Source organism: Acomys minous, assembly GCF_964271855.1.
Source record: "Acomys minous genome assembly, chromosome: 4".
NCBI lineage: Eukaryota > Metazoa > Chordata > Mammalia > Rodentia > Muridae > Acomys > Acomys minous.
Window position 1 is genome coordinate 13,189,601 of NC_140486.1, and position 576,348 is coordinate 13,765,948.

Genomic DNA, 576,348 nt, shown 5'->3' on the forward strand with positions numbered 1-576,348 from the left:
ACAGGAAGGCCTAAAAATCTTTGTGTAGCCCTGGCTGTCCTAGAACTCACTCTGTAGACCAGGATGGTCTCAAGCTCACAGAGATCCACCTGCCTCTGCCTCCCGAGTGCTAGGATTAAAGGCCTGTGCCACCACTGCCTGAACAGCTTCCTGTGGGAGACTACTCAGGCAGTAAGTGGGGGACGTGCAGGCACCTGACCTCCCCAGGCCAGAGGTTCCCCACCTCTGAATGAATAAACCGAAGGCAAAGCGGGATACCTGGCTGTCGCCTCTCTCAGGCTGGTGTTGTCCCGTCTGGCCATGATGATGTGGTATTGAGCCTTTTCAGACTTCCCCACCTGTCAGGGTGAGTTGGTCCTTGTTCTCCACTCAAGTGGCCTGCTTGTCACTGTCCTCCTCATGAACTGGCCATATTGCCTACGCTCTGGGACCACAGCTCCTGCAGGACTCCCAACCCCCCCTGGACAAGGCCAGGAGCCCCACCATCGACCATGGGGAACATGTGCCCCCCAAACCATTCTTCATCCATGCACCCTTCCTTATCCAGTCTGTACCCCTTTGCAGTTTGGGGATCATCTTGTCCATCTATGTAAATGTAAATGTTGACCCAATTGGTATTTATTCTGATTTTTATTGTATTTTATTTTATTTTGTCTGAAGGGTGGGGGGGTGGGAAGTATAGTGCTGGTGGCACCCAAGCTGCAGGGATGGAGCCCAGGCAGCCCGGGAGCCAAGAGAAGCAGCTCCTTGGGTCCACTAAAGAAGGCAGCCTCTGAGTAGGCTGTTATCTGGCATCAGAAGCCAGACAGTGTTTTTTTGTCCCAGACACTCAGGCCTTCCCATGGCGTGATGTCCCTCAGCTGCCTGGCACTGTGTTGGAAAACCTCTGACTAGGTCGTTGAGAAGGTGGGTCGGAGAGAATCGAATTCTCCTCTGCTCAGGGCACTTGTACCAGAAGACCTGGAGCCTGGCCTGAGGCAGCGGGGAGCCTGACAACAGGACCTACCTCCCTGGAGCAGGGTCTGGAGAGTCCCGCCAAAGCTATGGGCCAATCCTGCTCGCGCCATCCCCTTCCGTCCACCTGCTTCCTAGCGGAACCCAAACTACAAGTGGGTTTTAAAAAAATAATAATAAATGATACCAAAACCACAAAAGTGTGCCGAGTCTTTCTTCTCTGTATTGAGGAGAGTCTTCACCATCTGGCCACTGGCCAGAGCAAGAGCAGACTCTGGGACCTGAAAGGGCTCATGCGAGATAACGCGGGCAAAGGAACGGGACTTCTGTCTCTAAAAGCTGGCCTCTGAGGCCAAGTCAGGGTGATGGAATTTTCTGAAGAAAATGGCTTTTGTGATAGCTTTGGCTTGTTATAAATTTAGCCAGCCCCTAGACCTACTGCATCCCAAGAAATGTCCCCATAGCGTTTGGCAGTGTCTCCCTCTAACAGGCCTGAGACTCTGGCAAAGTCGGCAGCAAATAGCTGTCCAGTCTCAGAGGTTCAAAATCGTCTTTCATCAAGTCCTAAATGAGCCCCATGAGGTGCATGTGATAGCGTGCCCTCGTTTCACGGTTTCTTGCATGGAGAAGCCTGGGAACACTACCTCTTAGGAACAACTCCTCCCTGTAGAGCACCCACCTCCTCAGGCAGGCACAGAGCAGCCCAGGGTACCTGGAGAGGACGTATTGAGATTCAGTCATTGCTCAGGACTGAGTCAAATGCCTCCATGACGCTGCCTGAGGATTACCAAATGTACACAACTTGGGTAGAAGGAAGTGATGGTTTAATCAAATGATGGAGATTTTTGTCAAGCCAATTTATGAAAATATGAAGGAGTAGGAGTACAGACGAGGTCAAAGGAGAAGTGTTTGAAGATGACTCCCAGGGAGAAAAGGGGGGTCCAACCCTGAAACTTCACCCAAAGGGTTGATTCTGGGTGACTTGGTCCTGCTTAGAAGGTACAGATCTGGCTGGAGAGATGGCTCAGTGGTTAAGAGCGCCACCTGCTCTTCCAGAGGTCCTGAGTTCAATTCCCAGCAACCACATGGTGGCTCACAACCACCTATAATGTAATTTGAAAACCTCTTCTGCAGATAAAGCACTCATATGCAATAAATAAAATAAATAAATCTTTAAAAAAAAAAAAAGAAGGTACAGATCACTGAGTCCCATGCAGCCTGTCATCAAACACAAAATGTCCCTGCCCTGTACTTCACTCCCATCTCTGCTAATGTGCCTCCTCTCTCTTGTAAAGAACAGGCTACATTTGTCCTACTAGCTCTATGGAAATGCAAAAGACGAAAACTTCGTTTTGAGTGACCCATCTAGAATGCTTACACCACAAGACTTCGAAAGGCCTTTAGAGTACTAAAGCAAAGATTGGGAACAGATTGGGAGCCAAAGCAGAGGCTGGACACTGGACAGGGACACAGAGCTTCTGCCTGAGGTTCATGCTGTCATGGAAGAGGGCAGACAAGTGGTGTTTGGAGTTGACTGGCTTGGTCTACTGATTTTTAGGGGGGTGTGTGTGTGTATGTGTGTGTGTGTGTGTGTGTGTGTGTGTGTATGTGTGTGTGTGTGTGTATGTGTGTGTGTGTGTGTGTGTGTGTGTGTGTGTGTGTGTGTGTGTGTGGCCTGCATGGTCTGTGCACCACATGTGTTCTTGATGCCCTCAGGGGTCAGAAGGTGGCATCAGCTCTTCTGCAACTGGAGTTCTGGGTGTGGTTGTGAGCCACCATGTGTGTGCCGGGAACAGAACCCTGGTCCTCTACAAGAGCAACAAGTACTCTTAACTGCTAACCATATCTCCAGCCCCTTGTTTTTGTGTTTGTTGTCTATGTGCATGGTGTGTGTCTGTTTGTGTACGTGTGTGCATGTGTATGTGTGTGTGTGTGTGTGTGTGTGTGTGTGTGTGTGTGTGTGTGTGTGCATACCTGTGTGTGCTTGCTTTTGCCTTTACAAAGGTTCCGGGAATTGAACTCGGGTTGCCAGGACTGCACCACAAGCACCTCTCCCCACTGAGCCATCTTGAATTTTTTTGTGGTGTTGGATATGGAGCCGGAAGCCTCATGAAGCTTTGCCACTGAGCTGCACTCCATACCAGCTGAGCAGTTCTGACCTGCGCCAAGGGTGAACAGTGCAAGAGCCAGGGCCAGCCTGAGAGCCAAGAAAGCCTGCTGTCGTTCTGCCCCACGCCCTGTCCCCTGCAGACACTCAGACAAAGGAGCAGCCAGCTGCCTGCTGAGGTGGGGCCAGAGCAGGCTCCCCAGCTTCCCTCCAGGCTTAGGGAGACCAGGGCCAACCAGGGCTTTCTGCATAAGTGTGGGAGGACCTTGCAAAGTTTGGATCCTTATGTTTTACTGGGTCCCAGTTTCCAAGGGCAGTGGCTCTCAGGTGGCCAGGAGAGAACAGAGTCCCTGTGGGGTGGACACTTCAAGGGTTAGGTCAAAAACTAGATCGCTAGAAATTTTTTTCAAACTCTATGCTGAAACAGGACACACCCACACAGCATAGCTTCCAGAATCCTGACCCCAGAGAACCCCTTTTCTGACTAAGGGTGTGTGGGTATGTTATATCTTGGATGGGGTGCCAGAGAAAAAGGGTTGAGAGCCACTGTCTGCCCCCCGGGAGCACAGTACAATGTTGACCATGAAGGACAGTGATGGGCTTGTAGAACTGGCACCTGCAGTGGGCCTTACAGCCATACTCTGGGCTGTGGTGCTGGGGTTTGCCACTGTGGCTGAACTGTGGTGGCAAGCACATTCAGAGTGGGGAGTGTCTGATTCAAGGTCGTCTGTGATACTTATGGGCCCTAAACACTTTTGCTTTCATAAGCCTGCTTCTCTCTCTCTGTGGGGTGTGTGTGTGTGTGTGTGTGTGTGTGTGTGTGTGTGTGTGTGTGTGTGTGTGTATAAACTGGATTTCACGGCTATATTATTAAACAGATAGATAAATCAATAATTATTTAAAACAGTTTCCTAAAAGTTACATCTTCGTTCTAACTGTTTTGTTTTGTTTTGTTTTTGTTTTTTGAAACAGGGTTTCTCTGTATAGCCTTGACTATCCTGGACTCACTTTGTAGACCAGGCTGGCCTCTAACTCAAAGTGATACGCCTGCCTCTACCTCCCAAGTGCTGGGATTAAAGGCATGTGCTACCACCACCTGGCTTTTTTTTCCCCTAACTTTAAAAGAAATCTCTGCCAGTATCTCCAAATGCTACCATACTAAACCTTAGAATGCCAAGTGAGCTAGACGCTGGTTCCTCACATCATAGTAGCATGCTATGCGATCTTAGCCACCAAATTCCTGTTTCTGAGACCCATTCTGTGCCCCCAGTGCTTTCAGATTGCTTTTCCTAATTCCCCAGGGCATTAGGGAAATACATTCAGAAAGTGAGAGCTAGCAACAGTCTGCTGTGTCAGCCTCCCAGGCAGCAGAGGGTCCCAGACCACAGCCATCCACCCACAAACCCAGCCCAATTGCTGGATGTCCTGGTGCAAGGCTCTGACAATGGCATGCCGATGACAGAGAGCCAATGCCTGACTTAGGGCCTCAGGTAACACTACAGGGCTTGTCCAGGCTCATTCCCAGTCTAGAAAGAAAGGACAGCCCCTCCCTACCAGGTGACAACAAGACTTGCATGAGGAAAACCAGCTAGAAAACTGAGAGCAAACTTCTATCGCGTTTCTCCTTTTCAATACAAGTGTCTAATCAGCAGCTGAATTTTAAAGATGCTCATTCACTCCCTCCCGGGCACAACACCTTGTAGTCCGGTCCTCTCTATAACTTGTATTTGGATGAGCCAACTGTGACAAGTTCCATAACAGCCAGTCATGTCTGCACAGTTTCAACTCAAGCCACACAAGCATCACTCCCACTAATCACCAGTGTGACTTGGAGCCACTTGGGGCAGGGGTGGAGGTGGGGTGGGGAGGATGTCCCCGAGTGCTGGGATTCCCAGTGTGCACCACCATGTGTAGGGCTTCCGAAGACCATCCCGCTGAGCTGAGTTGAAGAAGAATGGGTCCCCAGTTTGTTCTTAATCTCTGAGAACTAGCTCTAGTGGGGTGGGGCAGGGGGACTGTCATACCCAGGGTTCTAGAAGCCTCGTTCAGCCCTCACCCTTCTCGTCATGATACAAGACATCCAGCCTGCTCCAGCCCATCTGCTTCCAGGGCACAGCAGGGGCTCTGGTCAGGGCTCTTGGCTCCTCTGGTGACCCAACAGATACAAAGGTGAACAAAATGGGCTCTGATCTTCACACCAGTTTGATCTCCCCGGCCCCCCAGGCACCTGGCACTGTCCACTGAGAGGTGATCATATGACTAACATGCCTCTTTAAACTATGATGCTTGTTTTGTTTTGTTTCATTTCCTTTTGTTTTGTTTTAAGACAGGGTTTCTCTGTAGCCCTGTCTGGCCTGGAGCTCACTCTGTAGACCAGACTGGCCTCGAACTCAAAGATCCGCCTGCCTCTGCCTCCTGAGTGCTGGCATCAAAGGTGTGCGCCACCGCCCCCTGACTTTTTTAAAAATGTTTTTTAATGTTAATCTCCATGGGGGTGTCCTGCACCCTGATTTCTGACCCTGCATGTTTGGCCTGTTCTTGAAGGCTCCCCACCAGCCATTGCTTGTTTGTGAGAATGAGGCTGCCTTTGGTTGGCTTGGATTTTTGCTTGCTTACTTGGTGACATGATCTTGCTGTGCAGCCCAAGTTGCTCACAAACTTGAGGCCATCCACCTCCCGCCTCCTGAAACTGCAGGCTTGGGCCATCACACCGGGTGAGTATTGCTTCCTTAAGTTCTAGATTCCCAAATGTCATAGAAAGTTAGCGTTGCTTCTCACGCTGTGTTCTGAGACCCTTTAGTCACCTCTGTTAATTTGGGGGGAGGAGGGATGCTAAAGCCAAGGTGTTCTGCTCAAACTACTTTGCCCCCCTCCCCCTCTCATCCTCTCAAACCCCATCTGATCTCTGTTGGAGTGTCCCCTCACTGCACTGGGTTTGTACTTAACACTGACTCACCTAGGAAGGCTTTGAAATTTCAAGTTAGCTACCTGAGAGTCTCCAACCCACCAGGAAAAGGCTTGCTAATAAAGAAGACATCCTACAAAAGCAGTGTTCTTCCCAGACTAAAGGGCCTCAGGTTCTTCTTAGCCTGAAGGTCCCTCTCAGAAGGAGGGGACACAGCCAGGAGGATACATAAAGACCTATGCTGGTAGGAACCAATGCCATCACTTCCAGAGATCAGAATCTGGCTCATGTCTCCTCTGGTACCCTCGCACGGCATGGCTGTCTATCAACCAGCGAACTTCTGTTCCCTCTCTCTTCCTCACCTTTCTGTCTCCAGCTACAAGCTGACATTCCTGTGACAATCAAGGACATTGGGTAGCATGTCGCCGCCCTCCACCTCACCGGCTGGACAGGCTACCCAGCACAGTACTGATTCCCCACCTACCTATGGCACCTTCTCATTCCGGGAGTGTGGTGAAGAGGATGGCACCTCTACCCCAGTGTGCTGGCTGAAGCCTGGGACCCTCCTCTGCCAGGGCTCCACCACTCTGGGCCCCACTTGGCTGCCCGCCTGGGCTGCCGTATTGATTCTTTTGGCTCCTTCTTGCTGGGGATATCAATCTAGCGGGTTCCCGGGATGGCTGTGTTTTAACCTCTCACCCTGGTCTAGACTCTGTCGGCTCCTGCTGTCCCTCAGCCGGGAGGAGATGGAGGCCCCGGGGCCTCTTGGGCAGGCTCTGGAGCCAGCGGATTTCCAGGAACCGAGGCTGGGATCGCCTGGCGGCTCCGCAGCCCGCCAACCTGCCTCTCTCCAAACTGGCCGGTGAATTATTAAAGATGCAATTTCCTCTCATCTTTCCAGTAAAATTGCTCCCTGTACCGAGCGTTGCTGTCTTCCTGTCACTGGCCAGCCGGGGTCTTGGCAGAACTGTCATTCACCCCAGACCAGGGCATAGGGAACTGAGAGTCTTCGAATATTGGTGCCTATTTGTTTCACAGCACTGGAGAAGGGAGCTCAGAGTATCGGCTACCAGCCCGGGAGAGCGCTGCACGCTGCCATCAGAGCTGGGCTGTGACCCTGTGTTCTTCCCGTGCCAAGCAAAGCCTGGAGAGTCCCCACACTGTTGCCCAGGACTACTGGCACATACACTCACTGGTGAGAGTTGGGTCAAGTTCCCCGTGTATCGATCGGGTCTCCGAGTGTGATTTACAGTCTTAGCTTGTTACTTACCACCAGGTCCCCCACCGCAGCCGCTTTGCTAGGTAAAGCCGTCATTGTTAGTGCCCTCTTGTCGCTATTTATTGTTTTGGGTTTTGCTGTGGTGGTCACGACAGGGAAGGGGGGGGGGAGCTGGGAGCAGCAGCTCCATGTGCTTTCTCTGTGACTACATGGCCTTGCACCCAGGTACTGCTCATTAAAGGCTTGCTCTGGCTGGCCTTCCCTAGGCACCCTTCTCTGGGAGATCCAATTTCTTTACTTTTATTCAGCCAATGTCACAGGCAGAGAGGTGTTGGGAGAGTGTCCTAGTCTCAGAAGGAGGGATTGGTGTCTATGGAGACACACCCCCTGCCCCCTCCTCCCCCCCCACCCCCCCCCCCCCCAATGCCTGGCTCTGAGTGGATAGTCTGAAAGCTCCAAACACCCCTGGCCCTGGGCTCAAGGGTCAAAGTCAACCCAACTACCAGGTCTGTCAATCCAACCAGGCCCCAAAGGGGTCTTTGAGGTCACAACTGCCCTCCACTCAACTTGGCCTGAGTCCCCTGCCTCAGGTCCACCCCCAGTAGACAGCCGACGCCAAGCTCTCTACTATAGTGGAACAGAAAATGTCTTGCCAGAATGGCTCACACTAAGACCGGCAAAGCTGCAGCAAACCAACACTCTTCCTACTCCTGCAGTTGGGGTAAGCCTCCTCCAGGCCTCCTAGGGTTTTCCAAGTGTGCTGGCTAGTTTCATGTCCACTTGATACAAGCTAGCGTCATCTGACAGGAAGAAACCTCCATTGAGAAAATGCTTCCATAGGGTCAGGCTCTAGGCAAGCCTGGAGGGCATTTTTATAATTAGTGATTAATGGGGGAGGGCCCAGCCCATGGTGGGTGGTGCCATCCCTGGGCTGGTGGTCCTGGGTTCTACAGGCAAGCAGGCTGAGCAAGCCATGGGGAGCAAGCCAGTAGGCAGCATCCTCCATGGCCTCTGCATCAGCTCCTGCCTCTAGGTCCCTGCCCTTTTGAGTTCCTGCCCTGACTTCCTCCAGTGATGAACAGTGAGGTGGAAGTAAGTGTAAACCAAATAAACCCTTTCCTTCCCGAGTTGCTTTGGTCATGGTGTTTCATGACAGCAATTGAAACCCTAACGAGGGCAGGTAGGGGGTTGGTTCTAGTCCAGTTTATTGGCCTTTGCTCAGGCTTGCTCCAGCTGAAGCCACCCTGGCAGCTTACTCACACTCCCATCACTAGCTTCACATCCCTGAACTTTTTTCTCTCCCGCAAACCTTCCTTACTCTGCATTAACCTCTGGATAGTTGACAGCAGGTCCAAAGAAGTCTCTGAGACCTCCTTCATGAGGGGTAGTGTGGTACAGTGGTTAGGGCTCTAGCCCTCACCGGTCAAACTGGCTACTTCAGACAGCTGAACAAACTTCTATGTGCCTTCCCCGACCTCATCTGTAAAAAAAGACGGCGCTCATCTGAGTCAGCAGGCGTCTGAGGGCATGGCTGTAAATGTGATTAGCGCTGCCTCTACATACAACTCCAGAAGACCGGAACAAGCCTATGATGGCGGAAAACAGCTCAGTCAGTGGTCGCCAGGGGATGGGGACAAGCAGCATGCAGGAAAGTTAAAAAGGAATATGAGCAGAACAGTGGTGGGTGGCACACGCCTTTAAGTCCCAGCACTTCCAAGACAGCCAGGGCTACACAGAGAAACCCTGTCTCATAGACCAGGCTGACCTTGAACTCACAGAGGTCTGCCTGCCTCTGCCTCCCAAGTGCTGGGATTAAAGGCGTGTGCCACAACACCAGGCCATTCTTTGAATTGTAGTGATGGTTTTATAAGTATCTCCATGTGTCAAGCCACACTGCATTGTATCTTTTTTTTTTTTCATTCGATTTTCCTTATATTAGCACATATCAATTGTACAAAGTCATGGGTTTCCAGCTAGGAAGACGGCTCAGCAAGTAAGGACCCTGGGATAATCTGAAGACCGGGCACGGGGTGCACCTGTAACCCCGATGGTGTGGGGAGGGAACGGGAGGGTCACTGAGACTTGCCAGCTGCCAACCCAGCTCCAGGTTCAGAGAGGAACCCCGTCTCAAGAGAATAAGGCAGGCAGAGAGATAGGGACACCTGACACCCACCTCTGGGCTTCATACACAAGCATGCCTAACCCCACAAGCGTGTAAACACACACACACACACACACACACACACACACACACACAAATAGGTGTCACTATATTTTATACTGTGTACTTTAAATATGTGCAATGCAGTGTATGTCAAAAGCCCAGACCTATGTGACTAAGTGCTGTGGGGGTCGTGGCTTACTGCCATCACACACCCATAGGTCCTTCTCTCTTCTCCTCCCTCACCCTCTCCCCCTCCCCCCTCCCAATTTATTTTTTATGTTCATTGGTGTTTTGTCAGATTTCTGTGCATTGGAAGTTCAGTTACATACAGGTGTGAGCCAGCCATGTGGGTGCTGGGAATTGAACCCAGGTCCTCTGGAAGAGCAGCCAGTGCCCCTAACCACTGAGCCATCTCTCCATCACAACCCGCCCCCCCTTCTCTTAAGCATAACTACCCTGGGGTTCCCAAAAGCTTTAAGGATGCCAGCACTGTGTCTTGTTAACCACGTATGTGTGCATCACCGGACTCTGTAAGAGAGAGACATCTGTGTGAAAAAATTCCATGCGTGACAGAGGATTCTGTGTACGTGAGAGAGCTTCTCTGTGTGAGAGAAAACTCCAAGTGTAAGAGAGGATTCTGTGTGACAGAAAGTTCTGTGTGATGGAGGATTCTCTGTATAAGAGGACTTGTGTTGAGAGAGAATTCTGTGTGAGAGTTTGTGTGTGAGAGAGTTCTGTGTGTGAGAGTTCTGTGTGAAAGAGGATTCTGTGTGTGAGAGAGGATTCTGTGTGTGAGAGAATTCCATGGGTGAGAGAGAATTGTGTGTATGGGAGTGAATTCTGTGTACAAGAAAGAATTTTGTGTATAAGAGAAGATGTGAGAGATAATTTATGTGTGAGACACAATTCTGTGTGTGCGAGAGAACTCCACAGGTGAGAGGATTCTGTGTGGAAAAAATGAATTCTATTAGAAAGAAAAGAATGGCTGCTTGTGGGTGTGTCTAAGAAACAAAGGTGATGGTGAGGATTTCATGGGAGAGAAACGATAAGTTCATAAAAGCAGTGTTCATGAACTTTGAACTTTGAAACAACGTTCGTGAACAGATGTTCCTTGCTGCCTTTGGACTGCCAGAGCCTCTCCTACAGTTCCCAAACCCAGGCTGTGCAGGAGAAGGTCCCCCAATAACTTCTCACCTTTTGGGGGGGGGCACTTGTGGCTCCTTTGTCATCTATCATACCCAAGTGGTGGGGTGAGGCTTGGGAGCCCCGACATGCTCACCTGCCACCAGGTTTCACTTGATGGTCTCAGGAGACTCACAAATATGCCATCGGCTGATGGGATGGCTTTCCTCTCAGCCCCTACTGAGAGAGCCAGCAGAAAGCCCTCCGACAAGTGGCAGCCACCTAACCCTTGAAGGTCTGTGAAGGATTCCTTGGAGCACTCTGGGCACTGGCTCCATCCGTGGTCAAGAGTCCTCTCTCTCTGGATGCCCCCTGCAACCAGTGAATTGCGGTGTGGCAGGCAATGCTGACAAACAGGCAAAAACATTAATGCCCCATGGCACGTTTGAGGCCACCCTGGGCTTCGTGAAACACTGTCTTGAAAAAAATTATAACTTAGAAATAGATCACAAATTATAAATAGCCTTCACAGCCAGGTGTGGTGGCACACGCCATTAATCCCTGCAAATCGGGAGGCAGAGGAAGGCGGATCTCTGTAAATTCAAGGCCAGCCTGGTCTACAAAGCGAGTTCAGGACAGCTAAGATAACACAGAGAAACCCTGTCTCAAAACAAACCAAAAAAGGAAAAAAAAAAGAAATAGCCTTCACAAAGATTTCTCAGTTGGGTTCAGGCAAGCTAACAGCACTCTTCCTCCCTCTCAAACAGTGGTAAACCTCTGGGTCATCCAGGATCTCAATTGTGTCTGTGGCTTTTCCATATCAACAAAATGTACCAGGTACACCAGGCAACAAGAACATATAAGTGAAACCAGGAAGAAAAAAAAATTAGTAGCAACGGGTATTTAGCATATCCAGATACCGGTATAAAATGATAGGTTTTAAAATGTGATTCATATGTTAGAAGAATATAGAAGATAAAGAATTTTAAAAGAACTAGAGCCCAGCCAGACATGGTGGTACCCACTTTTAATCCCAGCATTTGAGAGGCAGAGGAAGGTGGATTTCCAAGTTCAAGCCTGGTCTACAGAGCAAATTTCAGGACAGCCAGGGCTACACAGAGAAACCTGGTCTAAATAAATAAATAAATAAATACTAGAAACTTTCAAAGTTATCAAATGGAACTATAGAAATAAAAACATAATCATAATATAATAGGTTACTCAGCTAATTAGATGAAGCTAAGTAGGGATTAAGAAACAGGAATGCACATAAAATATGAAACACTGTAATGCAATGAAAAATATGTACATAAAACTACAGATATATTAAAAAAAATACTTAAACTTATCCCTGTACAGCCCTTATAGTATTTGTTTGTTTGTTTTTGAGGCAGAGTTTCTCTGAGTGAGAGAGCCCTAGCTGTCCTGGACTCACTCTATAGACCAGGCTGGCCTCTAACTCAGAGATCAGCCTGCCTCTGCCTCCAGAGTGCTGGGATTAAAGATGTGCACCACCCCTCCCAGCCAGCCCTTACAGTGTAATGTGTATGTATGCTATATATAGTAATGGACCCTATATAATAAAGAGTACATTATACTAGGGCATTGTATTACTTAAAGCTAACAAACACAGGAGTCTCAGGTACTAAATATGCTGCTGTTATGGCTCCTTGGTAGGTTAAACAGCGTGAGAGAACAGGCTGTAGACTACAGCTTCATGGAACCCTGCGCCTGCCTCCTGGACTAAACCATAAGTTGCTCTGACCCTGTTTTTTCACCTTAAAAAACAAAACCGCATTGTCATCATGAGGACTCAGCGAGTGTGTGCTCTGGACACCAGGCACAGCGTAAAGGATGGCGAAGGGACAAATGGCTGGAGTCAGGGGCAGCGGGCTTGTCTCTCCACCACAGCAGCGTCCCCGCTCTGGCTTTTAGGTCTTCTGGCTCAGATGAGCTAGGCCAGAACCCCCCTACCCCTTCCCCTGTGGGTGTTGTATGAAGTTTCCTGGGAAGACACAAACACTGTTTCACTATAGATAGGGGGCACTGGAAAACACACCAAAGAAATTATCCCACCCAAGTCCAGCCTGGTGAGCTTTATTTATTTATTGGGGTTGCTTAAAGGAACATGTTAAGGCTCAAAGGAACCAGCGTCGAAAACAAACAAACAAAGCAACATGGTGAGTGATGACCTCAGTTCTATAAGACAAAGTGGGGTTCTGGTGCTTACGAGTCTCTGGAAGCAGACGGAGGAGGTGCCCACATTATCTGGCCTACGTGCCAGAAGTCACAAGACAGGAAGACACTAGATATAAGTCAAGGTTTTCTTAAGCCTGGGCATCAACTGCAAAGGGGAGGCTGCGGGCAGGCGGGGGGGTGGGGGGGGAGGACGGGGCTCTGTGAACGGCAAGGTCATAGCAGCTCTCTGGAGCTAGCCTTAAGAGACTGTGGCAGGGAGGGCTTAGCCAGATACGGGGTGAGAGAGGGCGGGGGAGGGGGGAGGCCAGCTGGAAGTTCTGTGATCTAACACCCATATCTTGCTTCCACTGCTTAAAATAGCGTCTCCAGGGCCATCTCTGTTAGTTTGAATCTAGAGTTAGCGATACTCAGATATAGTTTCCAAATAAAATGTCACCCACAGACTCCTGTTTTGAACACTTGGCCCCCACTTGGTGGCAGTGTTTTGGGAGGTTTCGGGGAATTTGGAAAGATGAGAGGACCTGTCTGAAGGAAGTGGGTCTCTGGGGATGTGCCATGGGGTCTGCTATCCTCGAACATTTCCTCTCGCTCTCTCTGCTTCCGGGCTCGCCATCGAAGAGTTCACCTACCTCACCGTGCCCTCCCAGGTCGTGACAGGCTGAATCCTTTGAAACTGAGAGTCAAATGGATCTTTCCCTCTTTAGCTTGTCTATGGCAGGTCACTTAGACGCTGCAGTGGAAAGGAACACCGGCGTCCTTCATAGCGTGTTTTCTTAGCCCTTGTGTTGCTGCCGAAGACTGTGAGAAAGGCCAAGACCCCGCTCTGGTGGATCTGGGAAGCGATGTACAGAAGCAACCACAAAACTTACCCGGATGTTGAGTGTACTGAGGACACATACAGAGGGTCGAAGAGAAGAACTATTTTTCAGGAGAGGGCCACTAAGGCCCCTCTAGTAAAGTAATACTCATCAAGCTCTGAAGGAGAGGTGGCCCTAGCCATGAGGACATATATATGTATGTATGTATGTATGTATGTATGTATGTATGTATGTATATGTGTATGTATGTATATATACACACACATATGAGGGATGGTCCTCTTAGAGCCCTCAGATGATAATTTATTAAGCCTGGCAAAGTAGGAGATTATGTTTGTGTTTATTTGGTTTCTAAAACAAGTTGTTTCTTACTATTTAAAATCAAGGCTTTAAGCTGTGCATTCAGAAGCCCACTTAGGAATTCAGCCACTGGAAAAATAATGTATAGGTTGTATAAAGATATTGGTTAGGGAAAACTTTAAAAAAGAAAGAAAGAAAGAAAGATAAATGTTCAACAATAAGAATGTGGTTAATTAAATTAAGGTCTTTCATACTACTCAAACGTGTATTATTTAATCGGCCTCTGGCCAAGGTCAACAACAAAAGCACGCCTTTAATCCCAGCACTTAGGAGACAGTGAAAAGTGGGTCTACGAGTTCGAGGCCAGCCTGATCTACAGAGCGAGTTCCAGGACAGCCAGAGCTACACAGAGAAACCCTGTCTCGAAAAACAAAAGGATAGCATGTATTCTCATCAGTTTAACACAAAAGATGTATGCAACGTCTACTGCCAATTGTTAAGTCCTAATAAAACATCATTTTGTAAAGGAAAACTATATGGATGTGTAGAAAGTATATAGATATCCGATTGTGGACAGTAATTATTAATAAAATGATGACACTCATGTTTAACTTTTGGAAGTTTTTAAAAGTTTTTTAACTTTAAAATGTTTTAATTATGTAGTGTATATGAAGGGTGTGCATATACACATGATCTCTCGTGCCAGAGGCACAAGATGCCCTGGAGTACAGGGTTGCCTGCTACCTCATGGAGATGATAGGACCAGGACTCAAGTCTTCTGGAAGAGCAGTGAGCACTCCTAACTGCTGAACCATCTCTCTGGCACCTTAACGTTTTTTTCTTTTTGTATTTTCTTTGCATGTCTCTTGTCTAAGGCTTTTTTTTTTCAAGACAGGGTTTCTCTGTGTAGCCTTGGATGTCCTGGACTCTCATTGTAGACCAGGCTGGCCTCGAACTCACAGGGATCCATCTACCTCTGCCTCCCGAGTGCTGGTATTAAAGGCATGCACCACCACTGTCCGGCTTTGTCTAAGGCTTTTGTACTGAGTTCATACAATATTAATTTTCAGTTTATGACTATTAGTCAAAAGGCCAGATGTTGGGGAGCTCTTTTGAAAACTCAGCACACACAGGTAGGAGGATCCAAGGTCAGCCTGGTCTATATACCCAGGTTGCGTCACCAAAAACAAACAACAACAAAAGTAATCACTATACCTAACTCCTTCTAACAGTCACTTAAGCAGTGAGCAGGCCTTTGATTAGCGTCTACTTGTGCCAGGTGCTAGGATGGCAACTCTCAGTAACAAAGCGACGGTCACTTCCTTGTCGGGGAGAGGGTCATAGAAGATAAAGAGAAGGTCAGACAGAAGGTTAAGGGATCAACAACCTGTTTGGAGAGACAGACAGAAAGTATGAGACATGGTCATCAGCCCCAGGTGGAAAGAAGAGGGATGCGAGGAGAGCATGAATTCTGAGGGACAGTTCATCTCGACAGAGCACACAGACCCTGTTGTCCCCTTGGCAGTGTCTGATCGTGTGCCAAAGCCAGCAAGGAAGCATCAAGGAGCTAAGGTTGGAGAATGGTCATATGCATGCAGCTCCCAAGATGCTGATGACAAAGCCTGTATCCCAAGGAAGAGAGGAGAATGGAGGGGGGAGGGCGGGGAGGGGAAGGGAGGGAGGGGGAGAGGAAGAGAGAGAGAGAGAGAGGGGAGACAGCCTGGTGGTGGGAAAGGGCTTCACAGATAGCTGAGGCTCCTGGAGGAGGAGCTGGAAAGATGGCCAGAAAAGGCAGTAGCCACACACATGGTGCCTTCCCCGCTAGTAGTTCTCAGCTGACTGTGGGAAGGAAGAAACCTGACTTACCAGAGTGACTCCAGAAAATCAGAGTCCTCAGGGAGCACCAGCCCAACAAGAGGGGGGCCATGAGTCCTTAGGGGTCACCTAGGGCCTTTTATTGTCCCATGGCAGACTTGGGGGATCGCCCTAGGATGCGGAACTCTGGTATCCTGTCCTTCCAAGCAGAGGGCATGCTCTTGGGGCCTTCTCCTGTCTTGAATGGTAGGTACCACAGCCCCCAAAGCAAGCTGTGCTAAGCAGTCCTCAGGCCCCAGGCCTCGTGGCATGACATTCTTCCTTCCCAAGCATTCCATTGTGTTTTTATGCAGCGTTGTACTTGTTAAAAGAGTAAATTTAGCTTTTATTGGGAGAAGCAGCAGAGTCTGGTCAGGGAGGAGGAGGAGGCAGGGCCTGAGATGCCATGGCAACCTCAGTCCCTCGGTGGAGACTGGGAAGATGCTGGTCCTGGACACCTCTTCCTCCTCACTTGCTTCCACCTTCTCTTGACACCTCTCATTGTCGATCTGAAGCTGAAGGCACAATGAGGTGAGGGAGAGGAGACAGCGGGACCATGGGGCTGGGCCTTCATATGGGGAAATGGGTGGGGCGGCCAACAATGCTTTCTCAGAGGTGGAAGAGAGGAAGCTGTCTCAAGGCTGCCCAGAAATACTTAGCCTTTTATATATCCTAAAGATTAGACCAGATAAGAGCAGGGCTCAGGTTCTCTGCCTTCCTAACTCTGCAACCTTTTACTACAGCTCCTCATGTTGTGGCTGTTATTTTTGTGGCTGTAAATAACAGCTATATAAATTTATAACTGTAATTCTGCAACTGTTACAAATCACAATGTAAAAATCTGTGTTTTCCAAAGGTCTTTGGCCATCCCTATGAAAGGGCTGTTTGACCCCTAAAGGGGTCACCACATACAGATTGAGAACCACTGTCGCAGAGAGGCCCCCAATCACAGAGCTGCAGAGGAAAGACTTATGAGAGCACAAAGCAATGTCCTGAGCCATTTCCATGCTTCTGCCTTACAGAGTTTCAGGAACAAAAAGGAAATCAAAGACCCCTGTCTTCCCAGCCAGGCTGACATTATCCTCAATGTCCCTACAGAGAGTCAGGATTGCACCCACAAAAAGTTCATCAAGGCACCAGACGTGGTTAGAGAGTAGGGACGGATGAAATGTGGCCTTGAGACCAGAGCACTGTCTCTGCGAGTGCCCTGTGTGAAATGGGAGAAAGACTGCATAGCCTGAGGCCTGTCCCTTCTTGCCCTTGGTTCCCTAAGGGTTATTGTTTGTTTGTTTTGTTTTGTTTTTGTTTTTCGAGTCAGGGTTTCTCTATGTAGCCTTGGCTGTCCTGGACAAGAATTGTAGACCAGGCTGGCCTCGAACTCACAGCCTGTCTCTGCCTCCGGAGCGCTGGGATTAAAGGTGTGTGCCACCACTGCCCGGTGGTGCCCTAAGGGTTATGTCCTGTCTGTAACAAGCAGCTGGTGGCACCCGCCTTGGAGGAGCTATGTGAGATGTAACATCAGACAACATGGCCACTGACCTCAGTCCTAAGCCTGTACTTTCTACCCAGAATCTGTTCTGCTCTCAGCCTGCCCAGCTCTGGCTGGGTACCATGCCCTGGGTTACAAGGCCGAGAGGGAAGCTGTCCTTCTGGCAAGTGCAACACACCCAGCCTAATCCTGGGAGCCCCGATGAGCACATGTTGGGGGAGTGTCCACCCATGGAACTGCCTTTAGGAGCCCTAAACAGACATGGCATGCATCACCAGTGTGGGGCGTATTGGCCTCAACACAGATCTAGGTGCCAGGACTCGGGGCTGGTTCCTCTGCTTGTGAGATGATGCCTTGAGTCCCAGTCTGTCCTATGGAGGAATGTTAAAGACAAGAAGGAATGCGAACTTACTGCCACGCCCCCTTTAGTCTGGTATTCATCAATCCATAGAGACACATGACACTGCCCCATGGGATGAAATTGTCAACCCACAACCCACCAGCAACCAACCACACAGATTTGTTCACTCAAGAAAGACCTCTGGGCCTAGAGAGATGGCTCAGAGATTAAGAGCACTCACTCACTGGCTGTTCTTCCAAAGGGCCTGAGTTCAATTCCCAGCAACCACATGGTGGGTCACAACCACCTATAATGAGATCTTCTGGTGTGCAGGTGTACATGCAGGCAAAACACTGTATACATAATAAATAAATAAATCTTTAAAAAATTAAATGTTCTTACCCGAAAGGAAGGAAGGAAGGAAGGAAGGAAGGAAGGAAGGAAGGAAGACCTCTGCCCCATTGCTAAGGTCACAGCCATCTCAGGTCATAACCTATGGCTTCTCCCCAAACCCCCTCCCCTCCTCCCTCCCCTCCCCACCTCACAACAGGCAATTGTCCCACCATCTGGCAAGACTGTATGAGTTTGTCCCCTCTCTGAAGGAAGCAGTCCTCAGAAGCAGTCACAGTCTGTGTACTTCTCCCTGGTGTGTGACCTTGGGCAAGTAACTTCCCCATTCTATACAGGTATGGTGACATTTGGAGACCCTGTGGGTTAGAAAGCCTTCCCAGGGGTCTTCTCAGTTAGGGAAGGTGACAGACAGGGGGCCCTGCTTGTTATATGAATAGACGAACCTGGCACACAGCCTAGGCCCTAATAGAAAGAAAGAGACTGCAGTGAGTGTTAGTCAAAGGAAGGGGCTTTCTCAGGGAGCAGAAGGGCCCGAGACTAAGGAACCGAGATATTAGTGAGTCATGAAGTGGAAAAGAGCCCAGAGCTGAGAGGAGAGGACACGTCAGTTTCTTGTCCTAAAGCCGTCTCGTAGTTGGCCATTTAGACCATGCTGGCTTCAGAGAATGTCACCTATGGAATACTGTGGTGTCCTTGTCCTCCAAGGGAACTTAGAAATGTCATTTCCACCAGGCATGGTGGCACACGCCTTTAATCCCAGCACTTGGGAGGCAGAGGCAGGCTAATCCCTGTGAGTTCGAGGCCAGCCTGGTCTACAAAGCAAGTCCAGGACAGCCAAGGCTACACAGAGAAACCCTGCCTCGAAAAAAAAAAAAAAGTCATTTCCTTACAATGTCCTGTCAGTTTCTCCTGCCAGTAACCCTGTGTGGGGTTGGCCTTGCCATATCCATGTTGCCAGTGAAGGTCTACGGCTCAGACAATCCTTGTTCCAAAGACCTCCCCCTCATCACTGTCCCAAATACAATCATTCCCCATGGTGCCTCCCTCTGACCCCACCCCCATCCCAGAGTATGGTGTGTGGATGTGACCAGAATCCAGTCGCTTTCTGTTTACAATCAGAAAGATCCAGGAGCACCATCCATGGGATCCGGGCTTCCTGACTGGCATAGACTGATCCAAGGTCGAAGCTCCAAGATGAGGTGAGTAGAGATCACCGCAGACGGCAGCTGCCCGGGGCAGAGAAGGCGTGGGCAGCGGAAGGCATGGAAATAAATGGCCAGTGCTAACGGTTAGATCCTGAGGCTACACCAGAGCTGGCTGCAGGGCAGGTAGAAGGAAGCGGGCTTCTAATCCACTGGTTGCAGCTGCCTTATTCTTGCGACTAGTTCTGGCCTTTTATTTCATGCTGGATATAAGTGGCTTCACAAGATTAAGAGGCTAGAGACATGGTTCAGCACCTAAGAGCTCTGTCTGATTCCTCCCCCCCCCCCCCCAGAGGACCCAGGTTCAATTCCCAGCTCCCACCTGAGGATCTCCCAACCAGCTGTCAACTCTTGTCTCAGAGTACCTGATGCCCTCTTCTGGCCTCTCTGGGTACTGCTTGCATGCGGCACACAGACATCCAAGCTGGCAAAACATCCCTACATATAAAAACACAAATAGAATAAGATTAAATAGCATCATGAATGGGAAGTGTTTTGTGGTAGATCTGATGAGAGAGCCTAGTACTCATTAAAGGATACAGCTATGAAGCTGGCCAGCCAACCCTTAAGGGACCGGGAGATAGAGACCAGCATGTGTCCATGGAAGTCCCTGTTGTAGAGGGCATGCTGAGAGACTGCCATTCCAGAAGGCACAACCCTAACCACTTCTCCACTGTTTCTCTTGGGCTGGGACTCTGAAAAGGCTGCTCTCTGTTTAGTAATATCCCGTGGCCACAGTCTCGTAGGCAGACACTGGTTAGGGGAGCGCAGAGACACCCAGCAGCACAGCCAGAGCCAGTGCCCAGCAAGGGGGTGAGCGTGAGATTACAGGCGGGAGCCCCGCCCCAACCGCACAGCACACACACACTGGGGAAGGTGCCAGACTGGTCCCAGCAGAAGGGAAGAACTCCTCTGCAGTCCTGCCAGGCCTCACCGTGTTCCAGCTTGTTGACCGGGTGATGGCATAATTACAGTTTCAATCACAGATTAATAATAAGTCGTTTTTGCAAACGAGGAGGCAGGTCTGCACTGGAAAGGGCCCCAAAGGGCCCGTCGCCTCTGCTATCTGAGGCTGCTGGCTGCTGTTTGATGTTCTTTCTTTCTTTTCTTTCTTTTTCTTTCTTTCTTTTTTTTCCCCCCATCTGAGCCGAGATCTTCTGAAGGCCGTTTACAATAATCACCTCCAACCAGATATTAACATCTTAGCCTGCTCCACTTGCCTTAGACGGTGAGGGAACCAGCTCCGGAGAGAAGGCATGTATGTGCATGTGAGTAAGAGCTACCTGTGTCCAGAATGACATGGGTGAGTGCACACATGTGCTAGTTTCTGTGTGTTTGATGTGTCACCTGCATGTGGTCTTGTATGACGTCAGCGGGACTAAGGAACCCCTCACGGAGAAATTATGCTATGTAAGCGCACTCCTCCACCCCACCCCCCAGGGGGAACTGTGCTGGAAGACTGGGGAAGTCAGAGGAAGTTTGTGAACCCCCTCCCCAAAGTGTTCCTGAAGACAGCTTCGGGGAATAGCAAAGTCTCTAAGACAGAGCTGAGAACCTGCCTGCGCGGCTGTGCTGCCAGCGCACTGGGAGGAGGCTGATCGTAACCGCTCAAGTGCATTCTGAGTTTTCCCATTCTTTTCTGTTCCCGTTTATCTTCAGAGCCTCACTTCATCCTCACCATCTCTCTGAAGGGAAGTAGGGCAAGTCTCATTCCTCTCGCTGACCTCAAGTGGAAATAGGGACGGTGGGGAAGGAGACGTGCTTGGGAGGCACAAATCTGGATGACAAAAGTCACTGTGGCCCCCAGATGTTGGCAGATGCCCCATTTGGTTTCAGGCCCTGCTTCAGTCTCATCCAGACTTTCAACAACTGCCCTCCCTCTCGGAAGCCGCCTGCTCCCAAGGTCCTGGGCCAGGCAGCGTTCAACAGTCCTAACTCCCGGCAAAGAAAAGGGCATTCCTGGCTGTTAGGCCTTCTCACTTTGTTGACTGGGCTTCCGGATGCCCAGAATACATCCCAGCATCACTGTGGGCCAGCCACACGCATTTTGCCAGAACCTGGCTTCCAATAGGACCGTGACGGTCTGCGCCTTCCTCTCCTCCAAGCCTGTTCGGTGATTTTTTTTTTTTTAACAACACTGTGAATGTGGCCCCACCCAGCAAACCCTAGAGAAGGCTAGGAGCCAAGATGGAGGTAAGGAGGAAGGGTTCGTGGGTTTGGCTTCCTGCCAGGCCCTGCCTGACCCTGCCTGCCCCTACTGCCTGCTTTGCTCCAAGGGCTCCTGGTTACCCAGTGTCTGGAGGGCAGGCCCATCCTCCCTCGGGAGCTGAGAGGCAGCCACGCTGCTCCCCCAGCTGAGCTGTCTGACTGCCATGCAGTTCAAAGTGATAGGAGGCAGCGTCTAATTATGTGCAGGTGGAGCATCCCTTGGAGGCGGGGTATGAGTCAGGGCCGGGGCCCTGTCTGAGCCACCCCTCAGAGCCTCTACCCTTGTCGTGTAGTGGAGCTGGAGGGAGGAGCAGGAACCCTGGTTGGGCCCTGCTTGGAGAAGCCCCCACAAGAGCCCCTTCCGGTGGAGGCCTCCCGGGGTCTGTTAGTGTGTGTGTGTGTGTGTGTGTGTGTGTGTGTGTGTGTGTGTGTGTGTGTCTAAGCTGAAACTAAATCCTTTATAAACTGATCTAGAGCCATCCTTTGTGCCACACCATGCTACTTTAAGGCCCTTCCCTGAGCAGTGTGCCTACCCTCTGGCTCCATGGTTAATGTTGTTCTCCTTCTCTCTAGCCAAGGCTGGGAGCTTTTAAGGCACTGTTCAGCCTGTCTCTGATGGCCTAAGCAGTGTTTGGTGGACAGCAAGCCCTTGGGGAGTGTTTCCAAATGAACAAAGGCACGAGCAGCTAGATGCCCAGATGCCAGGCTGGTGAGCCCTTCCTTCTGATCCCTTGAGAAATACTTTAAAGTGAAGGAGCTTCCTGCTGAGGGAAGATAGCACCTCCGGAAGCCAGAGCTGTGGCTGAGCCGCCTCCTTCCTGTGTCTTCAGACATACTAATGTGCCCAGTGTACTCACTGGCGCTCAAACGCCACCTTCTAGGTCTCCAGATCCGATGATAGGGATGAGTTGGTCAGGACAGCGAGGGAATTTTATTTTTTACTTTTCCTCTTGTTCTGGGGATCAAATCCAAAACCTACAGCATGCTAAATAGGAGCTCTACCACTGATGACATCATTTTAATTTAATTTAATTTTTGTTTTTGTTTTTTTTGTGTGTGTTTTTTGTTTTCCGAGACAGGGTTTCTCTGTGTGTAGCCTTGACTGTCCTGGACTCACTTTGTAGTCCAGACTACCCTCGAACTCACAGCGATCCGCCTGCCTCTGCCTCCCGAGTGCTGGGATTAAAGGCGTGCGCCACCACGCCCCGGCTAATTTTATTTTTTAATTCATTGTGTGTGCATATTGGGAGTGGGGCACATGAGTATGGCCCTTGGCGGCTAGAAGTGTCAGATACCCCTGGACCTTGATGCTGGGAATCCAGCTCAGATCCTCTGAAGGAGTGCTCTATGCTCTTAATAGCTAAGCCACATCTCCAGCCCATTGACGACGTTTCTTAAGAATAGATGGCCTCAGCCAGGGGGTGGTGGCACACACCTCTAGTCCCAGCGCTCAGGAGGCAGAGGCAGGCAGATTTCTGAGCTCAAAGCTAACCTGGTCTACAGAGAGAGTTCCAGAATGTAGAGAAACCTTGTCTCAAACACACACACACACACACACACACACACACACACACACACACACACATGCCATGGTGGCACATGCCTTTAATTCCAGCACGTAGGAGGAAGATGCAGGAGAATCTCAGAGTTCAAGGCCAGCCTCAGATACAAACCAAATTCCAGAACTACACAAAGAAACCCTATCTAAAAAAAAAAAACCAAACCGAACAAACCAAAAAGATGAGGCCTGTCCTCTTCATCCCAGACTCCACTCTCCAGGGCTCAAGAATGCAGGACATGTTGTTCTATCACTGCTTTTGTCTCTATGGTAATCATGGCTAAGGTGTTACCTCTGGGCAGGTGCTGTTCCAGGCATACTAAACACGTTGACTCCAAGCCAATGCTTGTCAATCAGGGAACACTTATTGGCAACATCTGGAGGCACTTCTCGTTGTCACAACTGGAGATAGAACCTTGTTACTCCAGTTCACTGAGCGGAGACAAGGAATGCTGATAAATATTCTAAACTGCACAGAACAGTCCTCACTTGAAAAGATCAAGCAACTACAACTTCCCACCTCCGGCTAAGGTAGATCTGGCCATCAGCCCATCTATCATCGAGAGAGGCGAGGCCCGAAGGAATGGAATCATTTTCCTGACATCACATCTTTGATTGGCAGATGGTTTTCACCCCAGCAGTCTGGACCACGGTCCATGCTCTGGCCACCAAATTCTTCACCATCATTTGGAGATAGTCTCGTTTCAGCCCTGTGGCCAGACCCCTCCCTGAGGGCAGCTGCTCTAAAGCCTCTTCCCAATCACAGAGAAGAGTATCCTACCAGGCAGGATTAGTCACTGTCCTGACACCTGTGGATGCACTGACGGCTCTTCTCAGAACTTGACTCCAGCCCTAAGCAGGGTGCCTATGGGTCACATATATAGGACCCTGTACGGAGGACAAAAAGACGTCATAGCGCCTCTAGCATCCTCAACCCTCTGGCACCCCACCAGGTCCATACTGAGTGCCTCCTGGCCTGGCCCATCCTTCTGTGACTTGGCCTGTGACATGGGGACAGTGGCCTCAGAGATTCTCGTAGTGTAAACTATGAGTGACAGCTTTGAGGTCTCCAGTCTGTTCCCAGGGCCTGATCTGAAGAAGAGGCTGCTGTTGAGAGGAGGAACGGGACTTCCAGACACAGGGGAAGAGAAAGAAGCCCTAGGAGGCTGGCAGTGATTGTCTGGAGTCCTGGGCCTCAGATTAGCCAGGCCAACAGCAACCGTCCTGCTTGTGAAACAGTTGGTTAGGGTGAGAGGCCCAGGCAGAAGCAGTAACAGGAAGGAGATAGTTGGGACAGCGACAAAGTGAACCAAAAATTGGGGCCCCACTGTTTCTCTTGTTCCCCGCCTTTAGATGGACAGGGTCTAGCACAGTCCCAGGCCTAAAAGGTCCTCCTGCCCCACCCCACCCCCACAACGTGTCTCCTAAAGAGGCATGGTAAAGGGGTGGAAGGGGGAAAGATGTTGGGAAGAGGGGCAAAAACAGGCTGGAGCCTCCAGGAGCACTGAAACTGAGGAGGGGCAGGGAGCAAGGCTACTCCCTTCAGGATTCCTTCACAGAGAGGACAGAGTCCTCCTCCTCCTCCTCCTGGCCCTTCAGCCTTCAGCTAGCCCTCAGGCCTCCCTAAAATCCCCCCTTCTGGGAGCAGCTCCCTCTGTCTCCCTGGAGTCTTGCTTTGGCTGTGGTCTCTGGCACAACCAGAACCCGCACATGATTTCTCACATAAATGGTCAGTTCTGTTTGTTTGTTTGTTTGTTTTTCAAGACAGAGCTTTGGCCGTCCTGGACTTGCTCTGAAGAACAGGCTGGGCTCGAACTCACAGCGATCCACCTGCCTCTGCCTCCCGAGTGCTGGGATTAAAGGCCTGTGCCATCAGGCCCGGCAAATGGTTAATTCTGAAACCCTCTTTCAAACTCTGAAGATCTCTGCTGCCTTTGCAGGACACACGCCTCTGCTGTGCTTCAAGGAAGAAGAGTCAAGAAAAGCCAGAGGGCAACTCCCTTAGGCTCCTTCCCATACTCAGACTTACTAACCCTCAGAGGGGTTCCTTGCTCACCCCACAACACTGGACACTGTAAGCCTTGTTCAAAACTTAATGGACAAATCCAAAAGTAGAAAATATTTTTTTTAAAGAATAACAATAGCATCAAAAAGAACAAGCTACTTCAATTTTTAACAAGAGAAGTTATGCTCTGAAAACTTTAAGAGAGAAAATTAAAGTTATATTGACTATATGAGTTCTCTATCTAGAAATCCACATGACAGAATGAGATTGTCCTCTGACTACCACATGTTCATCACGACTAAATAAATAATGTGATGCCGGGCGTGGTGGCGCACGCCTTTAATCCCAGCACTCGGGAGGCAGAGGCAGGCGGATCACTATGAGTTCGAGGGCAGTCTGATCTACAAAGCAAGTCCAGGACAGCCAAGGCTACACAGAGAAACCTTGTCTCAAAAAACCAAAATAAATAAATAATGTGAAAAGTTTTAAACATAAAAAAATCCTGGAGCTGGAGAGATGGCTCAGAGATTAAGAGGACTAACTGCTCTTGCAGAGGCTCCTGATTCAGTTCCCAGCACCACACAGTGGCTCACAACAGCCTGTAACTCCAGCTCCAGGAATCCAAAGCCCTTTTCTGGACTCCAAAGGCAATACCACATGTGGTACAAACATACATGCAGGCAAAACACTCATACACGTACAATAATTTTAAATATATCCTAAAAAAAAAGAAAGAAAGAAAGAAAGAAAGAAAGGCTGGGGGTGGTGGCACACACCTTTAATCCCAGCACTTGGGAGGCAGAGGCAAGCAGATCACTGTGAGTTGGAGGTCAGCCTGGTCTACAAGGCGAATCTAGGACAGCCAAGGCTACACAGGGAAACCGTGTGTCCAAAAACCAAAAACAAAAAACAAAAAAAAAAAGAAGAAGAAGAAGAAGAAAGTAAGAAGCTGAGTGGTGCACACCTTAAATCTTAGCACTCAGAGGCAGAGGCAGGTGGATCTCTGTGAGTTCGAGGTCAGCCAGGTCTACTGAGTGAGTCCAGGACAGCCAAAGCTACACAGAGAAACCCTGTCTTGAAAAACCAGAAAAAAAGAAATTGAAGAGATGGCTCAGTGCTTAAGAGCACTGACTGCTCTTCCAGAGGTCCTGAGTTCAATTCCCAGCACCCACATGGTGGCTCACAACCATCTATAATGTGATCTAATGCCTTCTTCTGGCCTGTGAGTGTACATGCAGGCAGAGCACTGTATACATAATAATAAATAAATAAATCTTAAAAACAAGAAAAAGAGAAACAAAGAAAGGGGGTAAGGAAAGGAGGGAACAAGAAGGAAGGAAGGAAGAAAAACGATGAAAACTCTAGCGGGGCCCATCCACCAGGATGGCGGTACTCAGTTACTACCCACACCTGTAATCCCAGCTCTCTGGAGGCTGAGGAGGAGAACTGTGAGTCTGAGCTCCACAGGGTCCGTAACAGCGCAGTGAGCTCCAGGCCAGTGCGATAGGAAGCACGCGGGCCCGATGTGGCTGTGAGGAAAGGGACCGAGGGATGTAGACGAGCAATAATGAACCACACAAGAGTTCTTTAGGGAGGACAAAGAGTGGTGATGGCTGCTCATGAACGACTTTGAATATACACTCAACGGCATTGTACTGAGTGCTTTAAGTGGGCAGACCGTATGACACGTAAACTACATCTCAATAAAGCCCGGGAAAAAAATCACACCACTGGACAGGGACAGATGAAGCTGAATATTGACTATACAATAGAAATCTGCACCAATATTAAAACTCTGGTTTGCTCACTATGAAAGAGTAGTGGGCAGCCCCCTATGAGGGTAGGCCTGACTGGGCTCTCTGTAGCTGCAGCCACTCAACCACAGATGTAGTTAGAGCAATGAGTCCATAGCCTTTACCACCCTCTGTTTTTCACGGCAGCCTGATATCTTCCTTTGGAGCACTTATCCTTTTTTTTGTTTTTGTTTTTTTGTTTTTGTTTTTTTGTTTTTTCGGGACAGGGTTTCTCTGTGTAGCCTTGGCTATCCTGGACTCACTTTGTAGACCAGGCTGGCCTCGAACTCACAGCGATCCTCCTGCCTCTGCCTCCCGAGTGCTGGGATTACAGGTGTGCACCACCATGCCCCCAGTGCTGCACCTACCATATTTTATATATACTTTTTTTTTTTTTTAATTCTCTAAGATGAAGAACTCCCTCAGAGCAAAGTGCATGTCTCTTCGCATTGCCAGGTTCTGTATGTAAGAGTTGGGTGAGACTTGGCTTATTGGTTCTCAATAGGTGTGTGTAGTTTTGCATGGATAGATGGGTGGGTGGGAGGGTACGTGGGTGTGGGAGGGGTAAACAGATAAACAGATGAATGGGTGAATGTGTGGATGACTGAGTAGGTGTGGAGGTAGGTGGATTGTGGGAAACATGGATTTTCGGATGGGGCAAGTAACGTGGGTAGATGACTAGGATGTCTAGAGAGATGAGTAGGGGAGAGGAGGGGTGGGTAGGTGTGTGGGTCAATATGTGAGTGTGTGGACGCATAGGTGTGGGACAGTAGGTGTGTGTGGGGGCAGGTTTGTGGGTGTGGGTGGACAGACAGCTAAGTGGATGTATTTGTAGATGGGTCAAGAGAGGGAAGGGTTAAAGACAAACAGAATAGCCGGCCATGGTGGCGCACGCCATTAATCCCAGTACTCGGGAGGCAGAGGCAGGTGGATCTTTGTGAGTTCGAGGCCAGCCTGGTCTACAAAGGGAGTGCAGGACAAGCCAAGGCTACACAGAGAAACCCGGTCTCAAAAAACAAAGGAACAACAAGAACAAAAAGACAAACGGAACGGGCATGTCCAAATGAAGCGGCGTAGCTCCATCCCACTCCGTTTCCGCACCCTACTCCGTTTCATGCCCCCCCCCCCGTCTTCTGAGATGGTGCCCACCATACGGCTCTTCCTCTCTGCAAGCAGCAGAGCTTCCAACCCGCTCCTTCAAGAAGTCCCACAAGTCATCTACTGCTTAGTATCCAGTCACTGGGAAAGATGTTCTTGAACGAGACCCAGAGCTGGGGAAGGGCGGAGCTCTCTCTGCCAGCAGGGCCAATCAGTGGCAGCCGCTGAGTGAAGCTACAGCTACAACTGCTTAGGTAGGAATCACACAGCCTCTGCCTTGGCGTAGAAAGAGGACTGCGGAAACACTGGGTGCACCAGTGCAAAGTCTCAGCTGGGTCAGCTCTCTGGACACCATCAGGCCCAACTGCCGAGGGTTGGGCCGGAGCTTGAGCCTAGAGTCAGGCTGGGTTGAGCTGCAGGAGGACCAAGCAAGCTAGATGTAATGTGGGCACCTCCCTCCGCTCCCAAGCCAGGCCAACCAGCCCCAAGGCGAGCTGGAGGCTTGTTTTCCTTGGCTGGGAGCCAGGGCCGCCCCGCCAGTGAGTAATGCGTGAGGACCGCTGGCTCCAGTTCAAGGGAAATGGGCTGGAGACTGGGCCTCCTTGGCTTCACGGGGCTCAGTTGAGGGGGGCTTTCCAGAAGGTGGCTGCTGGCTGCCTCAGGGTCTTCTTCCTCATCTCCTGGTCGGGGTCCTGTCTCACTCCCCTTTTTTTAGCCTGCCCCACAAAGACTAAGGGAAACTTAACTGCGTTTGCTGTAGATCAGAGGGAGAGAAAAATGGGCAAGGCTCAAGGGGAAACATGATATAGGGACCTCCGCCCCCATCTCACGCACTGATACAGCAGCTGCCCCCTGGTCCCATCAGCCACACTTCCTGCACAGGCACGAGTGGAGAGCAAAAGACGTGCTGTCAGGGAGGCAAAAGGACTCTGAGGTGGGGAGAGGGGACCCTAGTGCTTCACCAGTAGGAGGACACTGAGCCTTGGGGACCAGGGCTTACCCAAGCTCATAATGGGCCAACAGCAGGAGCATAAGGAAGAAACCGGGCGTCCCAGCCCCTGCCGCTCTCAAGAGTGGCCTGTCTTTGGAAGCCCCGTAGTCCTCGTGAACAAGGCTTTTTTTTTTTTTTTTGCCTAGGATGGCTTTTAGTCCAGGATGGGTCCTTCTCAAATAGTCCCAAAGGCGGAAGTAACTACCATCCTGCCCCTGCGGAGTGGCCTGTGTAGGAGGATGTCATGGTTATCAACACCATGCTGAGGCACAGACATTACCCGACCTCCTGTCCCAGCGGGAATGGCTTCTCAAGCAACCTTGTCCAGTATCCTAGCACACCCCCAGTTCTATCATGGTCAGTCTCCTAGTTGTAACATGACATTATTGTGGCTAAAAGTCACAAGGGATCCCAGGGAGTCACAGAAGCAAGTTAGAAAGTTTCCTAGCTCACGCCTTGAATCCCAGCACTCGGGGAGGCAGAGGCAGGCAGATCTCTGTGAATTTAAGGCCAGCCTGGTCTACAAAGTGAGTCCAGGACAGTTAGGGCTATGCACATAAACCCTATCTCAGAAAAGAAAATAAAAGAGAGAGAGAGAGAGAGAGAGAGAGAGAGAGAAAGAAAGAAAGAAAGAAAGAAAGAAAGCTTTCAGAGAGCCCCAGATGGCATCAGCAGTGGACACTATAGTCCCCTCTGTCCCTGTAGAAGCAGGGTGTGGCTGTCGCCCACAGTTCAAATGATTCTGCAGGATTGTATTTCTGTTGCCAGATCCTGATTCCAAAATGACAGGGGCATCTGATGGGCCAGTTGATGGCCACTGGAAACCTGGAAGAGCAGGAATCTGTGCCCTTCCCAGAAAACCCAGCTAAGGAGAGAGTTTTCCAGGCAGAGCCCAGGCGACACTGATAAGATTAACAAAAATGCAAGTCCTGTGGATTGTATCCTGGCCCAACCCTCCCTGCTCCCATTTCTTGCTCAAGACAAGAGAGAAAAAATATACAACGTGCGCCACCTGTCCTTGCATTAAGTGTAGAATCCTATCCCAGGGCATGGACGCTCACAGGGTTCGTCTCCAAAAGTGGTAGAGAGGCAAAGGGCTGAGGTGAGGTGACCGCAGGCTCAGCTAGCTGGTAGCAGCACCTGCCCTCTGCTAACTGAGTCCTCTCTCTGAGTTTCCACCACAGATGAGCGTGTTGGTTAGAACAAAGTCATTTGTATAAGCCCATGAAAGAAGAAGAGACAGATTTCATGAGACAGCGGAGCAATGCATTGTGGGAGGAGGACTGGGTGTGAAAGTGTGCAGCTGTGGACTTGTGGCGCAGACAAAGCCACTCAGTCACTGGCAGAAAAAAAACGAAGCTCAGTGACAGAGCTGGGGACTTAAAAATCACACTCCAAGGCTGGAGAGATGGCTCAGCGGTTAAATTAAAAGCACTGGTTGCTCTTCCAAAGAAACCAGGTTTGATTCCCAGCACCCATTTGGTGCCTTACCAATCATCTATAACACCAGTTCCAGAGGATCTGACTCCCTCTTCTTGCCTTCGTGGGCACAGCATGCATGTGATATACATGAAGGAAAACCACCCACACATAAAATAAATGACAATAATTTAAGTAATAACAAATATTCCCTCAGCAAGTTTTCTATGAGCACCTAGCATGCCGAGGGAGCATAAGAACAACTGAAGAGCCGGGCGTGGTGGCGCACGCCTTTAATCCCAGCACTCAGGAGGCAGAGGCAGGCAGATCGCTGTGAGTTCAAGGCCAGCCTGGTCTACAAAGCGAGTCCAGGACAGCCAAGGCTACACAGAGAAACTCTGTCTCGAAAAAACAAACACAACAAAACCAAAAAAGGAACAACTGAAGAAAGAAACTCATCAAGTTTCTCAGTGATGGCTGGGATTGGAAGTCAGACTTTGTTCATTTAGAGGTGATTTTTAAACAATTCTCCATTTCTTTTGTGAGTTTGTCTTTGTGTTCTGGGAATTGAATTCAGAGCCTTGCACCATCTGTCACTACCTCCCTAAACCTCTTATCTGATTCTAAAATAGTGAATAAAAGAAACAAATAGGCCAGGCAGTGACGGCTCACTCCTTTGACGCCAGCACTCAGGAGCCAGAGGCAGGTGGATCTCTGTGAGTTCGAGACCAGCCTGGTCTACAGAGTGAGTCCAGGACAGCCAGTCTACACAGAGAATCCCTGTCTTGAAAAACCTAAACAAACCCCGTGTGGTGGCACATGCTTTAATCCCAGCACTCCGGAGGCAAAGGCGGGCAGATCTCTGTGAGTTCAAAGCCAGCCTAGTCTACAAAGCAAGTCCAGGACAGCCAGGATTATGAGTGAAGCCCTGTCTCAAAAACCAACCAAACAAACAAAAGACCTAAACAAACAAATGAGTCACCTACTTTGAGCATACTCCCAAATAATAAATGAAACCGTGCTTATAAGCTGCATACCTGCTCAGACTCTGTAGAGACCACCACATCTTTTTTGCACCCCAGGGTCCCACAGCAAATGCCAATCAAAATTGGGGGTGGGGCAGGGGAAGCTATCGTAAAGGTGGAGACTTCCTGTGGCTATGTAGTCCTCCAATATGTGCCTGGCTACCAGCTGGAACACCTGCTGTTTAAAGGAGCAAGGAAGTGGCACACGGAAGCAGATTTTTAGCACAGGTAAGTACCCTTTAGCAGCTAGTAGTTGTAGCAGTTGTCACTACCGATGTGTCTGTCTTTGAATGTAGTTCCTGGGACTTGGAAGCTGCCATCTCACGGATCTGTGCACCTACAAGGAGGTCTGTCAGTCCCCTCCAAGGTCATATGAACAGTAACTGCCACTGCACCTCTTCCTCTTCCCTTCTCCCGCGCCCCCACCCCCAGCTGCATACTCCTCAGTAGCAAAGCTCCTTACCTCTCACCCCCAGGACCTAGAGCATCCCAAACCAGAAGTGTCCGCGTTGTCCCCTCCCTGCCCCACAGTGTGCATGAAGGTTCTTTTTTTGAATGCAGCTGGAGAGGTGCCAGAGGGGAAGAAAAGGAGCAAGCCTAATAACTCTACTGTTTTTTATTTAAACTTTTTTGTGTTTTCCATTTTTTATGTACATGCAAGCGTGTGTGTGTGTGTGTGTGTGTGTGTGTGTGTGTGTGTGTGTGTTCTGCACACCTGTATGCATATTTGCATGTATCGAAGCACATATATGTGGGTGTTTGTGGAGCCTGAAGTTGATCAAACTCAGAATGGCTAGTCTTTTTGTTTGTTTGTTTGTTTGTTTTTTGTTTGTTTGTTTTTCGAGGCAGGGTCTCTCTATGTAGCCCTGGCAGTCCTGGACTCGCTTTGTAGACCAGGTAGGCCTCTAACTTACAGTGATGCCACCTGCCTCTACCTCCCAAGTGCTGGGATTAAAGGCGTGTGCCCAGCCAGAGTGGCTAGTCTTTTTTTTTTTTTTTAATATTTTATTTAATTTTAATTTATGTGCATTGATGTGAGGGTGTCAGCTCTTGGAGTTACAGACAGTTGTGAGCTGCCAAGTGGGTACTGGGAATTGAACCTGGGTCCTTTGGAAGAGCGGGCAGTGCTCTCGACCACTGAGCCATCTCTCCAGCCCTAGAATGGCTAGTCTTGAGTAGCCACTTTGCTTTGGAATTACAGGCAGGCACATCTGTGGCTCTGGGGATTCAAACTCGGGTCCTTATGCTTGCATACTGCAAAAGGTTTTTAACCACCAAGCCATCTCCCTAGCCCCCTCTGCTCTTGTTGCTTAAAGAACAGACTAACTGAATTATTACATGCGTGGGGAAAAGTACACAAATCATTGTTACGAACTACAGCACGCATGACCAACCCCAGACAAAGAAACAGAACTCCTGCAGGCAACCCCCCCCCCCCCCGTCCCCTTCCTGAAGTCTAACAACAAAAAATTAGCTTCACCTGTTTTGAACTTTGTAAATGAGACCATCCCATATAAGGTTTTTGGTTTTGGGGGGGGGGGGTTGTTTTGTTTTGTTTGCCTTTACTTCAGAAGATGAAATTTAGGAAACACAGGGCATTGTGCACAAAAGGCAAGCCGTCCACCACTGATCTGCCTCCCCAGCCAGCGTGTGTCTTCCTTAACAGGGCCCTGAGATCATCAAGAATCGCTCTGGTAGTTATCAATCCCGGTTCGCTCACTCCGGAAGTCAGATGCCTTATCTGTTAGGCGACGGTGATCACGGTTCCCTCATTCCTACTGCTCCTTGGTGAGCATCGTAGGACAACTGTTGTGTTTTGGCAGGTGTCTTGAGTTGCTCCAAGTTTAGGGCTATTTGGAAAAGTGTTGCTATGAAGCTTCTTCTACATACGTTTCAGATGTCAGTATTATTAGCTTTGGCAAAGCCTGCCTGCCAAGTGTTCTGCAAAAGTGTTTAGGCCAGGTCTAGGCCCACCACCATCATACGAGAGTGCCCCAGTTCACACTGTCACTCCCACTCAATACAAAGTGGCACTATTTTTTTAAGTGAATATTGGTGTCTTTCGAATTCGGCTCCAGCACTAGACAACTATGAAAATGAACGACCTATGAAAATGCCCAGGAGGTGTCATTAGGGGACGTAGGCAGGCTGCAGGCCAGTAGATCTCCACTTAGGAAAATCAGGTCCACACAGATTCATGAGCTCAAGTCAAATTCAGAAAGGCAGTGCTCAGGGTCTCCGGTCCAGTCAGCTCTGGAGAGTGTTGTTAGAGAGAGGTTTAAGTTACGAGACTATAGATATTTGACTTTTCATTTTATACCTTTTGGGTAGTACTACTACTACTGTTGTTTCAGCCCAGGCTGTCTTGGAACTCCAGATCCTCCTGAGTACTGGGATTACAGGCATTTGGTAGCACACCTGGCTTGTTTGTCACTATTTTCAATTTTTAAAAATGCATAAGTAAACCAAAATCCTCCATTTTCCTCACATGCCATTCCATTACCTAAAGCCAGAAGCCGGGCCCAGCCCTTGTAACTTCCCAGCACCCATCCTTGCTCTGGAATTACCCTGGGCAGGGCCTCTGGGACAAGTCTCCTGGGCACTGTAATTTCCCTGGCTGCAGTGTGTCATTAGACTTGGTGCTGATGACATGATGCTTGTATAAAGTGGAGCTTACAGCCCCTGCTCGGATGGGGCAGGACAGTCTAGCCTAGAGCAGCCCGCTCTGCAGAGCTCCTGCCCTCCTGTAGCCACTGGCATCTCCAGGCTCTGGTTGGGACTCAAGACCTGCAGCAAAGCTTGGAATGCAGCAGACTGCCCCTCTCTTCTCCCCGTGGGTCTCTCCTGAACCTGCACATCCTCATCTGTAAAATGGGCCAGTGACAGCATTCCCTTATAGACCACAGAATCTCTCTCACACCCAGCACTCTGTAAATACAAGCTGGGTTTGTTTGGCTGATTATTATTATTATTATTACTAGTAGTAGTAGTAGTAGTATTTTGTTTTTCAAGACAGGGTTTCTCTGTGTAGCCTTGGCTGTCTCGGACTTATTTTGTAAACTAGGCTGGCCTCAAACTCACAGAGATCCACCTGCCTCTGCCTCCCTGACTGCTGGGATTACAGGCACCACCATGCCTAGATATTATTATTATTATTATTATTATTATTATTATTATTATTATTATTATTATTACTGTATGTGTGTCCATGATGTGAATATATATGTGGAGGACAGCTTTCCAGAGTCAGCCTCTCGTTCTAACTTTATGTGGGTTCTAGGACCAAATTCAGAGCATCATTTTTGCATAATGTCCTAGTTAGGGCTACTACTGCTGTCATGGAATACCATGACCAAAGCAGCTTGGGGAGGAAAGGGTTTATTTGGCTTACACTTCCATATCAATGCTTACCACTGAATGAAGTCAGGACAGAAACTCAAACAGGAAAGGAACCTAGAGGCAGGAACTGATGCAGAGGCCATGGAGGGGTGCTGCTTACTGGCTTGCTCTCCACAGCTTGCTCAGCCTGCTTTCTTATAGAACCCAGGGCCACCAGCCCAGGGATGGCTGGGCCCTTCCCCATCAGTCACTAATTAAGTAAATGTCCTACAGCTGCGTCTCATGGAGGCATTTTCTTAGTTGATGCTCCCTCCTCAGTTGATTATAGCTTACATCAAGTTGACATAAAACTATCCGGCACAATTGACACCTTGTCAGCTTGACACACAAACACATCCATGTAAAGCCATAACCTTTCCTTTCTTGTTCATCCCTCAAGATCACACATTAATATACACACCACAACACAAAACATTTCACAGACTTAAAAAAAAAAAGTCCCACGGCCTTATGAATTAAAACACTTCACACAGCAAACACATTTTACGCGCTGAGCCATCTTGCCAGCCCCTAGGCTGTTCTTATTGTGACTGTTCTGGAGTTTGTGGTTGTTGTTACCACCCCAAGAGGGAGAATTTTCCATTCACCTTTTGGGAAGAAATTAACAAGAACAACGTCTTTGTTTTTTATTAAGTAGCTGAAAGTAAGTAGGTGCCCACTGTTCTTGGGAATTTGGGCTGCAAGGTGAAGAATGCATCCCCAGTGCGCCCCCCCCCACAACCCTGGAAAATTAGCCACTGAGCATAGATTTATCCAAGCCGTGTCTGCTATGTGCTGGGTTTCAGTCTAAACACTGAGGAGCAAAGCCCTACAGCCATAGGGAGGGCAACAGCAGCCAAACCAACAGACAAGTAATAAGTAGGCAAACATATATACAGTACAACACATTTGATGTTGATACTGTCAAGTTAAATCTAGCAGGATAAGGCAGGCGAGGGGCTGGGATATCTGGTGACATTTCAGTCGTTGTGTACAACAGGGCCAGAGCTCTGCTCATACTTGCCATCAAAGTGCCCGCAGGAGAAGAGAAAGTGGCAGGTCTGGAGCCACCGTTTACTGTAACTCTTAGACGCGAGAGGAAGCATCCTCCGTGTGTCTGGTATCCCTTTCTCCGAAGCAGCTACCAAAATGGCAGCCCCAGGTCTGTCTTCAGTTTCTGGTGTTCGTGAAAGAATGCTGAAGCTGGAGTCTGTGCCCAGCTCTCAAATACCCAGAATGGCTGGTGCGGACTTGCTGGAAAGAGGATCCTGGCTAAGTCTTTGTGGGTCTGACAGCCACTACATAGATCCCAAAGTGCCTCAGTCTGTCCCCACAGAGGAAACGCACTCTAATTCCCTCCTCACCCCTCCCCATCACTAAATCATCCCTGAATTAATCAAAGAGCTTGCACTGGTACAAACTCACCAGAAGCCTCCTCCAGCGGTCACTTTGTGTTCAGTAGATTAATTGCAGCTGGGGGAGGGGAAGGAATCCATTTTTAGAAAATCATTACTTTCAGAAAGAGAGGGGGGCACTTCTGGCTGAGGAAAAAGTGCTGAGCTGGCAGCTTGGGGCCTGCTGCTCTAGCGCCAGGAAACCGAGACTGTACTGTGCAGGCTGTTCCCCGTGCAGTCTGCATCCACACTGCCTGAAGCCAGGCCACCCTGGTTTTCGAGCCATGGCTTCTGTTGGCCTTGCTTCCTGCCTGGCCTGTGTTCAACAGTTTGATGGCATCCTAAACAGAAGGGATTGCCCCAGGACTGACCATCCCCCCCACTGTCCACTTACTGTCTTCTCTCAACCCTCTTGCTGTACATAGCACCCCGAGGACCCTGTCAGGCTTCCCTGCAGCTCTAGACAATGATGAAAGTTGGGGGGATTCCTCATCTCCACTCTCTCAAATTGAGCATTTAATAGATTTAACTGAACGCAATGGTTGCATCTGTAGGTCAGAATGAGCAATCCCACACGGCCCAGCCAGCTCTCCACACGTTATTTTCTCAATGATCTCCATTGTGGCTGGCCCCATGAGGTAGGTAAAATGCCTATTTTATGTTTCATAAATGGAGGGTCACGAGTGTTGGGTGACTCATCCAAGCGAGTGCTCAGACTGCCCGATTCCTCAGCCTGTGACTGTGAGCCATATCTTATTCTTGCTATATCCCACACACCCTACTTGCCTTCCGCACACCGGGAATGGCAGTGGGCTTGTTGACGTCAACCTTCTGTAAACACAAAGACCAACAGTATTTAGAGTGACTCCGGTCACTCTACTGTGTCACTTGGGTGCAAATCAGCCTCAGCCACGCTAATTGTGTAGTGTAGGGTGGCCTGGGGGAAAATCACTCACCTTGTGAAGAGTAGAGTGGGTCAGGAAAGTCAGCCAGCATCCTCTGCAGTGTGGCACAATCTTGGGAGAGTCCTTGGTGTAAACGAACATTGCAAATACTGGGCTTGTAAGTCAAATGGCTTCTGTGCATTCAAACCAGAAATTTACTTAAGAAAACACATACTACACCTGCCTTGATCACCTTAACCCCGCCCTACCCAGAGATGAAATCAGACCTACACTTCCCAGTGGGGGAACCTCAAGGAATTGCCTGACATGCACTGGGGTTGATGGCGTGTACCTAGGGAGATCAGTACGGACTGGGGCAATCCTCAAGTGAAATATCAGAACACTGTCCAGCAAGGCTGGAATCCAACCAAGCATTATTTTCAGGTGACACTAAGGCTAACACAACTCTGTCCTCATTTCCCCCAACTCAGAACCTCCCCACCCCTACCCCATGTCTCCTTACCACCCCCATCCAGAACAAGTCCTTAAGCAAGGGTGGGCTGGGATAGATACCACAGCCAGGGGCACAGACTATGGATGATGTCCTCTGCAGCAAGGCTCAGCTTCCACCTCCCGCCAGCTTTCTGCATTCTGGACAGCCTCCCTACCCAGTGAGCCACCCCACCAGAACCCACATGCCATGCCCAATTCCAGCCTCCTTCTAGAGGCCAGTTTGTGCCTCCCAAACCCAGAGGCTTTGCTCCCACAGCAGGGCCAGCAGCAGTTGCCTTTCTTAGTCTCCCAATGGCAGCCTCTATTCTTGCAGAGGGTCCTGGGAAAAGACTAAATGACAACTCCCCTACATAGCTAACATCACACCCAGTGAAGTCTTCAGTATCAAAGGAGACTGCTGGGGTTGGAGAGATGGCTCATCAGTTTTCTAAGCATTTGTCAACCTTGTAGAGGGGTCCTGGGTTTGACTCTCAGCACCCGCCCACATGGCAGCTAACTGCCTGTAACCCCAGTTCCAGGGGATCGAACACCCTCCTCTGATCTCCTTGGGCATCAGGTGCTCATGTGGTATACGTTATATATCGGATGAATATAATGAATCTAAAACACAGGGCAAAAATTTCAGCTTAGCTTATGCAGGCAAAGTACTTAAGAGAAGCTTCCCATCGAGAGCCCCAGGCAGAGCTGAACCTCTCCTGGACATCTCAGCAGAGCTTAGCTTGGACTTGGTCATGACTTGAGAGGGACGGAGGTGAGGACCATATCCCTCTGGCCACTATGGGACACGTAGCCTGTCATTTTCTACAGTCCCCAGGAAAGCTCTTGGAAGTCCCCTCTGAGACAGAATCGCTAGCTCTAGTGTAGAACTAGCAAGAGCCAATGCCACTCTTCTTCCCAGTCTCCCAGTGACAACTTTTCCCTCAATTCCATCAACTTCAAAACTATCATCGACAGGGCTTCCTCACTTCCCAATACACTTGGGAAACCTGGAGCCACCCCTAACAAAAGAGCACCTGGGGGGTCCTGCTAGCCAGGAGCCTTCACTCCTGGACTCCTTCCCTTTTGTCTCCATTGGTAAACCTCCCAGCCTCCCTCCCAGCAAAGGAAGAAGCAGCTGAACAACACGGATGGAAGTATACATTTTAAAAATCGTTTAATGGAACATAAACTCCTTTAGAAAAACATTCAGCTGGGTGATAACACCCATAGAAAAAAACACCAACCGTGTGTTTATCTTTTTTTAATTTGGCATGTTATTTGCATTTATATTAAAGCAAAGTGCATCTTCTCTTTTATTTTTCTTGTTTATACACATTGCACAATACATAAATAATGATGCTTATAAAACGTCTTTATATTTACAAGTAATAATATATTTATATATAACATAAAATACATTTTTCTTTAATAAATCTCAGCTTTCTTATGGAGTCCTTTCTCTGTCAAAGCACTACAATGCTAAGTTTCCAATGAGAATGGTTCTCTTGTTCATTTAAACTTTTGTAGTTAGAAAAATAGCTTATGTTAAAGTCTAAACATGCTCATTGAGCTAAGAACAGTGTCAAAGTATCATACGAGTGTATGAGTTGAAAGAAGAGCTGGGAGTCAGCCTAGGATGGTACCTTTGTTATGCCTGGCCACACCCTCTTCAGCAGGGGGGGCGGCCATTGAGCAGGTCCCTCCCCAGGATGCCCCTTGCTGGTCTACAGAGCTCAGCACACAGGCTGGGGATGAGGTGCTGAGCTTTCTGCATCTGGGAGAAACCTGATGAAAAATCATGGCAGGGGACCAGCTGACGGCCTGAGAGGGTAACTGGGTTAGCAATACTGTGACTGGGCTGTCCCGGCAGCCCTTGGGAAGCCCATCTCAAGAGAGAGATCCAGGAGCAGATGGCCAAAAAAGACAGACACGACAATGGCAGCGGGGTGACAGGAGGCAGTAAGACAGGGATGAAAACAATTGGTTCTGGTTCAGCCTCTAGCAGGCTGGCTTCTCAGAAGCCTGTGGATAGGCCCGTGTCCTTGGGGGCAGGGGAGAAAAGGTTGCAGCAGGCTGGAGCAGAGCTTTGGCAGCTGCTGGGACACCTGCTGCCCCGTCTGCCCAGGTACTGCCTCTGCCCCACTGAGCATGTCCAAAGGGCGCGAGAGACACACAGCTTGGATCTGCAAGCCTCTCAGCTGGGGACATCCATAAAGAACACATACACACAAAAAAAGCACGTCATTTCCCCCATCTGTCGCTCGTGTACACCCCTAACACACTGACAAATGAAATGCTGATCTCAAGGGAAGGCAGTACCCACTTTCATATACCATGTTTGGCAGTGCTGACTTTTGCTTCTCATTTTTATATCAGGGTGTCCTGTCAACCACACCCACCACCTCAAAAAACAAAAACAAAAACAAAAAGAAATTCATATCATAAGCTATTTCTCAAAGAATGAGACAAACAGAACACAAATTAAGAATGAAAGAAAACAAAACAAAACAAAACAAAACCGACAATGGTAACAACAAAACCGACCAAAGAGTTTGCATGAGAAGCAAGCACTCAGGAGGGAAAGGTTAGCAGCAAAGTAGTTTGAATGGTGGCCCTGCTCGGCTCACGCTCTGTCCTGTCCTCTGCTCCCCACACAGACTACCGGCTGTTGAAGATGACCTCCAGCCAGCACGGGCAGCTACTGATGAACTGGCGGGTGTAGCACTGGCCCCAGCCCTTCACGAAGCTAATCTGCACTGTAAAGCCCGTCCACGGCTGCTGCATGAATTCGTGGTCGTTGGGCCGCTGCAGGCTGTATGCCTTCTCATAGTCAAAAGCCTTGATGGAGAAACCAGGAAACACCTTGTGCACCAAGAGCGTCCTGGAGTCTGGGTTGTCCAGTGTGGCGGACTTGATGAAGACGGGGTAACTGCTGCGGTTGTACACCCACACGCCATCCACTTCCCTCGTCAGCTGGATGCCACAGCCAATCTTGCTCCGGACTTTCTGTACCAGCTGGCTCTTGTTGTCCGAATTGAGCTGTCCGAGGCAAAAGCCATTCCCCTGAGGTAGATCATAGAAGATATCCAGGGAGGGTTCTTGGACACAGTAAAGCCTCCCGACTCTAGTCTTCTCCTCCCAGTATGCCACCACGCACCAGTGTGACCGATCCCCAGGCTCCAGAAGAAGTTGGGAATCTACAAAACAAAATGGCAGATGCGGTTGGTGATGCTGAAGACCGGGAGTTCTTTCCCCTCCCAGAATCAAATCACATACATAGACACCATTTGTGCGCATGCTCACGAGTCCCCACAAGCAGCACGAAACAGAGGCAGTGACGAGCTGTAGGGTCCACACTGCTGATGGTGGGGAAGACAGCCTAATGGACCTTTAAGCACAAGGCTTACTGTGCTCGTCCTCTGTCTCCTCCCACATGAGTCCACAGCATCACAGACACCAGAAATGCCCCAGAATTACAGTTGCCTCTCAAGGATGGAACCTTGAGGGACAGCCTCTCTAATCCCAAGACCTGGGTGTTAGAAGTTACCCTAGTGGGTGGTGACCTAGTCAGACTGAGAAGCCAGGTGGCCTACACCCTCTGCAGCTTCTATACCACCTAGTCACCCAATTCTCACACCAGTGCCTTATTCATTTAAAAACAACAACAACAAAACCCACCAGCTGGTAAAAATAAAGATGAGGGTCTGGGCATAGTGGTGCACGCCTGTAATTACAGCACTCAGGGAGGCAGAGGCAGACAGGTCTCAGGGAGCTCAAGGCCAGCCTGGTTTACAAAGTGGGTCCAGGACAGCCAGGGCTACACCGAGAAACCCCGTCTCACCTCCTCCCCAAAAAGCCATGCGCCTCCCCCTCCTCCCAACAGAAAACAATTCTCAAGTGTGACCGCAGCAGCCTGTACAAAAAGGGTTTTAGTTCAAGTCCAAATGCCAAATTACAACATGCAGGTGGACATTAGCCTAGACCACTGCCAGCCCAAACAGAAAATGCCGTGTCTAAAATAAATGTGGCCATCCTTGCTGTACCTCCTGCCCAGGCCACTTCCCCGAGGTGCCCCTTTCTCCTGTTAGGCCCTGCACAGGCCACGCTGCCCTTTGTGGAATTCCACCTGGTCTAGCGTCACCTCCCCCTCCCCTGCAAGTCCACGGCACCCTAGAAGCCTGAGGTGATGCTGGTGAGGTGCTTCTCCTAAACTTCAAAAGGGGGTGGGGAGGGGGGGGCTACGTGGAAGAAAGTCCCTTCTCCTTCTCTGCACTCCCTGCCCCGCCCCCAACCGCACAGGCATCCTACTACCTCCTGTAACTGTTGCCAAGAGGCCTGACTGAGGACTATAAATCTCCCTAGCCCCGCCAGGCTGCAGGAACGCTGCGGTTTTGTGGCGGCAGGGTAGAGAGCGGAAGTCTTGTATTTGTTAAGAAAAATGGGGCAAGGCAAAGAGGGGAAGGAGGTGGGGGTGGAAGCCGCTTGCCTCCCTCCCACCGCAGTAGGTTTGGTGGGCTTTGAAGCTGGGGTGTGTGTGTGTGTGTGTGTGTGTGTGTGTGTGTGTGTGTGTGTGTGTGTGTGTGTGTGTGTGTGTGTCTTCCCCTCCTTGAGGCCTTTGTTGTTTCTGTGCTCAGAGCTCCATGAGGGCTGTCCCCATGCAGGGGCAGGACCAAGGAAACTCAGCCCTGTTGGTGACGCAGGGCAGTTTGGTACATCAATCCATTCCAACTTTTGTAGGCATGTTAGGACCTGGGAACCAGTCAGCTCCTCCATTGATTTTTTTTTTTTTTTAAAGCAGCAGCTTAGTTTCAACTGGGACATCACATGTGTGAGTCTGTATAGTTATTTGTTCAACCCACAAAGGTAGCCACACACACACACAAATCCTTAGTGGTTGTCCCCTCCTACAGACACCCTCCTCTAACTGACTTCCCCAATCCATGCCCAGTTACACATGGAGAAAGGGTGTGCCAAGACAGGATGGTGGATTCCTTTTCCTCAATCCCCACCCCCACTGAAAAAAAATCAACACCACAAACCTCACTGTCGCCTGGCCCTACTGCCACGGGTCTACACCCCAAGTATACAAGACCGCAAGTGTGTCTGAGTGCGTGTACATGATGGGATGGCTTGTGCCTGCACACACGCTAGAAAATACGAAAAACAAGACAGGGACAAGGGCTCCGAGCAGAAGGTGACTCATCAGGCACTAACTTGTTCCTGCAAAGTATCCATCAACTGCTAATAAACTCGTGAGCGAGCGCTGGCAGTCTTTGGACTCTCCTGCAGAGCCCCGCACCAACGACCCCTAACATCCGAACGTCCAATGAATGAAGACACTTCTGGCCCCGCCGCAAGAATACTACTCCCCAAAGGGTTGAGTCCCAACTTGGGACAAGAAACCTGGCCAGGGAAAAGAAGCCTCGGGGAGTGGCTGGACGGAGCTTGGGGAGACTCTCAGAGGGGCCTCACAATGCTTTGTTTCATGCAGCCCAGCCCCACTGAAACCTGGCACCACACAGCAAGGGGGGGGTAGGGGGAGGGAATGAAGGAAGGAAGGAAGGGGGGAGGGAGAGAGGGAGGGAGGGAGGGAGGGAGGAGGAGCCTGGGATCAAGTTGCTCCCATGCCAGACCTGCTGGTCTCCTCAGCAAGGGGTGGGGGTCCTGTCTGCCAGGCAAGGCCCTGGGGCCTGAGCAAACTGGGCCAGGCTGGGGCCTGAGGCCTGGGTAGGGAGTGGGAGCGGGGTGGAAGCATGCTTGGGTTTCTCTTTCATCTACACTGCCAGTCTACCCAGCAATTTGCTGCCAGACATCCCCAGGAAAAAGCCCTTTTCTGTTGAGGTTAATGGCCCAGCCCAGATAGATGGCCTTGTGTGGGTGTCCCCTCAAGGCACTCCAGGGAGACCCCTGCTTGCTCCTCCCAGTCTCCTGCCTCACACAGGGCAACTGTACACCTCCCCTTGCTCCTGCTCAACAAACTGTCAGTTCGCATCCCATTGTGGAGGCCACACCTCCTGAAGAGTCCCAAGCACCACACACACCATGGGGGCACCCCAGATGGCCACCTTGGCCTGAATACTGACTGGTTAAGCTCATTTATAGGAAATCACCCAAGTTCATTTTCTTAGGAACAGTTACCCGGATTGGGCCCCCAGCCACGAGTCTCCCAACAAAGGTTAGGGCAGGTTTTAGAGTTTCCAGGACCAACACCGCACACTGAGGGGGGAGGGGGAAGGCCATGGAGCCCCACTCTGGCCCCACAGCTCATATTCCCAACACAAACCCACTCACGCCCATCAATTTCTCCCAGCTTTACAACCTTTCCAGTGTTTGCAACTTTTCCTCGCCAGAGAACTGTACAGGGGCTTGTTCTTAAACCGCATGCATTCATTTTAAAGCATCCAAAAGAAAAGCTACGTTGTAAAAAGCTTGCTAATCAGATGCCTGGCTCACAATTTTTTTATTACACCTGAGGGGATTTTTGGAGCGATACCAGAAAAATGCTGAATCTGCCTAAAGTTCCATTAAGGTGTTTGCCCCTCCCCTTCTTCGTTTTCCTTAATGCATAAAATCCTTCCCTTTAAGGGGAAGGCGGAAGTAGAGACTGGGCGTATTTTACAGTGTCTGCATAGGGAGACGCACTGAGCAAGGACAGCGTGCACCCCAGGCACCAATGAACAGACACATGTAGATGAGAGCTTCATGAAGGACTCTCATACTTTGGGCCTCAGTGGTGGGGGGTGATTAGAACTCACGGCCACTCGTCAGGATCAGAAGAAATCTCACCCTTTAAAACATATAGGGCTAGCCAGGCATGGTGGCACATGCCTTTAATCCCAGCACTTGGGAGGCAGAGACAGGTGCATCGCTCTGAGTTCGAGGCCAACCTGGTCTGCAAAGCGAGTTCAGGACAGCCAAGGCTACACAGAGAAACCCTGTCTCGAAAAACCAAAACAAAACAAAACAACAACAACCAAAACCATATAATATAGGGCTATAGAGATGACCCATTAGATAAAGGTGCTGACAACCCAGCTTTGATCCCTGAAGTCCAGGCAGTGGACGAAGAGAACCAGCTGTCCTGACTTCCGCATGTACAACCCAGCACACGTGTGCGCCCATACACAATAAGAGAATAAGATGTTAATAATAAGATGCAGAGAGGTGAGGAAGAACAGAGAAAGAGGAAAAAGCCGAGTTTGGGGATCTCCAGCTCATAGAGCCAAACATGAGGCTATGAGGTCATCCAGAGACAAAGGGATTCTGAAAACAGATACACCCAACAGTGGGATCCACATCACTGATGCACAGGTACTGATGGGGAAGAGAGGAAGAAGACTTGGACCTTTCTGTGACAAGGAAACAGGTTGAAAAATAAAGCCAGGATGGACAGAGTGGAACTGGCACTTGCAAGGTTAATTGTGCCCCAACTGCCGAGACACGCAGTGGCTGCAGTGGCCTGATGGCAAAGGAGGGGATCTCAGCCACTCTCTCACCTGTGTGAGGCATTTGGATTCCATAAAGTTGTATTTTTCTGCCAAAAAAACCCAAGGGTGTGATGGCCAGGAAGGGTACCTAGCATTGCTACCAAAGGCCTTTCCACACAGGTCAGGGGTGAACAAAGAGCAGACAAGTAGACACAAAGGCTGGGCCCAGCAACCTGGAACACAAACATTGACTACCACACCTCACCGGCCACAGGTCAAGGGTGCTCCCCCCTCAGCACCCAAGCGCCACCAGCAGTCACCCCATTCTACCGCAGACATCTCAAAGGTTAACAGCTCCATTGCCCTGCCCCTCCCCATTAAGACACCGGCTATTTCTTCTGAGTGTACTCGAACCATTTCAGGACAAAGTATAAAAGAGGAGGACCCAGCACCCAATCTAGGCGTGCCCTATGTCTTTACAACAAGGACACTTAGCTCCCAGGTTCGTTGGCCTGAACCTGCCACGCTTAGAAGCTAATGGAGAGCACAGGTAGAAACACAACCCTGACCCTGACCTCCGGAAGATCCCAACGCAGCTTGGATAACTCTGGACTTTGGAGCAACTTACTACTACGAAAGCTGAAATGCTTCAGGTTAATCCTGCACTACCGAGACTCAACACACCGCCCCGCCCCGCCCCCACCCCATGTCCCTTCACCAAGCTGATCACAGTGAAGTCTGGGTGGCCCAGAGGAAGCTGAGAAAGTTGCCCCCCACCCCCACCCCACTCTCCAATTATCTGGCTGATGGTGGCTGGCCAGGGAGAAATGGCCAGAGGGTGTTGGAGTCTCCTTTAAGGCCAGGGTACTCAGTCAGATCCATGGGTCCAGTCAGTTGGATTCCTAAACTCATCCCTCCTTGCCCTCCCCCATCATGGCCCATGCCTACTCTGGTGGGATACTTAAAATTCATCAACTTGATACAGAAGTGACAGTGGGTAGCCCATCCCAAGGTATGTGAAACACACATCTCGTATAATTGTAACTTCTCAATTACTGAGAAGACGCTGGTCACAGGTGGGTGGATAGTTCTAGGCCAGCACTAAAACATTTAGTAAGCATCTATATGCACTGGTGCTCTTCCAGAAGGCCCAGGACATCCACATCCACATCCTCATCACCATCCTATACCTTCAAGAAGAGGAACAAGGCCCAAGTCACATGCCAAAGAAGAGGATGATGGGAGCCCAGGCTATCAAAAGATGATCTATGGGCCAGCAGCTACCCCAGCCCACTAAATCCGTAGTTCTGAAAGTCCTCTCCTATTGCTCCTGGGGAGAACCTGAGTCAGGGTCCAGCTGCTCCCTTAAGCCAAGAACAGCGAAGGGAAACACCTCGCTTGCCAGCAAGTCACTCCATAGCTTGCTCTCCTGAGGGTTATCAGTTTGCCCTGCCTATGAATCATACAAAAGCAGTGCGGGCAAAATGGGCCCCTAGACTCACTCTGGCCACGCCGGTCTCTGGATGACTCTATGGCACTCATATGTGACCTGACCTATCAGTAGTCCCCAAGCCTGGCTCCATTTACCACAGCTACCTTCTGAAAACTAAGAAAATCTCATGGAGGAGGAGGTCATGGTCTTTGCATTTAATTTGTAAAAACAAAACAGCCTACAGAGAAAAGATGTGAGTTAAAAACAAAACAAAACAAATGAACGAAACAAAACACTTCTACCTCTGAACCAATTTTTGTTGTTGTTTTGGTAACTTGTCACACATCATCTTTAGAAAAAGCTGAGTCCCCAAGACAAGGGCTCCATTTTCCAGTGTGGCTTCTCTCTTACTAGCCTTCTACAAACGACCCCAAGCTTCCAGCCAGCTTGCTGCCCTACAAGGGTGACTAGTAACTTGGTCTTTACAGACAAATCCTGATGAATAATGATTAGTCCTGGGGTGTACTGCCACACTCCGTCACTGGTCCCACCTAAAGCCCTGCTGCCCAAGTCTGAAGCCCCTTACTCAGAGGGGTCCCTCCTTAGAGCAGTATTTAGCCACCGGAGACTAAAACTGAGGGGAGCCCAGCGCAGAAGAGAGAAACCACACAAATCAAAAGCTCCTGTCTGTCTCGCCAGTTGGGCTGACTCGGCTTCCTGTGGCCCCGTGTTCAGCCATGCAAATTATAACATGTACCCAGTTGCTGCTGCTGCTGCTGCCTGAGGAGACCGGCTCTGCCCAGCTTCGAGAGGCTCAGAGGAAGGGTGGGGACTCCCAACCCAGCCAACTCCATTCATAATATTTACAGTAAATGGCCTCTCTGGCTGCTGTTGAGTGTACATCCAGCCTAATTACTACGCGGCTCTTCCCCTCCCCTCCCCCAACAATATACCATCAAGTTCCCACCGTGACCCACGAATACCCAGCAGATGGCTCCTGGGCTTCTCCTGCCTTGTTTGTTTTTGTTTGTTTTTGCAATTGAGCATCTGGAGCCCCCAGATCTGCACAGTGTTATCTACTAGCCTGCTTTATCTCTTAGTTCGGATCTGGTTGGCTCCCAGGGGAAAAAAAAAAGCAACGTAAGAAGCCGAGCAATCATGTGACAAAGTCCACTTGATATCCAAGAAAGACACCCCGGTCAAATCCATCCCCCCCCTCCCCCCCGCCCGTTTAGATAGTCTGGATCTGCGTTCTCAACTGCAGCGCCAGCACTGGATGCTGAGGAAAGTACACCACGAGCCTGGCAGAGAGAACGGCGGAGCCACCAGAGTCCTTAACTTCTTTCACTAATCACTCTAGCAAGCTTGTTAGCTGCGTGCTTTAGTAGTTCAGTAAAGAATCTTAGTACAGTATGGTATATGCAGGTACGAAAATGCCATAATGAAACTCCTTATTTGCATGCCAACTTTTTTTTTTTAATCTTGTTTCTAATATAAATAGATACATTGAATCAGTTTCCCCAAAAGGGCAAAAACCCTCAAGACACACAGAGCACATAAGCATCTTGCCTGCTTTTGCCCTAGACCTCCCCAAAAGCTGCCCACTCCGAGAGCTCCAAATCTCCACTCAGGTTTTTCTAGAGTAAGAACTGTCAGATGATAGGAAAACCAGGGAGAAACAAGTACGCTTTTCATCCAGGCTCCCCTTGTTCCATAACAATTATGAAAACTGTTGGATGGGAAGGCATTTTGAATATTTACGGCATTCCAGCCAATAAATTCCAGCACAGGATCCGATGGAAGAAAGGCTTCCCTCTGCAGCAGGCACCCCCACTGTTCCCTCGCCTGTCTCCCCCCCCACCTCAAGCCCTCATTCCTTTTTACAACCCAGGCCAGGCCAGGGCTGCAGTGTACTTACAGGGGAAAAACAACAGAAAGACAGCCTGGAGACAGAGTGCAGACTGGAAAAGTTAATCATTACTTCTGTCTGCCTCTGTAATCTAATCTCCCGAGCTTGGACGCACTCACGGCTCAGCCACCCCAGCCCTTTCACCCTCAAAGCACCCAGGACCTCCTCGACCTGAGCCTCCCCAGCCTTCCCTCCAGCCCCACCCCTCCGGAATGGGAGGCCAAGGGAAGAAGGAAAGGCTCCCAGAATCCTCTTCCAGGCAAGAGTGCTACTTACAAGGATCTGGAGTCCACCGCACATGGCTGCCCTTCTGGAGTGTGGCCCACAGTTCTGACACTCTTCTGGCCTCACATGTGCGTGTGTTCCAGTCTGGCTGCTACATTAGCAGTCCCTCACCCCCTAGCTGCTTTCTCTATGGGGCGATTATGCACTCAAAAATTGGAGACCTGGTCATTTTGTTAAGTGTGTTTTACCACAGACAGAAAAGAAACGGACAAGCAGGCAGACAGTTTACTGCTAAATGTTTGTTCGATCCCCAGCACAGGAGGGAAGGAAATCCCTATTCTCCAATGCATCCACTATCACTGTGAGGCTGTTCTCCCAAACACAGGGGGTTTTTAGAGTGGGAACCAGAACAAGGCTAAACCTAGTAGTGTAGAGACATGCATTTCTTTCCTAGGCTGATGGAGGGTCCTCTGCTTTCACTGGTACTTAGAAGAGCTTGCAAGCCAAGACGCATAAAGAACCATAATCATCTTTCAGAATAAAGAGGCTGGTGATGGCTCCCTAGACACTGGGTCCCCCAGGAGTCAAAGCATCAAAGAGCCCAGGGTGGAGAAGGGGATTTGGTGACCAAGCGTAGGCCCTTACACTTTGCAAAGAAGAAAACTGAGGTAGAGAACACAAAAATGGCTCCTATGTGGCCATGTTCCTCTCCTCTCAGGCCTCAGTTAAGTCGGTCTCTAGGACATACAGGAGACAGCCCCCTCCTAGAACAGCAAACGTCCAGGGGACGGGACAATCATGAAGTACTCTTTCAGGAAGTACCCTCAGAACTGGAAATGGAGCCCATCTGCCTTTAAGTACTAGGCACACTCAGTGCAGAGAGAACTTTCTTTTTCCCTCTTGGTTACTGATTAATGGGGGGAGGGGGCGGTGCTGTCTAACAGGCAGCCTGCCACAGGGCTGACAAGAGCCCCCACACACCACAGCAGCTCAGATGGGCCTCACTTTTCCTAGGGGCTAGAGACAATGATCTAAAACTCCTCACTCACCCCCACAAAACACTGACAGGCAAATCTGGCACAGACTGTCATTATCCTGGTTCTGTATCCATTTCTGTTCTGTTGAGCGAAGGTCCGATTACCGTATTTTTTGGACTGTAAGCACTTTTTCCCAAAAAAAAAAAAGTGGGGGGAGGGGAGAGCTAGGGAGCGCCTTATGGTCCGATTACTGTTTTTCTTGTTTTACTGCTCTAAAAACTGGGCATTGTCTTATGGTCAGGTGTGTCTTATAGTCCGAAAAATATGGTGAAAAGTAAAAAAAAAAAAGGCTATAGAGAAATTAATTAACAACAATAGAAGCCACCGGCAGCAGTTACTGGCCTGGTTACCTGTGTGTCTTTTGGCTAAGAGAAAGACGTTCCCAGCTCCACAAGGTGAAATTGGAGTTGGAGTTGGGACCAGTTCTTCCCTTTCTGCTTTGAAGCAAGCTCCCAGTCAAACCAGCTCTCCCAGCATTCTATCCCCACTCCCCACCCCCGTGGGGACACACCAGAGAAACAACTAATTCAATTAGTGGGTCCTCAGAGCTCACAGAAGCCTCAGGTACTCCCCAGGGAACCCACAGGGCAAGATGAACATAGAAATGAAACACCTTGATCAATGCATTCTTAGATGACTGCATGCAAGCAACCCCCAGGTCAACCACAGCCTCACTCAGAGTTCCCACCCCAGAAGTCGTCTCAGGCTCTGAAAACATCCCACTTCGCCTCTAACTGCCAAAATATTGCGATGCTGCTGACAGTGCGTACAGGGCCCACCTCAGTGTTCTCACTAAGAACCCAGTTCCCTGCTCATTTCCAGCAGCCTGTGGCCGCAGGTACTACTAGGGGTCTGAGGGTGAGTGAACATTATGCCTTTAATTACGGCTATTACCAGGCAACAAACAGCCAGGGCTGAAACCAGACCATGGGGAGACCTCTGTTTATCTACAGACTGTGCTGTGGTTCAGTTCTCAACAAACAGAAGTGGAGGCAGAGACAGGCAGGGCTGATGAAATCCCTGCCTCCCAGCACCTTTGCTGGGCAGGCCAACTCTATAAGAAACTGCTCCTGCCTTGGGGGGGGGGGGGGTCTGATACTCCACAGGGCACAGGGCTTGGTACATGGTAACTTCTCAGAGAGTATCTAATAAATGAATAAACCAGACACGCTGGCTTCTCAGAAAACAACTGGCCCCCTCAGCTTCACACCTGAAAAAAGGAAGCAGGAACGGACAACATGCCTCTCCAGCAGGGCCTGCCAGAAGGGCCATGGCTTGTCTTGGACCCCTGCTCTGGGCTGAACAGATGCCCAGGCAGTGGCGGCACAGGCTGAGAGGTGTTTCCAAGGTAGGCGCCGGCCAGGCAACCTCTGCGGGTACACCACCTGCCCACAGCATTCTGCTTTGGCGTCCTGCTCTGTTTGGACAAGTTACCCTCAGCAAGTGTTCAACAATGCTTTTACACACCCCAGGGCTCTTGTTGTGTTATGAAAACAAAACAAAGCACGCTAAGGAAAAAAGTCGGGAGGGTGGGGGTGAGAGGGAGGGCAGAGTAGTGTGCCACACACAGTCTCTTTCTTTCTGGTCTTCAACTCTCTGGCTCCGGGCAGCACGGTCTCAGATCCTGAACCACCAGAACAAGGACATCAAAGAGAGGACTCGCAACTCCAGGCAGGGTTACACGGATGCTGTATCTTTACCCCTCCTTTGAGGGGGATGCTTCCTGAAGCACTGCTGGCCGCATGACCTACTTAAATAGCTGTACCGACTGGAATGTGAAGCCCCTGTCCCTGTCCTCAGAGACAGTGAGAAGGGCATAATGACAGCACCGAGGTCCAAACTGCCCCATGTGAGATTCCCCTCCTCTGACAAGATAACTGTGGTGTGAAAAGGCTGAGGGCCGGGATAAATAAATTCCTACCTACCCTTACAAACAAAAGCAAACCAAAAAGCAAAGAAAGCAAGAAAGGAATTTTTTTTTTTTGCAAGTTAAAACTGAGCTAATGACACTGGGTGGGGCTCGATGCTCAGGATGCCAAAGCAACGTGAGTTCCCAGCCAAGAGCCGCTTGGCCTCACCATTTGGGAAGGAAGCTGAACAAGTCATGAAAGACTCTTCAGTAAACCGGGAAATAAGGCTGCAGTTAGCCTTAACTGAAGGTGACCCTTCTGGTTTTAAAAAAAAAAATTTTAAAATAATAAAAATAACATGAAGTTCTCAAACAGCCTTTCTTAAAGAAAATGGTCTAAAAGTTCTCATGAGACTAGAATGGAAGGAGAAGAACGGAGAGGGCAATGCCAGTTCCTCAGCGGCACTACTTTCCATGAAGGGGGGGGGGGGATGCATGCAATTTCCTGTCTTGTCCCAGTATTTCCTGTTAGCTGACAAGGTGAAAGTTATCACTGTTTTTTGTTTGTTTGTTTCTTTTTTGTTTTTTGAGACAGGGTTTCTTTGTGTAGCCTTGGGTGTCATGGACTCGATTTGTAGACCAGGCTGGCCTCGAACTCACAGCGATCCCCCTGCCTCTGCCTCCCTTTTTTAAGCCACTGCCCTCAACTCCATCAAAAACCACCTTTCCTTTGCCCACCTCCCAATTTACTACGTACAATCTTGTCTCCATTTTAGCACATAAATAGTATTGTTTTCTACGTCTTTAGGAGTAGGGAGACAATACTTCTGCAGTAGCAGCTTCCTCCAGGAACAAGGCCAAGGGCTGGGATCCCCAAGGTGACCTCATGGGGAGAAGCAACAGCAGGGCCAGGGGAGGCAACGCCCACCTCCTACCGAGGAGGCAAAGAGAAGTGGAGTAACTGCTGTCAAGTGAGTGCAGCTTTCTTGGTGTGTTAGCCACTGAACTGAGGACTGTGCTTCAGCAGTTAATAATATCTTCCCTCTGAAAATAGCCCGAAGAGGAAGCCTCCGTGTGACAGTAGGCAGGCGGCCAGATGCTGGGCCATTCAATCCGCATCAGAGAAAGATGCTAGGGCCAATGGTGACCTCCCAGTGGCTGCACATACAGTACCCTCTCTCAGACTCCCACAAAGGGGCACCTGCCTGCCCTGGAACACAGAAGCGGTGTCGAATGGACCATGGGTTTCTGAAGCTAAACTCTCTGGCCCCTCTCTGGCTCTGTGTCACCACACTAGGCAGGCCCCAGGGACATGGCATCTGGGGAGAAGTAGGAATAAGCATACTTCCCCCTTAGCCCTACTCAAGGCAAAGGTCAGACTCGGGGAACTAAAGGAAATTTCCTATTTAAGGTTTCTGCAACTTGAGGGAAACAGGAAGGTTGAAAGCTCAGCACGGAGCAGGAGGTGGTGGCGCACACCTTTAGCCCCAGCACTTAGGAGGCTGAGGCAGGAAGACCTCTGAGAGTGAGACCAGCCTGGGCTACCCAGAGAAACTGACAGGGTAGGAACAAACAGGAAGGAAGGAAGGAAGGAAGGAAGGAAGGAAGGAAGGAGGAAAGAAACTCAACACTGAGATGCAATGTTCACTTCCGGCAAGCTAGACTCTAAGATGCCTTGTTTCTGGGCCACCAGGGTACCAATAGTCCTAGAGATCTCCAGGTGCTATGGAAACCAGCATAAGCTCATCAACAGATTCAGACTCTGCCAGAAGTCAGTCTCTCTTCACTAGCCACAGCTCTTCACTGACAGGACAACAGTCACATACATTTAAAAACTACTACGGACCACGTTTGTAAAAACTGTGGTGAACTACAGGTAGCCTGAACTGCACCATCAGTGACACTGAGTAAATTCAGAGAACTACAACCCATCGCCACCCCAAAAGGAAACATAGTTGCAAGGGTCACTTCTGCAACCCTAACAACCATAGGAAGAAGATATGCAGGTAAATGGCAATTTTCCACAACCAAGCAAAAATCTTAATTAAGAAAAACCCAAGCCAGGCGTGCTGTGTTGTCGCAGCCAATAATCCTGGCCTATAATCGCAGCACTCAGGGGGGCAGAGGCAAGTGGGTCTCTGTGAGTTCAAGTCCAGGACAGTCAACCCTGTCTTGGAAAGAAAAAAAGAAAGAATGGAAGGAAGGAAGACCGGGGACTTAAGTGGTTGGAGAGATGGCTGCTCTTGCAGAGGATCCGGGTTCAGTTCCCAGCACCTGTCTACCACAACTGTCTGCAACTCCAGTTGTAGGGGATCTGACAACCTCTTCTAACCTTCACCAGCAACAGGCATGTACGTGGCACACATACATACATGCAGGCAGGCAAAAACACTCATACACACAAAATAATGAAATAAACCAATCCAAGGAAAATTCCTGAAAGAAAAAGCTCGAATCCAAAGGCTACTTGACTGGGCACAAGGAAGCCCAGCCTCCCTATGTAGCCCAGACTGGACTGGAATTCACTATATAGACCCAGGCTGGCCCCAAACTCAAGAGACCTGAGTGCTTCTGACCCCGAAGTGCAGGGGTTAAATAAAGACACCTACTTTCAGTGCTGCTCAAAGTTCAAAGCCTACATTGAAGAGAAAAAAGAAATCCAACCTAGAGGGCGGGGTTACAGCTCATGGTGGAGCGCCTGCTCACTGTGTGTGCATGAGGGTTGGCACTTCCCCCAAGCACTTTAAGATTAAGAAAGAAGAGAAAAAACACCCTGTTGTCATCATATGGAATAGCATATAGAGAATAATTATGGAATTAATACGGAAAGAATGAAGCCAAATATCATGCGTCCGTGACACTTCTTCCTCTCTCTGCTGCTGGACCCAGTCTGAGCACTCTACAGCAGACTCTACTGAGAAGAGGCACAACCCATTGAGTCTTGCGGGGAGGCTGTTTGCAGGACCACAGCCAAAGCCAACTGCTACCCTAGCCTGGCCTTCTTGGGCCCTTCCCCCTTGCTGGCTTGACTGGGTTCTGCCTGGGGACAGGATGCAGAGGCAGCAGCCATCTAGTCTAGCCGGCAGAACAGCCCAAATTTGCTCCACAGATTTTAAATGCTGTCACCCTGCATTTAACCCCTGCCTGACTACCTCATTCTTTCCAGGACAAAAGAGGTTTATCAGGGAGTCCTTCTCCAGGGGCGGGGCCTGTGACCTCAGGCCTTACAGAAGAGGCCAGCAGACAGCCCCATTGCTGCCTAAGACTGGTCTACACTAGGGTGTGGGTGTGCATGGGTGTGCATCAGGTGAGCCGCCCTAGCCTAGAGCCATCAGACTGACTTGGTTTAAAGAGATGCAGACTGTCTGTATTCTTGGAGTTCCAGACAGTCATTTCTCAGTGGCCAGGAGGGAACAGGTGGTCACTGCTGGTCACTGTGCTAGCCTGACTCCCCCTTATAACAGCTGTGAGCTCATTAGTGTGTGCTGCACCCTCACTTCCAAAGGGTGTGAAACCACAGCCAAACCAGAGGCTACCTGTTCCTAGGCATGAGCAAGAGACATTGGAAACAGCAGGTACCTAGTTCTGTATCACAATGTCATGCCAGACAATGAAAAACAAACAAACAAACAAACTCCTTCAAATTTAGCTGATCAGCTTTTCTGAGATCAGAATGTAGCCATCGTCCCTGAGCTCAAGTCAGCTGCGGACTGAGCCAGGGCAGCATTTCAGAGTATGTATGTTTTTGAAGGCTCTCCTCAGACACTAAGGCAGATGCCAGCAATGGCAGATCAAAGAGGAGACAGACCTGTCCTTGTAGTTCACTTGGTACGGTCTCAGAAGGTGTCCACCCCAAATCTGGAAACCAAAAGCTAAGACTTTAAGCAAAGGAAACTAGCTACACCACCTCCTACCAACCCCTTCCACAGAAACATGACTGCACAGACAGGAGATGAGTTCCTCCAATGCCCCTAAGACTCCTGCACGCTGCCAGTCTCCAGTGCCCACCCCCACCCCGAGGCCTGCAGCGCAGGACCCACACGGGACACCCTGCCATCTCCTCCACTGAGCTCTGTAGAAGTTTCCCAACTATGTATGTCAGTTCTTGCCAAGGTGGGTCTCCCTGACTCACTCATGTGAAGCAGCCGCAGCAAGGGCCTGACCTGGATTTGCATGCCTTTCAAAAGACATCAGTGCCCAGAGACAAGGCTAAACTCAGGCTACCAAACTGTACTTCTGAAGCAGTAACATATCAGTCCCCACAGAATACACCACTTTCTGTAGGAGCCACCTCGTTGAGAGCAGGACCTCAGATTCTCTCAGACCCTGCCTGTTTGGCATGGCATCCCCATGCTCAAGTGTCAACACATGAGCTTGTCTGTCTGTCTACAGTGTGCGAGCACATACACTCTCACAAGCTTGCACAGAGCAATCCATCTGTCTCAGAGAGCCGGCTGTCAGAAATGAAAGTACAGTCTCCTGGAACCAAATTACTGCCTTCTAAAAATGTCCCATTTTCCCAGACTGAGGAAACTTGCAAGGGTGGGGTATGTTTCGCTGCAGGTCCCAGAGGACCTGGCCTGTCATCCCCCACCCCCTCCCACCCCCTGCCCTCCCCCAACAGAACCACTCGGCAAGGTTGGAATTCCAACCAGAAGCCAGGGTGCTACTCCCAGGACTTGACCCCGCCCACTCCCCTTCCTCTAGCTGGCCCTGGGCAAGGGTGCAGGAAAGGGAAGGGCCAGCCTTGGAGTCACCCCTGCATTTCAGGAGGGGCTAGGCCTTTGAGCACACCCCACCCCCATCTCCTCCAAGGCACCACATTTTCACATTTGGCTGTTTTCTCTTTCCCTTCTTCCCTTGCCAAGAGAATCAAGCCCTGGCTCACACTGGCGACCTCCCTCCCACCCTAAACTGAGCCCCATTCATTAAGCCTGCTCTCAGCCTGGGCAGGACAGGAAGGAAAGCCGCACACAGGGCCTGTGAAAGAGACTCCCAGAGGTTATTTCAGGGGGGTGTCACTGCCCCCCCACCTTGATTGATGCCTGTCCTGCTCCAGCCCTGCCTCGCCCGAGCGTCCACTTCAGAAGCCCCTTCACATCGCCTCCTGCCTCAGTCAGCCACTCCTAACCCCTTGCAAGCTCAACCTACACAAAAGCAGACACATCCAGTCCCTGCACCCAGCGCCACCTCTGTGAAAAGGGAGGCTTGGCCTTCCAGAATGTTAAAACCCAAGCTCATGAAACCACCTTTTGGGGGCATTCCCGGGACAAAGAGTACAGCTAATTTCTCTCTGTGCTCGTCACCCCTCCTCTAGATACCCCCAAAACATTGGCATCAACCCAAAAAGTTCTCCCTTCAACCGCCACCCAGGCGCGTTATTGCTACATGGCTCCAACTGCGTACGGAAAGAAGAAAGAGCTCCAACTCCGAAGCCTTGGGAATTAGTAAACCAAGAGCTAAAATTCAAAACAAATGTTCTTTCATGTGGAGACCTTTTTTTTTTCCCCCTTTTTTTCTTTCTGCAGTTTTGTTACACCACGCCGTCCCTTGCAAAGCGCCCTACTACACCCTAGCAGAAGCTCATCCATCTAAGCAGCTGCAACCACGGAAGGGAACTAGGGGGTGGGGGTGGGGACACTAAATGCTACTTCCCAGCTTCTTCCTAGAACTGGATGGACTTGGGGGAGCTTTGGGAAGCAAGGTTGGCTGGCCAGGTCACGCTGTTTTGGCTTCTAGGGTGGGGTGAGGAACTCTCTGGCTGGTGGTTCTCAGCCTGGTGTCGTCACTTCCTCCAGCAGAGGAGACAGACAAGATGTTATCAAGAAAAGCCCCACTTCCCTTGCTCATTTCATGTGGTTTGGAGGAGAAGCCAGGGTTCCTCCCTGCACACCCAGGGCTTAAAAAATAAAAACGAGCTAACAACATCCTGAGTGTGTTATTTTGTTCAGACTCTTCCCCCCCCACCACCACCACCCCTCCCTGGCCCTTTCCTTCAAGAACCCTCACCTCATGTCAGCCTTAGAAAGCAGAGGAAGGCCTACCCGGCTCCCACCTCAGCTGCTGGGGTCCACCTCCCTCCTCCCCACGGGGTCCTTCTTTTTTCTGTCCAGTTCTCATTAGAAGCTTTGTGTAAACAATGCCCTCAGTCTCAGATAACAAGTCAAGAGTACACACTGCGCCGAAATAAAAACAAAAAGGGTCGTCTCCCTACAGGCATTTCCCAGCAGGCTCAGTTCCTGGAGGGGAGAGTCGGGTGTGGGGGTCCGGAATGACTGTACCTCAAAACACACGGCAGACACTCTTCGGACAGTCATGAGGAGCCATCCACCCCACAACAGAGGGTGTTCGCATCCCACAGCTCCCACTAAGAGATGCTACATACACCAAGACCTCCACCGATGGCTCCAAGGCCAGCTGTGCTGTGTGCGCTCAAAACTGTCCTGGAATTTCCCCCCATCCCTGGTCACCTTCCCTCTTGCTTTAGAGGGCTCTTAGAAAATTAACGGTGACATGGAAGGGTGAGAGGAAGGGAAGAAAAGAAAACTGTCTTCTAGAGTGAAGCTGAGTAGGCTCTCGCCAGGGTACCGGCTCCAATCCTAGGACACTCCAGCGCCACCTCTGCAGGTCTTTGGTCTGTGGGGCCCAGAGAAAGCCTGTCTGTCCAGCTTAGGACAGCTATGGTACCTATGGTCTACGACAAACCCCTGCCCTGTCGCTAGAGAACCCCTCAGTCCACTGAGATCCATCCTGCACCTGGGCTGTGCCCCAGAAACATGGGTCTGTCTCCTTCAAGGCATGTGTGCAAGAGCAAAGTAAGAGTTTAATCACACAAGATTAACAAATGTAAGTCACTTAAGTCAGGGGCTGCTTAAAAAACCGTGAGGGATGGCAAGATGGCTCACGGGATAAGAGTGCCCACTACCAAGCCTGCTGGCTTCGGCTTTTAATCCCAGAAGCCCACAGAGTAGGAGAGAAACACCCCCCCCCCAACACACACACACACACACACACAATTTAATAAAAATAAAAAATAGTCATGAAGCTTGCTTCACACACAACCAGCTCCCAGCTGACTCCAGTTTCCCCATTCCTGGGAAGGGCAAGGTTCTGGCATGAAAAGGACCACAGGATGACAAGCTGAAGGGCACACTACAGTCACCCCGGATGTGTCTCATTTAAAGCACATGAAAACGAGAACAATTCCAGACCAGCTGGGGTGGCAGAAGGCCACCCCTGGTTCCTTTAGCCTCCAGCAATTTCTAGGAAAAGAGAAAGTGTCTTACCTGAGAGCCCCCCAGGGGCCAGATAATTCGTTCCCCCGGTTTCCGCGGAGGAAGGTACAGCAACTGGACAGTCTGCTGCAGAGTCAGAAAAGAAAGAAGTAAATGCACAAATAAAAACACCAGCATTCATTCTTATGAACACTCTAAACAGCATGAAAGAAAGACCACACATTCCAAAGGGCTGACTCGAAGCCACAATGCAGATTATTAATGGTCTGCTCGGCTTCACGGCCCAGCCTAAGACAGACCACAGCACCTTGTCACCCGTCTGGGCTCCAGGCGGCCAGTTAATCATTAGTCAAGTCAGGCTCGATCACAGACTGGCTGGAATTTCTCTTCTATTACAAGTCTCCCATTGAGAGCAGGTAATTCCCAAGGTCAAGGAAGGTTCGAAAGTATACTTTTCTCAACCCTGCTCTATCTTTCTCCCATCAAGCACAAGGCCTCCTTCCTCTTACTCCCAGAGATGAGGATCTTAACTCTGGCCTTTAAAATCATTATTCTCGCTTTTAACGGAGATATAGCGAGCACAGAAGTTGAGCAGACTCACTAATTTCTAACAGTTCTATCCGCCTGTGTGTAGCCCATCAGGTCAAAGCAGACTCAACCAGGACCCAAATGGAGGAAAACATTCTACCTGCTTCCGGGCTGGTCCAAACCTACCCATCGGACAAGGCTGCCTGCCACAGGACCTGCACCATCTTTCTGGCACTATTTCCTGCCATTGTCTTCCCTAGACCTTAACCTGTGGATTTTGTACTCTGCCTCTCTCTCCCCTCACCCCCAGGTGCACAGCATAGTGACCTCAACGTTTATAAGGATAATGACAATTCCAGCTGAAGACACTCTACAAACTCCCTCAAAGCAATTACAAAAAAAAAAAAAAAAAGCCCAGGAATCACAACCAACCAATCAGTTCCCAGGACCTCAAACGCACACGTCCCTGTTAAGTTTCTTCTGTGCCACTGGCAACGTCACAAACTTCTCCCCTAAGCCCCCCACAGAATGTTTGGCTCCAGGAAGGCAAACGCACCACAGGTTACCAGGCATTAGCAAATGTCCCTTTGGCCACAACAGTCAATAGTTATTCCCTAAAGGCAAGCAGCTTGGACAGCTCTTCAGTGGTACAGGGGCTGCCTCTAGTTCCTGACAAAGGGAAGGTGACCAAGCCTGTCCAACACATCTGCTGAGGACCCCTCCCCTCTTAGGCTGGAAGATTACCTATTCAATACCTTCCAGTGGGCTGGAAAGGGAGGCGTAGCACTCAGGTGTATAGCACTTGCCCAGGATGCATTTAAAAATGAAAGGAAACCCTCTTCTAACTGGGAGGGCGCATGGAGGAGTGGCTGGTAGGAACTGAGAAAAATGTATACAATCCCATTTCTTCCGGGAGGACTATACAGCTTTACAGGAAAACAATGAGGCTGGAGGGAGGCAGGCAGGCAAAGAAGGTTCTTGCCATAGGGTGCCAAGTGTGTACTTTCTTGCCCCACCATTTCCTGGAGACTGGCTTCTTATTCCCCTTCTCCACCCACTCCCCCAAATGGAAGACACCCCTTGGCCACTCCCCCAGCTATGGCTGGCTGCATGCCAGGGCCAAGGTGTATTTCAAAGGCAGAGCCTGGAGACCTCAGTCAGTGTGTCAGCCTGTCTCACTTCAAAGGTGAGCCAGGTCCAAGATGCAACCACAAGTGATTTTTATGAAATGTGCTCTGCCCTCTGCATCGCCTTTGATCTTAGGAGGGGTTTACACACATTCATTAGGCCTCCCTACCACCCCTGTAATACAGCAAGGCACTCAATAGCACCCAGGTAAACTGAGGTGCCACCTGACTAGGCCAGGGGCCACCCAGGGAGAAGCTACCCCCCCTCAAGTCCACCTCCCACCCCAGGGCTCCAAAACCCAAACCCTCTTCCCTGGAGCTGGCCAGGCTGCGGCCATCTCTGGTGTCTAGATTGGCCCCAAGCTAACAGAGGTCAAGTAGGCCAGACCTACACGCACCCAAAGACTCGGCAAAGATAAATCTTGAGTCATCGTTCCCCACTATCCTAGAGCCCAGCCTGGCATACAGTAGAGCTGGCCCACTCCTGGCTCTCTCCTATGTTACCAAACACCTAATTAAGGCCCAGGTTCTGTGGAAGAAGGACCCACACCCTCCTCTCAGGCTGTTCTAACAGAAGGTGCTACCTCGGGCCCGCTGGGGGCCTTGGAAAGTTCCTTCCAGCCTCCCTCTTCTGAGCTTCCTGGGTACTACTTTGTATAATAAATGATGGAAGCAATAAGCGAATAAATGAATGCATGATCTAATCATTCATTAAAGGGACTTGGAAAAGTTAAGAGACCTAAATTAAGAGGGCCAGATGGCAGATCACGATGGCAGCCCTTCTAGGCTTTGAAGGCTGTGCCACTGAGAGGCCGTCCCCGCGGCCAGTCCCCTGCCTTTCCAAAGGGGCAGACAGACCTCAGGAAGAAACAGAGCTCAGCCAGGCTACCAAACATCCCCACTCTACAAAAAGTGGAGGCACAAAAGCCAGAATAGCCTTTTCCCTTGTGGGATGGGAAAGTGGGGCTACCCTCATGCCTTGCAGAAGCCACAATTCACAGCCACTTTTGCCCTGAGGTCCAGGCAAGCCCAATACTCCTTGCACACAACTGTTTTTTGGGGAAACACAGAACCAGGTGCAGACTTATTCTAGGCCCTTCCCAGAGGCTACAGCCATCAGAGACTCTAGCTCAACCTGCAAGTACCTCCAAAGGCTCCTTCAGCTTAACCATGCCAGGCCCCAGAGCCTTCCCTTTTCCTCATCTGAGGCAGGGGACTGCACAAAAGGGACACCACCACCACCCCAGTTGTAACAGTTGTCCATTGTAAAGCCCTACCTTCCTGTTTTACCTAAGTAACCCAACACCAAACCTCAGGCTGGGAAAGAATATCTAAATCCCCAGGACCAAGGCTTTCCCACACACGAGGTGTGGAGAAAAACGTGGGACAGCAAAGCCCCCCCCACCCACATCTGTCTAGTTACAACACCCCTGAGTCACCACAAGCAGCCAAACCTGCCATAGTCCCCCTAGGGCAGTCCCTGAGCCCACTGTCCAGTGCAGACCACTCACTCCGCTCTCAAGCAGTCTTTTCCCATTACCCTCTCCGTGGTGCCTGAGTTTGGGTCCTTTTCCTTATTTTAAGCACAATATATGAGGGGTGAGTAACCAGCTGCTTGGATTTCCTATTGGCAGGTTAGTCACTTCCTATTGGCTGAGCTGGGGAAAGGTTGCCCCCCTCCATGGAAATGGCACATTCCTGTCTTTGTGGCTTCTCTGTTTACACACATTTTGCTACCTAATGTCAACAGTTGCTAATGAATAAATATATCACTCCACTCCTGAAAAATGAGATGGGGGGGCCTGCCAGGATGACTGCTTAAATCTTGCCAACAGATTTACCCAGTATCTTTCCGGCAAATCCCAAAGCACACGGCCGTTCTTTTCTATGGAGCTTGGACTTTAGGGGAACCTCCACCAGAGCTGTCTTTGCCTCTGGGGCCACAGAAGCTTTGCTTTCTCCTTAAGGTTAACCCTTTATATTTGAAAGAGGCAGAGGAAAAACAAAACCAAAAGAGAGAACCCAGGTGGATCCTTGGAGAAGTGACCTCATGGAATAAGCCTGGATCCTCTAAGCCTCAAACTTAGGCAAGTTCTAGCCCTTAAGAGCTGGCAAATGCCAGTCAAAGTTTGTTGCAAATACAGAGAGCCGGTTATCTTGTCATTAATGACCATTTATCTGGTGTTTTGTAAATCAAAAGCAAAATAGCACATACTCTGCAGGCCACTTATTAGACAGGCACCAGCCGTGCAGCAACGCCTCCCTAACTCGGGAACTGGTGGAGTATGTGGATGTAGGACTAGCTGGGGCTTTGCTTACACATTCATTAAGCATTTAATTTATGACAAAGTCCCCACAAAACGGGGGAGGAGCCAAACAGCCAAAACTCACAAGGCAGAGAGTTCCAAAAGAGCTAACAGTGGCCAGCCTTTCACTTTTCCTGCTCCTTGGCCAAGCAAAGATCTCACAAGTGCTGCGTTTTTTACTTTTTATTTTTGTAAGCACCACATAACAGGCGCGCGCACACACACACACACAACGCAACATTAAAACCTGGACTTGCAGCAAATGATTCTGTAATTCTTCCACTGTAAGAAAGAAGCGGACCTGTCCCTGCTGTCACCCCCAATCTGTTTTGCTGACCCTGTCCCCTGGCACTGTCAGCTCTAAGGGATGGGGCCCTAGTGCTGCCAGCCAGAAACTGAATGCAGACAACCACAACAGGGCTGGTGCCTGTCTCAAATGGGCTTCTGCCCTGGCCCTCTGCCACCCAGTGAGAAAGCAACAGGCAGGCAGAGAGCTATGCTGAAACTTGTATGGTCTCTCTACCAAGAATTCTAAGGAAACCTCAGGAAAAAGGTGACTGAGCCACAGAAACAGTCCCCTCTGAGCTCGGTGCACTTCCTAACCATCTCATAGGTTACTCCTACAAACCAGAGCTTCTCTCCTCTTCTCAAACTCGCATCCATTTAACTGTCTACCCACAGATCCTCCTGGCACTCACAAAGCTTCCGAATGCTTCCATCAACCTGTCCTATTTGGCTCCCAAGACGTTCAGTGGATTAAAAGCCTCCATGTGTTAAAGCTGAACTAACTTCCTTCACACAGTTCAAATGCATAAAAAAAAGGAACTAATTGTAGAAGGGGGGAGGAAGATATCCAATCACAGCAACAGGAGAATCCACCAAACTTGAAATATAGAAAAGCTCTAACTGCCTTGAGCAAGCCAAGCACCACCCCCCAGGCCCCAACCAAGAAGCAAAAACCAGGGTTCTAAGGAAGGATTTGAAAATCAGCTACTCACCAGTTGGTTTGAGAAAATCCATTGGGTATCTGGAGTAAGGAGGAGGGGGAGACTCTGAAATTAAAAAAGTAAGAGGATGTAAAGGCTGAGCCATGAGAAACAGAGACAGAAACTTATGATAACTCAGGCATTCTTTTAGCCCAACTGTTTGTCTTAGCTGTGGGGGTTGGAGGCAGGGCAGCGAGGCGGTGATTGCCTTGATATTTAGCTGTCAGATAAACAAAAGAGGCCGCCTGGCGCCAGCCTCGGCGCTCAGCTCCTCCACGTCTGCGGCCGCCGCCGCCGCCGCCGCGCTCGGGGCTCGGCAGGCCCGGCTGGAAACCACCGGCGGGGCCAGGGCTCCATTGGCTGGGCTGTGCACTAAACAGCTCCGTAGGGTGGGGGACGACGGGGGTTGCTTTGCCCCTAGAACTACAGACCCTGCCCCCCCCCACGCACCACCACCCCCCCGCCGCCTCGAGGAGCACAATTCACCCCACCCCCCACCCCCCGCTGCTCAGCTTGGCACCCACGCTTCCCAACTGGGGAATCCTACCCAGCCCACCTGAGAGAAAGCACCCCAATTGTGCTACTGGTGAACTTGGAAGATTTGCGGGGAACAGACTAGTCTCCCCTGCGCACAAAGACGGGGAGAAAGCAGAAGGCATGGAAGAGCTAGCAGGATAATATGGGGGGGGGGGGGATGCTCAGCGTCCCATCCCACAGCAGCTAAGGAGCAGAGACATCACTGAGACGCAGGGGGTTGGGGAGCCTGACATCTAAGAACCACTAATTGTATGCTTTTCTGTGCGAAATAAAGGTAAAAGTAGAAGCTTCCCGACTTCTCCAGGCTGTTTGTTCCTTCTCACCCTGTAGTTGGCACAGCTGAGAGTGGATACACAGTTCAGTCTCCATCCTTCCACTGCCCCCAAACTCCAAACGTATGAGACCAGGACAGTATCTGGGCCACTTATATCACCACGTGACTGTCCTTATTTACTAAACGAGAGGAGACTTTCCAGCTTTTAGAGCTAGTTTCTCCCAGCCTTCCTTGGCGGGCTTGGACCGAATCCAACTCGGCCACACACCTCAACGCCTTTCCGGGTGCGGGGGAAGCGTGATCCCCACTTGGCTCCGTATCCTCTTGCTGACCCGGAAATAAGTGTGTCCCATTTTCTGCAGCACAGTGTAAGCACAGGCAATAGTACTATCCGTGGGTCCGGAGGGTAGAGCGGGAGTGCGAGAGAGTAAATCTTGTAAGGGAACCCCAAGGAATGTCAGTTTTCCCCTGCCCCTTCCGATCTTGTTCCCTCGTCTCCACCAGAACTCCGGGGGGAAGGGGGGTACACACACCCTGGGGCATTTCTAACCAGCACTTCCGCGCTAGAGGTAACGAAAGGTGGACAGAAAACAACTTCTTACCTAGTTCGCAGAGTCGGCTAAGGTGATGGGGGTTGCAGCACACCAGCTCGGGGTTGATCTTCCCGTAAGATTCACAGCAACACAGCCTCTTGACTTCCGAGGAATGCCTGAGATCCGGCCACCTGAACACTTTGCACAGCAGGAGGGGGAGCGAATAGGACGAGGGCGGCTGCGCGGGCTGCGCGCTGGCGGGCGCCCCCGGGCCCAGCCTGCAGTCCAGGCGGCCCGGCAGCAGGAGGCACGCGGTGCGCGTACCGCCTCGGGACTCCACGGCCTGGAGCAGCAGCTCCAGCTGCCGTTCCTTGAGTTTCTTGAGCACCGAGTGCGTGAGCGCCTTCAGATCCGCCTCGGCGCCCCCGGCCGCCCCGGCACCCGAGGCTGGGGGCTGGGGATGATGGTGACCTTTGGCACCTCGGACCGCCTTGCCCAGGCAGCAGCCAGCCCTGCCCGTGCCGCCGCCACCAACCCCATAAGCCCGGCCGTCCGTCGCCCCTTCTCCCCGCAGCTCGCCTCCGCCGCCACCCCCCACACCCTCCTCCTCGTCCTCGCCGCCGGGCGCACGGCTCCTCCAGAGACGCCGGACGAGCGCAGATCGTTTGGTCCTGAACATGCGGGGCGAGGAGGCGAGGAGAAAAGTCGTTTGCCGGCTAAGGAGCGAACATGACCTCCGCACACCATGAAGAAGTCGGGCGCCGAGTTGGGGCAGCAGGCGCAGGCGACAGCAGCAACAGCAGGAGCCCGGGCAGAAGCGGCGGCGGCCCGAGGGGCGCTCCGTGGCATGCGCCAGTCTCCCGGAGGCCGGGACGCGCACGGGGGCCCAGGGGCGCCCGCCGGGGATCGGGGGCCTGCGCTTTGGCTGCCCCACCCGGCGTGGCCCGCGCCCTGCGCGGCTCTCGGGCCCCGGCGTGCCCCAGAGGAACGCGGCCGCCGCTTTCCCGGGGGCGGCCGAGACTGCCCCGGTCGACGCCTCCCCCAAAAGAGGCCCCCCTACAGTGGCTCCCGAGTGTCGGGCTCGCCAGCCTCAGCTTCCTACATGGAAGATTCTCTGGGGCAAAAAACGAAAGGCTTTAGGCTGAGCTACTGAAGGGAGGAAAAGCCTCTTTCCCCCTTGCTAAGCAACTTAATTTGGGGGTGGGGAGAAGCAGGCAATTAAAAAAAAAAAAAAGCAGGCACACGATTTATTTTTTCTTCTATATCCTTAGTAACCGGATCTCCTCGAATTCTGTGCACGCGAAGACTCGAGGGAGGGGGCCGAGTAGACTTCACCCCTCGTGAGACGTCTGGAGGGTTTCTCAAAAACACCAAAACCAAATATGCAAAGACCCAATGAAAAAACACACCACCTCCTCGCACCTTGGAGGTCTGGGGGCCACCGGATGGAGCCCGGGTTTAAAAGAGAAAATGTTTACAAAGTAGAACAAGATGTTGGAAGGGTGGGGGAAAATGTATCCACGAGTTACATCCCCCCCCCCTTTTTTTTCCTTGCAGAACCCGCCGGTCTACCTTTCCTTTTTTCTTCTGCCGGAAAAAAAAATAGTATTTCTTTTAATCCATAGAAAGGGCTGGCTAGGCTGCTTCAATCTTCCGTGTCTGGGTGTTTTAGAGTCTCTGGTCTCCTGCGCTCCCGGGGGCCCAGGTCCTCGGCGGGGACTTCCTCGGCGCTGGGGAAGCAGGGGCAGAAGATGCTGCGGCGGCGGCTGCGCCCCGGGGGGCTGTCAGCGCGGGGGAGGGCGGCACGGCGGCGGGCTCCGGCGGGTCGCAAGTTCTGGCCCCCGAGGGCACAAGCGGCAGGCTAGCTAGTGTGGGGGCCCTTTCCCTGGTCGCCGGTGGTCGCCCGGGCTGCCCGCATGAGCTGCTGGCCCCGACCCGACTGTGGCGGCAGGAGGCCCGGGTGTCCTCTTGCTGCCTCTTCCTCCGAGACTCTCCTCGTCGCGCCTGGGAGCCTCCTCGTCCCCCGTCCGCCCTCTCCTGGCGCTCGAGTCCTTCTGCCGCCGCTGGGGGCTCGCCGCGCCGCACTCAGGGACTCCGGGGCCGAGAGCTCGGCGGCGTGGCGCCGGCCGGCTAGCTGCGTCTCCGGCAGCTCTCTCCGGCGCGGCGAGAGGACCGAGCGAGGCGCCCGGCTGGCTCTGCTGGCGCAGCTCGGGGACAAGATCCTCTGTGCGCCGATCAGCAAGCTAGTGTGCCCGGGGCTCGCCACCTCCCGCAAGGCCTCCCGCCTCCGCCCCCTTCCCTCCCCCTTTTACCCCTCCCTCCCCCGCCCCCAGCCGCCGCCGCCTCCTTCCCGCCCCCCCCCCCACCCGTCCCTCCGCTCGGCTGGTTCCACTGCGCAGTGGCGCGCCCGGCTCCGGCCTCGTCACGTGGCCGTCTAGACACCCTGTCGCTTTAAAAAAAAAAAAAAGCGATTGTGTTTCGCAAACAACAGATCGGGTTTCTAAAAGCTATTTCAACCCCCCCTCCCAGTTACCGCCACCCTCTCCCAGGTCTGCAGAGGGGTACCCTTGGGCGGAGGGAGGTGGGAGGCCGAGACGGCCCCCGGGGGTCGGCGAGGACCCAGAGGGAGCAGGGGGAAATCGGAAGAGCTAAGGGCATGGAGCGGGCGAGTTTGGAGCGGAACGAGCCGGTCAGTGGCCCGATTTAGACCAGCGAAGCTTGCCCCGGTGCTCCATTCATTCGTTTTGTTTTAAGGCCCTGGCGGCGTATCCCCTGGAAAGGGGAGGAGAGCGCTGTCTGTTTCAAAGACATTTACACCGGCCAGGACAGAGGCCCTGGGAAGTGTACACTAGAGGGAACAGCCGGGCGGCCGAGGGCGGAGAGGCGGCGCGAATGTGACCTCAGCGGCCGCCGCGCTCCCTCCCGCCCTCTCCCGCTCCGGGCTCGGGTTTCTAGGACTGCCTGGAGAAGTGTGTCTTGTGCACAGCTCTGGAATGCATTTGGCAGGCTACGAGCAGCGAGGGGCAGCAGCATCCTGGAGGGAGGAGGGGTGCAGCTCGCCTGCGCGCCGCGGGCAGGTTTCCTCCCGGCCCGGAAGACCTCCAGCACCCGGCGCGCGACGGCTACCCAGCGAGCAGACGGGCTTGACCAGCTTAGGGCAATCATTCGCATGCGGCCCTGTTTCCGCGCCAGGCTTGGCCTGTTGGCTTTCTAGGTGCTTAGGGTCAGAATGTTTATCCCTTGACCTCAGGTTCCAGAGAAAGCTATCCCCCGATGCAGGTGACTGCTTGGAAGTAGGAAAGATATGTCAATCAACGGTCCTGGGTGCCGGTCTGAGGATAGTACTAGAGTGTTTAAATGTTACCGAGGTAACTAGTAGGCATTGTGATCTAACCTAACGTACTGGGTTTTGAAAAAGTCGCTTGAAATTGTGACATTAGAACAGTAACGAAACTCATTGGAGGAGGTTAAGGAATTTTTACAAAAGGTGAAATATAATATTTATCTCTCCCCATCGGAATTATGTTATGAAAAGGATAAATTTTAAATGACCTCTCAGCCGGCTGTGGTGGCGCACGCCCTTTATCGCAGCGCTCTGGAGGCAGAAGCAGGCAGATCTCTTGAGTCTGAGGCCTGCCTGATGAACAAAGTGAATCCAGGACAGCTGAGGCTATACAGAGACACCCTGTCTCGAAAAACCAAAAAAAATTAAATGACCTCTATCCAATAACTTAAAATGTTTCTAACATGATAGATACTTGATATATATTTAGAGGACTAGGAGGCACTTCAATGGAGGCCCTGGGTTCAGTTCCCAGCAACACACACAAGGTGGAAATCAATACTGTAGAAATACAAGGTAGAAGGCCAGGCAATGGTGGCGCAGACCTTTAAGGCGCATACCTTTAATCCCAGCACTCTGAAGGCAAAGGCAGGCAGATCGCTGTGAGTTCGAGGCCAGCCTGGACTACAAAGCAAGTCCAGGACAGCCAAGGCTACACCTAGAAACGCTGTCTCGAAAAGCCAAAAAAGAAAAAACAGCAACTATGTTTGTTACCTGATTCTCTCCTACCTAGGGAGCCCTGTGTTGTGTAGGGAAGATAGCAAAGTGCCAACTGTATAAAGCCATCAGTAGGACAGGTGTAACAGTGGCACTTAGCAAGTTAATGGATAGCATAGTCATTTTACTAAAATCTAAAATGCCGCTTACTGGAATTGTCTAAAGCTACCTGGGAGGAAGACAGCAATGGAGAAGACCAAAGAAGGAACGGAGGATGGATGTCTCCACCATTACAGGCAGGAATGACCAAAAGACCAAAAAGACAGAAAAGAGGTCTAGGAAATGTGTGAGACAGTCACCTTAAAATGGAACAGGAAGAGGCTGGAGAGATGGCCTTCCAACCCCCCAGTGTCTACTTCAGGCACCCCATAACTGCCTATAACTCCAGCTCCAGGAGAAGTGGGCACCCTCTTCTGGTCTCTTCTGCACTGCTTTCACATTCACATTCACACACACACACACACACACACACACACCATAGGAAGACTAAAAAACAAAACTGATTCCATGTTGGAGTTGGGCCACTCACTGGGTAGACAGCTTGTACTTAGGTGAGAAGCAGCCCTGAGAGACCTTCCAAGGCTTTCCAGACCAGTACCGTGTTCTTGCAGGGTCCCAATTTTGCTCTGTGTGTTCCGCGTGTCTCAGTAGACAAGAAAGGCTAACCCGGGCTACGAGGTGGCAGGAAGAATTAAATAAACAGAAAGCAAATGCCATCCTTCTAATTAAGCGTTGTGGCTACCACGGACAATCTGAAGAAATCTGGAAATGCCAGTGGTGCTAGTGCCCTTTGTGATGAAAGGCCTGAGTACACACAAGGCAGTAGGTGTAATGGGTCTTTCAGGAGGTTGAATCTGATGTCACAGCCTGTCTGGATGGAACGTGCATATACTTGCAGAGATATGTTCCCATCGAGTGTAATTGTAGGTGTTTTAATTCAGGCGTCACCTCTATTTTGCCCTCTCTACACAGCTTTCCCCCTCCGTTTTACTACGTGAGGTAGAAGTGGGTGGGATGCTGGGCAAGTAGCTGCAGTGGCTGACGCTTTATGGTTCCTTGGCATCTCCTGAATCTGTTACCATCCCAACCTTCTTGACAGCCAGCCCCACCCCATCGCATTCTTACTCCTTCCCTTTCCAAGAAAGTAGCCAGAAGCCTGAAGCCGGCAGCAGGGCACTGCCTGGCTGGTGTGCCTAGAAAGGGAGGGCCTTTCTTTTCCTTCACAGGCACAAATGGGACCCGTAAGCACCCCGTTTCTGACTATGCTGAAGTCCAAGCCATTGTGAATGAACTTGATTCTAATCATTTTCTGGCAGAGAATATGGAATACAGTATCTCATTTGCCGTTGTTTATTTCCTGTTGTGGCTTCTATTTTCATCTTTTAGTCACTTTGCTGATAGTAATCAAACGCTAATCATGGTGCAGCCACAAGTCACAGAGACCAAAATAGCAGACTTAGGACAGACAAGGATGGAGACAGTAAGGACCTGGCTATTAGTCACCAGTCCCTGTGCTCACAAGGCTTTGGCTAGGTGGCAGGAGAAAAGATATCAGCCTGTGCCTGAGGCCTCTGAGCAGCCAAGGCTCCTAGGTCTAGGTGCAGAGCAGCAGGGTGCACAGGAAGTGGCCTCAGAAGGTGATTTCTCTGCGCCTGTCAAGAAGAGGTGGCTCACAGAAGGGCCTGATGTGAGCCAAAGAGAGGACAAGAAGACAAGTCGAAAACAACTACAAGCAAAAGCAGAAAACCTCCTCCCTAGGGAGACAAAGATTCTGTCTGTTGGTTCTTCTCTCATTTTTTTCAGAGGTTCCCAAATGGAAGAGCCGAAGCTCACAGTGCCTCCGGGGGCGGGGTCAGGGTGAGGCAGGGACAGTTTTTCTCGCAAAAGCCAAAAGGAGAAACAATTGGAAAATATCAACGTTTCTTGCACAATCACTCCCCTAAAGAATGTGTGAGTGAGCCCCAAACCATCCTCAACTGGCGGAGAGACAAGTGGCAGTGAAGTTACGAAAGGAAGACAGCATGAGTAAACGTGGTGAGGCGCTCGGCACTTCTTGCCTTATCTCAGGGAGGAACACAAACTAAGTGAATGAAAACGCCGTCTAATTCACAATCAAATAAAGATGCCAAAAGCCCTGACTCATCAAATATTCTAGCACTACAGGCATGCTGTCAGCTTGGTCCAGAGTGTCTTGCCAGGTATCTGTCCAAAGCACTCAAGTGAGGTACTGAGTTTGGGGTGAGGACATGTGAAATGGATGCTTGTAGCAATGAAGACAGAAGCATCCAGAAAAAGTGGCGTGAGAATAGGCATTTAAATATACAATCATGTAGAAATGTATCTGCTCACAAACAGGGCCCTGGGTAGCTGACGGGGAGGTGGGAGAGCAGGCCAGGCAGATAGCCTTTTGTACTTCTTGAAGTCGGAAGCATGCGAGCGTGAGCACGGCGCAGGTTGCTTATTCACAAATGCAGAGTTGCAAATTGTTTTAATCCTTGCCTGCTATTCTCATTTCCTGAAAAATCCCTGCTGACAGTCTCATAGGAAAGGACAAGCTGGCCAGGTCCCATGTAGAAGTGATGCCGTGAATAGCGTGTCTCTCTGTGTGGTAGTTGCTAGTTGCTAAAGGCAGGCCGATGACATCACGGACAGCAAGGAAGGGTGGAGGCCTCTCCGTCAGGACCCTGGCAAGCGACAGCAAGGAAACTAGCCCGTCCTATTCAGAAGACAGTTTAGACACCAGGCAGGTGCAAGTCTAAGCCAGGGCCTGTGGCCAAACAAAGACAGACGTGAGCACAGAGGTTCAGGAGGAAGACTGCCCAGTCAGGGAAAAAGAGAGCTTTGCTTGGACTCACACAATTCTCCATGCACTTAACGGACACCCAGTTCAAAGCTGATGTGCCAGGCGCTGGGCTAGACCTCTGAAAGATGTCAATGGGCTATCCTCAGGAAGCGCACGATGGAGGAGCAGGGTGAGAAGGGGAAGCCAGCCTTATCCTCCCCAAAAGGACCCTGACTGGAGAACAGAAAACAGCAGACCTATTGAGCATAGGAGGGATCTCAAATGGTCTCTCAAAGGAAGAAAAGTTGAGGGCTGGGTGGGCTGAGCCGAGTAAGTAGCAGGGAGAAGTGCTCACTGTACCAACTGTCCTAGTGAAGAAGAAACCAAGACTAGGCTGTAGTTGAGTGCAGCACCTAGCTCACGCAAAGCCCTTGGTTAGGGCCCCAACATTGCAAGAATGGGGGGAGGGGGGAGTCAGAGTGGAGCCCAGCCCAGGTGAGCCCTAGTCTACGTACGTTGGTGTTATTCTGAACACTGTCCATGCAGCCTCCAGGTTCCTAACTAGAGCCTCAAGACAAACACAAATGGAGACTCTAGTCACATGGGGCTACCAATTAGTCTTTGTTAGTTTCTAATTTATGCTTCGTTTCTATCTTTCCACTGCGCTGCAAAACTCATTGAAAAGTCGCTTAAGCGCTGAATTCGGCCTATTGGGTCCTGGTTAAGATCTGAGGGGGATGGGTGGGGGACGCTCGAGAGATACTCTTCCAAAGGTCCTGAGTTCAATTCCCAGCAACCACATGATGGCTCACAACTATCTATAATAAATTTTGGTCCTTCTTCTGGTGTGCAGGTGTACACGTGGTCAAAACACTGTGTACATGATAAGTAAGTAAGTAAATAAATAAATAAATCTTTAAAAAAAAATCTGAGTGAGAAAGCCTGATAATGGAGAATTGCAGCCAGGAGCCAGTAAAGGGTCAGGGTGGCCATATCTAATGGTCCTATCACACAGTAGAACTTACCAGATGAGTCCAGATTCTTTAGGGTGGTCACAGAGGACCTAGAGCAGTGGTTCTCAACTTGTGGGTCATAACCCCTTTAGGGTCACATATCAGATATCCTATAAATCAGGAATTTACCATTTATAACAGTAGCAAAGTTACAGTTATAAGGTAACAGCAATGGCTGGAGAGAAGGCTCAGCTGTTCAAGGCTAGGCTCACAACCAAAAACTAAAGTAACGGGGCTGGAGAGATGGCTCAGAGGTTAAGAGCTCTGGTTGCTCTTCCAGAGGTCTTGAGTTCAATTCCCAGCAACCACATGGTGGCTCACAATCATCTATAATGTGATCTGATGCCTTCTTCTGGCCTGCAGGTGTACACCCAAGCAGAGCATTGTATACATAATAACAAATAAATAAATCTTAAAAAAAAAAAACTAAAGTAACAACAAAAATAATTTTGTGGTGGGAGGGGTCACCACAACATGAGGAATTGTATTAAAGGGTTTGCTCAGAGGCAGGTCGATCGCTGTGACTTCGAGGCCAGCCTGGTCTACAAAGTAAGTCCAGGACATCCAGGGTTACACAGAGAAACCCTGTCTGGAAAAGCCAAAAAAAAAAAAAAAAAAGAGGGTTTGCAGCAGTAGGAAGGTTGAGAACCACTGAGCCAGAGGGACAGGAAGGTCCCCCGACCAAATTCTAGAATTAAGCAGACTTTCCTGTCATTGCCAACTACTGGGAGGCCTTTGGAGAAGCAGTTTCCGTTGTCTGTCTGCCTTCCTCCTCCAACTCCCCGAATTAACAATGTCCTGTGTGTGCCAGACCTAGAGCATCACTCAGAAAACAAAGTGCTCCCCACAGGGATGCCTTGGAGAGGTGCTGCCACAGTGAGAGCCCAAGAGTCTGTAAACCAGGTGGCATACAGATGCTAATCTCTCTTATTATCATGGATCCTGAAGTCTGAGCTTCTGGTCCAACCTTGCAGTGCCTAGGAAATGAATTGGTAATTGTCCAAGCCATAGGATAATGCAAGAGGAAGCCACTGTCTGTGGTGACAGCGATCTTGTTTGTGTGTGGGGTTTGGGGATTGGGGGTGGGGTCTTACGGGGACCCCTCACAACTCGTCCAAAGGTAAGGCCAGAGTTTTAGTTTGAAAATATGACTGGGAAATCCTTTTCCTGTTACAAAAAGAGAAAGTTAAAGCTTGGCTTTAGTTCTTTTTCTAGTATTATTATGAGTCAGAAGGCTTTCCCTGCGCCCCGGCAACAGCTCCATGGGTAATGATGAGCGTATGAGGAAGTCAGGAAGGGCTCCTCTTCAGAGAAGAGGCACCCAGGATCCTCTGAGGCCTGTCCCTCAATCCCATTCACAATTGTTTTAAAGGATTTCTCAGTTATAGGAAATTATGTTATTGAGCCGCCTCAAGGCTTGGCAGACCAGAGGGTAAAGGATTAGAACTGTACAAAACAGAGACACCGTTAACTGCAAAGGGTTGTAAAGGGTCGCAGAGCAGCTAAGAACAGAACAGTCTCCAATCTAAGCTCTACCATTCATGGTTAGGTTCAGGTCGTGCTGGATGCTCTTTATTTGGTACTTTAAACTCGTGGTTTTTATTTTATTGATTGTCGAAGGGTTGATGCATGTTTGGTGGTATATACTTGAAGAACTCAGAGGGCTAGAGGGCATGGTTTCCCGGGTCCTGGGCACCTGCTACCATTGTAGCGCAAGATACAGGAGTCAGGATGAGTCCCTGGCCTTTACTTTGAACTTGAGTTCCATGTAGCCACCAGCCTACATGATATTGCAAAGGCCTGTTGTCTCTTCTGTTCCAGGCGAGCAAGCCATCCTGATTCTAGAAGCTGCTTTTCCAGGCATAAGAACCAGATACCAAGGACAATCTCTGTCTGCCTCATCCTCCTCCACACAACACTGGGTCTGTCACCTATGAAGCATTTCTCAAGCCAACGCAGACACACCCAGGGTACAGAACAGAGCCTCTGCCCCTGTCTGCTTTCCTCTCTTTCTTTCTGGCCTTACTCAGATTTACATAGCTCTTCCGGCCCACAGGACCTGCTTGTCAAAGACGTCACTGTGTCACCACCCAAGGGGTCTTTGGCCACCCTTAGAATAGAGACAAATTCTCTGCCTTGGCCATTACAGTCTAGTGCCCTGAAGCTCCTCCCAGGCACCTGAGGGGAGAGTAAGGAGTGACAGGGGTAGGGAGAGCATGCTGTCTCATTCTGTCTTTCTTTCCCCATGTGTCACCAGTCTTTGAGATTGGAGCACCCATCTTTTGCTACGCATCCTCATAGTGTAGGTGCAGCTGCCTTTGTGAGTCCCTGTGTCCTTTTAATTTTTTTTTTTAATAAATTATTTATTAGGTACAGTGTTTTGAATGCATGTACACCTGTACGCCAGAAGAGGGCACCAGATCTCATCATAGATGGTTGTAAGCCACCATGTGGTTGCTGGGAATTGAACTCAGGACCTTTGGAAGAGCAGGCAATGCTCTTAACCTCTGAGCTATCTCTCCAGCCCCCTATGTCCTCTTAAGACAACCTCAGCCAGGTGTGGTGGCACACACCTTTAATCCCAACACTCGGGAGGCAGAGGCAAGCAGATCACTGTCAGCCTAGTAGTCTACAAAGAGAGTTCCAGGATAGCCAGATCTACACAGAGAAACCCTGTCTTGAAAAACCAAAACCAAAAACACACACACACACACACACACACACACACACACACACACACACACACACACAAAAGACAAAGTATCTATTATGTAGCCCTGGCTGTCCTGGAACTTATTACATAGACCAGGCTGGCCTTGAACTTGCAGAGATCTATCTGCCTCATCTGCCACTCCCCCACACCATCTGTAAGCTTCATGAAGGCAGGGCCTGTGTCCCAGGAACTCCAGCTTTGTGAGAAGCTCAGGATAGCATTCATTGTGTGCTAAGCAAAAGAGTAGATGGCCCCTGGTGAAGCAGTCTGTGTCTTTTATTCTAAGATAGTATCCTTTCTAGTTTGAAGAACTAATGCTCCCCACTGCCTATGAAAGTGAGGTGATAACAGACAACTATTTTTTAACAAAATTCTTCTTGTTTCACTCATCTGTGGGGGCTGTGCGTGTGTGAGCACATGTTTGGGGGATTATATGCCATGACTCAAGTGTGGAGGTAAGAGGACAACTTTCAGCCAGACGTGGTGGCACACACCTTTAATCCCCGCACTCAGGAGGCAGAGGCATGTGGGCCGCTGTGAGTTCGAGGCCAGCCTGGTCTACAGAGCGAGTCCAGGACAGCCAAGGCTACACAGAGAAACCTTGTCTTGAAAAAGAAAGAACGAACGAAAGAAAGAAAGAAAAACAAAAAACATATAAACAACAACAAAAAGTAGGGTCCGGGAGGCTGGCCTGGGAGGAACAAGGTTCAGGGAGGAGTCTTCCATGAATGAGAGAACAAGGTCCTGACTGGGTGGGTATGCGTGGGTGAGCCAGCAGGTGAGCTGGCCTGAAGCCCACTAGCCTCGCCTGGAGGCCATCAGGACTGGGTGTGTCAGCTGAGGGGGAGCGGTGGAGTAAGGAGAGGGCCTCGGTGACTGATTGCACAGCACCTAGGAGCATTTGACCCATGAGGTGGAATGTGCCACCAAATCGGACAACCGGGATATCAGGGATAGCCTGAAGCATACAAGACCAGGGATCAACTTTGGACCCAGTAGCTATGTCAGCTCAATTTTGCAACCATAAAACAAGGCCATTCCTCCCCTCTAACAGAGGGTGGTCTGGGAATTTAATGAGATCATGTATGGGAAGGTACATAGCATAACACAGGACGACACCACAGAGCAGGCAGAAGATGCCCTGAAACTCAGCACACAGAGGGCAGGGCCCGTCAAACCACAGTCTTCTCTTCCTAGTCTTTATTACATTGTTTATTACATTAAAACATTCCGTCAAGCCGGGTGTGGTGGCGCACGCCTTTAATCCCAGCACTCGGGAGGCAGAGGCAGGCGGATAGCTGTGAGTTCGAGGCCAGCCTGGTCTACAAAGCGAGTCCAGGACAACCAAGGCTACACAGAGAGACCCTGTCTCAAAAAAAACAAAAAAATAAAAAAATAAAATAAAATAAAACATTCCGTCAAGCAAAGGAGCTCCTTTAGCAGCAAGGTAAGCAACCAGAGAAAAAATAGCTTCATAGATTATGGTGGCGCACGCCTTTAATCCCAGCACTCAGGAGGCAGAAGCAGACGGATCTCTGAGTTTGAGACCAGCAAAATCTACAGAGTGGGTTCCAGGACAGCCAAGGCTGTTACACAGAGAAACCCTGTCTCAAAAAAACCAACAAACCAAAACAATAACAAAAACCCATGTAGAGGCGTTGGCAATACCTGAGAGTTCAAGGCCCTGGGATACATGAGGCTCTGTCTTAATAAAAAGACAAATAGAGGAGCTAGAGAGATGGCTCAGAAGTTAAAAGCACTGTCTGTTCTTCCAAAGATCCTGAGTTCAATTCCCAGCAGACACATGGGGGCTCACAATCACCTATAATGAGATGTAGTGCCCTCTTCTGGCATGCGGGCAGAACAGGCATAATAAATCTCAAAGAAAAAAATGGGGCTGGGTGTCGTGGCTCACGCCTTTAATCCTAGCACTCAGGAGGCAGAGGCACACAGGTTACTGTGAGTTTGAGGCCAGCCTGGTCTACAAAGTGAGTCCAGAATGGCCAAGGCTACACAGAAAAACCCTATTTCAAACAAACAAACAAATTCATACAAACACCGGGCAGTGGTGGTGCATGCCTTTAATCCTAGCACTTGTGAAGCAGACGAAGGAGGATCTCTGAGTTTGAGGCCAGCCTGGTCTACAGAATGAGTTCCAGGCTACACTGAAAAAACCCTGTTTGGGAAATTAATAAAATAAAAAATAAACCCCAGGGAAGGGAAAAAGAATAAACCCCATAGAAACATATTCTACTTTCAAAAATCAAAAACAAAAACAAACGAAAGAAAGAAAGAAAGAAAGAAAGAAAGAAAGAAAGAAAGAAAGACAGACAAACCAGGATTCGGTGTCAAAAGAGGCCTCTAAAAGCAAAAGTGAGCTCTCTTCTAAAAGTCCCAGGCCTGATCCCCTGGCTGGGATTTCCCAAAGCAGTGGTTTCTTGGTACTGACTTTTGCACTTAACAGTTACTGAGGCAAACAGAAAATAGGTACACTCCCTGAACAGTGTTAGGGACCCCAGCTCCATCTCCCACCCAAGCCGAACCTCTCATCCTAGCAAATGGTTTGTTGAACAGCAATCACCAGGCCAGGTGTGGTGGCTCACACCTGTAATCCCAGCAGAGGCAAGTGGATTTCTGTGAGTTTGAAGCCAGCCTAGTCTAGAAAGCAAGTTCCAGGACAGTCAGGGCTACACAGAGAAACCTTGTCTCGGAAAAACAAACAAACAAAAAGCCTGTGTACTCAGAGCTACTGTCCAAATGAATTTTTGTGGTTATCTGTCAAGCCAGAAAAACATATCACTCTGGATGCTCTCCACAGGAAGTCAGAACTTTATGATGTCAGGAAAGGGTTTCCTACCCATTTCTGCACCAACCCAGGTATCTCACTCTTGGTTGATCCCAACCAACTGTCTCCTAGTGTTCTCCACTGTTCTGAGAGAAAGAGAGAGATTAAGAAGAGAAGCAAAGCTGGGTGGTGGTGGCGCATGCCTTTAATCCCAGCACTCGGGAGGCAGAGGCAGGTCAATTGCTGTGAGTGAGTTTGAAGCTAGCCTGATCTACAAAGAGAGTCCAGGACAGTCAAGGCTACACAGAGAAACCCTGTCTTGAAAGACCAAAAAAAGAAGGAGGAGGAGGAGGAGGAGGAGGAGGAGGAGGAGGAGAAGAAGAAGAAGAAGAAGAAGAAGAAGAAGAAGAAGGAGAAGCAAGTAAACCTCATTAAGCTAAAAAGCCACAAGCTCCGGAAGGCCCTGCACAAAGGTGTGTGTGCTCTCTCTTCTTGAAATAGTCAATGAGGGAAGAAGCTGTGCGTGGGCATCTTCATCTTTCAAGAAAACACACTCGGAGTTTTTCTTCTTCTTTTTTTATTTTTATTTTTATTTTATTTCGTTTTTTCAAGACAGGGTTTCTTTGTGTAGCCTTGGCTGTCCTGGACTCACTTTGTTGACCAGGCTGGCCTTGAACTCACAGAGATCCACCTGCCTCTGCCTCCCTGAGTGCTGGGATTAAAGCTGTGCACCACCATACCCAGCTCTGAGTTTTTCTTTAAGGCAAGGTCTCACTGTGTATGTAGCCCAGCTTGGCTTGCAAGTCTCTTAACTTCAAGTACCTTATAGCACATAGAGTTACAACTATGTCACCAGATTTGGCTACTCCTGGACATTTTTTTTTTTGTCCTTCGTGTATTCACATGGCCTTCCAGGCCAGCACTCAATCTCTCATGGGATGTTCTTGACACATGAAAGGACCTGGCCTGTTGTAAAGCGATGTGGCTGTCTTCCTTAATTAATATTTATTGAGTTTCCCTATTAAGTGACTGCCAGTGTGGTGTGTTATGTGGATAAAATTTCAATTACCCTTAAGCTCCAAGAATGCATATTCCTGGTCAAGCCAGGTTGGCATGCGGCTTGGTAATAGTGGGCTCCTGAGCCAGGTACAAGTTTGTAGAACACAGAGGCGGATGTAGACAAGAGACAGGAGACAGAAATCACAGAAACCGCAGCACACAGTACCCCCTCCCTGAGCCTAACTCTACACACATGTGACTGAAAGCACATCCCGCTGGCTCCTGCCGCTGGGGTTATAGAACCCAAGGGAGATCATGGAAGTGGTTCCTTTTGAAAGCATTAACACAAATGTCATATGCTGGCTATAAGTAAAATCCTTTTTTGTACTTTTGGGCTTTGGGGGGTTTTTTTGTTGTTGTTATTGGGGATTTTTGGTTTTTGTTGTTGTTGTTGTTTGATTTTTTTTTTTTAAGACAACATTCCTCTGTAGCTTTTATTATTCTGGAACTAGCTTTGTAAACTAGTCTGGCCTCAAACTCACAGAGATCCTCCTGCCTCTGTTGTCTCCCTAGTGCTGGGATTAAAGGCATGTGCCATCACTGCCCAGTGTGTAGATAAAGTCTTGATTGTCATTTTTCCGTTTTTCTTTACCATCTTTAAAAACTACATTTATTTATTTATCTGTGTATATGTGGGGGGGCACGTATATGCTTTGGCACATGCGCCGTTATGCTTGTGGAGGTCAGAGGTCAACCTACCTCAGTTGGTTCTGTCCTTCCATCATGTGAGTCCTGGGGATGACTCTGATTGTCACGATTGACAGCTGTCACTTTTATCAGATGAGCCATCTTACCAGCCTTTGATTGGGTGTGGTGGCACGTGCCTTTAATCCCAGCACAGAGGCAGGCAGTTCTCTGTGATTTCAGGACCAGCCTGGTCTACAGAGCAAGTTCCAGGACAGCCAGGACTACACAGAAAAGGCCTGCCTTGGTAGCTTGTTTGGAGTCAAAGACGTTGCCTCTTCCTGTGGCCAAGTTCCTTTACTCCCCCAAAGACCAAAAGGTCCTCATCTTGTGCTGCACACGTTTTACATCCATGTGCACACAAGGAAGGAGGAGAGTCCTTTTGCAACTCTCAGTGCAAATATAGTTAACTCGTTGATTAAATTAAGGTAGACCATGAGTTTTACAAACATGGGGGCTGGAGACGTGGCTTAGCAGTTAAAAGCACTGGCTGGCTGTCCTGTGTCCGATTCCAGAGGACAAGGGAGTTTGTAACCATCTGTAACTCCAGTTCCAGAGGATCCATGCCCTCTTCTGGCCTCTGTGGCTATGAGGCACACAGACATATGGCAGATAAAATACCAATACACCACTGGGTACAGGGGCGTGCACCTGTAGTCCTAGCACTCTAGGAGGCAGAGCCAGGCACATCTCTGTGAGTTCAAGGCCAACCTGGTCTACAAAGTATGTATAGGACAGCCAAGGCTACACAGAGAAACCCTGTCTTGGGGGAAACAACAACAACAACAACAACAAAAACCCAATATACATAAATAAATAATTCAAATCTATTAATCAGTTTATGATCACTATTACAAGCTACCTGACAGAAACACCTTACAGAGAGGGAAAATGAGTTTTAGTTTTGTTGTTTATTTATATGGTCATTTCTTCCCCAGTTTTGGTTTGTTTTGAGTGAGGGTCTTACTCTAAATCCCAGGCTGTCCTGGAACTCATCACATAATCCAGGCTGGTCTTGAATTCATGGTTATCCCTACTGTTTCAGCCTCCCAAGTGCTGTGATTAGAAATGTGAAGCCGGGTGTGGTGGCGCACGCCTTTGATCCCAACACTCAGGAGGCAGAGGCAGGCGGATCGCTGTGAGTTCGAGGGCAGCCTGGTCTACAAAGTGAGTCTAGGACAGCCAAGGCTACACAGAGCTAACCCGGTCTCAAAAAACCAAAACAACCAAGCAAGCAAACAAACAAACAAAAAGGAATGTGAGGACAGGGCCTGGAGAGATGGCTCAGTAGTTAAGAGCATTGGCTCCTTGCTCTTCCAGAAGACATGGGTTCAGTTCCCAGCACCCACCTGGCAGCTCACAACTGTCTCTAATCAAAGTCCAAATGATCTGACACCCTCACACAGACACTCATGCAGGCAAAACACCGATGTACATAAAATAAGAATGAATTTTTTTAAAATGTGAGGACAGTATGTTTGCATGTAAGGAGTGACTTAAATCTTACATTGGAAAAATTAGGAACAACCCAGTGCAAAACCATAGCAGACCGAGGAACTCACAGAGCTGAATACAGTGAGAAAACACATGCCTATTCAGGGAGGACACAGACTGAACAACCTGAAAAAGCCCGAGTGGCGAGCAGCCACATTTCCAACCATCTCCATAGAGAAGGCCTCATTGGAAACATCTGCATCCGGGTTTATCTGCTGGGAAAAGAGAGGGCATTCTGGGTGGTAGGGACCACAGGGGCGTGTTTACGATCTTCATCTGCATCCCAGTGTTTGGAGATGAACATGAGTTAATGACTTTTATGTTGGGAAAAATGATAAATCCATTTTAAGAAAGCCATAGGGCTTGCGGGGAGCATCCCCCGTTCCCAGCTGGATCTGGTCTGTTCGGGAAGTGGTTAGCCCCCGGGTGGCTCCCACAGCACACGCTTCCCATCACTCCCAGGGTGAGTCAGGTCTGTGATGTATGTTGTTGTCGGCAAAGCGCTCGGGCCACAGTGTGGGTGTTCACGGTGAATAGTTGTGCTTAGGCAACTGTGGCCTCACGTGCTTCCCTTTGCTTTGAGGCATCTAGGGCATTTGCTGCTCTGCAGGCACTTCAGCAGGACTTTTTGAATAGATGCAGAGGTTGCCTAGAACAGGTCAGAGATGCTACAGACATGGCTCTATTGTATTTTTCGGGTTTGAAGAGGATGTGGTTGACAAGAATGATTCACAGAGGGTTAGGCAATATGTCAAGACTCAATTACATGTCAAATACTTAGCAGTCCATGTTGAAAAGGGTGGGGGGAGGGGTTAGCAGTTTGATTGAAATGGTAGTATGCTAGAAGAAAAGCTCTCACTTCTCCATAGCAACCAATAAAAATAAGATGTTTATTCCAAAATCTACATATGATTGGAATAAAGAAACCTTTTTTTTTTCTTTTTCTTTCTTTTTTTTTTTTTACACAGGGTTTCTCTGGCTGTCCTGGAACTCGGAGAGCTGCCTGCTTCTGCCTTCCAAGTGTTGAGATTAAATATGTGTGCCTCTACCACCCTCTGAAAACTTCTAAATACTAAAGAAAAGCTCAATACCCTCTTCAAGGCTAGGAAGACTCCACATTATGAGATGTTAATCCTTTCCAAATTGAGGAATACTGTAACTTGGCCCCAGCTGAAGTTCACACAAGACTTAAGTGAGAGCGCCAGCCAGAGTGATGGACTACAACTTAAACTTAAATGGAGATAAATACTAAGTATTTTGATAATAGGAGCCATGGGCAGGAATTAGGCCTACCAAATGCTAAAGCATGGTAAAGCTGTCATGATGTGTGAGTTAGTCTGTAGTTTCTAATTGGTACTTTCCCAGAGAGCCATGCAACAGAACAGAGAGGCCAGAAATACTGCAAATATATATGGCTTTTGTCAAAGGTCTGCTGGGGGTGATAGTGCACAGGCTATAATCCCAGCATTTAAGGAGGCAGAGGCAGGTGGATATCTGTGATTTCGAGGCCAGCCTGGTCTGCAAAGTGAGTCCCGGACAGCCAAGGCTACCCAGAGAAACCCTGTCTTGAAAACACACACACACACACACAAAATAAAACAAATCAAAAAATCTAATAACAACAACAAAGGTCAGTGTATGGTTTTGATAACTTCCTTATGTTTATATTCTATTTTAGCAATTTCTGTCCTTTTCAATGTTGCCTTCTTTCTTTGGCGTTAATATTTTTATTTTCTAGATAGGGTTTCTCTGTGTAGCCTTGGCTGTCCTGGACTCACTTTGCAGACCAGGCCTGCCTCTGCCTCCCAAGTGCTGGGATTAAAGGCGTGCACCACCACGCTCGGCTGGGGTTAATATTTTTTAATTTCATGTGTTGCTAGTGTGTGTAGGATGCGATGTGTGTGAGAACAGGCATGTGTGGAGATCGGAGGACAGTCTTCCAAAGTGGCTTCACGCGAGCGTTTTTGACCTGCTGAGCCATCTTACTGGCCTTAATATGGCCTCCCTGCCAAACGAATCTGAAGAATTAAAATCATTAATTTCCAGCCTTTCTTCTTTTATAATGGAAATGTAGAACATACATTTTTTTCTTTTACATGTTATCAACGGCCTTCCAGTCTTGACGTTTTATATTTGCACTATTTTCCCATTCACAGTACTTCCACTTAGGCTAATTAAGCAAGTGTTTCTTTGTTCCCAAATATTTGAGGACATTTTTCCAGCCTTCTTTTTGTCTTAATCTCACACTGGTCAGAAAGCATATTCTGAATGGCTTTACAACGTTGTGGATATTAGCTGTGCATGAAGATAGAATTCCAATCTAAACATAAATGCATGTCTGTATATGTGTGCATTTAGTGCTCAGGAGGTAGATAGAAGGATCACACACTTCAAGCCAGGCTAGGCTACAAGGCAAGACCTAGTCTCAAAACAAAGCTTTAGCCAGGCGTAGTGGCACGTGCCTTTAATCTCAGCAATTGGGAAGCAGAGGCAGGTGGACTGCTGTGAGTTCAAGGCCAGCCTGGTCAGTTAAGGACAGCCACAGTGACATAAAGAAACACCGTGTCAGAAAAAAATAAAATATAAAGATTAAAAAAAAAACCAAAAAACCAAAGCTTTATACATTCTCTCTCTCTCTCTCTCTCTCTCTCTCTCTCTCTCTCTCTCTCTTCTTTTTCTTTTGTTTATGAGACAAGGTGTCTCTGTGAAGCCTTGGCTGTCCTGAACTCATTTTGTAGACCACCTGCCTCTGCCTCCCTAAGTGCTGGGATTGTAGGCATGTGCCACCACACCCAGCTCCACATACATTTAAAACTTTTTACTTTATTTGTTTTATTGTGCATGAATACATTGTCATGGGATACATAATGCATAGGTAGCCTGAAGGCAACTTTGTGGCGCAGGCTCTCCCCATCCATCTTCTCACGGGTTCCAGGAATAGAATTCAGATGGTCAGGCACCACCCTACCTACTGGGTCATCTCACTGGCCCTATAAAAGTTGTGCGTTGCCGGGCGTGGTAGCCCACGCTTTTAATCCCAGCACTTGTGAGGCAGAGGCAGGAGAATCTGTGAGTTCCAGAGAGCTCAGGCCAGCCTGGTCTACAAATCGAGTCCATGACAGCCAAGGCTACACAGAGAAACCCTGTCTTGAAAACAAACATACAAAAAACAAAAACAAAAGAATGAAACCTTACAGCGAGGTCGTGGTATGGTGGTGGTGGTATGCACCTTTATCCCAGCACTCGGGACGCAGAAGCAGGCGGGTCTCTGTAATTTGAAGACCAGACTTGTCTACAGAGTGAGTTCTAGGACAGGCAAGGCTACACAGGGAAACCCTGTCTTGGGGGCAAAAAAAAAAAAAAAAAAAAAAAAAAAAAAGAGGAAACTGTAGATCCTGAAATAAGAGATGCTAGGAAGTCCCTTTCCTTGGAATCCTGGACTCACCAGGATGAACATCAGGATGGATCGATGAGCAATGGATCCTTCAGCACTGTGCAGACTTCCGTTCAGAAAATGCAGATTCCTTGCTTTCAAGGAAAGCTCTTCTCTTACAACTTTCTAGTTAAAAGGAGGTCCTGCTCTCGACTTTCTCTGCCTACTGATCCATCTCTTGACCTCAGCCCTCTGTAACACACAGAACGCACTCACACCCCCACCCCACCCCCAGCCTTGCTTAAGGCTGAAATCTAGTACCCACGGAGCTTGGTGGTGCAGCCTTTAATCCCAACACTCGGGAGGGAGAGGCAGGGGGATCTCTGTGAGTTCGAGGCTAGCCTGGTTTACAAAGCAAGTCCAGGACATCAAAGACTACACAAAAAAATCCTGTCTGGAAAAGCAAAAACTTATTTCACTCTGGTCAGTCCACCAACTCTACCTCTGTCGTTTTGCTCTCAGCATCTTTTGGAAGCCATTGGTATCTTTTCTCCTCAGATTGTCAATGTCCTGTGGTTAAAGTGCACAGGCCTTTAATCCCAGCACTTGAGAGGCTACAAAGGCAGGTGGATCTCTGAGTTCGATGCCAGCCTGGTCTACAGAGTGGGTTCTAGGACAGCTAGGGCTACATAGAGAAACTCTGTCTCAAACTCACTAAATAAGTAAAATTTATAGCTCTCTAGTTAATCCAATTCAGCTAGCTTGTCCTTAAAGTTATTTTTCCTCCCAGCATCTATCTGGATACTACATCAGAAACATTTAATTTAATTTTTTTTGTTGTTTTGTTTTTTTGAGACAGGGTTTCTCTGTGTAGCCTTGTAGACCAGGCTGGTCTCGAACTCATACCAATAGACTTGTCTCTGCCTCCCTGAGTGCTGGAATTAAAGGCGTGCACTACCACGCCCGGTTTACGTTTAATACCTTATGTCTGCTTAAGCACATCAAATTTTCTTTGTCTTTGATCACCACGACAGTTGAGAAATTCTGGTGCCGTGTTTTGCACAGTCCGTCCACTAGGGTTGCTGATACTTTTCTCACAGTTAAATTGGGGCTGGGGAGTTTAGGAAGGAAATGGAGAGGTGATGTGGTGTTCTCATCCGTCACGTTGGGAGGAGCACACTGTCAACACCCGCAGCCCTTACATTGAGCACCCAGCTGGGCGAGGAATCTGTACCAGGGACCTCCCTACTAGTCTCTCCCATCAACCCCTCTCACGCTGTCTGTCCTTTGGAATCTGGTCACTAAGTACAGCCCACCCTCAAGATGAAGAGCATTAAGCTTCCTTTAGAAACATCTGCATAAGTTATTTGCAATTATCTGTATACAGATGTTCTCCCCCCCCCCCATTCTTGTATCAGTGTGGATCCATTTCTGGGTACTCGCAGCACACTTTGGATTAAGACCCAGTGCTGCTTCTTTGTTCCTCTCATTTGCTCCAGTCTCTTTCAGGTTAATCCCTGTGTCCCTTTGACATACCCACCTCCTCTCCGTTCCTGAGCACTTCCTTGCTGTCTCTAGGAAAGGTGTTTCAGGCTTGCCTTTAGCATTTCCTGCCCCAGCCTTAGAACCAGCCATTTATTCATGGAGTTGACTGGCAGGTTTGGACCTCATGGGCAGGAAGTCATCTGTCCTCATCATCTGGTACAAAGGGCTCATTTGCAAACAATTTGGAATTCAGGGGTCTCTTGGGGTTCTTCAGAATTTCATTTATTTTGAAGATTAAAATATCTATGCAGTCACCTTCGAGCCCATTGTCCCTTCTCCCAAATAGTAGTTTGCTTGAAGCCACTTTCTTCACTCACTCCACTTAGACTGAGACGTAGCTCCAACCCAGATGAGTCAAGACAGAAGGGGGATGAATCGGAGAGGCCCTCCTCCCCAGGGCCTCTGACACTGACACACACACACACACACACACACACACACACACACACACACACACACACCAGAAGAAAGGCAGCTGCCAAGGGAGTCCCCCTGAGAGGCCCTGTTCAAAGGGGAAGATCAGGGAGCACTTAGGCAATCCAGAAATGCAGGTCTGAGCTGGCCTGGGGTTTTAGCAGAGGGGCGAGTGCTTGGCTTTAGAATAGGACCAATTAAAACTTTTTAAAGTAATTATTCCCCTGTCTTCTTTCAAAGCTGAACACTCTTTCATTCTCTCAGTCCATCATTTTCAATTAACCGCGCCCCCCCCCCCCCACTGCCTTCTGTGGCCCATCACAGAAATGCTAACTTGTGCCCAGGGCAAGAGGCCCCTGCCATCTGTTTCGCCTGGCAGTCACTGCGGGCTTGGTCTCCTTTTCTCTACCAACTTCACCCCTGAGCAGGGGACAGGAAGGAGCCGGGCAGGTAACCAGAGCACGTGACCAGGTAGTAAAACCTCACAGCTGCATCACCCAGGGGTGTCCACTTACTCAGGCTTCGGAGCCCTGGTGGTTGGGTGGCAGGGCCTCCTGGACAGGGCCATAAACTGTTTATGGCTCCCTGAAACGTGACGCATCAGGTTGACCTCACCTACTCGCCTTCATTCTTGGTTCTCTATGGAGTCCCTCTCTGGCTCCTTTGGTGTCCCTCCCCCACGTCCCTTTGGGGTGGAATAGTACAAAGGTCCGAAGGTTTCCAAGTGGTGTGGAAAATAAAAATTCTCCGTAGAGGTTTCCTCCTGGCGACAGGGTACTTCATAATTAATGGAACTGCCCAGACGTGAAGGTTACCTTGACCTTGTCTGAGCCATAAATATAGCTGGAGCTAGGCATAGAGCGCAGCAGTCAGTAGAGCAAATTGCTTTCATCTTTGTTATTTTTAATCTCATCTTCGTTCTGTAAGTAAGGAACATTCTAACGAAGGGAAACCTAGCCTCTGGTCTCAGTTCCAAGGTTAGCTCTCGAGGTGGCTGGTCTACTATTCCACTGTGCCCACTTTTCTTTATTGGCAGGGAGGGCACGTGAGTCCCTGTGGCTCAGCCGGGTGGTGGCCACGGGGACCTGCAGACGCCTCTCTGCATCCAGGCGCTTCCCATAATGGAAGGGTTAGTTCCATTAAAAGTTATTTAGGGAGTCCACAAGCCCACCACCATCGCCCCCAAAGTGGAAATTTTATGTCAGGGAGTCAAAATAAGGCAACAGTTTCTTAATAATTATCTTTGGAGTTCCACTCCGAACTAAACTCAGGCTAGGGATGCGGACTTAATGGGTCTAGTGTTCTCCATACAGTTTTAAAAGACTATTTTTAAAAATTGAAAGAAATACTCAAGGCCCCGCAGTCCACACCTCCACGCCGCCCCGCAGGTTAGACAGCTCCTGGCCCAGGGTAGGGAGACCCAGGCGAAGGGCACAGCCCCGCCTCCTCCCGGGCACTTCGCTGCCAAGGCGGCGCGAGCTTTTCCTCCCACTCCACTCCAGTCCCACTGGAAGGGACAAGATCCCGCGGTGCCCCGCCAGCAGGCAGGTGCGAGGAGCGTTCCCCACGCGGGCCCGTGGGGCAGGGGTGCGTCCCTTTCAAGGCCAGGGAGCAGCTCTGCGGCACCGGGAGACGCTCTCGGGAACACCCCAGAGCAGTATGCGAGGGTGGTGAGAGGGGCTTCTGTCCTCTCTGGCCGCGGGGGGTCTGGATCGCGGTGTCGGGCACCAAGCCAGACACTGGGGACAGCGTCCGGTGACTCAGCCGCCAGGCGACGGCGCGAGGCGGAGGAGGGGAGCTTTGCGCGCTCCCCGGCCGGCGAGAGCGAGGAGCGCGCGGCCGGAGCCACGGGAGCGCGCTCATCCGGCGCCAGGCGGGGACTAGGACCCGGCCGTGAGCCGTCTGCCCGGCGCCGCGCTCTAGTCTCCCGCGCCGCCTCCCGGGGCGCGAGCCTCGGGTGGCGCAGGTAGTAGCCGGACTGGGACGCGGGCACGCGGGGCTCAGGTTCCAGCAACCCTACCGGGTCCCAGCCTGGTGTAGACCGGTGACGGCCTCCCTCCTGCTCACGCCCTAGGAGCAGCTGGAGGAAGTCGGGCCCGGCAGGCGCCGAGGCGTGGGGGCCGAGAGCGGCGCGGGGAGGCGCCCGCGGCGGGGACTGGGCGGGCGGGGCGCGGGCCGTACAGCCGCGGTGGCGGCGGCGGACCTGTAAACCTTAATGACAGCAATCTTGCCTGTCTGCGCCGCTGACTCACGCAGTGACCCAGCCTCCAGTCACCCAGAGGCCTCCCTCCCAGCCGCCCTCTGGCCTCAGTTTCCCCGGCTGCGGAACAATGAGGCCACTGTATCGTTTTTCATTCCTGAGAACCCATTCACACACACACATACACACACAGAGCACCACCGCCTCCCCAGGGAAGGGACCGAGGCGTCCAGCTTTTAATTATCCGTGGTGGGGTTGGGGGCGGGGAGGGCCGAGTTGCCCTAGGTAATTGAGCACGGGGACTATTCCCAAAGCCCTTCCCACTCATCGTCTTTAAGTTTACCCTTTCCTCTCCACTCCAGAGTCGCTGCTTGGAAAGCAGTGGAGTGACTCACCTCGTCGGTTTGGCAATTTGTGCTTTTTACAAATATTACTTGTTTAATCAACTCTCAACTCCCAACAGACTGTGAGACACACCCTGTGTGTGGCTCTGAGGCAGCCCTCAGGCCTGTCAGCCGGGCCTGTTGAAGCCAAGGGCTCCCTAGTTGTGACCTTCCCTGGAAATGTAGACAAATCTCAAATGTGAGAGAAAGTAGACATAAAAGAATACTTACTTACTGAATGAACTCTGTTATTTAAACCCCAGAAAAGGACAGGCTTGGTGGTGAACCCCTTTAATTCCAGCACTCCAGGTAGAGGCAGGTGGATCCCTGTGAGCTCGAGGCTAGCGATGCAGTGAGACCATATCATAGAAAAATGAATAAATAAATAAATAATAAAATAAAACCCTAGAACATATGAACCTCATCCTACTCTACCGGAAGCATTGGTGTCTGCAGGGAGACTGAGGTAGGGGACACCAGAACAACCTACAGGAGGTGACAGAAATGTCCCGTGTTGACATTACACAGAGACTCTTGTCTGTTGGCTAGAAAGCAGGAGGCCCTTGTCCTATGCCCAGCACCAGAAGTTGAACTTAAACTTAGATTTCAGTAAAGACCCCAGGCTGTTAGGACCTCAGGAATCAAGCTCAGTCTCCTCCACCTCCTTTTCCTTTTGTTTGTTTTCCGAGACAGGGTTTCTCTGTGTGGCCTTGGTTGTCCTGGACTCACTTTGTAGACCAGGCTGGCCTCGAACTCACAGAGATCTGCTTGCCTCTGCCTTTGCCTCCAGACTGCTGGAATTACAGGTGTGCACCACCACGCAGGCTCTTTTGTATCTTCTTAACATTTGAGGTCACATTGAAAGAAATAAAGTTACACTCACACCTTTTAGCACAGGCAGGAGAAACTATTTTTAAAAAAATACAGAATTTTGCCAGGCATGGTGGCAAACATGTTTAATACCAGTACCCAGGAGACAGTGGCAGGTTGATCTCGGTGAGTTGCAGCCTAGCCTGGTCTACATAGTGAGTTTCAGGACAGTTTGGGCTATTCAGTGAAACGCTCCAAAATATTTTTCTTTCGTTTATTTTTATGTGTATGGGTTTGGATGTATGTATATGTACCACGTGTGTGCAGTGTGCTGGGAGACCAGAGAAAGTATCAGACACTCTGAAACTGGAGTTTACAGAGGTTGTAAGAAGCTATGTGGGTGCTGGGAACCCAGCCCAGAGCCTCTGCAAGAGCAGCAATCACTGAGCCATCTCTTCAACGCCCCTGTGTCACTATTAATATCCCCATTTTCTAAGAGAGGACACCAAGTCAAGGATATAAAGTGACTTGTCCATACACCCTAAACTTATCTGCAAACCTCACTAAGAGGGGCCGTTTGCCTCAGTGAGCTCTTGAGGGTTTGTTGCTATCTTTGTGGCCCCCCAGTCTCAAGGCTGACATTCACTAGTATCAGCTAAGGAGGAGGCACTGCGGACCCCATTAGAATCCTGCCCTCCTTGTTCTAGTGGCAGATACCCGGCCACATTAGCCCCTCAGCCCAGCCTGAGTGTCCCACGCAAGTGTAGGGATGGATAACGAACTGAGCTGGGTCTGGCTTAGGACAACCGCATCAGCTGTACACTGCACACTTGGACCTCTGCCCTCATCTGGGTAATGGGAGGATGCCTCTAAATCTCTCTGCGAGTTCAAGGCCAGCCTGCTTTGTATAGACAGTTTCCAGACAGCCAGAGCTACACTGAGAGACCCTGTCTCAAAAACAAACCAAAACCAAAACAGACTCCTCCTGGGCCTGCCAGCCTTAGCATTTGGATGGAGCAGTTGACAGGAAAGGTTCAGTGACTACCATGAATAGAAAGCAAGAAGTGCTGGGCGTGGTGGCGCATGCTTTTAATCCCAGCACTTGGGAGGCAGAGGCAGGTGGATCGCTGTGTTCGAGGCCAGCTTGGTCTGCAAATGGAGTCCAGGACATCAAGGCTGTTACACAGAGAGACGTTGTCTCGCAAAACCAGAAATAAAAGTAAAAAATAAAAAATGCAAGAAACATACTTATGAGGGCACCCTAGTGACTATCACTCTGTACAGCCTGCATAGGTGACCTCACTGGGCAGGCGAGGCCATGTTCTGACTCATGGAACAGACAGCCGTCACCATCACTAAGGAAGGAGGCTCTGCTTCTGCCCCAGTATGGTACGGGAGTTCCTGCTTCCTTAGGAATCTGCCTCCCCCTCCCCACACCCGCTCCTGGTACTGGGCAGCTCTGCTTTCTACAACATTTTTCCTCATAGTACTGGTCTGTCGTCTGGAAACCATGGTCCTCCCAGTTCTTCCTGTCTTTCCAGACCTTTCCTTCAGCTGCTGAGGACAGTGGACACCCCTGAGGAGATCTTTGGAGGCCACTGGGACCGAAGGATCATTTCTGGTTATGGTGGAATCACGTCAGCGAACATCACCAGTTAACAGGGAAAATGGGGCCATTGTGGGCTTTGAGAGACACCCCATGTTTCTGGCTCCGGGTAAGGGGTGTCTTTACATCTCTGCTTCCCTCTTCTCTCCTCAGAGGCTGAGCCTATCAAGAGATTTACAAATAGCTGTACAGATTCACGCACAACTGCACTACACCACACGTTCCACACATACTGCACACGTCACATGTACACAACACAAACACACTCTTTATATATACACAACCCTCCCCCCATATACATACATGTCATACCCCACACACAAACACACCTGAGACACCAACATACAGTTGGTAGGCCGTATGCCACACGGGGGCATCCAGCTGAAGGCAGCTCAAACCTGTCCTGGGCTATGCTGGGCCAGGCCGTTGGGGAAGAAAGAGTTCTTCCTGGTCTACACAGAACGGCTGTTGCATTGGCCGTGGCTCTAGCACCATGACAGCAGTGTATTCACCTGCCTCCAGGCCTCTGTGCATTGTGGGACCTGAGGTCTCTGGTGACATCCGAGCCTGCCCACAGGAAGGCCTTGTCCACGAGGGCCCCCTCCTGCCTCTCCCACTGCTCTTCCACCCCTTGCTCTGAGTGCCCACAACGGGAATGGCTTAAATCTTAGCTCAGTTCTTCCTGCCCAAACCCATACCTTTGAGTCCAGGCCCCGGGTTCATTGCTGGAGAGGCAGAACAATCAAGTTTATTATAGTTAACCCACACACCTAAAGTGGCCACACATAGCGGGTATCTCTGGGAGTTATGGGAGCTCAGGGAGACCTGTCATGCCAAGCTGCCAGGCAGACACGTTCAGAAACAGTTTCTTGGAGAAAGGAACACTAAAAGCACAACCGCTCCTCCAGCTGCTGTGACCCTTGTATGACGAGTTCTGCCTTTTGCCACTGTAGAGAGAGGCCCCGGTATGGGTCAGAGCCTGGCCTTGAGCTTTCTAAGCTTGGAACAATGTTTCAGCTCTTGTCCGTGAAACAAGATTTCTTTTTGGCTTTGCAAGAGACTAGTTGAGAGGCCTAGAGGAGGCTACTACTGGGGCCCGGAAGTGGCCTTGAGACGCCAGCCTTTTTGAGCTGGCACACCACTCTGGCCAGTCCTCTTCTGTAATGAGGAGCCTGTGCAGTACCCCAGTCACTGGAGACTGAGGGGCTAGGCACTTCCCTTTGGAAGGGCGTCAGACAGTTCTGGGTATGGTCACTCTTCATAGACCCTGGTGTGTAGTGGGGCCTTACACAGTGAGCCAGGGTGAGCATAGCTTTGACTATGGTATCTCACCCCTCCTGACCTTGATGTCTGTCTCTTTGTCACTGAAGGAGAGGTGCTGGACTCCGGTGGAGGGGTGTGTGTGTGTGTGTGTGTGAGCACACACGCGCACTGTACTCAGACAAGGCAGCTATTCTTGGCTGGGGATGGTACAGTGACAAGAAGGGACCTTGGGTTAGTATGTGGGTGGTTACAGATGCTGGCCCCATATCAGAGGTAGGAACAGCATGGAGCTTCTTCATGGGACAACAGAAGTGCTCTGACACCGACCCTACTGGCCACAAACTACAAAACCGGTCAGCTACACACCGCACTGAATTATATGTTAGGTGATTTATGTCTCAATAAATCTATTAACGTTACAATAAGCAAACATGGCTAGGGAGGCAGAGCCCCCCCCCCCCCCCCGGCCAGCATGTACGAAGCCCTGGGTTCCATCCCAGACACTGCATAAGCCAGGTGTGGCTAGCGTGTGGGTGCGATCCTAGCACTCTGGAAGTGGAGGCGAAGGCAGGAGGATCAGGTGTTCGAGATCATTTTCAGCTACATGGTGAGCTGGAGAGCAGCCTAGGCTATCCTAGATGCTCTCTCAGAGCAAGGGCTATGACATGGCTCAGAGAGTGAGGACGTTTGTTGCCGAGCTTAATCCTAAGGACCTACATGCTAGAAGAAGAGAAATAATGCCTGCAAATGGTTGAGCTGTCCTCTCTTTTTCTTTTTCTTCCTTTTTTATTTTATTTTATTTTATTTGTTTGTTTGTTTGTTTGTTTGTTTTTGAGCCAGGATTTCTCCATGTAGCCTTGGCTGCCCTAGAACTCACCAGGCTGGTCTTGATCTGCCTGCTTCTGCCTCCTAAGTGCTGGGGTTAAAGGCATGTGCCACCACTGCCCAGACTTCTTTTCTCTTTTGAGACAGAGTCTATGGCACTAATACTCCTTCCTACTGCTGCGACCCTTTAATACAGTTCTTATGTTGTGGTGACCTCAACCATAAAATTATTTCCTTCGCTACTTCATAACTGTAATTTTGCTATGTTGTGAATCAAAATGTAAAATCTGTGTCTTCTGATGGTCTTAGGTGACCCCTGGGAAAGGATTGTTCAATCCCCAGATTGAGGACCACTGGTCTATGTAGCCCTGGCTGGACCGGCACTCCCTACGTAGACCAGGCTAGCCTCCAACTCACAGAGATTCTCATGCCTCTGCCTCCTGAGTGATGGGACTACAGGCGTGGGTATCACCACACCCAGCTTTGGTCAAAGTATCTTATTATGGTAACACAGATCAAACTAGAACAGAAATAAATACAAACATAGTTCTTTGTGCCCAAGGCATTTATCACATTGGTGTAGAGCCCAGACTCATGAGACTCTCTTCTAGGGTAGGGACAGAAGTGGAGACCCCAAGTCAGCACCCAACAGCAACTCATGAGCCTCTCCTAGCCAATGGGCTACCAATAGACTGATAATGCCAACTGAACATCAATGTGTTCTGTTTCCTTTGGGCCTGTGTGAAGTCACAGCATTCTTAATGTTTGTTCCTACTGTCCTTTCTCCCTCCTTTTGGATATCTGGGCACCCTACTGGATGGTTATTGCCTGGTAAAACACTATGTCCCTGCTGGGCACCCTACTGGATAGTTATTGCCTGGTGAAATGCCATGTCCCTGCTGGGCTCTCAGTGCCCACCGTAGCTCCCTGCCCAGCTTGGCTCCCTGACAGCTTATTTAGTTTCTTTGATTCCTGATTATTTGGCCATCTCTCTCCCCAGCTGAGAAGAGTGTCCCTGAGACTATCTTGTACCTGGCATGTTCCTAAAACAGCTAGGTACTAAATGGATGCTCATTACGTTGACTTAAACAGAGACGCTTGAACTTAACTGAGGAATTCAAGCCTTCTACCTGGAGTGTGTCTCCTCAAACTCAGATATTATTATTTTTCATTGAGTTTCTCCTTAGCTCCATTAAAAATAAAATCCCCAAAGCTCTCAGATGAACCCACTGAATTAGAACCAACTGCATGCACTTTCTGAATGAAGGACTAATATGAAATTATTTTGTCTTTTTTTTTTTTCTTCAGAGCTGAGGACAGAACCCAGGGCCTTGTGCTTGCTAGACAAGCTCTCTACCACTGAGCTAAATCTCCAACCCCCTAATATGAAATTAGAACCATGTTTTCCAAGTTGCCATGTCCCCAAAGCCAAGACTTCAAGGTCTAAATGTCTGTTGTTTTGTGGACAATGTGTCCTCCTCCCATTGGGGAGATCTGATCGGTACTCCTCGTGGGTGCTCTGGTACCAAGGCTATGTTTGGTAACCCCTATTTCACCGGTGGACCATACTAGCAGGGCCATCAGGATGGTGGCCACACATGCAGGAATCATTAGACTTGCTGCAATCCTGGCTCTTCTATCCTGTGTCTTGTGCTTCCATGGCAGCTAAGCCAGCTGCCTACAGACTTCCCTAGGGAGTCACCATAAAGAGGCTTATGGTCTTAGACCTCCCTGGGTTATCTGCAGACAACTCTTGGGAAATAGCTGTTCTGGTTAAGATCTTACTCCTTATGAGCTGCTCTTCCCCTTCTTAAACTGTAAACCAGCACCTGCCATTGGCTTTGTAATCCCACTTTTATTCCTGTGGGAGTCTCCAGAACAGCTCCCTGCCCTGCCAGGAGGCCTGGGGCCAGCCAGGAGGTCTAATGCTTTTGCTTTTTTTGTTTTTTGTTTTTTCTGTGTAGCCTTGGCTGTCCTGGACTCGCTTTGTAGGCCAGGCTGGCTTCAAACTCACAGAGATCCGCCTGCCTCTGTCTTCCAAGTGCTGCTGAGATTAAAGGCATGGGCCACCACTCTCAGCTTTTTTTTTTTCTCAAGACAAGAGTTTCTCTGTGTAGCCTTGGCTGTCTTAGAACTCACTCTGTAGACCAGGCTGACCTCAAACTCAGAGATCCCACTGCCTTTGCCTCTCAAGTGCTGGGATTAAAGGTGTGTGCCACCACCATGCAGCTTGATTTTATATTCTTGATTTTTTTGTTTTGTTTTTTCAAGACAGGGTTTCTCTGTGTAGCCTTGGCTGTCCTGGACTTGCTTTGTAGACCAGGCTGGCCTTGAACTCACAGCGATCTGCCTGCCTCTGTCTCCCGAGTGCTGGGACTGATTTTGCATTCTTAACAAGTCTGAGGATTTTGATACTACATTGAGTGCCTAGGAGGCAGGAAGACTTGGCCAGGAGATGAAGAAAGACTGAAGAACAGGCTGGGAGCTCCCCAGAGGTTTACAGAACAGTCTATTCTTGCCTGACATGCAATAGGAGCTAACGCATCTGTTGCCTGCCTGTACGCGGATGGTAACTGGTCCACGAACAGCTTCTTTGATGCATTCTGGGAGGACCTGGCAGAGCCATTCAGGATCACTGTGCTGTCCAGAAATGGCAGCCACTGACTGACTACAGTGGCTGTGTAAATGTAAACGAATGAAACTGAAGATGACATTCCTGGGTTACACTGGGCACATCTGGAGTGTTAGTTTCTGCAGCCTTTCTGCACTGTAGAAGTATCCTTGAGGTCAAGTAGGGGTTGCTGGGGTGGGGAGTCAGCAGGAGGACACAGGGTGTGTGGAACGGAGAAATAGGAGCGAGCAAGAGGATGAGGAGAAACAAAACAAAACAAAGGATGGGCAGAAGCCCGAGGTAGGAGACTGAGCCCAGTGGGTAACTAACACTCATTACAGCAGACTCAGGGGCAGAACCTAGATCATTTCCTGCCTCCCGGGGCAGAAGGCCAGCTGAAGGACTGTGTGCAGTTTGTCTGCTCCCTGCTCTGAGGAAGGAGAAGCTGTAAGGCTTGTCTTGTCTCTTACCGAGTAGGTGTTAATGCTCACGGTCAACCTTAACCCTTGCCTGGGTCATTTCCCTATCCTGCTGGGCGGCTGAAGGCTTCATCAGTGACTTGTGGGATGCCATCATTCCTTAGACTTTCACATCTCCCGACTTCAGAGTGCTGAGAAGGAAGGAAGGTCCCATGCTGAAGGTCGTTTTTGTTTGTTTGTTTATTTGTTTTTCTTTTGTCAGTTCTTTTCCCATCTGGTGCCTTGTATTCATCAGTGGGCTTGAATATTGCTGTACATCGGCAGTTACAATTGTACAGAAACTAAGAGTTAAGTGGTTTCACTGAAGTTCTCCAATAAAAAAGGTGCCTCAGGTCTTGAATCCTTTTATATATTTTTTCCTATTTAAGTCATGTTCCCAGGGCGGTGGTGTTTTAGACACATGGATTTTTGACTAGTTGACATGTTCGACTGGTTGTCAATGAAATCACTAAGAGAGCAAGATCTTGCACCCACGTACTTCTTCTAAATCACCCATGATGCACTGCTTTTGAAAGCGGGGACAAGGCAGGGGCAGGCAGGATCTTTGTGAGTTTGAGGCCAGCTTGGTCTACAAAACGAGTCCAGGACAGCCAGGGCTACACAGAGAAATCCTGTCTCGAAAAACAAACAAACAAAAAAGAAAGAAAGAAGATGTGGGGACAAAGCTAGGCTATATGTGACACCTTCTGCCCTTTCTACTCCCTCCTAAATAGCATGGCAGCTCAGGTGTCTCCTGCTGTCTCCTCTGAACCAGAAAGATGCCAGTCCCAGCCCTGAGGCCATTAGTAGGAAGGAGTTTTGGAGCAGTGGCTTTACCAGAGAGCAAGTGGCCGACCACGCTCCCCAGAGGTAGACATGGGGACATGCCCGTTCTCGGTTTCAGCAAGACACTGGCCCTGAGTCTGCCTTCTCAAGCACCTGCAGTTTTTTGTTTGTTTGTTTGTTTGTTTGTTTTGTTTTTTGGGTTTTTTTGGGGGGGGTTTCCAAGACAGGGTCTCTCTGTGTATCCTTGGCTGTCCTGGACTCACTTTGCAGACAAGGTTGGCCTCGAACTCATGGAGATCCGCTTGCCTCTGCCTCCCAAGTGCTAGGATTAAAGGCGTGAGCCACCACACCCGGCTTGCTTTTTTGTTGTTGTTATTTTTTGTTTTTGTTTTTGTTTTAAAGCTTCAGTGAGGGTCTTGCTCTGTGGCCCAGGCTATTCTGGAACTCTCCGTCATCCATCTGCTTAGCCTTCCTTGCTGGGATTGTGGCCGCCTCTCAGGGGAACTTAATGATGGATGCCTGTCTCCAGGTTCCTGGATGCCCTACCCCAGCATCAATTTTGTTCTGTCCCCTCCCTGCCAGCTCTTCCTCCCGTGTCCTGTCTGGAAAGGTCTGTTCTGTTTCACTGGCCTAGTCAGTCCAACTCCTTATTGTTTGTTTGTGGCCCCCAATATTTTTCTACTATTGCGGTCACTCTTGCAGCCTGGCCTGGAAGCAACTTCCAGTGTGGGAGGTCGTGGACTGCTTGACTCCAAGGAGGCGCCATCCGCAGCTCCACGCAGGAGTTTTCCTCTCTGAAATCTAGAGACTCAGAGTCTCTTCAAATAGACTGGAGCTTCAGAGCGGGGAGGCATAGCCCCAAAGATCACTATTTCCTTACAAACACAATCCAGTATCTGCTGGCTTTGAGAGAAAAGAAATCAGCTTTTCTGCTGTGTCTTTTCTCCCCCCTTTCTTAACCAACCAAATATGTTCTATTTTGTTTTCCCTCTCAACACCGGAAACTCTACTCACCGATTTTTAAATGGTCCTAACTAGGGCAAGGGAGCTGATTGGCTGGGAGAGAAATCCACACTCGGTCCATATCCCACTGCGCAGACAAGCAATAGAAGGCCCCTTGGGGCTCCGGGCGGCAGGAGACCGGACAAGCCACGAAGTATTTATTTTCTGTGGCTTTGCTCAGGCCTCAGCAGACAGCATTTTTATTGAATCTGGCCCCAAAACTGCTGGGATTAGAACTTGTTTGGCTAGTCAAAGAGAAATAAGTGTTCTATGGGGGAAGAAAAGCTGCCCTCTCCTGCCTCCTCCGAGTCCGTGTCCCCCGCCCCCTCCCGTTTCCACCCTTCCCACGTGGTTCCCTTCTTTAAAAGTTTTCCAGAAGTTGTTCGTGCTGAGAAAGAGAGTCATGTTTTTCTAAAAAGCCTAACAGGCTGTCCCCGCGCCGCCCCTCTGGACCTGGAGTTGCTGGTCTTTGGTCTGTCCTGTCTGACCCAGCTGTGTTCAGGGAAGGGGACTGAGCCTTTTTCTCCTGACCCCTAGGAAGGCGGAGCCTCTTGGTGGCCTGCTTAGCCTTCCCCAGGCATGGGCTTTGCCTGGCAGGGCCAAGATAACAATTGGGCAGCGCTGAACTCTTTGAATAAACCTGTGGGACTCTGAGAAGTAGGCTACAGAGTACCTCAGGGGTCTCCTCAAGCCCGACCCTCCGCCTGCACCCCAAAGCCCTGGGCTGGCACAATTAGAAGCATGCCTCTTTGCGAATCCAGCCAGGCTCTGGGTGGTACCCTAGCTCCCGGCTGTGTTCTAGCCCTGTTCTCCGTTCCCACAGGCCGGTTTGTCGGCATTGTCACTCACTGCTCTTAGGACCCTAGCTAGGAACTCGCTGGACATCCTGCACTTTATTCATTTATTCACTCAACTAGTAGCCAGATGGGAGAGGACCAAAGAAGCCCAGAAGGGAGGAGTCTCCTGCAAATCCCTCAAGGTCTTTCCTCAAAGGTGGTAGGAGACTGGGGGTGGGGGTGGGGGACGCGGTGTTCTCAGGGGGATTTGGACAGCTTTGGGATTGGTGGTTGTGTCAGGTTTGGGTGGTCTTTCAGCTGGAGCAGGGAGAGAGAGGGAGAGGGAGAGGGAGAGGGAGAGGGAGAGGGAGAGGGAGAGAGAGAGAGAGAGAGAGAGAGAGAGAGAGAGAGAGAGAGAGAGAGAGAGAGAGAGAGAGAGACTCTCTCTGGGGTCTGTGCAGGACCCCCAGGAAAGTTAAGTGACCAGTTTACAGAAAGACAACCTTTGCTTTCTGAGAAGACCCGCACCGCCATAATGTGGTACTGCCTCACGTGTGGGGGATGGCTTCAGAGATTTGTTACGTGGACCAAACCCAGCTGGGTGGAGATGTAGTTTGTCCCTTAGTTTTCTAGTCTGGAATGAACTGAGGGAGGGAGCACTGCTCTATCTCTTTAAGGCAGGGAGGGTGAGGGGTGTGAGGGCTGGGGGTTGGGGGTTGTAATTGTGGGGCTATGAATAATGAGGGCCTTAGGCTGGGCCCCAAGCCCAGTCGTTAGAGCCCCTTTCTCCCTCCCAGGCCTGCCAAATTCCTCAGAGCCCAGCAGATAAGATTAGCCTTCCTGTGTCACAGAGGTCCAGGCCTCCAAGTCTTTTTTTTTCCCCCTTCCCCAATGCTGGGGACTGAACCCGGGGCCAGGAGACTATCCTGCCACTGAGTTGCACTCTAGGCAGCCGAGGGCCTCGTGTCCACACCCAGACCAAGCCTCCTTTAACGTCGTGCCTGTGATTGTCCATTTTCCAGGACAAAGGTTTTGAGATTCCAGTTGAAATGCCAGAGCAGGTCTTGAAGAAGCTCCCATTAGGAGATGGCCGCATCCCTGAAGCTCTGGTACCATCATCTGGGAGGCTCCTGCGCTCCCCCTTCCCAGCATCCTCTTCTGCTTCATTTTCACAAACCCTTTCATTGTAAAGCCAGTGTCTGAGTGCCCACTGTGGTGATGGGCTGGGAGGAGGAGGAGGAGAGGCAGGACAGAATAAGCTGAGAGGTCTGGTCCTGTCCTGCTCACGAAATTCCTCATGCCAACAGCTGCTTCCTGGCTCCAGCTCAGAGGACTTGGCCGCATGACCAAACTCCTACCCTCTGTCCATCCAGCTCCTCCCATCCCCACAAGCCCCCCTCTACCTGTTGCCAGGCTTGAGGGCTGCCCACCCTATCTGGCTCCTCCATGGGTCCAGTAATGAGCCCTTAACAGTTAGCAAAGTCCGCAAACACCCATGGAGCATCCTCCCTCCGTGAACTTGGAGGACAGAGTTTCCCCGCCCCTGTGAGCAGGATACAGACAGTGCCCAGTGTTTGTGGATTGTTCTTGGGATGGAGTCTGGTGGTAGAGCCTTGCTGAGTGTGTGCAAGGGCCTGGGCAAAACACATCGCACACAGAGTCTGGGGGTGGGTAGGGAGCCAAGAGCAGGGTCTCAGACCTGAATTCTAGGCTTGACTATTTGCTCTGTGACCTTGCAAAGGTTACCCTCACCTCCCCACAGTTTGCTCATTTCCTGCACTCAAGGAAATCAGATTCCCCCATCTCTCCAGAACTGGTTAGGAATGAGGCATCACATCAGGGGCTGATCATTCCAGAGGAGTTTCGCCATCTATCCTGGGAAGGGTGCTGCGGCCACCCTGCCCTGAGGCCACCCTGCCCCCAGGCTGGACTGGATGACTGTCCAGGCTCCAGACAGGAGCACTTCGGCTCTGATTGCCTTCACCTTGCCTCTCCTGGTAGCTCTGGCTCTCTTCTAGGACATTCCACCATCCAGGCTCTACCCCTTCCCCGACCTGTCCTGCCCTCATCCCTGTACCTGCCCACGAAGAATGGAAGTCCTGGCTCTAAATTGGATGATACCATGGGGTTTCTGTTCAATACACTGGTTAACCCAAGGACAGAGCTAGGCACTGTCTGGAGCATGAGGTCTGGACAGTCATTGCTCCTCTGGCCTTGCAGAGGGTCTCCCAACTCAGGATCAGTCAGTCACATGGCTTGAATCATTCCAGCAAAATGTCTGGAGTGACAGGAGCCAGCCAGGGTGGCCTGGGGTCTGAGGTCACCTGAGGTCTCCTGGGAGGAAGAAACTCAGTGGGTTTAGCTGGGTTGGCACTTGGCGGCTGGCGGTTGGCCAGAGATGGAGTGACTTTGCTTGGCTTCCAGAGGCCTCACCTGTCCTCTTGCCTTCCAGCGCTGTGGCACATGCTGAGCCAGGAGGTACGCAAAGCCCCACACCTGCTTTAAATGGCTGGAGGAGCTAAGCCACCTGGTGAACTTTGACAGACACTAGCATCCAAGAGCTACCACACAGATTCTAATAATGTGGCCTGAGGGGGTAGCGTGGTTGGGGGTCCAGCTGTGTCTCCAGGTGGGGGTTAACTAATCCAAGACAATCCCCTCCAAGCCCCAAGGGCCCTTCTCCCCAGAGCCCTCTGGAAATCTGTGGGCACACCTGTCTCCCTTGTAGGTGAAGGGCAGCTGCCTCACCTGACACCCACTCTGGGCTGTAATAAAGGCTCCTGGCCGCAGGCTCGGCACTTTCCCATACCCTGTTTCCTGCCCCTCTAGAGGGATCTCCATCTCTCAGGCATGATCTGGGAGGTGTTGGGGCTCCTTTCTTGACTCCTAGGCTGCTGTTCTCTGCACTGTTTCCTGTCTGTGGGCCCCAAATCTCTTCTGGCTCTTGACTCGAGTTGGGACTTGAGCATCTGACAGGAACCTGTTGCTGTTCTCCACTCCCATGAGTGGCTACTGAGATGCAGTGGGTCTAGCCTATGCCAAGGCAGCTGTCCTCTGGGCTCTCATCAGCTCACAGAACTTGCCCAAGTATTCCAAGGATTGTCCAGGCCAGTCACACTTAGATAAATCTCTCATCTAGTTTTCATCACCTTAGAAACGACACATTAAGACTGGGCATGGGATGATGGTGCATGCCTTTAATCCCAGAATTTGGGAGACAGAGGCAGGTGGATTGATGTGAGTTTGAAGCTAGCCTGGTCTACAAAGTGAGTCCATGACAGCCAAGGCTACACAGAGAGACCCTGTCTAGAAAAACAAGACAAAACAAAAAGCTAGGCATGGTGGCACACACCTTTGATCCCAGCATGGATCCCAGTATGGGAGTCATACGCAGGTTGGATCTCTGTGAGTTCAAGACCAATATGACTTATATAGAAAATTCCAGGACGGCCAGGGTAGCTTGGGCACATAGGCATATGTGCTATGTGAACATCTGGTACACTTCAGTAGCTGCATCTCAATTCCATCAGCTTTTCCCACCTCCCTCTACCATTTCCTGGCTAGACCACGTAGCCATCTTTTGTTGATTAGACAGCCTCACGTAGCCAAGGACACCCTTGACCTAGATATGAATACGGGGATGACCTTGAACTTGTGATCCTCCTGCCTTCAGCTTCCAAGTGCTGGGATTAAAGTCCCATCCTACGATGCAACCATTTCTTATTGGAATTTCCTGTTTTTCCTGACATCCCCCTTAAAGCATTTGGTCCACATGGCAACCAGTAGGGAGTTGTGCTCCTGGGAGCCTGGATACATTACTTCCCCACTGAGCTTGTGACAAAGTCCTGCTTAAGAAAGCTGGCCTTCCCTTTATCCTGTCCCCCCCCCCCACCTTCCACCCCCCTCCCCCACTGCTGCATTTTCTCCTTCCTTCACCTTTCTCTCCCCATCCAGCCATTCTGTCTCCTTAGAGTTCTCCAATGGGGGGGGGGGCCACTAGGCGGTGTTTTGTTTTGTTTTGTTTTGCAGTCTCTGACATGTCACACCTACTCTAAAATGCTTCCCTCTTTTCTCCCAGAATACCCCTGTCTACTGCTCAAAACATCACTAGAGTGTCACTTTCCCTGCAAGTCTCCTAGTACTTGGGACATATCTTCAAGTTTCATAGTGCAGAATATACCTTCTGTCTCAGCTTTCCAGGTCACCATGACTCTCAGACATTTTTTTAGCCTTATAAGAAAACCCCAGAATGTGCAATCTAAGAGACATGGCCACAGTCCATGTGTTGACTGGATGACTTTCATGGGTGAAGACATAATACTTTAGCTCCACCCTAGGTCTCAGGTGAGTGGTCCATCAAGAACCTTGTCAAGTCGGGGGCAGAAGCTTCTGGTGTGAGGGTCAGGGTCTGCATCTCGCTGCAGTCTGTGTTGTGTCTTGTGTTCATTCATCACAACTCCATGAGGCGCACTGAACATCAGTGGGCCTCAGTTTCTATATTCCAGTCCAACAGACAGTCCTCCCAAAACAAACATTCAACAAATGTGATATTATGGGTGCTGAAATGGTTAGGGGCAGGGAACTGATGTCCAAAATTTACTTCCAGTTGTGGCAAGAAATGCACAGTGGCCTTTAATCCCAGCACTTTGGAGGCAGAGGCAAGCGGATCTCTGTGAGTTCGAGGCCAGCCCAATCTACAAAGTAAGTACAGGACAGCCAAGGGAAACCCTGTCTCGGAAAACCAAAAGAAAAGAAAAGCACAGTGGATGGAGAGGGGGAGAAAGGCAGATTTCAGAGAGCAGAGAGCAGAGAGAGAGAGAGAGAGAGAGAGAGAGAGAGAGAGAGAGAGAGAGACTTCTCTGTGCCTTTGAGTCCTGCCTGCACCTTGATGCTCAGGGCTCCTTGGGCACAGGCCTGGTTTTCTTTTGCCCCCAAGACCTGGCACAGAGCCTGGCTATTGTACAGCTCAGAACTGCTAGCTGAGTGAGTGAATGCCACCTGGGTTTCATGTTATCAGCCTGGGTTCTCTTAAAAGAGGCCTTGGGGCCAATGGTGACTCTAAACCCTAACAGCAACGGGCAGAAACTCCCTACAATTGCTCTCCAAGGGTCACAGAGTGCTAAGCACCTGTGCCCAAGTCAGGATAGAACTGTGCAGTCTGGCCTGTGAGGGGCTGTGAGCATGTCCCCACTTCTTTTTGTTTGTTTGTTTTTGTTTTTTGTTTTTGAGACAGGGTCTCTCTGTGTAGCCTTGGCTGTCCTGTACTTGCTTTGTAGACCAGGCTGGCCTCAAACTCACAGTGATCCACCGGCCTCTGCCTCCCGAGTGCTGGGATTAGAGGCATGCGCCACCACGCCCAGCCCGCGTCCCCACTTCTTGATCCTTTGGCTCACCTCCCACATGCACCTTCTCAATATGGGGCCCACCTGGTATCCTGCTATCCCCCGTCTGGAGATGCTGGAGGGCCTTCCTCCTCAGGGCTTTCTGAAAGGGATTAGCTCTCAAGGCCATCCACCTCTCTCCGTCAGGGCAACTGATCTCCCCCTACCCCCAGTGTGTGTGTGTGTGTCTGTCTGTCTGCCCATGTCCAGAGGTCAACCTCAAGCGTCATTTCACTTGGCCATCCACTTGGTTTTCTGAGACAGGATTTCTTAGAGCTCACCTCAGTTTGGAGATTAAATTCCCATCCTTACGTTTATACAGCCAGCATTTTCTCATCTGAAAATTCCCAGACCCTCCTCCTGCCCCCAAACACCTCTTTGATTTGTCCCTTGCCTTCTGCTCATCTGGACTGGCTCAAACAGCAGAGTGGGTTTACTGTCACTCACTGTCAGTGGCTTCCTACAGTGTGCCCAGCTGGCTGCCCAGGTCAACCAGTTTTATGTCCCCACCCTCGTGGGGCAGATGCCCCACGAATTGGTAGTCAGACACGTGAATAGATCCCTCAGGGCCAAACTTGCAGCCTCAGGCCCAGGACAGAAGCCACTTTTCATGAATGAAGCATTTCAAACTGAAACCTGCTGAGCTGAGAATGGAGCAGGACACATGGTGAGTGCTTCCTGGCCCTGCAGTGTAGGACGAGAGAGTGTCTCGGGGTCAGGGGTGCCCACTCTTCTCCTCTGTGCTTGGCTCTCTCCTCCTCCTCCTCTCTGGGAGGGGGCTCCTGTCTGCCTTTCCCTTCACTGCTCCCTGAGCTGCCTCCTGTAAAGTGATCGTTCCATATTTACTTAAACTTCTATTTAAAGAGGAATTCCTCATAGTTACTCAGGCGCGGAGAGCTGAGCTGTTTGGCTCTGTTTATTTAGTTTCTCCTAGTGATTGGCAAAATGTCCTCAGTGGCTTTCAAGAACAGATATAGACGAATGACCTGCTGGTCATAAAATAAAGTATGATGTTCTATTCTGTCCCCATGGGAGCTGGCTTGTGGAGGGGACGTGTCTCCCCCACCCTGTCCCCTCAACAGGCTAAACCCAATCATTTTCCGAGCTGCCTTCATGAAGCGGTTCAGTCATTTCTAAAAGGCCCAAATCACTGGGATGTAAGTGTGTCAGTATAGTGGTGCATATTCCGCACACACGGCTGCTGAACACTTCCTTGCCTTGTGTACACACAGACACCCACACCCACACCCAGCCTCACAAACTGCAAGGGGCAGACACCCGCATGAACGAAGAAGGCCAGGATAATATGTCTATTTTTTTTTCTTCAGAAAAATATTTAATTGGTAGTTGGCACTTAGCCCAGTAGTGAAACTAAAATAGTCAGTTATTTCTGTAGAAATAAAATTACAAGATGCTGCCCTCTGTCCTGCGCCATCTACCCCCACATGATGACCTCACAGGTCCCAGAACATGCAGGGAAAACCCTGCTCTGACCCACCCAGGGGGTGGGGGACAATGATTTGCCTAGCTGTGCTCAGTGGCTAGACTCCTGCGGCTGTTGCTTTGTTGTCTTAGGATATAGTCCTCAGCATGCACTCCAGTTAACACCAACGAGTTTAACAGTACCCAAGATCCAGGAACAATTGTCATGGCTCCCTAAGGGAGGACCCACCTAGCTCCCTGCCCCCTCCTCTGCATTGTCCCTCTGCATTGTCCCCATCATGCCCTCTAAAAATGTCCTCTGGTGAGTCCTAAGTCTATCCACCACTTTCTCTTATTCAGGAGCCTCCCCAGCCAGCCCTGGGTGTGACTCCTCTGTATGGGGGTCCAAGTCTCCCACCACCTTCCCAACAGATTTTTCAAAAAAATATCACACAGTGTAAGAGTTTGCTCCATGTAGAGGCGTAGAGTCTGAGGGCTGAGCCCTGTGGTATCCCCATGTCAGCTGACCAGAGTCGGGACCAGCGTGGGGGTGATATGCTCTCGTCCGCCTCTGGTCACTGATGTGGGAGTGGGACAGCTTCAAGCCTGTGTTGTTGATTCTGGCCCCTCCCTGGAACCCCGTCTGCCAGACCATGGTGAGGATGCGAGGGTTGGAGACGCCATCAGACCTGCAGGCACAGACCTGGTCACAGCTGCTGCAGCTTAGCAAGGGAGCAGAGAGAAAGAACACAGGGCAAACTCTGACTAGCTGAGGAGCAGGTGACAGCCCTCACTGGCTACACCCCTCTGGATTTTTTTGTATGTATGTATGTATGTATGTATGTATGTATGTATGTCTTTAGAGACAGGGTTTCTCTATGTAGCCCTGACTGTCCTGGACTCTCTTTGCAGACCAGGCTGGCCTCGAACTCACAGAGATCCACCTGCCTCTGCCTCCTGAGTACTGGAACTTCAGGCATGCGCTATTGCACCCAGCGACATTCCTCAGGAATCATGGTCACTGCCTCTTCTGAGTCCCTGGCTGCTCTTCAGTATATGATCAAATCTTTCCCTTCCTCGACTTAGGTTCATGAGAAGACACAGATGGCCTTTGCTTATGAGACACTATGTGACCAGGGGACCACGGCTATTCGTTTTGTTTTGTTTTTGACAGGGTCTGACTATGTAGCCCTGGATGGCCTGGAACTCACTGTGATGACCAAGCTAACTTTGAACTTGCTGTGATTTTTCTGCCTCTGTCTCTCAAGTGGGTTGGTCACCATGTCCCTCACCTGGTTTCCTCTTTCATCTATCATCTATCTATCCGACTACCTGCCTACCTGTTTTTAGTGGTTTTGAGACAGAATCTGGCTCTGTAGCCTTGCCCGGCCTGGGATTCAGTACCTCTGTGGCTGTGAACTTGCTTAGGTAGCTGTGGACGGACACGGCTGGTGGGCTCTATGTACATTAGCTTGACCTTAGGTGTATGGGTTTGTCCGTGGATGCCCAATTCCAATCCTAGCGTTTTTATCCAGTGGGCCTCTGTGATAAGAGTGGAAACTTTGCTGAGTGGCACATACTTTTATTCTTGGCACTCTGGAAACAGAGGCAGAGGCAAAGACAGGCTGATCTCCTTGAGTTCAAGGCCAGGCTGGTCTACATAGTAAGTAGACCAGCCGAGCCAAGGCAACTTAATGAGACCCTGTGTCACAAATCAAACAAAACAAAAAATTCCCCAAATCATTTTGGAGCTCGTGACGATGACTCACAACCATCTGTAAGTCCAGTACCAGAGGATCTCATGCCCTGACCTCTGTGGGCACCAACCACGTACATGGTGCACAGACATCCATGCGGGCAAAATACCCACACCCCAAATAATAAATGAACACACCGTTCTAAGTAGAATCTTCTGAGTGGCAGAATGCAGGCCGAGAGCGCCCAGGGCCTGTGGACAAAGTTCCCAGTGATGGCAAGCTGTTCCTCTCTGAGGTATGGTTTTGTTTATTTATTTATTTTCCCTTTTTGAGACAGGGTTTCTCTGTGTAGCCTTAGCTATCCTGGCCTCACTTTGTAGACCAGACTGGCATGGAACTCACAGTTATCCACCTGCTTCTGCCTCCCAAGTGCTGGGATTAAAGGCATGCACCACCACGCCAGGCTGAGGCATGGTTTTGAAGACCCCTGATCTAGTTCATTCCTCCAGGAAGAAGCCTGATGGCATCCAGTCTGCCCAAGAGCCAGGGGGCAAGGGACTTGTGATGCCCCGAGGGCCTTCTTCCTGGAGGAAGGGGTTCGCAAAGGATGTTTTCTGAAAGTGCTCTCTGAGTCACCTCCAAAGAGGCCTAGCAGAGAATTCTGGGAGCTGTTCAGGTGGGCCTCGCTAGAGAAGAGGAGACTTGGCGAGACTGTGGCCTCCTGCTCCGGGCACCACCCCAACCCCCATCGCGGCCTGAGAAGGGAGGGCTGGGGCCAGCGAGCGAGACCTGGGAGACTTCAGTGCCCACGACACCTACAGTTTTAGAATCCAGAGAGCAGATGCCTCGCCTTGCTAAGCAACTCCTGAAACAAACAGCTTGCTGCAGGGCTGTCTTTTTTGAAGCTGACTTTGTTGATGGGGTGGGGAGATGTGTGTGTAGATAAGCTTTTCAAAGCAATGACGTCACAGGAATCATAAAAATGCCACTTGGGGTTCTGTGTCTTTCTCCTCTGAGGTAGGTTCTTCAAAATAAGCCCAGGTCAACTCCCCTCCTGTCAGATCCAGGAGCTGGGTGGACACCCGGAAGGGCCCTGGCTACAGCTCTCGGGGGCGTGGAACAAGGCATTTACCCCAGGAGCTCAGTTTCTGTATCTCATACCAGACCCAAGCAAAGTGGGTTGTTTGGTTTTGGTTTTGGTTTTGGTTTTCGAGACAGGGTTTCTCTGTGTAGCCTTGGCTGTCCTGGACTCACTCTGTAGACCAGGCTGGCCTCGAACTCACAGGGATCATCCTGCCTCTGCCTCCCGAGTGCTGGGATTAAAGGCGTGTGCCACCATGTCCAGCCTTGATGGTTCTTAAAAGACGTTTTTTTAATTTAATTTTTGAGGCTGGAGAGATGGCTCAGCAAGTCAGAGCATGTACTCCAACAGGACCTGAGTTCAATTCCCATTACACACGTAGGGTGGCTCACACGCACCTATAACTCCAGCTCCAGGGGATCCGATTCCTTTGACCTCTTTAGGCACCTGCACTCACGTGCACTTACATGAACACATACACATAATTAAAAATAATTGCAATTAAAGGAAGCCAATACAAAAAAGCTAGGTGTGGTGGTGTGTGCCTTTAATCCCAGTATTCAGGAGGCAGAGGCAGGCAGATTGCTCTGAGTTCGAGGCTAGCCTGGTTTACAAAGGAAGTCCGGGACAGCCAAGGCTATACAGAGAACCCCTTCCTCAAAAAACCAAAAAGAAGCCAGGCATGGTGGCTCATGCCTTTAATCCCAGCACTTGGGAGGCAGAGGCAGGTGCGTTTGGGGCCAGCCTGGTCTACAAAGTAAGTCCAGGACAGCAAGGCTACACAGAGAAACCCTGTCCCGAAAAACCAAAAAACAAAAAACCAAACCAAAACCCCCAAAAAAGAAAAAAATAAAATAAAAATAAAGAAATAAAATACAATTGAATTTGTATTCAAGGTGTCTATGTAGCAAGTTCAGGCCAGACAGGGCTACATAGCAAAACCCTTTTTCAAAAAATATCTTTGGGGATGGAGAGATGGCTCTGTGGTTAAGAGCACTGGCTGTACTTCCAGAGGTCCTGAGTTCAATTCCCAGCAACTACATGCTGGCTCACAACCATCTGTAATATGAACTGGTGCCCTCTGCTGGTGTGCATGAAGATAATGTACTCATATACATTTAAAAAAAAATCTTTGTTTGTATGGTTTGTTTTTGTTTTTTTGTTTTTGTTTTTCGAGAAAGGGATTCTGTGTACTAGCCATGGCTGGCCTCGAACTCACAGAGATCTGGCTGCCTCTGCCTCTCAAGTGCTGGCATTACAGGCATGCTCCACTGCTCCCAGTATACGTTTTGGTTTTTGAGATGAGGTCTCTCTATTATGTAGCTCTGGTTGTTCAGGAACAAGGCTGGCCTCAAACTCACAGAGATCCACCTGCTTCTGTCTCCTTAGTGCTGGGACCAAAGATGGTCACCACATGCCATGTCCCATGAGTGGAACTTGGAGAAGAAATAATACAACTGGCTGTGATGACAAATTCTTTTTTCCTCTCTATTTTTCTTGTTTTGTTTTTTGTTTGTTTGTTTGAGACAGAGTTTCTCTGTGTAACAGCACTGGCTGTCCTGGAACTTGCTTTGTAGACCAGGCTAGCCTGGAAGTCACAGAGATCCACCTGCCTCTGCCTCCCGAGTGCTGGGATTAAAGGCATGTGCCACCACACCCAGCTGTGATGACACATTCTTGTAGTCTTAGCGTACCAGAGATAAGGATTTTAACTTGAGATCAGCCTGAGCTACGTAGTGAGACCCTCAATCAAGCACGAACAGCAATCCAGGCCTGCTGGTGTTCACCTTTAATTCCAGAGCTCGGGAGGCAGAGGCAACCAGATAGTGAGGAGTTCAAGGCTAGCCACATTTACATACTACAAACAAATAAACAACAAAGAAAACTCCACCAAAAACAAACAAAACAAACAAACAAACAAAAACCTAAAAAAAGTCGGGAGGCAGAGGCAGGCAGATTGCTGTGAGTTCAAGGCCAGCCTGGTCTACACAGGGAGTCCAGGACAGCCAAAGCCTCACAGAGAAACCCTGTCTTGGAAAACCAAAAAAACCAAGCCAAACCAAAAAAAAAAAAAAAAAAAACCCTAAAAAAACTAAAAATATAAGGGTTGGGGTCTGGCAGAGTATGGTGTGTGTGTGTGTGTGTGTGTGTGTGTGTGTGTGTGTGTGTTTACACGAGATAGAACCTAGGCCTTGTGTGGTTCAGAGTCCACAGCTGCCCAGGGCAAACATCAGTTTCTGGAGTGTCAGGGCCTCTTGAGACTGTCACAGACTGGACTTGGCACTGCAAACCTGAGTGTTTCCTGTACCCATCCTGCCCTGGCTTATGTTTTGGCCTTGACACTGTGTTGCCAGGCAACCGTCTATCCTATAGGAATTCACACTCTGTTCTTCTAGGCAGACACATTTAATTTCAGACTCAGAGTGCTTGGTGACGTGGGATGTCACCAGCCTGTGCCCTCACAGAAATAGCCCTAAGCACGAAGTCAAAAGTAGCTGGGGCAACTGGTCCCCCATTTGATCTTATTCCCCTAAAATAGCTTGGTCCGGTTCATGGAGCTGCTGCTGAATGGGTCCGTGAGAGACTCGCTGGGCTCATGGCTCCTCTCCCGTGGGGTGCTTGCCATTCTGTGGCCAGAGCCGAAGACGTCCAAAGTGACTCAGGACTCTGAAACATGATGTAACAAGCCTGGCTTCCGGGCGGGGGTGGGGGGTGGGGTGGAGATGGTGGGAACTGTGTGTGATAGCCTTGGAATTCCAGGCGGGTCCCTTAGTGCCTCCTAGCTCTCAACCAGGATCAGGTGCAGCCAAGAGCCGGGCCCCTAAGTCATGGTGAATGGGCCGGGTGGGCGGGTGGAGGAGGACACCCTAGCCCTAGGCCAGAGCTCCCACTGCCTGTAAGCCAGTGGGGACACACAAATGGCCTGCGCTCAGAGGCAGCTGTTCCCATCCCAAGTGCTTTAGAAAAGGCTCTGGCTGGCTGGGACAGCGCTCTCCTTAGGAAGCTGATGTAGGGGGAACTTTGGTCTTCCAAGACCTGTGGCCAGCCATCAGGTTTTAGCAGGAAGGCCACTGTGGGCTCCGTGTGGGTGCTCATAGGCTGGACTCTGGGGCCCAGGAGAGAGAGAGCAGAGCCTGGATGGGAGGAGATGCAGGTGACAGCTTGGGAAATACAGGAAAGTCAGTGTGTGTCACCCTGAAAAGGGAGCAGAAGCTCGCTAGCTGACAGGCTTGCCACTAAAACTCTGTGTTATAACTTACTTTCAGGGTTTTTAATTATTTATTTAGTTTAGTTTAGTTTTTCGAGACAGGGTTTCTCTGTGTTATCTTGGCAGTCCTAGACTCACTTTTTAGACCATGTTGATCTTGAATTCACAGTGATCTGCCTGCCTCTGCCTCCCAAGTGCTGAGATTAAAGCTGTGGGCCACCATGCCCAGCTTCTTTTTTTGTTTTTGAGACAAGGTTTCTCTGTGTATTCCCAGCTGGCCTGGCCTCACTTTGTAGACCAGGCTTGCCTCAAACTCACAGCAATCCACCTGCCTCTGCCTTCTAAGTGCTGGGATTACACACATGTGCCACGACGCCTGGCTCTTTATTTTTATGTATTATTTATTATTTTTGTTTGTTCACATGCTTGCTTGCTTTTGCTTTTTGAGACAGGGTTTCTCTGTGTAGCCTTAGCTGTCCTGGACTCACTTTGTAGACCAGGCTGACCTTGAACTCACAGCGATCTGCCTACTTCTGTCTCCCAAGTGCTGGGATTAAAGGCATGTGCCACCACGCCTGGCTTATTTTTATTTTTATTTATTAATTTGTTAATACATTTAAATTTGTAGTAGGAAGCATACAATATACAATTAAACTTTGTAACTCTTAAGTATACAGCTCAGGAGCCAGAGTTACTGCTGTTTGCCTCTGGTTTCCATGGTGTCAGCTACTGGAGCTATCTCACATGAGTGAAATCATACAGGGTCTCTGTTCCCTTGCAGAGAGGTGCTGGGATAATTCCGGGGTCTCCAGGATGCTTGCAAGTAGAGCTATGGGGGCCACCGTTGACCTTTCACAGCCAGTTTACTTCTCTATCCCTCTCTTTCTCTTCCATGTTACTGGGATTGAGCACTGAGGGGGTTTTTTGTTTGTTTGCTTGCTTGCTTGTTTGTTTTTCAAGACAAGGTTTCTCTGTATACTTGGCTATCCTGAACTTGAGCGCTGAGTTTTTTGCATATAAGGTAAGCGTGCCACCATTAAGCTACATTCCATCCCATTTTTGTTTTTGTTTTTGTTTTTGTTTTGAGACAGGGTTTCTCTTGTAGTCCTGGCTGTCCTAGACTCACTTTGTAGACCAGGCTGGTCCCATACTCACAGAGAACCACTTGCCTCTGCCACCTGAGTGCTGGGATTATAGGCATCTGCCACCACACCTGGCTTCCACTCGCTTTTTGTGATTGAAAAAAATTTTATTAAGTTTATTCTCCTTTTGGCTTGTGTGTGGGTGAGGGGAGATGGCTTTGTGCATGGTGTAGAGCTTGGATGGAGGCTGGAGGAAAACTGGGATTGGTTCTCAGCTTCCATCTTTGTATGTTCAGAGGATCAAATTCACGGCTTAGGCTCGTATCTTTGGGTAGCAAACAACCTACTGAACCAGCTTGCTGGCCCTTTTTGTATGTTTTATTTTGAGGCAGGGTTTCACTATGTAGCCCTTGCTGGCCTCATATTCCTTACATAGATCAGGCTGACCTCAAACTCACAGGGATCCACCTGCCTCTGGGATTATAGAAGTGTGCCATCAGGCCCAGCTGTGCTCTTTCCTTAACAAATATTTTAAACCCAGCACTTGGGAGGCAGAGGCAGGCGGATCCCTGTAAGTTCAAGGTCAGCCTGTTCTACAAAGTGAGTCCAGGACATTGAAGGCTACACAGAGAAACTCTGTCTCAAAAAACCAAAAAAAAAAAAAAAAGATATATACATACACACACATATATATATATTAAAGATTATATTAGAAAAATGTATGTGTGTGAGAGAGAGAATGTGTGTGTGTATATGTGTGAATGTGCACATATGTGTGTCTATGAGTACATGTGTGTTTGAGTGTTTATGTGTATGAGGTGTGAGTGTGTGTATGTGTTGGGTTCATGAACCATAGTTGAGTACGGAGGTCAGAGGACATTTTCTAAAGTTGATTCTCTCCTTTTGCCATGTTGGTCCCAGGGATAGAATCCAGGATGTCAGGCTGTGTAGAAAGCACTTTTACCCAGTAGGCCACCTCATCAGCCCAGTTCTTCCCTGTATAAAAGGCTGGATAATGTCACGCGCTCGGTCTCCACCAATGAGCTCCTGCCTGACTCCAGGTTTTGGTCCTGTTGAGTGCTGCAGGGAATGAGGGACCACAGCATCCCTGTGAGGCCTGGCAAAGCTGCTTGATCATATGATGGTTTTATAGTTAGGTTCCCAAGAACCTCCACCCTGTTTCTGCAGCAGGTGCATCATCATTTTACATTTCCACTGGCAGTGTGCCAACACTTATTATTTTCAACTTTTGTTTTGAGACAGGGCCTCACTACACAGGGCAAGTTGGCCTTAAACTAACACACCCTCTCTCTCTCTCTCTCTCTCTCTCTCTCTCTCTCTCTCCCTCTCTCTCTCTCAATTTTATCTATCTATCTATCTATCTATCTATCATTTTATTTATAAATGTTTAGCCTTACCTTACTGGAATTTACTATATACACCAGACTGTCCTTGAACTCAGAGAGATAGATCTGCTTTTGTCTCCTGAATGCTGGGATTAAAGATGTTTGCCACTGCTGGGCAGTGGTGGCGTATGTCTTTACTCCTAGCACTTGGGAGGCAGAAGCAGGCAGATCTCTGTGAGTTCGAGGCCAGCCTTGTCTACAAAGTGAGTCCAGGACAGCCAAGGCTACACAGAGAAACCCTGTCTCAAAAGACAAAACAAATAAGCAACACTTATTTGCCACCATGCCCGGCTTTAATCTCTTTTTTGGTGTGTGGTGTGTATTAAAGACAGGGGTCCTCTGTGTGGCTCTCTGTCACTCTAGTTCCAAGAATCAATGCCCTCTTCTGACCTCTGCAGGCACCTAATGTGCACAGACATAAATGCAGGCAAAACACTCACGCATGAAATAATAAGTAAATGCCTTAAAAGAATAAATTACAAATATATAAATAAAATTTAATTGTTTAGCAGTTAAAATATTTTTAGGTCTAGATAAATATTTTAAGTTGATAAGACAAGAGGTGATGGAGATTGATTTACACTCCGAATTTTAGATGCGCCAAAATAGGAAAGATGTTTTCTTCAAGGCTGTCAAATACAAATAGACAAAACACTAAGACTGTAACATTTATATAATTCTTGATTGTTTCATGGTTCTTCTTGCTATAGGTAGTTTATTGTATATATGTGTAATAATATAAATGTACATGTAAAAAGATAATTTTTTTTTTAAGTGGGGGAACACTCCTGTGGAGGTCAGAAGACAACACATGGGAGTGTATTCTCTCGTGCCTCCTGTGGGATCTGGGCATGGGACTCAGTTTGAGAGGCCTGCACATAAGCACCTACATCCTGTTAAGTCATCTATTCGGCTCTTGGCTTCAAACTCCTGACCCTCCTGAATCTGCCTCCCAGCCACCCTGCTAGGATTACAGGCATGAGCCACACCCCCAGTTTATAGCCAATGATTCCTCCTCCGCCGCCACCACATTCTTCTTGTTTGTTTGTTTGTTTGTTTCCAGTCAGGCTCCATTATGTTGTCCTGGCTGTCCTGGAACACCCTCTGTAGACTAGGCTGGCTCCCAGGTCAGGTAATACAGAGAAACCCTGTCTCAAAAAAACACAAAAAAATGGCTGCTGCTTCTTCTTCCAAGGTTGTCCCCAAGCCTCACAGGGATCCACATGGCCCCTACCACGAGGAGAGAAAACCAGGGGACCTCCAACTTTTGTTTTGTTTTGTTTGGTTTTGTTTGGTCTTTCGAGACAGGGTTTCTCTGTGTAGCCTTGACTGTCCTGGACTCCCTTTGTAGACCAGGCTGGCCTCGAACTCACAGTGATCCACCTGCCTCTGACTCCCGAGTGCTGGGATTAAAGGTGTGCGTCACTGCCTCCCGGCTGCTTTTTCGGTTTTTTTGAGACAGGGTTTCTCTGTGTAGTCCTGGCTGCCCTAGACTCGCTTTGTAGACCAGGCTGTCCTCAAACTCACAGAGATCGGCTGCCTCTCCCTCCTGAGTGCTGGGATTAAAGGCGTGCACCATCACGGCTTCCAACTTTTCAGAGGCCAACATGGCCGACTTTGCCTTGGCCCCTCCCAGGCTCTCCTGCTTCTCTGTACTGTTCCTTACACTCCCCAGGCTCAGCTCCGGTCACCCTAACCAGCCCATCCTCCACCTATCCTGCTGCTCTTTCCCCCTAATCTAACTCCTGTCGCCCTCCTGCCTGCACACCCCTGCTCTCTTCCCCTGTCCTCTTGGGTCAAATGCCCACTGGTCAAGCCTTGGATGCCTGACTTCCTTTCCTCGCGCTCCTCTGGCCTCCCGCAAGCTCCCCAGCTAGCTCCGCGCACCAGTGGCCCTGTCTCTCTTTAGCTTCTGATTGATCGTTCTGGGCCTCCCTTGACCCCGCCAAGCCTGCTCTCCTAAGCAGTCCCATGATGCTGTTTCCAGAGGCTTCCCGGGGGACCGGTGGCAACCTGTCCTTCTGTATGCAGACTGAAAACTTGAAGCCTGGGTCTGGAGAGATGGTGGCTCAGCAGCTAAGAGCTCTGACTGCTCTTCCAGAGGACACAGGTTCAATTCCCAGCACCCACATGACAGCTCACAACTGTCTGTAACTCCTGCTCCAGGGCATCCAACACCCTCACACAGTCACATATGTAGTCAAAACACCAGTGTCCATAAAATCAAAATGAATATATTTAAAACAAAAGAAAAAAAAAAAGGAAACTTGAAACCACCTTTGACCTCCCTTTCTCCTCATACACCAAGCTCATTGTCCCAGGAAACCCCTCGGACTCTGCCTTCCGGATACAGATCCTGAGTGGGTGAGAGTGCTGGCTGTGCAAGGATGATGATGATGATGATGATGATGATGATGATGATGATGATGAAGAAGCTGAGTGGCTGTCCTTGCCTGTAACCCGGTGCTATGGTGATGTGGGGACACTGGCAGCCAGCTAAGCCCAGGTCCAGTGAGACCCCCATCTCAAAGGAAGAAGGCAGACAGTGGAGAGCAGGCCTCAGACGTCCTCTTGTGGCCTCCCTCCCCTTTTGCACACACCCCCATACAACACACATTCTCTCTTTCAAATTAATTAACTAAAGAAAACACACACACACACACACACACACACACACACACAACTAATCAAAACAAACAAAGCAAAACACAGCCAGAATCCAAGCAATTCTTGTTTCTTGCCCTCTCCCCTTTGCTGAAATTTTTATTTTTATTTTATTATTATTATTATTATTATTATTATTATTATTATTTATTATTATTATTATTATTATTATTATTATTATTATTATTATTATTATTATTATTATTATTATTTTAAGGCAGGGTTTCTCAGTGTAGCCTTAGCTGTCCTGGACTCAGCTTGCCTCAAACTCACAGCTTTCCTCCTGCCTCTGCCTCCCAGAGTGCTGGGATTACCGGCATGGTAGTGTTCTTATTCTCACCCAATGGGATTAACAAGAGGCCTCCTCTCAGATGACTCCAGGTTTTGTCAGATTGACATAACCACCTCCTACCCCCCCTCCCCCCCCTTGGCCAGCGCAGTGGGTGGCAGCCCCCCCCCCCCCTTGAGCTTCCTCAACTCTCTCTGCAGCCTCAGGCCATTCAAGCGAGGCAACTTCTCTCTTTAAGGATCCCTAACTTGTCTTCCACCGCCCTGGCCTCAGCCTCCTTCCATCTGCCTTCTGCTCTGTCCTGAACCGGCTGCCTCCTGACTGCTGGGCCTTGGCTTTCTCAGTCTTCCGATCTGCTCAGATCTGCATGTTCACACCCACTTCCTTCCGGTCACTTCCTTGAGGTCTTGGTTCCAAAGCCACCTTTCAGCAAGGCCCTCCCTTCTCAGCCTAGTTACAAATGCAGCCTTGTTTGTCAAGGCAGCATTAGCACAGAGTTTTGCATTAGAGACCCCTTTCCAGCAGGTGCTGCTGTGCACGGGCTGCTCTGCTAGGAGGCCAGCAGCGTTGGTAGGGGCCTCTGGGTCCTGGTCTTCTCCGCCGGGACTCTGTGGAAGTGCTGCACCCAGGGGAGGCACAATGTTTACCCATCAGTGAATGAATGAAGAGTCACGGAGCCCAAGAGCCATCACTTCAGCATTAAACATTGACTCCAGCTCTCCAATTATCTCTCTGTCCTTTTATTTTATTTATTTATTTATTTATTTTTTTTTTTGAGACAGGGTTTCTCTGTATATCCTTGGCTGTCCTAGACTCGGTTTGTAGACCAGGCTGGCCTCGAACTCACAGCTATTCGCCTGCCTCTGCCTCCTGAGTGCTGGGATTAAAGGCATGTGCCACCACACCCGGCTTTTCTCTGTCCTTTTTAAAAATTAAAAAAAAAAAACTTAAAAAAAAATCTTTTTTTGAGACAGGGAATCTATTATGTAGCTCTGGCTGTCCTGGACGTCACTCTGTAGATCAGGCTGGCCTTGAACTCACAGAGATCTGCCCGCCTGCCTCTGCTTCCTGAGTGCTGGGATTCAAGGCCTGTGCTGCCAACCAGAATAGCTAAAAAATTCTTTTTATTCCCTTCTTTTTTTTTTTCTTTCAGTTTTTTGAGACAGGATTTCTTTGTGTAGCCTTGTCTGTCCTGGACTCCCTTTGTAGACCAGGCTGGCCTTGAACTCACAGAAATCCACCTGCCTCTGCCTCCCGAGTGCTGGGATTAAAGGCACCACGCCTGGCTAAAAAATTCTATTTTTATTTTATGGCTATGAGTGTTTGTCTGCAGGTATGTCTGGACCACATGCATGCCTGGTGTCTGTAGAAGTCAGAAGATGGCGTTGCATTTCCTGGAACTGAAGTGAAAAGATGGGTGTGAGCTGCCATATAGGTGCTGAGAATTTAACCCAGATCCTCTGGACGCTCTCCTAACTGCTGAGCCATAACTGCAGCCCCTTTGGCAAGCAACCTTCTTATTGACTGAGCCATCTCCCCAGCCTCTCTCTCGCCAGATCCTTTCTCTATAACGACAGTGTCTCTGGTTTTTTGTTTTTGTTTTTGTTTTTCAAGACAGAGTCTCTCTGTGTAGCCTTGGCTGTCCTGGACTCGATTTGTAGACCAGGCTGGCCTCGAACTCACAGCGATCCGCCTGCCTCTGCCTCCCGAGCGCTGGGATTAAAGGCGTGCACCACCACGCCCGGCTGTGTCTCCGGTTTTTTAAAATTAATTAATTAATTATTTTTAAATAGATGAGAGCTGTGTTTAGAGAGGTTAAACATCTAACCAAGTGTGTCCAGCTTGAGGGGTTTGTTTGACCTTTTAGCTTTTATTTTCCTTCTTCCTCTTTGTTTCGTTTAATGTGAAAATTGCTTCTTTAGACATGATGATGCTCACTAAAGAAAAAAAACCAACAAATTTGAGTTTTGGGACATGGGAATAGAGCAGTGCTACAAGCCCCTGACCGTTGGCAATTGAAGTGGGGGAGTGCACAGTAGCTTTATTGGAAGCAAATTCCTTTGGTGGGTGTGTGCTAGGTAGGAGTCACTTTGTCTAACCTAGGGGTGGGGTGGTTTCTATTGGCCCTGAGACCCTGGAGTTTGTGTGTGTGTGTGTGTGTGTGCACACGCAGGGTTTGTTGTTGTTGTTTGTTTGTTTTTGTTTTTGTTTTTTGTGCAGTCGCCTTTCTTGCTGCCTGGTATCTGGCAGCTATGCCTAATCCTCCACTAAGACCCCAGACGGCCCTGAAACCATCAGTCAGTCAGCGATGACACAGCCTTGTGCTGCTGCAGCACCAGGAGACTCACTGTGGTACAGACACTGAGTCAAGACCTAGCCGCAGGGCTCAGCCCCCTTGCGGGGAGAACACAAGGCTCTCATTTCCTGCGCTGGCCAGGGAGTGCTTGCTTGGGTCTTGGAAGTTTGCTGTTGGTAGATGGTGGCTCTGAGGAGTCTTGAGGCAGGTGGGCTGGGTGAGTGGGCCACCATCAGCCTCCTGTAGAGTCTCAGGCACGTTCAGAGAACGTGCCCCTTCACCCAGTCTCCAAGCAACTGCCTTGCACAGCACAGGAACAATCCAGTAATGATCAGGTAGGAAGGCCTCACTGCAAATAATTGCACCCTCCAGTGGGAGGTGTGTCAAAACATGCCTGGAGGATTCATCAGGGGAGCCAAGGAGCGCCCCCCCTCAGCGCCCCCCCATCTCTCCTCACTAGCATTTTCCACTTATAGCCCTTCTCTCTAAAGAGATGGGGGAAGCTGAGGCTCTGGCACGGTCCTCACTCATCTCTTTTCTACAAAACCACACAAACCATGACCGAACATCATACTTCCAGACCCAAGCTCTAGACTCCTCCAGCGGAGGTTTGAAGTCAGGGCCGCTTAGGACACCCAGGGTATGTGTTATAGGAACGGTGGACAGATAGGTCCCTGAGCCTGTGGTGGCATTTAAGAGTGTTCCTGGCAAAACAAAACAAAACAAAAAGTTGGGCCTGGCTGTGCCTACCTTTAATCTCAGCACTGGGGAGGCTAGCCTGGTCTACAGGGCGAATCCAGGACAGCCAAGGCTACATAGAGGAACCCTGTCTCGAAAAACAAAACAACAACCAAACAAACAAACAAACAAACAAAAGAGTGTTCCTGGCTTTAGGAACAGGACTAACTCCACTTGGACCCCTGCGTGTTCTTACCTCCCTGTGCCTCAGTTTCCTCACATGTAAACTGGCTAGGACAACTTCGTAGGGGTTTGACAAATTCCTTCCTGTCCTTCTGGAAATAGAGTCTATTATGTAGCCCAGGCTAGCCTTGAGCTGGAGATCTTTCTGCCCCAGCCTCCCCTGTGCTGGGACTAGCTGCGTTGTGACATTTAAGCCATTTAAGCCGTGGGCTTCCTCTGTAGCACGGACTCTAGCACAGTGTAGGTCTCTAACACTCTCACAGGACACATGTGACTTAATAGCTTAAACAAAAATGGGTGGTTTAAATAAGTAGTGAGATCATCTGAGTGAGGAGGCGCACTCCTGGGGGAAATGTGAGGATTTGCAAAGTCAGGGAGCAAGGGTCCCCCAGGAAGGAGCAGCTAGGGTGAAAGGCTATCACTTAGCAAGAGCCTCAGGGCCTTGCAGCTTGCCCGTTGGGCTGTACCAAGCCTCCCTCAGCACTCAGCTCCCTCAGCACATGCCGAGTTGGCGTTTGTTGACTGAATAAAGGAAGACAAGGAGGTACACCAGGAGAAACTCATCTGCAGACACCAAACCCCAGGAAGAGGAGGGAACTTTGGAAGCAACAGGGGGGGAAAAAAAAAGGGAGGCGGTCTGGTGTCAACACCACTTGTGTATACACATGCTCCGCTGGCGGGAGGGGTCTGGAAGGATTTACTCTGACTGAACAGGAGCTCTCTTCTGCAGAGCAGCTGGAGAGAGAGGGCCGGCTGTCAGTATTCTTCAGGCAATCCCACTAGCCTGCCTCCAGGGGCCTAGCAACTTCAGACATCATCACCTGCTGAGCTGCACCAGGTGTGTGCCGGGTAAAAAGGACCCACTTGCCACTGCAGCTCTCTTCCTCTCTGTCTCTCTCTCTCTGTGTGTTCCAGCTTCCCTCTGTCCCCACGTTTTCTTTTTCTGTCCCTGCTCCCATGCTCTGTCCCTGTCTGTCTTCTTGCCTGTCTATGTGTCCAATCATCCCCCCCCCCCCCCCCGTACCTCTCCTCCCAGAGGCCCTAACTCCTCCCCCTTTTCCCTCCCCTCCCCCAAATACATTTCCTTATACCAGGTATATTGTGTGGAGTAATCATACACACCCACCCACACACACACACACCCACGCACACCCACACCCTCCCCACACCTACCCACACCCCCCCCACATATATATATATATATTTTTTTTTATTATTTTTTATTTAAAGACAGGGTTTCTCTGTGTAGCCTTGGCTTTGTAGACCAGGCTGGCCTCAAACTCAGAGATCCACCTGCCTCTACCTTCCAAGTGCTGGGATTAAAGGCGTGTGCCACCATGCCCAGCCCTAAATTTGTTTTTAAACAGCAAGAATGTTTTGTGTTTTTCTTTTGTTTTTGTTTTTTTCGAGACAGAGTTTCTCTGTGTTAGCCTTGACTGTCCTGGACTTGCTTTGTAGACCAGGCTGGCCTCGAACTCACAGCAATCCGCCTGCCTCTGCCTCCTGAGGGCTGGGATTAAAGGCATGCACCATTAAGCCCCATACAAGAATGTTTTGTAATTTTAAGGGGGTGGTGGTGGGGAGACTAAATTTCAGAGGCATTGGAGAGTACATTATGCAAGACTTAAGGTGTTTCTCTAGGGAGGCTGGTTGGAGCCACTCCTGTTGCTTCTGCCTAAAGGTGGTGACTATGAAGGTCTCTGGGCTTCCGGAGCTGGTCCCGAGCTGCAGTCTTTTTCACCCCATCCCCTACCCCCAGGCCTCAGGGCAGCTTACTGAACAGGCTAGGGCCCTGTGAGGTTTACAGAGAGGATATGGACAGACTTCCTTGAGGGGAGCTGGGAGGAAGGTACACCATCTCCATCCCAACTGTTTTGCCCACAGCCAAGGAGAAAGAGCCTCCTACACCCTCAACTTTGGAGCCCTGGATGTGACTTCAGAGGCCCCAACACCCCTGAGAAGCAGATCACCATCTCCCCTTTTAATAAAGGAGGCCAAGGTGTGGCTTTTGGAGACTATGACAGACTAGGGACCCAAGAGCTGTATCCAAGGCAAGGACAGGATGAGGGTACACTTCATCTGGGAGAGAACATGGACTCACGCCACGGCTGGGGCATACCTAGGAGTGGGTATCAACTTGGGCAGGCTGGGGAGGGACGAAGGAACAGAGAGAACCACACTCAGGGCTTTCATCTTGCTAACTCTGAGGTTGCAGTAGTTTTTGCCTTCCAGAAAGATCTACCTGGAGGAAGTCTGCCACTGAGTACTGTGAGGCTTTAAAGAATGCCCCTCTGGCCCTCTAAAGTTAGAGCTGCTTGGAGGGGCAGGAACCCTGAAGCGCTCATCTTGTCTGTGACCCCCTAAACACCTGGACTGGATTCCCATTGTGTCTCTTAGGATCCAAGGGACCCACCTTCAAGTGAACTGTCGCCAGCACTCCCCAGGTCACCCTCTTTTATTTTGACTTTTTCTCTACTAATTTTTAGAATGTAGAAAATTTGGTAGATAATATTGGATTCCTCCCCCAATAGATGATATTTAGAACACCAAACTGTTAAATAAAGTAAGTCACTTCCTCATCTTCTGCCTTCCTCCTGTTCCCCTCCCCCAAACACACACACAGTAGTGGTTCTTCTCTCTCTCTCTCTCTCTCTCTCTCTCTCTCTTTCTCTCTCTCTCTCTCTCTCTCTCTCTCTCTCTCTCTCTCTCTCTCCGCCTCCTCCCTCTCTGGTTTAGTTTCGAGGCAGGGTTTCTCTGTGTAGACCTGGCTGTCCTGAACCTCACTCTGTAGACCAGGCTGGCCTCAAACTCACAGAGATCCACCTGCCTCTGCTTCCCCAGTGGTGGCTCTGTTTCTTAACAATTAGACTTTATTATACAACCCAACTATCCTATACTGGAGGGGAAAAAGGTTAAAGGAAAACAAGAATAAACCTTCCGAGCATCAGCTCCATGGAACGGATCCTTTGGTGTCTCCGGGCCTGCACGCCGATCCTCTCCCCAATCTGATCTGCACCCTCTCGGTTGGAACCTGCAGCCTTCTCCTCTCCTCTCCGCCTGCCTGTCTCTCTCAGGCGCAATGGCCGACCTCTCCTCTGGATCCCTCCTCCCACTGATGCTCGATTAGAAACACAGTAGCCAGGCTGGAGAGATGGCTGAGCGGTTAAGAGCACAGGCTGCTCTTCCAAAGGTCCTGAGTTCAATTCCCAGCAACCACATGGTGGCTCACAACCATCTATAATGAGATCTGGTGCCTTCTTCTGGTCGGCAGGTGTATTTGCAGGCAAAACATTGTATACATACTAAATAAATCTTTGGGGGGAAAAAAGGCACAATAGCCTGGCTGGAGTCCCCTGCCCACTCCCTGAATTCCAGATCCAGGATGGTTCCTCCCAGTCTATAACAATGTCCATCTCAGTGGGTTATCCGTGGTGTTTCCAAGGGGCAAAACCTGGGCCAAAGCCCACTAAACACTATTTTCTTTTCTTTTTTAAAATATTTTATTTATTATGTATACAATATATGCCTACACACCAGAAGAAGGCACCAGATCTCATTATAGATGGTTGTGAGCCACCATGTGGTTGCTGGGAATTGAGCTCAGGACCTCTGGAGAGCAGACAGTGCTCTTGGTCACTGAGCCATCTTTCCAGCCCTAAAGACTATTTCACCTGAGACAAAGCCTGCATGCAATCCTTCCACACCCTAATGCTGGGATTAAAGGTGTGTTCCTCCATATGGTTTTATTCTCTTGTTGTTTAGCTTTGATTAGTTTTATTTTCACACATGTGGGCATATTCCTAATTGTCTCATTTTTTTCCACGAAACAAAATCTTGGAAATTCTTGTTAAGGCACAAAAGAGACTTAGGAACTTATTGGAGCCCTTGGTGCTGCCGGCCACTGCTGTCCAGACAGGGCTAGCCCCATAGCTCAGCTCCTGTAAAACTGCTACAATCTTGTCTGACTGGCTGGGAGCAAATGAGTTATCTCCCTGGGAGTTTATAGACCATTTGTTTTCTCTTGGGAAGTCTTTCCCCTGAAATGTTTTGCCAATTTTCCTAATTTATCCTGTCCCTTTACTATTATAATCTTTTATACTTTACATGTGATGCAAATATATTTTCTATTCAAGGTGCCATTTTTCTCTGTATAGCTCAGGTTAGCTTTGAACTGTCAAACCTCCTACTGTGGTTCACCTCCTGGGTGTTGGTATTACAGGCTTGTGTTCCCACACCTCACTGAACTTTTTTCTTTTTTATTTTATTTTTATTTTATTTGTTTATTTTTGTTTTTCTAGGCAGAGTTTCTCTGTGTAGCCTTGTCTGTCCTGGACTCACTTTGTAGACCTGGCTGGCCTTGAACTCACAGAGATCCCCCCTGCTTCTGCCTCCCAAGTGCTGGAATTACAGGCCTGTGCCACAATGCCCTAAGTGTTTAGAGAAATGCACTTAAAATTTTTATTTATTTATTATGTATACAATGTTATGTCTGCCATGTACACCTGCAGGCCAGAAGAGGCCATTAGATCACATCATAGATGGTTGTGAGCCTCCATGTGGTTGCTGGGAATTTAACTCAGGACCTCTGGAAGAGTAGCCAGTGCTTTTAACCGATGAGCCATCTCTCCAGCCCCTTATCTTTTTTAAAATAGGGTCTTGCTGGCGGCCCACGCCTTTAATCCCAGCACTTGGGAGGCAGAGGCAGGCAGATCTCTGGGTTCGAGGCCAGCCTGGTCTACAAAGCAAGTTCAGGACAGCCAGGGCTGTTACACAGAGAAACCCTGTCTTTTTTTTTTTTTTTTTTTTTTTTTTAAGGGTCTTACGTAGTCCAGGCTGGCCTCAAGCTCTAGGTGAACTTGCGCTTTGGAGTCTCCTGCATCTACCACCCCAGAGCCCTAGGCTTGGCTTTATTCAGAATTTGTTTTCAAGGTTTCATGCATGCTGGACTAGGTAAGATATTTCTCCAGCCCTGAATTTTAAGCTATATCGTTTCTCTCAAATCTTTCCATCTCTATATAACAAAAGGATACGAGTTTTCTCTCTTCCAGATCCTGCTGGCCCAGGAGCCAAACCCAGCAGGGCTCACCCTGGTCCTAAGCGTGGGAAGCACTGAATTGAGCCCAGGCGCCCAAGCCTCGGCGCCTCCCCCAGGCCTGCAGACGCACTTTTTGGCAGCAGCCTGACCAGAGCCCCGAAATTCAGGATCCGAGAGCCTTCCACAGCCTGCTGGCCCTGCCCAGCTGCCGTCCCGCGGAGAGCTAGGCTCTCCCGGCAGGGCAGCCCAGCGGGGTATGGGGATGTGGACGGCGCCAGCGGCTTTGACTCAGCCCTGGCGCCCTAGGAGCACAGATATGCGAGGATGCTCTTCCGGCATGAGGCGGCTGTGGCCTTAGAGCGCTGTCCCGGTCCCTCCAGAAGCCAACCTTATCTCCCGTCTCCGGAGGAAATTTCCGGAAATGGGTCAGCCTATTCCCAGCCGTCTGGCTGCCGCGTACCCAAATCGTTTGGCTTTTCTCTATAACGGAAGTTCAGAATTCCTCTCTCTTCCTCACTTCTCCCCACTCTCTTCTTTCCTTTCCTTTTCCCTCTTCTTCCATCCAAAGAAAAAGAATATGAAACCTCCAAAATCCCCAGCCATCATCCAACCTCATGGCCAGGCACGTGGGGGCTGGAAGGGACTGGAGTCGGCTGGTAGCCCTGGGAGTGTTTTGCACCCTTCCCCCAGCACCTGATTTCCTGCTGTCTGGTTCAGCCATATTATATGTGGCTAAGTTCTCTTTCCTGGGCTTATTATTATAGGTCTATGTAGCCCCAACTGTCCTGGAAGTTACTAGTGCTCCTGCCTCTGCCTCCCAAATGCCGGGATTTAAGGCCTGCGCCACTAGACTAGTCCTCTGTAAACAAAGCAAACGAAATTTTCTTGTCTTAAAGCTGTGTCTAAATTAAAAGTGCATTAAGCTTGGGTTACGTAGTGTGTCCGTCGGTCAGCTTACAGCAGTGAAATCCCGTCTAAAAACAACAAAACCAAGCAGAAAACCCCACAGCTGTGCAGGGATGTTTAAAACCGATTCTAAAGGAAACAGAGATGATGGAAGCCCGTCCGTTCTGGGATCTCCCTCCAAAGTGACATCTTTGCCTTTCGGCTTGGCTGGTGGGTGCCCTGCTTGCCTTGATGGCCTTCTCCCCACAGCTTGCCTTTGCAGTTGCCCCCAGCTGTTCTTTCAGGCCCCCGCTCAGCCGGACCCCTGTGAGCTGCTGGAAGGGCTGAGGGCACAGGTGGGAAGGCCTCCGTCTCCAGCTGCTGAAGGCTTCCAGCTGCAGTCTTCGATGGTTAGCTGGGAGGCAGACTGTGTGGAGGAGCCCCAGCCTCTAGCCTGTGGCTAATAGTAAACAACACACAGGTGTCAGTCTGCCCCCTTCCACTCTGTCGCCGCCACTGCTGTCCCTCAGCATCTGGCCTCTGCCTGGCCCCTACAGGGTGGCTCTTCCCAGCCTTTTCTTTCAATATTTTTTTCACTCTGCAGCTTGTGATCTCAAAAACCTGGGCCAGATAGACATGGCAGCCCAGGACTCTGACACCAGAAAAGAGAGGTAGACTTCTTGGAGTTGGAGGTTAGCCTGGTTTGGTCAGCCTCCGGTTTAAAAACAAACATAGGGCTGGAAAGCAGCCTGGCCCTTACTCACACAGCAGCTCACAAGTGTGTGTTAGCTCCAATCCTAGGGGCTCCAGTGCCCTCTTCTGACCTCAGTAGGAACCACACACATACGCGGTGCACATACATGTAGGCAAAATGTTCATACAAAATACGTCTTAAATTAAAAAAAAAAACTTTTTGGTTTTTTGAGACAGGATTTCTCTGTGTAGCCTTGGCTGTCCTGGACTGGCTTTGTAGACCAGGCTGGCCTCGAACTCACAGAGTTCTCTGCTTCTCGAGTGCTGAGTATCCCAAGCCTCCTAAGTGCTGAGATTAAAGGCATGTGCTACCATGCAAAGCTCAAAATATAAATCTTTTTTAAAAACAAAACTCCATGCTACTTTTGGACAGCAGCTACTGGGCTCTTGGTCAGGAAAAATGTGTACAAAGATGCCACCTTGGAGGGAGATCCCAGGATGACAATCTTTGTGTTTACTCAATTTCTTTTTAATGTTTTTTTTAAAAAAACAATTTATTTATTTATTTTGGTTTTTTGAGACAGGGTTTCTCTGTGTAGTCTTGGCTGTCCTGGACTCATTTTGTAGACCAGGCTGGCCTTGAACTCACAGCCATCTGCCTGCCTCTGTCTCCTGAGTGCTGGGATTAAAGGTGTGCGCCACCACACCCGGCCTATTTATTTTATTTTAAAAAATATTTATTTATTATTTATACAGCAGTCCGCCCCAATGTGTTCCTGCACACCAGAAGAAAGCACAGATTTCATTATAGATAGTTGTGAGCCATCATGTCGTTGCTGGGAATTGAACTCAGGACCTTTGGAAGAACAGACAGTGCTCTTAACCTCTGAGCCATCTCTCCAGCTCCTATCTTTCTTTCTTTTTCTTTTCTTTTTTTTTTGTGTGGGGGGGTTGAGACAGGGTTTATCTGTGTAGCCTTGGCTGTCTTGGACTTGGTTTGTAGACCAGGCTGGCCTTGAACTCACACCGATCCAACTACCTCTGCCTCCCAAGTGCTGGGATTAAAGGCGTGCACCACCACGCCCATCTTATTTATTCATTATTATATATACAGTACTGTGTGTGCATGTACACCTGCAGGCCAGAAGAGGACATCAGATTACATTATAGATGGTTATAAGCCACCATATGGTTGCTGGGAATTGAACTCAAGACCTCTGGAAGAACAGTCAGTCCTCTTAACCACTGAGCCATCTCTCCAGCCCCGTTTCCTCCATTTTAAAGACCCTTGCTTATCTGTGGAGTTTTCATGCTTGATTAGGCAGGAGTGCTAGAGCCCAGGTCTCCATTATAGACGGGTGATGGAGACTCACAGAGAGAGACTAGGAGGCAGAGCTGAGTGACAAAGATGTGGACCTAGTTCTAGGCATCAGTCAAGCTCCTCCTCTCTCCAGCCTTTTTCTTAGGTAGGTGTCATCACTCATCAGATGACAGCAATGACTGTGTGGGGCACAGGTACAGCTTCCTCAGACAGGCTTTTCTGAGGTACAGACAGCAAGGACCTACAGAAATTGCAGACCCCATGCATGGGACACGATGACTTCAGAGGTTTGGGATGTCATCTCAGAAGCCCATGAGCCCAGAAGCAGTGGTGAGTTTTTTTGTACCTTCTGTGCCCAGATCGGGGCCAGGACTTCAGCGTCTCCCTTCCCAGGTTAAAGCTAGTTCAATGGTTAGTGTTAGGGCAACAGGCTCACCTACTTGCCCTTAGGGGCTCAGAGATTCTGCTGGAAGGTTGGTGCCCTGCCTGGACCATCCAGGGTCAGCTTCCAGTTCCATCTCTGTAAAGCTGCAGTTACAGACAGTGCTCCCAGAAAACAGTAGTTAGAGGTGCTTCTCAGTTCACAGCTGCCTCTGAGGACTGAGTCGTGAGTGCTCAGCAGTGCTGGGTGCCAGCGGGCAGCTGTCAGAAAGAACTTCTTTTGGCCAGGGGTGGGGAAAGTGACTTTAGGGCCAGCTACTTTGTCCACTGCCCTTCTGTATCTCCCAGCTGTCGCTGTCACATCTCCATATCCACAGAAGATTGGGGTTGCCCTAAATCAGTGATCAAGGTGTAGAGGAATTTTATCAGGACATGGCTGCTCCAGCAAGAGGGAGTATCCGAGGACCATCTAGGTCTGTAGGATCTGGATGGGATGCAGACACGCCTTTAACCTCAGCAGACAGTGGCAGGAAAATCTCTGAGTTCAAGGCAAGCCTGGTGTAGGGCAAGTTTCAGGGAAAGAACAGCTTAGGTTTAAGTGTGGTGGTACGTGCCTTTAATCCGAGCACTCAGGAGACAGAGGCAGGCAGATCTCTGAGTTCTAGTCAGGTCTGACTGACATATGTCATAAGACGAGTATATAATAGACCAAGAAAAGTTAGATACAGCACAGGCCCAGTGTCCCTTCCCACTTGGGCCCCTCGGCCCCTGCACTAGAGACTCAGTGTCAGGCCGTTGTCCTCTATCTTTCAGAGGACCTCACACCCCTATCCAAGCTTCAGGACAGGAGGACTGGCCCCCAAAAGTGCTCTCCCCTCCTGAAAAACAAAACACCCAACTGACATTGCAGTCGTGTGACATTGCCGTCGGGCCCACGGTGTGGGAGTGGGCTTTTCCACTCCGTCTCTACAGAACTGGCCTCTGTGGACCCAGAGACAGGGAGGGCACCACTATACACTGGGGTTCCCCTGGGCAGGGAGTGTGGGGAGACCACAGGGGCCCATCTAGGGGGTCCCTGTCCATGGTGTCCTGCCACCAGCTTAGGTAGGGAGCGGTGGGGATTTTAAGGGACTGTCTGTCTGCCTCTCGTGTGCCCTGAGCTGGGGACACACAGGCTACCGGAGGCAGCAGAGTGTGAGTACCGGAGCTGCTCCTCAGGACGCTGGGCTCCAGGCGCACAGACTGCCACAGGCACCCGGCAGCCACCCTGTTCCCTGGCTGTGTCTTCCTTTACTGTTTTGTCGCTAGCCCTACTTCTTTTCCTCCCCATAGCCTGGCCCTTCCTCAGGGCCTTCCCGAGGAGAACCTCCCACCCAAAGCTTAGTATACATGTACATATACACACAAGCACAGGTACACATAAACACACACATGCACGCACACACACATGTATACACATGTACATAACATGTTCACATGTACACACATACACACACACACTTAGACACATATATGCACCTGTTTTGTCTCTAGCCGTACTTATAATCACAGTTGGCTTTAGCATGCAGCCCATGCTTAATAAATGTCTTCCCTGGGTTTGCAGGGAGAGGTGCACATGTGTCTAAGTGTGTGTGTTTACACATGAGCGTTTTTATATGTGTGTGTACATGTGTGTATATGCATGCATATGTGTTTGTGTATGCATTTGCTTGTGTGTATATGTACATGTATATGCACGTGTGTTTGTGTATGTAAGGCTGAACCTGAAAGGTCTGGGATATCCTAGGTTGGGAGCTGGAGCTCAGGCAAGCGCACCTATAGCCAGGTTCCATTCCCGCCCTGGGTGACTCATGCTGAGCCCCAGAACCTGGGCTTCTTGGCTTAGTGTCTGTCAACCGTAGGGGTGAGGAAGGCAGAGGGGAGGTCAGGAGGTCCCAGGTCTATGAGGAAGCTCCTGAGCCTTCCAGGCTCCAGGTCAGGGCAATGAGCACTGGAGCTCAGCTGCCACGCCCAGGGAGGAGACACACCCTCCCCTGCCTGATGGCAAGGCCAGTAGACAGGACAGGAACCATGAGCTCACCTCTCCTGGCTCCAGGCAGCAGCCCTGCCCACCTCTGGAGAATTCCATGACTCAGGTAACAGGGGTGGGGCTCAGCCAAAGTCTCAGAACCCAGGTCATGGTATGGCACTGTACTGCCCCTGTGGGGTCCCTGGGAGGCACACACTGGGTGTGGCCCGAACACTGCAGTCTACAGGGCTGGCATCTAGAAGGTGGCAGGCAGAGCGTATGACACATGGGGGAACAGAGCTGTAGGCAAAGGGGCAGGAGAGTGTTTATTTTGTTTGTTTTGTTTTTCGACGCAGGGCTTCTCTGTATAGCTCCAGCTGTCCTGGAACTTACTACATAGGCCAGGCCAGCCTCGAACTCAGAGATATGCTTGCCTCTGTCTCGTCTCCTGGGGTTAAAGGCATGCGCCAACACACGTGGCTCCCACTGCTGTTTCCAGGCCTCCTCCCTGCCCCCCCCCACCCCCCACCGACCTCCTGCCCGCCAGGCCTGGTTCTATCTGTCTTAGAGAATCTCAGCTATCCTCTGGTAGAGGAGTGTCCTAGATCAGGTGCTGCCTTCAAGCAGCCATCCCAGCGAACAGATAGATGCCACAGATTAACAAGAGACATACTTGCTGTGGAGGGAGGCTATAGAAGAGAGAAAATGGCAGCCGGCAGGCAGTCACGTCTTACAGAGGTAATTAGGGTAAAGTGAGGTCACTTTGTGGATGTTAATCTAATCGGGTGAGTGTCCTTATAAGACCAAACAGAGAGGGAAGACCGTGGGAGAGTCAGTCAGTCAGGGGCCACCTGTAACGAAGGAGAGAAACCAATCCCATTGGGGTCTCAGCCTTGGACCTCCAGCTTCTAGAACTGAGGAAACAAAGGTCTGTTGTTTAAATCACCTTGAGTGTAGGAATTTTTTCAGGATGGTCAGAGCTCACAAACCCACATTTCAAGTGAAAGCAGGAGAAGGGCACGTGACTGAGGGGCCTTCTAACAATGACGTCAAGCCGGGCCTCCCATCCAAAGGCAGACAGGCATTGTCAACATGGTACCTTGGTCTCTGTATAGTAGCAGTAAACCCCAGTCTCTTAGGTGACACCCCCACTGCCTAAGATGCTGCCTTCACATTAGCCAGCAAAGGTACACACTGTGCACACTCACAGAACATGCTTGCCATTAGCGTGCCAGTTTTACAAACTTGTTCTAAAGTTGCCAGGAAGGTGTAGAAAATAGCTCTGTTTAGAAACTGCGCACAATCCAAAATGGCTACCTCTGCTGCATCGTCTGGTTTCCTGGTCTCTGGACTGACTGGCATGTCTGCTGCTGGGGCTCCTGTTTTCTCTTGGGGTGGCTGATTTGGGGTGCTTCCCTACCCAGGACATGTACTCTGGGTAGCTGGCTGAGAGGAAAGATGCCTGTGTAGGGCTTGCCTTGCCACGCCCTCTTCCCTGCTAGCCGACTGGAGCCTCCTCCAGCCTTCGAAGTCCTGTCTCACCCTTCTCAAGAGCCCAGCCCCCCTCACTCTGAGGGGCATTTCAGAGAAGAGCCTGTGGACCCCAGGCTGCTATTTAGGGGACAGCAGCTAGGCCATGGCTTCATTGCCTGAGAAGAGCCGCCCTTTGCTGGGCCTTGGGTGGCAGAGCTACAGTTAGGCAACAGGAGCCATGGAAGGGCAGGTGCAGCCTGAGACGGAACAGGGCAGCCTCTCAGACGAGGCTGGTTTTTAAAATCTTTTATTAGTGTGGGGGCATGCCTATGCCACAGTGTGCATGTGGGGGCCAGAGGACAACTTTTTGGAGCTGGTTGTTCCATCTTGGGACTATGACACAGGCCGTCACGCTTGCATGGCAAATGCCTTTACCTCCTGAGCCATGAGGCCTCACGCACCGTGCGTCTGGGCAAGGCCTGCGCTTTTGAGATCCCTGCCGAGTCCCCTCTATGATGATGTCAGGTGAGTTTAGGTCACCTGTCACTGTACATTTCCTTTAATCCGGGAAACACCTGTGGATGGGCACCTTATTTGTTTATTTGGTTTTTTTACATTTCTTTTTTTAAAAAATAATTTAATTTTATTTTAGTGTGAGGGTGTCAGAGTCATTGGAACTGGAATTACAGACAGTTGTAAGCTGCCATGTGGAATTGAACCGGGGGCCTTTGGAAGAGCAGACAGTGCTCTTAATCACTGAGCCATCTCTCCAGCCCCATTTTTTTTTTTTTTTTTTTTTTTGGTTTTTTGAGACAGGGTTTCTCTTTTAGTCCTGTCTGTCCTGGACTCACTATGTAGACCAGGCTGGCCTTGAACTCACAGAGACCTGCCTGCCTCTGCCTCCCAAGTGCTGAGATTAAAGGTGTGTGCCACTGCGCCCAGCGGATGGGCACTTTATATTGTGAATGTGCTATCTCTACCGCCCTGTCCCCCTCAGATCCTGTCTCCATTTCACACTGGACAGACAGGCCCCGGGCACACAGGTGTCTACCACAAGGTCAGGCCAGACAGGCAGGCTTTTCTGAGCAAGGTTTTCCCAGAAAGTGCTGTCTGCCTAGAGAGAAGCAAGCGTGGCTTCTGGGATGTGCCAGTGTGGTGACAAGGCTTTCAGGGGGTCTGTCAGTTGGCATCTCGCCAGCCTCGGCAAAGGCACTTTCTGAACCTGGCCTCGGAGGAGATAGCAACCACTATGGAGATGAGGGTGGGGCTGTGGAGGGGGTGAGGGTGGGGACCTGGGCAGGCTGGAGCACAGGTAGCTGGAGAGCAAAGAGGGTCTTGGGGGGCTAGAGTCTGACTCCTCCAGGAGACATCTCCTTGGCTAGCCCCAGCCCCAGTGCTCAGTATGCCAAAGCTAGGAGGCCACAGAATGGTGGGGTAAACAGCAGCAGGAAGCCCCGGGAACCTCTTGGATTGGGGGAATCTTCCATTCTGCTGTCCGCAGAGGACTGGTGGGCCCCTCAGGAGCCAGGCTGGGCTGGGGAAGGGCCAAGCTGTGGCAGGGACAGATGGTTCCATTTTAGGACTTGGGTCGTCATAAATTGTTCCCACCAAACCCTGTTTCCTATTAAGCTGACTCTGGGAGATGGAGAAGCATCTGTGTGCTGGGTAGCTCCTGTCTCTGTGTGTGTCTGTGTGTGTGTGTGTGTGGTGGCGTGCAGTGTACAGTTCATATATATATGATATAAATACATATATACGTAGTGTGAACCTTGTGTGCATGTGTACAGTATGCATAACCCTGAGAAGAACGAGCTGGGAAGGGCTGTGGGTGCCGCGGGCTCCTCTCTTTCTAGACGTCCACAAGCAGACATGCTTTTGTCCTGGGAACCGTTCCTTTGCTCTGAGCAGCCTGACCCAACTGCAGGTCCTAAGTATGTCCAAGTAGGCCTCTGGCAGCTGGCCTGATCTTTGCTTCCATTGCTGCATGTCGTTTGCTGCCCACCCTGCCTCCCCTCTTTCTTGCCATAGAGGCCTCATATATGAACTCTGATACCCACCCTCCTCCAGGGCAGTAGGATTCTGACCTGCCTGCTGTGGTGATGGATCCCACTCTTCCTGGCCAGTCCTAGTTTGGGAACATCTATGTGAAGCATGCCTGGGTCTGGAAAAGTGAGAGGGCCTCTGGAGAGGCTCGCAGTTCGAGCTGTGCTCTGGATGAGGTCATACCTCGATGCAACACGAGGAACCACAGCAGCCTTCTTGTGATTGAGGGTAACAAGCAGATAAGAAGGGCATCTGAATTGGCCTTCCTGGGGTTTCTTATCATAAGAGAAAATGCCGACTGTATGCTCCCAAGGGCTTCTCACCTCCAGGAACTGCAAGCCACTGGCAGTGTTCAATAAACACAGAATCCAGCCACACAGAAGGCAGGTCTTAGAGAATTTACATTCTCTATGTGTGTTATCGATAAGTGTTATCTCACTTGCAATTCAAATGGCCTAAATAAAGTGCGGTGGCTCAGGAGGCTCCCTGCGATGGGCTTTCATGACAGGAGGTACTAGAAAGTCAGAGCATTTACCGACTCTGAAATCCCAAGCCACACAAACCCAGTTCTCCTCAAGCAGCGCCACCTGGCTGAGGTGGGAGACAGCACCGGGCACTGGGGCAAGGTTGGTCCTTGGTTCCCTGGTGATCAGCCTTCCTCCAGCTACACGGATGGATGCTGAGTGTGAGGCGGGGAGGACGGGGCACCTCCTCTGCCTGTCCATCATCCTCACTGGCCCAGAAAGAAAGACTTTCCCACTCAGGTAGACCTGCTTCCTGCAAACACACTACAGGTGACCGCACCCTGGTTAGGGGAGGCAGGCGGGAGGGGGTTACCCATTGTGGGGGAAGGCTCAAGGCTCTCATTATGTAGTGGCGAAGTATTTAGTCAAATGGCTGCCTCTTGTTTAGGAAGGAAGGCCGGGCCAGCGTACAGCACTGGGGGCACAACAGGCTGGGACTTGGGGGCATCTTTTTTGGGGGCAGGCATATGGAGGCAGCGAGGTCTCTGGAAACAAAGCTGTGTCTGGAAGTGGAGACGGGACGGAGAGAGAGTTGAGTGTATTCCTCATCTTGCCTCTGCTCTACAGCTTCTGTTTCCCTCTTGGACCAGCACCTGGAGCACCAGAAGCCCAGAGCTGCACAATTATAGTTTTAACAGACTTGCCAGACACAGGTGTCTCGTGGGCCAGCATGATTGGAAGCCGTTGGCAAGGGGCTGGAGAGATAGTTCAGCAGTTAAGAGCACTGGCTGCTCTTCCAGAGGACATGGGTTCAATTCCCAGCATCCACATGGGGACTCACAACTACATGTAACTTAGTCCCTGGCTGGCCTGGAGTTCACTGTGTAGACCAGGCTAGCCTCAAGCTTATAGAAATCCCCCCAACTCTGTTTTCTAAACATTGGGACTAAAGGCATGCACCACCATACCTCGTCTGAGACACTGTTACACACACACACACACACACACACACACACACACACACACACACACACACACCAAACAAACTAAAAACCAACCAACCACAACAACCATCAACAAAAACATAAACAAACAAAAACGGAGTGGGATTGGTTACCAGCTTTGGAACTGTCTAGTCCTGGGCCACTATGTCTACCAGCTGGCAGCCATCACAAGGGGAACCTCCCTGTACTGGCCTGTGTGCCAATGGAGGGGACGCATTTCCTAAATTCAAACTTTCAAAGCCAAGGGTCAAGCTTCATAATTATTCCCACTATAATTCACCCTGCAAAGTCAGGCTGCTTCCCAGGCTCCTCCCCTGCCTCCCCCCCACCCCCCCTTCCGCACCCAGTAGGCTCTCAATCTCACACCATGCTGGGTCAGCAGGCTGTTTCTAAGCCTTCATGGATACCCACAGGCTGAGACCAGAAACCAGAGCCATCTGCCCAGACCCTGGCCTGGAGCTCTGTGGTTCCAGGCTTCAGGGATCAACATACTTTTGGGACCATAAAACAGGGCTTGGCATCTCCAAAAGATCCACCCATATATTACACCTATCAATACCTTTATTTATAAGTTAAACGGAAATAATGCGTAACTCATTAGAATACAGTAACAAGGAACCCATGATGTGACAATGAAGAATTTCCAAAAAGAAGATTTTAAGACAAAGGAACGCACTGGAGGGAAGGAAGGGACATCGCTTTGCATTCGCAAATCTCTCACATCAAGGCTGGCTTACTAGAAGACGCCTGGATTTTCCAGCCGGTTTCTGTCTGGTCTGCTTCTGTATCTCACACGTGCAGCCTCTGGGAACCGTCACCAAAGCCTTTAAAGAATGCAAGTGAATAAACAGTAACAACTGATAATGGAGACAAAAGGAAAGCGCCTCCAGGTCCGGGGTGGGCGGATATTTGGAGGACAGCCAGATGGCGCAAGGTGTGCAACAGCAACTTAAACCTTACCAATCGCTTCTGGAACTTTCTGTGACTATTTCCAGGCAGAGCACCACCGTGTTGTTATCTAGTCATACATTTCTTCTGGTGGCCATCACGGGGGCCTTACTGTGAGGATTCTACTGTCCGCACTCCTGAACGTGTCCCTTGGTACCCATGTGAGCACTTCCGGGCATCTTCTAAGAGTGGGAAGTGCCAGGTGTCTGAGCAGCTCCAATTGTGACAGACAGTACGGAAGTTTCCCTGTCTCCATTTCTACATGTGGTACAGGAATTCTTCTAACTCCACCTTTCTTCCCAACGTGTGATGTTTTGGAGACCTATAGAGTTTTTCTTTTTAAGAGGTTTGTTGCTTTTATTCAAAATCTGAACGCAGCTCTCCTGATGCATTGTTTGACACACAAACACATGTGTGACATGTATGACGGTTGGCTTTGGTGTTTGCAGCCATCACTGTGACCAAGATCATTTCGAGTGGATGGTGGACGGTCTTCCTCTCAGTCGCCATCTGGGGGTGTGGCTAGTGTCCTCAGGGAGGGATCTTGCGTCTCCACTTGGAATGTAGTAGTAGTTAGTGCTGTGGTTTAATTGCGGTTCCAAAACATGCCGAGACCTAACTGCCACTGTGACGCTCCAAGAGGCGGAAGGCGCCTGATGGTGAAAGATCTGCTTTCTCCGGATTCTCTTTCTCTTTTAGTCCCATGGGACACTTTTTGCCAAGTCACGGTGCAGCCAGAGGCACTAAAACCTGTGACACTGGACTTCACGCTTTCTAAAGATGGAGAAACAATTCTTACCATCTCCCCTCCTGTCGCCCCCCCCTCCGCTCTTCTCCTCTTCCCTTCCCTCCCCTCCGCTCTTCTTTGGCCTGGAACTCACTCTCCACTAGGTTGGCCTTGAACTTTCAGATTCCCCTCCCCGCTCCCCCCCTTCCTGAGTGCTGACATTAAGAGTGTGTACCACCTGCCAGCCAAAGTTCTTTTCTCTTTCTCTTTTATGATTTCTTTTTGGGGGGGGGGTTTTGAGACAGGGTCTCTCTGTGTTAGCCATGGCTGTCCTGGACTCGCTTTGTAGACCAGGCTGGCCTCGAACTCACAGCGATCCACCTGCCTCTGCCTCCCGAATGCTGGGATTAAAGGCGTGAGCCACCACTCCCGGCTTTTATAATTTCGTCTATGTGCATTGGTGTTTTGCCTGCATGTATGTCTGTGTGAGGGTGTCAGATCCTGGGGATTTGGAGTTACAGACAGTTGTGAGCAGCCCTGTGGGACCCTGTGAACCCAGCTTTTCTGAAAGCACAGCCAATGTTCTTAAAGGTGGAGCCATCTCTTCAGCCCCCAAAGTTGGTCTGTGTAGCCTTGTAAAGTTCCTCCCCTGCCCCACCACAGGTTTTCTCTGGGTAGCCTTGGCTGTCCTGGTCTCACTTTGTAGACCAGGCTGGCCTTGAACTCACAGTGATCCGCCTGCCTCTGCCTCCTAAATGCTAGGATCAAAGGTATGAGCCACCACACCTGGCGTTCAGACAACTTTTTATTTATTTATTTCCTTTCCTTTTCTTTCTTTTTTTTTTAAAGGAATTATTTATTTATTTATTATTTATTATTTTTTATGTATACAGTGCTCTGCCTGCGTGTACACCTGTATGCCAGAAGAGGGCATCAGGTCACATTATAGATGGTTGGGAGCCACCATGTGGGTGCTAGGAATTGAACTCAGGTCCTCTTGAAGAGCAGCCAGTTCTTAACCGTTGAGCCATTTCTCCAGGTCCCTATTTCCTTTTTTCCAAACAACTTTTTCTTTGGTCCTTTTATTTTCTTTTGTGTCCTGTTCTTTTCCTTCCTTCCTTTTCCGTCTTTCTTTCTTTTGAGACAGGGTTTCTCTGTATAATAGCCCTGGCTCCCCTGGAACTCTCTTTGTAGACTAGGCTGACCTCAAACTCACAGAGATCTGCCTGCCTCTACCTCTGCTAGGATTAAGGGTGTGAGACACCACCTCCTGGCCTTTTTTTTTTTTAAATAGGTGGTGGTGGTGGTGGTGGTGGTGGACAAGGCTTCCCTGTGTAGCCCTGGTTTCCCTTGAATTCACAGAGATCTGCCTGCCTCTGCCTTCCGAGTGCTGGGATTAAAGGCATGTGCCACCACCACCTGAAACAATCATTTTCGCCATTAGGTTTGTTTGGTTGGTTGGTTTAGACACAGGAGCTCATGTAGCTCAGGCTAGCCCACTACATCTGGTTTTAAGTGGTACTTGGGATTGAACCCAGAGCTTTCTGCATGACAGGCAGGAGCTCTACCGAGTCACGCTCCCAGCCTCTACTTTCTCTTTCTTTCTTTCCTTCCGTATGTCTGTCAGTCTCTCTCTCTCTCTCTCTCTCTCTCTCTCTCTCTCTCTCTCTCTCTCTCTCTCAGATAGGATTTCACTATGTAGTTCTGGCTGGCCAAGAACTCACTATGTAGACCAGGCTGGCCTCCAACTTAGAGATTCTTTGCTTTTGCCTTCCATGTGCTGGGATTAAAGGTGTGAACCACCACACCTACCTTGTCTTTTTCTTTTGAGAGATAGTTGCTTGGATAACTGAAGTTCAACCTTTGTTCTTTTCTAACATGTGTTTAGCAGTACACATTTCGAAATACAGTTTTAGCTGCACCCCAAGTGGTTTTCCTCTTTTTTTTTTTTAATTTAATTTGGGGAGGCAGGGTTTCATATAACCAGCCCATGGTGGGGTCACACTTGCTATGTACCTGAGGATGGCTTTGAGCTTCTGCTCCTCTGGCCTTAAATTCCCAAGTGCTAGAATTACAGGCACTTGTTATTCACAACTGGTTTTTTTTTTTTTTTTAAGATTTCTTATGCACACAATATTCTGTCTGCATGTGTGCCTGCTTGTCAGAAGAGGGTATCATATCTCATTATAAATGGTTGTGAGCCAGGCATTGTGGCGCACACCTTTAATCCCAGCACTTGGGAGACAGAGGCAGGAGGATTGCTGTGAGTTTGAGGCCAGCCTGGTCTATAAAGTGTTTCCAGGATAGCCAAGGCTACACAAAGAAACCCTGTCTCAAAAAACCAAAAAAAAAAAGCTTTCCTTTCTGCTGGGTGCCGGCTCTTTGCTGTCAAAATGGCCAAGTTGGACGCTACTCCGGACGCAAAGCCATCAATGCTGGCACCTCAGACTGGCCTTACAGCCATGGTCTGGTGGCTGGAATTGACCGCTATCCCGGAAAAGTGACAGCTGCCATGGGCAAGAAGAAAATTGCCAAGAGGTCAAAGATCAAATCCTTTGTGAAAGTTTATAACTACAATCACCTCATGCCCACCAGGCACTCTGTGGATATCCCCTTGGACAAGACTGTTGTCAACAAGGCTGTCTTTAGAGACCAAGCTCTGAAATGCAAGGCCAGGCAGGAGGCCAAGGTCAAGTTTGAGGAATGATATAAGACAGGGAAGAACCTCTGGAAGCAGAGGCAGGTGGATCGCTGTGAGTTAGAGGCCAGTCTGGTCTACAAAGTGAGTCCAGGACAGCCAAGGCTACAGAGAGAAACCCTGCCCCGAAAAACTAAAAAAAAAAAAAAAGGTTTTTCCAGAAGCTTCGCTTTTAGGTATATTTTCGTCTCTGTCATTAAAAATTAAAAAAAAAAACTCTAAATAAATAAATAAATGGTTGTGAGCCACCATGTGGTTGCTGGGAATTGAACTCAGGACCTCTGGAAGAACAGGCAGTGCTCTTAACCTCTGAGCCATCTCTCCAAACCCACAACTCGTCTTATATGGAGGTAGCAATCGACTCTCATGAGCACTAAACAAGTGAGTTGTATCTCCTGGCTTCCATTAGCTTTTATTATTATTGTTGTTGTTGTTGTTGTTATTATTGTTATCATCATCATCATTATTATTATTGGTTTGTTGTTTTTTTTTTTTTGAGACAGGGTTTCTTTGTGTAGCTTTGGCCATCCTGAACTCCCTTTTGTAGACCAGGCTGGCCTTGAACTCATAGACATCCACCTCTGCCTCCCAAGTGCTGCATTAAAGGTGTGGGTCACCCCACCCAGCCCCAGCTTTTTTAAAAAAAAGATTTATTTATTTATTATTATATATACAGTGCTCTGCCTGAATGTACGCCTGCACGCCAGAAGAGGGCATCAGATCACATTATAGATGGTTGTGAGCCACCATGTGGTTGTTGGGAACTGATTGAACGCAGGACCTCTGGAAGAGCAGACAGTGCTCTTAACCTCTGAGCTATCACTCCACCCTTTTTTTTAGGCTTATTTTTGTGCACAAATGTTCTGCCTGCATGTCTGTGTACAGCATGTGCTCTTGGTGCCTACAGAGGTTAGAAGAGGACATTGAGTCTCTTAGAACTAGAGTTACAGACAGTTATGAGACTTCATGTAGGACTGGGAACAGAAGTCAGGTCCTCTGTAAGGATAAATGCTCCCCCACCTCCCACTCCCAAGACAGGGGTTCTCTGTATAAACAGATCCGACTACCTCTGCCTCCTGAGTGCTGGGCTTAAAGGAGTGCATCAAGACACCTGGCAGAATAAGAGCTCTTAACCAGAGTCCTCTCTCCAGCCCCCCTCCATTAGTTCTATTTATTTATTCATTCAGTTCATTAGTTGTTTGTTTGTTTGTTTTTTCCAAGACAGGGTTTCTCTGTGTAGCCTTGGCTGTCCTGGACTCACTTTGTAGACCTGGCTGGCCTCGAACCCACAGCGATCCACCTGCCTCTGCCTTCCTAAGTGTTGGAATTACAAGTTTGTGCTACCACACCTGGCTTAGTTTGTATTTTTTGTCTTCATGTATGTGTCAGAAGAGGGTGTTAGAGCCAGATGGTGGTGGTGCAGATCTGTAATCCCAGCACTCAGGAGGCAGAGGCAGGTGGATCCCTGTGAGTTCGAGGCTGGCCTGGTCGACAAAGCAAGTCCAGGACAGCCAAGGCTATACAGAGAAACCCTGTCTCAAAAAACCAAAAAAAAAAAAAAAAGAGGGTATTGGATCACAGATGGTTGTGAACCAACATGTGAGGGATGGAAACTGACCTTGTGTCCATCCTCTGCAAGAGCAAAAGCCAAAAGCCATTTCTCTGGCCATGGTCCTGTGAGTTACAAGTGGCCAGCGCCTGGTATCCCACGGCCAGCAGTACACAGACTACGGTGGGCTGTTTAAGCTTGAGCCTTGTATCTGAGTGCTAATATGGTGACACAAGGTCAGGTGCTGGCAGAGGAGCTGCTGGAGAATCTCCCTGCCTTGGATGGGGGTCTGTGTGATGTACTTCTTGCTTTTTTGAGATAGGGTCTCTCCATACAGCCCCGGTCCTTGGCTTTCCTGGCACTCTAATTAGGCTGGCCTTGAACTCATAAAGATCTCCTAACTTTTGCCTCCCAAATGCTGGGATTAAAGGTGTCTTGCTACTACGTGGGCCTGGGTGGGGGTCTTGAGTATCTCTGTTCTACTAAGATTCAAAACTATATTTATGTAATTAATTTTTTTAAAAGATTTTTTTTATTTATTGTATGAGTGCTTTATCTGCAGAAGAGGGTATCAGATTACATTATAGGTGGTTGTGAGCCACCATGTGGTTGCTGGGAATTGAACTCAGGGCCTCTGGAAGAGCAGGTGGCGCTCTTAACCACTGAGCCACCTCTCCAGCCCAACCGTAATTAAAAATTTTTATTATTAGTTTTATAACATTTCCTGTTCTTTTCTTTTTAGATATATTATTATGTATACAATGCTTGGGCTGCATGTACTTCTTGCAGACCAGAAGAGGGCATCAGTTCACATTTTTAGATGGTTGTGAGTCACCATGTGGTTGATGGGAATTGAACTTGGAACCTCTGGAAGCGCAGTCAGTGCTCTTAACCTCTGAGCCATCTCTCCAGCCCCAAAACTCTATTTAAAGAAAGCAAATCCCTGTTTGCTTGGCTTGGGTACTAATTGACCCTCAGTGTTCTGCTGAGAGCAAATGGGCTCCTGCTGGTTCAGATACCCTTGACCTCTGACCTATAGACACTGCAATAGCCTTAACTTTAGACCCAGAAGCCCAGCAACAGAGCAGAGCTCCCCAGTGGCAAGCACTGAGGCTGCAGGCAGTGGCAGGAAAAGCCGAGAGACCCATCAGCCAGGACCCCAGTTGTACCCAATGGCCTGAACACAGCACATGGCCGCTTAGCTATGCGGACAGCTCTGATGCACAATGCAGGAACACAGCTCCCCTGAGGCTGATGGATGTCATGTTTCCTAAAGAGTGACATATTAGGAAATTCAGTGTCTGGTGTGGTGGCCAATGACTGTAATCCTAGCACTTGGAAGGCTGACGCAAAAGACAAGGCAAACATTTAATGCTTAACCGCATCCACCGAGAATGTTTTCAGGAAGGCCCCCGAGGGTCAGGGAACGTGCAGTGGGACTTGACTCTTGTGTGTTCCTCCCAGAGAGAATCACATGGGAGGTGTGCTTTCTGTACACCACCAGCCTTCCTTCCTTCCTTCTCCTTTGTCACACAACTGTTTTACCTGTATTGTTGGTGTAGCTGCTGCAGGCTGCTGTCCATGTATTCCAGGACACAGGGAGTTTCTGGGGAGCCAGGCTTAGAATTTTCAGGTGTTTACCAATTGCCTTGAACTCTTTGTTTGTTTTGTTTTGTTTTGTTTTTCGAGACAGGATTTCTTGACTGTCGTGGACTTACTTTGTAGACCAGGCTGGCCTCGAACTCACAGTGATCCGCTTGCCTCTGCCTCCCAAGTGCTGGCATTAAAGGTGTGCGCCATTACCGCCCAGCCAATTGCCTTGAACTCTTAAAAGTGGGAAAAGATGCTACCAAGAGGGGGCATTCTTTATTTTCTTTTCCTGATTTTTCTTGACAGGGCTTCTCTTTGTAGCCCTGGCTGTCCAGAGACTCACTCTGTAAAGCAGGCTAGCCTTGAACTAACAGAGATCTGCCTCTGCCTCCGGGAGAGCTGAGACTAAAGGAATGCACCACTACTGCCCAGTGTGGGAGGCATTCTTTGAAACATTCATAGCATTGCAGACTCCTCGGCTCATGCAGTGACAGCACAGAATAATGATTCTCCCTGTACCCCAGCACTTAGCTGAGACAGTGTCTCACCACGTAGCTCTGTCCAGTCTTGAACTCAGAAAGATCCATTTGCCTTTGTCTCCTAGATACTGGGATTAAGGGGGTGCACAAACATGCCTGGCTGCAGTAATTGTTTGTCTCAGGAAAAATCAGATGCTCACTTCCATCACACATAAAGGCAGAGGTCATCTTTTTCCCTTCTTATGAACACAGGACAATCTTGTGTTATGTCATTACACACACACACACACACACACACTATTACTTTCTTTTGTATGACTGATCACATTATGTGTATGTACGTGCATCCTGATCACTCCTGGTACCCACGGAAGTCAGAAGAGGACACTGGATCCTGCAACTGGGTTGCAGATGGTTGTGAGATGCTGGGACCTGAACGTGGGTCCTCTGCAAGAACAATAAGTACAATCCAGTATTCACTTAAGCCTACTGCTGTGTGGTCAACTTGTCTTTTCCTGTTAGAAAGAAACCCCCAGTCACTGCAGAACTGAGGCAGGTGTAGCTGGGGACCTCAGTCCAGAGGAGCAAATAGGTGGGTGGTGCTCCAGTGGAGCTTTTAAGGCCACTGAGCCTGTGCACTACAAGACAAGGTCAGTAGGAGGCAAGGGGTTCAGGACACTGGGGCCAGGAGGCTGGGGCAGAGATTTTGCTGCGTCCTCTCCTCCCTGCCCCCTCAATCCATGGGCTATGGGGACTGCAATTCCTGTTACAGGAACTGTCAGTCCTGTAACTTATGTCCCATGCTTCTGCATAACTGCATAACTCCTAGACCACCAAAGAAATAGATGTTTCACACAACCTTTAATTTTTTTCTTTTGTTTTATCGAAAGGAAAAAGAAGTAAATTAGAATGCAACAAAAGCTGCCAGCCATTTGTCTGTGTAGGAAATGCACATCACCATTGTCTGAAATGCTAGCCAGGCCAATCTATCCCAAGACGCCTCCCTCTCAAGGATGGATTGAGAAGTCATGCCGGGCGGGTGGGGGGAGGTGGGGGGGAGGGGGGGTGGGGTGGGGGAGGGGGGGAGAGCCCTGTACTTGTGATGCCATGTGAATTGTAGCATGACAGTCCCATGGCGGCAGCAATAGGCCAGCTGCCCTTGAGTGGACCCACCACACCAGGGAAGGACAGGAAAAGGCGTATCCTTTTCTACATCAATCTAGAAACAAGGCAATTGCCCACTCACCTGAAAGCCAGGGAAGCCACCCATAGAGTGTGCAAGGGGGTTGGGGGACAAACCCTGAAGATTCTGCCAGCAGCTCATGGGGATGGGGACAAGTGGGAAGGCCGCTTCTAACAGAGCAACGGGGTGAACACACATCGGCAAGCTGTCATTTGCAGTGCATGGCCTTGGAAGCTCAGCACTTCCTGCTCTGCTCACCACAGCCCAGGGCTGTGTGGGGATCAAATTCATGGGTCTCACAGGTGCCAAAACATTTTTTCCCAAAGTCAGAAGCCGGGAGAAAAGCATTTTTCGTCTCACATGTACTACTGTCTTAGTGCACTGCTCTCCTTTTGTTCTTCTTACTCACTTGGTTGAAGGGAAAAGGCTGCTTTCAAAATGAGCACGAATAATACCAGATTAGAGGAACTTAACTTGTGCTTGACTTCAGCTGCATTCCGGTTACAGCTCGGAGGCCACAGCCCCTCTCCCCTCCCCCCCCCCCCCCAGCCATCTTCCTTCTTTGTCATGCTGGCAGGAAGACTGTTTATCAAATTTTGTGCTGCTGAGAGGCATGTGTGCATATACATGCATATGTACACATACATGTGTATACATGCGCGTGCGTGCGCACACACAAACACGTACAGGCTGGGCATGGTGGCTCAAACCTGTAGTTTCTGCATTCAGAGGTGGCTGAGGCGGAAAAGCTGCTGTGAGTTCTAAGGCAGCCTAGGTTACAGTGAGTTTCAGCTCAGCGCGGGCTGCACTGTGAGAACGTGCCTCAAGAAAAGAAGCAGGGCTGGAGGCTGGGGACTTGGTTCAGGGGTTAAGGGCACCTGTTGCTCTTGCAGAGGATCTGGGTTCTGGGAACAGAACCCACATGGCAGCTCATAATGGTCTGTAACTCCAGTTCCTGCCTGACATGCTCTTCTGGCCTCTGTGGGGACCAGGCATGCATGTAGTGCACATATATACATAGAGCCAAAAAATCATACACATAAAATAAAAAATAAATCTAAAAACAATAATAATTTAAAAAAGGAAACTGGCATGTAATATTGATGCGTTTGTTATGTGCCTAAGGCACTAGGATCCTGGGAAAGCTCTAGATTTAGGGTTTAGAAGTTTAGAAATAAGTCACATATTGAACAGCAAGTCTCCTGTTTATTGTTGTGCACAGTACAATCAATGCTGAGTGGACTAGTGATAACTGTACTAATCCAATAATCACAGTGTGTGAGGGACGCACACGTGTGCGACCCCCGGTGGCAGAGGACACACTGGGCAGGCTGTGTGCTACTGCTCCTAGCCATGGAGCAGGCCGCAGCGCAGCTGGGCTGGGGGTGAGGTGGGTGTGCACTGCTTCAGTCAGCATCCACGGCAAACAGCTGGATGTCCTGTGGGTTCCAGTACAGGCCCACGGCCGAGTTGTAGACCAGAGACCAGACGTAAGGGATGAAAAACTCCTCAGGCTGCTCTTCTTCCACATATTTGAATTTCAGTTCTGGAAATTTCTGCAACGAGAACAAGATGACTTTTTATGTACAAGCAAAAGCAGTGGTGTGTGTACAGCCAAGTCCTTTCCTAAGTAGTTACAGGCTGGGGAACCAGGCCTTTCACAAATTTTGACTGTCAAATGGCTGGTGCACTGGCTGGTTTTAAGTCAACCTGACACAAGCTAAAGTTATCAGAGAGGAAGGAAGCTCAACTAAGAAAACGCCTCTGTAAGATGAGGCTGTGGGCATTTTCCTAATGAGTGAGCGATGGGGAGGGCCCAGCCCATGGTGGCTGAGCAAGCCATGAGGAACAAGCCACTAAAAGGAGGCGGGGTCAGAGGAGGCAGACAGGTAAACATCCTTCCTCCTGTTCAGGGTCAAGACCTGGCTCTTCTTGAGAGATCCTGTCTTGAGGAGTGGGTCATTCTGGAGGAGAGACCCCTCCCTCAAACAGCCTCAACGTTCTTCTGACTGTGTAAAGTTTCCTGGGACATACAGACTTTGGGTGTGGACAAGTGCTTGTTTAAGTGGTTCTGTTAATCCATCTCTGAGATAAATTCTTTGCAATAAAGTGATCCTTACTTTATTTTATTTTATTTTAATTTTTTAGTTTCTGATACAGGGTTTCTCTGTGTAGCCTTGGCTATCCTGGACTGGCTTTACTTGCCTTTTTTTTTTTTTTTTTTAAAAAGAAAGTCCTGAGCAGTGAGCTGAAGGGGGAAGGGGGAGGTGTGGTCATGGCTAGGAAGCATCTGTCTCTCTTGTCCAGTGTCAGCCTTATCCTACTGGAGACACAGAGCCTGAGGTCCTCCCTCTCAGGGCTGTGGAAAGCTCTGCGCTCTCTAGGACTCATGGCCTTTTGAGCAATCAGCTTAGTGGCCTGAGGTAGCATCAGGACTTAGCTTCTAACTAATGTTGTTTCTGCCTGGGACAGAGGCAGGGTCTTCCTGAAGCCTGACGAGCAGCAGGGGTCTACTGAAAGCCTTTTAGCTTTCTCCCAGGCAAGGAGGGTCCATGTGGAAACCCCTGTTACAGGCGGGGTGGGGAGAGCAGGGACGAGCCAGGGTCCTAGGATGTAGGTGGAAGGCTGAAGGGGAGGCCCGGAGGAGGAGGAACAAGGCATCCACAAACAGCCACAGCCACAGGCATCTCCTGTGCTGCTGGCTGTGGCTGCATCCCAGAGTGCTAGGGGGTGGTCCTAACTCCAGGGTCAGTGACTGCACTGGGGAGGTAGCGCCATGTACTGAGCATGAAACATGTCCTCGCCGCACATACAGACAGAGAGTCCATCGTCACAAGGACAGAGAGTCCTTCTTTGTCCTGAGTCTTTTTTTTTTTTTTTGAGACAGGGTCTCTCTGTGTAGCCTTGGCTGTCCTAGCCTTGCTTGGTATACCAGGCTGGCCTTGAATTTACAGCGATCGCCTGCCTCTGCCTCCTGAGTGCTGGGATTAAAGGCGCGTGCCACCACCGCCCGGCTCTTTGCCCTGAATCTTATCACAGAGCACATTTGTTTATCTGAGTGTCTGCTGCTTGGTGCCAGGAGGCCTGTGTGGGCTGGGGGCCTAGGGGTGGAGCAGTTCCTGTTCTCACAGGAAGTACACTCTCATGGAAGGAGAACCAGAGTAGCAGTGGAGACAACAGTGAATACTTATAACCAAGGAGTGAGAAAGGGGATATGCTGCGGGGCCTGCCATGACGGCGTGGTCAGGCGGAGTGGACGGCCCTTGAGACAGCAGGTGTGAATCCCACGGCATGCTACCTTGTGGGTCTAGAAGGCAGCAGGAAGCATCAACGCTAATAAGTAGCGTCTGGATCCAAGAACACAGAGCTCCGTGGACTCTGGACTAAGGTCTTGGGAGTCTTGGAAGGGTCTGAAGAAGGTTGGGGCATTAAAAATAAAATGCCTGAAACAGTTGGCCCCATCCCTGAGACAGAGAGAGAGAGAGAGAGAGAGAGAGAGAGAGAGAGAGAGAGAGAGAGAGATATATGCACAGGCACACATTGTAGGAATTTTGAAGTAACAAGAATACAGCCTAAAAACACCCATGTGCCCGATCCCAAGGGTTCCAGAATGATCTAAGAGGGACTGAGCAGAACAGAGATTATTTTGCGGCTAGGGGAGTTCTGAGTTACATTTTGAAAAGCATATAGAGTGTTCTTACCGAGGAAGTGCTCTGGCCTTCCACGTCACTGCCACACACTGCAGGCAGCTAGTTCTACCTGCAGTAAAAGCAGCTCCTTACTGTTGGGCCCCAGAGTGTCATGTGAGTATGAATATGTGCCAACAATTACAGTGGTAATCTTTGTGGAAAATCAGCATCTGTAGCAACAGCGCACAGCTAGAAGCTAGCAGCACACTACAGTCTGCATGAGCTATTCAAGGATTGCTCCCCACACAGCCTTGGTCCAAACAGCACAATCCTCCGCTACTAGAAGTGGTTAGCTCAGCATTAGCTCTTGAAGAACCCAGCACACTGCTGCTCCCACAATGCTTTGCATTTAGTGTGGCAATGCAGCCATTACGCTTTTTTTTGTTGTTAGAATTAAAAATGACTCAAGGGCTGGGTGTGGTGGCACACACCTTTAATCCCAGCATTTAGGAGGTAGAGGCAGGGAGATCTCTGTGAGTTTTAAGGCCATCCAGGGCTACAAAGAGAGAGACCTTATCTCAAGAAACAAATAAAACAACAACAAAACCAAACTAACAAAAATGACTCAGGGGGGCTGGAGAGATGGCTCAGTGGTTAAGAGCACCACCTGCTCTCCCAAAGGTCCTGAGTTCAGATCCCAGCAACCACATGGTGGCTCACAACCATCTGTAATGTGATCTGATGCCCTCTTCTGGCCTACAATTGTACATGCAGGTAGAACACTGTATACATAATAAATCTTAAGAATAAGTAAATTTTAAAAAATGGCTCAGGGGTGTAAGGTCTCTTCTCTACACAGTGACACACTGGGGAGGTTTTCTGAGAAGGTCTTAGAAGGAGGCATGATGTGACCTTTGTGAGACCATTGCCTACGTCTAAGGAGGTTGGAACTGCTCCAACAGAACCCTCTTCTAGCTTAGCTGCAGAGAGCTAGCCAAGAGTTATTACTAAGCTAAGCTACTGGCTGTCACCAAGTGTGCCTACCCTCACAGCACTTTGGCATTTTTGTGACTGTCCTGATGGGGTGTGAGTCAAACTTAGTCCTGAAATCTGGAGGCTGTAGAAATGGAAAAAAGCACCCTGCAGTGCTGGGCGTGGTGGCACACGCCTTTAATCCCAGCACTCAGGAGGCAGAAGCAGGTGGATCAATGTGAGTTTGTGGCCAGTCTGGTCTAGAAAGTGAGTCCCAGACAGCCAGGGCTGCACAGAGAAACCCTGTCTTGAAAAACCAAAAAAGCAAGCACCCAGCACCCCTGGGTGGTCTATCACACCAATAGGTACAAACTGGAATCCATCTCACTCTCTTCAAAGGTACAAAGAGGGGACTGTCCCTTGCATCTAAGTAAACAACTTACGGAGAAAAGCCAAAGCTCCTACTGTGTTAACCGTCTCCCTGGCAGGGGGTATAGTGGCCGGTGCGCCCCGGGGGTTCATCACTATGAAAGCTCACTAGGACAAGCTGCCAACAGCAGATGTGGGTGATTTTACAATGAAGCTATTATTCGAGTTGAGCAATAGGTATTTCAATGGAAGTTCTCCATAATAACAGTAATTATCTCTAGCACTGGGGACGCAGAGGCAGGAGGACCTCTGTGAGTTCCAGGCCAGCCAGGACTTCAAAGTAAAAACCAATCAACCAATTACCTAGCTAACATAATTGATTATATTATCAGGCATATTAAAATGTTGTTATGTACTCATTTAATCTCTGAAGCAATAAGAAAAACTATTCAGAAGGTATCACTTAAATCCTCCCCTCAGCCGGGTGTAGTGGTATATCCCAGCAGTCGGGATGCAGAGGCAGGCAGACCTCTGTGAGTTCCAGGCCAGCCTGGTTTACAGAATTCGGTCAAGGACTGGCAGGGCTAAAACAGAGAAACCCTGTCTCAAAAAACCTAAACCAAACCAAAATCCTGCCCCGTCTCCTTCTTTCCCTGCTTCTCCTTTCTTCTCTAGATATTTCCCAAGGGCCTAACATGTAGTAAGCATAGGACCAAAGGTAAAGCTGTGGCAAAGGTGTGCCCAGACCCAGAGTTCACGAGGAAGAGCTCTGCCTTTATTAGTTGTGACTGTGGAAGTCTCGTCCCTTGCTCAGACTCACGCTGCTAGAATGCAGTTTGGCACTGTCCCCTGAGATTTTGCATTTAACTGTCCTAACCTCACAGCTGTACACACAGATGAGGTAAGCCATGTGATGACAGAGAGGGCATTGCAGAATGTCTAACACAGAGCAGGCAGCCAGTGAACACTCGCTGTTGCTACTGACAGGACAATGGTATTCAATGGCCAAATGCAGGAGACCAGAAATACTGCGATGGGGTTGCAAGTCCATTTCTCCTATGCTCCTCACCCAGATGGTACCTGTCTCTTGAAATCCTGCTTCCTGGCTCCCTGCACAAAAGCTAGGAAGAAGAGCTTAGACATGGCTCCAAACACCAGGCTCGTGGCCACAGATACTTCTAAGCAACAAAGCTATGTCACTCTTGAAAGGAGACAAAGAGTGGCCTCTATTCTTATCGCAGAAGCTGGCCAATGGGAAGGGAGAGTGGCCCTGAGGCAGGTTTACAGTTACAGTAATGTGGCAGGGGGCCATTTCTACTATGTATGTAAGTGGGGGCCGTGACAAAAGTACTCATAAGATTCTGTGGCACCTTCAGAACATCCAAGATGGAGCTGCGGTTGTGGAGCAAGTCCTCTGAGAGGCATGGGACCTGGCAGGTGGGGCTGAACCAAGGGAGGACCCTGGGATTTTTGCTTGGAGCCTGCAGGAACAGCCCAATAAAGTGCTTGGGTGATGTGACATTGAATGAACACACACACACACACACACACACACACACACACACACACACACACACACACACACACCCTTTTACCAAGAGCACCCTACTGAAAAAACATGTGGTAGGCCCAGGCCACGGGTTTACTGCCTTCTTGGCCCTCACTGGAGCATTGGGCTGATCCTGTTTTTAACCATTTCACACGTAACCACACCACAGAAAAGCAGGAACCTTCCAATCATCTGGCATATTAGTGACACTTATTTGCTGACCTGAATGAACAAAGGAGTTCATGACCAGACAACAGGTCTTTTTGTTTGTTTGTTTGTTTGTTTCCAAGACAGCATTTCTCTGTGTAGCCATGGCTGTCCTAGACTTGCTTTGTAGACTAGGTCGGCCTTGAACTCACAGTGATCCACCTGCCTCTGCCTCCCGAGTGCTGGGATTAAAGGCGTGTGCCACCACGCCAAGCTCTATGTCAGGTCTTACAGAAGCTGCTGTACAGACAGAGAAGTGAAGCTTGGCCAGGGTGAGTAACCTGCCAAAGGGGCCACAGCCAGCAGACTGGACTCTTTCACTGCAGCCTCTCCAACCAAGGACCAGGGTGTCTGTCCTCTGAACACCAACAGCTAGGGTAGGATGAGGTTTTCATGCCTTCCAAGAAATGTTCTTCAGTGGATTCACTCAACCTGGGTGCCTTCACTGTGACACATAGGTCACTTACATGGTTCACAAAGGACTGGTGTACAAATAGCACAAACAGAGACCTGTTTTCCAGACTGGTGACATGAGGTGAAGGAAGCACAAGGTAAAGCCTCTTCTGCTAGAATGAGTTATCTGTAAGCCTAGCTGACCAAGGACCTGAAAGAGCAGATGATGAGCATAAATGGTTTGAGGTGCAAGATGCTCTCCAGCCAAGCCGAGGCCTGTGTCCACAGCTGGAGAAGCTGGACCTGCACTGCATTGACCGTGCCTCCCACGCCAACCTGCCTGTGTGGCTAGCTATAGAGACTTGAACAATTTAAGACCATGTGCTTCTCTGAGATGCCTTAGACTGTCAAGAGCCAAGGAAGAGAGAGGGGGGTTTTTATTTAGAGCTAAAGACACAGGATACGTTTTGTAAGGATGCAGTCCAAGAAATGTCATGGCTGGAAGTCATATCACCAACAACCCAGAAAGAGGCACCCTTCCCTGTACACTCCTTTGCAAGCCTATGAAGACCAACAGTGCCATCCTGTGTGGCTGAGGGACATCCACCTTCCTCACTCAGGAATGTCTCCATCCCTGGCTCCCTGACAGGTGCTACTTGGCATCCGGAGTCCAGCTGTGGGCCAGTGGACACTGAGGTCAGCTCAGTGCTTCCCTTTCTCCTCCTATACTCTGGCTCTCCTCAGGACCCCCTGTGGCTCTTGCCAGTGACTTTTGGGTTACTGTGTCCTGAAGACCACTGGTGTTCCGGGAAGGGAGAGGTGCTGGAGAGGGACAAGGGGGCTCCCAGACAGGCCTGGCCAGCACAGGCAGCAGCTGGCTGTATGAGCCCAGGTGGCTCCGGTTGGAGGCCTGGCTTTCACACTTCTCTCTCCACGATTCCTGGCCTGTAGCTTAGTCCCCAAATGAGAGAAAACCCATCTCTGAAGCTTGAAGCTTGGTCTTTGTCCAAAGCCACTTAAAACAATCCTGTTGTTTTGAGTTTTGGAGCCAGAGGTAAAGCTAGACTCTCAAGTGACGCTGGAACTTTTTTTTTTTTTAAATCAGCTCCAGTGAAACCAACATACCACAGTGGGACATGCGGATGCTCAGCTCAGCGACAAAGCATAAGTCTGATGTGGCAGAGAGACCTGGCTGTACCAAGCACAGCCAGAGCCTACAGCCTGTCTGCTGTCAGTCATGTGACCGGAGAGAACCCACAGGAAGTCGGCAAGCAGATGTAGGTACAACTGTAATAATTTTATTACCACAGAAGTTCAGTTAGATTTCCAGTTTCCACCTAAAGTCTATACAGATAGCATCAGACATCCAGCAGGCACCTGGCATGGGGCCAGGAAGCTAATGCAATTTACAATCAAACGGCTACACAGCACGCTGAAAAAAGTTTTCTGCACACAGTGAGTGGGGTAGACAAGTAGAGGGTGGCCACTGGGCCCGAGGCAGCCAAAACTGACTGGCAGCTGTGGTGGCCTGGGCCTGACCAGCAAGCTGCTGTCCACAGTGCTGGCGTGGGCTGTGCAGCCTGTTTAGACAGTGGGAAGGTGGCCCCATGAGCCTGCCATACGACAGCAAAAAACAAAAACAAAACAAAAACAACCCTGCTCCCTGTGAGGTCCATGGCTGTATTACAGAATGTGGGGGCTGTAGAGCCTCCTGCCACCCCGCAACCTGAGACCATTAGGGCGCACCTTCCACCTTTCCTCCTCCTCCTGTCACTGAACAACACCTCCACCTGAGTACTGCGTGTGGAGCTGCAGAGGAAAGAGGATTGGTGCTCTGTGAAGACCCGGGTGGGCGACAGCAGGAGTGACAGGGGCCAGCGGAACATGATGAGACAGGAAGAGGAGGTCCCTGAGGACTCTGGCTGGTCCTGCCTGATACTGGCACAGAAGGGTTAGATTGGGCAGGTGGGAGCAACAGTGAACTGACAAATCTGGAAGCTCGGGAGCCATCAATTCATCTAGTTATTGGCTGAGCAAAACGGAAGGACAGAATGAGCTGCAAATGTGTCAAGATGCGGCCACCAGCAGAAAGAGGACAAGCACTGAGCAAACACCATGCAGCGCTGGGTGCTATGGGCAAAGTGCTTCTAGCTCTCACAACGCCATGCCTCCTAGCCCTTCCTAAATAGTGCCACCAACTAGCGACCAGGTATTCAAACACGTGAGCCTATGGGGCTCATTCCCATTCAAACCACCACCGCCAACACACACACACACACACACAAAGCTGAAACTATGAAGGCCATAGTTGGGTGGCTCAGAAGGTCACAATCCACCACACATCACTGGATACTCAGGAGCCCACCTGGAGCTCTCTGGGAAGTAAGCTACCACCAGGAGACTTGCTAGCAGGCACAATCCTCAAAGCTCAGGCCACGTGGAGCTCAGAAACAGCTTCAGAACTTCTGAGTGTCTATGACTCTTAGAAAGATTAAAATATATAAAGCTGATACTCCCCACACTGACCAGCATATCAGTGTTTTTAAAAATATTGATTTCATTTTTAGAAATGCATTTATTATACTTTTTTTGTTTTTAAATATAATTTATTTATTTATTGTATATAAGTGCTTTATCTGCAGACGAGGGCATCGGATCACATTATAGATGGTTGTGAGCCACCATGTAGTTGCTGGGACTTGAGCTCAGGACCGCTGAGCAGGCGGCACTCTTAACCACTGAGCCATCTCTCCAGCTCCTGTTTTTTGTTTTTGTTTTTGTTTTTTTTCGAGACAGGGTCTCTCTGTGTAGCCTTGGCTGTCCTGGACTCGATTTGTAGACCAGGCTGGCCTCCAACTCTCAGCGATCCACCTGCCTCTGCCTTCCGAGTGCTGGGATTATAGGCATGAGCCACCACACCCGGCTTTGTTTTTTGTTTTTTAAGACAGGGTTTCTCTTGTAGTCTTGGATATCCTGGACTTGCTTTGTAGACCAGGCTGGCCTCAAACTCACAAAGATCCACCTGCCTCTGTCTCCTGAGTGCTGGGATTAAAGGTGTGCACTACCACACCTGGCACTAACTTTTAATATTACATAAAATAATGGGTCCTAAGGGAATGAGCCACATGCTTAGATAACTTACAGGAAGTGCGTGCAATCTGACTAGAACAGCAGCTGCCTCCATGTACAGCAGATGTGCCCTCCAGTACCCAAGAGCCTACCCAGGGGCTCAGTGAGCAAATAACGAACACAGGAGTGTAACTTACTTGTGAACAAATCTGAGAGCCATACATGATAAAACCTTTGGGGCTGGAGAAACTGCTCGGTGGCTCAGAGCACTGACTGCTCTTGCAGGGGCCCAGGTTTGGGTCCTACCATCAGCTTGCCTGCTCATAATCATCTGCAAGTCCAGTTCTAAGGGATCCGCTGTCTTCAGGCCTCCACGGGCACCAGGCATGCAAGTGGTGCACAGACAGACAGGCAGGCAAAATACCCAATGACACAAAATAAAGTAACTTGTAAAGATTTAAAAAAGGAAGTGTGGAAAGGGTCCTGAACACGGGGTGAATTAGTGGGGCAGTGGCCCACAGTTATCTGGGACCAGATGAGCCTTATGCAGCCACGGCACCAAGGAGAAAGGAGCTGTGCTGTTTGGAACTCCGGAAGGTTAGTGTGTGTAACCGGGAAGGCACTGCCATCAGACAGTGGGCCACAGCATGGGTGGGTAACGTTGCATTTCACATGGCTCTCACTATGGGAAAGGAAGAGAAGCCTTTTACAAACGCACTGGCCATGGGGATTGGGGCTAGCATGAAGCACAGTATGTAAAATGAGAAATCCCATTTTCAGTGAGTTCTTTATCTTGGACGCATGGTCAGGTTGCAGTGTGGGTAAAAGACGATATGTGGCCTCGAGTGTACACCTGAGCTGCTTACCTGCAATCGTGTCTTACACTTATTTTCCAGACTAATTTGTGGAGTGAAGAGACAGAAGCAGGTTCTGTATCATATTTAGATAAATTCACGAGAAGTAAGGATCTTTGCCATATTTGAGATGTGTACATGTGAAACGGTGTGCCCGAGGGTGATGGGACAAGGACAAATAGAAGACTCAGCAGCACCCTCCCTCCCGCCTGGACCGTGGGGCAGTCTGGACTGTGCCATCAGGTGGGATGCCACCCTTTGCCACGTATATAGCACAGGTATTTGGAAAGGGAATTCCAGCTAAGACCATCTGAGATAACACAGTGCTGGACTTTCTTAGGAGTTGGCTTCTCTGAATGTTCTTTGGACTTAAGTTTTAAGCAAATTTGATGGTCTCTAAGCTCCCAAAGGAGCTGTTTCCAAGTCCTGTCTTGGTTATTATTGCTTAGCAAGACGGAAAAGCCAGGCGCTGCCAGCATCCTTGGTGCCCATCTCAGCAGGGGACTCTCCTCTGCTGACAGGAGTCTTCATGGCTGCGACGCCAGAAGCCAGTGATGCTGCCTTCAACACCCAGGAAGAAGATCACACTGCAAGCCCACTTTTGGGTGTGTGTAAGCTGTGGACGGAACCTAGACCCCAGAGAGTCTGATGATTGCTCAGAGATCACATGGGCCTCACTATAGGAAAGCAAGCTCTGTCACGACTCACAACTCAGAAAAGCAGGCTTCTGAGAGGTCTCACTCTGTAGATTGGTCTGAAACTCAGTGTAGCCTTGAATTTGCGGCAATCCTCCTGTTTTAGTCTCCCAAGTACAGGGATTACATGTATGAGCCACATAATTCCAAAGCCACAATTCTGACATGTTATGGCTCTAAGGAGGGGACACTGCCTTTGCATTCCAAGGATCTTCGTGACCTGAGGGAGAACCACTTAGGCTGAACCCGACCCGTGCCTTCCCTGCCCGGTGACACTTCAAGATAAGTCATCAACAAACCCAAAGCACATCATGTCAAAGCCATCAGAACTAACAAATCACAGAAGTCGGTGTTGTGCACCATTGACTGAGCTGGCCCTACGACGTGGACATCGAAGTTGGGTAGATATAAGATTCCCTCTGGGGTTTCCCTAACACCCTGGCAAGTCTCAGCCATCTATCTCTTCAGCTGTCACTCAAAGAATCTAGAAACATCCAAAGTTCTTTACCCCAGCACTGCCAAGAACAACCTAAGAGGCTGTTGGCGTTGTCACAGGGTCCATACTGCCCTCTTTGCCTTCAAAACAAAGTTGAGACAGGATTATAAACAAGGGCAGGAGGAGCCATCACACATCAGATATGATCCAGACACCACACAGATGCCACCAAGGAAAGTACCTGCAGAAGCCCAGAGACAGCAGAAGTAGCAGTGTCTGTAAGCTGAAACAAAGACAGGACGTCTGCCTATAAAGCCTGTTCCTTCCCTCTCACAATCCTGCTTTCCCATTCACAATCCTGCGTTATCCTCTCCAGGGTCAAAAGGCAGAGCCAGGTGTGACTAACCTTTTGACATAGTGACATGCTGTTGTCAAACTGGAGAGCCACAGATTGAGTTTTTTTTTCCCCCTGAGACAGGGTCTCTTTGTGTTAGCCTTGGCTGTCCTGGACTCGCTTTATAGACCAGGCTGGCCTTGAACTCACAGTGATTCGCTTGCCTCTGCCTCCTGACACAGACTGAGTTTTTAAAAGAGCTGACCATGCTTATGTGCTGGATTTTGTGTTGGGCTGCATTCACAGGTATAGGTGGGCTTGAGGCATGATCCCTCTGAGGACTAACAGCGTAAAAACTGGTCATCATATCCAAGCCCAGGACTTTGAACTGGCCTCAGAGACATAACTGTTTGGGTATAGATCCATAAAATCTCTAAATTGTTAACAAAGGAAATTAAGTATTTTTACATCTTACATTTTTATGGATGAGAATACGACAGATGGAAAAATATGTTTTAGGTGGCAAAGTAGCGACACTCAGCTGGCATATGATGCCAGAGAAGAGGCAGCCACATGCTGTGAGGAGGGCTGTAAGTGGGCCCAGCCTCCCACTGACTGCTCAAACTGGCCATAGGGTAACACAGGGGAGCGCGCATAGTCTGTGGCAGAGCTGTAGAATGGTAGCCGGGAAGAACCAGGCGAGGAGCTGGAGACTGGTGTTTATACGTGGCGGCTCTGGAGCACAAGGATATGGACTCAGGGCAGGGGCTTGCGAGACACCACGCTATGCCATTCACAGTCTGAAAGCCGAAGCCGCGCCAGGCATAACACTAACATCTGCTTTGTTTCACGCCCCTAGCTAAGGTAGATTGGAAGTGGCAAAAGACAGGTATTTGGCACTGAATGCTCTCCATAGCAACTGTCGGCTTTACCAATTATTTGGAGTTAAAACAAATACAGTGAAGAAGCACAGACTTCTATGATGACCCACACCTCTGTAATGTCAGCTGTGGATGGTGGAGCAATCAGGCCATGTTGAGTTTTCTAGCAGGCTGATGGTAACAAAGTCAGACCCGTACCCCCACCCCCCACCCCCCACCCCCGATGGTCACCTCATCTGTAAACTACTGTGGCTGCCGAGGCCTGCTCTAAGCAGTGGGGAGAACGAGGCTGAAGCCTGGCCAGCACACTGGAGTGGTTTCTGTAGACATGCTGTCCTGAGTAAGCACATCCCTTGGCCTGTCTTGCTCCATGATGCTATGATAGGCCACAAGCGCCCATGCTCTGCCTGCAAGGACCAGCAACTGGAAAGCAGGGCGCCCTCCCCTTGTCTTGTGCTCCACCACCTGCAGGCAGAGCAGTGAGGCACAGCGCCACCTGCAGGCAGAGCAGCAGTGGAGGAAGCCCAAGCAGGCTTCAGTTGCTCTAAATTCACATCTGTCAATAAAGGCGGATGCATTGCTTATCTCTTTCTGTTTTTAGGGAACAACCATGGATAATTCAATTGCTTGTACACTGCAAGCATGAAAATTAAACAGAACTGGAATTTACCTTGAAAATAATCACAAAACATCTTAAAGGAGCTTTCAAAAAGGAAACTGAATTTAAACAATTAACTTACTGTATTTTACAAACAGGATCCAGGAACCAAACTATAAAAGATTTTTTGAGAACAAGGAATGCAGAACAGTATTATACACTTTATAATAATAATAAAAAAAATCAAGATTCTGTTCTGTTAAAAAAAAAACCTAAAAAGCTAATCAAACCCAGTCAAATACTTAGCTCCAAACAAAAACCAAAAACCCAGGCAGTAAGAATGGAGAAGCAGTGGGCTCAGCAGTGAGGTACACTGGCAGGAGCAGAGGCCTTGAAATCCCTGCCTTCTTTTCAAAAGACTCAGATTAAAGAAAAGGATCTGGGCTGATCTGGGATCTGGGAGCAGAGCAGTTTGCCCTGTGGATACATCTACAAGGCCTCGGAGTCTGCAGAGCACGTGCGCTTTCTCCGAGACAGAAGTCAGGCGGTCTCTCCTGCAGGCCAGGGGCTGAATGCCTGTGTCCAACCCCCATTCAAAGGGTGAACTGAAGGGTGATGGTATTTGAAAGTAGGGTCCTTGGGGGTTGATCAGGTTATGGATCTGGATATCAGGATATGATGAGGGATCATAAGTGGGATTAGTGACGTAGTAAAAGGCAGCCCAGAGAGCTAGTGACCTCCTTCCACAGCTAGGAGGGTGAGGGAGAACCAGGCATCAAACTCTCAGGCCTTCATCTTGGATTTCCAGCTTCCAGAGCTGGGAGAAATCTAGGTGTTGACTATAAGCTACCTGGTTACCAGGATATTTTTAGTAGCTTGAATAAACAAGACAGAAAGGTAACCTATCGACCCTTCTTTCTTTTTGTTAATTATGCCTACTGATTATATATATATGTACCTATGTATGTGGGTATGTATGTATATATATGTGTGTGTGTATGTATGTATGTATGTATGTATGTATGTGTGTGTGTGTATGTGTGTTTCTTTGTCATCTGGCTGATAGGTGTGTCTTATGATTATACTGGGATCCTAATCAAATGGTCAGCCCTTGGTTGCTCTGCTGGCTGCCCTGGTGGTCAGAGCTCAGTGGCTGTAAAAGGTGAGGGTGCAGACACACTGCACTTTGCTGCTCTGTGGGGGAGGGGTATACAACTGATGGCTTACTCAGAGTGACAGTAGGCCCAACAGCCCGACTGGGACAAGTACCTGCATTCACAAGGGTAGAGGACAGTTCAGTGGCCTGTGTGGGCACTGCTAGCTCCAGCGATTAATTCACGACAACTCGTGTTTCATCTACCTCAACTTCTTTCTTTTGAATTGTTTTGGTGCTAATTCTAGGCATAAATTTTGTCCTAGAATTATCAAACAGGTAAGAACAAATTAAATTACAGGGTGGCCCTTTGTACTATAAAATCATTTACTAAAACTATGAAACATAGCCTTTTTGGTTGTGGCGGGGGCAGCAGAGGCGGCGCACACTTTTAATCCCAGCACTCAGGAGGCAGAGGTGGGCACATCTCTGTCTACAGAGTGAGTTTCAGTATAGTCAGGGCTACACAGAGAAACCTCTGGGATTGCAGCATTTTCTTGGAGAGCTAAGATAAATGCAAATGGGAGAGATCACTAAAGCACTCTCTAATGTGACCTAATGTGACAAGTCATCTGCTGGGTGTCACATAACAAGAGCCAACTCTGGTCCTGGTGCATTTGAGGGTCTCTGCAGGGGTAGCGTGTGACTTTTCAGCTTTCCTTGCACCAGCCTCTTCATCGAGGAAGTCCCCAGGTCTTCTGAGTCCTTTATGTTCATGCCTGCCTCTGTGCCATCTGCAGAGATTCTGAGAGAGTCCTGAGGAAGAGGCCATTAGGGAGGTTCTGTGGGCAGAGAATTATTCTGAAGCCTATCCAACTAAGAACAGGTTCAGAGCTCCCCACAAAGGGTGATGAGGAATTGTGACCAAAAGGCCTCACCATGAAATGTAACGGCAGCGTGAGAGCCCTTGACAGACCGCCAGGATGGACTGACAGAGCCTCTGAAGCGGGCGTGGATAACCTGGGTGCGCTCAGGAGACAGCCACCACAATCCTTCCAAGCCAAGGCACGAGTCAGGCGTGCTAGTACAAGGCTGTAATCCCAGCCCTGGGAGGCAGAGGCAGGAGGCTCAGGAGTCAAGGCCAGCCCCATACGTCACAGCAGGTCTGAGGCTAGTCTAGGCTCTATGAGATCCTGAAATAAACAAACCAACAATCAAACAACAACAAAGACAAGGCAGCGGTGACGAGGCCTCAGGGAAGCCAGGGCAGTGGGAGGGTGAGCAAGCTTTGGGAAGGAGGTGGCAAACAAGTGTGCTGTGTGAATAAGAGGCAGGGACAGGGCATACAGAGGGGAAGGAAGGGCCAGGCAGGCAGATGACACGGGGCTAGAGGCCAGTGGCTCCAGCTGTGTGCAGTGTGGGGAGGGTAAGAAGAGGTGGCCCAAGCCTAGTGCACATTCAGTGCCAGTCTTGACTGGACTGTGGCTGGGAGCCTTGAGGAAGAAAATGGTCCACAGGGCTTGGAGGTGGAACAGTTCCGCAGAGGAAGAGCAACACGGGTTGAGTGTGAGGGTCCAGACGACTGCGGGAAAGGCCTGGCCTCAGGAGACACCAGAGGGAACCAGGAAGGGTGAGGAGCAAGGAGAGTAGGCAGGGAGAGGGAGGTGTGGCAGGCAGGCAGGCCGCAGAGGCCAACAGCCAAGGTCAGGAGCTGATCTTTGTAACTTGTTTCTCATCAAGAACAAAGAAGACAGAGAATTCCATCTCCTTGGGGTTGGTTCTGATAACGTGTCCTTATCTCTTGGCCTAGTCTCTGCAACCACCCCTGGGAAAGGGTCCTGTACAGCTGACTTCATGGGGCCTGATGAGGCACCGGGGACCCATGGCCTTGGAGCAAGCTGTCTGAAGAGTTGTCAAACCATAATTCTCACCATTTTCAAGCATGAGAAAAGAGGGTCCGAGAGAAAGTCAACTCTTTACTTTTTTTTTTTTTTTTAAATAGGGTTTCTTGGTTCTGCACTTTAATCTCAGTTCATCAGCTCTGTAAACATCAGAATCAGTAACAATGGCTTAGGAACAAAGACAGACTCCTCGTCACTGAAGATGACCTTTCTGCATGTTTATCCAGCTCCCACTCAAGACCCACAGAGTAACACCTACATCAGTCCCCAGACCTTGACCTGGAACTCTGGGGCCCACACAGGTCAGGTGAGGAGACCAGTGCACTCGTGTCCTCACAGGTCTCAGGAGACATAGATGCCTCAAGACAAAAGAAAAGACCAAAAAAAGACAAAAGCCGGGTGTGGTGGTGCATGTCTTTAACCCCAGCACTTGGGAGGCAGAGGCAGGCAGATCGTCTACAAAGCAAGTCCAGGACAACAAACCAAACCAACCAACCAACCAAACAAACAAAAAACCAACTTATTTTGGGGACAAGAGGCATAACGCAGTAGGACTAAGGCTTGACTTTAGCCCTGGGCCAAGCCTGTTCCCAGTGCACAGCACAGCAGCTGCTCCAATGACTGCATGACTTGGGAAGGAAATAGGAGCCTGTGGCGCAGACGGGTGAGGGGCTCTGGCTCAGAAAGCTTGGCTCTACTTCTAGACATAGCAGCTAAGAGACAGCGGTGGCGTTAGGATGAGCCTGGGAAGCCATTTAGACAGAGAAAGAAGGCAGCCGTTTCCCACTCAGGGGCTGCCTGCATGCACCTGCATGGCCACTGCTACCAATGGCTGTGCTCTTACCTTCCTCCTTCTGCCGGGGCCTAGCGAGAGTCAGTGGAGGCCTGATGACGGGGACTTACTCCAAAGTCTCCCATCATCAGGACAAAGACAAGAATAAGAGAACAAGCACGCATTCAGCACATTACATGTGTGTGAGCACTTACACACACACACACACACACACACACACACACACACACACACACACACACACACACACACAATTGATCACACATACACTTTTCCAAGGAACTTCAGCTGAAGGCTCTGGGCTCTGTCCCTGCCTACACCGACACAGGCTGTGAAGTGGCAGGCCAGGTGAGGAGGACGCACAGGGCATTTCTTATCCATGTCTGAAAGATCCTCAATTGCTGCAAAACTGGGCTAGGAAGTTGTATTCTTTTTTTGGGGGGGGGGGACAGAGTCTCTCTGTTATGTAGCTCTGGTTGTTCTGGAACTTGCTATGTAGATCAGGCTGGCCTTAAACCTGCAGAGATCTACCTGAGTCTACTTTCTGGGTGCTGGGATTAAAGGCCTGTGCTACCACACCCAGCACCAGCACTTTATAGAAAGGAAACACTAAGTAGCCACTCTCAAGGATGAGGTTTTAAATTATTTTACTTCTTATGAATCAAAATCATAATTTATAAGCCTATATCGACTCACACAAATTATATAAAATTTAATCAGAACAACACACCTATAAAAAGTAGTATCCTGTAAAGATTCTAGATTGGAAACACACATTTCTGATTTCAAGCAGAATGTGACTGAGACACAGCTGTTTGCCTAGCATGGTCCAGACCTGGGTTCAATGCCCAGCGTTAGAAAGGGAGGAAGAAGAAAGGATGCTTTACAAAGCCATCCATGAGAAGTGGGACCCTGAGACTTCAGTTACCCAGAACGGTCCCTTCACCCTCACCTTTCACCACCAGCCCCTCAAAGTCACAACTTTGAAAGAAAACATCTTTGTGATAAACATGCAGACCTCTGTAGCCGATGCGTAGTTCTGAAAACACCCACTCTAGGGAAGGTTTCCACAGCATGGGTCTGTGTCCTCACAAGGTCATCGGTAGAAAATGTCACATCACTTTCTGAGGGGTACTCTAAATTTTCAGCTGTGAGCTATTTGATTAAAACCAACTTGAAAATAAAGGCAGCTAACTTGAGAGGGCAGAGTGCACAATCTGCAGCAGGCGGGCACTATGCACTGCTACAAGTCACCATGGCCTTCAGACTTCTGCAACTGTACCTGAACAGGCCCAGAGTGCAACCAAGATGGCAGCTTACCTCACTTCAACACTGCTCTGCAATCCAGAGCCTTTGCTGCAGAAGTAGTTAATTTTTTTTTTTTTTTGGGTTTTTGAGATGGGGTTTCTCTGTGTAACAACTATGTCTGGCTGTTCTGAACTCTCTTTGTAGACCAGGCTGGCCTCGAACTCACAGAGATCAGCCTGCCTCTGCCTCCCCAGTGCTGGGATTAAAGGCATGCACCACCACCGCCCGACTTGTACTTCTTTTCTTATCCTTAGTCCTGGCCCTGCATCAAGCTCTTTATGAGCACTGTTAAGGTTTACCTTGTTGCTACCATCCTTGTGTTTTGACAAATGACTTCCTTTACTTTAATTAAGACTATAGCTGGGTGTGGTGGTGCATGCCTTTAATCCCAGCACTCCACGCAGAGGCAGGCGAATCTCTGAGTTCAAGGCCAGCCTGGTTTATGAAGTGAGTCCAGGACAGCCAAGGCTAACACAGAGAAACCCTGTCTTGGAAAACAAACAAACAAACAAACAAACAACAACAACAAACAAAGACTATATATACCTGCCGATCCCATTAGAGTGAAGAAAAGAAACATACAGTGTATACCTACTGTATACAGGGCTCCATGCTGGGTGTTAGGGATATCAGAAGGCAAATGACAGGCCTCTATTAGGACACAGGGACATGCAGATTAGCAGTCTTAGCAGAGGTAAGCAGCAAACCCTTGGTCTCTGGACTAAGGTATACTTATATGCTCACGAAAACGTGAATAAACTGTAAACTATTATAAATCAGGTGTATTTTAAAGTAAGCATGTTAATCTTGCTATGATTCTTTGCAAAATAAAACAGCAAGAAAATTCACCAACAGTGAGAGTCACTTAGCAACTGATGTGTTTTGGAAGGTCAGAGCCGGCCAGACCAGTGCAGTATGGGAAGGTGAGGGTGAGGTGTAGATACCTCAGATGGAGGGCCAGCTTTTATTGATCCTCACGAAGATCACAGGGCCAAGACAGATAAAGGCCAGTGGAAGCTGCAGCCAAACTTGGGAACGGGAGGAGGCTGAGTGTAACCCCGCCATCACAGCGGCAGAACTGATCCTTGAGTGGACAGTTAGGAAGTAGCTTGCAGTTAAGGAGGAAGCATAACAAATAAAAAGCGGCCGGTAGTTAAACATTAACACACACACACACACACACACACACACACACACACACACACACACACACGGGCAGCTGCAGCTCTACAGATACACGTGGTGCTAGAATACAGAGCATCTAGGACTGCACCTCAGAGTGCAGTCCCTCTGAGACCCAGGCAGAGCAGAGGAGCTACCTCCACAGGCCACCCAGCACGCTGACACCAGCTTCCTGGGAAGATATTCTGCCAGTCAGAGAGGGTGTAGGCCAGAGAAAGACTCTGAATGGATGGACGGACATCATGAATGTCAATCATCAGAGCCTGTGTGCCATCTCTCTGTGTGAGACCAGCAAGGGGCAGACCATTAGTAATAAGCGGAGGCAGCTTTTGGAGGCAGCTATGGGAAGAAATTTTGACTGAGAAGCGTCATGTGCCTCCGAGCACTCACAGCGATCCGCCTGCCTCTGCGTCCCGAGCGCTGGGATTAAAGGCATGCGCCACCAAGCCCGGCTAGAGTTGCTTCTTTGAAACAGTCACAAGATCTAACATCATTTTCCCCCCAGTCTGTGCAGCTGGAGGTGAGAGATGTTAAGCTAAACCAAAACAACCAAAATTATGTGAACATGCGTGTACTTAGCTGCTTTGTTAGATTTAAAAGTCCCACAGAGTTTTCACATACTGACAAGAATGGACATTGAAACCGAGGAAATGGGCAATCCAGCTTCCTCTCTAGGAGGGATCACGTACATCCTAAACTGTCTCTGGGACTCCACATGCTCACCACTACAGACTTCACATCTGCTGGGACTTGAGAAGTCTTTTCATTAAATATGCACATGAGAGACTCTTAAAAACACCGAAGCACGGAGAAAGCAATGAAGACAAGCTTTCAATCAAAATCCTGGTAAGAGAATGTACAGTGAGGAAGCAAGGTCAGAACAAGCACAATAAATTGGTTACGATCTTCAAAGTCAGACAGCCCAGCTCAGGGTTCTTTAAGCCACACTAGTGAAATATTTATCTGTCTGCATGGGGCGCCGTGCAGTTCACATGAGGCAACTAAGTCTTGGCAGAGTTATTAACATGCTCATGAAAATGCGAGTAAACTGTAAACTACTATAAATGAAATCATATTTTAAAGTAAGCATGCTAATCTTGCTATGATTCTTTCCAAAATAAAACAGCAAGCACATTCACCAACAAGGGAAGTCACTCAGCGCGTGATCTGTCTTGGAAGGTCAGAGCAGGGCCTCAAGCCACCTCTAGGGTTAGGCACTTCCCTTGCTGCCCTGAACAAGGGGCTTTACATTTCTCAAGAGAGCACCAGGTCCTGGGACTGCCCCCACTTTTCTTCAGGGTCATGACCTCTGCAGACTTGTAAAAGTTCTTAAGAGACATGGAAAAGCTGCAGTCAGATGTGTTGTTTTCTGTCCCTTTCCTGGCTAATGAGGACAAGTGGCCCTTAATTTTCACTGCTGTTGACATACTAACTTGTAGCAGTTCTTTTAAGTTGTGGCTTCTAATCTATTATGGACTTGGGAACCAGATGGCTAAGCTTGTTAAAACCATGTATTAGTTGAGGAGTGCCAGGCTTCAGTGAGAGGCTCATGGCCTCTGTTCTGTTAGAAGCTATGGCCCTAGCTCCTGCCTTTGTTCTAGAAAAGTGAGGCTGACAGGCAAGAGGCTCCAGGGCATGCTGCATGCTGGGGACAGGGGTTCCTCAAGTGCATCAGGAGGTGAGGGAGGCAACAGGGAGAAATGATGGGGGTGGTGGTGAGGGGTGCACAGCTCGTCCAGACCACACAACTACAGTAGCCCCCATGGCCACTTTCCCCCTCAGCATCCTCATGCCTCCATCTTCTCTGTCTATGGTGGTGGTTTTGGTTTGTATTTCACCCAACCAAGGTAGCCCGTGGCACCCCGCGCATGGCAGCTTCCTTCCGGCGCCCCTGCAGGAGGCCTCTTGCCATTTAAGTCCCTTAATTAGGAGAAGATTCCGTCTCCGTGAAAAAAGAAGCAGTTGGAGGCGAGCTGTTTCTCTGAATGCTCCTTTAGAAACTGGACTTTCCTGAGCAGAGGGTCCTTTAAGACATACTGTTAGCAGAGTGCTGAGCAGGCAGCAGTTGCTCAAGCAATACTAGCTAAACAAATAAATGAAAGGCGAGAAAATCCCTATTGCAAATAGAAGCTTTTGTAAAAGGAGGAACATTAGCCGCTGGATGTTGGAGATGTTTATTCAAGAACTCAGAGGTCTGAGAAGGACCCTGTGAATACTATAAGTAAACGGGATGGTGGGGAGCCTGGATCTGTGCTCAGTGCTCGCATCTGAAAAATCACGAGTGTAATGGGTTTGGGTTCTCTCTCCAACAAGGACTGCTAACACAGTCTACGTGGGGAGATGCAGAGAACATGTATAAAGGACTAAAACCCTTGCTGAGTTCTCACCCGTCGATTGCACAGGAGAGGGCTGGGGTACAGACCATCCACCATGACGGGAAAGCAGTTAGTACCTGTGGGCTATTATTTTGCACACCTGTACCATGAGGAATGCCAACCACACACATTTGCTAAGACTGACATTTCTACTTCACATGCTGCTGTAAGAAACGAGGAAAGGACATATTCATTGAACATTTCCATTAGTGAAATTCCTCTATTGCCTGTGATTAATAAAAGACCGGGATGGTGGGGAGCCAAAAATATGGTCTTTTGCTATAGACAGATTAAAATGAAGTGGAGGAAAATAAGATCCTCCTTCAGAAAAGGTAACCACCCACTTTGGCCTGTGTAGCATTGTGAGGCAGCAATTGAAACCATGGACACAGTGATCTAAATGCAATTCAAGTCCACAAAAGCTTATCTCCCAGTGATGAAAAGAGAGAATGATTCATTCAGTCACCCTTTATGGAACCAGTGTGCCTCTTCAGGGCTCAGATATGAGCAAAGCCACCAGCTGGCACAGGCTAAGTGCTGGCCTTGTGACCATAAGCACATTTGAAGCTAACAGAAGCCATGGCAGACAAGGGTAGCAGGCTACACTGATAGGAACTATTTACTTACTTTGGGGTCCAAGGTAATCAGGGCTAGCATCAAATAAAAAGTCTCCAAGAGGAGGAAAGAGAGTCAAAGAAATTCATTCCTAAATTTTATCAAGTGCACGTATTAACTCTCACATATTTAGTGACACACAGAAAAGGGCAATAACAGTATGACTACAAAGGGACCCATTTATAGCGTCCTGTCATAGGGACTATTGAAAATTAAATAAGGCTGTCTCTAGCTGCTACTGCTATCAATTAGCCAGTAACCACTTCCACAGTTGTAATGACTGCCACATGCACGCTGTGTGTTACCTCTGGGCCTGCTAATTCCAAACACAGGAGGCTGGAGCTGGAGACGGGACTAAATAGGCCAGCTTACAACGGCTGCTATACACCACCAGTTCTGCCTCACAAAATGAAATGATTCCATGCGTCAGAATATTTTGGGTAATTTAGCCTAGTTCCTCCTTAAACATATGAACTAGATTATATACTTTGTAGTAACTTAACCTTCACTTGCCCAAGTAGTTTCTTTGCCCTATCACCAGTTGTGTCTCTTTGTTTCTGTTTCTTCTAGGTTCACAGAGTTAAAAAAAATGCTTGCTGGTCCAAGTGACCAGACTCTGCTGACAATAATGTGATTTGTGTGATGGTTTTCATTTTTGGAAGTGAAATATCGGGGCTGGAGAGATGGCTCAGAGGTTAAGAGCACCGACTGCTCTTTTGAAGGTCCTGAGTTCAAATACCAGCAACCACATGGTGGTGGCTCACAACCATCTATAATGAGATCTGGAGCCCTCTTCTGGTGTGCGGGCAGAAAACTGTATACATAATAAATAAATCTAAAAAAAAAAATCAGTCTTGTGAAGATACACTTTATTCTGAAAGATGATTGTGTCAATATGAAGTAAAATCCCATTCCCAAGGGGCCATCTTTGGATGTCTGAGAACAAGTCCCCTGGGCTCGCTTTCCTCTGTCTTGTATGCCTATCCTCCATCACCTGGTATAGCTGCAGCTTGCCAGGGACAGAGGCCAGAAGTGTTGACTAACAAACAATAACGAGTTAATGCTTCTCCTGAACTCTGGGAGAAACCAGATTCTCTGAGAGAGGGTTGGCAACATGAGAAACCCTGTAACCAATGTCATTTCCTGATAAATACATGGTCCACAGGAGAAAGTTGGCCAGTGAATTTGGGAACTTTACTCAAAGTCCCCTTCAAGGAGCCAGTGTTATCTCTGCTTATCAGTGAGAGGCCAGACAGCCTGGTGAACAGGAAGCAGCTAGGCTCCATCCTATCTCTGGTGAGGCTGGAAGGCTAGGGCTCCTCCAGGAAAGGACACTGCCGTGGGTGTCCTGTCCATTGGGCAAGGCCTTTGAACCTGCAGGGCTGCCAGCACAAGCTGTTAACACGGCCTTAGAAGAGCTGGCTTGATGTCTCCTCATTTTAACTTAATCCCTGCATCCAGCCCCAAATGAAACAGCTTGAGCAACCAGTTTAGAGCTGGAGAGATGCAATATATAAAGACAGATAGCCAGTTCTGTGAGAAGGAAAACAGAAAGTCTGAGGGAGTTCAAAGAAATAGAAAGTACTTCAAAGGATTAAGACACATTTATTTAAAACACCCTCCTTAAGGGTGAGACCATTTATATTTGAAGCTGAAAATGAGTATCTCTGGGTTTAAGCAAACTAAAACCCAATTCTCATAGACAGGGTTTACACATTGTACTTACATTTAAAAAGTAAAGAACACGTATTAACTCATAACTGGAAGTAGCATACACTTAAAAACAAACTTACTAGCTGGGCTTGGTGGCACATGCCTGCAGTCCCAGCACTCACAGAGGCAGAGGCAGGTGGAGCTCTGTGAGTTTGAGGTTAGCCTGGTCTAGAAAGTGAGTCCAGGACAGCCAAGGCCACACAGAGAAACCCTGTCTTAAAAAACCAAACCAAGCCAAACAAACAAATAAGCAAACAAACTACACACACACACACACACACACACACACACACACACACACACACACACACTTTTTTTAAAAATGGAATTTGAATAAGTTTCTGTCAAAGGTTAACCTGACAGATTTACATGTGCACTCTGGGCTCACTTAGAAAGCATACACAAGTAACCCCATAAAACAGTCAAATGAATACATGAAGGCAGGAGGAGGGAGAAGTTTGAAATAATGGCTTCAGGCCCTTAACTATAAAAAATAAAGAAAACAGCGTCTGAATCTGGTGGACTTGGCTGGCTCAGGGAGGCCTGGAGCTGATTAGCCTCCCCTTGGCAAACACACTTCACAGCACCAAGGATACACCGGCCATCCAGGGAGAGCAAAGCTGGCTTGACTCTCCAGTAAAAATGATGCGCAGAGTGGAGGAGGGAGAAGAGGAAGAGGAGGAGGAGGAAGAGGAGGAGGAGGAAGAGGAGGAGGAGGAAGAGGAGGAGGAGGAAGAGGAGGGGAAGGGGGAAGAGTAGGAGGAGAAAGAGGAGGAGGAGGAAGAGGAGGAGGGGAACAGGAGTAGAGGGGAGGAGGAGGAAAAGGAAGAGGGGAGAGGAGGAGGAGGAGGAGGAAGAGGAGGAGGAGGAGGAGGAGGGAGCAGCAAGCAGCAAGCAGCAGTGGGTCTCAACTTCCTTGTAACCACATAAGCCATTTTCTCTTCCTTGGCTTTGCAACCACAAACTGCATTCTTTTTCTTTTCTATTTTATATTCTTGGTGACACTGAGAGGGACAGACTCCAATCCCAGACCTAAGAAGTCAGTATTAAGTCTGCTTTATTAAGGATAAGTAATTTGATAACAAAAAGAAAAGACCAAAAGAACCAGGAAGTTCCTGGGTTATTTAAAACTTGTATGAGGTGTGATCCTCCCCAGTCATGTGACCTAAGGATGCCCAGTACCACACCAGAGCTCTGTTGGTGTAGTACAAAGAAAAAAGATAAACTTCTACATAATTGCTTGTGAGCCACCCCAAACGCTAATAATTGACATATATATTAATTGTGCATGGTATTGTAAATTTTTAAGAAAACTAAAGGGCTCAACTTAAAAATAGGACTGATTTCTTGTGGGACGGTTAGCTAGTCTCACAATCTGAGAAGGGCAACCAGCAGGGCATTGTAGAACAGCTACAAATGGCTACTGACTTTAATGGCCAAAGCAAATCTGAGACCTCTAATTAATGTCCAGACCTGTTCCTTGTAAATATTCTGCAAAGCACATGAGTTTATTATATAATAAATTCCAAGAGAACTCAAACGTTTTCTGTTTCCTCAGAATGTGTCTGCTTTTAGACTGCTTCAGATTCAGAGGCCGGATGTGGACAGCAGTGAGCAGACAGGAGTGGATGACTCAAGGGTGGTGACACTGAGGCTGCCACAGAAGAGCTCTGATGTAGCTAGGCTCATGGCTCCAGAAGAGAGGCCGTGATGAGCCAGGGGGAGACAGCCAGGACAAGACCCTTCCAGTACCCACAGCAGCAAAGCAGGTCAGGACCTGGCTCTGACTCCTGTCTCCTAGAGAAGACTGACATCATACTTGTAGGCTCTGGACACACGAGTGCTCAAGGCACCCATCAAATCGCAGGGGCAAGCCTCTCAGTACCTCTTCCTTCCTTCTGGTTTGCACTTTTGCAAGAGCAGTCCCAACCGCTGCGACGGCCAAGGAATGGCGTCCTATGGAGAGAGTGATGCTGGCTGCAGACAAGCTGGAGTGCAGAAGGCATTTCCCCATGACTAAGTGGGGAGTCTTTCTTATGCCTGCCATCATTCCTTATACCTCTCTCTAGGTCTGTGTGTATGATCTACTTGTGCATTTGTGTGGGTGCATATGTCTGTCTGTGCGTGCAGATGCCAGAGCTGGACATCATGACTTCCTCTATTACTCTCTCCCTAGTTACTTAAAATTAGTTTTTACATTTACATATATACACGCGCGCGCGCTTGTGTGTGTGTGTGTGTGTGTGTGTGTGTGTGTGTGTGTGTGTGTATACACCTGTGTGGAGGTCAGAAGACAATTTGTTGTTGGGTTTTGTTTTTGTTTTTTTGTTTTTGTTTTTTTTTGGGGGGGGGGATTTTGAGACAGGGTTTTTTTCTGTAGCCTTAGCTGTCCTGGACTCACTTTGTAGACCAGGCTGGTCTCGAACTCACAGCGATCCGCCTGCCTCCTTGCCTCCCTAGTGCTGGGATTAAAGGTGTGTGCCACCACACCCAGCTGTTGAAGACAATTTGTAAGAGTTGGTTTTCTCTTTCCACTATGTGTGTTTTGGGAATTGAACTCAGGATGTCTGGCTTGATGGCCTTCCTTGCTCAGCCATATTGTTGGCTCTACCTTATGTTTTGAGTCAGGGGCTTTCTTTTTTAAAAGACTTTATTTATTTATTATGTATGGTGTTCTGCCCCATGTGTGCCTGCAGGCCAGAAGAGGGCACCAGATCTCATTATAGACGGTTCTGAGCCACCATGTGGTTCCTGGGAATTGAACTCAGGACCTTTAGAAGAGCAGTCAGTGCTTTTACGCTCTGAGCCATGTCTCCAGCCTCGAGTCAGGGGCTTTCTATGTGCACTAGCAGAGCATCACTGGTGATGGTGGTACTAAAGAAACAGTAAATAAAGCAAAGCTAAACAAACACCAAGCAACTGCCCTTAGCTTTCTATTCCAAGGAAACATGTGTATGCTGGGGAATGGTCCTCCTCGTATGCGAGTACATGCTTCTAAACATAAACATGAGCAAAGATGCAATCATATGAAAAATATTATGCTCTTAACTGTGAGTCTGGAAGCCGTAGTAAGAAAAACTGCCATGCCATTCCACTTCTAGACAACATAAGCCATTTCTTCCTTTTGACTTACTCTCCATGTTGCAGAGATTATGCCCAAAGTAAACTGCTGAAATGTGTTTGGTGAGACATTCACTTGTAATTGTTAAGTAACTCATGACTCTGCTGTGGCAGCAACTGTAGGGCTGGTAATTTAGACACAACAGTAATGCACCATGATGTCGCTGGAGATGGCTAACCTCTACAGTTATCACATAAAATGTCTCAACAGTACAAAGTGCAAGGGCGTGTGCTTCCTGAAGACATTTGTGAAGAAGTGAATTGTGTATTTTGCTTTTAAAACAACCCTTGGCTGGGCATGGTGGCGCACACCTGTAATCCCTGCATTCAGGGAGGCAGAGGTAGGTGGGTCTCTGTGAGTTCAAGGCCAGCCTTATCTACAAAGCGAGTTCAGGGCAGCCAAGGCTACACTGAGAAACCAAACCAAACCAACCAACCAACCAACCAAACAAACAAACAAAATGTAAAGCAACCCTAGAAAGTATTGTGAAACTGTGACACTACGCTAGGGATGTCCCTGGAACGTCAGAGGTGGTGAGTGCCAGGTGGCCACCTCTGCTGCCATCCCACAGCATCCTTTCACAGATGGAGAGCCTGCTTTTTGAGTGTAAAACAGTTCATTTCTGAGGCTGGTATCGACAAAGCTTCTATTGTTACAGGAACTAGTGCCGATCTGTGTGAAAAGGACACAGAGAAGGACACTCCTAGCTCCTTGTCACCTGTCTACCTCCCGTGCTTCCTTTCTCAAAACCCGTGAACTCACTACTCTTTGGGTGGCAGGGCACACGGCATCCTGCATGGCATGGGGACTCTGCAGAAAAATGACATTCCTTCTGGGCAACGTTTTTCTGCTCTCCAATTTTAGAGTTGGGACTGTGGTGTTTGTCAAGTAAAAGTGACCAAACATTCTGAGCTACCCCTCCTTGTATATTGAGGTTATCACACAATAAAATCTACTAATATCAAATGTTTGTTTAATAAATTCCCTTATCTGAGTACAATGCGACCATTACTATAGAAGCAGACCTCAGGCTAAAGGGCTCCCTCTGACACCCTTCACCTCGGATAACCTGCACTGTTCTCCTTGACCCCAAACAGCCAGATATTTGCTACCTGTCACTCATTGCCTTTTTGGATATTTTTTCAATATCTAAGTCTACTTTGATGATTCTAATTTTATGGAAATTAGTCATAAAGCTCAAAATAGGGCATACTTAGGTAAATGTGCCATACACATTCAAAATAAGGTGAATTCTGCCATTGTGGGATGTTCTATAAATGCCAGTCAGGGGGAGGTGGCTGGCAGCCTTTCAGATGGCCTATGTCTTTGCTGATTTTTTTAGTCTAGTTCTGTATCAGTTACTGAGGGAAGGACGCAAATCTCCAGTAAAGGCAGTGGGAAGATATGCTTCATCAACCCTGGCAATGCTTGTTATACAATTTTCAAATGTGGCTATGAGTATATGTACATTTGCCACAGGACACATTACTTGACACTTGATCTGCTCGGACATCTATGTGGTGGGTACATTAGTGTTCTGCTCAGTTGTTTGCATGCTATCTTTTCTTCCATTTGCTTCCTTTTCTTCTTCTGTTATTGTTTTATCTTATGTGTATGTGTGCCTGTGACAGCCAGAGGATGGTGTCAGATCCCCTGGAACTGGAGTTACAGAAGGTTGTGAGTCTCTGTGTGGGTGCTGGGAATTGAAACCGAGTCCTCTAGAAGAGCAGCCAACGCTCTTAACTGCGGAGCCATCTCTAGCTCCTCTTCATTTACTGCCATCCCAGTTCTTTTGGTTAAAGTGCAGCCTTTGCAGATGGCTTACAGTTCTGTCTTCTTTCATTCATCCTGACAATTCTTCCACTTGAAAGAGCAGCTGGGGTGTGACTGTCTAATTAGTTATCATCTGTCATCTTATTTTCAGTTTTCTTCTTGTTCCTTCATTTCTATTCTCCTTCCCTGGTGGAGTGACAGTGGTACTACTTAAGTGCTCTTTAGGGTACTACTTTTTTGGTTGGCTTTTAAAAACATCATCATCATCATCATCACCACATCATCATCAATGTGGGGGGGGCACTGAGTGTGTGCTAAGGCATGCACGTGAAGGTCAGAGGACAACTCCGAGGTGGTCTCTCCTGTCTTCACATGAGTTCCATGCACTGAACTCTGGTCACTAGGCGTTCACAGCAAGGCTCTTTACCCACTGGGCCATCTCACTGTTGTTGGCTTTTGGGCTATTCATTTTTGTACATTTCATAAAGATTGCTACAGATTACAAGATAGATCTGTAACTTTTTAATCTTCGTAAAGATGGTAATATACTGCCTCATGTGAAATATACAACCCATAGCCACACACGATCACACCCCTGGTCTCCCTTTCCTCACACTGCAGTTTTTTGTTCATGTACAAGCATACCTTGAAAGACAGGTAGTACTTTTAGTTTTAGGAACCTACATAATTTGTAAGTAAAATTAGAAGAAAAGAGAACACAGTAAATGAGAATATCAATGAAAAACTTGCAGTCATCTGGACATGTACCATTTCTTATAAAAAGTCGTCATTTTTTGAAAATCTGAATTCCCATCTGGTATCATTTCCGTTCAGCCCAAAGAACTTCCTTCCGTTTACAGTGCGGGCAGGCATGCTGCCAGCAGTCCCCTTCACCTCCCAGTGTCCTCACTCCCTCTTCAGGGCTCTCTTTACCTGACACAGAATTCTGGGTTCACACTTTAAAAAAGTCCATGCCAGCCTTTCTGAGGTGGTTGCCGTGAGACTGGGGACGGTAATGGGGTTACACTGTGCTGGCCTCCTGTGTGGGTCTGCATCACTACTTGTCAATCGTTTTGACACCAATATATCTTGAGATGGGATTCTGTGTTTACCTAACTGCTCGCTATGAGCATTTCATACCTGCAAACCTCTGTCTTTCCCCAACTTGTATAGTTTCCATTGCTTGCCTGAGACATTTCACTTCTCTACTGAAATTTTCATGCACTGAAAACATGTGTCATCTGTGAAAAAGTAGAGAGGAGTTATTAGTAGTTACTTCAAAACTCCTTGTCTGTAAGTTCTACATCTGGTTCATCTTGGGGTTGAGCTTAATTGATTTCCTTTTATGTGGAGAATGTGTTCCATTTTCTTGATTCCTTCAATGTCGGAAAATTTTGGACTGTATCCTGAATAAAATTAATGTTAAGTTGTTGAGAGTCTCTGTATTTTGAGCAGGTCTGGTTTCTGGATAGCCCTCCCCATCCTGAACTGGGACGGACGAGCTGATTCTGCAGTTGTGGCTCAAGGTTGCGTCACATCTGTGGGTCTCAGGAGCTCCTCTTTCTCTCTGGGGTCCCTCCATGATTCTCAGTGTCTATGGAGCTCATATCCCCTTTACTGCTTCTCCAGGCCAGAGAGGCTGCCACTTCCCCATGTGTCCCCAACTCTGCTGTGTGGGCATGGACTACAGCTAGACCAAGCTCTCAAAAGGGCACAGAGACAAGAACACAGCTTGCTATTTCCCCACCCGCTGCGTCTGTGCTCATTCCTCCGGCTCTCCAGGCCTGCGGCTTTCAGTCTTACACCACATTTCTGGCCTTTGGCTGCTCTGAGTCGGTGTCTAACATACTCTGCAGGACTCAGGCAGACATTTGGAGGGACAAAGTGTGGGACCCTTCTGGGTGACTTTCATTCTCCTACTCTCCTCAGCATTGATCTTTCTCAGGTTGACTGGTGTGGATTCCCAGCCCAGAGCTCAGAAAAAGTCTGAGCTCTTCACTAGGAGCCCTCATTGCCCTGCTGGGACTACTGGGCTAGACTTGGCTCCAGGCTAAAAGTCATAGGAATGGAGCATACACAGCCCATGTCTTCCTTCTTCTAAATGAGAGGAGACGCCGGAAGTCCACAGCACTTGTGGGCCAGTTTCTTTGAGGAGGGATGTTCTGACCACACATTTAGTGGTTTTCTGTGGGGGTTATCAACTGGTTGTTGTCAGATCACCTTCCGTGAGGGCGGAACTCAGTCCTCAAGCTGATTCTCAACCATACAGCATTGTGTAGTGACCGCCGCCCCTGTGCAAGGCAGTGCAAGGCAGTGCAAGGCAGTGCAAAGCAGGGGAGTCAGAATGGGTTAGAACAGAAAACGCACCAAGGAACCCGGAATGAAGACAAGTGAAAACATATGCAACATACGCACACAGGGCGGCATGGGATACAAACAGTACAAATGGTAAACGAGGGCTTGAGGCTAAATGAAAGGCTTCAAAAGAAGACAGGAAGAATGTACCAACGCACAAGTACTGCTTCCCAACAGCGCCCAGCTCGGAGCTCACAGGCAAAGGCTTGGGTTGAGATGGGTGTGGCCAAGTGTGAGCCAGAGTGACAGCGGGTGCTTGTGCTGAGGGGTAAGGACAGGAGACACTCAACAAGAGTCTAAGAGCAAGCAGTGTTTTAGTTGGCAATTCTGGAATTACGAGACAATCAGGGTAATTCTAAGAAGCAGAATATAAAAGATATATATGGCCACATTAATACATTCACTGGACTAATACAGTGAGAGGCACAGCATCTTTTTTGTTGACAAAATAAGAATGCTGACAACGTTAATGGAGGTATAAATTGATGACAGCAATTGTGGGAAGCGGCGGCTTACCATGGGAACTGAGTATGTGTGTAAGTTCACTCCTGACTCCATTGAGTACTGTTTTGTTTGTTTGTTTTTGCTTTTTGTTTTGTTTTGTTTTGTTTTGTTTTGAGACAGGGTTTCTCTGTGTAGCCTTGGCTGTCCTGGACTTCCTTTGTAGACCAGGCTGGCCTCGAACTTACAGAGATCTGCCTGCCTCTGCCTTCTGAGTGCTGGGATTAAAGGCGTGCGCCACCATGCCCAGCAAGCACTGTTTTTTGTATAAAGAATGTGCAGCATTTTGTATGAAGCCAACAACCTTTTACATTCATTTACCAGCTGTGGCAGCTGAACTGTGGATCCTTTCAGAGCCTGTGTACTGGGTGTACTGGTATCATTTCCTTTGTGGATAAAGAGCTTTACTTCTTCACTTTCAATTGCTCAGCACTACTCAGGTCTCTGTAGACCAGGCTGGTTCTAAACTATGTTGCCAAGGACCATCCTCCCCTCCTGATCTTCCTGGCTGCACTTTCTCAGTGCTCGGGCCTGAACCCAGGCCTTCGTGCATGCCAGTCAAATGTTCTCTTTCCTGAACCACATTTCCAGCCCCCTGCTAAAATCTGATTTCATCTTGTCTTAATGATCCCCCAGGATTTCTAATATGATGCTGAATAGTATACTGTAGAGACCAGACCAACGCCATTTTGTGTTCAGGGCCTGGGAGCTTGACGGCCCTAGCCCTCAGAGTTTCTAGGGAGAGCCACAAACATACAGCTAGTAACCTAGGCACCTGGGGCCAACCAATCAGAGCTACAGGTTACTGCGACCAAAACATATAAAAAAACTCCCCCCTGCTCTCTGGCCCTGGTCCCCCAGCTGTTCAGTTTAAAGGGCAACTTTCCTGTACTCCTCTAACCTATCATGTGACAGCAAGGCTTGCAAACACCCCCCGCACCCCGCACCCCCACCTGCAGTTTTTTTCCCTTTAAAAACCCTGTTCCCCTAGCACTAGGGGCCACCATCTTCCCTCCTCATAAGAGGGCTGATGGTCCAGGCTCTGAGCTTGAAAGAAAAAAGACTCTTGTGCAGTATGTATCCAGCTGATTCCTGGTAGTCTTTGGAGGTTTCACAACTTGGGCATTACAATACCAAGAACAGACATCTTTGTCTTGATCACACAGGAAAACACACCATCTTTGGTTACTATGCATACGTAATGTTGGCTGGAGGATTTTCAAATATGTATCCATCAGGTGAAGAAGTTCCTTTACATTCCTACATTCCTAGGTTTCTTTCTTTCTTTCTTTTCTTTCTTCCTTCCTTCCTTTCTTTCTCTTTTTCAGACAGGGTTTCTCTGTGTAGTCTTGACTGTCCTGGACTGCCTTTATAGACCAGGCTGGCCTTGAACTCAGAGATCCACCTGCCTCTGCCTCCCTGAGAGCTGGGATTACATGTGTGCACCACCCCGTCCAGCTTTACTCCTAGTTTTTTTGAGAAGTTTACTATGGGGATCAGCAAACCTTCTGTGAAGGCCAGATAACAATGAGGCTAGGCCTTGTGAGCTATAGAGTTTGTCACTACTATATTCTGCCACTTGAGTGCAAAGGTTGCCATAGACAATGCATAAATAAAACTTTACTTAAGAAAGTCGATGGCAGGCTAGATTTGGCTGGCATGGTATTATTTGTGGGTTTATGAAGGTGATCACATGTGTTCTGGCTTCCTTTCTGTTGTAATAAAATATTTTGGTCAAAGCAATATAGGGCCTGATGTGATGGTAAAATGTTTAATCCTAGCACTTAGAAGGCAGAGGCAGGCAGATCTCTGTGAGTTCGAGGCCAGCCTGGACTACAGAGACCATGTCTTAAACCCTCCCATCCCCCCAAGAAAAGCAGTGTGTGGGAGAAGCAGGTTCATCTCAGTTCCAGGTGACAGTCCACCACAGAGGGAAGTCAGGGCAGAAGTCAAGCAGGAACCGGAAGCAGAAGCTATGGAGGAATGAATGCGGCCTGCTAACCACCCATGCTCGGCTAGCTTCCTCACAGTGCAGAAGATGGTGCTGAGCACACTGGGCTGGGCCCTCCAACATCAACTAAAAATTGACAGTCCTACGCAGATATGTCTACAGAGCAGTCCGTCAGCTGAGGCTCATTCTCAGTGACTCTAGGCTGGTGTCGAGCTGACAGTCGACATTAACTAGAGCAGAACTATTTCCATCTTTATTTTATCAACATGCCATATTGCATTAGATTTTTTTTTGCATTTCTAACACAAATCAGTTGTAGTATACAATCTTTACTGTATGCTGATGGCTTTAGTTTGCTGATATTTAGAGATTTGAGTCTTTTCATGAGAGATACTGATCTTGACTTTTTAGGGGGGTCTTGTCTTGTTTAGATTTTGAGGTAATATTGGTTTCATTGAAAAAAGACATTTTCGTAATGTGTGTTAATTTTTATTCAGGCCAAAATGATTCTGATTTCTTTGTGATATCTTCTTTGATTCACTTAAAGCATGCTGTTTAATTTTTAAATATCTGGATATTCCCTCAATTATTTTATTGTTTTTTTAAAAAAAGATTTATTTATTTATTATGTATACAGTGTTCTGCCTGCATGTACACCTGCAGGTCAGAAGAGGGCATCAGATCACAATATAGATGGTTGTGAGCCACCATGTGGTTGCTGGGAATTGAACTCAGGACCTCTGGCAGAACAGTCAGTGCTGTTAACCTCTGAGCCATCTTGCCAGCCCCTTTATTTTATTGTTGATTCCTAATTTAATTGGGTTGTGATCAGCAAGTATATTTGTCTGATATAATTTTTTTAAAGACTTAGTTTTATTTTATGTGTATGAATGTTTGCTTATGTGTATATATGTGTAGCATGTACGCTTGGTGCCTATGAAAGCCAGAAGAGGGCGCTGGTCTCTCTGGAACTGGAACAACAGACTGTTGCTTGCCACCATGTGGGTACTGGGAACTAAACATAGTTCTCTGCAACAGTAGCAAGTGCTCTTAAAGGTGGAGCCATCTCTCTAGCCCCCAATGTCAATTATTTAAAATTTCAAATCTGAGACTTATGTCCTGGCATAATCTTTAAAAGGTTATAAAGAAGCAAAATAATGCAGGCTTGTTTTTTTGGTTTTTTGAGACAAGGTTTCTCTGTGTAGCCTTGCTTATCCTGGACTCACTTTGTAGACCAGGTTGGCCTTGAACTCACAGCAATCTGCCTGCCTCTGTCTCCCAAGTGCTGGGATTAAAGGTGTGAGCCACCGCCACCCAGCCAATAGTGCATGCTTGTAATCTCAGCACTCTGAGTTAGGAAGGCTCCAAGTTCAAGGACATCCTGGTCTACGTAGAGAGTTCCAAACCAGCCTAGGCTCCAAACAAACTAATAAATAAAATAAAATATTTTGCACTGGGCAGACTATTTGCTGTCACTCATATCTGGCTGGGTGAGCTGGTATTCTTGCTGATGGTTGAATTCTGTTATTTTTGAGTTATCTCTCTCTCTATTTTTAGTTTTGTGAAGTTTTGCTTCATTTATTTAACTTTTTCTATTTTTAGAAGTTTAAATTTAGAAACATATAGATGCTTGCCAACAGGAGAAAGGCTAAGCTGCCAGTGACTCAATGTGGTAATTGTCACTGCATTAGTGGAAAGAAACACTGTGTAACACCACGAACACCTCTCAGAAGCACAAACGTAGAGATAAAGAAAGGCAGGCTTACTTTCGTACACCTTTATTTCCAGCATTCAGGGGCAGAGGCAGGTGGACCTCTGAGTTTGAGGCCAGCTTGGTCTTCATAGTGAGTTCCAGGACAGCCAGGGCTACACAGAGAAACCCTGTCTTGAAAAAACAAAAACAGCTAGGTGTGGTGGCACACGCCTGTAATTCCAGCACTCAGGAGGCAGAGGCAGGCGGATCACTGTGAGTTCGGGGCCAGCCTGTCTACAAATCGAGTCCAGGACAGCCAAAGCTAACACAGAGAAAGTATGTCTTGAAAAACCAAAAGAAAAAAAGAAAGAAAGAAAAAAAAGCAACAAAAAGAAGGAAGAAAAAGGTGCAAGGAGAACATGGTACTCAAAGCCAGAGCTGTAAATACACGTACCTGGTGGGTCAACAACAGAAAAGGATTCTCTGTCAGACTGAAGGGCAGACATTGTGGGTGGGGTTGCTCAGGAGGCTCCGCCTGTTTTGGGAGTGTGGCTGCTGGCAGGCGGCCCTCATTCCAGGAGGGCAGTCCCAGTGTCCATGTGCTTGTGGGCAGCACCAGCTGGACTTCAACAGTGGAATGCTGCTATTGTTTGTTATACTTAAAGGAACTGTGACCTTGTATGTGGGTTACATGCAAAACAAAGCTATTTAAAACACCTCTGTGTTAAGGTTCATGAAGACAAAATACTGTCTGTTGTGGAAGATGAAACACCTCTAACACCATCAAGGCCGTTGGTCAGTTCAGCCTTCATCCCTTAGTTTTGGTACGGGCAGATAACTGGTGATCACGTGATATGCATCTCTCAAAATGTAAGATGCCATCAAGATTTCTGAAGAGGGAGTTGGAACCTTGGAGTCAGAAGTGCTCCAGGTGACTATTCGTTACGTAATAGACTCCCTCAAAATCTTCATGGCTGGAGACCAGCAGAACTGGGTGTGTTCTTAAGAGAAGGCAGTATGGACAGGTGTCTAGTGTTCATACCCTAACTGCCTCTGGGTTTTCCTGCAGTTCTTGCTCTGAGAGATTCCCTGGAGGGAACTGATATATATCTGTGTTTGGCTAAAATCTCCTCCCCCATTTTTGGTGTGTGTGCATATATGTGCAAAGGTGGGGGGAGAGAGGGGAGGGAGAGAGGGAAAGGAGGGAGGGAGGGAGGGAGGGAGGGAGGGAGAGAGAGAGAGAGAGAGAGAGAGAGAGAGAGAGAGAGAGAGAGAGAACACACAGAGGCCATAGGAGGATGCTGGGTGTCCTGTTCTATCCCTTCAGACAGGGTCTCTCTCTGAAGCCATCCTGCTGTCTGCACATGCGCACAGCTGAGGGCTTACAGGACCCAGGTCCACATGCTTGTGCTCCAAGTGCTCTTAGCCAGTGAGTCACGCCCACAGCTGTACCTTGTATTTTAAGATAGGCTTTCTGCTGGCCTATAACTTACTAAACAGGGTGGGATAGGCTGGCAAACTGCGGGGATCATCTTGTCTCTTTTCTGGGATTATAAGCATGTAGTACCATGCCAGGCTTTTTGTTCGGATTCTAGGGTCTAAACTCACATAAGGAGCAAGTGCTTCCTTGACTGATCCATCCCCTCCCATTTAGTTCTTTCTGAGTGTGCAGAACAGTGACTTGGAGAGCTGTACCACCTCCCAAGTGGATGCAACCAGATGTGGTTGGGAAATGAACTTGAGTCTTAAGTCTTCTGCAAGAACAGTACCAGGTCACAGGTCTGGATGGAGCTCAAGGATCTGTATTTTGTACACATTCCTGGAGGATGGTGATGCCTCCCCTCCCTGCTCTAAGGACCACACTTTGAAACCACTCACTTAATGCATCAATTTTTAAAACTCTAAGACATTAAATGGCAGTCGATCATTAAATCAATTTAGCAGACCTGGCCAGCAATTCAAAAAGATATAGGGTCATGAACCCATCATACTCAGTGTCTTAGTTGGGGTTTCTATCACTATGATGAAACACCATGACCAGAACACAAGTTGGGGAGGAGAGGGTTCATTTGGCTTATTTCCACGTCACAGTCCATCCATGGAGGAAGTCAGGACAGGAACTCAAGCAAGGCTGGAACTTGGAGGCAGGAGATGATGCAGAGGCCATGGAGGGTGCTGCTTACTGGCTTGCTTCCCCTGGCTTGCTGGCCTGCCTTCTTATAAAACTCAAGACCACCAGCCCAGGGATAGGACCACCCACAATGGGCTGGGCCCTCCCCCATTGATCACTAATTGAGAAAATGCCTGACTGTGGACCTCATGGAGGTGTTTCCTCAACTGAGGCTCTTTCCTCTCTGATGACTCCAACTTGTGGCAACTTGTGACAAAACCATCCAGTACACTCAGAGTACTGTTGTATACAACTTTGTTTTACTTGTATGCAAGTATATATACCGGTACACATGGTGTAAATATATGTGTGCTCGTGCATTTAAGCGGAAATGGCAATCAAAAAAAGTTTGAAAGACACTAGTCTAATACTCTGTCATATCAGGTGACAGAAGACACATTGGCTTGGTAGGACAATTTGAGTCCTGCTGTTCCCTTAAACACTAAACTTGGACTGTCTCTCTCACAGACATCCTTTGCTTCCATTTCTTCTTTTGCCCATGGAAACCTTACCTTCCTTCCAGACAGAAAAGGTCAAGCCCGGGTTTCTCCTTCACTCTGCCTGCCTGGTCCAGTTATGTGTTCCTTCCAGAACCTGCCTCCTCTGGCATCTATGTGACAGGCAGGATGAACTGCCCTTCTGGTTGCTGCCTCTGCTAGGGTGTGCCTTCCTCTCCTGAGAGCAGGGTCATGTTGCATGTACCCTTTTTCTTTCAAAGGTGTCCAGCAATACTGTGGGGCAAAGTAACTAGCGTGGGTAGAATGACCCACAGTCCAGCCACACTTATAAGTTACAATGTGCTATGTGTACATTACAGAAATCAGACATCTGACAAAAATGACATTTGGGGAAGAGAGGCAAGAGTTTCCATAGTAAAAATCTATAAAATAGCCTGGACGTGGTGGTGCACACCTTTAATCCTAGCACTTGGGAGGCAGAGGTAGGTTGATCTCTGTCAGAGTTTGAGTCAACATTGTCTAGAGAGTGAGTTCTAGGACAGCCAGGGCTACATAGAGAAACCCAATCTTGAAAGCCCCCCCCAAAATAATATGTCACACAAGCACACACAGCACATATATGCAGGCAAAACACTTATGCATAAAATAAAACTAATAAATTTAATAAAATACCCTCCAGAAAAATTAATTTAACTTTTCTTGTGTATGTACTTTTTATGTAATTTATGACAGCTGTGAAAATATTCTAAAAATTACACTTAAAAAGCAAAGACTTTACAATTTCCTTATGGCTGGGGAGACAGCTGAGGGAAGAGGCTCTGTACAATCCTGATGAACTGAGCTCAGGCCTCCAGAACCAACCAGGAAGAAGTTGGACACAGTAGTGCAAGTGTCTAGTCTTCCTGGTAGGCGAAGGCAGAGACAAGAACATGTCAGCAGTGCAGAGGCCAGCTCACTTGGTATGCACAGCAGTGAATAATAAGAAAACTCTGGGGCTAGAAAAATGGCTCAGAGGTTAAGAGCACTGGCTGCTCTTCCAGAGGTCTGGAGTTCAATTTTCAGCAATCACATGGCAGCTTATAACTATCTATAATGAGATCTGGCGCCCTCTTCTGGTATGCAGGTATACATTCAGGCAGAATACTGTATAAGTAATAAATAAATAAATCTTAAAAAGAAAAGTGAAAAAAATAAAGAAAAGAAAACCCTGCCTCAAACAAGGAAGAAGGCCGGGACTGACATCTGAGGTTGGTCTGTGCCCCACCCCCCTACTACACGCATTGTTGCACACTCATGCCCACACTCACACAAACACACTCATACTTACCCATCCTGTAAAATACCCCCATCTAGTGTGAGCTGGTCATCACTTTTCATTATTATGATTTATCAAGTTATTCCACAATTTCCTACTAGCACTAAAAGAAAAGTTATCTTCTGATAGAATTTTCCTCGAAAACATTACCTAATTTTCAAATACTACATGTGTTATCAGTCTTATTCCTCCAATGACAAAGAAAATTAACAGCCCATGGAAAGGGAGACCAGGAGCCCCATACTCTCATGTATGAGGCAGTGTGGCAGTAAGCACACGCCAGCAAACCGGGAGCCAGGACCATGCTGTGCTGTGGGTGCAGAGGGAGCGCTCCGAGCCATGCTCCTAATGTGGCTTGCAATGGACACAGCTAACATTAAACCTCAGATGAGAAACAAACAACCTGGGACGTCAGAACTTGCTCTTTAGTCTCTAGTTTAAGCAAGACGGTCGGAAAGCGTAATGACCCAGTGCTGCCTTTCCCAGACTTCATGGGACACCAGTCAGAAGAGGATGTTTAGAATGATAGTAATACTGTTTACTTGGAACGGCCCAGCTGTTTAACTATACAGACAGATCTAGCCAGTGAGTACACATTCCCACACAGACTATTATGCAAATATTTTAGAAGACCATGTCAAGTAAGATTCGATTGAAAAGTGTTTTATTTGGTTGAATGTCAATTACTGTGTCACCGGCGTTTAGGTCTTAATGTTTACTTGTCCAAAATTGGAAGAGTAAGTCTACAAATTTAGTCTTTATTCTTCAATAAAAGGAAAATGTCAAGATGACAGGGTCATTTTCTTAGTTAATGAGTAAATTTATGAGTTTTATGGTTCTCTTAAGCCAAGGTAGTCAAAAAACTGAAATGTAATGTCCATATATATATATATTATATATATGGTATATATATGTGATAAATCACTATGTAGACACTATTCTATACCTCCACAGAGCTTATTAAAATAATATTTCCAATTTGAAATCCATTCCTACAACTCTATCACATATATAAAGCTATTATTAGACACACACACACACACACACACACACACACACACACACACACACACACTACCCTGAATGACTGATCACGCTCATGTGGCATACCAACACACAGCCTTTCTAATCACCTTCAGATACTGCATTGCCTTGGTTTTAGGAGTTGTTATATTATAAACATTACTTCCCCCAAGAGGATTAAGATGGCTGGGGCAAGGCTTGGTTCTAAAGCTAAGCAGCCCCTTTCCGAGTGGCATCTGTGGCAATGGCAGGCTCTCATTTGGAGCAACAGAGCACGACTCAGTACTCGTGAGTAAATGCAACTCCAGCTTCGCCTCTAGTATGGGTGATGGATTGTTTTGTTTCCTGTTTTTAAAAGGAACCATCCATCTTCCAACCTCTATAACCACAGAATGCGGCGGCAAGCTGAGCCCAGGGGTACAATTTTTTTCCCCATGTTTCAGAACAAAAGTACCTGTCTGCCTTCAAGGATTTACTCGTGACCTTGGTCTTAATAGTATATTACTCTAAACAAGGGTTAACTTCTCTGGAGCCCCCACAGATTACCTAATTTCTCTACTGGCTATAGCCATGAAAAGGCTGCCTTTCCATGCATATGTGACTGTCCTAAAGAATCATTTCCTCTTGAGTACAGTAAAAGGACAATATGGCTTGCACTCTGTAATTCATTTTGCTCTGAGGTCAAGCCTCACTACTTCTATGGCCCACGGAAGGGTTCTTGAACGAAGAATGTTTATTAGAAAAACAAATCAGGTATTACAGTATGCATAAGAAGGGACTGAGGACACAAGGAGTGAGGGCGAGGTGAAAGAAAGGAGCTGAGTCAGGCCAGGAGGAGACAAACAAGAGGGAGGGTGCCTGTGAAGGGCGAAGGGCACAATGCACCAGCTTTAATGGCAGAGAGGGAGGAGGGACCGGAGGTGCAGAAAGGCCTGGCTTAAGGTGGCCCAGCACCCAGCCAGCTCCGGGCCTGGGGCCTGGAAGGCACGAGACTAACCTGCAGCATTCCACAGGGCCAAGAAGAACTCAGGATGAGGTGGGGTATGTCAAAGGACAGGGTCACCAACCCCAGGGAGTCACTGCCCAAAGCTAGAGAAATCCGGGCAAAAATAAAACTAAACTAAAAGCTACAGAGTGAACTACAAAGTTGTCACTTATCGAATCCCACAGTGTACTGTGTGGTAGTGTGGTACTGTGGTCCTCTGTTGTCAACCAGACACACTGATAGATGGTAAAATCAGAAGGCCAGACTCTGAGGAGAAACAGGAAAGCAGCAAAAAAGATAAGTCTCACTCCCAAGATAGTTACCATTTCCAAAGGAACAAATAGCCATGCTTCCCTGGAGAAGCCTGGAGATGCCAACACTACCTAAGCCCTGCAGACATCACACACCTCCTGACCGTACTGTGGATGCTTCTGTAGCCTTGGCCACATATACACAGCTTCAACAGACTCAGGAGAAAGAAAAACCTACATACAAAAGAACAGTACCTATCACGACCATGAACGAGGAGACAGGCAGGAGGAGACCAAGATGCAGTAGTTCACCGCGAGGGTCCTGGAGAAGAGGTCGGAGTGAAAGAGGGCACAGGAGAGAATGACAGCAAATCAGGGACGCCTATGGCTTCGTTAACAGGACCGAGACAGGTATGAGCATGACCGTAACTATCACTTTTTATGTGTGTGTGTTAGGTACATGTGTGCACATACATGTGGAGGCCAAAGGACAACCTTGGCATCACCATCAAGGATGCTGCTTATTTTCTTTGACAACAGCTCTCTCACCTGGAGCACACCAAGGATCTAGCCTTGCTGGCTATCCAGTGCCAAGGACCCTCCATACAGACTTGTGCCTGTGCCCAGCGTGGACCCAGAATGCATTTCACCTGAGCTTCCTCCCTGAGCTGGAACTGAACTATCTGTTCCTTTTCTGTAAACATAAAATTCTGTACAAATGACAGCAACAATGAAAACAGTACAGACTCTGTCCCACCCCCGACACTGCCACCCTCCTCTCCCCCTGACTTTTCTACTACTCACTGCTTTCTAAAACAGCACGTATTTTACATTTTTAACCTATAGTGCATCTCTGCCACAACTGTAAGCTCTGCGTGAGGAGAGCTCCTCTGTCTTGTCCACTGGTCTATGCACTGAGTCTGGGACAGTGCCGAGGGCAGAGAGAAGCACTTAGACAAAGATTCCAGTGGGTGGCAGGATAAAATTTGAAAAGCACATCTAAAGCTACAGAATTTTTGGCTCCTCAACTTCTAGATGCTAACAACCCCCCCCCCCATTTCCTCCAAGGAGTAGAGCACGGTGGTTCACTCCTCCACTCATTTCGTGGGCTGAGCTAGGCAGCAGGGGCTGCAGATGAGCTACTGGTGGAATGGAAAGACATGAAACATCTAAGACAGGGCAGAGGAGGACAAGACACAGGAATAAAATGCTCTGGGCATTTTTAAGGAGAGACACATCTGTGGAGGCAAGAATAAAAAGAAAGTCTTCATAAGTCCTTTGAAATGTAGCGGGGCCTTTAAAGAATGTAAAGAGGGAGTGGCATGTCCACACAACAGAGAAGGTGGGAAGGGAACTGCACATCCAGATGCAGAGCAAATCCATAAAGGGAGGTGAGGACACAGATGAGAGTGGCCGAAGAAGGCTGGGAGAGGAGTCTTAGGGGCTGCGAGCTGTCTAGAATCCCAGAGTAAGAACTTCAGACTTTATCTTCTGGTAACAGGGCACTGCTCTACAAAACTTAGCATGGAAGCAAAAAAAAAAAAAAAAAAAAAAAAAAAAAAAAAAAAAAAAAAAAAAACAGAATTCTGGACTCTAAGAATCACAAGATAAAGCCGGGCATGGTGGTGCACGCCTTTAATCCCAGTACTTGGGAGGCAGAGGCAGGCGGATCGCTGTGAGTTCGAGGCCAGCCTGTTCTACAAAGTGAGCCCAGGACAGCCAAAGATACACAGGGAAACCCTATCTTGAAAAACCAAAACCAAACCAAACCAAAACAAAAACAAAAACAAAAAACCCAAAAAACAAAAACAAACAAACAAACAAAACACAAAAAACAACAACAAACACCAAAAACCCCACAAGATATCTTTGGTATAATTCTGTGCAGCCCTCCATCATACGACTGTGTGTGTATGCATGTATTATGTACATGATGAGTGCAAGTGTGCGTGTTTGTAAACATATACATGGTGTTGGCATCAGAGTCTTGCCCCTCTGCTGTCCGTCTTATTCATAACGTAGGGTCTCTCAGCTGAACTCAGAGCTCACAGACACAGCCATTCTAGCTAGTTAGCTTGTTCTAAGGACACTGCATTGACACCTTGTGGATGCTGTCATTACTGGTAGCCACCATGCCCACTCAACACTTACATAGCTCTTGGAGAATGGAACTACTATCTTCACACTGTGATTGACAAGAGCACCTCCCTAGCTCCTCCACCTTAATTTTGAGACAGGGTCTCTTGCTGAATCTGGAGTTCACCAGCCAATGCCAGACTAGCTAACCAATGGGCTCCAGCTGCCTCCTCCATCCCAGCCCTGAGGGTTGTGAATGTGTGTCTCTGAGCCCAGCTTTCTTTGTGGGCACTATGGATCTTCGTGCCTGTACAGCAAGCCCTTTACTAACGGAGCAATGGAGCCCCCTTTCCTCCAACCAAGCTCCCACAGGACTCCTTGTTGTGGTTGCTGTTGTTTTCCCCCCATTTGTTTGTTTGCTTTTGGAGACAGGGTTTCTCTGTATAGCCTTGGCTGTCTTGTACTCAATCTGTAGACCAGGCTGGCCTTGAACTCACAGAGATCTGCCTGCCTCTGCCTCCTGAATGCTGGGATTAAAAGTGTGCACCACCATGCCTGGCTCAGAGAATGGCGTGTGTGTGTGTGTGTGTGTGTGTGTGTGTGTGTGTGTGTGTGTGTGTATGTGTGTGTGTGTGTGTGTGTGTGTAACAGTTTTATAGTACTTGTGTTGTTAATACATTTTTTTCTGTTGTTTATAGTTTATACGTCATGCTGCTCCTTTACCCATCTCTCCTGTGCCATGGATTTGAGGCCCTGGGTTCAAAGCTCACGGATTTTGCTGCAGGTATGACTCACGAAGTGGTCAAGAAGACACAACTTCTTAAAGTTAACAAGAGGTCTCTTGGTCCAGTTTCCACCAAAGATGAAATGCCTGACTCCTCTGTGATATGATCCCTGTAGTAGTTGGACACTGTGTCTCCTGGGATCTCCTCTTCAGGCTGCACGCCCTTCCCTCCTTACCTCATGTGATTTACAGAGTCTTTCCTGCAACGCCACCTGCTTCTGTCTCATACTTGGGCTTACTAACATAATGCTAAATGTGATCTCAAACTAACTCTAACATACGAGTCTCTTCCTCACAGCCCAAGCTAGCATGGGGTGAAAACACCACCTGGAGAATGCTGCTTTGGTGATGCTTGAGCTCTTAGCCCCCTCACCTAGACAGCTGCTATAAAAATGATGAGAAAAGTATCTTCAGCAGCAGCAGCATTGTAGAATTTAAGTTATAGTTGCCAGAATTTTGAGAACAGTGTCAGGAGATTAAAAAGTTTGGCACAACATGGATGCAGTCAGTACAGAGACTGCACTAGAAATGCTAAAGACAGATTCAGTGTGCCAGCCACCAAAGAGACAACGTGACACCAGCTATAGTCACCTGGGAAGAACGGCTCCCAATGGAGGAACAGTCACCATAGGACTGGCCTGGCAGTGAGCCCCTGGTTTGTTTCTTGACTGGTGACTGATGTGGGAGGGCCCAGTTCACTGTGGGTGGTACCACCTCTGGGCTGGTGGTTTTGGGTAATAAAAGAAAGCAGGCTGAGGAAGGTATGGGTAACACACCAGTAAGCCGCACTCCTCCATGGCATCTGTATCAGCTCCTGCCTCGGGCTTTATGCCTGTTTGAATTCCTGCCCAGACTTCCTTGGATGATGGATTACAAGCTGTGAGAAGGAATAAACCCTTTCTCCAAGGTGCTTTATCACAGCAACAGAAACCCTAAGCTATCCAACAGTCCTAGTACTGAGTACAGCCTTAGTTAGAGTTCTGTTGTATGATGAGGCATCATGACGGGAAGCATGCAGACATGGTGCTGGAGAAGGAGCTGAGAGTTCTACATCCTGATCCACAGGCAGCAGCAGGAGACTGTGCTGCATTAGGCCTACCTTGAGCATATAAGACCCCAAAACCCACCTCCACAGTGACACACTTCCTCCAACACATCCAATAGTGCCACTCCCTATGGACCAAGCATTCAAACATGAGTCTATTCAAACCACCACAGGTATGTATCTAAAATGGTCGCTGTCACTTTCCTACCTCACTCCTCACAGTAGCCATGAAGTGGAATCAACCCCGGGGCCATGGATGAGCGAATGAACAAGGAAATGTGCTACACACACACAATGGAATATTACTCAACTGTAAACAATTCTGCCATTTATAGCAACTTGGATGGATGATGGAAATAAGCCAGGCGCACAAAGACAAAGATGGAATGCTCTTGCTTACATGTAGATGTACAGCCCTGATCCATCTCAGAGAAGAGAGAGTAGAGAACGCCGGTTACCAGAGCCCAGCAAGGGTGCCTGGGAGGAGGATGGTTGGTGGTAATATGGGGTGAATAACTTTTAGCACAGGAGAACTATGGTTGGCACTGGTCAAGTGAATATTTTGTAACAGCTTGCAGCAAGGATTTGTGAATGCTCCCAGAACAAATAACAAATGTCCAAGGTGACAGATATGATACTACCCTGATCTGACTCCACACATGAGCACTTGTATTAAAATGTAAATTTGTACTACTGTGTCAAGTAAAAAAAAACAAAAAACAAATAAAAGGGCTAGCACCTGTTTCACTACTCATTTACTTACCTTGGACTTCAACTTTGTTTAATACATTTAACCAACTCAATGAAGGAGACAGAGGCAAAGCCATGGGGAGGATGGCAGGATGCTCAACTGTAGCCTGTCCTCTTTTTCTGGACAGAAGACCCCAGCCTGTCCCTACTCCCCTGGATTCGTGTCCTTCCCAGCAGAGTCCACAGCTGCCTGAGAAGTCACACTGCTCCTTCTGTCTCGTACACACAGTCCAGAATGGCTGGCTACTCCTCATGATGCATTACAGTGTCTGCAGAGCCTGGGCCACACTCTCTGGGGGCCAATGGACACTCTTTCCCCTTCACTCTATAGAGTGGGGCAGTGGCTGGGAGCTTGGGTGGCACTCCCAGCAGAACTCTGCAGGGCTTGGCCATAGGCTGTGAAAATGAAGATGATACGAGCATACCCTGAAGGACACAGGAAACCCAGGTCCAGTGTCAGTGGTGGACAGGCCTGCGGGCTTCAGCTGGAGCCTTGCCAGCTGCTCCTGGACCTCCAGGTTGATGCTCCGGGCAAAGCAGGCCACTGGTGGTGATGACCCTGCAGCTTCTGTGGTTTTGCTTCATTCATTCCCTCAGGCTTTTCTGAGATTTTGAGTTCTTCATATTAAATCAGTATCTACTGAAATCAGGGGTTTTGTTTCTGGCAGGTTTGGTAGAGAAAAATAGAAGCTACTCATGTGCATATGACTTCGTGAGAGGCACAGGACAGGGAAGCGGCAACACGGTGACCACAGCACTGAAGTGCTCCAGAGTTCTCTGTGAACTGCTGCAAACATCAGCACCTCTGGGGCCATTGCCAGCCTCAGCCACCTACTGCAATGCCAGGGCACGGTGTCCTGCTCATGGGGCAGCTGAGCGTTTAGTGGAAGCACCGAGAGGGCCTGGGTCGGTCTGCAGGTTACGGAGGGACACTGCAGCCCCAGGTTTTCCTCCTCTGTTCCCTGGCTCTGAATGAGGCACAAAATTTTGTTTTGTCACAAGCTTCTGTTATAACATGCTGCCTCATTACTAGCACAAAGAAATAGAGCCAACTGATGCACAGGCTGAAACTACCACAACAAACCTCTCTTTGTCAGTTGATCACTTCAGGTGTTTTGTTACAGTAATAAGAAGCTGACTAACAGATGGTGGAGACAGAGGGGGCTGTCTCTGCAGCCTTTTTCTGTCCTTCAACTCTCCAGGGACAGCGGCAGACTTGTGGGAGGAGAGGACTCTGGGAAATACATGCTCTTGGCTCTCTGCTGTAGCCCAGAGGAGGCTGGGGATGCAGATGAGAAGGGAGGCTGGGATGCAGATGAGAAGGGAGGCTGGGATGCAGATGAGAAGGGAGGCTGGGATACAGATGAGAAGGGAGGCTGGGATGCAGATGAGAAGGGAGGCTGGGATGCAGATGAGAAGGGAGGCTGGGATGCAGATGAGAAGGGAGGCTGGGGATGCAGATGAGAAGGGAGGCTGGGGATGCAGATGAGAAGGGAGGCTGGGGATGCAGATGAGAAGGGAGGCTGGGGATGCAGATGAGAAGGGAGGCTGGGGATGCAGATGAGAAGGGAGGCTGGGGATGCAGATGAGAAGGGAGGCTGGGATGCAGATGAGAAGGGAGGCTGGGATGCAGATGAGAAGGGAGGCTGGGATACAGATGAGAAGGGAGGCTGGGGATGCAGATGAGAAGGGAGGCTGGGGATGCAGATGAGAAGGGAGGCTGGGGATACAGATGAGAAGGGAGGCTGGGGATGCAGATGAGAAGGGAGGCTGGGGATGCAGATGAGAAGGGAGGCTGGGATACAGATGAGAAGGGAGGCTGGGATGCAGATGAGAAGGGAGGCTGGGATGCAGATGAGAAGGGAGGCTGGGATACAGATGAGAAGGGAGGCTGGGATGCAGATGAGAAGGGAGGCTGGGGATGCAGATGAGAAGGGAGGCTGGGGATGCAGATGAGAAGGGAGGCTGGGGATGCAGATGAGAAGGGAGGCTGGGGATGCAGATGAGAAGGGAGGCTGGGATGCAGATGAGAAGGGAGGCTGGGGATGCAGAACTGAAAACGCCTTCCTCATAATTGTTTACATGAAACCATTGGTGACCGGAGGGCAAGAGTTTTGTTTAATTTCTACTCTCTTGAGCAACATTCTTCTTTGTTAAAAGCTACATATACTTTCAAGCAAATGTCTTGCTTCTAGCTTGTAGATCCTGTGTTCTCTGCTACCATACCCTGAGAAGTGGATTCTTTGTCTTCTTTGACATAAAATATCCTCACCATCAGGCAGTGGTTCTCGACATGTGGGTCATGACACTTTGGGGTGGTGATGGTGACAAACGACCCTTTCACAGGGGTCGCCTATGACCATCAAAACCCACAGATCTTTACATTATAATCCATAACAGTAGCACAGCTACAGTTAGCTATGAAGTAGCAATGAAAGTAATCTTGTGGCTCGGGGTCACCACAACATGAGGAACGGTTGTAGTAAAGGGCTGCAGCGTTAGGAAGGTTGGGAACCACTGCTCTAAGGGGTCAGTTCTGAGGCATGGACTTTCAGCTGTGAGTTCACTTCAAGGGAGTGCCTCTGCCATACAAATGTAAAATGTTTTCTTAAAATGCAGCATTAGCCCCCTTTCCACCAAGTGTTTTTCTTTCTATTCCCTATGAAGGCATACAGTCAGCAGTGTATGGGTTGTGAGCAAGGACTCTGGAGCCAGCCTGCCTGGGCCTGAAGCGGCTCAACCACTTTCTAGCTGTAATGCTCTGGGTAAATGAATCTCTCTATACTGGTGTCTACACCGGATGGTTTCAGCGGCTAACACCAGTTACTTGAGAGGGTCCTGAATTGGTACACTCAGATGCTGAAGCCCTGGCATGACACTGGGAGGTACTCACAAGCATTGGGCACCGCCACCGTTCTTAGCCTTTGGTGATATCTGTATGATGCAATTTGTTTGACTGGATTACAAATATACTTGTTAACAGTGTGAGCTGCCATGGGATGTGCAGTGGTCACTCATGGGATGCACGGTGATGTCAAAGGATATTCAGCTGCTCTCTTCTGAACTGCGCTTTTGGTGTCAGGACAGAGCAGAAGGAATGTTTAGCCTCTCTGACAAATGAGAACTGGTAAGCAGTATGATTCTGAGTGATGCCTGCTAGACGCCGCGATGTGCATCACATGACCAACAGCTTTAGTGGCTTACCTTTAGTCTGTCTTTAGGCAGTGCTATGTGCGTCACATGACCAACAGCTTTAGTGGCTTACCTTTAGTCTGTCTTTAGGCAGTGCTATGTGCGTCACATGACCAACAGCTTTAGTGGCTTACCTTTAGTCTGTCTTTAGGCAGCGCCACGACCCCCTGCTTAATGATTTCCAAGACTCTTTCCACTGACAGTTCAGCCCCAGCTTGCAGCAACCTTGAGCTAAAGAAGGAGATCACCTGTAGTGACAGAACCGTTAAAAAAGAGTTACTTAATTTCGTTTTATGTGTTTTGCCTGCATGTTATGTATGTGCACTCCATGTGTTCCTGGCGTCCACGGACGTCGGAAGAGGGCATCGGATCCTCAGGAACTAGAGTGACAGTGTTGGGAACTCAATCTAGGCCTCTGCGCTCTTAACCTTTGAGTCATCTTTCCAGCCCGGAAGTTACTGTTTATCAATAATTCTTTTTTATAGTCCTCCTGCCTCCACTTCCCAAGGAGCAGAGCGTATGGGTGTGTGGCAACAAAGGCACACGTTTGACCACGCAGATGTTTGAAATGTATTTTCAGTCTACCCCTTCTCATCTGAAGTCAAACCTTCCTACTTCCACTTAAAAAAAACTATGTATAGTATTCTCCTACAAGTATTCCTGCACACCAGAAGAGGGCACCAGATCTCATTATAGATGATTGTGAGCCACCATGTGGGTGCTGAGAATTGAACTCTGGACCTCTGGAAGAGCAGCCAGTGCTCTTCACCTCTGAGCCATCTCTCCAGCTCTCACTACTTCTACTCTTAAAGGGACCCAGGCTCTGCTTTATCTGACCCCCTAGGTATTGACCTCTCTCTACAGGTGTGAGTGTCAACATCAGGGTGGGTATTTATGCTGCGAGTGAAGAGCCTTGGTCCTGCCACCTCCGTGTTGCCCCGTCTTCTATTTGCCCTTCATTATAGGGCAGTGCTGAGCAGAGGTGGGAAGGGAAAGCAGACTCCTCAGTGTGTCAGTTTCCAAGCTTAGTAAGTGAAGAAGTCATACAGGACAAGGATCTTAAGCTAGTGGCTAAAGTGCTATTTGGGGATTATGTATGATTTTTAACTCATCTGCAGCAATCTTAGTCCCGATCACCAGGGATGCCAACAGCTAGCTTCTGTCTGATGTCACCATTCAGCTTGAGCTGTGCAGTAAAATGCACACAAAGTCGCAATCCAGGCCACTGAACATTCGTATTTGGAAATCAAAAGCTGTAGGGTGAGGTCTCATACTGGGCAGACTCTGCCTTGTAAGTGTTCAGTTCCTAGAACTCACTCAAGAGTCCAGGTGAAGTAGCCTGTGCTCACAATCCCACTGACAGGGACACAGAGGCAAGAGGGCTGCTGGTGCTTGTTGGCCAGCCCGCCTACCCTACATGGTGAGTTCCAGGTCATGGAGAGACCCTTATCTCAGAAAAAACAATGCACGGAGGTTCATTCTTGGTCTCCACACACATGTACCTGCACACAGAAACACAAACACACAACCCAAGACCAACTGAAAGTGGAGCTGGAGAGCAGCTTAGGGCTGGATCCTAGGCAGCTTGTGTGAAGTCCGGGGTTCAAGCCTGGGTTCCGCAGAACCCGCCAAGCCAGCCACAAGGAACACTGCTGCCGTCGCTTTACAGCAAAGTATTATTAAAACCACAGTATTACAGATCAGGCTGCTGACCCTTTTAACTCAGACATGTAAAACGACCTGAATTTGCTCTCTGAGACCCACATGGTAGAAGGAGAAAACCAGTTCCCTGAGCTGCCATCTGATCACCATGTATGTGCTCCCCCAAAATAAGTGTAAAAAGAAAAACTTAAAACTTTCCCTTTCCTGTTTTTCTTTTCTACATGGCTTCTATTTCATATGTAAAATAGGTACACAAAATTCTGAAAATGTTTACATATTTTCTTTGAAATATCTCTCTTAAATATTTCATTCTTGAAGAGTTTTAGCATTTTTCTTAACACTTTTAGTAGACAGTTAACCATGTTGTGCAAATGCCACAGGGATGTATTCACACTGGGGGAAAAAAAAAGACACCACTCTGGGGCCAGCAGCAGTGCGCACCTCTCAACTTGGGCAAGGAGTGACCACAAGGCAGCCAAGCTACTTTTCAAATTGCTTATGTTGCCCACAACAGGTTGGTTTTTCACTATGTGTTAAGCACAATTCTAGGTTTTGGGGGGATTTTGGGATTAAGGCTCTGTTCACAGTGTCCAAGGCACACAAAAGGATTTTATTATATAGGGAACAAAGAGCTGAAGACAGGCACATCACAAAGAGCAAACACATTACCAAAGGCCTATTAAAATCTTACTTGAAATTATACAACAGGGCTGGTGAGATGACTAAGCTAGTAAAGGGACTTAGTGTGCAAGCCTGGTGTCTAGAGTTCAATCCCAGGATGCACCTATAAGTGTGACACGTGCCCATACTACAACAGTAGTACATTAAAAATAAGCAAAATATGCAACAAAGGTACACAAAATGGTTAAAAATTGGCAGTTTCTTGTGATTTAACCTAATATTCATGCATAAATTAATTTCTTTGACCAAAAATACTTAAAGAGTAGAAACATGTGTTAAAAACATTCTTAGAAATGACAAACAAAGCAAAGCAAAGCAAAACAAAACCCCAATGAACTAGTTTATGCCTACAACTCGGAATGGATGCTGGAGGCTTATATTTTTCGAATATTCACTAAAGTTGTCATTTTGCTATTGGAAGATATTCAGCATACAGTATAGATACAGCAAACACACATGAAATGGCTTTCAAATATATCAGATTGTTAGAAGCAGCCACGAAGTCTGATGAAATACCAATCTTGGGCCTGGTCAGAGACCCTCCCACTCATGTCCCAGCTGCTTCTGACAGCCAGATCCTAGGCCAGAGGCTTTCAAACTTTTCTGACTGAATATGCCTACAAGGTTTTTTTTAAAAAAAGTATGTACTCAGATATGTTCTATTTATTTATAAATCACATAATATTTTATAGCATTTGCTAAGGAGACATTTCTTTTAAAAGCTCTGTGTGACGTGTTTTGCTTGCATGTATGCACGTGTACCGTACACATGCCTGATGCCCTGGGAGGACAGAAGAAGGTAACAGACTCCCTGGAGCTGCAGCTGCAGACGGCTGGGAGCGAGCAGTGCTGGGACCTGAACGCTGGCCTTCTGGAAGAGCAGCCAGGGCTCTCGGCCACTGAGCCGTTCTCCAGTCCAGCATAATGCTTTTTACATCATAAAGTGAATATAAGAAGACATGAATGGGACGCCGAGACGGCCCAGTGGATAACCGCACTTGCGGCTGAGCCTGTGGCCCACTCTCTGGAAGCCGTATTATGGAGGGAGAGAGGTGACTCCCACAGGTTGCCAGTGGGTCAGAGGGTCTTCATGTATGCGCCATGGCGTGTCCACGTATGCTTCTTCAATGTAATGCAAAAGGAAATTAACAAGGGTGAGGGAAAGACAGAGTGAAGTAGATTTTTAAAGAATTAGTTGGTGATCCAAAACAATTTTGGTACTTCAACAACTCTTGCTAATCACAAAGGCTTTACATCAACAGTGAGCAAGACAGAATGCCTAGACAGACACACTTACTTTTTGTTCGCTTACTTTTTGGTGTTAATTTTAATTCATCCCTCCATCCATCCATCTATCATCTATCTTGTTTAGAGACAGGGTCTCTCCTAGATTCACTCATTCGTTCATTTATTTACTTAGAGATAGGGTCTCTCTCTAAACCTGGCTATCCTAGATTCACTTACTCATCCAAGCATCCACTCACCCATCTGTCCATCCATCCATTCATTCTTAAACAGGGGTTCTCTCTGTATAACCCTGACTGTCCTGGATTCATTCATTTATTTATTCATTCATTCATTCATAAGCAGGGTATCTCTACGTAGCCCTGGCTGTCCTGGGTTCATTCACTCATAGACAGAGCTTCTTTCTATAGCCCCGGCTGTCCTACATTCATTCACTTATTCACTCACTCACTCACTCACTCATCCATCCATCCATTCATTTATAGGCAGGTTGTCTGTCTGTCTGTCTGTCTAAAAGCAGGGCCTCTCTATTCAGCCTCAGCAGTCCTGGATTTATTTAGTCACCACCTTTTTATTTATTTATAGGCAGGGGTCTCTCTATATAGTCCTAGCTGTCCTGGATTTATTTATTCATTCACTCATTTATTTATTTATGGATCCATCCGTCCATCCATCTATAGGCAGGGATTTCTCTATATAGTTTTGGCTGTCCTGGAACTATGTAGACCAGGCTGGCCTCAGCAATCTGCCCGCCTCTGCCTCCTGAGTGCTGGGATTACAGGTGTGTGCTGCCACAGCCAGCAGACGCATCACTTACTCCAGAGCACCAAACAGAAACCTTCCCAGTCATGTTGATGACTCACTTTTTGTGAGGCTGCGTGGGATGAGGTGACACCTGCTCTTGGAGAAGGGGACAGCAGTTTTGCATTGTCCTTTGTCACATGTGCTTATTGTATTTCTTTCAACCTGAGGGATAAATATTTTTCAAAGATTTCTTTAATTGAATCCAGACCCTATAGGAACACAGTTTGTTTTTCTTCCTTCCTTCCCTCCTTTCCTCCTTGTTTTGTGGTGGAATCGAGGCTTTGCATATTCTAGTCACCAGGTCTACCACTCAGGGACGTCACTGGCCACAAGACCAGTAAGACACAATGTAACACCGAATATGGGAGCACAAGGGGCGTGCACTGCCAAGCTCTGTATATTGAGGGTTTCCTTTCTCCCTCAGGGCACCTGGAGCTTTGCTGGTCACCCCTGGCACACTGTAAAGAGCCAGTACTATCAAAGAAGCGCTCTATCACCAAGTCACAATTCCAGCCCATTGTCAATACCACCAGGAAAATGAAATCTCTTTATTTTTAGGAGAACAAATGAAGCTCTAATATGCCCTTCCCATGATATTAAGGAATACTGGATACAACTTGTGGGGGAATGTTGATCCACTAAAGCATTCTTGTGACACCAGGAGAATGGCAGGGTGGCCATGTGGCTTCAGTTCTAAGTAAATTTCATTGATTTACTTATCTATTATTTATTTATTTATTTATTTGAGACAGGGTTTCTCTGTGTAACACTGGCTGTCCTAGAACTCACACTGTAGACCAGGCTTGTCTTGAACTTAGAGACCCACCTCGCTCTACCTACCTGCTGGGATTACAGGCTTGTGCCACCACCACCCATTTATTTATTTACTTTTTTGAAACTGTGTTTCCTTTGTATGTTTAAGGTTGACATTCTAATGTCTTTGTATTCAGAATGTCACTATTTTAGGAAACGATAGAATACCACTTCTAGGAGAGAAGTGCACTTTCTGTGTCAGGAGAGAAGGAAGCAAAGGGCCACCGGATCTACCCCAGCGTGCACACTATCTCTACTGTTTATTTAGTATCCACGGTGACTCTATGAGGCTGAGGAAGTCTTTTCCTACAGGTGAGTAAATGAGATGAGAGACGCATGCGTGGATGAGAGTATCAAGTGCAGCTGGAACCAGATGGCCTTCTAGTTTCAGTAAGTCTGCACTGACTCTCAGGTGAGCAATGGAGCCCTGGCTTGGGTGCCTACAGTCCCTGCTTTCCTGCTAGAGAATCAAACATATGTCAGGCAAGTGCTCTACCACCAAGTATGTTTTCAAGACAAAACAATTCAACCAACCAACCAAAAACTAGGGTCTCATTATGCAGGCTCATATTGGCCTAGAACGTGGCAATCTTCTTGCCTCAGCTTTCTTTTCTTTTATAAACTAAAAGTTATTTGCCTCCACCCCCGCCAGACTAGCCCTCTTTGTGTGGGGGCACACATGCTATGATGCATGTGGACAACTCTGTAGAGTTTGTGGGTTCTAGAAAACAAACTCGAGCCTCCAGGCTTTTGTGGAAAATGTCTTTGCTTGCTGAGGCACCTTGCAGGCCCCTGTGTCAGCTTCTGAGTGTGCGCTTACAACTGTGTGTGGTATACCCAGATAAGCTTAGTTTAAAACAGGAAATACTAGAGATGAAAGACATAATGTAGATTGTTAAGCCAAACATTTTAGACAGAATCAGAATTCAATACTAGCAAAGATTGTAAAAAATTTTTTTAGAAGATATGAAATTGTACTTTCTCCTAGATGTTTAGGACTTTGCTTGCATTAATAACTTCAGTGATAACATGGTTCGTATTAACTCAGAACTAAAAAATCATATCCAACCACCTGCTGTGAAAGTGCCATTTCGTCACAAATTTATAGCTATGAGTAGCTTTCCCAGGGCAGGTGAGGATAAAGGGGGCCAGTATGTGCTAGCTGGGCAAACGTTCTTGCTTGCAAAATAGCTACTCTCCCAGGAATCAGAAGAGAAGTGCTAGGGTTTTTAAAATTTTTTAATTATGTGTATGTGACTGTATGTGCAGTCAGCGTGTCTGTCTCTCCCCACTCTCACTCAACAATCTTTGTGTGGTGGTTTAAATGGGATCGGCCTCCATAGAAAACCTGCGCTTGACTGCGTGGCCTTTGTGTGTCACTGTGGGGGCAGGTTTTCAGGTCTCATGTATGCTAAAGCTAGACCCAGTGTGGCAGTCTCCTTCTGTGCCTGTGGATCAAAACGCAGACCACCCCCAGCACCATGTCTGCCTGCACGCTGCCATGACAGTAATGGACTAACTCTCTGAACTGTAAGCCAGCCCCAGTTAAATGTTTTTCTTTATAGAGATGCTGAAGTCATGGTGTCTTGAAGGAGAGATAAACATGTCTTTTGTTTAGATCACAAGTGAGGGATGAGAAAAAGACTTGTGAGAGAGCAGGTGATGTTTATTCCCTTAGAAGTCGAACCACCATGTGGGGGAGACTGGTTATTAACCAGCTGAAAGACATCCTTGAACAAATTCTGAGAGGAGGTATAAATGTGAGCCAAAAATAAGAGGCGGGGCCTTTTGAGACTTGGGATAGTTTAGCTGTTCATCGCTCCACTTCAAGACGCTCCTAGAGAGAACCGCCCGAGGGAAGGTTTCAGTGCTCCGGGCTCCAGCTGAGGTTCTGGGTTCTGGTTGCTCCAGATTCCAGCAGAAGAAATCCTGCTGACTATGCCAGGAGAAATGTTCCTTGGAACTGATATCCTTATGGTTTCATTATTGTATTCTTTAATCTCCTTTTCCTATTGTTTAGGTTAGTTGGGTTATAAGTGAGGTACTCTTGGTTAAAAAGTTTGTAATAAAATATATTTGCTAAGAAAATTGAGCCTACAGTGTCTCTTCACAGCAAAAGAAACTCTAACTAAGATACTCTGCTAGTATTGAATTCTGATTTTTTGTCTGAAATTTTTACTCAACAACTTTCATTACATCTTTCATTTTGAGTATTTCCTATTTTAAAAACTAAGCTCATCTGGGCTTAGTATGTGCGTATGAAAGAGGCCAAGGCTCTGGAGCTGTAGTTATAGGCAGCTGTGAGCTGTATCAGTGCTGGGAACAGAACTTGGGTCTTCTAGAAAAAGCAGTGTGCACTTTTAATCACTGCGCACTGAGACAGGGTATCACTCTGTAGCCCTGGCCGTCCTGGAACGTACCATGGACACCAGGCTGGCCTTGCAGTCACAGAGATGCACCTGCCTCTGCCTCCTGAATAATAATCATGTTTTAGGGGTTGTCAGTGACATGGACTCTGTTGCCTGCTTTTGGATCACTTTCCCCTAGCTGAGCTGCCTTGTTGGGCCTCAGTGGGAGAGGATGCGCTTAGTCCTGATGCTGGGGTGGGTTGGTAAGTAGGGGCTCCCTTTTTCTGAGGAGAAGGGGAAGAGGAAGAGGGTCAGATGGAGCGACCAGGATGAGAGGAAGAAGCAGGGCTGTGATAGTGATGTAAAGTGAATTAAAACAAAAAAAATATGTTTTAGAAAGTAAAATATGTACGTATTTCCTTATGATCTGTTTTGGTTTTCCCTCCAGCTTTCTTTGTGAGGAGAGGGTGTGGTGGGGGGAAGGTCAGGCTTGGCTGGCTGGCCGGCCTGCTTCTGCCTCCTGAGTGCTGGCATTAAAGGCACACACTTTTGTTTTACTCAACATGTATTTTGATAACCTACTCAATAGAAGATTTTTATTTTCTGCTGAGAAGTTGAGATACGACTGTAGTTCCTAAACCTGCAAAGATTTACTATTTGGCTACTTACCGAACAATTTGGTAATTCATTCTTTAGAAAACCCATTATTTTTATTTTTATTTTTAAAAGGTTTATTTATAGCCGGGCATGGTGGCGCACGCCTTTAATCCCAGCACTCAGGAGGCAGAGGCAGGTGGATCGCTGTGAGTTCGAGGCCAGCCTGGACTACAAAGTGAGTCCAAGACAGTCAAGGCTACACAGAGAAACCCTGTCTCGAAAACCAAAAAAATAAATAAATAAAATAAATAAAAATAAAATAAATAAATAAATAAATAAAAGGTTTATTTATTATTTGTACAGCATTCTGCCCACATGTGTGTCTGCAGGCCAGAAGAGGGCACCAGATCTCATTATAAATGGCTGTGAGCCACCATGTGGTTTCTGGGAATTGAACTCAGGACTTTTGGAAGAACAGACAGTGTTCTTAACCTCTAAGCCTACTCTCCAGCTCAGAAAACCCATTATTATTGTTTGTTTTGTTTTTGAGGCAGGGTTTTACCATTTAGTCTTGGCTGGTCTAGAATCCAGAGAGATCTCCCTGCCTCTGCCTTCCATGTGTTAGGATTAAAGGTGCAAATCACAGTGCTTGGCCGGAAGCCAATTAGACAGTGGGTCACATAATAAAAAGCCTTTTATACTTTCTTTAACTTAGGCCACATTGGGAAGTCATTTTTTGATCTGTGTCATTTTGTGTGTGAAGGCAACAGTCAATGTCTGGCACCTTCCTCAATTGTTTTCTTCCTTACTTTTTGAGTCAGGGTCTCTCACTGAAGTTGGAACTTGCTAGTTAAAGCCAGATTGACTGGCCAGACAGCCCCATGGATCCTCCTGCCTCTGAACTGTGCTGGGATTCAGGTTCATGACACCACATCTGGCTTTATGGGCACTAGGGAATCAAATTCAGGTCCAACACTGTCACCCCCTGCCACCCCCACTTAGGAACTCTTGCCTTCTTTTTGTAGTTTTTGTCACGTATAGTGTTTCTGTTCGTGTAAGCTCCTTTAGGATTTTTTGCAGTGTGCTGTTAGTCGCAGCGGGCTTTCTGTCTGCAAACATCCCCATTATGTCTCTCAATTCCACACATCGTCTCTGGAGTTTAGAGTCTAGGTTACCAAGATTTCCCCATCTCGTTTTGTTTATTTGTTTGTTTCGTTTTTGTTTTTCAGACAGGGTTTCTTTGTGTAGCCTTGGCTGTCCTGGACTTGCTTTGTAGACAATGCTGGCCTGGAACTCACAGTGATCCATCTGCCTCTGCCTCCTGAGTGCTGGGATTAAAGGCGTGCACGACCATGCCTAGCTCTCCCTATCTCATTTTACAGCATCACTCACTGGTTTATGTACAATTTTTGACAAGGAGGCTCTTGCTAAAATCTGCATTTAAGTCTGTATTTCCTCATTACATATATTATATTTTAGGTATTTAAATAGTGTGTGGGTATAAATGGACTTATTCTGCCTGGAGTTCTCTTAGATCTGTGCTTTGACACCTTTTTATTTCTTTAGGCCTGTTCTTTCTCTTTCTTTCTGACACTCCAATCACACGGATGTTGGACCATCTGATGTCATCTTACAGTACTTGGATATTCCATTCTCATTTCCACATTTTTCCTTCTGTGATTGTTAGCAATATTTCTAGTGGTCTATCTTTAAAAATCATATCCCCAGCCCCTTGGCTACACCCAGGCCTACTGATGAGCCAGTCTTGACAGGTTTTTTGTTTTTTGTTTTGTTTTTTTTTTTGCCATAGCATTTCAATTTGATTTTTTTTCCCTTGTAGTGTCCATCTCTGGGACTCTCTAGCTGTTTATAGATGTTGTCACTTTATTCTATCAGGTCAGGAGTTGGTAAACTTTTTCTATAAAGGACAAGTTAGAAAGGATTACAAGCTCTGAGTCACAATATAGGCTCTATTATATATTCTTCTTTTTCAAACTGTAGACGATGATGTTCTCAGTTCAGTGGCTGTACAAGCCATGCCTCAGTCTGGATTTGGCTGGTGGGGGTGGGGTGGGGGTCATGCTTTGTTGACAGTCACCCTAGACATTTTAATAATATTAATCATAATTTAAGTGCTTGGCTGAAAGTTATAGCATCCGAATCATCATTGAGCCTATTCCATGTCTGGTTGAGTCCTGGACACCATGTGGCGAACTACAGTGACTGAGGTGGCCTTGATGCTGGACCTGATTCGAGGATGAACTAACTGACTCAGAAGGTAAACTGTATTTGAGACTTTTGTTGCTATGGCTCCTAGCAGTGCACCACAGCATCTAATGAGCCTTCTCCTTTGGGGCTGTAGTCGTACATGCTTTTCAACAGTGATGCTCCACTTTCTGCTTTAGGCTATCCCTGTACATCTGGACTATGGAGCTTGGTCCTATTCATGCTGTTGATCCCTTCTCAGCAGTGGATGGCTGTTGCTTGTGACTCAGTACTTGCTAGGATAGAGGCAGAAGGCAGTGCACTCTGAGTTACCCTGGACCTGCTATTTTAAGTGTTTAAGGAGGCTGTATGTCTGGGTTCAGGTGTGACATTTTCCCTCAGCTTTCTTATTCCTTTTTTCCATGGCAGCCAAACAACCTAATGGTGAGTTCTGTGACAGACCGCTACCTCTAATGATATTTTTAGAGGCCAATGTGGTTTATTGACCCTCCCTTCCAAGTAGGTGTTCTTCCATGTTTCCTAGTAACCAATTGTCCTAAGGGCAACACGTGTGGTAACCTCAACAACTTTTACACCTAGTAGGGTCATGGGGACACATACTATTTCATGTCTTAAGCTCCTTGGGAAACTACCAGTCTCTCTGTAAAAAAAAATTCTCCATGTCTGGGTGTCCTAGGTATTTTGTCATGGTTTCTCAGGGTTCTCTTATCCTCAGGAAACATTTAAAGTCACACTTGACTTTTTTCATTCACTTGTGTGGTGGCGGCCTGGTCCTTCTGTGCTGTGCCACAGCGGATCTACCCCTGCGTCTCATGTAGGGAGTGGGCCCATCCCTTCTTGGGATCCAGGCATTCTGGTTGCCCTGTGACCTGAGCTCCTTGATATACAAAACACACACACACACACACACACACACACACAAACAAACAAAAAACAAGAACACCAACTGCCCTAAACAAAAGAAACACTCCTATGCCTTTGTGGTTTATATTTTCCTTTGTTGAGTAAAAATTCTTTCAATGTCCTAGGCAGAAATCCCTATCATGAAATTTATTTTTAGTAGTGAACTTATTGTGGTATAGTTTTGTCGTACAACAGAAGGCCTCTATTCATTTTAATTAAACAGTTGAACGAGCTCTGGCTATTACCTGGCCTCGCCCATCTTCTCAACATGTCTCCTCCCCCTCTTTCTCAAACAAGTCTCCCTTACTTCATCTTACCAGCTGCTCTCAGGCACAGCACTGTGTCCAGACAACAACCGGGCTCACAGCTTCCTCTTTTAGGTCTTGTCTCAATGCATCGCAGAAAGACCTGCTCTCTATAAATCTGCAATTTCCAACCTCCATTCCCTCCGCTCCTCGGTCCCCTTCCCTCCCCTTTCTCTCTTTAAGCAGCTGAATAGATACTGATAACATTTACTGTGATATGAAAGACTGAAGAGAAGAAAATCCTGCATTCACTTTTAGGAGAAAATAAAAGTTTCTGATTCAATGAGTTGGGTGTTTGTGGGACCGTCAAAGAAACAACTGAATGCACTGGTCTGAAGAGCAGGAAGGACAGAACTGGAAACAACGTGAACTGTAAACTCTGCTTCATCCAGAGGTTAACATGGCCTTTCAGTCATTTCCTGCCTCAGCTATTAGGAAGTCACTCTGTCTTCTGTGTTTGGTGTCCTAACTACTTGATTCTACTCCTTAATTCAGTCAGACGACCTGTCTTTTGTTCTGGACAGAAAGAATACGTACAGTGGGTAGTACAAGTCCCACTGAGAAGCATGCCCACCTCCTTCTGCAGATGTTAAAGGTGCTCAGAGATTAGTAGTCATTCCCATGCGAGCTAGTCAACGCTCCTGAACCTGACTGAAAAACACCAACTCTCAAATCTATCAGCTAAAGCTACCAGCAGATTCCTTGCCTCCTTCAGTAACAGTTTTCAACAGCCAAGGTCTGCTAAGCTCAACTTTTGGTACTTAGGGAGGATGAGAGGTAAATTACAAAAGAGCCAAGAGGAGATATGCTACTGATGAACCCTTATCAGAGTTCTTGTCACTATGTACCAAAGGATCTTCAATGTAATGGATTCCCCATGTACACAGTACTACTTTTGATTATAGTATTTAGCAAAGAGTTGTAGGTTAGAAACCTTATTCATTTTGAGTCTTACTTAGGTTTCTCCAAGTGATGTTGAAGACATGGGATTTAGGACAAGCAGGGCTGGATTCCAGTGGTAGAATAACTTATTAGCAAAGTGGCTCCCTCCAGCCACTTCTCCTCTCTCCAAGGACTGTCTCCTTTTGGAGGATGGAGGAGCCAGGGAGATTAGCATCGAACATCATTACCAAGGTGTGTTCAGGGTGTTTCAGAGCGCTCTGGCCGTTAATTTGATTTTGTGAACTGAAATGCAGTATACTGTCAAATCTAGACACTGTATACTTGCTGAATATAGATTAGGTGTCATGAAATGGCTCATTCCAACAACGACAGATAAGTAAGCACTGGACAGAAGGCCAGCTGCACACCCTGCGTTATCTCCATGCATGTGTTCTGCAGTCAAGGCTCACTTGCTCACTTCTACTCTGCTCTGCATCCTTTCTGAACACACTGAGTTAGAAACGGTTATAGCTTCAATCTGTAGGTGGATTATGTATGTCCCTAAGAAAGGTAAAACCCCTTAGGGCCTTTTCTTTTTCCATTTTGTCTAGTAGCCCAGGTTGGCCTAGAACTTGTGACCTTCTATTTCAGGCTCCTAAGTGCTGGGATCCCAGGCGGGAGCCACCAGGCCTAGGTCTCAGAGGCAATCTAAACACACCAGCAGCCTGGCTACCACAGCGTCTCTCATTTTGGGCACTACTGCCATACAGACTGATGGGACTCTGTAGGGTGTGAGCTTGAGGGAGAGAGGAAACAGTAAGAGCTTCCGGCTTGTGTGTATGGTTAGATCACATGGTTCTGGGGACTAAAGAGGCAAATCTAAGACAAATGGAAGAATCCTTGCTGCCTGGGTCAGGAGGGAGGCCGGGTGAGCAGGCATGGGCCTTATAACTAGAGTATCTGACCTTGACCTCTGGCTCTATCACTTTTTCTTGTATGGCTGTGAGCAAACTGATCTTTCTAAACCTGTTTCATTATCTGTATGTTGAGGATTAAACTGAATATATCTCAGAGGTTTATTTTGTAATGAAGACTAAGCTAAGATACATGAATGCTAGGCAAGCATGCAATAAAAGCAAAAATGAAGAAGAAAAGAAACAAATGGCTTAAACAGAAACTAAAACTAAAGCATCCAAAAGATGTGTCAGCCCACAAAGACCTACCAGCATCACACCTGGGCGCACAGGAGGCTCTGGCTCTGAGTTAGCTATCTGTTAGAAACACAAAGAAAACCTGGGCTACCACAATGGAAAGTACTGGGAATTAAACAGCTTCTCCCCCCAACCCCCAAAAAGGAAGAAAGGCAGAGACAGGAAGTGAAAGAAGAGCTGAGGGAGGAAGAAGATGGGAAGGCATGTGTGCTGGCTAATTTGATGTCAACTTGACACAAGCCAGAGTTATCTAAAAGGACAGAACCTTAATTGAGAAAATGCCATATGATCCAGCTATAGAGCATTTTCTTGATTAGTGATTAATGGAGGAGGGCCCAGCCTATTGTAGGCGGTGCCATCCTTGGGCTGGTGGCCCTGGGTGTGGTGGTGCACGCCTTTAATCCCAGCATTCGGGAGGCAGAGGCAGGTGGATGACTGTGAGTTTGAGGCCAACTTGGTCTACAAAGCAAGTCCAGGACAGCCAAGGCTACACAGAGAAACCCTGTCTCAAAAAAACAAAACAAAACAAAAACAAAACAAAAAACAAACAAAAAAAAGAAAGCAGGCTGAGCAAGCCATGAAGAGCAAGCCAGTAAGCAGCACCCTCCATGGCCTCTACCTCAGTTCCTGCCTCCAGGTTCCTGCTCTGTTTGAGTTCCTGTCCTGACTTCCTCTGATGATGAACAGTGATGTGGAAGTGTAAGCCAGATAAACCCTTTCTTCCCCAGCTTGCTTTGGTCATGGTGTTTCATCGCAGTGATAATAACCCTAACCAGGGCAGTATGGAAAAGGCAACTGGAGGGAAGCAAAAGCCAGGCTAGGGCAAGGACAGCCAGATGGGCACAGGCAGCGAATGGGATCACACAGAGGAGAGACATGGAGGCTGGCAAGGACTGTCATATTTAACCATTTTTATAAGGCAAAGATCTAAATAAACTTGGAAAACAAAGACTATTCTCTATCTTGGAGCTTGAAAAAGATATGGAAGAAAAGACGACTTCACCATTGAAATATCCATTCTTGGGTGATGCTTGTAGGCATACATCAAAGTGTTCCAAGCATAAAAGGCCACAATTGGCCTTCTATTGATTGAAAAGGATAAAAGGACAGAAGACAGCAAACCGACAGCACAGTCATGGAGGATCCTCTCTTCATGCAGGCAGGCCTTGAACTTGCCATCCTTCTGCCTAAGCCTCTTGAGAAGCTGTGACCACAAACTTGTGCCATCAGGCCCTTGCAGCAGCTTCACCAATAATCTTTGTCCCCTCAATGACAGATGTCCCCTCTGATGCAAGAGAATCAGACTACAGTGGGTGGATGCAGCCGTCATCCCAGCTTAGGAAACACATGCCCAAGAGAAGCCAACACTCTGTGACAGTTTAAGCCTCTGGGTCCCTACAAAGGACATACTTGGTCATGAGATCTCTTACCTTTAAAAGCCCCAAACTTTTTCTTCTCACTGGGTATTTACAGTTTTTCCTGGTACAGATTCAGCTTGTCAATCAAATGTCATATTATCATAGCTCTGTACGCGGTAGTGGGGTTGCTTGGTGACACAGCAAACAATCAACCTTCATTAGCTTTCCAGGGGGCTGAGTCTGAACAGCTTCACACAGCTTCTAATGCGCACTGAGAAAGGGTTTTGTTGGCCCTTTAACTCCTGAGCATCCTGATTCTTAAATGTAAGTGTTTCACGTCCAAAAAGGGTACAAATGAGAACCAGAAATAAACTTGTCAGATGAATTCTGCTCTACAAAGCTGCTTTCCCAGCAAAGAGCAATTCCACCCAACAGTCTAGTCCTTAAGAGCGGGCTGTGCAGAGGATGAGGTGGAGTGCCTGGGTCTGGCCTGGGTACCTTTTCCTGAGAGTTAGGATCCCAGCTGGGGTGCATGGCTCCCATCCCTGGTGTTCGAACTCTTCTACCAAAGCAAGCAATTAACATAAAACCTTAAGCTAGAAACCACAGTCTATAGTTTTCAAAAAACACCTTATTAAAGAAGGCAGGGACAACTTGAGATGGGCATCCCTTTCGTAATAATTTATTTCATGATTTTATTGATACTAATATCCCTCACTTTTAAACGTAGTTTATGAGAAAGAGAAATCGCTCAGTGGTTAGGGCAGCTCCCAACCAACTCTAAGTCTAGTCCTAGGGATGCGAGCTGCTCTTCTGGCTCCCTTGGGCACTGTGTGCTTGTGGTACACATATACGCACATAGCCAAAACATCCATATACATAAAAAATAAATCAAAGGACTTTATGAAAATTAAATCCAGAGTTGAGGAGGAGGATTTGGAACTAGAAAAATATTTTTGTGCTCCCAACCAAGAGCTGAGCTCAAACCCAAGTCTTCCTGCATGCTGACCAACACTGCCTGCTGCTCCCTCTGCACTCCGGAAAAGAAGCGTTTGAGATATGACTCGAGGAGGTTCTCGTACATGCAAATACCAACAAGTCTACGTGGAACACTGGTTCATAGCGGCGAGGACTTGAAGAACTGCCTAGAATGTCAAGTCTCAGTTGAAGAGACAAGCATGTGTGTCGGCTTCTGCATCATGCTGCAGCGGTGGCAGCTACACAGGAACGCCTACTGCTGGGGCGCACAGCCGTGTGATAGCAGACACAAGTGTGGGGGGGGGGGCTGCTCCATGCTCTGCTCTAGCTGCAACCCCGAGGGACACAGGAAACAGGAACTGAACTGCCAGTAAAGCGCTGTTCATTTGTTTGTGCTGCTCCCCTCCTCGTGTCTCCAGGATCTCCTAATGTTTCTGAGGCTAGCCCAGGGTCTCCTAATGTTTCTGAGGCTAGCCCTTGAACTCACGACGCTGTGCTTCAGCCTTCTGATTCCAGGGATCAGAGGTCTGTACCACTTTACTGGAAAGCAAAATGATGGTTCATTCACAGATACTCTGAGGGTTGCAGAGCACCCCGCAGCGTGTGCAGTAAGAGTCTAGAATGGAGGGGAGTAAAGGCCCAAGCTGGCTTTGGCTCAGTACGCACCCATCTTCACCCGGTTATGGGAGGGAACAGGAGCCTAATTTAGTAAACTGCCTTTTAAGGATAAAGAAAATATTAAATATCAAAAGCCTGATGAGAAACTCCGCACATATCCAGGTGTCATCACAAAACCAAGAGGTGTCCGCTGAGAAGCCATTCCCTGCTCCCTAGGGAATTCCCGCCTCCTGACCCAGCCTTCAAGCCCTGCAGACAGGCTGAGGGAGCGCTGCCGGGAGCCGGACTCTTACTGAGAGCAATGAGTAGCCTTGAGAAACAATGTTTAAAGATCTGATAAGAGAAGGCTCCCAAGAACAAGGGGCTCCTAGAGAAGCAGCAGGGGAAAAATAACTTCCCCCCAAACTTGATACCAACGAACACGAGCCCTTAGTCTAAAAGGGACTAATGACAAGCAAGGTACAGAAAACCGTGACATTTCACAAGTAAAGGATGAAGAGACCAAAAATCCTAGAGAGAAACGATAGAACAAAACATTTCAGGGCTGTAAAGACGGCTCAGTGGGTGAGGATCTGAGTTTAGACTCTCAGAGGACACATGGAGCTGGGCACGGTGGCGCACGTCGGTAAGGCCAGGGCTGCCCTGGTAAGACGGCAGGCGGAGGAGACAGGAGAAGCCTGTAAGGCTGCGGGTCAGGTGGCCCGTGATACACGCTGGTGAAAGAGAAACCCTGTTTCAAATAAGGCAGAACTAGCCCCTGAGATGTTGACTATGGCACACACGTGCCTGCTCTCACATACACACAAACACATACATACAAAAGATAAAGATATGTTTATACATCAGAAATTAAAATATTTAAAAAATGTATTTCAAAATATCTAAAGATGAAGACTATGAGTGGCCTCAAGATAAAGAAAAGATACATGTTGGAGAACATTTGATCACTATACACTCCCTCATTTTCATGTGCGTATATGTATGTTTGCATGAGTGAACACATGTATGTGAGGGCCTGAGGTTATGGGAAAGCATCTTTGCTCGCTGCCTTAGGTTACTTTTCTACTGCTGTGACAAGACACCATGATCAAGCTCACTTATAAATGGCTTCAAGGGATTATAGTCCATGACCTGCACGGCAGGGAGGGAGCTGGAGCAGTAGCTGAGAGGTGGGAGGACTGTCACCGGGCATGGTGTTAAGTCTTCTGAAATATCACACTCTACAAGTGTATTAATATCAATATCAAGCTTCCCCAGCAAGCTTCTGTGGTATATACGCTCTACCAACACAGAGAACAGCAAGAGGAGTGCACAGGAAGCAGCCAGATAAAAGGAGAACAGAGAAGAACCTTCCACAAGGCCACCCCAGCTGCTCAGGAGCATCAGCACACAGTGGCTGCAGCAGGCAGCAGGGGCCTGAGGGGAGAAAGGAGCAAAGCACACGCTCAGGTACAACACAACTGTTAGTGCAAGCAAGTGTGAATACAGTTCACGTTCAAAGGGATTCACTGTTGGTAGACACTTCTCACCATGGTTTGCGAAGCTGAACTCTGTCACCTTTACTACTTAAAAAGGGATCAGGATGGGTGCGGTGGCCGTTCCTGTAAGTCCCAGTGCTTCGGGGGAGGGGGCAAGAGGATGGGCCTGAGCTCGAGGACAGTTCGGGCACACAGTGGGTCTTATGGCACTCGGGGTACACAGTGGGTCTTATGGCACTCGGGGTACACAGTGGGTCTTATGCACTCACCAGATCGATGTTCTGCATTATGTCTTGGAAGGAAGGGTGAGTTCGGAATTGCTCAAAGAGGTCACGTTTATAGAGCAAGGCGTACACCAAGTTTGGGTTGTGGTGTAGAGAGTTTGTCAGGCAGGAGTTGATGATCTCCAACATCATCCGAATCACTTCTTCAATGACACTGAGGTCCTGCGCCTTGTGAACAAAGAAATCCCAACAAGGAGTCAGTGTTGTTTCCTCCCACAGAAGTCACCGAAGTACAAGTGCCCACCGACAAGTCCAACAGCACTGGAAGATTACGCAGGAATGCCCTTTAAGATATTTGTCAAGAACTTTAGAATGAGGTTCATTAGTTACAAAGGGATGGGAGCTAAGAGAGTTCTACCTTAGTATAAAGGGAAATGTGGAGCCCGCCTTGCTCCCACTCTCAGATGCTGACCTGTGTTCTCTGCCTGAATCATTAGTGCTCCCGCGCAGCACGCTCCTAATACCTGAGCTACTCCAGCAACAGTCCTCACATCAGCATGACCTCGTGGTTCGCTGTGCTGCCCCTCGACCTTATGTTTACAGATGCACTGCTGTGGTTCTGTCACGGGTTCTCAGAGTTCACGTTGTGATGGTTCACCCCCAGCATCAGTCTGCGTGGATTTGGAACCACCCGGGAAACAGACCTCTAGATATGTCTTTGAAGGAATTTCCAGAGAGGTTTAACGGTTTATTCCTGAATGTGGGGAGCAGTGTCCCTGGTCTGGGGCCAGAGATCGGGTAAAAAGGAAAATGGGGAAAGTGAGCTGAGTCCCTGCATTCTTTGCTCTCCACCTGAGGCTACAATGTGACAGGCCACCTCATGCTCTGCCACCCTGTTTCCCACGAAAGGACTGTCTTCTTCTGAACTGTGAGCCAAACAAACTATTCTTTCCTTAAACTGTTTTTGTTGTTGTTATTGTTGTTGTTTGTTTGTTTTTGGTGAGGGGGCAGGGGGAAAAGGCTGCTCAGGAATTTGTGATAAGAACAGTAATTAAGACAACAGTCTTTTGGGACCTGACTGTGAAGTGACTGTAAGACAGCAAAACTCAAAGGTAGCAACTAGCAAGGCTGAGCCAGCTGCCTAGTTCTTCCCAGCATGGGTCTGGGCGTGATCGCTCGTCAGTCTTTCTGTTCCCCACTGAAGCTGCTTGCTCTTCTCGGGCTCGTTTTTTTTTTGGGGGGGGAGGGGGAGCATAGCTTTGTATTTTAAATTCCTTTATGTTATAATCATCTGTAAGTTTATGTTTTCAGAGCAAAGGGGGAGATCAGCCTCCAGCTTGGTAAATGATAACATTTACAGAATGTTCATTTAGCTGCCCTACCTTCCTACTTAGAGGAGAAATGAGTTTCAGAAATTTCTGAGGTCATTTTAGAAAGACCTGATGTGATAGTTAATGACTTCAGGAGCATGCCAAGATGCCAAATTTCTGAATTTTATGCTAATGAATATTTTACATATCAACCTAGTAAATTGTAAGTCCTGATATATTAAATTCACATTTCTGAGATTACTATGTGCCGATAGCTTTGTTTATCCCAATATTTAAGTAATTTGCCAAAACAATTGGAACTTGCTCACTTAAACTCAAGCTAAAACACAAGTCAGAGAAATACAAAGCAGAAACTTTAATATGTCAAAGTCAATGAGCATGCCCTGCATTAGTCTTTTTTTTTTTTTTTTCCTTCGAGATAGGGTTTCTCTGTCCTGGACTTATTTGGTAGACTAGGCTGGCCTCAAACTCACAGAGAGCCACCTGCCTCTGCCTCCCGAGTGCTGGGATTACAGGTGTACACCACCATGCCAGGCTCCATATTAGCATTTTTAAAGACAGGGTTTCTGGTTGCCCAGGGTGGCCTTGAATTAACTATGTCATAAGGCTGGCGTTGTCTCTATGCCTCCTCCTCTCAGATGTGGGGCCTAGGCACACTCTGCCGGCCTGTAGATGTGTATCAGTGTTTACTTTGCTTCAATATGGCAAAAGGATCTTTCAGAATTATACTAATATTCTCACTTTTAAAGGAGTTACTAGGTGTTCTACTTAACTTTTCTGATACTGTTTCTCTGGTAAGTTTTTTTTTCCCCCCTTAAGATAGGCCCTTTGCTGGCATGGGACCTGCAATACAGCCCAGGCTGGCCTTCTCTGGTAAGTTTTTTTTCCTCCCTCTTGAGATAGGGCATTTCTATTATATAGTCTTTGCTGGCATGGGACCTGCAATACAGCCCAGGCTGGCCTGGGATTTACAGAGATCCAACTGCCTCTGTCTCCCAAGTGCTGGGATTAAAGGAATGTACCAGCAAGTCTGGATCTCTGCTAAACTCTTATGCCCTCTTTTAATGTATTACAGTTTAGCTGCAGATATATAAAGTAAGTGGCAAGAAAATACAGTTTCTGTCGTTATTTAGATTAATTGGAAATACAGTTAAGGGGAACAGAGTAAATATATTTTACAGGTTATCAAATTTTACTGGATTATAAGACAATTTTTGGATTTCAACGTTGTATATTGATTAGGAAACAAAAATGAGAAATTATGTATAATTTAAAAGTTCAAGCTTAACTTAGAATGAGTCACAGACCATAATAACTTTCTATCAATATCTCTTTTAACATATAATATTATAAATAATTTACATTATTAAAGTTTCAATATTAAGTTGACTCTCAATCAGAGCACATGAGATAGGGTCTGTTTTTCTTCTTGATCACACCCTGACTGAACTCCTAAATACTTAACGAGTGTACACCATTAGTACTACTAGATGTGAGCTGCACCAGCTGGATGTCAATTAGAGTTATCCCCACAAGGCTTCTCAAAGGTACTAATTCTTGAGAAATAATTGAGGTTGCCTTGAAGTCAGGTATCTGCATAGATTGGTTTTAATTATGGCCCTAAAATTGTACCAAGAACTTCCATATACATCATTTTATTAATGTGGTAATTCTTCAGCTCAGTCCTGAGTTAGGAAGCCTACAATGTGATTCTAACGTGAGCTCCAAAGCTGCTGGCGCCCAGGCTGCTGCAGTGCTAGACTCCCTCCCTCCCTCATGTTCATCCCAGTGGTCAACTAGCCTGTTCTCGAATACACAACACACAGTTCCGGCTACCCGTTCATTTCCATTTTAAGTGGCAACAGTTCTTTGCTAACCACTTTAATTATCCTTTAAGAAACAGCCAGAGTTCCTACTGTGTTGTTTCCTAGAAACTACTCCATGGGTCTGTGCACCCCTGCTGGAAGATCACGAAGCTTCCAGGCACCAGGCAGATCATGAGATAATCAGGGCAAATTGCATGCCAGGGGAATTCAGATTTGCTAAAAACAAAAGTATCAAACTTTGGTTAATTCTAATTTCCAAGAAACACTGTCCCAATACATATAACCTGCAATTTAATTGGCACTATCAAGTTGCTACTTTGACTGCATTCTGAGGTAGGCACCCATAATACATGACAGGAAACCAATAAAATCCTTTTTGTTTCATTTCTAAAAAGCATTGTTAGGCAATAATCACTACTTGTAAAAGGATAAGAAATTAGAATGAACTTAATTAATTGGAGTGCTTCTTTTTTAATGACAGCACTACCTAAACCCGAGGACTTACTTTAGATAGATCTAAAAGGCTATTTAGTCATACTGCTCTGCAAGACTTGATCTTTAAACAATGTGCTGGGGCTTGAATTCCAGGGCGGGAGCACGCTGAGCATGAGCTCAGCCCCCTACTAGGTATTTTTTGCACGAAGTTCTGATTCAGTAGCATCTGCAAAGCCCTTAAAACTGCAACATGGGGTGGAGTGGGGGATTCCAAGATAAGTATGTGACTACTTTCCAAGGTGGGAACTTGGAGACTTTCATGTACTTAAAAGAGACAAAACACATCTTCACTTTAGATATTACTACTAAATGAGAAAAATAAAAAGGCAAAGAATTCAGAAATCACATTTCTTAGACTTTTTTTTTCCAAGACAGGGTTTCTCTCTGTGCTCCTGGCTGTCCTGGAATTCTCTCTGAAGACCAAGCTAGCCTCAAATCAAGAGAGTGTTGGGATTTAGATGTATGCAAGCATGTCAACTTGACCACCAGCCCCATAGCCAGCCAAATTGCATCTGTGGCAAAACAAATTGAGAGAATAGAGGGAACATGGTTACTTAAAACAAAACAAAAACCAAAATGTATTACCTTTATAAAGCTTGTTTCATTATACAGTGTAAATCAGTTTTCTATACAATATTCCCTAAGGGACCAGTTAACATTTTATGAAGTATGGGGCTCCAGAGACAGACGGCTCAGTGGTTCAGAGCCCTTGCTGCTCCCAAAGAAGACCTGGGTCCCGTTCTGAGAATCCACATAGAGGCTCACAGTCAACTGTTACTCCAGTTCTGGGCATCCAACACGTATTCAGGTAAACACTCATACACATTTAAAACAAATTCTTAAAATAAAATAATGAAAGCAAACTTTGGCTCATTTAAAACTAAGAAAGATAATCAGGTGTGCTTGCATATGTTTTTAATCCCTGCACTCAGGAGGCTCTCTGTGAGTTCAAGGCCAGCCTGGTCTACATACTACACAGAGATTTCCAGCCAAGTTCCAGACCCTATCTCAGAAAAACAAAGATAAAACAAAACAATACTCAGGGCAGAGGCAGGAAGATCTCCCAATCTAGGGTAGTATGAGCTATAGGAGAAATCCCTATCTCAAAAACAAAAGCCCATGTGATGGCTCTACCATGATGGCTCATGGATAGAGCAATCAAGTATTCAGAACAAAATATGTGCCTTTTTGATTCACACCCCACTCTTTTTAGTACATGCAGTTTGCCTGATAGGAATGGAGCCAGACCAAGTCAGCAAGCCAAGGGTGTGTGTGTGTGTGTGTGTGTGTGTATGTGTGTGTGTGTGTGTTTACACACACCATGTGCTCAAGTGTGCACTATTCCAGTGTAGAAACAAGGATCCTGAGTCAACAATCCCAGTCTCAGGCACTTCTGACTGTACATGAAGGAGCGAAAGCCTGAAAACCCCATGTTAAGTAGTAACTCAATATCGATGGCTAAGTTGGTGGTTGTGGGAATATTTTACCCAGTTAACAATGCTCAGAGTTGCTTCTCATTTTATAAACTTCCTTTTCCTTTTAAGAGGGAATTTATACAGTTTCAAATCATTTATTTTTAGTTTCCTTAAGAGAAGCATATGTATCTTGTTTGTATTAGTTTTGGGGGGATTCCAAGAAAGTTGTCTAAATTTCCTGCATTTTCAGCAGAAAATAAAACCTTCAACAAAATTAATGGGACTTTGCCAAAGGCGGGGAGCGGAGGAAATGCATAGGCACGGCTCCCCAGCCTTCAAAGGCAATGTTTGGGTGACAGACTCCTGTTATCTTTCTGTTGTTAATTCACTGGCACACACTCTAACAAGGTTTGAGGCCGTGTTACTTCTAGCCAGAACTGGATCTGTCCCCAAACAGCCAGCCTGTGGCAGAAAGAACTGGCTTTATATTACATACAACATAGCGCAAGGATAGACTCTGGGGCTGAAGGAGACTATAGGTAACTTAATTCAAGCATGAGGAGCAGGTGGAGTGGGTGCAGGGCTCTGGTGTGCGCGCTTGTGTGGGAATGCGGGACCCTGTGGAGTGGGCACAGGGCTCTGGTGTGCGCGCTTGTGTGGGAATGCGGGACCCTGTGGAGTGGGCACAGGGCTCTGGTGTGCGCGCTTGTGTGGGAATGCGGGACCCTGTGGTCTTCCTCACTCTTTCTTGGACACAGTGTGAGTGTGGCCTGCAGGCCCCAGCTAGAACCCTGGGAGCACTGATTACATCACACTGCAGTTGTACTGGCATTGGTGGCAGATAACTGTGGCCACTAGGAGACATTGGCTAACTTCACATAGTTTCCCATAACGGGAAACCAGCCAGACAATTCACACAAAAAGAAATGTTCTGAATGAGCACCAGCTATGCTGTAGAGCGTGAGCTGGAGGGAGGGCTGTCCTGGGACTAGAGCGCAGCCTGGGGCAGCTTTGCCCTGACTGGCAGCTGCAGTGGCTTCTCTGTCCTTCAAGCCCCAGCAGCCCTGGGTGCCATTCAGAGCAGAGCTGGCCACCTTCCCGAGGCTTCTGGGGCGGCTGCGGCATGCATACGCCGTTCTGACAATTCATGCCTTCACCTTCAGAAGCAGCATGCATTTTCATTCTTAAGAAACACCCTTCCATATCCTATGGAAAGTAAAATCTTGAATAAATCCCAGTAAAACACACCACCCAGGAAAGATGTGCCTTGCCCTAAAACAAACAAATGAACGAATGAACAACTCCAAAGCCCCTCTGTCTGTCTTCCTAAGCCTCCTGTCATTCTGTGAGGCCCAGAGCCACATCCTCACGCTCACCAGCCCAGTAACTTCTGCTGAGTCAGCTAAGTTAGGTGTTTACAAAATAAAAGCTTTATATAATTTATTTTTATTTTTATTTTTTGGTTTTTCGAGACAGGGTTTTTTTCCTATATAGCATTGGCTGTCCTGGGACTCCCTTTGTAGAGTAGGTTGGCCTTGAACTCACATCGATCTGCCTGCCTCTGCCTCCTAAATGCTGGGATTAAAAGCATGTGTCACCATACCTGGCTGCTTTATGTGATTTTTAAAATCCCTTTTCACGGGCTGGAGAGAAGGCTCAGCGGTTAAGAGCACTCCTTGCTCTTCCAGAGGTCCTGAGTTTAATTGTTAGTAACCACGTGGTGGCTCACAACTATCTATAATGTGATCTGATGCCCTTTTCTGACATGCAGGTGTACATACAGATAGAACACTAATATACATTAAATAAATAAATAAAAATGAGCAAATCTTTTTTAAAAATCCCTTCTCACTCAACTCTAAGCCTCCATAAAAATGTGAAAATTATTCAACACAAAAAGCAAATTTTATTAGTTACCAAAAATATGATTAACATAAAGAAATCCCCACAGTGACCTCAAACCAATAAATTAAATTTTTGCTTCTGATTCTTCCACCATGTTGACTGGTCACTGGTAGCTTTGGAAAGAACCGAACCCCAGCGGTCTGAGGCGTAAACGTGCACAGCCTAAGTGCCAGACAGCTGCTCCCTGAATCTGACACTGACGCTGAGAACGAGGGCACCAGAGTGCTGCTCAGCTGGGGCAGCTTAAGGCTGGCTTCTAGTTCGGCTTGCTGGGCACTTAGGCAAGTCACTTTCTTGAGCCTCAGTTCCTTCAAGTGGGTTCTCTGAGGTGAAGGGGGTGTGGTGGAGGAGAACACTGCAGGGACTCGGCCTTGGGTTCCTGCTTAGGGTGTGGAATGCCTCCCTTACTTTATCATCAGAAAAGCCAGATCGTTTTCTGTCTGTCGTTGTCCTACACCAGGGGGAAGACTTTTGAGTCAACCTGATAAGACGGATCGCACTGAGAACCTGGCCCCTGCAGGGAGAGATGTAGACCTAGCACCTTCTCATGGGGGGGGGGGCGCAGGGGGGGCTGGTGCAGAATGGGGCCTCCACAGGAACTCAGTCGGCTAGGTATGGCCGCCAGGTAGGCTGGAAGGTCAGGCCCCTAGTGCAGCGGAGGGGGCATGCATCCTTCTCTAAAGCTATGCAGAACCCAGGCAGCAAATCCTTCGGGCCGACAGAACATGGGCGAACTTCCACTGCTTCCAGGGAGAGGCAAGCCCAACCCACTCAGCCTCCAGATTTGACAGAGGATACCTCTCTTACCACCAGGACACAAGCAACATCCATTTATGCTGGTATATGAATAGAAACCAACAAGACAAAAGGACCCATCAACACTGGGATTTCAGGTAGGAAGGCAGGAGGGTTCAATACTCTATATACATGAGGGAGGAAGGTAGAAAACTCCACCTCTACAACCCAGAAACATACAGGGATCAGGAGAGTAAAGAAGTCCTTTCAAGGCCACTGCAGAGACAGCTGAAAGACAGGATCACACAAAGGAACACTGAAAAACAAACAAACAAACAAGCCAAAACAAAACTGCTGACACCCTAGTCCTTCCTTTTTCAGGCATAGAGAAACTTGTAGGAGACTGTGAGGCAGGCGGCACACTGCAGATACAAATCCCAAGGTCAGTCTGCAGTCTTTAAGGGAGCCAGATCACAGCAGAGCTGTGCCCACTCACAAGCCTAACTGCCGCAAGGTTTCAATTTCTGCTGTCTTGGGTCCAGTGGCCAGCATCCAACGATAGTGTGCAAGCACAGTGACTCGGACAACACAGGCAGCATAGGGAGCTGGAGTGCTGATCCAGACACAGCCTCACTCTGGTGGCCGCTTAGAAATGTCCATTAGGGCAGAATCTCAGGGTGCTAGGGTGGGGCTGGCCAGGGATGGGGTCAGCAGAATGACACAAGTCTAAAGTTAGGCCGACTACTCTGAACCCCTTGTTTAAGTAGCTATGTGTTCTTAGGTAATCCACGGAACCTTCATGCTGCAGCTGCTCCTTCTGAAAGATGAGAGTCCTGCCTGTTTCACAAGACGTGAAGACTGAACGATAGATTTGAAACATTTTCTGTCTTGCCTAGGGGGTAAAAAGGGCTTGCTGCAGTAGCTGTTATGATGAATATGTTTTATGAATAGGCTGAGACCTGCAGAGGCTGTAGGAGAGGGGGGAGGAGGAGGGGAGGACATGTATAGAAAGCCCAGCCCTGGAAGGGAACACAGCATGGGTGGGCTTTCAGTCCAGCTTGACCTGCGAAAGCAGGAGAGTCTGGAAAAGAGACAAGCTAGAGCACTCAGGTCTCAGGTCAGCAGGGTGAGCTCGGGGCCTGCAGGTCTTCCCACTGTGAAATGGCCCAAGGACTATTTGAATCTTTTATGGCTGGCTGAAAAGCACCGGGGACTTCATGTAGTCACATGGGAGCAGCCCTAGGAAGACATGCAGTGCACCGGAAGTGCACTGAGACAGAGGTTCAGGGGTGTTGCACTCCGGCACAGCCAGTGTGAAGGGCACAAGATGGAGAGGAGACAGGAGGAGCCCCGACTGTGGCTGAAGCCAGGGAGGATACCTCTACCATAGAAGCAAAGCCACTCTAGTGATCAAAAGTGGCAGCACAGAAGAAGAGAAAGGCAGCAAGGACCTAGGAACACTCCATACATGAGACTCGGTTTCCTGCCAGAGGGAAGGGTACTGAAGCCAGCCTACCTGAGAAGCAATCAAGCAGAAAAACAGAATCACCAGAAACATTAAGGAAATATTGCTAATCCATTATCCAACAAAAGATAGATAGAATATAAAGACTTAAAGTTCAAAATGAATTTAAAATGTCCCCTTCCCCAATTTTAATTTTATTTACGTTTATGAGTGTTTGCCTGCATGTGTGCCTGGTGCCCATGAAGCTCAGAGGAGAGTGTCAGGGTCACAGACAGCTGTCAAGTGCCACATCAGTGATGGGAACTGAACCTGGGTCCTCTGGAAGGGCAGCCAGTGCTCTTACTGCTGAGCCATCAACTCAGCCCAAATAAAATAAAATAAAATGGATAGGAAAAAAAGGGAAATCTATTTACATAATCTTCATAGAGAGATAGGAAGGAGTTGTGTATGACCTCAAAATCCTTAAAAGAAAAACAGTTCTGAATGAAAAGGGAACTTAATTAAATGAAACCAGGGGCTCCATATATGGGACAAAGATTAATGTCAACAGAGAAAAACATTAGAAACATGTCATAAAGAATGAAGAGCAGATGAAGAGACCTTAGAAATCACTAAAAATAAATGAATAGCTCACAGTGAAATGTAACTGGTCCTGAAGGGGTTGCAACCAAAGGTGTAGTTACAGAAAAATGCCACCAGGACGGCGGCAGAGTGTCGTGAGGTAATTACATGCAGGCCAGGCCCCACGACGTGAGTTTGAGTCATGGATCCCACAAGGCCGCAGGAGAGAATGGACTCCTAAGACTTGTCCTCTGACATGCACACATGCTCTGTGGCGTGTATGTGCTTGTGTGTGCATGCTCTCTCTCTCTCTCTCTCTCTCTCTCTCTCTCTCTCTCTCTCTCTCTCTCTCTCTCTCTCTCTCTCTCACACACACACACACACACACACACACATACACACACACACGCACAGACATGCATGCATGCATGTACATGCAAATAAATACAATAATGAAAAATAAAAATTCAGTCTCTTAATTAAAACTTAGTTTTCCTTGTCAGGCAGATCACTGAGAGTCTGAGGCTAGCCTGACTACACAGCAAGTTTCATGCCAGCCATGATTACACAGTGAGACCCTGTCTCAAAGAATTAAAAAACCAAGAGAAAACCGACTTTTTAGTTGGTGTCTGTGTGGATATGTGCATGTGAGTGCAGGTGTCCAAGGAGGCACTAGATGGAATTACCAGTGGCTGTAAGCTTCCGGCAGCCAGACTCGGGTCCTCCACAAAGTGCACATAACAGTTGGGCCCCACAAAAATGCAAAACTGTATGGTCATTCATAAATAGTAAAATCAGAGAGTAAGCAAAATATAAATCGAAAAACAGTGGGAGGGGATAAAATAATGGTAAGAACCCAAGTGTACGGATTAGGAAATGAAAGCAGCACTTGTTTTTATACACAGTGCTGATGAGAAAAAAGAAGTTCTCTGGCACGCAACTGCGGAGATGGGAGACAAAGACATAGACAGATACAGGGACAACTCCAGCCTCCAAGCCTGGAGACAGCCGCCTTCCCAGGTGTTCCCACAGAGACAGCCGCCTTCCCAGGTGTTCCCACAGAGACAGCCGCCTTCCCAGGTGTTCCCACAGAGACAGCCGCCTTCCCAGGTGTTCCCACAGAGACAGCCACCTTCTCAGGTGTTCCCACGGAGACAGCCGCCTTCCCAGGTGTTCCCACAGAGACAGCCGCCTTCCCAGGTGTTCCCACAGAGACAGCCACCTTCTCAGGTGTTCCCACGGAGACAGCCACCTTCTCAGGTGTCCCCATGGAGCTTCCTCTGTGATAAGCAAAAGGCAGGGGAGTTGGGTGTTTTCCTCTTCCTGGAAGGCCACCAGCCCTACCAGATGCCCTATGCTCTCTTTTACTCCTGACCACCTCCTTAGGGCCCAGTCAGGGTGGGCGCCAGGCTTCACCTTTGTAGCTTGGGGAAACCAATCTAGTCTCCACCACAGAACAGGACTAAAGGGAACTGTTCCGTCTGGTGTGGGAAGCAAGCTGGACCCCTGTGAAGAACTCTTGCCAAGAAAGATGAATCTGTCTGAATTTATGCAAGCCTTTAGTACAAATGCCCATTTCCACTAAGCATTGAGGGCCAGAGAACAAATTAGAAGAGGGCCACAGGAGATATCCCCCCTCCAAAAAACCAAAACCAAACTAAACCACAACCACAACAACCAAACCAACCATGCTTAGACTAGGGAAGAGTCTGTACTAGTGGTTTGGCTTCTGCAATATGATAATGGCTGGGAAAGAAAAGGAAGTAGATTGCTCTAATTTAAAAAGTCTTAGGAGACACAACAACCAAATGTGTGAATTCTAATTCTAATTTAACATATTGCCAACAGCCATTTCTGAGAATTCAGGAGAAATATGATTATGCTACATGAGATTATGCCTTGGGAATATTACTGCTTTTGTTGGATGCGATAATGGTGTGAGATTATAAAAGAAAATTACACTATTTTTGGAGCTTATATAGATAAAAGTCCAGGATTTACTATAAAATATTTTAGCAAAAGGAAAAAAAAGTAAATGTTTATATAGAGAATATACAAGGCTACAGAGGCACTAATGTGATTTATTTACTTATGTTTATGTGCATGAGTCTTTTGCCCGCATGTATTTATGTGTACCACATGCATGCGTTGTGCCCTCGGAGGCCAGAAGAAGGTGCTGCAGCCTCTAGAACTGGAGTAACCGATGGCTGTGAGCCGCCATGTGGGCTTTGGGAACTGAAGCCAGGTCCTCTAGAAGAGCAGCCTGTGCTCTAGAACACTAGACCAAAAGACAGTTTGCTTATTCATTTATTTCATGTGTACATGGGGGGCATGCCATGGTGTGAGCATGGGGGCCAGGGGACAACTTGTAGGAGGGATTTCTCTCCTTCCACCATGTGGCTTCTGACCTCAGGTATCGGACTTGGCCACAAGCACCTTAACCTGCTGCGCCATTTCACTGAGTTCTCTCTTAAATCACAAACATAATTATGACTTTAAAATCTGGTAAAATTCATTCAAAAGTAAAAGTAAGAACCAGTGTCATCAGCACACTCAATATGGTGATGCAGACCAGGTTCACCATTGGGATAAAAGCTACAATGTGGGTAGTTTTCAAGGACCTTGGAAGCGGCAGGAGTCAGTCTACTTGTGTGAGCACAGTCGGTGGGAGGAGAAAGTTATGATCATAATGCTAGACTTAGAAAAGGAAGTATACAAGTCAGGAGCTGCTTCTGTTTGGAAGTATGTGAAGTAGGAAAAAAGGGTGTGCTGACATGGGAGGAAACAGAAAGCAGACTCGAGGGTTAGAGACGGCTCGGTGGCCAGGAGTAGTGAGCAGGTGCTCTGCCAGAGGATCCCACCCCTCATGTCGGCCAGTTCACAACAGACTCTGCTCCAGCTTCAGGGATCTAAGGCCTCTGACCTCTAGCATGTACACGCACAGAGAAATCTCTCTCTCTCTCTCTCTCTCTCTCTCTCTCTCTCTCTCTCTCTCTCTCTCTCTCTCACACACACACACACACACACACACTAGCATAATAAAATCTTTTTAAAATGTAGAATCAATACAAATACTCACTCAGAAAACATTTAAGAGCAAAACATTGATATACTGAGCTTTTCAAGGAGCTAAAAATGTCCATTAAAATTGAACTCTTAACCCAAGAACTTAAAAGACGTAAATATTACTGTTACACTAAACAGTTAATTTGTTTAGAAATATGCTAAAAATACTGCAAGTCTAATGCTGTGACCCTAACTGATACAGGTGGCCCTAACTGAAGACAGCCTGACTCAAAGCCTGCTGTTCCACTGTGATGATCAAAAGCTGTGGTTATAGTTGCCTAATGAATGGGACAACGCCCACATTTTGTCCAGATAACTAATAACCCACAATTCAGCCAAGGTCAATGGCAGTGGGGCTGACTCAGTTTGTACCTACAATTAGAGCAAGGGCTCACTGAAGTTGCCATGGGAACTGTCTATTGCCCAGCAATTACCACTCAGAAACTTTAGGAGGTGGCCCTGTGCTAAATTTGCATTTTATTTCTTATGGCAGAAGTTGATGTTAAAAGGAGTCTGAAGATCTTTATGTTAACAAAGAACGTTTGCCACAGTAGTGTCAAGTTATCCCCAGCACAAATGTGGGTGGGTTTACAGTTTCTAGCCCTCAAATGCACCTAGAGAACATACGTAATCCACTTTCAACTACTGTCTTTGATTATATGCTTAAGAACTTAAAATTCTCATTCTTGTGCTCATATGCTGTGGAATCAATTGGGGGTGGGGTGGAGCTGAATATCCAGCCCCTAAATAGGATCAGACTTCAGAAGGCCCAGGTGTAGTGTCGTCATATCCTCAGTTGGGACTGCCTATCTTTTGCTAACTGCTGTCAACTCTGTGTGTGTGTGTGTGTGTGTGTGTGTGTGTGTGTGTGTGTGTGTGTGATAGGATGGTGGGGGTGGGGCAGCACAGATATCTGTTTTTTTCCCCCTGGAAGAAGTGTGTAGAAATTATCAATAAATAAAAGATTAAAATTAAAACAGGAAGCGAACTGTTATCTAACATGAAGGCAGTCCTTCTGAGGTAGAGGAAGACCTGCTTTGATGCAGAATAAGCTCTTTTGGGAGTGTCCTGAGTAACAATTTACTGGCAAAGAGGGATGAGATCCCCTGCCTCTCCCTTTGCTATCTGCAACTCTTTTGTGTGCATGGTTGTGCACACGTGTGGAGGCCTGACATCAATGTTGGAGGCCTGACATCAATGTTGGAGGCCTGACATCAATGTTGGAGGCCTGACATCAATGTTGGAGGCCTGACATCAATGTTGGAGGCCTGACATCAATGTTGGAGGCCTCTATTGCCCTCGATCTTATTTTTGGGGACAGGGTCTCTTGAAGGTATGTGGCCGTGAGCTCCAGGACCCCACACTTCTGCAGTAATCTCAGAGGCACGTGTTACCATGCCTAGGCCTTTCTGTGGGTGCTGGGGTGACCTCAGGTCTTTACACAAGCATGGCACCACTGCACCAACAGTCCACGCCCCAGTCCCCTCAAATGCTTTGGGAATATAAGGAAGAGATTTTATTATGGAGAAGAAAAGAACTACACAGGAGACACTGTGGTAACAAGTGTGCTGGGAGCAGAAACATTTTAAGCTCTGGTGTCTATGCCATTGGGTTCACTAGGTGGCATTTTTTACCCAAGCACAGTGACTGCTGTAGGCAGTAATATAATAATGACGTTTCCCACAGTGTGTCAAGGTTTCAAACAATGCTAGTTCCATCAAGTATTACCAGAATGCATCATGGCTTCTGCTGGGAGCAAAGTGACAAGCAAACCTCTTCTTCCTGGACCTACTTCATTCTGATGCCTTGAGAGCTGACTGGGCAGAGCTGGCACTAGGCTAGAGCTTGGCCTCTGTAACAGTATGTGTTCACAGATATTCCCTAGTGAGATGGAAGGATGCTGGGCCAGGAGCATCTGGCCTAGCTCTGAGGTAAACAACCCCTTCAACCTCTGAGGAAACTGACCCTCTTGCTAAGCAGAAATGTAGCGCCTGTCTATACTCCAGAGTTATAGAGTTGTCTGATTTAAAAAAGGACTCACTAACTGTAAGTACTTTGGAAATGTGCACCAGGGAGAAATGACTTTTTTGGCTGGGTGTGGCAGTGCATGCTCGATGTTCCTACACAAAGAGGCTGAGGCAGGAACAGCATGATTTTGAGTTTGAGTAAGTCTGGAATACACAATGAGACCTTGTTTCAGCAACAAAACAAAACAAAACAAAACAAAAGACATTTTGGTTTTTTTTTAGCTTGAATTTCTGGTCTTTGACTATGAAGAAAAAGAAAAAAAATTAGCATCAGGTAAAAGAAAATGTCATACTTCTCTGGGCAGCTGTCCTATGAGTTTATACATGAGAAATTTTCAGTTTCAGGTTTTTGTTTAGCTTGAGGCAGACCATGCTTCCCCGAGACCCAGAGTTAGAGATGGCAGACAGCACGCTGCCTCACATGCGTGCCGGCCAGGCTGAATTGTTCTTGCTCAGCCAGAGAGGCTGACAGAAAGGCTTTTTCATAATGAGCGTCATTCATTTAACTTTGGCACGGACCTAAATATGCATAGGAACAATTACAGAAAAATCTGCTTTTACCAATAAAGCCACTGAGGCTGGCAAGGCAGCAAGGCTCCGGGCTTGATTCTGAAAACAATACAGTGCTTGCCATGTAAGCATGTGGCCCTGAGTTTGATCCTTAGAGCACATGTAAAGGTGGAAGGTGAGAACTGACCCACAAAGCTCTCCTCTCACCTCCACATGGTCACCACAGCACATGTGTGCCCTCCTCTACTGTTCCGGCCAGGGTTGGGTGTGGTGGTCTGTACTTGTAATGCCAGCACTGGGGTTCACTAATAAGGAATGACACTCAAGGCTGACGTTGGGTCCCTACAGCCACATGAGCACACATGTACCCCTCACTGTCAATAAAACTAATTGTCAGCTAAAATAGTCCTAAGTATATGCAGTCAGTGGTATGACGCTTGGGCAGCATAAGCAAGGCTCTGGGCTTGATTCTGAAAACACTTTGGGTTTCCTGAGCTATCACATTAGGAGCCAGGCGATGGTAGTAAAAAGCCAATTTTAGCAATCCCACAGCACTCCTAGCTTACAATGCCTCTCTCTGTAAGCATTTTGGGAAGCAGAGTTTCCTACACATTTGGTTAATATGAAAGAAATTTGTTGTGACATTATTTGGACTAATTTGCTGGTTATTATGCAAAAGTCACAGCTATCTCTACCTCTGGTATGCTAAAGAAAATTAAAGAATGACGACAACCTTCTCAGTGGCTTCAACTTTAAGTCTATTAAAATTTGAGTAAACGGTATGAGAAATTAGACATGTTGAGCAGAAAGAATAAGGAAACCAAAAGGCAGACCAAAGCACAGAGGGAAAATTCCACAGTGTATGAGCTGCCCATGCAAAAGCCGCAGCCTGCCTTTGACACCATCTCTCCTGCCAGGTGCTAGAGGAAACTGCCTTGTGGCCCGGAAGAGCTCTGGTGATGCAGCACTGAATCAACATGTGCCCAGGGTTCGGTGCGTCTCTGCCATGTGGCCTTGGCAGAGTTCAGGGTCAACTGGGCTGACGGAGAAGTCTCACTAGGAGCCCTAGGTTACCAGGGCAAGTGATACGGCTTATTCACCTGTCTAGCCATCATGATGTTCCCAGGTAACACACGCCACTTAGCAGATACAGAACGGGCATTGTCTATGGAAAGGTAGAACTCCTGGGTCCTGTGGGGAGGGTGGTGAATTATGGGACATGGTGTAAGGAAGGGGGGTTACACAGACACAGAAGAGAGGCCTGCATGAAGAAGTGTAGGAAATGTCCACATGGCATCAGAGCCTTCCAGCTAAAGGACATTCTAGAAGAAAGTACCTAATGGTGGAACACAAATTTATCAGCAGTTTGTGCCAATCTCTCCCCAAAACTAAAAATCAAACTGTGTCCTCTAGAGTAAGGGCATCATGATCCTTCCCATGGCCTGAACTCTGGGGGTTACATGTGAAATGAAACTTGAAAACAATTCCAAACATTGGCTACTCATGAGGGTCTACTTCTGAATACTCATATTTCTTTCCCCTGAACTTAAATTTTTTTCATCAATGTAATTAATGATCACAGTTTGAAATTCAAGAAAACCAGTATGAAAATAGAAACAGAGTGGCTTCTGTAGTAGGCCCCTTCCTGAGTACTCATACCCTGGCCAAGCACGGGCCAGCCCTGAGCACCCACACCCTGGCCAAGCATGGGCCAGCCCTGAGCACCCACACCACGGCCAAGCACGGGCCAGCCCTGAGCACCCACACCACGGCCGAGCACAGGCCAGCCCTGAGCACCCACACCACGGCCAAGCACGGGCCAGCCCTGAGCACCCACACCACGGCCGAGCACGGGCCAGCCCTGAGCACCCACACCATGGCCGAGCACGGGCCAGCCCTGAGCACCCACACCACGGCCGAGCACGGGCCAGCCCTGAGCACCCACACCACAGCCAAGCACAGGCCAGCTAGACTCTCCTCTAGCATGTGCCTTCTCGTTCTGAAATAACATATTGCTATTTCTGAATGCTTCACTTTGCAATCTTTAATTGACTTTTTACTTCTGAGAAACAAGGCTCTGCTTCTCTTAAAGTAATTATTTAGAATGAATTAAGGTTTTACTAATTTACCAAACTGAAAATAGCATTTCTTCTAATCCCTTGAATAAAGAAGACATAAGGAGACATGTACTCATGTATGTTAAAAAGCTGAGAACCGGAGACTGAGACCATAGCTCACATTTTATGATGTTGCTCTGAGACAATGGCTGTCAACCAATTCCCCTTTGCCTGAATGTCCATAGCAGACAGAGGGAGGAAACAAGGGTTTCTTATGCTTTGTTTCTAGAGCAAAAACCTAGGTCTAGGAGTGCAGAAGTCTGCTCCAGATGCCCTCACAGTCCAGCCAGGATTCTCTGAACAGCACGTCATGGCCATTCCCTTGACAAATCCCTCTGTAGCTCTCAGGACAGGGTGAATTCTAGGTTGTTAGGTTTTTTCCTGTCTTACTCTTTTCTTTTCTTTTCTTTTCTTTCTTTATAAAGAGTACAGCATTCCTAACAGGCAAAGCTGCAATCCTGCAGGCTTTCTCTTACTCCTGTGCTATTACATTTAATTTGTGTGCTTTTATAACTTTGTACTTACGCCCACAGGCTTTTGAACAATGGGTGCCCATTCAATAAATCCAAGAAATAAGTGACTTGATGACTGTAAATGCTTTGAACTCATCGGACAGAAGGCTCTACAGAAGTAATATAATAGTAAGGACACTGGGATAAAAGCCTCAGAAAAACAACAATGTAAAGCTTTTGAGTTGGCACAAGCACACATGAGCATGCACACGTGGAGCTATCGTCTTTTGTTAGATGGTGCTCACTTCCTGACGGCTACTCAGTTCTCCAAGTCTCTTCTTCTTCTAAATTTTGATAGGAAAATGACAAACATTTGTAAAGCCAAAACACAGCTTATACTTGCTTTTTAGGAGTATTTTTTTGAACCATGTGCAGGCTGCTAGTCAGTGTAAGGCGCTGTGGAGCCTGAGGTTGATGTTAGGCGTCTTCCTTCATCACGCTCCATCTTTATTTTTTTGAGGCAGGGTCTCTCACTGGGCCTGGATTTGGCTAGAACGGCTGGCCAGCCACCCCCGGGGATTTTTTCTTTCTCAGTTCCTTCAACGCTGGGGTTACAAGAGCAAGCCACTGTGCTCTGATTTTTATATAGGTTCTAGGACCTGAACTCATGTCCTCATGCTGTGTGACCGCTCTTCATTGTAGCCATTTCCCTTGCCCCAAAAGGTATTTTAAACAAGCTCACCTATTAGAATTAGAGTCCATACAAGAACTTCACAGAACATGGTGAAAAACAATGGCAACAGAAGTACAGACACAATAAGAAAGGAAAATAGAGTGAGGAAAAAACTAATGCTATTCCCCCCTCTTCTTAGACTTCAACTACATTATTAATCTATTGCTTAAAGCGACCTTAGCATGAATTTAGCTGTCGGTGAATACTAGTCAAACGCTGTCCTCCCAAGTGGCCTAGTGCTACCTGTTTTGCTAAAGCTAATGGATATGTTTTTCATCCTCATCCTCATCCTCAATCTTCAACTTAGAATTGATTCTTCAAGACATGCCATTCTAGTTAGGTTTCTACAGTGGTGATAAAGCACAACCAAGGACTGTTTCATTCACAACTCTGAGGTTACACTCCGCTGTGAGGGAAGTCAGGACAGGAACCTGCTAATGCAGAGGCCATGGAAGATTGCTGTTTACTGGCCTGCTCAGCCTGGTTTCTTAAATATCTTAGAACCTGGATCTCTAGCCCAGGGGTGGTACTGCCCATAGTGAGCGGGGCCCTCCCACAGCAACCATCAATCAAGAAAATGCCTCAAAGGCTTGCCCACTGGCCAGTCTAGTGGGGACAGTTTTTCTCAGTTGAGGGTCCCTTTTCCAAAATGACCAGAGCTTGTGTCAAGGTGACTAGCAGCACACATGCCTACCTAACACCTGCACCTGGCTTGAGATCTCCACAACTTCTTGTTTGCACTGGGTTTTCTATCCAGCTTCTAAAGGCTGAAATACTCAGGCTGGGTGGATCCTTCCTTTCCTCTGATGTCACCTTCTCACCATCGCTCAGTGCATGTTAGTTAAGAACCCGCAGCTTAGCTTTCTCTGAGGTTGCCACCACACGCAGCTCTCACCAGCCTCAACTCTTACTCTTTAAAACCCTTTCCCCCTACAGTATTTTACAAAGGTACGTCAAGGCTGACACTCTACTACTCAGAGTTCTTCAGCGAGTCCACGCTGAACTGTGGGTGACGGCCTAACTTCTTACAGTGCACTGTGCTTGGCAAAGCCTGGCGCTCACCTGTGACTCCAGTTTCTCTCAGTGTTACTCTCTCCCTGCTAGCCATGCTCGAAGTCACACCAGCCACTTCTGTCTCAGGGCCCTTGTGATGCTGTTAAATATAGTGTCCTACTTCTTCCCCTGGCTAGTTCTATTGTCTATTTACTCATCCAGCAGGTCTCTTAAATATCAGAGGTATCTATGTCCCTAAATCTAAATTACAATTCTCAAATTCCTCTTGGGTTATGCTCCTGCTATTTTCCCTAAGTCTGTTATAATTATGCATTTATTTACTTGCTAAATGAGACACACTTTTTTTTTTGTACTCTATTATTTCTTTGAGGCAGGATTCCTGCATCTGTCTCCTCATGACTGTTCACCAAGTGCTGTGGGGAAACATGATTTCAATAAATGACTGTTTCAGATGCATGTCCATGGATAATATGTTGTCTAGTCAACCCAGCTACTAGAAGTAATTGAGAAAAAACAAAGAAGTAATTAACAGGATTTTAGGGTGGGTGTGGGGGAGCAGGATCTTACTATGTATTTCAGGCTACATAAGCCATGGCTGGCCTCAAACTCCTGGCGATCCTCCTGCCTCAGCCTTTAGAGTGCTGGGACTCCAGATGGAAGCCACTATGGTGAGCATTAACAGGACTGTTGTCTTGTTTTCAGGTAGAAATTGAAGCACAATTACATTAAGGAATTTCTTTATTATAATGTAGTTATGAGAAATAAGCAGGTTTCAACTCAGGAATGCCTAAATCTATAATCTGTTCTTAGAGGGTAAAAACTGAGACTCAAATGCACAAATGATTTATAAAGTAAGAATTTAAGTGGGTTTTTTGTTGTTGTTGTTTTGGTTTGGTTTGGTTTGGTTTTTTGCTCCAGTTTTCATCTTTGTAGTTCCCCTTTGTGAAACTGTCAATTCAAATTCTTTATACTGTTCTCAATGTAAAATAAAGAAACAGAATATGTAATAGTGAGACAGAAGGATTGCTGTGGGTTCCAGACCAGCCTCGGATACATAGTATGACCTTGTTTCAAAACACAAACCAAATCAGAAAAACAAATGCAACAAAAGCAAAAGCAAAACCCAACAACAAAAAGGCAACACCTGTGTATTTCCCTATTTCTAGAATGGTTTTAAAGGTATTTGTTAGAAGCAAACTCTAGGGCCCTCACGTCTACCACGGGGCTGCACAGACTGTGCAATAGGCCCGTTTGATACTTAAGTTGGTAGCAGAGCTAGAGGCTTGAACAGATTGGGCTTTTGCTTGTACTTTGTTTTGTTTTGTGGTGGGTGTGTCTAACTGGGACGGATGAGATCAAAGCAGCATCTTTCTGTAAGTAGGCAGCCAAGCTCAGTGTTGGTTATCCGATATAATGCTTCTCCAAAGAGGAGTCTCCTCAATCTCTTTTATTACCTTGTGTTACACCCTACATGAGGGGCAGATTGGCTTGGCTTCTAGTGGAAGAGCCATTGCTGAAATGATCAAAGCTGCCTGGATGGGTTGGTCACTGTTTTTGTGAGTTCAAAGAATATATGTAAAATGACTAGACAGGGCCAGAGATATGAAGGCAAAAACCTATACAGATCACTCCTATTCAAATTCAAGATCAAAGGTTTTACTTAATTGCTTTTATTTTACATCTGTATATAATGCTTTCCCCAGGAAGCTCAGGTTCCCAAGAGAGTGGGGAAAACAAAATTAAAATATGTCACAATTACTCACCTTTTCTTAAGAGTCACAAATGTGAATCTTCAAATAACAAAACCAAAGCTTCTATACAAATGTCACCAGTAAAAATGGTCATGTCTCTTTGTCACCTGTGCCATTAAGATATAGTCGACTAGGGGCAGTGCCCTTTAGATGTCTGGTTGCTAACCAACGAGATTCATTTGATTGTTGGGTTGTTTCAGAATCAGGTATAGTTCCTAAGTTACATCACAGGACAAGAAACACTCAGAGAATCATTTCATTCCTGTCAGCCTGACACACTCCTTCACTCCTCACAGGTAACTGTTTCCAACAAAAGTCTCTTAGTTGGTTTTTCACCCGTTTTCCAAATTCACATGAATACACCCATCTGAGTAGGAAGTGGAGAGAGAGCCTCTCTGGGAGGTGGGCAGGTAGGGGGCGGGGCTGTCAGATAGGAGGCGTGAAGAAGAGTGAGTGTAGGCACTTACAAAAGGCCCCTTAAGTACACTGAAACCTCACTTGTGCTAGCACCCCAATCTTGAACTTCAGCCTCCAAATTGTGAGAAGTGTTTATTGTTGAAGTCACTCAATCTATACTTTGCTATGACATCATGAGCCAACAACACAGGCTGAAAACATGACCTTACAGAGGATGAACACTAATCGCCCAGTACCCTAGCAAGACTGTGTGTGAAAGGAAACGTTGCACACTTCTTAGGTCCTTTGGCAAAACATCCATTTAAGATCTCAGAAAACACCAAGAGAGACTACAGGTTACTTAAAGTATGATATAAGCACATCTGCCTGCTATAGCGAGTTAAATGGACATGCTAAGTGCCCTCACTTAAACCCTGAAGTGTGGTTCTTAAACAGTAGCTACATGGAAGCAGCTGTTGTATTAACAAATACATGAAAAATTGACATAGTTCAATAACAGACTGGACTCTTAGCACCTGTCAAAGCAAAAGTGACCTTGCTTTTCTACTTCCCAAAGTAAACCAATTCCCATTATTGAATCCCCTACACTCATACCGTACGGACTCAAGTTACTCATGAATACATTAAGTTGCCAAGGCTTTACTTGAAATGCACTGACTTTTAAATAATGCTGCGAGTCTAACGGACTGATGCGTTTCATGTCCTTCTCCACGCTCCTATGACTATCCTCAGATAGTCCTGCAAGGATTATTCTTGTAAGAATTTTTCAGAAATTCATGGGGCAAAAAAAGCTAGAACTGAATTCTCAAATACAATTTGTTTTCAGAAATTAAATCAATCAAGGAAAAGATTGAATTTCCACTCATACAATGAGTAAGATTACTGGGTTTTTGGGGTCTTATTTGGAGAAACTAAAATAAAGTGCCATTTCTAAAACATTTGTAGCTTTGACTATAATCAACTGTAATAATAAGATACCAGCTCAAAAAAATTCTTTTCATTTAAGCCTCTTTTGTAATACTGCTTTTTAATAACCCTCATAATAGCCGAATTAAAGGACCCCAACAGAAATCATTTATCCCACATAAAACAAACATTGCCTTTTCTTCTTAGCTTTGTTTTACAAGCTACATTATTTCCAGATGACGCTGGAGGGGACTATGGCTTCAAGAATGAGATGCTTAAGTGGACAGCTGCTTTCTATTTGCCATGTAAATCAAGGGTAAATCAAAGAAAATTCCAAATAGTAGGACCCTTCCCCCCCCATTAGGAACAAGGAACTCAGGCAGAAAGGGAGGAAGAAGAAAAAGCAACCAGAACACAAGCAGACAGAAAATCAAAATGGGGCTTCTTAACCAAATAAAAGGAACCGTGGCGACACCCCTACGAAAGGCGTTGCTACACCCGGTCCACACAGTAGTAGGTAAGAAAACTGTTTCCACTAGAATAGAAAGAAAAGGGGGCAGGGGGGAGAAACTGATTAGGTTTTTCCTTCTTTAAAAACACAAATGTACCATGCATTAGTGCTGAATTTAATATTCATGCTTATTTTTTCTATGCTCTTTAAACTTCACTTAGAACATTAATTAATCACTACCACAGTCCACACAAACATGTCCTGTTTCTTTTTAGAAGCCACAGGAAGGAACACAAAAATTATTTAAGTATTTTAAATGATCTTTTAAAATCCTTAAAAAATTGCTGTCTACCATATATTCCTACAGAAGTACCAGTAAGGCCCCCTCTCCCCAGTGACAGAGGGGACATCCTTCTCAACACAAGTCTGCCTCTCCAGAGGGACTGGTCCTTAAACACAAGATGGGAGGCCACCAACTACACGTCCCTAATAATAATGGAGCCAGAATCAGCCTCAGAAAACCCACAACTCCCGATTCCCAGCTGGAACAGTACAATCATGAGGACTGGTCTGATGTGGAGGTTGAGTAGTTTCTAGTTAGAAAACCAAAACAAACCAACAAACACTGTATACATACAGGTGGTATGGAAATGCAAAAAGCTTTAAAAAGAAAATATGTCATTATAATATTAAACCATCAACCTTACTTGTGAGTATACATGCAGAGAAAATTAAATCAGTATCCCAGAGCTATCAGCACCCTCATGTTCAGTGTGTCACGAGGCCCAGGAGCCGAGACAGGAGGCCATCTAGCCACCTCCAACAGATGGTAACCAACCACGGCGTGGTGCTGTTCAGCATCAAATGGAGCGTCCGCATCTGAAGTAGCATGGGCATAAGCTATGTGAGAAAGACAAATACTGTGTGATCCCCATTATGGATGGAACCTTAAGCTGAACTCACAGCAGCAGAGAGGAAGAAGCTAGCAGATGTTCATAGGAGGGCATGAGCTTTCAGCTGTACAACAAACGAATTCTGTAGATTTAGTGTACAGATGTGGACTGTACTTAGGAATGTTCTTAAGTGTACCTGAGATTTGCTAATACATCTCAAATGTTCATTTTACACACACACACACACACACACACACACACACACACACACACACACACACACGTGAGGTGATGAATATGTTAATTGGCTTATTATGGCAAACACTTTACAGTGTATAGTAAACTATTCTCTGTTTATAAATGTAGAAAGAATGAGAAAACTGATAACCAACAGTGGTCTGTGCTAGAGGCATTATTTGGCAGACAAAGATTTGGCAACTCCTCAAGTACAGAATAACTATAAAGGGAATACCAAGTTTACAATGCGAAACCTTGGAAGACACTGCCATAGCAAAGTGATCTAGGTAAGCAGCAGCAGCAGCAGCAGCAGCAGCAGCAGCAGCAGCAGCAGCAGCAGCACTATACATGCCCACACGCCACTGGATAACTTTTGCCCAAGAAGGCCCAGCATTTCGTACAAGAAACAACCACATGCAAACCGAGGGATAGTCTCCAAATAACTCACCAAGCACAGAAGGACAAGAGACACCATGGAGACATCACAGAGACGTGACAAACAAGTCAACGTGGGATCCAAGAAAAGAATGAAGGCACTGACATTACAATTTGCGTTTTAGTCATGTTTTTAGTTCTGAGAAACTTTACGTGCCCATTAAGATATTAATAAAGAGGGAAACTGAGTGAAGCAGAAGGAGAAACTCTTTCTCCTCTCCTGTCAGACTTCCCAGTGCTGACCATTTTAATTTGAAAAGCGTATTTTCAAACATGTATGTTTGTAAGCCAATATAAAGTTAAAGAAGATTTATATTATAGATACTTTGCACATAAATCTTCTCTAAAATTAAATTCTCTTTTTAAAAAGCTGCAGAATAATGTAATGGGTTACTTATATTGTAATGAGTGATTTATTTTTTATTTTATGTTGGGGAGCATAAAATGGTACCCAGATGGAGGTCAGAGGATCGTCTCTGGGAGCTGGCTGTCTCCTCCTGTCATGTGTGTTCCAGCAATGGCAGTCATAGATGGGAAGACCCACAGTCAAGTGGCAAGCCCCTTCCACACTGGGTCATCTCCCTGGAGCCTCGTCCTGTGCTTTATGGACATGGGCTCTGCATGTCTCCTGCTCTGCAGCGATGCTGAGGGGCACATAACACCTTTGTGTACCCGTGAAGTTCACTATTAGCACTTTAGTGCTCAAGAAACATATGTTACCTCCTTCAAAGTATTGGTCCCACCCCTCCAAATGTGACTTTAAAAAATGGCTTCACTCACTCAACAAGAGGAAAACTGTGCCTGATACTGGAAACCTAGCCAGCTACTCAGAGCTAATGAAGCCTTGAAGGAGAGAGAACCTGTCACCACACTTCACTAAACAGGGCAGCCCAACGACTCATCACGGAAACTGATCTGCATCAGGCAGAGAACATCACAGAACAGCACAAGATCACCATGTGGAGCTGTGAAGCCCAGCCTCAGCGGATAAAGCTACAGCCCAGCCTAGAGGATACAGCTACAGCCCAGCCTCAGCGGATACAGCTACAGCCCAACCTCAGCGGATACAGCTACAGCCCAGTCTCAGCGGATACAGCTACAGCCCAGCCTAGAGGATACAGCTACAGCCCAGCCTCAGCGGATACAGCTACAGCCCAGCCTCAGCAGATAAAGCTACAGCCCAACCTCAGCGGATACAGCTACAGCCCAACCTCAGCGGATACAGCTACAGCCCAGCCTCAGCGGATAAAGCTACAGCTCAGCCTCAGCGGATACAGCTACAGCCCAACCTCAGCAGATACAGCTACAGCCCAGCCTCAGCGGATACAGCTACAGCCCAGCCTCAGCGGATACAGCTACAGCCCAACCTCAGCGGATACAGCTATAGCCCAGCCTAGAGGATACAGCTACAGCCCAGCCTCAGCGGATACAGCTACAGCCCAGCCTAGAGGATACAGCTACAGCCTAGCCTCAGAGGATACAGCTACAGCCCAGCCTCAGAGGATAAAGCTACAGCCCAACCTCAGAGGATACAGCTACAGCCCAGCCTAGAGGATACAGCTACAGCCCAGCCTCAGAGGACACAGCTACAGCCCAGCCTCAGAGGATACAGCTACAGCCCAGCCTCAGAGGATACAGCTACAGCCCAGCCTCAGAGGATACAGCTACAGCCCAACCTCAGAGGATAAAGCTACAGCCCAGCCTAGAGGATACAGCTACAGCCCAGCCTCAGAGGATACAGCTATAGCCCAGCCTCAGAGGATACAGCTACAGCCCAACCTCAGAGGATACAGCTACAGCACAGCCTCAGCAGATACAGCTACAGCCCGGCCTCAGAGGATAAAACTACAGCCCAACCTCAGCGGATACAGCTACAGCACAGCCTCAGCAGATACAGCTACAGCCCAGCCTCAGAGGATACAGCTACAGCCCAGCCTAGAGGATACAGCTACAGCCCAGCCTCAGAGGATACAGCTACAGCCCAGCCTCAGAGGATACAGCTACAGCCCAGCCTCAGAGGATACAGCTATAGCCCAGCCTCAGAGGATACAGCTACAGCCCAGCCTAGAGGATACAGCTACAGCCCAGCCTCAGAGGATACAGCTACAGCCCAACCTCAGAGGATACAGCTACAGCCCAGCCTCAGAGGATACAGCTACAGCCCAGCCTAGAGGATATAGCTACAGCCCAGCCTCAGCGGATACAGCTACAGCCCAGCCTTGGTGGATACAGCTACAGCACAACTTGCAAACCCAAGGCTCAGGGATCATTGTGAAGAGAGTGGAGAAAGACTGTAAGAGTCAGAGATAGGAACTTTGCTGTGGACTGTGTCTCCTACAACAGTCAAAGAAGCTACACCCATGAGGTCTCACCAGCAGGGCTGGAAGAGTCCAGCAGACACATTAACATGCAAGAGGGGAACATGAGGCCCAACCCTAGGCAACTAAGGAACTCTGAGAGCAGAGAAACAGTCTTTCCCCAAGGAAGAGGACACCATTGGTTATCCAATACCCAATGGTCATCCCCGAAAACATACATACAAGGAACATCACACAAACTGAGCAGATTTCATATATATATATATATATATATATATATATATATATATATATATATATATGAACACACACACACACACACACACACACACACACACACACGCACCCCAACAAGAAAGAAAAACAAAAAGAGACCATGAACTTGAAAGAGAGCAAGGGGGTGGGGCACATGGTAGGGGCCAAAGAGAAGAAAAAAAATGGGAAAATGATATAATAATAATTTTAAAAACTTTAAAAATGGCTTCATCAAGGTGCTATTCACACACACACACACACACACACACACACACACACACACACACACACACGCACACGCACGCACATGCACTCACACATACACATGCACATATCACTGACTCTGCGCTTTGGTGTATTCACAGACTTGTGCAGCCACCCTAGTTTCACTCCAAAGAGTTTTCAGGATCCCTGCAACATAAACCCAGGGTCCATCATTAGTTCCCTCCCACTCTGCCTCCCATGCCCACGCCCATGCACTTCCTGTCTGCTTTCCAGGCCCTGCCTGTTCTGGGCATCTGAATAAATGGGACCATACAGCTTGTGATCCCTCCTGTTTCTGGCTTCTTTTCCTTGGTACCATACTGTTTTCTAGGCTCTTCTGTCTTGAGGAGCATTATCTCTGCCCTTCCTTTCCACGATGACTAACACTGCATTTTATTTAGCCCTTTACAGGTTGGTGGACATTCAGACTACACTTATTTCAATGGTTATGAAGTGGGTCTGTGAACATTCATATATTGAGGTGGATATACATGTTCAATTTATTTATAGCATATTAGGAATATAATTGCTCGCTCCCTTGTAATTGAATCACCTCTCTAACATTCCCATAGCAGCCTGTGAGGGTTCTCACTTCCTCACACTCTTGCTAACATTACCTCTCGCCTTCAGATCCCTGGCACCCTTGACGCTGAGAAGGGTTAGCACCATGGCCCTGACTCACAGTTCCCTGATGGCTGGAGAATTTTTTTAAAATGACCTCCACTATTTCTATCCTTTGGAGAAATGTCTATACAGATCCTTTCCCACATGAAACTTCAGCAAATGCTACCTTGCATCACAGACTGACAAGGAGCCCAGCTGTCCTTCATAAAGTGATCCTGGGATTAAGCAGTACCACCTTCTAGGCTGATGTATCTCCCCTGGTTTCCCATATCTAGCTAGCAGATGACGAGGGACGAGACGGGTGGAGGACTGTAGAGTCAAATGACACTTTCTCCTGGGCATGCTGCACTGTAGCCAGCCTTACAGCTTGGTTCTGGAAGCAAGGGAGCGGGGAAATGTTGCGTTGCTGCCTAATGGGGAGAGAACACAGGTACCAGTGAGTACTTTGCCAGTTTGTATCACCCAAAGCTTAGTGGGGTGCCTGGAGTTCAGGAAAGGCAGCCAAATCTCTGGAAGCCTGCCAACAGGACCCTCTCTTTGCTCCTGATGGGCGTTCTGGCTTGGCTTACCTCTGGGGCTGCAGGGCACAGTGAGCTGCTGGTTAGCGACACAAACAAGGTCAAGAACTCTGAGAAGTAGAGTCCTGTCTCTGGTGTTCCTGGGCAGAGGTAGTCCCTCGTGGCCTTGCTGCTCACCTGCTGCTGCTGAGTGGTGGATTTGATATGTATATTCTGAACACATGCTTTGAAAATATTTTCTCCCATTCTGTGGGCTTCTGGGCTATCTTTTCACTCTTTAGTTATTTTTTATTAATTTATTTATTCACTTTACATCCCTGTCATAGCCCTCTCCCTCTCTCCTCCCAGTCTTGAGATAAAGTCGCTCTCTATAGGCCCAGCTCTTCTGGAACTTACTATGTAGACCATGTTGGCCTCAAACTCATAGAAATCTGCCTGCCTCTGCCCCCCAGCGCTTCTTTTGTTTTTATTAACCACTCCAATGTCTTATTTGAGTTCTATGAAAGCAAAGTTTTCATTTTAATTTTTTTTTCTGGGCCCAGGGCTAGCCCTGAATTCACTATACATCTGAGGATGACCTTGAGACCCTGAACTTCAGATCCTCCTGCTGCCTGCCCCCTTCCCAGTGCTGGGATTCCCAGGGTGTGTGCGATGCTGGAGTCAACCCTAGGGCCTTGTGAATGCCAGAGGAGCGAGCACTCTACCCAAACTACTCAAAGTTTAAAATCATGACGAAATCCAATCTATCTGTTCTTTTGTTCTTTGTGCTTTTGGTACATCTAAGAAGTCTCTGCCTAATCCAAACGCCTAATGATTTACTTATATGTCCTCTAACTACCACATGGCGTTTTGGCATTGTGTTTGGTCTGTGGTTCTCCTGCTGTATACGGGCATCCAAGGGCTGACATACAATTCTCGAACACCTGTATAAGCAAACACTGCTACACCAAAGCACGCAGTGAAGATTATATTGTCCTTTTCCACTTTTACGCCACTGTTCAAAGGGAGAAAACTACTGGGATGCTTTTCTACCGTAATCTCTCCTTTGGAAAGTATACTTCAAGCAGGACTTGGTATTGCTGGCCTGTAATCCCAGCACTTGGGGGAGGGTGGGCCAGATGATCACATGTTTGAAGCTAGCCTAGGCTATGCGGTAAGTTCTAAGGCCAGCCTGGGATATGTGAAGAGACTCTGTCTCAAAAATCAAAGCAAACACAGGCAATGGCACTCAGTTCACCTGTCAGCTTCCTTTAGAGGTGGCTGCTGAAGCCTCTCCCTTGCAAAAAGCTGTCTCCCTCTTCAGTTATGTAATTTTGTAACCTCCACCAACTGTTGAATTTTATTTCACTCTTGCATTTGAAATTCTTTATGTGCAGTAATATGTACTCCCCGCTTTAACCATGCTCATGCAATTCCAAAGGAGAAGACCTCGTAATGTTCTAGTCTCTGTCACTCTCCTTTGAGTAAATACATATAAAGACAGTAACCATGCGCATGTTTAAAATGAAACACCTAAAAGGAACTGCTTTAAAAATGACAAGTATAGCTGGGTGTGGTGGCACATGCCTGTAACCGCAGCACGCAGAGAGGCAGAGGCAGGCAGATCTCTGTGAGTTGGAGGCCAGCCTGGTGTACATAGTGAGTCTAGGACAGCCAAGGCTACACAGAGAAACCCTGTCTCAAAAAAACAAAAACAAAAACAAACAAAAAAAGACAAATACACTTTGCATGTCTCTGGATTTCCCATTATGGTCAAGGTAACTGTCCCATGGTTTGTGAATGGGACATTCCCTACCTAGCCCCGAGGCTAAAGAACAAACACTAACAAGAAAGTAAGTTAAAGACAGAACACAGGAAAACCTCAGAGTTAAAATTTCTTGGTATAGGAGTCAGGTTGGAATACTATACTTCTGAAAACACTGACTGTTTAAAAGCAGATATAAGTTATATAAATAAATGCAAAAGATTATTTGTAAGTGCTAGCCATTGGAAGGCCGAGACAACATTCAATGGCAAAGCATCTTGAGGTTCCACTGGGAACATCATGGAAACAAGTTTCAGGAACATAGCTTTGATTTTTAGTAAGTTGAAATCTAAGAGAGCCAGGAATAAAACTAGACAACAAGAAGCTCAGCAATGTTCTGTGTGTTTTGAATTAAAAAGAAAAAAATGTGACAACTTCCTCAACTGCAGAATCAAACTAACATACAGATCATGTAACAATTAATGAAGACCTCTAATAAGCAAGCACAGAAGTTACTTAAGTCTATCACATATTAAAAATGAATTTTACCTAGATAATAGCCAAACAATTCTCATTCCACACCACACAGAAAAAATGGACTCTAAGACTTGCAACCCAGGGCATCTCCAGTAGATCCCAGTTTGCAGAGTTGGGTTTTATCCTTAGCAGCTAATAGGCACAGGGTGTGGGGTGTGGCTCAGCTGCTACCCGCAGGGCCTCAGAGACCACGTGTGGTGGTTCATGCTTGTAATCCTAGCACCAGGGCAATGGAAGCGGAGGGTGCAGGGAGTCTGAGGCTACACTGGGCTACACACCTTGTCTCCTTCTAACTGCCAAATCTATTTTTTCAGCCTACGTCTTTTTTGGGGGGGTGGGGGTGGGAGGCTCAAGACAGGGTCTGTCTGTGTAGCTCTGGCTATCCTGGACTCACTCTGTAGATAAAGCTGGCCTCAAACTCACAGAGATCCACTTGCCTCTGCCTCCCAAGTGCAAGGATTAAAGGAATGCGCCAAAACTGCCTGGCAATTTCTGTGTCCTTAAGGTACATTCAATTGTGTGGGCAGAGAACTAAGGACAGCATAAAGATAGTGTATATTTAATTGGTGAGGGTGTGTCTGTGGACATAACAGACACACACACCAATGGTGCTCAAAGATTTTGGTCTCAAGAGACAACTTTGCACATTTTAACTATCAGATGCTCTGAAATGGCTGTTTCCACGTAGATTACACACACTGGGATTTGCTTAACTTAAACCAGTATAACTTAAAACCAAGAAACATTTAAGACATAAAGATACAGAAGAACTCATTCTTTAGGCTGTCACTCATCAGGTGGCCTCTGAACAGAATTTGTGGTCTGTAATGAGAGTGCAAGTAAAACAAGACTCCAAGGAGCACTGAGCTGAGCTCTAGCTACTGAGTCTGCTTAGCTGTCTGTCCCACCGGGATGCTTCTCCTGAGGACCACGGCTGGGGTCCTTGTAGTTTCTACCTGTGCTTACTTAATGCCAGAGTGAGATGCCAGACTCAGTCTGACAGAAGACTCAAAAGCTCTCTGAGACAACAACGGCAGCATACTTCCTATGATTCTGTCCAGAACACAAGTTTGAGCTTCCTTACTTCAGATAGTTGCTATGGTGACTGCTGGAGCTAAGGAAACCGCCTCCATGACACTGACAGGGTCAATAATTTGAAAAACATGGTTATAGTTTAAAAGCTACTACACTTTCTGTATTCAGGCCCTGTGACACATGATTAACTTGTCTGAATGGGACCGTAGTGCTTTTAAAAGCTGTGCAAAGCCTCTTTATCTGTTCACTCACTGAGTTAAGCTGTGAAAGCCTCACATGGAGACACGTGCATGCCAGCCACGGAGCGTCAGCTGCTCTCCCCCCACCTCTCCTGCCCTCAGGGTGCACTCTGTTTAGGACTAGAGTACAGTTTTTGTATTATTTTCCCTTAAGCAGTCAGGGAAGTTTCCTCATTATCTGAAACTCGACGGAAGGGTTTCCCACGAGGTGTTTGGACAAACATGGTTGTACTAACACTAATATTTTCGTAACTTGCAATGTGCTTTTTACGTTGTTACTCAACTGACTTGTGAATTATACAGTGTAATGAATATAAACATTTTCTTAATAAACTCAGAAAGCTCTATGTAGACCCCGAGTGTTCTACGTGTTACAGCAAAAAGGAAAACATAGGCTTATTTTTAAGCACTTATTAAACTCTGCTAATGTGGTGTCTCCACTCTGGTGCAGAAAGCACACATCTGGGACCGCAGAGCTGCAGAGACCCTCTCCTTCTCCTTCTCCAGCTTTGCAAACAAGCCACCTGGGGCTGGTCCAGAACACAGAACTCTGTGGCCGTTGCCAAGGATACTTAATAGATTAAAATTCTGAGGAATGGGGGTGGGGGTGGGGAGAAGAGGAACATATCCATTTCCTTGCTAATGACTAATTTTATTTTATTCATTATTATTATTATTATTACTATTATTGTGTGTGTGTAATGCATGTGTGGGGGTGAGCACACTACAGTGTGCATGGAGGTCAGGGGACAATTTTATGGAACTACTTCTCTCCTTCCAGTTTTACTAGGTTCTCGGGATTGAACTCAGGTCATGGCTTGCACAGCAAACCTCTTACCTGCGGAGCCATTTTGTGGGCCAACTACTGTTTTCTTAAATCATCTTTTGGATCCCTGGTGCAGGAGGTGAGTCAGCTCCAGTCACTCCTGCTCCGTTAGCTCTGGGCAAAGGCAGCAAGAGCACTGGGGACGGTGTGCGTCGCAGTCTCATGTGCTCAGTGTTAGAGCGAGGGCCGCAGCGGCAGGCCCCAGTGAGATCCCCTCAGTGATTCCAGGGAGCATAGCTCAGGACTTAGTGAAGAATTTACAGATGAAGAAACTCTCTAAGCAACTAAAAACTGGGAAGTTCAATAGAGAATTCAATATATTTCACAAAATTTGTTCTCCTATTACAGTCATATTCGTGATTGGCAAGTACCATTAAATACAACCATTTCCTCTAAGAAAATGGTCTGGATGTTTCCTTCTGGTTTTATGTAACTGGTTTGAGAGGATTTTTTGTTTGTTTGTTTTTCTTTTGTTCTTCTGCTTTGTTTTGTTTTGACTCGACTACTAGGATTCCTGATTATTCACAAGCACTACTTTAGTCTGATTTTCTTCAATTATTTCGTAATAACTATGAAATAAGGTGTTTAAGAGCACAGTCAGACTTAGAAAAGTACTGCTGTTCTTAAATCTAACAGCACAGAGACGTGCGGCTATGAAAAGGCAGCTACTTACATAGTCTGGGAGAGGGACATCACTGGAGCTCAGGGAACCTCTCAAGGACTGGGTGGCTTGTTCCAGAACTTTGTTGTGTTTTTTAGACAGCAAAGAAAACAAGCTGAAAAACACAAAGGAAAGCCCAATTACATTAAGAAAGCCAAGACCCTCCTTTCATAGGTCTAACATGGCATTATACAGTTCCATAACATATTACATATTCTGAAATCTGCTTGAAAGTAATTTCAGGACCTGGCTTGTTGAGTAGACTGCAAAAGCAACTGACTGGGCAGGAACCGGTACTGCCAGAAGTGGATGAATAATCCTTTACGTTAGTACGTTCACAGTAGGATCCATGACGTTACTTATATAACGCACCCAGTTAGGGGGGTGTTTACATAGCGAGGGTCTCACTGAAAAAGGTTCACAGGTTATGATTACCGTTTTACACACAGGAGAAATTCTCAAAGGATTACTACAGTGAAAACACAGGACAGAGATGAGAAGCCCTGGGGTACAAACTGGACTAGGGATGGCATCCTCTGTACGACCCACTCTAAGCTGCCTGGCCTGGCGGATCTTAGTTGCTGGTTCTTTCAAGTAAGTATGTCGGCTCAGCCTAGTTCTCTGCTGTTTCAGGACCACAGATATGGAACATGACATTTCTCAAGAAAGGCGATATCTTTTTAAAATTAATTAATTATTTTTGAGGAAGAGTGATTTTTAAGGATATATTTTATAAGATTTCTACTTTTGGTCATGATGGGTTAACTGGTACCAGATGAACTTTCCTGCAGTAATCAACTAAAGCTTAGAGGAAACATAAAACAACTGTTTTAGATCAATCTGAAATATAAGATTATGACTCCTAAAACAAGAGAAACACGAGATTCCGGCAATGTTTTCTATCTAAAGAAACCATCTAACTCAGCGTATGGTTCAGAACAGTAAGGCCTAAGTGTGGAGCAATGGCGCACTGAGAAGACGGAGCTGGGCACTAGGACTCCATCACTTGAACCTGCAGAGCTTTATATGAGTTAGGAGGAAACTGCAAGAAAGGCTAGAAATCTGAGTGTCTGGAAGAGTACTGAGACATACCCGGGAGAGCAAGAACCCGTAAGATGTACGATGAACTGTTGAGGGCCTACACAATGAACAGATTTTGGCATTGATAACAGACTGAGAACTATAGATGATCCAATCAGACAGTAGGTAAAACTCCGTCTCTAGAGTGATGGGTGTGTTCTCAAATGGTCACTTTAGGAACAGGAACGTTTCAGAATATGGATTACTGTGATCTAAGAGGCATCTTAATAAAGCTATAAGTGAACAATATTCAAAGAATAAAGGTGATTTGCATTAAATTTAAGTGGGCTAAACACTCCAATTAAATGGCAGTGTTTTTAAACTGGATGAATATCAAGACCCAACTACGTACTGTTTAAAAGAAACACTTATAAATCTAATGATAGATATGAGTTCATAATTACAAGAAAGCTGGGTTGGCCATGTTAACTGCAGACAGAGTAGGGTGAATGAGAGAAGTATTCTTGTGAGAGATAAAGAGGACTTCATGATGAAAGCTGACTCACCGAGAAGATAGAACTTGGAATGTATATATCTAATATAGGGCCACAAATATTACTTTATATATACATATATACCCTAATAACAAATGTGTGTAGTCATATATCCTAACAGTAGCTCTATTGTATCTAATGAATAAAGACTCTATGGGCTAGATGGAAGCTTAAAAATAAAGGCAATTCTGATTCTATATACTCTCCATTTTACCTTAAGAGGTGATCTGCAGTATTTTTTAAAATGCTAAAACTATGATTTTAATTTTTCTTAGTGATGTTCTGGTAAATAAGAGCATTGACTTGATTATCAATTTGGAAAGGCCCTAATTATTTCAGATAGAACAAGCAGGACAATTCTTCAAGTAGCTGAGACCAAAAAACGTTCTTTCCTGATTAGAATGCCTTTCTATCTTTTTTGGGGTTTTTTGGCAACACTGGGGATTGACTCAAGGATTCACATATACTGGACAAGTACTTGACCACTAAGCTACATCCTTAAACCACTTTTCACTTTTTAAATTTCCTCCCATTCCACTGCCCCCCATTATTGGCAGTGCTGGTCATTAAACCCAAATGCTTATGCATGCTAGGCAATCCTCCTACCACAGGGATGCACTCCTAGCCCGAAATTTTAACTAACATTCTCGGCTTTTTTATGTGGGTTCTGGGGATGAGACTCAAGTTCCTGACCTTATAAGGAACCACCACGGAGAGGCCTTAGAGGTGAGCTTGGTGCAAAGGGACAGAGAGGGACAGAGCATGTCCTCTTGTTGAGGTTGCAGGGTAGGGCTGCTCTCTCAGTTTGCAAAGCCATAGTCATATCCCCTTCTCTCTTTCTGTGGAAAGTCACTTGAAGTTGTTTCCTTCGGGAAAGACAGGCCAGTTTGTTTGTTTACTTTATAAGAGAATACCAGCAATCTGTCTCCCTTGCTAGGAGACCAAACAAGCGAGTGAGCTGCAGTCCCAACATAAGGTACTTCAGTTGCAGGATGAGGAGCTGCTGATGCAGGGCATCAAGTACGGAAGCACACTTCCCTCAGAAGCTGTGGTCAGGCTTTCCAGCTTCAGGAAAGTTTGCGCAAGAACAGATAATGTGAGGTCTGTTCCAGTTCTCTCATGAATGAGACAGAGTTCACACTTCCTCTAAGTTGTTATTCTCATACAACTTAAGAGGCTTTCCCCTCACACTTTATAGCTGCTGCTTGCAAAATCTTGTGTGTGCTTTTTTTAACATTCTAATTTTGGCTTTCATTTAGCATTTTTAAGGCAAAATGACCTAAATTTATATGAGAATGACTTGCAAATTGCAGAGTGAGAAAAGTAACTTCTGCTTGAGCTCTGCATTCCAAGTGCTCAGCCCTGGCTCAGTGCGAGTTAAAGCAGTGGAGCTTTGGGGTGCCTGCACACACAGGAGCCGCTGAGCACAGCGGAAGTGAAGCTGATCCTCAGGGTGACTGGCGTTCAGTCAGAGGGGCGTAATCTAAAAACACCCTCTCACCATTACAGAAAGAGAACAAATATCCACTATAAACTGGAGGTTCAGTGAGAAACTGAAGACAACTAAAACACGGATCTCTCTCTCTCTCTCTCTCTCTCTCTCTCTCTCTCTCTCTCTCTCCCTCCCTCTCTCTCTCTCCCTCTCTCATTATGCTGGGTCTTCTGGTTACAATGGGTACACACAGAGGATTGCTACGTGCCTTTTGGGAGGAGGGGGCTAGAACACTATATCCTTTAAAAAAGTCTGATAAGAAAGAACATGCTATCCCGAGGAAATCAGAGTTCCTGCTAGCAGAGCATTGCAAAGAAGGCAGCATGTAAATAAAAAACGTGTGGTCAGTCCAAACTGGGACACGCCGAGAAGATCACAAGCTGGCACAAATGGCTGCAGCTGAGGGTGCCCAGATGGCAGGAGACGAGAGCAGAATGAAGACAGTTTGAAGACAGACTGTGAAGGGACGCTCATGGCAAGTGCAAAACGCTGAGAGAGACACGGTCCCAGCCCTGGAGCTCACAGAGCTTACTCTGCTAGAGCTGTTTTGCCAGCGTGCTCTGGGGCACAGTGTAAGGTTAGGTACATTGCACGGAGGACATCAGGCTTGGCTGTGGCCTCAAGTGGGGGAGAAGGCTAACTGGAAAAGTAAAGGAGGATGAAGAGCAATTTGGGAAGTTCAAATAGTGTGCAGGAGGTGTGCTGAGAGACTGTAGAGCTTAAAGGCGGGACTGCCTGCCTTCCTGGAGGGTGGGAGTGTCACGGGATGCAAGTGAGGCCTGCGCCTCCACCTGATGGAGAAGAGAAGAGCACTTCTTGGGTGCTGCCTTAAGTAACAACTAAGGGTTGGCCGTGCAAGCCAGGCAGCAGGATGGCAAGCAGACAAAGAATCCAGATGAAGACAGAGAAGCCCGCAGTGAAGCGCTGGGTGTGTGGCAACAGTGCAGGTCAGAAAGCACCTCTTATTTCTGAAGACAGACGCTGGACTCACCCTGAGAGTCAGAGATAGCCATGTCAGCAGCACTCTAGTGAGAGAGTGGGGGGAGGGGTGTCAAGCACTGTGTCTGGCGGTCAGTGGGTACTGGGGGGTAACAGCTCTCTCTTATCCACCTCTGTCTCCAGCCTGTTGCCTATACTCTTCCCCTTTATTGTGGCCACCGTGGGCCCACCATGGAGTCCCACGATACAGAATTAAGACCTGAAGAGCACTGACTGACCAAAGAGAAATCATTAACTACACTTGCATCAGAAAGATCCTCTCTGCTGGAGGGAAAAGACGGGAGAAGAGGAGGAGACATAGACAACGCTGAGGAACCATTCACCTTAAGAGGGAGACGTGAATGGAAGACGGCAGGAGCCATTTGGAAGGCAAAGGACAAAGCAGAGTGAAAGAAGGGGCCCTAGGTATGGGGGTTTTCCACAAAGCCCTGGTTGATGGACAGTTATGAACAGGAAACTTGGGAAGACAAAGTGGCTAGCAAACAGCCGCAGCGCCTGACTTACACAGCGCATGCGCTGTACCAGCTCTACCCACAGCTCATCTGAAAGGTGGGGATTACTGTGTCACGCTGAAGCAAGGGTAGGTTAAATAATCTCCGTGGCATGAGTCAGGAGTCAAAACAAACACAGGCATGTTGGTGCGTGTTGGTGCCTGAATCTGTATATGTAACACTTCAGCCCCAAGCTGCTCGAGAAGATGACTGGAGACAGAAACAACCAGCCGGTAGTGTTAGGAAGACAGCGAGGGGACTCGGGAGGGGGGGGGTGGGGGGGGGACAACCTACAGCAGGTACAATCTCAGAAGGGGAGGTGATCTCCTAAATACATTGTAGGATGTAGCCAATGGCACACAGGACAGAGCTCTGGGAACAACCAAGACTCAAACCATAAGCAGCCAAGGCAGCCAGTAATGTCACCCAGCAGTAGGAGCAGGAGCCCAGGGCAGAAAAAGGGTATTAAACACTTAAGAAATACAGCCAAGACCCCAGATTTGCCAAAAGAAAGCAAACCAACTGTGGCCTTCCCACTTATAGAGGGAATAAGAGGCAGGAACGGGTGGCAGAGGTCTACTCTTGCCCTAAGGCGTAGGCCTAGTACCAGCCTTCCTACCCCTCACTCCCTGCCTCTGACCAACAGCCCCGCTCTGCTCACTTGGCACCCAAATCTGTTCTTACATCTATCTCATTTATTAGGGAATAACCTGTGTATACAATACAATGAGTTTTGAAATTTTTACCGTATTTTTCGGACTATATGACGCACCTGACCATAAGACGGCACGCAGGTTTTAGAGTAGTAAAACAAGAAAAAACAGTAAAAACAGCAATCGGACCATAAGGTACACCCTAATTTCCCCCTAACTTTTGGGGTGGGGAAAGAAAGTGTGTCTAATGGTTTGAAAAATATGGAAACCATTCATTTACATTGCCCATCACGATGGAGACTAGAAAGCTCCCCTGGGCCTTTCACATTAGTCTCTTTCTGTAATACACTCAGCTTCCTTCCAGGCAACCACAGAGACATTCCTGTTTCTTCTAGAATCTCACACAAACAGATCAGACCATATGCAGAATATGGGTCTGCCTTTCTCACTCAGCGCAGTGCTTCTCAAAATGCATCCCTTCGGAATGCTCGGTGGTTTCCCTTATATTGATATACCTCAATTTTTCTATTTACTGCTTGCCTCTAGGGTTGGACCATTACACACAAGGCTGCTATACTTTCTCACATGCTTTTGCTGAGCACATATTTCCCTATCTCTTGAGTAGATTCCTCCAGGGGTTGCTGGATTGCCTGGCATTTGTCTAACTCTATGCTGAGCCGCCAACTATTTGGCCTTCTTGCTCAGCATATCACTTGGTATTCCAGTTTTTTAAAAATTTTGGTGTTCTGGGGGAAAAGCATTCCCCCTGTAGTTGTAATTTGCATCTTCCTAAAGAGCTTTTTTGAGCTTGTATGTTTTCCTTAAAGAAGCTAGATATTTTCTGCTTCCTAAAAGAATGAGTTGCACTTGGGAAACAGAGGCGGATTACTGTAAGTTGGAGGCCAGTCTGGTCTACAAAGTGAGTCCAGGACAGCCAAGGCTACACAGAGAAACCCTGTCTGGGGAAGGGGGAGAGAATGAGTTGCCTTTCTTCCTCTTAAGTTGCAAGAGTTTTTTAGTTTTTATTTTTTGAGACAGGGTTTCTCTGTTTAACCCTGGCTGTCCTACACCCACTTTGTAGACCAGGCTGGCCTCCAATTTACAGAAATCCGCCTTCTGCCTCTCTGAGTACTGGGATTCCATGTGTGTACCACTGCATCTACCTGAGTTATCTTTGTTTTTGCTTTTAAATATACTTTGGGTATAAGCCCTTTGTCAGATATGTAGTATATATATCTCCTAGTTTATGACCTATCATTGGCATGAGGAGATACATTTATTTATTTATTTATTTATTTATTTATTTATAGACAGGGTGTCTCTGTGTAGCCTTGGCTGTCCTGGACTCACTTTGTAGACCAGGCTGGCCTTGAACTCAGAGATCCACCTGCCTCTGCCTCCTGAATGCTGGGATTAAAGGTGTGTGCCACCACGCCCGGCTATTCCTTTAATCTTTATTATGGTAGTTTTTAAGAATGCCCCCCCCCACCCCCCCACCCGAGACAGGGCTTCACTATATAACTCTGGCTGTTCTGGAACTTACTATGTAGATCAGGTTGTCCTGGAAATCAGAGATCTGCTTGCCTCTGCCTCCCAAGTGTTGGAACACACCAATACAACTTATTTAATTTTAAAATTTGATTGTGATGAATTTGTTAAACTCTAAAAGAATCGTTTGTATTTTTCTGTCTTGTCTTTTTAAAAAATGTCTAATCCCCAGATCCCAAAGCTTTTCTCCTTAAGTTTAGGTCTATGATCCACTTGTACTATGTGTGTGGCATGAGCAGGAGTCACAGCAGGGAGAGGATATGGGGGTTTAATTGCTCTAGCACTAAAAGGCTATCTTTTCCCCTGAAGTTATCTTCTCACCCTGGCTGAAATGTCACTGACTACACATGCACCAGTTGTCTCTGGCCTCCAGCCCACCTCTCTATGAGCTAAAAAAACACGGCCCTGACTCCAGCTCTACATTACGCCTGCAATCAGACATGGGAGCCCTCCAACTTCTGCTTTCTTTGTCAAAATGGCTTTTGGTTATTTTGTCTTGTTATTTCCATGCAAGTTTTATCATCAACCCACTGGTTACTAGGAGACAGTCAATAAATTCCGATTAACACCACTCTACACGTGTTCACGACTTCAGGGTCTTCCATGGCCACAGCTCTGAATTCCCAAGGGGGATAACCACCCTGCTTAGGTCTGCCCTTCAACGATATCTTAAACTTTCATTTTAAAGGTCTTGCGTACATCTAATGGCCTCCCTCTCTCCTGCTGAGCTGACCAGATGGGCTGCAAACTCCCAGGCACAATCAGTCTTCCCAAGGTGGAAGTCACTTTTTAATTATAGTCTACTTTTTGTAGATTCATTAAAAAATTTTTAAAGTTCATTTTTGTTTTATGTTTACGAGAGTTTTGCCTGTGTGTGAAGTGCAACCATATACACGCAGTGTCTGTGGAGACCAGAAGAGGGCGGTGGATGTCTGTTCTGGGAGCTGCCCTGTAGGTGCCGGGAATGACGCCCGGGTCCTCTGAGTGCAGCCAGTGTTTCTCACCTTTGAGCCCTCTCCAGCTCCTCATTAGTATTGTAAAAACATGTGCAGTGCCAATAGCAAAGGAGTTAATAGAATTTCACTCTTAAAATTCACAATTTGAATCAAACGTTTTTCCTCTTGACAGTGCCCTGGCTATACTGAATGAATGTGAGAACAGACATCTAGGAACTGTACAAAGTGATGGGGTCTCCTTACGGCGCATGCGTGTCACCTCCACTGTCCTTTGTAGCCTCCCTCTTACTCCTGAGGGCTTCCTTCCTTTCCCCAAATGGTCCATTCTAGTTTCACGTCTTTTTAAAATTTAGAGTCTGTATCTGGTTTGTTGTATTATGATCTCTAATTGCATCTGCTTTCTTGCAAATGACATGGTCAGCATCCTTATCCATCAGGGAAATGCAAATCCAAACTGCATCAATATTCTTCCCTGGCCCACGCAGAATGACTGTCATCGGGAAGACAAATTCTGGCAAGGATGCTGGGGAGGTGGGATTAGGAACCATATGGATGAACAAACAGTTCTTGGTTGTGTGCAGATGTGCACCATACTTTTTTATCCATCCCGTTGTTGATGGACACTTAGTCTTATCTGATAACTTGGCTATTATGAATTGTCCTATAATACATAGGTATGCTGGCATTTTTATGGCATGCTGACTTCTGATGCCTTTGGTTATATACTCAGGGTAGTGTAGTTGGATAATTTGGTAGTTCTATTTTTCCTGATGGCTAAGGATGCCATCCATTTCTTCCATTGAGAACCTGTCTGCTTACTTTATTGCATTTACTGATTAGAAGGCCTGGTTTTTTAGTGTTTGATTTTTCTTTACCTACCCTATCTCTGAGGACTCTGCTTGACATGTAGTTGGCACACATACCCCATTCTGAAGGCTGTATCCTGACACTTGGTGGCTGCTTCCCTTGCTGTGCAGAGGCATCTTATTTCACGCAATCCCAGGTATCAGTTCTTTGGATGACTTCCTGAGTTACTTACTGGAGTCCTTTCTAATTTTTAATTTGAGGCTATGTGAACAGGACTGTTTTACTATTTCTTAGCATTCTGAAAAGATGCAGGTTTTGTATGTTATTGATTGGTATCCTGCTACTTTTGCTTTGTTTGTACCAGATCCAGGAGCTGTGGTGATGTCTTTAGGGTCCTTCATGTAGGCATCATGCTGTCAGAACAGATGTCCTTAGACCGAGTATAGGGGAAAACACCCACCCATCCTTTCACTGTTAAGTGTGATTTAAGCGATTTTCTTTTTTTTTTTTTTTGAGACAAAGTCTCATTGTGTAGTCCTGCTTGGCCCAACCATGCTATGTAGACTGATGTCAACCTCACAGATTTGCCTGCTTCTGCCTGGTCAGTGCTGAGGTTAAAAGTGTGCACTCCCACACCTGGCCCAACAAGAAGATTTTCATAGATGTCTTTTATCAAGCTAAAGAATTCCTTACTCCTTGTTTTCTAATCTAATCTAAATAGGTTTTCAGTTGTGTTATATATTTTTTTTTCTGTATTTACTGAGATGACCCAGTTTTTATTTTATGCTAGGTATTTGTTGTTGTTGTTGTTGTTGTTGTTTTGCTGTTTGGAGCATGCTAACATTGACCCAAAGGCCCTGGGCACGCTAGGCATGCTAGTGCTCCACTGCTGAATTGCACCTCCAGTCCTCAGCAGTGGACTGGACTTACTAGCTACAGAAAGCTGATCAACATTATACTGCTAGAGTGGGTCCTGCTGGTAATCTTTTTCTCTGGTGATGATGTGGACAAATAAGAATGAAGAGGATTAGCACTTACTGAGAACAAACTCTGCAAATCTATTTCTAGCTTTCACTACTTGTTAAATAAAATAGATAGCTGTCTGGTAAGAAAGCATTATAGTGCCATGCAAACTGTGCATGAAGACACTAGGGCATCCAACAGGGACCTGAATGGTGAAGTCAGGATGGACAGCTTGGAAATCTGGCAAGATCCTGCGCTTATAGCAACTGTGTCTCCTACCCGGAGAATTATAATTACAGGGGCTATGGTTGTTTTCTCTTCCTGGATGATTCACTCTTGGATCCTATTTTTAGGAACAGAAAGTGTTCTCCTGAAAAAAGCAAGGCGAGGAGGGCTGTGGGGATACGCTGCAGGGAGACATATACCTTTTGGATGTGTCAGGTTTGAGATGTGTCCTGTTAGCCAAGCAGAGAGTTCAAGGAGAAGCTGGGCTGGTAAGAGACATCTGGGAACTGTACACGTACCACCAGCATTCAATACCATGGCTGGGGAAAGTCCGAGACAAGAAGTAGGTGGGCGGGAAGAGAAGTGGCTGACTGCATATTCTAGAACTCAGGAGACTAGAAAGGGAAGGCGCAGGTCCCAGATGAAGTCTGACAGAACACGTGTATGTTAAAGATCAGATCTTCAGGTGTTTCCTGTGTTTGGCAGGAGCAAAGAGATGCTCTACTCTTAACAAACAGGCCACCCGAAGAGACTGGCCTGTGCATATGCAAGAGCCACTGAAAAGAGCACTGCTCGGAACCTCTGGCTTTACCTGCCTCAGAGAATATCATTAGTCCCAGTTAGGGATCAGGGAAACTGAACAGCATTGATATAAATGGATCCAAAGAATTGACCTCAGAGAGCCCAGCGAGGGTACCCTGAGATGCATTAGCCACCCCAAGTGCATGGAACTTCCAACCAGCTCTTGCATGCCACAGTTTTGTTTTTTGGGTTTTGTTTTTGTCTTTGTTTTTTCTTCATTTTTGGAGACAGGGTCTCTCTGTGTAGTCTTGGCTGTCCTGGACTCACTTTGTAGACCAGGCTGGCCTCCAACTCACAGTGATCTGCTTGCCTCTGCCTCCTGAGTGCTGGGATTAAAGATGAGTGCCACCATGCCTGGCTTCATGCCACAGTTTTAAATGGAAACTTTTTGCCAAAGATCCCCAGAGAATGCCCCTGACCTGACAGGAAGAAAAGCTGCTGGTGGTGATTACTGAGCCAGCGAGGCAACGCAGAGTAGTCTACATGCAGGTAAGGAGGCTGACTGCACAGAAGCACCGGAAAACAAAACAGAACTCCTAGGAAATGGAATATGATCTCAGAAATGACAAATTTAATAGTAAGGATGGAAATAATTTTAAGAAAGTAGAACATCAACAAAAAGATAAAGACAGTGTAAAGCAGCAGAAAAACAACACCAGAGGAGCTGGTTCACGGAGGTTAACTAACATAAGGCTTGTTTATGAACAGAAAAATAGACAATGTTAAGTAATTATTTTATGGAAGAGTTCTCAGGACTGAAAACACAAATTTCCATAATGAAAGAACCTAACTAAAAAACAACAACAACAAGAGAAGTAAAAACAAATAAAAATCCCACATCATTAGCACATGATTAGAATTTCAAAATACCAGAAACAAAAGATCCCCAAAACTGAGAGACCAAGGTGGACACAGGCTTTTGTTTTGTGTGACTAAGTGTCACTATACAGTTTTGCTGGCCTCAGACTCTCAGCAATCCTCCTGCCTCTGCCTCCTGAGTGCTGGGATTACATGCAGGTCACACGAGTTCCTTCCGAGTTCCTTCTGGAGTTCCTTCATGGTGCTTCAGTGAAGCAGCCTCCCTCCCTCCCTCCCTCCCTCCCTCCCTCCTTCCCTCCCTCCTTCCCTCCCTCCCTCCCTCCCTCCTGGCCCAGCTCCCATCAAATCCCTGAATGCAAAGCAAGTGCAGGCCAGCCTGGGTGACCCAAGATGCTCTTTCTCAAGGAAAGAAAAGCCTGTCTGTATGTGTTTAAAACTAATCTTGAAGGCCACACACAAAAACTTCCTTTAGGAAGGAGAACGAACATGAGCTATTACAGCTCTGCATTTCTTATGTCGTGTTTTATCTGGGCAACAAGATGGTTCACTGGGTACAGGCGCTTGCCACTAAGCCTGGCTACTGAGATCAACCACAGAGCCTATGTAAAGACAGACAGACAGACAGACAGACAGTCTCTCTCTGACAAAAAACCTGAATAATAAAGTGGGGGATAGGGTCATCTATAAATGTTTGTAGGAATGGGTATGGGATCGGACATGTCAAAAGCTACCGAACAATGAGCGATGGTTTCCAAGTGCAGAGACACGGTGATTATGAACACAAAGTCGGCTCTGCAAGGCCAGTGAGATGACTTCAGCTGGATCCTTGGGATTCACATGGTGGGAGGGGAGAGCAGACTTTCCTCATAGTTGGCTATGTGCATACATACATACGACACACACATACAAACTGCCAATTTTTTATTTTAGAATAAAGTTGGGATAAAGATGTTCTGCATAAATCATTCAAGTACCTTGTGCTCTGTGGCTCGTCCATGGAAGACAATAGTCCTAACACTGACTACCCAAGGCCAACACTAAGTGAACAGTGCATAGGAGGGCATCCAAGGGCTATCGTGCTGACGTGTCTGCAGGCTGCGATGAACTTGTTGCCGCTTCTCAGGAAGACCTTCCTGTCTGTTCCAGGGCAGTTGCCAACACAGGGTTCAGACAAAGTTTGCAAAGATAGTCAGACCAAACCAAAAGTGAGAAAGAGGGCTAGGGTGTGTGTGTGTGTGTGTGTGTGTGTGTGTGTGTTGGATGACTGCAGTAAATGTGGGACGGATGTAAAGACTGAAATACCTTTACTAAAATAAAAATAATCATCAAGTCTGTGAAGGTGGAAAAATGCCTCTAATGCGCATGGCATACAGACGGAGCAGCATTTCCTAAGCTTTGCTCTCTGCATCTGTGTGGCCTCTGTTAAGACGCTGCTCACAGCTGTTCTTATGTCACTGCAGACCTAGTAAGCAGAATGCATACGCGCGTCATAAACATCAAGTCCTTCATGTAGGCGGTGACTATGTAACTTGTTGATTTGCCTTCTTCTATCTTTCATACTCCAGCAGAAGAAACTACAAAGCTATTCCTGCCTTAAAAATTAAAACAAATGCTTTTTTTTTAGTTAAAACTAAAATCTTATTTTTAAGGATCTTAAGTTGAGATAAAGTGATGGCTAATAAAACAATTATCTTTGCTAAGAACAGTGACATTAACATAAGGAAGTGATGCTAGGGCTGAGCAAATTGCCCATTCGTTCATATTCCACTGTCTTAGCAACCATACACTAGCTTAGAGATATAAAACAATCACCTTAAAATTTGTTTCTAAGACAATTGTTAAAATGGTGTTGACAATTAAGACACAAAGGTCAGAAAACAAAATTACAAATGCTCAGCACTACTGGTAGGTGACTCACAAGCTTGTTACATGCAAATATTTCTTGCATTAGCAGGAAGGGCCCAGTGGACAACAGGAAGGGCCCAGTGGACAACAGATGTGCCCATCACGGTCAGGATTGGATCTGACCCAGTATGATGTACACAGTTCCATACTGAACCCAAGGAAGACCCAGGAATCATTTCCTTCAAACACCGGTCAGAAGGGGATATACCATCCCTAGGGAGTAACGTTCTCACCCGACAGCACAGCCTGAACTGCAAATGTAGAACTCAGTCCCCCTGCCGTCTCCACACAACGCATCTCAGCAAGAATTTCAGACGGCAGTTACAGCACTCAGTATGACCTCCACTCCTTACCACACAACCAAAGTGAGAGATACCGAAGCGCATGTCACGCACCACACAGCATGGTCAGCACGGTGAGGTGCATAACTCAACAACGTTTGTGTTTTGTTTTGAAATGTTGAAATCTCTCTGGAATTTAATTTCCCTAAGTTATAGGCAACTAAAACTCAAATAGGAGACAGAGTCAAAATGGAACGATGACTAACAATCTTAAAAATAATGTTACATGATGACTATAATTATTGCTGGTGAAATTTGTTCAGAAAAAATGGGTAAAATTCAAGATCTGTCAATACACGAGCTAGTAACTATATTACCAACACTGTAAGGGAGTTAAACAGACTCTATCATTAATGTTAACCACTGTCGCCTCTCAAAAAGGTATTCCTGTATATTTCTTTCATGCATTTTTAAGTAATTTGGTGTGAAAAATAAAATTTAAGTAGATGTAATGTGAAAAGGTTTTTAAAAGCAAAATTTCCCTATTTTGATTAAACTTGCTGACATGCTATTTAGTAAAACCAACTAAATTTAATATTGGTAGTTTGATTTAACTCACGGATGGTCTTTATTCCCAAATTTAACTTAATTTATACCTACTTCATGGGTAGTATATACTTAAAACAACTCTCTCTCTGATGAAAGACTTTAAATGCTTTACAATCAGCATACATTCCTTAGCATGATAGTATTTCCCCTTCTCTATTAGAAAAAAATATTTTGCAAAGAACTGACATAGATTCCCTGAGGATAAAGAATTTCGGTTGTCTTTTTTTCTGTCACATTTTCTTAGTCTTTTGAGAAAACCACATAGCCAAGAGGTCACATACTGATCTAGGCTTTTTGTATGTTTGTTTGTTTTTAAATCCTATAGTACATGCCACTAATTTATGGCAGTAACTAGATATGAAATAGTATTTAATGAGAAAATCTACCTGGAAAGAGGAATTAGCTCACAGCAAGCACGAGATGGGGCAGCGTGGTAGCTGAGGAGTAATTCTGGCAGGTCACAAGGTGCTTCCTAAGTGTGAAGACACTTCCTCTCAGGGGAACCTCCAAATAAAATGTTTGCTTTGTCAGGGTTCATAGGGAAGTCACAGGAAGAATGGCAGTGAAAAGTACAGGGGACGGTGGGGGACTGACACTTACCTATGTCATGTGCAAAATTTATAGGAAAGCTGTTTTCTGGATGTTTGGGATTGCCTGGTACTTTAACCTTTTGGGAGGATTGTAGGAATTGGAAGCCTTAATTGGAATTAGAGCTTTATACTTGTAGATTCTTTTGCCTTAACTTAAAACTTGGTAATTAGTGCGTGTGGTGTGTGCAGGCAATGTATGTACGGGGTGCATATCTGCCTCTGGGCACATGTGAAGGTCAGGGGGCAAGGCTGTGGGCTTGGCTCTTTCGTCTGGCCTTTATGTGGGACCCAGGGATCAGGCTGCCAGGTTGGCATGGTAAGTGCTTTTACCCACCGAGGCATCTTGCTACTCATGATAAATTCTTTCTTTTCCAATTTCTTCTAGCTGCATTACTATTTTTTAAAAATCTCAGATCTGTAAAAACTTTTTATCCATTTCCTTTGAACCTTCTTGTAATTAATTACTAATTTATGCTTGCTCTGCATACATATCTTTGCCATACATTTATCCCATTTCTGGGAACAAATGTTCAAGGGTACATAACACCCGTTCTTTTCACTTTGCCTCAATTATTCTGCAGTGTTTCTTACACCAATAGTCACAGTGTATTAGTTACTCCAGGTCCTTGTTTCCCTTAAAAAAAAGAAAAGAAAAGAAAACTTCTGACTGTATTCATGTTTAAAATATCCTGTGAGCTAAAGTTTAGAAATACTTTTCATAAAAACCACAAAACCACATATATCCACAGTAACTTCACAGGAAACCCACCTCAACTATGACTCACTATGAAATACAGGAGCAGCCCCTTTCCCACCTTCTGTGACACAAACCCAAACCACAAAGCAAGATCTCCATGCCTGAAAAGACTATCAAAGCCTGAAATGAAACTATACATCTAACTCCTCTGGCCTTAACTAAAAGTCTTGGTAGTTCAGTTTCATTCAATACACTTGGGAAGTGTCTTTAGTCAAATTTTCTAGATAATAAAAGGCAAGCGGGGGTGGGGTGGGGGGAGATCTGGCTTGCAATGTGTGGATTGGGGTAGACTTTAAGGCAATGTGTGGATTGGGGTAGACTTTAAGGCAGAGGGAGAATGGAGTCAGGAGACTCGAGGTGGAAGAAACTCAGAACCAAGCCCTGCGGGTCAGCAACCAAGAGAATGGAGAAGATTCTGCAGTGTGAGGCCTTGAAGTTACTAACCCCCTCAAAGCCTAAAATACAGGCCTCTAGTCAGAACGCCTTCGCACCATTGCTGAGGTAGTACTTTAGTGAAGACCCTTTTGCTATCCACAACTCCCACGTAAAACACCTGTTAGCACCTGTGTACTCAAACGCCAGAGTTGGCAACAGCACACAAAATGCCTCTAATATGACACTACACAACTTCAATAGAATACACTTAGCAATAGCAGGAACCAACCACAGTGACCCATGGGAGGAAACACAGATTAGCTGGGTGGTGGTGGTTCAAGCCTTTAATCACGGCACCTGGGAGGCAAAGGCAGATGGCTCTCCGAGTTGGAAGCCAGCATGGTTTACAGTGAGTTCCAGGTCAGCCAGGGTTACACAGAGAAACCTCCATCTCAAAAACCCAAAACTAAAACCAAAACCGAAACAAAAGACAAGAACACATCAACAAAACCGAAGCCCAAACAAAGAAAGAAACAAACAGATTAAAATACAGCTCGTCACCATAACTCCCAATCATCACAAAGACAGGATTCTATAAACAGATGTAAGAAATGTCTCCATCTCAAGACAAAGTTCTAGCTGAATCCATGCTGAAGACAAGAAAACAACTGCGCGGTTAGCTGTTAGCCCCACAGCCCTGTCCTTTGGTATTCAGATGCAGAGGTAAACTCATGTACTGTGCTCCCTCTACTGGCTCTGCAGCTATGGCAAACTCCAGTCCTGGAAGAATTGCTGTGCGAATCCTGTTAGAACACACAGGAAGCAACTAGTTTGCTCTACTTGGATCTTAAATGTGTATGAAAGCTCCTCCTTCATGTCTGAGGAACAGACAAGTGACATGATGTGACTAACGTAACAGTATCCTCAGAGACAGATCCGCTGGCCCTTGGCTCACAGCACAAGGTGAGAGCTGCATTACGTGTTGTCTAAGACCTGAAGCTATCTGTCAGACTGTGTACTGTCCTCGTTATGACTAACAAGGGAATGTGACCAACGGTGGACAGTGCCCAATTCAAGGAGGCAACTGGGGAGTTTCCTAACACTTCTAATAGGCCCAAGTAGCCACTTAAAAACCATACCACAGTTTTTAGCCTGGATCTATGGTCACTCTATAATGTCTTTAAGTCAGTAAATAAAATGTGGTCATTTTCTTGTTATTGTCAATAATGAAGGCAATTAGGAGGAGGATCAAAAGCAGGGTGACAGGGTGGCCATCTACAGTGACTCTTGGCTGTAACTTCCAAGAAGTCAGCATCAAGAGCATCCATAGGGCTCAGGGGGTAAAGGCATCGCCACCAAGTCTTTCTGAGTCTGATCCTCAGAATCCACACGGTAGAAGGACAGAACTGACTCTCACAGCTGTCTTCAGATTTCCATACCTGTGCCATGGCACGTGTACGCTCACACATACTTTATATAAATAGAGTAAGCTACATACAATGTAGACATTTCTGTCCCTGCTCTACAGAGAAGAGTTAAGGAGCATCCCTGCTGCAGCCTGTGACTTTGCTTCTTCTTGTTCGTTCTTAGTCATGAGAGACACAATCAGCAAACTATACTCTCTCCCAGGACTAGCACCCATCTCTTCTAAAAAATGAAGGTTTGAGGCAAAAGATACCAAGCAGAAAACTTTTAATTTCTTGTTTATTACAAAAGTGGAGAGGGTTAATCTTTATTTTCCATAGAGTAAATTATATGTATTACACCACAAACTTTCATCAGACCATAGTATAGGTCACATAATACTTAACTCCAAGTTGCTCTAATGTAATATACTTAATTATTTGTCAAGTAGTCTGTTTTTGGAAAACTGGTAGCTTACTGCTAGTTTGATAAGAATACTATTTAGATAGACACAAACAGTCTAGGATTATGAAATCTAATCTGTTCAAACTAAAAGTAAATATTTATTCAGCTAGAATATACAAGTCTATCTTTGTGGGGAAGAAACATTTGTTTCTCAATGAAAGATAAATTGTTATCTCAACCATGCACAATTTTCTTCAACATGAAGCTTAAATCCTGTGCTCATCTTGAATCTGGAGGTGATTAGCTGTTACTTCTAGGGACGGAATCCTGGAAAAGTATTTAAATCAGAGAACAGTGTTGAAAGAAGCATCTTTTCAACTACTTCCCAGTAAATAAGAAATGCCAACTTGCCACCAATGAGAAGGCAGCCCACAGTAAAGCAGGCTCTTCCAGTTTGCCTTCTATTGCTGTGATAAACACTATGACAAAAAGCAACTTGGGGAGGAAAGGGTTTATTTGCTTTACATGTCCCAGGCCATTGCTGAGTCAGGGCAAGAACTTGAGCAGGAGCAGAGACAAGCGCCATGGAGGACAATGGCTTGCTGGCTCACGCTGGGCCACCACAGCGTGTCATCTATAGTGGGCTGGGTTCCCCGACATCATCATTAATCAAGAAAATGCCCCACAGGCTTGTCTGCAGGAATCTGATGGTGACAATCCATCAGTTAAGGTTCCCCCTTCCCAGATGACAAAAAGCCAGACCAGCACACTAGCTTTTAGACATTTGGGGTTGGAGCCTGAAAACATGCTTAGCAGTTAAGAACACTTGGTTGTTCTTGCTGAGTTCAGTTCCTGATATCCACATGGTGGTTCACAGTCTTCTGTAACTCCAGCTCCAAGAGATCAGAAACCTTCTTCTGACCTCCATGGACACCAGGCATTTAGGTGGTGTACGTATGTACGCACAGGCAAAAACAAACAAGAAACCACGCTCATACACAGGAAATAAAATGAGAGAGAGGGAGGAAAGGATGGAGACAGACAGACAGACAGATAGATAGACAGATAGATAGATATTTGACAGATAGATATTTGGGCTGAACTGAAAATGAATGTAAAGTGGTCAATGTATGTGGTTAATGTACAATAAACTTGAAATCTTGTGTTCTACAGCAAGCATGTACTTACAGACACTAATGATTTTAAACTAAAACTATTAGCTAAAAACAAGCGCATTATTCATATTATAAAAAAAAGGAATTACGGTAACCCAGGCACACAGAAGCCACACACTGGCCTGTATACCTACGAACCCTGTGGACTGGGGCACGCCACTTTTCTGAGACTTGGTTTCTTTATATGCAATGATGATGACTGGTGACAGATGCTAAGTAAGAAATACTGTGATGGCTAAAGGACCAAGTGTGAGAGGCCTCAACAGCCAGCTGGTGGGTAAGGCTGCTATGTACTGGCTAGCTCCTGGCACAGGGGATGTGGGCTATGGGTTACCAGCTGCTCCAAGTCTTGTAATATTTATTTTATTAGATTTTAAAAGTTAATATATTGTGTGTATGAGTGTGGGTGCATGTCCTACTGTACATGAGGAGGCAGAGGACAACTTATGGCCTTAAGGACATGTGCCTTTGGCTGGTGAGGCATCTTAATGGCCCTTGTTATATATTAGCAGCAAATCTCACCTTTTTAATACTGCGTTGGCATACAGCTTCTGTATAGAAGAACCAGAAATATACAGTGTGAAGTGACTAAATCAAGCTTGTGCTTATTTTCAATGGCTTCCCAGAGAGAGAGAGAGAGAGAGAGAGAGAGAGAGAGAGAGAGAGAGAGAGAGATGCAGTCTTTTTTAGAAAAGTCAAGGATAGAGGGTAAGACAGTTTTTTTATAAGGGAAACCCAAGGCAAAAAGTGCAATTTTTCAAGAACACCACAGCTTTGATGTAGAATACTATAGTTACATGTCAATTTTTAAAAATACAATTTTGATATAAATGTATCTCAATTTGGTTGTGGCTCCTCCAGTTCTATAGGAGATATAAACTGGTTTATAGAAGAATAAAGAATATCCAGAGTAGAACGTTCATATGTCCAGGCCACAGAATTACTCTTGACTGGAGGAGGGTTTTGTTGATTTTCTACTCTTCTGTCTTTGTCTAGTGCACATCACTGAGTCCCAATCGTTACTACTATCTTCTCCTTTTTTGGACTTAATTTACTCTTCTTTTTCTAGATTTTTTTTTAAAATGAGGATTCATTTATTTATTACTTATACAGTATTCTACATGCATGTGTGCCTGTAAGCCAGAAGAGGGCCCCAGATCTCATTATAGATGGTTGTGAGCCACCACATGGTCATTAAGAATCGAGCTTAGGACCTTTGGAAGAACAGTCAGTGCTCTTAACCTCTGAAACCTCTGAACCATCAATTCAGCCTTCTTTTTCTCGTTTTTAAAGGTACAAATTGAGGTCACTGATTCAAGGCCTACTCTCCACTCGATCTTAGTGGTTTTCTACATTTGGTATGTAGACATTTCATTTACTTTAATTTAAATGACCTTTTATGATTCTGGGCTACATCATGTTCACAGGTTCACACAGTGAGCTTTTGCCCCAGTCTGTGGTACTATTTTGGAAGTCATGAAAACTCTAGGAGGTGAGGCCTAGCTGGAGGAAGCAGGGGCATGCCTTTGAAGGGTTATTCCTGCCATCTGATCCTTGTCTTGCGCTCTGCTTCCTGCCCACATCTTCCTCTAACACTTCTGCTCCCACGATGCTCCAGCACAGATCCAGGCTCACACTGCGAGCCAAGATAAATCTTTCCTTCTGTATCGTCCAGGCCAGATATTCCATCCCAGCAACAGAGTCTGGCTGTTCACATGGTTTACCTACAGTGTTCCGTTTAATCTTGAGGCACTTGGACTGTCCAGAGATCTGGCGTCGGATGCTACTGTGCTGCAGTGTTAGCAGGTGAAGACAGCCGACCTTACTCAGCCTTCCAGAGTCTTCCTCATTCCCACCTGCTCATTCCACCAAGTCTTAAAAAGGTGATTCTGATAGAAATTTCCAGCTATAACTGTAGGGTTGTCTATGTTTTCTAGCAATTTTAATAGTGTTTTCTTTATATATATTTTAAAGCTCTGCTACTATATAAGATGTAGGAATAAACAGTCCTCTTGATTTAACTCTCTGTCATTATGAAATGTATTTCTTTATTCTGCTAGGTCAACTGTGCTTTGCTGTCACTCTGGTCTTAGGTGGCCATGTCTGCTTTCTCTTGACTGTCACTCTGACGTGGCTGCGCCGCTCATTTTCATAATCATTTTCTATTTGTCCCATCCGCTCTCTTCCCTCCTTTCCCTTTTTCCTTTTGGGTCAAGTATTTTTATGACTTCATTTGTTGACTTATTAGCTCCAGTTCTAACCAGTGGTCTGGAAACGCTCTAAACTGTAAGCTGCAACCCTCGCAGGGCTTCTCACTTGTTTTCTGCATGCCAGAGGCTGTTTTTTTGATTTTTGTTTTTTCCTGTTGTTTATTGCCAAGGGTCTTGAAAGCAACTGCTTCTGTCCTTGTCACTTTGGGCAGAAGAATAAAACAGTTTCTTTGACTTCATTTTGGTTGAAAACAAATTTTGATTTTAAAAATAGCTGTCTAGAAAATATATCAGTACTTAAATAAATTACTTATAAAAATGCATGAGATGTTGGGTAAAAGCAACATTTAAAAATTTTTCCTTACTCAAAGTTAAAATTGTACCAGATTTTTCATTTCTAGTAACCACAATATTTTAAATTTCACCATAATTAAGAAAGAACACGACACTAAATATGTTTCCTTCAATTTGTGTTAAAACTCATTCCTTTTATCACGCTAATTATGTGGCTTGTATCACTGTTTTTAATTCTCAGAATTAAAAAAACAGTTTCTTCTTGTAGACTGCAAAGCCATTTCCTGCTAGTCTTTTAAAATGTCTGACTTTCCCAAGCGAGGAGCTCCGCTTTTGTCAGGAAAGACAAATACTAACAGGCAGCCTGGCATTCCCAGGCTAAGGTCCACTGTTCTTGAGCTTGCTCCACACGCTGGCACACTGGTCTGCCACCACGTCCTGCAAACGCTGCAGCACCGTCCATGTTAGCCTCTTGGCCTGTCATTCCATGCCCCCAATAAATCTGCTTGACATACCCTCCAAGTCTAGCTTTAAAACCCGTATTTCACACTTTAGTTACTATTATTTGTTTGTTTCCCTCACTAAGATACAGAGTTCTCTAATATGGCATGACTTATTTCTACCTCCTTGGTGCCTATGCTTTGAATGAGTCCCTAATAGTGGCTGTTTATTTGAATTAAACTCAGAAATAATGTGGGATGTACTGATTCCTGGACTGAAATATTTATGCTTCAACCTGACTCATAAAATAAAGTGCTGACCCCTGGGTGTTATTGTAGCCAAAGAAGTAACTACTGTTAGGTTAAGAAACAAGATGGGGTGGGGGTGGGGTCCCGATGAACAGATCTGCCTGGGGGGGGGGGCGTTAAACGAGGAGTGTAGGTCACAGGCTTGGGCGTCTGGGCACTTGTTCCCCAGGTGATGGCGCTGGCAGGGAGGCTTAGAAGACGCAGCTCTGTGGGAAGAAGCACGTCCCTGGGGCGGGCTTTCCGAGCAGAGCCTCTCGCCACTTACAATCCCCTTCCTCCCGGCCCGCTGCCTGCTGCCATGCTGTCCTTTTATTACTGGCTGGCTAGTTTTATGTCAACTTGACAAAAGCTGGAGTCACTGGAGAAGAGGGGCCCTCGGTTGAGAAACCGCGTCAATAAGACTGGGCTACAGGCAAGCTTGGAGGGCGTTCTCTGAATTAGTGACCGATGCGGGGAGGGCCCAGCTCACTGTGGGTGGTGCCATCCCTGAGCCCAGGGTCCTGGGTTCTGTAAGAAAGCGGGCTGAGCAGCCCATGAAACAGCATGCTTCACGGCCCCTGCCTCAGTTCCTGCCCTGTTTGATTGTCTGTCCTGACTCCCTTTGATTAACTGAATGTGGCAGCAAAAGCTGAGTAAACGCTTTCCACCTTAAGTTACTTTGGTTGTGGTGTTGCATCACAGCAATGCTAACTCTGACTAAGACGATTACAGATACTGCCTTCTGAGACTGTAAGTCACAAGGAACTCTTCTGTAAGCTGCAATGGTCATGGTGACCAATACAGTGTTTTCAGCAGAGACAACAGAGTGCATTTCTCCAGGCTTGCCATGTGAGTACACTGTAAGACAGCACCCACTGAAACCCCAGGGGACATCCCTGCAGGACACCAGCCCTACCAGCACAGTGAGCTTAGACTTCCGGTCTCCAGAACTGTGGGGGCTTTGTCTCATGCTGACTGTTTGGTCTGTGGTGTTTGTTAGGCAGCTGTAGCTGACTAGCATACAGAACCATACTGTTAGGATAAAGCAGACACACTCTCCTTCCACTACAAGTCAGCTTAGGGCTCTGGGGTTCTTGGAGAGCAGTTATTTCCCCATACTTTCCATCGTTGCTTTCTCCAAGGGCTTGACCTACATCTGCGCTCTTCCTGTGCTTTAGCTGCAGCCACAGTTCCTTCCAGCTAAGACCATGGGTTGGTTACTCAAGCAGTAGAGAAGCAGAAATCTGTATTCTAGCGTGGGGCTAGCATCTATCTCAGAGTTGCAGACAAATTCCACAGTACTTCTGAAACAACCACCATCTTGGAAATTCTTTTTGTTTATTAATTTAAGATTTAGTTATTCATGAGTGCTCTATCTGCACGTACACCTGCAAGCCAGAAGAGGGCATCAGATACCTGTATAGATGGTTGTGAGCCACCGTGTGGGTGCTGGGAATTGAACTCAGGACCTCTGGAAGAGCAGCCAGAGCTCTTAACTGCTGAGCCATCAGATCTCATTATATATGGGCCTCCCCAGTGCTGGGATTACAGGCATGCACCACCGCATCTGGCTTCTGGTAGTTTTAAATATCAATTTGCCACAACAGGAAAAGTCTCAATTGAGAAATTACCTAGATCTGATTGGTTTATGGGCATGTCTGTGAGGACTGCTTTGTTTGTTGACTAACCCAGCCCACTGTGGGCTGTGCCATTCCCTAGGCTGGGCCCTGACCTGTAAGAGTAAAGAAAGCCTGACATAAGCAGCAAGCAGGCTTTCCTTTGTTCCTGCTGGCATCCACTCCTTGACTTCCTAGTGAGTGCCTTGTACAACACTACAGAAGCACCACCTTCTGTGCATCAACACTAGTGAGTGGTCCTGCACATCCTGATCCAGTGATAATGCTTATCTGTTTGCAGTTTTACTTTTGCTTTGGTGTCTGCATTGTTTTAAGATTAGATCAGGCGCTTGTGCATACCAGGAAGTGCTCCAACAGCATGGAGTCATACCCTCAGCACAATGTGTCACTTTCAGTTCTAAAGATTTTAGTTTTTCTTACCTTTGAACTTTATTAATGGAGTAATTAGGTTAATGGGGAAGCCACGCATCCTGATCTAGCTAGGACAATCTCATGGATGCATTTTGTTTCCATTGCACTATTAATTCTCTTATAGTGACCTGGAATGGATGATAAATTCCACTATCACCTATTTATTAATCATTTCCATCTTTGTTCTCCCACAGTCTTTCCTATTAAACACTGAAACTTACTAAACTGTCAGTATTGTTTCTGGGGGGAAGGGGAGGGGTAGGGCAGGTTTTTCACTGTACACCAGTATTTGGCTTTCAATGTTGGAATCATAACTTTTTCTTGATTTCAAATGGCTTCATAACTCTTCTAATCCCCACGTCTGATCTCATCTCTTCCCACGCCCTGTCCCATTCCCTGTTCTTTTCTCCTAAATGAATCCTTTGTCTCCCTCACCCACTCTTGCCCGTATTTTCTTTTATGCCAGCCCTACGCTTGGAACAAACTTACTAATCCTCCAAATGTCTGTCATCTACTTGCTGTTCAAAAGCCACACTAGCCAAAAGCCTACCTGAGCACCCGTCTCCCTACACGTCCTGTGCATGAACTGAACCCTCCACACCGACTCTTTAAGGCTCAGATCTGAAATATTTCAAAGAACAGTTGAGCTCATATTATGTGTCTTACCATATTCTCTCATATCGAAGTGAACGTGAATTTCTGAAAACCTAACAGATAACAAGCTTTCAGCTCTACCTTTATCTATCAAAGAAGTGCACAATGCAGAGAGATCTTGTAAAACCAGAAACCCAGACACTGCACAAGAGGACACGGGAACAAACCCACATAGGTGGTCATCTGATTGTCAAAAGACAGATCACATTCACTGAGGGTACTCAGAAAAAAGAGTCACTCCCAGTGTCAATGAGAGAATTGGTGAAGTAGATTTCTGGCCTCATCCTGCTCTTGTCACCTATAACTGTTCAATTCTAAAAACTGCTTCTGTGCCTCATAGCTCTAACTAGTGTCAGGTCAGTGATAAACGTACAGAAGAAAGCAAGATGGCACATGGAAGCCATCTCACTGTGTTAAGGACCATATTCTGGTTAATGTATTAAACCTCAGCATTCCCACTAACAAGTCAGTTGTTTTTATTTCATGGTGAGACAGGGTCTTGCTATGTAGCACATGCCTAGAACTCACTACCTAAACTAGGCTGGCCTCAAATTTATGGCAGTCTTTCTGCTTTGACTTCCTGAATGTTGAAATAGGAGGCCCAATATGCTGGTTCCCCCTACCTAGTGGAACTAATAAATAAGAAAGGTAAATAATTCTAGATAATTAATTTTTTAAGACCATGGTTTTTCTTAAACACACTAAATTAAAAATTAAGGCTGAAATAGAAAAAGTTCAGAAAGATATTTTTTTAAAGATTTATTTATTTTATTTATTGTATATGAGTGCTTTATCTGCTGAAGAGGGCATCAGACCACATTATAGATGGTTGTGAGCCACCATGTGGTTGCTGGGAATTGCACTCAGGACCTCTGGAAGAGCAGGTGGCGCTCTTAACTACTGAGCCATCTCTCTAGCCCCAGAAAGATATTTTTAATGAACTAATATATCTGAAGCAATGAAAAGTAAACTTTCTTCAAATATTTGAAAATAAACAAAAAAACAAGATCAGTAGGCTGAAAAGTAATTATATTTCTGGAAAGTAATTGTATTTCTATAAATATAGGGCATCAGAAGAAAATGCTCACTGATTAATTTAAGAGGGAAAACCCAGTTCTCCTAACTTTACAACATCTGAGAATGCCATCTGTATAGCCGGGTTAAGAATGATGGCATGCCAACTACACACAGTGCCATCACACTCACGTGGGGGGAAACTGAACTCTATGGCTGGTTCTGGGGACTGATGATGACACACTTCTGTATATTCTAAATGAATAAGGTCAACTGACTGCAAAGACTGCTTACTTACTGTTCTCTTTCGTTTCTGAAGTCAAAGAACACTACTCCAGGACGTACATGTCCTGACACGTGAAAAGCAATGGGTTTTGTAAATCAACAAACTTCACTTCAGGAATACAAATGTGCTGAGGCAATGCTAGACAGAGATAAGCAACCACTCTCAGAGCTCATGTTGCTCTTTGGGACAGCACTCTCACTACCACAGAGCAAAGCTAAAACCATTTTGACTGTGGAAGGAATTGAAAATGAAAGGCACACTGAGTTCTCACATAAAGAAAACATGCATAAAGAGAAAGATGTACAAGTTCTCCATCCAGGGAACTCTGCCTGGTCCCAGTGAGTTTTGTCTCCTTTAGCCCATCGGAGTAAGACAGTGTAGCACAGGGGGTATGTGTTGTCTGCAGGTAGTGTGGCAACACACACCATAATCCCACAAGGCAAGCAGATCTTCATGAGCTCAAGGCCAGCTTAGTTTACATTGTGAATTCCAGGCCAACTGTTTTTTATTTTTAGAATTATAGGTACAGCCTGCTTTTTGTCCACATTTAGACTCTATCCAACCTTCTAAATGACATATGGAACACCAAAGAAGCATTAGGTAACAGACTGTTCTTGCTCCAAAGTACAGTAAAAACCAACTAACCTATACTTTCTATGGAACAATGAGCTAAGCCTAGAAATAAGAACCAACTAGCACATGGGCAGGCAGAGCAGTAGGAGACCAAGACCAAACAACTCACAGGGCACAGGGAACAGTAAGTTCCTGCGGGGACTGGTACCCAGCGTCTTCCGCTTATACTGCACCAACAGTTTGAGTGGAGCCCCGTCGGCAAAAGCTCAAGCCCTTCAGGTGTGTAGAGCCAACATACAAGCAGCTTGTTCTTCTCAGTATTACACTGACATGACGAAGGGATGGTTGAAGCAGTGAGTATGAAATAAAATCTCTCTAAGCAACCATGGCAACGGGAATACTGCAGAGCCTTAGAACACTGCAACACTCACCCAACTGGTACACACAATTTGGTAGCTGCGATGTCTCTTGCATTTGCTCCTTGGTGCCAGGCACAGAAACTGACAATGATTCTTCAAAAAGACTATTTTAAAGCTAAGGAAGATGGGAATTCTTTTCTTCAAACAAAAGAGTCAGAGCACACTGCTTCCACGGCTGTATGATACAGGAGTACAGAGTTGGGTAAGATGAGAAAGGCAAGCGCTATAGTGATGAGCATCTAACGCACAGTGATGACCTCTGGCTAGACCACTTGTGAGCCTCAGAGAAAATCCAGAAGCCTTGGTACAATTAGCTAAACTATAGCAAGTCCTCCAAGACATGTTTTTTTTTTTAAAGATTGAATATATAGAAACATATTTTTCTGCAGCTTTTCAGTCAGAGTTTAGATTAATTTACTAATCTTCCTTTTACTACTTGACATTTTGCAGAAAAGACACTAAGCATCATTGTAGCTCCAGAATTACCCTCTAAAAGTGATCTGAGGAGTTTAAGACTGAAGGCGACTACATGGAGCCTAGTGGGGCCACATATGCAAGGTCCACACTGCTCCCTGCCCTGACTCCCAATGCTATGAGCACCGATGTAGACATGTTTTGAGACCTTGCAGCTTCCAACAAGGGACCAAGTGGGGGCTTGAGTGGCCTTTTGGTTTTTAGTACACACTACTTGCAAACACATGCAAACGAGAAGGTAAATGATCAGCATGTGGTGCATCAGGAATAAATGTAAGCAACACCTTTCAGTCTGTATGATTGCTGTCTGCATTAAAGCATTAAAATGTACTTACAAGGATCATTACAGACGCCACCAACTCCGCAGTCAGTCACTAAGCAGGGATGACAAGGGAACTAGGTGACTGTCAGTCCCATTCCAAATCATTTTTGGTGCCAGCTGCTCTGTTGTCTCCTCCCAGTAGAAGGTAAAACCAGGACTTATCCTTTGCGGTACCTTGGAAGTCCATATAAATGCTTATTGTATAAAATCTAGTAAAGCATCTGAGAGGGCCTAGGACATGGTTCAGTGGTGTGTGAGGCTCTGGCTTCAGTCCCAGCACAGTGGCAGGGGTGGGGGACAACAGGACCAACCCCCAACAAAAGCCAACACAAGCAGGGAGAGCGACTGTGGAGTGAGGGGGAGACAGAACTGGTGCACCTTATATCCACTCACTCTGCTACTCTGAGAACCAAAATAATTCAACCTACCAAAAGTTAACAGCAAGCCTGGCTCCCAGGCCAGGCCTACAGATCAGTGTAAGCAGACGAAGCTGAGCAAAGCAGAGAGGACGCATCTTGACAGAGCAGTCGGCTCTAGGATGCGGCACAGAAGTTTAAAGAGCAGAACAGCGTTGTCTCCTGTTTACACAGTCTACACACAGACTCAAAAGTCCCAGTTTTAGAAAGTACCTCCAACCGAAACTTTAAGAGGGAACAGAACATAAGTTTAAATTTAGATCCAACACAGCTTCAAATGCACAACAAATCAGGAGTCTAAAGTGGCTTGAGGGTAGGCTGAAAGGATAGCAAGAAGGTTACTCACTGGACAGTACAGTGGCGAGGACAGTGCAGGAGCGAGGACAGTGCAGGAGCGAGGACAGTGCAGGAGTGAGGACAGTGCAGGAGCGAGGACAGTGCAGGAGCGAGGACAGTGCAGGAGCGAGGACAGTGCAGGAGCGAGGACAGTGCAGAAGAGAGGACAGGAGCGAGGACAGTGCAGGAGCGAGGACAGTGCAGGAGCGAGGACAGTGCAGCAGTGAGGACAGTGCAGGAGCGAGGACAGTGCAGGAGCGAGGACAGTGCAGGAGCGAGGACAGTGCAGGAGCGAGGACAGTGCAGGAGCGAGGACAGTGCAGGAGCGAGGACAGTGCAGCAGTGAGGACAGTGCAGGAGCGAGGACAGTGCAGGAGCGAGGACAGTGCAGCAGTGAGGACAGTGCAGGAGCGAGGACAGTGCAGGAGCGAGGACAGTGCAGGAGCGAGGACAGTGCAGGGGCGAGGACAGTGCAGGGGCGAGGACAGTGCAGGGGCGAGGACAGTGCAGGGGCGAGGACAGTGCAGGGGCGAGGACAGTGCAGGGGCGAGGACACTGCAGGGGCGAGGACACTGCAGGGGCGAGGACAGTGCAGGGGGGAGGACACTGCAGGGGCGAGGACAGTGCAGGGGCGAGGACAGTGCAGGAGCGAGGACAGTGCAGGAGCGAGGACAGTGCAGGAGCGAGGACAGTGCAGGAGCGAGGACACTGCAGGAGCGAGGACAGTGCAGGAGCGAGGACACTGCAGGGGCGAGGACAGTGCTGGAGACACAGCCTCCAGAGCCACAGTGTTCAACTCCAGGAGCGACTTCTCCACTTGTGGTAATATCTATGAACACTCAGTGTGCCTGTGCCTTACCCCATGAAGCATCTCTAGAGTTATTGTGAAGACTAAAGCAAAAATAATTAATAATTGTTACAGAGATCAGGAAACGCCAGCTATTACCAATGCTAGACACGAAGGCACTGTGCAGGGACACACTATATCATGTGCATCCTTATAAATTCACAGGGTACATCTAAGGGTCATTTTAAATAGTTTTTAATGAACTAGCTCTTATAAACTGCTGTTTTGTGATAAACAAGTGCCCTCCAACTTAAGATCAAGCTAAGAATACACATGGAAACATGCCCACGTCATTCTTCAATTCCTACTTCAGCTCACATAGGAAACAGTGAAAAATAGAACTGAAACTTCAAATCTCAGAAAATGACTTTTTATTTTTGTTTTTTTGAGATAGGGTCTTACCATGTAGTCCTGGCTGGCCCGGAACTCACTGTGTAGACTACACTGGCAAAAACTCATATGCTCTGACGTGCAGCACCACACCTAGGTCAGAACACCAGAAACAGAAGCTGTCTACTGAAAATTCACTGATCACATGTGTGGGGACACAGTCAGCTTCTGTCTAATGCTGTGACATCAGTAAGATGAAACTTTGACCAGAGCAAGGACTCCAGACAGCCTGGACTCTGCCTGCCGCTTCCGCTTTCTGCCAAGCCATCTAACATCCCTAGACTCTCTGCTTCCTCCTCTTTTGCAGCATAGACATGAATAATCTTGTCACTGTAGCTCAGAGGGTTCGGATTAGACAGACTGTGACTTCCACTCTGCAGCCAAATGGAAGTGGACTCCCCTTCCTCCTCAGCAGTGGGATGGCTTAGTCACCCAGCGCTGGGAGGTGAGGCATTAGCTGCTGACTTACAACACCGTCTACTTAGGCTCGAGAAGTCAGGTAACGTGAGGGCTGGCATCATGACATGCCAAGGCATGGCAAGTGGGTGGAATTACTTTTCTTCCATATATGGGAAACCTGTATGTTTAACTCTGCGAGGCGTTCAGTAACCACGACTATTTCTCTAATAAGCAGTTGTGTGAGTCTGCATGTCTAAATGTGCACACCCGATTACTTGCAAATGGCAGCTTCGGGGGAAAAGCATCCACTCCAGTAGTTTGTACATAACAGTCTAAACTGCATGAGAAAGTGTTCAGGAACTCTGGCCACACCCACATACCCATAGAGCACCTAACAATGGCTACAATGTCTCCTTAAGCAAGGAGATGGCCACCTCAGGAGCAGTTGGTGGCTAAAAGAGAGCTGGTTTCCTACCCTCCCTTCTTAATTTTGTTTCCTCGGGTCATGATACTCAGGATATTCATTCTTTCCATGTATCCTTTGCTACATTTTAACAATTAATTTAAATCCAAAATTTTTCCCCTTTAGATGATTAGCGTATATAGTACAGCTGGGTGTCTTTCACTGGCTTTCTTTCTTCTTTCTTTTTTTTAATTACCAGGATGGGCTGTTATAACATTTATGTTGAGACAAGCTGTAATAGTAGTATTCATTAAATCTACCAATCTTCTTGAAAGGAAGGTATTTTTCTAAACATTTCTAATGAGACACAGTGTAAGCTTTGTTTTTCTATTAGGTCATTTTGACTTAAAAAAATAAGGATCTGGAGAGGTGGCTTAGTGGGTAAGAGTGATTGCTATGCAAGCACATAGAGTTTGAATCCCCAGCAATCACATGAGAGGGGGGAGGGAGAGGGAGACAGAGACAGAGAGAGACAGAGAGAGATAGAGAGAGACACCCGGGCCTGGCTGAGCCTACCTGTGCCTCCAGCACTGGAAACAGAGACAGGCAGACCCAGAGATCTCCTTGGCCAGGCAGGCAGGCAGGCACAACACAAGGCCGAGGTTCAGTGAGAGAACCAGTCTAGAACCAATGAGGAAGTCTTCCTCAGGTGTCTCTGCATGTATATGCACGGGTATGTGTACACACACACACACACACACACACACACGAGTTAGTTTGATTTTTGCTTGTTGTTGTTTGTTTTGTTTTTTGAGACAGGGTTTCTCTGTGTAGCTTTGGCTATCCTGGACTCACTTTGTAGACCAGACTAGTCTCCCAACTCACAATGATCCACTGGTTTCTGCCTCCCAAGTGCTGGGATTAAAGGTGTGTGCCACCACACCTGACTTACAGAAGTTTTTAATACATACACTGATATATTTTGTTGCTAACTGTACTGGCTAGTTTTATGTCAACTTGATACAAGCTAAAGTCATCAGATAGGAGGGAGCCTCAATTGAGACAATGCCTCCATGAGGTGCAGCTGTGAGAGTTTTCCTAATTAGTGACTGATGGGGAGGGCCCAGCCCATTGTGGGTGGTGCCATCCCTGGGCTGGTGGTCCTGGGTTCCATAAGAAAGCAGGCTGAGTAAGCCATGGGGAGGAAGCCAGTAAGCAGCACCCTCCATGGCCTCTACCTCAGTTCCTGCCTCCAGGTTCCTGCCTGTTTGAGTTCCTGTCCTGACTTCCTTCTGTGATGAATAGTGATATGGAAGAGGAAAGCCAAATAAATCTCTTCAAGTTGTTTTTGTCATAGTGTTTTGTTGCAGCAAGAGAAACCCTAATGAGACACTTTTCTATACAACTGAAATTTCACTTTGCCGTGATGTTATAATCATTTTCCACCATAATTTATGCCAAAGCAAAATGATTTTTTTGTGGGGGATAGGGAGAGAGGTATAAAACTTGTTAGGGAGAGCCTGTTTGCTATGTTTAAATTTAAGGTAATTCTACTACTCTGTTCTTTGCTTACTAGAGCTACAAAGTACATGTCTTTTAGGAGGCATCTTTCAAAGTGTGTTGACATCACTGCCATGGAAATAGCTTACCAGATATTTAATAAGTGGAAAATTTATAAAATCTTTTACTGGAAAAAAATCTGCAACTTACCTATACCAGAAGAACTAAAAACTCTTTGTCATGCAGCTTTTATTTATCTTTTAAAATCTCTTCTCCCTCCCTGTTTGTGCCCGTGTGTGTGTGTGTGTGTGTGTGTGTGTGTGTGTGTGTGTGTGTGTGTCTGAACTCTAACTATATTATCCCTCCATCTACCCTGAGTGGCACCCTGGAGATGTCACAGTGGTGTAATAGGGCAGCTGCCTTTCCATAACTAGACAACACAATCTCTGAGGAAGTGATGATTAGGAAACTAACCAAGTCTACAAATGTTAATTTAGGTAACCTAAAAGTGTTCATTCTCAGCAAATATAAAACAACTACTGAGCAGCTATCACACTAGGTGCTTGGGATCAGTGACCAAAGCACACACATGGGTCTGGGTAAGCAAAACAGTGGTAGAGCACTTGCCTGGCATGTGTAAGACCCCCAGTTCAGCAGCCATCACCTAAGGGACACACACAGACACAGACACAGACACACCTCTTGCCCTTGAAAAACAGTCTATTGAGACTGGGGCTGAAGCTTGGTCAATAGAGCACTTGCTAGCATTGGAAAAGCCTGGATTCAGTCTCTACCCATGAACACACCAGGCCTAGCACTTGAAGTGACTCAGAAGTTCAAGCCCATCCTTGCCTACACAGTGAGGTTATGTGAGGTCAGCCTGGAATACACAAGACACTATCTCAAACAACATAACACAACAGTCTACTGGGAGTAGGGGTGAGGGGAATAGAGGAGAGAACACCTTAAGAGCAAATCTTAAGCAATTCTAATAGTAGAACAAAAGCCTTAAAAAGAAAATGGTCAAGAGGGTTGGAACACAAGCTAGGAATATGCTTTCAGAGAAGCCAGGAGAAGAGGGTGGGACATGGCTGCATCTAGCAATGGTACCCAGTACAGATGGGGCTCAGCGTCTCAGGGTCTGCACTCTGCGTTCAGCGCACCAGTCACTCTTGAGAAGAAAGACAACTCAAGCAGACTACATCACTATGTTAAGAGGATTCCTAAACTTAATGGCGTAATTGCATTTTCTTCCCAAGTTTTCTGATCTGGATTCACTTGCCCTATATTGATTTATACTACAGAGTACAAAGCAGTAAATCTCCAGGATGAACACCACATCTCAGAGCATGGAAGATGCCTGATGACAAGATCAAGTACTGGGTATGTAATTCAAAAGGAAACCATAATGGCTTAAGTGGGATAATACATTTCATTTCATGCCACAAAAGTGGCACAGAAATCAATAAAGCACACAGCCACAACAGAATTATTAAGACAGTATCAGATGCATGAAAAATTACTGCTATGGCTTCAAATATTTATACATTACAGATTTTGTGAGTGGTATACTATGACAAGACTGGTCTAGCAATTTTAAAAGGCTCTTTTGAGGAAATTCATTTTAGAAACTGTCTTAGATTCCGGATGAAGTTGCAGTCTTTTGAAAGGGGAGGGGAAAAGCACCAGATGTGCCTTTTCTTTCTTTCTTTTTTTTAAACCACAGTATAAAAAGACATTAAATGGGCAAACAAAATAAAACTAACCCCTTTTCAATTTGAGAGCAATAGCTGGGCGAGGTGGTGCACACGTGTAATCCCAGCACTTAGGAGGCAGAGGCAGGCGAATCTCTCTGGACTCTCCAAAGTGAGTCTAGGATAGCCAAGGCTACACTGAGAAACCCTGTCTCAAAAACAACAATAGCAAAACACTGAGAGCATTATACTTTAAATAATGTTGTGCTTACTTAGATACAATACTCTCATCCCTAGGCAGGGCATAAAGGCCTACAACCTGGAATTTTAAAAAACTGAGGCAGGAGAATTGACACCACATAGAGAGTTAGAGGAGAGACCCTGTTTCAAGAAAAACAAGAAAAATACTAAGCAATCTCATAGATAAATCTACTTTCAACAAAAGACCCCATTTCCTGTCCCCAGAATATATCATGTGCTCTCCTATGTGTGGCCTCTGAAGCTTGTGTTCTCAATGCCTGTCCTAATGAAGCTTTACTTCCTAATGAAGTCTTCTTACTCCCCAGGGCATTTCAGCTTACCACCAGAAGGTACCTCCTTTTACTTATCATGGCTTTCCACGTAAGAAACAGTACAAAGCAAAGGCTTCCCGTCCCCCCCTCCCCAATAATTCTGTCTTATCTTACTGTCTTTGGAATTAAGCTCTGATGCTACCTAGTCTGCCAAGGAAGCACATGCTATTCTCTCCCCGGTGCTGTGGCAGTCAGGGTGATTAGTAGCCCCAGAACTGTTTCTTCTGTCTACTCACAGCACATGGCCACTCTGCTAAAGGCTCAATTTCCAGCTGTGCACGCAGGCTGGCTACCTGTAATTAACTTCTGGTCAAATGGATGTGAGATTACCTTAAAAACAGCAGATTACACTCAACAGCATTTCCTTCCATGGTCTGTAACGTGGTGGGCAGATTTCACAGTGAGCTATGCCAGACTCCAAATGACACTGAGGCTCTGGGAGTGCAGAGCACAAGACAGGAGCAGTCTGTGTTTGAAGCAGGCTGCAGCTGCCACACCTGCTGAGGCCTTTCTGTGGCAAGTAAGCTGCTACAGTCTTGTCTAATCGACTGGGGGGAAGGGTCTATTTTCTAGCTGTACACAGTTTTTTAAAAATTACATCAGTTCCATGAAAAATCTATATATTTAGAGGTGATTTTTCCCTTGCCTTATGGACATAAGGTCCACAATTTTTGATAAATTCTAGAAGAGTTCTATGATCTCCAGAAGGCCATGGTCACTGCTCATGCCTCACACTAACTACCCAAGGACAGAACTCAATGCCAGTCATTTAACATGCCTAATGCAAACCTAATATTTAAAAGCCAATGTGACTGAAGAAATTATTTTTTAACATTCCTGCTTTCCCCCCTCAGATTCCCAGCACCAAAACAACTTAGTTGTAACTCAAAATAAATTGTCCTTACTAAAAAGTATCTCAGCCTACAAGACCTGTGACTTCTCACTGCCCCCACCTCAATTGAAACAGTATTAAACAATTAAATATTTGACATATATTTACATAAATATAAACTAAATATCCTAAAGCCAAAGCCAATTAAAATGAAAGGAAAAGGTCTTTTCTTCACAGATTTCTCATAAAATTTGCCATTCCACCAGGAAACTTTAGTAGAACTTAATTTATATAGCTATTGGCAATGAATTCAAATTCTCAGTTACTAAAAATTCTAAATCTGGTTTCAGCAGAAGTGAAATCCAAGGTTGGGAGCTTGAGAAGTGACCCCTAGGCTCCTGGACAGGGAGTGGACGGACTTCCAGGAGTGGGAGGCACCGAGCTTGGTGAGCTGTGCCCTCCCCTCCCCCTGAAAAGATGCTGTTGCCTCACATTAAGTAAGAACAAATATGAGGCCCCACAATTACAATCAGACAAATATATTTATGGAGGGGGATATATTTTCATGGAATGGATCTGAGAGTTTTATATAAATCAAATCATTCTTATTTTCAAAAATTGTACTTTCAGGAGAAATTGTGAGTGCATAAGTGAAGGCTAAAACAATACTGTAAAACTAAAATACTGAGTTCAATCGTGGACACCAAGTTCTATGATGAGTGCTAGCAAATACAGACTGCCCAGGAAGGTAGACAACAAAATCCCTCTCATACGAGTGCTTAAAGTATCCAAGGTATTTAAGTGGAGGAAAACTGAGCCATGTGGTGTCAGAACCCCAAAGGCCTCTGATAAGAAGAGGTGTCCACACCCCCTCTAGAACAGGCGGCCTTAGGGTCTTCAGGAGGAGCTTCCTTTCTATCAGGAGTCCCAGAAGTGGCTTCCGGGAGACTAACTTAACTCCCTCCTGAAGGCAGGCTTCCACTGCTCTCCAGGAAATGAATTATACAGGAAGCACTCTGCAGAACAGAAGCCATGCGGGGCTGTGCACGGCTGTGGCTGTTCTGCTCTGACTCTGGCTTGGCCTGTCCTTTTTATACTGTCATTCTGTTGAAAGAACACCTCTACTACTGGGGCTAAACTACACTGGAGCAGGTGTCACTGCAGATACAGCATGCCAATGACCTGTAAATTTGCCTGGCATAACAAGGTGACAGAACCTTCTCTTACACGGGCACCTCACTCTCAAGTCTGCACTAGTCTAGATTGCAGGGGCAGGGCTGAGGCTGAGAGCCAGTGGAGAGAAGAGAGGCCTGAAACCACAGGCCATGTCCCTAGCCATCACACTGTGCTACTCCTGGCAGGGCCTGGCAGGCACAGGGGCCTGGAGCAGCACATCTGGTGAACAGTCTTGGAATGAGACAAGAAGATGAAAACTCTGAGAGAACAGTCAAAACATGTTTCAGAACACTAGAAAGCTTTCTGGCCAAGTATTTCCTCAAGCACCAACTAGGCTGACCAGGCCTGACAGCTCATTACAGAGATATGATAAACCGGCCTCAGCCTTGGGGAAGTTCAAAATACCCTTTAGAGGCTCAACACCTAAACTTTACCTGAGGAGAATGGAATCAAAGTGTGTAAGGAACGGAAAGGGTCAGCAAGGTGAAGGTGCTGAGTGAGGGGAATGGAAAACAGACGCAGAATTCCATTCCAAATTAGACATGGAAGACAGAAGCAACTCCCAGAGCTCGGGCGGAGCGAGCAGGTTTTCCTCGCTGGCGGCTCTCCCTTCTCTGCCCCCTCACTTTGTTCTTTACTCACATCCTTCCTACATCATCTTTCTTGGGGTTTTCTCTCTTAACATTCTTTTGTCTTCTCAGTTGACCCTGTATTTCCTTCCTGTCTGTTCCAGACGGTTAGGAGGTATCACCCAACGGCAAGTACACGATGCCCTCTCTCACAAATGGCAGAGGGCAGACGCTGCTGCCAATGAGATTCCTGAATGAATGACTAAGAATGAATGAATGAATGAATGAATGAATGAGATCAAATATTCACTTCAGGGGGCTTACAGGGTGACAGGACAGATCCAGCACACACTAAGGAAAACTGAATATAGTACGATAGTGATTTTTATGTTCAGTTTGGCTAAGGGCTGGTGCCCTGTTTGTTTAAACCCTAGATGTTGCTGTGAGGGTTATTTGTAGATGTGCTAGACACTTAAGATCTGCTGGCTTCAAGAAAGTAGTTTATAGTCTATTAAGTCTCTGAAGGAAGGAGGAGCGCTGCTTCCAGACTACCAGAAACAGCTGCCTGTGGATCTGGAACTCAGGACTGCAACGTCAGTGCCTCCCTGGATTGCCAGCCTGTCAGCCTGGCTGCTACAATCAGAAGCATCATGCTCTTTTCTGTAATATCTCCACCCCACCCGCACCATCAGTTTTGTGAGAGCACTGCCAATTGATATACGAGTATGTAAGGGCAAGGTCAATCATTCTGACATCTTGGGGTTCAATGACCAACAGCAACTTTCCCCATTCTGCACAGTCAAACAAGCTGTCTTCAAACCCCCCAAGTATCATCACTCACCAGCTAGTGGCTTTTAGTTTGCTAAGTTCTTTTCCTCTGTTTGGAGACAGGGTCTCACTATGTAGCTGTCTGTGCTGAACTTGGGAGTCTATGAGCACAGCCTCCTGAGCACTGCAGTTAGCCTGGCTTGCTTGGCAAATCCTCATCTAGTACACATTGAAGAGCTGATTATTTTCTCTTGCTTTTACTTCCCCCAGCACAGTATCTGTATCATACTCTTCACCGTGAGTCCGTCAGACCTTTACTACAAAAGTCAGACAACCAGAAGCCACACGGTTTCCTGTCCTAATCAAGTGTTTTCACTTAGACGTCTATGTTTCTTCATGCGCACAGATCAACTGTAATTCAGATGTTTTCCATTTTCTATTTAAGGCTGTCCTGGAGCTTTTCCTTCTCCTTTAAAACACCTGGCAGGGAAGACACTGCCTTAGATCATCTTCTCCAGCTAACAGTATAGAGATGCAAGTCATCTCTGACTTACAGGAAATGTGTGTTAAAAAAGACAAGCAGTTACGTCACACTGCCCTCTGTTTTGGTGTATAATACACAGTAAGCAGCAGGTGCTGGTTTTCACTGTTATGTGAGATATTCAGCTTGTCTCTTTATACTTATACCATCATTATGTTTAATCTACACTTGCCCAAAACTCAGTGCAACTTGACTTTTTTATTTCTCTAGTAAATGAGTAATAAACATAAAGTCTGAATGAATCAATCCTACCATCCTACAGAGTCAAGACTGACAACTGAACACGCCCATAAGAACAGGGTGGAGCCCTGCAGTGAGCTCTCAGGTGTGCCTGTCCACCAAGAAAGAGAACTCCTTTACAAGTCAAAGTGCCCGTAAGCAGAGCCCAGCTCAGATGCAGACCAGACAGAGCACCATAGCAACCGCCAGTTAAAGGGGACCGGAACACAGACCGAACACAAGTGTTTGTGCTGTGAAAGCCTCCTCCTCTCCCAGGAACATAAACTTCTTAAGAAGACATGTATAAGAAACAAATGCAAGCCATTATAGGATTGATTACTTGGTAGTATTTAAAATATAAAATTTCGCCTATATCAATTAATTGATATGTGTCCCATTAAAGCATGCAAGTTTCAGGGGCACACAACATGCAGCATGCAGTAAATGGACAGCAGAGGTTAATAACCTGGAAGCATAGGATCTGAGAATGTGAGAGCAAGTTAAAGACAAGAGTTCCTCTCCATTGTCACTGAGGGCCGAGAAGCAATGCTGAAGTGTGGAACAGTGAGAGCGGGGGAAATACAATTTGTCCGACACATAAACATATCTCTGCAAGTGGCGGCAGGTATAACTGAAAGACAAAGGCAAAAGGAGAGAAACAGAAGAGAGGCGTTTTTCTTTGAAAAATAAATCATCCTTTATATCCTCAAAACTTTCCGTGTTTCTTCACTAGATGGTCTGGGGGTGGGTAGGTGGGTAGGTCTGTCAGTAAAAGAACATAAACAAACAAGCAAACAAATGATTAGAGTAAAAATGGGCCAAGGGCTGAGCAAACACCTCACCAAGGCTATATACAAGTGGCAAAAGAGCATACAGATGGTGCTCTACACTGTAAGGCATTGCAAAAGTTGAAGTCAAACAATGAGACATCACTACAGACTTACTAGAGTAACTGACAGCCAACTGTGTCACCACATGCTGCTGAGGACACAGAGCAACAGGAACTCTCACTCTGGCTGAAGGGACTCCAAAATGGCACAACCGATTCAGAAGACAACTGGGTAGCTTCTTACAACACTATCCGTCATGTTCCTTGATACTGCATCAAGCATTGAAAACTTATGCACAAGGAAAATTGTACACATTCATGTTTGTGGTACCTTTGTTCATACTTGCAAAATCTTGAAAGCAAGTAAGGTATTTTTGCACAGGCAACACAAGCTGGGGTACATCCACACAATGGGATATCTGGTGCTAGATAGAAATGGGCTATTGTGAGAAGTTACAGGAGAACTCACGTGCATATTATTAAGAAAAAGCTAATTTGTGAGTATACACTATGGTTTCAGGGAGATGGCCTGGGAAGGGTAGAACCAGGGAGGCTGTGAAGATCACGGCTGCAAGGGGTTGTTGTAGGAAAGGCAATGCTGAAAAGGCAAAGCAGTGGGAATGTTTTGGACTATGAAAGTGTTTTGTCTCACACAATCATCATGAACACTCTCCATTATACATCTGCCCAAATCCAAATAGCCTTAACCCTAATGTAAATACACACGCTTCGGTGTATGTCAGCAAAGGCTCATGAGTGTTTCAAATGCTCCACTCTGGAACAGTGTGCAGACAGCAGGGAAGACTGAAGAGGACAGGAGGTGTATGGGAATCCTCTACGTTTTCTGTTCAATTTTACTATGAACTGAAAATTGCTCTTTAAAAAAAATATTATTCATTTAGTTATGATGTATACAGTGCTCTGCCTGCAGGCCAGAAGAGGGCATCAGATCACATTATAGATGGTTGTGAGCCACCATGTAGTTGCTGGGAATTAAGCTCACAACCTCTGGAAGAGCAGACAGTGCTCTTAACTGCTAAGCCATCTCTCCAGCCCCTAAAAATGATCTTAAAAAAAAAAAAAAAGTAAAGAGAAAAGTCTCAAAATATAAATGTGTCATTAGTGAGTCACATGAAATCTGCCTTGGTAGAGTAAGGTGACGGAAGGTATTTCCTCTTCAGTGACACAAATGCAATCCTGAGAGTCACAACAGGACACTGGAGGAGGAACCAGGAATCGCAGACCTCTGGCTGGGGTGGCCGTGGGCAGTTTAGAACAGTGGTTCCATAGACAATACAGATTCCCCCCCCCAAAAAAAAACTAGAAACAAAACAAACCCTTTAAAGTTCTATAGTTTTTTGAGGTGTGTTACAAAAAGTAAAATAACAGGAATAATAAAAACTATTACTTTCATCAGAACAATTTCACTGATGGCACATTGTAGGCCACTAAAACATAAAAGTTTAGGGTCTGGAGAGATGGCTCAGTGGTTAAGAACACTGTTTGCTCTTCCAGAGGATCCTGGTTCAATTCCCAGCACCCACATGGCAGTTCACAACTGTCTGTTGCTCCAGTTTCAAGGGAGCTGATGCCCTCCTTCTAGAGTCGGCAGGCACTGCCTGTACATACTACACAGACACGCATGCAAGGCAGAACAACTGATATGACAAGGTAAACAAAATAATGAACACATCAAGTAGGTTTCTGAGAACTGCATTTTAAAGAACTACACCTAAATGTATACAAAGTTACCAAGTGGGTAACAGGTTTCTTTAAAGTATGTTGAGCTCCAAATCAAACTAATAAATCGGAAGGTTTGGGAACAACAAATTTAAATAGATGGACAATTCAGCTATCCATTAACCATTAGCCCACCATCAACTGGGTAGCCAATGCTGTGTATCAAGTACTATGTGCCAGCCTTCTACATGTAGAATGTGCTGTACAGCAGCCTTCCACATGTGTACTTGTGTTGTATACCAGCCTTCTACATGTGTGACTGTGCTGGCTGTGAAGGGAGGGTGGGGACAAACTATAGCCCCTACTCCTATATTGTCAGAGGAAAAGACATGTTAGGTAACAACAAAACTCTATCCAAACTGAGTCATAAGATGCTAATAAGTCCAAGATAAGATGATCCAGAAGCTGCCTGAAGTAGTACGGGATCTTATGAAGAACTCCAAGACTCAACACTAAAGAATAAAAACACAAGAAAATATAAAAGTTTGGTTTTTAAAAATATAATTTCTATCATTTTAAGTAAGTGATGACAGCTAACATTATCACCAAGATTGGAACAAGCAAACATCATATGTCTCCTGAAGAGAACACAGCACAGGCAAAACCTAACCCTGAGGGATCACATAGATCCACATGGATGGGCCTTCTATTTGTTTTAAAGGTTCAGTATCCTTTAACTTTTGAGAGCCGTAAAAGACAAACACTCAGGGGCTGTTTCTGATAAAGAATACAATAGAGGCCTGCTAACTCTAGCAGTGACTCTGATGTTTGATCCCATTTATTTATTAATTATGTATGTGTATGAGTGCTTTGCCTGGGTGTATGTATGTGCACACATGTATGTGCCTGGGGATCCTGCAGGTCAGAAGAGCCTATTAGGTCCCCTGGAACTGGAGCTACAGATGGTTGTGAACTACCAGTGGGTGCTGGAATCAACCCAGGTCCTCTGAGAGAAGAGCAAATGCTCTGAACCACTGAGCCATTCTTTTTTTTTTTTTTTTTTTTTTTTTTGGTTTGAAGAAAGAATCAGTGGGCAAATGAAAAAATTTAAATACTAGAATATACATACATGACATTATATAATTTTAAAATTAGTAATTTCTTTCCTGCCTTCCTTTTGTTTTTTGAGACAGAATCTCTCTACATGCAGCCATGGCTGGCGCAGGACTAACCACGTAGACCTGGCTGCCCCGACACTCCCAGAGATCTAGCTCCTCTATCTCCGTCTACCAAGTACTGGGATTAAAGTGGGGGGGGGCACCATGTGTGGCAGTGTTAAATTTCTTATCTTGAGAATGTTGTTGCTTTAAAGAAATATATGCCCAAATCCTCAGTGGTAAAGACATTCCATGTTCGTAAACACCACTGGGACAAGCAGGGTGGATACAGCATGCACAAGGCCTGCACAGGCTCAACCCAGACAAAATCCCAGCATGAGAAACAGGAAGTGGGTACAAAGTCCCACTCCTCACCAAGAAGCACCTAATAACTGAGGAGAAACAAAAAATCAATTGTCTCCAGTGTAGTGTCACTGAGTATATCAACTGTACTCCGGAGCAGGCCCCATGCCCAGGCCAATACAAAATGGATTCCATAATTTTTGGATGGGCTTTTTGCTTCATGAAACATCTCAAAATGAGAGATAAACACAATGATGAAAAATAATGGTTAAATTTTAATATGTGTAGAATGGGTAAAATGTGAATAGAAATTATTTGTTCAATTTTTGCAATGTTTCATAAGTCCAATTTCAAGATAAAAAGTTTTAAAAAGATAAATGAACACCAAAATATAAAAAATGGACATATCCCTCACAAACCGGGTGCAGAGTATTCCAGATTATGGGGTTCACATCTAGAGCCATGACACGTCATTCTGACTCCTATATAACTATTGGAAACCAGAAAAGCTATGGCATGGGAAATAAGCAAATGTGATCTAGAATCATCCCATAAAAAACAGGTACAGTTGCTTAACACTACACTTTCCTAAAACAGAAATCTCCTGGTGCCTCCTTACATGCAAATGTCCCACATTATGCAACGTACAGTACTGACACATCACTTGCTATCACTGCCCTTCTAAAATGTTCTGTCCTAGAACAACATTCAAATATGCAAAGCATGCCTAAAACAAAACACACATGCAAAAAAGTAACATTTAAAGAGAATTCCACAGTGAAGTCTCCTAGCAATGTATTTTACTATACACTGACAATAAAATTGTAACAAGTTTTCACAGCATATTTTTTTACTAAGTTATTTTCTTCCTTATTCAGATGTTTAAAGAACATTCAAAGAAAAATGACATTACTAAGGCAGGTTAAACTTAGAATGCTTGGAAATATTCTGTCTCCTTGTCCTTTCAGCTTCCTCCCTTTCCTTTTCTTCTCCTCTTCTTCCATTCTCGTGTTTTCTCCCCCTCCCCCTCCCTTCCTTGAGAAGGCTTAATACTTAATACTAATGTGTTTAAAATATTTTAACAAAGACATTATGAGAAAAGAAAATTACATGCCAATATTTTTGATGAACAGATGCAAATCTCCCCAATAAAATACTAACAGTGGAATTTAAGAGTATGCTAAAGTGATAATCATCATGGTAAAGATCTGTGGAATGGGGCTGGAGAGAGGGCTCAGTAGCACTGGCTGCTCTTCCAGAGGACTGGGGTTCAATTTCCAGTAACCACATGGCAGCTCACAAATGTCTGTTACTCCAGTTCCAGAGGATCTGATCCCCTCACACAGACATACATGCAGGCCAAACAACGAATGTACATAAAAATAAAAAATAAATACATTATTTTTTAATGTAAGGATAGCTTGACATATGTGAATCAATAAAAATGCTATATTACATCAAAGAATTGAAGGACGAGTGCATACTGTTGCCTTATTACATGAAAAATATGTAAGAAATATTCTTTTAAGATAAAACAAACAAAAATACCCTCATCAAATTAGATATAGAGGAAATGGAATGTTCCTCAACACAATAAAGGGATCCCACTGCTAACAAAATACTCAGAGGAAAATCGGAAGTCTAGCAAAAGTAAGGTCACCCAACGTTAGCATTTCTATTCAACAGAGTATTAAGAAGTCCTTGCCAAAACAATTAGGTAAGACACAAAAGGAAATAACAGATACGCTACAGCTTCTAACATCTGCACATGGTGTGTGTGGTTTCTCTTCATATAATACAATCCTATCACTGTTTACTACCATGTCCACAAAAAGAAAACAATCCATGGAAGACTATTTCTAGACTTAAAACATACATGTGCCCAAGCCGTCCCATGTAAAATCAATGTAAGAAGAAGGGAAGAAACTATCAAAGAATAGGGTTCTGCCAAATTGCCACAAAGAGCCTTCCAGAAGGCAAAGATGGAATAGGAAATCAGGAATACTCACTCAGCAAGTAACTAAAATGTGTATACTACACATACAAATCTAAGAATTCATAAAGATGACACAAACATGAGAGGTCCCAAATAAAAATATATTGGAAGTCGAGTATGGTGGCACACGCCTTTAATCCCAGCACTTGGGAGGCAGAAGCAGGTGGATCTCTGTGAGTTCAAGGCCAGCCTAGTCTACAAGAGTTCAGGACAGCGAGGGCTACTCGGAGAAACTCTGTCTTGAAAACAAACAAACAAACAAAAAAGTATGGTTATTTATATATAGGCTATATATGTAAAAAATAAATTAATATCTATTTCTGAAAATATTGAATATTAAAAGAAACAATTAAGCACCTACCCTACCTATTCAACTAATCAGTGCTGCTAGGGAAAATTTCTTCTTTACGAAATTTTACCTTGGAAATTAAGTGCACAGTATTATAACTAAGGAACTCACTTGACCGCCTGAAAACAATAGTCCAGTCAAAGATCACTAAAGTAGATGAGGCCATTACAAGAAAGAATGATGGTGAAATTTAAAATGAAGGGTTGCACTATTATCACGTGTAGCCATTGATAAATCTCATCATGTCCAAGGTATCTGGCATGTACTTACTGGGAGTATTTGTTATCTTATTTGCAAAAAACTGAGCTTGAATATCTGTCTTCTGGAGTTAATTTTCAGGTCGAGGCAAGATTAGCGAGAAGGAACATGAATGACGTAGGAAGCAAGAACACAAACTTAGACTGTGGGATCCACAAGATAACCAATCTGTTAACTAGTTAAGAGACTTGAGTTAAAGAGAGCAAAAAAGAGGCTCGGGCACAGCTGAGATGACAAAGTGCTTGTTCTGCAGGCATGGGGACTTCATCTCATGCTGGCATGTGCTTGTAATCTCAAGCTAACAGGGTACAGATAGGAGGGCCTATGGGGGTCAACGGGCCAGCATAGCTTAGTCAATGACACCCTGTGAGTCCCAGGGAGAAACCTTCTCAAGAGAGGAGGAAAAGAAGAAAGAAAGAAAGAAAGAAAGAAAGAAAGAAAGAAAGAAAGGAAGGAAGGAAGGAAGGAAGGAAGGAAGAAAGGAAGGAAGGAAACAAGCAAGAGAAAAAAAGGGGCACTGTACTAGATTATAAAGCAATAGCTTCCTTTTTTAAAGAACCGGATGGTAAACATCATAAATATTCAACACAGAAATAACAAAATGTCCTGTAAGTACCATATGAGACGCCTGCTCTAGACTAGCCAAAATTAAGACTTTTTAGATAATCACGTTTAAAGTGATTATGAATTTGCACTAAGGAACTGTTGCTAATATTCTTAGGACAAATGAATTAAATAATCAAATTGTATTTGTCGGTTCAAGTGATACAAACAAGAGATGTCATCTGACCAGATGGATAATATAAGATTTTCCTGTAAAAGTAAAGATTTAGCCAAAATTTAAAGGACACATACACCTGGTAGGGAAGGAATCCAAGAGAGGAACAACACAGAGAACACAGTGGAAGGGAACATGGCAGGAGCTAACCTTGAGGGAAAAGGGAGGCAGGTAGGATCTCAGCACGGAGGAAAGCCTGTTTTTGGCCAGGAAAATCAGAGGCAACCCAAATGCCTCAGGCTGAGGGGTTCTGGGCTGAGCTCTGCTTCTCAAGTAAGCAGTCTGCTTGTGGACTGAAGAGAGAGAGTTGACGGAGACCCAGGAAAGTCCACTGGGGAAGACGTGAGGCTGAAACAACAGATGACAGAGAATAGGTGGATTTGAGACAAACTTACAGACAAGACTTGCTAATGAACTGGACATGGTTGGCAAGAGAAAAGAACTAAGTCCAGGTTTCTGGGTTACATGAATGGTACTGTCATTTACTGAGACAGGAATGAGAAAAGATGGTCAAGAAAAACTAGAAAAGAGGAAGGTTTTCATTTTGAATCTGAAGTGAATCTGAAAGCACTCAAGACATTGTCAAGCGTCTGACTGACCACACTCCACCATAGAGCCCTGAAGAACTGGCTGCCCTAGAGAGCTTTGAACCTGAGTCATTGTTCTGAAGGTGGGATTGGTTGTGGTCACCTCGGAAAGGGGGGGGGTAGAGGGTAGAGAAAAGACAGGATGGGGGGTGTGCTGGCTAGTTTTATGTCACCTTGACACAAGCTATAGTCATCTGAGAGAGGAGAGAACCTCAAGTGAGAAAATGTCTCCGTAAGATCTGGCTATAGGCAGGCTGTAGTGCATTTTCTTAATTGGTGAGTAAGGGGAGAGTGCCCAGCCCATTGTGGGTGGTGCCATCCCTGGGCTGGTGGTCCTGGGTTCCATAAGAAAGCAGGCTGAGCAAGCCATGGGGAGGAAGCCAGTAAGCAGCACCCTCCATGGCCTCTGCATCAGCTCCTGCCTCCAGGTTCCTGCCTGTTTGAGTTCCTGTCCTGACTTCCTTCAGTGATGGACTAAGGTGGTTTTTGGTTATGAATTTGTTTTAGGTTATGGTGTTTCATCACAGTACTGCTAACCAACTATAACTAGGATGGGGCTGCTCTGCTTTTCTTACCTCCCCCTCAAGTGTGTGTGCTGAAATCCTAACTGCCACAGAAACAGTGTTAAGAGGCTGTGTCTTTGGAGAGTAACTGGAATTAGATGAAGTCATCCAAGGACAGCTAATAAACAAGACTGAAGTCCTTGTAAGAGTCTCTTGAATTGGCTTCTTTGCATGTAAGGGCACAGAGAAAAAACACCATATAAAAAGCAGGAAGTGGTTCCCACTAGCAATAAATCTACTCTTCCCTTGATCTTGGACTTCCCAGAATCCAAAAGCATGAGAAGCAAATTCTGTTGTTTATAAAGTATCCAATCAATGGCATTTTGTTATAGCAACACAAACTAAAGCAGGGTGATGAGAAAACTAACATTTACTATCACCATAAGATGACTTCAAATGTAATTTTTAGGGGCTGGAGGGATGGCTTCTGTTTAGAACACACTGGTGTTCTTCCAAAGGTCAGGGGTGTAATTCCCTGTAACCACCTGTACCTCCAGCTCTAGCCAGGCCTGGCTTCCACGGGCACCACGCACAGATATAGTACGTATACTGATATATATGTAGCCAAAACACTCATACACATAAAAAATAAAATAAAATAAAATAAAATAAAAAGTCTATTTTAAAATTTATTTATTGCAGTACTGAGGATCAAAACCTGTCATAAGCACTACCACTAAATTATATCCCAATCACCTTAAACCTAGAGGGAGGAAGATAGATCCCTACAGAACTCTGAGTGGCCAAAGACTGTAGAGAAGATGAGGAAATAAAAACAATGTTTTAAAACAAAAAGGGTCTGGAGAGACGGATACCTAAACCCATCTGAGCACGCCCACACCAAAACACATAATCGCAAATTTAAAAATACAATCCTGAAATGAACCCCCGAGTCTGTCTTAAGTTAGGCACAGCTTCTCCAGGAGTGCCACAGTTTGGATAGGGGTCTCGTTTGCCTTCCTGAGGTCTCGTGTGCTGAAGGCTCGTTCCCAGCGCGGGGAACCTGGGAGGAGGTATGTAGTTCATTTCAGTGCTACTCGTTCCTCGAAGAGATCAGAAATGTTTCCATAAGAGCCAGAGTGAGCGGGGCCCTGGCAAGTGAGCTATCTAACTTCCTGTCTGAAGCAGCAATGCCTCACTCTTGCTCTCGCTCGCACCTAGCCACAAGAAACTTACCAAACAGCCCAAACACACAGCTTTACACTATTTAACACAGTTTAAAAACTCTCATATCCAAGCAAATAAGAACCAGAAAATCTGGGACAAATGTCAACAGATCACACACAGTGGTAGAGGTGCACCTTGAATCATGTACCTCCTTGCAGCACAGGCCATTTTTCTTGGAGCTGAGCTGCTGCTAGCATGCACTGTGCTGAGACTGTCCGCATGCACCGTGCTGAGACTGTCCGCATGCACCGTGCTGACACTGTCCATATGAAGGACTGGCCCAAGAACAGGGAAATGTACTGATGTACCCACGCAGTGCCAGTCAAGAAATGAGGTGACCTGACACCCCACTGCCATCCCTACCAAGTAAGAGTGTCTCAGAATGAAGAGCATTCTCCAAACTGTTAACAGCATTAAAAACCCTGTGCAAACTTTTACCTCAATTGCTAAAGACATTCAACCCAAGACAGCCTTAAATTTATAGCATCAAGTTACTAACTAAAACGTGACTATTATCGATATATTTAATAAAAGTCTATGCTAATTAAAAGTCTCCATTAAGTACTTTTATTCTATCTTAAGCCACTTATTTGAGAAGTAAACAGATAAATAGAAAATCTTAAACCAACATCCATAGAAACTTAAAATATAGAAAGCAGAAAAATTTAGACAGAAATTTTAGCATGTTTGTCAAGTTACTATCTTACTGTTGTGAAAAACTTGTTACACCAGACACAAAGCTGGGAGTAGCCATGTTGTGTCTTAAATTTGTTTCTAAGAACATGAGAATTTCAGCTTGTATTTTAAGATCTGATCAGTTTCCCTTATAAAACTAAACACACACACACACACACACACACACACACACACACACACACACCTGGGGAGGGACTTGTATACATTGATTTTTGGCATACTATCAAAGCAAATCAGACATTTGAAAATAAATTTTAAAACATTTATAGCCACTAAGTGTCATATGCCAGGTGCCTAAAAATATTGATTAGGCAGGGGGAACTGAGCTGGTATTCATTAAATACACCGTTGTCCCTTGTTTTAAAGATACTCTTACAGGTGTGAATAAAGACATTAGTTTATTGCCAGCATTTCTTTCTACATGGCATGTATGCCAAAAGGAAAAAAAAACCCCAAACTTTTGACTTTGAACAAAGAAACAATTTTAAAAGAAAAGTCACAGCCCTCCATTACAGTCATTTGCTCTGAAGTGCCAGTATGGCCTTGCAGCATGTGACGCCGGCTGGGTTCCAGCAATGTTGCCTGCTCTATGTTTTAAAACTGCACTTCAATGTGTTAATAGCATGTTACTGTCTGCCCGTCTCATGGGCTTAATATTCAAATCGGAAACTGCACCAAAGCCCACATTCCCGGCAAATTCCCCCCTAACATCTGAGTTCAAATGAAGGGAGTACTACAGAAAAAAGGACTAAGCCGACTTAAGCATTATTTCTTGATTAATTTGCTTACAATTTCTTTTTCAAAAGCAATTCAATGTCACTATGATCCTCCTTGTATCAGAGGAAGCGTGAACCGCCAGAGGACACGTCAGATGACTTCCACAGACACCAAGCTGCGTCCGGTAGGGGTGGAGTGCAAGGAGGGAAGCAAGACAAAGCACGTGCTCACACAGGAGCAGCCATCAAACAAACACCTCTGCCTGGCATCTAAAAGCATGTGCCTCCATGAGGCGTCTGAAGAGATCCGATACTTGGTGTATAAAATCTAGTCACTGAGGAACACTGGCACTGACTGTGACCCTGATTCAGAGGTTCCTCAGGCCACGCTTATCTATCTACACAGAATCATCTTAGGTAGGAACATGATGAATGCAGTGGAAAGATTGGGTTTATAAAGAAAGTGGTATAAAATAGCTATCCAACACACTTTATGACCATCAAAAGTTTGCTCACTTTTAAAGTCAATGTATTTTACAAACTCTCTCTTGACAAAAGGATTTATTGCTATTGTAAAATTCTCCCAAGAACATAAGTTTTGATTCTTCACCACACATGCCACAAGTATTAGATCAGTGACGTGAGATACTCTTGAGCCATGAAATAAAGCCAGTTCTGCTGAGACTATTTATGTCCCATCCTTTCTGAAGGGCTAGAAAAATATAATCAAGATAAAATGCTATATAATTATAAGTTAAAAATCTACTGGTGTCATTAAAAATCAGAATAAATATTCCCAGAGAGAAAAATCACACTAACAACTCCTGAATAGAGGATCATCTCAGAGTCATTTCTAAACTGTGGTCATGGATGTACCCCAAAGTATCCATGCATCCCTGACCTTGTTACCTATACAGGTAATACACACCTGCCCACATTTGTGAGAGAGAGAGAGGGGAGGGGGGAGTATGTGTGTGTATGTGTAGAAAAGAAAAAAGAAAAAAAGCCTGACCTGGGTCTCCCTAGATCAATGCCTTGGTCTGCTTAATGGATGTGAGAAACCAACTGCCACAGTAACTGAGTGATGTCGTCCCAATATGTTAAAATAGGAAAACATAGCTTTTTAAGATTTTTGAATTCCTATAATTAGCTTCAAATCCTATGCTTCTGGAAATATGGAAGTTCTGCCCCTGGGTTCAGCACCTGCCATGTTCTGCCCCATCTGGCCCCACCAAGCTCCCACAGCTGCCATCCTGTGGTGGGACCCTTGATGACTTCAGGCATATCTTGGAGCTTTTCCTCCAAGGTGCTGCATTGCTCACTGCCTTCCTGCCACACTCAAGCATAAGCTCTTTGAGGACAGACTCTGAACTTTTATTATTGTTTCCCCCAATAGCCAGCACAGTGCTTGGCAATGAAAGCATGCTGTCCAGTGATTTACAGGAGAAAGACTAGCAAAATCAACATTCTACAGTCAACCATCTAAAGTTGGCTCACTTACGGACTTTCAGTCGTCATATTACCCTTATATTATTCTGACAACCACAGTTCAGGTTGGGATACGAGTTGGAGTCATAACCATAAACATAAATTGCCTTAGTACTGAGCAAAGGTCTATGAATCAGAGACAACAGGAACTCACACACAGTAACTTCTAAGGTCTTAACTGTCTTTTGTTTTGTTTTTACCAAACCCATAATCTCTTCACTTTGCAGAAATGCAAAGGGTTAATCATTTTAGCCATTCCAGGCACACAAACAGAATGGCTGAGTTAGTCTCACGGTTGACAACGTAAAATAAGTGCTAGGTATTTCCATTCTCATTCTGTGAGTTACTGTGGACTTTCTGGTGTGAAATTAGCAGTACTTTCCACAAATCTACAACTGAGGTGCATTATAATAGTCAACCTACCTTTAAATACAGAAGTTGTAAGTGCAGGTCTAGAAAATGGGCAAAATGGTGCAGAAGGGATCATGAAGTGAGGGGAGGTTAAGTCCAGACAGGAATGAAAGGCCAAGCATTTGCCGGGTCCTGTCTCAGAGGAGAAAAGCAAGTTCAAGGAAGCTTTCTGTCCAATGGAAGAAACTGAGGTTGCTATCTCATACTGTGAAGTTACCAGCTTTCAGACTCTTCCTTCTCACAGTCTATGAGATCATAATAGCTAAATAATAGTTACTAAGTGGTTATGGTCTAGGTGAAGATTCAAAATATAAATATCCAAAATTCAGATGACAAGAGGATTCTATATATTTACTATTTGACAAAAGGATGATGAATCTAGGACAATCCAAGCTGCATGAAGAGGGACAGGGGTACTGAAGGCCATGAGGGGCTGTGTATCAAGAGAAAAATGAAAGGGTGTCATGGAAAACTCTGAGAGAGGAAAGAAGCATGCCAGGTAGAAATGCATGTGCAGGACGCATAGGAAGAGGTTGTGAACAGGAAGGGTATGAAGGATGTCGGCAAGTCTAACAGCGAATGTGAGAGGATGAGAGCTGGAGCTGACCTGCAGCAGAGAGCGCACCTCAGAAGATGCCCAGCAGCACTAGTCAGTGCGGAAACAAAAGCCACAGAGCAGCACCACACACCTATGAAACGGCGTTCACAATAAGACTAACTGCTGGTGAATACGTGGAGTAACTGGAACGCTCACAGATGCTAACAGGAATCAAATGGTACGGCCACTTTGCAAAAGACTTTGGCAGTTTCATATAAAGTTAGACGCAGCAATTGCCACTCAACTGACAAACACCACTCCCAGTATTTACTCAAGAGAAATGGGAACTTAGGTTCCCACAGAAATCTCCATATAAATATTTATGGCAACTTCATACACAATTGCTCACACATGGAAACAACCCAAATGTCCTTCAATGGGTGAATGGATAAACAGCACAGCCATATAAGAGAATACTGCTCAGTAGTAAAGGAAAGATAACACATGAACAGGGACACCACTCCATACTCCGCAGACTCACACTATACACTTTCATTTACAGTAAACTAGCAAAGGGAAACTGCACAGAACGGGGTATGGATTGGCAGAAAGTTCTAACACATATTTAGAGACAGAAATTGTCCTTATTTTGATTGTGGTGACAAATCTTAGTTCATCATACACTGAAGAGGGAAATGTTTTTGTTTGTTTTTCAAGACAAGGTTTCTCTGTGTAGCCTTGGCTGTCCTGGACTCATTTTGTAGACCAGGTTGGCCTCGAACTCACAGAGATCCACCTGCCTCTAAGGAGTGTGCCACCACTGCCAGGCTGAAATCTTTCTTATAAATAAAATAAATTAAGAATTAGAAACAGGGCCAGAGATGGCTTGTGGCTAAGAGCACGTACTATTCTTCCACAGGGCCTGAGTTGGTCTAGCACTCATGTCAGGGCCTCATAGCAAACTGCTAACTCTAGCTCCAAGGGGTCTTTGGGGCACCTGCACTCACATGCATACACATGATTAAAAATAAGTAACTATTAAAAAGGAATTAGAAACAATGGTCTTCTGTGGCAGGGCTATCCTCTGTTTGTCGAGTACATCCCAGTATCTGGGGAGAAAGACACTCAGAACACAGAGTGCGTGCTGTACCGTATGTCTTGTGCAGGTGCAGGCCATTGCCTGTGAGTGAAAACCTCTAAGATCAAGCCCTTTTAATGTCTGCACTCTTCTCACGTTTCTTACCCCATCTCACACTCAAATTACTCTTACCAGTCTCAAAACAGAGCTAAGTTCAATCAGACAAGTGGAAATAAAACAGGGTGCTTACTGTAGCCACAGAAATTTCCCAGTTCCCTACCAAAAGCAAACTATGCTGAAGTAGGAATGAAGGAAAGCTTGCCGCACACTGGTGAACTGCAACAGCTCATTCACAGCATCTGTACATCCAAACAAACAAGAGGCTTATTAAAGGAATTCCTTCTCAGGGTCTTAATGGAAGTCAGAGGAAACAGTCAATGAGGCACTAAATATTTAATTCACACACTCTCTGTACTTGGTTTGGTAGTCTGAAATAGATGCCTTATAATTAATAAAGAAGATTTTCTCCAGAAGAATCTATATTCTACTCCCAATAGATAAAATTCTACAGAGTAGATATAAGACTAAATATCAAACCCAGGCCTAAAAGCCAATAACCTACACAGAAATAACAGACCAAAGTTTGTATCTCACAGATACATTTAAAAATGCACACATACTAAAAAAAATGCTATTATTCTAAGAATGCTATCACAGAGAAACTCAATGAATCCTAAGGCTGACCCTAGTGAGACATCTTTCAAGAAGTGTGTTCCATTCCCCTAGTCATTCACTCTTGTCTGTCTATCTGTCCAAGAAAACACACACACACACACGCACACGCACACGCACACGCACACACACCTTTCTTCAAATGCAGCTGGAGTGAGAGTATGTACCACAGAAGAAAGGCATAACAGAGCTGCCTGGGAAGAGTAGGGCGGGTGTCCCAGAGCCCTAGCTGTCCCTGTTGTCATCAGCAAGGAAAATGAGACATTTTCAGAAGAAGAGAGCACAAACCCATGCTTTAACCCACTGAGTAAGGACACCGGATAATCTTGAACTGGGCCAGCTCTGTGCCCCTCAGATCAACAGATGCGCCTCCCTACCTTTACCCGCTTCTCCTGTGGCCTAAGTCCTAATTCTTTCACAGGATTGATGGAATAAGAGTCATGGGGTGTGTGTGTGTGTGTGTGTGTGCGCGCGCGCAAGCGGTAGTCATACACACTTTCTTACACTGTTCAGAGTGGAAGCTTCTGATACAAGATTGTCACCAGCTTGTTCACTGTGGGAAACAAAGTAGGGTGGAGTGGATCTGTTTGTACCTGGTGCCTCCGAGCTAGCAGCAATCTAGAATTAGGTCTGATGAAATAAGCAGCCACCAAAATGCTTAGCTGTAGCACACTTCTGCACTAGCATACCTGGAACTGAGCATTTATTGGAGGAATCTTAGTAAAAGTGCAAATACAAATCACTAACTGGATTTGAAGTGGGCCACAGCAGCACACTCACCAAAAGGGACAGTGGTTGAAGACAAAATTTCAGAACCGTTTGTGACATCAAATTAGAAACACGTAATTCCTTCACCAATAACGATGGGTTCTATGTGTGTCCTCCAGGCCTTTGATGGCAGCTAGATGATGGGTTTGGTTACTGCACCTACTGAAACAGGCTGTGAGTCTTAAGCCCTCACTTTGCTGAACTTCCCTGGGCTGGAAGCGCCCCCTCACCGAGCCGGCCCACGGCCCTACTCTCCACCAGCAGGCTTACTCCAGCAGGCCATCCAAACATTCTCCCGGATTAAAGTGAATGTCTAATTCTTGAACTGTACTTCAAGGTATTCTTTCAAAAGATAAAACCTTAAGACATGATAGGAATTAAAGATCCAAATGGTGCAAAGTGCACGAGCTGGTTCCAGCCTGGGGGTTACACGCCATTTGCAGCACAGCTGGATGAAGAAGGGATCCTCTGAAGCTTTAGGAAGAGCTTCCCTCACTCAAAATGTCATGTGGGGAGGAACATTTTGATTCATTCAAAAAATAATTACTAAGGTTTTCTCTGTAAAAGCACCGTGCTGTGTTTAAGAACAGAAAAACAAATCAAGACTGGATGCTCTTTCAGGGACAGAAACTTGGTGCTCATTTGTCAAGTTATATAGATTGCTTATTTATTGATTTTACTTCATTGTGACCCTAAGGGCCTTTAATTGCTCCTGAAGACATTGAGCCTCTGGCCTCCTAGCTTCCAGTGAGGTAAATGCATTGGGGGGGGGCTGTCTGTTGTCCCCTGGTGATGCCCTTCTCTTTGTCCCAGCTGGGCACTGCTGAGATGGTCAGAGCTTACTAGGGCTCCTCAAGCCCGCAGTGCACCCCGAGCCCCATCTCATCTTGTATTCCTGTTTCTCCCTCTACCCAGTGTCTTCATCTGAAATGCCACTGGAGGCCTAGCAAGGAAGATGAGGCCTCACATGATGGCCATCACTATAAAGAGTTTGAGTCTGAAGAAATTGTGATAGAATGTTCCCCACCAAAAGAGGGTTGTGTCCTAATGCAAAAAAAAAAAATGCTCTGTTGCAAATCAAGTGGAATGAACAGGATCAGAGTGTAGTTCAGTAGCAGAGCAGTTGCCTGCATAACACCGAAGATTCCATCCTCAGCACTTCAGAAAAAGGAGCCGGGGGTAACAGGTGTCATTCAGACTGCAGAACAGGATGAAACAAGATGGCTAACTATAGGAGTCTGGTGCATTTCCCTCTACAATAGTGCCAATAAGCCCAATACGGAGCAGTAAGTGCAGGATGGAGCAGCAAGTGCAGCAAGCACAGGATAGGGCAGTAAATGCGGCATGGTGCAGTAAGTGCAGCATGGTGCAATAAGTGCAGTGTGGAGCAGTAAGTGCAGTGTGGAGCAGTAAGTGCAGTGTGGAGCAGTAAGCGCGGTGTGGAGCAGTAAGTGCATTAAGTGCAGTGTGGAGCAGTAAGTGCAGTGTGGAGCATTAAGTGCAGTGTGGAGCAGTAAGTGCATTAAGTGCAGTGTGGTACAGTAAGTGCAGTGTGGAGCAGTAAGTGCGGTGTGGAGCAGTAAGTGCATTAAGTGCAGTGTGGTACAGTAAGTGCAGTGTGGAGCAGTAAGTGCAGTGTGGAGCAGTAAGTGCAGTGTGGAGCAGTAAGTGCAGTGTGGAGCAGTAAGTGCGGTGTGGAGCAGTAAGTGCGGTGTGGAGCAGTAAGTGCGGTGTGGAGCAGTAAGTGCAGTGTGGAGCAGTAAGTGCAGTGTGGAGCAGTAAGTGCAGTGTGGAGCAGTAAGTGCATTAAGTGCAGTGTGGTACAGTAAGTGCAGTGTGGAGCAGTAAGTGCAGTGTGGAGCAGTAAGTGCATTAAGTGCAGTGTGGAGCAGTAAGTGCGGTGTGGAGCAGTAAGTGCGGTGTGGAGCAGTAAGTGCAGTGTGGAGCAGTAAGTGCAGTGTGGAGCAGTAAGTGCAGTGTGGAGCAGTAAGTGCAGTGTGGAGCAGTAAGTGCATTAAGTGCAGTGTGGTACAGTAAGTGCAGTGTGGAGCAGTAAGTGCAATGTGGAGCAGTAAGTGCAGTGTGGAGCAGTAAGTGCAGTGTGGAGCAGTAAGTGCAGTGTGGAGCAGTAAGTGCGGTGTGGAGCAGTAAGTGCGGTGTGGAGCAGTAAGTGCAGTGTGGAGCAGTAAGTGCAGTGTGGAGCAGTAAGTGCAGTGTGGAGCAGTAAGTGCATTAAGTGCAGTGTGGTACAGTAAGTGCAGTGTGGAGCAGTAAGTGCAGTGTGGAGCAGTAAGTGCAGTGTGGAGCAGTAAGTGCGGTGTGGAGCAGTAAGTGCAGTGTGGAGCAGTAAGTGCAGTGTGGAGCAGTAAGTGCAGTGTGGAGCAGTAAGTGCAGTGTGGAGCAGTAAGTGCATTAAGTGCAGTGTGGTACAGTAAGTGCAGTGTGGTACAGTAAGTGCAGTGTGGAGCAGTAAGTGCAGTGTGGAGCAGTAAGTGCGGTGTGGAGCAGTAAGTGCAGTGTGAAGCGGTAAGTGCGGTGTGGAGCGGTAAGTGCAGTGTGGAGCAGTAAGTGCAGTGTGGAGCAGTAAGTGCGGTGTGGAGCAGTAAGTGCGGTGTGGAGCAGTAAGTGCAGTGTGGAGCAGTAAGTGCAGTGTGAAGCGGTAAGTGCGGTGTGGAGCAGTAAGTGCAGTGTGGAGCGGTAAGTGCAGTGTGGAGCAGTAAGTGCAGTGTGGAGCAGTAAGTGCAGTGTGGAGCAGTAAGTGCAGTGTGAAGTGGTAAGTGCGGTGTGGAGCGGTAAGTGCGGTGTGGAGCAGTAAGTGCAGTGTGGAGCAGTAAGTGCAGTGTGGAGCATTAAGTGCAGTGTGGAGCAGTAAGTGCAGTGTGGAGCAGTAAGTGCGGTGTGGAGCAGTAAGTGCGGTGTGGAGCAGTAAGTGCAGTGTGGAGCAGTAAGTGCAGTGTGGAGCAGTAAGTGCAGTGTGGAGCAGTAAGTGCAGTGTGGAGCAGTAAGTGCAGTGTGGAGCAGTAAGTGCATTAAGTGCAGTGTGGTACAGTAAGTGCAGTGTGGAGCAGTAAGTGCAATGTGGAGCAGTAAGTGCAGTGTGGAGCAGTAAGTGCAGTGTGGAGCAGTAAGTGCAGTGTGGAGCAGTAAGTGCGGTGTGGAGCAGTAAGTGCAGTGTGGAGCAGTAAGTGCAGTGTGGAGCAGTAAGTGCAGTGTGGAGCAGTAAGTGCAGTGTGGAGCAGTAAGTGCATTAAGTCCAGTGTGGTACAGTAAGTGCAGTGTGGAGCAGTAAGTGCATTAAGTGCAGTGTGGTACAGTAAGTGCAGTGTGGAGCAGTAAGTGCAGTGTGGAGCAGTAAGTGCGGTGTGGAGCAGTAAGTGCAGTGTGGAGCAGTAAGTGCAGTGTGAAGCGGTAAGTGCAGTGTGGAGCAGTAAGTGCAGTGTGGAGCAGTAAGTGCGGTGTGGAGCAGTAAGTGCGGTGTGGAGCAGTAAGTGCAGTGTGGAGCAGTAAGTGCAGTGTGAAGCGGTAAGTGCGGTGTGGAGCAGTAAGTGCAGTGTGGAGCGGTAAGTGCTGTGTGGAGCAGTAAGTGCAGTGTGGAGCAGTAAGTGCAGTGTGAAGTGGTAAGTGCGGTGTGGAGCGGTAAGTGCGGTGTGGAGCAGTAAGTGCGGTGTGGAGCAGTAAGTGCAGTGTGGAGCATTAAGTGCAGTGTGGAGCAGTAAGTGCAGTGTGGAGCAGTAAGTGCAGTGTGGAGCAGTAAGTGCGGTGTGGAGCAGTAAGTGCGGTGTGGAGCAGTAAGTGCAGTGTGGAGCAGTAAGTGCAGTGTGGTACAGTAGGCTAGAGACTTTACATTATTAGTCTCTTATAATGAAGGAAATCTGCAAGTAAAAATGTTTAAACAAATTTAGTCTTCAACACAAGATACTTGATACTTGATTTCTAGATATATGAGGAACATAAAATGTATATAAAATACTATTTATAGGGCTGGGGTGTAGTTTAGTTAGTAGAGCGCGTGCTAGAATGCATGAAGCTTTGGGTTCTACATATTTGTAATCTCAGTACTCAGGAGGTGGAGGCAGAAATACCACTGTTCAATTATCCTTGGCTGCACAGTGAGTTTGAGACCAGCCTGAGATACATTTTAAAAAAGAATTTATGCGAACAAACCCTCAGTAGGTAAAGATGCTTGCTGGCAAGCCTGAGGATGTTAGGTCAATCCCCAAGTCTCACATGGTAGAAGAAGAGAACTGGCTCCTCCAGTTGTCCTTAGTATGTGTGCTACGTCACGTGCCAGGCTCTCACACACAAACAAACACGTTTTAAAACCTCATAAGTGCTACTGTAACGTTCCCCCCCAGAAACGGGGTTTCTCTGTGTAGCCTTGTCTGTCCTAGACTTGCTTTGTAGACCTTGGACTCACAGAGATCCACCTGCTCTGTCTGCCAGAGTACTGGGATTACAGATGTGCACCATGCGCCCGGCCAAAATATAGTAGTTTAATCACATTTCCCCCTATGTTTTATTGATATTTCACGTGTCACTCTGTATAATCTAAAAAGTAATGTAAAGCCTTTTGGAGATGTGGCTCCGTGGAAAAGCACTTGTGTAGCAGGCTGAGGGGCCAGCATGCAAGACCTTAGAAGTGCAAAGAGGTGGGGGAGGGCAGACAGAGGGAGAAAGGCCCAGGGCCACACGAAGAATAAGACTTCAAACGTCTTAGCGAGGGCTTCTAGGGCCCGCTCTCCCTCGAGGGTGGTCTGTGAAATACGTGAGCATATGTGACAAGGCACGCAAACAGCCATTTTCAGTCACGCCAGTGGTATTTCAGAAGTGCTTCAGTTTCATCCGTTATGTCCCACTACGTAAACCAGTATGTGCAAAGATGGAACTCTGTATAAGTGACAACCCAGAAAGAAAAGCAGGCTGGGGAGAATCCTCAATGGAAGCAGGCAATTATTAAAAACTGAAACAAAGTCTTTTACAAGCTGGCAGTGGAAGCAGACAGGAGCACACGGAGTGACTGCCCCCAAAGCTGCCTGTACTGGCCCGGACGTGAGGACTCCTGACGCCAAGGGAGCAGGTGAAGAACACAAGACGGGCAGTAATAAGCAGGGGCAGGCTAGCTGAAGCAGATATTCTCTCTGTGAATTTGCCTTAGCTAGGCAACCTGAGGAGTTAGTCACCTCAGCCGAACGTGCTCTTCCCTCGCCCTGCGCCCTTTCCCCTGCTTCTTACTAAAGCGCACACACACCTCTAACCCAAGAGCGGAGACTGCTCTCCCCCTTACAGGAAGGGACTATCTTGTAGCCTCTCTTCTGGTATTATCCCTCCCACCCCGACTCATTGTTTTGTTTTTTTCTAGACAGGGTTTCTCTGTGTAGCCCTGGCTGTCCTGAACTCACTTTGTAGACCAGGCTGGCCTCGAATTCATGAAGATCTTCCTGCCTCTGTCTCCTGAGTGCTGGGATTACAGGTGTGCGCCACCACGCCTGGCTCTGGTATTATCTCTTAATAAAACCTTCACTTAATACTTTGAGGCCATTACACTTGGAACATGGGAGTATGAAGGATACATATATTGTGAAAATTGCCTACAAAACTCTTCATATAACACAAACTATCATTTTTTTAAATCACAAATGAACAGAAAATTATGTAATGATATATATCATGATATTAGCTTAAGAAGTACTGTAGGACTTAGGAGCACAGCTCAGTGGAGAAGCACTTGCCTAGCATGTAGGAGCACAAGGAAAAGAGGAGGAAACAGTGAAGATCGCTTGGGAGTTGGCATTGTGGATGGCTTCAAGCTTGTCTACATTTTCTACAGTGTGCATATATGGTTTGGACTTCTATAAACTGTTTTTTTGGGGGAAACATTTACTCTAAAATTATTATTTATATGGCTTGCGTTTTTGTGGGTACCTGGAATACAAACAGAGGGCAAAATGGCGATGGCTGGCCTCCGGCAGCGTGCATGGTAAGGGAAGGGAGCTACTCAGAGCGGAGTCTGGCATTCTGCCCACCCCATAACCACTCGTAATGGCTTCTCATGGATCTTTCCAGAGTTTCTGCATGTAAACAAGTGAATCTGATTTCTCCCCTTACTTACACTACACACACACACACACACACACACACACACACACACACACACACACACAGTTCTATACCTTGGGGTTTTGTTTGTGGAGGTCTGAGGCTGACACAGTGAGCCTTTTTTACTGTACCCCTGATTCAATGAGAGAGGGTCTCCCAAGCAAACCTGTAGTTTGCTGTTTCAACTCGCCCAGCTGGCCATTTCGCTCTGGGGATCTGTTGCTGCCTTCTAAGTGCTGGGATTACAGTGAGCTCCACATCTGCTAGGCGTTTACACGGATGCTTGCTGGGCCAGTGCCTCAGCCACTGAGCCATGTCCCCAGCCACCATGCCCCACTTTCTCCACACAGTGTGCTCGGGTCTTCCCTCCGTTGTCACTCCTTTTCTTTTCAGCAGCACTCTGCTTTTTAGTGTACCACTTTGAATCAGATGTGTCTACACTGAGATAGCTGAAAAGTTAAAACAAAACCTGCCACAGATAAACACACCCATTGTCAAAAGGCAGTGGAACTAGACTTTGCACACAGCACCACCACTGCGGTCTGAGAGTGCCAGCAACCGGTCTGCCGGGATGACAGGGAAATGCACATCAGCCAAGTTTGCAAGGCCCATTTTTTTTTCTATGTAAAGTGAAATTGTGCCTTTAAAAATCAGAACTTATCAACACATCAGCATCCTGTTCTCGGCAATCCAGTCCATGCCCAGGGTCTGGGTACTTGCAGGCAGCTATGGATCTGGCTTGAATTTGTTTAATCGGGTATGTACTTTTTAACTTGTGAGTCCTCTGAAGCCTAACCCACGCCCTGGTATAAACCCGGCATCAAATGAAATGCTTGCTGGAAAAAGCGAAATCCAAAGCTATTTTCCTTGGCAGCTGCAGTGCAACAGCACCACCAAGGGGAGCTCTGCTGCAGCACCCCATCCAATTTCCTCCCACAAGGATACCAGCCACAGAGAGCAGGGAATTAACCCTAGATGAGCTAGGCTTCAAAGCGCTCTCCAAGCTCTACTTGCCAAGCTGAGGGGTGCCCTGCCAGAGTGAGCATCCAGCCAGCATAGCCCTGGACTCCCACAGACACCCAGTTACTGCCCTAGACTCCCACAGACACCCAGTTACTGCCTTGGCTGCACCTTGGTGTATAGTGAGTATGTCCCTCCCAATGGAAACTGAACATAGGTAAACATTTACGTTGAACAGGAATCAAGGGAATAAAAATGCAGACTACACTTTCAATTTGATTCAGCTTGGATATTTTAAAAGTTTGGGCAGAAGTATAGATTTTTATCTTAGCCCAGGACTTAAGAATAAAGTCATTTATTATACTAGATATACTGGAGAATAATTTATGAAACCAAATTTATTAGGGTTATTAAGGTAGCCACAAATGAGCTGTGCCTCCTTCAATTTGTGCACCTCATGGTCCTATGACTTGCCTTTGACTGATAAAATGTGGTAGAAACAGTGGTCTCAGATAGATGGTCTAGGTTGCAAGAAAACATACAGTCTCTGCTATTCCTGGGATAGCCCCGCCCAGTAATAGGTCATACTACATGGCAAGGTCACCCAGAACACTGAGATGCTCCAGCCAACACCTCAACAGGCCCTTGGCTGGCAGCTAGTATCAAAAGCCAGCCCACTATGTTTCCTGCTCCATTACCCTCTACTTGAAAACACACAAGCGACCTCGAGTGCACACCACCCAGCTGAGCAACCAGTCCACAACCCTGAGAGATGATTACAAACTCTCCTTTAATAGGGAGCCCAGGGCACTGTGTCATCAGGTGGTTAGCACACACTAACAGGCAGCCCAAACACATTGTTGGCCATACCAACAGCAAGAGGAGCAGTAAGCTTAAAAAAGTTTGCCATCTATGACTCTTTAAGAGGCCATGAGTTCCCCAGAGAATAAACATGATTTATATATAGCCCCTTTCTATTCCCTATCTTCTGAATAAATATTTATTAAATGGAAGAATGAATAATGCAGACATAGCTAAGTATTGATTATATTGATGGAAGGAAGTAAGGACATAACTAATTCAGAAATAATAGATGTTTAAAAGTGTCTACAGCAGGCTTGTAATTCACACACTTCCATGCACTCTACCTACGCTATCTTCTGGAAGGGCACTGGAGCAGACAGATCTCTCTCCATTGCAGAATCCCTTCAGGCTTTTACAAGATTTCTCAAGAGTCCAGAGTATGTTTCCATACATGAATTTCATGGATAGATATTAAAATTGAGAGTAATTGAAAATGTGCATCAGTTTCTTTAAATATAAGAACGAAAACTTTGTATGTTGACATAATACATTAAATAAAAATAATTCTTTAGTCATATGAAAAATATTGCTTCACTGAATTTACAAGGCAGAGCTCCTAAATGTTGACCTATCGAATCACACAGTATGCTCCACAACCCGCATTTGTTACCATCATCGTTGGTATCACAAAGTGTTAAAGTTACCAGGAAGCAAACGCAATTCTAATTTCTAATTTTGCTATTTGCAACCATCACCCACAGTGGTTTTGTTTGAAGGGATGAGCTCATTTAATTTATTTTAAAGAAAATGCTAAGTCTAAATAACCATAGACTGTCTTTTCGTGTCAAAATTAGATTCCACCCAACAAGTGGTTAGTTGTCACATTGTGTGCTTTTCTGAAGACAATAAATACAGAGCAGGGGACAGATGTGTGCTGGGGAAACTTTTTATCACACAAGACATGAAAACCACAAGCACTCAAGTCAACTGTCACTGCAATTCCTCTCCCTTACAGTCTTGTCAGGGACATTTTAAGTGAAAATGGCTTTGCTTTCTTGCTGCGAGTGTGGTGGATGAAAGATAGTGGGCACTAGTACAGTGTGAGTGGGTTTATGATAAGGCCTTAGGGAAGGCGCAGTGGATGCTGGGATGGTGCAGGTGGGCTTATGCTAAGGTTTTAGCAGTTGTGCCAATGACTGTTACAGTGAAATTGGCAAATGGAGTCTGATTCTAGGCCCTTCAGGGCCCGTAACCACACTTGAAGCAAGACTGTGCTGAAGTGATAAAAACAAACAAACAAACAAACAAACAAACAATCAAGTTCATGAAGTGAGCATATATATCATTCACTCTAAGGTAGTACACACCCACAGTCCCTTCCATGTGGGAGGTGGGGGCAGGAAACACACACACACACACACACGCACACAGTCTCTCCCAGTACTTATCAATGTTGAGGCTGAAGAAACACACACCAAACTGATGCCGAGTAATTCTACAGTATCTCCGGCCTCCTTTTCTCACGTCTTAGAGAGCTAGTCACATTCACGAAGCTGTCCCAGCTGTGAACAGTACTCACAGGCACTCCCAACAGACCAGCCATGGCTGGCGCAGGGGAGCAGGGCTAGAGACCGACTTTCTCTACTACTTCCAGAGGTCCCAAGTCATAAACTGTGCTCACACTCTGTTTTAATATAATGTGATTCTAACAAACCAAATGCTGTCAAGAATTGTTCAAAATAATCCACAGCAGAGAGGACAATGCGGGACTATCAATGACATAGAGTTGAGTGTGAACTGATCCTTTTTTTTTAAAGTGCATGCATGTGAACACATGCATGTTCATCCCATGGCATGCATGCTTGTGGAGGCCAGGGTACAACTTTTAGGGAGGTGGGTCTCTCTGAGTTCAGGGGAAGCTTGGTCCTACATATTGAGTTCCAGGCCAGCCAGGGCTATATGGTGAGAACCTGCCTTCCAACAAATGACCACTTAGAAATAGAAGGCAATACAAGATGTGGGCAGCTCACAGATGCAGGTTCAAACCCAAGCACTGTTAATTTTCTTAGACAAGTCACTTCTGAGACTTAAATGTTTGTTCCTTCACTGGAAACAACCGGAAACAACAGACATATAACTAAGTAACTCAATTGTATCTTTGATATTTACTATAAATGAGTCCTAACCACAATAGTAACAGGTTAAGGTAACATCGCCTCCTTAGGTAGCTCCCCACTGACACAGAACACTATAACAAGAGCTGGCAGCCTGCAGTGTGTGGCAGATGCCAACTGTGCAGAACAAGACAGTCTATGTGGCATAGTGATTCCTTCCAGCCACTTGGGATTTTAGGTACGTCCACTTAGAGGAACATATTTTACCATCATGGGCAAGACGTGGTAGGTAGCCTCTACCAAGGCCGATGCCCTGTTCTACCAATGCTGAGTGATGCTATCCAGCAGATGCTATCCAAGGCACTTTACACATGCTAAATCTTTCTCTTTATGGCAGCCCTGGCAGGAATTTGCCGTTTTGTGAATGATGAAACTGAGAAATGCAGAACCAATGTTAAATGCTCAGAATGTTCCTAAGAGCTGCCACAGGACACATCCGAGCCTCCTTTCGCGTTACCAGTGTCCAGCCATCCCCTCAGATCCTCTAAGGAAGCAGTCCCTGCTCCCTTGTTTGTTCCATCTCTCTGGGCCTCTTGATTCTCTTTGGCCTTCTGGAATTTCCCACTTCAGTTAACATGTTTGTCTTGGAAAAGGTACTTGTAGTGAGCCCATGAAATATTTCCAATATAGTGAGAAAAATGCTTTATTTAGAACTTTATTTGTAGCTGGGTAGTGGCAGCAGTACATGCCTTTAATCCCCAGCACTCGGGAACCAGAGGCAGATGGATGTCTGTGAGTTCGAGGCCAGCGTGGTTTACACAGTGAGTTCCAGAATAGCCAAGGCTGCACAGAGAAAATCTGTTTTGGAAAATTAAAATAAACAAACAAAAAAATTTGTTTTATGTCAGATAACATATTAATGGGTTAATGGGAAGGGAACAAATGAGAGAGGGGGAAGGAATAAAGGAGTGAGGGGGGAAGGAGAAAGAAAATGAATGCGAATGAGCATGAACAAGGCCTAGATCTTCCATCTGCTGTGGCACTAACCCTGATCCGTGAGCTGAACAACTGGTGTCTATATCCGCTTCTGCAATAATGTTCATTTGGATTAATTGTAGTTAACTGAAAGTTTCCATACTGCCATATGCCAAGTGTGAAAAGTTGTCTGAGATGATTTTTAAAGGTCTTTCTAAATCTATAATTTTATGATGCAACAAGATTTTTACCAAAATACCCTGGATATGTCAGGGGCACTCAGATTAGGCTTTCAAGACTGAACACCAACAGTGAGCTGGAGATGCATTAGGACCACATGGGAAGCAAGAGGCTGATGTGGCCACACACGGTTTCCAGGACATAAATCCAATGGATAAGCAAGTGAGAGAAAACCCAGAGCAGTCATCTCTCAACCACAGTGGCAGCCAGTGGACCACCATTTCCCGTGCCACAGGGCATGGTGACAAGTTGCCCATCAAGCAGCGACAGGCTTTCCATTAGCTTCAGAGATACCTACCTAAGCAAAGGCTTCTGGGAAACACATTCCTTCTTGCCATGGATGTTTGCAGAAGAAATAAGCTTGGGACACAGAGTCTTTCCCTGCAGCGGTGGGCAGACTGCTGCCACACAAAGCAAGGACACCTCCCTCAAAAGTCAAGATGGGCGTTTTTGCTTGAAGCCTATTTTAAGTGATAATGGAGAAACCTAGCTGAGCACAAGCAAGTGGGCGTGCACAGGACATTTCCCCTTGTTCCTGGCTGTGGAAGTCATGTGACTAGTGGTTTTAAATTCCTGCTGCCTTGACTTCCCTATTACAGACTACAACCTGGAGCTGTGAGTTAAACACACCCTTCATTCCTAAGTTGCTTCTTACCAGGACATCTTGTCCCAGCAACAAGTGAAAGCAGGACAGCCAGTGTCCACGGAGGTCTCACACTCAGGGTTCCTTTCCTAGAACACAAAATACTGTGTGTGCTGTTGTCACCTACCTTCTGTCATGCTGCTCCAGGGTGGGAGGAGCAAGCCAAGGGAGGGAGGACACACTCGCCCTACTACTCTTGTGAATAATCATTTATAGTAAGTGTGCAAAGAGACCATCAGACGCTTTGTCCTACACCTAGAAGTCTTAAAACCTAAAAGAAGCCACAAAACTACGGCAGGTCAACTTTTTTGTTTAAAAGTAAGGTAAAAATAAAATACCAGGACTTATAATAGGACAGGACTGGGTGCTTGACAATCCATGGCTAAGAGGATGAAGTACACAGACCGTGTTTTCACACATTCCCGGTCACCTCTACAATCTATGTCACAGTCTAGAAAGCTCTAAGCAAGTTACTTTAATGGTTCATTTCTCATGTAGCAATCTTGTCCACAAAGGTCTCTACTTACAAGAAATCAAATTCAGATAAACTTATGGTGTGCTGCTTTAAAAGCGAACATTCTAGCTGTGCCAGCAGTCTAAACTGGAATTTAAATCAATTATGAAGTTTTCACATGTCCCATCAAGTCTGCCAAGACACTGCTGTATGATATAGCAGCTCTCTACACAGTCACACGGTTCAATTAAAAGCTTAGACATTTCCAACTGGGAACTGCAAATGCTCCTAATGTAACTTCTTAAGAAAAGACTAAGCTGAAAGGCAAACCATGCCAAATTTCCCTAAAAAACTTCACTGCCTTCAAAGTACCACTGCCACAGGAAGTACAGGAAGCCAGGTTTCTAAGACAAACATTTCTCCTTCCTTCCTTGGCTAATGCTCTGCCAAGATCAAACGAGGACCAGCAGAGACACAGCAAGGAAAAAACTGTGTGTGCCTAGGCACTGGGGAAGAACAAGTTCACTCTATTAAAAAGAGATCACATGAACTGTTGGAGTTTGGTGCATACCGCTCTTCGTGACTGCTGGCACTCTAGAGTCCTCGCAGATCACAAAACAAGCCAGTATTAGTACAGACCTCTATCTACATCCAATGGCGTCTCCATCTTCACCCTTTAGGGAAATACTGGCTACTGAAGGATACCTGCAGCACCTGGGAGGCTGAAAAGGACTAACTTAGGTTCACCCAGGCCACACAGTGAGTCCAAGGATAGCCTGATCCAAGGATAGTGCAATCCACACGAGAAATGGTATCGTTGGTGCCATCTCTTGACATGGTGACTAAAGCCAGGAAGAGACAGGAAAGAGCTCTTGTGTACAGATACCTGAGAGCAAAGCCTTTTCAGCAGACACCTTTGACAAGACCTTTCAGGCATGTGTACCCTACGGCCCAGGGGCCACATGCAGCTGAGGATAACTGCAACTGTGGCCATGAAGAGTTACGAGGGTGGCCCAACAAAAACCTGTTGATTACACATTTCTCAAGGGTAAAGAATGTGCCTGGCAATGTCACATTGCAATTTCAGAAGGTTAGAAATGCCTGGCAGAAGCAAGGAAATAACTCTAATTTCCCAAACTTTTTTTCAGTTGTCAGTACACTAAAGAGAAAGGACCCGCAGTTTATTTGACTGCACGCTGCTGAGGGGGAATTCTGCTGTATTTGTGTCTGCCCTCAGTTTCAGCAGCTGACCATTTCAAGCATGTCAACCTGTTCCCTTCTCACTTACTGCTTTATGGCATGGCCAGAAGACCACCTAAGCCATACGGCCCACATGCTCAAGACTGAAAACTGCTCAAATGGAAGAAGGAATTATATACTTAGAAACTACACCAATCCCTTCTTGGGGTCTCCAGGGAAACTAACATTTGGAATTTTCATATGGGACAGCCCTTGGAAAATATTCATTATAAAAAAACTAATCTGAAACCATTACAAAACTCCATATATGCAAGACAGAAAAGGACCACAAGACAGCAGAGATCATTAAACTTGCAATACTGAATGAAGTAAGCACAGGGCCAACAGTTAACTTTTAGAAACTAAGTTTCCTCATGATGCCAGCAAGACTACAGGGAATGAGGAGGCTGTAACATTCATGGTAAGAAATAAAGCTCATGTTAGTACACAGTCAGCTAACTGGTCAACCTCTCTCCACTTCACTACTAAGCAGTCGAATGTACAAATGCGAACTCAATTGTGAGTCTCTGTAAAATAGTCTCTAATAAGTTCTGAAGACAGGTAAAGAACACAAGTTAGTTTTGAGTAATTATCAAAACTGGTCCCAGCTCACCATACCTAACATTGCTAACAAGGCTATGTCTCGAAAGGTGGGCCCTAGGGGAAACCTGCTATGACTATTATCCTAAAAGGACATAGTATAAAATGGCTTCTAATGACTTATTGCCACACACACAGACCAATGCACTACTCAGTTCTTACCAGAGAAGCTCCTTCTTGCAGCAGACGGCAAATAACAGAGACTCACAACTGGTCAGAGCACGGCGAATGAGAGGCTTTGGCGTGCTCAGCCCTAAGTGGGATGTCTACATCATAGCCCTGCCCCCAATCTCAGGATCTATACAGAAGAGGGGCAGAAGGATTGTAAGAGTCAGAGGTGGTGGATGACTTCAAGCAAACAATTATTTCTGGATACAATAGGGCAGGTACATATATGAACTAACAATGATTGTGAACACACACACAAAACCTGTGCAAGCTCAAGCCAGATAAAATCCAAGGACGGAAGAGAAAAAGGGGGTCATGAAGTCCCATCCCCTGGCTGAGGAACCACTGGCAGGTGGTTGTTGCTGGGAGAGGTAAAGTCAATTTTCTTTAATCGTGTGATATCTGGTATATCAACTACACTCCAGAGCAGGCCCCAGGGCCAGAAGCAACTGGCCAATACAAACTGGACTCAGAGAGATTCTTATAAAGGGGGAGAACACGAAGTTGTGTGGGTAGGGAGGTGGAGGACACACTAGAAAGAGTTGGGGGAGAGAGATAAAGATGATTCAAGGCCAGCCTGGGAATCACAGTGAGACCCTATGCCAACAAAACAAAACAACAGCAACAACAACAAAAACCAAAACCAAAAACTCAAGGGCTGGCGATAGCACTAGAACCAGGATGTAAGCTAAGCAATGCCTTAGGTTCAATCACCAGTGTCAGAGAAGAACAAATTCTGCACGGTCCTAAGAGTAACAACTAAGGAGAAATTACAGCTTCCATGATACACATTTTACTTGAAAACTGCTAAGACAACCCTGCGCTGCCTACCGGGAAACAAAAAATATCCACATATACTAGAAACTCCTGCAAATGGCATTTATGACTGGATAATTAACTTTTTTATCTTTAAAGATCATAGGCTTGGAAAAGGAGGAGGAGTGATGACAGGGGCTCCTGACGGCCCCTGTTATGGCAGGCCAAATCATAGCTCCTCAGAAAATGTTAGTATGTTGTTTCACTTGGCAAAACGTGTAGCTATGGTTCTGTCCGGATAGTAAGATCGGGCTGGGGTTGTGGATGTGTGAGGTGGGGCCATGGCACAATCTAAGTGGAACAAAGAAACACAAAAAGGAGGCCAGCAGGATGAGACCTGAGACAGACTCAACCACCCACTCTTGATGGTGGCAGAAACCATAAGTCAAGAAAGAAGCAAGGTGCTTCTAACTGCTGAAAAACAGACTCTCCCACAGAGCCGCAAGGAAAGAATACAGCTCCACCAACCTATGGTTTTAGCCTATATAACAGTAATATAACAAATTTATGTAAATAATAGTGGTAATTGCTGAGGCAGTAACAGGAGATCATGATAAAGTTGAACAGCTATGGAGAAAATACTTGGTTGGAGAGTACAGTTCAGTTTCTGCACTTGCATCAACCCTAGCAACAACAGAAAATAAAAAGTCTCAAAGACAAACATAGATACCTGTAATGTAAAGTGTGGTGCTTTGTAAGACATTTAGTACAGTTCTTAAGAATTCGTGTGAATTACTAACAAAGTACTTATGCCTCTGGAAAGCTAATACAGAACCTAAGATGTGGCCTAAGACTCTAGTTTATAGAAGGACCAAACACAATTGCCCCTGACTCTAATCAACAAGCAGGTTAGGGAATAAGATATTCTCAACCACATGGAAAGTAGTAGGAAATTGGGAAAAAAGCTGCCATTTTCGCACATGTTTAAAAAGGTCACTGGCATGGTACTCATGTCAAAAGACCAGCCAAAAGGCAAAGTGTAGTGCTTGTTTTAAAGTTTGTACTTACCTGATGATCCTCTGGGCAGCATACTGATGGAGAGAACGAAACTGTGCTGACATATTTGCTAAAGCTGCCAGGCAGTTTGTGTGCAGGTACTTGTCCTGTAGGGAAAGAGCAAGATTAACACAAACCACTCTTCTCCCCACTGCAAGGACGGTTGGCTGAAAGCAACACCCACCCAACTGTCCTAACGTTAGAAAAGGCCTAGGACCTGCATTCTCTAGTTCCCAGATATGTACAGCACCAAGACCACACTGTTTGCAAATTCACTGCGAGGCCAGCCAGACGGCAGCAGGGCACGGGCGTGTGCTGCCATCCCAGCCACACAGCATCTTCCTAAGACACAAGTACTTCCTCCTCCTAAAACAGAACCACCTCTATGATCTCAGATAAATAAAAATACTATTCAGACATACATCTACACAAGCCCCACAGAGAGAAATACATAAAAACATTAAGAAAACAATGCCTTAGCTATGGCTTCTACACATAGCTTTCCTTGGTAACACAGTTCTACTGAACAAGACCAAAGTTCTACAGAATTCATCAGAATTGCTTGTTTTGATCCCCCAAAGTTTCAAGGCTTTTGATCTCTTGTATTTTGGGGAAGGGAAAGGGGTTTATTTTTCCTTGTTTTGAAGACAGGATCTCATGTAGTTTTGGCTGGTCTCAGATCCTCTACATATGAACACTGAGCATGACAGCACACATCTTTAATTCCAGCACTGAGGAAGCAGAGGCAAGTGGATCTCCGAGTCAAGGACAGCCTAGTCTAGATAGCCACTGACAGGTCAGCCAGAGCTACATAGTAATATCCTGTCTTAACAAAACCAAACAAAACTGCTCTGTAGCTTAGGATGACCTTGAAGTGAACGGCATGTACGGCCATATCCCGTTTATGGAGTGCTGTGTGTGGCTAAAGCCCAGGGCTCTGTGTGTGGCGGCTAGCACCTCCAGTTGAGCAACAATCCCAGCTCCTTGGACTTTTCTTCCTGATCTGAATTTGTATTTTCTCATGTTTGCATCTTTATATATCCTGTTGCTGTTGTTTTAAGAAGGAAAACCAGTGTTATCGGTCTAGTAAGGGCAAGTTACAGCAGCTTTGATCTTTATTGCTTGCTTTCCATTTCATGCAAAGTATATTGCATAGAACAGCCATTAAACATTAGGATAGACATTATAACAGAATCATGCAATATGGCAAGTGCTGATTTGAATTTTTCTAGCACATTCTATAATATTAAGTTTAAAATTTCTGGCACATTTCATAATCACATTTCATGGGATTAAAATGTTTTGTGGTATGTTGTAAATACACTAAACAAAGGCAGAGAAATAGCTATGGATACTTACTCTAGTCCTGGTCATGTTGTACTGTATGGTTCTTATTACGACCAGAATTAGGAGGCTTCCCAGGGAAATTTCAGTTAAGACTCGTTCTGAATACCAAGTAATGTTTTTTAATATCTGTAATGAGGAAGAAAGGTGTAAAAATGACTCCCTTAGGAAAAAGGTGTATCTACCATTTTCTGGTAAGTTCATTTTGCTCTGAAGGTGGGTTAAGCATAAGAGTGACCTGAGCTCTTCAGTTGTCCTACACAAATGGCGCTAGTAGGTTTACTTTTCTTACTTCTCTTCTCTTAAACTCATGGGGGAGAGAAGAGGACATCTACTGATATCATTAGGAGACAAAGAGGATGCATATGAAATACACACAGCACACAGACATGAGGAAGAGAAAAACAAACAGCTTAGCAATTAGAAAGTGAAAGTAACACAGAGTAGGTGCTTAGAGGCAGAACTTTCCCAACAGGATGTAAAAACCTCTATAGATAATTAGATGAGGCTAGGAACACCAGGAACCCAGCTAGGGAGAGACACCCGAGGTTCTCCTGGTGTTGTTCAGAGCTGCCAGCAGGTACCAAGGCAATAAAGGTTATCTTAGAAAAAGTATGCAAGGTGCTTAAAAGAAAGGTAATAAAACTCAAGGATTAACCAACCTGTATATGGATACATACTACAAATTAATACATCATTACTAATCGTGGATTATCCCAAGAATGGGAAGATTGCCTTAACATAAATTAAAAGACACATCACTCACAATGTTATCAGATTAGAACACACACACACACACAAAAATAAGACCAACATATATAAAGAATTCTTACAAGCCACTAATAATATAAACAAGCCAACTTTAAAGGGTGTGCTATATAGGTATTTATATATCTCATAAGCATATAAAAATATACGTGAGATAAAAGATGGTTTCTTTAACAAAGGGTGCTGGGAAAATGGAGTACCCGCATGCCGAAAAATAAAACTAGTTCCCAAATTTTCACCCTGTACAAAAATCAACTCCAAATAGATCAGACGTAAAACTCTGAAACAGATAGAGGAAAAGTACCCCAAGACACAGGCACAGGCAAGGCCTCCCTGACCAGGACTCCAGCTGCTCAGGAAACAATCTAGTCAAGAGACAACGTGCAGGAGGAAAGTCTTTCCTAGATACACGTCCCACAGAAGACTGATTTCTAGAATCAATCAAACTCAAAATACTAAAAACAAGAAATCAAACAACTCAATCAACAACTGGATTAATAATATGAATAGGTAATTCTAACAAAAGCCAAAATATACACAAAAATGTCCAACCTCATTGGTCATCAGAGAAATGCAAATTAAAACGACAAAGAGATTACACTGTCTCCTAGTCAGAACAGCAGACATTTAAAAACAATTAACAAATGCTAAAGATGGTGCAGAGGGAACACAGGGCAGCTGAGGTGACTCGTTGGGTAAAACGCTTGTTACGTTGCAGGCCTGACAATGCCCTCCCAGGTCATGCGCACTTTTTCAGAAACAAAAAAACTCCCAAACACTTCTGGTGGGAACGTAAACTAAGTCCAGCTACTCAATACGGTAGCTCCTCAAAAAACTAAATCCAGGTGTCACAGATGACCATTTGGTTAGCTACCACTTTTGAGTATTTACCAAAATGCTCCAAGCCAACATGGCATAAAAACACTTGTCCATCATGCTCACAGCAGCACTGCTCATGGTTGCTCAGTTAGTGAGCTGACCTACGTGTCCATAAGTAACACAGGAGAAGAAAATGTAGACGTCTGTAGGCATTTGGAACAAGGTTAATAATGTGTGCCAATGCACATCCATGAATTCACAAGATGAGGGAGGCAGATGTAGAAAGATCAGGAAGTCAAGATGAGCCTTACCAATAGAGTTCGAAGCCAATTTGGGTTACATGAGACCCTGTCCCAAAATAACAACAATAAAAAGAACAAAATTACATCATTTTCAGAAAAATAGGTATAACCGAAGATATTGTATTAAGTGAATTAAGTCAATCTCAGACAAATAGCATATATTTTTTCTTGTTTCTGGCTGCTAGATTTCAAGAACATAAAATTATGTTCTATATATGACATTAAAGCAGAAGTAAACCTGTTTTAGGGGAGTAAAGAGGGAAATACTCAAATGTTTAAAGTATACTGTATTTTCATATGAATGTATCCTTATGAAACTCAGTATGATGTACAATACACATATACTAATGAAAATAATACATATATGGAAACAAAAAATATATAGTAGTAACATATCTATTACTACAGAACCGTTAAATAAATTTTAATAGTGGCTAATAGTTGCTAAGAAGAGAATGAAGGTGGAAAACAGTGTTAGTTCATGAAACTGAAGAAAAGACCATTTCTAACCCAAGTCCTCCCAGAAATGCTCAGAAGGGAACCAGATGAAGCACTCAGGCCAAGAGCACTTTGTGGACAAACACTGAGCTCTGTCCTGGGGACATGTCATTTCAATCTGTCACGGGAACTTACCACTTCGTGAATGGACCTATTGAAGCCATCGTCTTCTGTAAGGATCAACAGGATTATAAGGGCCATATAGACATGGTGTGAATTTCTTTTCTCAACATGATACAGAATCTCAAGAATTGGTAAAACCTAGGAAACAAAATATTATGATGATATACTATTTCAATACCTTATGAGAAGGCTACACTGATGTTTTGTATGTTTTGCTTTAAGGTCATACAGGTTTCATAAGTGAAAAGGACAGACACTCACTTGGCTGCACATATTCTCCACACACAGACCTAAGGTCCCAAGCAAGAAAGTCATCACTAACCCTGCTGTAAAGGTCTTGCTAAATGAGAGCGTAGTTTCCAGAGACTGTTTAGGCTCACAGTTTGAAGATTTTAAGAGATCATATCAATTTCCTCTAATTAAAAAAAAGAAAAAAAAAACTAGCTGCTCAGAAAAGCTTAGCTGCTAATAAAATTTTAAGCCACTTTAACGTGTGTAGTTCGTACCACTTGTGCTTTAATGCTAATAATCCAAAACTGCACTTCATATAAGTAACTAACTGAAGGGGCTACTGCTGCCCACAGTGTTTTCTCAGCTTGTGCCCTCAGACCTAAGTCTTCGGAGTCAAACACTGTATGATCCTGTTGGCAAATGCAAAAATTCATTTCTAATCCTTCCTTTGATGTAGTCAATTTGTTCATTCTTTATTAAGTAGAGTAAACATCCCTAAAAGTATGCGGGCAAGACAGTTACACACTATGCCTTGTATGAAACTATCACACTGTGCTGGCTAGTTTCATGGCAGCTTGACACACCCTAGAGCCCTTTCAGGAGAGGAAACCTTGGTTGAGAAAATGCCCCCATCAGACTGGCCTGTGCGCAAGCCTATGGTGCATTTTCCTGACTGATGACTGATAAAGGAGAGCGCACTCAGCTTGGGAGGGGCCAAGCCTGGGCTGGTGGCCTCAGTGTTTTAAGGCAGGCTGAGCCAATCGTGGAGAGCAGGCCAGTAAGCGGGGTTTGTCCCTGGGTAATATACTATAAGATACAGGATGAAATCATCTGTGCTGCACAATACTCCTGGGGATCCAATACCATCTGTGGCTTCCAAGGGCACCCACATCCATAGCCACACCCACAAGGAGGGAGGGGAAAAAAGAGAAGTTAAAAAAAAAGTCTTTAAAGGTTGCTGCATGACCTTTAAAAAATTTTTTAATTCCAGCACTTGGGAGGCAGAGGCAGAAGGATTTCTGAATTTGAGTCCAGCCTGGTCTACCAATTGCGTTTCAGGAAAGCCAGGGCTACACAGAGAAACTCTATCTTGAACCACCCTGCCATCCCTGTCATAAACAAACAAAAGTAAAAGTTAAAAACTGATGGCCCAAATAGAACTATGCCAAAGTAACAGATCAATTCTTCACTTCAAATATTTTATTGAGTGTAAACTTACATATTGCATAATTTCTCCATTTAAAAGATATAATTAAATCGTTTTTAGATTAACAAATGAGTAACTATCACCAATTAATTTTAGAAAATTTCATTATTTCTAAAAGAAATCTTATCTCCTCTAGCTAGTAGTCCCCAATCGCTGTCTTCCTTTCCCTATCATTGTGACCAAAATAGAAAACAGCTGAAAGAAGCGACTTGCTAGAGGGAGGGTTTATTTACTCACGGTTTCAAAGGAACTTCACGGTGAGGGTGATGAGTGGAAACCATAGCAACAGGAGTGCAAGGAGGGACTCCTTACAAGGTACAAACCAGAAAACAGAGACCTCAGACCTCGAGCAGGCGTGGGTACAGCCCTCAAGACCAATGTCTTCCTACCAGCCAGGCTCCACCTCCTAAAGGCTGTGGGAACTTGAAATACCTACACAAGCTGCTGAGTTTAACCTGTAAGCCTGTGGAGGGCACTTCAGACTCCACCTGTGCGGGACAGTTTCATGAGGCCTGACATCAACTAGAGTCATCAGAGATGAGGGAGGCTCAACTGAGAAAATGCCTCCTAAAATCAGGCTGCAGACAGGCCTGTAGGGCCTCAATTAGTGATTGATTCGGGAGGGCCCAGTCCATCCTGGGCAGGACCACCCCAGGGCTGGTGGTCCTGGGTTCTATAAGAAAGCAAGTTGAGCAAGCCATAGGGAGCCAGCCAGTAAGCAGCATCCTCCAGGGTCTCTGCATCAGCTCCTGCCTCCAGGTCCCTGCCTGTTTGACTTTCTGCCATGATTTCCCTTAGTGACCGACAGTCACGTGAAGTGTAAGTGAAATAAGCCCTTCTCTCCCCAACTTGCTTTTGGTCATGGTGTTTCATCACCAATGATAACCCTAACGAGGACAGATTGTAACACCCACCTAATGATCAAAGAAACTACTTTCTGCCTCTACAGGTGTACAGACATTTTGTACGGTTGGAATCACAGAATATGTGGTTAGAAAGGGCCTATACTGGAGTGGCAGGTCTAACCACATCTGCACAAAAAGACAAGGTCTGGGAAACACTTGGAGATGCCATATATCACCTTCTGAATACCAGAGTCTGTACAATAAAGGAATTGTGAACTATTTAAGAATTAGAGTGGCAGAATAAATTCCTACTTGCAGCATACTGTATAGGTAACAGCCTCAATGAATATTTACTATCAAAGAGAGAGAACTGGAAAGATAAGGAAGGACATGAGCTGGGAAACCATCAAAACCCTACTTTATGCTCCTAGCACCCCCCTAAATGCAACCTCGTAGACCAGTGGTTCTCAACCTTTCTATGCTGTGTCACCCATTAATACAATTCCTTGTGTTGTGTTGACCCCTTACCAGAAAATTATTTCATTGATACTTCATAACTGTAATTTTGCTGTTATGAATTGGAATGTAAATATCTGATATGCAGAATATCTGATATATGACCCCTGAGAAAGAGTCTGTCAACCCCAAACAGGGTCACAACCCACAGGTTGAGAGCCACTGTTGTAGACTTTCATGAGTGTGTGTTCTCGAACTGGAGACAACTGTTCCTTCCCTCATCTCACAAGCCAACATCCGCACCACAGAAGCCCACAAGTCACGCCCCAGGCTTCCTGCTCATTGCTGAAATTCCCCCATCATCACATGCCCACCAGGAGTCACAGTCCTGCCCAGGAGAGGACTTCCACACTGTGCTGTGCTATTTAAACCAACGTTTCCCATACCTTTCCGGTGTGGAGACAGATTTTTGCTCATCACACTTTTTGCTCTTAATGTCACTGTGATTTTTAAAAATGCTAATATTTTATGCTTCTTCAGTATTTACATAGTACTTAAAACAAATAAAGGAGATGCCAAATGCCCAGCAACGCTTTGTTCGATCTGGAGAGGCCCAGCTGAGGGACATTCTGTTGCTGTCAGCCAAATGCTGGCTCCTTCAGAAACTTCCATGGGTCAATGAGTGCAGTGACAGGTCACAGTATTTCAAGCATCGCCTGGTATGGGAGCTTACTTTTCCCTTTAGTGAAACACTGATGATAGACATTAGCTCCAGTGGAAATCAATGGTTGCTGAAAGACCTATCTGCTAAGACAAATTGTGGGACTGATTTTATCCACAGAGGGGACCTTTAAGTGGTGTCTGGCCAGGTGCCTTAAAATGACTTAACAGTCCAGGAGTTGCAACCAGAGGGCACTGGGCACTGAGGCTGTGAGGACGGACCCTGGGGGAGCTGAGGCAGAACAATCCCCCTGCCTTTCTCCACTGTCAGCAGGGATGTGTGGCAATCATGGCAGTGAACAGCTGGACGGCCCTCATGGCTGGAAGGAACAAGAAGAAATAAAAATGTCCTTGATGCTTCCTGGAGTACCTGACCAGATGGAACCCTGGGCAACAAGTGGCTTATGAAGACCATAAGGACAGGGGATCTGTCACACTGACTGAGGCCACCCTCAGCTCTGCCTGTCTCTCATGGGTGACATCTCCCATGAGTCTCTCCAGCACCACCTGAATGGCAACCAGGCAAGTACTCTGACCCTCTAGGGAAGGAAAATAAGTCCCTCTCTGTAATGTTGCTAGAGACACAAGGCACGTTTCCCGTGATACTTACAAGATTTTCCATATCTGTCCGAGCCAGCATGTATGTCCTGACGTTGCCGTTCTGATGGAGCAGGGTGTACAGGAGGAGCGTTGCCTGGTCAGATGTCTGCTGTTCGCACAGGGCTGTGTACAGACTGTTGAAGTTAATCTGGAAGGCATGTGGACTTGATGATGGGAAAGGACTGCTGTCTAAAATACAGAAGATAAGCACAAAAATGCATAAAAGAGTGCAAGTAGTTTCCGAGTTGTGTACTTACACATAATAGTTATGGGACACCATGGTTGAAGCACACACTAAGATTATTAATCCATTTTAAAGAAAAATGGCTAAACTAGCAACATGTAACTTAGCTAGTTTTAAATAAAAGAAAAAGTAATATATGAAACACAGCATGCAACGGCAACTCCCATAAGACTTCTATGAATATTTTATTTATAAGAAAATCTAAGGGTTTGGAGAGATGGCTACGAGCATTGTTTAAAATGCAGGCTGCTCAGGCACAGGATCTAAGGTTGGGTCCCCACACCACCACTGGGTGGCTCACAACCCTGAGTGCCTGCATGCAAGCCCACCCCACACTAAGACTAACGCATATATATATATATATATATATGCATTAAATATATATATATATATTTAAAATGAAATAAAACCAAACTTTAAAAAAATAAAAATTTAAAAATAATTCTACAACTGCTAAGAGACTTGCTAAAGTTTCTAAATGATAAAAAGTATAAATCGTAGCTCAACCATGTTGAAAATCTGAGTGCAGTTAAATTTAATTAATTGATTAATGAGTGTAATTGTTGTGTGAGAGCTCATGAGCGTCCATAAGTGTACATACATATGTACATGCATGTGGAGGTCAGAAGACTTTGGGTATCTTCCTCCATCACTCCCGACCTTTTTTCTAAGGCCGGGTAAAGCTGCTTATTTGAGCAAGGCTGGCTTTGAAGCCCTGGGTCTGCCTGTCCACCCTGCGACCCTGGATAGGCAGTGGCTGCTGCAGGGGCCAGAGCTGGAGCCACTCAAACCCTCCAGCTGTACCATGAGGGAGCAGCAGGCGTCAGGCACTGTGCTGCAAGGGTTGGCGTTAGTCTCTCTGGGAAGGTCTGCTCAGCGCCACCCTGTACTAGAATACACAGCTTGGCTTGGCTTTGCAGGAGCTCACAGTTAAGAGGTTGTCTTGAGTCTCAGGTGAGACTTGAACGTTAGACTTGTAAACAGGGTTGGAATTGTTAGACACTATGGAGACTCAGTGCATTTTGCATTGTGGGATGGCCATCAGCCAATGGGAAAAGGGTGGAAGGCTACAGCTGAAAATGTATGTGTTTGGGTGTGAGGCTGACATGGATGACGTCAATCTTGATGAGATTTACAATATCGTGGAAACAGATCTGGCCACTTCTGTGAGGGATGATGTAGATTCATTAGCTGAGGTGGGAAGAACAACCTTAAGCATCAGGGGCCGGGCATCCGGGCTAGATCCAAGTACAGTAAGCAGGAGGGAGGAGACAGCAGGCTGAGCACAAGCATTCACACGCCTTGCTACGTGACTGCGGGTCCCACGTGACCTTCTCTCAAGCTGCTGCCACCACACTTCCGGCCACATGAGCTGGACTCTGGGACCAGCATGAGGCAGAAGAAAGCCTTCCTGCCATACCTGCTATCTGTATGCCGCAGCTAACAGCAAACATTCCATAATCTGAACTGCACTCACAGAAGAGCCTGGACATGGCAAAGTAGAGGGGTCGCCAGCCTATGCTACCCTTGACTCAACTGACACAAACGTGCTCTCTGTGTGTATCCACACATCTCCACGTGGTGAGTCAGCAAGTGGCACAAATCAGCCACCATACACACTGTCTATGTCTATTATCCCTTATTTAATCTGTACAACTCTGAGTCATTATTCTTCCTAATTTTAGGAATGACTAAATAGAAGCTTAGAGAGAGTAAATAAAATTTCCCAAGTATCCTGAGTAAACTCCACCTGACCTCTGTGGTTCACTGTTTCTCACAGCAGCAGCAGGCAAATCTACACTACAGTAAATGCTCCATTTTTTGTTTGGTTTGGTGTTTGTTTGGTTTTTTTTTTTTTTTTTTTTTTTTTTTTTTTTGAGATAGGGTTTCTCTGTGTAGCCTTGGCTGTCCTGGACTTGCTTTGTAGACCAGGCTGGCCTCCAACTCACAGAGATCCACCTCTCTCAAGTGCTGGGATGACAGCTGTGGGCCACCTTACAGAACCACCTGGCACAGAGATTCTAATCTGTATGACGCTGCTGTCTGCACCTGGAGCTGCTGCGCTGCTCTACGGTCTCCTAAAAGAGGACAATGTGAGACAAGGGTCAGTTCTCAAGTCTCAGCAGGCTTCAACCCTAACTGCACATGAACCTCGCGTGGCCTAAGTGCCAAAAGCAACAAGAGGAGAATCCAAGCACGGAGCCACGCACTCACAGTCTGCTTTAGGGCGGGAGCTACAGCCCACAAGCAGCACAGACCTGTCCTAAGAAAGGTGCTAGAGCTTTGCTATGCTGCCTATGGCCACTCCCCCACGTCAGGGGGTGAGGGCAGGGCAGCTGCAGGACAGACAGACAGACAGACACACACACACAAAGGCCCTGCACCAGGACAGAAAAAAGTCTGTTAATTTCTGCTACAATAGTTAGTCCTACAAAACTTTAACTACAGACTTAGAAATTTTAAAACAACCAACCTGTCATGTAAACTTCATAGGCTAATTCTTGTCCCTAATACTGAAGTTCAAGCTACTTTCATTGTCACTAAATTTAATGGATATAAAGGATCACAGAATTCCTCTAGGAGTTATTTGACCTCCCTGAGGAAGACAGCAGAAAACACATTGCAAGTTTCTCTAATGGACACTCATCTCAGAAACCACACAGTGATAAACAGCCTGGGGAAGACAGCCCTCCACTTACTAGGAGGAAGTACAAAGAAAAGCTAGCTCGAACCTTGCGTGTTCCTAAAGGACGTGACGGCTTGTCTGTAGGGGTTTGGTATGTCGGGAGCATCTGTCAGGTTCACCAGCACCAACAGCAGCAGGAGGCTCTGGTTGGCCAGAGGGGATGTAAGTTCAGGAGAGGTGGCTTTGCTGCCTGCTCCGCCTAGCGTGAAGACGGTCCAGAGGCCAGCTGGGAAAGAAAGCACAGTTAGGACTGCCAATAACATGAACATGCCAATCAGTTATGCTCAAGACTCTGAAATATGCTTTTAAATCAAAACAAGTTCACTACTTTAGGATTCTCCTATCAACTGTACACTGCGCACATGCACACAACCACGCGTGCGCGCGTGCGCGCGCGCGCGCGCGCACACACACACACACACACACACACAAACATACACACAAGCCAACCACCAAAGAATGTAGAATGCCTTACTAATGTATTTTCATGTTATTTCTATGTTGAACTGAGGTATTTTACATATATGAGGTTAAAGTATAATTACAATTATTTTCACCAGTTTTTTTCACTTTTAAAATATAACTCTAGACGTTGTAAGATTTTGTTACTTCTTAGGTCACCTGTTTTCAGTCCTTTCTCTTACCTTGTATTTTCCTCCTGCATCCCACCCTAAATAAAAACAAGAAACACTAAAAAAAATAAAAATAAAATATTTTGTTACTTCTATTCCTAGTGGACACAGCTGCTCTAGAGCAGATGTTTTACAGCAAATCTGTCTCTAGCTCCATAACTATTTCTACCTTCCACACTAACTCCCAGTTACATTTCCTACATATATTCCTAATGGTTGTTTACAAATGGAAATTAACATAATTAAAAGAAAATCCAAGTACAGCGTTATGCCAGCTCACAACAGTCAGAAAAATGCAAACACTGCATGTACTCCCATTGCTGCCACTGGGTGCTGTGCTCCCTCCTAAAATGTTAAAGACGGTAAAAGATGTTTCCAAAGTTGTGGAGGGGGCTCACTGCTCAGTCCAACACTGTCACCACTAGTCATTTACAGCTAAACACATACTATACAGTCTAAATTGCATTGTGCTACAGATGTAAGATGCACAATCAATTTGAAAGACTTAACATTAAATATCAGGTGGCTAGAGCAGCAGCGTGGTGGGTAATATGCTTGCCTTGGAGACATGAAGACCCCAGCTTGACCCTCAGAACTTATGGAAAACAAAAGGCCAGGCATAGCAGCATACCTCTGCAATCTCAGCACTGGGGAAAAGGGGACAGGACAGGCTCTGGGGCTAGGTGAGTTCCAGGCCAGCTACAGGCCCTACCTCAAAAAAAAAAAAAAGTTAAATGGCCAGGTATGGTGGCGCATGCCTGTGATCCCAGCACTCAAATAGGCAGAGGCAGACAAATCTCTGTGAATTCGAGGTTAGCCTGGTCTACAAAGTGAATCCAGGACAAGCAGGGTGACACAGAGAAATCTATCTCAAAAACAAACAAACAAGGTGGATTGCAAGTGAGGAGTGGTGCCGACGTTGGAATGCTGGCCTTCAGACAGACATGTGCACACACATGAATCTGCATACACATGAAAACACACACACACACCCAAACCAACAAAGAATAAAATGCCTTACTAATGTGTTTTCACATTTTTCCATGTTGAAATAAGATAGTTAAAATGTATGAGCCTTAAGATATCATTACAATTATTTTCACTAGTTTCTTTTAATTTTTAACTACTAGACACTGTAAAATAACACATTAATTATATCCCTATTAGAAAAGCTTCTGTGGCACCCACTCCATTGTCAAGCTATTTTGATAGCTAATGGGTGCTGGACCAGCTCTACTACCAAGAACCAAAAGCCTCACTCCACCGCACTCCAGTCAGAATGGCTACCATCAAGAAAATGAGAAGCTGCAAATGGTGGCAAGGAAAGAAGAGGAAGAGAGCCCTGTGCACTGCTGCTGGGAGTGTGAACTGGAACTCTGCATGGAACTCTACTGCATGGCCAAGCTACACCACTCCCGAGCATACACCAAAGGACCCTAAATCTATATACTAGAGATATACTCACATATCCAGGACTCAAGCAGTACTCAAGCCTCAAGACATGGGATCAATGGAAAAATGAATAAAAAATTGTGGTATCTCTAGACAAACAATGGAGTTTTACTCAGTCATGAAGAATAAAATATTATCACTTTTAGGAAAATGAATACAAGTGCAGATCATCCTATTAGTGAAGTCAGACTCAGAAAGACAAATAGAGCATGTTTTCCCTCACTCAGGAATCCCAAGTTTTATATAGGCACATTAAAATCATACCTGTGTATGGAATAAAAGTAGAACTGAGATTGGGGGGGATTGATAAGAACAATGGGAATGGAGGAGGGGAAAGGCAGGGTGTGGAGGTCAACTTGGTTAGTGTTCATAAAACGCCTGTGTATAAAAATGTCCTTATGAAATGCATCACTGTGTACAATAACATAAGCCAACAAATAATTACTTATATTTAAAGCCTTCTTATATATAATAAATAATGAAAAATAGACTTAATTCCAGTCACAACAGTAGCAAATACAGTGTTCAGGAACATTTAGGCAACAAGATAGCTCAGCAGGTAAAGGAACCTGCTGCCAAACCTGATGGCTTGAGTTTTGTCACTAGGGCCCATGCAGTGGAGAGACCTGACTTCCACAAGCTGTCCTCTGAGCTCCATGTGAATGTGCCCATTCAGGTGCACACACTCAAAAATAAATAAATATAAAACATGTCCAGCAACAAGCCTAAAGTATGTAGGACGTTTGGCTGACATCCACTGAACTTGACTGAAGGCCTCAGGAAATTTATGAATAAAAAAGATGCACTAGGAGAATCTAAAATTAAGTACAACATCTATGAAACTACTAACGGGAATTTACAGGATACCAAGTAAGTCAGCGGTTACCACACAGAAACACGGGAAGGAAATGCTTCTGGGACTAACCTCAGGATGCTCCCACTAGCACGGCAACATTCTTATGAAGCCACAATCATTTAAAAAGGATGGGTTTTGTAGTAGAGTAGACAAAAATATCTAAAGAACTGATACTGGAGCATAGATTTGTAAGTTAAACATATGATAAAGCAATTACTTTAAACCAGAGAGCCAAGGATATGGCCTTTTAATGTACTTGAAACACTAAGATATAATAATTTGCCCACTATTTAAAGAAGTATGGGAGGGAGGGAGGAACGGGAGGATACAAGTGATGGGATAACAATTGAGTTGTAATCTGAATGAATTAATAAAACTAAAAATTTTAAAAAAAGAAGTATGTGTGTGCAAGCCTGTTAACTCTAGCACTGCAAGTAACCTGTACCCCTAGCACCCTAGGTCAGGAAGCTGAGGCAGGAGAGGAGGGTCAAGAGCTCAAGGCCAGCTGGGGCTACATGACACCCTGTCTCAAAAAAACAAAACAAGTCAGGCATGGTGGTGCACGCCATTAATCCCAGCACTCGAGAGGCAGAGGCAGGTGGATCCCTGGGAGTTCCAGGCCAGCCTGGTCTACAAAGCAAGTCCAGGACAGCTAGAGCTACACAGAGAAACCCTGTCTTGAAAACAAACAAACAAATAAAACAACAACAAAAACAAAAACAAAAAACCACCAAAAGTGGGTACAGATCTAAACAGAATTCTCAAAAGATGAAACTCAAAAAACTGAGAAGCACTTAAAAGAAATGTTCAACAGCTTTAGCCATCAGAGAAATGAAAATTAAAGCTACTTTGAGATTTCAACTTACACCAGTCAGAATAGCCAAGATCAATAAGACATGTGACAGCACATGCTGGCCAGGATGCAGAGAAAGGGGAACCGTACTCACTGTTGGAGGGAGTGCAAACTGGTACATCCACTATGGCAATTCTGCAGGAAGATGGGAATCAATCTACCTCAAGATCCAGCCACATCACTCATGGGCACCTACCCAAAGAACACTTCATCCAAAGAACAGAGACACTTGCTCATCCATGTTCATGCCTGCTCTATTTATAATAGCCAGAAACTGGAAACCACTTAGATGTCCACCAATTAATAATTTTTACACAATTAAGAAAAATGAAGGACTGGAGAAATGGCTCAGAGGTTAAGAGCACTGGCTGCTCTTCCAAAGGTATTACATAATAAATAAATCTTAAAAAAGAAAAGAAAAAGAAAAATGAAATCTGCAGGTAAATAGATGGATTAAAAAAAATCATTCTGAGTGCAGTAACCCAGATTCAAGAAGACAAATATCATATGTTTTTTATGTGGATAGCTTTTAAGCCTTCCCCATGTGCACTGTAAATCAAAATAACCACAAAGGTTAAGTACCTTGCAAGGGACCAGGGGGAACAAGAGAATCTCCCAAGGAAGAGTAAATAGAATACAGTATTATGGAATGATAAAGGGGAAATCAGAATACGGGGACTAAATGGGGAGCGCAGTGAGAGAGGAGGGTAAGCAGGGAATATGGGAAGAGACAACACACTAAAGGGAATCTACTAGTGGAGAAGCCTTCTAAAATATATACATATATAAAGGCCCTCCAAATAAAACAGCAGATAATAGGGGAAACAATGCCTTCTAGACAATCTCCACTGCCAGAAACACACTGGCAAATGAGTACTGTGGAATCTCCCAACGTCACAGGCTATTTCTGCTCTCCACAGGCCCTATTCCTGAAGACAAGATTTACTGATGTCATCAGACACACAGATGTCAAAGTTGGTTCCTAACTGTAGAAGCTTTACCCCTACTGTAGTATTGACAGTGCTGAAGACTCTCTTCACACTATAGGAGGAGAAAGGTAATCCTAACTATCACCCTGCTGCAACCCCTGTAAGCTAGAAACAGTGACCTTGCTGCACAACACACTGTGGCAACCGCTGCACAAATGCATGGAAGCAGCTCACCAAGAGTCACTACAGTAGACAGGACTCGTGTTTGACACTACTAAAGCGGGAAGAACAGGAAACTAGGTGCGCCCTGGGTCTAGAGGAAAGCGGGACACTATTATTACGCTAAAGGAAAATAGCAATTGAATCACTCACTCAACCCACATTAGAGAGGCTTCTTGCACAAACTCACAACAGGACTATGTGCAGACACTGAGAAGCAAGAGCACTCAGCTCTGAATGGCATGTTTTCATCAGAGCCCCTCCCCTCAAGTGTTAGGGAGCTATGCCTAAGAAAAGTCGAAGGATGCTAAGAGCCAGAGGTAGTAGATAACATAACTCCAAGGAAATTGCCTTCCAGACACAATATGACCCATGCACATATAAACTCACACAGACTGTGGCAGCACACACAGACCTGCACAGATTCAAGCCAGATAGGGTACAAGCCTAACCAAGAAGCTATTTGCGATTGATGCCCACTGGCAAGGGACAATCAGCTTGCTCCAAGGGGGTGTCGTTGGGTACAACAATCACACTGCAGGGCATGCCCCGTGCCCATGAGCAAAACCAACTCTGGTGTATTTGAGGACTTTTTGTTTTGCCATTTTTGTTTCTCATTGGTCTTTTTGCTCATTTGGTTTGATTTTTATTTGAGGGGGCGTTTTGGTTTTAATAGTTTCTGTTTTTGTGAGAAGGTGGAGAACTGACAAAAGGGGGTACACAGGTGAGAGGGATCTGGAAAGAGTTGTGGGAAGGGAAAACAGGCCCAAAAGATTTTATGTTAAATATTAGAATAACAGAATTTGGGCCCACTGGTACATCACTATATGGAACACAGAAAACCTTCACTCAAGTATCATTGAGTAAAAAAGGCAAATCACAAGAACAACACTTGTAAATGACAGAGAGTCACATTTACTTTCCAACTCTGTAAAGACACAGGTTTGTGTGTGTCCATGCAGCAGGACGTGTGTGCCAGTGTCCACTGTCGGCCGGGTCATGGAGAAGAGTGCAAATGAAGGTGACTCCCAGGCGCTGGCTTGTCAGGGCATCACTCAAAGCACAGGTGTGATCTAACACAACTTATGCAAACTAGCAAGGATGGCAGTAAGAGGCAGGGGCCGCATTACCACCCCAGAAAACGTGGCACTACACACAGTGGGACTCAGGGTGCCAGAAAACGTGGCACTACACACAGTGGGACTCAGGGTGCCAGAAAACGTGGCACTACACACAATGGGACTCAGGATGCCAGAAAACGTGGCACTACACACAGTGGGACTCAGGGTGCAGCCCTATAATTTTTACTTAAATGAACAAGGTAAAATGGAGGAAATGAGATAGGGAAAGGGGAAGGAGGAGTAGAAGAGAGGGATGGAGTCAAGGAGGTGTCTGCCTAGTCCTGTGTCACCTTAACACACAAACCAGAGTTACCTACAAGGAGGGAGCCTCAAGTGAGCAAGTGCCTCTATAAGATGATGCTGTAGGCAAGCCTCAAGCGTCTCTATAAGATGATGCTGTAGGCAAGCCTCAAGTGCCTCCATAAGATGATGCTGTAGGCAAGCCTCAAGTGCCTCCATAAGATGATGCTGTAGGCAAGCCTCAAGTGCCTCCATAAGATGATGCTGTAGGCAAGCCTCAAGTGCCTCTATAAGATGATGCTGTAGGCAAGCCTCAAGTGCCTCTATAAGATGATGCTGTAGGCAAGCCTCAAGTGCCTCTATAAGATGATGCTGTAGGCAAGCCTGAAGGGCACTTTCTCAACTACTGAGCAATATCAGGGGGGAGGGACCAGCCCACTGTGGGTGGTGCCGTCCCTGGACTGGTGGTCCTGGGTTCTATAAGAAAGCAGGGGCTGGAGAGATGACTCAGAGGTCAAGAGCGTTGTCTGTTCTCTCAGAGGTCCTGAGTTTAATTCCCAGAAACCACATGGTGGCTCACAACCATCTATAATGTGATCTAATGCCCTCTTCTGTCATACAGGAACACATCCAGGCAGAGCACTGTATTCATAACAAATAAATCATAAAGAAGAAAGGAAGGAAAGAAAGAAGGAAATAATCAAGGAAGGAAGGAAGGAGGGAGGGAGGAAAGGAGAGAGGGAAGGAAGGAAGGAAGAAAGGAAGAAAGGAAGGAAAGAAAGAAGGAAGGAAGGAAGGAAGGAAGGAAGGAATGAATCAAAAAGGAAGGAAGGAAACAGGCTGAGCAAGCATGAGAAGCACGCCAGTAAGCAGCACCCTGATGGCGCCTGCATCAGCTCGTGCCTCTAGGTTCCTGTCCTGACTTCTTTCAGTGAGAACTACAATGTGGAAATGTACACCCTTTCCCCTACAACTTGCTTTTGGGTCATGGTGTTCTATCACACCAACAGACACCCTAACTAAGACAGGGAAAGGCAGGGAGGCTAGCTGACAAGTCTGGAGGTAAAAATCACCAACAGAGGGCGGAGCGATAGCTCAGAGGTTAAGAACACTTTCTGCTCTTACTGAGGATCAGGGTTCATGCACAACCGTCTAGAACTCCAGTTCCAAAGGGTCTGACATCTTTTTTGGCTTCCATAGGCACCACACAGACACATGGTATAAATACATATATCCAGGCAGAAAGTTAATACATATAATATAAAATAAGTCTTTTAAAAATGACTAACATATTATTAATGATCATACCTATGTGACAATGTGACTCTGTAATTGTTGTACATATCTATGATTTTAGTTTCCATCACAATGGGCAGAGGTTATGTTTTAAGAAATACTATCACTAACAAACACTTCTGTAAGAAAATTATTGTATAGCAAAATAAGCAATTGATAAACTATATTTCTCTGAACTCACTATGGCAGGCATCTTTAATCCTTTACACTATAAACCATTCAATGTAGAAACCTATTAGTTTCTAATATTTCACAGTTTTTATGGAACACACAATATAAACTATTTTATAATGTGTCTACCAAGGGCTCAGTGGGGAAGAGCACATGTTCTCTCAGAGGACCCAGGTTCAATTCCCAGCACCCACATGGCAGCTCATAGTTCCAGGGATCAGATACGTCTTTTGACCTCCACAGCATGTGTGGTGCACACTGATACACATAGGCAAAATACATATATAAGTAAATCTAAAAATGTTATACTGGTATAAACATTATATGATATATATGTAATTTCTTACCAAATTGTGGAATACAAATCACAAACTTTTAATTTTTTAAGAGATTTAAGTTATGCTTACATTTGTGTGTTGGCATGTAACTGTGTACGTGTGTATGCAGGTGCCCCTGGGGAGCAGAGGCTGCTGGATCGTCTAGAGCAAGTGTCCCAGGCATTTCTGGGAACTGAACTGGGACTAACTGCTTAGCCATCGCTCCAATCCCCTCCACTTATTCTATAATTCACTGCACTGGCTTTAACTATTAACTTTTGAAGATTTTCATGAAGGCAGTACCCAACCTCCCCCAAAGTTCACAAGTCCCCAGAGGGGTGTGAAGAGAGCTGCCTTCCATACTCCTGGAAGCCGCCTCAGGGTCGCCACAGAGGAAGCTGAGCTCATTGGCAGCTCTCCCGGTTTGCTGCTGCCGGGAGCATTTGCAGAGGATCAAGAAAGGCAGGGGCATCCCTGACACTTAGTGTGCTCCTTTTTTCACTAGGAAAATTTGGGTAACATTCATCAACTAACTGACAACTATATATCACAACTTAAATGTATTCAAAATTTTTCTTGGCACAATTCATGATGCAGCTGAGAAAAATCAAAGCTATGTAGGAAGCACAGGTTAGGAGACAGCTCAGTGCCTGTGCTTATTGCCAAGAAGCTAAATAAATAAATAAATAAATAAATAAATAAATAAATAAATCTTTTATTGCCCTTCCTCCAAAAAAGCATCAGCCAAAATAAAAGGCCATGGAAGAGGATTCTTTAGAAGTGTGATAAGGAATCGGGCCTGGTGGCACACGCCTTTAATCCCAGCATTCAGGAGACGGAGGCAGGTGGGTCTCTGTAAGTTCAAGGTCAGCCTGATCTACAGAGTGAGTTCCAGGATAGCTACAGCTACACAGAGAAACTCTGTCTCAAAAAAAAAAAAGTGTGTGATAAGGATGCTGACACTAGCTCTCCACAGCTGATGGCTCCTGGTGAGGTGCCAGAGGAGAAGGACTCAGCTCCATTTAAGAGGCAGGCCACTGAGAGTTTGGCCATGCTCCAAAGAGTATATAGATATTACAAATTAGATTTTTCTTTTTAAAACTTTTTATTTGATGGAGGGCAGAAGTGGGGGGGGTGCAGGTGGAAGGTGTGGAAAATGAGTGATTGAGTTGTATGTATGTTGTGAAATTCTCAAAGAATCAATAAAGATATTACGTTGAAAAAAGAAGAAATTCACCTCACTGTTTCACACCAGCTTCTGAATAAAGTTGAAGTAGCTGGCACATGATAGGTAGATAGATAGACAGACAGATAGATAGATAGATAGATAGATAGATAGACAGACAGACAGACAGACAGACAGACAGACAGGCAAGCAGATCTTTAGTAGTAAAATAATGTCAGAAGTAATTTTCCCTCCTTTGAAAGTAGTTGTTTATATATAATATATCTGTGAAGTTTAAGTCACTGTTAAGACTGTTTCCAATGTATTCATTACTGTACCAGAATTATAGGTTGAGAAAAAATGTAATTAGAAAATTCAATCCACAACAAAAATAACCCCAAAAGGCTCTACAAGGTGCAATAACAGTGCTGTTTGGATTTCCCTCACAGCGGTTCATCTTCATTACCAGAAGCAGGAGCTGGCTTTCCCTGGTTGAACTGCACAAAGGAAACAGATTCTTTTTCAGGATGGCTTCTTCACTCCCCCTTTCACCCTTTCCAGCTGTTCCCTGGAATCTGGGAGCTTCTTATAGAGGTGCACGCGCACGCACGCGCGCGCACACACACACACACACACACACACACACACACACACACACTCCATCTTTCCTGTCTCCAGAGCTCACACTCACTCACAGCTGCCTTTATAGAGGGACAGACACACACAGACTCAGACACACAGACACACACCTTTCTTTCCTGTCTCTGGAGCTCACACTCACAGCTGCCTTTATAGAGAGACAGGCACACACACAGATAGACAGACAGACAGACACACACACACACACATACACTCCATCTTTCTTGTCTTTGGAGCTCACACTCACAGCTGCCTTTATAGAGAGACAGGCGCACACACAGACAGACAGACAGACACACACACACTCCATCTTTCTTGTCTCTGGAGCTCACACTCACTCACAGCTACCTTTATAGAGGGACAGACACAGACATCTCTCTCCCTCCCCCCCCCCTCTCTCTCTTACCCCCCTCCATCTTTCCTGTCTCTGGTAGTTCACACTCACTCACAGCTGCCTTTCCTCAGGAGAAGAAGGCAACTTGCCACTGCCTACATTGTAGTTTGAACTGGCCCATGATATTAGACTGTACTTCTTCCAAAAGTTCACTTTTTGTAGCTCCAAGCCTCTGATCTATGACCCAAGAATCTTAATGGAACTGTATTTTCCTGTTGGCAGAAGGAAAAAGAGAAAATTCTCTTTACCAGAAAAATAAAGGAAAGTTGCAGTATATTTCCTTCTGTTCCTAAAGCCAAATTAAGAAAGGTTCCCAGTATTTTTTAATTATAGTCCTTGGGTCTTCAAAATAAGCTCTGAAAGTAAAGTTAAGCTAGCAAAAAGTAAAAATAATTCAAGTTAACTAACAAAATAAATCTGGGGCCCGAGAGATGGCTCAGCAGTTCAGAGCTCTTACTGCTGTTCTAGGAAGTCAGAGTTCACTTCCGAGCCGCACGCAGCTCACAACCGCCCAGAACTCTGATTCTAGATTTGACAGACTCTTCTGGCCTCTGTGGGCACCCACACACGAGTCAGACACACCCATAGACACATAAACAAACAAAGAAAATAAATCTTTTTCCAAAGATACTCATTGTTGATACCATTTTAAAGTTCTATCTTAAATATATTTATTTATTCTCAACAATGGAAATGTGATGAAGATGCAAAGTATGACAAACTGAAACATTGTAAATATAACAAACATCGAAGAAAAGAGGACCTTCATTTAAAAACTGTTTAGCTTGGCAGCTTCTGGGAAGAAGAGGTAGACCAGAAGCTGCCTCTGTGGGTCAGCGAAGTGTTTCCGTGAGTAAACATCAGACAGGATTCCAGGAGAAAAAGGAAGCCTGGGAATTTACAAAAGGGGCGAGGGAAAATTTGATGGGCAAATAGCATAAAGAAGCAAGCCATACCCAACACAGCTCCAGCTTAGGGCTCCGTGGTGTGGGTCATCCCAACGGTCAGCTAGGAGACCCCAAGAAGTGACTAACTGTTCCACTCACAGGACAAGCGCACGGTTCTCACAGACCTCAAACCCAGCTGTGGGCATAGCTGAACCTGTATTTCTGCAGGTGAGGAGGGGTGGGTGAGCAGAGGAGAGGAGTTCCCTGAATCAGTGAGCTATGGCTAAGTGACATCTTGACAGGAAACCTATTACTTACAACGGGCAATCATAAATCAGTCGGACAGCCGCAGGGTGAAAACGAGGCCTGGGAAGCAGTCGTGGAAGCAAACCCTGACAAGCAGAAAGCTGCACGTGGCAGGAGGGTCACAATGGAGAGTGCAGGAAGGCGGAGCTGGTGCCTAGCTGTGGGAACATCATCTACAGGGGTGTTGACCCCAGAGCCTCACACCTCCAGAAAGGCAATCAGTGCATACAAGGTTCGGAAAGCGTGGAGACAATTACAGAATGCCGATTGTGTAGATTTCAGTGCCGTGGCTGCTTCCCTCACCCCAAGTCCACTTGGAAATACCCCAGTTAGAATAGTACCCACACAAGGGCTGGTGCTGGTTAATGAGACAGCCCTCCTAGTGTGGGCACTTGAATACTTAGGCTTCAGACAGAGTGGCTAGGCGGAGGTGTGGACTTGTTGGAGACAGAACGTCAATCAAATTACTTGAGTCCTTGAGTTTGTTCCCTCTGCTTCCTACCTGTGGTTTGAGATGTGACCCCAAGCTCTCAGTGTCCAACTCTAGTCCCCATGCCTGCCTGCTGCCATACTTCCCCACTGTGACGGTGATGGGTTCTAATCTAGAAGATGCCTTGGTCATGGTGCTTTAACTAAGAAGTAGGTGCTGAGAGAGGGCTCTTGCTGGGACGGGCTGACCCTGTCTATTGGAGGAATGCGGAAGACCTTGGGACTTCAAGTTGAAAAGGGAGCTGAATGCTGCCAGAAGACCTTGAAGGGGCATCCTATGGGCCCTTGGACAGTGGTGCTGAGAGCCATGTGGACTGTGGATCCTATGGGCCCTTGGACAGCGGTGCTGAGAGCCATGTGGACTGTGGATCCCATGGGCCCTTGGACAGCGGTGCTGAGAGCCATGTGGACTGTGGATCCCATGGGCCCTTGGACAGCGGTGCTGAGAGCCATGTGGACTGTGGATCCCATGGGCCCTTGGACAGCGGTGCTGAGAGCCATGTGGACTGTGGATCCCATGGGCCCTTGGACAGCGGTGCTGAGAGCCATGTGGACTGTGGATCCCATGGGCCCTTGGACAGTGGTGCTGAGAGCCATGTGGACTGTGGATCCTATGGGCCCTTGGACAGCGGTGCTGAGAGCCATGTGGACTGTGGATCCTATGGGCCCTTGGACAGTGGTGCTGAGAGCCATGTGGACTGTGGAGACCCAGCTCATGAGGTTTCAAGGGGGAGCAATATTAGCAAGTGGGCTAAAGATCATTCTTGGGATATTTTGGCAAAGAATGTGGCTGTTTTCTGACTTTGTCTCAAAAACTTGCCTAACTGCTTTGGCAGAGGAGACTTTAAAACAGCCTAACCCTGAGTCTGTTATTAGTAGTCACTCGCATGCAGATCTACAGTGAAAAGGAGCAAATGAGGTAGAAAACAAAAACCAAAAAACAACAAGTGCAGTGTGAAGAGGAATGCAGACTAGACACTTAATGTTGCAAGCAAGGTCTGCGATGAAAGAAACAAGGAGCAGAATGAAAATGTAGAGACCGTAAGTATTTAACAGCCCAAATTCAGACATAAACCAAATACATACTGCAACTTAAAGAATAAATAAAATGTTGGATGATTTCAAAATGTGATAATACATTGTAATAAAAAAAATGAATGGACTATGTTTCCCACAAAATATGAATTTCACAAATAAACAGAAGAAGACAAATAGAATCAATTCTACCAAAACAAAGCTCAAACACAGGCAAAACTAACCTTCAATACCAGATATTGGTGGGGAGAAGAGTACAGACAAAGCCTTAATGTACAGGTGTAAAGACGTCATGCTCATTAAAAATAAATAATCTGTAGTTGTACAAGTCGGGTTAGGGTTTCTTTATTTGTGGGAAGAAAAATCATTAGGAAAATGGCTAAGAAAAGATTCTGGTTACACTAGGACCATTTGACTTAACTCGGTATGTGATTTTGTAATAGTTAAGCTAAATGCTAATTACCTGTACCTGTTGATATATTACATTTAAGAAAGTCTTTTCCTAGCCGGGCGTGGTGGCACGAACTTTTAATCCCAGTATTCAGGAGGCAAAGGCAGACAGATATCTCAGTTTAAGGCCAGCCTGGTCTACAGAGTGAGCTGCAGGACAGCTAAGGCTACACAAAGAAATCCTGTCTCAAAAAAAACAAAAAGAAAAAAAAGTATTTTCACTAAGGAAAAGAAAAACAATACAGTATGCATTCCTTATTATAAGATGGTGATAGTGATGATGATGATGATGGGTGTGGCCATAACCACTCACTCCCTCAGCTCAGGAATTCCCACAGTGCAAAGAGCCCCCAACCTGGCTGTGTCTAGACTCCTCATTATTCGCACACACCTCTTCTGTCCCCATAGAAGGAAGCTCCCTTCTTCACCATGGTTTAATCACTTTGTACCACTATAATCCACCACTGTTTTTATTATCAAAACAGGGAAAAAGCAAGGCTTTCAGTTTCCATGTTTTGCAGATTAATTCTTGTCTTATATAAAAATATACATACGAATTCCTTATTTTTGCCAAATAAAAATAACAATTGAAGCCTGAATTATTTATGATTTTGCTATAAACAATTAACACACCAATTTCATATACTAAAAGACATAGGGAATAATTAACTTCAGTAATACCAATATTCAGAAAGAATCAATTTGGAGTCCACAAATAAGTTTCCCACTGTCCACTTGGAAGGCAGAGGCAGGTGGATCACTATGAGTTCCAGGCCGGCCTGATCTACAAAGAAGTCTAGGACAGCCAAGTCTACACAGAGAAACCCTGTCTCGAAAAAAAAAAAAAGAAAAGAAAAGAAAAAAATTTCCATTGCCAAATATTAAGTTAATTGCTTATATTAGCATTTAAGTAGCACTCTGAAAGAGCACACGTCAACTGAGTGCCCGGATGTCATGAAGCACTCCTGCCTTTCAGTTAGTTTTCTGCACTGCCTCCAGATGCTACTTCTCTGAAAGGTAGGCGTGGTTCCATGCGAGATCACTGTGGGCACAGTAAGAGGATCCCCAACTTGCTCCCTGGCTGAGCGGATATTCTGAAAATCATGGCTGGAGCTCCCTGTAAAGCACCTCAGGTGCGCTAAGAGCAGGAAGCAGGCCTCAGCTCTGGAGGCTACTGAGCGTGGTGGCCTCAACGAAGGCAGCTACAATGCCATCTCCACCACAGGGCAGGGGTGAGGTGAAAGGAACTGGAAACTAGATGGCTGGAAATGGGAAAGACACATACAGAAATGTTAAAAAGAAGGTTTTAACGTAATGAATTCAGAAGTTATCAAAACATGAATAATCTGCAAAATGAAAATAATGTGTAGTAAATGTACAGTGTGGAGGGGAGTTAATGCTGGGTTTAGGAAGGGCCTGAAAGTGCTCATGGGATTGAAACCTACCCTGACAGCATTCAGTCGAGCAAGCAGGTTCCTGAGCAGACACTAGCCAGGGTTGGGCAGGAGGCTTGTCTCTTATCTGAGGATCACGAAAAGCAGAAAGCATCACCAGACTGACACTGACACCCGCCCTCAGTCCATCTGTCAGGAAGTCATTGCTGCATGGCACCCCAGGTTTTCTGAGAGAAAGAGTGGGAGCCCTGCCATGCACGGAGAGGACTGGGTCCCACCCCTTCCCTCTCTCTCAGCATAATGAATCACGCTGTGTTCGCGTGCGCGCGTAATGCTGCACAGGCTTGGCGAGCTCTTGGAAAATCTACTTAAAGACAATAGAACCACACACGTTTTCTAAAAATGTCTTGTACTGAAAGAGGCCAACCACTTAAAAACAAGCAATCACAAGGGAACACTGACTACCAATGCAGGCTTCTTGTCATCTTTTTTATAAGCTAAAAATGAAGAAAACATTGCCAATTCTGTTTCCCATCCATTTCCAAGACTCTGAAACAGATGTATCCACCTTTATTACTAAGAAACACAATCCTCTGTTGTTCTGTGTTTCCCAAGAGGCCCAGACACCTGAAAGTGTGCGCTTCTTGCTTGGGATGGCCTGAGCGCCATTGGTTTCCTGATGGAAAAGCATGAACTGCGGAACCAAAAGGATCAAACTCAGAAGGAGCTTCAGACTACCCTTTCCTGGTTACAATACGCTCAATATACAGCTGACCTCCCCTCCTTAACCACCCACCCCAACTCTTCCCAATGCTTTTCCTGCGCATCCCTTTCCGGGCTGCTATTAGCAGCTGTTCAAATTAGCATCTCCCCTCATGAGGCCCAGCGACCCACACACACCTGAAAGTCACAAGGCATTCCTCTCTTCCATCTACCCCTCCCCCTTTGCCTTGTAGGGTCCTCCTCAAGACTCCACCCTACCTGGTCCTGCTACATCACCATCACCAAGACAACGGGTGCTCACACTCCTTCTTCTCTGGTGTGAGGATACTAGCGGTTCCTGCATTAACCATCCTTTTCAAAGCTTCTGTGCCCCCATAATGATTGCTCCCCAGCTTTATGTCTACGAGCCCGAGGAACTCAAAGGAGAGAGATCTTCATCCCTCTGCTCATCAGCCTGGGCCTTGATGTCTCCCTGGGTGCCAAGGGAGCCGCTGGAGCAGCCCTCCTCCACAGACACCATCTGGCCAGTGACTTCCAGGACAAACTTGACCAGGTAATGGCTTCCGCTGCAGACAGTCCCCAGTCCCTGCAGTGCCAGATCACCTCTCTGGCGGGGACTGCCTTCTATACCAGGGAGCCCTGGACTTTCTGACTGCTGTTTTTACACCAGGGAATCTGGGCTGGTGGGACAAGATGAATGAATGCTCAAAGATTTCCAGCGAGATCCCCCAGCATGCTATGTCCCCACAGCCCGACCCCAGGGTACTCAAACCCTTTGGTAGCTTGGCTCCTTCCCCTCCTTGGCGTCACACTAGCTACTGGAGCCCTGCTCCTCCTGGCACTCTGCCTCATCCACTCTTAAAATGGCAAATGAGCAATATTACTAGATACTGCCAGTTGGGTCTGGTTCAGTACCAAGCAGTCCCCAGCACAGAGGCTGAAGAACTACGATGACACCCCTCCTTTACAAGATAAAACAGGGGGAGACGTTGAACTCTGTTATTAAGGTAAAAGTCTGGCATCACTGGATAGCTCCTGAGCGTGGTGCTAAAAAAGACACACTCCCTTTCTCCGCTGGCTTCCCTCCTCTCCTCCTGATGTGGGGAAAGCCCAGATCCTCCAAGGAGTGACACACAGCCCTCAGGGAGATTACAGGCCCAGCCCCTTGCCGATAAGAAACTTGTTCAGAGTGCACCTAGGGATTCCTGGAAATACTCTCCACTCTAATGAGGTGTCTTGGTACCTTAGCTTTCAACCATGACCTTTTCCCACATCTCAACCATACCTGGAGGTCTTCTCCCATGCCCCACCCCTGCTGCCCATAGGATAATTAAGTACTGTGTCCCCCTTCTTGTGACAAGGCTATGCAGTTACATGTAAATGAAATATCCCTAGCCCCAGAGAACCAAACATTCACTCTGTCCCTGTTTTACATAAAATAAATCGAGGGTGGGGTGGGGTGGGGGGGAAAGCACCACAAACAGGCCACAAATTTAAGTCCTTTCTTACTTTCCTATAAATGAAGAGCTTAAAAGTATGTAATGTTAATTTTAACTTGTGATCAATACTGACCTATATTAAATTACTGAACAAATTATAGGATGCTGTATTTTGTTTTCATAATCCTCTAGGATAATTGCCATCTTTATCCTAACTAAATCTCCTAGTTGAAGAAAGCAGGCTGCTATGGAACTCACTGCATGGATATGTACATATAGACACACAAACATAAACACAGGTGCCTGATATCCCCACAACATGGCAGGAGGCCGGTGTTGGCATACTATCCATTTGGTTTACAATTGGTCACGGTCTTTGACTGATGCAGCGCTACCTTTTAATATATAAAATTATTAAGCGAGCTTAAAATGATGAATGTGGTGGCAATGGGTTTTCTGGCTAACCTACAAGAATATAGTGATTCAAAACTGGTAAGGCCACGCCTTCTTCCACTAGACACATCCGGCCACAGGGTAAGACAGGCTCCCAGAGGTGTGAACACACCCGTGGCCAAGAGGTCGACAAGCTCACAAGACAAGACTGTCATACACTGTAATTAGAAGTGACTACTCACTCTTCCCATTATGCCCTATATGCCCCTCCACCCTGACCAACAGAGACCTAGGCTGCAGCACTGGGGCTCAGAGCCACGCGATATACACACACCCCCCCATCTCTCCATCTCAGCACTTTGACTCCTGAAACACGCATCTTTCACCAGCAAACCTTGTGACTTCAGCCTGTCTCTTTGCACGCCCTGATCTCAGTGCACCCCCAGGACAGTTCTTTCTCAGAAACCCTCTCTAGTAGTGATGTGTGTTCTCTACGACAGGCAGAGCTCACATGGATGCTTCCGCAGCATCGTTCCCCACACAACACAAAGCCCCTGAACCGTCCCACCAGACCACCCTACCCCTCAAACCTCCCTGCCCGTCAACCCTGATCATTGACGATGCCAGCACCCACTCTGCTATCCTCCCCTCCACATCACCCAGTGCTCATTTAAGATTTCAATTTATGGGGCTGGAGAGATGGCTCAGCGGTTAAGAGCACTGACTGCTCTTCCAAAGGACCCAGGTTCAATTCCCAGCACTACATGGCAGCTCACAACTGTCTGTTACTCCAAGATCTGACACCCTCACACAGACATACATGCAGGCAAAACACCAATGTACATAAAATAAAAATAAATAATATATAAAAAATTTTCAACTTACCCTCAACAACTCACCGGAAATGCAGCCCTAGTCTTTGCCTGCTTGCATTTCCTCCAGCTATTTCCACACCTGCATGGCCACTGGCTGCTGCACGGGCTTTACTAACAGCTGCACCTCCACTACAGTTCTGAATCCCAGTCTTCGCTCTCTGGTGCCCACCTCGTTTCTCTAGCTCCTGACTCAATAATTCCGGGGTGAATGATTTTCCCCCAGCCATCACCAGCCTCACGGCATGCGTACTTCCCTCCTCCGTCTTCTGGACTCTGCGGCTCAGCGCAGACATCCTGCCTCCATGCTCCTTCTCAAGTCTTCATTCCTTCTGGTCTATCTGCCTGGCAGAGCCTGACCTTGATGAAATGTGACGCTCCATCTACACACACCATGTCCCACAGCGATTACACACAGCTGCACAACAAGCTCACAGTCACTCAGCTTGCTCTGACTTCAGCACGTGATGTGTTTCTAGTGGGCCTCCACTCTGGGCCTCTCATGGGTCTTAAGTGAAAACAATTAGAATTAATTCAAAATGAACTTCCTCCTTTAAAATCCACACACAGTCTCTGCCCTTATTGTAAAAGAGGCAGAATATCCCTTCTTATGCTTGAGAACATCATTTCTTTATCAGCGATGTTAAGGCCTACGAAAGGCAAGCGCTCCATACATATCTCTAGCTAGTCTGACTGCCCCCCCCCCCCCGTCTTTTCTGCCTATACCCTGTGGGTCGGTCAGTTTTCTGTGGCAAATATCTGAGAGCCACAGTTTAAGTAAGAAAAGACTTCTCAGGGCTCAGAGGCACCCGAACTGGCGAGGGATGGCAGGGTGGCTCATGCCACAGTGCCTGAAGCAGGAGGAGGGGGCCTGCACTGGGGGCTTCCTCCAGGCCCCCACAGGAGAGGTCTTCCCCACTCGGCTAACCCCCCTGGAGAGGCACTGGGCAACGCATCCAGCTGTCTCCGGGTCAAGGTGCCAGTCAGGGTTAGTCATCACACTCGGACTCTGTTTCCCCTCTACCCTAGTTAGCTCCTAGAACACCCACTCCACCTAAAGACCCATGAGAAACTAGCCAACTCTCATCTCACCTCAGCTGGCAGACAAGTCACCTTACTCAGTCTCCCCCATGATCTATACCCAGCTGTGTGGTGGAGCTTGTGTTTCATTACACGCTGTTATCTGACAGAAACTTCTGCCTGTTGTTGTGTCAGAAACTTCAAGCAGAATTCCAGTGTATCAGATACAGAAAGGTGTCAGGGAACTGAACTGAAGGATGAATCTGAGAAAATCACCCAGCATAGAGAAGAGACAGAAATATGAATTCCAATAAAGATTAAGAGACATGAAAAGAGGTGTGTGTGTGTGTGTGTGTGTGTGTGTGTGTGTGTGTGTGTCTGCATATCTATGGACTAGGGAAGCTGAGACCTAAGATAACACCAACAGATAGACAGAAATAGACTTTTTAAAGTATGTCAGGTGATTCTAGAATTCTGTGATTGGCTTACAAGATAAACCAGCTGCAAATTTAACTTACGACATTAATTTTAATAAATAGCATCACTCATTCCAAAACACTGAGACATCAATTGAGTCTTTGTGTATATTGACAGCATAGTGCTATAAAGAAGAAATAACTTTTCTTATATTATAAAGCTATAAATACAATTTATCTGTATTATTATAGATATAACAAAATATAGTAACATATTAATGAACAACTCACTCTAACCAGTTTTCAGTGAAAGAGATCACATTCACTGCATCTGAAAGGCTTTTTAAAAAGTCTATATGTAAACTGTCATTACTCTTAATAACAGAAACAAACAAACAGAAGCTCCCGTGTGTCTTTACAGTGTTAGCAATTCTTGCAGGATTTTTCCTAGTCTGAGCCAACACTGCCCTGGCACTTGCTGAACGATGAAAGCGGCTGTTTTAGAAAGAAGAAAAACATGTTCTACATCACAGGACTAAGTGGAAAGAGATGCTGAGGGAAAAATAATTACGAGAAACCCCAGCTGTAAATCAGGGCAGTGGCTCAGACCTGTCACCCAGAACTTGAGAGACGGAGTCAGGTGGAATGTGTGACCTCACGGTGGGGGAAGGTTCACAGTGAGCTCCAGCACAGCCTGCGCTACCATCAGGTCATCATAAAGACAAACCAAAACACAGCAAAACACTCAACTCACAGCACACAGATGAAACCACACTTCATAGAAGAGACTCTCCCATTTCTTCACTTCTGGTGAGCTGAGAGCAGTCCCTCCCTCCCTGGTTGGACACACAGGCACACTCTATCACATGAGCTACTCCGGGAAGGAGTCCAGGGCTGTGCTACAGGGACCTCACCTTCAGCGGCTTGGAGCTGAAGTGTGGGACGTTTGTGTGTGAACAAGAAGACGATGGCAAAACAAGTGTGGGAGATGGAAAGGACTGGGTGTTTATATTGTTTTATTCTTGGAAGTTTTCTACATGTGTAAAGTGATTCCAAATAAAAGGTTTCTCTCTTAAATAAGGAGGAGATAACTGTTACAACAGCAAGGAGTAACCATCCCAGAAAGATGGGCTAAGATAGATGCAAAGTCGTCCCACCACTCTACTTCTGAACATCCCTGAAAGTACACAAAATAAAACACAGAGCAGACAATGAGGGTGCAACTGAGCATGTGCAGTAGCTACAGCCCGCAAACGGATGGAACTAGCAGGTGACACCACAGGCTGCAATGGCAAGGTCCACACCTCAGCACAGACACAAACTAGCCCCTCCGGTCATGGCTGCTGTTCTTTGTTTTTTTGAGACAGGGTCTCACATTTGTAGCCAGGCTAGACTCAAATTAGTGGGGATCCTTTTGCCTCAGCCTCTTGTGTTCCGGAACTAAAGACAAGATGGCACAATAGCCAGCCCAATATTAGCTTTTAGTATATCAGAAGCCAGGTGTGGTGGTGGGAGCCTGTTGTCCCCGCACTCAGGACACAGAGGCAGGAGGATTCTGGGTCAGCCTGGGTCAGCAAGGCCCTGTCCTCAAAACAAACAGAACAACAAAAAGCTGTGTAAGCCAAGAAGCATCCCCATTTGTAACGGGAGTGGGAGGGGGGGCGTTGGAGGGGGGAGTGGGGGAATTGGGGGGTGGAGTGGGGAAATTGGGGAGGGGGGTAAATGACAGTGAAAGGAAAAGAGCCAAGGCTCGGAGTCAAGCTGAGCTCACATCCAGGCAAACTCACCCCTGCCTCAGAGATCCTAAAATAATGAAGCAACGCTCTACCTGTATCTGAAAGGTACAAACATCTACATGGGGCAGCACTAACTGCATTCAGTGGAGTGTCAAAAAGAAAACAAGGAGAAGAGGTTTGGAGGGGACTTGTTGGGGGAAAGGGGGTAGATATGACTGTGTGTGTGTGTGTGTGTGTGTGTGTGTGTGTGTGTGTGTGTGTAACATTCTCAAGAATAAAGAATAATTATATTTTTAGTGACTGAGAAGAACTAGAGAGACATGGGTGACTCAGGAGGCCCCAGATCAGCAAAACCATGACTGAAAACTAAGTTTCTAAAACAACATAATGTTTTGAAGGAAATAAATTTTAAAAGCATACAATGCACACAATAGTACAAAGCAAATACTTTCTGGATCTAAGAAAAGTCCAATCCTAGTAAAAAAAATATCTGTATGTGAGGGCTGGGAGGGAGCGCAGCAGAGAGGGTGCCTGCTGTGTGCACATGAGCGCAGCAGAGAGGGTGCCCGCTGTGTGGACGTGAGCGCAGCAGAGAGGGTGCCCGCTGTGTGCACATGAGAGCAGCAGAGAGGGTGCCCGCTGTGTGGACGTGAGCGCAGCAGAGAGGGTGCCCGCTGTGTGGACGTGAGCGCAGCAGAGAGGGTGCCCGCTGTGTGCACGTGAGAGCAGCAGAGAGGGTGCCCGCTGTGTGGACGTGAGCGCAGCAGAGAGGGTGCCCGCTGTGTGGACGTGAGCGCAGCAGAGAGGGTGCCCGCTGTGTGGACGTGAGCGCAGCAGAGAGGGTGCCCGCTGTGTGCACGTGAGCGCAGCAGAGAGGGTGCCCGCTGTGTGGACGTGAGCGCAGCAGAGAGGGTGCCCGCTGTGTGGACGTGAGAGCAGCAGAGAGGGTGCCCGCTGTGTGGACGTGAGCGCAGCAGAGAGGGTGCCCACTGTGTGGACGTGAGCGCAGCAGAGAGGGTGCCCACTGTGTGGACGTGAGTGTTGCAGAGAGGGTGCCCGCTGTGTGGACATGAGAGCAGCAGAAAGGGTGCCCGCTGTGTGAACGTGAGTGCAGCAGAGAGGGTGCCCGCTGTGTGGACATGAGAGCAGCAGAAAGGGTGCCCGCTGTGTGGACGTGAGTGCAGCAGAGAGGGTGCCCGCTGTGTGGACGTGAGTGCAGCAGAGAGGGTGCCCGCTGTGTGGACGTGAGTGCGGCAGAGAGGGTGCCCGCTGTGTGGACATGAGAGCGGCAGAGAGGGTGCCCGCTGTGTGGACATGAGAGCGGCAGAGAGGGTGCCCGCTGTGTGGACATGAGAGCGGCAGAGAGGGTGCCCGCTGTGTGGACGTGAGCGCAGCAGAGAGGGTGCCCGCTGTGTGGACATGAGTTTGCTTTAACATTCTTGGTTTTGTCACTTAGCAAACTAATGACACCAAAGATACCTGATTCAACATGGACTGAAAAATTTAAAACTATGTACAAATTTGTATAAAAAAATCTTTCAAGTATGACCACTGTTGTGAAGAAAGAAATTAATCAACTTGTTTCATGGAGAATAGAACTCTAATTACATTAGAATACCGGGAAACACTCAGTTTTCAAATACTTACACCAGTTGGAAGAGAATGAAAAAGAAGACACTAACAGAGCAGTTAAGTCTTCCTGTGAGACTAGGAAGCCATTGCTGTGCTGCCTTCAGAGGTCACAGGGGAGCTTTACGCCGCTGTCTCACCTGAAACAGGACTGTGCTGGGGGTGGGGTGAGGGAGTAACTGAAGAAACAATGCAATATGGCATTCTAGGCTGGGTCCTTCGCCCTGAAGATAAGGATGTGAGCGAGGAGGACAAATGCATTTCAATTCATGATCCACAGATAAAACAAAGGCAGGCAAGTCTAGAAAGTTCTGCTTATAGATCAGTTCCCTAAACCACAGACGAGCCTACCGCAAGCCTCACGGTGAAGTAAATGTTGTCGTGTGCTGCCTGCTCCCATCCATGTTACTGCTTGTGGGGAGCAAGCCACGGCCATATTCCAATGGGAACGCCCCTTTGGGACCCAGCACTCTGTAATTCTGCACCGCATACTGCTAATTATCAAGCCTGGTAAGTGCGCCAATGCAGGCAGGAGACTGCCCGTGTCATGCTATGTCTCCTTTCAATGAGGCCTACGTTCTCAGCTGTGTGAGTTCAGAGCCTGGCCATCCTTCTCAGCAGGTGCCTGCCACACCTGCAGCTCTGATGCCTACTGTGAGGGAGGAAAGGCCTTGACTCAGCAGTCCCCCTCCTGCCACCGTGCTCAGTTACAAACTCTTCTACCTCTCCCAGTCTTCACTTAGCAGGAGATCGGGATAGATGCTGGGGCTTCCTATTGGGACTCCAGATGAGAGAAGTATGGGAGAATGGGAAATAGAAGGATCCAGAGGGTCCTAGAAACCTACAAGAAGACCATTAAGGCTGGTGGATCTGGACCTGGGGGGGGGGGTCTGCTCAAACTACTGTACCAACCAAGGACAATGCATGCAGTAGACCTACAACCCCTATTCAGATCTAGCCAATAGACAGCACATTCTCCACATTGTATGCAGAGTGGGGACTGACCCTGACATGAACTCTAGTGCTCCCTATTTGACCACCTCCCCTTGGTGGGGAGACCCAGTGGCACTCAGAGGAAGGGGAAGCAGGCTACCAGGATGAGACCTCATAGGCTGTGATCATATGGTGGGGGAGGAGGTCCCCTTCTGTCACAGACCTAGGGGAGGGGAATAGGGTGAAAGAGGGAGGGAGGGTAGAATAGGAAGATACAAGTGAGGGGTAACAATTGAGACGTAATCTGAATAAATTACTTAAAAACAAACAAGCACACAAAGCACCGAGATGGTGCGATGAAGTCCTGAGCAGCACACCCTCACAACAACGCAAGGACCACAACCTCCAGCAGCTCAAGTTACTCTCTCTTCATAGTAGAACTTGTACAATACACACATTTACAGGTAAACATTTGTCGTGAAAATGTGTGTTCTATAGCTAAATAATCTATTCATTCTTTGTATACACTTAGCGTGAGTTGCAAGGGTTGATACTTGAGGCGCTTTCCATATTTACACTTAGCCAGCTGCAAAGACCCAGTTGAATGGATGACAGGCAGCCAAGTGATCAGGATTGCTTATGCCTACTTAGACAACATTTACAGAGATAAAGTATGAGAAGTCGAAAGGACTTACTTGCTACGCCTGACGCCAGTCCATACAGCAGGCCTCCCCCGTCTGACTGCTGAGGGAAGACATAGGCTCCGGGTGGAGGGGGCTTTTCTTGTCTGATGAAGTTATACAATAAGGTTTTCACCAGTTTGCTGGTGTAGGGAAGACTGCACAAAAAGGGGAAAAATCAAACTCCTGATTCTGCATAACAACGCAGAAATATGTCTGTCATTAATACTACCTCAAGGGATATGACAGCATCATACAACTTGACTTAAGCCTTGACTCTTAGCACACCAGAAGGCACGGATCAAATCCTTAAAGCTCGAGCTTTGTAATTTACATAAAAGTGCAAGCAATTATAAATTCAGTGGATTATACAGTACAGCTGGCAATTCAAGGAAGGTTGTTATATAAAAAGCAACAGAGAAATGCAAGAATCAAATGACAATACTCATTTTTTAACTATGAAACTAGAGTTATTAAATTATAGGTGATAAAGTAATTTTTACAATCTCTAGTCCACTTGTAGATAGATTTTTGTATGAATTATTGATAACCGTGGCTTCCAAGATAAACCACAAGAACCAATAAAAGAATATTCTAGTTTATGTGTTTGACATTATAATGATACTATAAAAACTGGAGGACTTAGAAAATAAGATTTTAGGGGGCTGGAGAGATGGCTCAGTGGTTAAGAGCACAGGCTGCTCTTCCAAAGGTCCTGAGTTCAATTCCCAGCAATCACATGGTGGCTCACAGCCATCTATAATGAGATCTGGTGCCCTCTTCTGTTATGCAAGCACACATGCAGGCAGAACACTGTATAAATAATAAATAAATAAATCTAAAATGAAAGAAAAAAAGATTTTACTAACATCTTCTCCATCAATGAACAATGCAGCTTTTGTACTTCTAGCATTGTTAAGAGCTAAATTTCTGGTCAAACCCTAATATGCCAGGCTAGGTTGCTCCATCACTGTCAGGGTTTAGATAAGCCTGGGTTCTCCCCCTTCCTGTCAGTGGCTTTCAACGTGGTCTGCTGAGGTGCCAGTATGGTTTGTCTCCTCTGCAATCCTCATTATGAGGCACAGCCCCAAAGTCCAGCGTGTGTTTAGCATGTAATAAATAACTAGGTCTCATTAAATCAGAACAGCATAATCTAAACAAAAGGTGATCAGACACCGATTCCAGAAGTCAGTTTGTTGAATTCACAAGGACCACATCCTCAGATCCACTATTTCAACTAATCACAAATTGAAAAGTCAGAAAAAAAGTTATCTATACTGAACTTTACTCCTCATTATTTTCCAAACTATTCAGTATATCAGTTATGTACAAAGCATTCACATTACACTAGGAACTATATGTCCTCCAGACAGGATTTAAAGAATACAGGAGGACGTGCCTGGGCTATGCACAGTATGTTTTAGGGACTTGCCTAATTTGGTAACCTTACCTGGTACCCTGCTGATACCAGGGATAATTGTAGAGTCAAAGGGACTAGTGCCAAGAAGATTCAAGAACAGTTTGAATAAGCAAATAGGACATGACAACTGCTCACAGAGAAAGAAAGAAGGAAAAGAGAAGATGCTAAGCTATTCTACAAAGCAACAGTCTGGGAGCAAGGCAGACAGGAAGAGTGGGCAAGGACCAGAATGTGGGCTTAGGTTGTGCTGGCTGAGGGAGCAATGGAACAATGGGAAGAAATGTCAGGCTGGAGAATGACAACACTCAAGAAGATGCTGCTAGAAATAACAAACGAAATATCACAACTTTAAAACAGGACATACCATGGGCCTTGCATCAAATACTTGTGACTGATGCTCTGTCGCAAAATCTCCTTGTGGAAGAGCTGGCAGGAAAGGAAGACAACCATTGTTGAGATCGCCTCCACTGAGATCTCATACGTAATATCTCTGAAGACACGGGGGAAACAGAACAATCATCAGCTAGGAAGATCAAAATACTGCTCTTTCACACAATGGTCAAATCTACATATTCAAATATTTCAGGTTATTTTTCAAAAAATGTTAAAAATAAAAATTAAGTCAAAAATACCAGACCCTCTCCAGTCATTAGTTCTTACATTTGGATCCTGTGTCCATTATTTTCCTACTTTCCACTTCCCCGCCCTATTAGCCCACTGCTCACCGCTGCTGTAGTGAGAGCAGCAGTGCTCTGCTCTGAAGACCTGTTGTAACACCGTCCGCATCCCCCAGGCTTATCCCTGTTTACCAACATCAGCAACCAATACCCAGCGTGTAACTGAGGAGAAGCAACAGCAGAGGGACAGTGATGACCTCTGAGTCAGTACGGCGCACACACATTTCATCTTCAGTGTGTGACTTCTCAGGCCAACTGCACATGTGCAGCAGAACCTCAACAGTAATCATGTCACTCCTGTTTGCGGAAGCATGTTTCTAGGGTGGGGGAGATGGCTCAGTGGGGAAGAGCGCTTGCTCTGCAAGCATGAGGACCAGAGTTTGAATCCCCAGCATGCACGTGGAAGTTGGGCATGGTCACATTTGGCTGTGAGGGAGAGACAAGCGGATCCTGGGAGCTCTGGCAAGCCAGCCTCGCCAAATTAATAAGCATTCCGTTTGGTGAGAATCCTAGTCTCAAAGGAATATAGCCAAGGGTAACCAAAAGATACCAATGTCTTCCTCTCGTCTCATGTGTGCGCACCCCACACACATGCACATACATGCATGCACATACACACACACACACACACACACACACACACACAGAGGCATATACACAAGTCTATTTCTTTATTTCTTTTTGTATTGTTTTGTTTTTCAAGACAGTTTCTCTGTGTAGCCTTGGCTGTCCTGGACTCACTTTGTAGACCAGGCTGGCCTCAAACTCAGAGAAATCCTCCTGCTTCTGCCTCTGTCTCCCAGAGTGCTGGGATTACTGGCATGTGCCACTATGCCTGGCTTTGTTTCTTTATTTCTGCTAAGGGGTACCCTGAGTTTGCTTCTAGAACCTATCCTGAGTGGCTTCCAATTGCTGGTAACTGCAGTTCCCTAGGATCCAATGTTCTTTTCTGACCTCAAGGCACTGCACACATGTACACAAACCCACACACCCACATATCCTCATAATTTTTGAAAATTAGAAATAAAGTAATTTTTAAAATAATTACTAAAAGAAATTGAACAATAAATAAACCAACTAATCAACCGACCACACACTTCTCATTATTAATATAAAGACCAATAAAGTTATTTTTAAAGGGTTGAGTATCTCTAGTCAGCCAACAGACAGATGTTAATTAAAACTACTGTGAGAGTCCCTCTCTCCCTGGCTGTCCTGGAACTCAGAGATGGGCCTCCCGAGTGCACTACCACGCCCAGCTATTTCTCATTCCTTGAACTGAATGAAGAATAAGCTGGACACTTAGGTCTCACTTTCTAAGGCACAGGTGACCAGACAGGGTCTACTACAACACTCACTCGCTTAAACTGCCCAGGCCTGTCTGGAACACATACGCACTAGTCAGTCTTGAGAGCCAACACGTGGAAAGCCCAAAGGCAAACAGCTAGGGAGGCCGCCCACCCACATCAGCAAAGAAGTAAGGCCCTGGGTCCAACAGTCCCTGGGGAAGCCAACGCTGTCAACGCCCAAAATGGGAGGCTTAGAAAGCAAGCCTCGCCCCCGAAGCCTTGGACACCTCAGCGCTGGCCTGGCCACAACCTCTTGATCAGAAGTAATAAGTGGCGCTCTACCCAGTCTGTAAGTAACTGTCAAGTAACACTGGTTGTTGGAACAGCTGACACCTCAGGTTACTGAAAAAAGTGTTGAACTTCCTTTTTTGAGACTAGGGTTCATTATGTTTCCTATGTCAACCCCAAACTCACTATGTATCCCAGGCTAGCCTCAAACTCACAGTAATCCTCTTGCCTCAACCCCTCAACTATTGAGGTGACAGGCTTGGACACTGTGACCAGGCAACGTAGGTTTACCAGAAGGTTAGCCACAGGCAGGCTGGGTGTGGAGTGCTGAGAAACTGGTTTAGTAAGTGCAGCAAGTGCACATACACAGTGAGCAGTTTCTAAAGCCACAGGTTAGACGTTCACTTTCCAGCACAAGGGAGTCACAACGCTGTCCCAAAAGCATCTTGTGAAGACTGAACTCTCTTTTAATTAATTTTTTAGTAGTCTCAGCTCTTTACCTTTCCATTTCCATTTTAGAATCATATTGTCCATTTCTCTCCCAATGAAAATAACTGTGATTTTTATTAGTGTAAGATTACCTCCCAAAGGCCCCATTCCTAATACATACATACATATACACACATATATAACATATATACCATATATAGTATATATTTACCACATACACCCTAATACAAGTTGGGCATGGTGTCATATGCCTGTAATGCCACACTAGGAGAGAAGAGGAAGGAGAACTGTGAATTTAGTCTAAGCACAAGCTACACAGTGAGTTCAAAGCCAGTCTAAACTCCATAGCAAGATCCTGTCTTTTAAAAAACTAATAACAACAATCCTGACACAAATTTGATTAACTGAATCTATAAACTGATCTGACATCTTATCTGTATTCACCTTCAATTCAGACATATACACTCACATCTAGGCTCTCTTTGATTTCACTAGTAATATTTTTAGTTGCCAATACTTAAGTTGAAAACATATTTGTTTAGTTTATGCCAATGTGTTGCATGTTTTTAATGGTGTTTTATTTGCCATTTTAAAGCTGCTATAATATGATTTCTGTCTAATGCCTTTGCATTAGTGGGAACTTCTTGAATAAGCTATCACAAGGAAACATTCATTCTTTACAATTCCAGGAGTTGTGCGTTCCAAGGTCAGGCTGCCAGCATATTTAGTTGCAAGGTAAGAGCTTTCTTACTGGCCTGTAGGCAGCTGAATTCTAACTATAGCTGTGTGTTGGTACAAAGTTCTTGTGACTATGTATAGTTTACCCTTGTTCATTCAAATGCTGACTTCTCTACCCCACTCTCTGAATCAATACAGACTTTGGATTGTGATGTTTATTCTAACTATGTCCAGTTTCAAGTTTGTTTAAACATGTCACCATTTGTTCTCTGTTTTGTCAATAAAAACAAACTAGCCAATGCTAAGCAATAACAGAGAATAGGGTGGGGCATCCTGATTGACAAGGGGAGGAGAAAGAGAAAGGAAGGAGAGGATGGAGCTGGGAGGAAAGATCTGGACACATCAAGAGAAATGAACCTGGCCTAGGAGATGACTTAAAAGCAAGTATAAAATGGGAAATCTAAATGGGAAGAAACTATACTAGCATGGAGGTTTAGGATGGAGTAATTATTGTGCAGCATTGTGCTATAGGCTAATTAAATAGACCCTGGTCTCTCTGTGTGGTTAATTGGGTTTAAAGCTTGTTAAGGAGTAACTGATGATTTTACTAAAATAATTAATTCAAAACACTAAGAATGAACATTTATATAATTCCTGATTGTTTCATGTTTTTTCTTGCTGTAGGTAGTTTATTGTATATATGTGTAATAAAATAAATACATATGTAAAAAATAAGAAAATTTTAATAATAATTCAATATTAAATGTTAATATTCATTCAACAGCTGTACAAGGTGGAAAACGATGAGAAAGAGAAAAGAACGGTGGCTCTTATTAGTTTAAGATGACCTCCTGAAGGCCCTGACCCCTCTATCATCATACCGAGAATTAGGTTTTAATAGATAAATTGGGGGCAACACAGATACTGGTTTCATAACAGATCTTAACATATAGCTTTTGAAAAGCCATGGATGATGGCTCATGCCTGTATTTCCAAAACTTGGGAGCAACAGAAGTTCAAGGTCATCCTCAGCTACATAGCAAACTCAAGGCCAGCCTGGGCTATTTAACAAGAGGGCTGAAGAGATGACTCAGCAGTCAGAGCCTATACTGCTCTTGGTTCCCAGCACTCACACTGGGCGGCTCACAACTGCCAGCAACTGCAGCTCCAGGGCATCTCACACTTCTGATCTCCTCAGGCACCTGCAGCCATGTGCACATACACAATTTGAAGATTGCCAGGTGGTGGTGGCGGCAGTGCACACCTTTAATCCCAGCACTCGGGAGGCAGAGGCAGGTGGATTGCTGTGAATTCGAGGCCAGCCTGTTCTACAAAGTGAGTCCAGAACAGCCAAGGCTACACAGAGAAACCCTGTCTAAAAACAAAAACACAAACAAAACAACAAAACAAAACAAAATTCAACAGTTCATGAGAGATGGCTTAAGCAGTGTGTCTAACCTTACTTCAGCCATGAATTTCCTTAGTTAATACTCTATCACTTCACTGTAAACAATCAAACACCAGATACAATGGTCCTGGGGGTAGAAGGTAGGACTCTATTGCTGAAAACACCATGGCCTTTGGACACAGGCTACAGATTTCAGCGGGATTTAAAGCCCCTTGCCTGAGGACTAGCTTTCATAATATTAGAAGCTGCTATGCTATTTGCTAAGGGATGGTTAATAATGTTACGGAGCAATGACACATACAAACCACAACAATGACCAGCATGGCAGGATATCCATCCTGAAAAGTGGTAACAAACTAACAAGATTTAAGGCTCACTCAACAGGAGGAACACTATGCCTGGAAGCACAGCCAACTCCTGGGGACCAGTGCAGTCCTAAGTCTTAAAGGAGAACCCACTACCAGCATGTGACTGTGCCAGCATGATGCCTGCACCTAAGGCTCACAAACCATCACAGAGAAGGTGGCAGGAAAACTGTAAGAGTCAGAGGACAGGCTGGAGAGATGGCTTAGAGGTTAAGGAGACTGCCTGTTCTTCCAGAGATCCTGAGTTCAATTCCCAGCAACTACATGGTGGCTCACAACCATCTACACTGAGATCTGGTGCCCTCTTCTGGTGTGCAGGCACACATGCAGGCAAAACACTGTATACTTAATAAATAAATAAATCTTTTTTAAAAAGCGTCCACGGACAAGGAAATCTGCTGTATGATTGTCTCCTGCAGGTGACATCCATAATACCTCAGCCACATGGGAACCCAAACAAGAGCTGAAGAAGTACATCAACAAGCCCGCTAATGAGGAATGGCAGGTCTCAGGGCCTCACCCCTAGGCAAAGAAGCAGCATTATGCATAATGGCAAAAAATACAAACAAACCAAGTTCTATTAAAAGATGACTCCAAGTGCAAAAGGCGGCATATAAATACAATTGAATGTCTTTCACCACTTCCCCCGACCAAAGAAAATAAACCTGGTACACTTGACAGACGAAACTTGAACAACCATACAAAGTTAAATGGCAGGAAAAGGCCAGACCAGAGGGACCCCACTATATTCTATTACATACAACCATAGGAGAAAGCAGATTATTTGCTATGAGGGGGCAGGGGGGATCATGGGGACAAATGGCAATGTGGCAGACAATGCTTATGGGCTTCTCTCTTGCTCCAGAATTATGGTGAGGGCTTTACAACCTTGTGAATACACTGAAAACCACCGAGTTGTTTACTTTGAAAATAGAAGTTTTTAGGTGTTTTAATTCTATCTTGGAAGTTTTTATTTGGAAATGAAAGCAGAAATTCCCCCTAGATTAGACTGCAAAATAGAGCAAGACTCAAAGCACTATGCAGAATTTTCACCTTGGTGTGAAAATAGGATGAAATATGAATCTATACTCATAATTGCTCACATACATGAAAATTTCCAAGAAAGGTATACAAGAAACTAATAACCAAGAGTCAGTTATGGAAGCAAAGAGGAGAGCTGGAAAGATGAGAAGGAGATGGTACTGATCCACTTCCGTGGACGGGTTTTGAATCACAGTACCAAGCTACATAAAAATGAATTACCTTAGACTGACACTAAGCCTATCTGAACTTCTGCCAATTAAAATCTGACCACCTATGAAATAAGCGCACAGGAGAAACGCAATCAGCCCACATCACATTACAGTATGATGTAAGAACCATTCAGCCCCATCAGGAAAGCCAGATCTCCTCCTCAGTTCCTTATTAGCTCTGCTAAATTCAACACAGAATCTACAGAGTTTGGTTTTCTTCTTTGAAAATAAGAACAGGCAAGGTGAGCTCTGGTGTAATTTCCTTCTGTACCTTTTGATAATGCTAAAACAGAAAAAAGGAGCTTGAGGTAATGTTAAATTTCTCTGATAACCAAATCTCAAGTATGAATTGAGCTATCTCACAGGCCAAGGCATGGGGAAATGAGTCAAGAAACCAAGACTTGAAAGAAACCAAAACCCCACCGTGCTGAATGGGGTGGTTTTCAAAACTGAAGGACGTCTAAAGGCACAGGCCCTTCTTGCTTTGAAGTCCTTGCACAGTCCTCAGAAGCTTTTCATTACATGGCTGCCAAAGCAAAGCCAACTTGCGAGAGCTATAGTGCTGCTTTGGCTGCCATGTTACCCCAAGAATTTCCCACCGTCTGGTCTGGGATTGCCCTAGAACAAACTACCATTGGAGCAAGTTACTAATTTCATGTGACTAAAAAGACAGGAGCCACGACCTCATGCCACTGTGCCGGGGCAGCGTGGGATGCTTGGACAAAGACAAAAGCATCATGAGGTGGGTGTTGGTGTTGGCTAGCAGCAAAGGTCATGGATGGACACAGAAGGAAAAAACACGCTGCTCTGACTTACGACTGGAAGAAGCCTGATGGGACTGTAAATGGAACATAAGCTTAATAAAAACAACTTACAAGTTCAAATGACTAAGATGAAAATTCGGAAATAGCTATTTGAGCCACCATGGATATTCTAAAAGGAGAGAATAAAAAGTGGTGGTATACATTTCAGATGCTGCCCTAAGAGTGATGGCTAGCTTTAAAACTGAAGGTGCAGTTGGAATACTTTGTACCAGGGATTACCCCAGGGTCATGTCTCTTATGAAGTATGTGCTATAGCACCAAGCTAAGCCTCCAGGCCCCATAGGAGTCTCAGCACACACAGGACCACTAGCTACACTCAGCCCTACTAAGGCCTGGTGTCACATGGCAGCAGCTAGTGACGGACATGATTTAAAACTTACTGCCTGGGTCTAGAATGAGTGATTTTTTTTTTAAATTCTGCTACAAAATACACCCCATAGTCTCTTTCTCCCTCTCTCCGCCTCTCTCCTTCCTCCTCTCTTGGAACTAGCACTGTAGACCAGGCTGGTCTCAAACTCACAGCGATCCACCTGCCTCTGCCTCTGCCTCCTGAGTGCTGGGATTAAAGGCGTGTGGCACCACCACCCGGCGTCCCACAGTACTTAACAATAATCATTTGGGCATCAGTGGGGGAAAAATTCTAGACATCTATTTTGCAAAATCACATCTTTCAAATAACACAGCTTTCCCAGCCTTTATATTCCACCCTTGCTATAATCCATCTAACGTACCCCTCATCTGCAAATACATATTCAGTCCTGAGAGGTCCCTACTCAGAGCCTTCCGGCTTCTTCAAAGGCCTGGCCACTGTCATCACCATGTCTCTGTTATGGTTTGGATGAGATCTCTCCAAAGGTCCGCCTCTAGCCAAGGAGCATCGGATTGCTGCTGGACAAAGGCAGGCCGTTTTTTCAACGGAGTGACACTTGGTAGATGGAGTAGCCACAGGCCCAGCAGCAGATGGGCAACAGAAGCTGGAGTTCATGGTTTTATCATTGTTGTTGTTGTTATTATTATTATTGTTTTATTATCATTATTAAACAAGCAGGAAGAACATGGACTGGTAGAGAGGTGGGAGGATCTAGGAACAGTTGGAGGAGAATAAATATGATCAAAGATAAATATAAAATTCCTAGAGAATAAATGAAAACATTTTTATAGGATGACTTCTAAATTAGCTTTCTTAACATAACTCAGCCACTAACTCTTGTGATATTATCACAATTTTGCTAATAAATTATCCATCCTTACAGGCCAATTTGCAAATTCCCGAGCATCCCTAACGTTCAGCTGGGCCTGCACACTGGAGCCAGGATTAGGCCTTGGGGCCAGGTTAGCACTCTGCCTTAAGCTACTTCCGCAGTCCTCTTGCCGGCTTTTATTGTGAGAGGAGCTCTCCATAAGTTCCTCAGGCTGGCCTGGAACTTAACCTATACCCTGGGCAAGTCTTGAACTTGAGATCCTTCTGTTTCAGTCTTCTGAATAATTAGGATTAGGGACTGATCACTGAGCTTAGCCTGATCCTGTTTCTAATGAAGAGCCATTTAATAGTTCACAGAAATCAGGCATATAGTACCCACTTGTAATCCTAGCACTCGGGTTGAGGGAAACAGATGCAGAAGTTTAAGGTTATCTTTAGCCACACACGGAGTTCAAGCTCAGGGTACACGAGAGTCCTTTGTGGGGCTAATTTATAGATATCTAAACAAATACATGCAGTCTGTATACACATATACAGAAGGTACTAAGCATGTTTCTCTTGGTAATCACTCTGCTGTCAATTGCTCCACATGGCTACTGAAGGAAGATTTCTAAGGGTTCTCCAGCTGACTCAACACAGATAAGCCAAGAGCAACAGTAAAGTGATACAGGAGATGCGGATCTTCAGGAGTTGATGCTTCCCACTTCCACATTAACATCTGTCTGAGTTACAAGCTGCTCCTGAGTGCAGCAGTGCAGCTGGGGTAGACGGAACACCTTCAGAGTAGTTGCTTTCACAGGGAAACAGTAACCATGACAGCCTTCTGCTAAGAGGGACTTCCAAGGACGTTAAATCATAAGAAATTGTTTCAGCAGCTGGTTAGAGCTGAGCATACGGAACTCAACATCTGGCTGCCTGTGTGGTTTCAGTTCATTTAAAAAGTATAAACACATTAAAACACTGAATGCTTGATATACTGCAACCCTGCAGCTGTTCCATCACTGTACTCAGTCTGTTTATTATCTAAACATATTTACTACTGCCAACTCCCTAACTTCAACAAAATGTGATCAATGAAGGCCAAAAGACTGTACATTCAGTTGTTGGTACTTGGCAATGAAAGCAAATGTTACTAAAAGCCTAATTTTTTCATTTGTTTCAGACTGAGTCCCACTATGTAGCCTAGGTTGGCCTCAAACTCATTATGTAGCCCAGGCTGTCCATTAACTCTCCATCTTCTTGCCTTGGCCTCCAAGTGCTAGGGTTATAGACGTGTGTCACCAGACCTGGTTAATGTATAATTTTAAAAATTAAATCAGAAGCATAGAAAACATCTAGTTTAACATGATTAGAACAGGCAATATATGGGTTCTCCACCCCTATCTAAATGAATATACATCCATATATGTGTGTGTGTGTGTGTGTGTGTGTGTGTGTGTGTGTGTGTGTGTGTGTGTACACATATCAGAAACGACAGGAATCTGTTTTTCTATCTAAGAAGGAACACTATGGAGTGGCACTGAGTATGCGGCAGTCCTGTACTATTACTCACCCACGCTCCTAGGACACTACTCTGCAAGCGACACTCTATCCCATAGTTCAGTATGATCTGAGCACTGCTTCCATCTCCAAGTAGGAAGAGGGCAGCGCAAAAAACAAAGAAATTGAAACGCATGTTCGCTGTGAGGTGACAACACCTGCTTATGTATCACAGCCCAAACCATGTGACATTGCTACAAAGAGTTACCAACATATCTAAGAAATGTAGGCTGGGCTTATACTGCCACCCAAGCAATATTAAAATTCTATTCAAAACAAAAGAGAGAAAAACCTGACAGACACGTGAACACTTCTGTGTATCACTAAACGTTCTGCTGGGAAGCTATGCCCATGTCCTTCCCAGCAGGCAAGCCCACTTAGCTCAGCTCACCTTCTAGGCTGCAAGGAGTATACCAAACAGGACATGGCACAGCACGTCCTCTCCATCTCTGTAAAGTATGGATTCTGTACAATATCCCCAAGAACCTATTTGCTCACAAATATTTGTCTTTTGTTTCCGAGCCAGAGGCAAAGAGCCCGTTTCTGATGGAATCCCTCTGTGTTTTGATATGCTGTGACAATAAACCTAAAGAATCTCTTTATCTAAAAACGAACTTCTTCATGTGGCTGGAGAGCTGGGTCAGCTGGTAGAGCGCACACCTAACCTGCCTGGGGTCAGTCTCCTGCACTACAGAAGTTGGGTGTGGTGGCACACATCTGTGGTCTCAACACTCAAGATAGAAAAGCAGGCGGAAATGCTCAAGGTTGGGGCTGGAGAGACAGCTCAGAAGTTAGGAGCGCCGGCTGCTCTTTCAGAGGACGCAGGTTAACAGCCATGGCGGAAGGGGAGCACTTACTCCCACAGTTATCCTCTGAGCCCCACACACATGCTATAACACATACATGCCCCCACACGTGGATGCATGTGCATGCACACACAAAATAAATAAGTAGATATAGGCTCAACCTAGCTATTCAAGACAGCTGAGGCTGAACCAATTGAGGCTGACACCAGCAAGACCAACATAAAAGGTGTTGTCTCAAAAAAAAAAAATCAGTCCATCAATTTTGTAAATTCTCAAAACTAATAAAATGGCTCTTTGGGGATGGAAGAATGTCACAAAGGCTCACGCCTTTCCAACATGCCATAATACATAAATAGGTAACCAGTGTACAAAGGAGAGCAATGATGAAAGACATGCCTGGCAAGGACTCTGGAGGAGCATCCACAGTGAAAAGGGTGATGAGCAATGCACCACAGCAGGCAGATGTTCATATATACATAGGAACTGCACACAGCTGCAGTGATCAAAAACCAGTTACAATCACGTAAACAAGTAAGGGTCTGTTTGTCATATGAGAAGTCCAGGGTGAGGGAGGGTGGCAGCTGTTAACTTTGGTTCAGCAGCTCAGTGACATCAAAGAAAAACTTCTAGGAGACTACAGGCTCGTGGTGTCAAGATGGGCACGCAACTCTAAAGACCTCCTGTCCACTCCAGGACGCAGGCAAGAGGCCGTCAGGAGGAAAAGCACACCCTCCTTCACTGAGTTAAGCCAGTAAGGAGCTTCACTCAGGAGTCTCTCACCGGAGGACCTCCCAACTACATCTCAAGGCACACACCTAGCTTCAAAGGACATGGGAAAGAAAGCTGTCCTCTCTACAACAGCCCCCAAACAAAACCAAAATGCCAGGGGGAAAGAGCTCTTTCTGTGGTCAGATCGCTTTCTCTGCCACAGAGACTGGATCCACCTTGCTTCTCTCAGACTGTCTACAGAGACCCATAAGATCTCTTCCTCCCCACTTAATGTAGTTCTCCGCCTGCCATCTGTTAATACAACTGAAGGGCTTAATTCTTCTCCCCTAACATGCAAGTCTTGTTTGATGGTGGTGTGTTTTGAATGAAAATGGCCCCCTAACCTCTCGTTCATATATCTGAACACTCAGTTCCTAGTTGCTGGAACTGTTTAGGAAGGATTAGGAGGTGTGGCCTTGGTGAAGATGGTGTGTTGCTGGCGTGAGCTTTGAGGTTTCAAAAGCCCAGACCATTTCCAGTTAGCTTTCTCTACCTCGTGGTTGTTGTCTCAGTATGTGAGCTCTAAGTACCAGGCCTGCTTACTTGCTGCCATGCTCACTGCCATGACAGCCACAAACTCTACTAAGCTCTAGAGCCATGACCTCTAAATTAAACGGGTCTTGTTTTGTTTTTCGTAAGTTGCCTTGTTCATGGTGTTTTGTCACAACAACAGAAAAGTAAGCACAACAGGTAGACATAGTCACCCATTACCCGGCAAAAGAGATGGAAGAATTGCATGGGTGTGCAGTCCTTCAACACTATGCCAGAATTCACAAGCTCCTCCACACAGGGCTTGAGCACACAGTTTAGCAGATGCTGAGTTAGGAGCCACAGCATTCAAGTTAAATCCGAGTGTGGTGGCTTACACCTGCAGCCTGCCGGCCAGGATAAGCAAGACAAAGAAGTCCAGGTTCCATAACAGACGCGGTGTCAGACAATAAGGTGAGCTGGGCACAGTGGCATGCGCCTCTAATCCCAGTACTCGGTGGGGCAGAAGCAGATGGATCGCTGTGAATCTCAAACCTGCCTGGCCTACACAAGGAGTTCTAAGGCAACAGAGTTAAATGGTGAGACTCTGTCTCAAAAAGAAAAAGAAACAAAGAGAGAGGGAGGGAGGGAAGAAAGGAGGGACAGGAAAAGAAAAAAGAGAAAAAAGAAAAGAAGGGAAGAAGAGAGTGACTAAGGAAGTCGCCCAACACCAACTACTGGCCTCTGTACATGCTTCTCTCTGTCTCTCTCTCTTACACACACACACACACACACACACACACGCTCACATGCACACTCACTCGCACACCTCTTCAGCACAATCAATTACTACTCTCATTACAGAATGAAGATGAAGCCTGGCACAGGCAGAACTCACAAGAGTGGCGTGTCGGTGATTAGCTTTATGAGGCTGCAGAGCAGTTCTTCCAATAGATCTTCAGAGTCAGCGCCTAGTAAGACACATAAAACTGTGTTGTGACAAGGCAGACAATTGATTAAATTACTTAGATATAAAGTTTTCATTTCTAGTAATTTTTTTAAATTATTACATATATCCAACACTATTTTGACCTCTGAATAAAATCCAGATCATGAGCAAGTCAGCACCTAATACAACCTTAATAACTTAATGATTTTTTATTTTGTATTAGCATGTGTGTGTCATAGCACACATGTGAAAGTCAGTGTATTAGTGTGTGCCACGGCACGCATGTGAAAGTCAGAAAACAATTCCTTGGTTTTCTCTTTCCAGCTTTATGTGAGTTTCAGGGTTTGAAAAAAGCTTGGGCATGTATGATGATGCCAAGCAGTTTTACTTAGTCACTCAGCTCACTCCCTAGCTTTATTTCTGCTTTCCTTTTAAGGGGATCTTACTGTGTAGGCCTCAGCTGGCAAGCCTCCTGCCTCAGCCTCCCCAAAATTCTGAAATTACAAGTTTGCATTACCACTCCTGACAGTTGAAAATACCTTAGGGCTCCTACAGCCTAGTACTTCTCAAATTCTTATACTTCATACTGCTCCTTTTGATGGAATTTTATATTAAAGTCAAAGACATAAGTTTTAGAAGTTGTTTTAGCTGCACCTGTACCCCTCCCCACCATACTCACATGACCTGCCCTTGATCCTGAGGAGCACCGAGGCCCCTCTTGACCCACAGACAACAGAAGAGTAGGAAGGTAAGCACCTCCTCACAAAAGCCAAAGGCAAGATGGCTTTCCTAATCAGAGAATGAGTAAGTGGCAAGGGCAGGATACAAACTGTCATCCCGACACAAGTATCTCTGTCCTAAACTCCCATAGCTAAGGGACCTCCAAATTGCTTAAGCCAGAGTATCCTGTGACTTCTGGTTTGGATTTTGGGCACTAGTGACATCTACTCCTTCATGAATGTTTCCTCGTTCCTGTTTGGTCTTACCTCTAATCGGCTTCCTTTCTCCCAGCACTGCTCCAGAACACCCTCTCTCGCTGCCTGTCTTCTTGCGCACTGCTATCTCCCTTCCATCACAGCTTACATGATGGTGATTCCTAAATGCACAGGTTGCCTTTCCTCTCACCTACCATCCTGTTTGCTATCAAACTGCCTTCCATCCAGACTCCAATCAGCTCCCAGATCAGACAAGACTGGAGCAATCAGAGTGGCAAAGCTGTAGACTCTAACCAACTGTTTACTGGGTGCCTTCATCAGAAGGAGTGACCAGCATCTCACACGCACTATGTTCAAAACTGGTATTTCTAACACCTCACTTGTTTCTTTTCCTTTGATTTTATGTGCATGAATGTTTTCCATGCTTGTGTGCCTGCACCACAGAGATCCCAGAAGAGGAAGCTTGATTCCCTGAAACTGGAGCATGATTGTAAACTGCAATGTGAGTATTGGGATTCAAACCTGGGTCCTCTGGAAGAATAGCCAGAGCTCTTTGCCACTGAGCCGTCTCTCTAACCCAACTTGTTTCTTTCTTACTTTCATTTTTGATGACTGCATCAGTTAGCCCAATGCTAAAACCCAGACATATTCACCCTTCAGTAAGCAACCTCTGAGTCCTCCTGACCAGGCTGTCCACCTCTATGACATGGCCTCTTTTAGTCTGTAGAGAAAGGATCTCACTCTGCAGCCTGGGACAACCTTGAACCTCTGCCTGACAATGCAGACACCACCCTACCCTGCTAGCTGCCACTGCCTCGTGGCCCAGAGGCTCTTTCATCGTTTTTATTCATTATTGCATGATCTCAGTTCAGTTAGGAAGTTCAGCACATTAAATTCACTTGTATACACCCTTCAAGTCCTCCAATTGGAGTATTTATCCTCCAATTTCTGCCTTAACTCCAGGTGGTTATTAGTAGTAGCTACCTGAAGTCTCTTCTTTCACTTTTCTTGGCTTAGATCACTTTTATTAATTTAAGCTAATGATAATGTATCCAAAAAATGGAGATCCTCACTGATCATTAGAAGCAAAGAAGTAATGAAAAAAGCCACATGTGAACCATTCATTAAAAGGAATGGATGAGGCCAGAGAGGTGCTCGGCAGTTATCAGCTCTGGCTGCTCTTGCAGAGGACCGGGGTGCGGTTTCCAGCATCCACAAGGATACTCACGTTGTCCATCGCCCTTTCTGGCCTCTGCAGGCATTGAGTATGCTCATGGTGCATATATATATATATACAGCATTTGTACACATGGAAAAAATAAATCTTTAAAAAACAAAATGAAAGCAAAGGTAAAAGAGAATTGATGCTGTTGCTCTCAGCATTCAGGGAAGTGGCAGCTTCTCAGTTCTGCCCAAAGCACATTGTGCCAAAACCAAATGTTAAGACCTTAATCAAGTACAGAGACATACTTCAAAACAGTTTATAGTGCCTGACAGCCAGAATAAACTCCTTTCTTCAATACAGAATCCACAACAGGCCATGATGGTACACAACTGTAAGCCTAGCATGTGGAAGGTTGAGTTCAAGGCTAGCCTGGACTACAAAGTAAGTTCCAATGAAGGACACAGCAAGACCCAACTCAAAACAAGAAAACAACTAGATTTATCATACATCTATATTCAGAGAATCTTGGTGGAGTCTATGTTGGTGCCCATTTTCATTGGAGTTACCCTAAAGTATTAAATATTTTAATTTGCAATCTAAAATGCTGTTATAAATTAATCACAAAAAGAAAAACAAATGAACTCATCATTCCTTTCTAAAAATGAAACAGACCTATATGCCGATGCACTGCGGTGTTATGAGCAGTGTTTCTATGCCACTCCAATTACGTCACTGCTTCTGCTTGTCTGCAGTGACTGTGTCAAACAAAAAAGACTCCACCAGGTGTGCTTACAGTAAAATGTAGATGGAAGTTGTTCCAGTGATTACAAAAGGATTCCTGAGTCTACTGGCCTCTGCCTCAGCGCCGCCTCCAAGTTCCTGCCCTGCTTGAGTTCCTGTCCTGACTTCCTTTGGTGATGAGCTGTGATGTGGAGGTGTAATCTGAACAAACCCTTTCCTCCCCAACCAGCCTCTTGGTCATGGCTCATCGCAGCAATAGAAATCCTGACAAAGACACTGAGGCAGCACCTTTACAAAGGCCAAGTAAGAACTCAGGAACACCCATAGGCACTTCTCTATTTTTCTGCAAAATCAATTTAAGTTTTGTATGTTTTCTGAAAAGGTGCCTTGCTATAGTGAACAGGCTTCCCTGATCTATGAACTCTTTTCTGAATTACATGTTTCCATTGTTGGGTTGATTTGTTTGTTGTTGTTATTGTTCATTTATTTACTTTTGCATTGCTTACATATAAATAATCAAGTCACATCATTAAAGTCTACATGAAAACCCATCCTGTAAAAAAAAAAAAAAATCTGTCCTGGGGGCTGGAGAGATGGCTCAGAGGTTAAGAGCAGTGACTGCTCTTCCGGAGGTTCTGAGTTCAATTCCCAGCAACCACATGGTGGCTCACAACCATCTATAAGAAGATCAGGTGCCCTCTTCTGCCTTGCAGGTATACATGCAGGCAGAGCACTATATATATAATAATAGTAAATTTTAAAAATCAGCCCTTGGTGTACCATGCCAGGCTTACCTGCACCTGTCTCTAGGAACTAGTTAAAGCCGAGAAAACTGACAAGTGAAACATTGCTGCCACGGCAGCCAGAGCTCCTCATCTAGAAGCAAAACCAAAGCTAGTTCTGTAAGAGAAAAATTTACTTGTCTTAAGAGTTTTCTTGCTGTGAAGAAACACCATGACCACAGCAACTCTTAAGACTCTTGGCCTGTTTGTGGGACCCTTCTTCTCCTACTGGGTTGCGTTGTCCAGTCTTGACGTGATGGCATGTGGCCAGTCTTTTTTTTTTTTTAATTTACTTTTTAAAAGATTTATTTATGTAATTTATATATGAGTGCTCTATTTGCATGTGTGCTTGCATGGCAGAAGTGGACATCATATTCCATTACAGATGGTTGTGAGCCACCATGTGGGTACTGGGAATTGAACTCAGGACCTCTGGAAGAGCAGCCAGTGCTCTTAACCTCTCCAGCCCTGCCCAGTCTCTTTGTATCTTGTTATGCCTTGTTCTGTTAATGTCCCTGGGAGACTTGCTCTTTTCTATTGTAAGGTGGGGGTGTCAATCTGAAGGAGAAGGGAGATGGTAAGACTGGGGGAGGGGAAACTGAGAGAAGATTAGAAGAAGAGGAGGAGGAGGGGGGAGGAGGAAGAGGAAAAAGAAGAGGAAGAAGAAGAGGAGGAAGAAGAAGAAAACAAAATATTTAATTGGGGCTGGCTTACAGCTTCAGAGGTTTAGTCCATCACCATGGTGGGGAGCATGGCCGCGTGCAAACAGACATGGTGCTGGGGAAGGAGCTCAGAGTTCTACATCTTTTTCTTTTTGGTTTTGTGAGACAGGGTTTCTCTGTGTAGCCTTCGCTGTCCTGGACTCACTCTGTAGACCAAGCTGGTCTTGAACTCACAGTGATCTGCCTGCCTCCGCCCCCTGGACAGCTGGGATTAAAGGTGTGCACCACCACACCCGGCCCAATTCTACACCTTAATCCACAGGCAGGAGACTGTGTACCACTCTGGGCCTAGCTTGAACATAGGTGACCTCAAAGCCCACCCTACAGTGACACACTTCCTCCAACAAAGCCAAGTGCTCCCTATGACCAAGAACTCAAACATATGAGTCTCTGGGGCATTTCCTATTCAAAGCACCACAACCCCCATGGAACTTAGCAAGTCAAAACACTATGGTTTCAAGGCAATGCCTCAGAGTTCTAAATGCTTGTGAGGCAGAGAACGGAAAGGAGAGAGGTGTTAGAACAGCTGAGGATTCTCAAGTCTGTTTCAACAAAGTTCCTAGCTTACATGATTTTCTCTTTGTTTACACTACTCTCTCTCACAGTATTTGCTCTTCTCTACTATTTGGGTTCCATTTACCTGCTTCTAAGCAAAGGCTGACTACACTATAAGCTTCATGTACACAGGAAGAGTCTGCTCTGGATGGTACTCTTTAAACTTCCAACAAAACCAGCTCTTCCTTCCTTATGCTGCGTGGTCAGGCATTTGACAGCAATGATATAAGGAACAAAGCAGAGAAAAGGTACCAGGAGTGGGGATGCTTCTGTAATAAGCTTGACCACATGGTCTGGCCTTGAGGAGGGGACTCTGGGCTTGACTACTGTTAAGTAGAGTTCAGCGAGTAGTTGTTCTTCTAGAACTGCCAACAGATCACTCATCAGGCACATGAAGTTTCTTTCAGCAGGTACAAAAGCTGTATCAGGAAGTGAGCTACAGGTCAGTCAAGCACATTCTGGCAAACATGGCTTCACTTTGCCTGTGAACTTGACTGGAGATGAATTCAAAGTTACAGGGGCTGGTGAGATGGCTCTGTAGGTAAGGGTACCTGGTGCCAAGCATTAAGTCTAGAATTCAATTCCCTGGGACCCACATGGTAGCAGAAAGAAAAGCCTCTGGCAAGTTGTCCTCTGACCTCCACATGCATACTATGGCATTCTTGAAAACACACACACATAAGCAAATAAATAAATGTAATTTTTAAAAAGAATTTAAAGCACTAGCACTCCTTTAATCTCGGCACTGAGGAGGCAGAGGCAGGTGACTCACTTAAGCCTTAGACCCTAGGCATACAGCCATCAACTTTGGGGTTCACCTTGCTTGGTTTCGGTCTAACTGTGGCCCAGTCTTTCCTGGCTGTGCTACCACTCCTTACTGTTGGAATAGGAATGTTTATTATGCAGCAATATGTATTGGAACGAAGTAACTTGCTTCGCTTTCATAGGAGCTTACACTGAAGGAACCCCCTTGAGTCTCAAAAGAGACTTGGACTTTTGGAAAGTGTTGAAACTATTAAAGCCTATGGAAACTTCTAAGGACAGAACTTTGTATAATGCAATGGTGTTGAGGCTAGGGAGATAAAAGGTAGAAGTTTGTGGCTAAGAAAGTGTTATGTTGTTTCACAGGTAAAGGTACTTGCCACAAAACTTGACAACCTGAGTCAGATGCTCAGATCCTACAGTGGACAGTGGAAGAAAAAACTGAAAAGCTGACCTCTGACCTCCACCTGCATGCCATGGCATAGCAGGTACACACCCACACTCATTCACACATACACACACACACACACACACACACACACACACACACACACACAATAATGGGGGGCTGGAGAGATGGCTCGGTGGCTCGGTGGTTAAGAGCACTGCTACCCTTGCAGAGGACCTGGGTACACATGGTGGCTCACAATCATCCTTAACTCCAGTTCCAAGGTATTCAACGCTTTCTTCTGACCTCTTCAGGCACTAAGTGCTCATGTGGTCCACATATATACACAGGGGCAAAACAGTCATGCACATAAAATAAATAAGTCTAAAACTACAATAAATAAATGTTAAGTAGTATGTCCTTCAAGTTGTCACCCAGGAGACAGACCTCTAGGCATGCCTGTGACAGTTTCTAGATTAGGTTTATTCAGTGGGGGGCCCCATTCCATGGGCTGAGGTACCATACGAAATAAAAAGGCAAAAGGCAGCTGAGTGGTAGTATTCACCTCTCTCGGCTTCCTACTGCAGATGCAGTGTGACCAGCTGCCTCACACTCCTACTGCCACAATGCCCCCACCATGATGCAATGTACCCTCAAACCTGAGGCAAATAAATCCTTCCTTCCTTCCTTCCCTGTTCTGTTGAGGATTTTGTTACAGTAACAAGACAAGTAATTAAAACAGATGTCAAAGGAGGAAGATCTTTTCCCCATTGGCTTTTTTAAGAAAGAAAAATAGAAGTTATTACAGGGAAACTAGAATTTTCAAAGTTCACGCTGTGTGTGTGTGTGTGTGTGTGTGTGTGTGTGTGTGTGTAATGAGCATGTGCGGAGGCCAGAAGACAAATGGGTGTGAAAGGTAGGCTCTTTCCTCCCCTTTACACGGGTTGGAACACTGACTCAGGCTGCCAGACTCGCACTGGTGGGAGGCAGAGCCTTTACACACTGGGCCATCTTTATTCTACCTTCATATTGAGGTCTGCAGTTCACCTGTTACTTACTGTAACTGCCAGGAGACTTTTCTTCATATGTAAAATGAAGCTGCAGCTCCTCCTCAGACATCTCACAGATGAACACTTTCAGCAAGCAGCAAATAATAAACAAAGCATTGTGCGTCTGCCAAATGAAGATGTGGCTAGAAAGAAAAGGCCAGAGTCACTTACAAGTCAGTACGTATTCATGAACCTGGTCAGTCTGTTTCTAGTCCATTGTATCTTTGCAGCCTACCTACAATATCAAGACAATGTCTGTCTCCAAAGGTCTATAGTTACAGGGAGCCAGTGACAGCTACTGTATCTTCCCTCAGATCACACTCTATACATTGTTAAAGCTACTGAATCAAAACGGCTACAATGTAACCAAAATGAGACAGTGCTAATACAGAGACTGTTATGTGCATTAAAATGACAGATATTTTGTTTGTTTGTTTGTTTGTTTGTTTGTTTGTTTTTCAAGACAGGGTTTCTTTGCGTAGCCCTGGCTGTCCTGGACTTGCTTTGTAGACCAGGTTGGCACTGAACTCACAGCAATATACCTGCCTCTGCTTCCTGAATGCTGGGATTACAGGCGCGAGCCACAATGCCCAGCATGACAGGAATTTTTTTTTTTTTAACTTTTTTGTTTTGTTTTGTTTTTCGAGACAAGGTTTCACTGTCTAGCCTTGGCTGTCTTAAGACTCACTTTTCTAGACTCACAGCTATCCGCCTGTCTCTGCCTCCTGAGTGCTGGGTTTAAAGGGGTGTGCCACCACACCCAGCTCGACAGGAATTTTTTAACTGGATTTGGCACATTTGTTTATAAGCAGTGCAATGAATAATCTTAACAATTTTTATAAGAGCCAGGCACAGTGGCTCCTATCTGTTATCTCAGCACTTGGAGGCTGAAAGCACCAGAATGCCATGAAATCAAGGTCCAACCTGGGCTACACACAAAGTCAGTGTTCCAGTCATAAACAATCAGACTTCCCCTAACCCAATATTTAGGGCACAAATGCAATAAATGTGGAATAAGGTAACATCAATCTAGATCATTGTTTAAATCATATTAATGATAATGAGAAGTGATAATGGGAGGAAACTACCTTTTATGATGATAATCACATCATGACAAAGGAGGATAATGACAAGATGAGTGAACAAATAAATGACACCATGTCTGAAAAATGTCACCATAAATCTATTTTATGTGCAAACTATAGCAAAAATTAATAATTTTATAAACTGAATTCCAAAATGGTTATGTAATTACAACTCACTCTAAAGAATCCCCAGGCATGGTGGCGCACACTTTAATCCCAGCACTCGGGAGGCAGAGGCAGATGGATTGATGTGAGTTTGAGGCTAGCCTGGTCTACAAAGCAAGTCCAAGACAGTCAAGGCTACACAGAGAGTCTCGGGGGAGAAAAAAAAAAACAACTAAAAAATATAATTTAAATAATTAACCAAAATGCTAGAATGAAACAAGTTCCTAATTCTCACACCAACAATTTAAGGCCCTAAAATAAAAAGTCTCTTTTACTGTTTTCTCTTAATAAAGAGTGTAATTCCTTCAGAGGAGTTTTCAAAGAATCATAGCCTATTTCTTCCTCATAGAGCTAAGCCTGCCAAGGCAACAGGTTAGACAACAGCTTACTTCTGACACTCCGCCGAAACCCTGAGCTCTTTGGTTCTAGCAAGGAAGACCTTAGTTAGTGCACCAAGATTTCCTGTTCGAGGGTTGTTTTCAACTGCAAGAGACAAGAAAGGCATTTATGTAGTTAAAACTGAGCATATCGTACCATTTACAAAATGTCAGATTGAAATTGCTGACCCATCTTACTATTCACGTCTAATTCAGATAATAAGCAATGAGAGAAATTGTGCTCTTACTCTGTACTGGCTAGTTTTATAGCAACTTGACACAAGATAGAGCCACTGAGAGGAGGGAGCCTCAATTTAAAAAGTGTCTCCATAAGATCAGCTCTTAGGCAGGCAGGTTAGGCATTTTAATAAGTGATTGACGGGAGAGGACCCAACCCACTGTGGGTGGTGCCATGCCTGGGTGGTGGTCCTGGGTTCTTTAAGAAAGCCTGGCTGAATGCCAGGCTCAGTGGTGCACACTTTTAATCCCAGCACTCAGGAGGCAGAGGCAAGTGTATCTCTGTGAGTTCAAGGCCATCCTGGTCTACAAAGTGAGTCTAGGACAGCCAGGGCTGTTACACAGAGAAACTATGTCTCAAAAAACTGGAAGGAAAGAAGGAAGGAAGGAAGGGAGGGAGGGAGGGAGGGAGGGAGGGAGGGAGGGAGGGAGGGAGGGAGGAAGGAAGGAAGGAAAAGTAAGCAGGCTGAACAAGCCAGGGGAACAAGTCAGTAAGCAATACCCCTCCATGGCTTCTGCATCAGCTCCTGTCTCCAGGTTCCTACCCTGTTTGAGTTCCTGTCCTGACTTCCTTCAGTTATGGACTATAAAGCGGAAGTGTAAGCCAAATAAACCCTTTTCTCCCCAACTTGCTTCTGGTCATAGCATTTCACTATAGCAAAAAACAATGAGTACTATAGTCTTTTGTTTTGTTTTTGTTTTTCGAGACAGGGTTTCTCTGTGTAGCCTTGGATTTCCTAGACTTACTTTGTAGACCAGGCTGGCCTCTGCCTCCCAAGGGCTGGGACACATTAGTCTTATTTACAAATATAAAAAAAATTTACAAAATAAACAACAGAAGTGCAACCTCAAGCAAGGTAAACACCAATATTACTATAATTTTTCATAGTCTTTTTAAAGTTTTTTAAAGTATTATTTTATTTTATGTATGGATATTTGGCCTGCTTATATATTCTATGCATCACTGAGAAGACCAGAAGAGGGCACTGGGCCCCCTGTAACTGAAATTATAGACTGTTGTAAGCTGCTGTGTGGGTGCTGGGAATGAACCTGGGTCCTCTGGAAGAACAGCTAGTATTCTTTTTTTTGTTGTTTTGGTTTGGTTTGGTTTTTCAAGACAGGGTTTCTCTGTGTAGCCTTGGCTGTCCTGGACCCACTTTGTAGACCAGGCTGGCCTCAAACTCACAGCGATCCACCTGCCTCTGCCTCCTGAGTGCTGGGATTATAGGCATGTGTCACCACACCTGGCTATAGCTAGTACTCTTAACCACTGAACCATCTCTCCAGTTCAATTTTACATTTCTTATCTAAAAGTTGTTAGTTTCTCAAGGACATATACATATCTACTGGCTCACATCCTTAGCTATAATCAAGGAAATGGACATGACAAAGCCATTATTAGGAAGCATTGGCAAGTCTCTTAAAGCAGGAAAGTTAACAATTCAACAGAAGGAAGAGACTATTTAGTCCAAATTTTACTTTTACTACTGAAGAAAACTCACAAGGCTTAAGTTTAAGTGTTGGATGCAAAGTAAAAACCACAGCAGTGACAAGTACAGAGGCATTTCTTTGAACGATGATTTTCAATGTAAATGTAAAATTAAGAGTCATGGATGCTGTTGAACCAGAAATGCAAACACTGCTGTGAACTGTGAACATCCAGGATCCACTTTCAAACAGCTCTAGGAACCACGTATCTATGTGGCACAGATGCTCTCCCTGACACAGGCGGAACAGTGTCAAAGATGGAGCTCTTCAGGGTACACTTCAAAAAAACAAATACACACTGTAAGAGAAGGCACAAGGGAAGCCAGGTGTGGGGTACCTGCCTGAAATCCCAGCAAGGTCCCCTCGTCCACTACAAATATAGACAAGGGGCACTGACAAAGAGTCTATGAGACAAACAATTACATTAACATCAAAATAAGAATGTCACTTCATTAATTCAACTCATTGTATATGCTATCAAAATTTTCAACAGAAATACTGAAAAACTGCCTGTTTTCCTCTCCCTTCCCACCTTACCCAAAGACTTGCAAACTGAAATGGTTGCCTCTTCCAACAGCTTCAACTCAGTACTGTAGAGGCAAAAGAAGAAAAGTAAGTTATAATATTATACTAAATATGTACACTAACATAATGGAATGTATCAATTGGAAAAATTAGAACAAAAGTATGGTAAATAAGGTAAACAACAAAATTAGCAATATGAAATAAAGCTTCAATATAAAATAAAGCTACATAGCTTGGGCTACAGTGTAGACCCTGTCTCAATTCAAATTTCAGTATAGTTAGGAAATTTACTCTAATTCTCAAGATAGTAGAGAAGAGGTTGTCCAAAGCCACATACACGGGGACCATGCAGCAGGCTCTGAACCAGCGCTGACTACGCCCCTACAGTCATGTAGCGAGCCAATACCATGCTTAGGAGACAAGTAAAATATGGCATCTCTGTGCTGTCAAATAGCTGAGCAACAGCAAGAAGTGGTGTTGTGTACCTGTAATTTCCAATACTTGGGAGACTGAGGCAGGAGGGCTACCATGAGTTCAAGGCCATCCTGGACTACAGGAGCTGAACAGTGAATCTCAGAACAGCCTGGGCTAATGCAGACCTTGTCTCAAACAACAGCAACAACAATAAAAAAGTTAAAAAGAAAAGAGAAGGAACAGACAAGAAAATAAAGAGTAAACATACAAGTGCCAGTGGTTCACAGACACAGAAAAACACCAAGACACGGGATTACACGCCACAAATACCAGCACTCTGGAGGCAGAGGCAGGGGGATCTCTTTGAGTTTGAGGCCAGCTTGTCTTACATAACAAGCTCCAGGCCAGCCAGAGCTACATAGTAAGACCTCATGTCAATAACACAAACACAGCCAGGCAGTGGTAGCGCACACCTTTAATCCCAGCACTCGGGAGGCAGAGGCAGGAGGATCGCTATGAGTTCAAGGCCAGCCTGGTCTACAAATCGAGTCCAGGACAGCCAAGGCTACACAGAGAAACTCTGTCTCGAAAAACCAAAACCAAACCAAACAAACAAAAAAACACAAACACACAAGCCAGGTGTAAGTCGAAGGCCAGCTTGTCTATGGTTCCAGGACAACCAAGGTAGCATGGTAAGAACTTGTCCCCCTCCCCAAAAAATCCCTCTCCCCCAAATTTTATTTTTATTAAAAAAGAAAACTAACAAGAAAAAGGTTTTAGTTTTCAGTCTTTTTCAATAAATATATATTTAAGATATGTACTATAAATAAAATGAATGGTTAACTTTGAAATATTCGTTATGAAAATCTGATTAATACATGTCTATAAAGGTTGAAACAATTGTCTGCTTAATATTTTCTTACAAAAATATCTTTTAGTTAATAATCTGTGAGCTCAACTTCAATCAAATTTCTATTTTGAAATTTTTATTCCATTAAAGTCCACATACATGAAAGAAAAAAAAAGAAATGAGAATTCAGAGACATGGCAGGCATAGAACCCCCACCAAGTCTGGAACATGGAGACCAATCAACACAGGTCATCTGAAGAGCTATAAGTTGATTTTCTTAACCACTGGGTCATCTCTCTGGCAGCCAGGTCAAGTAGTGATCCAAGTTCAAATACTTGTTAAAATGTTTCAAAGGTGTTTGCTTGCAAATGTAAAAGAGCATGTTTTTTCATTTGTTTTTATTATTTTAAATTGTGTATGTACTTGCATGCATGCACTTGAGTGCGTACCCAGATATACACTGACTTGCACACTCACACACAGACTCACACAGTCAAGTGCAGGTGCTCACAGAGGCCAGATGTCAGACCCTCCTGGAGCTGGTGTTACAGGTGGTTGTGAACTACCTGCTGTGGGTGCTGGCAATCCATCTCAGGTCCTCTAAACACATAGGAAGTGCTCTTAAGAGGAGCAATCTCTGAAGCCTCAAGAATGCATCCTTTGAAGCAGTCTGATTTCTTCTTCAGAATGATCTCACCTCCTTGGAAAGCTGCTCTGTGTGGCTAGCCAGGCAGCTCCCACATGCCCTTCTGTGATGAGGCCCATGCAGCCGGGCCCTCCTTACACACAACTGTCTCAAGCCCTATCTCAGCAATCACTCAGCAGCCACATTTGTGCAAGCAGGCAAGAGCATCACGCAGCCGCCTTGCCCGGCCACCGGAAGACAGTACTTGGCACTCATTCACTCAGGGCTCTGCTGCGAGGGCTGCAGCTCCTGTGTGCTGAAAGTTGCATCCTGCACATCAGGTATGTACATTACAATTCACAACAGTAGCAACATTATAGTTACAAAGTAGCAACGAAATAACTGTATGGTTGGGGTCAACACAACTTGAGCAACTGTATTAAAGGGTGGCAGCCTTAGGAAGGTTGAGAACCACTGCTATAAAGGAACTCGACCAGGCACATTGACTGCAATAATAGAATTTTTTTGGTCTCATCCATTCACTCTCCAGTTTTCTAAACTTCTCAGACATTTAAAAAAAAAATGTGCTTAGCCATCTGCTTGACTTGGAGCCCCAGTGAGGTGGAAAGCACCTGAGGCTGGTGACTGTTGGGACTGTTATAGGTCCACAGTACTTTTAAACAGATGAGCTAAGATATTCTGGCAGGAGACAACAAAGTGTTTGAAGTAAATACAAGTAAAATGGTACTGCAAAACTATGCCAGTGTTTTCAAGACAATTATAATCAGAAACCAAATGTTTCTTAAGACAGGTCTGGGGCTCTGGAAATATGCAAAAAAGGACAAGAGGCAGCAAATATTAATTCAAATTAAACAAATAGTCCCACCCAGAGTACTTCAATCTTATTCTATACATGAACTCCGTATCTGCAGGTCAGATATGAATGTTAAAAGATAGTCAAAATTTATAATCTCATAACCAAACTTTTGCTCCCAAACTAAACTCTACTAAACAACCATACGGGGCCCTGAAGCAATCCTGTCTCTGACACCACATCAGACACCTCTCAGACAGCAGCCACTCCACCACTCTGACAGCAAGATACAGAGCTGAGCAGTCACAAAAGTGACAGCCTCAGTTTTGCAGGGGCACTGGGGTGGCACAACACAACTGAAGGGACTGGAGAACAATGACAGAAAGTCCTGTGCCCCCCGCCCCCATGGGCAGAGACAGAGACAGACAGACATAAGTCCAAAGGCTTTCCACAATATTAGAGCTTAACTGGGCTTTTCTATGCATAGTTAACTCATCAAGAAGAGAGGTATTAAGATGTTTGCAATAAAGCTGGGAATGGAGATGTATGCCTACAACCCCAGTCAGTACAAGGCCAATCTTGGCTAAGAAGCAAGCTCTGGGCCATCTTGGGCTACATATGACTATTGGGGGGAAAAAAAGTTCTTAAATGTTACACACTGCCATTTCTGGGTTGTACTTTACATCTTTACTTCCTTACTTTGATTTGGATCTCCCTAGGGACAGATGTCATCAACAGTTCTGTCTGTGTCTGTGTCTCTGTGTCTGTCTGTCTCTCTCTCTCTCTCTGCCTCTCTCTCTCTCTCTCCACAATCTCTTAAATGTTTCCACTCCAAAAGTCCAGCCAGAAACACAAACAACAGTCACCTTTCACCCAAGCTATGCCTCAGATACCCAGTAAGTAATTCAGAAGAGGTGACAGAGTTAAGTTTCTAGGAAGGACGGAACACAAGCAAGCCAGGCCAGACACATGGCCAGTGAAGGAGTGTGTTATACCATGCCTGGAGCTTTGACATTACCCTGAAGCAGGGAGTTACACGCACAAAACTCACAGTCACATGCCATCAGGTTCCTACCCCAGGGTGCAGTGGTTAAGTATTCGACCTTAGCTACAGCCATCTCGAGAATTTTAGCAAAAAACAACAACACAATAGCAATTCTTCTAGCACATATAAGGCTCACAAGCCTCAGGCCAGTAGACACAGAGCAAAACAAAGAAAGAGAGCACAGCCCAGGACATAACCTTTAAAATTCTAATACAATTCTACCTAAAATGTATACCAAACTAAAGCCCCAGAGGGAATCCCAACAGCAAGAGCATGGACTGCCTCTTCAGCCACTGGATTCCGCACAGTGGTCACCATCAAAGCATGTCCACCAAGCATACTACCTCATAACATAGCCACTGCCACCAATGCACAGAACCACCACACTGAAGAGTCCTAATCCCTGGCTGGTTAACAGGAGCAAAGTGTCCCCTGACATGACGGAGAATATAGACTGAAGACGGGGTTGCTGTTGTTGTTGTTTTGTGGGTTTTTTTTTTTTGGTTTGGTTTGGCTTTTTGCGGTTGAATGACCTATAAACAGTACTAGCTTGAGAGTCTCAGTGTCCTCCTTAGTGAAGGAAGGATGCCACCATCAACAGTACAGCAGTATAAACCACAATGCAACTTGTGGAAAGCACCCAGCCCAGTATGAGTTCCCTAGTCCTCAACTACAAAGAACATCCACCCACAATATAAAATTCCACGTGTTTATTCCTCATGTACTTACAAAAAGCTTACCAATGTGATGCTGTCTTCTCCCACAGGAGAAGAGGGACATACGCCACATCATTTAGTAATGTTGAAGTGGTTACGCACTCTTAAATAGTATCAGACAAGTATCAGGCAACATTAGACGTGGTTGGTGGCCCACACCTATAATCCTAGCACCTAAGAGATTGAGTCTGAAGGACCATGAATTCAAAGCACCTGCACTCAAGTGCATATACTTCCAAATAGACATGAACATAAGCATAACTTTAAAATATTTAAAAGGGGATGGGCTGGAGATGGCACAGAAATCAAGAGCATTGGCTGCTCTTCCAAAGGTCTTGAGTTCAGTTCCTAGCAACCACATGATGGCTCACAACCATCTATAATGAGATCTGGTGCCCTCTTCTGGCCTGCAGGTGTACATGCAGACAGAACACTATATACATAATAAATAAATCTTTTAAAAAAATACACACACACACACAGCGCCAGGTATGGTGGCATATGCCTCAAGAAACAAAATAAAACAAACAAACTCACACTTGTGAACACACACACACACACACACAAAGAAATTAAGTAACATGAAGTCTGGGGCACATCACTGTGTATACTTTAAAAATTCTTCTGGCTTAAATTCAGTGACATAATCCTCCGGCGTGACAAAAATCTTTGCCCTTTATTGCAAGAATGGTCTAGAGAGCATTGTGACAGAAAAAGTAAAACTTTGATCAATACAAAGTGAAAAGTTGTAGAAAATATGTTCCATTATAAAGATAAACTGTCAACTATATTAACCACTAAAGGAGACAATATTTCCAAATGTCATCAGTCACAACTCTGGGTATGGCCAGGATGCATGGGCCTGCTGGCTCCACCACCTCAGCAAAGAGGCCACTTTCAGTCAGTGTCGGGGCACCACTGCCACCAGTCAACAGAGTGCTACTGTTGAATGTCAAGAGGTTTTCCAAAACTGACAAACAAAAAGAACATTTTTAATAAGAAGAGAAAATCATACTTGTATATAAGGAATTTTTAAGTTTCTACCACCAAAGTAAATACATAGCACAGGTTACTAAGTAAGCCAAATAGTCCCAATAACTGTCATATATGAAAATTTGCAAAAATCATTTACAGTATGTTTGGTCAGCTGGTGTTAACAGGCCAGACAGGTAATAGCTTGCAAATAAAGCCCAAACAGAGTTAACACAGGCAGCACACTGAACTGGGGACTTGAAAGAATCTATCCCCATGTTAAAAGCAGCCCCTGCCAAATTTGTGCCCCTTTAGTATTTCTATCCCTCCACACATTTCTCTTTGTCACCTCAAGCTCTTCTTTCCTGCCAACCTATCTTCCCCATTCCAGACTGTAGGTTTGCATTTACGGGGATCAAGAGATTGTTGGGCCTCTGCTGGCCCTGAAGGATCACAGAAAGAAGAAAAGAGGATTGACTAGCACACACTCTTGCAGACGATTATTACTGATTTGTTACACGGCAACACTAGAGGTTGGAGAAAGGACTCAGCCATGCGGAGTGCTCACATGCGGAGGGTCTGGGGTCAGCTCCCCACATCCACATTCGATGGCTTACTTTAGTGTTCTCTTTTTCTGGCCTCTGTGGCACCCATGTACATGTCATAATGTGCGTGTGTGTGTGTGTGTGTGTGCGCGCGCGCACGCATGCACACGTGTGAGTATATAAGTAATAAACACCTTTTTAAAAATTTTTTATTTTTATTTTATGTGCATTGTATGTCTATGGGTGTCAGATTTTGGAGTTACAGACAGTTGTGAGCTGCCATGTGGGTGATGGAAATTGAACCCGGGTCCTCTGGAAGAACAGTCAGTGCTCCCAACCACTGAGCCATCTATCCAGCCCGATAAAGAACACTTTTTAAAAAGAAGTAAGACTGCAACCTTGAAAAGGTCTTATGTTCTCAGTATAAAAGCACTGCACTCGTCAGTTCATGCTCTACTACACAGAGCTGTCTGTGGCTAGGGACTTTACAAGGAAGAGGGTTATTTAGCTCACAGTCTTGGAAAGTGAAAGTCCAATTGAGAAGCCTATTGAATCAGCTGAGTGACTTTGTTTTGGGTCTTTTTAAAAAAGGTTTATTTATTTATTATTATGTATATAGTGTTCTATCTGCATGTACATCTGCATGCCAGAAGAGGGCATCAAATCACATTATAGATGGTTGTGAGCCATCATGTGGTTGCTGGGAATTGAACTCCTGACCTCTGGAAGAGCAGTCAGTGCTCTTAACCGCTGAGCCATCTCTCCAGCCCTGGGTCATGTTTTTTAATCAAAGCAATAGAAAAGCTCTTATTAACAATCCCTCACTGGGGAAAACCCTATAAAATGCAATGGGTCACCCAAAAGACAGAAAAGAAACAAACACGAAAACAAAAAGGAGACAAAGAAGAGACTCAATAGAGAATAAAATGTTAATAAGGGGATAAAAAAAACATGCATATATTCATATATTAAAATGTCATAACGAAACTATTATTGTATATGAATATGCAAATTTTAAAGACCCTATCGCAGTGTTGGGGATGCTGCTTAGTGATAAAAGTGCCTTCCCAGCATCACAAGACCCTGAGTCCAACCTCCAGCACTACAGCAATAAGTGGAAATATGCATAGAGTTGGCATGCAAATGAATTTCCTAAAAACAAAAAAAAACTTACATTCTATGCATACTATTCAAAGTCCTTTCACCAATTGTTTCATTAGAAATGAAAGAAGGTGAGAGTCAGAAGTAAACTTTGGCAACACCATGGATGCAGTATCAGATCACACACCCCTGCAGCCCTCGACATAAAAAGACATTCAAGCAGATCTACATAATACCAACCTAGGCATGCTGGCATGTCAAGGAAACTGTGCCATGGGGCTGTAATGATGGCTCCAGGGTTAAGAGCACTGCTGTTGGTTCCCAGCACACACAAGGCAGCTCACAACCATCTGTAACTCTAGACACAGGGTTCTGACACTCTCTGGCCTCCCCGGCTCCAGGCACATATGTGGTGCACATACATACATGTGGTATACATATATGCATGCAGGCAAAGCACTCATGCCCATAAAGTAAGAATACACTTGAAAATATCTTTTAAAACACAAATAAAAGTATTATGCATATAACATGTTATAAAAATTACATCAAGGTCATAATTACAATCAAACAAAACAATGAGTGATGAAGAATTAAAAGAAAATAAATTTAAGGATAACAAGGAGACCGGTAGGCTGCCATGTGACTAACTGGTACGAAACCATCAACCACAATGTACTCAGGAAGCAAACTTGTAAATTATATACGTTCTTTCTCTCACAGCTCCCAGTAACTTAGACTAGCTATATTTTACTTTTTATGCACACTAGCCCCATACTCAAACGGTAAAAAATGAAAAGCTCATAGTTTTAGAGAAGACAGATGTGCAAAAAGCTGTTGGGGGAAATTATAAGAGAATTCTGAACATAGATTTGTTGAACAAATCACAATTATGATGTTTGTAAAATAAATACTAAAAACTGTTTTCTTCTCTTTCACTAAAAACTGTCACAGAATATCTTCAAAATTTACAGTTTATACTACTTCAGGCTAGACCACCCCTATTCTAACAGATGTACAATCTTTGTCAGTTGCCACGTGGCCTAAGTAAATCACAGAGGCACTGCTGAAGACTCCCCTACATTAGCAAAGAGAGAACTACACAAAGTCACAGCACTCACAAGAATCTGCCCATTCAGTGGTTAAACTGCAGGAAGATTAATGCCTCAAAAGAACCTGTTCATAGTAAAATTTCAAAGGGTAAACTGCATATAAATTTATTGCAGAAAATTTTAATGCATCAGGAAGAATCAAAAAGGTGTTTTTATTCGTGTGATACACAGGCAATCTATATGCTGCCATTCAACTGCTAAAATCAAAGGCTTGGAACTATTAAACTGCCCAAACTGTAGCAACCACTACACTGGGTAAAACTGCATTTATTTTCTCAGGAAAATAAGAAAAAATACTGGTTTTAAAATTTAGATTTCAGCACTGCCAAGAAAGCAATCAAGGGAGCAACGATTTTCTTGGCCCCTACTTTTTAGCACTGGGCTAAGGCTTGCTGGCCCTACTGAAGCACTCACTTTAATAGAGCAATCAATAGATACACTGGATAACTCAGGCACCTTCCAAAGTAACGGTGCACTGGAGGATACAGACGCAAGGAGGAGATGAAGTGTGAAAACTCAACTTCCCGAGGCTCCTCCATCTGAGAAGATGAGATGCCAAGGGAAGTCGCCTGCTGTTTATCCATTAACAAAACAGCTTGATGTGATACTTTTGTCACCATCAGTACACGCCTCTGAGGAGAGAATGAAGAGACTCTAGGAGACAGCTGAGTAGCTACCTTGGGCCACCTCAGGGACAGGCAGTCACTTGGGCCACCTCAGGGACAGACAGTCACTTGGGCCACCTCAGGGACAGGCAGTCACTTGGGCCACCTCAGGGACAGGCAGTCACTTGGGCCACCTCAGGGACAGGCAGTCACTTGGGCCACCTCAGGGACAGGCAGTCACTTGGGCCACCTCAGGGACAGGCAGTCACTTGGGCCACCTCAGGGACAGGCAGTCTATTCCCATACACTGTACGTAACGTGTGTCAAGAATGAAAACACAGAGGCAGCAAGGACTCAAGGAGAAAACTGCTTTCAAAGGAGCACTTGCTTCCTTCAGTCAGATACTCGTGAGCTAATGCCAGCCAAATCTCTTCTCTGTTTCTCAAGTGAGTAAACACATTTTAAAACTTTAAGATCACTCAGCCAAGTAACCTTAGCCACAGAGAAGGTACAAATACTGGACCCCCCAGGCATGGTACAAATACTGGACAAGTCACCTTTGCCTTGCAGGCCGACTGTCAGTAGTGACATGCGAGCATCGGATGTGTGTGAGAAACATGTACAGCACAGCTTTGCACAAGCTTGAAGTGTATAACCTCAGGATCCTTTCCTTGGAGTCACCAGGTCATTCTATGACCACGTGCAGTGCTCTGGTCGTTATTTGAAGGTCAGTTAGATTGAGCCATGCTTCCAAAAGGAGCCAGTGACACCTGACAGTCAACAGAACCCATCTCTGGATTATATAAACCTGGTTTAAGTTTGATCCTTACAGCTACCGTACTCACAGTAATCGTGCACAAGCTCCCAGGGCTCAGTGCTAACAGACACGGAACAATAACACACACATGAAGACTACCTGAAAAGAGAGATGGCAGCCAGTCTGCCTCCTAAATAATGGAGGAGCTGACGGTGTCTGCACTGGCACAGCTTCTTACCGGAATGTCTTATCTTTTGTAACACAAGGAAAATCCTTGAAAGAAAATCGAAGTGGTTAACTGGAACTCAACAACACTAAAAACAAATAAAGGCAGCCAGGTGTGGTGGTGCACGCCTTTAATCCCAGCACTCGGGAGGCAGAGGCAGGTGGATCTCTATGAGTTTGAGGCCAACCTGGTCTACAAAGCGGGTCCAGGACAGCCGAGGCTACCCAGAGAAACCCTGTCTCAAAAAGAGAGACAGAGGAAGAGAGAGAGAGAGAGAGAGAGAGAGAGAGAGAGAGAGAGAGAGAGAGAGAAGAAATGGAGGCTCTCTGTGTATAGTTTTGAAGCAAATTATAAAGGGCATACATAACATGACTTTGGTTATATAGGAAATATATAACCATATATATATATATAGTCCAGGAAAACTCACAGACAGAAAGTAGCAAAGAGGTTACCAGGAGGAACTGGGAGCACTAAGGGAAGTTTGTACTATTTAATAGGCAAGGCACTTCTGTTTCAGATGGAATAAAGTGCCTGGAAATGGAGACTGTGGATAGTTATACAAATATATTAATTCAAAAAAATTATATAACAGTAATACAACATCACATTTTTATAAAAAAACATACAAAATATTCAAAGTGACATGTGGTATTTGTAAATGGATATGACTACAACTTTGTCTCTATATTTTATAACTTTTCTATAATTAAGGATTACTTAAATATTTTAAAAGGTTATTTTATTGGTAAAACTGGACATGAAGAAGTCATCTACTTACATAATGAGAAGTGCATAAAATCCTGGTTATAAGGAAATTTATCATACTTCTATTTTTATTAATGAAAAATGAGAAGCCAGTAATATGGTCAAAATTAGCTAAATAATTTAAGGCTATTCATTAGGCAGAAAAGCATTGAAAAGAGAACGTAAAGAATATGATGAGGGCTGGAGAGATGGCTCAGTGGTTAAGAGCACCGTCTGCTCTTCTAAAGGACCCAGGTTCAATTCCCAGAACCCACATGGCAGCTCACAACTGTTTGTAACTCCAGTTTCAGGTAATCTGACACATAAAAAAAAGTTAAAAATAAATTAAATAAATAAACAAAAAAGAATATGATGACAGCATTTTAATGGAGCATCAAAAACAGAGACAGTCATTGTTAGCCCTTGTTACTCTTGACTGCCGGTTAATCCTTTCTTTGGTTCCCCACACTGTATTTGGAAGGTTTAAACCTGAGTTTTAAATGCCTGTGTCAGAGCTGCCTTTCTACCTTATCTCAGCACCATCTAGTGCCCAGTAAGTGGAATAATTCTGATGCAGTAGAGCCTTCCAGATGGCAGCAGTTAGAAAGGCGCCTCCAAGAAGCAGACAGACCGGTCCACACTCAGTCTGCTCACGGGTACTAAAGAGTGTAACAGATAATCCCCACAGTCACATGACCAACAAGGAAAGGGGGAGGGGGAGGGGGCAGGGAAGGACAGTCCCACGGCTTCCAATTGAAAAAAAAGTGTTATCAGAAAATTAGTTCAATTTATGTACACTCTTCAGGTTCCACTTTTAAGACAGTCCTTGCAATTTCTGAACTAAAATTAGCCTCCTCGAAGAAGAGCAGAGTGTGACCTACCATACTCTAGGGCAGTGTTCAAAACTTCGGTGGGGGCGGGGGTGGGTGTCAGACAACCTTTTCATGGAGGTCACTTATCAGACGTCCTGTATATCAGATGTTTACACTACAGTTCACAACAGTAGCAAAATTACAGTTATGAAATAGCGACAAAAATAATTTTGTGACTGGGGTCACCACAACATGAGGAACTGTATTAAAGCATTAGGAAGGTTGAGAAGCGCTGGCCTAAGGGAATGTGTCTCACCATATCCACCCAGCAAGAGCCCACACAGATGCTACTCTCTCAGCGTTCTAATGTGTGCCCAAAGGAAGTAACAGGGGCCACAGGTTCGTTTCCCCAGTAAGGACTCAGGCTTCCTTCACAGTCCTGGAGCACCACAACCCTGAGCAACCTGAGCAGGTCACTGGGACAGGCCAGGGAAAGGCTGGGAAGCGCTGTCAGCACTCCCTGACAACTGTCCAAGCCTGCCACACTTGCTTCCTCCTCCTCTCATTAACACGAGTGGTGTTGTCAACAAGAACCCACTCCTGCCCATTTGTGCGACATCATTTGCTGCCATATTAAATGTGGAAAAAAGACACTGAATACAACCCAAATGGTCACCCTGATTCTCAGGCACTCTATGACTGTATGCTATGTCCCCACTAAAAAGAATGATGAAGCTATGACAATATACAGAAGGCTTTCAAGACATACTCAACTTAATAGACGGCTGTACATACATTTAATCACAGAATTCAGTAGGCAGAAACAGAAGAATCTCTATGAGTTGGAGGCCAATCTGACCTACATAATGAGTTCCAGGCCAGCCAGAACTACATTGTGAGGCCTGACTTTAAATATTTTTTTGGGGGGGGGGGAGTTTCAAGACAAGGTTTCTCTGTTTAGCCTTGGCTGTCCTGGACTCGCTGTGTAGACTCAGGCTAGCCTCAAACTCACAGCAATCTACTTGCCTCTGCCTCCCAAGTGCTAGGATGACAGGCATGTGCCACCACGCCCCGGCAGGCCTGACTTTAAAACAAAACACCTGGTGGTGGTGGCACACACCTTTAATCCCAGCACTCAAAAGGCAGAGGCAGATGCAGCTCTGTGAACTTGAGGCCAGCCTGATCTACAGAATGAGTTCTAGGACAGCCAAGGTTACACAGAAAGTATGTAGGATGCATGCTATTTTGGTCTAAAACTACGGTGATACATGTGATAGTTGTTTGCATACGCATAAGATCACCTTCAAAAGAATATTCAAGGCCGGGTGTGGTGACACAGGCCTTTAATAACTACCCTTGGGCACATTTATCACTCTGCACCACACGCAGCCCCAGCCCTAGACTGGATACACCTGTACCATCCACCTTCTTTGGGACTGTTCTTATTCTGGTTCCTCCCAAACAGTTTCCAGAATCTTGTAGAATCTTCCAGAACTATCACCACCACCCAGCACACCCACAACCATAATGCCTTCCTTCCCGCTTATCTGTAGCATCTGTGTCTGATTTAACATCTCAACTGACTTTCATTCTTATTTGAACTCTGTTTCAGAAAGATAAAAACTTTGTTAACAAGTAATATTTAGTGAATGACAGTTTCACAAGGTGATATACTTAGAATATTAAATACGATGAAAGCATAGTCATGCCCTTTCTGGAAAAATCCTTCAAAAGACGTTAGAAGAAAATTTAAACAACTTTAATATTGTGTAAAAACTCTCAAACCTTCTAACCTCCTCCCCTCACCACTTCTTAGGACATGTGTTCTTCTAGCTTGGGTGTGATGTTTCTGCGCTGTGCGTGCTCCCCTGTCCTTCCCTATCAACCCTTACCATGCTCCATCCTATATTCTAAACCCTTTGAGAGCTCATGGTATTATCTTCCTAGTTCACCATAATGACCTGAGAAACGAACAAATGATAGAAGCACAGTGCGCGGTATCTGGTCCGGTAGCTCTAAATGATAAGCTTGCCCACACATTATCTGCCCGCTCACACACATCAGACTTTCACACCAGCATATGCAGATACCTAGGAATCAAAATAAACACTGGTTAATCTGCATTTTACCACCATTATGTAATTTATAAATCTGTAGAAAATAAATCACGTAAACAGCTTTTAAATATGTTAAGAAAGATGAGAAGGAAGGTGAGGAGATAGTTCAGTCAATAAAGACTTGAGGATGTGGGCTCCACTTACAAAGGTTACATGCAAAAACCAGGAGTGGTGACATGGACCTGCAATCCCAGCACTGGGGAGGGGGAGACAAGCTCATTTGAGGCTCACCAGTCATCCAGCCTGGCCTAACCAACAAGCTCCAAGCTACACAAGAGACTCTGTCTCCAAAACCAAAAAGGCAAGGTGGGTATCACCTGGGAAATGACTCCAAAGGCTACCCTCTGGCCTCTACACTCATGAGCCACACATGTGCAACACACCCAAACACACACACACACACACACACACACACACACACACACACACACACACACGAACCTAGTACCCATCTACTGGCTAGACTGGCTACCCAGCAAACTCTGGGACTCCAACTGTCACCACTCTGCCTCAGTTACAGGTGCAAATGGTCATGGCTATGTTTTGTTTTTGTAGTCCTGGTTAGCCTCAACCTTACAGAGATCCATCTACCTGTGCTTCCTGGGTGCTGGGAATCTAAACTCAACTCCTAACACTTGCGTGGAGGGTATTTTACTAAGGACCCATCTCCCCAGCCCCTCTGACGTTCACTCTTAAGTTACCCGTTTTATTTCAACCCTTTGCTTCACAAGTAATACTGATAAGGCGCCATTTTTAAACGCAGGACAATTGCAGTAGCATTTGCTACCGTGCCTGGAAACTGTTGCTTACAGAAAGGAAAGGCTAGACAGAAAGGACTTACTGCATTTCTTTTTTCTTTTGTTTTGTTTTGGTTTGGTTTGGTTTTTCGAGACAGGGTCTCTCTGTGTAGCCTTGGCTGTCTTGGACTCGCTTTGTAGACCAGGCTGTCCTTGAACTCATAGTAATCCACCTGCCTCTGCCTCCCAAGTACTGCATTTCTAAAACTTGGTAGACATCAATTTTGGGCTATAAAATGAGCTGCTCTTGAAGATGGCACACATGAATCCAAGAAATCCCAAGAATGAACAATTTCAGGAATAGATGGATTCAAAGTCAGCTACAGAGATTCACCTTAGTCCTAAAAATTGATAAATGAGGTAATCCTAGCCCGTGGCTGTTAATCTGCTACTCAAAGCCTACTCAGTTTCAACAACACACATCACATACCTCTACTGCTCTCTGTTCCTGTGAAGAGAGAGCCAAGAGCAACGTGGGGAATAACGAGGTTACTTCAGTTTACCCTTCCAGGTAACAGTCTATCACTGAGGAAGTCAAGGCAAGAATCTGGAGCAGACATCATGCAGGAACACTACGTACTGTCCTGGCTCACTCCACTCAGCCAGGATTTTTGTTTGTTTGTTTGTTTTTTGGTTTTTCAAGACAGGGTTTCTATGTGTAGCCTTGGCTGTCCTAGACTCACTTTGTGGACCAGGCTGGCCTTGAACTCACAGCGATCTGCCTGCCGCTGCCTCCCAAGTGCGGGGATTAAAGGTATGCACCACTACGCCCGGCTCAGCCAGGATTTTTAAGAGTCCAGGCCCGTCTGCCTAGGGATGGTGCTGCCCACAGTGGACTGGGCCTCCTACATCAATCAGCAATCAAGACACTCTCTGACAGACATGGTCATAGGCCAATCCAAATGAGGCAGTTACTCGATTGAGGGTCCCTTTCCCCAGGTGTCAGGTGACAATAAACACTGAACAGCACAATCCCTGAGAAACAGGACAGTCGCAGGCAGAAAGACAAAGCAGATGCCACCAAATTACCTGCACTGTCCACAAAGGAAGCCTCTGGAAGTACTAGGCCTGCAATCTGTAACACATGGTCATTTGTTCCATGGCTTTTCATTAAAATTCCTTTATGCCTTTCTCTATAAACTAGAATGAATTAGTATTTCACATGATAAGCATTAAGAATAGTAAAAAGGGGTCGAGTGTGGCGGCTCAGGCCTCTGCCTCCCCTGTGATTAATGGCACGAGCCACCATGCCCAGCTTACCTCAAAATTCTTAAAAAAAAAAAAAAAAAAGGCCAGGTAACCCAGAGGTGTAAAACAACAGAAAGTTATCAGGCTGCCGCAGAAGTCTACCAACAGCTCTTCTGAGCAGAAACCACATCAGCATCCAAAATGTCAGCAAGTAACAGGAAGGCATCAGACATGAGAAAAAGAAGACCTCTTCACCCTCCAGCTCCCGGAGGCTGCTCACAGCATGCCACATCACATGACTGATATACCGTGACACATCACATGACAGATGCTGCTTCCCTCTGTTGTCATTTCCCATATACCGTGACACATCACATGACAGATGCTGCTTCCCTCTGTTGTCATTTCCCTTTCAGGAATCCTTGTTTCCCCACTGGCCCACCTGGATAGTACACATCTCCTCTACTTCCAGGTCGACTGAGTAACATGCTTACTTCCACCTGCTGCTCCCACCGCCCTTCACCTCCCAACATTACACAGAGGGTGGGCACTAGACAGGGACTCTACGTCAGTAACGTTGTTATAAACAGTTTTTGAAAAATCTAGCTAGTGAGTCTATGAAAATTCAAAAATTCTAGTTATTCTACATTGCCATGAAGCTATCAAGATTCTGTAACAGTTTACATGAGATACTCTGTGTACCTGTTAAATTAGCAATGATCAAACACACACACAGTAGATCTGGAGAGACAGATGAGCAGTTACAGATACAGACACTTGCTGCTCTAGAGTTTGATTCCCCAACACCCATGTCAGATGGCTCAGAGGCACCTATAACTACATACGTCATGTGTACATGCACACACACAGAGAAAGAGGGGAAGAATAAAATAAATGTTTCTAAAGTCCAAAGGGTATATTAAGTTTACAACAGTGAGGGAAAGCAAGGCCTCTGCACTTCCGGGGCTCACTGATGAGTTGGTCACACTGGCCCAGAATAGCCTGGCACGTGCACTAGAACTAGAAATGCACATCCATTCTGACCCAACAATTCCACTCCAAGGAATTCAAAATAAACCTGTAAACATGCAAAATAATACCCTCTGCACTATGAAGGAACAAAATTCTAGAATCAGTCTAAATGCCCACAGGTCAGAGCTGAGTAAGCATAGTTAAAGGCCACTCTGGAACCACTGAAAGGATAAAGCAATGATCATATACTTCCACAGATGAGACCCATGCTACTTAACTGGAGGAGAAGGCAAGGGAGAAAGCGGTCTAACACCATTTGTACCTGAACAACGCTGTAAGACTGAACGAGGGTGTGGGAAGCACATTCCCTCCGGAGGGTCAGAACAACTGCTTCTGGCAATTGTATTAGATAAAGGAGACAGACAAAATGAAATAATATGAAAACCTACTTCCTACCTTCCACCTTCTGGATTTCCTACTGATGTGCATGATGACCAGAGTGGAAGAACACCGGGAAGCAGTATACTGACAGAACGGGCTCCTCTGGCTTTCTAACAGAATTTTCGGTCTTACCTGCTGGTTGGTGCAGGGAAAGAAAATGAAAAAAGCTGGTTCCAGAAGGGGTCGTTTTCAGAGATGGACTCAGTGCCTGAGAGCTTTTTCAAGTACTCATTTTTAGGAAGATCATTGATCCTGCTGCTGTTCGATCCCATCTTCTGTATGGTAGGCAGCTCGTCCTCACAGGGGCATTTCCACAAGACACCTATTAAAAAGTGGAAAGAGTATTCAAATTATCCAAATAAGCATCCCACTGTCCGCAGCACTAAGCTAGACAGATATAAAACTGCAGGTATAAAACTCCTGTAAAGGTCCACATAGCTAGCTCTCTTCACTTGCAAATACACTGGATCTCAGGTGCAAACCCCAAAGGAAGAGATGGGATTATAATCTATCAGAGCCAACATCAACCTAAAATGACAGCGCACACAGTAGGATGCACATAGCTGCGGCTGGGGACGCGCTCTGTGGTTCCCAGCACTTGCTACTCTATCCCAAGTGCCAGAGCACGATCCCAGCACCCAGGTGAGGCAGCTCACAAATGCCAGTGTCTCCGGCTCCAAGGGAACCAACATCCTCTTTTGGCCTCTGTGGACATCTGCGCACACATGTGTACACAAGGAAGCACATGTGGAAAAAATAAATAAACAAATATAAACAAATATTTTTCTTTCTTTCTTTCCTTTATTTATTTATTTAATTTATTTTTTGGTTTTTTGAGACAGGGTTTCTCTATGTAACAATCTTGGCTGTCCTAGACTCTCTTTGTAGACCAGTCTGGCCTCAAACTCACAGATATCCACCTGCTTCTGCCTCCTAAGTGCTGGAATTAAAGGCTCAGCACAAACCTTTTTCTTTAAAAAAATAAAAATAAAAAGTGAACTCACCTTTGCCCAAGAAAATGTCTCAAAGCAAATTCCTAATAATCGTAACTTGCTAGTTTACCAAGAATAGTCTGGAAACAAAGTTCTCTTATGACTAGGACAACAGTGCTAAACACAGTCTGGATGGCACAAGCACAAAGGAGAGTGCAAGTAAAGTAGTGCCCATGTGCCCGCAGGTCTTTCTGAGGGAATGGAGGCTGTCCTACTCCTGGTTCTAGTTGGAGTTCTGAACTCCAAAGAAATAGCACCTCACTGCTAGACACTCACAGACATTAGACACACGGCATCTCACTGCTGGACACTCACAGACATTAGACACATGGCATCTCACTGCTGGACACTCACAGACATTAGACACATGGCATCTCACTGCTGGACACTCACAGACATTAGACACACGGCATCTCACTGCTGGACACTCACAGACATTAGACACACGGCACCTCACTGCTAGACACTCACAGACATTAGACACACGGCATCTCACTGCTAGACACTCACAGACATTAGACACAGGGCATCTCACTGCTGGACACTCACAGACATTAGACACACGGCATGACACAGGGCATCTCACTGCTGGACACTCACAGACATTAGACACAGGGCATCTCACTGCTGGACACTCATAGACATTAGACACACGGCACCTCACTGCTAGACACTCACAGACATTAGACACACGGCATCTCACTGCTGGACACTCACAGACATTAGACACACGGCATCTCACTGCTAGACACTCACAGACATTAGACACAGGGCATCTCACTGCTGGACACTCACAGACATTAGACACATGGCATCTCACTGCTGGACACTCACACACAGAAGACACACGCATCTCACTGCTGGACACTCACAGACATAAGCCAACCGAGCAAGTGAATGGCAGTTAAACACAAGCCAGGATACTGTTCTGACATTGGCTAACATAGACGTCAAAATAAGTCAAAAGAGATAAGGGCAGCCTGGATATTTTAATAAAGGGAAGAAATCAGCAATGAGATAAACAAGGGACTGCAGAGATAGCTCCAGGGTTTAAAGTACTTGCTGTTCTTGCAGAAGGCTCAGGGTAATCTCCTAGCACCCACACCAAGACCATCTGTAACCCCAATTCCAGAGGTTCTGATGCTGCCTTCTGGCCTCCACAGGGAAGACACGCATGCAGGCAAAACTCCATATACATAAAGTAAAAATTATTCTTTAGGGCTAGAGAGATGGCTCAGAGGTTAAGAGCACTAGCTGTTCTTCTAAAGGTCATGAGTTCAATTCCCAGCAACCACATGGTAGTTCACAACCATTTGTACTGAGATCTGATGCCCTCTTCTGGCATGCAGGCACACATAGGGGCAAAATCCTATATAAAAAAATAAATTAATGAATCTTTAAAAATAATAAATATTTTTTAAAAAGAAGCAACCTCTGTAAATATGTATCTTAACAAACATTAGATTTCACAACTTTACACACACACACACCCCAAACCACTAATGAACATAAAAATTCAGATATGTCCTGTCTAATAGTGGCAAGTTGCAATACCCTGCTCTCATCTTTACATCACCTAAAAAAATACCAACTAAAAAAGCCCTCAGAGCTGAACGACACCACAGGTCAACTGGACTTAATGGACATCCACAGACTAGTTGCACCCAACAGACATGGGATGCACTGTCTTCAGCAGCACATAGGACTTCTTCAACATTAGCCACATGCTAGTCCACAAAACAAGTCCCACCAAATACAAAAGAACTGAAATAATTGCTTATATTCTATGTGATCACAATGGAATAAAACTGTAAGTAAGCAGTAAGTAAAGCTACAGAAAACATACAATTTTGTGGAGATTCAACAACACACTAATAAATGATAACTGGGTCATTAAGGAAATCAAAAGATAAACTTAAGAATTTATAGAATCAGAGTGGATGAGATGGCTCAGCAGAAAAGATACACCACTTAGCAAAGATAAACCAAGATCGAATAAGCAAACTAAACAGACCCATAACCTCTCCTGAAACAGAAGCAGTAACTAAGTCTCCCAATCAAAAAAGCTCAGGGCCAGATGGATTCAGCACAGAATTCTACCAGATCCTCAAAGACTTAGCACCAATACTCTTCAGATTATTCCACAAACTAGAAACTAACGGAACACTGCCCAGTTCTTTTACAAGCCCACAGTCACCCCTACACAGCCCACAGTCATCCCTACCTACAGCCCAGTCACCCCTACCTACAGCCCAGTCACCCCTACCTATAGCCCACAGTCACCCTTACCTACAGCACAGTCACCCCTACCTACAGCACACAGTCACCCCTACCTAAAGTACACAGTCACCCCTACCTACAGCACACAGTCACCCCTACCTACAGGACAGTCACCCCTACCTATAGCACAGTCACCCCTACCTACAGGACATAGTCACCCCTACCTAAAGCACACAAGAACCCAACAAAAAAAGAAAACATCAGGCCAATTTCCCTTTTGAACATAGATGCCAAAGTTCTCAGTATAATACTTGCAAACTGAATCCAAGAGTGCATCAAAAAACAAAACAAAACTATGCACCATGATCAAGTATGCTGCATCCCAGAAATGCAGGGATTGTTCAACATAACACAAACAGGCTTCTTTCCTGGCTATAGAGCTCAATTTTGAGCCAGCCAAGGGATACCCTCCTGTGCTGCCTCTTGATGGTGAAGCACTAGGTCCAACAGAAGCTTCTCCAGGGATGTAAAAGCTAGCTCGGTGGTTTAGAGCCCTTACTGTTGCTCTTGAAGTCATCCCGGGTTCAACTCCCAGGATCCACATGGTGACTCACAATCATACCTAAGACTAGGTCCAGGGGATCCAACCCTGTCCCTGACCTCCTCAGACACCAGGCACAATGGTACACATACATACATACATACATACATACATACATACATACATACATTCATTCATACATACGTGCTACATGAAAAACACTCATACATAAAACACAAATCTTTAGGCCCACTATAAAGAGGCTAGACTAGAAGATGCCATGTAGCTCAAGCAGGCCTCAGCCTACAATCCTATCTTAGCCTCATAAATACTGGGATAGCAGGTGTGAAACACCGTGCATAGCTTCCAGTGGACTTCTGCATGTGTATTTTGGGGGTGGGTGCTTTCGTTTTGGAGGTTTTACTTGCATGTGGGTTTTTGTTTGGTTGGTTTTGGTTTTTTGAGACAGGGTTTCTCTTTGTAATAGCCCTGGCTATCCTGGAACTCTCTTTGTAGACCAGGCTGGCCTTGAACTCACAGAGTCCACCTACCTGTTATTTATTTTTTATGTGTGTAGCTGTTTTGCCTGCATGTATGTCTATGCTCCACATGCATGTAGTGCTCACAGAAGCCAGAAGAGGGAGTTGGACTCCCTGAACCCGGAGTTTAACAACGGAGCCATTTCTCCAGCCCCCTGTTGTTTGTTTGCATTTTAAAGACATTTTCTTCTGTAGTTCCAGCTGCCCTTAAACTTGCTATGTAGGCAAAGGTGGCTTTCAGCTGCTGGTCTTCCTATTTCTGTGCCCCAAGTGACAGGGTTTCAGGGGTGCACCACCACACCTAGCTTTCAAGCGGCCATTTCCACTTCCTTCCGTCCTTCATTATATCAGTGGCGTGGCTAGGCTGGTGACACGTAGAGGGAAGCACAGCAGAGTGGTGGCAACAGCTACTGCTGCAGTAACAAGACAGGCAGGCGGCCTAGAAGTGCAGAGAGCAGCTGGGCCAAAAACAGGGTGCAGAGAGGCTTCAGAGAGCCGACAGGAGATTATATGCCCCAGTCCACGGAAAGGTTTCACAGAGCTGCCAAGCCTGAAGATCAAGGGCCTGCAAGCTATACTGGCATCTCATAGGCTGAGGAGCCCCAGAGCTGTAGGAAGTGCAGCTACAGGGCAGAGATCTCAGGACCAGAGGCCTGCTCAAGAACCCTAAAACGATCCAATGCCACCTGCAGCTGCTGGCTGCTGCCACTCACAGCTGCTAGAGGTCAAGGACTATGATAGCTGCCAAGCACCAAGGCGACTGATGCATAAGGCTCAGAACAAGCATCCTTTGATCTAACTACCTGCAGCTTTAAGTGTCTGGCTTGAACTGGAGCAAAGGGCACTCAGTCTTCCAGGGTTAGGGTTAGAGTCGTAAGACCTCTGGGTCTGAGGCTAGCCCCCAAGGACACCACTGCCTGACAATAAATAAATCTTTTTTTAAAATTAAAAGAAAAAAAGAAAAGAAAAAGAAAAAAAAAAGCAGACTGTGCTCATTTGAATAGGAATGGCCCCACAGGCTCATATATTTGCTTGGTCATAGGGAATAGAGCTACTTGACAAGGACTAGGAGGTGTGGCCTTGTGGGAGTGGGTGTGGCCTTGTGGGAGGAAGTGTGTCACTGGAGGTGGGCTTTGGGGTTTCAAAAGCTAAAATCAGGCCCAGAGTCTCTCTCTTCTTGCTCCCTTCTGATGTAGAACATTCAGTTCCTCAGCAAGTAAAGGTAAACAATTTGTTTACAGTCAGCTATTCATCAGGGGACTATCCTAATTAGCTGTTAGCACTGTAGACCTAACACTAACATCCTGGATAAACACCTCCAAGAGTTTGTGGTCTGAAAACAGCCTGGAAGTGGTGGTGCACGCCAGCACTTGGGAGGCAGAGGCAGGCAGATCTCTGTGAGTTCGAGGCCAGCCTGGTCTACAAAGTGAGTCCAGGACAGCCAGGGCTACACAGAGAACCGCTGTCTTGAAAAAACAAAAGAAAAGAAAGAAAGGAGGGAAGAGAGAAAGAAAGGAAGGAAGGAAAGAAGGAAGAAGGAAAGAGAAAATGGCCTCCATAGACTCATAGGGAGTAGTGTTATTGGAGGTGTGGCCTTGTGGGAGGAAGCATCACTGGAGGGCGTGGGCTTTGAGGTCTCAGAAGCTCAAGCCTGGCCTAGCGGCTCACTGTCGCTTCCTGCTGCCTGCCTCTCCAGCACCATGCTTCCTGCCGTGATGATAACAGATGAAACCTCTCAAACTGTAAGCCAGTCCCAATTTAATGTTCCTTTATAAGAGGTGCTCTGGTCATGGTGTCTCTTCACAGCAAGAGAACACTGATTAAGACACAAACAAACAGGAGACCATGACAATTTGTTTACAGTCAGCTATTCATCAGGGGACTATCCTAATTAGCTGTTAGCACTGTAGACCTAACACTAACATTCTGGATAAACACCTCCAAGTGTGTGGATTAAAAACGATTGGTTAGGAAAGAATATTGGTATACTGGTATAATAATTTATGTCTGGGGCCGGGTGGTGGTGATGCACGCCTTTAATCCCAGCACTCAGGAGGCAGAGGCAGGCGGATCACTGTGAGTTCGAGGCCAGCCTGGTCTGCAAAGCGAGTCCAGGACAGTCAAGGCTACACAGAGAAACCCTGTCTCAAAAAAAACAAAAAGCAAAAAAAATGTATGTCTGGCTTTCCCTTGGTCTCTACTGACTGGATTTTGCTCCTGTAGGCTTTATTAAGTTAGAGAAGAAAATGATATCACACCAAGAGAGAGAAGACGCACTGCAGTTTGCATCAAATGGAACCCAACAGTGTTTCACTTTCACTTTCCCTGCGGTACCTTAAGGAAGCCCATGAACACCGCTGCAAATGTACTCATCTGTAGACTGCTTCCAAGGCACTCTAAAAGGCCGGGCTGTGGTCCCCAGCACTATCTAACACAAGCGTGGTAGTTGGGGCTGGAGAGATGGCTCAGCAGTTAAGAACACTGTCTGCTCTTCCAGAGGACCAGAGATCAATTCCCACAAGGCAGCTCACACCTGTTTGTAACAGCAGTTTCAAGGGACTCACATTCAGACATACATGCAGGGAAAACAGTAATGCACACAAAGTAATACTTAATAAGTTGTCTTAAAAAAGCAAGCCAGCATGGTGGTTCACAGCTGTACCCAGCACTGCATGAGGTAGGCACAGGAGAATAAGCCGTTCAAGATGAGGAGAAATGTAAGGCTAACCTGGGCTACACGAGATTCCGCTTCAAAAAAGGAATCGGTGATAACTGAGTTTATCAAGTATGTGAATACTTCATCTTCAAAAGAACAAACTTTCACTGAGAAATCTACCCTCTTATCCCGCCCCCGCCCCCGAGACAAGGCAACAATGGAAGAGAGCACCCCCAGAGAACCTTTCTCAATATACACGGTACGAACGCACAGTCTGAAGGGCGCACAGTGGGAAGTACGCCTGTCATCTGTTCACTAACCACTTAGTTTGTCAAGTCAGAGAAAAGTTTACCAGTTTCCTTTGAAGTAAAGGTCCTTTAATGTTCCATGTATATAGAAACATGTCTAACGTGCCCTGTTTACACTGTCCGTGGCCTGTGATATAAACCTCTTTACTTTGTTGTATATGAAGCACTTCATGCCTTTTCAAATGGTACAACAAACCAACGGATAAACTGAGTAACACTTATGCTGGTGGACATTTAGGGAGTTTACACATTTTTTGGATATTTCAATCATGTCTATCTTACATATGTACCAACTCACATTTACATCAGCAATGCACAGTTCCCCACTACAAATAGGTCAAAAAGAAAAGCTTTTCAGTATGTGTTTAATTTGTATGTCTTCTACTATGAATGAGGCCACATATATGTGTGTGTGTGTGTGTGTGTGTGTGTGTGTGCATGTATCCATACATATGTATATGTATATGGCTTATTTTATATTGACTTAACGAAAATAAATGCTATTTTTGAAATAGCCATGATACATCACAAAGATAAGCATAAAATAACTGCTCAGACCAGTTTGGTTAGCACTATGAATGAGTCTACAGAACACAGAGAAAATTAAGATGACCCACACCAAGCAAAGTCCAGGGCCTCCTCCCTACTCTCTACCTAGAAATACTATAAATGCTACTTCTTATTTTAGTGATTACACAGCCATGCTAATAAATAAATAAAAATAAAATAAAAGACTCATACGGGATGAAAAGCATCAAAAAATCTCTATAAAATAGAAAACTGGAGATGGGCACAAAAGAGAAGTGGAGTCCCAGAGCACTGCTGGCTCCAAGGGCCCCATGAGAGCCTGCAGACAGCGGCTCCAGCCAGGGAACTAAGCGTAGCTAAAGCAGCCCTGGACAGCTGCCCCTGGCCAGGGAGGACAGCAAAGTTCCACTGCCTGTCCCTGTCACGCCCCCTTCACGAGGGTGAAAGCAATGCCCACAGCAGCCGGGTGTCGGGAGGAACAAGGCAAGCAATGAAGATAACAGAGTCGTCTGCCTCTTTGGGTGGCCTAGCCAGAGCAGAGCCAGGAGCTGGCCCTAGAGGTACAAATAAGGGAGAGGCGGCGCCTTGACCAGCTCAGCTACCGCCCAGGCCCAGATCCACGGCTCTGAACTGATCCCACCCTATTGGCAAACAGTTGGACACATGAAAGGCCAGTGCTGCTGATCCAAGCTGCAGGATCTCCATGACACAGGGCAACAGCAGGATAACTAGAAGGTGGCTGGTGAGGACCCATCATTGATGGTGTCATGACCAGAGATCTCAAACCAGACCAAGGACTCACTCAAGTGAAGATGTTTGGACAGATTATATTCTGTGGGATACACTATGACATATTACAGCTTCCATAATGATATGTGCTCTATGCTTTGCTGTTGTTTGTTTGTTTGCTTGCTTTCTGTGTTTTATTTGGGGGGCAAGTTTGCAAGGTCAAAGGGCAGATGTGAGGGGATGGAGAAATGAGCTAGACTAGGTACATGATAAGAAACTCACAAAGAATTAATAAAAAGTAAAAAAAATAAAAAAAGAAAAAAGAAAAAAAAGATACCCTGCCTCTGCAGAAAGTTCTACCTGCTCGCTCCCTATCCCATGACTGCAAAGTGAAAAACTGAGTCCCATTGGCATCTCCTCTGGCATGACCAATGCCAGGAATTCCAAACACACACACACATTAACACTCACACATGCACACAATAACACTTATGCACACATGAACACTCACCACATGCACACATACACGTGATCACTTGCTTCCATTTTTACTGGAAGCCCCAAGCCCTCACTGAGGAGAAACAAAGATAGAACTTGAAAATCTCCAACATTCGGCCACCAGCAGAGGCCCAGCGCCCTCTTCTCTCTAGGCACCAAAGACTTTAGATTTCAGCTCTTCCTAAAAATTTAATAGTAATTTATTCCATCTTCTGGTTTCACCAATGGCTTCCACACTATTGATACTTTCACTTTTCTCCTTCTAGTGCCACACTGACCAGAAGGCCACTTCTGTGGACATCCCTAACTTAAGACTATATATTTTCTATGCCCCACAAGCATGCCTGGTACTCAGAGGTCAGGAGAGCAGGTGAATGTCCTGGGACTAGGGTTACAGACAGGAGTGAGCCACCATACAGAAGCGAAGCCAGAGCCTCGGCAAGAGCAACACGTGCTCTGAACCACTGAGCCGTCTCTGCAGTCCCACCTCAGCTTTCCTAAATTCAAGGATAGTATCTCCAGAAGGTGTAAGGCACGAGGAAGTGTTGGTAACGGTGCCGTACAGAGGCCTGTGACTGAAGGAGAGGCACGCTGTCCCTGTGGCTTGCGCACTCAGCTGTCAAAGGAGCTACTTCCGTGCATGGAGTGAAGAACGCCATCTCCACACACACAGGACTGATTCCATCTCCTCCCACACACTTTCCTATCGCCGCCTCACCCCTCCCCTCAAGCTCTCATTATGTAAAAGAGGGCTTGAAATGGCATCTCTCTAAGTTACGTAACATGAGAATCAGGCCTTTTCTTTTTTTGTCTCATCCCTATTAACCTCCAGCACACTGCTAAAGAGAAAGTACTCAAAGATGCTTGCTGAAACAGGCATGGTCCGAGGTAATAAACACATGAAAAGATCTTCATCCTAACTAGGAGTAAAATATGCTATTCCAAACAGCAAAGTAGGGCCGGAAAGATGACTAAAAATGGCCCCACAGGCTCACACATTTGATGCTTAGTCACCTGAGAGTAGCACTATTTGAAAGGATTAGGAGGATGTGTGTCACTGAGAGGTGGCTTTGAGGTTTCAAAAGCCCATGGCAGGCTCAGTCGTCTCTCTGTGTCTGCCCTGGACAGCGAACTCTCAGCTACTTCTCCAGCTCCACGTCTGCATGCACGCAATCATGCTCCCTACCTGAGGAGAATAGACCAACTTCTGCCCACAATTAAGTGCCTTGTTTTCTAAGAACTGCCTTGGTCATGGTGTCTCTTCACATCAACAGTGACTAAGACACATCCTAAATAACTCAAGCAAAAACCAACAATGAGGGAAACCAACAAGAGAAGGATTCTATCGATACAGATGAGCATGCCAGTTCTTACAGGGATACTTAGAGCTTGCCCTAAGAAATATAACGACCCCAAAGTGCTTACTGTTAAAGACCAGGACTAGGGCCCAGCAACATGGGACCTAGTAAAGGTGCCGCCACCAGGCCTGAGCGTCATCCCTAGGAACCACATGGTGCAAGGAGAGAACTGACTCTCCCTATGCTGTCCTCTAACAGCCAGAGCTGCACAGTGGCATCTGCATCCCGTATGCACAAACATACAACAATGAAGAAGTAAAATTGCATTCTAGTTTTTTTTAATAGTGGCGGAGCCAGGCGTGGTGGCGCACGCCTTTAATCCCAGCACTCGGGAGGCAGGGGCAGGCGGATCACTCTTTGTTCGAGGCCAGCCTGGTCTACAAAGAGGGTCCAGGACAGCCAAGGCTACACAGAAAAACTTTTGTCTGGGGGGGGGAGGGGGGGAACCAGACCTTGGAGACAGGGGTAGATCTCTGAGTTCCAGGCCATCCATGGCTACATAGTGACACGCTATCTCAAGGAAGAAGAAAAAGAAGAGGAGGAGGAAGAAGGAAGGAAGGAAGGAAGGAAGGAAGGAAGGAAGGAAGGAAGGACAGACGACAAATGACCTGACAGTCTGTTGGGCTGGGAAAGACTTTTTATTCTGTCCTTCTGTTTGATTTCCTCCCACATTAAGCATCCTGTTGTTATATTTTAAATAGAAGGTAAGTCAAATGTTCTCTGTCTACTCTCCTTCTGGGACCCAACATGCTCCACCTGTCTGCTAGTGTCTCTAAGTGAGTAACTCAGGGTTCCATACTTAGTCTTGACTTCTCAGTCAAAACTCAACCATAAATCTTTACTTAATGGGCATTTTGATATGACGTCTGGCTCTCATCTTAAATATCAACATTAAATTCAGCACTGTACCCCAAAGTAAGAAACCACTTCAAAAATAAGTATTTCTGCCAATGCCATCATATTATTTCATTTATATAGCCAAGCATTCACTCAAGAATCAAATGCTATGTGTGAAACCAGGTCTCCGCCACTAATGAATCAAATGGTGAACGATAATATGCCACTAGATTAGGGTAAAAAACTATACTGGAGTTATTTCTACCCAAGAAACTATGAAAATATGAAAGAATTTGAGATTAAAGGAACTGGGCACCTTCTTTCTTTCTTTTTTTCTTTTTAGTTTTTGTTTTGTTCTTTTTTTTTTCTTCAAGACACAATTTCCCTCTGTAGCCTTGGCTGTCCTGGACTTGCTTTGTAGATCAGGCTGGCCTTGAACTCACAGAGATATGCCTGCTTTTGCCTCCCAGAGTGCTGGGATTACAGGTCTCAGCCACTGCACCAGGCTGGAACTGGATACTTTCATTTAGTCAATTTATTTAATTTCTTAATTACTTTAGTTATTTATGATTTTGAGGCAAAGAGATAGATAGCTAAGTGATTAAAAGCACTTCCTGCTCTTGAAGAGAGCACAGGTTTGGTTCCCAGCAGTCACAGCAAGCAGCTCACAACCACCTGCACCTTCCGTTCCAGGGGATACAGTGTCCAGTGTGAGCCTCCATCAGCACTTGCATGCACATGGGCACATTCACTTACTCAGACACACACACACATGTGAAGTAAATGGTTTTGGTTGGTTGGTTGGTTTTTCGAGACAGGGTTTCTTCTCTATGTTATCTTGGCTGTCCTGGACTCGTATTGTAGACCAGGCTGGCCTCGAACTCAGAGATCTGCCTGCCTCTAACTCCCAAGTGCTGGGATTAGAGGTGTGCGCCACCACACCCGGCTGAAATAAATGTTTTTAAATATAAATATATTTTGTGTGTGTGCATGTGTGGGAAAGGACATGTGCTATGAAGATGTGTGAAGGTCAGAGGGCAACTTGAGGGTGTTGGTTCTCATCTTCAACAAACACCATTTACACCCAAGAGACTTTAAAAGAGAAACCTCAGAGTTGAGCCAGGTGGCTGGAGAAATGGATAATGGTCACTAAGCAAAGAACATGTCAAATGTCACTGACACCAAGGGTTGGTGGAGTAATGGAAAATTCTTTGAAAGACTGCTCCAAGTGCTATGTTAAGTAGAGTGAGGTGCTCCACCCAGCGAATGAAAGCAATGAAAATATAAAGATGTAGGCCAACAAAGATGAGAGCAAGAAGACCGTACTTTAACTGCACAGCTGAGGAAACCCCACCTGAGTGCCTGGCAGAGGGGACACCAACATGAAGCAAGCAACCCCCTCCCCATGGAACCCTGAGAAGATTACAGAAATGATGACAGGAAGCACGCGTGCACGCGGGTGTGGGGCTGCTGGTGCCATGGGAACAGAGGCTGACTGCAAGGACGGGGACCCTAAGACCAAACAGGAAGGAAATGGGGTAAAGGAGAAAGGCAGGATACAGCCTGCTTGTGCACAGTTACACAACAGCTTTCCCGGCCTCCAGGAGGGGCTGAAAGACTCACCTCGTGAGAGTCTAAACGGCAACCCAGGACCCGAGGACCTTAGGAGTCTTTCCTCCAGCACACCTGAACAACTGCTTACCCTTACAGCAATGCCCACCAGTCAGCAAAACCACACACACGAAGAACTTCCAGTGAGTGCGTGTGCGCTCGAGTTGTCTCAGTCTTAAAATAGAAAAGAACAGCCCAAACAAATGAGGAAAAGGAGTCATAGGAAACATATCAATCAGAAAGAAAAAAATTTTGTTTTGTTTTGTTTTTCGAGACTTGGTTTCTCTACATAGCCCTGGTTGTAGCTTTGGCTCTGTGGACCAGGCTTGGCCTTGAACTCAGAAGATTCATCTGCCTCTGCCTCCAGAGTGCCTGGGTTAAAGGTGTGTGCCACCACCGCTACGCCCCACTCCCAACTCTGAGAGAAAATGTCATATTTAAATCAATATGCTCCAAGACCTAATGATGCTAAAGAATCGCAGTAACGACAGGGAACTGTTATATAGCACCTACTGTGTCCCTTAGACCCTATGCTGCACTTCACACACACTCATGTACTCTTTAACAATGAGCGAGGTAGGACTGACTCACTGCCTACCTTTCAAGGGTGGCAGGCAAACTGTGGTGTTAGGGTCAAATCTAGCCAGCAGTAATTTGTTACATTTTTAAGTGGCTACTGAGATCTAATGACTACTTTTATGACCTGAAGTTAAAATCTCTGTGTCCGTAGTAAAGTCTTATAGCACTGCCATGGTCCTTTGCTTACAGTGCTTTTCCTGATGCCCACATGCAACACCCTGGCCATTCCTCCTGATACTCAACATGGCACAAATGTGTGTGATGCACCCCAGGTCCAGGTGTGAGGGGCTTACACCTACACGCTCAGAACATGGGACACTGAGGCATATGGTCTGATGCAAATGTAAAGCCAGCCTGGACATACTAAACCCCTGACTGGTCTGGCTAGAGAATGAGACTATTACACACACAGACACACACACACACACACACACACACACACACACACACACACCATACAGCTTTTCAAGCACTTTTGGATGTTTTATTTTTGTTATCTTTAGCTACGTATGTGTGTGTACATGCACGTGTGTGGGTGTGTATACACACGTGTGTGGGTGTGTGCACATGATTGCAGGTGCCTGCGGAGGCCAGAGCTGTGAGAACTTCTGGAGCTGCGGGTGCTGGGAACTGAGCTGAGTCCTCTGCAGAGCAGTACAGGTGCTTAAGGATGAGCCAGAGCTCAAGCCCCTTCCCTTTTTCACTTTTACTTACGTGCACTGTGTAGGTGCGTGTATGTCATGTGTGTGTGCAGCTGCCCTTAGCGGTCCCAGGTGTCAGATTCCCTTGGAACTGGAGCTACAGGCACCTGTGAGCTGCCCAATATGGGTACTAGGATCTGAACTTGGGTCCTCAAGAAGATACAGAAGTGGCCAGGTGTGGTGGCGCACACCTTTAACCCCAGCACTCAGCAGGCAGAGGCAGGTGGACCTCTGTGAGTTCAAGGGCAGCTTGGTCTACAGAGTGAGCTCCAAGTCAGCCAGGGCTACACAGTGAGACCCTGTCTCAGAAGAAAATACAAGAGCTAGAAGAGTTCTTGAAGGCTGAGCTGTCCTTCCGCGTCTTTTATCTTACGTAATGCCAGGGTTTTGTTTAGTGTTATCAACAGCGTAGCTGGAGCAGACAACAGTCTAGGAAGCACTGCCGGACTGAGCCTGAGAGCATTCATCCTAACACCCAACCTGCACTGCCACACAGCGCTCAGCAGGGGCCGCAAGGATCGGAAAACCACATTTCAAACTCAGCATCTCCTCATAACACAATGACTCCCCAAAAATAACCAGGAAAATGAGGCCACAACCAAATTAGATTTCAGAATGGTTCATCTGAAAACCAAGCAAAGGAAGGCATTAATAAGTGCTGAGTCAACTAAAGTGTTACTGGGTTACAGAAGGCAGGAACTGTGTCCAGAGGAAAATTTAATAAAGTGAAAACAGTTACTCAAAAAACTCTGTGTAGAATAATGATAGCTCTGAGTATTAAAAAAAAAAAAATACAGGAAAATATTAACTCGGGGGTCAGTGAGATGGCTCAGTGGGGAAAGGTGCTCTCCACTAAGCCGGATGGCCTGAGTTCGATCCCTGGAACCCATATGGTGAGGAGAACTGATTCTTGCAAGCTGTCCTGCCCTACACACACACACACACACACACACACACACACACACACACACACAAATAAATAAATAAATAAAAGTAACGGAAAGAGGGAGACAACCTGCCATAGAACCTGTAAGGATGTGTAACAGCTGACAGTGGTAGACATGAATAGATCAAAAAGATGCATAACTGGACAGATTTACAAACCCTGAGGAAAGGCCAAGTCTCCAGAGGCTTGATACCATGGCCTCATGAATTCAGTCTAGCATTAGAAGACCCAAAGTGGTTTCTTTATAGAAACTCCTATCAATATACAGTCATCACATCAACCTAGCCCACAATACTAACAATTCTTTACTACCAATAATAATAAAAATAAAATAATAATAATAATGGTCTTGGAAGATGGCTCAGTGGTAAAGAACACTTGTTCTTGCAGAGGAACGCAGTTCAGTTCCCAGCACCCGCAACTGTGGTAGCTCACAACTGCCCACAACTCCAGTTCAAGGGAACAGAACACCTCTTTTGATCTTTGTGGGCACCAGGCACACACATGATGCACAGACATACCTGCAAGCAAAACACACGCATACATAAAATAAATATTTAAAAAAATGTTCACATGAAAATAATAAAAGTTCTTTTTTCTTTTTTGAAAGTAGAGTCTCAGTATGCCAGACTAACCCTGAATTCAATACTTAACTAATTCAGCTGGCTTTAAACTTACGGCAATACTCCTACCTCAGCCTCCTAAGCACCATCATGCCTACCTTAAAACAAACAAACAAACAACAACAATTATCCTTAAGACAGGGTCTCACAATGCCAAGCTGGGCTTACACTTGCTATGCAGGCAAGGATGGCCTTGAACTTCTTCTGGCCATGCTGACTCTACATCTCAAGTGTTGGGATGACAGAGCACTGGTGACAGAATGCAGCACCTCCTGTATGCTAGGCAAACACTGTATCAACTCTACATCCCCAACTCCTACTGCTGCATTTTACATTTCAATAAAGACTCAGAGAAATTTCTTCTCTCATTAAAGATGTACCCATATAGTGTCTTTCCATTTAACTTGCAGCTCACAAACACTAAAATATTTACAATCTGGTCCCTTTCTTCAAAATACTTACCAATTCTTGGGCCTAAAAAAATAGTACACTAAAGCAAAAATTGCTTAATTAATTTACCTAAAATTATAGAACCATAAAGTGGCAAACCAGGTGTCAAAGCCAAGCAGGTAAGGTGTAAAAGGCATTCTCTTTTACTGCCGTTTCCATCACATTGTAACTACAACACACTGTTTCACGAACCAAGAACAAGATGTCATCAAAAATGAAAATATTCAAGTCCAAGGAAGATGGCTCATCAGTAAGATGTCTGCATTGAAGGCAGATTCCCTGTACTTGTGTGAAAAGTCAAAGGCAAGGATGTATGTTTTATAATTCCAGTGCTGTGAGACAGACAGGTGGTCCTTGGAGTCGACTGGCCAAGCAGTCTAGCTCCAGGCTTAGTGAGAGACACTGTGGCAAAAAGTATGAAGGAAACTGATTGAGGAAGAGAGCCAACATTGACCACTGGCCTCCACGTACACACAGTACACACAGGCAAACACAGGCACATGCAGACAGAGGAGTAATCAAAGAATAAGAAAAAAATCAAGAGAAACCCTGTGGTTTAAAAAAAAAAAAATCAACAGTAAGTAAAAAAGTTAAGGCCAAAAAAAAAAGTTAAGGCCAAGAAACTCCATAATCAAGAAAGAAAGAAATGGAAAACAGAAGGCAAATAAATAAACACAAACACCTTGGACAAACTTAGAGGGTTTTAACTCTCTAAGTAATAGGATATTATTATAATAAGGTCACACTATCAATTCTCAGCTGCAAAGACTGTCAAACTTGTTACCTTCTGCAATATTAAGCACTATGAAGACTCTGGAACAAGCCGACAAAGAGAAACAAATTTTAGAGACTGAAGCAGCAGCAGCAGCTTTGTGCACCACGAGACAAGCAATCCCGGGCCTGAGCCCCAGCTCCTTGCAAGGATTTGTAAGTGACTTCATGGAAAACTAAGCAAACTGGGGGCACCACTGATGCAGGGAACTACTTGCTAGTGCGTACAGTCTGTGAAGATAATGTAAACCCGAAACTCAGCAGGAACCAAGAAAGACTAGAAGAGCGCCTCCTCCCCCTCTGCAGAGGTTCACACCTGTGCTCAAAAGTCAACAAATCAGAGAATGGCGTTCTGTTAGTAATCCGTCTTCTAGTTAGTATTATTTTCTTTTTGTTTTGTTGCTGTTTTTGTTGTTCGTTTGTCTTCTGTTTTGTTTTGCAAACAGGGTTTCTCTGTGTAGCCTTGGCTGTCCTCAAACTCAGAGATTCTCCTGCTTCTGCCTCCCAGAGTGCTGGGATTACAGGTGCGTGCCACCACACCTGGCTTTAGTATTATTTTCTTTCTTTCTTTCTTTCTTTCTTTCTTTCTTTCTTTCTTTCATTCATTCAAGACAGGGTTTCTCTGTGTAGCCTTGTCTATCCTGGACTTGCTTTGTGGACCAGGCTGGCCTTGAACTCACATCGATCTGCCTGCCTCTGCCTCCCAGTGCTGGGATTACAGGTGGGTGCCACCATGCTCAGCTTGAGTATTATTTTCTAACAAGGCATAAGCATTACTTTAATTAGAAACAGCTAACTTTTAAATAAATTGGAGAAAACTGTGTTTACTATTTCATAATCACTGATCAAAGAGAGAGAGAGAGAGAGAGAGAGAGAGAACAGACCTGGGAAACCAAGCAAAGCACCCAAGACCCATCATAATATACTTCAATAAACACAAAGGTATATTCAACAAACATCTGTGTGCCCACTATGTGGCTAGGAATAAAGCCAGAGACCAAGGTTAAAACTATCAAGAGTAGAATGTTTTGGGCTGGAAAGGTGGCTGAGCACTAAGAGCATTTACTGCTTTTGCAGAGGACCTGCGTCCAGTTTCCTGTGCCCACACGGCAGCTCACAACTCGCTGTAACTCCAGCTCCAGGGGATCCGACACCCTCTTCTAGCCTTCCTAAGCACCCGACACCCACATGGTAGAGATATATTTATGCAGGAAAACACTCACACACATACAAATAGATAGTTTTTTTTTTTTAAGAAACTGGTTTGAAAAATAACATGGACTACATTTAGTCTAGTACGACATTCAGATACATCACAAGAAGCTAATGACAATGCCTAACACACTGGCACATGTCTACTGAAAACCCGGCAAGCCAATGACAATGCCTAACACACTGGCACATGCCTACTGAAAACCCGGCAAGCCAGAGCCTGAGGCAGGAGGCTTAGCACTTCCAAATCCTTTCTCAAAAGAAAGTAAATTATAATATGGAAACAATTTGAAATTGTGATCATATGTTTTTCACCCCTGTAACAAAATATCTCGGGTAATTACCTTCAAAAGAATGCCAGGCAGTGGTGGTGCACACCTTTAATCCCAGCACTCAGGAGGCAGAAGAAGGCAGATCCCTGTGAGTTCGAGGCCAGCCTGGCCTGCAAAGCGAGTCCAGGACAGCCAGAGCTACATAGAGAAGCCCTGTCTCAAAAAATAAAACAAAAAACAGAAAAACAAAACAAAACAAAAAATAAGTGGAGCCCGGTAGAGTGGTGCATGCCTTTAATTCCAGTGCTTAGGAGCCAGAGGCCTGTGGATCTCTGACTTTGAGGCCAGCCTGGTCTACAGAGTGAGTTCCAGGACCACACCACACAGCCAGGACTGAAAGAAAAAGAAAGAGGGGGGGAGGGGAGGGGAGGAAAGGGGAGGGGAGGAAAGAAGAGAGGGAGAGAAGGGAGGGAGAGGTGAAGAGGAGAGGAGGGAGGGAGGGAAAAATGGAGGGAGGGAGGGAGGAAAAAGAGAAAAACAGGTGGGGCACTCAAGGACCAAAGAGTTCAGCAAGGTTGTGCAGGGGAGAACCAAAGTGAAGCTTTAAGGAGCCAAAGCAAGACCCAGGAGTGGTGGCTCACACCTTTCAATCCCAGCACTCAAGAAGCTGGGGCAGGTGGATGCTGTAAGTTGGAGACAAACTTGGTCTACACAGGAGGCAGAGGCAGGAGAATCTCTGTGAATTCAAGGCCAGGCTAGTCTACATAGCCAAATCAGGCCGGTCAGGGCTACTCAGTAAGACTGTCTCAAAAAACATTTAATTTAATTTAATTTATATGTTTTGCAAAGACTTCAAAGTCTAAAAGAAAAAAAAAGAATAAGCCTGTATATTTATTTATTTATTTATTTATTTCAAATCATGTAGGTTAGTCTAGATATAAATACCATGGAGATAATATGCAAACCATTTACCAGCACAACATTAAGTTCTGCAAATCAACCTCTGCTTTAAAGATAAAAAATTACTAGGGAAATTAAGCTTGAAGACAAGATGAGATATTCATAATTGCTAAAAGACGCTGAGACACACCATTGCCAAAGAGCCAAGCACTTCACACCCGAGCACAGGCAGACTTCCACAGCTCACTAGCAATGTGACGCGGGACAGCAGGCCAGAGGATTTCCACAGATCCTTTCCACTTCTGTCCCAGGAAGGAGAGGAGCAACTGCCACCTTGTCACTCTGCCTTCTGGCCCACAGCACTCACCCAAGTACAGCTGAGTCATAGTACAGAGAAGGAACCTCAAGTCCAAACCCCGCCACTCAGTCTGACTGCAAATCTTCTCTCACCCTCCAAGCACCTCCTTTTCCTGATGGTTTGGAGGTGTCTCGGACAATCCTAGTCTTCTCACCAAGTATCTATCTGTACGCAAGTGTGTATGGGTATTTACATGTGAGTGTATGTATGCGAGTGTGTGTTCTGATTACAAGTATCTAACATTTTAAAAACATGAATAGAAAGAGACCAAAACGAATAGCCTGGGCTATGCAGTCAGTCCCTGCTAAGGAAGGGCAGGGGAGGGGAGGGAGAGGAGGGAGAGGAGGGAGAGGAGGGAGGGGAGGGAGGGGAGGGAGAGGAGGGAGGGGAGGGGAAGGGGAAAACCTCACAGGGTTGCTTTATGCTTACTCACTTTGAGAGCTCTCATTTTCCAAAGTGACACTGCAAGTGCCACAGGCAGGTCTCAGTACTTGCTTACAGTCACCAACAGCCCCTCACCTGCAGCCCTGACTAAAGAAGGACGGTGTTCTCCTTGCATTCATAACAAAGGAAATCACCTAAGGCAAAATAGTCCAAAGCAAGCCGCCGTCTAACAGGCTCCGAAGCGTTCGCATTTCATCTGCGTGACTGAAGATTATGTTACCTCCAAAAGGGACGACCACAAAAGCCACACATGGTGGCCAAAGGCTGTAATCCAGTACTATGGAGGCTCAGGCACTTCAAGGGAAGTAGAGAGACTTTCAGAGATGTGACTGATTTAAGGACAAAAAAAGTGGGGGCAGGAGAGATGCTTCATCACTAAAGCACTTGCCACACAAACAGGACCTGACCTCAGACCCCAGAACTCATGTAAAAAATCAACAGTAACAACAACAACAATCTTTTTTTAAAAAACAAGAACACTATGAGATTATCCTGGATTATCTGTATGAAAGCGATCCAATTACACGGATCCTTAGAAGTGGGAGATGCCTGTAACCCCAGCACTCAGGAGGCACAGGCAGGTAGAACTACAGAGTAAGTTCCAAGACAGCCACAGATACACAGAGAAACCCTGTCTCAAAAAAAAAAAAAAAAAAAAAAGCTGGGTCTGTGGCACATGCCTGTAATCCCAGCACTCAGGGAGGTAGATGTATGTGAGTTTGAGGCAAACCTGGTCTACAAAGTGAGTCCAGGACAGCCAAGGCTACACAGAGAAACCCTGTCTCAATAAAACAAAGCAAAATTATTATCATTATAAAAAATAAAACAACAACAAAGGATAGTCAATTGTGACATATTTTACTGTTTTGTACAGAATGAGACATACTCACTTTTAAAGTGAAGATTAACAGGAGCTACTAGGAAAGCAGGAGACACTATATGCTTGTTTTTTGTTTGTTTGTTTGTTTTGTTTTGTTTTTTAAGGGAATAAGAGAGAGTTTATTCTGAAACCATTTTGAGTGACCAAGGCCTGGGAACACAGAATCATGTTACCCCAAATTCCATATTCCAATGTGGAATGACACTATGTATCTCATCAAGTGAAACACGGATGTTGGAGCTGCTTGGGGGGGGGGGGGGAGCTTCTGTCCATCAGACAGAGGAGAGCAGTAATGCAGTTCTTGCCCCGCGCAGCCCAGTGCTCCCTTGCAGTGCACTCCAACTGCTCCTCCACAAAGATAAACTCTAAAAGGATGCCAACCTGTGAACATAAAGTCCTTATAGCTGTTGATGAAGACACTGAGAAGCTAATGCTGTAAGCACGCATGGTTTTGTATGGATATACTGAAATGCTACACAGAGGATTACTTTAAGGTAACCATGAGGGAGAACAGGCATGAGCACACTGTTAGGGCTGGTGACAGTATGTGACAATACATTACCTCAGCCCAATATTTGTTCTTTCTGTTTTGTTTTGTTTTGTTTCTCCTTCCTCCTGGTGCGGAGGATCTTGTGCTTGCAAGACAAGGATTCTACTGACTATGCCTCTGGTGGTTCTCAACCTGTGGGTCTCGACCCCTTTAGGATTCATCTAAGACCATCGGAGAATACAGATTATTTACAGTCTGACTCTTAACAGTAGCAAAATTACAGTGATGAAGTAGCAACAAAAATAATTTTATGGATGGCATTCATCACAACATGAGGAACTCTATTAAAGGGTCGCAGCATTAGGAAGGTTGAGAACAACTGCTCTAGCCTGTCTTGACCAGACCAAACAATAGTGTATTCTAACACAGAACTTTGTTTGTTTGTTTGTTTGAGACAGGGTTTCTCTATGTAGCCCTGACTGTCCTAGAACTCACTCTGTAGACCAGGCTGGCTTGGAACTCACAACTATTTACTAACTTTAGGAGCTTACCCGATACCCCAGCCTCTAAAAGGCCAGTCCTTCATTTTTCAGATGGGGATAGTCACCCTTGCCTACTTTCTCTGAGTTGTCCAGAGCAGAACAGTCATCCTAGAAACCCACGAACTTCATCCTCTGCAGCTACCACTCACCTATTTCTACACACTGTCTTCCTCAACCGAGCCCTCAACTCGGGCAAAAATCTGCTTCTGGTAAGGCTACACTGCTCCTCACCAGATCCACTCCCGTTTTCTCATCTTCCTGCCCAGCATCTTCTCTCTAGACCTTCAAGGAGCCCACTTCCTCTGTACCCAGTCAGTGTCTGCCAGCCCTGTTACAACCATCCCCTCGCTGCTGTTCAGTACTTTTCTTTCACCTGCTTTATCACTTCACTTCCCTTAAACCCCACCGTGACCCCTTTTCACCCGACAGCTAACACCCAATGACTCAAGCAAATCCACCAAGGCAGAAAATAGACTGATGGTTGCAGGGCGTGAAGGGTTAGGAGCGGCTGCTAATGGGTACAGCTCTTTCCAGGAGATAAAATGTTGAGGGACTGCTGTAAGGCGGCGCGATCATGTGAACAAACCAAAAGCTACTGAGCTGTACTTCAGTGGTACTTCCAACACATTTATAGTTTAGAATGATATCGCAATAAAAACGTGTATGTCAGACACGCAACACACTACTCCTCGCCCTGCCCATCACACGCCCATTTATTTGTCCAGCCAACCTCGACTGTCCGGAGTGTCCGGAAGCTCCAGCCGTCCGGGCAACCCCTAAATCCCGGCAGCCCGGCCAGGGGTCCAGTTCACTTGGTTCTGCACACCCGAGCGCCGAGGGGGCGGACGGACGCGGCCCTCCGGGCTCGGCGCAGCCCCAGGCGGCCCAACCTTCCCGGACCGCAGCTCTGGGGCGCGCGGCTGGTCACCTCCAGCTCAGACCCCGCGGGGCGGTGCCGCGCCGGGGAAGCCCACCTGTGTCAGCGGTGCGGACTCCCCTTCCAGCCCCGGCAGGCAGGCAGCAAGGAAGCGGGAGAGCGGACGCACAGAGGCTCGGGTGTGCGCGCCGGCTCAGGCCTCCATGGTTCCGCCGCTCGGCGGCTCCGACTCCGGCTGGCTCCGACCCCAGCGGTGTCAGTACGGAAGACGCGGGGGCTGGGATTTGAAGAGGGAAGCAGCAGAGGACGCGGCTAGGGACCGAACGGCCGGGCGCGCGCCAGCAGCGGGCGGTCCCGTGGCACGCCGAGAGCGCAGGATTCTGGGAAATGTAGTCCTCCTGGCGTTTCATCCTCCTAGCGTCTCCCGGGCAACCATATAGCCACGTGGCAAAGTGTAGCCGCCACAGACTCCAGGCTCCTGGGACTGACAGTGCCTGTACTGTTAACTTAGTTGAGATTAAGGCGCTTGTTAATTCCTGCTGGATAATCACACCAATGTCGAACAAATCTTTTGTGGAGATGTGAAGGATTGAAAAAATATTTTTAACAGAAATATCTACTAGATCCTTCAGCAATATAATCAAGACGAGTTTCACTAGAAAGAGAATCAATATTGTGTAGCATCAAAAATATGGTATTTGCCTGAGAGGTTAACGAAGGTTCAGCATTCAAGGCCACCGTGGGCTGCATAGTGAATAACAAGCCAGCCTCAGCTGCATAGCAAAACCCTGTCTCAAAACAACAACAAAAAGTATGGAATTTGAAGCTATAATCCCAGTACTTGAGTGGTGAAGGCCATTCTTTATATCGGGAGGCCAGCCTGGCAACATGAAACACTGTCTTATAAAAAAATATGGTATTTGAAGTCAAACGACTTGACGTCACCAAATTAATACCCTTGAGTGTTTACCGCTCATCTAAAATACTTACAAATTGCAGCCATTACAGTAACAACCAGTCACATTACGGACTGTTTCTTATGTGCTATATGATAGTGTGTTTATTTTTCCAAATAGCCCAATGAACAGCTAACACTATTACCTTCATTACGTAATCACCATATGCCAAGGTTCTCTGTAAATTGCTTTACTTTTACATTTATTGGAGGGAGCGTGTGCGTGCCACGGCACAAGAGTGGAGAATGGAAGACAACTTGTGGAAGTTGACTTTCTCCTTCTACCCATATGGATCCTGGGACGGACTCAGGTTCCTGGATTCCTGGGACTGGCAGCAAGCCCCTTTTCCCATTGAGCCATTTTGCCAGCCTAGTTTTTTGTTTTGTTTTGTTTTTGCAATATCAACTGCCAGTAAATTCACTGAGCTTGCAGCAGAATAGCAGAGCATACTAAAACACGAGGTGTTTTGGGAGCTAGCAGAAGGCACTTTACAATAAAGCTATGTACAGTAGCACATGTCTGTAATCCCAGTGCTTTCAGGGTGAGATGGGGCATGGGAAATGTGGATAGAGAATTCTCAGAAGCTCTTGGACTAGCCACCATGGACCACACGCTAACAAACAGATCCTGTCTCAAACAAAATGGAAGGCAAAGACACGCAAAGTTGTCCTCTGACCTCTACACATTGTGCCCTGCACTTACCTGCATTCACACACACAAACATATGCTCACGCATCGTACACTCAAACACAGAGATCATACAAAGAGAGAGGAGAAGTGGGGTAGGGAGGGATAAAAAAAGAAACAGAAAAAAAAAAAGCAGGATATGGAGGCTCATATCTGTTTCCCTATCCAGCCAAGGATCAAAGAGAGAATGTGCCAACGCCTATTTCCTTTCCCCCTTTTATACTAGCCAGGCATTGGTGGCCACACCTTCAATACCAGCACAGAAGAGGCAGGGCCGGGTAGATCTAGGCCAGCCTGGTCTATAGAACAAGTTCCAGGAGAGCCAAAGCTACCCAGAGAAACTCTTGTCTCATAAACAAAACAAAAAACAAAAACAAAATCTGTATGCCTTTTAACACACCGAATGGCACCACCCACACTCTGGTCAAATATTCAGTTAATCCTCTCCAGAAACACCTGAGAGAGAGAGAGAGAGAGAGAGAGAGAGAGAGAGAGAGGGAGAGAGAGAGGGAGAGCACACACACACATACACACAGGTGCGCCTCAATCGTCTAGGTGATTCTAAGTCAAGCCAATTAGGCAAAGATAATAAACAGTCAAGAATTGTTTGCATTGTGCTCCAGACTTGGTCCTGACCTTATGATGCTCATGGATTAGTGGAGCTATAGGCTTTACACACAGTAAAAAAATAAAATTTTAAAAAGTGCTCAATTACCATGAAGGAAATGAACAGCTGGCCTAGCTTAGTTCCAACCCCAAAGAAATGGCTTTTGAGCAAGTAGATTTTGAAAATTCACTAGTTGATATTAGCAGAATCAAATCTTCACCAGCATCTTCATAGTGGAATTGGTATCTGCAGGTGTAAAGGTGTGTTCTCTCTGTTATTAAAATTCATCTGAACCAGTACAAAATTATTCCAGAAGCACCAGGCGTGGTAGTGCACACCTTTAATCCCAGCCCCAGCATTCAGGAGGCAGAGGCAGGTGGATCGCTGTGAATTTGAGGCCAGCCTGGTCTACAAAGTGAGCTCAAAACAGCAAAGATAACACAGAGAAGCCCAGTCTTGAAAAAACAAAAAACAAAACAACAACAACAGCAACAAAACAAAGCCAAAGTTATATAAAAGCAGTACCCGATGTCCCTAGGACCGCTAGCTACTATTGCAGGGACTATTCCCTTTCTGCCAGTATTTGCTTCAGATACATTGATGATCTGTTGTTGATACAATCAGTGGTTTTTTGTTTTGTTTTGTTTTGAGACAGGGTCTCTCTGTGTTAGCCTTGGCCATCTTGGACTCACTTTGTAGACCAGGCTGGCCTCGAACTCACAGCAATCCACCTGCCTCTGGCTCCCGAGGGCTAGGATTAAAGGCGGGTGCCACCACACCTGACTACAGTACTTTTTAAATAATATCCACTGATCTTCAAAATACATGTTTTCTTTAGAAGGCAGAGGTAGCAGAATTGAAAATTCAAAGACAAATACATCTTGTCTTTGTGGTAAACATCTTCTAGCACTTGGAAGGTGGAGGAAGAAGAAGCCAGTATAGGTTACACAAGACCTTGTCTCAAGGAACTAAAACAAACAAAACCCACAACCACAAAATTGAAAAAGTTCACTTATTTTCCTGTGCCTTGCAGACCTATCAACTGTTAAAAAAGTGCATTCTACATTTTTACCATGCAACACTAAAACTGCCCCCAGCTGTCTTCCTTTTTTTTTTTTTTCTTTTTTTTTTTTCCTGTTGCTGTGTCACAATACTCTGACAAAAACAACTTAGAGGAAACTTGGAATGGTCAAAGGCGACGGCAGCTGGGCCTGGTGGACCACATCTATAACGCTAGGTTGGCCAGAGTGTGCGATGCCCTAAGGTGCACTCCTGAGGACTGCAAAAGCAACAAACAAATCCAACAGTTACAAGCCGGGCATCATTTTAAAATGTCCAGCTTATATAATGATTCATATAAAAGGTTACAGAATAGGGGTTATGGTTTCAATATATGCAAGTGGCCCTCCAAAATTTGCCTGTTAGAATTTAAATCCCAGGGTATGCTATCAGAGTGGATCACTAACACTGGATACAGACAGAGACTCTAGGTCAGATTTGAAGAAATAGAACTGCATGCGGTGTACAGAGAACAGGCCTTGAGCCAAAGTAGGTAGAAGTTTATTCCAATCACATTACATCGTGCTTTTATTTATTTATTTTTCATTTTGGTTTTTCGAGACAGGGCTTCTCTGTGTAGCCTTGACTGTCCTGGACTCACTGTATAGACCAGGCTGGCCTCAAACTCACAGAGATCAGGCTTCCTCTGCCTCCCAAATGCTGGGATTAAAGGCGTGCACCACCACAGCTCAGCTTATATTTTATTTTTTATTCTTTAAAAAAAAAATTATGTATACAATGTTCTGCCTGCTGTGTGACTGTCTGCCAGAAGAGGGCACCAGATCTCATAGATGGTTGTGAGCCACCCTGTGATTGCTGGGAATTGAACTCAGGACCTCTGGAAGAGCAGCCAGTGCTCTCAACCTCTGAGACGTCTCTCCAGCCCATACTTTTTGATTCTTTGTAACTTTCACATCATGCACCCCAATCCCATTCATCTCCCTGTCCCTTTGTACCTGCCCTCCGTCCTTCAACCTCCCCACAAAAAGAAAAAACAATCTTGTTGTGGAAGCTGCAGTGTGTCACAGTGTGTCCCACTCTATACCCTTTTGCCTATGCTTGTTTGCAAATGTTCCTTGCAATGAGTCATTGCTCTGGTTTGAGGCCTCTGACATCTGCTACACCATCAATACTGGGTCCTCACTGGCACTTCTCTAGGATAGTCTGTTGCCCTATGCCATGGAGATCCAGCAGCTTTGGATCCACAGGCAGGACCAGCTCCTTTACACACTCTGGCAGTACATCAATCGGGTAGATATTGGGGTGTACCAACTCAAAGCCCTGGATCTGGGTGGTAGCTGAGCTGCTCAGCTCACCAGCTCTTGGGCACCCATAACCACCAGGACAAGCTCTCTAGCACTGCCCCAGGTAGATCACACAATGATGCAGCTGGAATGAGACAGAACCAGCTGTCCCACTCTCATGCCCTCCAGGATGGCTCACCTGTAACCCCAGAGTCAGCTCTACCATGCTGCCTAGGCAAGGTGCAGGGTCCACTCTCCTGCATGTTGCAGCAGGCGAGGGCAGTCTCATGACCTGGGAACAGCTATATCCAGGGGCAAAGGTGAATGGGGGTGGGGGGACGGCATGTCTCCCTCAAACACATGGCAGACAAGTTGCATGGCCAGCTATCCCATGCTCATACCCTTAGGCCAGCTCACCTGAGACCCCCTCCCGCCCCCACCATCGGGGTCAGTTCTACTGTGCCGTCCAGGTGAGTGCTGCAGCCCATGAGGGGCAGGGCCAGCTCTCCCACTCTCATCAAGCTCCCCACCCCCCATCCCCCCACCCCCCCACCCCCGAGACAGGGTTTCTCTGTGTAGCCCTGGCTGTCCTGGACTCACTTTGTAGAGGTTTATTTTATTTATGTAGATAGGTGCTTTGCCTGCATGTGTACCTGTCCACCACTTGCATGTCTGGTGCATGAGAAGACCAGAAAAAGTCGTCAGGTCCCTGGAACTGGAGTTACAGATGATCAATGAGCACCATGTAGGAATTGAACCCAGGTCTCTGGAAGAGGAGGAGTCAATGCTCTGATGTGCTGAGATGTCATGTTTAACAGGAGGATTTACTTACTCGATAATGATGCTGCAAGTTTCATTAGGTTTTTGTACTTTATATGTGTGGAGCAGTGGCACAGGGCTCCCTGGAGGATACCTTATCCCAGAGTCATTAGGTGTCTGACAAGGTCACTGAAACTGCCTTTCCAAGAACTACAGGAATAGGTGCCTGTTAATTTGGTGAGCTAGCATCTTGTCGTTTCTAAGCATGTTAGAGTTGTTTCTACTCCCAAACCTTCAGCTGTGTCATACAAGGCTCCATGGGAGGATGATGACATAGAGACACCAGCCAGTGACAGGCACAGCTAAGGGAGCTGGGGTAAGGTAACCTGGATAAGCAGCCCTGGGAGGACAACAGATGCTCTGTGGAGGAGGGAGGGATTACTGTAAAGGGGGCATGGAGCACTGACAGAGCTGGGAGCATCGAGCCCCCAAAGCGGACTGCTGAGGGCAGTTATGCAGCGCTTAAGCCAGTGAAGAAAAAGAAAGCTCCGGATGGCGGTAACAACATGCCTGGTGGTTGCAACGACTACCTCAACTGAAACTCCACCCCCCACACCCCCGCCCCAGCCCCAGACAGGGTCTCTCTGTGTAGCCTTTGGCTGTCCTGGACTTGCTTTTTACACCAGGCTGGGCTCAAACTCAGCAATCCACCTGCCTCTGCCTCCCATGTGCTGGGATTAAAGGCCTGTGCCACCACGTCTGGCCAACTGAAACATTTTAACAAGTGTTGGCAGAGACAGACCCAGGATTTGGTTGAACTGGAAAATTTTGGTGGCCACTCTGCTCTTCCCCACCCCTCAACCAGATCTGACCACTCTTTCCTGATTGGTTGGTCTTATTTGAGAGCTCATGTTCAGCCAATCAGGGGCCAACCAGGCCCAGCTGACACTCACTTGTACCTTATAAATCTGGACTTTGGAGGTCTGCAGGGATGGATTAGCAGTTAAGAACACTGCTCTTGCAGAGTACTGGGGTTCAAATCCAAGCACCCATATGGCGGCTCATGAATGTCTGTGACTGCAGTTCCAGGAGATCTGATGCCCCTTTCTGGCCTTCTCAGGCACCAGGCATGCAAGTAGTACACAGACATACATGCAGACAAAACATCCGTGTGTGTGTGTGTGTGTGTGTGTGTGTGTGTGTGTGTGTGTGTGTGTGTGTGTGTTTGTGTGTAAAAGAAAGAGAGAAAAACTCTACATCCTTATAATACTTTGTCTTAAATTTTAACTATTCTGGTGGTTTCTCGCTTGGTTCTAATTTTCATTTTCCTGGTAAAACATGTCATTACTTTTCATGGGCCTATTCTCTTCTTTCATAAAGCATACTGTTTCCGTAACTGGCTTCCTCACACCATGCAGCTTAGAGGATGAAATGACTATGCTGAGTGGTTCTTTTTTTTTTCTGTGAGTTTGTTACCAGCCTGATCCATGTAAGTTCCAGGCTAGCCAGAGCTCCAGAGACCCTGCTTCAAGAAAAAAATAAAACAAAATAAAAACCAACTACAGCCAGGCGGGGTAGTGCACACCTTTAATCCCAGCACTGAGGTAGTTGCGGGGGGGGGGGGGGGGGGGCGCGCAGGGCAGGGTGCAGAGGCAGGTGGATTGCTGTGAGTTCCAGGACAGCCTGGTCTACAAAGCGAGTCCAGGACAGCCAAGGCTACACAAAGAAACCCTGTCTCAAAAAACCAAAAAAAAAAAAAAAAAAAAAAAAAGAAAGAAAGAACCAACTACAAAAGAAAAAAAAAACCATTGAATGTTGAAAGTGTAATACAAAAGAACACGCAGTGGGCATGCTTAAAGTACTGGGATTAATCTCTAGCATTGTCCCTCCCCAAATATTGGAAGGATATATAATAGTAAAAAAACATCTAGCAGCTGAAGAGCTAGGTGGCTCAGTGGGTGAAAAGGATATAGGCTCAAGTCCCAGGACCCACATGTCAGTTTACAACTCCAGTTTCACAGAACCAAAAGAGGGAGATGGATTCCCTGGAACTGGAATCCTCTTGCCTCAGCCTCCCAGGTAGCCGAGATTACAGGATTCAGGTACAGGACTGGCTTTTCCCATCATCGCTCAAGGGAATATGCCCACATCTAGATTCCCAGCTGCTTTGGGCCACATCAGGCCGGTCAAGCCTTTCCCGTGGAAGTCGCTGTGGGCACTGACTTCTGCTCAACCACGGTCTAGATGCGTCACAGTTCTGAGATTCTGCTTGCAGCCTGATTATACAAAAAATTACTTTCCACCGGGCTGTGGTGCCACAGGGCTTTAGTCCCAGCACTCAGGAGACAAAGGCAGGCAGATCTCTGAGTTAGAGGCCAGCCTGGTGTACAAAGCGAGTCGCAGTTTGCACACAGATCTGCTGTCTGGCCTAGAGGCAAGGAACCATGCCAGGACAGTCAAGCACGTCTTCACTCAGTCCGGGCTGAAATGAGGTGTGCGGAAAGCATGAGGTGCACGGTGGAACAAGTATCAAAGAGCTCTGATCCTCTTTTAATGTTGGTTATTTGGAGTTGTATGTCATCCTTATTTTCCTAGTAATAAAATCTTCTTTACCAAAAAAAACCAAACCAACCAAACAAACAAAAAATAAAGCGAGTCCCAGGACAGCCTGTCTTGAGAAGTAAAAATCAAGCAAACAGAAAAATTACTTTCAAATATGGAAAGACAAAAGGAACAAAGAACCACACGTTAAACTGAATGTTTAATGCACTGGCAAGAATACAAGTACAGCAGAACAGAACGGATGTGACCAACATTAACGCTGATGTTACATTTTTCAAAGAGGCTTCACCTCGTCCCTTCTTCTCCAGCTTCCTTGGGGCAATAATAACTGGGCGTAGGGTCTGCTCTCCACCGCACGCGGCAGTCATTACATCTTTCACATTTCATCCCATCACAGCCTGCGCTGGCTCTCAGTTAAGACTCATCTCACCCAACTTACAGAAGCCCACAGGAAGTGAAAACTGTGGTCAGACTCATGCGAAACAGTGCAAAGGCCCAAGGACTCAAAGCTTGAGTGTGTGCTCACACAAACCTTCTATTTGTTCATATTAGTAAAATGGAATAATAGAAATGAACGCTACTTTAATGAAAAAGCAACTCGGGGTGAGGTCTTTAAACACACTACTCACAGTTTAAATATAAACCCCGTGGACTTCCTGATCAGTATCAAGTAGACGCTAAACTGTTGATCTAGAACCCTGGTCTCAGAGAAAAGAGTAAGAGACAAAGTAGGTGCTTCATGTTATCACGTCCATTTGCAAACAGCCAAGGGCCTTCAGGAAAGCCACACTAGTCTGTCTTCTTATCAGAGATCTCCGTTGGTCCTTTCGTGGGTAATCCATTTGTATCTGCACCCTAAGACCGGAAAAATCAAGAATTATTAAAACAGAAAGGTACTGATTTTAAGAGAATTCTTTTTTTTTTAAAGATTTATTTATTTATTATGTATACAGTGTTCTTTTTGCATGTACAGAAGGAACCAGATCTCATTATAGATGGTTGTGAGCCACCATGTGGTTGCTGGGAATTTAACTCAGGACCTTTGGAAGAGCAAGCAGTGCTCTTAACCTCTGAGCCATCTCTCCAGCCCAAGAGAATTCTTTTTGTTTGTTTTTTGAGGCAGGGTTTCTCTGTGTAACAGCCTTGGCTGATTTCACACTCATAAAGATCCGTCTGCCTCCGGGGCCTGGAGAGATGGCTCAGCGGTTAAGAGCACTGACTGCTCTTCCAGAGGTCCTGAGTTCAATTCCCAGCAACCACATGGTGGCTCACAACCATCTATAATGTGATCTGATGCATACTGTATACATAATAAAAATAATAATAATAATAATAATAATAAAAAAGATCCGTCTGCCTCTGCCTCCCGAGGGCTGGGACTAAAAGTGCGCACCCGCCTCCTAAGAGAATTCTTTTTAAAAGCAGACAATAAACTTCAGAATTGGGTATTCCCAGAATTATGAAGGTTCATTAAATTCACACAGCTGAACAGAGTCCATCCAGCAAGCACCATCGCTGAAGACAGGAGCCGTCTAAACAGCCTTCACACCGGGCCTGGAGACGCAACTCCGGGCACAGTGCTTACCTGGTGTGCTACTGTCCCAGGGTTCAATCCCCACTTCGAGTGGGGGAAAGAAAGATCCTTATCAAAGGCACAAGGCACAAGGCCAACACATTAATCAGAGGCCTAGTTTAAGATCTTCTGATCAAATGTTAACTACTAAAATCCAGACAAACAAATCAATGCTATCAATCCCAGAAGCTCTTGGCTACCCAAGCGCCACCCTTTCACCTCCCTCTCCTCGGGGCCGTGGAGGGCCTTACCTTGCAGTCTGCTTTGCCTGTGTTTTTATTGTTGGGTTCCTGTATAGCTTTTTTGGGCCATATGCGACTGACAACAGGGGACACCAGAGGGTACAGGTATGGCTCCAGGAATTTTTTGAAGATCCACAGCAGAACTGGAATGACGATGCAAGGAATGCACACCATGTTCCCAGGCTGGAGTTCCTAAACTGCTGACACAAAAGGGGGTGGGGAGGATGAGATCATAGATTAGTGACAAAGAGACTTCATGGAAGGTACTAGTTCTACAGGGGGGGCAGGGAGCATCTGCAAAAAGATCTGCTGAAAGCAAAGGCTCCTAAACTGAAAGGCTGCTGTCTACACGGTCAAGAACTGGTGCGTCAACATGAGTAGTGAGATGCCAGCATCCCAATCCTTTCCAGATCAGCTGCTTTCTCAAAGACCTCATGATGAAAGAGTTCAGTGGCTAAAGGTGCTAAAGCCACTGCCAGCCCACTGGCTTAATGTTAATTGTCAATTCCTTATACAGTTCACACTATGTGCCTCAAAGCCCCACAACCCAAGACAACCCAGACTGACATAATAAAGCCAGAAGCAACGCAGCCACTTAGAGCTCTACTATAGGCATGGCATGGGCACGCCCACTCAATAAATAAAAATGCAATAAAAGAACTCTGTAAATACTGACAATATGTAAAGGACTTTAGAAATACTGGCAGTATGTGTTAGGTACTTTACACAGTTTACCTGCTCACTTATTTCTCAAGGAACCAGGAAGAGGCCTATGAGATGGTTTAGTGGGTAAAGGTGCCTGCCGCTGGGACCCACATGGTGGAGAAAACAACTCCTGCAAGCTGTCCTCTGATCTCCACACAGCACAGTGCAGCGTTCCCGTGCATACATATACCAAATAAGTAATTATTAGTAATAATGATGAAACCACCAGAGAGACTGGATGCTCTATAGATTAAAAAAATTATATTATAGGCTGACATGGTAGTACCTGTCCTGAATTCCAACACTGATGTCTATGAGTTCGAGGCCAGCCTGGTCTACCTAGGGAGTTTCAGGACAGCCAGGGCTACATAGTGAGAAGGGTTTTTGTTTTGTTTTGTTTAAATAGTAACAATGGTAAAAATATTAATAATAAATAAAAGGAAAGCACTATTACTCATACTCAAATATAGGGTGTACATATAGTGTAAATTATATAAGGAATTGACAATTAACATTAAGCCAATGGGCTGGGCAGTGGTGCCTTTAATCCTAGCACTTGAGAGACAGAGGCAGGCTGATCTTTGTTGAGTTTGAGGCCAGCCTGGTCTATAGAATGAGTTCCAGGACAGCAGGGCTACACAGAGAAACCCTGTCTCTAAAAAACAAATAAACAAGGGGCTAGAGAGATGGTCCTCTTCCAAAGGACCCAGGTTCAATTCCTAGCACCTACATGGTAGCTCACAACTTGTCTGTAACTCCATCCAGGGGATCCAACACCCTCACACAGACATACATGTAGTCAAAACACCAATGTACAAAAAATAAAAATAAAGAAGTTACAAAAAATAAACCAAGAACAAAACAGAACAAGCCAAAGGTAAATTCTGTAGTATGAAATTCAAATTCTAGGCTTCCACATCAAGTCTCCCTTTACATTTTTTTGAGTGGATATGGTAGATGGGGCGTGGGAGCCAATACTGGGGATGGAACCCAGGGCCTCGTGCATGACAGGAAGATTCATGCCATCAACTTACGACCCTGGATCTGTTTTTCTTTTAAGAGAATGGTCCAGGCTGTCTTGGAACTAGGACGACTTCTTGCCCAAGCCGCCCAAGTGATGAGTTACAGGTGCCACAAGGTAGATCACCTTTCCTTTATTTTTCATTCATTTTGTTGTCTTAAGATCTACTTATTTGTTTTATGTGCATCATAAGCATGCTGTGCTTGCGTGGTCCAAGAGTAAGATGCGTGGGAGCTGAGACATAATCCTGGCGTCTCCGGAAGAGCAGTTCCTGCTCTTAGCCTCGGAGCCCACCTCTTTGGTCTCCACGCCCGTGTTCCTTTTTAAGGATATAACTGAAGGTGTGCTGGTTAATAAACAACATTTTAGTCAGTATTGTGCTAGTTTCATGTCAATTTGACAGAGCTAAAGTCAAACGAGAGAAGGAAACTTCAAATTTAAAAATGCTTCCTCTAACCTTATGGAGGGGCTTACAAATCCTGCACCTTTGGAACATTTTGAGTCTTGTTAAGTCCTTGTAATTTTCTTTTATTTATTTATTTATTTTTTGGTCTTTTGAGACAGGGTTTCTCTGTGTATCCTTGGCTGTCCTGGACTTGCTTTGTAGACCAGGCTGGCCTCGAACTCACAGCGATCCGCCTGCCTCTGCCTCCCGAGTGCTGGGATTACAGGCGTGCGCCACCACGCCTGGCTCCTTGTAATTTTCTAACCCTTGGAAGTTCCTTAGCTTCCTGAGTCCTGTGCCCTGCTAATTTGGAGGAAAGAGCCACAGCTGGCGACTGTCAGCTGATCCTTGTCAACTATAGCTCTGTGTGCATTCATGCATGAGTTATTTTTTTATTCCAGAATATGGGCTCGTTCTGTTTTTTGTTTTGTTTTGTTTCAAAATAGGGTTTCTCTGTGTAGCCTTGGCTGTCCTGGACTCGCTTTGTAGACCAGGCTGGCTTTGAACTCACAGCAATCTGCCTGCCTCTGCCTCCTGAGTACTGGGACTAAAGGTGTGTGTTACCACCGCCCAGCTTTAATGGGCTCATTCTGGCCTACTCAAATCTACCACATTTATGATATTCAAGGTTTAAAAAAAATGCTTCCAGCCAAGCACGCGGCACATGCTTTTAATCCCTGTACTTGGGGAGGCAGAGGCAGGTGGACCTCCCAGAGTTAAAGGCCAGCCTAGTCTACATAGTGAGTTGCAAGACAGCCAGAGTTACAGAGTCAGACACAATCTCTAAAAGAGAAAAGAAAAGAGCAGGCTGTAGGCCATTTTCTTAGTGACTGATGGGTGAGAGCCAAGCCCACTGTGGATGGTGGCATCCCTGACCTGAAGGTCCTGCGTTCTCTAAGAAAGCAGGCTGGGCATGCCATGAGGAGTCCTCAACATCAGCTCCTGCCCCAGGTCCCTGCCCTGCTGGAGTTCCTATCCTGACTCCCTTCAATGAGGAACTGTGCTGTGGAAGTGCAAGCCAAATAAAAATAATCCCTTTTCATTCGGGCACAGTGGCGCACGCCTGTAAACCCAGCATTCTGGGAGGCAGAGGCAGGAGGATCTCTGTGAGTTCAAGACCAGCCTGGTCTACAATGAGTCCAGGATAGCCAAGCTACCCAGAGAAACTCTGCCACAAAAAGCCAAAAACAAAAAGGAGAAAAAAAACTTTTTAAATAAATAAATAAACAAACCCTTTTCTTCCCAAGTTGCTTTGCTCACAGTGCCTCACCAGGGCAAAAGTAACCCTAAGTATTATTGTGTCAGTAAATTATCTATTTCTAAAAGGTAATGCTTCTAATATTCTTATTCTTTTTTAGACAGAGTTTGACCATGGAGCCCTAGCTGGCTGGAACTCTCTATGTGGGCCAGGGCTTCCTCTTCTTCTCCAGTTCCGGGGTTAAAGCCATGCACCAATACATCCAGCCCTTTTTAATGTTCTTGATGATTAAAATCATACTAGCACAAGCCTGTAATCCCAGCACTCAGGGAGGCACAGGCAGGCAGATCTCTGTGAGTTTGAGGCCAGCCTGGTCTACAAAGCAAATCCAGGACAGCCAAGGCTGCACAGAGAAACCTTGTCTCGAAAAGATCACAAAACAAAACAAATCATCCTGGCAAATGTGATTCTGAAAGTCAAATATGTTCTAAAAGAGACAACACTTGATTTATTTAATTAAAAAAAGTCTTTAATTTACAAAACAAATTATTCTTAGGACTAGGATTTTAAAATAGGTTTACTTTATTTCTGTTGCTGTGACAAATACTACAATAAAAAGCAACTTAGGGAAGAAAGGATTTGTTTCGCTGCACAGTTCCAGGTTATTAGTCCGTGGCTGTGGGAAAGCTGAGGGAGAAACATAAACCATCACATCTACAATCAAGAGCAGAGAGGAAACCAGGAGGACCCTTGCTTGCTCTCAGCCAGCGTTGTCCTCCTCCTATGCCAGCCTAAGGAGTAGTCACGCCCACAGTGGGCGGGGTCTCCCGCCATCCTTTATCAATGAAACAATCCCTTATGGTCACGCTCAAGACCAGGTGATCTGGATCATTCCTCATTAAACCTCTCTTCCCAGGCAATTCCATGTTGTATAGTTGATAGATAAAATAACCAGTACAAGGGCCTTAAAAAGAAGTTTCAGAACCAAACACAAGGATTTTAAATTTTGTAATTTTCAGAATACTCTAAGTTAAATAGTATTGACTGTCGAATGAATCAGCATCAGAAGTACTTTAAACTATTCATAAGGTAGGTGAACAGGGTTTTTGTTTTTTTCAAGACAGGGTTTCTCTGTGTAGCTCCAGCTGGCCTTGAACTCACTTTGTAGACCAGGCTGGCCTCACACTCACAGATATCCACCTGCCTCCACATCCTAAGTGCTGAGATTAAAAGTGTGTACCACTGCTGCCTTTCTAAATGTGATTCTGAAATGAATTCCAAGCAAAAACTATAAGCAGGTATACATCAAGGAGTGACCAGCCATTTTATAAAGGACTCGATCAACTCTAATCATCAAACCCCATAGATATTTACATTACAATTTATATCATGGCAAAATTAGTTACAAAGTAGCAATGAATATAATTTTGTGGTTCTGTATTAAGGGGTCACAGTATTAGGAAGGTTGAGAACCACTGTGCTAGCCCAGAGTTTAGTTAGCAGCACCAAAAAAGAAAACGGAAAAAAAAAAAAAAGCCAATTAGCAGAGATTCTATTTCAGCATTTTTCCCCCAAGAATCTTCCTTTGGCCACATGTTCAGGCTCTGAGCGGGAGATGTACAAGGCTCTAGGTCATGCACCTGCTTCAGAAGCACAACACTTTACAGATTTCATGGGGAGCCGGCCTGGATTTGAGACGTGTATCACTTTCTGAGAAATGACTGATCTAGACAGTGACTTAATTCCCTCATGAGAAGATGAAGACAGTGAAAGCACCTACCCTCCTCACAAGAAGGCAGCATGTACTGGCAGTGTGACTATAGTACAGGACAGAAAGTAACAGAACAAACAGGCCAGGCTGGAGATCTCAGCTATTTGGGAGCAGCATAAATCGGCCTGGGCCTGTGAGAACGAGTTAGGAAGATCCTATCTCAAAAGAAACTGGGGGGTGGGGGGGGGAAAGCAAAGCTAGAGGGGAGGGGTAGAGGCTGGGGGCTTGGAGGATAAGCACTAACAAAAGCAGTAACCCTGCACAGCCAGCTAGGAATGCTAGGTCATGACTTCAGTCCCAACCCTTGGGAGGGGAAAGGGGGATATATCTGTGAGTTTTAGGCCAGCAGCACTACACAATACAAAAAGTATTTATTTACCTTTTCCCCAATTAAAAAAAAAAATCATTCTTTGAGAACTTTACAACTTCATTTCAGGCCCCTTTCCTACACATCCAACTTTCTGTCGTCTTCCCGCCTTCTGCGCAGCCATGGCTGGCCTGGAACTCGCTCTGTATACTAGGCTGGCCTGGAACTCGCAGAGATTGGCCTGCCTCTGCCTTCCCAGTGCGGGGATTAAAGGCCTGCGTCACCACTGCCCGGCCCTTGCTTCTTAAATTCTACTTGTAGTTAGTAGTTTTAAAATTCGTACACATTATGTTCTAAATAAAAACCAAGTACCCGGCCAGGTGTGGTGGCGCACGCCTTTAATCCCAGCACTAGGGAGGCAGAGGCAGGTGGATTGCTTTGAGTTCGAGGCCAGTCTGGTCTACAAAGCGAGTCCAGGCAAGGCTAGCACAGAGGGACTCTGTCTCAAACAAAACAAAACAAAACAACAACAAAAACAAAAAACAAACAAACAAAAGAACAACAACAAGTACCCGTGCCAACAACTACATCAAATTATTTATTAGAGAAGTCTCACTACGTAGGCTTGGCTGGCCTTGAACTTAAGAGACCCACCTGCCTCTGCCTCTTTGGTAATGGGATGAAAGGAGCGCCCTACCACCCCTGACTTTCATAGTATGGTATTTATAAAACTTTTTGGATCGCCTAAGACGTCAGTAGTGTTGTCTCTTAATTCTAGTACGTTTTTTAATATATATGTTTTATTTCACATTGTGGAAACTGCGGCGGAAAAGTCTAGAAGATGGCAAAGGAACTGCTATTTTAACTATCACCCAAGCCATCAAAGAGAGCAGAATGGAATCTTTGACTCAACTTGGCCTGAGACTATGGAAGAGAGAGGAAAGGAGTAGGGGCCCACTAGAACAGCCCAGTAGAGCCGTAAAGTCACCTCCCTTGAAAGAACCGAGAGGAACAAAGCAAGTCAAAGACAACGATCAAAAAGTAGGACGGCAGCAGGGAGCCCGTGGCAGACGGGAGGGGCACCCACCTGGTGGGTCCAAAGATGAGAGCAAGGAGCGCACACCGAGGTCGACGACAGATCAAGAAAGGTGGCGCGATGCGAGGCGAGCAGACTACCAAATTCCCTCGGGGGACACTAGCGCACCGCACAGCACCATCCCGAGGACACCGAGCCGCTGAGACACTCGCCGCGCGAGCTCCAACCCCAAAAACCTCACTTACCACCACCAAGACGCCCAGGGTAATGTCTGCACTTCCGGGAGGCCGGGCTGCCAACAGCCAATAAGCACGTCAAGGGGCTGACAAAGGCGTAACGTCAGCCAAGGTCCGCGCAGAACGTAACGATGACGCATACAGAGCTCGCCGCATTTCCGGAGTTGCGCCGCTGCTAAAGGCGCACGCATGCCCTCTCCGAGTAGGAAAGGGCGGTGCTGAAAGCGGAAGCCAATTTCCCAGGCACCTGACTGGCTTGAGATTAAAGGGAAAAAACCTGTGCTGGGTTGCCCCAGAGCACGAGGATTAGGAATCACCAGCAATAGGAAAGGAACGTAATAAGTTTTCAGGGTCAGATTTGCTAAACCAAACTACTTTGGGGGGGCTTTCACACTAGCCGCTCAGACTGATTTTGAAGTCAGGAATCAAGGTGTCTCCCGAAGTTGGGAGTATAGTTGTACACCCTGAGGTCTAGCCGACTTCTGGACCATTACTCAATGTGGAGGGTAAACACTAGGGATTGAGTTGTTTCTAGCACTCAACCATAGCAGCTGCTACTCTTACTACAACCGCCTGGTCTGCTGGTGAACTTGGAGCCCTGTCATAGCTGGCTAAACACAAAGCCTCTTTGGCATCGTCTGATACACACAGTCCGATGGCTACCTAATATCGCCGGGCAGTGGTGGCCCACTTCTTTAATCTCAGGTGGACCTGAGCTGGAAGCCAGCCTGGTTTACAAAGTGAGGTAGAGAAACCCAACCTCAAAAAAAGTATCCCAAGGGGAAGAAAGAAAAAAAAAAAACCACTTCCTACAGTGCCCTGTACCGAGAAACCCAATCTCAAAAACAGTATCCAAAGGGGGGCTGGGGGGGGGGGGAGGGGAAATCAAACTTCCTACAGTGCCCTGTACCAAAAGGGCTCGCGAGAATCAGTGTTGCTACAAAACGTGCACAGACTGTCAACAGATAAAAATGGCATTTCATGTGCCATGGGTCATGCTCACAGAATTGAAGTAGTTGTTCTTCCATCATGTGGGTCCTGTAAACCTACGTTTAGTACTTTCGCCCTGGGTCATTCCCTCAGTCCAGGTTTTTGATACTCTATGCGGGTCAAGCACAAACCTTCGATAGTGCTTTCAGACAGTAGCAAAGGGGCACACACATACTAACTGGAATTTTATAAACTGTCCTAAATAGGCAAATGTATACCAAAAATGTTTAGGGGTGCAGTACTGACAGGCAACATCAAGGTTTTCAGTTAGTGAACACGTAACTTGAATACCTATGCATAACAGTAAAGTCAAGCCCCTAGCTATGTGATAGGCCAATGCAGGGTATCAGAGTCTCTGGAGTTTGGAGTTTAAGAGGTACACTGTGTAACAGCATGCATGCAGTCATAAACTAACCCTTCCCACAGCCTTTAAAAAAAAAGCTAAGCTCCAAGTTCCAGATGATAGAAAACTGTTGCACATCCCTTCCCCCCAAATCAGTAAGATTTTTAAGTGCAGGGGCACTCACAAACTTAATTATTAGGATCAATTTCAAAGAATTCCTTTTCCCTCTGAGACAGGTTTATCTACCCAATAGTTCCTAAATGAACAGACCATATACCTATCTATAGTCTTCTACCTAAAGTTCCCCAGTAAGTGCTAATTCAATAGTGGTATAGTCACTTTCACATCTTAGTCAAATGTTTGTCAATCTGTTCCACTGCTTCATAAAAACCTCTTCACCATGTTACAACACATCTCTCCCAACAGGGTTTATTTATCTAACATGTAATCTCTGAGACAATCTGCTTGTAAATAAAGACCACCAAAAGACCTTTACTTTTATCTGCATTTATTTTATGCAGAATTTATTCCCGTGCCATCAGTTTTTGTTTCTTCAGTTTCTTCTGGGATATCTGAGAAGACAAAGAAGGGACCATTTTAGTTTCTTGTATAGAAGAAATCCACTCAAGTCAAGGAAGGCAGGGATAGCTCAACTAGTGAAGACTACAGAGCATCAAGGGCAAAGGGCAACATCAGGTGCCAAAAAGGCCAAACTATTAAGTAGAAAAGAGAAGCCCGGCAGTGGTCGCACACACCTTTAATCCCAGCACTTGAGAGGCAGAGGCAGGTGGATCTCTGAGTTTGAGGCCAGCCTGGTCTACAAAGTGAGCCCAGGATACCTAGAGCTACAGAGAACCCATCTGGGGAGGGGGATGGGGGCGGGGAGGAACCAGAAAACAAAACAAGTGTCCTAATAAACCAAATGCAATGACTAACCTAGTGGGGCCATAGGTAACTGCCAGAGAAACTACACTTCAGTGGGTAAAGGGGTTGTCAGAACCGTCCCCACATGCTTGTTACACACCACACAGCTAATCGCCCTAGTAGCACATACCAGCCAAACCCAGCGGCTTACCTTCTTCTTCTGTGCCACCTCCTCCTCGGGCTTTGGAACAATCTGCTCCTTTTCAGTGAGGATCATCTCGATGTGGCAGGGGGAGCTCATGTATGGGTTAATCCGGCCATGGGCTCTGTAAGTTCGTCGGCGCATCTTAGGGGCCTTGTTCACCTGGATGTGTTCAATGACCAGGGAATCTACATCTAAACCCTGGAACGGGGAGAAGGGAGAAATCAGACAAGCATGGTTTGCGGTAAGCTTCAGCATCCCGCGCCAATCTCTACTAAGGCGGCTGAGTGCAACGTCATACTTGGTGTTTTAGGTAGTAATTCTTATAACCTTATCTTAGTGTGTAAAGCACATGTCGTCTGTAACCCTTAAGGTTGTTAGGCAAGATGTGGCCGCCCAGTCTCCTGCAGCCCTCTTACCACAGGTTATGACATCCCTGAGAGGGATTTTCAAATGGAGTGAGTTATGATTCTCCCTGCCCCTGGACACTGTTGTCCACCCCAAACACCCTGAAATTCAACACACCTCTTTACTACAACAAACTATTCTACAGCACCCAAAATGCCACAAGGTAAAAGACAATTTTCTCTTGGGGCGCCACACCTTATCTGCACTCATCAATAGCCTAAATTCCCAGGCCAAGGAAAAGGCTTATTTTAAGTACAAGGATGGAGGAAACCTTAGGACACAGCACACCACGCTTTTGAACATCTTTAGGCAAGATTCTGTAGTGCCAGTCACGAGAGTCAAGTGGTTTTTTTGCCTTTTAACACTATGTGGGCCAGACTGCCCTTAAACATAAAAGACCCCCATGTCTCTGGGGTGCAGAAATGAAAGGCACATGTCACTCCCAGAACATGACAAGATACTCGTGGATACATATCCGAGTAGGAACATCAAGACACACAAATGGATGGCAATGGCCCAGGTACCTTAAGCTCAGCATTACTTTCCGCATTTTTCAGCATGTGCAGCAAAAACTCAGCACTCTTTTTTGGCCACCGACCCTGAGTCCAGCCCCACTGCTTGGCCTGAAAAAGGGAGAAACAGTCTTGTTATTCTTAATAAATCAGCTAAATAAATCAGTTAGACCCAGCTAAAGTATGGCGAGCACCATGGCTGCTCAGAGTGTGTTTCATTTCACGGTTAATCCAAAGGTGTCCTAAGACTGTCATCACAGCAACCAGGCTGACTGCACAGTAGACTTCAGCCCCAACTGCCCCACTGTCTCACAATCTGCAGCAGGACTTAAGATTCCTCACCTGGGCGCACCTCCCGACTCCACCATTATAGCGTCGGAACGGCACACACTGCTTCTTTAAAGTGACATCTTTCAGATACTTGGTGGCTTTCCGGATATGCATACCCTTGATGGCCTGGGCAGTTTCCCGGGTGTTCTAAATACAAGCCAGACAGTTTTGGTTAGGCGTTGGAAGAGAAATAAATCCAAAGTAAAGCGCCCCAGCTCCGTCATCTTGTCATTATAAACCCCTGTCCCACAATACTGCCAAGCTTCACTCAAGCACTCACACCCCAGACGACAACCTTCTAGAAGGCGGCTGCTCAGAATGTGTTTCTTTTCACGGTCAATCCAAAGGTGTCCTAAGTAAGTCATCACTGTAGCCGCCTTTCTAAGGAGCAAACTACAATTCTGTAACACGACCACCACTCCCTTACCTTAAAGTGAACACGAAGATTTGAACCTCTGGATTTGCATGCTATAAAAAAAAATGCAAAAGGAAAAACTCAATTTTTGTTGTGTCCAGCCCATAGAGACCAAAACAAAACAACAACAAAAAACCCCAAACCAACCAAACCCACGAGTCAACACTGTAGTCGCTTACATTTTGTAGGGTTTTCCGGGTCCAGTGAGTAGCGAACCATCTTCGCAGGTCCCCTGTGAACATCAACAAGCTGGTTAGGTGAACAGCCAGCTAGCAGGCACCGGGTTTAAGCCACAAGTATTACCAGCTGCTCAGAGAACAGTTACTTTCACGATTAATCCAAAGGTGTCCTAAGAAGTGACATCATCGCAGCCGTCTCTTTTCCTGGCTCATCAGACTTTTCCTTCTCCTCGGCACAGGGTTTGTGTGTGGACCCTGCGGCCTCAGCCTCCCCGGTGCTGGGACTACAGACGCACACACCACCACCATCATCATCACCACGGCGTGTTTTAATGGCTACCTACCCCTCGTTTAAAGCAGGGGCACCTGGCCGGCGCCTTCCCCCCGAAGGACGGCTGCTCTCCCCGGCCCCCGCGCCTCTGCACCAGCACGGCCGGGTGTAGCACTAGCGTGGCGGAACGCAGCCCCAGCCCCTGCACGTCCCACACACCCACGTCCCGAGCCGCGCACGGAGCCTGCACCGGGCGCCACCCCGCTCCGTGCTCGGCCGGCGGCGCGGCCCCGTCTCCCGGCTCCGCGCGCCCCTGCGCACAGAGCGCGGCCGCCTACGGCGACGACCCATGGCCCTCGGGGCTCAGATGCCGGGGCCCGCGACGCCCAGACGCCCCCCGAAAGCCACGATGGCGGCGATGACGGAGGATTCGTCCCCGAGAGCCTGACACCGAGTAACACTCACCTCGGGCCGCTTACAGGAAGAGGAAGCGTGAGGGCTGCTGGGAGAATTCATGAGACCGCGAACTCTCGCGAGACTTCCCGCCGGAGGACCGCGATCCGGCGAGAGGGAGGGCCGAGAAAGAAGGGAGTGTGGGATGTTTTTAGAGTGTTAAGCAAGTGCATTCTTTACAGACTGTCTCAAAGTTCCCTTTTTAAAATTTCATAATAGAAATATATGGGTTTTAAGTATAAGGAAATTAAAGCGGTCTTGAAGCACAGGACAGGAGTTATTAGAAATGAATGAAGAGCCGGGCGTGGTAGCGCACTCCTTTAATCCCAGCGCTCGGGAGGCAGAGGCAGGCGGATCGCTGTGAGTTCGAGGCCAGCCTGGTCTACAAAGTGAGTCCAGGACAACCAAGGCTACACAGAGAAACCCTATCTCGGAAAAAAAAAAAAAAAGAAATGAACGAGAAGTTTATCTATCCATCGTAGTTTGATAGATTTGAATATTGTCAGCATGTACCCTTTAAAAGTGGTTTGTAAATGGACAGTTAAGATGAAAGGCCCGAGCCAGGGATGGGTGTGCTAGCCTTTAATTCCAGCACTCCGGAGGTAGAGGGAGTGGACCTCGCAAAGTTTGAGCCCAGCTCCCTCATAATTCTAGTATTTTGCTAAGTGGAGGCCGCAGAATAGAGACCAGGGCCAGACGGATGACTGAGCAGTTAATAGTATTTGTTACGCTTTTTGTTGTTGTTTGTTTGTTTTGGTTTTTTGAGACAGGGTTTCTCTGTGTAGCCTTGGCTGTCCTCCTCAAACTCACAGATACCCACCTGCCTCTGCCTCCCCAGTACTGGGATTAAAGGCGTGCGCCACCACCGCCGGCTGTATTTGTTACTCTTAAATATGAGCAGAGTTCGGTTCCCAGCACCTGCATGGTAGCTCACTTGTGTGTCCCCAGTTCCAGGGAGTTAGGTGCCTTCCTCTGAACTCTGTAGGCACCAAGCATACCCGTACATACCTGCAGGCACAACACTCATACGCGTAAAAGTAAATATTTTATTTTTTGTTTTTTGTTTCCTGTGTGTGTGTGTTTGGTTTGGCTTTTTGTTTGTTTGGTTTTGGTTTTTTTCGAGACAGAGTTTCTCTGTGTAGTCTTGACTATCCTGGGCTTTCTTTGTAGACCAGGCTGGCCTCGAATTCACAGTGATCTGCCTGCCTCTGCCTCCCGAGTGTTGGATTAAAAGCGTATGCCACCACGCCCGGCTTATAACTCTAATTTTTAAAAAGTAAAGTAAAAAGAATTCGAGGCCAGCCAGCATTACATGAGACCCTGCCTCCACAAAATGACCTGATGTGCCTTGGGAGGCTAAGGAGTGTGTGTGTGTGTGTGTGTGTGTGTGTGTGTGTGTGTGTGTCTGAGTCAGTCACTTGTATGTTAATTGTGAAGATGAGGCTAACTGAAGAGTCTGGTTCAAATGATTACCATTCCTCAGTGCCAATTCCAGATCTTTGTTGGTTGCAGAAAACCTGTTGGCATTTTTCCCCCCTTTCTTCCTGGCCCAAGGTCACTTCTCTGGTTCTGTGACAGCTTGGGTTTAGATCATCTGTGCCAACACTTCCAGGCAACTCAAACTCCAAGTGACTGAAAGGTCTTCCCCTGCCCTCTACCCTCAGTACCAAATACTGGATAGTGTGGGTTTTCCCCCTAGAGTTTCCCTTTCTCCACAAGCTTTTCCTACAGGCTGTAAACTCCCAAACAAATTCTTTTCTTGAGCTAGATACACCTAGATATCAAACTCAGTATTTTTCCCGGGGATCTCTTGGATGAACATATAACTCATGCTTAAATAGATTATTTGCCTAAACTCTATCAAGACCTGGGTTTGATCCCCACCACTGGGGTAAGAAGTTCCAGAGGACTGTTAAAGAGCTCTAGACCAGGAAGGAATGATACACTCACCCCAACTCCCCTGTGCAGACATGAGGACAAATCGTAGAGGCTTTGCTTGACAAAGTTCCATAGACTTCCGACTGTCCAGCATGATCTCTAGGCATCCAGAACAGCGGTTGAGGCTTTGCTTAACAAAGTTCCAAAGATCTCCAGCTGATCACCACTGCCCTTAAATATTATGTATGGTCCAGGTGTAATGTTGTTTATAAATCTGCAAGTTCTCCTGAAACTATTTTTTCTGTTTATTTCTCAGCCCTAAGGAAAATCATACAGGGAAAATTTTTTCCCTCAGAGAATGTTGAAAGAGGACATCCGGGCCAAAGGCTTGAGACAATGCTAGAGCTTTTTGCTCTGACTGTGAGCACCTAAGCAGATGATACATGAAAGGTGAGACCTTGACATAACAGTATCTGGCTAGACATTGTTACCTGTAGAAAAGTTTCTAGAATCTTCTTTTAGAGCAATAGAAGATGGATCGGAACATCATGCTTTACAGATATGTTACAATAGAGGAACCCTAGGCTGGGATAGCATACCTGTTGGTGTGAGACTGGAAGAAGGTCAAGTTTTTTCTTTAAAGAATATTTAGCTCAAGTTATGTTGCTATGACAATCTTGTAAACACATTAGCTTTAACTCGGGGAAATTTATGATTAAACTTTCCCGTGTATTGTTTAAAAAATAAAGATCAAGTTATTCTGACAATTGTTCGAAAACTGGGCTGAAGAGATGGCTCAGAGTTTAAGAGCACTGTCTGTTCTTCCAAAGATCCTGAGTTCAATTCCCAGCAACCACATGGTGGCTCACAACCATCTATGATGAGTTCTGGTGCCCTCTTCTGGCCTGCAGGTGTACACTGTATATATAAAAATAAATAAATAAATCTTAGCCGGGCGTGGTGGCACACACCTTTAATGCAAACACTTAGGAGGCAGAGGCAGGCGGGTCACTGTGAGTTCAAGGCCAGCCTGGTCTACAAAGTGAATTCAGAACAGGCAGGGATAACCTAGTCTGCCTCCCCAGTGCTGGGATTAAAGGCTCGTGCCATCACACCTGGCTCTCAGATCCCTTGATTTGGAAACCTTCGGTGTGTGTCTCTAATGGAGTAAGATTTCTTTTTCCTCCAGATAGTCTTCTCCCAGCATCCTCTGTTTTGAATGTAACCATGATTCCATCAGTATACATCAAACTATCCTGTCAACAGCAGGGCCTCAATAATGCTCATATCTTAGTTTGAAAGCAGGTTTTTTTTTTCCTGCTCCCCCCAAAAGTCTCTACAGTTTGTTCAAATCAGAATCAAGGCACGGTCCTAATGTTGCATTTGAGAGATAGATCTCTGTATGATCCACGATGGCTTCTCTCAGACTCTGTGTTGCTCCCTTTGCCCTCATCCCTTGCTCATTTGTGGAAGAGAGTGGGGCACTTGGCATATACAATCACCATGCTTCAGCCCGTTGCATCTTCACTGTGTCTTTCAACATCCTATTGCAGTCTCCAAATTCCTGGAGATACATACTGTTAAGATTCTGCGACAGTCTGCCTACCTGTGATGTCACTGTTTACCTGCCATGGGGGCATGGCCCTGCCCAGGGCCATATAAAAAAATAAACCCTCCACCTGGCTTGCGCTCTCTCTCTCCCTCTCCCTCTCTCTCTCCCTCTCCCTTTCCCTTTCCCTCTCTCTCTCTCTCTGTCTCTCTCTCTGTCTCTCTCTCTCTCTCTCTCTCTGTCTCTCTCTCTCTCTCTGTCTCTCTCTCTCTCTCTGTCTCTCTCTCTGTCTCTCTCTCTCTCTCTCTCTCTCTCTCTCTCTTTCTCTCTCTCCCCACCTTCCACCCCCACCCCCAGTATGTCTCCGGAGACGGTTCCTGTATCTCCCTATTAAACCTCTTAAGTGGATCTGTTGTGTGGTGAGATTCCATCCCTCTGTACGGCTCCGCTGTTCACCTCTAAACTCTGCCTCTCAGCTTTTTACACATACCAAAGCTTGATCAGATTAATTTCCTTGGTTTTCTGGGTTTGGTTCGAGGTCTCACTATGAAGCTCAGACTGACCTCAAAGTGACAATCCTTCTCAGCCTTCCTAGTTCTGGGATTACAGGGGTGTGCCACCATGCCCTGCATATGTAGCCGGTCATCAGAAAACTCTAGAGAGTGGAGAACAAGACCTTGGATTCCCGCAAGGTGAGATGGGAAACACAGCCAGCATCCCCCATAGATCGTTGTGTGGATAAGAAATTTCAGAGGAGACAGAGCCAGGATGTGAGTGTCCATCTGCCTTCGAAACCCGAGCTCTTCCCACATTCTTGCTGTGCACCCATCCTTTCCTGACTGCTCCAAGTTGCTGGTGGCACTGTATCACTGCTGCAGGCTTTGTTTCCTCCCTTGCCTTCTCAGGCTGCCCACCTGTTAATCATCTCACGTGGTCTCTGTTCCCAGAGTCCATTTCCACCATCTCCAGTTCTGTGACCACCACTGCCTGCTGTCCTCAAGATGGTCCTGAAAAGGAGAACTTCTTCCCAGTGTTGGGGGTGCATGGGATTTACCATGGGCCTGGAATCCAGCACCAGGGAGCTGTAGAAAACGCAGGCAACAAGAGATGGCAAGGTCACAGAGAGAGGTAATGAACTGCATGCAAACGCCCTTAGGCTTTTCAAACACATTCTTCCTTTGGTTTTCCTTAAGAATGATTTAAGCCGGGCATGGTGGTGCATGCCTTTAATCGCAGCACTTGGGAGGCAGAGGCAGGCGGATCGTTGTGAGTTCAAGGCCAGCCTGGTCTACAAAGTGAGGCTAGGACAACCAAGGCTACACAGAGAAACCCCATCTCGAGGAAAAAGTGATTTAATAGTGTTTGATAGTGTTTTATAGGGTTTAATAGTGACTATTAGGGCTTGCTTTACCGATCTCCCCAGAGCAGCAGAAAACAATATACCTTTAGCCTTTTCCCAGCAGCAGCCACTGACTTGCACAGACAGATGTCAAGTGGGCCCTGCAGGAGTGTCCAAACAACTCATCTCCATCAATAATGGGCCCCTTGGAAGGTCAGCTGCCTTGTTAACCCAGCTGACCAAGATGTGTTAGCCTGCCCACCTTCTCAGAAGAGAAAGTCTTTGGGGATTTTCATAGTGAATATTCCATGGATGAGTCTCGCAGCATGACCGCTAACCTCCTTTGCCTCCGGAATAGTGCTCTTAAATCTAAGGCTGTTGTGGCTCCTGGCCCCTCCCCCCCCAGGAGAGTAGAGAGGAAAGACTTAATCCCTTGGTGGAGATTTGCTCTGCTCTGCACAGTCTGATTAGCCAGGAAAAGGGAATTCCTCCCTGACAATAAAGTGGACTGTAATCCTTTCCTCAGGGGGTCAGAGTCTTTTCATTTGCTGCTAGGGACAAGAATGTCAGGGTCTGTCGTCCTCCCTCCCCTGTCTGTCCCTGACCTCCCAGAGCTAGGATGGTGGTTAGAATTGTGTTCCTCCACTAGTCTGTCTTTCTTTCCTTCTTTCTTTTCTTTCTTTGTGTATGTGTGTGTGATGCCTGCATGTGTATTCATGTGCATGAGTATTCACGAAGTGTAAGTCTGTGAGGGCCAGAAGTTGATCTGTTTCCTATATCACACTCTACTTCACTGTCTCCCTCCCCCCCCCCCCAAGACAGGGTTTTTCTTGTAGTCCTGGCTGTCCTGGACTCACTTTGTAGACCAGGCTGGCCTCGAACTCATAGAGATCCCCCTGTCTCTGCTTCCCGAGTACTGGGATTAAAGGCGTGCGCCACCATGCCTGGCCCCTACTTTATTGTCTTTTGCATGGTCTCTCACTTAACCTGGGGTGGCTGTTTTGCCTAGACTGGCTGCCCACTGAGGCCTGCCTTAGTCCGTGTTCCATAGCTGTGAAGAGACGCCAGACCTTGGCAACTCATAACATAACGCATTTTCCTGGGGCTTGCTTACAGTTTCAGAGGTTTAGCCCACTGTCCTTATGGCAGGTAGATGGCAGCGCGCAGGCAGACATGGAAACTGATAGTTCTACATCTGAGTCCTCGGGTAGCAGGAAGAGAGAGAGCCACTGGGTCTGGCAAGCCCACCCCGAGTGACACACGTCCTCTAAAAAGACCACACCTATTCCAACAAGGCCACACCTCCTACTCCTAAATTGAACTATTCCCTAATGAGTATGCATGAGCCTACAGGGGCTGTTCTTATTCAAACCACCATAACGCCCTAGGATCGACCTGCCTGCTTTCTAATGCTGAGGTTCTGGATGCACTGCCCTGTGTGGATTTTCACATGGGTGCTAAGGAGCTGAGCTCAGGGCCTCCTTACTCTTACACAGGAAACATTTTACCTAATGAGTCACGTCCCCAGCCCATTCCACTCTTAAACATACTAAACGCATTATATGAATATTTATTGCAGAGTTAGCATATCCCATATGCACTTTGGTAAATGCTCTTTTAAACCTGTCAAGATAACTCTAAGACTGGGATCAACATGGGTAGAACATAGGTGAATGTGTGCCTGGCTACATGCCCACTCCCTCCTTCCCCCTCTGTCCAAGGCTTAGAATTTCCTTGACTTTCCTTTCTTCTTCCCTCTTACCAAATGCAATGATTTCCCGACGGTAGTTATTGGATGCTATTTGTACCTGTTATGCCAAATAATCTCTATACTCCAATTTTCTTATTACAAAGAAAAGCTACTGAACCTTGTAAACCACAGAGCTGATAAAAGACCGAAGAGCAGTCTCTAGTGTGAACCCTTTCTGTGTCAGATGAGTGTCGATGGGTATTTTGGGTAGCAGGAAAGTAATTCTAGAACATGGACAGAAGATGGGACAGACCCGTTGTAGGTTCAGTTTTGTTTTTGTTTTTGTTTTTGGTTTTTTGAGAGAGGGTTTCTCTGTGTAGCCTTGGCTGTCCTGGACTCACTTTGTAGAGCAGGCTGGCCTTGAACTCACAACGATCTGCCTGCCTCTGCCTCCCAAGTGCTGGGATTAAAGGCGTGCGCCACCATGCCCGGCTAGGTTCAGTTTTCTTAACCAATATATTTTATTACGACCTTATTAACTGAGCATATGTCCCTTATAACCTGACTAACAGAAACAATAGGAAAAGAGGATTAAAGAATAACAAAACAGTAAGGATATCAGTTCCGAGGAACGATTCTCCTGATGTAATCAGCAGGATTTCTTCTACTAGAACCTGGAGCAACCAGAACCCGGAACCTCAGCAGGAGCCCAGAGCCCCCAAAGCCTTCCCTCAAGTGGTTCTCTCTAGGAACTTCTTGAAATGCAGCGATGAACAGCCAAATCTATCTCAAGTCTCCAAAAGCCCTGCCTCCAGTTCTAGGATCATTTTTATATCTCCTCCCAGAGTCTGTTCACAGGATCTTCACAGCTAGCAGCAATCAAGCTGGTTTGTCTTCTAGTGGATTAACCTCACCTGTTTTCACAAGACCGTTTCAATCCCACACCTGGGGTCATAACAAAAACAGGTTTATCTCTCCTTTAACCCGTAGCAAAGAGGAAGGAGATGAGAGGGGATCAAGTTGCTGTGATTTCCCCCACAGTCCCTATGACAGCTTTGTAAACTGGGTCCTAATTACTCCAATAGGTGGCTGAGGATGCATTCGTTTGGGGTTCAAGAGAGGTGGGTTTAGCAGGGTGTGGTGGAGCATGCCTTTAATCTCAGTACTTGGGAGGCAGTGGTAGGTGGATCTGTGTGAGTTTGAGGCCAGCCTGGTCTACAAAGCGAGTTCCAGGATAGCCAGGGTGGTTATGCAGAGAAACCCTGTCTCGAAAAAACGAGAGAGAGAGAGAGAGAGAGAGAGTTAGTTACACCTGCCAGACATAAGGAAGAATCCAGAAAAGAAATACAGGAATTCTGGGAAGTTCTGTCTTGGATTTTGTTAAAATCCAAGCCTAGAAACTGCTTTGACCAAGTTCCTATTACAGGTGGCTGAGCAGCAATTCGGCCACTAGATGGCGCCAGCTCAGCACCAGGGATTCTTCACTTTCATTTATGTGGAAAAGGAAACACAGCAAGTTTGTCTGGACAGGAAAACCTGACTTTGTTCTGATGAACTCAGTGCTTCTTTGAAAGCGGCCTTTGCAGCTTTGCAATGGTGAGATTGTGAATGGAGCTGGGGCTGAGAAGGGGAACCCAAAGTCCTAAGGAACTGTGCCTATTGGGGGTTGGTACAGTAGTGAACCCCTATTCCCACACCAGGGAAACCTGCCACTTAAAACACCCAGCAGTGCCAGGGCTGGGAGCTCTGAGGAGATCCTCTACCCCAACTCTCTTATTATACAGATGAAGAACTATTCCTCAATTGCTCTCTGTGCAAAGAATGGCTCTCAAAATATCGACAATTACTTGGATAATAATATCCCATGCCTTTTGGCCTCCCTAATAACTGAGGCCTTTTGTACGGAGGGTACAAATTTTGCTTCCTTCTTTTTGTGTCCAAAGGAGATTTTCCTTCCTTCCTTCCCTTTTCCCTCCCTCCCTCCTTCCCTACTTTCCTCCCTTCCTTCTTCCTTCCCTCCCTTCTTCCTCTCTCCCTCCTGCCCTCCCACCCCCTGCCCTCCCTCCTTCCTCCCTTTTGAGACCTTGTCACATATACATAAACATATAAACAGCACCCCCTCCCAACATAATAAACAAAAAAGAAAAGTTTGCTGAGTTTGGGGGTCTCTCATAGTAAATAGTTGGATCTAAGGAGGGGACCCTGGAACCCTGGTTTATAGCCAGGGGCTCAGACGTAGAGCTTACAACCTAAGTGCTTGTGGTTGCTGTCTGAGATGGAGGTGTTGGTTTTGTGAGAGAAAGAGCTGGAAGTAGGGGTCAGAGTCTAGGCCAGGTCGGTGGGGTTAGAACCGAGTTGACTTCAAGGACACTCCGTTGGTATCCACGGAGAACTGCTTGGTGCGTGGGCAAGTCCTTCAAACATCTGGTGTTTGGGAAGAGGGAGAGGAATGCTGATGTTTTCTTCAGATGCTAGTATCCAACAAGAGGAGATTATGTGAGGACAAGTACCGGCCAGTAGGTATCACAGGGGCATCCTAGACTGTCAGCCACGACACCTCTGTGGTGGACTAGTCCAGCCTCATGGTCTACCTGAAGAAAATGAAGACCGGGCTGGAGAGATGGCTCAGCAGTTAAGAGCACTGACTGTTCTTCCAGAGGTCATGAGTTCAATTCCCAGCAACCACATGGTGGCTCACAACCATCTATAATGTGATCTGGTGCCCTCTTCAGCACTGTATACATAATAATAAATAAATCTTTAAAAAAAAAAAAACAAAGAAAGAGAATGAAGACCAGGACCAAGCGACTCACCAAAGGCTCATCTATATCACCCTATGGGATGGTTGGCCTTGACTGTGTCAACCTGGTGGGACTTAGAATCTCATGGAAACAAGCCTCTGGGCATGCCTGTGGTTTTGCTAGATTAGTTTAATTGTGGGAGGAAGGCTTCCCATAAACGTGGGTACTACCTACCATCTACTTCATGGGCTGGGTTCCCAGACTGAACAAACACGTGAAGCGGGGCGTTCACCACTCTCTGCTTTCTGACTGGGACTGCAAAGTGATGAGCAGCTGCCTCCAGCTCCTGGCCCAATGGCTCCATGCCACACTGCCACAGTTAAGATGAATAGCCAATACAGAATCTATCACGGTCCCCACAGCCTCTCCAGAGAAGTCCAGCAGAGCTGGCTCTTCTCCACTGAGCATCTACTGAGGTTAAAGGTCTCAGTGACAGCAGCCGTTGCTCCCACGTGCAGGCACCCTCTTGAAGGGACACAGTTTTATCAGGGAGGGAGAGCAGAGCTCCCCACTCGGTATCTTTTGGCAGGCCACACTCAATTTTTTTTCCTGCTCCCTTCAACTGGGGTTGCAACTCTTCCAGTCACAATGTATCCAGCTGGTCACCTCGACCATTGAGTGGCGTTCATCTGGAAGCTTCAGACCAATGACCTGAGTGGACACCTCACCGCGCTGTCTATTGCCTCAGAGCAAACGCCTTGACTTACTGGTAATTCTTTTATCTGTTGCTGAAATTTGTTTACAGGACAAGGCTCAATTTCCTTGTCTGGCTGGCCAGCATTACTATGCCACTTCAGTTTGATTTTTTTGTTTGTTTGTTTTGTTTTGTTTTGTTTTGTGTTTTTTGAGACAGGGTTTCTCTGTGTAACCTTGACTGTCCTGGACTCGCTTTGTAGACCAGGCTGGCCTCGAACTCACAGAGATCCACCAGCCTCTGCCTCCCGAGTGCTGGGACTAAAGGCATGCGCCACTCTACCTGGCATCACTTCAGTTTGAAGTTTCTGATAGGAAGTCAGACAGAAGTAGGAAGAGGTCTCTCTATCCTGCTGGTTGGCCTTGGAGCTGAGTTCCGACAGGGGCCAAAGGCCCGAGAGTCAAAGCTGATGCTTTGAACCCTGGTTCAGTTCATGGTTGGTTAGGGTTTTTTTTTTTTTTTTTTTTTTTTTTTTTTTTTTGGCTTGGTTACACTTCCCAGGCAGAGCTGGGGCGTGAAGAAAACAGCAGCATTCATCTCAAAAGGAACAGGACTGGGCTCCCCTCTCACGTTTTTCCTTCTATTATTTCAGCCAGCCTGGTTTGCTCACCCTCCTCCTAAGTCTCTGAGCCTTTTTTGCTAGAAAATCTTGCTGGTGTCACCCAGTTAATGAAGAGGCTTGGGAAAGCCCTCTCAGCCTCTGGCACTGGCATGCTGAATAAGTCTTTTCAGTCAACACAAACTGAACCTGTGGGTGACTGAGGGATTAAACGACACAACAGGAATTAAAGCAGCAATTCTTTTCAACACCTTTCTAGCCCTCTGCTCCAGGCCTTCTGAACTATGCCAGTGCACAGCAACTGCTCTCCTCCGAGCCGAGCCTCTAGCCTATTCTGATCTCTAAGTGAGCTGTGTTCTCTCTACTTTTCTCATCCTTGATTCTTTCAGCTGTTAATATTTTTTCAGTAAGTAGGGTAATACCTTTGTCATAGCTGGGTTCAGTTTACCTTTGTGGAGTGACCACTTAATTACAGCTGGGATTCATGAAAAGAGATTTATTTATTATTGTTGTTGTTATTATTATTATTTATTAGAGACAGGTTATTAGAGACTGTCTTGGACTTGCTTTGTAGACCAGGCTGGCCTTGAACTCACAGTGATCTTCCTGCCTTTGCCTCCCAAGTGCTGGGATTAAAGGCGTGTGTCACTATGCCCGCCTGAGCTTTTTTTTTTTTCCCCCTGGGGGACAAAGTTTACACAACATAGATCAGAGTATGTGACAATGCAGTCGTCCAGATTGCAACCACATCTCGGAGGCCACATGTATACATAGAGCACTGGACCAACCCCCAACACACCTATCTACATTGAAAGTGATTATTATGAACAGTGGCATGTACATACGATATGTATGTGTCTGAGCATCTGTGTGCCGTAGTGCACATATGGGCGCCAGAAGACAACCCTGTGGAGTTAGTTCCTTCCTTTCACCTTTATGTGGTGTCCAGGCATTGATTGACCTTGGGTTTTCAGGCTTTCGAGGTGACAGTCTCACCCATCTCACTGGCCGAGGAGACTTATTTTAAAGGGGCCGCTCAGTGCATGGATCTTAGGTTTGAGATCCTTTTATTTCTTTCATAATAGCAGGAAGAATGAATAACACAATTGAAATGCAGCATTCAGGTTATCATGAGACAGGAAGGGAAAAGGATGAAAATGCAGGCCTCTGCATGTGTCATTTCAGTGTGACTAGAGCCACCTGGCTTTTGTTAGTTTGGTTTTGAGACTGAGTCTTACTGTACAGCTCTGCCTGGCCTGGAACTCACTATGTAGATCAGGTTGGCTTTGAACTAACAGAAGTTTTCCTAACTTTGTCTCTTAAGTGGTGAGATCATGGTTTGCCACCGTGTCCTGCTGAATGGCCTGGAGTTAGACTGTCAAATGGTGAAAGATGAGGAAAATGATGGAATTTTTAAAAATTTTGGTCTTTGAAACAAAAGTCACCAGCTGCCTGTTTTCAGCTCAGCAGAATTTGCTGGCCTGGACATTACCACCAGGAATCATTGAGCTGGGCAAGTAGGATCCTACCCAGGCAGGCGCAACACTGTCCACATGCCTTCATGTCTAATGTTTCTTTGATCACAAAGAAGACGTGGAAGAGAAGGGACTTGGGGCTGGAGAGATGGCTCAGAGATTAAGAGCATTGACTGCTCTTCCAGAGGTCCTGAGTTCAATTCCTAGCAACCACATGATGGCTCACAACCATCTGTAATGTGATGCCCTCTTCTGGCCTGCAGATGTATGTGCAGGCAGAGCACTGTATACATAATAATAAATAAATAAATCTTTTAAAAAAGAGAGAGGAGACTTGAGACAGGAGAGGAAAGAGAAAAGAAAACACACAAGGAATAGCTGGGGGCAAGAGAATGCCCCTACTAGCTAACTGTCCAGCAGTTTTCAAGTGTCCATGGGAAAATGATGTGTCCATGCAGTGTGTGCTACATGCTAAGCTCAGACCAGCCTACTTCCCTGGTCAGTCCCCAGAGAGAGGTTTTGGGGTTCATCTCCCCCTCCCCTGGCCAGAGGCTCTCCAGATCTGAATATCTCCCAGAATGGAGCAAAAGCTCCTACTTTCTGCTTTTGCCCAAGTCTCAGATCAGAAATGTCCTCAAGCCTTGGCACAGTCCACAGGGTTCTCCAGAGAAACAGGACTCACAGAGCGTGTGTGTGAACAGTGTATATGTTACACAATGTGTATTTTATATGTGTAGAGAGAAAATACATTTTATATACAGTACCTAATATTTATTCTCTCTCTAGTCACCTCTCTATCTATTGGAAGAGGGTGTTGCGTCCTCTGGAACTGAGTTACAGGTGGTTGTGAGCTACCATGTGCATGCTGGGAACCAAACCTGCGTCCTATAAGAGCAGTGAGTGCTCTTAATCAATGAGCCCTTTCTCCAGCCACTTGCCACTGTCTCCCAGGGCTGAGATCACAGGAGTGGGCAGCGTGCCTGGCTTGACAAGAAACTCGGGATTCTCCATTCAGCCGTATCAACCCGCCAGGCTCTTTTCCATAGCTGTGTTGTAGGCATGGAGGTGGCCTGCCAGCGGGGCACCTGAAACGTGTTGCTAATATGATGCTATCGCAATCTTGGCCTTGACAAATGTGCTTACATGTTTGCCACTGAGCGAGGCCAGGTGGCACACACCTTTAACCCTAGCATTTGGAAGGGCAGAAACACATGGCTGTCTATGAATTTGAGGCCAGCCTGGTCTATAGAGGGAATTCCAGGCCAGCCAGAGCTACACAGCGAGATCCTGTTTCAAAAACAAAATGTGTCACTGGAATAGCCCTTTCATTACTTACACCCTGACTCACCAAATGCACCCCATGATGACCTCCCTACCTCGCCCAGTCGCTCCTGCCTTCAACTGACCCTTCTGTGGGGATTGTCTGTCTCTCTGTAGCCTTAAACTCTCGGTAAGAAGTTAATCTCCCTCTTGTTTCTGAGGCTCCACTGAATTGGCCAGTGTCTGCCTGAGTGTCTTTATTTCACCCCAAATGTGGCTGTTCAAATCCAGGGAGGCTGGCTCTTTGTTGCAGAGAGCCCATCCAGTTCTTAATGGGACTTCAGAGGCAGCAGCATTCAGATTCAAATGTCCCCAGGCACTTGGCTGCCGTTGAAGTGACCGTGGTGCATAAATTATAGGCAGAAGGGCCTCACAATCCTCATGGCCAGCAGAGGGTTTTGTTGGCTGCAAAGCCTCTCAGCAAGCAGGACAAGCAGACATCCTCATTGCTCCACAGCAGGTCCCCTGGGAGGCTGTGGTAGGTGCTGAAGGTGGAGCCGTTTCCAGGGGAGAGCATTCTGAGGCACAGGAGCCCTGGAACCAAACAGCTCTGAGGTGGAACAGTGTCCCAGTGGAAGGGCATCCTGAGACACAGGAGCCCAAGAACCACACAGCTCTGACAGGAGGCCTCCTCAGCAGAGGCGTTGCAGCTCCCAGGGGAGGGTATCCCCAGATGAGCTGAGGAGCCTGAGGCCACTGCTCCTTCAGTGTTGCAGCTCCCAGGGGAAGGTACCCCCAGCTGAGCTGAGGAGCTAAGGAGCCTCAGCCTTACTACACTTTGCTTCTCTTCTTCTTCTTGGCTTCTTCTAATGAGAGTCAAATCAGGCAGCAAATCTCATACAACAGATTTATTGGGAGGGTCCAGGGTGTGGAGGGCTGGCTACCCCTGCTCCCAGAAGAGGTCAGCAGGGAATTGAACAAAGGGCAGGGTTTATATAGGATTTCTTAGGAGACAGAGCTTTTCAGGGCAGAGAGATTTCCAGAGTGAGGATTGGTAGGATTTCAAGTCCTGAGCGTGGGGAGCTCAGGGGTTGGTAGGTTTTCCTCCTCAGGGATTGCTAGCTTTTTTTTTTCACCCCCTTTTCCTGCATGGGACCCATGGATTAGGATGGGAAGGCCTCCCTGGCCACAGGCAGCCTTGGCAGAGGTGCCACTGCTTTGAAATAGCTTGGGAAGACTGGAAAGAGGCTGCCACTGTGGACAGCTCCTGCAGTGGCTTTCCACTAGCAGGGCAAGCAGGAAAGAAGGTGAAAGCACCGTGGACAGCTCCTGTGGCGGCATCTCAGGAGGTCAGCATGCTGAGGAAGTCTCGCTTCCCTGTCAGGTGCCGCCATTTTTACAGAGGCTGCCATATTGATAGCTGTTGCAGCAATACCCCACGGCTGAGCCTGGAAGGATGGGCCTCAGCTTTGACAGCTCCCACAGTACGGTGTGTAGCCCAGGGACTACAAATATATCCTGGCAGTTTGGAGCCAAGGAATACCAAGAAGTCACAACACACAGCAAACCTCACACAAGAGATTTATTGGGAGGGAAAAACCCAGGAGGGTGGCTGCCTCTGTTTGTATGAAAAGTATCAGAGAAAGCCGGGCATGGTGGTGCACGCCTATAATCCCAGCACTCGGGAGGCAGAGGCAGGTGGATTGTTGTGAGTTCGTGGCCAGCCTGGTCTACAAAGCGGGTCCAGGACAGCCAAGGCTACACAGAGAAACCTTGTCTTGAAAAACCAAGGAAAAGAAAAGAAAAGAAAAGTATCAGAGGACTGGGCAGAACACTGGCTTTATACAAGGTTTCTTGTGTGTGTGTGTGTGTGTGTGTGTGTGTGTGTGTGTGTGTGTGTGTGAGAGAGAGAGAGAGAGAGACAGACAGACAGACAGACAGACAGACAGACAGACAGACAGAGACAGAGACACAGAGACACAGAGACACAAAGATAGAGAGCTTTCCAGGGTGGCTTGGGATTGGAGGGATTATGTGGCATGGGTTTGGGGCAAGTTTGGGGATTAATGGGATTTTTTTTGTTATGTAGGGTGGGGCCTGGCCATTGGAGTGCCTCAAGAGCAGAGGCTACAAGAGGTCTCTGCCCACAGAAGGGAGAGCTGTCTGTGTGGCTCAAGATGGTGGCGGCCAACATCTACCAAGGAACATCGAGCCACAGAAACAGAGGCTTAACTTAACGCAGGAGTGCTCACTGATCATGAGTCACACTTGACTCAGCCTGCGGGGAACAGCACAAGGAGGAGGTGGACATTGTTTAATGGAGCTGCTATGATTTATGTGAAATAATAGGCAATTGCTCTCTCCTCCTCCCCCTCCCTCTGAATGCAAAGTAGCTTCATCAGGCGATATTAAATCAGTAGCACAGGTGGATACAGAGAAATTGTACTACATCTCCACGGGAGGTGGACTGATGATTGCTAACTATAGGACAAGGTGGTAGGTATTGTGTCAGAGATAAGAGGGGTGGCTGCCATAACACACAGGAATGCTGTCTCAAATGAGTGGCAATCTTCAGGAGGGCTTCAGAGAGGAGGCGGCCCCTGAGGGGGGAAGGCTGGAAGTAAGAGTGTGAGGAATCTGGACCAGTGCCATGAGGCAGCTGGGTTCCTCTGGGTCAGGAAACTGGGTCTCCTGCTAGAGAGACCAGGCTGAGTTTATAGTTGTTGCAGTTGCATTAGAGGCCTGTTAAAGGAAAGCTATTTCCTTCTGGTCACAAGAATGGGACCCCCCTCTGGGTGGATATGACCCTGTCTCCTCCACTAAGAGTTAATATAGTTGAACAAGGCATGATAGCACATACATTTGATCCCAGCAAAGGCAGGGGCAGGAGGATCTCTATGAATTCCAATCCAGCTGCTCTACATATTGAGTTCCCGGACAGCCATATAGTGAGACTCTGTCTCCAAACAAAAGAAAGCAAATCAGTTCGCACATGAGTTCACTCAGTTGGGCAGATCAATCACATGGCTACAGCCCTCAGGAAGGCTGATTTGCTGAAAGCCATGCTAAAGGTTTGGGGTTGTTATAGACCCATAACCAGGGACCCACACAAGAAATCCTGCAACAGCTGGGCCTCACAAGGCCTGGGCTTAAGGCAGACATGCAAAGTTCAGCAATAGTAGTAAGTCATGGATCTTGGCCACCATTTTGAATAATCACATGACAGCTATTTCTCTGATGATTTGATTCTCCAGTGTACACTTTGCTGCCTACTTGGCTGCTAGTGCCCAGCATCCCTAGCCCTTTTGTTTCTTTTCTTTTTAGCCTCACAGCTTGCTTTGACTCATGATGTAAAGTCTTCTGCCTGATTCCGGATCCCTTGCATCTCATTGGTGATTGCAAGGTCTTTTTACCAGGTCAAAGGCTGAATAGAGTGTCTTATCAGCCAGGTAAATTCCTGAGGGGAGAGTTAGGAGTTCGAGGCTTCCCATGTGCATCTGTCAGCGTTGGGTTTGGATGAGATGTCCGCTCGTGTCTAGTTGTGTCAGGACAGTGAAGCCTTCTCTGCCTATGCTGACCCTCTTTCTTTCTCTCCATCTCTCCTCTACTTTAAGTGCTTTCCAAAGTGCTTTCATGAGAACCAGCCACTGCTTCTGTTTTCCAAACCAAAAGTTCTCCCAATATTTAATTTATTGTGCTTTTCTTTCATTGAGTTTTGAATGAAGATACATTTTTGTGGTTTGAAAGTCAAAGGCTTAAAAAAAAAACTATGAAATAATGAAAATAGAAATAAAAATCACCTTCCATTCTTTTCCTAGTCACTCAAATACCTCCCCTTAGAGGAGCCATTATTTCTAGATTCCTCTAAGTATGTTAAAAATATTCCATAAGTTTAAAGATGTACATGTATTCTCTCTCTCTCTCTTTTTAAATTATTTTTTAACAGCATGGTCTGGTACTTTATATTTGATTGTTATTATTTTGCTCCTTGAAATCTGGTTGCTGCCCAGATGAGCACATTCTTATGTACATCTGTCCTTGTTGTGCAAACCTTGCTCTACCTAGTTTAAAGCTGATTGGGTTAAAAAAAAAAAAAGGCCTACGCCTGGGCAGGGCAGAAGTGAGGAGTGGAGCTAAGGTTCAATGGCTTTAGGGACAGAAGGACCAGAGGAAGAGAAAGAGAAAGGTACCAAAAGGGGGGAGGGGTAGGGAGAGACACAGAGAGAGAGAGGGGGGGGGGGAGGGAAGGAGGGAGGGAAAGGAGAGAGAACAAAATCACCATGGGATAGGAAAGAACCACGTGGCCAGCAGGAGGCGCTCTGATGAACAGCATAAACAAGGATGTGGGGATTATGGAGGGGAAGTAGCCCAGATAGAAACGATTACAGCAGATGGCCTGAGTGGGGTCTGGGAGATAATGGGAGGTAGTTTAGGGGGTTAATATCTGCCCAGCCCCAGGTAAAATAAGACTTATTCTAAGCTACAACAGGTGTCTGTGTAATGATCGTGAGTTAGATAATATTGCCATAATAATTATAGGCTACTTAATAATAAAAATTAACAGCCTATATATTGACTGCAACAATTATTTCTTTTTATTGTGTGTGTATGGGTGTTTTGCATACATGTCTGTCTATACATGTAGGCAATGCTCACAGAGGCCCAGAAGCTGCAGTTACAGATGGTTGTTAGCACCACTGGGAGCTGGGAATCAAATGGGGGAACAGGAGTTAGCTCTCTTTTTTCTTTAATTAATTAATTTAACTTAATTTGTGTGTATGGGTGTTTTGCCTGCACGTATGTCTATGCAGCACGTGCACGCAGTACCTGCAGAAACCAGAAGACCTTAGAGCCCCTGGACCAGGAGCCACAGACAGTTGTGAGCTGCAACCAGGGTCCTGTGGTAGAGCAACCAATGCTCTTAACCACGGAGCCATTTCTCCAGGCCCTGGTTGGTGCTCTTAGCTGCTGAACCATCTCTTTATCCCCTTTCTTTGTTACCTAGACAACATTTTAAAGCATTATATATATGACTCTGTAACTTGCTTTTTCATCCAATTGTGCATATTTAAGACATTAAACTGAAGACCTCATTTATTCATTATTTCTTTATCTGTATTTAGAGGCAAGATCTGTGCTATGGGCTTTGGCTGGCCTGGACCACTTTCCAACCTCTGCAGCTCAAGCTCTGGGATGACTACAGGCGCTCACCTCTTACGTCTCTATCTATGCAGTGTCTCATTTTCCCATTATATCACCCAATACCTTCCTTGTTGTGTCTAGAGTGCTGTGACTTCCAGCTCCCAGCTATGAGGTGGTTTCTGTTGCTGTTGCAGACATGCTACCATAGATCCTACACATAAGCATGTGTGTGTGTGTGTGTGTGTGTGTGTGTGTGTGTGTGTGTGTACAGATGCATACACAGATGACTGAGTGTTTTATCCTTTTTATGTTTTGTTTTGTTTTTCGAGACTGGGTTTCTCTGTGTAGCCTTGGCTGTCCTGGACTCACTTTGTAGATCACGTTGGCCTTGAACTCACAGTGATCCACCTGTCTCTGCCTCCCGAGTGCTGGGATTAAAGGTGTGCACCACCACACCGGCTGTTTTATCCTTTAAAGCCAGGCCTCAGGTCTGAGCCTTTAGGAGTAACACTTTCACTAGCTAGGAAAGTCAGTGCATTAGCCTTGCAGGAACCTTTGGACCTGCTCCCTGATACTGTCCACTTCCGTTTGATTTACCATTGTAACTTCACTCTATGTGTGATTGTCAGTGGTGCAGAAGACCCAGCCCTGCCACCTGGAGAGTCTTTTAAATTAGGGACCTCCACTCTGTGAGGTGGATCCTTGAATGAGCCAGAGAAGCCACACCTGCTAGCTTATTAAATACAGACAAAGGAGCAAACATTCTGTAGATTTTTTGTTGTTGCTATTGCTTTGGTTTTATTTCAAGACAGGGTTTCTCCGAGTAGCCTTGGCTGTCTTGGACTCACTCTGTAGACCAAGCTGTCTTCAAACTCACAGCTGCCTCTGCCTCCCTAGTGCTGGGATTAAAGGTGTGTGTCACCACCCTGCCTACATCCTGTAGATTTACGAATGGATCTTTGGACAGAGACACACTCAGAAGAAGGACAGTACTAGCCAGATGTGGAGGTGAAAACCTGGCATCCCAGCACACCTTTAATCTCAGCACTCAGGAGGAAGACACTGACAGATCTCTGGGGGTTCTAGGCTAACAGAGTTCCAGGACAGCCAGGATTGCTTTGAGAGACTCTATCTCCAACAACAACAACAACAACAACAAAAATAAATAAATATATATTGAGTAAAAATAAAAGAAAATTTTACTTACTTTTTGTTTGTTTGTTTGTTTTGTTTTGTTTTTCAAGACAGGGTTTCTCTGTGGACCCCTGGCTATCCTGGAACTCACAGCGATCCACCTGCCTCTGCCTCCTGAGTGCTGGGATTAAAGGCGTGTGCCACCATGCCTGGCTGTAGATTTTTTTCTAATCTTAAAGAATTTTCTTTTGTAAATGAAATTATAAAATGTTTTTCTTCTACAGTTAAAAGGATTCTTAAATTTAACAAATTGCATGTGTATGAGTTTTTGCCTGCATGTCTGTCCACATACCACTTGTCTGGTGCCCTTGAAGGGCCAGAAGAGGGTAACACACACTCTGAATCTGGAGTTACCGATAGTTAAGGGCACCACATGGGTGCTGGGAATTGAACCTGGGTTCTCTAGAAGAGCAGCTAGTCCTCTTAACCTCTGAGCCACCTCTCCAGCCCTGTGAGATGGTTTTATGAAATGTGTTGTTTAGATTTAGGCTTGAGAGAGAAGTCCTCACTCAGTAAAACTCCAGGCTACTAAGTAAACACAGATTGTTATTTTTATTTGCTTTTTAAAAAAATACAGAGCCTCACTATATTGCCCTGGCTGGTCTGGAACTGGTTATGTAAACCACAGGCCACAGATGTTCTTCTGTCTCTGCCTTCTGAGTTCTGAGATCAAAGGCCTGTCCCACCATGCCTTGTTGCAGAATATTTGATCCCATTGTGAACCCCAAGGCTCTGAACTGTAAAATCCTGTTTCTTGTTTGGTGTGGCTCAGCCCCAGCACACACCTTTAATACAAGAGTTTTCTGTAGACAAGAGTAAATAAAGTTAACTCTAGGTTAAGGAGCAGAGCAAGAAACCAGCTGATAGGGAGTAAACAGAGAGGAGGGGCCGTGAGTTGAAGGGTATTTAAGACAGGGTGGAGGAAGAAGAGCTTTTGTTTTTTTCCTTCTGGGAAGTGGGCTGGATAGGAAGGTCAGCTGGGTGCTTTCTCTGCCTCTCGAGCTAGTCAGTTTTCAACCCAATGTCTGGCTCCTGAGTCTTTACTAGTAAAAATTGAACGATTGGGATTTTCCTTCATTATAGCAACAATGCCTGGTCCTAGTTTATTTTAAAACAAGCGTCGTCTCTGTGGACACTTCTGGATTTAGTGGCGCACGTCTTTAATCCCAGCACTCGGGAGGCAGAGGCAGGTGGATCACCATAAATTCGAGGCCATCCTGGTCTACAAAGCAAGTCCAGGGACAGCCAAGGCTAACACAGAGATACCCTGTCTCGAAAAACCAAAACCAAAACCAAAAAACAAAAAGCAACCCCCCCCATACCAAAAAAAGATTTTTTTGTTTTTGTTTTTTTGCTTTTAATCAGCCACATTCAGGTTAGAGCTCAGGGCAGGCAAGGGATGACTTTCACTTTCTGTGCTCTTGTAGCTCCCACAGTCTTTCGCAAATTCTGATTGCTCTGTTCCTGGAAGGCGGGTTCAAGGAGGAGGGGTGGCATACACGAAAAGGGTTTTGCTACGGTAGCAGAGACAACGGGGTGGACAGTGGGTTTTCAAAAGCGCCTTCCACAGACTTTCTTTCTGGGGGAGTGGATTAAAATCTCTTAAAGCAAGTCCAAGACAGCCAAGGCTAACACAGACATACCCTGTCTCGCAAAACCAAAAATAAGAAATCTTTTAAGGCACTTTTGTAACATACGCAGGCTAGGTTCCTGGGTTGGAGGTCGGGGACATGGACACTGACTTTACTTGATCTTATGGTCTCATTCACACTGTTGCCTTTGGTGAGCTTCAAGCCTGAATAAAACCTTCCTTTTGATAGTGGTGCTGGAGACTAAAGCCAGGCTTCACACACACCAGGCAAGTGTTCTACCGATGAGGTATATCCGCCGTCCTCCATATGCTCCTGACTTTTGAGAGAATGTCTCTGTTAAAGTCTGGTTTTGAACTTCAGTTCCCTGGCTTCTGCCCCCAGCGTGCTAAGCTTGGAGTGCCCCACCATGTTAGGCTCCTAATTTTTTGCCTTAGAGCAAAGCTGCAAAAACTGTTCATCTTCTCTATTTATGTAGTGAAGTCTGTATATTCCTCACTGGCTCTTCCAAAGGCGCAAGCCTCTAAAACCACTATACAATGAGTGACCAGAAACAGGCTCAGCATTGCTGCATGGCTACCCTCTGAGCCACAGACTTGAGTTATTATCACTTTAAAAAGAGTTATTTGAACTGAATGCGAGCTCATAGAAGAATCTTTATTTTTCTTGAAGCTTTTGAGCTTTTGACCATTTGCTTGCACTCAGAAGGCTAAAAAAGAAAGAAAGAAGAAAAAAAGACACATAAGCAAAGAACAAAGAAGCAGTAATGGAAATGTTGAAACCTTGCCAGTGATGCCTGGACAACTGGTTTGTCATTTTTTGTTTGTAATTTTTTTTACGTTATGTTTTATAGTGTGCAAATTTAGTTAAACTGACACTTTAGCTAAGCAAGTGCTTTTGTGTGAGTTCATAGTTTATGTAATGCAAGGAAATATTTGGACAGTGAAAGCCCTTCAGCAAAAAGTGCCATGAATTTTGGGAGCTCTCCCATCTAAGTTTTCATTTTCGTAGAGATGAGAGGAAAAGAAGCCATTTCTGGGATTTCTAGGCCAGGCTTTCCTAAGGAATTGCTGGGGGGGACTGTGGTAGAGCTTTGTATATCAAAGGTGCAATCATTTGTTGTTGTTGTTGTTTTGTTTTCAGGAACAGGGTCTCTACGTATAGCTCTGGCTGTCCTGGAACTCATCATGTAGACCAAGCTGGTTTTGATCTAAGAGAGACATATCTGCCTCTTTGCTTCCCAAGTGCTGAGATTAGCAATCATTCTTTTTTTGTTGTTGTTGTTGTTTAGGTTTTTTGTTGTTGTTGTTTTTTGAGACAAGATTTCTCTGTGTGTAGCCCTGGTTGTCCTGGAATCACTCTATAGACCAGGCTGGCCTTGAGCTTACAACCTCTGCCTCTTGAGGATTAAAGGCATGCACCACCACCACCCTGCTTATTACTGAATTAAAAAAAAAATGTAGGGGTGGGGGCCTGCACAAACTGATGCACCAACCAAGAGCATTGCAAGCCTAGATCCCCCTGTTCAGCTCATTCTCCACATGGAGAAGGGGAGGGCAGAGCAGGAGACTGCCTCTGACATGAACTCTGGTGCCCAAGATTTGATCATTGCCCCTTGTGGAGAGACCCTGTGGGAACACAGAGGAAGGGGATGCAAGCTGTGGTCAGACGGTGGGGGAGGAGGACCCCACCTGTCAGGAGTCTAGGGGAGGGGAATAGGGTGGAAAAGGAAGGGAGGATGGGAGCAGGAAGATAAGAGTGAGGGGATTACAATTGAGATGTAATGTAAATAAATTATAATAAAAATATGTACAAAAACCATTTTTGTGATGGCTGTTTTGTCTGTACCTGCGGCCAGTAGCCACATGCATGTTTGGTGCCTATAGAGTCCAGTAGAGGGTATCACTTCCCCTGGAACTGGGGTTACAGGTGATTGTGAGCTGCCATGTGGGTGCTGCACCCTGTGGAAGAGTGGCCGCCGGGTTCTTAACCACTGAGCCATCTCTCCAGCCCCAGGCTGGTTTTGAACTTGTCGTCTTTTTGCCTGTTTCCGGGGGCTGAGACCACAGGCATGCACAACCCTGTTGAATTTTGGAGGGAGAATTACTGGAATTTATTTATTTGGGTTTTTTTGGTTTTGTTTTTGTTTTTTTGAGACAGGGTTCTCTGTATAGCCTTGGCTGTCCTGGACTCACTTTGTAGACCAGGCTGGCCTCGAACTCACAGCGATCCACTTGCCCCTGCCTCCCTGAGTGCTGGGATTAAAAGGGTGTATCACCACACCCGGCAAAGTACTGGAATTTAAAGCAGGCCCTTACACATGCTAGGCAAGTGCTCTTTGTTTTTTGTTTTTCAAGACAGGGTTTCTCTGTGTAGCCTTGGATGTCCTAGACTCACTTTGTAGACCAAGCTGACCTTGAACTCACAGGGATCCACCTGCCTCTGCCTCCCAAGTGCTGGGATTGAAGGTTTGCACCACCACACCCGATAACATCCCCTTTGAATTATTTTATTTTCGAGTCTTTCCAGTGACTTACTAAAATCTTTTTGTCTTCCTTTGATACATAAACGTGATGAGCTCCATTCATAGACTTCCTTGTATTGATCTATGCTTGTTTCCGTTTCTAGACTGAATCTAGCAATCACTTGGTCATGATTTTTTTCCTTTTATATGCTATAAGCTTTATTATTTGCTAATATTTTATATAAATCATTTAAAATGAAGTTGGTTTATACTTTGTCAGATTTGATGTTAGTGTTATTCTGGCTTGGTAAGAAGAATTTTGGTGAAATTTTTCTTGTGTGTGTGTGTGTGTGTTTTTCTTGTTGTTGTTGGTTTTGTTTTTGTTTTTGTTTTTATTTTTGTTTTTTGAGACAGGGTTTCTCTGTGTAGCCTTGGCTGTCCCGGACTCACTTTGTAGACAAGGCTGGCCTCGAACTCACAGAGATCCGCCTGCCTTTGCTTCCCAAATGCTGGGATTAAAGGTGTGAGCAACCACGCCTGGCCATGAGTTTATTTTTTAGCTGGCTCTGAAAAAAGTTATTTCAGGAACTTATTGTGTGTTTATTTAGCACATGAGCCTTGGCATTAGAAATATAGCAATGGTCAAAGAAGACAAAAAAAAATCCTTTGCATCTTAGTGGGGGAAGCAAATTGTGAGCAAATGCATAGTCAAAGCAGGAAACATGTTGGATGATTGCAAGCATTATGAAAATAAGGTGATAAGAGAACAAGGTTTTTCTCTGTAGGGGGTTTCATCTTTAAATCTGTGGGCCAGGAAGCCTCAGGAAGACAGACCTGATTAGCCCTATTAGCATCATCTCAGAGATCCGTGGTCCAATGTGGGATATCCAGATGTGAAAGGCCACAACAAAGAAAGGAGAGCAGTCAGAACTCAGGTTCCAGGAGCAAGGGAGGCCTTGCAGAGCCCGAGGCCACCTTCATGTGGAATGGAGGATATGGATTATTTCAGGTGAAAGGTGATGAGGATCAGCCCATGGTGGGAACACAGGCGTTCACAGGAGTCAGACTGGACAAATCTTGGAGGGGAAGTGTCTTTGGTTCATTTCTGTTGCTACGATAAAATGCCCTGATGTAAAGAACTTAGGTGATAAAGGATTTATTTCAGCCCACAATTTCATGTCATTGTCCATCACTGTGGCAGCTAATCATATCCACACTTAAGAGCAGAGAGAATAAATGCATGCATGTTTATCGCTCAGCTCTTCATTCATGTAGTCCAGGGCCCAAACCCAAGGGAATGGCGCCACCTACAGTGGGCTTCCCATATCAATGAACGTAATCAAGGTAATCTTCCCACACATGCCTACAAGCTAGCCTCATCCAGACAATTCCTCATCGAGACTCTTCCCAGATGATTCTAGGTTTTGTCAAGCTGATAAGTAAAAGTGACCTTCACACGGAGCTTCTGGGATTTATTAGATGTGGGATAAGAAAAAAAAAGTCAAATCTGACTGTATTGTTGGTCAGAATGATGGGAAGATAAGTCTGTTACTAAGTTTGAGAAGATGGAGGAAGGAGTGGATTAGGGGAGACAATCAGAGTTTCATTTTGGACACTGTGTTTCAGGTATCTTTTGCCTGGTAAGTGCTGTGCGACTTTTCCCAGGGAGGCAACAAAATGTCTATCAACTCCAGAGACACAATCTACAGTAGACCAAGTGAGTGATTCTACTCAAGTCTAGTTTGGTTAACCCGAGGCCATGTTGGAGTTATTTATAGAATTACCAGTGGCTGGTTACTTATAGGTGCGTGGGTGCAGCTGTAGCATTGAAAAAGCCACCCTAGCATGGTGTCAGCTCACAAAAGCTGCACGCCTGGATGTCCCTACACTGCTAGGACCTTGCTAGGAAGGTCTCTCCCCAGCAACTGCTGGTTGCCTTAACAACCTTAGGAGAGACCTCACAACTCTTGTAACTTTCTGAACTTAAGTCGAGTCCTGCCCATGCCCCCACCCTCAGGCCAGTCTTAACCCTCCTTCTTCCTTCCCGGAGGGAATGTTTCAATTAGGACAAAATAGCTACAAATAATTCCAGAGCCCAGGGAGGGAGTTCAGCCTGGAGCTCCGTGTTGGGAAAGACACTATCAGTGGCGTTTCCGCCATGAGAGTAGACAGGTCATCAGTGGGGTGATTTTAAGTAAACATAAAAGAAGTTGGGAGGATTGATCCCTGGGGTACCTACCCACCAATGGGGATTCAGCAGAGGGGACTAGGCAGAAGCACGGCAGGGGGGGGGGGTTGGGGGGAGTGGGTGGGGGACTGGAGGGGTGTGTGGGGGTGGGGCTGAAGGAGGGAGAGATGAAAGAAGACAACCCCACCTAGGGAATGGAGTGCTGAGCAGTATTGAGTGCTAACAGTTGGCTTGGCTTCCTGGAGGCCATTGGTGACCTGATGATAGCAGTTGTGTTGGGTGGGGCTGGGGGCCAACCAGGCTGGAGCTCAAGGGGTGATGGGAAAGAGAGGGGTTGGGATTGAGGGAACATACTTAACTCTTTCTTTTTCTTTGTGTGTGTGTGTGTGGGGGGGCAGTCAGGATTTCAATAAATAGCATATGCTGCCTTAGGATTCCCAGTCTTTCTTGTCCCGGCCTCCAGATGACAGGCATGTGCCATGACACCTATGACATAGGTAGGTAAATCTTTAAAGGGCAGCAGAGAAACATATGCGTGTAGAATGGGAAGTGGAGTCAATAAACACTTTTTTTCCCCCTCTGCATGGAGAGTGATAGATCATAGATTCCCACCCCCACCCCTTCCCAGAAATTAGGCCACTCAGCGCAGTCTCTCCACAGACAGAGTTGATAAGCTCAGCCTGCTGTGACCTTGCAGTCTCCCTCCCTGTTGCAGCTGTGAACAAGGTCAGCCACTCTCTTACCCATGCCCAAAACAACCTTGAATTATTTTCCTGCCCGGTGAATCCCGGCATTTAGCCCAGGTCACGTGATGTGAACCCATTCCCCCCCCCCCCTCACCTCCCAAGAAAAGGACTTGTGAGGGTCAGAAGCTCCCTTTGTTCTTTGCAACTGAAGGGTTGATCTCTTTCCTTCCGTGACCCTATTTCTTTCTTTCTTTCTTTCTTTTTTTTTTAAATCTTCTTTTTTCCCTTTGGGGCATGACCATGGCAGCAGCTCTTCCATGGTGTAATTCACCTCAGCCTCCTCTCTGCTAACCTCTTTTATCTTTTATTATATGTAACAGAGTTAACATAATTTGTATGTTGATGGAAATGATCCTATAGAGAGGGGAACACAGTTGTAGTAATGTCCCTGTGTAGTGAGAAGAAATAGAATCTTATGTGTGTGTGTGTGTGTGTGTGTGTGTGTGTGTGTGTGTGTTGTTTAGGCAGAAGTACAGATAGTTTTTCCTCTGAAACAAGAAAGCAGGCTAAGCTGGGCGTGGTGGTACACGCCTTTAATCCCAGCACTCAGGAGGCAGAGGCAGGTGGTTCTTTGTGAGTTCGAGGCCAGCCTGGTATACAAAGCGAGTCCAGGACAGCCAAGTCTACACAGAGAAACCCTGTCTCAAAAAACCAAAACCAACCAACGAACCAACCAACCCCCCCTCCATCCCACCACCCCCCGGAACCCCAAAAAACAAGAAAGCAGGCTGAAGATGTAGGTACAGATCTGGAATGTAACCGTATGGACATTCTCTTTTGCTTTTTATTTTCCCAATAAAATGGAAGTGAGGATATCAGCTGACAATGAAGATGTCAAGGTGTTGAAAGTTTGAGAAGAGAGCTGATTTAGAGTGACCTAGAGGAAGGTAAAGGGGGGTAAATGGTCTAGGGAAATACTGCTTTTTTGCTAGGCAGAATTAAAAAGCCCTTTGGCATGGTGGTCATAGATTTAATTTAGTAAAAATATGTTTGTTCTTAGCTCTGTTCTGCTATGTCAGTGTAAGTACCAGGCTGGATGAAAAACTGAATTTAGGGGAGTAGTTAGTAGTATAAAGAAATTTATCCAAGGAGTCATATATACTTGATGCTTTGGGGTTACTGAGGGGGAGTATAGTTGACTACTTTACCGTCTTTTTTTTTTTAAAGATTTATTTATTATTTTGTATGTACAGTGCTCTGCCTGCATGTACACTTGCATGCCAGAAAAGGGCATTAGATCACATTGTAGATGGTTATGAACCACCATGTGGTTGCCTGGAATTGAACTCAGGACCTCTGGAAGAGCAGTCAGTGTTCCTCTGAGCCATCTCTCCAGCCCCTACCATATTTTCTTGTGGTTATGGGTTGGTGACAGCTAGTTTTATGTCAACTTGACACAACATACAGTCATCTGAGAGGAGGGAACTCAATTGAGAAAATGTCTCCATAAGATCCAGCTGTAGGACAGTTCTTTCCTTTTATTTTTATTTATTTATTGTTTCTCCAGACAGGGTTTCTCTGTGTAATAACCCTGGCTGTCCTGAAACTCTCCTTGTAGACCAGGCTGGCCTCAAACTCAGGGATTAAAGGTATGTACCTTTAATAGCTTGCAGGACATTTCTTAATTAATGGTTGTTGGGGGAAGGTCCAACCCATTGTGCGTGGTGCCATCCCTGGGCTGGTGGTTCTGACTTCTATAAGAAAGAAGGCTGAGGAAGTCATGGGGAGCAAGCCAGTAAGCAGCATTCCTCCATGACCTCTGCATCAGCTCCTGCCTCCAGGTTCCAGGTTCCGGCTCTGTTTGAGTTCCTGTCCTAACTTCCACTGATGATGAACAGTGATGTAGAAGGGTAAGCCAAATAAATTCTTTCCTCCCCAACTTGCTTTCGGTCATGGTATTTCATTACAGCAATAGTGAACATAAGCAACACAGGGTATACTCATTCAGGTCTTCTGAACTTGCTAGGGCCAGTTACTGTAAGAAAACGAGGCATTTGTTTCCAGCCTAATTATTTCTCCCTTCCAGTTCCAGAACTACCCAGAGCCCTTAACTATGAACTTAGCTTGGTGGTGTGGTCCTCCCACTTGTCATCTGGCCCCATCCCCTGGGCATTGCTCATCTTTTGCCATCCTCTGCTCACTGGGAAGCAGAGTGTGGAGGGTCTGCACAGGCTGTCTAGCATGGTATCCTCCCTCAGCTGGGCTTCTTCAAACAGGAACAGCTCTGGCAACAGTCTTTGCTCTAGAGATGCCAGCCTTTTCAGGATCCTGAAGGCCTCCGATGATCTCACTGGGGCTGATTTAGCATTTGTTTAGGAGCTGGTTAGAGAAGATCATTAATTTAGCAGATTAAAATAACCATTCTTGTTTATGGCTTTTTTTTTTTGAGAAGTTAAATGTGAATAGGAACTTCTTAATTATTTCTCAAGTCATCTTCTGAGCTGATCTATAGCAGGACCATGGTACATGGCCTCCCTCAGAGAAATGTGATAGTGCAGATTTGTTTCTAGAAAATTCCTTTGAGTTACTCAAGACCCTAGTTAAAACTGAGTGTTATGTGCTTTTGGATACATAATACAAGAGGAAAACAAAACTAGACACAAAGTGTACAAAAGAAGTCTCATTAGATTATCTTTACAAGGAAATTCCTTATTGCCTTTGATGTCTTGTTTGAAACAGGCTCTCCTTATACAGCTCAGGCTAGTCTGGAAGTATCTATGTAGCCCAGCTGGCCTGAGCTCTTGATTCTACTGCCTCAGCCCCATGAACACTGGGGTTGCAAGCATGCACCACCCTGCAAGGGGTTCAGTGTCTTTTGAATAAAAGGTTCAGAAAACTGGATGGAGGTCATTAAGAGTAAAGAGGGGACACAAGCAGGAAAGAAATCACAGCAGACGCACTAAAGCTGCCTCAGCTTAGCCCTCTGGGATCATACAACAAATGGGATCGGGGTTTGGGCTCCTTTAATTTCCCTGCAGTTCCTGACTCCGTGCTTCCCAAACTTTGTCCCTGGAGTTAAATCCTTCACAGGGGGAGTGCTCAAGTCAACTCAGGAAAGGCTGGATAATCTCTTCAGTGTATTTCATTTGCAGAATCAGTCAACGAATATTAAGCGAGTTCTTTTTGTGTGTCAGGCTTTGTGTTGGGGGTCTGTGGAAATAATAAGCAGAACCCAAACTGACTGCTGCTCTCATGGAACTTCTCCCAGGAAAGGGGGTGGGGGAATGACGTTACTCAAATAGCCAAACGGATAATGGGTAGTTGCAAACTGAAGTAAGTTCTCTGGACCAAAGCCCTAGCACCCACCTGGAGAGAATCCGAGGAACTGGAGAAACCAAGTGGCAAGAAGCAGAGGACAGAGGGTGTGATATGAGGTGATGCTACCCCTGAGGTCTTTTGTACAGGGGTTGTGAACCACATTAAGGATCTTGATCTTGAAGCTGAAATCATAGGCTAACATTTCTGAGAAGCAGTGTGTGTGTGTGTGTGTGTGTGTGTGTGTGTGTGTGTGTGTGTGTGTGTAAGCAAGCCAGACTCAGCTTGCCTTGCTCAGTTTTTCCACATTTATTCCATGTAAACACCCTGGAGCCATGCACTAGACTACCTTGAGCCAGCTCACCAGTTTACCTCGTCTGTACAAAGTGTTGCTGGTGATGGAAACTTCAGTGGTTCTTGACTTTTACTTTGTATGTGTATGGGGACCGTCAAGCTATTTATTACTCAGATGCCACTCTCTTGACCTAGCTCATATGACAAATTCTGCAGGCAATAAATAATGTAGGAAGATTCCCAGAGCCAGGAGTTGGGCATAAGCCCATCCATCAATGTCTCTGTTAGTCTTGGCTTCGCCCCTACCAGCCCCATTTGCATGTGTTTTTTTGTTTTAATCTTCTCTGAACTTCAAGTAAGCCATGCAGTCTATTATCTTTTATTTTTGTAAAGATTTATTTATTTATATATGTGAATGCTCTATTTGCATGTATGCCTGAATGACCGAAGAGGGCATCAGAACCCATTATAGATGGATATGAGCCAACATGTGATTGCTAGGAATCAAACTCAGGACCTCTGGAAGAGCAGCAAGTTCTCTTTAACTGTTGAGCTCTCTTTCTTTTGAGTACCCTACATCACCTAACACAGTGCCAAGTGTTTAGTATTTGATGGGATTATATTTGTGAATCTTCTTCTTTTTCTTCTTCTTCTTCTTCTTCTTCTTCTTCTTCTTCTTCTTCTTCTTCTTCTTCTCCTTCTACTTATTTTTATTTCATGGGTGTTGGTGTCTTGCCTGCATGTGTGTCGTGTGAGGGTATAGGATCCTTTAAAACTGGAGTTACAGACAGTGGTGAGCTGCCATGTGGATGCTGGGAATTGAACCTGGGTTCTCTGAGAGAGCAGCCAGTGCTCTTAGCTGCCGAGCCATCTCTCCAGCCCCGAGTTTTCTCTTTACTGCCAATGGTGCAGCTTTATTCCAGGTTTTCTACAAAGTCTGGTTGTCCAAACTCACTATCATCTTTTCTTTGTTTTCCTTTTCCCTTTTGTTGTCAGATGGTGTCTCCCTATGGAGCCAGGCTGCTTTGAAATTTACTATGTATTCCAGGCTGGCCTTGAATGAAAGGTCCTCCTGCCTCAGTTTTATAACTACAGGGATTACCATTGCTAGATCCTTCTCTGACTCTTTAAGCAGCTAATCTGGATGGCTTCCCATCTCATCTTCTGTAAAGGGAGATGGCACACTGGGCAAATCTCTAAGATTGGGTTTAGTTTTGGCAGCACAGACCTGTGCTGTCTAATGCAGTAGCCATTAACTATTGAGCACTTGAAATGTGCCTAGTCCGGATTTCAAAACAAGAACTTTAAATGTTTTTATTTAATCAATGATTTTCTTATTGGCACCATGTTGCAGTAGTGTGGGGTAGAGGGTGGGGGTGCATCAGAGGTCAACATTAGGTGTCTTTCCTCATTGTTCTCCACTTTATATTTTGAGGTAAGACTTCTTCATTGGACTTAGAGCTTGCTGATTTGACTAGATAGTGAGCCCCAAAAAATGTCTACTTTCCACCTCCCCAGTACCAGGGCCACCTGTTTGTACGGCAGGATCTAAGTTTAAAGTCAGTTGTAGGCACTGAACTTGTGTTCTTATACTTTCACGGCAGGCGCTTACTGACTGAGCTCTCTCTAGCCCATGACACGATTTGAAATAATATTTTGGTGTACTGGCATAAAATGCATTGCTAACACTCATTTCATGTGTTGCTGCTTCTTCTCTTTCTTCTTCTTCTTCTTTTTAATCTTTATAACATGACTACTAGAAAATAAATATAAGGTTAGATACACCTGACAGTTTGGACTAAATCATGTCCCCTCCAAACTCAAATGAAGCCCCAGGGTGATGGTTTGGAGGGTGGGGCCTTTGGGAGGTGGTTATTTTGATGAGGTCTTGGGCGGGGGCATCATGGGATTAGGGTGGTTGTTAAAAGAGACACTAGTATTCTATGCCATGTGAGAACACAGTGGGAGGGTGGTCATCTAGAAGCCATAAAGGACTGTCACTAAACTGGACAACGTAGCTGCACTGGTCCTGCACTTGCAGTCCAGAACTACAAAAACAAACAGTTGTGTACAGCGCTCTGTCTATGCCTGAGCTCACTAACATAGCTGCAATCTAGACTTCTGGGAATTCCTACAGATCAAGATTGAAGCTGTGGGAGGCAGGGATGGCCTCTGGACCATTCTGGGTCCCCCCGTCCTGTGTTTTCTCTTAGTAGCTGCTCTGAAGAATTTATGTGAAAGAGCTCATTGACTGAGTAGCACTTGGAATCTGCAGCCGTGCTTAGAGGCTCAGTGAAGAAGGTGGCACATTTGTCTCTGCACATTTGTCACCAGGTTACTACCTCGGCAGTGTTTTGAAGCGTCTCAGGTTGTGTTTTTATATGGGGACACAGGAGGGCGCTCTAACCAACTAGCAATGAAACGTTAAAGGTCTTCAGTTAAAGCCTTACAGTTAAAAAGAAAGAAAGAAAGGAAAAAAAAAAAAAAGGCAAGCCTTTAATTCCAGCACTCAGGAGGCAGAAGCAGGAGGATCTACGTGAGTTCGAGGCCAGCCTGGTCTACAAAGCGAGTCCAGGACGTGTAGCCTAATACAGAGAAACCCTGTCTGGAAGAAAGAATATAATTTTGAGTTTGTTGAACCTTTCCCCCCCTCACCAGGCTGGATAAGCAGGATCTACTCCTCCCAGATGTGTCACCTGTGACAAAGGTCTCCAAGACACACCCTGCATATTATTTCAGTTAATGTTTTCGTCGGGATGGCAGTGGAAAAAATGCAGAAAGAGAAAGGGAGCTTGGGAGAAGGCTGCCAGGGATTTCCGCCCTTTACTTTGGTTATCCCCAGCTAATGGAGACTTAAAAAGAAAAACCATTTATCATAGGCTAGTCCCTTATTTTAGCTACCAAGATTGAGCTAATAAGACAAAATTTATTTATCACTGGCTAGCCCTTGATTTTGCCTATAAAGATAGCTAGAAAAACTAGTAAAGCTTGCCAAAGGCTTTATCTAGAGGACAACTGGCCAAGGCCAACCTAGGGCAGGAGAGACAGAGTAAGACTTCCTTCAAAGATGCAACCAGTCTCGGTGGGTGCCTGTTTCCATCTGTTAAGCTCAGGTGACACCTGGCCTGTGCTTGTAGTTTGCAAGTGTGAGAGGGACTGGGGTTGACTTTAACCGTTTCCTAGATTGATTGCACTGAGTTTTATACTCAAAAGATAAAGCCAATCTACCTCTTGTTAATTGGTGGCAGCTCACCAATTAACAAGTGACGAAGTATCTGGCAGCCACAGTCTTAGAACAGGACCTACTTGCTAGGGCTCGGTTTTCTCACACACGCCCTTCCAGCTGGAGCGCTCACTCTTGGGGAGAAGGGGCACGGGCTGCTGTCCGTGTTCCTTTCTCGGGAGCCGCGGGACGAGCTCCCGCAATCGTCCAGGGTGTGGCCAGCAGAGCAGTTTGACGCCCAGCCCTGAGGCGGCGGGTTCCAATTAGCTTCGCGCGCGGCAACTCCAGCCGCTGGGAGGTGCGGCGGTTCTGCTACCGCCCCGGACTCCGGAACTCAGGTCACCTGGACCGACTCCGCATTACAGTTTCCTCCGTTTGTTGCTCACAGCCTGGAGATCCGTATTAAAGAGGGAGAAAAGGACGGCGAAAAAAAGAGAGGAGGGTGCTTAATTTCACTGAGCGGGAAGTTGGGCGTGTGGCCACATGTCTTAGACTCTCTCGGGACTCACCTTTCTTTTGGGGAAGGGTGGCTTGTGGCACTCCATTCCTACTCTCCATTCCTACTCCCCAGCAACAGTAGAGCGCCTACCCGCGTTAAGCACTTTCCTACGCGAGCGAGCTATTTTCCCCACGATCCCTAAGCCTTAGGAACTCGCACCTCTTACGATGCCAGCGGGTGAGGGAATGGCCCTGCAGAAATTGGGTGGCTTGTCCTGAGTGAGCAAGCTAGGGCTCCCGGATCTGTCTTCACTCCGCTTGCACTTACAAAGCTCTAGGAGAAGAAAAAGAAGAAACGAACGTCCAGGTGGCTTTCCCCTATTCCGACCCTCGGCTCCGGGTGCGGAGAGACCATCCTAGCGCTGGCTGGCTCCCCCCCCTACCCCTACCCCTTGGAGAGGATGACCTCCTGTCTACGGGGATCGCTTCTTCAGTGGGAACGTCGTTTCGGAGAAATGTCCCTTTGCGGGATACGCGGGGGTGAGGGGTGGGAAGGAGTGGAGGATGGGGGGGCGGTGTCCAGGAATAGGAGGGGTAGAAGGAGAGGCTGGAGTCGCAGCAGCCGGCAGAGCGGGCCCGGGGTAAACCTAGTTTATCCCTTCAGGCGTCCACGTGGTGGGTGTGTGGCACTTTCATTCAAACTTTGGGGAGTTCTGAATTTGGGCGTCAGTGAAGGTGTGACCAATCAGAATCCCGAGACAGGAATAAATTATGCAAATAACCATCTGGCGATGGGTCAGATGACTGGAATACTTTTAAAAAGTACCTCTTGTGGAGCTCGCAGTATGACAGCGGCGAGCCTCGGGTTCGCAGAGGTACTAGGCGAGGACAGGTCAGGCTGGGCAGCGAGCCCTTCCGTACGCTCCTTTCTCCGTCGCCGCGCACAGCGCTACCAACTTTCCAGTTTCCACCTCCACCAGCTGTCCAGCAGCTCATCACCTTCTGGCCAACACTAGCCTGCTCACTTCTAGGCTTGGGACGTTTAGTAGCTTAAAAACAAACAAACCCCTCCAAAAAAATAATCCTGTTGGTGGGGGGGGGCGTGTCAGGGGAGGATGCGAAGCCGCGTTCTTCTCAGCTTCTGGACCGTCTATTGTTGCTTCTCGGCGGGAAGTCTCACAACCTTACCTCCCCAGAGAGCGCTGCGAGGTAATGTGCATTCGTTTTTTATTACTCTTCTTCCCACTTTAATGCGCTGGGTCCTGCCAACCGTTCTTCAGTGCTTTCAGGTCCCAGCGAAATCCTTCTCCACTGTCGGGTCTGTGTTCTCCTCTGTGTCGGAGGCCACTGCCTCGGCGCTTCGGATGAGAGCATCCGCTAGCAAGCTATCCCGGAGGCTGCGGGCCAGCAGAGTGCGTGGGCTGGAGTACGCTCTTTTGCCGCCTCCTCCTTCCTTTAATCAGCGCTGCCCTGGTGGCTGAGCTGCCTTCCAGCGGCTCTTAAATTATATCATGTTTTAAACCTTGCCTTGTCTTTGGAGGTTAGTGATTCCAGGAGATTCTTAGCAAGAGCTCTAACTTCCGGTATCTCTAGCCCCAATTCCCCCGCCCCCCCTTTCCCCCTGCCCCTTTACATTAGGGGTTTTGAAAGTTAAGGTATTTTGGAAGTTAAGGTGGTGGCAGGCTTTAGACTGATAACCGCTGGTAGGGAACACCTGGTCTGCACCTTCTCCCCCGCCCCCCAAATAATCTTCACTCCTCTCTCCCTTCCCCCATTCTCCTTCTAGCATCTTGCTATCCCTCTTCTTTGGTCCTGTATGGCACTCTTTCCGTATGACACTCTCTCACCGGAGGCAACCTGCCCTGCTGGAGTGAGGGCGGGGTCATCCAGAGCCGCCAGGAGCTGGTTAAGCAGTGGAGTGCCCCAGAGCACCTAAACCACAGCCTATCATTACTGTCTTTTATTCTGCAGAGACCGCGCCAGGAGCTAGGAGTCCACGTTAGTCTGTGGGCACTTGGGAGCTTACGTTGGAAGGAATGGGGGAAAATCCACCTTCTCCTAGGTTGTTTCCAACTTGAGTGCTAGCTAGGAGGGTGGCTTGGGATAGATAGCGCCTCCTGTTCCTTCCCTGAAGAATGCGAAAGTTCCGTCAAGTTTCTGTGTTCTGTGGTTCTGAGCATGTAGGGGGTGGTGCCATTCATTTGAAAACTATCAATGCATTCCAGCATCCAAGTAGTGTTGACGGTGGGGGAAGATAGCAAAGAGCAGAGTAGACGGCAGTCCCTGCCCTTGTGGAACCTAGGCTCAGCCGTGGGAGCTAATACAAGCGTGTAAGTAAGTGGTGCTCAGAGTGAGGCAGGAAAGTGGAGCTGAGGGCGGGCGGTCCCTTTCACTGTGTGGTCAGGGAGAACTTTATGCAGTATTTGACCCATCTGGAAGGAGCAGAGAGAAGGACAGTCGCAAAGGGCCAGAAGCCAAAGTGACCTGGTCCTTAAGAAGTAGGAAGCAAGCCAGGTTGTGGAGGGGTCAGAGCAAGCCAGATGCCAGGGTAGTCCTCCTGGTCTGTGGGTTGGAAAGCCACCCCATCTGTTCTCTGTGAGAATGGCTGTCCAGGTTGGAGAACTGAACTAGTCATGTCTGTAGCTCACATTTCTGCCAGTTGGGGCTTTAATTTCATGACAGCTATGTGCTCTGGTCATGTGTCTTTGGCTGTGCTTTCCAGATTTTACCCCTATTGCATCTGGCATATGTCCCCAGCCCCTTGTGCCTCCTTGGCCCCTTTCACCACCATGCTCTCCTCTTCCTCCTTTTGGCGCAGGGGGGAGGGGGAGGGGGAGGGGAAGGGGGGGCGAGTAGTGCCTTTTGTAGCCCTGACAAGCCTCAGACTCACTATGCAGCTGAGGTTGACCTTGAACAAGCATGTGCCACCACACCTGGCTTATGTGGTGCTGGGGATCAAATTTGGTGTTTTGTGCATGCTAGGCAGCCACCCAACCGACTGAGTTACTGCCCAGCTCCCTTGTGTATCTCTTTAGAACTAGTGAATAAATCTATGGCCTTAAGCGAGTACCAAATACAGAGCTATATCCTTAGCCGTTTACAATTACTGCTGCTTATTATTGTTGTTGTTATTATTACTACTTAAAAATCAGAAATGAGGGCTAGCTAAGATGCTCAGATTTGCCTTCAGTGCATTTTGTACCTCAGGCAGGTCTCCAACCTGCTATCTTCCTGCCTGCAGCCTTCTTAGTAGCTGGGATTACAGTCTTGTGCCACCAGGCCTGGCTTACCCTTCTGTTTCTTAACTCTTGGGTAACTTAGGCTCCAGGATGCTCTTTTGGTATCTCCCTGTGTCTTCTGGGAAACAGAAGAAAGTACTCTACTTTCCTAATGCATTTTCAAGAGAAGCTTACTAGGATGGTTGAATGAGTTACAGTGGAGGTCAACTAGTGACTATCTTAAGTGACAGTGTCACATGGCCATGGTGGTCATCAGTGCCACATCCTGAGAGCAGGAAAGGACTGCACTGTGTATAACAGAGAGCTGGAAGGGGCAGCTTTGCTGCTCGGAGGAATTTTCCCATGGCTTCAGCTAGTAACAAACTGGTGCCTGTTGCCCTGAGAATGTACGGTCTTTGAAGTAAGTGTTGGGTCAAAGTGCGAGTGCCAGGGAAAGCCGTTTGTACAGTGGGTCAATTCCCTTTTACCTCCGATTGCAAAATCCCAACCCTCTGCAAACTTGGAAATTTGCTAGGAACTTGTACAGCAGGAACCTGACCTTACGTGCCCTCAACTCATCTGGCAGCAAATCCTGATAGAAAGTTACTTGTAATCTGTGTGTGTGTGTGTGTGTGCGCACGCTCTAGAGTGTGTGTGTTGTCCTATGTTTCTCTGCAGAAAAATATTAGTACATTTGATCCATGGAGGATCCCACAGACTCTACTGGGGCTGTTATGTCACAGGTGGTAGGTTTCACAATGCTTGCTTTCTCCCTCTGATGTCACTATCACGCTCCTTGTCACCCTCTCCCCCTCCCCCAGTCTTGCTATAAAGCCAAGGCTGGCTGGATTTCACTATGTTGCTCATGCTGGTCTCAAACTTTAGTAATCCTCTTGCTTTGGCCTCCCAAGTGCTGAGAATGAAAGGTGTGAGCTGCTAGGGGAGAGAGGGACAGAGAGAGAGAGAGAGACAGACAGACAGACAGAGAGAGAGAGAGAATATGTGAGAATGAATTCGGACTTTCTAGAATTCACAGTCATCTTGCTTCCACCTGTTTCCCTATTTCTGTCTCCAGAGAGCTGGTGTTACAGGCACACACCGTTGGGCCTGGCCATAAAGATTTTGTTTTGTTTTGTTTTGTTTTTGTTTTTCCAAGACAAGATTTCTCTGTGTAGCCTTGGCTGTCCTGGACTCACTTTGTAGACCAGGCTGGCCTCGAACTCACAGCCTGCCTCTGCTTCCTGAGTGCTGGAATTAAAGATGTGCGCCACCATGCCTGGCTTAAAATTTTTTAAAATACGAAAAATTTAAAATTCTTGACTCAACTGGTCTTTAGCATTCTAGGAAAAGAGAACTGACACTCTAAAGGAAGGGACTTGTGGGGTGGTGGGGAGAAGGAAGGGAAAATCAGTTTGGAAGGAAAGAATAAAGAAAGGTAAGACAGACAGCTCTTTGTTTCTGAGGCACAGGATTTAGTTCAAATGACTAATTAATACTGAGGATACCTGAGATGTCGCATTTACGGTAGATTCAGATTCCTTTAGAAGGTAGAGAGGAAACACTCGGTAGATGTTAAAACTAAAGCTCAAACGACAAGTTGTTTGTTCAAGGCTGAAGTAGAACTTACAACCCGAGTCACCAGAAGTAATTACCCTGTCCTCTCTCCCCAGATGAACATCATAAACCCTCTGGAGTGCTGGCTGCTGTCAAACCCTCTGTGGCTTTTAACATCCGCACTTCTAAGGACCCAGAGCACGAAGGGTGTAATCTCGCCCTTGGTGACAACCAACTCTTGGAAGACTGTGGCTTCAACATGACAGCCAAAACCTTTTTCATCATTCATGGATGGACGGTGAGCCCAGGAGGGGACTGTGCAGCTTTATATAAGATTTGATTCCTTTTGTTTTGGTCAATTAAAAAGAATAGCGGAGTTTCCAGATTCCAAACCCTCTCTCCCCCCCCCCCCATTTCCTTGTGGGCTGCTTGTATTTCAGACAGCTGTGGAGAATGTAATGGGGGCTTCACAGAGGGGGCGATCTGGACTCAGCAGGGTGGCATTTAGTGCTGGCATGCAATGGGCTTTCAGAAAGTGGTTCTCCTGAGGCCAGCAGCCCAACTCCTTTAGCTTAGAAGGAGTTCTAATTATACTTAATTACCTTGGCCAACCACTGCCTGGAGGGGGCCCATCCTGAACTGAAGCAACTTAACTGGCTCAGGGAATCTGTGGGGCCAGCTGGCCTGGCTGGCTGGCTTCTATTGGCACACTGCCCTCCTGTTTGCATAGAGATGGCACTGGGGCTCTTTATGTGCCCTAGCTGAGCAATTTCCATTGAAAGGCCCATGACAAACTTCAACAAAAAAGGGCTTTACCACTCAGCATCAGGAACTCTTGGCCAGCAAGGGATTTGTTCATTCATATAATGACCGTCTGTAGGAAAATGGCACTATTAAGTGAGAGGGTCTCTGCCTGGACTAATTGGGAGGGGCCGCACTTCCTCTTAATGATGAGAAATTCATATCTGTTACATCCTTGCTGCGTCTTTAGATCCCTCATCAAGAGTTGGAGTCAGGCGTGGGAGCTGGGAGGGTAGGAGCCGACTTTCCTAAAGTAAATGAAGGGATGACTGGGGGCCTGTCTGAATGTCCTCATCCCGCGGGACACAAGTGGAACCTCACATTTGAATTTCTCCTGTCAAAATGCAAATACTAACTGCCTGCAGCTTACAAATGGGGAACATTCCAGAAAGTTCTTTTGTAATGTGTTTGGAACTTGGGATGGTAGTTTCCCATAGAAGCAAGTTGTAAATAGTGTTTGGGTTCCCAGGCTAAGCACAGAAAAAAAATCTATTTATTTGATAATGTACGTGTGGATAGGTTTACAACTGCTTCTAGTCGCCATGTACAGTGTTTCTGTGGGAAAATGTGTTCTGAGTTCTAATTTGGGATTCTAGGGGTGGATTTTTCTTACTCTGAGGTCAGGAGGGTAGCAGGGATGGGTTGTGGGAAGGAATCATTTGTTAACTTGGTGTTTGCGTAAGTGACAGTCCTCTCTGCATCTCTAAGGGAGGAGCTAATTCTCCAAGGCAACCTTCTCCAGCTCCTTGAAGGATGGACCAGGGCATTTGCCTGAATGTGACAGAGATTCAGACTTACCTCATGTCATTATCACCATCAATATCCACGTAATAGAGAGTACGGCAACATAGCATGGCACCTCAGCTGTGAATAATTTGATGGGACACTCGAGACATGCAGGGCAGCGGGCTAAAGAAAGCATAGGGCCTTTTTGCCTTTGCCTGGATGACTTGTGCATGTTCCAGTCTGCATTTCTTTGGAGCTTCAGCCAGATGGGGAGAGGATCATGGGATTTCGGAAGCCCAGAAGGAGAATTGAAAGAAAAATAACCTTTCTGTTTTCTCTGCAGATGAGTGGTATGCTTGAAAGTTGGTTGTATAAACTTGTGTCAGCCCTGCAGACAAGAGAGGAAGATGCTAATGTAGTCGTGGTTGACTGGCTGCCCCTGGCTCACCAGCTGTACACAGATGCAGTCAATAACACCAGAGTGGTGGGGCAGAGAGTAGCTGGGATGCTTGACTGGTTGCAGGTAAGCGGAGATGAAAGGGAGCATCTCTCACAAGCAGTGCCTTAAGCCCACGTTTTCTTAGGAAATGCAGAGCTGTTCCTGGGGACTGAGAGGCTGATCAAATCTCCAGCATTACAATTTGCTAATAAACTAAAGCACTCACTGCACGAGTCGCTTCTAAGCCTGCTGCCGAGCCTTTTAACTCCTGACAGATCTCTCTATTCTTCTGTTACTTTATTTGCTACAGAAGAACAGTTTGTCTTGTGGGAGATTAGTTCCTGATCTTAGAAGCCAGTGCCCTTAGGGTGGTTGAGAATGGCCCAGGAGCCAAGGCTGAGTTTCAGTCTGAAGGAGCCATGGCTGGGTGCTCTTGCCTTTGGAGGGCAGCTGTGCCATGGAAAGCAAGGAGGCCACTTCAAATAGATCAGCCACTGTGCTGTTTGAAGTAGTGTGTGCGAAACAGATCTTGACTTACTTTTTATAAGTTAACCATTTGCCTGAGACTGGAAGACCTACCAGGCAGAAGGGGCAGTGGTCTGATGGCAAAGTGACCCTAAAGGTTGAGCATTTCCTGCCTGACTTTTCTTTCACCCGGGAATCTTTTGAGTCCTGGCAGAATCCAGGGGCGAGCAGTATTTCTTTGCTCTGAGGTGCTTTAAAGAGTTTCCTGAACCACTGGGCAAAGCCTACCTCATCCCCCCCGCCCCCTGAACCAGCTGAGGACTCTGTAAGGGATCACTGTTCCAACTGTGGGAGCCCAGGCAGCTTAAGGTGAGGAGTCAGAAGCTCTTGCAGGTAGAGTGGAAGTCAAAGAGTACAGGTAGGTCACAGGACATGACTGGCTCTTTGGTCTGCAGTGGGTGTGGTATCTATACGGATGCATCTGTGTCCTCTAAGCTCTGCCCCCAAAGAAAGGAAGCCTTGGAGGAGAGCTTGCAGAGAAAAGCTCAGGCATGCCGCCTGAAGTCACATCTTCTACCCCCCCCCCTTGGTATTTCAAGTTCCACACTAAGTCCTTCAGATCTCTCTGTCCCTGGTGGACCATTTGTATTGCACGCCAGCAACACTGGTAATGCTGGGAATGTGGCAGGGAGTCTTATGCTTGTGACCCCTGTGACCTTTCTTCCATCATGATGGACTTACTGAATTGTTAGTATCTCCAGAGGCTCAGGGCTACACTTTTTTTTTTTTCTTTTGAGACAGGGTTTCTCTGTGTAGCCTTGGCTGTCCTGGGTTCACCTTGTAAATTAGGCTGGCCTCAAATTCACAGAGATCCATCTGCCTCTGTCTCTCTGAGTGCTGGGTTTACAGGTGTGCCTCACCCCCTAGCCCGGCTAGGACTGCACTCTTTAGCTCACACTCTTTGATGACTTTCTGCAGGAGAAGGAGGATTTTTCTCTTGGGAATGTTCACTTGATTGGCTACAGTCTTGGAGCACACGTGGCTGGATACGCTGGCAACTTTGTGAAAGGCACAGTGGGCAGAATCACTGGTAAGACCTGCTTCCGCCATATATGTATATGAGTTCTGTTGGCACTGTGCTTTCATATGCGAGCATGAATTGTGTTAGCTGTGCTCTTCCATGTGTGTATGTGAGTTGTGTTACTTGTGTGCTTTCATATGGGTGCATGAGTTGTGTTAGTTGTACCTGTCAGGCTTTCTCCTTTCTGGGAGAAATTCATGCTGGGTAAATCTGAGGTCACGGAGCGATAGGGAACACAGCTTGGACATCACTGGTCTAGCCCAAGAGGTGAGGAAACAGGCTGGGGTAAGACAGCATGTTCAAGGGCAAACAGTGCTAAAGAGCAGAGACCAAAAGGGCCCTGCCTTGACTTCCAGGCTCTGAGTGTTTGCTTCTGGGTTCCTCCCTTGAGATTCTAGATAGTTGAGAAAGAAGCTGGGGGTAGAGTCTAGAGTGAATCTGGCCCCTGGCTTCTGTTTCATCAACCAAAGGGCTCTTTCCAATGTTAAGGTTGCATTCTTCTCCAGGCATTCATCCGTAGCTCCCACCCATCCCTAATATACTAAGGATGATGGCTTTTTTTTAAACACAGGGTTTCTCTGTGTAGCCTTGGCTGTCCTGGACTCACTTTGTAGACCATGCTGGCCTTGAACTCACAGCAATCTGCCTGCCTCTGCCTCCTGAGTGCTGGGATTAAAGGTGTGCGCCACCACGCCCGGCTCGTGATGATGTCTTAATTGCTTTCTGTTTCTAAACCCAACTGGCACAGACTGGAGAACTTACAATGCATAAGAGGTTGTTTTGTTTTTGTTTTTTCTGCCTGGCATCTTTTTGCTGCATGATAACGTGGTGGAGGGTATTATGTGATTAGCCAGGACTCGGTTAGGTCATTCTTTCTCTTATAAAACCACCAGAATCATGCTGGGAACCCCACCTTGATTACTAATTGGCTCTCAACATCTCACCTCCAAATACCATTCACATTTGGATTTGTGATTACTTTTTCTGTGTATGAATTTTGTGGAGAGGATCCATTTAGGCCAGTGTCAGAGGGTACTTAGGAGAAAATGTCGACTAGCTAATGTTTTTCCGTGTAGTGCTTTCATTTTAAAAAACAGGACTCTGGTTGAAAGGAGTCTAATAGGTGCACACACAGATCTAATAGTTGCTCACATAGAGTCTAATAGGTATGCACACGGAATCTAATAGGTGCACACACGGAGTCTAATAGGTATGCACACAGATCTAATAGTTGCTCACACAGAGTCTAATAGGTATGCACATGGAGTCTAATAGGTGTGCACACGGAGTCTAATAGGTGTGCACACGGAGTCTAATAGGTGTGCACACGGAGTCTAATAGGTGTGCACACGGAGTCTAATAGGTGTGCACACGGAGTCTAATAGGTATGCACACGGAGTCTAATAGGTATGCACACGGAGCCTAATAGGTATGCACACGAAGTCTAATAGGTATGCACACGGAGTCTAATAGATGCACACACAGAGCCTAAAAGTGTGCACACAGAGTCTAATAGGCACACACACAGAGTCTATTAGGTGCACACACACAGTTTAATCAGTGCACACACGGACATATGCATACAAACGCTTTAGAGGCAGTGATTCCATCCAGCGTGGCTTGAGAGCCCTTCTTCTGACTTGCACTGGGGCTCAAGCTGCCCAAAGGAGGCTGTGACTGTGTGGCCACTCTCTAGTGTTCTGGAGCTGGGGTGCAGACTGCAGCACGCATGTGGTCCCTACCAGGGTCAAGTCCCAATATGTCCTTGGTAACAAGGACAAACGAAAAGATTTTCCCCCCTATTTCTTCTAGTCTGCAATGGGATAGGGTTAGCAGGAAAGCTTTCCAGTTCTTTTGGCTTGTTTGAGTGGAAGCTGCTGAAAAGAGGGCCTCTTGTCTGTGGCCAGCTAGGGAGCTGGCAGAATGCTAATCACTGCCACATGCAGCAGCCCTCGTGTCCCAAGAGCAAGCCCTTCCCTCCATCCTCCCTGTGGAACAGGGGTCTGGCCTCTGTCCAGTCCCTTGTCACACACTGGTGTAGGTGTCTGGTGGGGGCTGAGTAGGCTGTCTCTTCTCTTCTCATGTAGGCCTGAGTGATAAGAGGATGGAGACCACAGCTTCAGAGAGCAGTCTGGGGGTCACGCAGTCCTAACTGAATGAGCAGTAAGCAAGCAGGTGGATTCTTCTAAGAATACGAGTGAGGTGTGCATCCTGTGCAGGCTATAGGGTAGATGCTATTTACCGTTCAGTCCTCAAGCACGTGGCACTTCCTCCATGCTCTCTCTGAGCCACGTAGTAACCATGCAGCTTTCACAGATGGGGAAGGAGGACCAGATGGTTAAACAGTGAGCCCAGTATCTTGCACACTAGAAGTAGCACATCCGGGATTCAGTCCAGGATGCTAGGTTGCAGGGCCTGCCCTTAGCTACTATCTGGAAGTATAGATAAACTATATAATTAAAAAAAAATAGATATGCCATTTTTCTCCTTAGCTTGTGGGCCAGGAGTGTGTGTCACACAGTCCGAGTAGGGGGCTGGCTCAGTGTGGGTAGGTGAAGGCCCCACGCTGGCCTGTGAGGCCCCTCCGCTGTCCGCATTCCTCCAGCACAGCTTCGTTTCCATGGAGCTGCCCGTCTGGTGGGGACCTTTGTTTGCACCAAGCAAAGAGCCCCTCTCTTGTATTGGTTGCAAAGCATAGTGTTCCTCCTCTTCTTCTTTCTTTTCCTCTTCGGTGCACATGGTGAGAGGCAGGGAGAAGCTTCTGTGTCCTACGGTGGCCCTTGCAGCCTATGAAATAGGTCATTGTGGGACATTCTGGAAGGGCACACTTTTGTGTCATCTTTCTTTTGGGCCTGGGCTGGGGTTGAGCCCTAAGTAGCCTGGGATCCCTTTCTGCCGTGGCCACCCATAAAAGCATCCAAACATCTGTAACTTTCTGGCTTTAGCCTCCACACATTCCCATGAGCAATGAGCCGTAGTTTGTTCACCCTGGAAATTAGCTCTGCCTTTGCTCTGAAGCTATGTTCTCATGTGCACCCCAGTGCTTTGCCCTGAGTCTGGAGAACAGGCTCCTGTTACCCAGTGCCTTCTCTTAAGACATGGGTTTGCTGGGCATTGTGACACTAGTTTCAATCCCAGCAGAAGCTGGCAAAGCGCTAAGAGTTCAAGGCCAGTGTGGCTTATATAACAAGTTCCACAAGAGTGTGGGACATGCAACTGGGCACAGGCCAGGCCCCTGCTCCTCAGAGAGCTTTCAGGATATGAGGACTGCAGCATATGACACGGATTAGCATCTGCCAGCTCCCCCCAGGTCCTTGTGTAAAAAAAAAAAACAAAGCAAAATAAACAAAACAAAACAAAATGACATTGTTCTTGGCCATATCACCTCCAGACCTTGGTGTCTAAGACTAGGGTCTCTTAGTCTGGGAAGTGCTGTTGTGTGTGGCCTGTAGAGATTTGGGGTGTGTGTGTGTGTGTGTGTGTGTGTGTGTGTGTGTGTGTGTGTGTGTGTGTGTGTGTGTGTGTGTCGGGGGGATGTGGCACCTTTTAGGATGCTTAGCTGTATCTCTGGCCTGTCCTCAGTAGATGCTGTCAGTTCTCCTAACCCACAAGTGCCATAAAGGAAAATGTCTTCTGAAATCAACCACATGTTTCTCAAGGACAAAAGCGCTCCCAGGGCAAAATAGGACCCATACATATTATTTGTTAACTCTTTCCACATATTTTTTTGTGTGCATCTGTAGAGCAGGGAGCCTTCCTGGATTGGACAAATCCAGTTTGTATAATTGCAGTTTGACAATAAAAAAAATACAGACAAGTTCTTAATCTCTTAAGTTTTAACATGAGCTGTAAAGATTGTGGCCTGAGGTTCCACTTTACATATGATCCTGAAGAATGGAGGAAAAAATTCCCAGTGTCCTTGTCCACAAGCCACTGACTTTGGGATCACCAGGAAAACCGATCTGCATGCTTATATCGTATGCCAGCCCTGCCCATTGGGCTGTCTAGGGACTGGGGACTCAGAAATCTGCATTCATGCTTTGAGGGTCTGCTCATTCTTTCTTTTTTTCTTTTATTTATTTATTTATATAATATATTTTCTTAATTTATTCATATTACATCTTAATTATTATCCCATCCCTTGTATCCTCTCATTCCTCCTTCCTTCCAATTTTCCTCCTACTTCCCTCCCCTATGACTGTGACTGAGGGGACCTCCTCCCCTTGTGTATGCTCATAGGATATCAAGTCTCTTCTTGGTAGGCTGCTATCCTTCCTCTGAGTGCCACCAGGCCTCCCTATCCAGGGGATGTGGTCAAATATGGGGCACCAGAGTTCATGTGAAAGTCAGTCCCCACTCTCTATTCAACTGTGGAGAATGTCCTGTCCATTGGCTAGATCTGGGTAGGGGTTCGAAGTTTACTGCATGTATTGTCCTTGGCTGGTGCCATAGTTTGAGCAGGACCCCTGGGCCCAGATATGCTCATCATAATGTTCTTGTAGGTTTCTAGGACCTTCTGGATCCTTCTATCTCCCCATTCTCCCATGCTCCTCTCACCTAGAGTCCCAATAGGATGTCCTTCCCTCTGTCCCACTTTCCTGGTAAGTTAAGACTTTTATGGGACATATCCCTTGGGCTAGTGTCCAGATATAAGTGAGTATATACCATTTGACTCTTTCTGCTTCTGGGTGAACTCACTCATTATGATCATTTCTAGTTCAATCCATTTGTCCACAAATTTTGGGAATTCCTTGTTTTTAATAGCGGGGTAGTATTCCATAGTGTAAATGTACCACAGTTTCTTTATCCATTCTTCTACTGAGGGACACTTAGGCTGTTTCCAGGTTCTGGCTATTATGAATAAGGCTGCTATGAACATGGTTGAGCAAATGTTCTTGTGTGCTGGAGCATCTTCTGGGTATATTCTAAGGAGTGGAATAGCTGGGTCTTGAGGAAGCCCTATTCCCAGTTTTCTGATATAGTGCCAGATATATTTCCAAAGTGGCTGTACTAGTTTGCATTCCCACCAGCAATGAAGGAGTGTTCCTCTCTCTCCACATCCTTGCCAGCATGTGGTGTCACTTGAATTTTTGATCTTAGCCATTCTGATGAGTGTAAGATGGAATCTCAGAGTTGTTTTGATTTGCATTTCCCTGATGACTAAGGAGATTGAACATTTCTTTAAGTGTTTCTCAGCCATTTGATATTCCTCTGTTGAGAATTCCCTGTTTAGTTCTGAGCCCCATTTCTCAATTGGGTTATTTGGTTTGGTGGTGTTTACTTTCTTGAGTTCTTTATATATTTTGGATATTAGCCCTTTGTCAGATGTAGGGTTGGTAAAGATCTTTTCCCAGTCTGTAGGTTGTCGCTTTGTTCTCTTGACAGTGTTCCTGCCTTACAGAAGCTTCCTAGCCTCATGAGGTCCCATTTATTAATTGTTGACCTTAAGGCCTGGGCTGTTGGTGTTCTATTCAGGAAATTGTCTCAATGTATTCCACGCTCTCTCCCACTTTTTCTTCTAACTGACTTAGCGTCTCTGGTTTTATGTTGAGGTCTTTGATCCACTTGGATTTGAGTTTTGTGCATGGTGACAAATATGGGTCCAATTGCATTTTTTACATGTAGATATCCAGTTAGACCAGCACCATTTGTTGAAGATGCTATCGTTTTTCCATTGAATAGATTTGGCTTCTTTGTCAAAAATCAAGTGACCATATGTGTGTGGATTCATATCTGGGTCTTCAATTCAATTCCACTGATCAACCAGCTTATTGCTGTGTCAGTACCATGCTGTTTTAATTACTGTTGCTTTATAGTCCAGTTTGAGATCAGGTATGGAGATTCCTCCAGAGGATCTTTTATTGTACAAGATTGTTTTAGCTATTCTGGTTTCTTTCTTTTTTCATATGAAGTTGAGAATTGAACTTTCAATGTCTTTAAAAAATTGTGTAGGTATTTTGATCAGGATTGCATTGAATCTATAAATTGCTTTTGATAAGATGGCCATTTTTATTATGTTAATTCTCCCGATCCACAAGCAAGGAAGATCATTCCATCTTCTCATGTCATCTTTAATCTCTTTCTTCAGAGTTTTGAAAAAATTTCAAACAAGTCCTTCACTTCCTTGGTTAGAGTAACTCCTAAATACTTTATATTGCTTGTGGCTAACGTGAAGATGTAGTTTTCCTAATTTCTTCCTCTGCATGATTGTCATTTGTATATAGGAAAGCTACTGCCTTTTTTGAGTTAAATTTGTATCCAGCCAATTTGCTGAAGGTGTTTATCAGCTGTAGTAGTTCTCTGGTGGAATTTTGGGGGTCACTTATGTACGCAATCATATCATCTGCAAATAGGGATAATTTGACTTCCTCCTTTCCCATTTGGATACCCTTGATCTCCTTTTGTTGTCTTATTGCTCTGGCTAGAACTTCGAGTACTATATTGAAGAGATATGGAGAGAGTGGGCAGCATTGCCTTGTTCCCGATTTTAGAGGAATTTCCTTAAGTGTCTCACCATTTAATTTGATTTTAGCTATTGGCTGGCTGTATATAGCCTTTATTATGTTGAGGTATGTGCCTTGTATCCCTGATCTCTCCAAAACTTTAAACATGAATGGGTGTTGGATTTTATCAAATGCTTTCTCTGCATCTAAGGAGATGATCATGTGGTTTTTAATTTTCAGTTTGTTTAAATGGTGGATTAAATTGGTGGATTTCTGTATATTAAACCATCCCTCATGCCTGGAATGAGTCTTACCTGGTCATGGTGAATGCTATCTTTGATATATTCTTGTATTCGTTTTACAAGTATTTTATATTGAGCATTTTTGCATCAATGTTTATAAGAGAATCTTTCTTTCTTTTAAACAATGTTGTTATATTTGTATAGTTCATAATGAAAGGCAGTGGTGAGTCTCACCCTGTGTGTCCTGGTGTATCCTTGAGCACCTTCTTCCTCATCTGCTGTCCTGATGCATCTGTGCGCAGATGACTGCTTGCTTGGGTGTTCTTTCAGTGTTTGATGGTTTTTTGGGGGTCTTTTTTTGGGGGGGGAGGTTAGAGTTACACAGTAGACTCTAAGTTTAAAATAAGCTCCCTCCTATGATCTGAGCAGGAGAACCAGTGTCCTGAGTAGAGCAGCTTTCACATTCAACATGGAAGGTGGGGAGGCAAGGAGTCTTTTCTCACTGTGGTTGCAGAACAGCAGACGTGGTGGAGTCCTGGCAGTGGGGTTCATTTTCACTGTGTTGAGTTTTAGAGGTGCTCTGCTCTGCTCATCCATGCCTTCAGGACCCATGCTTGAAGGCGTGGACCTGGGCCTGGGCCCTGGCCTGACTTATAGTAAAGGAAGGAGAATGAGTCCAAACAGTAGCCAACCAGTCTAGGGCAGACAGAGTTCTGCCATGGAAGGTGCCGACTGGGTCAGGAGCCGAGGTATTCTAGCAGGCCTCTAGTTCTCAGTCCCCGCGCTTCCCCAGAGCTGACGGCAGGGCAAACCTTAGGGTTAGTGCACCGAGCTGGCTGAGGCACCGGGACATGGTGGGCCTTCTGGAAAACAAAAATGCTGGTTCTATAATTATAGGACATAATTGTGGTGATGCCATCTCAACCAACCACATGTGGGTTCCTTACTTTTCTCCAGGCTAGTTACGTCTCGCTTTGACTGCTCGGCTCTGAGGGTGTCTTCCACGCAGCAGACTCGGACTCTAAGTCAAGACCCCATGCCTTGAGCTTCTTGTTAAGCCATTTTTGGCTTTCTTTGCTGCAGGTCTGGATCCCGCAGGACCCATGTTTGAAGGCGTGGACATCAACCGGCGGCTCTCCCCAGATGATGCAGACTTTGTGGATGTCCTGCACACCTACACTCTCTCCTTCGGCCTGAGCATCGGAATTCGGATGCCCGTGGGTCACATTGACATCTATCCTAATGGTGGCGACTTCCAGCCAGGCTGTGGATACAACGATGTCTTGGGCTCTATTGCATTAGGAAGTGAGTTTCTTCTCACCTGTCCTGTACTTGACTAGCGCTATCCACCTTCTAAGTCACCCTGAGCTGTTAACGCAGCCAACACGGCTCAACCCATCTTTTGTATCGCTGAGCCTTATGTGAAGAATTACACACTGCCAGCCTCGATAAACCTAACCGTTACTGATGAGGTGTATGTTTGGTTACTGACTGAGTGGTACAATCATCCAGAACTTGTTCATCCCATGTTTTCTGTCCCGTTTCCTCAGCAATCACAGAGGTGGCGAAATGTGAGCATGAGCGAGCTGTACACCTGTTTGTTGATTCTCTGGTGAATCAGGACAAGCCAAGCTTTGCTTTCCAGTGCACCGACTCCAGCCGCTTCAAAAGGGGCATCTGCCTCAGCTGCCGGAAGAACCGCTGTAATAGCATTGGCTACAATGCTAAGAAAATCAGAAAGAAGAGGAATAGCAAAATGTACTTAAAAACCCGGGCTGGCATGCCTTTCAGAGGTAACTCATTTCCGGGCTCCCAAGTGCCCCTTGGTATTTTTCTTCTTTCATACTTTCTTGCGGAACAGGGTATATAGCAGCCCAGGAGCTGTGGTCTCTCTAGCTGTAGCAAGTTATAGCCAATCAGATCATATTGTGCATGCCCTAGTAAAGTGGCTTCTTAAAACTCCAGGGTAAGGACCTCTTTTGTTATATCAATACTATCAGCATCAATATCTTAAAATTCTACTTTGCATTTAGTTTGCCAAAGCATGTTCATGCTCAGTATGTGCAGCAAAGTACACAGATGATTGAAGCAGTAGGTTTTACTTTTATAATCTGTTTATGATGTTTTGTGAAACAGCATTTTATATATGAAGACCTTGAGATTTAGTAGAAAATAAATAGCCCCAAGTCCCCAGACATCTGACCTCCAAGTTTAGGGCACTTCTTTTGTGATTGCTTATGCCGTCAGGCAGAACAGAACTGGAGCCAGGCTGAGGCTAGACTGGGCCAACAGGATGTTTGTTTCTAAAACTCAGTGTGTTGTGTGACTCCGGGGATGGCAAGCAAGGCTCTCATAGGTCTTTGTGCTGTTGTCCGTGCAGTTTACCATTATCAGCTGAAAGTCCACATCTTCAGTTACAAGAACGTGGGAAGCATCCAGCCCACCCTCTACGTTACCCTGTACGGCAGTAACGGAGACTCCCAGAACCTGCCCTTGGAAGTGTAAGTATGATCAGTCTTGGTGGCTTTGATTCAGGATGAGGAACCAGTTAGTTTGAGAGTGCAAGGAAGGTGCTAGAAGAAGTACAGGAGAGTCAGGTCAGCTTGCCCTGAGGAGGAGCTAGGTGGTTCCAGCTGGCAATGTCTGTCTTCTCTTTCCTCTCTTCTGATGTACATTTTCCTTCAAGTCCTTGACTCACGGGGTTTCCGAGAGGAAAGCTCCCAAGATGATTCAGCTGTGTGAGAAACTGCTGGATTGTCTGCCCAGAAAACCGCTGGTTCATCTCAGGCAATGCCTGACCCCCGAGGCGTTAGGGCCTTGCAACTCTATGAATGTCATCTCTGGACCTTGCATAGCAATCGTGTGTGGGAGGGGTGCATGGAGGGCTGTAGAGATTTGTTAAGTTCTTACAAGGTACAAAGCATTCTCCTGCCAAGTCATGTTGGCACTCTGACGAAATATCAGAGCCAGGTTGTTGGTGCAGCCTGGGATCCCAGCAAGTGGGGAGGCTGTGGCAGGAGAATTGCGAGTTCTGGGCCAGTCTGAGCAATACAGTGAGGTCTTGTCAACAAACGAAGGATAAAGAATACGAAAGAAAGGACGGTCATTACAGTCATAATTGTAAGGGCTCAACATCTTGCCGGAAGACAAGAGTTGAACATCCATGATCGCGAACAGGAAGTGGCAAGGCAGTCCATGCAAACTGGGAAAGGAGGCAGGAAGATGGGGGAGAAAAGAAGGGAGGGAAAAAGTGAGACCGTGCAGCCTCGGGCTGAAGGTCAAAATGGTTGCCTTGGGGAGGCAACTTGCTATTTTCTTTTTCCTGTTCTTCCTTGATGCTTCCTCTTAGGATAGTGGCACAAAGGGAGCGCTGCTCATGAAGGGTTTTGATAAGTCAGGCTCTTTGGGTGAAGTTATTTGTCGGCGTGGGGTGCAGCCCAGCTTCCTGCGTGGGTCCTGTGAGTGGGGACATGGAGGCCACGCGGTGGGAAGATGTGTCAGTTTCCATGGAGCCGGCGGGGGCGGGGGGTGCGGGGAGGAAGGAAGTGAGCCGAGCTTCTCTCTCACCTTGCAGAGTGGAGAAGATTGGGCTGAACGCCACCAACACCTTCCTGGTCTACACTGAGGAGGACGTGGGCGATCTCCTGAAGATCAGGCTTGCCTGGGAGGCGGTATCTCACTCCTGGTACAACCTGTGGAATGAGTTCCGCAGCTACTTGTCTCAACCCAGCAACCCGTCTCGGGAGCTGCACATCCGACAAATTCGTGTCAAGTCGGGGGAAACGCAGCGAAAGTAAGTGTTCCTGCCCTTGTTGGCCCTCGAGAGAGGAGGGCACCAGGCTCTTCGGCATTTTTTCCCTTTATATGAGTCATCCGCAGAACTCTGTGCCACCAGCTAAACCTCAGCTACTTTTGCAAGCACTATTACTCCCAGATAAGGGCTTCTTGAGACTGGGACATCTTATGTTCTGACCGCAGCCCTCGGGAAGAGGGGCGGGCGTGGGCTGCTTGGAGTCCAGTGCTTGTTCTGTTTGCCAAGTCCCCTGCTGGATTTTCCCTGGACAGGGCTCTCTGTGTGGTGCTGCATTAAAGTGTAGATTGGAGCATCTGGGTCCTCAGGTGACGTCTTCCACGGGACCTACCTTTCCAGAGCCTACTCTTCAGAGCATTGCTGTGTCTCCTCCAGGGGCCCTGGGGTCAGTTCTGTGCAGTTGGGGTTGTGACTTCTACTAGCAGGGAGCTCGCTATGCTGTGCCAGCTGGCAGCCTCTCATTTCTTTGAACCCCAAACTGGGAGACCCAGACCTTTTATATATCAGTTTTTGTTACTGTGCCCTAACTCTGCCAAGGAGGGCTCAAAGCCAGTGCCTGCCTGGAGACCTTCCTCAGCGGAGGGAGGCTTTCTTCTCCCACCACTGCGGTGGCCACCATCAGCCCTAGGTTGGGGGCTCTGACGTTGTCCCCATTATAATTCTTCCTGTGTCTGTTGTCCTTGGCCAGGCTGACAGCAGAGACAGTGAACTGGCATGTTGGATCCTTCCTTGGAGTATCTAGTCTAGGAACCCGTGACTTGGGGATCTTTTCAAGTGGGGAGCTGTTAGGACCCAGCCTGTGACCTCATCATTGTAGCTGTCCCCTCCCCTGCATGCTTAAGTGCAGCCTGCACTGAAAGGTGTGATGACAAAAATACAGTTGTCATTATGAAATATTTCAGATGTAGTAAACGCTCATTAAATCGCTATCGAGACTTAACAGATATAAGCAATTTCCCAAATTGTGTTTAGATACAGGATTTCAAAAGTCAAACATCACAGAAACATTTGGAGTCAATTCTGTGCCCTTCCTCTGCCCAGGCCTCCCCTTCTTTCACACCAATGGAACAAAACATTTGCACTAATTAACTAATAGGAGCGTGCTTCCTTCCTTTATGTTTTTATGCCCACTAGTACTTTTGTTGTAGAACTGTTTTAGATGCACCTAGATTTTCCATAATCGGACACGCTGCTTTATGAGTTGGCTGTAACCATTCAGATGTTGTCCGTGGGATTTAGCCAATAACCGTAGACTCAGCCTATTGATACTTAACTCTCCAAAGTGGTCAGACCTGTTTCCAACCTTGGCGCTAGTGCCATAGTAGCTTCCCTCCTTCGCTTCCTCACCCGCAGGGGGACACTGCTGCCATTCTGTGAGGTGGGGGCAGGTCTTATGGCATTGTATTAATCTGTATTTTCTCATTGTGAATGAGATAAGCTGTCTTTTCTATGCTTATAAACATGTAGCCCAAAGGTGCTTAAACTCCCCAGGAAAGGTCCAAAACATGTCTTTTTTTTTTCCTGCCTCAGCATCAGAGTGAAATGTCCTACACAGTGTTGGTCATCGGTATGGTACTCACATTATCAAGGTTGTGTGGTACAGCCACAAATTATTGCTTCCCACAAACTCTTGTGAAATGGTGGTTATCAGGCCTTTGAGTCTTACACTTTTTGTTGCCTATGTGCTGAACTTTTTTTTTATATTTACTTTTTATTTTTTTATTTTTACTTTTTGATTTTTCAAGACAGGGTTTTTCTGTGTAGCCTTGACTGTCCTGGACTCACTTTGTAGACCAGATTGGCCTTGAACTCACAGTGATCTGCCTGCTTCTGCCTCCCAAGTGCTGGGATTAAAGGTGCATGTGCTACCACCACCTGTCTTATATTTATTTTTAAAATTTTAAAGTGTGTGTGTGTGTGTGTGTGTGTGTGTGTGTGTGTGTGTGTAGGTATGTGTGTATGAATGTAGGTACCCAGAAGAGGACACTGGATTCTCCGGAGCTGGCATTACACGTGGTTGTGAACCACTTGAGTACCGAGGTCCAGGAGGTCAGGTTCCAGGGACTTTGGCAGGGACAGGAGCTTCCAAGACATCATGGCCCTGAGTGGCAGGCGGCCTTTTGGGAAAGTAGAGAAGAAAGTAGGAAATGTGTGATCGAGGCTGCAAGTGACAGAATCATAAAGCAAGATACATGCTGCAGCCCTGTGGCACTGATGTCAGCCCTGCACCATGGAGGGGCAGTTCTGCAGCAGCCACGGTGGAGCCTGTAGCAGCGGTGGTCAGCCATGCATTAGCAATGGGCAGTTCTAAGGGCTCTGGAGTGGATACAGCATGCTGGAAGTTTCTCTTTCCCTTTCCCATACACGTTGGATTCAGAAAGCACTGTTCTAGAGTTTTGTCTACAGTGGTGGTTTCTTCTTTTCTCCTAGAGTGACATTTTGCGCTCAAGACCCTAAGAAGACTGACATCTCCCCGGGACAAGAGCTGTGGTTTCACAAGTGTCGGGATGGCTGGGGAATAAAAGCCAAAGCCAGGTAACTAGCACTCGCTGTGTTCCACTTGCCCACGGCCACTGATGGAAAGTCCATCACGTACAGAACTCACCTGGTGGAGGGTGAGACACAGACACCTAAGTGAAAATATTAGGCCTCAGGGAATGTGACTGTCCCTTTGCCCCTTGCTCTGTCTTATCTCCCAGGTGCTCACTGTATCTGTATACATAAAACCCCAGCCTTGGTGTCCACGCCCTCTCATCATAGTGTGGTACTTCCTACGGTGAGCACAGCTGGGGAGAAGTCCTAGCTTCTTCTGTCTCTAGGCTGCAGTAGGCAGTGGGGTGGGAGGGCAAGAAATAACCACATTTATTAGGTTTTTCTGGAACCCCGGGCTGGTATGAACTCTTGTTAGTAGGCCCAGTTCTCTTCACTTTGAGGTATAGAAATGCTTGTGTGTAGAGTCGAGTGAGGCAGAGAGGCTGTCTTGTGTGGTATCACGTTGCTTGGTGTGAAACCAAATGATTTCAGGTGGAGGAAGGATGTGACAGTGGCATCCTCAGGGAAGCCTGTCTCATGCCATGGACACCACACCACCCTCTGAAGATGAGGGAGACTGCCTCTCTAGCCACTCTCACTTCCGGCCCCTTGCCTTCAGCAGAGCACTGGGTGACAAGCCAGCTGTAAAATGCTGGGTGAGCAGCGTGTGCCTGCTGGCATCCAATCCCTTACAGAGTTTAACTTTTTTTTTTTTTTACAACTTCAGAAGGTAGGCTGTTACTGTCTCTGTCTCCAAGAGTCCGCAGTGTGTGATGGGACTTTTTTGCTAAAGCCTGCTCGTTTCAGTAGGGAGGTCTCACCTGCTCAGGTGAAGCATCTGCCTCTGTTTAGGTACCAATTGTCAGGCAAAGTATGCTCAGGGATCCCCTGTGATTAACTGTCTGCCAGTCCAATAGGTCTGACTGCACCCCCAAGTGATCTGGCATCAGCAGACCCCACACTTAGCACTCACAGGCTTGTGGGGGCTGAAGACTGCCCCCTAATTAAGTGCAGGCTCATTTGATCTCCCTCTATCATTACTGTAACTCTTTTGGTTCAGATTTAAATTTACCCCTCTCAAAGTGCTCCTGCATACATGAATTTCATTGATGCATTGTGTACCCTAGGAAGACTTATGTAAGGGGTAAGGGATTACCTCTTGCTACTTCTGTTCTAGAATGTTCTAACTTATGTAACTTGGTGCACACTATATCTTTTTGGGGGACAGAAAACAGCAGGGTTCCAAGCAGTAAAAGAGCACTAGGAAGTTGTGGCAGCCTTAGTCACATGCATTGCTGTCAGACTTCTCTCTCCTGACACGACCTTGGGCCACGACCTTGTCCACCAGGAAGGAGACTAAAGTTCAGAGAGCTCCTGTAGTTTGAGAATAGAAGTCAGGTCCCTTGACTCAACCTTGTTCGCTCCCTTCCCGCTACAGTAGAATCTTGTATGTTTTCAGATTAATGCAAAGAAGTTTGATAGCTCTCACTCGTGCGTGCGTGCGTGCGTGTGTGTGTGTGTACAGGCATGCATGACTGAATTGCATTGCCTGTGACATGTGACCTAGCAGCCCAGACAGGCTCCTATGGTGTTTCTCACAGGAGATCTTTCCATCTTCCTAAAGGCAAGCCAGTATAATAGCCAGTCGTGCAGGATACCCTGTCTTGGTTCACACCTTGATAGCTATGGCATAGCTTTGCTGGTGAGTGAGCTAACATTGACTTCACATGGTTCCTTCCAGACCCTCTGTGGACCTGGCCTGAGGGCTCAAGAAGTCCTGAAGTCTATTCCCCGCACCCCACTGTCCACACACATGGAGGAAAGTTACTGCTGAAGACCCACTTGATGGAAGCCTTCAGCCTTGACTGGCACCCCAGGAGGAGCTTGCTTGCTGGGCTCGCCTCGTCTCCCTCGACAACTGTGACTTCTCACGGAGAAACCTGTGCACTGCTGACATTCTAACTCCAAACCTCTGCTGACACCTCAGGAAGCTGAGTCCAGATTGGGTGTGAGCACTGGACTGTCCTGAGCCCTTGTACCCTCTGGGCTGCTCTCGCTTTTGTTAGGCGAGCCCCGGCTTTGTTCAACAGTAGAGAACATAGGCTCTGAAGTGGGTCTGTGTGGAAGGTTGGCAGCTGCTTGGCCTCACTGAACCTTAGTGAGTAGTCTTTCTCTCAGAAGCTAACTCATACTGTAATGGCAGACGTGTTACCTAGAGAGAGGGCACAGTAGGTCAGGCTGGGGCTGCTGCCCCACTCCCCTCCCACGAGAGGTACCGATGGATCCTGGTTCTGTCTTGGCTATCCCACCATGCCAAGCCTCCATAGCTTACCTTCTGAAGCTCACACAGTTGGCATTCACTTTTTACATTATTCATACTTTGATTGAACAAACATCTCTTGGGCACTTCAACTAGTTAGCACCAGGCAGTAGACACATGACACAACCTTGGTATTTAGAGCCAACGGGATCAGGAACCCTGGAAGTCCTCAGGTCAGGTTCCCTGGCCCATGAGTATGCCTGTGGTTAAAGTCAGACGGGGCCAAGGAGAGGGCCTACAGGCTGATTGAGCAGGGGCTCTGAGGCTTTCATGGGCCATTTCCTCCAAGAGCCATGCTTGGCCACTCTAACAGAACAGCAAGCAGAAAATCACGCCTGCTGGCCACAGTGGTGAAGCCAAGTCCCTGCAGTTCAGGGAGCTAGACAGTATTGCGTGTGTCCTCCATACCTGCCTTGCAGAAACCAGCCTCGGCAGACAGAGCTGGCTTGGATGTTTGTACGGTGATTTTTTTTTTCGTCCATGAAATAGCTTGCTTTTTAAATCAGTGCCTTATCTGTTAAACTCTTGGGAAAAGCTCCCTAGTTCAGATCGTAATGGGAATTGATAGTGGACACACCCTTCTAGAGGTTTTTCAGACAGCTTGCCTGCATGTCCCTTAATTAGAGTCCAGGGAGCTGAGCAGCCGTTATTAGTCTCGTTTCACAAAATCAAGGCTTGGGGGGAATTCAGCCACCTGCTTAGATAATATATCAAGGTGGTGGTGGGAGGGGGCAAGCTGAGAAGCCAGCAAGGTTTTCTGGAAGCAAAGTTCACGAACTCCTTTCTGCAGCTCCACAAAGATGTCTGCGACTATTTCCTACCAACATGTTCCTGATGTGATAAGCAGGGAATTAACCCCGCCCCCCCTCACACACAGCTATCCATAAAATCTAAACCTTTTTATTAATATACAACCAGAGAACCCATGGGCGAAGGGTCGAGTTTCTAACGGGTGTGTGCTGTCTGCTGTGGGTGGGGGAATGGTCCCTCTGTACTTAGGTTTTTAATGGACACTCTTTGTATCTGTACTGTACCAACTGTATCCCTGTTTTCATGCCAAAGTTCTGAGGACGTAACTAGTTGAACCTTAACACATGGTGCCCTCTCAAGCTCCTCGTGTGCTTCTCCTTAACACATGGTACCCCAGTGCGCCTCCTTGAGTGCTTTCTAGCCAAAGTAAAGCTTGTTGCTGGCTGTACATCCTGGTGACTTCCAGCTTCTGTGTTTAGTAATGGAAGTTTGGAAAACCATGACCTGTGTATTTATCCATTTGGCTTGAAGCCTTGTTTGTATATCTGATGCTTTTTTAAAAGGCTTAGACCACTATTTATTTCTCAAGTGTATATAATGTATAAAGACAAATATATGGTTCATTTTTACCTTAAGATTAACCAATTTCAAGATTTATAAAAATTTTAATAGTAAAATAATAATAAAAAAACTATACAGCTTTTAATTGTCTGGTAACTTCTTTCTTTCTTTTTTTCTTTCTGTCTTTCCTCCTCCTCCCCCCTTCTTTTTCTTCTTTTTTGTTTTTCTCCTTTATTAATTTCTTCTTGTTACATCTCAATGGTTATCCCATCCCTTGTATCCTCCCATTCTTCTCTCCCTCCCATTTTCCCCCCATTTCCCTCCCCTATGACTGTTCCTGAGGGGGATTGCCTCCCCCTGTATATGCTCATAGGGCATCAAGTCTCTTCTTGGTAACCTGCTGTCCTTCCTCTGAGTGCCACCAGGTCTCCCCCTCCAGGGGACATGGTCAAAGGTGAGGCACCTTCACTTACCAGGAAACTGAGACAGAGGGGAGGACATTCTATTGGGACTCTAGATGAGAGAAGCATGGGAGAATGGCAAAGTAGAAGGATCCAGAGGGTCCTAGAAACCTACAAGTAGAACATTATGATAGGCAGATTTGGGCCCAGGGGTCCCGCTCAAACTAAGGCATCAGCCAAGGACAATACAGGCAGTAAACCTAAACCCCTACCCAGATCTAGCCAATGGACAGAACACTCTCCACAGTAGAGTGGAGAGTGGGATATTACTTTCTCTTTATTGTTTTTTTTCAAGACAAGATTCTCTTTGTAGACTTGGCAGTCCTGGACTCAACTTTGTAGACCAGGCTGGCCTCGAACTCACAGAGGCAAAGGCCTGCCTCTGCCTCCCAAAGTGCTGGGATTACAGACATGGGCCATCACACCGGCAGTAACTCATTTCTTAAAACTGGAAAAATATGGCTGCCTAGGTCTTAGACTTGATACATAGTTACTTTAGTTTATACCCTATTTGATAGTCATTGTTAGCAGGAAGTGAACAACAGCTTCCAACAATGACAGGAAGAAGAGCTGCCTGAACTGCAGCAAGAAGACCTGAAGGTAGATGTTTTTAAAAACAGGGAGGATGGCTGGACACCAGGGGACATGTGGGAGCACATCCATTTGGTTGCATGTGCTCAGATGAGGGTGTCCTAAACTGGGTACAGGCTGATTTCTCTATTATGCTGAAGTCCCTGCTGGGACAAGAGGAGATTAAGTACTGGTTTTCACTGAGCTAGCCACAGTGTGATCTGCTCATCCCTAGAGTCCACCGGGTCTCCCTTCAGGTCCTCTTCCGGCAGTGGGAAGATGAGGAAAGAAAGGGAAGCCCAACCCTTCTCTAGGGGCCCACTTGACAGTTGTCAAAAGTCAATTACAGGGCAACGCGAGAGGCTGGGGAATTCTGCTTCTGTTCAGGATTCCCACGGCCCAGCCAAAAGCCCAGCTGTTGGATATAAAAAGGGAAATTGGATATTCCCATCTGTTTATCAGAAATTGTTCTTCCCTGGAGGCAGGGGATAAACCAAGGTGCTGTTTAACCAAGGTGTCTTGTAGTAAAAATGTAGTAGGCTCAGTATTCATTGTAGTCAAATTTTAGTATGTATAGTTTTTATTTATGATTTTTAAAAACATTTAAAAATAGGGTCTTAGTATATCTCGCCAGCTAGTCTTTTTTTTTTTTTTTTCTTTTTCGAGACAGGGTTTCTCTGTGTAGCCTTAACTGTCCTGGACTCACTTTGTAGACCAGGCTGGCCTCAAACTCACAGCAATCCGCCTGCCTCTGCCTCCTGAGTGCTGGGATTAAAGGCGTGCACCACCACGCCCAGCTCTCCTAAACTAGTCTTGAACTCACTGCTCAGTATGTACTCTAGGCTGAATTAAAATTCCTAATCCCCTGCTTGGATGGCAGCTGGGTGCCACTATACCTACCAATTTTCAGTGCTCTTAAGTTGATACAGCACTTTAAGTTCAGGTAGGTTATATAAATTTGACTTTATTTGTGGTATTAAATATTAAAACACTTAAAAAATACTCTTAAAAACATTAACAAGCAGCCGGGCTCCATGGCATGCCTATAATCCCAGCCTCCTATCTGCCAGCAGTACAGCGTTCCACTAATACCACCAAAGCCAAGGGGATTGGCGAGCCCAGTAGATCTTTCCACAACTTTACACTCCTGTGCCTATAATTGACTTTTGCTGTTCATGTGAGGCAGTCTCGCTTTCTAGCCCAGGATGACCTCGAACTTACTCTGTGTTACAGGCTGCCTTCAAACCAGAGATCCTCTTGCCTCAGCCTCCAAGCGCTGCAGTTCCAGGCATACATCAGCATACTCACCAGGGCAACATAACCAATAGCAAATCCTGCATCTGTGCGATCCAGGTTTAAAGTCGGTAGTAGTTTTCTAAAACAAGTTTGTAGCACCCCTGTAAGGCAGCATCTTAAGGTTCCTTCTTTGAAGAAGCTGCAAGACATGTGTGAGTGGTCCCTAAAGAGATGCTTGATGGTTTGCTGCAGCATCTCCCAGGGGCATGGGCGTAGTGTGTGCTGGTTTAGGATAGCTCTTGACATGGTACTACTGTGTCTTCTACAGTAGCATGCTAGCTTGACTTTGAGGATTAGGGCCAGTTAGGTGATCAGCATCAACTGGGAGTTCATAGCCACAGACTTCCATTGATCCAAGCCTTCCTTTGAACTGCCTGTTCCCGTTCTTCCAGCACTAGTATGGTATGTCTTCTCACTACAAAACCATCTCTTAAGGAAATGGCCAACAAGCTAACTTTGATCCTGGTATGCTCAAGAGCCCAGGCTGGAAAACCACACAAGAGATAAGGAACCAAGGCAGAATTCTGAACCCCAGCCACCACCATAATCGTTATCATAATGGGTCATAAATCTGAGCCTCCCACAGCATCAGGTACAAACTGTGTGCTGTAGGGCTGGAGTTCTTATCTGTACTGAATGCTCATCTGGCCCACTGCCCTATTGATCACAATCTTAGGTTCAGAGGATAGGTTGGCCTTCTGACTATTTTTGGTCTGAAACATCAAACCAGCACCAGGAGGACCCAGCTTCAGGCCATCTCAGCACAGGCAGCCATTGGATCAGAAGACCAAGGCGATCAGCTGGGAACTGCTGCCCAAAGGCCATGATGCGGGGCTGGGGGAGGCATGGGCAGGTGGGCGGGCAGGTGGGCGGGCAGGGGTGGGGAGTGAATGGGAACGTCATGGGCTTGTTCGTGTCTGATTTGGACACAAATGAAGCTTTGTTTAACAGCCTTCTTGAGATCCTCTTGGCCGTGCTTTGAGAGAGCCTCTTATCCTAAAAATCTCACTTTCTCGTGGAAGAAGACAGTCCCATACCAGTTGAGTCCCAACAGCAAAAGGAATCATCTACTCCCTCCCCCTGCCCCCATCCCCGCCGTGGAAACAGCCTACCTGTCAAGGCCAGATGACCTCCTTTAATTTCTTATTAACCGCCATCTCAGATACCAAAGATGAGTGCTTTAAATCTTCAGGAAGTTTGACGTCATTGTGATTTAGATGGTTAGATATATTCTGAACCAGGCCTGGGAAACCCTGAACACATTAAGATGAGAAGGGTTTTAGTGATGGTGGGAAACACCCACCATCCATCTCCACAAAGGACATCTTGAAACCAAGTTTCTTATTGCAGTCAGGATTTGGATTAGACCCTGGTGGGTATGTTGTTGACTTAGTTCAAGGGTCAACAGATATCATGTGGCAGAGAAAAGGGCAGACATAGTGTTTCTGGAAGAGTAGAGGAAAAAAGATGAAATTGCTCAAAGGCAGAAGTGGAGTCTGGGCAAGTCCAGAGTGTCTTGTTTGACTTGGCCATTTGTTTGACTCTCAGTAGAGGTAGGAGAATCTCCCCGGGCCTCGCTGGGACTCTCCAAACACACATCTGGTAAAGGGTGTTAAATGACCACTTACTATGAGAAGGGATTAGGTACCAGGATACCTGCTGCTTAGGCAGCAGAGGGGTTGAGGGCAAGTGCAGAGCATTGTATTAGAGACCCCTGTGTGCCGTTCAGAATCAAGTGACCATTAGTTTCCATGTAAGCTTTGAGTCTCTGCCTGGTCTCTTAGGAGACAGACATGAAAGGCTGAAGTGGGATTGTGAGTTCAGAGGCAGCGTGGGCTGTAGAGCAAGATATTGTCATAACCAACCCAGCCCAACCAGCCCAAGATGATGACTACCAAAACAAAACAAAACAAAACTCAACAATATTTTAAAAATGTAGCTAGGCACGGTGGCACACACCTGCAATTCCAGCACTCAGGAGGTAGAGGCAGGGGAATCTTTGTGAGTTCGAGGCCAGTCTGGTCTACCAAGGGAGTCCAGGATAGCCAAGGCTACACAGAGAAATCCTGTCTTGAAAACCAAAACCAAAACCAAAACCAAACCAAAACAAAAAAGGTAAATGAAAATAAAGTTTTCCTTTGTTTATTACATTAAAAATGTAAGTAACTCCAATAATAGGAAAAACACCCCAAATCTTCTCAATGTAATTATGGAGAAAACTTGTGAGCCTGGGTGTGAAAACCCAAAACATTAAGCACTCTTATGGACTGGACTGCACCCTCCTTGAGTTTGTGTACTGACTCCCTAAGTCCCAGCATCTCAGAATGTGACTGTATTTGGAAATGGGGTTTTTAAAGAGCTGATTAAGTGAAGTGGGGTCTTAGGGTGGGTTCTCATCCAACGTTGCTGGAGTCTTTATAAGAAGGGGAAGTTACATACACACTAGAGGTGGTGGGAACGTGTGTGCACAGAGAAGAGGCCATAGGAAGGCTCAGGAAAGCCCAGGGCACAGATTTCAGATCCATCCAGGAAACACTGTTGATCTTGGCCTTCTACTTCCCAGAACTGTGAGAAAAATAAATGTATGTTGTTTAAACCAACTGGTCTGTGGCATTTAATTATGGCAGGCCATAATTAATGAATGAACCTAACAAGTACTGTTAAGAAGGAATGATGGTCTTGGTTAATCCAAGAAAGGCAAGCGTGATTCATCCTTAGAAAATCTAGCACTGTAATTCATTCAATAAATCTACTAAAATACTAAAAGACCAAATAATCATCTCTATAGATGGAGGAAAAAATAATCTCACAATGATCTGAGAACCTCAGTTCTAAGATATAAAATGTAAATGATAAAATAAAAATCATCATAAAATGTCTGTACTAAAAAAATGAACGACTAAGTTTAAAGTTTTGTTTCTTTAGAGCCAGTGAGAAGGGCTCTCGCTGTCATTTCCAGTGTTTAACATCACCCTGGACAACCAGACAACCCACATGATAAAAAGAGAAAAGATAGGGCTGAAAAGAAAACAACAGAGCTCTTAATATTTGCAGATTATATAATCATCTGCAGAGAGCAGCAAAATAGACTTTCTGTTGCTGTGATAACCACCAGAACCAAAAGCAACTAGGGAGAGCCAGGAACTGAATCAGAGAGCTCAGAGGACTCTGCTCAGGTTGGGCTTGCTTCCAGGCTCATGCTCAGCTGCTCTTGCCATACAGCTCGGGCCCACCGTCTGCCTAGGGACGGTGGTGCCCACAGTGGGCACCCCAACTAGCAGTCATGAAAATGTGCTCACAGACACACCAATGAGATGAGGACAATTTTTAACTGGGGACCCCTCTTCCCCTGTGTGTCAACTGGACAACCAAGTGTAACTGTCACAAAACTAATGATTAGAAATAATGGGAGCACTTGGAAGTGTTGCCAGATAAGTGAGCAGATAATTAAAATCAAGTGCTTCATTTATCAGCTGTTACTACTTGGGCATTTTGTAAGAAAATGTATTCGTGTCGGTAGCACACTTCTCACTTTCAGGAACTCCAGAACTGCGGTAATACACATGGTGAAAGTTTTTGTATGAACAGCATTTAGAAACTACCTTCAGAAGTGGAAATGAATAAATGAACGTTTAGTGGGCAATCCCGAATAACACTATAGAGATGCCAAATTAGTTTTTTCATATGTCAAGCTGGTTTTCCAAATCCAATTATTCCACAACTTGAACACAATTTCAAACAAGTGAGCAGCGTATGTATGTATGTATGTATGTATGTATGTATGTATGCATGTATGTGTATGCACACATGCTCCTGAGGGTAGAACCCAGACCCTTGCATATTTTGGAAGCATTTTATTTGGAACTAAAATTTTTATTCTAAAGTATACATAGAAGGATACAGTCAACAAGTGTATAATTTAAAAGGATTTTTGAACTTTGAAAGAGTCAGGAGGGAATATTTTACTGGTTAGCTCTTAAGATATGATGTAAAGTCACGACAGACAGTGCATCTGCTGTTTGTACACAACCAAACAACTAGGTTAGCGGGATGTGTTAGAACTGAATCAAACCTATGCGTGAACGCAACTTGCCTGAGGGTGGACGAGCCTGCACGTGGTGGAACTACAGAGAGAGCGGAACAAAACACGCTGTCATCCCTGAGCTGCAGAGTGGAGGCAGGAGGATCAAGAAATAAGGCTAGCCTGGGCTACATAGCAAGTAAGAGAACAACCTAGGCCCCAAGAGACCCTGTATCAAAAAAAAAATCAGAACATATATATATTAAATACTCTCAAAGTGTTAACAATAAGACTGAAAATTGATGGAGTTGATTACATCAGTATTGAAGATTTTGTTCAGCAATAATTATAATATTAATAAATAAAACCCAATATTTACTGGGCAGTTACCATGTACCAGGTGCTGTTTCAGAGGTGTATATGTACACCTTACATTTTATAGCAATCTTATTCTTTTAAAGATTTATTTATTTAATATTTATACAGTATTCTGCCTGCGTGTATGCCTGCGTGTATGCCTCCGTGCCAGAAGAGGGCACCAGATCTCATTATAGATGGTTGTGAGCCTCCATGTGGTTGCTGGGAATTGAACTCAGGACCTTCAGAACAGCCAGTGCTCTTAACCTCTGAGCCATCGCTCCAGCCCTATAACAATCTTATATGGCTAAGAATTATTAAACCTGTCACTTCTCAGCCTTTTGGCTAAGATCACATAATGAATTATTAAATCCTCTTTTACAAATCTAGAAGTGGAGGCCCAAGTTCCCAAAGCTGCTGAGTGACAAAGTCAGCATTAGAGCAGGCAGTCTGCCCCAATCTCTGTGTTCCTAATTCTACCCCACATGATGCAGACAAAAGTGGCAGGCGGAAGGCTCTGAGAAGGTATTGTGGTGTGTAAAGCTGATGAAATGGGTCTCCAGCATGTACAGCTACTCCGTACGTCAACAAGAAGCAGACAAGACTCCAGCAGCAGCAAGCAGCTTAGCTATATCAGAATGTCTAGGTATATGCAAAAAATCCAAACTAGCCCCGGCTAGTCTGAAACTTACTATGTAGACCAGGCTGGCCTCAAACTTACAGAAACAAATACCTGCCTCTCCCTTCTGAGTGCTGGGAATAGGGGTGTCTGGCCTCAGTGGGAGAGGAAGCACTTAGTCCTGCTGTGACTGGATGTGCAGGGTGGGTTGGTACCCCTTTTTTGAGGAATCAGGGAAGGAGATGTGAGGGTGAGACTGAGAGAAGGGAGGGGTCTGCGGTCAGGCTGTAAAGTGATTAAATAAATAAGTTAATGAAGGGGGGAAAAAAAGTCCTGGGCTTGAACTCAGGTTGTCAGGTTTGCATCGCAAACAGTTTTACCCACTGAGCCATTTCACCAGCCCCAGGATAGTCTTCCATGTTTAAAGAGAAACCTGAGTGTCCTAGTTAAGTTTCTGTTGCTGTGATAAGGAGCAAGGCCAAAGCAACCTGGGGAGGAAAGGTTTTGTTTTGTTTTGCTTTGTTTTCTTCCAGTTTCCAGCTTACCTTTCATCATGCAGGGAAGTCAGGGTTAAGAACCTAAGGCAGGGTCGGACAGTGGTGACGCACACCTTTAATCCCAGCACTTGGGAGGCAGAGGCAGGTGGATCTCTGTGAGTTCGAGGCTCAGCCTGGTCTACGAAGTGAGTCCTGGACAACAGCCAGGGCTGTTACACAGACAAAGCCTGTCTCAAAAAAAAAAAAAAAAAAAAAAAAAAAAAAAAAAAAAAAGAACCTAAGACAGGAACCTGGAGGCACAAAGTGATGAGTGATGAAGGCTGAAGAAGCCCGGGAGGGATGCCACTTATTGGCTAGCTCCTCATGGACCACTTAGCTACCTTTATGTCTTCCGGGATCACCTGCCCAGGGGTGACACTACCAAGAGTGACATGGACCCCTGCCCCACCTCAGTCATCAATCAAGAAAATGCTCCATACAGTTGTCAAGTCTGATAGAGGCATTTTCTCAATGGAAGTTCCCTTTTCTCAGACGATCCTAGCTTGTGTGCCAAGATGACAAAAACCAAAACCAACCAACCAAACAAACAAAAATGCCCCAAACCTAACCAGCACATTGAGTGACCCAAAATAATCTTTGATTTGCAGCAAGACAGAAGAAAAAAAAATAAAATTAAAAGGACTCTGCTGTTAGAGAAGACTGAGTGGGGCCCCCACAGGCTGCTTTTGCTGGGGTGCTTTCCTCCCACCGAGTCCCCTAAAATATTTCTGATTTTCACAGTTGGCTTCATTCCTCCACTGTGGAATTGAGGGGTCCTTTAAGTAAGCGCTGGTATTTGTCTGTCTCTCCCTTTTTCTCTTCTGTGGTTGCCATGGCAGCTACTGTTGCCATGGAGCGGCGGAGGGAGGGGTTAAATCTGTCTTTTGTAACTGTGAGTTGTCTATAAATTGGGGATGGTTTCTCAAAAACAGTTTAACAAGTAAACAAAAGGAGTAAGAGGGGAAGAATTACAAACCAGGACTCAAGCCACCTGTTTTCCTAAAGCTCCATGATTTTTCAATCCCATAGGGTATTGGTTTTTCTATACCATAGCCCTGCATGTATGCGTTTAATGAAAAGGGGCTGATGGAAGAGTCGGGAAGTTAGGACAGCAGCCAACACAGGTTATCAGAGCAATGGCAATGCGTTCAGCCAGAACAAAATCAGACCCACATCACTACTTTCACTGAAAGGCCAGTAAGGGATGTTGGACTCCTAAGAGTTGATTGTGACCAGAAAACAACAGGCAGTGGCTACATGCTCATCCTGAAAATATCGAGGCCAGAAGCAGAGGCTGGGACTGTCTCCTCAAAGCGGAGAGGCTGAGAACACACTACGTTATCCGCACTGCACTATACTGCATTGTACTCACAAACGAAGCAAGGACAGACTGCGGAGCCCAGCTGGCTGCCACGTTTGAAGCGATTCTTCTGGTTCGGCTAAGCGCTGCGACTGCAGGCGAGTGGCGCCATGCCTGTGTAATAGTTTAAATAAAAGTACGGTTACTTTCTGCTCTGTTATCAGCTCAAGAGAACTCGACTGGGGCTGTTTTGAAGTCTAGTGTCAACTACTGATTGTGAGAGCCCACGCTCTTTTCTATGGAGTCCTCAACCCAAACCTTCCCCTCTCTTCTCCTCCTCTCCCTTTCTCTCCTTTCCTTCTTCTAGTCTCTTCTTTTTCTTTCTCGAAGGCAGGACTTGCTATGCCGCCCAAGCTAGCCTCAGATTCATGATCCTCTGACCCCAGAGTGCTGTGGTTACAGGTGTGAGCCGCCGGGCCTCGCTCCTTCACCTAGCAGTTTTATTGAGAAGTAATGGCATAGCCATAAACGATGTACAGGCAAATCATAGTTTGCATAGTTTGACACTTTGGTACATGGCATCATCGTGTAACTGTGAAACCATCACGACAATCAAAACTGTGAGCATCATGCCTCTAGGAGTTTACGACTTCCCTGCTGAAGCTTTTCCTACAGCCCTTCTCCCCAGACAAATCTGCTTCTAGCCCTATGACTAATTTATATTTTCTAGATTTTTTCCCCCCAGTTTTGAGACGGAGTCTTTTCTTCTTCTTCTTCTTCTTCTTCTTCTTCTTCTTCTTCTTCTTCTTCTTCTTCTTCTTCTTCTTCTTCTTCTTCTTCTTCTTCTTCTTCTTCTTCATGTAACTTAGATTGGCTTCTAAGTCTTGATCCTCCTACCTCAGTCTGTCAGTGCTGATTACAGATGTGAGTCACCATACTCGGCAGTGAAGTTTTATACAATGGAATATGTATACAGTGCAGTGGCTCTCAACCCTTCTAACGCTGCAACCCTTTAGTACGGCTCCTGCTGCTGTGGTGACCCCCCCAGCCATAAAGTTATTTCGTTGCTGCTTCATAACTAATTTTGTTACTGTTATGAATCATAATGTAAATATCTGATAGGTAGGAGATCTGATCTTCAACCCCAAGGAGGTCGTGACTCTCAGGTCGAGAACCACTCTGATAGTGTGACCTCTCTGTCTCTCTCTCTCTCCCTCTCTCTCTCTCTCTCTCTCTCTCTCTCTCTCTGCCTTGTTCCATTCAACATACTTTTATAATATTTCAAAATCAGTTCCTCCTCTTCCCTAAAGTCCAGTTTTCTGAATATCTGTATGCTTATTTATGGACTTTTATTGTTTTGTGTGTCTATTTTGATGTTGGTAACTTTGTTTTGGCGTTTATAGCTTTATGACAATATTTGGGTTCCTTGTCTCCAACTTTAATTATATTTACTTAAGTTTTTTAAAAAAAGGTTTAGGCTAATTTGTTTGTCCCCCCCCCCTTTTTTGTTTTTTGTTTTGTTTTTCTTTTTCATTTTGTTTTTTGAGACAGGGTTTCTCTGTGTAGCCTTGGCTGTCCTGGACTCGCTTTGTAGACCAGGCTGGCCTCGAACTCACAGCGATCTGCCTGCCTCTGCCTCCTGAGTGCTAGGATTAAAGTCGTGAGCCACTGTGCCCGGCGAGACTAATTTGTTTCACTTTAAAAACATTTTAATTTATTATAATTTATTCAGATTACATCCTGCTTGTTATCCCCTTCCTTATTCTTCCCGTTCCCACCTTCCCTCCCTCTCTCTTCCGCCCTATTCCCCTCTCCTAGACCTCTGACAGAAGGGGACCTCCTCCCGCATCATATGACCACAGCCTATCATATCTCATCCAAATAGCCTGCTTCCCCTTCCTCTGTGTGCTGCTCCAGGCCTCCCCACCAAGGGGGAATGATCAAACGGGGCACCAGAGTTCATGTCAGAGGCAGTCCCCGCCCCTCCCACAGCTGCACCAACCAAGGATAACACATACAATGAACCTAGATCCTCTGTTCAGATCTAGTTTCTCTGCTTTTTAAATTTTATGTGTATGGATGTTTTGCTTGCCTGTACATCTGCGCACTATGTTCACGTGGTATAGTTGGATGCCAGAAGGGAGCGTTGGATCCCATGGGACTGGAGTTATGGACCGTTGCCAGCTGCCCTGTGGGTTCTGGGAATTGAACCTGGCTCTTCTGGAAGAGCAGCCAGGGCTACCGATTAATACAAACAGTTTTAACCAAACACACAATTACTTATTCACAACGTGTTAACTTTTAAAACAAAACCTGTAATCATTCTAGAATGTTGAGACGCACTTTGGGTGGCAGGCTGAGTCGAAGGGGCTCCCTGCTGAGTCTCTTCCCAAGAACTGGCCCTTGGTTTACAAAGGGTCGTGTTCCCTTCCTGGGAGCTGTCCACAGGCTGGATGGGGAGGCCTGACGCCTGTGCAGGGCCAAATGGCTGCAGAGCTCCTGGTGGCATCAGCAGGGGCCTCTGTTGTATAGTTTGCTCCCATGCAGGCTCTGCTGCAGTCACTCCTTCAGGTGTGGTCCCGAGGGTTAGCTCTAGCACACTTGCTAGGGTCAAGCCTGGGACAGATGCTTGATTCCCACTCAGGAGGCTCAGGGATAAAAAGCAGGGAAAGTGGCTGGGTGGTTCTGTTGCTCACAGCCAGAGTGGATGACCTCACTGAGGTGCGCTCTGTGTGTGAAATCAGGAGAGCACTCTCACCTTGGGTGGAGTCAGAAGCACTTGGCAAGCTTCCGCTTTTTCCCTGTGGCACTGGCATGACACAATGGGGAGAGAGAAAGGGTGGGTGGAGTCAGGGTGTTTCAGGGTTGCAGGGGAGCCCTGACGAGAGGTGAAGAGGCTAGTTGGCTACCTGCTCTCAACTCCTGTCCAGTGTGGTTGAATGCAACCTGGGAAGGAAGAGCAAATGAAACCCAAATGGCTGCCCAAGTAACCAAGTATGTTTACTCACCTGTACATGCTGAGGCTCTGAGTGGTGCAAATGGGCAGTTGGGCCAGTGTGGTCTCAGGAGTGAATTTGCCATCTACTCTTTCCACAAGCATTAGCTAATGCTTAGTCTTGACATGAGTCCTGTCCTATTGTGTCTGTGTATGTGTCTCACGGATTCTCCCAACAAAGCACACTTATTTTTTTTTAAACTCAGAATAATATGTCATTATTAATCATTATTACTATTACTATTGAAGCAGGATTTCATTATATAGTCCTGGCTGGTCATTTCAGAACTCCCTATGAAGACCAGGTCCACCTCAAACATATGACCTCCAGTCTCTGCCTCTCTGGTGCTGGGATTTCAGGGGTAGGGCTTCTGTGATCTGCTAAAATAGGATTTCTGGGTCGTCTAATAAGTGGAGTTGAGGTTGTATCTGACATGGACTCTGCTGCCTGCCTTGGATCCCTTTCCCCTAGCTGTGCTGCCTTGTCTGGCCTCAGTGGAAGAGGGTGTGCTTGGTCCTGATGCGACTTGCTGTGCTGGGGTGGGTTAGTAAGGGGGAGGGTCTCCCATCTTCTGAGGAAAAGGGAGAAGAGGGTGGAACCAGAGAAGAGAGAGGGGGCTGTGATCAGGATGCATAAACTTAGTAAAATAAATAATATTAGATTGCCTTGTGGAAGCTTCATCTTATTTGAGGTGAAGACAAGCTTACATAATTTACAAATGTAATTGTAAAATAGTGACTAATATGGTAATTTTAATATGAAATTCTTTTATTTAAGTCCTCTCATTTGACCTTTGTAATAATTTATGCAGAAGGTTTTTCTCTTTAGCAGAAGAGAACACTGAAATCCGGAGAAGCAAGTGGCTTTGTAGCTCTTGGCCTTGTAGATAACAGACTGGGGTAAGACTTTCAGTAAACGATGGACTTGGATTAATATATATTAAAGTAAATATATATTTACACACACACACACACACACACACACACACACACACACACATGCTGTTTTCTTAACCACAGTTCTTACAACAAGCAGAGCTTGGCTTTCATGTACCTCTATGGTGTCTCACATCTGTAATCCTAGTGTGCAAGATACTGAGGCAGGAGGATCATTACAAGTTTGATGCCAGCCTGGGTTCCATGGTGAGATCAGGCCTGCCTGAACTGTAAGTGTATAAAACCCATTATTTTGTACAACTAACATAAAAGGGTTTACCTTTTAGAGGTAATTAGGGTGATTCTTCTGTATAAGTCTGAAGATAAGTCAGATAGTATTCACAGCTACACCTGCTATCTCTGGGAAACACCCGGTTCAAGAAAGTGTAATGAAGAAGAAATCTTTTTATTGCATCAGGTGAGTGGGAACTTGGCAGTCATTAAGATTTCCAGACTTGCCTCACTGGCTTGCTGTGGGATGCCCAGAGACAACACACACCCCTGAGAGCCTGCAGAGGGCTTACCAGCAGAACCACCTCACCTTGCAGGAGGATGAATTACCCAAGGAGAGGTGCTGGGAGCAGGAAACTATGAGGTGAGGCCTGGACACCTTCCAGCTATCAGTTACGCAGGCCCAGGAGGTTCTAGAAGGAGTGGAGTGTGAATATGTCACATGTAGGTCTCACTATACTGGTAGGTGATGAGGTTTCTCTGCCTTTGCTTCAAGTGTGGAGACAGAGGTGTAGGGCAGCCGATTCACTCAAGTAGAAGCACTGGGTCCGGTCAGGTCTTTCAGAATCCAGATCTTTCATCTTTATCACGGTGTTGTATGAACATACAGCTTGACGGGATGATGTCCTCTGCATACCTTCACATGTGTACACTTAAAATACTTCTTCAACTCTGAGTCAGAGAAAAGGCTGATGGCGGGAAGCCAAGTAGGAGGAGGGGAAGGGAGCACCCAGCTTGATATATATCACTCAAGAGACAATCTTCAGCTGCTGGTCCCTGCTTCCTCCTTGGGAGGTGTGGGTGTTGGGGAGCCTGCTCTGAGCTTACCTGAGTTTGCTCTTCAGACACCCCTTCCGCCCCACATTAACCAGCCCATCAGAGTCCCTCACAGTACAGCAGTTCACACTGCTGCTTGCTTGTGCAACCGTGGGTGTCAACAAGGGCTAGCTAGAGCTGAAGCCCTTTCCTCCAGGCTCCTGGCCTCTTCTTTAAGGCCTGCTTTATCCAGGGAAAGGGCGCCTGGCCAGAAGTGTTAGCTCCTGTGGGTAAAAGGCCCCTTCTGCTTGAGCCTCCCTCAGGTATGGAATGTTAGCTCTCTTCCGCCCTGCTGGGAGGCTGTGAGTCACGAATTCACACACTTTTTTCTCAGTTAATTGCTACCTGCTCTGTGCGGCCTCCCAGACCACAGCCCCTGCTTCCCCCACAGAACAGCAACCCAGGAAATCAGAAAGTATTCACAGCTACACAGCTGGGGGCATGGTTATTTAGTCACATCATGATAACCTGTACCTGTCTCCTTCCGTTTTTCTACTGTCCATCATTGTGAATGTTTGTATGTATGCGCACACATAGGGGTGTGTGTGTGTGTGTGTGTGTGTGTGTGTGTGTGTGTGTGTGTGTGTGTGTGTGTGTTATTGTTTACTGCCACCCCCTTCTGCTCCCCGACTGGAACTGAACCTTGAGCCTCCTGCACGTCAGACACTCTACCCCTGAGCTATCAATAGCCCCAACTTTTCTCTTCTTTTTTTGACATAGAGTTTCCTGTAGCTGGGGCAGGCCTTGAACTTGCTATCCAAGGATGGTCTTCCTGTTTCTACCCAGCAAGTGCTGGGAATGACAGCCATGTGGCACAACGCCTGGCTTTATTGCCAGATCTGCTCTTTACTTTTTGTTTTGAGAGAGAGTCTAGTGAAGTTACTCAAGCTAGCTTTGAGTCAACTCTCAGTTCAGGCAGGCCTTAAACTTGTGAACTTCCTGCCTCAGGCTCCAGGGTAGCTAGGATTACAGGCCTGAAGCACCATCTCTCTATCCCCTTGTGCATGTTTATATACATATTCATGTATGTGTACATGCATATGTGTGTACTTGCATGTGAAAGCCAGAGGTCAATGTCAGGTATCTTAGACAGGAGTCTGTCTCTCTGAACCTGGAGCTTACTGATTGGCTAAATTGGCTGATCCTCGAACTCTGGAAATCTTCCTATCTCAACCTCCCAGTGCTAGACCTCTGACTATAGATGCACAATGCCATCCCAGGTGAGTGGGAAATTGGCAGTCATTAAGATTTCCAGACTTGCCTCATTGGCTTGCTGTGGGATGCTCAGAGACAACACACACCCCTGAGAGCCTGCAGAGGACTTACCAGCAGCCTAGTTTTTTTTTGTTTTTTGTTTTTACTGACTGAGCCATCTCCTGAGGCCTCCAACAGACTCTATCTCAAATGATGTTTTAGAACAATAATTCAGACATTTTCCAATCAAAGAGCTGGCAATCTATAATAAACTTGTCATATATGGTCATCTTTATTATGACCAAATGGTTTTAACATTCAGGAGATAAGTTAAGTTAATAGCTAATGCACACATAAGTGTGTGTGGGGGGAGGGGCAGTTAACACAAATGGGGAGCAATGAGCAGAAGCAACTGGCAAAGGACTCACTTTTCAAAGGCCCTTCCCTACTGGAATGTGCTAGTCTGAATCTTGATTATTATCAGAAGAAAGATTAAAAAAAAAAAAAGAATGCTCTGTTGAGCAGGGACCAACCAGCCAAGAGGCCCCAAGGGGCCTCTCTAATCAGTAGAATAAGGAAGTGTTATCTCCTGGAATTCCCAAGACTTCCCTGAGCTCCAGAAGATGTGCTAGGGCTGAGCCACACCACAAGTATTTCTTTACAGTAAACAGAAAGCTCTAGGGTCAAAGACTGAGTGATACTACAATTAAAAACAGGCTTTTACAGTTCATAATCTCGGGGTCTGCAATGGAATCAAGTATCCTGCAGCAATGACCAGCATGGCACAATAACCTAAGGGTGTAGTAGTGGCACACACACCTTGGTGGCAACCAACAACTCTCTTATTGGATTTGAAGCCTGCTCAACAAGGGGGAAATTATACCTGGTACTGGAAACAACTCAGTGCTTGTGATGTCATGGATCTTGAAGGAAAACCTATAACCTCTACCTTATTAAGCCAACACAATCCCTAACATTCTAAATACTTATTCTTACACCTGTATTTAGGTGTAGTCCTTACCCCTCATCAAGGAACCTTTTTTTTTGCGACAGATATGAACCATTATAGAAAATCACAGCCAGTTAAAATGCAGAGTTGTGGAGCCCAGTCCACGTTGTGGAGCCCAATGGATACATCTACAAAACATATGTACCTAAGGCTCAGGGAACATTGTGGATGAGGAGGTGAGAAGGAGAGGTGAGTGCCAGGGGATCAGGGAGTTTGCTGTGAGACTGCGTCTTCTGGGAATACAGTCTCACCAACATGGCTGCCTAAACACGAGCTGAGCTAGAGAACAACAGACATGCCACTGTGGATGAAGAAGGCCCAGGACGCCTCAACTTTATACAAAGAACTACAGGCAACTGAGGAATCCTGAGAGCAGAAGAAACAGTCTTCCTAGGAAAGAGCACACCAACTGGCCATCCAACTCATTTTTATTTAAAAAGAATTTTTAGTTATTCTTTAACAATTTCACATATGTATACAGTGTATCTTGCTTTGCTCTGTCTCTGTTTCCCTCTGTCTGTCTCTCTGTCTTTGTCTCTCTCTGCCTCTTCTCTCTGTGTCTCTCTCTGTCTTTGTCTCTCTCTGTCTCTTTCTGTCTCTGTGTCTCTGTGTCTGTGTCTTTGTCTGTCTCTCTCTCCTCTCTCCTTCTCTCTCTCTCTCTCTCTCTCTCTCTCTCTCTCTCTCTCTCTCTCTCTCTCCATTGACTTCAATGAGTGCTGCCTAAGGTCTCTTTCCTTCTCCCTGTCATGGATACTTTCTAGTATCCTGAAACTACAAATTCTCTAAATTAAACACCCACATATAAAAATTCAAAACAAGGGTCCACACGAGGCACAACATAAGGTATTTGTTTTTCTGGGTCACACTTACCTCATTCAGTATATTTTCCACTTCTATTTATTTTTCTGCATATTTAATACTTAAATTTTTCTTTATGGCTGAACAAAATTCCATTGGGTATAAGACCTACATTTTTAGCACCCATTCACCAGTGGATGGGCTTGTCGGCTGATTCCATTTTCCAGCTATTGTGACTAGAGCAGCAATGAACATGGATGTGCAGGTGGCTCTGGTAAAATTGAGTCTTCAGGAGCATTCCAAGAGATGGTCTAGTGGGGATATATTGGTAGATTGATTTTTAGCTTCATGAGGAAACTTCCACACTGATTTTTAGTGGCTATACCAGTTTATACACCCACTAGCAGTTAACGCAGGTGCCTCTTTTCCATATCCTTGCCAGAATCTGTTACCCTGAGGAAAGCCATTCTAACTGGGGTGAGATAGACACTCAAGGTAGTTTTAGTTTGCATTTCCCAAATGGCTAACAGTGCTGAACATTTAAAAAACATTATTAGGAATGTGTATGTGTATATATATATATATTTTTATCCCAAGAATTCTATATTTAGTTCCACAGCCCAGTTTTTGATTGGATTGTCTGTTTTCTTAATGTTTAGTTTCTTTGTGTAGTCTAGACACTAGTCTTTTTGTTTTGTTTTGTTTTTTGTTTTTTGTTTTTAAGACAGGGTCTCTCTGTGTAGTCTTGGCTGACCTAGACTTGCTTTGTAGAACAGGCTGGCCTCAAACTCACAGCAATCCACCTGCCTCTGCCTTCCAAGTGCTGGGATTAAACACGTGCACTACCACACCCAGCTTGATACTAGTCTTTTGATGGATGCACAGCCAGCAAAAGTTTTTATGTCATTCTATAGGCTGCCTCTTCATTCTGTGGCAGTCTCTTTTGAGGGCAATTTCTTTTGATATATGGAAACTTTTTAATTTTATGAGCTTCCACTTGTTGATTATTGGTTTTGTTTCCTGAGTGATCAGAATCCTATTCTGAACAGTCTTACCTGTACTCTCTACTCCCCTCTAACACTTTCTGTGTTTCAGGTCTTAGCTTGAGATTATTGATCCACTTGGAGTTGATTTTCTTTCTTCCTTTCTTTTTTTCAGGAGAGATGGGGTTTAGTCTTATTCTTGTACACGTGGAGACCCAGTTTTCTCAGCACCATTTTTTAAATGGGATGCCTTTCCTCCTATTTGTATTTTTGTCAAAAAGCAGATGCCTGAAGCTTGTGTGCCCTTGTATATGGGTCTTCTTTTCTATTCTATTGACCTATGTGTCTATTTCTGTGGCAGTACCATGCTGTTTTCATTACTACGGCTTTGTAGTGTAACTTGAAATCTAAGTTGATACCTCTGGTAGTATTATTCTTGCTCAGAATGTGTTTAGCTAGTTGGGATTGTTTGTACCTCTAAACAAAAAATGTTAAAATAACTGTTTTCCTAAATCCATGAATGTCACTTGGATGTTGGTTGACATTGCACTCAATTTGTAGGGTTTTTTTTTTTTTTTTTTTTTTTTTTTAGTAAAATGGCCATTTTTATAGCACTGATTTTTCTAATCCACAAGCATGGAGGCCTTCTCATCTTCTAGTGTCTTCCTCAATTTTTTTCAGTGTTTCAAAATTTTTACATCTTGTGTCCTTTCACATCTTTGACTCACTCCAAGATATCATTTTAGGCCATTGTGAGTGGAATCACTTCTCTCAGTAGGCTTGTCCTTAGTATACAGAAAGACACTGACTTTGTAAGTTATGTACCCTGTTATCTGCTGAAAGTATTTATCAGCTTTATGAATTTCCTGGTGGAGACTTGATAGTCTTATATGCATAGAGTCCTACTGAAGTATCTCCAAATATAGATACTTCTTCTTTTCCTGACTGCATTCCTTTATTTACTTCTCTTATTGTTGTAGCTAGGATTTCAAGTACTACAGGGTTTAGGAATGTAGAGAATGGACACCCTTGTCTTGTTCCTGATCAGGTGGAAATACTTTGAATATTTTTCCACTTAGCATGATATTTACTGTAGGTTGGTCATACATAGCTGTTGCTATGTTAAAATATGGTTCCACCATCCCTAGCTTAATTACAGAGGGATGTTGAAATTTCCCAAAAGTCTTTTCTGCTATTTATTGAGGAAGTCACGTGATATCTGCCCTTTAGCCCATTTATGTGGTATATAAATTACAGTTATTGATTATTCCTGAATCTTTGGAATGAAGCTAATTTGATCATGTATGAATGCTCCTTCAAAGCTTCCTTCCTTCCTTTTTGTTTCCATTTCATTCTTTTTATCTTTCTCAATGATTCCTTTCTGTTTACAGATTTGGGTTTTGTTTATTGATTTGAGATTAAATGCTTCAGATCACTCACAGTTCACTGTCTCTGCTTTGTGCTCATGGGTGGGAGGTGAGCTCCCAGCTTCCCAAATCTTCTGCCATGACCATGGCTTGCTGCCATACCTCCCTGCCATGAGCTCCTATCCCTGAAATACTAGGCAACAACAAAACCTTCCTTCTATAAATCACTTTGGTGTCCTAGTTAGATTTCTCTGTTTCTGTAATAAGATGCTATGACAAAACCAACTTGGAGAAAAAAGTTTACTTAGCTTACACATCCCAATCATAGTCCATCACTGAGTGAAGGCAGGCAAGGAACACAAGCAGGGCAGGAACCTAAAGGCAAGAACTCAAGCAGAGACCACAGCAAGCTTACTGGCTTAGTTATCTGCGTTTCCTATGTACCCAGGCCCGCCTGTCCAGGGATGATGCTTCTCACATTGGGCTGGGACTTTCCAGAAGGCAATCAAGAAAAATGCCCTACAGACAATTCCTCTTCCCAGGTGCCTCTAGTTTGTGTCAAGTTGGCAGAAACTAAACAGCACAATTGGTATTTTATCAGCCGGAAAATAAGTAAAACAGTAAGTTTGGGGCCTGGAGAGATGGCTTTGAAGTTAAGAGCACTGACTGCTCTATACAGCATCTATAATGTGATCTGATTGCCTTCTTCTGGTGTGAAGGTTTACATGCAGGCAGAACACTGTATATGTAATAATAATAAACAAATCTTAAAAAACAAAACAAAACAAAACAAATAAACACCCAGTAAGTTTGGGATATGCTGGGGTATTTATTTTATTTCTATTTATGTGTATATGTGTGTGTTTGTGTGGGTATTTCTGCATGTGTGTGCAGTTCCCACAGAGGCCAGAAGAGGGCATCAGATCTTCTGGAGCTGAAGTTACAGGAGGTGGTGAACCATCCAGTGTGGGAACTGGAAACCGAACGTGGTACTCTACAAGAGCAAAGAGCATTCTTATCACTGAGCGGTCTCTCCTGGCCTTGACTTGAGTTGTTGTTGCCAAGGCAAAAATCGATAAGGGGGTTAGTGAGGGGAGGTTAAAAAAGAAAAATATTTTTAAAAGGTAATAACAACAACAACAACAGTAATAAAAGGCAGAGTAGTTTCCATGTATGATGTGTTTCTCATCAATCATGAAAAAATTATTTGAAAACTTTCAGAATCAACTTTGATGGAACTCTGAAGTAATTTGCTATTTTTCAGCAAACAAACAATGGATTCAGGAAACTGGCTTCACTTAACAGAAGAGTTTTGCCATAATTTTATTTGTCCGTATTTCTTCAGGGCCCAGATCAGGTCTAGGGCCTCATGCACAATGAGCTCTAGCCCCAGAACCTTTGTTTTTTTTCATTTTGAGGCAGAGTCTGTTACTTCTGATGGCTCTGAATTCACTCTGTAGACAAGGTAGGCCTTCAACTCAGTCTTTATTAGGCAGAAAAATCAAAAGTGTCAGTCAGTTGTAGAAAGATGAATTATACTTTCTATATTAATACAGTAAATTATTAAGGCAGCAATTTTCTTTTACCAGCTAGTACACCAATGACGGACACAGAGAAGCTATTATTTATTTTTAAGCTGTAAGCATTATGCTGGGCAGATTCTGAGCTACTCTAATCCTAATTCCTTTAAAAATCCATATAAAAACCAATCACTCCTGGGGCCACTTCTGCTTCATCAGTCTGTGTGGATGACTATCATCCTTTTATCGGCCACGTGGCCAGTTATCTTCCCAGCATCCATAAACATATCTGTCTTCCCCTGTGTCTCCTGGCGAAAGGATTTTCTCTCTTCCTTTTCTCAAGTTCCTTTCTCCCTACCCAGAAGTCCTACCTTTTACTTCCTGTCCTTTTGCTCAACTGATTGGCCAATCAGCTCTTTATTGACAGCTGCTGCATCCACACAAGGCATTCCTCCACATGGCTTATTATCTCAGTGCTTACCAGGCAAGGGCCAACCTGGGAAACTTAGTAAAGTTCTGTCTCTGAATAAATAAATATGACAATACAGGGGAGAGAGGGGGGACGAGGAAGAGAGAGGAGGGTGCGGGGGGGGGGGTGGTGGCAGGAGGGAGGTTTTCTGGTCCCTAGTTCCAGAAGGAAAAGATCAGTTTCAATTTCTTTACCTCAAGTTGTTTGCCTGTTGTTTGACTTAACTTAGAACATACTCAGAGTGAGAAAGGCTGTGAACATCCCTGAAAAACAATGTTGGTCAAATAAAGACTCTTTGCTGCCTAGGTCAAAAGATTTTGCCAACAGAGACAGCCTGGGAACTCTCTGGCTGTGGAAAGAGGTGATCTTCAGCTCTTCACCCTCCCTCTTCTCCTCCGTATCCCATCCCCTGTCTCATCCCCAGCTCTGTAGCCGACTTCCTGCTGTGGCCTCCTTCCTCTACCCCCATTCCCAGGGGACCAAGCAGATCCTGGTGGAACACCTGCTTTCCTCCCTTCTGTAGACTCCCTTAACCTCCCCACTCCCATTTCTAGCCCATCTCCATTCCTATAGGTCAGCTCCCTAGACCAAAAAACATGTTCTATGTGGAACCCCCCAGAAGCCACACCTGGCAGGATCTCAGAAGCGTTCCCTGCCTGGCCACCCACAGGCACCACACTCTCCAAGAGGGCAACAGAAACCAAGGAGCAAGACCAAATACCAGCAACTACAACTACAGTCTTCTCAAACCCAGATGCCTACCTGGCAGCATAAAAACACAGAAACAGAACAACACGTCCCCACTAGAGCCTAGCAACCCTGCCACATAGGTCCTGAGAAATGCCATCCAGCCGAGGCACAAGACGGGGACTTCAAAACAGCCTTTATGGATGTTAGCGGTCTTTAAAGAGGAAATAAATCCATCAAAGGAATCTATGAAATACAAACAGTGGAAGGAAATGAAGAAAACAGTTCATGACTTGCAAGTAGAATAGAATCAATAAAAGAAACATAAACTGAGGAAAACTGGGTATGAAAAATTTAGGAACTCAAGAGGAGAACTCAGAGGCAAGCCTCACCAACAAAATTTAAGGGTAGAGGAATTTTAACCCAGCAATATGGCTACTCTGGATGGAACACAGACACATCCTTAGCACACACTTTAATCCCTAACAAGGTAAAGTCAGTTGGCAGAAGCAGTTGAAGCTTGAAAATAGCAAAAGAAAAAGAGGAGGCTGTTTAACTGGGGGAATTTTACAGAGAGAGAGGGTAAAGAGAGAACAAGCTAGACACAGGCAAAGACAGAGGAGCCAGAGAAAGAGAAGGAGCCAGATGATTAGGACAGATTGCTGGAGTTAGTTTGAGGCCAAGCAGAAGCTGAGTGAAGCCAGTTTGAATCAGTCAGCTTGGAGAGGAGTTTGAGCCAGAGCAGCTGAGTTGAACCAGTTAGCCAGAGTTCAGAAAGAACAACAAAGGGTGAGCTTATGCAGCAGTAAGTCTCAGAGGCTGAAAACGTTCTAGGCCTAGACTAGATTGTATGGAGGCTAGAAGCTTCCAGTACCAGGCCTAGGTTAGCAGACAAGAGACAGCTTTGGAGACAACAAATCAGGTAAATAAAAGTTTTATTTATAAATAAGGGTGAAAGAGAAAAATCTGAGACTTTGAAGACAAGATAGAAGAAATGGATACCTTGGTTAAAGAAGAAAGTATTAAATCTAAAAAGACAAACAAACAAACAAAAAACAAACAAACCAAACCAAACAAACAAAAACCAGGCACAAAGCATCCAGGAAATCTGGGACACAATGAAAAGATTAAATCTAAGAATAATAGAGTAAGAAAAAAAAAAAACTCAGGTCAAAGACACGGAAAGTATTTTCAACAAAATCATAAAACAAAATTTCCCTAAGCTAAAGAAGGAAGTGCCTATAAAGATATAAGAAGCACAGGACACCACCAAATAGACTGGACCAAGAAATTCTCCACAGTACATAATAATCAAAACACTAAATCTACAGAACAAAGAAAGAATATTGGGGGCTGCAAGGGAAAAAGACCAATAACATATAAAGGTAGACCTATTAGACTTCTCAGTGGAGACTCTAAAAGCTGGAAGAGCCCGGACAGACATTCTACAAACTCCAAGCAACCACAGATGACAGCCCAGACTACTATACCCAGCAAAACTTTCAATCCTAAAAGAGGGAAAAAAGATTTCATTATAAAACCAAATTTAAGCAGTATTTATCTACAAATCTAGCCCTACAGAAGGTGCTAGAAGGAAAATGTGACCCTGAAGAGAATAGACACACCCAAGGAGGGAAAACAAGAAATAAATACTATCAGACCAACAAATCAAAAGAAGGGGAGGGGAACCCATACCACCACAACAAATAACAGAAATCACTGCTCACTGATAACAGTAAAATTAATGGCCTCAAGTCCACAATAAAAAAGATACAGACTAACAGATTGGATTAGAAAACAAGATCTCTCCTTCTGCTATATTCAAGAAACACAGCTTACCATAAAAGACAGACATCACCTCAGGGTAAAAGGAAGGGAAAAGATATTTCAAGGAAATGAACCTAAGAAGCAAGCTAGTATAGCCATTTTAATATCTGACAAAATAGACTTCAAACCAAAACTAACCAGAAGAGGTAGAGAAGGGAACTATGTACTCATCAAATGAAAAATATTCTCCAAGAGGACATCGCAATTCTTTTTTGTCTGTGTTTTGAGACAAGGTCTCTCTGTGTTAACCTTGACAGTCCAGGACTCCCTTTGTAATCAAGGCTGGCCTCGAACTCACAGTGATCTGCCTGCCTCTGCCTCCCAAGCACTGGGATTAAAGGCGTGTGCCACCATGCCCCGCCCGACATTCCAATTCTTTACACTTATTCATCAAACAGAAGGGAACCCAAGTTCATTAAGAATCAAAACAAAACAAAAAACCCACTACTACAGTTTACATCCCACATTGACCCTCACACAGTTTACATCCCACATTGCCCCTCACACACTGCTGGTAGGTGACTTCAGTACCATTCACCAACAGGTCATCCAAATGAAAACTAAACAGAGAAATGCTGGAGCTAACTGACATCATAAACCGCATGAGCCTAGTACATATTTACAGAACATTTGCCTAAACACAAAAGAATATATCTTCTCAGCACCTCATGGAACTTTCTCCAAAACTGACCACATACAGGAAAAGTCTTTTTGAACAGAACCCCATTAGCAATTAATAAAATGAGACCTCATGAAACTAAAAGGCATCTGTATGAAAAAGGATGCTGTCGTTTAAAGTGTCAGCCTACAGAATGCGAAAAGGTTTATACCATCTACACATCTGATAGAGGGCTAATATCCAAAATAATGGGCATCAAGAAAACAAATAACCTAATTAATTGGGGGCACATATCTAAACAGAGAATTCTCAAAAGAGGAAACTCAAATGGCTGAGGAGCACCTAAAAGAAATGTTCAACATCCTCACTCATCAGGGAAATGCAAATCAAAACTACTTTGAGATTTCATCCCGTGGGGGGCCCTGCAAACACTACAGCCACCGGGAACCAATTCTTCATGAAGCTGGAAGGAAATCCAGTTCAACATGACTTAGTTAGCAGGCACCGTTCAGACTTCTAGAATCTGACACCAGGCAGTTGATTTTAGACATGTTTAAGTACAGTATAATTTTGGAAAAAAAGATTCCTCTTAACAATGACCTCAATCCCATCTTCACAATAAGGCTCACTACACTGAGACTCTTTTGCAAAGTGCACGTGACCTCCACCATGAAGATCGGTTCTACAGCTTAAGGGCAGAGGGGAGGACCTGGTGTGATCTCAGTCATACAGAGCATGTAGAGGTCACCAAACTACAAAGTACATGTAGATGTCTGTTAACAGATGAATACATAGAGGAAATGTGGCACATTTATACAGTAGAACATTACTCAGCTGTTAAAAAATAAGATTATACAATTTGCAGGTAAATGGCTGGAACTAACAAACACAAAACAAAACAAAACAAGACAAAACAAAACAAAAACCTACTGAGTAGGTAACTCAGACCCATAAAAAGAAATGTGCCATGTATTTGCTTATAAGTGGATGTTAGCTGTTAAGTCATTGATAAGTAAGCTACAATCCGTATAACCACAGAAGTTAGGGAGAGAGAAAGGGTCTACCAGGGAGGCAGGGATCTCCCTAGGAAGCAGAAATAGAGTAGATAGTTATGGATGGACAGGGAGGAGACTGCAACAGGAGAATCAAATGGGGTGGGGTGGGGGGTGTGTGGGGGGGGAGACAGGGGACAGGGAGTGGAAAATGGGGAGGGATGGCTAAAACCAAAGGCTATTTGAGGGGTTGTATGAAAACCAAATATAGTAGAGGCTTCCTATACTATACACATAAATGAAATTGCCAAATAATGGAGAAGACAGGGCCCCAACAGGATAGCTCTCATCACCAAATGAAGCCTCTAGTTCCTGAAATGGGTTACACTTCACTGAGTTGTTGGCCAAAGAGGCCTCATGGGAATCAATGTAGGCTATTGGTGACTCTCCACAAATTGATGGTAAGGCCCTGTTGTTGAAGATAATACATTATACAACTTTATTGAATTTATTGAGGTTGAGCTGGTACCTCCCTGGAACCTACACCCCTACAAACTAGTATTCATGGCGCTGGAAGGCACTCTGCATATTACTAAAGGAGAAATGTAAACAGCCACCCAGCCACAAACCCTGTGATTTACAATGTTCACCTTCCTGCAAGACAGCTGGTGCCGCAGTGGCACAGCGCTGGTGGGAGTAACCAGCCAGTGTCTGCTTTGAACATCCCACTCCATGAGTTGGAACCCAGACCCAACACTGCTTGGATGCCAAGAGCCTGAGACCAAATAGGCCAGGGACTTAGATGAAAACTAAATACTACTGTTCTGCTAAAGGAAGATAGCAATAAAGTGACTCCTAATGACATTCTTTTGGTACACTCATAGGTCAGTACCTTGCTCACCCACCATCAGAGAAGCTTCACCCTGAAACAGATGGGAACAAATACAGAGACCCACAGCCAGACACAATGCAGAGATGAGGGGCCTTGAAACACCCAGCCCTAGACGGGATGCCTCCATCAAGCTCGTGGAACCCTGAGGAAGAGGAGGCAGAAAGAACAAAGGAGTCCCAGAAGAGTTTCTGAAGCCTGAAACTGTCTTGAAGTTCTTTTTTTTTTTTGGTTTTTCGTGACAGGGTTTCTCTGGGTAGCCTTGGCAGTCCTGGACTCATTACGTAGACCAGGCTGGCTTCAAACTCACAGCAATCCACCTGCCTCTGCCTCCCGAGTGCTACGATTAAAGGAGTGTACCACCTCTTGAAGTTCTTATAACGCAGAACTTTCTGCCAAGGGCTGAATTATTACCCTTTTGAGGATTGTAATACATATTAATGGTTTTGTGAAAAATGCATTCTGTTTTTCAAATTCTCTCTTTTGTCTGTATTGTTTAAATATAGCTAGTTTGCAGAAGATTTTTTTTTTTTACTTAAACTTTTTATTTGGGAGTTTCCTGTATGAATACCTTATTACATCACACTCACCTCTCCCTTACTATCTACATAAATTTACATTAGCTGAAAAAAATACAGTGAACAAGAAAGAAAAAATAAATAAACAAAGGAAGAAGGAAAGAAAGGAGGAAAAGGAAAGAAGTAAGTAAATGAGTGAGTGAGAGAGGAGGGGAGGGAGGGAAGGAGGGAGGGAAGGAGGGAGGGAAGGAGGGAGGGAGGGAAGGAGGGAGGGAGGGAAGGAGGGAGGGAAGGAGGGAGGGAGGGAAGGAGGGAGGGAGGGAAGGAGGGAGGGAGGGAGGGAAGGAGGGAGGGAGGGAGGGAGGGAAGGAGGGAAGGCCGTGAACAAACCCAGAAGTCAGTGCCTGCAAGAATATATGTCAGAGAGTAGAAATGGCGCACACACTTTCCTTAATTCTGTAAAAATCATGCCGGAAAATCTAAAACTTTCCAAAGTTACTTCACAGTCCTAAGAGAAACTGATGCTCAACTAAGTCATGTTTGCGACACATTTTGATCACTGCTGTGTGTGTTGCTGCTGTGCGGTGCGATGCGAGCATATTGTTGTTTTAGAGAGTGACAGAAGCAGACATTCCTCTTCTGCTTCGGCGGTCTCCATCCTAAGGAAAGTCACCGAGTAAGCAACAAAAACTAAGTAGGATGAAGACTCTGACTTTCAGGATTATCGCATAATAATATTCAAACATCCAGTTTCATCAAACGACTGTGACTCATGCGAAGGAACAAATAGAACGGCGCATTTATGGAAGAGACCAGCAAGTATTCCCGAAGCGGTCCAAGCATTGGGTTTACTAGACAAAGCTTGTCAATGATCTGTATTAAGCACGCTCAGCGAGCTACCAGAAGTCAAGAGAGTGGCGCATGGACACTTAGAGAATATCAACAGCGAGACTAAAATTATGTAAAAAGACTAAGCAGAAATTCTGGAGCTGAAAAGCGCAGCAGCGGTGTTAGGTGGTTCTCACGCTGAGGACACTCTACAGGTTCAGTGTGAACTTTGTCAGAATCCCATTGGCTTGGTAAGATTTGACAAACTGATTTTATGTATTATATGGGGTTTCTTTGCGTGTTTCATACGTTGCCACAAACAGCCCAACCCTGAGAAGAACAAACCTGAAGAAGTCACATTTTCTGATTTTACGGCTTACTAAAGTTACAGTAAACACTGATGCTAGGATAAAGAGAAACGCATACATCAGCAGAATGGAAGTTTTAGAAATAAAAATGTGTGTCTGGGGCTGGGGAGAGAGAGCTCAGTTGGAAAGTGCTCTCTTTGCAAGCATGAGAACTTGGGTTAACTGCCCCCCCTCTCCAGGACCTGGGTGAAAAAGCAGGGCATGGTGATGTTTGCTTGGAATGGTAGTTCTGAGGAGGTAGAGAAAGGTCTGTCAGGCTTGCTGGCCAGCGGACATCACTCAGGCAGACAAATTCAAGTTCAGGAGACCCTGTCTCAAAAAACAAGGTGGATGGAACCCAAAGAGAAACACCCACAGGTAACCTCTGTCCTCCACATATTCACACACAGACCATGCATCATACACAAACACACACACAGACACACACATACATATGTGCACACACACACACATTCTACACATGTGTAGCCAATTGATATTCAACAGCAATCCTTGTAATCCATTTGAATGCATTAATAATAAACTCAGAATCGCCTACAGTGTGTTGGTGTCCCATTAAGGGAAGAAATCAGAGCACTCTCCCTTGGTACAGTGTAAGTGAGAACAAGCCCAGATTTGAATTCTTGGCTTTGTGCTTCCTGTCACTGGGAAGTGTGAGAGCCACAGTGAGACCTAGCGTCTCGTCTGCTAGGGTGCCAGTCATCACAAGAGGGAAACAGAAAGTGTCGATGATACTGGGTTTAAATCTGGATGGCAAGAAATTAGGCTGGGTGGGGGGTGGCACAAGCCTATAACCCCAGCAGAAGAGAGAGGGAGGTGCAAGGGTCATCCCCAGCTACATAGGTATTTCGGCTATCTGAAACCTGTCTCAAACAAAAGAGATAATGGAGAAATTAAAGTCCCTTATACAGTGTCAGGGATTTAAAAAAAAAATGGTGCAGGCACTGTGAGAGACAGTTTGGTGATTCCTCGAAAAGAAACACAGTTCTCATATGACCCGGAAGTCCCTTACAAGATATTGCACTCAATGAATCAAAAGCAGGTTCTCAGACAAATACAAACACAGACCCATTGACCAGTGAATGGATAGACTGTGGTATATCCATAGAAGGGAAACTACACGATGAGATTGTGTGCACGGACTCTGGTGCCTCACCTTTGACCTTGTCCCCTGGAGGGGGAGACCTGGTGGCACTCAGAGGAAGGACAGCAGGTTACCAAGAAGAGACTTGATACCCTATGAGCATATACAGGGGGAGGTAATCCCCCTCAGTCACAGTCATAGGGGAGGGGAATAAGGGGAAAATGGGAGGGAGGGAAGAATGGGAGGATACAAGGGATGGGATAACCATTGAGATGTAACAAGAATAAATTAATAAAAAAAAAAAGAATGGTCAAAAAAAAAAAAAAAGATTGTGTGCAAGGGCAGACTTTGAAAGAATTCAAGAGGCGTTTATAAATTTCCATGCTGCCCCCACACTTGAGTTTTCATTGCCAGGTGCCAGTGTGGATTAGTTCTTTGCCCTGGGCAACTTCAGGGAGGAAAGATTTAAAAAAAAGAATGTATCTTGGATCATAGTTTCAGAGGACTTACCTCCATTGCAGTGAGGAAGGTGTGAGAGAAAAGTTATGTCAATGGCAGGGGAAGCGCGTAGCGGTGTGTCCACTTCATGGCAGACCAGGAAGCAGAAAGTCATCACAACCAGGATCTGACCTTTCACCTTCAAAGGCCCACCCTAGGTGGAATAGGCCCACTTGACTTCTGCCAACTAGTCACCACCTCCCAGAGGCTCAGAAGCCCCTAAGAACAATGCCACCAGCAGGTACCCAAGCCTCAAGTCTGTAGGGGACATTTCAGATGCAAGTCATAACATCATGACACCGCATCTGGTCTGAACTCTTAGTAACTTGGCTGGCAGAAAAAAAGCTTCTGAGAAAGGATGGTGTGGGCCAAACCATTGTGATAAACAAGTGTATGTTAAGATATGTAAGACTCAGAGTTACACACTGTTGCATTTGAAGAGAGGAAGTCTATTACTTAATGAGCCATACCTCAAGGTGGTCAGATTTTTGTCCTAGGTAGGCAGATAATCCGGATGCTTCTGAACTGACATCACTCAACATCCATCACTCAACATCACTGCATCTTGAACATTAATGTGCACACAAGTAACCTGGGGATCTTGTTAAACTTGTTTAGAGTCTGGGGTGGCCTGAAATTCTGTATTTCCAACATGTTCCCATGGGGTGCTACCACTTCAAGTGGGGGCTACGCTTAGAGTGGAGGGTCTGGGTGACCACCGGCCCACTATTGGCAACACAGATGCCATAGTGCCTCAAAAGTTAGAGTTATCATGCCACGCAGTAGGTCCACTCCTAGTATACACCCTCAAGATCTGAAAACACACCCCATACCATACAGACTCATACATGTTCATAGAAAGCACTACTTATGATAGCTAAAAGATAGAAACAACCCAGATGTCAAACACCTGATGCGTGCCCAAATCAAAGGTGTTATATGCATACGGCAGAATATTACTCAGCAATGAAAGGAATGAAAAATTGATGATGTTTATGAACCTCAAACACATAAGCTGGGTGTGGTGGCGCACGCCTTTAATCCCAGCACTCGGGAGGCACAGGCAGGCAGATTGTTGTGAGTTCAAGGCCAGCCTGGTCTACAAAGTGAGTCCAGGACAGCCAAGGCTACACAGAGAAACCTTGTCTCCAAAAAACAACAACAACAAAAAAAACAAAAACAAAAAACCAAAAAACCAAAAAACAAAACAAGAACCTCAAACACATTATAAGAGAGGGAGGTCAGGTGCAATAGCCATCTACCAGATGATTGCATTTCTAAGTTTGTTTTGTCTCATATATCCTAGACTGACCATAAACTCTGAATGCAGCTGAGGATGACTTTGAGCTCTGGTCCTTCTATCCCTACTTCTCATGTGCTGAGGGCTCAGGTGTGTGCTACAGGCATGGCTGATGTTATGTGCCATTGGGGATTGAACCCAAGGCTTTATGCATGACAGACAAGCATTCTGCTAACTGACCTATACCTCTGGCCCTGATTCTGATATGGGCCATTGGGAATATTGGGGTGCCTTTGAGAGAAGTGAAGCCTTTTGGAGGGAGCTAGGCTCCCAGTAACTTGTCACCAAACTTGCCCCAAGCCAAGGGCTTTTGTGTTCTTGACTCACAAATTTGAAGAATGAAATTCACAGACCATGGAAAGACTCATAGGTGAGTCTTTAGACGGAGAGAGCAGAGCTCCTGAATATCAGGAGGGTTCCCCAGGTACATACTAGTATGGGGGGGGGGTTAAGAAAAGATTTCTGGCATAAATGGAAGTGAGGTCTGGGGAAGTGAATGGGCTGGTCAGCCCCGCTGGCCCCACCTTCTGTCTGTTTTGGGCACTTGGAATTCTCTTCTAGTTTTCCAAGAAGGGCTTTCTTGGAATGGTTGCTTTGATGTCCCTCACTTTTTGATTGGTTTCTCTCCCCCATTCTCATTAATTCCATTTATATAAAATGTTAAGAACGGGAATAGCCACAGATGGAAAATAGATTAGTGGGTGTTGGGGAAGAGGAGTTGGGTGGTATGGGCTTGGATTTTGGGGTGATGAAAACAGTCAACAGTAATGATAGTAGTTGGGCTCTGGGCTGGGCTTTTCCAAGTTCTAGGTCTTTTACCCAAAACTTTGAAAGTAAGGGCTTGCGCGGGTTTGCTGAAGAAGTGAGATTCATTTATTTGGAGCTAAGCAATTGTACAGATTAAAGAGAGGAACTGTGTCAAGATTGACAGAAGCCACGTGAGTCAGGGTACCCAGGAGCCACGTGAGTCAGGGTACCCAGGAGCCCCGATGATTTTTCAGGGCTCCCTATTGTGGGGCTCAGGGGAATGAGGAGCCACTTACTAAGAGTTCTGATTCTCAGTTTTGATTGGTGGATCGGGTCATATAATCATTTTCCTACTGCATATGTCTCTTCCCAGAATGTATCTGATTTTAATCATATGCACACTGAGTCATAGATAGGCACAAGACAGTAAATAGGAGGGTCTCCCTAAATTGTCACCAGAGGACACAGTTTTGCTTTACTGCACATGTGCCCCAAACCAGTTTGGCTCTTCTGTTCTTTATACCCCAATGTGTTGGGAATACACTTGAATAGACATGGCCCAGAATTGAAACTTACACTATTGTTCAGAGAAAACCTGTAGCCCGATGCAGTAGGGGTTGAGGGGTTCCGAGGCTGCACCAGGCACTTTGTTTGGAGAGGGGTGTGTGTATATTACATGTGGCTGAAGGACCCGGGCTGCCAAGTGCGTTATAGTAAGAGAGACTGTGGGCATAATCCAAAACCAAAATGGAGTCCCAGGGTACTAAACTATTTCCCTATGCCTGCCTGCCTTGATAATTGCCCAGTCTTCTGACTGTATTAAAAACACAGGCAATGGTATACTTTACAATGGTTAAAATATTGTAACTTTTGTTATGTGAATGTCAAAGTAAAGTAATATCAAAGTAATACACTTCCCAGGTGCATCCTATGTCAGGCAAGGTGGAGGATCTCTCAAATAAGGCCATCTGTAGCTGCACCTCACACCATCACAGAAACTATCCGCAGCTGGCAAAACCATGCCTCTGCTAGAGCGTGAGCCAAATCATAGTCAGCTGCTGCCGACAGTCTGAAGCAGCCCCCATCCCCACACCTGGGATTAAGATGCAAACATATATATTTTTTAACATAATATCTCTGTGTTTTTAAAGAAACCAAAACTCTAGAATCGTCACAATCAACATTTCTCCACTTTTCAGGTGCTGTGTATCCCAACACCCCAGCAATCTGTTCTGGAAGATTCTCCAGGAAGAATCTGATGTACTCTGGAAATCTGAGCAAATGGGTATCAACTGCTTTCTAAGCATGAGACAGCACCCTAGCAGAGAGGTTGAGTATGATGCACTCATGTGTGTGTGTGGGCGTGTGCGCATGTCGGGGGCGGGGGGATCATTTAAGCTGGGCGGAGGAAATCCTTGAGTGGAGAGGATCTGGAGTGAGAAGGTGGCAGAGGAAAGGGCCAGCTCTGCTCTGGGCTGCTGGGCACAATAGATGAGGCACACTGAGGACAGGAACGGACCTGTGTGCCTTTTATCTTCTTTGCGTCCTCTGCTGTCACAGCACCTGCTTTTCCCAGGAGGGAAGGCTGCTCTTCCACCCGTCCATACGGAGGTCATAGCAGCTTCCAGTACATTATTTTTGTGGGCCATTTACATTAAAACAAACCAAACCAAACCCCTGCATTCTGGAGAAAGCACTGTTTCTAACGAGGTTTTAAGCTTTGGGGATTCCTAGGTGGGAGGCTGACTGGTCCTCAGAACTTACATCCCAGACTCAGTGAGTGACAGCCTCTAGCTCTGCCTACAGCTGTCTGGCAGATCCTTCCTTGGGCATGACTGGGCTGCAGAGCTGGTAGGTGGATGTGGAGGAATTCCCCATCCGTCTCTGGAATCCCTCCTGGCCCCATCGGTCCTCTGTGAGAGGGGCAGCAAATTAACATAACCGGAGCAGACTCCCTTTGTCTCCATCCCAGACAGTAGGATTTGGGCCTCCCCCACCCAGAGGCTTGCTAATTATGTAGAAGGAGTTCTGGGTGCCTGTTGGCAGGAATTCCTGCCCAAAGGATGCAGCTGCCTCCATTGATAAATTTGGTGTAGGTGGAGTCCTGACCCTTCTCATCCGGGAAGCTTGAGACTTGGGCAACCAGCACTCTCGCTAATATGACTCCAATAGTTTCCTCCCCCAAATTTCCATGACTCCTTATAGCCATGGCAGCGTGCTTGGTCTTGGCATTAATTATTTTTTATCATCTCACTTGGGATTAGCTCCTTTTCATCTGGACCAATGGGTTCCTGCAGAAGATTTTGTGTTCTACTTACCCAATCAACAACCGTTTTCCAGGCACTATACCTGGCCTCAGAGACACAAATATTTAGAAGGCGCCAACTAGGATGAAGTGGTGGAAATGTTGGGCTGCAGGACTACAGCCCAGGGAAGAGATTTATACCTATTGAGGGGGCAGGGCAGTGTGCAGGCCCCAGAAGAGTGAGGGGGGCACTTGGGAAGCAGTGAGGGAAGAAAGGAGGAGCTGGGAAGGCTTCCTGGAGAAGGTGACATTTGAGCAAGGTTGAGTATGAGAAGCCATTTATCCCACAGGCATAGGCAGAGTCAGGAGGGATTGTGTGTGGCTGAGACAATGGTCAGAAAAACCGCCTTTGAGGTGGGCAGAAGCAAAGTGGAGAGTGGTTGGGTTTTAAAGAAGGCTTTATTTTTTAAAGTAAAAAGAGTTTGGGGGCTTGATCTGAGGGTCTTAAGCAACAAGCAAAGAATTTTTATTTTTTATTTTTTATTTTTTTATGTTTTTTAAGCAAAGAATTTTTAAAAGCTTATTTTTATAGTGTGTCTGTCTGGCCTGTGAAGGTGCAGTTACAGGTGCTATACACCACTCCAAAAGGGTGCTGGGTTGGGAACTCAGAAAGAGCAGTGCATGGCATGCTCTTAACTACTGAGCCCCCTGCCTGGCCCCGGCCCTATAGCACAGCCCTCGGTGAGGTGGTAACAGAGGCAGAGCTGGTTTGGAAATGGGCTACATACAGCATGGAGGATGGACTGGAGGGTGAGCTGGGAGTGGGGAGACCACGGCGGGGACGGAAGCTGCTGCAGGAGAGCAGGCAGAGAAAGGAAGCCATGAGGGAGAGGGGAGCTGGGGGGTGACAGCAGCCTGGGGGGTGACAGCAGCCTGGGGGGTGACAGCAGCCTGGGGTCTGGAGTAGGAGCCTGGGTCCCTGATGCCATGAGTAGGGAGAAAGGAGACTGGATCAGTCTGTGGGTGAGGAGGTGTCTCCTGGGCTTGAGTGGAGGTGTCTGGGAGAAGGGTTGCATGTGGATCTGACTGAGAGCATGTGCGGAGAGGAGAGGAGCTGAAGGGTGCGGGGAGCTGCTGCAACCGGTGCCTTAGGCTATTTCAGGGTCAGAGCTATATTTGAATCCTTACTTTGTCTTTTATTAGTCATGGAAACCAGAGGAAGACAAAATATGCACGCTTCTTTATAAGAAACCCCGGGGGTTGGAGAGATGGCTCAGAGGTTAAGAGCACTGACTGCTCTTCCAGAGGCCCTGAGTTCAATTCCCAGCACCCACATGGTGGCTCACAGCCATCTATAACATGATCTGATGTCCTCTTCTGACCTGCCAGTGTACATGCAGGCAGAACACTGTATACAAAATAAGAAAATAATTAAAAAAAAAAAAAAAAAGAAATCCCACCTTATAAGATTTCTGAAAAGAAAAGCTATGTGGTCCCCCTCCCCCATTGGTGCAACAAAATACCCTGATCAAAATGCAAGTTAGGAGGAAAGCACCTATTCAGCTTACACTTTCAATTGCTGTTCATTACCAAAGGAAGTCAGGATAGAAATCCAAACAGGGCATGAGCCTTTAGGCAGGAGCTGATGCAGAGGTCATGGAGGGGCTGCATACTGGCCTGCTCCTCATGGCTTATTCAATCCACTTATTTGTAAAGATTTATTTATTTATTATTTATTGTGTATGAGCATTTTATCTGCAGAAGAGGGCATCAGATCACACTATAGATGGTTGTGAGCCACCATGTGATTGCTGGGAATTGAACTCAGGACCTCCAGAAGAGCAGGCGGTGCTCTAAACCACTGAGCCATCTCTCCAGCCCCCAGCCACTTACTTGTAGAATCTAGGACCACCAGCCCAGGGATGCCGGTGCTCACAATGGGCTGGGCCCTCCCCCATTTGTCACTAATTAAGAAAATGGCCTACAGGCTTGCCTACGGCGAGATCTTACGGAGGCATTTTCTCCATTGAGGCTCCTTCCTCTCAGATGACTCAGGCTTGTATGAAGTTGACATAACACCAGCCAGTACACTATGTCAAGTGCTCAGCAAAGTGTGGGGTGGGGTGGGGCGGGGTATGGGTAGGGGCAGGGGGTGGTGTGTGCTCTGATCCCCAAGGCCAGTGACTCAGGAAATAAAAGTTCAGGGGCAAGCTCCAGCAAGAACTGAGCATCTGGGTCGTTGATTCTTGGAATTGGTGTGAGTGCCAGTGCATAACAAGTGGCCTAGGAAGAGTCCTACAAAGGAAGCGCAAGTTACTCGCATTGATTTCATAAATGGGTGCTGACCTTTTTAGTCATCACCGATGCCAGAACATTCCAGTGCTTTCTAAGTGTGAGCTGTGGCAGGAGAGGATAGATGCACCTCCATGGCTGCCGTAGTCTTAGGCCAGGCACCTGGAGACTCAGATTCTCGGGCTTTAGTGGACACTCTCTGCTCAGATCATCCGGGGTCAGAGCAGACTCAGCACTGTGGGGAGAGGTAGTCTCCTCCCTGCCCTGCGTTGGGAGCGTTGAAGGACCTTCTGTCTGCTCTGGGAACTGTGAGATGCTGAGCATCAGCTGGTCAAGCAGACACTCCAAGAGAGCTTTATTTTATCTTCTCTTTGGCTTTGAAGTTGTGAAGAGCCAGACAGCCTCTGTCTTAGTCTTTTTGTTGTTGTTGTTGTTGGTTTTGTTTGTTTTTGGAGACAGGGTCTCTCTGTGTAGCCCTGGCTGTCCTGGACTTGCTTTGTAGACCAGGCTGGCTTCGAACTCACAGTAATCTGCCTGCCTCTATCTTAGTCTTAAAAGCCATCTTATAGTAAAGACAAAGTAGGGTCATTCCTGTTTCTCAAGGACTGGCCTACACCTCAGCTGGAACCTTAACTATGAATGGTTCTGCACTGCCAGTTCCAGGGACGGCAGGCATGTCTTTGTTTCAAAAAAGTGTTTATAACTATCTTGCCACCCTACCTTTGTTTCAAAAGGTTATACACCCACTTTGCAACCATGTCTTTGCTTCAGGGGGTCTTTAGGACTAACTTGGTATGCTTATGTTGTTCTGTTCCGATAGCCTCACCTATTTTTCCCACCAAGTCCCCCATTTAGAAGCCCCTACCCCTGAGCTCTAAAAGTCTTGTTTTCCTCACATCCAATCCTGAACTCTTGAACCCCAGCTGGGGTTGGGTGGGGATGCAGCCCATGTACATGAGTAAAAAAAAGCTTGCTTTAATTAATTGTTTGCTTTAGTTAATTTGGCTATGATGATTTGGGGCCGTAGTCTTCTACCATCTTTGGGATGAACAGTTTCAGGCAGGGAAGCAAGAAAGGAAAACGCATCCCAGGGCACCGCCAAGCACCTGGGTTTCTTTGGCATCTTTTTCTGTGCCTGATGTAGGCCTGGGCAAACAGGAGTCCCCACTAGAACACTTGCTGATTGACCGTAATCTGTCATCACAAAGCTTTTCCCACAATCCGCCATCTCATGTGTGACAGTGAATAACGCAGTGTTCAAAACCTGGACACTGTTTGTACTTACAGAGTCCATGAGAAAATTGCTTCAGCTTTGGGATCTGCTAGTTGGTGAAACGCACCCTGTCAGTGAAGTTGCCCAAGACAGATGGCTTTCTCGGAATAAGTGAGCCAGTCTTAAGAAACTGCTTATTGTTGCAAATTTTACTGCCTCTATTATTCACGCAAGACAATGGGTCCTGGGAAGTGACGGCCAGTTTTGTTTCTGTGGAAACGGCTTGCTTGTAGGAGATAGCTGAAGCATCTGCAGGATGTCTGTTGTAAAAATTAGGCACTGCAGGATGTGAGCTAATCGCACTTCCAAAGGCTGCAATTTTGTAACTTTGTGGGTTTTTTTTTCCTTTATAAACCTTGTACTAACACTGTATCTCCCCACACTCTGAGCATCTCCAGAACAGTTCTGGCCAGTATTCAATAAAGCCTTTTTGTTGTTGTTGTTAAAATATTTATTCATGGTCATGGTGAATCTCTGAACAACCCCAGACACACAACACGTTGACCCTAAATGGAGAAGTTCACCTTGGCTGCATAGTGGGAGCTCCACTCCCTGGGCCCTTCTACTGCTACAGTAAGTCCTATATCCAGACCATGTCCCCCTGCCACGTGGAGATCCAGGTAGCCTAGGGCAGCACTGGGTGTCACGGGTGCAGACCAGGCAAGGACACTAAGCTCTGTTAGGTGATCACTCTCGCAACATCAGTGTGAGGACTCTGCTAGGAGCTGCCCACATCCAGAGCAAGGCAATTCACCAGCCTGCTTCAGCGACTCAGCGCCAGCAGGCCTGACATCGCCAGCCACCAATCGCTAGACACATTTCCATTGTCGCCAGGTGTCATGTACCCTTTATAAAGCCCATGCCACCACCAAGGTACTCTCCTTTCTTTACCCTTCCCCCACCCGCCACCTCTTCCTCTCTCCTCTTCTCAGAGTGCCCCAATAAATCTCTCTCTGTCTCTGTCTCTGTCTCTGTCTCTGTCTCTGTCTGTCTCTGTCTCTGTCTCTGTCTTTGTCTCTCTGTCTCTCTCTGTATATATGTGTGTGTCTGTCTCTCTGTCTGTCTGTCTCTGTCTCTCCCTCTTTCTGTCTCTGTCTCTCTCTGTGTCTCTCTTCTCTCTTCTCTCTTCTCTCTCTCTCTCTCTCTCTCTCTCTCTCTCTCTCTCTCTCTCTCTCTGTATATGTGTGTGTGTCTGTCTCAGTCTCTCTGAGATAGGGTTTCTCTGTGTAGCCTTGGCTGTCCTGGACTCACTTTGTAGACCAGGCTGGCCTCAAACTCACAGAGATCTGCCTGCCCCTGCCTCTCTCAGTGTACCACCATACCAGACTCCAATAAATCTCTTGTGTGAGGTCTATTGCATGGTGCAATCTTTGTGGAGTTCTGTGGCCTCTTCTGAAAAACTCTAACCAGTACCATCTCTGATACACCGTTACTAAATAGGGTTGGAGAGGCCAATGAAGCTGTAGCATCTTCAGTCTGTAAGATTTCATGTAAGATTCCATTCCCAAAGTGGGAGGCAGTGCATAGTCATAGGAAAAAGCAAAGATAGGTTGCTTTCAGGATCAGACAAAATTAGATGTTCTGGTATAAGAGACCAGTCATTTGATTACCAACCAGCTGGATTCTGTCTCCCCAACCTCTGAGTGTAAGGGTCACTCAGGCCAGTGTTGGGGTCCTCTAGCCAACATCCTGGACTGCTGCTGCCCATGTGTCTTAACCACTCTGTCCCATTATAGAGCCAGTCTGTGCTTCAAAGCTTTTGGAAGCCTTGTCAACATTGCTGCTCAGTGAGCCAGCCAAGTATTCCTGGGATGTACTCTGGGCCCTGTAGACAGCCATTGCTGGAGAAAGGTCAGACTGCCCTTATCTCAGCCCCAGTGATCGTTTCCCCAGTGATGACGTGACTGGCATGCTCCTCATCTCTTTGCAGTACTCTTTTGAATTAATGAAGGGAGGCACAACAACCCTGTGCAGGACAATGAGAGGTAGGCTAGGCGTCTTCAGATTCTCTGGTGTGATGGGGTTTAGGGGATTTCTGGATGAGCCTGAAAAATCCATAATGGAGGCCAAAGGCCCAGGGGTCTTCTGACACCACACAGTGATATGAATTGAGCAGAGTGGTGTCCTTGGCCTCTACCTCTGTTGTGACAAGAATTTTTCTTCCTAGAGTTCATGCCACTCCCTTTTGAAATAAAGCAAATACTACTTCGCAATAGCCTATCTCCAGCAGCAAAGTCTCCCCATACTTGGAAGGAAGGAAGGAAGGATGGAAGAAGAAAAGAAGGAAGGAAGGAAGGGAAAGCAAAGAACAAGAAGACAGCAGAATCACCTTACTCTTCCTGGTCACTGACTTTCTCTAGCGGTTGCGCTCTTGGCTGCTTCTCTGTGTCACAACATACATCACATCCCTTGCAGCATCTGAGCTCTGGATTTCATGATCCACTGATCCTATAGAACAGTTCTTCATTTATCTTTTCCTTCCTCCGGCCTAGCCCCTTCTACATACGGTTAGTACCACCCAGCTGTTTCATCCACTCTACAACATCTGTCCTGCCTCTCAGCAGACGGCCTTCCTGAGCTGACTTAGTTGTCGCCAGATGCCCCAGGTGAACGCATAAAACTGCTCCCCATCCTCCGCCCCCGTAGCCATCACCGCTTTTGTGTAGTCCAGGCTGGCCTCGGATTTGCCATCCTCTTGCCTCAGCCTCCCAAGTGTTGAGATCATTGGTTTGCATATCCAGTATCCTCCCTCGTTTAAGTTTCAGCAAAATGTATACATTCTTGTCAGCAACTTGGTTTTCGACTGACTGTGGGATGTCCCTGTGGGATGGCTATGGCATGAGTGTTTCATTTGTGTCCCTGTTTTCTCTCAGCATCCTAAGTATGATTGGAAGGGAGAAGAAGAGAGCAGGGATGGGGACAAAAGGAAGGAGGGAGAAAGCCATGTGATTAGAGCTTGTCCCCACCTCTGAGAATGAGCAGCATCCAGGATGTGCTTTGTCCAGATTTGTCTGCTTTTCATAGTGACATGTTGTTGGGGTTAGATGACGGCATGTTCTCTCAATGATACCCCTGAAAGTGAATTCAATTAGGAAATAATCTTTGTCTTTTCAGGAGACCTGACCGAGGTGAAACACCTCCAACAGAGCCTTGCTCCAAAGTTCTTGACAAGAAATGATGGCCAAGGAGCGAGCTGGGCAGGGAGGGAGGTCCCCTGAGAGGGACTGTAGGAGCAGACGGACCCTGGAACAGCTTCCTGTGCTAATTCCCACTCTCCAAGCAGAGTCAAGGCTGCTTGCTCCGAGACACTATGCCACATGTAGCAGACCATGAAGTGCAGGGAGTGATGGGAGAAAGAGCAAGGAGTTACCAGGGACCGTATGGTGGGCTGAATTGTCCTCACTCTTAGGGACCAGAGGTTGCTGAGTGACATAAACTTTCTCCGCAGGCACAGTGTGACCAGGGGCAATGGAGCATCTTCTCGCTCTTCCTCCCAAACTCTGAGCACAAAGCCCACTTGCCTGCTGTTCTTGACTTTGGAGCAGCTGGGACGATTCCTTGGAAGGTCGGCTGTGAGCAATCTTTTTCTAGCACATTCCCTCTTGTCTTTTTCTCTTGGCACCCTTCTTCCTCCTACTCAACTGACACTTTTGGTATAATCTGGTAAGTCATCTCCTCTGGCTCTGCCCTGGGCCGTGCTTCCTGCTTCCTGTCTTCTGGAGACAGATATCTGCCTGAACAATTTGCTTCAGGGAATGTCTTTCCTATAAATTTTCTTTAATAGTGTTCATGGGTCACACAGCAACGTTTCCCTAACAACTCTTTCCAGGCCAAAAGTGTTTAGATTTGGTGGATCCATTCTTACTTCTCCCTAAGGTGCCTACCATCTGGACAGACACTTGCCTGCCCCACCTTGCCTGCACCCATGACCTGCTGCAGCCACCCACCCTTGTACCACTTCAGTGTGTCTGTGTAACACAATCGAGCACTCACTCACTCTCCTTGTGCAGTGTTCCCGCTGTGGGATCTAACCCTGACCCATCCACTCCTGGGCTGAGCTTCTCCTCTCTCAGAATCTCACTTTCCTCATCACAAAAGACAGGCGGGCGTGGACCAGATGCCCTTCACTAGGCTCCTGCTCAGCTTGGAGACCTAACTTTGTTCCTAGTTCCTGCGTCTTGGGCTGTGTACTAACCAGAGTCCTCCAGAGAAACAGAACCAACAGGATGTGTATGAAGAGAGGTTTATTTAAATACAGAGGTGGCCCACATAACAGAGGAGGCTGGCAGTCCAAAATCTGCAGAATGGGCCAGAGGGTGGAAGAACTGAAAGACCTGATAGATAAACTGGTGCTTGAGAAAGCAAGCAGTCAGGTGACAGTGTGTGTGTGTGTGTGTGTGTGTGTGTGTGTGTGCACACGCGCATGCGTGCGAATGTGTGTGTGTCTTTGTCTTCTCAATTATTCTTCTATTTTGTGTTTCTTTTCTTTCCTTTTCTTCCCCTTCTATCTTTTAAAAAAATATTTATTTATTATGTATACAGTGTTCTGCATGTACACCTGCACACCAGAAGGACACCAGATCTCATTATAGATGGTTGTGGCTGGGACTTGAATGCAGGACCTTTAGATGAGCAGACAATGCTCTTAGCCTCTGGGTCATCTCCCCAGTCTCCCTCTTCCATCTTTTAAATAATCCTCCTTGGTGAGTGTGGTGGCACAAACCTTTAATTCCTACACTCAGGGAGGTAGAGGCATGCAGATCTCTGTGAGTTTAGGTCTACAAAACAGGTTCCAAGACAGAAAGGGCTGTTACACAGAGAACCCTGTCTTGAAAATAAATAAATAAGTAAATAAATCAATCTTCCTGCCTCATCCTCCAGAGGAGCTGAGATTACTGGTCTGCACCACTACCCGCCCCCCCACTAATGCCATTGTTATGGTTTGAATGTGTCTATATGTTGGCAGTTTAATCCCAAATTGATATGTTAATATATTTGGAGGTGGGATTAGGATCAGACAGGGCCATCCACTCAGGGTCTTATGATGACCTAGCCAAGATGGCAAACAAAAGTAACCACTATAATCTGATGATCTTATTCTGTGAAATTATCCCTTGTGGCCTGGTTAGTGTCCGTTCTTGACCCCCCAGGGCTGATCTGCCAGTTTCTTCCCATTGAGTACAGAGCTTGCCCCAGAGGAGTGGAAGGAAGGCATCATTCTGAAAGACATGTGAAGGAAGGCATCATTCTGAAAGACATGTGAAAGAAGGCGTCATTCTGAAAGACATATGAAGGCTGGTCAAAACAAAACAAAACAAAAAACCAAAAAAAAAAAAAAAAATTCATCTCCAGAGCCTCTCAACAAAGCCCAAGATGAGGCCGGTGACCATGAACTTACCTGTTCGTTATTTTAATGTTGGTGCTTTGCAAAGTCCTAAAAAGACAATGTGAATGAAACCACATTCACAGTGCTAAACATAAAACATCAAATATAAGGATGATGTGTGGGAACTATGCATATTTATTCTAATAAAGAGAAAAATGTTTATGAGTTATAGTTGATGTTACAAGTGAAATTATTAAAGACAGGATAGTATGAAAATCAGAAGTGAAGTATATTATATTTAATTTGGTTAATGGAAAAGTAACTCCCCCACTTCTTAGCTATTCAAGAGATTTGTTAAAAACACAGATTCTAAATTTCTCACTTCTTCCCTTAAGATTTATTTATTTATAATTTATACAGTATTCTGCCCAAATGTGCACCTGCACACCAGAAGAGGGCACCAGACCTCATTGTAGATGGTTGTGAGCCACCATGTGGTTGCTAGGAATTGAACTCAGGACCTTTGGATGAACAGCCAGTGCTCTTAACCTTTGAACCATCTCCCCAGCCCTCCATTCTGTTTTTAAAGTGCATTTTAGTTAAATATATTTTATTGAGGATTTCATACATATATGCAGTGTATTTTGATCATACCCACCCCTTCCCTGCAACTCCTCCCAGACTCCCCACACTATGTCTTCCTCCTAACTTTTGCTTTTCATAACCCACAATCCAATTAGTGCTGTCTACTCTGCATGGGAGTAGAGCCCACACACTGGAGCATGGGTAACTTACCAGGGGCCACACCCCTGAAAAAAAATATACTTGCCAAAGGCCATTAACTGCCACCTCCAACTGCCCCAGCTGGAGGCGAGGACCTCAAGAGACTACAGATTTATAATCTTAGGCCATAAATTTCAACTTCCTTATCTTCATTTCCTCTTCTGTAAAACTGGAGATAATTTGCGAGATTAAATAGGATAGTGGGATGTGAGTGTCTGCCATATAGTAGAGGTAGAGTCTTGGTTCCTCGGATTTCTTCCTCTCTCTTTCCTGCCCTCCCCACTCACTCTCAATGTCAAGTTCTCAACAAGTAACCTGTCTTGCTTCGTGATGTCTCTCCTTTTTATTTGTGTTTGGCTCATTGGCCAGACTCAAGCATAAAGTCTTCTATCTGCCTACTCACCCTGGGATGACCTTTGATTTTATTTCCTAGTCTCCAGTTTTACAGCCTCTCTCACCAGTTTCCACTCCCTGACAGTATTGCTGGTGTGGGTGTGGGTTAGTGTTTCTCCTATGGGGCTCCTTCCAGAATGTAAGCTTAGTCATTTCAGCAGTTTGTTTGTTTGTCTGTTTTTCTTCCCTCCCATGTGTGGCTGAGACCCAGGCTGCTTCCCGATTAAGACAGTGGAAAAATTGCGAGGCTCAGCACAAGTCCCCACAGCTGTGACACCCTTTCTTCTGTGGCCATATGTTTAAGAATAAATCAGAGGAAGCGATGGCGTTTGTTTGTTATGCCCAAGCTACTGTACTCCAGGGCACTGGTCTAAGATTGCTTTGCTGGGGAGGGTAGGACAATTTTGGCAAACAGCAGCCTCAAAGAAAGCAAAGGTCATGTTTCAATGAGCCCAGGCCTCTTTAGAATGAACCACAGGTGACTAGTAGCCACATTATCTATGACAGGTGAACTCACTGGGAACATGTATTAAACAGAAAGGAGAAGGGAAGTCAGGTCTCCATCACCAAATATTTTGAATACTTGATTTTGTAGGAATAAATAGCAAAGTGCTACCGGAGAGGCCCAGTGGAATCACAGGTGGTCAGTCTGGGCGAAGGTGACCAACTGCTGCTGCCAAGGTGAGCCGCAAGAGCGAGCAGAAGGGCAGCCTGGGTAATAACACTTCCCTGTGGGTGGTTTGTTCACTCCTCGTCTGGAGCCCAGGATCAGGGCTGCTCACGGCCTTCACCAAGAATCACTAATTTTCCCAGCACTGCACTTCTTTCATCAACTCCTTGTTCAGAGTAGGGAAACCTGGCTTCAGAATCCCAAGTAAGCTGCTATAGTCTCTCTCTGCACCCCCCTCCCTTCTTCCCTCCTTCCCTCCCCACTTCTCTTGGTCTTCTGACTTGGAGTGACCACAGTAGGGAGCAAAGAAAAGATTCCTTTTTCTTGTGCTAGCCACATGACCCAACCTCATATACATGGGAGATGGGAGCCCCAGGGCTAACCTAGCATGATAGGACCTGAAATGAGCACCTTAGGGCCCATAATGGGTGTCAACACTACACTCAATGTATGGTCAACAGTATGTGGTTCCAGCATAGATAGATGACCTCAGGCCCCACCATGTACCGAGGAGCTATTGGCAGTGACCAGTTGGTAGACGACTGAGACTCATTCTTTATTGAGGATGTGGTGGCCAGTAGGTGTCCTACATCCATGCACCCATGAGTGGCACTGTCTGGACTTAGTAGGATACCCTCTCCCAAAAATATGATTTGGGAGAGAGTATATTGGGAAAATAGGGTAAGTTTGGAGGGGAAGTGGGGAGCAGATATATATGATCATATTTCATTATAAACATGTATTAAATTCTCAAAAACTAGGTAAAAATAAAACAAAAATGTGTGTGTGTGTGTGATTTTTCAGATCCTCACTCATAATGGATAAGATTATCACACAGTTGTCTCCCTACCCAGTTTTGAAAATCTTCACCTTTCTAATTTTCCATCTCAGTAAAGGGAACAATTTGCCAAGATCTAACAAATATATGTGTGTGTGTGTGTGTGTGTGTATGTGTGTGTGTGTGTGTGTGTGTGTGTGTGTGTGTGTGTGTGTATGTATACACCAAATGTGGGGCTTCCAGTTTCATAAAACAAATATTAATGGACACAAAGGGAGAGATGGGTCCTGATATTGTTATAATGGGTCACTTTAGTACCCCACACTTATCAATGAGTAGGTCATCCAAAGTAAAAATCAACAAAGAAATATTGTCATTAAACTATACTATGCACTTAATAGACATTCACCAAACATTCTATCCAGTAGCTGCAGAGCATTTTCTTCTCAGTACTCCAGGGATAGTGCCCCAAATAGACCATATTTTAAGACATGAAACAATTCTTAACAAATACAAAATATTATAATAATTTCCTTTATCCTGTTAGATCATAACTGAATAAAACTAAAAACAAATAGCAAGAGAAACTATACAAACACAATATACTGTTTATGTATCCCAGGTTGGCCTAAAATTTACTGTGTAGTCCAAGCTGGCCTTAAGCTTTCAACACTCATTTTTCTCAGCCTTTTGAGTGTTGGAATTACAGTTCTAACAATAATTACTCAACCATTAGTATATTATCCTAGTCATTGGAGAAACTGGGAAGTTTTTTGTTGTTTTGTTTTTGTTTGTTTGTTTGTTTTGTTTTTGTTTTGTTTGGTTTGGTTTGGTTGGTTGGTTTTTCAAGACAGGGTTTCTCTTTGTAACTAAGTCCTGACTGGAAGTTTAAAAATTGCTACAGTCAAACCGAAATTGCTACTCAAAGTTTAGTAACAAAGAAGCCAGTGTAGGAGCAAACTTTATAGCTCTGAGTGCTGACACTAAAAACATCAGGCAGAGCCCAGCGGGGTGGGTGGCACACACCTGTAATCCCAGTATTCAGGGAGGCATAGGCAGGCAGATTGTTGTGAGTTCGAGGAAACCCTGGTCTACAAAGGGAATCCCGGACAGTCAAGGCTACACAGAGAAATCCTGTCTCGAGAAAAGAAAACAAAACAAAGCATAAAATAAAAACAAAACACTATAACAACAACAACAACAAACAGGCAGACAAGTAATTAACTTAATGATACACCCAAGGCCTTAGAAAAACACAAATATGCCTAATCCCAGAGCAATGGACTGAAAGAAAGATAAAGATCAGGGCAGAAATCTCTGAACCAGAGACTAAAAGAACAGCAGGCAGAATGGGTGAGGCAAACTTTGGAAAGACAGAAGACAAACTCTCAGCCAATCGAGTCTTCCATCTCTGGCGGTTTGGAAGCGAGGGTTCACTGGTGCCTGTGTTTCGACTCTGGTCGCTGTTTCCCTTCCTCCTTCCCTGAGCCAGGTGAGTAGAAAACAGTCAAACAAAGCCCTCGCAGGACCCCAGGGACATGGAGGAGAGAGAGAGAAAGTGTGTCCAGGCTAGGATCTTCTTTGGTCTGCACACCTGCTCTGTGGAGTTGTAGGTGGCTCTCTAGGGGTTTGTATCAAATCGCTCTGGAAGGAAAGCAGCTGAATGCGGTGAGGAACGCCAAGAACCAGCATGGTAGCTGCCTTCTGTTTCGGGCCCTGGCTTCCCCTGGGAAACAGGCGGCTAGTGAGAGGCATAGAATTGGCAAATTGTTCATTGCAGCTGATGGTGCTGGCACAGGCAAGCGGGGGCTCCCAGCCAGGCTACAGGGGCTGACTTGTGCCGGTGCTGTTCTTGCAGAAAGGCTCCTGCTGCGGGTAAACCGGAGTGTGGGTTTTTCTCAGGCAGTCCCAGGGTGATGACTTCCAACTCCCCCAAAGTCCTTGGGTTCTCCTATCCCCATTTAGCCCTCGCTGTGGGACATGTGTTGCTATAACCCCTGGCTGCTTGGGATGTGGGATACAAGATGGGGCAAGGGGGCCTTTGGAGTTTACCACATTGCACACAGGCAACTCGCTGCCGGCCCAGGCTCCTGACTTGTTCCTCTGGTCTCCTGTTGACCTTTTTGGCTTTTTGAGTACTTTTGTTTGTTTTGTTTTTCGAGACAGGGTTTCTTTGTGTAGCCTTAGCTGTCCTGGACTCACTTTGTAGACCAGGCTGGCCTCGAACCCACAGAGAGCCACCTGCCTCTGCTTCCCAAGTGCTGGGATTAAAGGCTGCACCACCATGCCCAGCAGCCTTTTGAGTCTTCTTAACACCTCCTCTCCTTTTGGTCAGACTGAAGATAAGCGCTCTCACATTAAACCCTCATGAACTATCCATGCCCAATTGTGTTGCTCTCCCACCCGGCACTGGAGCAGGCTGACTTCCTTGGTTGCCCCAGGTTTCTCTATGATGGCGAGGCACTGCAGGGAATGTCTGCCTCGCTGCCTTGGTTTCCACAAAGACCAGCACAAAGAAGACTGCCCTTGGTGGCTGTGTAAAGGGAATGCTGCCAGGACCAGAGTGGTCCATCCTTATGTCCAGTCAGGGCATTCCACTGGGTGCCAATGCAGGAGATGCATGGTCCCTGGGAGCCTGCCAGTTTGCTGGGGAGGTGAGACTTGAAGCGGTGAGACCTTAAGCCATATCAGGATGTGATTACAAGGCTCTGATACTTGAGCTGAGCCACGGATTAAGGGGGGCAGTAGAAGGACTGTGGGGCCATGGGAGTGCGTGTGGGTCTGCAGGAAAAGCATGTTCCTGTGGTCATTGAAGGAAGGACAGAATTTAGACAAAGTGGAAGAACTTCCACACTGGCGGGGGTGGGGGCGGGGATGGGGGTGGGATGGAGCGGGGTGGGAGTGAGGGTGGGGGTGGGGTGGGGATGAGGTGGGGGTGGGGATGGGGGGCAAACCATAGTCTCTGCAGTGAGCACAGCATGTTCTGGGGCAGGGGGACAAGGAAGAGGCTGGCACATGTAAATGCTGGCTCCATGTTGCGGCTCTGGAGGCAGCAGGAGACTGTCCAGGCTGATACTGGCCATTCCGTGCCTTGTCTGCTAATCGCTTTGGTAACCAAGACCGGACTCAGAGGCCTACTTGCCTCTTCCCATGCCCTACAAGTACCGCCACCGCCCCCCCCCCCCCCGCCCCGCCCCGGGCCCAAACCCCATCCAAACCTTTCTCGTCTTGCTCTAGGCCCAGAGGTGGCAAGAGAAGCTAGGAAGGCAGAGCTGTTTGATTTTTGAGCCTTGCTGAGGCAGCCAGGTGGAAGGCGGCCAGGGAGGCAGCAGCTGGTGACAGCTAGAGCGGGTAGCTACTCCAGGGAACAATTGGGCAGAAGCAGGGGTGGCCGGTCAGGGAACACGGGCCAGCGGAATTCTGAACGAGGTCAAAGTCCGATTTGGTACAGTGCTTTATTACCAATTTAAATCTCATCTTTTCTCTGAGAGTGGCTGCCACTCCTGCAGAAAGGGGCCAGGACCGCTACAGGGAAATTTGCATTTAGAGACTACAAGCATTGAGCACCCTGGCAGGGCTGTGGTCTGCCCGCTGCCGAGCCTGAGCACCCTTGCAGTTGAGGGTCAGATGTGGAAAGCACTATTCGGCCTATAACTGGTTTCTTGTTTACTGGGGGAGGTGAATGCCATAAACAAAAACTTTCTGCAGCTCTCCATTTGGAGGAGGATTGCAAGGCATTCAGGGCATGCAGGTGGTAGGCAGAAGGTTCTAGAAGGTACTGATGCTATGCTTGTTTTTATTTATTTATTTATTTATTTATTTATTTATTTATTTGACAGAGTTTTACTTTGTAACTTCAGCTCGCCTAGAACTCACAGAGATCTGGCTGCCTTTGCTTTCCAAGTCCTGCTGTATGCTTTTCTTTCTTCAGATCTGGGGCTGGAAGAAACTGTCAAGAGCAAGGCAGTCACATGGTGGAGAGTGGGCAGGGAACTTCCAGGGGGTCCAGCTGGAATGGAGAGGGTGGGGGTGGGGGGGTGATATAATGTAAAATGCAGCAACAGAGGAGGCTGACTTGTGGGGTAGCCCGGGGGGCCTGGAGAGTGAATTCTGTGGAAATCTTTGCTTGACTACTTCCAGGTATATATGCTTTAGTTTAAAAGCAGCCTCTCATTAGCTGACCCCTGATGGCTCAGAACACCTGGCGCAACAAAGGTACCACCTCATTTCCCGACAACACCAGCATCTCCGTTCCTTACACCAGGTCAAGGGAAAGGCTCAGAAAAGCCCCTCTCACTTCTATACATCACAGAATCAGTTGGTCTGCTCTGACTCCCCTCCATCGTTATTGGGTACACAGGTATTGGTGCAAAGATGGGCTTCAATGGGAGCGAGAGAGCTAGCCCTGCCCTGAGGACAAGGCAGCGGGCTCTGATCCAGGGCTCTGAGTAGACCTCACCCCAACATCTACCCCATGTATGACCTGCTGGAACACATGAAGGGGCCGGACCTGCAGATTGAAAGATTAAGAATCTCCTTCACACACAGCAACAACGGGATATCCAACAGCAGTCCCAGTGAGGACCCGGTAACGATAGTGTGGGCCTCCAACCAGACCATGACTCCAGCAATGAACATTTGAAAGTAAACATATGCGGACAAAAGGCTATACTGCGTGATACACTACAGCTTCTGTGGCAAGGTTTTTTGTTTGTTTGTTTAATTTTACTTGGGGGGAGGAGAGGGATTTTGATGCATGACATGTAAATCATAGACATTCAATAAAAGTAAAAAAAAAAAGAAAGATGGACATCAAGCCTGGGTGCTTTCTAGTGTTTGGTCTCAGCTGTACCAGCCTGTCTGTTAGAAGAGGCAGTGTGTGTGGTAGTGGCATTTACGCACACCGACAGGGGTCATGGGGTTAATGACCTTCCTACAGAGAGATTGGCTCACTGGTACTCTCAAAGGTAAGGCCTGTTGCAATGCCCTGCCTGTCTGTTGGGTGGGGACATCAAGACCAAGACTAGGTTACCCTTTTGCCCAGGAACCCTGAAGGGATATTTTCCTCCCTCTCCATCTCTCTCGCCTTCCCCCCTCCCTCTCTTCCTCTCTTCTCATGCAGGCACCCAGAGATATGTGCTTCCTGCATCTAACTCAATAGTTCCACCAGGCGTGGCCGGCCAGAGCTCCCTCAAGCCCTCCTGTGATGCAAGAAGGTTGCTTGAGTGTCCCTGTGGCCTCAGTAGCCCACACCCCTGCTCTTGAAGTGGCAGTCGGGGGAAGTTGCTTGCATTCTTTCTTATCATTTCTGAAGAAATAAGACATTCCCCAAGCCAAGTATTGCAAAATTCCCACCCAGGCCCTGTGAGGGTTAGCTAGGATGCACTCGGTTTCTCTCAGGGGCTCTTGTTAGTGTCTGCCGCTGGCAAGAGGTCTGGAGGAATAGTTACCCAGAGATGACGGGATAACTGGGCTCTGAGTCTCTGTAAGGACACATTCCCCACTTGGGAAAGCCCAGCCCTCGTCACCCTCGCTTGCCATTTAATTTGGAAGCGGCAGGAGCTTTGGCGGGGCACATTTAGGGCCCTCTTTTCCAAATAGAAGTCCTAGTTGCTCCAAATGCTCAGGGATTAAAGGAGAAATGCCATTTCTCCTTGGCTGCCATTTGTGGCATCTTACTGTCTTTCTAACAGTCTTGTCCAGCCTCACCTGCCTCTGCTGTGACTCAGCTTATCCCAAATTGGCCCATGCCACCCCTCCTCCCCGACTCCTTATCATCTGGGGTGTTCCACAGGCCACGGGTCCCGCATTTCCTCCACAACACACGTGCAGAATACCTGCTTCCTCCCTCAGGACCAATCCAATGCTACTGTCCCTTCTGGATCTAATTCTTGGAGGACTATCTCCTCTGTGACCTCGCTGCAGCCCTCCAGGTGGCTCTGGAGAGACAGAAGAGTCAAGAGCCAGGCTCAGGGGGTGTAAACCTGTAATCCCAGCAGTCTAGAGGCTGAGGCAGGGGGATCAAAAGCTCAGGGCCAAGACTTCAATATTAGCTTGGGCTATAGTGCATGAGAGTGTAAATTGGCGCTTCATCTACATCCCTGGGTGCTTATCCCGGGGTGAAGAGGGAGCCAGGAAGAGGCTTGCTCTGTTCGCCACTGTGAATGGGCCCTTTCTCCTGTGCATGGGATTATAAATTTCCTCTCTCTCTCCTTTTCTTTGAGACAGGGTTTTACTATGTAGCCCAGGCCGGTCTAGAACTGCTATCCCCGTACCTCAGCTGAGATGATAGGTGTGACCTATCACAAACCTCTGAGCTCACACAAGGGGTAGCTGTTAGGATTCTGCTTCAGTCTGCCTACCTGTGAGGTCATTGCCTACTTGCCACGGGGGCGTGGCCCTACGCAAGATTATAAAAGGCCAAACCCTCTCTCTTACTCCTCTTTCTCTCTCTCTCTTTTTCTCTCTCATCCCCCCTTTCCTTCTCTCCCATGCTCATTTAATAAAGTTCTGCATATGTAGTATCTGTTGCCTGGCATCTTATCATCTTATTTTCCTTTATTTTAACATAAAATTGGTGGCCCGTGCTGGGAAGGCTCTTCCAAAATTGTCTCACTCTGGGATCCTTTCTACCAAACTCGTTCTAACACACTTCCCACAACAGTTCCCTTCTGTTCCCAACCTCACTCTGAAGCTCTATTCACTCCTGTCCGAACCCGTCACTACCCTGCCTTCAGACCAAGATTCTAAGCTGAGGTAAAGTTCTGCCTTGTGGCTCCCCCGGCCCCACCCCACACCCCACACTGTGGATCAGCAGGGTGGATCAGCAGGCTGCTGCTGGCTTGGACTTGGAGTAACCTGGCTGTGGTCCAAAAGCCCTGCCATTAATCGCCAGGACAGACTGTCCATTGTTGGTAAGCAAATGCCCACCACAGAGTGTGACAATTTTGGATCCCTCTGATAGGAGCAACATTGGGCTGGCTGTGCTCCACCATCCATGAATACATAGTACATAGGTGATTCCTCCAGCCACCATGGCTGGAGCCCTTACAGGTCTGATGATGATTCCCACACTCAGGGACTCTGCGGTTTTTTAGGAGGCATCTTGGGGACTCCTACTCCTGGTTTGGGTCACTCCTACCATGCTGGCAGCATTCAGACGGCACAGAGCCAGGACAGGGTCAGCAGGAAACCAGCAGCTACCACCGCCTCAGCGCTTCCCTGGCTGTTAAAAGGCTGCGCAGCCTGGTCACTGCAGCCGCTGTACAGCCGTGCCCCTGTGCTGGCCGCTACAGCAGCTAGACCCCATGGCAGCCTGACAGCATTTTCAAATCTGCTGCCACTGGTTGCTCACAACACATGGCAGTTGCCATGTTGGTTTGGGATAGAGGAGGTGGTGCTATCTCCCTCTGCCCCATCTTTAAAGGCAACCATGTAACTAGCTGCCATCTTTGTTTTTGGATACTTGAGAAACTGCTCACCAACCCTGTTCAAATCCTTACTAAACTCCAAATATAGCTTCTAGGTTTTACAATGGTTACCTAGTTTTGACTTTTATATTTTGTTTCTAAATTGTGTCTTTACTAATTCCTAGACAACTAAATAAATGCTTTTCCTCCTGTCATCAGCTGCCCTGGATTCAACTACAGGCTTCCTGGCTAATGGGTTTGATAAGGTTTTTAAATTATGTTACAGTGTTCTGCTGTATTAACATTCACTTGTTTACAATGTTAAAATTTAAATTGCTGCCTTGTAAATATATTTAGCCTTTTTCTAAATGTGATGTTATTGATCGTACAAAAAACTGTTCTGCTCTTTTATGGATTGTACTATAAATAGGTTCAAACTATAAACAAAGTTTGTCTATCTAAATATTCTTAAGATAGACTGCGGTCTCACTGCCATCTTAACTAAAAGGCTAAAGGTGGTTCCTAAACCCCCATATAGGAACTGATAAAAGTAGTTTTAAAATCTTTAAAACCCAAGAGGAACCTTCCAGACAGGCTCAGCTACAACAATAACAACAACAACATTATGCTTCAGGCCTTAGCTGCTTCCCTGAGGTGAGACAATAGAGGTCTGAAATGTCCCCTCCCACCAGGGTCCAGCCTGGGCCAGCTCTGCCAGGGACCTGTTTCAGATGCAGCCAGAAAGGGGACATGGGTCCCACAGCTGCCTAAAAGCCACATACCCTGCCTGTGGGCAGATTGGCCTATGGATGTCCAAATGCTCACATGCAGGCTTGTCCTCTGTGCCCAGGCACGGGAGGCTCAACCAGCACAAGAGCTATAAACACTTCCAGCCTTCAAGCTCCTTGACCTGGTGGAGCACAGACGGCTCCTAGATTCAGCAGCCTCGCCAAACCCAGGGCAACACTACAGGTCTATTTTAACCTCACACTGGGGCTACACAGTCACATTGCCAACTTCTATCATGAGAAGCTTCAGCTGCCTTCCCAGCCCTCTTCATACGCAGGAGACCAGACTTGAGCTGTCAGGTCTAGGCACAGTCTATCCTGTTGCCAGACTTCCTTTTACCATTCTTTCAGCTAAAAGACAGTGACTACTTACAGCAATCTCACCTATGACTTCAAGCTTACAGAAAGATGTTTAATGAATGTTGGAAGGCCTAAGAAAGTGTTTCAAGTTGGTAAATGCAAGCTATAAAGGTCACCATGTCTAAAAGGATGCTTTATTTCTTCCTGTTGCTATTGTTGTATTAACTGTTCAGAGTGTTGACACTGATCAATGGAGCACTAGTTCATTAACCTAACTATGGTAAAACAGTAGCCCTTACATGTCACACATCCCTACCAATCACAGATGGTCCAGGAACGTGCCCATGTAAGTGTCTAGTGACAGGACAGATGCATTTTGGTAATGAAAGGGGGTTTCTTTCTGCTTCAGCCACACCCGTTTCCTCACTGCTCCTGCTCCCTGCTTTTCTGGATGGCCGCGCTCACTCACTCTGCTCCATTCTCTTCCCTTGTTCCACCAAGCACTTCCTATTACTGCCCAGGCAAAACTGGACTCTACTTGTCAGTCACACTCTAGTCTAGACCTCTCAGAGCTGGAAGATGACTCTTAATTTGTCACCCGGGTTCTCAAGAAATACCATTCCTATCTGCTGTCAAAGAATTCAGTGTTGACCTCACATCTTCAGAAATGAAGCCAAATATTTTCCTTTGGTCACTCCCTTGGTGTGGTGCAGAAAGCCTCTCTTGCCTTGTCTCACTGGTACATACAGGTCATAGTGAAGGGACCCCTGCCTAGCAGATGTGCCTAGGAGGTGTGCTCTGCATCTCGCTGCTCACCTCTCAACAGTGAGGAGACTGGCGCTGTAGGTCAAGCCCCTCTGGGTGTACACGGTCATTGCTCCTGAGGACCCTTGAGTTTGGGTGCTTTTAGGGTTCTTATTACAATTTCCTATTGATCTGGGGGATGTATGGATCACTCTCTGAATTCTGTTGTATTTTACTTATTTATCTGAGAGGATCTCACCACGTAGCCCAGGTTGGCCTCTAACTCTACAAAATCCCCCTGCTTCCTCCTTCAGAGTGCTGGGACTGCAGGTGTGTCTTACCGTGCCTGGCCTAAACTCCAATTTCAGTTTAGAAAAGTCTTTCTCCTTAACTCTCCTTGCCTTCAGCTGCTGTTTGGCTTTGGAAAGCCAGCAAACATTACACAAATGTTCCTCAGCCCTGACAGTAGCCTGTCACTCAAAAGAACCGGGTAAGGCAGAGGACAGAGGGAAGAGTCCTAGAGACCAGCATTTTAGCCTTCGCCCTCTACCTCTCTCCTCCTCTAGGTCACGCTGTAGCTCAAACCTGGTGCCTCTGCCATGCTAGGTGGGGGCTCTGCACCTCAAGCCCCGCCAACTTCTTTTCTGAGCCACCTTCATGTTATGCAAACATTATTTAAGTGTTCTTTGTGGGTGCAATACACATTTGCTAGCGGGATCACAAACACGTAAGGTCTGTTTCCTGGTATGTAACATGCATGTCCTTCTCTCTTTTTTTTTCCTTTTTTTATTAATTTATTCTAGTTACATCTCAATGGTTATGCCATCCCTCCCATTCTTCCCTCCCTCCCATTTTCCCCTTATTCCCCTCCCCTATGACTGTTCCTGAGGGGGGATTACCTCCCCCTGTATATGCTTATAGGGTATCAAGTCTCTTCTTGGTAACCTGCTGTCCTTCCTCTGAGTGCCACCAGGTATCCCCCTCCAGGGGACATGGTCAAAGGTGAGGCACCAGAGTATGTGAGAAAGTAATATTCCACTCTCCACTCTACTGTGGAGAATGTTCTGACCATTGGCTAGATCTGGGTAGGGGTTTAAAGTTTTATGGCCTGTATTGTCCTTGGCTGGTGCCTTAGTTTGAGCGGGACCCCTGGGCCCAACGCATGTCCTCTCATTCCTCTTGAGCAGCTTGCTCCTTGCTAAGCATTCTGTAGGCGAGCCTCCAGGCTTGTCGACTAATTCTTTGGTTTCCAAGTGAGTTCATCAGAGAAGGATGTTGGCTCTCCTCCAGCTTCTTGGAAAACTGGTCTTTTTTTTTTTTTCCACCTTGGCAGCCTCTGATGCTTTCTGTGCCCAAGAAGACACCAGCTCCCCTCACTGCTTCTTCTTTCCAGCCCACATGTTGCTTGCCTTGGCCTAGCACCAGGGAGGCAGCCCACAGCAAAGGGCAAGCCGCTGCTCCATCCTGCCTGGGAACTGGCTAGAGCAGAAGAGAGCTATCTGGTCCCAACCCCTGTGTTAGGGAGCCTGAAGGGTTGTTGAAGAGTGTAGAAATTTCCCTTCTCTTCCTCTCCCGGACAGACTGACGTGTGTGAGAAGAGGCCTGGCTGCAAGGAGGCAAGGGAACGCCACAGAGAGCAGTGTGACAGCCAGAGCTAATCTGGGGTTCATTCTAGGAACCCCTCCCTCTTTACTTTGCACTTCCACTCTTCATCCTTTGTCTTCCTTTCATCTCCTTCCCTCTCCATCCAGCTTTTTATTTCTAACTTACCTCAAGTTTTCCCATCCCTGGGCTTCCATTTGTGTTTCTATGGTAACATGTGTCCTTCCACAGCTAACTACCTTCCTTTCTTCCTTCCTTCCTTCCTTTCTTCAAGACAAAGTCACATTATATAGCTCTGTATGGCCTGAAATGTACTGTGTAGACTAGGGTGGCCTCAAACTCACAAAAATCTGCCTTTCTCTGTCTCTTGGGATTAAAGGTATGCATACCAGCACACATAGTAACCGAAGCTTTCTTTATGTGCAGTTAAAGGTTGCATAGTGATCTTCTATTAACTGACCAGCCATATGGATGATATGTTATTATTCCCATATTCATAGCCAGTCATATTCATGATATCCATGAAACTGTAGTTATGTTGATAAATTCATATCTCAGAGTGATGCTGTAGTCTTACCAATGTAGTACAATACACGACTGATGTTGATGAACACAAAATTGTTCTTTCCAACCCGCCATCTGTGGTGGAGCTGCTGCCAAGGTGCAGATTTTTGTGAAGACCCTTATGGGGACGACCATTATGATGGGGGAAGACCATGATGATGATCGAGGTTGAACCCTCAGATACCGTAGAAAACATAAAGGCCAAGATCCAGGATAAGGAAGGATTTCCTCCTGACCAGCAGAGGCTGATCTTTGCTGGTAAGCCACTGGAAGATGGCCGCACTTTGTCAGACTACAACATTCAAAGGGAGTCCACCCTTCACCTTGTGTTGAGACTTCGTGGTGGTGCTAAGAGGAAGAGGAAGTCTTACACCACTCCCAAGAAGAGGAAGCAGAAGAGGAAGAAGGTTAAGTTGGCCTTGCTGAAATACTATATGGTAGATAAAAATGGCAAAATTAGTGGACTTCAGCTAAAGTGTCCTGTGGTGCTGGAGTTTTCATGGCTAGCCACTGTGCCAGACATTACTGTGGCAAGTGTTGTCTGACTTACTGCTTCAACAAACCAGAAGACAAGTAGTTGTGTATGAGTTAATAAAAAGAAGGAACTGTTGTATAAAAGTGTAACACACACAATCACGTATACCGTAGACTAAATCATGATAATACACGATGGTATTACCAAATATGTACTTATTACATATAGTTTTTGTTGTTACTTTAGAATTTATTCCTTTTACTTATAAAACATTAGTTTCCAATGAAAAGTCTTCTCTGCCATGCCCACAGTGGCCTCACCCACCTTGGTCCCACAGCTCTTGCTCACCTAATAGCTTGTATACTCGACTTTAACTTTGTTCATTGGGGTCCTTAGGTACACAAACCTCACTGACCGAGTTTTTACTAAGAATTCACATAGAGCAATTCATCTGGAAGTGAAATAGATGATTAGAGGTGAAAAAAATCAGTGAAGGCCATTGCTCACTAGGAGGGCATAGCCAGCACTGGGAACAGCACATCAAAGTGACGTCATCACACCAAAGTGATCTTGTTAGAGGGTCTGCTTCATTGAGAACATTTAGAAGGGTCTATGTCAGACATGAGTTCCTGATGCTTTGAGGACTCTAATGCCTGTCCCAGTGCCAGGGCTAGTGAGGGTACCACTGTCCCAGCGCCAGGGCTAGTGAGGGTACCACAGAAAGTCTGTGCTGTCGAGACAACAAGGCTGGGGCCCAGTTTAGGTGTCTCAGTGGATAAAGACACTGGCTCAGCCTGATGACCCGAGCTCCATGCCTGGGGTCCACGTGGTAGGTAGAAGGAAATAATTGTCTTCCCTGCTAGTTGTTCTCTGACCTCCACATGAGTGCCATGGCAGACTTGCCTTTTCCACCAAATAAATCAAATTAATTTAAAAAGAGTCTCAACCTTCCATTGAATTTACTTCTAGCTCTGTTCTTTTGAAACACAGAGGTGAGTGGTGAACCTGCCAGGCCTGATGCGAAGTCAGCAGGGCCCTGGAAACTCCAGGAAAGATTAATGGTGAAGGAAAATACTTGCCAAAATGGCTCTTCCATAGGCATGAAGACTCTTTGTCCACTGGGTGAAGATGTCTAAGAACTCTGTCTCAGGACATGTTCTTGTCACTAATGTGTCTGATGACTCACAGTTGTTATTTTGAATTTAATTAATTAATTAATTATGTAATTAATTTAGACAGGGTGTCCTTATGCAACTCTGGATAACCTGGGATTATTTTAGATATCACCCTGTCTCTGTCTCTGCCCCTCATGTGCCGGGTTTAAAGGTGTGGGCCACCATGCCCAGCCCCTTCTTGCTTTTTTTTTTTTGTAGTCATCTCTCCCATCCTTACAACCAGCCATCTGTTTAATAGATGTGTTGTTTCTTACTTGTATAGAAATGACGTCGTTAATATTTTGAATCCGACATCTTTCACTTAGCACAAGCTTCAACCTTGTGTTAAGTACCAACCTTTGTCCCTCTTCTCAGTTGAATGATGCTGTTTATTCAGCATGTTTGTACTGACAGGCCATCAGCTATTTTGTGCAATGCGAATAATGCAAGGCTTCTTACTAATTCCTCTGCTGAAGGATCGAAACTTCTAGAAATAGGATTGCTGATTTTTTTTTTATGGTAAGGATATATTTAACATTGAAAGAAACGCCTAAGAAAGCATTTAAAATGCCACAAAATGAGATAACAAGGTTGGTCAGTTTCAGAGGAAGTGTGAGGCATGAGGACGCCTCTCCCAGCTCCTTCTGGCTTAGCACTTCATACTTCTACGGGTTCCTTGATTCCATACCGACAAGATGCAACCCTAACATAGACTTTTTCTGGTTATGTCAGTTATAAACTGGAACTTATAACATAAACAACTAACTTCCAAAGAATGTCCTGCCCCACTCTTGCAAAACAAAGCCACTGCCACAACCAGCTTGCCAAACTCATTCCCCTCGGCCCGTTCTTCCCCAGGCTCTTTGGATGTCATTTCAGAAGCATTTCCAGGCAGCTAGAATGGGGTTTTCCTTCTTGCGTGGCTCTCTTCCTGGTGCCTCAACTTGCTTTTTTCGATTGCCTTTTGCTCAGGCCCCGGTAAGTACAGGAAGGCCTGAACTAGAGTAGGAAGACGGCGAGGAGGCTGTCTTCCGTCTCTCTCCATAGCTTTCCTCTAAGCCGAGTGGGTGGGCCATCTTCTGTCTCCCTCGCTGAAGGCAACACGGGGCTTGGCCAGCTGAGGAAACAAAGCTAAAGAAGGTACAGTCTAAAGTCTTGGGCCTCATGACTCTTCACAGACTTTGGGAAACACCCAGGAGAGCCTCATCTTTGTGTGCACATGGCTTAAGAAGGTCCATCTGTTTGTCGAGGAATCACAGAACAATCTAGAAGAAGCTAGAAAAACACCTTGGACCTGTCTAGGTGATGCCCAGTGGTCTGGATCCAGCCTGGTCAAGTCTCGTTTTTGCCTTTTCTTTCCTAGAGATTTGTTTGCTTGTTTGTTTTCCTTTCTTTCTTCAAAAGACTCTGAGCCAGGGGAATCCAAGGAAGCTCCTAAGAAGAGACGCCCAAGATGCCAAGGCTGTGGGCACAAGCACTCTGTGACCACAAGGCCACTCATGTGGATAGCACAAGCCAGGCCCTCGTTTTATTGTGTTTCTGTCATTCACCTCACTCCAGGTTTCCAGAGCTGGTGTCTGTGTTTATGTCACAGTCCTGTGAGTCCAGTCTCCTTCCTGGGGAGGCTCCTGGGTCCGAGCAGCCTGGAAGGAGACAATGCCGTGTGTCCAGTGGGTTATTCCCCTGTGGTAGGGCTCAGCTGGCGAAATGTGCCCTACCAAGTCCATCTGCCCTTCCAACAGGATGCTCAAATCCTAGGTGAGGTTCAGATAAAAAGTTTCAGTAATAATGAGGCCAGTGTGATGTATCTGAGCTCATTGTACTTTCCAGTTTTAATAGATTGTTCAACCTCCACTCCAGACTCAAGGACAGTGTAGTTATTTCTCCTGCTTTGTACAGTGCATGAGGGCTACTCAGAAAAGAACAGAGATTGATGTCACGTGGCCTTTCTCCTGTGCTCTCTGTCCTTATCATTGCTGAAGCAAATACCAGACTTTCTGAGCTCAGTTTTTTGACTTTACCATAACTTTAGAGTTTATAAAGTGCTTTTCACTTACACATTATGCATGTCAGTTGAAGGTAGGCCTTCATGCACTGATACGGAAGGGTCTCCTAGACAGACTGTTAGGAACAGAGATCAACCTGTGGAATAATCTGGGCCTATTTTAAGGCTATGTATCCATAAACACATATGATTACACGCGTGCCTCTACTCTCATTGAGAGGACAGGAGAGAGAAACTGATTGTGGTGGAGTGAGAGCTAGGGTGATGGACAATTGATTTCTCTTTGCTGTTCTCCACACCTTTCAAATTTCTACCTTGTATATACATTAGATACCATACACTTACATAAATTAACACAACTGTAATTTCAGGAATGTGAGTGGACCTAGGCTTTCTTTTGGAGTCATCAGAAAATGCAAATGTCATGAGATTGCCACCTGAGAGGGCAGGTTAAAAATGGTTAGACTTGCTCATGCTGTGTTCGGATAAATCATGGGCTTTGGATTTGAATACACATATATTAAAATTTTGTCTCTGGTTTTGATACTTGAAAAATTGTCAGGGCTTGGGGAGGATAACGACTGCTGAGATTTAATAGAAATGAAATGAAAACCAAGAAAGTGTGCATTTTGTCATCCGTTACAAAACCTCCAGCCCGTAAGGCTCAGAACTGAAGACTTTCCTGCCTCTGGGGTTTCAACCTAAGGCCTCACATGTGGTGATCAGCAAGCATAATGCCACTGACCTTGAGTCGGGGTTTTTGTTTTTTGCTCGTTTTGCGACAGAGTTTAACCACGTTGTCCTGGCTGGCATGGAACTCACTATATAGACCCGGCTGACTTTGAAGTCATAGAGATCAGCCGGCCTCTGCTTCCCTAGGGCTAGGACTAAGCGTTTTCCGAGTCATTATTCTATTTTTACCAGAACCGGGCCCTTCCATGGCTTCACTTGCCCCATCCAAGGCTCTTTCCTCCTTTGACTCAGGCCTACCATATCTGGTGGCGCGCCTTCCCCAAGTCTCTGCTTGGGTCCCACTCTCTGTCTCCTCACACTTGCTTCCCTTCCTGTGTTTGCTTTCCATTGATCAAGCCAGAAACTTGAACAGATGAGACCCTGTTATAACATTGGGGGTCAGTCATCATAGGACTTTCTTGGACTGCCAGCTCCCAATAATGACACAGAGTCCTTATATTAATTATTAAATTAGGCCTTAGATTAGGCTTGTTCCCCAACTAGCTCTTAACTTAAAGTAACCCCTTTATATTAATCCATGTTCTGCCATGTGTCTTGTTACCTTTCCTCAGCCCCTCAGTCCTGGCACCCTGTTTCTTACTCTGGCTGGCTGGAGAAGCTTTCCTCCCTCAGATTCAGTCCCAGAGCCGGAAGTCCTGCCCTCCTCTCCTGCCTTTGCTATGGGTCATTCAGCTCTTTATTAAAACAATCAGAAGGTGTTGGAGTAGGTGTTTACAAAATGTGCTATATCCAAAGAAGATTCAAAGTCAGGCCTGTACTCAGCTCCTCCACTGGTACAGAAATCAGCATTTGAATAATAAAAAAAGACAATGTTTGCACAGTGCACAAAAGGATCACCCCAACACCTGTTCCAAATTAACACCGAAGCTTGTCAATTCTACCTCCTAAACATCTACGAGCATCTTCAGCCTATGTTGCCATGACAGCATCCTATGTTGATCTGCTTCCTAGTTTGCCCCTCATAACCTGTGATCAGTATAGCTTTCTAAAGCCCCAGTTCTTCCCTGTAACTTTCTGTCCTAAATGCTTCCACATTCCACTGTCCTTGAACAAAGGCCAGGGAGCAGATGTGTCTCTGCTACTGTTAAAGCCTCTTCTCCCTAATCAGCGCTGGCTGGATCAGGGCCCCACTCCCAATCCGTGTGTCTACCTCTAGTCTCACAATACAACCTTAGTGGACCCCTGGCCCTTTGGAGATAGAACAGTCAAAGACTGAGCTGAGCTGAGCATAGGCTTTAAGTACAGTGACTGGTGTCATTGAAAAGACTATGTGAAGACGGAGATGGAGGTGGGTGCGGTGGCCCATGTCTATAATCCTAGCACTTGGAAGCAGGATGGCTGTAAGTCTGAAGCTCTCTGAGCTCTCATGGGTTATAGGATAGACCAGGATACAGAGTGAAAGCTTTCCTTAGAAAGAGACACGGGGGTAGGAGAGGGAGAAGTGGGCGGGGATATGAATACAGGCAAGGTCGGAATGATGGAATTACAAGGCAAAGAGCACTGAAGGTCAGCTGGGCGTGGCGGTACAGGCCTGTTATCCCAGCACAGGAGAGGCTGAGGGGAAGGATTGTGAGTCTTCTAGGCTACATAGCAAATTCCAAGTTGGCGTGGATTACAAAGTGTGACCTAATCTCAGTTGAAAAACAGAAAAGAAAAACAAGAATTAAAAGGGACACTAAGGATTGTTGGAAAGATTGTCCCTAAGGACTTCCAGTCTTTATAATGGTGAGCGAGGAGATGCTTTTACAAGTGGCGAGGACCAGGAGCTGGGGACGCAGAAGCCTTGGGTACTGAGGGGGGAGGAATACTCTGCCTGCAAGGAGACAGTGGGCGCAAGCGTGAATGGGGAAGACAGAGGTGAACTCAGTCTAGCTGGATCGTGACTTAAGTGGGGGCTTGCAGGTAACATGTTCTAGAAAGGCAAACATTTTAGAGACTTGTCAAGTCCTCTGTGACTGGCCACATCCCCCTTCCCCTATCCCAGCTTTCTCTTTGCACCCCCTATTTGCACCCAGCTCTCTCCTGGGCCTCAGGAGGCTTCTGCATCCTGGCACCTGTCTGCTAGACTAGGAGAGGCCAGAGCAGGCACATCTAAAGCTCAGGTATTTTTTTTTTTCTGCTCTAGGGAGTGAAACAGAGTCTCTCAGTGCAAAGAACATGGGCTGCAAGGCTCCCACAGTAGCGTGTGAATCACCATTACCAGCAGTGGGACCATGAGCAAATGACTAACCAAAGCTCCTTCATCCTCAAAATAGGAACAATGACATCGTCCTGGGAGGGCTGTTGAATATAGTCCTTGGCATGCAGTAAGTGATCAATAGTACATGCTGATCAACCAAGCAATTGGATAATCAATCATTGCCACAATCATTACAAAGATCAGGAAGCATTTTGTTTTTCTTTTACTGTAATAAACCCATGGGTTTGTTTGTTGATTTATTTATTATCTATTTATTCTGCAGAATGGAAAAGGAGAGACACCCAAGGCTAATTGGCAGCTGCCCTCTGCCTTCCCTGGAGTTCTTTGCTTTCTCTACCATGCCTGCTAGGGAGCATTTGAGGTGCAGGTTGGCTGGTGCTGTTTGGCTGCAGCTTAGGCCTTCAGATGAGGGCAGATGGAGAAGGGCCTGGGGGTTTGCTGCGGGCACTGTTTGTTGGCAGAGGTGCTAGGCTGGGTCTCATTTGGATGTTTTCTCCTGTGACTTTGCATGTGTCATTCATTCATGCTCGAAGCTTGCGTGCTGCCTTTTCCCTCTCAGTCCGTCCAAGATGACGCTGCAGGTGTCCTTGTGGTCTGGGACAGTGTGGATTTTGTTGTTCTGTTTTGTTTGATAACACTGCAGTTTTAAGGGCAGAGGTGAAGGTGAAGAGCAGCAGGCCTAAGGATGGAGGAGGAACAGAAACAAATGGGGTTGGGATCTCTCTGGAAAGAAACGGAAGAGACAGGAACCTTCTGTGCTTCTGCTTAAGCCGGACCAAGGCCACATAGATGAGAGTCCATCAGAGCATCTCGTTGTGTAAAAGGCTACTGAGCTTGGATAGAGGAAGCTGGGCTTGCTGTTGCAACCCCGACCCCTTCCTGTAGACCCAGATGAGGTATGTAGTGTTGCCAAGCCATGGTCCGGCTAGCTTGGCTGCAGGAGCCAGAGGTGGGAGCTGAGGAATTGTGGGATACTTTTGAGCCAGAGGTGGGAGCTGAGGAATTGTGGGACACTTTTGAGCCAGAGGTGAGAGCTGAGGAATTGTGGGACACTTTTGAGGCAGAGGTGGGAGCTGAGGAATTGTGGGACACTTTTGAGGCAGAGGTGGGAGCTGAGGAATTGTGGGACACTTTTGCTAGATCCCTTGTGTTGGTTCTCAGCATTACGGAAGTCGTCTGTCTCATCTGTGCTGCCTTTTAACCCTCTCGCACATTCTACTCAGGATATAAAAGAGTGATCTGGCCTGGGTGGTACACAGATATAATCCCAGCCCTTGGAAGGTAGAGGCAGGAGGAACAGGAATTCAAGGTCGGGCTCATCTCCTCAGCAAGTTCAAGGCCACCCTGGGCTACTGAAATGCTGTCTCAAAAGCAAAACAAAGATACAAACCCAAAAAGAATATAAAGGAATGCCCCACTGTCACATCCCCATTACCAATGTCAATTATTTTTTGTCCTTTCCTTGATCTGTAGTGTCACACATGCAGTGGCAGCTGGCACAAAGGAGGTTGCTTCAGCTTGGTTGAGGGTCTCTCAGTTGCTTCTGTCACACGGAACTCAGTCCCTGCCCATAGAGGTGGAGGGAGGCTCCTGAGTGTTCTGGGCTCTTTTCCATATTAACAGCCTAAAACTGGCACCCTTTGGGGGCTGTGGGATGTGGGGAGTGGAATATGTACTGATTGGAAGCTGTGGATGGTAGGAGCTGAGCAGGGAGAAGGTTTGAGAAGAGGTAAGGGCTGAAGGAGTGGTTGGAGCAGAGAGACAGCAGGGGAGTGGGGCTGAGGTGAGCAGGGGAGTAGGGCTGAGGTGAGCAGGGGAGGCTGGAACTGAGGAGCTAATCAGTTCTCTTCCTCCATGGTGTCAAGCCTCTTCCTTCTTGGAAGACATAACATCAGCGTTACCACCTTAGCTCTTCTGAGTGTCCACTTCAAGGGCATCAACTATATTTACTCATTGTGTGAACTTCACCATTTCTTTTTCCAGGATGAGTTCATCTTGTGAAACTGAAACTCCGCAGCCACTGCGTGCCCCACCCCTCTTCCTCCTGGCCCTGGCAAGCACCATCTGGACTAAGTACGTTTGCATATTCTCTGACCGCCGCCACTTCTTCTCTTTCCGGAATACTTTCGCCTTTGGAAACCGAAAGTCATCGCATGACCCATCATCCCTTTTCCCTTTGTTCTTGGCAGCCCCTGCTTCCTGTAGCTGTGACTTTCACCAGGGACCTCACATAGCTAAACCACTCTTTGTCCTTTTGGGTCATCTCCTCTTGTGATTGTGCTGCCCTGCTTCTCCAACACACATTTCTGAAAGAGTGTTAGGTGTGCGATACCCGTGCCTGTGCCACCCACACAAGCACTGCTATACACTCTCCCCTAATCTTTACAGCCACCCTGGCTGCTAGGATCCAGTGTCACTTTCCTCTCAGGTATCAGGAGCATGAGACCCAGAGAGGTGGCACGGCAGGGGGGATGGTGGGCCACAGGGCAGGCCTGCAGGGCTGCAGGGCTGGTAGCCTAATCTGAGAGTCTGCTCGCCACAGCCTGGATGTGGGAGACAAAGCAGAGCCTTGTCGGCTTACGGCGTCCTCCTGTCCTGTGGAATCTTGAAGTTAGTTACGGCCTGGACAGACTTACTTCAGTGTTCAAAACCATGTTCTCCCCATGAATTTGTGGGGAAGAAAGACTCCTAGACTCTTCCACTGTGTGTGTGTGTGTGTGTGTGTGTGTGTGTGTGTGTGTGTGTGTGTGTTCCACATTATGTGAGACAGATCCTCCCAGTAGACTTGGAGTTCATAGATTTGCTGGCCTCTACCCAAGACCCTCCAGTCTCCGTCTTCCAGCACTTGGATTAGAGGTGTGTGCTGCCACACACACCCAGCTTTTTTATGTGGTTTTGGGGAATCTCATGCTTGCATAGCAAACACTGTACCCATGGAGCTGTCTCCCCAGGCCCCTCCCACCTCTTGTCAGGAAAGGAGACCTGGATGCCTCTGTTCCAGCTGGCCCTCTTGTTTCCAGACATTCTCCCTTAAATACTTGCAAGCTTGCCCCACCAAGACTCCCTTTTCCCTTTCGCCTGAGTTACTGTAGCGGCCCTTGAACTGGGCTCTACTCTCCTTCCAGCCTTGTCTGCCCCAAACCCTGAAGGTGGCTGCCTGGAGGAGCATCCCAGGGTTCAGACACACAGGTGCAGGCGGCATGGTCTGCTGCTTGACCAGTGGCCCTCACCTACTTGCCTCTGCAGTAGATTAATCTCCATGAAAGACCAGTCTGATCACTGTCTTTATCTGTTCCGGTCCTGGGTCTCAGAGCAGCAGAAGCCTCCCTCCCTCAAATCCTCTCTATCTACCCTTCCGGCACCATCTTCCGAGGCTCCCCACTCACTCCTACCTGCTAGTAAACTCAGCTTCTGTAGCCACCAGAGGCCATGTATGTTTCTGTTACTGCTGCGAAGCTAAGAGTCCCATGCAGTGTAGCAGCCATGTCTCTTAAGCTGGCTGAGTAATAGTGAATGATTGTTAAAAAAAAAAAAAAAAAAAGAACCTCCAGCAAGGATCCTAGCAAGCAAGAACATTTGCCTGTATGTCTTAAGCGTGAAGTACAGTGACAGAAGGCAATACCACGACTGATCCAAGCTGCTGCCAGGAAGTGCCAGTGATGGCAACATTAAACACATCCATGCAGGCAGGAATATTTCACACAGTGAGGCCAGTGCTGTGAGCTTACTGATCTTTAGGGGAAGCTACAGTAAATCAAGCTGTTGGCTTGGCAATTTATGGAGACTTTATAGCTAGACTCTCCATAAAGAATACATAGTTCGAAAATTCTATCTCCTGTAGAAGACTAAGTAATAAAGCAAAAGCTTTCTTTGACCCCGTTTGCTTCCAAAATAACTGACAGAGAGTCTATTATTTATTTCACAAGCTTAAAACACTGGAGCTGGGCAGATACCAACCCTCTATTTAGCTATCTCTCAGCTACACTGAGAGTAGCTGGCCCAAGTTACTTGCCAGTGCGCCGTCCTGTCTAGGCTGGGTCTGCTCCATCAGGCCATGTCCTCTTTCTCCATCTTCTGCCTTCTCCTCCTTCCCTGCCTGGTGGTCTCCTGAACCCCAAATGTTGGGGGGGGTGGGCTGATGTATTTTGATGCTAATTACTGCTTGCTGTCTGTGTGACCCACCTTTTGTTTAATAAAAAGCCATCCCACCTGGGCAGGGCAAAGGAGATAGGTGGGGCTAAGAGAGAGGAATTCTGGGAAGAAGAAAGACTGCCATGAGGAGGAAGGAGAGAGACCTGAAGGCAAGAGAGGAAGGCCGCCATGGGTTAGCTGGAGGAGAAGCACATGGCCAGTGAGGATGGAGAATCCAGTCCAGATGAAGAACATGAGCAAGTATTTGGAATTGTGGATGGGAGGTGGCTTGATAGAAGTTATTGGAAGCTGATGGCATGGGATTGAGGCAGGGATCCCATGCCTGCCCCACTATGGGAGGTAGTTTAGAGGATTGATATCTGCCCTGCCCCAGGTTAACTAAGGCTATTTAAAAACATAACAAGTGTCTGTGTCTTGATTGATTGCTAGCCGGGCCTACAGATAATATAGATAATTTAAAAGACAATACCCAAACCTGGGAACATCAGCTCTGCCTAGCTCTCCTTCTGCCAAGTCACGGGCTTCACCATTTTTAAAAAATTAACTCATCAACTTTAAAGCAAGGACAGGTGTACATGAAGATGTGCTTGCCTGCGAGTCAACCAGATCTCAGGGCACTGAAACCAGCATCTGAAATCAGCATCTGAAACCAGAGGCCCTCCTCTAGCAATCGCCTTGTCCTCAGATCCCTGTGAAACTCCTCCAGGAGTCACGTGGGCCCCCTGGTGTGAACTCGGCCTTGTCAGGTTTGGTGGCAAATGCTAAGCCATCTTGTCAGTCCTCTTGTCCCCAGTTTTCTGTGTCTCCTTTCTGGCTCTCTGGACAAGCGTTAATGGATGACTGCTAAGTTGGCTTCCTGCTTCAACTGCCTGGGGTTCTGACTAAATCCTCACTTCTAGAGCACTTTCCAGGAGTGCCCATGGGCATGTGCTCAGGAGGACCAGCAAATGGGGTCCCCTATGAACTCAATCTCAACTTAGAACTACTGTCCATGGGTTGGGGCCAGATTCTGGAGGTATGAATCTTGGAATCTTTGTGATTTCTCTTTTTAAATTTAAAAAGAGCTTCTTTTCTTCTTTCTTTCTTTTTAATCTCCGTGTCTCTGTGTGTCTGTGTGCACACACATATATTTACACGCGCCTAAGGTCGGAAGAAGGAATTGGATTCCTCGGAGCTGGAGTTATAGGTGGCCAGCTGTCTGGAAACAGAACTGTCTTCTGCAAGAGCAGCAGGTGCTTTTAACCATCTCTCCAGCCACTCTGTGATCTTTCTAGAGGTATCTAGGCTGTTTCCTCATCTACAAAACGGCCACAAACACAGGACCTCCCCACAGAATGGGGGACGTTCCGACATAACTTCCTGGCATTTAATATATTCTCAACCCATGTAAACAATTCAAATTTAATTTGATGCAGTCAACAGCAACTTGGAGCTGTAAACCTAAAGAGATTAATGACTCAAGGCAAAGAGACTGGGAAAACAGAAATATCAAATACATACAGCGCCCAGTCGCCCGTGCAGCATTGTCCGAGCCAGTGTGTTTATATTGTAGTAGTGGGACGTGTGCCTCCCCAGGGTGTGCTTTCTAATGCACTCTGGGTCCAAGGACAGTGGCTTTCAGGGAAAGCTCCATTGTGTGTTGAAATGATGGAATCCCCTATGAGTTTGTGTCCAGGAAACAAATGGGCAGTGAGTAGGAGAAAGAGCAGTGCCTACTGATGCTGAAAACCAACATAAGTTTCTGTACCAGCTTCAGTGCACAGCTCAGAAAATATCAAATCGGAAGTGACGGCGCTGTCTCAGCTGGCTGTGCTCAGACTGGAGGTCCCACCAGTCCCAGCAAAGAGACCTGGGTGCCCTGGGACTGGTTCTTAATGAGTCTGTTTTCCTAGGCTTCCCGGCTCCTCTAGCAGTTAGAGCCAATGTAACTACCAAGTGCCAGGAATATTCAATGGGAAACTATTTTTTTTTAAACAAAAGATGCTGGGGTGACCAGAAATGACATGTGAAGGAATGCAGCAGGCACAGTGGCTCATGTCTACACTCCTGGCCCATGGGAGGCTGAAGTAAAAAGACTGCCCATGAATTTGGAGTCAGCCTGGCTTCACAAGTGAATTTTGGGTCAACTGGGTCCAAAGAGTAAGAAGACCGCATATCAACAAACAGAAGTGGGATCCTTCCTTTTACACAGTTGACACAGATGATCTCAAAAGGAATTGAAGGGCTCGGCAATGGGGGAAGAAGATCACGAGTTTGAGACCAGCTTGAGAAAAATGGCGAGATGCTCTCAACAGGGTAAAACAACAAGATTGTTTATCAGCAAAAAACGAGATCAAAGAAGTCCCGCGCTCCAAAACTCTTTAGGAGTAAATTGTCACGACCTTGGAGCAGCCAATAGTTTCTTAAACATGACACTAAAAGCACAAATGGTCCCTGACACCTGTCCCCTAAAGGTAAATTGTGTTAAAAGGGCACTATCAAGAAATGAAAAGACAGATCATTAAGTGTGCAGACTCTGTAAATAAAAACACTAGCTCACCGGTTGTACAAGCCCAACGTACCTCCCCATAACCTCAAAAAGCCAGACGTGGTAGCACGCGTGTGTACGCCAGCACTCCTACAATAAGCCAGGAGACTGAGGTAGGGGACTACCCGAGAAGCTTGTGAGCCAGCTACCCTGGAGCACAGCACCCAGTAGAGAAAGAGACACACTCTGCCCCAACAAGGTGAACAGCAAGAACCAATCTCTAAGAGCTCCACGTGTTCACTGTCACATGTGTGTTAGTGCGCACACACACACAAATACTTTTTAAAAATTTTTATTCTTTACATATGTAATATCTGGACCAAAGTTTCCCTATCTCCATTCTTCCCTGTCCCCACCCCCACAACCTCCCTTCTCCCCTCCCCCCATCGACTCCTCCTCAGTTTCCCTTCAAAAATAAAAAAGAAAGAGCAAGCCTCCTTGGGATATCAACCAAACATGGCCTAACAAATTACAGTAAGACTAGGCACAAACCCTCATATCAAGGTTGGATGAGGTGACCCAGGAGGAGGAAAAGGATCCCAAGCACAGGCAAAAGTGTCAGAGATACCCCACACTCCTACTGTTAGGACTCCCACAAAAACACCGAACTACACAATCACAGCATATATACAGAGGACCTAGCTCAGACCTACACAGGGTCCGTGACTGGAGCTGCAGTCTCGGTGAGTCCCTACAAGCCCTGCTTAGTTGGTTCTGTGGGCCCTGTTCGCATGGTGTCCTTCACCCCTGGTTCCTAGAATTCTTCCTTTCCCTCTTCTATGGGGTTCCCCTGGCTTCCCTTGTGTTTGGCTGTGACTCTCTGCATCTGCCCCCATAAGCTGCCGGAAGATGCGTTTCTGATGACTATTTGGCTAGGCACCAATCTGTGAGAATAGCAGAATGTCCTAAGGATTGCTTCATTGACTTTTTTTTTTTCCAGTCATATTTGGTTCTATTCTGGGTCTCTAGCCTTCCCAGCCTCTGACTCCTGACTATTCACAAAGTGTCAGATAAGCAAATATTCTTTTCATTAATTAATTTATTTAGTCACTTTACAGCCTGATTGCAGCTCCTCCCTCCCCTCCCACCAGTCCCACCCTCACACCTTTCCCTTATTCCCCCTTCTCCTCAGAGAAAGGGACACCCACCCTGGCACATCAAGTTGCAGCAGGACTAATTTCATGCTCTCTCCACTTGAAGCGTATTGTTTTTGTTTGTTTGCTTGGTTCATTGGTTGTTGTTTCTTTTTACTTTTTTTTTTTTTTTTGTTGTTTTTGTTGTTGTTGTTTGTTTTTTGAGACAGGGTTTCACTGTACAGCCTTGGCTGTCCTGGACTCGATTTGTAGACAAGACTGACTGGCTTCGAACTCACAGAGATCCACCTGCCTTTGCCTCCCAAGTGCTGGGATTATGTGTGTGTACCACCATCACCCAGCTTTGAGGCCTATTGTTTGGCTGTGGGTATCTGCATCTGTTTCCACCAGCTGCTGGATGAAGACGGTATGCTAGGCTCCTGTCTGTAAGCATAGCAGAAGATCATTAACAGTATCAGGGGTTGGCTCTCTCCCTTGGGGGTGGGTCTCAAGTTGGAACAGTCATTAGATAGCCATTCCCTCAATCTCCACTCCATCTTTATCCCTACACTTCTTGTAGACAAATTTGGGGGGGAAAATTTTACGGATGGGTTGGTGTCCGTCTCCCTCCACTGGAAGTCCCACCTGGCTACAGGAGGTAGCAACTTCAGGCTCTATATCCCCCAGTTCTAGGAGTCTCAGCTAGGGACTGAGACCCCCATAGACTCCTCGGAGTTTCACCCATCCCAGAGATGCCCACCGATTTTTGTTTTCTCCCTCAGTCCTCCCCCTACTCTCCCTACTCCCTCTCCCACCCCCTCTTCCACCCAGTTTCCTCCCTCCATCTACTTCAGATGTCTATTTTATTTTCCCTTCTGAGTGAGATCCAAGCATCCTCCCTTTCTTGTTACTTAGCTTCTTTGGGTCTGTGGATTGTAGCATGGTTATCCTGTACTTATGGCTAATACCTGCTTATAAATGAGGGCTTACCATGTGTGTCATTCTGGGTCTGGGTTACCTCACTCAGGATGATACTTTTTAGTTCCATCCACTTGCCTGCACATTGCATGATGTCTGATGTCTTTGTTTTTAATAGCTGAGTAGTATTCCATTGAGTAGATGTACCACATTTTCTTTATCCATTCTTTGGTTGAGGGACACCTAGGTTGTTTTCAGTTTCTGGCTATTATGAATAAAGCCACTATAAACATAGTTGAGCAAGTGTCCTTGTGGTACAGTGGAGTATCTTTTGACTATATGCCCAGGAGTGGTAAAGCTGGGTCTTAAGGTAGAACAATTCTCAATTTTCTGAGAAAGCTCCAGATTGATTTCTAAAGTGGTTGTACAAGTTTGCACTCCCACCAGCAATGAAGGAGTGTTCTCCTTTCTCCACATCCTCACCAGCATGTGCTGTCATTTGAGTTTTTGATCTTAGCCTTTCTGATGGGTGTAAGATGGAATCTCAGAGTTGTTTTGATTTGCATATCCCTGATGACTAAGGCATTAAACATTTCTTTAAGTATTTCTCTGCCATTAGAGGTTCCTCAGTTGAGAATTCTCTGTGCAAATAAACATTTTAAAGATTTATTTTATCATTACTTTTGAGTGTGTGTGTGTGTGTGTGTGTGTGTGTGTGTGTGTGTGTGTGGCAGTGCAGATACCACTGAGGTCAAAGGTGTCAGATCCTCTTAGAGAGGGGTGGGGCTGTGACCTGTCTTACTGTCCAGCATGGCTGCTGGAAACTCAAACCTGAGTTGTCTGCAAGAGCCATACATGCCTTCAGAGTGAGGAAAAGTATTCACACATGCAAACTTACACATAAGCATTCAAAATAGCCTTATTTATCACAGGTGAAAATAAATAAGCAAATGTCTATCAACTGATAAATGGATAAATGTGGTATATTCATATAATGGGGTACTATTAACCTATAAAATGAATAAATTATTGATTTATAGTACAGCACGGATAAACCTTAAACACATAATGTTGAATATATATAAGAACCAAACATAAAGACCACATGTCTTTATGTGGGCATACACATGTGAATGAGTTTGTATGTGCATACACACACATATGCATATCTGTGTGAACTTGCCTAAGAGTCTCTCAGAGGCCTGGAGCTCACCAATTACCCTGAGCAGGCTGGCCAAGGACTTTGCTTTTTGTTTTTAAATTTTACCTTTAAGTGTGTGTGTGTGTGTGCATGTGAGTGCAGGTGGCCTCAGAGGTCTAAGAGGGCATCAGGTTTCTCTGGAGTTGGAGCTACAGGCAGTTAATTGTCCTCCTGACAGGGATGCTGAGGGTTAACCCTGTAACTGCTGAGCCACCTCCCCAGCTGGAAGGACTAAGCTTTTAATGGCTTTTTGTGCACAATGCCCAGAATAAGCAAGTTCCCAATTCAGAAAGTTTGCCAGAAACTAGGGGGAGGAGGGAGAGGAAGTGGGTGCTATTAGGTAAAGGGCTTCTTTTAGGGGGGTTGAAAATATCCTGGAACTAAGGAAAGGGTGATGAACAATCATGTGACCACCCACAAATCCAATTTACACGAATGGTATGCAAATTACATCTCAATTAAAAATAGCTGTTAGTGACACGTCTCTGTGTGTGCCTGCTATGTCTCTCTGTGCCTCCCTCGTTTGCTTCCTCTTGAGTTACGGCAAGCCGAGAGTGTCTCCATCCTGTACTTTATATTTTTAATATAGAAGAAACTAATTTTGTCCCTGTTACTTTTGATTTTTTTTTTTTTTTAGTTTATCTTATTTTTATTTTCCTTTCCTTTATGTTTCTTTCTTAGACTAGGCCTTGTATATCCCAGGCTGGCTTTGAACGTGATACACAGCCAAGGATGCCCTTCAGTTTCCAGTCCTCTCAGTACGTCCTTCTGAGTGCTGGGACTACAGGTGTGCACCACCACACCTGACTTGTGTGAGGTGGGGCTGGAGCCCAGGGTTTGGGAATGCAAGGCACGCACTCCTCCAACTGTTTTAGTTCAATATTGAGCACACACTATCAGCACATAGAAGACGTGTGGTCTTTGCAAGTTACACGTTGCTCATTAATTTGACAGTATCAAAGACACTGATTAAAAAATACTGAATAAGAATTGGTCACAAAAAAAAAACAAAAAAAAAAAAAGAAAGAAAAAAGAATTGGTCACAAATTGAACCTTGAAGTTTGACTTTAAGTTTTTTTTTAAGTCAAACAATCTTGTGATATGCCTTTGATATCTATTATCTGAAATGTTGTGCTCATGTGTTGAAGGCTTAGTCTTCAACCGTTGAGGGTGATTGGCTCACAAGGACTCTGACCTAATTGATGGATTAGTCTGATGATCGACTCATGATGTGATGGCTTTGCTCAGAGGACATAGACACTTTTGGAGCTGGTGGCTAGTTAGAAGTGAGTGACTGGGCCTTCAGGACTCTCCTGTCCCAGGCCTTGCTTTTTTCCTAGTTTCTCTCTCTGCTTCCTACCCACCACTAGGTGAGCAGCTGCATTCTTTTCCAACCTTTTCCACAAGTCTTTTTTCCTTTGGTCAACCCCAAAGCAATGGAGCCAGTCAATCCTAGGCTGAAATCTATGAATCATAGAAAACAATAAATATTTCCACCTTTAAGCTGTTTATCTTAGGTCATAGCCATAGCAACAAAAATCTCAACAGAGAAATCTTTGTCTTGGTAGTTTCTGCTGTTTCTTGCTCATGGTGGCTTATTTCCTTGCATATTTTGAAATTTTACTATAAATTTGTGTTCTCTCTGTCTCTGTCTCTTTGCCTCTCCCCCTCTCTGTCTATGGATATCTCTATTTTCCCTCTGTCTCTCTGTCTCTGTCTGTGACCCTCTCCCTCTGTCTGCCTCTGTCTGTCTATCTCTTTGTCTGTCTGTCTGTCTGTCTGTCTGTCTGTCTGTCTGTCTCTGTGTGTGTATGTTCATGTTGGTACTGAGACACACATAGGGAGGCTAGAGGACAACTTGCAGAGGTCTGTTCTCTCCTTCCATGTAGACTCTGGGAATCAAGTGCCAGTTGTCAGGATTTGTGGCAGTTGCCTGTGCCCACTAAGCTATCTCTCCACCCACCTCACCCACTCCTTACTTTTGTATCTAGAGTTGTAAACCTTGCAAAGTCTTGGCTCTGTGTGAGAATGGCAGTTAGTTCCAATGCATGTGTGTTCTAGGCCTATTCCGTTGCTTCACTTCCGCATGGGGCCAGTATGTCTGCAGCCCTCTCATCCCCCCCCCAGTTCAGCCCCAGGTGCAGCCCCAGCTCTTTGGTGCCAATTTTCTTCTTGACTGCAGGATTTTTCTTTCTGTAGTGAGTGCTCAATGCTTATGGGAGGTATCTGGGATTTTTGGTCTGCCATACTACCAAATTGTCCACCTTTAGAATGAGAGCTACCTCCCTTAAATGTGCTAAGGGTCCATTGAGGGAAGGAGTCTTCTGTGTTGCTGATGGGAACCCAAGCAGTGTGTCCATTCCTGAGGAAACTTTTCCATCAAAAGTGTGATGTATGCATGTCTTTTGTTTCTGTAACTTTCATCTCTAGAAATGTACCCTACCCAAATCACCATGGACCTGTGCCACATTTCAGCAGCCAGGCCGTGTGCCTCAGTGTAGCATTTCCCTACGTTATAAGCCATTTGAGTCATTCTGAACCGGGGTGCTAGAAGATAAAACCATGGAGGAAGAAATATTAACTTGAAAATTCTTCAGCAAATAAATAATGGAATTTGGAGGTCAGACCACAACTCCTGGCTATCCCTAGCTACAAAGGAGTTTGGGGTACAAAAGGAGGCGTCATTAGTAGGAAAGGACAAATGAATGCCACAGACTCAGCCTGCCTCTCTGTCTTTCCAGCCAGGTAATCACATGTGGGGGAGACATCAAGGAAAGATGGATTCCAGGCTGTGCTGAAGGCCATTCCTAGCTGGTAGAATTGACAAGGTGGCTTTTATTTTTTTATATCTTAAAAAAAAATTTATTTATTATCATGTACCTGCTTTGCCCACATGTACACCTGCAGGCCAGAAGAGGGTGTCAGATCACATTATAGATGGTTATGAGCCATCATGTGGTTGCTGGGAATGGAACTCAGGATCTCTGGAATAGCGGTCAGTGCTCTTAACCTCTGAGCCATCTCTCCAGCCCTATTTTTGTATATCTTATGCACACTTGGAGTTCTACATTTAACTTCAGCAAAGCTGAATTGTGTCTCTAGGGGGGGAAAAAAAGAAGTTAAAAAAAAAAAAAAGGAAAAGCTGTTCAGGGAAGGATACAGGAATGAGCTAGCACAAGGCGGATGGCAGCCAGCCCAGGTGTGGTGAGAGAAGCCTTCAGAAGCAAGAGCCACGGCAACCCAAGAATGCAACGAGGAGAACTGACAGGGCAGATAGATACGCTGAGGCTCTAGAGCATTCTAGTCACTCTTGCCTGCTTGATACATCCTTGGAACACACAGGCAGCAGGCGAGACTCTGTAGTGCTCTTTGTGCAGGCGGAATAATGGCTGTGCGTGGACTTTGTTAGCAGCTAGGTCATAGCGCAGTGTGCTTGTTTTCCTGCTGCTGCTTTCTAACTGGCTGGCGATGGTCCCGGACTTTCTTTGTACTGTTTGCAGTGTGACAAAGCAGATAGGCAGAAGCCCAGGCTGTAGAGTTATTACCGTTGTAACAGTGGCCTTGCCTTTTGAGTGTGGCCACAATGACACAAATGGGAAGTGTCAGAAAAAAGACTTTTTCCCCCTTTGTCAGAGATTATGCTGATGTTGAAGGTTGCCATTATATAATGGTCACCTTGAATATTTTCTTCTGGTCCTTCTCCTAAGGCTAAGGGACTCGTTGAGGTTACACAGCCAGGCTGCTAGTCTACTGTGCTCGTAATCATTGCTGTCCCATTCCCAGGCAGACCAATAATTCTGGCTTGCTTCCTCCTAGCGTTTAACATCCTGTATCCTGGGAAACTGCTCAGTCATGAGCAGGTGAGCTGAGCAGATAGATGTTTGGTGCAGCTGCCTTCCCTCTCCTCCGGGCTGGAACTCACTGTGTCTAGACGCTGCCTCAGC

At 46.3% G+C, this 576,348-nt stretch overlaps 6 protein-coding genes and 1 pseudogene across 13 annotated transcripts; 3 read left to right on the forward strand and 4 right to left on the reverse strand.

Moving 5' to 3' along the window:
- Positions 1 to 38,426: 38,426 nt before the first annotated feature.
- SMAD7 (SMAD family member 7) lies at positions 38,427 to 65,353 on the reverse strand (the record flags this gene model as incomplete). Of its 2 annotated transcripts, none has more annotated exons than XM_084778041.1 (4): positions 38,427 to 40,466; positions 58,435 to 58,506; positions 63,343 to 63,396; positions 64,744 to 65,353. In XM_084778041.1, the coding sequence occupies 4 exons, from the start codon at positions 65,351 to 65,353 to the stop codon at positions 39,928 to 39,930; spliced, it is 1,275 nt and encodes a 424-aa protein (XP_084634167.1). In that variant the 3' UTR covers positions 38,427 to 39,927. The 2 variants fall into 2 exon arrangements, with proteins under 2 accessions (XP_084634167.1, XP_084634166.1); XM_084778040.1 differs by having other exon boundaries at positions 58,435 to 58,509.
- Positions 65,354 to 133,077: 67,724 nt separating this feature from the next.
- Positions 133,078 to 140,452, forward strand: LOC311595788 (large ribosomal subunit protein eL27-like; the record flags this gene model as incomplete). The annotated part of the gene is made up of 2 exons (XM_084778755.1): positions 133,078 to 133,084; positions 140,148 to 140,452. The coding sequence occupies 2 exons, from the start codon at positions 133,078 to 133,080 to the stop codon at positions 140,450 to 140,452; spliced, it is 312 nt and encodes a 103-aa protein (XP_084634881.1).
- A 5,978-nt stretch (positions 140,453 to 146,430) lies between these two features.
- Positions 146,431 to 419,211, reverse strand: DYM (dymeclin). Of its 3 annotated transcripts, none has more exons than XM_084781006.1 (18): positions 418,946 to 419,211; positions 396,119 to 396,308; positions 379,143 to 379,195; positions 376,893 to 376,986; positions 375,263 to 375,396; positions 368,104 to 368,176; positions 355,556 to 355,681; positions 353,787 to 353,929; positions 329,132 to 329,311; positions 326,166 to 326,344; positions 322,109 to 322,234; positions 319,602 to 319,715; positions 318,255 to 318,349; positions 286,510 to 286,674; positions 247,762 to 247,864; positions 214,032 to 214,214; positions 195,788 to 195,901; positions 146,431 to 146,800 (listed from the first exon to the last, which is right to left on the reverse strand). In XM_084781006.1, exons 2-18 carry the CDS (start codon positions 396,256 to 396,258, stop codon positions 146,651 to 146,653), a joined length of 2,172 nt encoding a protein of 723 aa, XP_084637132.1. In that variant the 5' UTR covers positions 396,259 to 396,308; positions 418,946 to 419,211; the 3' UTR covers positions 146,431 to 146,650. The 3 variants fall into 3 exon arrangements, with proteins under 3 accessions (XP_084637132.1, XP_084637133.1, XP_084637134.1); XM_084781007.1 differs by lacking the exon at positions 418,946 to 419,211 and adding an exon at positions 418,702 to 418,841; XM_084781008.1 differs by lacking the exon at positions 286,510 to 286,674.
- A 7,697-nt stretch (positions 419,212 to 426,908) lies between these two features.
- LOC311596831 (UPF0729 protein C18orf32 homolog) lies at positions 426,909 to 435,408 on the reverse strand. Of its 4 annotated transcripts, none has more exons than XM_084780677.1 (3): positions 435,266 to 435,408; positions 428,547 to 428,734; positions 426,909 to 427,577 (listed from the first exon to the last, which is right to left on the reverse strand). In XM_084780677.1, the coding sequence occupies exons 2-3, from the start codon at positions 428,709 to 428,711 to the stop codon at positions 427,512 to 427,514; spliced, it is 231 nt and encodes a 76-aa protein (XP_084636803.1). In that variant the 5' UTR covers positions 428,712 to 428,734; positions 435,266 to 435,408; the 3' UTR covers positions 426,909 to 427,511. The 4 variants fall into 4 exon arrangements, with proteins under 4 accessions (XP_084636803.1, XP_084636805.1, XP_084636806.1 ...); XM_084780679.1 differs by having other exon boundaries at positions 428,547 to 428,737; positions 435,266 to 435,358; XM_084780680.1 differs by having other exon boundaries at positions 435,262 to 435,315.
- A 1,672-nt stretch (positions 435,409 to 437,080) lies between these two features.
- RPL17 (ribosomal protein L17) lies at positions 437,081 to 440,260 on the reverse strand. The gene is made up of 7 exons (XM_084780676.1): positions 440,236 to 440,260; positions 439,500 to 439,552; positions 439,333 to 439,373; positions 438,918 to 439,052; positions 438,588 to 438,686; positions 437,665 to 437,856; positions 437,081 to 437,161 (listed from the first exon to the last, which is right to left on the reverse strand). The coding sequence occupies exons 2-7, from the start codon at positions 439,537 to 439,539 to the stop codon at positions 437,114 to 437,116; spliced, it is 555 nt and encodes a 184-aa protein (XP_084636802.1). The 5' UTR covers positions 439,540 to 439,552; positions 440,236 to 440,260; the 3' UTR covers positions 437,081 to 437,113.
- Positions 440,261 to 474,829: 34,569 nt separating this feature from the next.
- Positions 474,830 to 499,089, forward strand: LIPG (lipase G, endothelial type). The gene is made up of 10 exons (XM_084779248.1): positions 474,830 to 475,210; positions 478,890 to 479,071; positions 480,644 to 480,823; positions 482,183 to 482,294; positions 490,054 to 490,275; positions 490,521 to 490,763; positions 491,351 to 491,471; positions 492,545 to 492,763; positions 495,212 to 495,316; positions 497,055 to 499,089. Exons 1-10 carry the CDS (start codon positions 475,117 to 475,119, stop codon positions 497,074 to 497,076), a joined length of 1,500 nt encoding a protein of 499 aa, XP_084635374.1. The 5' UTR covers positions 474,830 to 475,116; the 3' UTR covers positions 497,077 to 499,089.
- A 50,365-nt stretch (positions 499,090 to 549,454) lies between these two features.
- On the forward strand, positions 549,455 to 556,551 carry LOC311595789 (ubiquitin-ribosomal protein eS31 fusion protein-like; annotated as a pseudogene). The gene is made up of 2 exons: positions 549,455 to 549,506; positions 556,033 to 556,551. The product of its transcript is annotated as a ubiquitin-ribosomal protein eS31 fusion protein-like (transcript).
- Positions 556,552 to 576,348: the final 19,797 nt, after the last annotated feature.

What these genes read in the sequence shown, in the direction of transcription:
- DYM (XM_084781006.1), bottom strand. Translation starts at nt 396,258, where the DNA reads ATGGGATCGAACAGCAGCAGGATCAATGATCTTCCTAAAAATGAGTAC. An exon ending in TTCCCTGCACCAACCAGCAG is followed by an intron (nt 379,196 to 396,118) that starts GTAAGACCGAAA and finishes TTGCCTCTACAG; the next exon opens with TACTGAGTTGAAGCTGTTGG. An exon ending in ATGTCCCTCTCCCAGACTAT is followed by an intron (nt 214,215 to 247,761) that starts GTAAGTAGCTGC and finishes TTTGTTCACAAG; the next exon opens with GCGCAGGACCTCAGTGTCAT.
- LOC311596831 (XM_084780677.1), bottom strand. Translation starts at nt 428,711, where the DNA reads ATGGTGTGCATTCCTTGCATCGTCATTCCAGTTCTGCTGTGGATCTTC. An exon ending in CAGGCAAAGCAGACTGCAAG is followed by an intron (nt 427,578 to 428,546) that starts GTAAGGCCCTCC and finishes TTCCGGTCTTAG; the next exon opens with GGTGCAGATACAAATGGATT.
- RPL17 (XM_084780676.1), bottom strand. Translation starts at nt 439,539, where the DNA reads ATGGTTCGCTACTCACTGGACCCGGAAAACCCTACAAAAT. An exon ending in CCCGGAAAACCCTACAAAAT is followed by an intron (nt 439,374 to 439,499) that starts GTAAGCGACTAC and finishes TTTTTTTTATAG; the next exon opens with CATGCAAATCCAGAGGTTCA. An exon ending in GAGTCGGGAGGTGCGCCCAG is followed by an intron (nt 438,687 to 438,917) that starts GTGAGGAATCTT and finishes TCCCTTTTTCAG; the next exon opens with GCCAAGCAGTGGGGCTGGAC.
- LIPG (XM_084779248.1), top strand. Translation starts at nt 475,117, where the DNA reads ATGCGAAGCCGCGTTCTTCTCAGCTTCTGGACCGTCTATTGTTGCTTC. An exon ending in CAGAACCTGCCCTTGGAAGT is followed by an intron (nt 491,472 to 492,544) that starts GTAAGTATGATC and finishes CTCACCTTGCAG; the next exon opens with AGTGGAGAAGATTGGGCTGA. An exon ending in GGAATAAAAGCCAAAGCCAG is followed by an intron (nt 495,317 to 497,054) that starts GTAACTAGCACT and finishes GGTTCCTTCCAG; the next exon opens with ACCCTCTGTGGACCTGGCCT.